The sequence below is a fragment of the Bos indicus genome, chromosome 12, assembly GCF_029378745.1.
Source record: "Bos indicus isolate NIAB-ARS_2022 breed Sahiwal x Tharparkar chromosome 12, NIAB-ARS_B.indTharparkar_mat_pri_1.0, whole genome shotgun sequence".
NCBI classification, from domain to species: Eukaryota; Metazoa; Chordata; class Mammalia; order Artiodactyla; family Bovidae; genus Bos; species Bos indicus.
Window position 1 is genome coordinate 78,024,240 of NC_091771.1, and position 467,122 is coordinate 78,491,361.

The 467,122-nt window shown below is 46.1% G+C and overlaps 2 protein-coding genes and 1 pseudogene across 4 annotated transcripts; 2 read left to right on the forward strand and 1 right to left on the reverse strand.

Moving 5' to 3' along the window:
* The first annotated feature begins 8,474 nt into the window (after positions 1–8,474).
* FARP1 (FERM, ARH/RhoGEF and pleckstrin domain protein 1) lies at positions 8,475–315,398 on the forward strand. Of its 3 annotated transcripts, XM_070800413.1 has the most exons (28): positions 8,475–8,814; positions 40,004–40,094; positions 76,368–76,563; positions 208,331–208,435; positions 232,893–232,935; positions 235,726–235,804; positions 243,678–243,775; positions 249,698–249,812; positions 250,666–250,813; positions 253,713–253,808; positions 256,067–256,230; positions 257,060–257,128; positions 259,682–259,757; positions 260,839–261,091; positions 275,047–275,234; positions 276,474–276,563; positions 277,603–277,736; positions 293,938–294,019; positions 299,362–299,599; positions 301,711–301,841; positions 306,573–306,641; positions 306,905–306,994; positions 307,650–307,732; positions 307,832–307,944; positions 308,425–308,588; positions 311,726–311,833; positions 312,169–312,320; positions 313,915–315,398. In XM_070800413.1, exons 3-28 carry the CDS (start codon positions 76,393–76,395, stop codon positions 313,994–313,996), a joined length of 3,141 nt encoding a protein of 1,046 aa, XP_070656514.1. In that variant the 5' UTR covers positions 8,475–8,814; positions 40,004–40,094; positions 76,368–76,392; the 3' UTR covers positions 313,997–315,398. The 3 variants fall into 3 exon arrangements, with proteins under 3 accessions (XP_070656514.1, XP_070656511.1, XP_070656515.1); XM_070800410.1 differs by lacking the exon at positions 40,004–40,094; XM_070800414.1 differs by lacking the exons at positions 8,475–8,814; positions 40,004–40,094 and adding an exon at positions 69,036–69,058.
* Positions 206,204–206,304, forward strand: LOC139186307 (U6 spliceosomal RNA; annotated as a pseudogene).
* A 2,637-nt stretch (positions 315,399–318,035) lies between the features above and the next one.
* STK24 (serine/threonine kinase 24) lies at positions 318,036–411,370 on the reverse strand. Its single transcript, XM_070800415.1, has 11 exons — positions 410,934–411,370; positions 369,314–369,544; positions 343,303–343,359; positions 336,781–336,889; positions 336,302–336,459; positions 330,768–330,953; positions 328,374–328,519; positions 326,296–326,425; positions 325,108–325,176; positions 323,196–323,332; positions 318,036–319,118 (listed from the first exon to the last, which is right to left on the reverse strand). Exons 1-11 carry the CDS (start codon positions 410,973–410,975, stop codon positions 319,082–319,084), a joined length of 1,302 nt encoding a protein of 433 aa, XP_070656516.1. The 5' UTR covers positions 410,976–411,370; the 3' UTR covers positions 318,036–319,081.
* Positions 411,371–467,122: the final 55,752 nt, after the last annotated feature.

Consider the following 467,122-nt stretch of genomic DNA (forward strand, 5'->3'; position numbering starts at 1 on the left):
ACCAGTTTACTGCTGTGTTTGTGCATCTTCAACCCCTTTACTGATGAGCTAAAGAACAGGGCTCTTCTCGCTGGGAAAAGCACCACCCCACTACTTAGGGAAAAGGTGTGTCTATAGATTGAATTCACTTTCTTTTCAAGAATTAGGAGTTGCACTTAAGCAGACTTGATTCCATGCAGGAGGACAAAGAGTTCCCAGTTCATCAAAAAGATTTCCCCCCCCAGAGATGGTAATTTGGGGCTGAAGAGGACTGATTGGCTTTAGTTTTGATACACTGAGGGAAGAGGGAAGTACAGCTGGGAGGTGCAGGGGTCCTTGTGACCAGCTGTTCCTCATCCTACCCAAGTTGGGGCAACCAGGCACGTGAGTGCATGCTCAGCCGCTCAGTCGTGTCTGACTCTCCGCGACCCCATGGACTGCACCCGGCCAGGTTCCTCTGTCCATGGGATTTTCCTGGCAAGAACACTGGAGTGGGTTGCCATACCTTCCTCCAGGGGAATCTTCCCAACATAGGGATTGAACCTGCGTCTCCTGCATTGCAGGTGGATTCTTTACCACTGAGCCACAGGGAAAGCCCAGCCACTAGGTGATTTCTTTTTAAATGTATCCTTTGATGATCCTTCAAAATGCATTAGACCTATGGATTTTAGCAGCAATTGTTGGAGTGGGCATAGGGTGGGGGTGGCAAAGAACATTTTTCTTTATTGTTACCTTAAAATGTATGGAGGTCCAATTTTTTTAAACGGTATAATTAAGCAAATACATATGGAATTCCCAGTGCTGATTTTTAAGCATTAGAGTGATTTTGTAGATCACTTGAGATCAACAGTCCAAAGGGATTTGCTCTCTTGACCATGGAGACACACACACACATTTTTCCACTCGTTCCAACTTCAACTCTCAATGCATTTCTGAAGGATGAAAAATGTTTCCCATAACCATCAACAGTGATATACCTTCCCCTTAGGTATCATTTCCTTCTCTGAGAATCAAAAGGTGAGGTCACAGGCCAGATTAAAAATGATTCTAATCTATGACCTTTCTCTGGTTTCCTCCTAAATGTCTCCTTTTGAAAGTAAAGTGGAAAAAATACGACCTAGAGTCCTTACTTTTTATTCTATTCTATTTTCTCTCCTAAAAGAAGTATATGCTTAATGCATTTCTCCAGCTGTCCTTGATTTATGGATATAAAGGCAAAACACAGCATAATCACTGAGAGTGTGGCTGCTGGAGTCTGCTTGCCTGAGTCTGAATCACTGTCTCTGCCATTTACTACCTGTGTGAACTTGGCTAAGTTACTTAGCCTCAGCTATAAAATGGACATCATAATATAGTTCCTACTTTATAGGGTTGATGTGTTAGTTAAATGAGTTAATACTAAGTTCTAACAGGTATGCTGTATGCTATGCTTAGTCACTCAGTCATGGACTGTAGCCCACTAGGGTCCTCTGTCCATGGGATTCTCCAGGCAAGAATACTGGAGTGGGTTGCCACACCCTCCTCCAGGGGATCTTCCCCACCCAAGGATTGAACCTGTCTCCTGCATTGTGGGCCGATTCTTGACCATCTGAGCCACCAGGGAAGCCCAAGAATACTGGAGTGGGTAGACTATCCCTTCTCCAGGGGATCTTCCCAACCTAGGAATCGAACTGGGGTTTCCTGCATTGCAGGCGGATTCTTTACCAGCTGAGTTGCCAGGGAAACCCTCTAACAGGTATATGTTTTAGCTATTCTTATTATTGTAAATAGAAAAGAAACTTTAGAAGGAGTTGGAAGTTGAGGGTTAAAATTTCAAAGCAGTTCTAATCAAAGTGCAATATGAGTAGTTTTAGAACTTGACAGAATGATACTGAAATTCATCTGGAAAAACAAACATTAAGGCTAGCAGGAAAAAAAAAAAAAGGCTAGCAGGAAAACTTTGAAATTATAGAATGTAAGTTCAATCAGAGAGTAAAATACATTATGAACATTTTGCTACTGGGACACAAACAGGCAGATCTTTAGAAAAGAATATGGACTCTACTACATGACAAAATTGGTATTTCAAACAAATGTAGAAGAGATGGACTATTATTATTTTAAAGATATTTTTATTTATTTATGTGGTTTGACTGCACTGGGTCTTAGTTGTGGCACGTGGGATCTTTAGCTGTGGCTTGAGAACTCTAAGGTGGAGCACGTAGGATCTAGTTCCCTGACCAGGAATGGAACCTGGGCCTCCTGCACTGGGAGTGGAGTCCTAGCCACTGGACCACCACGGAAGTCCTGGGTTGGATTATTTAAATAGTGTCTATTTAGCCACTTGGAAAAAAGAGAAGTTGGATCTGTGCCTCATTTCTTATGCCAAAACAAATACTGTATAGATTAATTATATAATATAAAAATAAACTGTTCAAGTGTGAAAATACAGCGATTTCTAAAAAAGCCTTGAATAGGGAAGACTTTTTCAAGCATGATGCAAAAATGTGAAATCATAAAAGTAAACACAGATAAATCTGACAATACAAAAATCAAGAACTTCTTGTTGCAAAAAAGGACCATAAATAATGTCAAAGACAAAACATTCACTATATGCTAGCAATGGGCTAATTTCCTTAACATACAAAGATATTAAGAATCAACAAAAAAAGACAACCCAATGGCAAAATGAGCACAGAATGTAAAGTCAGTTCGTGGGGACTTCCCTGGCGGACCAATCGCTAAGACTCCACACTCCAAGGCAGGAAGCCTGGGTTTGATCACTAGTTGGGGAACTAGATCCCACGTGCTGCAAATAATAGTTCACAGGCCACAACTAAAGATCCTGTGTGTTGCAACTTGAAGATCCTGAGTGCTGCAACTATTAGAAAGACCTGGTGCAGCCAAGTGAATAAATAATTATTAAAAAAAAAAAAGTCAGTTCATGGATAAAGAAATGTCAATGGATAATTTTAAAATAAAAATCCATTTTATCTATTAAACAGACAAATTTTAAAAGCTTGCCAGGACCCAGCACGGACTAAAGGGTAAGTAGTAAGCGTTCCCAAGCACACTTGGTTAGTGGGTATCCTGGTTATCTATTGCTTAACAGCAAACACACAAGTTTTAATGGCGTTGTTGTTGTTCAGTCGATAAGTCATGTCCGACTCTGTGACCCCACAGACTGCAGCATGCCAGACTCCCCTGTTCTTCACTACCTCCTGGAGTTTACTCAAATTCACGTCCGTTGAGTCAGTGATGCAATCTAACTCTGCGGCCCCCTTCTCCTCCTGCCTTCAATCTTTCCCAGCATCAGGGTCTTTTCCAATGAGTCGGCTCTTCACATTGGGTGGCCCAAGTATTGGAGCTTCAGCTTCATTTTAATGGCATAATGTAATTTTATCATGGATTTGGTGGATCAGGAATTTGGAAAGGGCACAGCAGGGGTGGCTCTCCTTTGCTTCCTGCGAAGAGTTGACTCATTGGAAAAGACCCTGATGCCGGGAGGGATCGGGCACAGGAGGAAAAGGGGATGACAGAGGATGAGATGGCAGGATGGCATCACCGACTCGATGGACGTGAATTTGAGTGAACTCCGGGAGTTGGTGATGGACAGGGAGGCCTGGCGTGCTGTGATTCATAGGGTCACAAAGAGTCGGACACTACTGAGCAACTGAACTGAACTGAACTGAACCCTTAGCTGGTAGGACTGAAAAGCCAGGGGGTGGCCAGCATGGCTGAGCATCGAGAGGGCTGGAGTAGGCCTTTTCTAAACACTTCTTTACTCCCTGGTTGCTGGTCTGAGACGGTAAAGGATCTGGGACTGTCAGTTGGAGCGTCACTATTAGCCTCTCACTTAGGTGCCCTCATGTAATCAGTTCCTATTCTATTGTCCATAGATCAGCACTGCCCTAAACAGAGAGGCTTCCCTGGCCCAGCAACATGCTGGCCGTGTGTTCTAGGGGCTGTGCTGTGCTTAGTCACTCAGTCGTGTTTGACTCTTTGCAACCCTATGGACTGTAGCCTATCAGGCTCCTCTGTCCATGGGATTCTCCAGGCAAGAATACTGGAGTGGGTTGCCATGCTCTCCTCCAGGGGATCTTCCCAACCCAGGAATTGAAACCAAGTCTCCCACATTTCAGGCAAATTCTTTACTATCTGAGCCATGGGAGAGGGGGTGGGAACTGTGAAATAAGAAGTTTCATTTCACTGTGACATGTTATCACTTTAGTATAAAACATTTGCCCACATACTTGTATAACCTTAGAAAGTTTCTAGAAGACTAAAAACTGATGGGAAAATGATTTGCGAGAAGTGAGACTGGGAATGCGGGCAAGGGTGTCTTATATGCTTTATGTTTTACTTAATACCCTTTTGTACTGTTTAATTATTTAACTTGCCACATACACACATTTATTGTAATAAAAAATAGCTAAAATTAATAAAAGTAAAAATTGAGAACAGGAACACTACTTAATTCAGAGAGATTTCTAAATAACCCAATGGCATGAATTATAAATGAGACTAGGTAATTATATAATTTTATAATTAAAAATCTGAAAATGAGGCATAAATGACACAAAATGACAAGGAAACACCTCAATTATTTGGGGGTTGATTTTCCAGGTGGAACATTTTCCAGGCCAGATATCCCTGGTTTTTGGTTGTTGTTGTTCACTGGCCAAGTATTGTTTGACTCTTTGTGATCCCATGGACTGTAGCACGCCAGGCTTCCCTGTCCTTCACTGTCTCCTGGAGTTTGCTCAAACTCATGTCCATTGAGTCGCTGATGCCATCCAACCATCTCATCCTGTGTCGCCCTCTTCTCCTGCCTTCAGTCTTGCCCACGATCAGGATTTTAGGTAAAAGAACATAAAAAGTGCTTTCAATGAGATTAAGTACAAAACCCAGAATGTCTGTGAGAACTGGAAGGCATCTGGGGAATTGTTCCTCCAGTGAGAGCCCCCTTTCTTTTTTTTTAAGATTTTTTTTGATGTGGACTATTTTAAAAGTCTTTATTGAATTTATTACAATACTGTTTCTGTTTTGGTTTTTTGGCCAGGAGGCATGTAGGATCTTGGCTCCCCTACCAGGGATCAAACCAGGACCCTCTGCATTGGAAAGTGAAGTCTTAGCCACTGGACTGCCCGGGAAGTCCCTGCCCTCACCCTCCTCTCTTCCTTCCTCTCCAAAGGCTACTACCCTCTGCCTGTAAACCTCCTCAGACTGTGTCCTTTAAAAGTCACCTTCCTTGATAGCTGAGTTGGTAAAGAACCACCTGCAAAGCAGGAGATCCTGGTTCAATTCCTGGGTTGGGAAGATGTGCTGGAGAAGGGAAAGGCTACCCACTCCAGTATTCTTGGGCTTCCCTTGTGGCTCAGCTGGTCAAGAATCTGCCTGCAATGTGGGAGACCTGGGTTTGATCCCTGGGTTGGGAAGATCCCCTGGAGAGGGGAAAGGCTTCCCACTCCAGTATTCTGCCCGGGAGACTTCCAGGGACTGTATAGTCCATGGGGCACAAAGAGTCAGACACCATGAGCTACTTTCACTTTACTCCCTTAAAGAACAAAAACAAAAAACAACTAACCAGCATCAGCGTCATGTATTATGATCATAGGCATGTTAAGAGCAAAACAACACAAACCTTACTCCAGAGAAAGAAGAGGAAGCAAACACTCTATAGGGACTAGGCAAAAGTTGGTTTTCTAATTTTCTGCGATTTCTAGGTTTTTTTTTGGTTTTAGCTGTGAGGTATGGCAAGGCACCTTGCTTCCTGCTCAGTGAAGTGCCCTGAGTAGCAAAAAAGAGCACCAGAAAGCTTGTTAGAAATGTGTCTCAAGCTTACTAAGCTAGAATCTAGGTTCACCACGGTCTCCAGGTCTGCCACATACATGGCTATTGCATTGGAATCACCTCCAGAACTTTAAAAATGCTGATGCCTGGGTTCTCACCCCAGAAATCCTGGTATATTTGGCTGGGGTAAAGCTTGGACATTGAGGTTCTTCTCTTTAATTTCAGGTGATTCTGTGATTCCAAGACTCAGTACCCTAATCCAGTGGTTCTCAAAGTGTAGGCCCTGTGCCACCTGAGAACCTCTTACAAACACACACACTCAAGCTCACTCCAGACACCCTTTCCTGGAGTTTCTGATGCAGGAGGTCTTTGATTTAGTGCTGCAGGCAATTCTGATGTTCACCGAGGTGGGAGAACCTGCTAAGGTAGGTCTGGGAGGTGGGGAGGCCCAATAATTTATATTTCTTAAAGTTTCCAAGTGCTGCTCCTGTAGCAGGCCTGAGAACCGCATGTACAGAATCAGGGAACCCTCTGATCTATGGCTGCTCCAGAGCCATACCTCCAACCCAGTATTTCTTCTCTTTCACCACAAACTCCCCATCTGCCGGTCTTTTGGGTTTGAGGCCTGTATGACCCTTTTTAATTCCACCTTCACCAAGTGCTGTCTCTTCAGTCGTGTCCAACTCTTTGTAACCCCATGGACTGTAGTCCGCCGGGCTCCTCTGTCCATGGGATTCTCCAGACAAGAATACTGGAGTGGGTTGCGGTGCCCTCCTCCAGGAGATCTTCCAGACCCAGGGATCAAACCAATGTCTCTTATGTCTCCTGCGTTGGCAGGCAGGTTCTTTACCACTAGCACCACCTGGGAAGCCCCCTTTCACCAAATAGAAAGGGGTTAAAAACAAAAAACAGGGACCTCCTTGGTGGTCCAGTGGCTAAGATCCCAAGCTCCCAATGCAGAGGGCTGGGGTTCGATCCTGGTCAGGGAACAAGATCCCACGTGCTACAACTAAGACACAGCCAAATAAATACAAAATTTAAAAAAATATATTACCCCCCCTAGTTTGGTACCCCAGACTCAAAATGTCTCTTTGTCCCAGAAACTGCTCACACTGGCTATGCTCCCTGTTCTCATGGGGACCCACTCTTCTACAGACGGCCCCCCACCCCTTCCAGTTCCCTTGTAGCCTCTCCTAAGAGCCCTGCTTGGAGGGTGGAAGTCCAAAAGTTCTCTGTGCTCTGCTTAGTCACTCAGTTGTGTCCGACTCTTTGCGACCTCATGGACTATAGCCCATCAGGCTCCTCCAGCCATGGGGATTCTCCAGGCAAGAATACTGGAGTGGGTTGACATGCCTTCCTCCAGGGGATCTTCCCCACCTGGGGATGGAACCCAGGTTTCCCGCAGTGCGGGCAGATTCTTTACCATTTCACCAGGGAAGCCCAAGAATACTGACGTGGGTAGCCGATCCCTTCTCCAGGGGATCTTCCCAACCCAGGAATCGAACCGGGCTCTCCTGCATTGTAGGCGGATTCTTGACCAGCTGAGTTACCAGGGAAGCCAGGAAAACTTCTCTAAGGCGCCAAATGGCCAGGGCGCTGTAGCCGGTGGCCGTCAGGGGTGGGTGCCCTCCGGATCTAGCCGAGGGTGGTTTTTCCTTTGGAACCTGCCGCCAGTCCTTTGCCCTCCATGTGTAGAGGGCCCATCCAAGAGGAGAAGAAAGGGCAAGACCCGGGGCTGAGGATGGGGGATGGAGGTGTAAAGCGGTAGCTCTCAGCTGGAGGATGGGAACCATTGACTTTTCCCTCTTAGGTCCCTGCCTGCTGGGTCCTAGAATCTTGTTCCCGCCTCCTTCGAGTTCCCGGAGCTCCGAGGCCCCACAAGAATCTGTAAACAGCTGACCTATTCCACTCCTTTCCCGTGCGCGGGCATCGCTCGGGTCCCCGGAGGGGGCGTGGAGGAAGCCGGGCCGCGGCGGGGGAGGGGAGGTGACCACTGCCCCTCCGGGATTAAGTCCCTCGTGGCCCAGGGTGGTGCCGGAAGCCCGCTCCAGCGGCCCCGGGGAAGGGGAGGTGCTCGTGGGTCCCCGCACCGCGCCGCGGCCCGCGCGGAGACGGAAAGTCCTAGGAGGTGGGCTCACGGGCGGGGCTCCCTCTTGAACAACCACAAGCACGACTCGCGGAGTCCCGATCCGGGCCGATCCTCCGCCAGCGGCTGGCGGTGTCGCCCGGGTGCTCGTCTCCCGCGCCCTCATCTCGCTTTCGACCGCAGCGGCGGGACTGGCGCGTCCCTGCTGGCTCGGCGCTCTCCCCGGCGCCTCTTGCGTTCTGGCCGGGCGGTGGCCGAGCGGCGAGCCCGGCTCGGGCCGCAGGACCAAGTAAGGCGCGGATCGGAGGTGGGCTCGCCGGGCCGGGGAGGGCGCTCGCGGCGGGCGGCCCCTAGGCGCACCTGCCCCCGGGGCGGGGCGGAGCGGAGCCGGGGCGGGGTGCGGCGGCTCGCAGGGCGCGGGCGCGGACGCTGGAGGGGGCTGTGGTTCTCCCGCTGTCCCCGCGGCTCGGGCGGCGCGGCGCTGGGGCTCCCCCGCCCCTCGCCGAGGGGCCGGCCCAGGCCCGGGGAGGGGCTCGCCTGCCTTCACTTCCCGCTCGCCGGCCTGGAGGCGGCGGGGCCGGCGCGGGCGCAGGGGGCTGCGGGCAGCGCTCGGCTGGCGCGCGGGGCGGGGACGCGGCCGCCGCCCGCTTTGCGCCGCTCCTCCCCGCGCGAGCGCCGCTCGGCCCGGCGTCGAGGCGGCCATGGCGACCCTGAGCCCGCTCCCCACCCACCCCGCCTGCTCCGCCCTCCCCTCCGCCCCGCGCCACCTTTGATGGCTCGGACCTCGGCCGGCCACCGCCAGCCCCGTGCGCGCGTCCGCGCCGCTGCCGCCGCCCGCGGGTATTAATAGCCGAGCGTCCCCGCCGCACGCGCAGCCGGAGCCGCCGCGCCCTCGGCCGCCCGGGGCTCGGAGCTGCGGAGCCCGGAGGCCGGGAGCGGGAGCGGGAGTGGGAGCCGGAGCCGCCCGCGCCGTGGAGGTAGGAGGCGCGCGGCGAACAATGACCGCGGCGGGCGGGCGGGCGGCAACTTGTGCGAGTCGGGCGCCCGGAGCCGGCCGATCCGGGCGCGGCTGGAAGGAGCTGCGTGGCCCGCGGGTCCTGCCTGCGGGAGGTGTGGCGAGTGGCATCGGGCTTTCTCTTACTAAGGCGGGAGAGTCGTCCTCCAGCCAGGCAACAATAGCCGGAGCTCCGGGGCCTCAGGGCCCCGCGCCACCCCTTGCGCCCTTCTCTCACCTCGGCGGACTCGAGCCGCGGGCTCCGCGCGCGTCCCTACTCGCCTCCCCCCGCCCCGGGGCGCCCTCCCCCCGCTTCCTCCCATCCCACCCGGCGCGCTGACAGCGCCCGACGCGGCTTCCGGACCTCCGGCCGCAATCTGGGCTCCCGAGGCCGCCCGCGGGCCGGGGGGGTGGCCGCTGGCGCGGGTGCTCGCGGCTCGCCCACGCACGGCGCGGGGACCCCGGGTGGGTGACAAAGAGGAACACGCCCTCTCGCCGAGTTGCATTTTTGTCCCTCGTTACCGCCAGCCTTTATGGAGACCAAAGTTTTCTCCCACCCCCTCCCCCCCCCCCCTTTTTTTTAAAGCAAAGGACACAGATTTTTGTGGTGAGCTTTTCAAAACAACTTCTGATTGTGGTTTTACGATTTAAGTTCCAGAAACTTTAGCTGTGTGATCCGGCCAGACCCTTTGAGAGTGTGTGCATGTGTGTGTGTTTTATTCGAGGGGGAACACGCGTTCCCGGGCATCAGTCTGGATGTCGTGTCTGGCCGTGGGAGCCCAGCTCTGAAATCTGTGCAGAGTCTCCCAGAAAACGAGCGAGGTGCGACGCACGAAGAACTGAGGACCCTGGTTATCAGATCCGCCGCTTGAGATGCGGAGAGATTGCCTCGCATCTGGAACAGTTTAGCCGGCTCAGCCTGTCTCTGTGATCCTTCTGGAGTACCATGGTGGCCTCTGGCTCTTTCATTTTATGGTCCTGGTTAATGTCTTGCTTGTTAGTTTCCCAGGTTTGACTTGCTCAGCCCCGCCCTCCTCTGTATTACTGTTCCACCCTGAGCCATGGCTTTTGGGGACCCCCATCTCTCCCACCCCGCAGGCAGCGTCTTCAGCCGGAGCCAAACCCCAGCCTAAACCCCGTGGGTTAGGTTCACTGTGCTTTGCGCCTGGTGACTTGGCCAAGCCCATTTCAGAACATCTTCCAGCATTGTCTTGCTTTTCTTACTCAGTCTAAACCGGACAGAAAGCAGGATGAAAGGCTTTTTCGGTCCTGAGAGCTTTGGGACATTTACCTTAAAAATTGTCCTCACTGTTGTGATCAGGCGGGCCCTTCTGAAGTCTCCTGCTTTTGGCTGTCTTCCACATTCCACAGCCTTCTGGTTGGGGCTTTACCTTTAGCCTTTCCGTAGGGTTGGTCTTCTGGGTATGATAGTTTCTGACAATGCTCTTCATGTGGGCTCAGCATCCACATGGCTCACTTTATATTCCTGCAGCATCCTTCTGCAGCAAGGCACCAATATTGGAGTTACTCCAAGCACAAGGGAACGTTTGTGTTTTTAGAATGTCTGGCTAATAGATCTGCTTCTGGGTAAAATAAATAGACACATGATTGGCCAGTGGCTGGCTTCCTGGGCGAAGTGTTGGTGGAAATAGTAAGCTGCTAGCCTAGCGCTTCCCATAATCTCTTCTTTCTTGTTTGTGGATGAGAAACTTGAAATACCTGGTGATGATGTAGCTGTTCTCCATAGGGTCACAGACTCAGTGGCTTGCCCCCTGTAAGTTGGGGTGTGGTTTTTCATTCAAGGAGGGCTTCCCCTTTGGGAATCCTGAAGCGAGTTTTATAGTGTCCCTTTTCACACAGTTAGTCTTTTCCTGGAATTTTATACAGGGATTGAATTCCCTAGGTCATAATAGAATACTAAGGCTACTCTGTGGCCAAATTTACCGAAAGGAGACTTAAAAATCTACCTTAGATAATTTTCTTCTGGTGTATTGCAGTTTTGTCATAATTATCTTAAGACTATGAGGAGCTTGGGTGAACATTTTTGTTTTGCTTTTTATTTAAAAAACTGTTGGAGGAAATGGTTTCTAAGAAGATAAGAATTGAATATAGTATTGAAAGGGTTACTTTTTTAAAGTGGAATTCATCCTTTAGCATTCACTGAACTCTAATAGTCATAGAAGAATTTAATTCATTTGGAGAATGGTATATATTTGTAAGGATATATAAATATATATGCACGTGATAGACATCAGAAATGAACACCTTTTTCCATCCTTGAGGAGGTTAGAGAACACTAAAGAAGAGATGGGAGCCCAGTTTTTGCTTGCTGAACACCTTAGGAAAAATGGAATGTGGGTTTCCCAGAGGATGAGGGAAGTTGTGTGAATTTGTAGGTACTTGGCTGATGCTTTGACAGCATGGTGAACCAGGCATTTCAAACAAACCTTTTGCAACTGACCTTGCATATTGCAGAGAGCTGCTTAGTGTTTTTGAGAAAGGCACTTTCCCCTTGAACTGAAGATGCTACAGATAAGAGAGGAGCTCTTGTAATCTCGGTGCTTCCCAGGTGGTAAAGAATCCACCTGCAATACGGGAGACCTGGGTTCGACCCCTGGGTTGGGAAGATCCCCTCAGATCCCCTGGAGGAGGGCGTGGCAGCCCACTCCAGTATTCTTGCCTGGAGAATCCACTGGACAGAGGAGCCTGGCGGGCTACAGTTGTGGGGTCGCAGAGTCAGACACGACTGAGCGACTGAGCATGCACTTGTAATCCCAAAGTACAATCACTGGAGTCCTTTCCGTTGATACTTTGAGTGCCCAGGTATTCCAGGTGTTGCTTACCATTGCTGGGAAGGGATTTTAAAGGTTCTTGTGGCTGCACCTCTCCTCTTATTTGGTGCTTTGATTGAAAGGAGGGCTCACCAAGCCTGACTGTTGAATGGGCAGTGGTGGAGCAACTTGTTTTTTCCCCCTTGCTTTGTAATGGTTAGAGTTTCTGCTGTGGCCTCACTTCATCATACAGGCCCCTCACTCTGTTTCCGCCAGGTTACTGCCGTAACCACTTCCACATGTCGGGCAAGATCAGAGCCCAACGGTTTCCATTCAAATTACTAGAAATACTGATTTCACCAGTCCTTTTATGCCAAATGCCGCCTTTGTTTTTAATCAAGAAGCCCCCGAAACTGTTTGTTTGAAAAGTGGAGAAACTGTCTTTTAATAGGCTTCCCTCCTCCAGGTTTAAGTCAGTTAAAAATATTTTGCCAAGTGGATACTTTGAGCAAAAGGGGACAATTGATACATGTTAAATGCCCAAGCTCTAAGCCTTTGATACTTGTGAAATAAACCAGGGACCATAGGCTACAAGGGGCCTAAAAGTGAGCGCATGCTCAGTGCTGCCCATGAACTCAGGCAGTTTTCTTATTTAACGTGGGATGGAAATTAGAGACAGACGGCAAGATTGGCAATTAAATTAATATGAGAATTCATCATTTACACTGAATTAATTTCATGTGTTAGATGGTCATATTTGTGCATACATTTTCAAACAAAAGGACCCTGGGCCAAATTAGATTATCTTTTTTCTATTATGTAAAATTCCACATCCACAAGAGCAGCCGCACTCTGTGTAGACTTTGGGCTTTCCGTAACGGTATCGTGTAAGAGAAGACATAAATCCAGTATTATGATGCCTTTCACTCTTTGTTCTCATCATACTAATTCAGGATCTGCTATTTAGTGCATGGCACACAAGAAATCTTTGCTAAATACTTGCTGAGTGAATAAATAAACCTCATTTTCATGTCCTTTCAAGTTAGTCTTTAACATTTTTAAGGGAAATCTGATATTAGCCCTGACAAGTTGTTGTTCTCTGGGAATTTGAAAATTTGATATTTGGTTTCATTTCTGTTTTGATCTGATTTAACCATTGAAGCTAACCTTTAAAGTCAGGTATTGTAAAAATATACAGACTCATTTTTAAGAAATCCAACACAAAAAAGCATGAAGAAGAAAGTACAAGCTACCTGAAAAATTTGCTTCTGGGATAACTTTCCTTCTTCCTGAGATGTTTTTTGAAAGTTCCACGAGTGAGCATTTATTGGGGTGTGTGCTTGTGTCAAGTTGCTTCAGTCGTGTCCGACTCTGTGCAACCCCGTGGACTGTAGCTTAGCAGGTTCTTCTGTTCATGGGATTCTCCAGGCAAGAATACTGGAGTGGGTGGCCATTTCCTCCTCCAGGGGAATCTTCCCAAGCCAGAGGGTAACCTCAATTTCTGTGGGCCTTGAAATCTGTTCCAGAATGATGAATTAGCTGGGTGTGCAATTCTGGATTATTGCTTCTGTGTTAATCCACTGTCTTATGATCCGTTTGTTGTTGCTGTTATGTCCGCTGTCAGGCTAATTGTTATTTGTAAATAGTCTCGTCTTTTCTCTCTGGCCGCTTTTAAGACCCTTTGGAGTTCTGCAGTTTCACAAAGCCTAGGTGTAATTTCACCTCACCTTTTATTCCTCTCTCCTCCTCCTTCCCCCTTCCTCCGTCCTCTTATCAGCGTGCTCCTTTCTGCTGCCCTGAGTATTTCAGTGTCTAGATGTGCTTCTCTTTGTTGGTCTGGTCACCCTTGGCCACTCTGGTTGTTTCCAGTCTGGGCTGTTATGAATAAGGCTGCTAAGAACATTTGTGAACAAGTCTTTGTGCGGAGATCTGTTTTCCTTTTTATTGCTGGGTCTTATAATAAGTGTATGTTTATAAGAAACTGCCATCTGTTTTCCAAAGTGTTTGTACCATTTTACATTCCCGCCAATGATATACGAGTGTTCCACTTACTGTAATCCTCATGAGCACTTGAAATTACCCATCTTTTTCATTTTGGCCATTCTGGTGGATGTGTTAGTGGTATCTCCTTGTGGTTTAATTTTATATTTCCCTGAAAGAGAAGAATAGGTTTTCCTGTGCTTTTTGGCCATTTGGCTATCTTCCTTCGTGACGTGGCCATTCACACTTTGTTCTTTTCCATTGATTTTTGTCTGATTGTTTCATAAAGCTTTTGAGTATAACTGACATGTAAGAAACCGCACATACTTAATGTCATCTTATTTTACAGTTATGAGAGTTCTGTGTATATTCTGCATACAAGTACATTGTTAGGTAAATATATTACGAGTATGTTCACCAGGCTATTTTTTAACCTTCTCCTTTTTTAATGGTATCTTTTGAAGAGCAAAATTTATGAGGAAAACATTGTACACGGTCCACTTATTGAGCTTATTAAAGGTCAGATAATTTTTTTCAACTTTGGAAAAATAGCACAGTTTTCTGTGTAAGACATACACTAATATCACTCTGTTCAGGAGGTCAGACCCCATTTACTTCATGCAGTTCTGATCTTTCCTAGCTGAAACTGAGTTGAAAAGACATGAAAATGGAAAAAAAAAAACCCCAAAACCCTGCTCGTTTTGAAAAATCTGAGGAAACAAGGGGTTTAAGATTGTGATCAAATAAATAGATTTCCAAAATTCAAAATTGAGTTGTTTGTTCTTTTAGCACACAGAAGGATTGTGGAAAAGAAGTATTTTCAAAATCAATACCAAAAAATGGAGCCCTAGGAAAAAGCAAGATGTGACATTCTAAAAAGAGGTCAGGATGGCATATGTGGGTGCTTGTAAAAGGCGTTTAGTTTTCCTATTTTGGTGTGAATTTCATCGTGTTATTTATGTATTCTCCTCATTTTCTGAACTGGATAAAAGGGTTGTCAGATCAGAAAGCATGTTTTCCTGATTTTTGTTTCTCCTGCTCATAGAAGGTAAATAAATATTGCTTGACTTGAATTAAAATTTGTGTCATGACTGAATCAGAAACAGAGAACAGACTTGCGGTTGCCAAGTGGGAGGAGGGTGGAGAGGGATGGATTGGGGGTTTGGGGTTAGCAGATGCAAACTGTTATACTTAGAATGGATAAACAAGGTCCTACTGTAGAGCACAGGGACCTCTATTCAAAATCCCGTGCTAAACTGTAATGGAAAAGACAAATACATACATACATAAATTTAAAAATTTCTGTGTTGAAAACTCCATGACATGTTAGGATACCGATGTTAGAGATTGGTATTAAAGATAAGAAGAGTTGGGAATATAGATATTAAGATGAGACAGATCAGCCCTTCTGTATGTTGTCCATCTTTGTGATGTTGGGCAAGTTATTGGTGCTCTTTCCCTAAAACCTCAAGGGGCCTTCAAGAGTGCATTTATCTTCAGGTGATAGAATCTTTGACTTATAGCAGTGAAAGTCACCAATTGCTGTTACTGCTACTGCTAAGTTGCTTCAGTCGTGTCCGACTCTGTGCGACCCCATAGACGGCATCCCATCAGGCTCCACCGTCCCTGGGATTCTCCAGGCAAGAACACTGGAGGGGTTGCCATTTCCTTCTCCAATGCATGAAAGTGAAAAGTGAAAGTGAAGTCGCTCAGTTGTGCCCGGCTCTTAGCGACTCCATGGACTGGAGCCTACCAGGCTCCTCCGTCCATGGGATTTTCCAGGCAAGAGTACTGGAGTAGGGTGCCATTGCCTTCTCTGCAATTCACCAATTAGTTGCCTCAAATAATAAGAAAGGAAGGGGTCCCTGGTTCAGTGTCTCAGCTCACAGTATCACCCAGGACACAAGTTCTTTCTGTCCTTCTACCCTGCCGTGCCCAGCTTGTTGCTTTCTGTACCTAGGCTTGTCGCCCAGAGGTTAATGATGCTGCTGCAGCCTGCTGAGCTGTTACGGCGAAGGGCTGCTACAGTTCCGTGCTGCTTAGTGTCACCCATTTGTTGTCATCAGGAAATGATGGCACGGCCTTCTTCACACTCCTTTTGTCCTTAATCAAAGTGCTTCTCAGAAGCCGCCGACATTTGGTGGTCTTTGAAGAAGGATCTGGGGAGTGTTTCTGTACTCTCACCGAGATACCCGATAGCCGGACTGAATGTGATGTCTGGAATCACAGCAGCCATGTTGTGATCAGCCTTGGGATGACGGCAAGAGGATGATGGGCTGAAAGACGGAAGCAGAGTTCTTGTGGGCATCACTTAGGCACCATTCTTCCTGCACCTGGAGCTTAGTATACTAAATAATAAGTTTTGTATACCAAATAATGCCAACCTGGACTTAGTGTATTAGACAATAAATTTACCCACTTTCTAATTCTCTTCTTCTCATCCCAAGCATCTTGACTGATACATTCATCGGAAGACTTTGTCTTTCTTTTTAAAAAATGTCTTTTTTGGTCTGCTTTTTACAAAATGAAGTGTAGTTGATTTACAATATTATGTTAGCTTCTGGTATACAAAATAGTGATTTGATGATATTTTTGTAGATTATGCATCATGCTAGGGTTATTAGAATATTACTGACTATATTCCCAGTGCTATTCATTGTATCCCTGTGACTTTATTTTATAACAGATCATTTGTATGTCTTATGCTCTTCACCTGGTTTGCCCATTGCCCCACCCCTCCTCCCTTTCAGCAGTTTTTTCTCTGTACCTGTGAGTCTGTTCCTGTTATATTTATTCATTTGTTTTTTAGATTCCACACATAAGTGAAAACATACAGTATTTATCCTTCTCTGTCTGACTTATTTCACTTAGCATAATTGTTCCCTGTAGGTCTATCCACGTTGTCACAAATGGTAAACTGTCCTTCTTGATGGCTGAGTGACAGCCCATTGTGTAATATCCCTGTGTTTTCTCTATCTGCTCTTCAGTCAGTGACCATTTAGGTTGTCTCCATGTCTTGGCTATTGTGAACAACGCTTTAGTGAACACAGGGGTGTGTGTTTCTTTTTAAATTAGTGTTTTCGCTTTCTTTAAGTAAATACCCAGGAGTGGAAATGCTAGATTGTGTGATAGTTCTATTTTTAATTCTTTGAGGAGCCTTCGTACTCTTTTCCATAGTGTCTGCACCAATTTATCAATATATTCCCACCTCCAGCGCTGGAGGGTTCCTTTTCTCTACATCCTCACCAATACTTGTTATTTCTTGTCTTTTTGATGAGAGCCATTCTGACAGGTTGGAAGACTTGATCTTTCATCTGCCATTTGACATTATCTATGAGAAAAAGAGTCTCTTACTGTTAATTATGTGGAAAGTGGCTTAGTAATCATACCAAGTTGCTGTGAAAGATGAATGATTTTTAAGGACTGTAGGTATTTGATAACATGTGAGAATCTGGTCACTATATCTGCATAAATTTTACCTTTTCCTCTCTTGATGGCCTTGCAGGACATCTACTTAGAACTGACCATTTGGGGTTTGGATTAGGAGATTTGTGAGGCCATTATTAATCAGAGATTAATGTCTTCCTTTATAATCTTGCCAAATCTTTTGATTATCTGGCATGAAATCTTATTGAGGGCCAATGTTATTAGTAGAAGGAACTGCTTGAAAATGTCAGGATTTGGGTAAACTAGAGATTTACTACATTCAAAAATAAGACACAGGTATTTATGACCCTGTAAAGAAAGGTTGAATGATTTTATGATAACCTTAATCCAAGCAAATGAATTGAATGGAAAATATCCAAGTGAAGAACTTGCAGAATATAGAATTAGAAGATTCCAGTCTATTTTCTTTTGATTGATACAACCTTTAAGAAGAAATCTGGTCATCCCCCCACCCCTTACTATCAGGATGGTCAGGTGACAAGAGTTAATTGCATATTCACTCACATTTTTTTTTTTTTTACTTCATTTTGTGTGAGGATTTATCAACTCAACAAGTATTTGATTGACTAGCTGTGTTAAATTACTAGTTAATATTGGTGCCACAAAAATAGGGCCCAGTTCTCTGCTGTCAGAGTGTAGCATCCAGACCAGATTGGAGAAGTTTTCTAGATAATTACAATATGACAAGAGCTTTGCAAAAGGTACTGTAATGGTGGAAGTGTTCAGATATTAAGTCATTGGATTCTGGTTGAAAGTTGCATTTAAGTTGAGCTTTCAGTAAAGAAGTGTGTTTTTGTTAACTTGTTTGCTCATTTTAGTATTCCCTTTGTACTCTACTTTTTGTAACAGGATTAGAAAAGTATTCATGTATCAAACAGTAAGTAAAAATTCCTTGCAATCCTGCTGGTCAGAATTTGTGAAAATTAAAATTTGATTTATTTCCATTTGATTTTTGGCATATTCAATATATTCCCAGTATTTGTCTGTCTATAGACAGACATACTTTTTTTAAAAATTGTGAGAACAATGCGTGTATAATTAGAAGCCACTTTCCTGCCTTAACCGCTGAGTGTTTTCCATATTGAGTTTTCTTTGAAATGAAAATTTTAATGACTTTATAATGTTCCCCTGTATAATTCTACATAATATACCTAACATTGCCCTTTATTGGTCTTTTTATTTTTTTGCTTGTAATATTTGACTGCTGTAACCATCTGTATATAAATCTATGGAAAGAGGGTTCTTTTGTTGCAAAGGGCAGACACCCACCCATCTTGAGTCGTAAGAGAACGGGGAATTTGGTAGCTCTCAATACCAACCCCAGAACGGGCCAAGGTGAGTCATCTCAGGAATCGAGACCTGGGTCCAAAGACTCCAGCCACGTGTGGGATTGGCTTCATGTTCCTGGTTCTCTCCACTGGCACTTGGGACAGTTCGCTGGTGATGGTGGGGCTGCCTTGCGCGACGCAGGAACTGTAACATCCATTGTTGTTTAGTCAGTCGTGTCCGACTCTTTGCGACCCCATGCACTGTAGCCCGCCAGGCCCCTCTGTCCATAGGATTTCCCAGGCAAGGTTACCAGAGTGGGTTACCATTTCCTTCTCCAGGGGATCTTCCTGACCCAGGGATTGAACCCATGTCTCCTGCCTTGGCAGGTGGATTCTTTACCACTGAGCCACCGAGGAAGCCCATAGCATCCACGGCCCCACCTTAAAAGTCAGGCAGCCCCCACCTCCACCCCCCGTCATGCTGGCGATCAGTCATACCTTTGAACATGTTCCATTCCCGGGGATGAAACGTTCATGCCACTTGCGCTGGGATTGAGACTCACCAAGTTGAAGTTTGAACTCCCATCTCCACCCCTCCAGGGAAGGATTCCTGTTTCGGCCAGATGAGGGACCCCTCTTGTGACGGAGGGGTGTATAAGGATGGGGTGGGGATGGGGAACTGGCCTTTCCAGGTGGATAAGATTGACACACAAAAATAAGGGGAAATAACTTTCTGGGGGAGGGCCCAGCGGGGAAGGAGGGACAGAGACAGGAAGGAGGTGCACCGTCCACACCTCCCGGGGCTGTGCCGAAGCTGGAGGATTCCCATCAGGACAAGATTGATGTCCATGCACCGAAAGCTGCAGTTCTAACCTAATGGTCCCTTGTGAGGGGAGCCACAGTGGTTAGATATCAGCTCCAAACAACCCTCCTCTCGCTTATATTCAGACACACCATCCAGAATTCGAGGAAAGAGGTGGAAATCGATCAGGCTTGCTCAGGGTGAGTCTACAGCAAAGCTGGCCCCTGCAGAAGCCCACCAGGCAGGCTGGGATGGGAGCTGTGCCTCTACGCTCTTTTCTTATCACTTGTGACGACTCTCGAGGTGCCCCCTGCCTTCTTGAATTCTGGCCACGCTGGGTCTTCGTTGTGGCATGCAGGCCTTCTCTGCTTGCAGCCCTTGGGCTTCTCTTGTTCCTGGTACATGGGTTTAGTTGCCCCGTGGCGTGGAGGATCTTAGCTCCCCAATCCAGGGATTGAACCTGCACCCCCTGCATTGGGAAGATGAATTCTTAACCCCTGGACCATCAGGGACGTCCCATGTGCCCCCTTTCTCTGTTGTTGGTCAGAGGCACTTAGTAAGCAAGGATGTTAGCTCCTGGCAGCCCTAACCAGTCCCCAGCAGACAGGACTGTTTCGGGACAACCGTATGTTGAGAGAGAAGATACCCATATGTGACCCAGCCAAGCCATGCCCGTTTTGCTAATTCCCGATCAAAGCAGTGTCTCTGTCTCAGTTCCATTGGCTTACCATTGGAGATTATCCACAGAAGTTTTGGCGAGCCCCCAGGGCAGTGCCGAAGGCGGCTGCTGCCAACGGCGGCGGCCTGACTGGTTTCATCTGCAGTGTAGCTCGCATCATTAGTTAGTCCCCGATGTGTGGATTTTGCCTTTTCCCCCAGAGTTCATTTCTGGAGATCAGGAGCTGTGTCTCAAAACTTCTGATCTACTTTCTGGCTACTTAAAACAGAGCCTTTCTTTGATGGATTAATGAGGATCTTATCATAGGATCTCAGGTAGCTGGAAAAATCACAACTCATTTGAGTCTCAATAACTCTTCACAAGTTTCTCACAAAGGTCTGTCGAGCACCTTTTACCCGGAGGGCACGATTCCTAAGATTGACAACAGTGAAGAAAACAGGCCGAAAAATCCTCGTCTTCAAGGGGACAGTGTATATATATATATTTTTTGGTCCAAATTGAGACATTTTTGACACTGAAAGGCGCTAACTGCCTGGGTGTCAGAACAAAAGGCGTCTAAGTGGATGGTCACCCTCGTGCTCAGAGAGGGGCCCAAAGTGTGTGCATGCGTGCTTAGTCGCTCAGTTGTGTCTGACTCTTTGCAGCTGCATGGATTGTAGCCCGCCAGGCTCCTCTGTCCATGGAATTCTCCAGGCGAGAATACTAGAGTGGGTTGCCATGCCCTCCTCCAGGAGACCTTACTGACTTGATTGAACCTGGGTCTGTTGAGTCTCCTGTATTGGCCGGCGGGTTCTTTACCACTGAGCCATATGGGAAGCCTGGCTCAAAGCAGGGTGTTGGGGTGGGGGTGGGGGGCTGGTTTTCCCCCGAGGCTATCATATGCCCTCAGGATAGTCTGGGTCTTGTGACTTCAGGGACCCCATCATTCACTCACTGGACACATTTATTGAGAGTCTGTGAAGTTGAGTTTGTGTCCTCCTAAAAGATGGTTTGCTCCCAGGCAAGGCTGTTTGCAGGGACATACAAGTGGGAGGTTTGTCCTCTGGAGGAAAATAATGAATGGAATTGTTTGAGAGACTGTGGACTCCTGAGATACAGATCAGCAGATTCCAAGTAACTTCCTTGTAGAAGTCCTTTTGACCAGCATTTTTTTTTTAAGCTTTGAAAATCAACAGGGCTCTAGGCCCTGAAGGTGATTTAACAAGACACAGTTAAGGGGAAAAAGGAGTTGAGATTGCTTTGGAAGGAAATCACACATGCATTAAATTAAAAATATATATATATTTATAGTAAAAGTGCTCTCTCTGCCTCCTGTAGCGTTCTGTGAGTTTTACCACGTATATGGATTTGTGTGACCAACACCACAGTCAGGATATGGAATTTTTAAAAAAATAATTGTATTTATTTTTGGCTGTGTGTGGTCTTTGTTGTTGCATGGGCTTTTCTCTAGTTGTGGTGAGCCGGGCTACTCTCTGGTTGTATGGGTGTGCGGGCTTCTCGCTGCAGTGGCTTCTCTTGATGTCAGTCACAAGCTCTAGGACACGTGGGCTTTACATGCAGCATGTGGACTCACTGGTAGCTCCCGGGCTCTAGAGCACAGGCTCAGGAGTTGCTGCACGTGTGTGGTTGCTCTGTGGCATGTGGGATCTTGCCGGGCCAGGGATCGAACCTGTGTCTCCTGTACTGGCAGGCAGATTCTTTAACTACTGAACCCCCGGGGAAGCCCCAGGATATGGAACATTTTGAGCAGCTCAGAAAATTCCCAGGTGTTGTTCCTTTCCTTGGGTTCACCTTCCCCTGTCCCCTTCCGCCACCCCTGTTAACTGCTCACCTTTGCTGTGTCACTATCTGTTCTTTTTCAGACATCTTATAAGTGGAATCACAGTGCGTGAACCTTTTTTGAGACTGGCTTCTTTCACGCACTCACACAATGTCTCTGAGATTCTTCTGAGTTGTTTTTAACGTCACCCTTTTCCTTCAATTGCCGAGTACTGATCCGTAGTATGGATGTACCACGGTTTGCATAGGCATTCACTTGTTGAAGGACGTTGGGGTTGTTTCCAGTTTGGGGCAAGTGTGAATAGAATGGCTAAATCAGCAGCTGCTAGAAGCTTTCATGTGCAGGTCTTAATATGGGTGTGATTTCTCACCGGGAGGTGCCCAGAAGTGGAGTCCTCCCCAGCACGTGATGTTGTCCCTGCTTTTCACTGAAGCCATTTGAACAGGTGTGTACTGGTGTGTCAGCATGGCTGTTTATTTTTTTTAACAAAACATGCTGAGAAAACATCAGTATACGAGGGGCTTATTCAAAGATATTGACTAGATCCTTTCCTGGGCTACCTGGTGGTGGTTTAGACACTAAGTCGTGTCTGATTCTCTGTGACCCCGTAGACTGTATCACCTGCCAGGCTACTCTGTTGTTTTGCTGAGAAGTTTCACTTTCATCTCAGGTTCAAAGGATTTGTTAACAAAATAAGCCACTTGTTATATACAAATAAATAATACCAGTATTTATTAGAGAATTAGGACTTCCCTGGTGGCTCAGATGGTAAAGCATCTGCCTACCATGCAGGAGACCGGGGTTTGATCCCTGGGTGGGGAACATCCCCTGGAGAAGGAAATGGCAACCCACTCCAGTACTCTTGCTTGGAAAATCCCCTGGATGGAGGATCCTGGTAGGCTACAGTCCATGGGGTCACAAAGAGTCGGACACGACTGAGCAACGTCACTTTCACTTTCATTAGAGAATTATCTGGCTTACTTTCAATATACTAACATGAAAAGAGAAACAGCAGAGGGTACTTCACCAAATTGGGTTTAGACCAACACCCAGACTCAAAGAGCTCTGGGAAGTCCCGGGACACAGCACATCTGGAGTCTCAACTGGGAAAAGGTCCCAGGCAGCACATTGGCTCTGTGGGTGAGACTTCAAAGATTGCAGTTCGGTTCCCCGTTTATAATCCTGGAAGGAAAACTGATATCATCATCAATCTGTGAGCAAATAGCAACTCTGGTGTCATGCTAATGTTGTTTGTTTTGTCTTGAAGAACTTGGAATATTGTTCCGCCTGAGGCTTGGTTGGCCAGACCCCCTCCAGGGGCTCAACAATCTCAAGACTGTCTCATCTGTGGTGCGGCTAGTCTTGCACTCACAGCAGGCAGTCACCCACAGTCAGGGCAGTGTCCTGGCAGGTTAGAAGCAAGGTCAGAGGCCTGTTCTGCTTTGTCTCTGAAGCCTAAAGAAGACTATTTAATTTCCCTAACATTTGTCCATGGGATTTCCCAGACAAAAATACCAGTTGCCATTTCCTTCTCCAGGGCCTCTTCCCAACCTAGGGATTGAACCTGTGTCTCCTGCATTGCTGGTGGATTCTTTACTACTGAGCCACTACGGAAGCCTACAGGCAGAGGCTTAATAAACTCTGTTAGCTGCCCATTTTTGGAAGGGATGAATCAAAAAGAGCAACTGTGTATATGAAAGCTGAGGCTCAGAATGTAACAATGCCAGCAAGAAATAGAGGTAAGTAGCACAGAGTTGGACACGACTGAAGCGACTTAGCAGCAGCAGCATGTGGCATAGATACTTAGCTCAGAGACCTGATAGGGTGTGGAGGTTTGATTTGAGTATCTTGTTAATTCTCTATGTGAATATACAGTGATAATGATTAAAAGAATTATAGAAGCAGCTGAAAGGCAGTGGAGACCTGGAGGAAAGAACACAGGCTTCAGGGCCTGGATTCATCATCTGTGACTGTGTGACACACTACTCCAATTTGAGTGACTTATATCAGTAGACCCAGGTTCGATCCCTGGGTCGGGAAGATCCCCTGGAGAAGGGAATGGCAACCCACTCAAGTGTTCTTGCCTAGAGAATTCCATGGACAGAGGAGCCTGGCGGGCTACAGTCCGTGGGGTCACAAAGAGTCAGACGCTACTGAGTGACTAACCCACACGTCAATAGTAAATACTGTCTTTCACAGCTTCTCTGGGACAGGACTCTGGGAGTGTCTTAGATGGGCAGTTCTGGCTTGGATATTTGCAGCAGAGATGTCAGCTGGGGTGGTAGGGTCTGTTTCCAAGGAAGCGTCTCAGGTAGGCTGCTGGAGTATCCTTACAGCATGGTGGCTAGGTTGTCCCAGAGCGAGTAGTTCGTGAGGAGACCAAGGTGGAAACTGCCGTGACGTTAATGACCTAGACTGGGAAGTTCTCCTTGGTTGCTTCCACAGATTCTTGATCACACAGGCCAGCCATGATTCAGTGGGGGGTTGACTACACAAAAGTGGGGGGTGCCAGGTGGCAAGGGTCATTGGGAGCCATCTTGGAAGCTGGCTACCATGGGACTGAGGGACTTGTGTTACACCCTGTGTTATAGAACAGGAAGAGACAGACTTGGGAAACGGACTCCTGGTTGCCAGGCAGGATGGGGGGGGGGGGGGGGGGAGGGGCGGGGAGGGATAGTTGAGGACTTTGGGAAGGACATGTACACACTATTTTTAAAATGGATCCCACCCCCGCCCCCCAAAAAGAAAACCCCACTGGATAGCACATGGAACTCTGCTCAATGTTATGTGGTAGCCTGGATGGGAGGGGTTTTGGGGGAGAATGGATACATGTTTATGTATGACTGAGTCCCTTCACTGTTCACCTGAAACTGTCACGACATTGTTATTTGGCTCTACCCCAATACAAAATGTTTTTGGTGTTAAAAAAAAAAAATGAAATCCCAGAGTCGGCGTTAGCAGATCCACAGTTGATGGTGAGGTTCATGGCCTGTGGCAGGGGAACAGTGGCTTTTCCCTGCGTGCTAGGTACCTTGGCAAAGACTCGAGGTTGAAAAATTGTCAATTTTTCAAGAGGTTGAAAAATTCTCCTGGTGGTTTGATTCCTTTTATTTAAATAATGCCTGCACTTTGCTGTAGGAAGGAGAATCTGAGAGACACAGAGGTGGTCTGTCTGCTCACTGTGCCTTGCTGTTTGGGTACCACTTTCCTGCTTATCCTGAGGAGCTAACCAGGGTAGGCATCATTCTCTGTTCTCACTTGCTGTCTTTCCCTGGCATAGCTCAGTGCTAGGAATGGCCCTCACTTCTACCAGCTGAAGATGCAAATAAGAAAAGTCTAGTGGCTGAGACTCAGTACTCCCAATATAGGGGTCCCAGGTTCAATTCCTGGTCAGGGAACTAGATCCCTCTTGCCGTAACTAAGAGTTCGAATGCCAGGACTAAGCCTGCATGCTGCAACTAAGATCTGGCATGGCCAAATAAATAAATATTAAAAAAGAGAGAGAGAAAAGTCCATCACCAGAGTGATGGTAGGGAAAACCCATCAAAACCTATCTCCAGAAAATTGCTTGATAGATCAAGCAATAGATAGATAGATGGATAGATCGCATGGGCTAGAAGTCCTTCTAGGAATCGTATTCAGCTTCTTCTTGGAATCAGGATTTGGGCTTCCAGTTTTAAACCAGGTGCTGTGTTAGACTGTGGGCTTGCACGTTTGTTTGGTCCTTTCTCAATGAGGAAGATGTTGTCCCCGTTTTACAGAAGAGGAAGCTGAGTCTTAGATTTCTGGGTAACATGCCCACGGTCATACACCGTGTATCAGTGAAATCAGGCTTTCCTCAAGTCCATGCTCTTTGTGACTCAGTTAGGGATCTTCTCCTAGTACAGCTGTAGGCAAGCACACCAGACTAGGGCGACGTGAGATAGATCTGCAAGTTCAGGATCAGACACTCTTTGTTTTGTTCTTGTTCTGTCAGCCAGTCTTGTCTACCTCTTGGCGACCCCATGGACTGCAGCAGCCAGGCTTCCCTGTCCTTCACCATCTCCTGGAGTTTGCTCAGACTCATGTCCATTGAGTCCGTGATGTCATCCAACCATCTCACCCTCTGTCGCCCCCTTCTCCTCCTGCCCTCAGTTTTTCCCACCATCCAGGCCTTTTCCGGTGAGTCATCTCCTCGCATCAGGTGTTCAAAGTATTGGAGCTTCAGCTTCAGCATCAGTCCTTCCAGTGAATATTCAGGGTTGGTTTCCATTAGGATTGATTTGATCTCTTTGCAGTCCAAGGGACTCTCAAGAGTCTTCTCCAGCAGCACAGTTCAAGCCTTGCCTGGTGGCTCAGATGGTAAAGAATCTGTCTTTGTTTAACAGTGTGTTATTTTGTTCATGGTTAAAAAAAAAAAAAAGAAAAAACTTTTTATTTTTAAAAAATTGATTAAAAAAAGGTGATCTTAGTTGTGGGTTTTGGCATCCCTTAAATTTCACATCCAGGGCCATGCCTCCCTTGCCTCACCTTGACCCCACACAGCCAGTGGCTCTGGAGTCAGAATGAGGAAGGTCTGATCAGCTCACGGGAGTTCGGCATCCTTTTCAGCATTGTGATACTATTTTATTTTCCCTTTTGAGACATTTTGGGGGACGAGTCACCCGTCTTAGAGGACACGTCTTGGCTCTTTGCAGTCGCTGCTCTGTCCCTGCTTGACACAAGTGTTTGGTTCCAGGGTTACTTCCAGAATTTCAGCTGTGAGACCCTGACGCCCAGGCCTAATGAAAGCCTGTTAGAGTTTCAGAGAGTGGTGTTTTGTCACTCGGCGTGGATGTTTGGGAGCTGCAGCAGGAAGGAGATCTGCTTTCAGCTTAATAGCCACATGACAAAGGACCTGTGCCATGAGGCTTTCCCAGGCGCCGATGCCAGCCTGGCAGTGAGTACTGTCGCTCTGCTGGCAGGGCTCGTGTGGTTCAGGGCTGTGGCTGCTCTAGCCTGGTGCAGGGGATGGCTGCCCGCTTCTCCCTTGCGTTGCTTGCAGAGTGGCTTGGGTAACCCAAACAGATCATAAGCCTGGCCTGATGTTTTTCACGTGGGAATTAGCTGTGCTTCCCTGAATCCTTTTTTTTAAACAAAGCTTTTTAAAATCATCTTGTTTCTTCTGCATGTCTCTTTTTTAATTGTAAAAATAATAGGATTGTTGTAGAAACTTTGAAAAGTGAAGAAGGGTGGTTTGGCAAATACACGTACTCACACACGGATTGTTCTCTTCATATTTGCCTTACATAGTTTTCTTTCCTTTGGTTATTAAAAAAAAAAAAAAGGTTATTTTAAGAGCAGTTTTAGGTCCACAGCAAATGGAGTAGAAAGCAGAGTTCCTATATACCCCTTCCTCACCCACTACCGCCCCCACTACCAACATCCAACATTTTCCTAAAATTTAGATTTTTTTTTTACTGTTTAATTTTTTTCAACTTTATAATATCTTGTACATTTGTTTTTTGAATTTCTCCCCCCTTAACGTTGCTTCCATAGTCCTTAAACTAACGTGGTTAAGTTCAAAGGTCTCATGAGGTCACTTCCTGTTGACCTTCAGAGCCCAATGCAGTTGGGCTCACAGTGGGGGGGTGGGGTCCTTGGATGACCTATCGTGGAGATTGCGCAGAATGTCCTTATAAGGATGTAGGGGCCTGATGAAGACTCACTGCTTCTGCCTGTCTTATCTCTAGATTCTTTTTTCCTCATGGCATTTGTGGGCAGGGGGCTTGGGATCTACTTTCTATTAGAAGTGTGTAGCCTTCCTCACGAGTTAGAAAATAGAACTGTAGTCCTAACTCTGACGGATGCTTCTGGAAGTGAATACTGCTCCGGGGCTCTCCTGCTTGCCAGGTTGGGGGTTTGAAAGTGGTGCAGGATTTCCAAAAGAAGGGGTGGGTGAGATCCGGGAACACGACTGCCTTCTCAGTGGTGTGTGCTGGGAAGAAGCACCTTTCGCTGGTGTACCTGTAGACACTGGCTTAGTTTGCTCCTTTCTGTGGGACTGCTGCCTAGCACAGGCTGTGGCCATCGTCAGTAGCCATTAAATCTTTGTCGAATGAAGAGAACTGATACCCTCTTTGGGGCCTTGTTGGTAAAATGACCTTGAACTTCTTAAACCTGAGCCGACCTTCTCACCAGCTGTTGGGCTCCCATGGTCTGTAAAAGCCTTGAATTTATAGTCGCACGTTGATGGCAGATCTAAATTTACTCCTCACCCTGCCCTCTAGACAGCATGTTAAAAAGCAGAGACTTTACTGTGCCAACAAAGGTCCGTCTAGTCAAAGCTATGGTTTTTCCATTGGTCATGTATGGATGTGAGAGTTGGACCATAAAGAAGGCTGAGCACCGAAGAATTGATGCTTTGGAACTGTGGTGTTGGAGAAGCCTCTTGAAGGTCTGTTGGACTGCAAGGAGATCAAACCAGTCAGTCCTGAAGGAAGTCACCCCTGAATATTCACTGGAAGAACTGATGCTGAAGCTGAAGCTCCAATACTTTGGCCACCTGATGTGAAGAGCTGACTCATTTGAAAAGACCCTGATGCTGGGAAAGATGGAAGGCAGGAGGAGAAGGGGATGACAGAGGATGAGATGGTTGGATGGCATCACTGACTCGATGGCCATGAGTTTGAGTAGACTCCGGGAGTTGGTGATGGTCAGAGGAGCCTGGCATGCTGCAGTCCACGGGATTGCAAACAGTCCGACACGACTGAGCAACTGAACTGAATTGAACTACCCTCTGACACTGTCTGCTTTAGCATCCCCGTCCTTTAGCTTCTGGCCTTGGTTTTAGCCTCTCAGACACAGGCCTGCTTAGCCTCTTGGGAAGTTAGAGATGCTTCATGTTCTGTGAATGGCAGAGATGCCTTGCACATCAGGTGCTTGACAACAAATGCTCACCTAGAGGAGAAAACTAACTTGTTTGGGGGCCATGATATCCTACATTAGTGGTCTGTACATTAAACCTAGGATGGTCTTTTCTAATATTCTTAATTACCCCTCTTTAGCTGAATTCTGAGTAAATTACTGGATAGTTTGAATCTATGAATAATGCCATTGGCAGCAACTCCAGAAATAGTCTTACTTTTTAGTGAACAGTAAGTGTACCTAATCGCCTTTAAGACTGCGGGGGAGAGGAGTGAAGAAAGGATGAGGAAGTTGCCATGTGGGTATTTTGCCTCTGTTAATATTTGTTGATTGGCTGGCTACCTAGGCCAATTTCTTTTTTTTTAAACTTTTTATTTTATATTGGAATATAGCTGATTAACAATGTTATGATAGTTTCAGGTAGACAGCAAAGGGGCTCAGCCATACATATGCATGTGTGCATTCTCCCCCAGATAACTCTCCTCCCTTTCAGGCTTTGGCCAATTTCTTTTTTGTAAATAACGTTCATTTATATATACATATATATATATATATTTTTTTTTTAAAGGGGTGTCATTTGTCTTAACCAGATGAAGGTCGGTTGACCATCTGGACTCTGTTTGCCTGACACCGACTGGTCAGCATTTCAGGGACCCTTGTTTTTGTGGAAGAAGACATTTTCAGTTGAGACTGAAAGAGCCAGAGAGTCTGGGGTGCTCTTTGTGGGTTTATGCTGAAGTGTCTTGATTTTTCCTCACCGAATCTCTTGACTCCTTTGATTTGTGTTTGATTACACAGCAGACGGACACATCGGGGACTTTCCCTTTGTCCGCACGTTTACCTGCTGCTGTGAATCCAGTGGAGGCGTTATGAATCTTCATAGAGCTTAGGTTTTGGTTTAATATGAACCAAGTTCATATTCTTAATTGTTTTTAGGGTTGTAGACCGGACTTCACCGCCAGTGTAGCTTCCTGCTCTCTCCTCCGCTGTGCATTGTGTGTGGAAGGAAAGTCTCCTCTGTCTCTCTGAGAAGAGCTGGTCTGGCAGGCCAAGAGGTTCCGTCAGGAATTGTATTATTCACCCTCAAAATACTTTGAAATTTAGTTTGATTTTTAAATTCTTTTTGACTTTGGTAAAGAATAGATACATGTATGTATATAACTGAATCACTTTACTGTATACCTGTAGCTAACACAACATTGTAAATTATACTTCAATCTTTTAAAAAAGGTGGTTAAAAAATACTCAAAAAAAGAATTAAAAAAATTTATTTTATATAGGAGTATAGTTGACTTTTTTGGAAAAGACTCTGATGCTGGGAGGAATTGGGGGCAGGAGGAGAAGGGGATGACAGAGGATGAGATGGCTGGATGGCAGCACTGACTCGATGGACGTGAGTCTGAATGAACTCCGGGAGTTGGTGATGGACAGGGAGGCCTGGTGTGCTGCGCTTCATGAGGTTGCAAAGAGTCGGACACGACTGACCGACTGATCTGATCTGATAGTTGACTTAGTGATTCAGATATATACACATATATACTTTTTCAGATTCTTTCCCACTATCAGATCAGATCAGTCGCTCAGTCGTGTCCGACTCTTAGTGACCCTGTGAATCGCAGCACCCCAGGCCTCCCTGTCCATCACCAACTCCCGGAGTTCACCGAGACTCACGTCCATCGAGTCAGTGATGCCATCCAGCCATCTCATCCTCTGTCGTCCCCTTCTCCTCCTGCCCCCAATCCCTCCCAGCATTAGGGTCTTTTCCAATGAGTCAACTCTTCACACGAGGTGGCCAAAGTACTGGAGTTTCAGCTTTAGCATCATTCCTTCCAAAGAAATCCCAGGGCTGATCTCCTTCAGAATGGACTGGTTGGATCTCCTTGCAGTCCAAGGGACTCTCAAGAGTCTTCTTCAACACCACAGTTCAAAAGCATCAATTCTTTGGGGCTCAGCCTGCTTCACAGTCCAACTCTCACATCCATACATGACCACAGGAAGAACCATTGCCTTGACTAGACGAACCTTTGTTGGCAAAGTAATGTCTCTGCTTTTGAATATGCTATCTAGGTTGGTCATAACTTTCCTTCCAAGGAGTAAGCGTCTTTTAATTTCAGGGCTGCAGTCACCATCTGTAGTGATTTTGGAGCCCAGAAAAATAAAGTCTGACACTGTTTCCACTGTTTCCCCATCTATTTCCCATGAAGTGGTGGGACTGGATGCCATGATCTTTGTTTTCTGAATGTTGAGCTTTAAGCCAACTTTTTCACTCTCCACTTTCACTTTCATCAAGAGGCTTTTGAGTTCCTCTTCACCTTCTGCCATAAAGGTGGTGTCATCTGCATATCTGAGGTTACTGATATTTCTCCCGGCAATCTTGATTCCAGCTTGTGTTTCTTCCAGTCCAGCGTTTCTCATGATGTACTCTGCATAGAAGTTAAATAAGCAGGGTGACAATATACAGCCTTGACGAACTCCTTTTCCTATTTGGAACCAGTCTGTTGTTCCATGTCCAGTTCTAACTGGTGCTTCCTGACCTGCATACAAATTTCTCGAGAGGCAGATCAGGTGGTCTGGTATTCCCATCTCTTTCAGAATTTCCCACAGTTTATTGTGGTCCACACAGTCAAAAGCTTTGGCATAGTCAATAAAGCAGAAATAGATGCTTTTCTGGAACTCTCTTGCTTTTTCGATGATCCAGCAGATGTTGGCAATTTGATCTCTGGTTCCTCTGCGTTTTCTAAAACCAGCTTGAACATCAGGAAGTTCATGGTTCACACATTGCTGAAGCCTGGCTTGGAGAATTTTGAGCATTACTTTACTAGCATGTGAGATGAGTGCAATTGTGCAGTAGTTTGAGCATTCTTTGGCATTGCCTTTCTTTGGGATTGGAATGAAAACTGACCTTTTCCAGTCCTGTGGCCACTGCTGAGTTTTCCAAATTTGCTGGCATATTGAGTGCGGCACTTTCACAGCATCATCTTTCAGGATTTGGAATAGCTCAACTGGAATTCCATCACCTCCAGTAGCTTTGTTCGTAGTGATGCTTTCTGAGGCCCACTGGACTTCACATTGCAGGATGTCTAGGTTATTATAAAACATTGGATATAGTTCCCCGTGCCATATGGTAGATCCTTGTTGGTTATCTATTTTATGTGTGTATATGCGAATCCCAAATTCCTAATTTACTCCCTTTCCGCCCCCACCCACAGTACTTTCCCCTCTGGTAACTCTAAGCTTGTTGTCCACATCTGTAAATGTATTTCTTTTTTGTAAATAAGGTCATTTATGTATATATTATACATATGTGTGTGTATATATTTTAGATTCCAGATGTAAGCAGTGTCACGTGGTCTTTGTCTTTCTCTGACTTACTTCCCTTCGTATGTGCTCTCTGGGTCCAAGCATGTTGCTGCAAATGGCATAATTCCATTCATTTCTATGACTGTGAATGACACGCCGTCATGTATATGTGCCACATTTTACCTGTCATCTGTTGAGGGACCTTTTTGGGTGTCCATTGGGTGCTCCCACGTCTTGGCTATTGTGAATAGGGCTGCTGTGAACAGTAGAGTGCGTGTTTGAATCTGGTTTTGAACTTGTTATTTGTCTTTCTACAAATTAAGTGTACTGTAATTTGGCATATCATGCTGATATTGAAAGAAGTGAAAGCCGTCTCCGCGCTTTAGGACAAAGTGTAATGCCTCAAGTAGGTATTGTGGACATGCTGCTCTGCACGTGGACCGTCAGGCCTTGGTTTTCAACCCCAGTAATTCAGGGTTCACGGCAGTTTGAACTCTGTCAGGCTGAAGTTTGTTTTAACACAATGCTGTGGGAACAAGGTTTACAAAGAGAGCAAATAGAGCAAATAGTGAAAATAAAGTTATACGGGGAACGTTTACTCTTCTTAAGAAGAGAGACTTTTCCAACACTTTGGAAAGAATCATTCTTGATTCTTGCCCATTAAAAACAGACCTGGTAGGACCTCTATATGATAACCTCCCATCATTTAAAAAAAAAGCATATTATTCCAGAAATATTTTATGCATAGCCATTTAACACAAATGGTAGCATATACTAGATATTATGTTGTATCTTGTTTACTTAACACACCCTGAAGATTATTTTATATTGGTATGTACAGATCTGCCTCATTTTTTATTGGCAGGTGACATTTCATTTTATGGGGAACCTTTAATTACCTGTAAAGTTGTCCCTGTTGATAGACATTTATATTTCAAATGGTCTGCTGTTAGTAAACAATGCTGCAGAGAAGGTTCTTGAAGTCTCTTTGTGAGTACATCCGAAATACAAATCCCAGAGGTGGGGTCTGCAGTCAGAGGGTGTATTTCTTTTTCGTGTAGATGGATTTGTTGTACTAACTCATACATAGTTCTTACTTTATGCTTTTTCAAGTACTTTGTGGATATTAACTTGTTTAATCTTCAGAGCAACTCTTAGAAGTACTGTGGGTATCACATCTTTACAGATAAAGGAAACTGAGGTCATAGAGATGATGTAACCTGGCTAAGGGCCAGCTCCAGTGAGTGGTGAGCTAGGACTTGAACCCAGGCCATCTGAATCCAGAGAACCCTCTGAATCATTGCATTAACTGCCTGTTCCACTGAGCAACCACAGTCATGTCCAGTGTTCGCTTTTCCTAATCTGATCAGTGAGAAATGCTGCTGCTGCTGCTGCTAAGTCACTTCAGTCGTGTCCGACTCTGTGCGACCCCACCCCAGAGACGGCAGCCCACCAGGCTTCCCTGTCCCTGGGATTCTCCAGGCAAGAACACTGGAGTGGGTTGCCATTTCCTTCTCCAGTGAGAAATGGAAATTAGGGTTTCTTAATTATCACTTGTGTTTTCCTTACTGCTTTTTGAGGTTGGAGACATTTTCAGATGTTGACGAACCACTTGGACATTTTGGGGGGATCTGTCCACTGCTTGCCTGTCCTTTGTCCATTTTTCTGATTGCTGTATAGGAGAGCCTCTGCCTGTGGAGGAGATTAGCCCTCTGTCAAGGGTATTTAAACGCTTTGTCCTGCTCTGTACTTCGCCGTTCGGCTCTGCACTTCGTCAGCCTTTGCTTCTGTGGCGTCTGGGGTCTAGGTCATGTTTGGAGAGAGCTTCTGCTCTCTGAGAGCATTTTTTAAAGTCTCAACTTCTTCTAGAACTTTGTGGTTTATTTATTTTTTTAAATTTATGTTGGTTCAAAGAATAATGTAAGAGTCAAAGGTGGCTAGTTTCCATTTTTGCCCAATTTTCCTTTCCCTGGACTTTATAATTATCTAACTTTTCTTCCACTTCATTTTCCATATAGTTATATAATTCACTCCAAAATTCTCATCTCCTGCCTGAATCCCTCTTAGTTTATTCAAATTCATCAGATGCTCAGATAGTCCCTGTTTTATCCCCAGTCCTCAAGGGGATTTGTCTGGAGGTCTGAGTTGCTCCAGTCTGGCCTGGCTTTGTCTCTGGCCTGGTGAGCATCCCGCCATCTCCCCCTCGGTGACCCTGGCCATCCTCCTTACCTCTGTTACCTGGTGTAGGATCTCTGATGTTATCCTAGGAATCCACCCCCCACCCCCGCCCTGACTTCTCTTCCTGAAATTTGTTTTCTGGAGCCTGTCTTCTCAGTTTTACATCCTCTCCCTCATTTTGGTGGAACCCCTCCCTCAATGTGTGGGAAGAACTTGTAGGGTGGAAGATCTGGAAATTGGATGATGAGTTGAGAGGCTGTTTAGAAAGGAGTTTGGGACTTCGCTGGTGGTCCAGTGGTTAAGAATCTACCTGCCAATGCAGGGGACACGGGTTTGATCCCTGTTCTGGGAGAATTAAGATCCCACATGCCATGGGGCAACTAAACCTGCGTGCTGTAACTCCTAAGCACGCATGCCTAGAGCCAGTGCTCCATGACGACAAAAAGGAACTGCAATGAGAAGACACACAGCAACGAAGAATCAGCGCAGCCAAAAATAAATTAATGAATAGATATTAAAAAAAAAAAAGTTAAAACTCCCAGGGCACAGTGGGCAGTGACTGAGTTCTCTCGCCCCGCCCCGCCACCTTCTTCCTTACCTCCCGCTCTCTGTGTGGTATGGTGCAGGGCTGGCTAAGTCATTAGTGTGCCTGTTTCCACTGTGTTTTCACTGCTGGGTCAAATACTGTCCTGTGATTATTTCCTTCAGAAACTTTGTTTTCTCTGGAGATAATTCAGTTCTTAAAAATTGGCCTGATTTGCAGTATACCCATAGCTAACTTCTGTCAAATAATTTCAACAGACCTGCCAGTTTTCTTTCATCTAATTTCCCCCAAACTTTAAAAGCACATCACGTAACCATTCAGTTTCCCCATCTTTTCCCCTGGTGCACACTGTCTGGGGCCCCCACTTTCAGCTCTTGAGCAGATAGCTTGTACTCGAGGCCTAGTACACAGCCATCATTCAGGGACTTTCCTTCACTGTATTTCTTTTCTGGACCCACAGTTTTCTGGGTTACACATCTTCTAATTTCATGATTTACTGCATTGTTTGATAGAACACATACTCAAGTAGCTTTCTCAGAAAGGTGAAAGGTAGCTAAATTCCTTTTGAGTCTTTATATCTAAAAATGTCTCTTAATGTCTGCTTAGATTTGCTTGATAATTTTACCACACGTAGAATTAAAAACTGAAGATACTTTCTCTGACATTTTAAAAACATTGCTCTGTTGTCTTCTAACATTTTTTGTTATGTGATTTAACTTTTTTCTTCTGTGAAACACTTTGGGATCTTCACTTCCCATATTTTAAAGTTTCACAATTTTTGTTATAAATCTCAGTGGGTCCTTTCAAAAATTATGCTGGGCATTTGTTTTTTGTATGGAAACCTTGTCTATCAGTCTGGGACACTTCTAGAATTAAATTTTTTTTTTTCTTTTAATTCTGTCTTTCTGTAATTCCTATGTTTTGAGGATTAGGCCTTTCAGAAGATGCCCTACTTACCTTTTAAAATTTTCCATGTATTTATTTTTTGCTCTCTTTCTATGAAATTTCCTCTAATTAACAAATTTAATTATCCATATGATTAATTTCTAAGAGCTGTTTTTCTCACAGCATCTCTTTATTTGTTAGGTTTCCTCTACCCCCTGTAATGTCTGCGTATTTTCACCAGGCTTTTTCCCTTCTCTGTGTTGTGATCCTGCTTTAATTTCATGGGCTTTCTGTAAAGGTTTGCTCAGCCTTGGCTGTTACTAAGCGCGTGTTAAAAGTAAGATACAAAAAATCAGACCTGATTCTCTGTGCATGTGACAGGCTTGCCAATTGTTGATGTTTCTTTAAAGTGATGAAGCAGCAGCTGGTTTTCTCCAACGTTAGTATGTGTGTTCATTCAGGTTCTGCAGAGAAGAATTCCACCAGCCTTGTCTGGGATAAGCCTGGGCTGGGATAAGCTCCGAGTATTCTGGAAACATCTGGAAGCAGAATGGAGGGAGGGGGATGTGGATCCCATGGGGTAGTCAGTAGACTCTCCCTTATTCCCACCATCTCTTTCTGAGTTTTCAGCCCTGAATCACATCACTTTGTCACTGTGCCATCTGTCATCTCTGATCTCCTTGGTTCAGTTTGTTTGGATAATAAGCCTCTTAGCTGGCGCTTGGGCAGATAGGAGGAGGGGACTGGGAGCCCCAAGGTCCATCCTCTGTATTGGACCATCACCCTCTGTTCCACCCCATCTCCCACCTTCCCTTCAGCGGGAGCCTCCCAGACTCAAGAGTGGAGAAGCGTAGGACAGGCCTGCTGGTTGGACCCTCTCTGAGCATCATTTATGATGGAAATCACCAGCTACATGTCTGCTTTCCATCCAAGTGTCAGTTGAATGTTTCGTCTGTTCTCCTCTCAGCTGCTGTATTTTTTGTCCTTTTAAAAAGCTACGTTTACTATCCTTTCAGTCGGGTTTTTGGTGGGAGACGTGTTGCTGGCATGTGGTTTATCTGCCATGTTCAGCTCAAAGTTTATTTTATTTTGTCAAGGTGCAATGTAAAATGGTAAAAAATTACTGTAGAAGCAATAATACATGAGACCAAAATGGTTCCAAAAATTGCAGAATTTTCATTTTCCAAGGGTGCAGATTCAGCCTGATTTATGGATCAGTCTAAGAATGTCAATGATTTGTTATGATCTAGGTTTGCCATTCAAACATACACATGCCCCTGTTTGTACCAGCACACACCTTCCCATTTTTCTGTCTCAGTTTTCTCACCATCACACAGAAAATCAGTCCGTGTGAGAGTTTTTTTTTTTAATTGTTTGACTACAGATGTTTTCGCTCTCCCTGTGGGTGTTTGCCAGCTTCACACCAGGTTAGCAGTTCTCTCCTGGATGAAACAGAGACTTGTCACTATTGATAGCTCCCAGACATGCAAGAGTATGAGAGCCCTAGTTCTGATTAGCCAGAAATGAGACGTTTCTCAGTTGGAATCCAGCTACTGAGTTAATTTTGGCCGCCGAGGGAGATCTCGGTGACCCCAGGGAGGAAGTGCTGGGAAGGAGAGAGAAACTGGCAGAATCAACACAGCTCCGAAAATAGGGTGTCATGGGGGTGGGCATGGGGGATGGGAATGGTCTCAGGCTCCTTGGAGCACTTATGTGACCCCCTCGGAATTTCCCCATGACCTCACCTCCGGGAGGGGGGCGGGGGTTGGGGGTAGCCAAAAGAACCAGGATTGCCTCTGGCAAAGCGCCCTTAACATACCACCCAGCTCCTTAAAGTTCAACATAAAGGAGCCGAGAAAAATTACCTGTGAGTGCTTCACCTGCGCACTTCCTGGTTGTTTTTTTAGACATTGGGCAAGCATGATCGTTCCCATGTTTATTTTTTGGGACGTGGAGAAGCTGGAAAGAGGAGGAAGTGAGCTCATAACCAGCTTTTGGACAGTGCTGACTTGTGCATTTCTTTGTACAGTATTGTGCCAGGCTCTTGACATTCGTTTAAAGCAAAAAAAAAAAAAAAACTTTCTCCTTGAACATCTGTGCAAAATCAGAGAGGGTGGAGTTTAGAGCTCGGTGAGAGCTTGGGGTAATTGAGTACATTTCTGAGAGCTGGGGTGAGAGACAGCAAACCCCTCTATTGTGTTGCGTTGGCAACAACCCCGTAGCAAAGGCAGGCCGACAAAACGTGCCAAGAAGAGGCATTCAGAGTGCTGCATAATCACATTTTGAAAAATGTGCAGCCGATAAGTGGGGGAAATAACGCATTCTGGTTGCTTCATAAATAAAAATGGTTAAGGATGGCTGTCATGCTCATGGTTTGAGCTCTGACGGCGTTGGGTACACACATATCAAAAAAAAAAAAAGCAAACCCAGTTTGCTCAATCGGTTTGGCTTACAGCCCCTTTCAAATTTAGCATCGTTTCATTGCATTTTAGTCGTCTTCGTAGCTGTAAGCCAGGAAATCTCCTGCTTAATTAGGTCATTTGTTCCTGAGTTCTGTCCTTGCAAAGCAGGAGCGGAATTTTTATGGGCAGTTGGCATAAATAGAGAAGTCAATGGCAGATCGTTCCAGGGCTCGCCTTCCATTTCAGGTGGTACTTAGGCAAATTCTTGAGAAGGAATGTTGTATATTTTAGGATATCCATCAACTTGGGTGAAACGTCTTCAGGTTTTCATTTTCATTTACCCTGGGATTTTGCCTCTCAACCTGGAGTCTTTGGACCCCTAAGGGGTTTGTAACCCTGGAATGCATTCCTGTGAGCTATTTTCAGGATTTCTGCAAGATTGTAACCAGAATCCCACAGTTGGGGGGACTATGGGTGGATGTAGGAGGGGGGTACCTCTCCTGAAAATTCAGGAAAGCATCCAAGCCTGTTTAGCTTGGCCAGAGCCTTCTCACCTAGGTGTGATCAGAGGCTCCATTGACCGTTCATTACATGTGCCTTTAGTCAGTGAAAGAAGCAGAGTTAGTTTTTATTGTATTTAGTTGCTTTGAGCCACTTTAGCTGCATGCAACAAATTCTGATAAATTCTCTTTTCATTTTTATTGTTACAAATATTTTCTAGTTTTTCTTGTTATGGCTTCTTAGATATGCCCATCATTTAAAAGTGGACATTTAATTTCCAGTTACATGGGGTTCTTAAAGTATCTTTGATATTAAGTTCTCATTTTGATATTTTTTATTTAAATGTTTTCTTTGTAATCACCCTCTGTTTTTTCAGTCTTTTAACTATTGAGGCTTTCAATGGCTAGGTCAAAGATCTCTTTTGGTAAATGTCACACTGCACTTGAAAATATGTGGATTATTTTCAAATATTATTTTGATATTGATTTCTAACATAATTCCATGGTGATAAGAAAACAGACTCTGTATGATTTTAATACCTTTAGACCTTGAAATTTTTGCATGTTTTATGTCCCTGGATGTGTTCTAGTGTCTCCTGGTTTACAGTTTATGGGAACTTGAGTAGAATTTTTATCTTACTGTTGTGTGAAAATTGTATAAGTCATATTGAACTAGTTCATGGTGCTTTTCAGGTCTACTGTATCCTTCTACTTTTCTGTATATTCATTCTATTAAATTTTGAGAGTTTAGTATGAAAACTCCAAGTAAAAATCTTAATTTATCTATTTGAAAAATAATTGTATCATATAGTGGAAATATATGTAACCTTATTCTGTATTTTCCAAGTCTCCTGTAAATGTGTTACCATACTTTCATAATTTAAAAAAAAAAGAATAAAAAAAATTTTTTTTTAAAGTAGAGTTTCTGTATCCTGGCAGATCTGCTTTTTGGACCAAGGGATTAGGGTGTGATGTGGTGGGCTTTAAAAACCCCATGTACTGGTAAATTAAATGTCCACCTTAATTTAAATGTCCCTTTTAGTGAAGGGGGTCGCCCCCTCCAATCCAGAGAGAATAATGGGTCGTGACCCCAGCCCCTGCACCCTCCCCCACTTGCTGTGACAGAGATGGTGCCTGTCCTGTTGCAGTTGTTGAACCGGAAGCTAGGGATTCGCCACAGCCCTGATCTTGGAGTTTGGTGTTGGGAAAGACTCAGCCACCTGCAGACCCGTGCATCCAGGACTCAAGACCAGGCTTGCTTCTTTCCAATTACAGAATGTTTGTTTCAAACCTTAAAAATACACAGAGTAGAGACAAGGAAATTGACCGAAATATGGTCAACTTTTGTTTACCAGTCTTAAACAGGTCAACCAAAGTATCAATCAACCAAAGTATCAAATTTAGCAACTGGTTTGCGGAGATGGCCTTTCTGCTGTAATTTTGCAAATGAATCACTGATGAGACATTCCAGTATTTTAAAGTAGAGGAATATATCTTTAAAATACATATTTGTATGTATAAATATGTCCATATATTAGTGTTTATCTGGAATGTTCTCAAAGGTTGATGGCTTGAAGCACCTGAGAAAGTTCCAGGTTGTATAGCTGAGTCTAGCACGCTTCAGAAATTCTTAAACACATGTGAAGTGTGTGGCAGGAACTCTGGTCAGAGTTGCAGGGAGATCCTGGAGCAGCAGCTTAGAATTTCTGCTTATCGCTGCCTGAAAGTTTCCTATTTCTTCTTTTGTGCAGATTCCAAATGTTTTTGGAAGGCTTGAAAGTGAATAAAATAACCCTTTGACAGAACTGACAGAAACTGAGGGATGAGGGGAGGAGCGGACTGGTGAGTCATTGTGCAGAAGCATTGTGCTGTTAACTTTGGCAAAGACAATTCTCAGAGAAAGCTCTGCAAAATGACCCACTTTTATAGAGCACTTGAACTGTCTGCTTTGTCTCCTGTCTGATCGTCACTTTCCCTCCTTGAATAATAATAACCAATACTTTTAGAGTGCTTGCTATATGTCAGGCATGCCTCTAAGCACGCTACAATGTTAATTTGTTTTCTCAAACCAGTATTGAAGGGTAGATATTATCGCCCAGGAGGAAACTGAGACACAGAGAGGTCAAGCAACATTCCCAGAGTCACACAGCCGGTAATCTGTCGAGCTGTGATTTGAAACCAGGGTGGCCACTGATCTACCTCTGATTGGAACCTGGGTCGGTGGATGAGTGAGTGGGTGTGGTTAAAGTCAGGCTGAGGGTGTTGCTGAAGATTTCTGTAGCAAGTGTTTGAGTAGCAGATGGCTGGGCAGTTGAATGTAGTTAATTTTTGCTAATCAACCAGTCTTTACTGAGGGACCTGCTTTGTGGGCCATTCAAAAACAGGAAGAGTAAGACATGGTTTCCATCTTCAAGGAATTCACAGCCAAAGTTGAGATATGAGTTAGTTTCTCTGAAAATTTATATACTTCCCCACAGAGTCCCTGTAAATAACTCAGTTGGCATGGTTGTGTTTACCTTGGGAGAGGAATAAGTTGCCATCTTAAGTTAGAGATGGAAATCTCCCCAGAAGAGGCAGATTTTTCAGCTGGCTTCTCCTCCTACTTTGTAAACAGACTGGTCTTTCTCATTTAAAAAAATAGTGAACGGCAAAGTTTCTTTCCCAGACCTTCCCCTCTGACCTGTTTCTCACTCTCAGATGAATTTCTTGCAAGGCTCTTCTTCATTTGCCTTTCAGCTCCCTCACCTAGTGCTCCTTTTTCAACACATTCTGATAGTTTCCTGTGGAAGTCCTTGCAATAGGTTATTCTGAAACACACACTTTTAAAAGATTTAAAAGTAATATGTGCTCAGGACAGAAAATAAAAAACACACATGCAAAGAAATACAAAGAAAAAGTAAGATACAAACTAATTTCCAATACCTAGAGGTGATCGGATTCAAATATTTTAACTCTTTATTTTTCTCATGTTTATCTTACACATTTTAAAATAATTTGTTTATATGATTTTGTGTGATTATAATTCTTAATCATTCACCGGATGTAATCATAAAGTAGTGTATATAATTTCTTGACTTCTTTTTTCAGATTTAGGTTTATCACTTTACCAGCTAGTTTGAAAGATGAGCTGAAACTCACTTGCAGAGTCTCCCGCGACACCTCCAGTGTGGGATGTGTGAAGATGCTGTGTGTGGGTTTCTCTCTCTGGGTACCAGAGCCTCTCTGATTAGAGCCAATGAGATGAATGAGCTTCCAGTGAATGAGCTTTCAGTGTAAAGACCTGTTGATCATTTGTCAGTTTTCTTTTAGGGTGGTAACTCTAGATTTTTCTTTGTTTGATTTGTTCCCATTTTTCATGTTGGAAGCTTTCCTAAAATATCTGGTTGCCTCAGGCTGTTTATATGTAAGAGTGAAACACTTCAACAGGAGCTGGCAGAAAACTGAAGATGTTGATAGGGCTTGTACGCTGATGGATTGGAACCCATTTTTTTTTTTTTCCTTGGGAACCTCCAGGTTCAGTCTCCACAGGTGGGAAATGCCCTGCCTCTGCCGGGGGTGGGAGATCTTCTAAATTTCAGCCGGAACTCCTATGTTCACCCCTTCTGGTTTCATGGTGTCTGATGCCTACAGATCCTGAGCTTTTCAGGGTTTATCTTAGAATTTGGTGAGCTGCTTCTTGTCATCTTCCTTTTCAGGCATAGGTTCAACTTTCTTCTACGTCAGTTAACATTCTTGAGTTCACTTTCTTTTAAAATGTTTCTGCTTAAATCTTCTTGTTCCCTTCTGTCTGTTTCTTCTGACTCCTTTTGTGGGACCTCACCTTTTTAATTTGATTACCACCATTGAAGTGGTAGGGGGGCGGGGTTGGTTAGGGAGGAAATAGACATGAGTGCCTGAATATAATCTGTATTGTTTAACCAGGAATGCTCAAGGGCTCTCTTTACTTGCGGAGACACTTAGTATTCTTTTGTAATATGCATGTTGATGCCTGCATAGTGATCACCTGTATGATTCTACTATGCTTTATTGTAGCAGTCCTCTGTTGTTAGACATATTGCTCATTTTTGATAGAAGTGATGCTTCATTTAGTGTTTTTATTTATATACTTTTTCCATATGACTGTTTTCTTCCATTAGATTCCTGAAAATAGAATTACTGTGTTAAAATATATAAGCATTTTAAGGACTCTTGAATACTTCTTTCTGGTTTGTTTTCTAAGAGCTGTGTCAGTTTCTGCAACCACCAGACAGGAATGAGTGTATCCTTTTCATTGTAGATCAGACTTCTCCCTGCTGCTGTAGGCACAGACACTCCTACTGAATGAAACAAAGTTAACTCCAGGAATCCTGCCAGCCCACCTGCCGTGAAGGTGGGGATCTAAGGTCACTTCCTGGCTGGGTGCTCTTGGGCGGATTACTTAACTTCTCTGGGTTTCAGTTTTTTCACCTATGTAAGGGAGATCATAGGAACAATAAGAAATGGAGAGACTAACATTTAGGTTTTTGCCTGCGTGGCAGGCATGGAGAAGATCAAGACCAATAAACTTACTCTTTTAGGTAGTAATGATAAGATGTTCTTTGCTGTTGAAAATTAACTCGTTGTTGTAGGGCAGTGGTATGTAGTTTTGTTCCGTCGCCCAGTCGTGTCTGACTCTTTGCCACCCCATGGACTGTAGGACCCCAGGCCTCCCTGTCCCTCACCATCTCCCGAAGTTTGTCCAGGTGCATGTCCATTGCATTGATGGGCCATCCAGCCGTCTCATCTTCTGACGCCCTCTTCTCCTTTTGCCTTCAGTCTTTCCTGGCATCAGGGACTTTTCCAGAGAGTTGGCTGTTCGCATCAGATGACCAAAATACTGGAGCTTCAGCTTCAGCATCAGTCCTTCCAACTTTCTTGTTACAGAAGGTCAAATAATACAAAATAGTACAAAGGACAAATATATTTTAAAAAGTACCCCAAGTTTCACTATTTAGAAATTGTATTGACATTTTGTAAATTCTATCTGGAAGGTGTTACTGGCCAAATGAGAAGGATGGCTGGAATCTTATCATATGTGTTATTTACATAAAGGTATAAAATAAAACTGACCTTAAAACAAAGGAAAGGAAATTTAAGCAAGACTGAAAGAGTTGCTGACTTCCTCACCAAGACAGAGATTAGAGGTATCTTTAAGAAGCTATATTTATAAGAAAAGATGTTGGGATTAGAACAATTTCTTATAAACTATTTATTGTAAATGGAGACATGTTGACTCCTCTTCTGAAAGTAAAATATTAGCACTGATCTTATGTCCTCCCTCTCCCCAGTTCCATTTTTTTTTATCAATTATGAATTTTAAAATGGAAAAGATTGTAGCATTTGTTTTCTGCTCTAAAACCACACTTTCCATAGCTCTTTTCCCTTAGTCCGTTTTTCCCACGGATTCAGGCCTTATCACCAGTCTCCCACCTGTGATTTTGCCATTCTTGAGATTTTAAAAAAACTTTGTGATTCATTCTAGTTTGGCTGCATTTTCATCATCAGGTTGAAGTCCTCATGGATACTGTGCTCTGAACTGCTTCAGAATGGCTGGTTCCTCCCTTAATATGTGAAAGACAGTTTGAGGGTTGAGTTCTGAGGTCACCCTTTCTTGACCTTGGAATTGCAAACATTACTCTCCCTTCTTTTTTAGCATTGGGTATTTGTGGAGGGGAAGGCTGAGGCCAGGTTAATGTTTTCCTCTCTTGCCCATGACTGACTAGTTTTTTCCATTGGACATGCCCATTGGGTTCTCATTTCTTTTGGAATTTAAGCCTCTCTGAGCATTGGCAATTTCATGTCACTTTCCTGGGACTTCCTGTACCACAGTATCTGCAGCGTCAGGTCTGTCTTCTTTTATTTTTTTTCTAAATTTTTAAAATTAATTTATTTATTTTTGGCTGTGCTGTGTCTTCCTTGCTATGTATGCAGGCTTCCTGTAGTTGCAGCTAGCGGGGGCTACTGTTCCTTGCGGTGTGGGGGCTTCTCACTGGAGTGGCTTCTTTTGTTGAGAAGCACAATTTCTAGAGCAGGGGCTCAGTAGTTGTGGCACACGGGCCTAGTTACTCCGAGGCATGTGGGATCTTCCTGGACCAGGGATCGAACCGGTGTCCCCTGCATTGGCAGGCAGATTCTTATCCACTAGGCCGCTAGGGAAGTCCCAGGTCAGTCTTCGTATCAGAAAGTTTTTCATGGTTAGACCTTTTAACACCTTGTACGTAGTTTGGATTGTCTTCACTTTTCAAGACCTGTAGTTGTTGTGTTGTGTACCCTTGTCTTCCAAATCCCTGTCTGTTTTTGCAGTCGTTTATGCAATGATTGTTTCTTCCTACTTCGAGTCATTTCCTCAAGTTTGCTTCCCGTGTGTCTTTGTGTTTTCAGGGGCTTACTGTCTGTTTTATTGGTGCAGCTATGTGGCTTCATTCTATAATCTTTTCATTCATTTTTTATTCTGGCTGTGTTTGGTCTTCGTTGCAGCACGCATGCTTCTCTACTTAGTGCTCGGGCTCCCTGTGCTGTGCAGGCTCGGTTGCCCTGCACCATGTGGGATCTTAGTTCTCTGACCAGGGATTGAACCCTTGTCCCCTGCATTGGAAGGCGAATTCTTAACCACTGGGTCACCAGAGAAGTCCCCTATAATTTTTTTTTAAACTCCATTCTTTAGAAGAAATGTTAAGATGTCTTACTATGATATTTTATATATATATATCTTTTCCCTTATATTTTTTTCTGATTTTTGCTTTATGTATCTGTTTCTTTGCTTTTAGGTGTCTAATAATTTATGATGTGTATCTTCTTTGTGAATTGTACTTTTTATCATTAAAAAATATTCATCTTTGTTTCATGTAAAAATAAATTAATAGACTCCATTTCTTCAGCTTTATCAGGCCATTTAAAATCTCTTGGATTGCTAAGTCACTTTAGTCATGTCTGACTTTCTGTGACCCTGTGACCACAGGTGGCCAGGTTCCTCTTGTCCATGGGATTCTCCAGACAAGAATACTGGCGTGGGTTGCCATTTCCATCTCTAGGGGAGCTTCCTGACCCAGGGATTGTACCCACATCTCTTAGATTATCCTGCACTGGCGGGTGAATTCTTTACCACTAGCACCAAAACTCCATCTCTTCAGCCTTATCAGTCCATTTAAAATCTCTTAGATAAATGATAACCAATTCTTACCTCGTCTCTGAGCCTCTTTATTTTTTAGAGAGGCAGTTTTACCTTGAGTAGTTTGGAGACAAGGGAGAACTGTTTTTTCCCCTGACCTCTGAGTCTGTTACCTTTGTTGATTTCTGTGGCCAGCTTCCTGGGCACATGATCCGTACATTTGCTCAGGGCCCTACGCTTAGATCACACGCCGCCATCGCTGTCTTGAAATTCCCAATAATTCCTGAACAAAGGGGTCCTGTGTTTTCCTAATGTAGCCCTGCTCCTGGTAATTGTTTTTACTTGTGCTTATTATTATCTGTCTCCTGCTTGCATTCCTGCTCCCTGTGTACTCATATTTGAATGAGGCTGAGCTATTTGCTAACAGGGCTGATGTGTAGGAGATGTTAAAGGTCGGAAGGCTGGGGTGGGAAGGACAACGAAACATCTGCTCGTGTGCGTTTCATCCACTGCCCTTTTTCCCATTCTCTTATTTCTTATACCCTGAAAAGGATCTTCCTGCAGGGTTTTTTATTATTATTTATTTTTGGCTGTGCTGGGTCTTCACTGCTGTGAGTGCTTTCTCTAGTTGTGGTGAATGTGGGCTTCTCTCTAGAGTGGTGCCCTGGCTTCTCACTGCAGTGGCTTCCCTAGTTGCAGCACACGGGCTCAGTAGTTGCGGTTCTCGGGCTCTAGAGCACAAGCTCAGTAATTGTGGTACATAGCTTAGGTGCTCTGTGGCATGTGGGATCTTCCCAGACCAGGAGTCTAACCTGTGTCTCCTGCATTGGCAGGCAGATTCTTTACCACTGAGCCACCAAGGAAGCCCCTTCCTTCCCTTTTAAAAATTTTAACATGTCATTTTAAAGGTTCAGGCTATAATAAGGGTATGGGAGACTATTTGATCAATGGAAAATTATTCACACTAGATTTACATTTAAAAGCAGTTTATAAAACAGGGTGTGTGGTGTGATCCTGTTTTTGCTTCTTAGAAAAGTATGGACTGGTGCATTAAAAAATATTTGAAGGAAAAAAGATACCAAAATGTTATTTCCTAGATTTGTAAAGATCAGGCTGCTCTTCCCTGTGATGGCTGTGGGTAGGAAGGCTCTGGGGCCTTTAGAATATCTCAGTACTAATAAGACCTCCGAATTTTTGAGAAACTCATCTTTCTCAAAGATTGTTTCAGTTATTGAGCCTCCTCTGCTTTTGTGGATTCAAGTAAAATTCATTTTATGTTTTTGGCTAATAGTTGGTGATCTTTCAGTTTATGACTAATTTTTAAGGTACATAATTTTTTGATGAGGTGCTTTGGATGGGGAAGAACTATTTAATGATCAGCTGTCTTGAAAAGCAAAAACAAGAACAGCACTCTGGTTCAGAGCATTCGCTGATTCCTGTGGTGTATGTATGTCCACCGTGGCCAATTTCAGGCTACCAGAGAGACATGATTGAACACAGGATTAGAAACGGCCATGCACTGGTGGGAGTGTTCTGTAATATTGTCACTAGGCAGATATCATAGGCAAAATTAACCTGAAGAGCATAGATCGTAGTAAAAATCCAGGGAAATAATTAGGAAGTTGAGTCAAAAATATTTTAATCTGGGCAGTTGGATGGATACCACGTGGAGCTGGAGATTAGATTTGCAAAAGCCATTTGACTGTTGAAATAATCTCATGGAGAGGTTTGACGGAGAAATGGAAAGTTAGTTCTCTTACTCCCATTTTCCTCTTATTGATGTAATTAATTTCCACGACCAGAGTTTGGGTCAAGTGTTGTCCATCGATTTTTTACCTTTATTTAAATCCTGCTGTTTAATATAGCATACAATACATGTGTTGAATATTCTTTAGGGAGCTCATCCAATCATTAAGACAGTTAGCTGTGACTTGAGAAAAATAAAATATAAAACTTGAGGGGGAAAGTGTTCAGATGTGGTCTTTTGAGCCATGAAAACAAATACCTCAAGCTCTGAAGTTCTTTCCAATGAGCGTAGTGTGTGTTCTAGTGAACGTGAGTTGGTGGTATTACCAGCTTGAACTTGGCCATTGGTCATCCTTCATGGCCTGTGGACTCTTCTGGTGAGACTTTCACATTTTGGCAGGACCCCTGAGGGCAGGGACCTTATTTCATTCCTGAATGTCTAGAACAGCTCTTGCAAGAAAGAAGACCCAATAAAGACTTGTTGAATGAAAGGAGTTCCAAGATACCAAGGTGAGGGCATGATATGTGAAAGGCTTATGGTGACGTCCTAATGCCTTGACTATGCCTGAACTGGCCAAGTTTACTTGAGCGTTTGTTGCAGCCCTGACTGTGAACTTGAGGGCAGTGAAGGCTGAACTGGCCCTTTGAAGACCACCTCACCGCACTGCTGCACACCCCCCTCCTCCCGCTGCAACTACTTCCTAGAGATGAGTTTCTAAGCAGTCTTCCTTCAGAACTGTTTGTAGTGTCAGATAGGAGTGCTTGTCCTGGCTTTCCAAGGTACAAGTGGGTTCAACTTTAGTTGACATTAACCTTGTGTGTGGTTAGGGAAAAGCATTGGCTTCTTCAACATTGGGGGTTTCTCTGGCGGCTCAAACAGGAGAGAATCTGCCTACAGTGCAGGAGACTCAGGTTTGATCCCTGGATGGGGAACATCTCCTGGAGAAGGGAGGAATGGCTACCCCCTCCAGTATTCTGGTCTATGAAATCCCATGGGCAGAGTAATCTGGCAGGCTACACTCCATAGGATCCCAAAGAGTCTGACATGACTGAGCCACTAACACTTCATCAGGAAACCAACCCTACATCAATCCTAAAGGAAATCAACCCTGACTGAATATTCATTGGAAGGACTGATGCTGAGGCTGAAGCATTTGGCCACCTGATGCAAAGAGCCGACTCACTGGGAAAGACTCTGATGCTAGGAAAGATTGAAGGCAAATGGAGAAGGGGGTGGCAGAGGATGAGATGGTTAGCTAGCATCACTGACTCAATGGACATGAATTTGAGTAAACCCCAGGAGATACGGGAGGACAGGACAGGGGAGTCTGGCATACTGCAATCAATGGGGTCGAAAAGAGTCGGACGCGACTCAGTGACTGAACTACTTCAACAGGACATTTCCAGGTTTGCAACTCTAGGTGGACTGCAAATGGATATGGCCCATGGAGGTTTGCCAGCATGGTGGGTGTCAGACTTCCATCGGCTTCCCAGCATCCCTTTCCCCAGGGTGGTAGAGAGAGCACTTCCTCTTCTACCTGTTGTGTGATGCATGACCACTTCCTGTTGTCTTCCCCAGAAGAGAGCAGGACTCGATAGCCTGATGGGTGCTGGCTGGTGGTGATGTCCTCACTGACTGCAAACAAGATTTAGGTGACAGGATGGTCAGGTGCATGAACTCATGCCCTCTGAAGGGTTTTACGTATTGTGTTAGCCAAAACATTCATTCGGATTTTTCCATACCATGTTAGGAAAATCCAGAATGAACATTTTGGCCAACCCAATAGATTGGGCAGCTGGGGCAGGCTTCTTAAGGTTGTGATGGTCAGAAATGAGTATTTTTTTTTTCTTTTTGATCATGAAAAAATAATAGCATTTAAACTATATTAAAGACTTTGTTTTTCATACATTTCTTTTTAAAAAAATGTTTATTTGTATTTATTTATTTATTCGGCTGCATCGGGTCTTCGTTGTGATAGGCAAGCTTTTCACTGTGTCACGTGAGGTCTTTCGTTGCTGTGCACAGACTCTCTAGTTGTGGCACACGGGCTCCCAAGCGCACGGGCTCAGTTGCCTCACGGCATGTGGGATCTTAATTCCCTGACCAGGGATGGAACACGTGTCCCCTGCATTGCAAGGCAAACTCTTAACCACTGGACTGCCAGGGAAGTATAATGCACTGTTAAGTAATTGTTCAGTGTCTACCCAGAATATCATTGGTTGCTTTAGACACGTTCACAGAGGATGCCTGTTCCTTTTTTTTTTTTTTTTTGCCACAATTTGGTCATTGTCACAGGTAGACAGTAAGAGCTTTTAATTATCTGGGAATAATTACAGATTCTGCTAAGACATTTGGTATTATAATGAGCAGTACTGACAAAGATTTGAATTAATGATACATTAGTTAGCCAGATTATGTAAATCATAGAAATAGAAATTCCCTCACTAACCAGATGTAATATTAAAATTAAATATATTCTCAATAGAGAATATTTACTTATTGCCATGCATATTGCAAAGACATTTCAAGTTGGGCATAGTGAATTTTTAACTTAAAATCTACTTAAGGTCTAATGTAATAAATATGTATATTTTAAAATTTATTTTTGATTGGAGGATAATTGCTTTACAGTGTTGTGCTGGTTTCTGCCATGCAGTAACATGAATCAGCCATGGGTATACATATGTTCCCCTCTCCTTGAACCTCCCTTCTACAACCTATCCCACCCTCCTCTCCGTTGTCACAGAGCACCGAATTTGAGGTCCCTGTGTCATACAGCAAATTTCCACTGGCTATCTAATTTTACATATGGTAATGTAAGCGCCTATTATACAGAGTGAAGTAAGTCAGAAAGAGCAAAACAAATACTATACATTGACGCATATACATGGAATGTAGAAAGATGTCACTAATAAATGTATTTTGAATTTTTGTATTCAGCTCCCCAGAAAAGATTTCAAGTGTACCTAGTGTATTATCCCAGTTTCAAGAGCAACAGCCGAGGTTTGTGATTTCTGTGAACAGAAACCTTCTGGGTGATTCTTGTTGGAAAACTTATTTTTTTATCATGTAAGTTCTCCATCTTCACATTATGTAATAGCTTTTCTTTTTTCTTTCGCCTTTTACCAGAATGTCTGTATTTCGTGGCTGAGATTTGCTGTCTTCTGTCTTTTGCCTGTTGCCACCGTCATTCCCCTTCTGCCCCTGTCCCTTTGGTTATCTTGACCCTGTCTGTAATAGCCTTTCTTAGCTTTTCTCTTTTTGAGCTGAGCTGCTGAAGAAATGTTGCTTAGCAATGCCTCAATGTCTGCAGCGCTCACGGGATTAAAGCAATCTCCAGTCCTTTGTTATTTTCTTTTAAAAATATTTTACAATGGTCTCTTTTCTTCGAGGATATTTTGCATTGATACATGAACAATTACTGCACAAAACCTTTTAGGTGAACCCTTTTCCTCTGTTGCACCTCTGTACCATCTTAATAAATCATAATACTCTGAGAAAGTTCCTTGCTTTTTAGGCTGTTCTTTCTCCAGATCCTTTCATTATAGATCAATGTTTGAAGAAGATCTCAAAGTTTTTAACTCTGTGTTCCTTTTGTATCTTTTTTTTTCTCTCTCAAACTTATTAGAACCAAAATCGAGGTTGATGGGTAGGTAATTTGTAGAGTTCATTTTCTTCCCACCCAGATAAATTGATAAATATTAATAATAGTAGTCATGATATTTCAAGTAAATCTATAAACTGTAGTGTCTTAGCTCAGTCTGCCAAAACAGCAAACCCTAGACTAGATGACATAAAAGTAGAAATATATTTTTCACAGTTCTAGAAGCTGGGAACTCCAGGATCAAGGTGCTGGCTAATTTAATTCCTGGTATGAGCTCTCCTCCCGGTAGCAGCCACCTTCTCACACGTGCTTCATGGTCTTCCTTGGTAGGTGTACATGGGAGGTGAGATCCCTCTCTTCTTAAAAGGCCACCCAGCCTGTGGGATTAGGACCCCACCTTATGACTTCATTCAGCTTTAATTACCTCCTAAAAGCCATATGCTTCCCAGGTGGCTCAGTGGTAAAGAATCTGCCTGCAACGCAGGAGATGTGGGTTCCATCCAGGGTTGGGAAGATCCCCTGGAGGAGGAGGAAATGGCAACCCACTCCAGTATTCTTACCTGGGAAATCCCATGGACAGAGGAGCCTGGTGGGCTACAGTTCAAAGGGTCACAAGAGTTGGGCATGACTTAAGGACTAAACAACAACAGAAGCCATATATCCAAATGTAGTTACATTGGGGGTTAGAGTTTCAGCAAATGAATATTGTGGAGACATAATTCAGTCTGTAGCATTTAGCTTCTTTTCTTTCTGGTTTTTTTTTTCATGCTACCTGTTACATAGGTATCCTTGACTCCAGAATGCCAATTACAAATACTCTAAATATGCAAACGCTGGCCTCCTACCACTTCCCCTAGACCAGCTCCTGTCTCTATCACCCATCAGTGCCCTAACCCTCCTGAAGAGCGGACACAGCCAACGCGGCAGGACCTTTCCTCCCCTGTCCCACTCTGCTGGAGGCATGAGGGGACCCCCCAGTCCTGTTTCTGTTGTCACGTTCCCTCCGCTGCTGCTGCCCTGCTGGGTACCCCACAGTGGTTCCTAGTTCTTCGTGCTTGAGAGAGCTCCGACCTGCAGAACCCTGACCCTACTGACGCCTGGGAATCTAAGAGTGTTCTCAACATCTAAGACGCTGCTCGGATGGTCTCCCCCTTGCCCCCCACCCCTAGTGGAGCCGTCTGAAACAGGTCAAGTGAGCAGTGGCTTTGGGCTATAGGATGTACTTCTCAATAGAAATGAAACTGTCTGGACTGTAGCTGAGCTTTATTGTTCTGAAATGGCCTTTCAGGGTTGGTTTGAGAACCCTTCCACCATGTAACAGTGAAAAATGGTTTTGGGGTTCCAAGTATTCATCATTATGGGAGAAAATATATGGAATACAACCTGTTTATAATCTCTAGACTACCGAGATGAATGTAATCCCAGTTACAAAGGCATTGTAGAAGATTCTCCTCCTTTATTTTACTTGTGTGTGTGTTAGTTGCTCAGTTGTGTCTGACTCTTTGCAACCCCATGGACTGTAGCCTGCCAGGCTTCTCTGTCCATGGAATTCTCCAAGCAAGAATACTGGAGTGGATTGCCCTTCCCTTCTCCAGAACTTCCCAACCCAGGGATTGAACCCTGGTCTCCAGCATCACAGGCAGATTCGTTACCATTTGACCTATAGGGAAGTCTTATTTTATTTTTAGTATTTCTTTATTCCCACTCCTACAATGTAGCAATAAAGCCAACTTGTCAAAGGAGAAATTCCTTGCATCCAACACCCACACCCTGCCGATGGTGTCTATAATCATTGTACAGAAGTGATTTTACCTTCTTTTTTTAGCTTTAATATAACCAGCTGATTTTTCTTTTTTTTTTTTCCCAGCTGATTTTTCTATACTGCGCTGTCTTCATGTTTATAATTTGTGAGTGTTTACTGTTCCAGGCCATAGATATAACCATAGTTTGGTTAGTCATTCTTGGGGTATTTTGAGTTGACATTTATGTAAGCAAGACTACAAAGAACACATTTGTATTTGTAGCCTTTTCATTCCTTGGGATGTTTTCCCAAAGATAAATTCTTATAAGTGACAAATTATAGACACTCCATGGTATTTACGGTATTGGGACATATTAGTTTCTAGAAGTGTTATGGCACATTTCCAGCAACACCAGCAAGGTAACTTTGAGTTATACTTAATATTATAATAGTAAGTTATACTTATTGTTACTGAGCACACTCCGAGAGTTGGTGATAGACAGAGAAGCCTGGCATGCTGCAGTCCATGGGGTTGCAAAGAGTTGGACATCACTGAACTGAACTGATGTCTACTTTCAAAAAAAAATCTCCCCCAGTTTTTCTTTTGACATTTTAAGAAGAACCATGGTTTACAGGCAGATGTTTTAGACTGACGAGAAAAATGATGAATGTAGAGAATTTAGCCCATGTAAATAAAAAGAAAGGGCTCTGTCCCTCAGTGGGGCTTCAGTGGACATTTTATCAAGCAGAGCAGATTTTATGAGATGTCTGTGTTTCTCCAGTCTGTTGCCTATGCAGCAAATTGTACATAGATGGATAGATCAATCAATAGATTGATCGGGGCTCAGGAGTCTTTCCCAGGAAGATGCCATGCTGAAACCCTGCTGCTGCTGCTAAGTCACTTCAGTCATGTCCACCTCTGCGCGACCCCATAGAAACCCTGAGCTTCTGATAATTGCGGTAGCCGAGCCAACAGAAAACCTGGCTCTTCTTGCATTTATCCATTTCCTTTCAGAGAAGATGTGTGCTCAAGTAGAAGCAGTCAGCTGACTTCTTTATTCAGAGCGATCCGGCGGAGTAGTAATATCATGTGCTATAAAAAGATGTAATGTGGGCCGTTTAGTAGGTTCTTATTAAATTTCCTCTTGGCGTTTCTCTTTGTTAATGCTTTGTCATCCATAAATACGATTTGCATGCCGTTAAAACCTTCACTAGAGCAATTAATAAAGGATAGCTGTTAAGTTGCAAGGGCGGGGCCTTTTTCTGGGACTCAGCGCCTAGGGAGATGTTCTTCAATTATTCAGAACTCTTTGGGCACAGTGTTCAGTAGCAGATGAACGTAACGATAACTTTACTGTCACCCTCCTCTTAATTCCATTTATTGCACAATCACGTCCTAAGCATTTCTTCCAAATGCCTAGCCGAAATTCCAGTTAGGTTACCACTCTCACAGTCTCCTGATCTTTGAGAGCAGAAATCTGTCAAAGACAGAGAGGCGGTGATTGTGGCCTGATTTGTTCTTAATGAAGCCATTTTAGCTTCTAGTGATCATTGCTTCCCTTTCCAATTCCTCTCAGCTTATAACGATCCATCTTGACAGTTATCTTTAGCAGTGCATTTTAAGTTCTACAATGACATAAAATGAATATTTCCTTTGCTTTCACTGCCTGTTTATTTTCTGGATGAATTCTCTATGGCTTTGTCATGCTCTATAAATATTCTGCATGGATTTTTATATTGCAGAAAAATCTTTATATTCATTTCAAGAAAATTGTCCTAGCTACCATATTGGTTCCTTCTCAACACTAACAGGGTTCTCTCTCCATTTACCTGTGTCTTTTGTAAACTGCTCGTTCAATGCCATTGATTTTCAGCATTGATCAGTATAATTATTCATCACAACCTAAAACATGAATAGAAATGAAATAGTCACTGTTGGAATGCTTATAATCTTGTATAAATGGTCCTAATAAATAGAGAACTGTAAGGGCTTTCAATTTTGAAACTTGTCCTTTTTTTGTAAAGCATGGTCAATATGCTGCTCTCTGGGTGGGGGGGCATATGGATAAATCCTTGCTGATGAGCAGAAGTGGAGTCCCACACAGTTGCCCCTTGTACGATGCCCACTTAGAGGCAGCTGGGTTACACAAGAAATATATGCTATACGTAACATCCATGGCCTTCCCTGTGCCTTATTTAGGCAAAGCAGCAATGGGCACTGGAAGCTGAGAAGGTCCCAGAATCGGGTTTAAGAGGAGAGATCATATACTTTCTGCTCTTTGTCAGAATGCCCCAACACTAAGTTTTAAATGTCTGAATTCCAGATAAAGCACCATTAGAATGATACATATGTGTAAGTTTACCTTTCTGTTTTAAAATAATAACAACTTTAAGCCACTAAGTCGGTGTTTTCCCTGGTGGCTCAGATAGTAAAGAATCTGCCTGCAATGTGGGAGATCTGAGTTCTGTCCCTGGGTCGGGAAGATCCCCTGGAGAAGGAACTGGCCACCCACTCCAGTGTTCTTGCCTGGAGAATCCCATGGACGGAGGAGCCTGGCGGGCTACAGTCCATGGGGTCACAAAGAGTCAGACACAACTGAATAACTAACACACACACACAGATTCCTTAGCATGTGGAGCTGGAGCTTACATTTATAATTTCCTTTTACCCAACCATACAGTCAAGTGTCCATGGCGGCCTCGGTAGGTGGACAGCCACGCATCCCCTGACTTGACCCAGGTGTCACCTCCCTCTGAAGGCCAGCTCTCTTACCTGGTACTGACTGTGGGCCTTTCTAGAACTGTGACCTGCTCTGGAGGATGACCGGGTAGCTCTTCTAGGTATTCCTTGCAGGCACACACATCTGCCTGTTCTGGTTGACCGAGAAAGGTTTCCTGCCATTTGTCCTTGAGAGAGCCTGAATCCCTTACAGCTTCAGCTGGGGATCCACTTCATGTTGACTTGAGAGTCCCTTGGACAGCAAAGAGTTCACAGCAGTTAGTCCTAAAAGAAATCAGCCTTGAATATTCATTGGAAGGACTGATGCTGAAGCTGAAGCTCCAGTACTTTGGCCACCTATTGAGAAGCGCCGACTCATTAGAAAAGACCCTGATGCTGGGAAAGATTGAAGGCAAAAGAAGAAGAAGGCAGCAGAGGATGAGATGGTTAGATAGTATCACGGACTCAACGGACATGAATCAGGGCAAACTCTGGGAGATGGTGGAACACAGAAGAACCTGGTATACTGCAGTCCATGGGGTTGTAGAGAGTCAAACATGAGTTAGCCGATTGAACAGCAACAATAAAAAGAAGAAACACAAAAATTGTTCCTAATCTCACCTCTCCCCCAAACCTGCTTTGATATATCTACTACCAGTTGCTATTCAGTGCTTACATACATTTAGGAATATTCATAAAGAATAAAAGTTCAATTTTCAAATGCCTTTTTTAATATCTAGTAGTTATTATAGGATTGATACTGTCATTTCTGATAATAATGAATTAGGTGGCTAATTTTCCATGAGTTATTCCATCTCAGAATTTCCAATTTAAGTATGTATTACTTATTTATAGTAGCTTTTGTTTTTTTCCTTTATTTAGGCTTTTTAATAATTTTTGAATATAACTTTCTTTTGAAATGTTTTGCTTGGGCTCAAGTAAAATGAATTTGGGAGTATAACTTTTTGTTTTTAAAAGAAAAGATTGTTTATCTGTTGAAAGTTTGGAAAAATTTCCCAGGCTTGTTTATTTATGTAGACTTGGGGGAGAGGAAGATTCCATAATTTTTTTCTGATTTTTCTTTTTTTGGTCTCTTCGTGTTTTCTATAACAGATGATATACTTTTTGTTGTTTGATTTTTTTGCTTAATCTCATCAGCTTCAAAATTCTTTAGATAAAGCCTTTATTTTTCTTGCTTATATTGGTATATAGAACAGTCCATTTTCCTTTCAGTGGGACTTTGGTAGAATATCATTTACTTATATTTGTATTTTCAATGTTAGAAATATTCTTCTTAACTTAAATTTTTTTCTTTCATCGTCTTTCCATAAAACAGTATTTGAGTTTGCAAATAATGTGTTGAGTGTTGCTTTGTTCTCTTTCAAATTTTATGCTGTACGATCTAGGAATATATATATTCTATACATAGAACTTGTTATAGGAGGATTTTTGTGTTCCAGCAAAAGAGCTATTCCCCAGTGGCTCAGTGGTAAAGAATCTGCCTGCAATGCAGAAGACCTGGGTTTGATCCCTGGGTTGGGAAGATCCCCTGGAGAAGAGAATGACTACGCACTCTGGTATTCTTGCCTGGAGAATTCCGTGGACAGAGGAGCCTGATGGGCTACAGTCCATGGGGTTGCAGAGTCAGACGTGACTGAGCACACCCAGAAAAACTGTTTGAAAAAATGGACTATAATATTTAAAAATGTATGCTTTTTATTTGCCATTTCTTGCTGTCCAGATATTGTTACTTCTGTCCTTATTTGTTGTACCGGGTACACTTCAGTTCAGCTGCTCAGTCGTGTCCAGCTCTTTGTAATCCCGTGGACTGCAGTACACCAGGCTTGCCTATCCATTACCAACTCCTAGAGCTTACTCAGACTCATGTCCATTGAGTCAGTGATGCCATGCAACCATCTCATCCTCTGTTGTCCCCTTCTCTTGCCGCCTTTAATCTTTCCCTGCATCAGAATCTTTTCCAAGGAGTCAGTTCTTCCCTTCAGGTGGCCAAAGTATTGGAGTTTCAGCTTCGGCATCAGTCCTTCCAATGAATATTCAGGACTGATTTCCTTTAGGATGGACTGGTTGGATCTCCTTGCAGTCCAAGGAACTCTCAAGAGTCTTCTCCAACACCATAGTTCAAAAGCATCAATTCTCCAGTGCTCAGCCTTCTTTATGGTCCAGCTTTGATATCCATGCATGAAAACTGCATACAGATTTCTCAGGAGGCAGGTCAGGTGGTCTGGTCTTCTGGTTACACTTATATTTCTTTAATTATTGGCTTTTTGGCAGGTAATAGAATGTTGATGACTTCTAGACTCTGACTGCTACGTAAGTGAGCCCCAGGCACCCCGTTTGGGAAACAGCTGGTGACCCCTTCTTTTAAGCCATGAGGAGGGTCTGGGAGACCCCTTGTAGAAGTGAGTGTTCAGACCAGGGCCTGGCATTCAGCCAAGAGCTCACTTGGCCTCTTGTTTGCCCTTCTCGGTTCTCCAGCCTTTCCCAGTCTCTCCCAGTAAACTTCCTTCTGCAGGTATCTATCTGCCCAGTGTAGCAGTCAGTCCTGTAGAATTGTGAGTAGTAAAGTCATGCAGATGAGTGCTTAATGGATGGCACATGTTAATAGGCGAAAGCGCTTTGTGAGAAAACGGTTGGAATGAAAACTTGTGTTTCTCAGCAGTGACAGAAACAGCTCTGTGCTTCGAGGTCTTGTTTCACAAGGTGACGTGTCCTCTGAGCTGACGACCAATGGAGCTCAGTCCTCAGCCCCACTTTAGTGTCGTGTCTGCCTGCGTGGTATATGGATCGGGTCTGGTTTCATATGTTTCAGTCGAGCAGTGAGCTCCATGGGAACTGAGGGTTTGGATTGGGAGAGGAGCCGTTATCTTAATTTGCCTTGGACTTTCTTTGACTTTGCCCAGGAGAGTCCCCTCGATGCTTGGCAGTTTTCACACTGAAGGCCTTGGCCTGCCCTCTACAAGTGTCTTTAGTGCCGAGAACTCAGCTAATTCACGGGTGTTCCATGAAGGCTCTCCTCCACTACGTGTATAGACATTTCGAAAAATCGTCCCTTGCAGAAGTGAGAAATGATTTAAGACAGCTAAAAATGCATAATTCAGAACCATAAAAAGACAATGCACCGTGGGAAAACTAGATAACTACATTGTAAAAAAATGAAATTAGAATGTTTTCTCACACTGTGCACAAAAATAAACTCAAAATGGATTAAGGACCTAAATGTAAGACCGGAAACCATAAAACTCGTAGAGGAGAACACCGGCAGAGCACTCTTTGATATTAATCATAACAGTCTTTTTTGGATCTGTCTCCTAAAGCAAAAGAAACAAAAGCAAGAATAAACAAATAGGACCTAATTAACTTAAAATCTTTTGCATAGCACAGGAAACCGTTGACAAAATGAAAAGACAGCCTACCAGATGGGAGAAAATATTTTCAAATGGTATGATTGATAGGGGGTTATGCAGACAGCTCATACAATTTAATAATCAAAACCAAGTGAAGTGAAGTCGCTCAGTCATGTCCGACTCTTTGCGACCCCATGGACTATACAGTCCATGGAATTCTCCAGGCCAGAATACTAGAGTAGGAAACCTTTCCCTTCTCCAGGGGATCTTCCTAACCCAGGGATTGAACCCACGTCTCCTGCCTTGCAGGCAGATTCTTTACCAACTGAGCCAGAAGGGAAGCCCAAACAAAGAACCGAAAAGTTACGTCCGACTCTTTGTGACCCCATGGACTGTATGGTCCATGGAATTCTCCAGGCCAGAATACTGAACTGGGTAACCTTTTGCTTCTCCAGGGGATCTTCCCAACCCAGGGATCGAACCCAGGTCACTCACGTTGCAGGCAGATTCTTTACCAGCTGAGCCACAAGGGAAACCCGAAACCAAACAACCTTATTAAGAAAGGGGCAAAAGACCTGAAAAGACATTTTTTCTAAGGAAGATATACAGATGACCAAGAGACACATGGAAAGATGCTCAATATCATTAATCATCAGAGAAATGCAAATCAAAACCTCAATGAGATATCACCTTACACCTCTCAGAATGACTGTCATCAAGGACACAAAATGACAAATGTTGGTGAGGATGAGGAAAAAGGGGCATTTTTACACTGTTGCTGTTGGTGGGAATGTAAATTAGTGCAACTACTGTGGAAAACAGTATGGAAGTTCCTCAAAAACCTACGAATAGGATTGCCATATGACCTAACAGTGCTGCTGCTGGGTGCATATCCAGAGAAAATGAAAACACTGGTCCATAAAGTTGCATCCATCCCAGTGTTCACGAAAGTGAAAGTGTTAGTTGCTCAGTCATGTCTGATTCTTTGCAACTCCATGTACTGTAGCCCACCAGGCTTCTCTGTTCATGGGATTCTCCAGGCAGGAATACTGGAGTGGGTCGCCATTCCCTTCTCCAGGGGATCTTACTGACCCAGAGATCGAACCCGGGTCTCCTGCATTGCAGGTGGATTCTTTACCCTCTAAGCCACCAGGGAAGCCCTAATGTTCATAGCAGCATTGTTTATTTATTTATAAAAGTGCCATCAACAGATGAATGGATAAATGTGTGTCTCACACACACACACACACATTGGCATACTACTCAGCCATAATAAAGAATGAAAGTTTGCCATTTGAAACAACATAGCTGGATGGACCTGGAGGATATGGAAATATGAAATAAGTCAGACAGAGAAAGACAAATACTTTATGTTGTCACTTATATGTGGAATCTAAAAAAATGCAACAAACTGGTGAATATAACAAAGCAGAAACAGATTTACTGATACAGAGAACAAACCAGTGGTTACCAGTGAGAAGAGGGAAAAGGGTTAGGGTTAGATAGGGGTAAGAGGTTAAGAGGTAAGAGGTTAAGAGGGTAAGAGGTTAAGGTTCTATGTATAAACAGGTTACAAGGATATGGTACACAGCATGGGGGATTATTGGCATTGTTTTGTAATAACTTTGGAATATAATCTGTATAAGTGCTGAATCGCTATGCTGTATACCTGAAAATAATACAATACTATAAACCAACGATAATTTTTAAAAGATAGAAAAAAATTGGTGTTCAGTTGCTAAATTGTGTCCTACTCATTGCGACCCCATGGACTGCAGCACACCAGGCTCCTCTGTCCTCCACCATCTCCCAGAGTTTGCTCAAACTTATATCCATTGAGTCAGTGATGTCATCCAGTCACCTCATCCTCTGTGCCCCCTGTTCCTCCTGCCCTCAGTCTTTCCCAGCGTCAGGGTCTTTTCCAGTGAGTCAGCTCTTTGCATCAGGGGGCCAACGTAGTGCAGCTTCAGCATCAGTCCTTCCAATGGATGTTCAGGGTTGGTTTCCTTTCAAATTGACTGGTTTGCTCTCATGGCAGTCCAAGGGACTCTCAAGAGTCTTAACCAGCAGCACAGTTCCAGGCAGTGGAATCTTTTTCAGTAGTGAAAAGAATTGAGCTGTCAAGCTTGGAAAAACATAGAGGAATATTAAATGCACATTGCTAAGTGAAGGAAGCCAGTCTGAAAAGGCTGCATACTGTCTGATTCCAGCTATAGATGACTTTCTGGAAAAGGCAAAACTATAGAGATAGTGGTTGTCAGGGGACAAGAGGGGGAAGGAATGAATAGACGGAGAACAGAAGACCTCTGGGTGGTGAAAGGATTCTATATGATACTGTAATGGTGGATACGTGACATTGTGCCTTTGTTAGACCCCAACTGTATAACCCAAACAGTGAACCCTAATACACACTATGGACCTAAGTTCATCATAATTTGTCAGTATTGATCCATCAGTTGTAACAAATGTACCACAGTAATGTGAGATGTTAATAGGAAAGCTGTGTGGGGAGAGGGGGTATTTAGGAACTCTGGGTTGTGTTTTTGGTTTTGTTTATCTTTTTAAGATTTTCAGATTTTCATCAGCTGTATTTGCAAAGTTTGAATCTGTTAATACACTCAATCCAGCAGCACTGAGTTTTTTCTTTTTTTTTTTTTAATGATTTAAAAAAATTGAAGTACAGGACTTCCCTGATGGTCCAATGGCTAAGACTCTGCGTGCCCAGTGCAGGAGGCCTGGGGTTCAATCCCTGGTCGGGGAACTAGATCTACCACATGCCACAGGTAAAGATCCCATGTGCCACAATTAAGACCTGGCAAAGCCAAATAAATAAATATTAAAAAATGGAAATACAGTTAATTTACAATATCGTATAAAATACTGCAGATGATGACTGCAGCCATGAAATTAAAAGATGGAGGAAAAGCTATGACAAACCTAAACAGCATATTAAAAAGCAGATACATCACTTTACCGACACAGGTCTGTCTAGTCAAAGCTGTGGTTTTTCCAGTAGTCATGTATGGATGTGAGAGCTGGACCATAAAGAAAGCTGAGCGCTGAATTGATGCTTTTGAACTGTGGTGTTGGAGAAGACTCTTGAGAGTCCCTGGACAACAAGGAGACCTAACCAGTCAATCCTAAAGGAAATCAGTCCTGATGCTGAAGCTGAAGCTCCAATACTTTGGCCACCTAATTCAAAGAACCGACTCATTGGAAAAGACCCTGTTGCTGAGAAAGATTGAAGGCAGAAGAAGGGGATGACAGAAGATGAGATGGCTAGATGGCATCACCAACTCGATGGATATGAGTTTGAGCAAGTTCCAGGAGTTGGTGATGATCAGAGAAGCCTGGGGTGCTGCAGCCCATGGGGTCGCAAAGAGTCAGATTCGACTGAGCAACTGAACTGAATCAGTTTCAAGTGTGCAGCAAAGTGATCCAGTGATTATATACATACCACATACATATATATACTTTTTCAGATTCTTTCCATTTTAGGTTATTTAAAGATACTGAGTATAGTTCTCTGCTATACAGTAGATTCTTGTTTACCTATTTTATATATAGTGTGAATATGTTAATCCCAGGCTCCTTCTCCTTATTTTCTTAGAAACGTAAAACTGCTCTAAAAAATTAATTCTATTAAAAACAGATTAGTATGGGCTAATATATTTGCTGTCTCCATTATTAATAATCCCTCTGGCTTTACATTCATTTCTCCCCAGATAACTTTTCTCTTCATACCAGTGAATACCCAGCATATCAGATCTAGTGAACGAAGTTTAATTCTTAATCCTCATTTGCCTTGTTGCCCCAAGAGCATTCAGCATTGTGGTTCCCTCTCTAGTCCTTGGTGATGCTCTTGCCTCCTTGGCTTCCTGCTATAATTGTGGAATGGAGTTTCAGCCTCAGTCTTTTATAAATATGAGATTTATCCATCAGGGACAAGGTGGTCATACATCCTCTCTGGCGTGCATGCTAAGTTTCTTCAGTCTTTGCAACTCTATGGTTGATAGCCTGCCAGGCTCCTCAGTTCATGGGGCTTCTCCAGGCAAGAATACTGGAGTGGGTTGCCATGCCCTCCTCCAGGGGATCTTCCCAACCCAGGGATTGAACCCACGTCTCTTATGTCTCCTGCATTAGACAGACGGGTTCTTTACCACTGCCGCCACCAGTGAAGCCCCAGTGCTCTCCAGAAGTCCTTCCAATTCTGAGAACCTTTGAATCCTTCACCAAGTCTGCTTATTCCCTCTTTCTGCCCATGCGTCTTGGCATGCACTCCAGGGTACTATCTTGGTTTTGTCTTTCTGTGCCCTTTCCAGGCTCTCCAAAATGTTACCCACTGGCACAGTGTCACCTCTGACTTATACATGGATGACTTTAAAGTCCCTTTCCTGAACCTCAGGCCCCTCTACTCAGTTACTTTGAAGAAAGCATTTGGGAGGCGGTAGCCAGGGGACAAGGAAGGGTGGGCATTGAATAAATGGAGAGAATGACCTTTAGAATATTCTAGGACATTCTATCTTCCTGTCTTGCAGTCATCTCAGTCAGTCACAGCATGGACCTTCCCGCCTGTCCTTGAGTTCTGTCTCTCACTAGCATTGAAGTTGCGGATTTGCCCATAATCCCATCTTCTTATCCCACCCCTAATTTGTCATCAATTTGCAAAGATTCTTAATGTCAAAATATTCCCGGAATATGCCTCCTTTCTCTCTGTTCTCATTGTGGCTACCATCCTTTCTTGCATGGAGTATCACAGAGTTGTTTCCTAAGAGGTAACCCATGTTGTCATCTAACCAACACTTCACTGCCAAATTTTTTCTGGTTTTTCTCTTTAGTAGCACCATATGCCTTTTGGGGGGCTTCTCTGGTGGCTCAAATGGTAAGGAACCCCCTGAAATTTGGGAGACCTGGATTTGTTCCATGGGTTGGGACGATCCCTTGGAGGAGGGCATGGCAAACCACTGCAATTTTCTTGCCTAGAGAATTCCCATGGACAGAGGAGCCTGGTGGCCTACAGTCCATGGGGTCGCAAAGAGTTGGACATGACGGAGCGACTTTTACTTCACTTCACGCCTTCTGGGATCTTCGTTCCCCAACCAGGGATTGAACCCAGGACTGTGGCAGTGAAAGTGCTGAGTCCTAACACTGGATCGCCAGGGAATTCCCTGCCAATTTTTTTTCCTTAAAGTTGCATGGGTTTACCTTGTCTTAAAAACCACAGTGGCTCATTCTGATCCATCAGATGCGCCTCCTATCCCTTGGCCCCTATTATTTCAGGCAGAGTGAAAGCTGCATCCCCCTGCTTTATCCTTTTCACTGTCTTCTTGCCTCTCTTGTCTGTATCCGTCTTGTGCACAGCTCCTGGCATTGGGCGGACACTTCCTTACTGAATGCAGGCGTGAGCTCTGGCAAGACCGTGTGTGTTCTTCATACATTTCTATCTGCCCTCAGGGCTACTCAAAAACTGTTAGTTTTTTCCCAAGGACAGGTGACTTCCTTGACATTCTCCGTAGCTTTTACAGTTCACGTAATACTGTACCTATTGTCAGAATAAAAACATTGCCTTCAACAGTTATCACTGAGTACTTTCTCTCTTCTGCTTGAGGGATGAACTTGTATGGTTCAATGTTCCTGCTTGGTGTCCAAAATGTAAGTCCCTGGATTATAACAGGTCCTTCAGAATGCTTGTGAATGGCAATGATACCGGTTATTGTGATATTTCAGTGATAGCATTCTTTAAACAGTCTGTCATTTTCAAGGACGTAGAGTAAGCAGATCCAATAATATATCCTGCACCCTCCTTACGGGTGGAGGAGATGAGGGTTTTGGAGAGCTGGCCAGTGTCAATTGGCGAAGAAGAGGATTTTCCTTAGTGAGTGGCTAAGAATGATGTGTGTTACATAGAGTGAGCTTGACTGCAGCCTCAGAAATACAGCCTCTGGGTCCACTGCAGTGCCATTGCTATGTGGGAACCGGAAGAAGCTGCCAGCTGGTTTCTTATCTTACAGAAGACTGCCTTTCTCCTTCCATTTTATTTACCCAGGGCTTTCAATTAGAGAGAAAAATGGAGGGGAAGCTAAAATTTAATTTCTTACTCTCAGAATCACCAAGAAATGGACATCATGAAAATGTGAATCAGTGGAGATTTTTTTTTCTGGTTTCCTGATTTTTTTTTTTTCTCCTACTGGAGTAAGAGCCTTCTCTTCCTCACGCCTTTTATTTACTTCCACCCCCATCCTACATTTTTGTCTTTGCCTGTTTATTTCATTGGAGGAAATAGTTGCTACCAGATCGGTGAAAATGCAAACAAAAGCGATGTCTTAAACCGTTTTCAGGACAAGGTTGGAATACAAATGAAAATCGGATGGGAAAAGGAATGCCACTTCTTCTTGCCAAGAGCTATTGAGAGAATCTTTCTATAGCTCTTTCTCTAGTTTTTTCTTGGTGAAGTTAACAGGTAAGTGCTTGATTGGTGTCAGCTGGGTTTTCTGACCTCAGCTGATCCTCACTGGGGATCCTAGGAAGAGGCAGTGGTCCCAGGGTGGAGCCTCTGCCTGGGTCTCTTGGGAAGCATGTTAACCCCACCCTACCCCTCTTTCTGATTCAGCGGGCCTGTGCCGAGGCCGATAATTTGCATTTCTAATGAGCTCCCAGGTGGTATTGAAGCTGCCAGTTTGCAGCCACTTTCTAAGAAGCCCTGCAGGCAGAGGTGGGCTTTTTCGCCATCTTTTAGGAAAGTGATGTTTGCAGTGGAGACGCGACTCCTGAAGTTTTTACAGCCCCCCGAGTCGGGCGGGTTCTCGCCCTAAGACAGGAGAGGAATGTCACATTCCCAGGTAACGGCAGCCAGACTTGTCCTGCCCCTCTGGACTTGTAATTGAGTTCACAGTGCAGGAAATGAGGAGAGAGGCCTGGAAAGCAAGTGAAATGTAAGCCACAGACGAGCAAAATGCCAGGGAGACTGACCCAAGGTGGGCTTTTCCCCTCTGAAAGTAGACCAAGGAAGACTTACGGAGGAGGTAACATCACAACCCTCTGTAAAGTGGAATATTTTACAGAAGGAAGCAACTACACAGCAGTAGGAAAATGCAGGCGTGTGGAACAGAATCCAGTTGGATTAGAAAGCAGTTTATTATTTACAAGGAGAGAGATGGGGGCAAGTCGTTGAAATGCCCGGCTGGGAATTTTCTCATTTATCTTGGTGTGGGTAAGACTCGGGCTTTTGAGTAGAAAAGCGATGTGGTTAAAACTAGACACTGGAAATAACCTCTACAATGTGAGAAGCTTTCTCCTTTGCTCTGAGTGTTCCTTGAAGTACTTTGCAGAGGTCTGTTAGAGGTATTTAAGAGAGCCTGCTTAATTTTTTCCCCCTGGGATTGGAGAGGCAACACAGTGAAGAAATTCTCTTTTATCAGGTTTCCACAGTTTTTTCCCTACTTTGTGGGTGAAATTTGGCCCATGACTTTGTGGCTCAGCCGGTAAAGAATCTACCTGCAATGTGCGAGACCCCCGTTTGATCCCTGGGGTTGGGAAGATCCCCTGGAGAAGGGAAAGGCTACCCACACCAGTATTCTGGCCTAGAGAATTCCATGGACTGTATAGTCCATGGAGTCATGCGACTCCACGGTTGCAAAGAGTTGGACACGACTGAGCGACTTTGACTTCACTTGCCAAGAGTTGATACCCTGGTCCCTCTTCTCCCAAATGATCTAGCTGGCCTGTCAGCCCCTCGCCTGTTTGAAGTGTCTGGTTGATGTGAAACAGCTGATCTGCAGTTGCTACTTCTGTTCAGACTTTTTTTGAAATAAGCAAATCTATCCGTCCAGATAGCTGTGTTTTGAACTTTCTTAAAACCCCATATCTAAGTCTCATGAAGCTTTCCTGATAGCTCAGTTGGTAAAGAATCCGCCTGCAATGCAGGAGACCCCCGTTCGATCCCTGGGTTGGGAAGATCCCCTGGAGAAGGGAAAGGCTACCCACTCCAGTATTCTGGCCTGGAGAATCTCGTGAAAGGCCAGCTGTGGCCATCTGTGCTCCAGAGTTGCTGGGCCGCCTGCCTTTCTGGGGCATGTCTCCTGGTCCCTGGCCTGTGGCTCCCCGGGTACAGGATCCCAAGGTGGCTTTGTCTCCCACTGCTAAGCTGGCGTGAACAGCCTTTGCCCTCCTGGGAGTTTCACATGGTCTGTCTTGCCTCCCCAACCTTCAGCCCTTGACTCTCCAGAGGCTCTAGAACCCAAGCCTGTAGCTTCCCGCTCATCTACCTTGGGCTCCTGCTTCTGTGAATTAGTCACTTTCTATGAGGCTTTCTTTGCCTGGAATTTTCCAGTAACTTACATTTAAAACTGGAAAGAAGACCTCTTGCCAAAATTCCTCTTGATCAGCTTGTTTTGGTTGATGATTGGCACCTTGTTTACTCTGATTTCATCTTAGTCGATTTCATATTCTCAAGAGGACCTGGCTGGACTGCAGGAATGTGTCTGCTTAGAAAGTGAAATTTTTAAAAATTGTCTTAATTTTGTTCTGAATGGTATAAAACGTTAAAGGTCTCCAAAAGTATACAGCGAAAAGGCGTTTCTCAAAGCTTCCTTACTCTTGTTCGTAACCGGGTTTGTTGTCTCCACGGACCTAGCTCCCCTCCCCTTGCCCTTCCAAGAGTATTCATGTGTGTGTCCATCTACATATCATGTATTTAATGTGCAATTTACATGTTCTACCTTTGACCTGTTTTGAAATGTACGAAGGATTTTTGTAAATCTACAGATTTATGTGGCCATCACGACAATCTAGTTTCAGAACGTTTATATCGCCTCCCAAAAGATCTCCCTCCCCCAGGCCCTTTGCTGTCAGCCCAAGCAACAACTTGTGCCACTAAATTTGTCTTACCTGGATATTTTCATGTAAGTAGGGTCATATGCTATGGAGTCCTTTGTATCTGGCGCCTTTCACTTAACAAAATGTTTTGGGGATTCATCTGTGTTGTAGTGTTTTATTTGCATTTCATTTTCTGTTATTAAATAGTAGTTCCTTGTATGGATATACCGCATTTTCCTTATCCATTCACTGGGTGGTGATCATTTGGATTATTTCCATGTGCTGGTTTTTTTTTTTTTTTTAAGCTCTGAATGTTCCTATATACACAAGTCTTTGTGAAGACATACATTTTCATCTATCTTGGGATGATGTCTAGGAGTATAATATCTGAGTCACTAGGGGAACCCAATCACTAGGTTATATATGAAATTTATGATTAAGTTTTAAGAAGCTTCCCAAATAGTCTCCAAAGTCTGCCCCTTTTAGTATTCCCACCGACCATCAGCAGTGTATGAAAAATTCCAGTTTTTTTCCCTACTGTCAATAACACGTTACTGCCCGTTACAGTGGGTGTGAAATATCATTGTGGATGCAATTTGCATTTCTTAGTGGAGAACAGTGTTGAACATATTTTCGCATGCTTATTAACCAGTTGTATATCTTTGGGGATTTAAATTCTCTTTATTATCAGTCTTATGGTAACATATGGTAACAATTAACCTACAGGCCTCTCGCCATCTCAACTCCTTCCTTTGCCAGTTTTTAAATTATTTCTGTGTTGTCAGGAATTATAATATTCTGCATATATTAGTGCTTTTAGCCTTCCTCTTACTGTATACATGGATTTAAAGTTTACCAGTAATTGCTTTCCCTCGTCTCGCCACTTTGCCTCTTGTTTTGCAGTTTATCCTTTAATAACTTACCCAGAAGGGCCTGAGTTCTTGATTCATTTAAATGTTTGAACGAACATTCAGCTAGATTTCATGTTTGGATTCATCTTTTATTTCTGGAACAGTTTGGTCATTTAAACATTGAACATGTTATTGAGTGCACGTTTGTGTACTCAACACGCAGTGAGGCCCAACAAACAGACGTCAGAGTTTGGAGCAGAGAAAGTATTGTTGCAGGCCCAAGCGAGGAGAACAGGTGGCTCGTGCTCAGAAAACTCCCAGACTTCCCAAAGGGTTTCAGCAAAGCATTAAAAAAAAAAAAAATTGTATTGGAGTACAGCCAATTAACAATGCTGTGATTATTTCGGGTGAACAGTGAAGAGACTCAGCCAGACATACACATGTATCCATGCTCCTCCAAACTCCCCTCCCATCCAGGCTGCCGCATAACACTGAGCAGAGTTCCCTCTGCTAAGCAGTAGGACCTTGTTGGTTATCCATTTTAAGTACAGCAGTGTGTATGTGTCCACCCCAAACTCCCTAACTATCTATCCTTTTTCCCATTCTCCACTCCCTGCCCTTCCCCAGCAGCAAGCAACTGTAAGTTCATTCTCTAAGTCTTTGAGTCTGTTGAGTCTGTTACTGTTTTGTAGGTAAGTTCATTTGTACTGTTTCTTTTTAGATTCCACATGTCTTAGATACCATACCATATTTCTCCTTCGTCTGACTTCACTCAATATGGCAATCTCTGGGTCCGTCCATGTTTCAGCAAAGCATTTCCAAAGGCCAGGTGAAGCAGGGTATGTGAGTGTCTCGTGCACATTTTCTGATTGGTTCATGGCGAGGTAACAGGGCGGCTAACTTTATCAATCCTTAGGCATCAGTAGATCTGAGGTCCATGTGCTCATGATCATCAGGTAGCTAATTCCTTCCATTTGGTGGTGGTTTCTAGCATCTGAAAAACTCAGGAAGGATGCCTGAGATGGGGGGCAGCTATAGCAGGGGATGTGGAACAACTCATGAGTCCTGCTTGCTTACAGCTGTTGCTATCTATGGATGGGTCTGAACTTTTGTCCCCTCATACATATATATATATATTTTGGGCTTTTATTTAGATGCCCAAATGATTCCTTCTTAATGTTTGAATTTCTGTGATGACACAGGAAACTTCCATGTGTTCATAACTTTAGTTGTTTCTGGGACATGATGTGTTTATTTATTATGGAGACTTTTATTTCTAAAATGTTAGTATTTTCTTGTTCCATTATTTAGTTCTTTTTTCTTTTGGGATACCTGCTAAGGGTGTGTTGGGTCTCCTCTGTTTGTCTTCCATATTTATGATGTTTCTGTTTTAAATCTTCTGCTTGCTTTTTTTTAATCCCCCTTTTTTCCCCTCAAGACTCTCATTTTTTCACCAGTGTGTATTTGCTTTTAGCTACTTCTATCTTGGTGTCTGTTATAGCAACCCAGATGGACTCAGATAAAGTAGCATAAACAGGAAAACAACAGAAATTTATTTCTCACAGTCCTGGAGGCCGGAAAATCCAAGGTCAATGGTCAGTGGGTTCGGTGTCTAGACCTACTTCCTGGTTCATAGATTACTGTCTTGGGTGGTGTGTTTTCCTCAATAGTGGAGGAGACGAGAGTTCTCTACATGTTTTTCATAAGGACACTAACCCCACTCACGAGGGCTCCACCCTTAGTCTCTAGTCACCTCCTGAAGGCCCTGACTCCGGGTATCATCATGCTGGGCATTAAGTTGCAGTCTGAGTTCGAGAGTGACACAAACATTCATTATGTAGCAGTGCCATTTGTAACCATTCTTCTGGCTTTTCATCTGGAGGTCTCTCCTCCTCTATTTCCTTCTCTTGCTTCCCAGAACTCTTGCGAATCCTACTCTGTTTTTGTAGACAGAATCAGTTATTTCATTGTTTTGTGAATTTATGAAAATACATTTGGGTAAAATTTTCATCTGTTGCATGTAACATTGCTTTGGTGGGTGTTTTTCATCTGTCATTCATTTTCATATTTCCCTTCTTGTGGCATCTCTGTAAAGGTTTTCTTTTCTTGTGATTAGGTGAGTTCCTTATGAAGTAGCTATTTATAGAAATTTTACCTGGGCAGGAGACAGGGCCATATCCCATGCCCATGGGAATTCTTGTGACCTGAGAGTGTGTGTCTGAGTGTGATCCTTTCAACTCTTGTTTTTCCTCAAGGTTGCAGAGACTGGTTGTGCTCCTAGTGGGGTCTCTCTTTTTTGCCTTGCCTTGGCAACAGACTGCTTCCTGCTAATATGTCTTACCACCCGTACAGTATCTCATTTAATTTGACCTTTTCTGCTTCTGGAAATGTCTCACCATACCATGCCCAGGAAAGCTTTTAGTGCTCCCTGCACATCTGTTGCCCTTTCCAGAAAGTTATTGCTGGGTTTGTTGCTGGATATCCTCATTATTTGGGCAGCATGGCTCTGCAGGCATGGACAGCCTCTCCAAGCCTTTTTCTTCTCCGCTGTCTGACCTTCCCTGTAGTTTGGCAACTCCGCCTCCTGTTGCGTGGTTCAAAGCTACAGATGTCTTCCAGTTTCCTCTGGGATGCAGTTTGCATTTTCATGTTCCTTGTTGCTTTGGGGTGAATTCCAAGAGGAAGTTTTTAAGCCAAGAGACTGTAACAAGACAATTCGAGTTTTTTATCTTTTCTTTGCCAGCCAAACTCTTCACTGCTTTCTTTGTTGTAGACGTTATTGCCTTTAAAAGAAGTTTGCAAAAAGACCTAAAGAAGAAAGTAGTTTCGCAGACAGCTCTGTACTTTTAGGTCTGGAATGATCGCATTAGTAATAACATGCCACAAGGAAAGAAATATTAATCTTTTTTACCTTGACTATTTAGGAATTCAGAAGTCAGAAGAAGTTAAGGTAAAGTCAGAATCAAGCATGGATTGAGGCCTTTAGGCTTGTTAGATGTGTATGTGGAAGGCTGTTTTATTACTGGACTCGCCAGTTTTGCTATCCTGCCTCTGTTATGGTTACCCATTCATGCCTTGCCAGCGTTCCTCAGATATTCCCTTGACATTCTTAGGCTGCTCAAAACTCTTGGCTGGATTTATGTTTGAGTTAAACAGCACTTTCCATGTACAGCAACAATCTGCCTGTAAGTATCAAAACAAAAAGAAAATGTGACAGGCTTTGTTGAGACGTTAATATCCAGAAGTAGAAATAATCCAGGCATGAGGTCATTTGAAGACTAAAGATAAAGGAAGTTAAGGTACTGTCTATTAAGTCAGTAGCTCAATGTAATTTTTAAATGCCAGGCTGTTAAAAATGACAGTGTTTACCTGGGGATCTTGGGCCAGCGTGGAGAGAAAGGGTCCCATTTAGAGGATGGGAGCCTTGCTGTTTGCTTAGGTCGGACACAGAGCAAATGTGTCTGGAACAGCTTTGCGGTTTGGTGACATGAGAGGACAAACCCTTTCCTCCCTCTCTAGCTACACCTTAGAGCCACAGCCAGACCTATCCTGCTCCGACTCAGCAATAGGAAGCCATGTGCTCAGGCTCAGGGCCAGTGATCGAGGGCGGGGCCTGTCCACTCTGATGGAGTGCAGGGAGCAGAAGATGAGGTTGGAGATGGGCAGCGGAGGATGCTTCCAGAGGCACGGAGGGGTCAACACCAGATTAGGCAAGAGTGCAAGGAGGGAGGCCGGCGATGGAGAGGGTGAACTGGACTGATGGCAGTGTTTTCCAGCAGTTGTGTTTATTTTTAACCATGAGACAAATTTTAGAAAACATGTAGGGGAGTCATTTTGTCTGCTTTGTAAAGATTATTCTAAACACAGTGAGGTCATAATTAGATCTGTGCCACCCACACGTGGTTCATTGAACCAATGTAGGTGATCTGTTTCACTTGGGTGTAAAGTACAGCAAAGTCAATCTAGGAGATGATTAAGCAAAGGATAATCACATAACTAAAACAGTTTGGGATTATATTCTTTGAAAAAAGCTTGGGACAGAAATTATAAAGTGGCTTGTGTGGCAGACCTATGGAATCAGACCTGGCCTTTCAAAAACGAAGCAGGTCTCAAAAGGTTGGTACTTAAAGAGTGTGGCCTTGACACTGAAGTCCAACCTCAAAGGACTCTAGAGGAATGAATAATAAGGTCTAACAGGCTTTGGTGGAAAGTTGGTGGGGAAAGTGAGCGTGGGATAAATGTTCAGTTCAGTCGCTCAGTCGTGTTCGACTCTTTGCGACCCCCATGACAGCACGCCAGGCCTCCCTGTCCATCACCAACTCCCGGAGTTCACTGAGACTCATGTCCATCGAGTCAGTGATGCCTTCCAGCCATCTCATCCTCTGTCGTCCCCTTCTCCTCCTGCCCCCTATCCCTCCCAGCATCAGAGTCTTTTCCAGTGAGTCAACTCTTGGCATGAGGTGGCCAAATTATTGGAGTTTCAGCTTTAGCATCATTCCTTCCAATGAACACCCAGGACTGACCTCCTTTAGGATGGACTGGTGGGATCTCCTTGCAGTCCAAGGGACTCTCAAGAGTCTTCTCCAACACCGCAGTTCAAAAACATCAATTCTTCAGCGCTCAGCTTTCTTCACAGTCCAACTCTCACATCCATACATGACCACTGGAAAAACCATAGCCTTGTCTAGACAGACCTTTGTTGGCAAAGTAATGTCTCTGCTTTTGAATATGCTATCTAGGTTGGTCATAACTTTCCTTCAAAGGAGTAAGCGTCTTTTAATTTCAGGGCTGCAGTCACCATCTGTAGTCATTTTGGAGCCCAGAAAAATAAAGTCTGACACTGTTTCCACTGTTTCCCCATCTATTTCCCATGAAGTGGTGGGACCGGATGCCATGATCTTCGTTTTCTGAATGTTGAGCTTTAAGCCAACTTTTTCACTCTCCTCTTTCACTTTCATCAAGAGGCTTTTGAGTTCCTCTTCACTTTCTGCCATAAGGGTGGTGTCATCTGCATATCTGAGGTTATTGATATTTCTCCCGGCAATCTTGATTCCAGCTTGTGTTTCTTCCAGTCCAGCGTTTCTCATGATGTACTCTGCATATAAGTTAAATAAGCAGGGTGACAATATACAGCCTTGACGTACTCCTTTTCCTATTCGGAACCAGTCTGTTGTTCCATGTCCAGTTCTAACTGTTGCTTCCTGACCTGCATACAGGTTTCTCAAGAGGCAGGTCAGGTGGTCTGATACTCCCATCTCTTTCAGAATTTTCCACAGTTTATTGTGACCCACACAGTCAAAGGCTTTGGCATAGTCAGTAAAGCAGAAATAGATGTTTTTCTGGAACTCTCTTGCTTTTTTCGATGATCCAGCGAATGTTGGCAATTTGATCTCTGATTCCTCTGCCTTTCCTAAAACCAGCTTGAACATCTGGAAGTTCACGGTTCACATATTGCTGAAGCCTGTCTTGGAGAATTTTGAGCATTACTTTACCTAGTGTGTGAGATGAGTGCAATTGTGTGGTAGTTTGAGCATTCTTTGGCAATGCCTTTCTTTGGGATTGGAATGAAAACTGACCTTTTCCAGTCCTGTGGCCACTGCTGAGTTTTTCAAATTTTTTGGCATACTGAGTGCAACACTTTCACAGCATCATCTTTTAGGATTCAGTAAATGATGTGTCCTGGGTGGTGGTTAGACTGTCTGCCTGTCCAGTTAAAGGGTTTGGCTTTTTAGGCCAGAGTGCTTTGAGTCAATGACCCAGGTTATTGAGTGACTCCACAGTTTCTAATCTATTGGCCTCTAGGCCAATCCTCTGTGTCACAGTGAGAAAGTTCAAGGTTCATGGAGAGGAAGGGAGAGGTTTCCATAAGGAATTTAGTGGGAAGCTCCTGGAAACCTGGCTTACCTTTCAGGAGAAGGAAGAGCCTTGGGCAAGAAGAACCTGCAAAATAAGCGTGGTTTATCCTGAAAAGGGTGACTTGTTTACAAGTGTGTGAAACACAGCCCTGAGCTCCATACCTCTCACCACACGTGACCATGAGTGTCCCTTCTGTGACTTTGTGTCGCTAAGACAGAGGGTCACTCTTTCTCTATCTCTTGTCCATCGAGCCTCGTGTGAATTTACTGTCATACCGAAGTCCCGCAGGCCAGGTGTCTTATCAGAGATTCATTTTCTCTCAGTCCTGGAGGCTGGAAGGTGTTGGCAGAATGGGTTCTCCGGAGGCCACCTTCTCCCTGTGTCCTGACGTGGCCTTTCCTCTGTGCATCCCTGGTGTCTCTTTGTCCAAATTTTCTCCTCTTATAAGGATGCCAGTCAGATTGGGTGGTGGTGTTCAGTTGCTAAATCATGTCTGACCTCCTGCAACCCCATGGACTGCAGCACACCAAGCTTCTCTGTCCTTCACTCTCTCCCAGAGTTTGCTCAGATTCATGTCCATTGAGTTGGTGACTAACCATGGTTAGTTGCCATCTAACTATCTCATCCTCTGCCTCCCTCTTCCTTAATGACTTTTTAAACTTAGTCACCTCTTCTAAGTCTCCTCCCTCCAAATACACATTCTGAGTTTCCTGGGGTTAGTGCTTCAACATAAGAATTTGGGGTGGGAGAGGGGCGTAGTTCAGTCCATAATAACCCCCATGGTTGGATATGTTTGTTCTTTCTGCTTTTTCATTGCCGTGTTCCACCTACCCCTCTCCCACCGCACCCCCTTCACATTCTCTCTCACCGTGGCTTACACTTCTACAGCGATGTGGGCTCTGAACCCACAGCCCAAATTCAGCTCCACCTCCCCTACAGCTTACTGGATATCCATCCTTTCATAACCCTCAACAGTGAGCCCAATCACACACACACTCCTTCCCCTCCCACTTCTTCCCTTCTGCCCTGACTTAAAACTTGCTGTTCTTTGTTAAACTTTAATCTCCTCCTTCCCAGGAGCTCACTGTTTACAACATAAAGTTAATCTTTCCATGAACATGCGTTTTATAGCATCATCTTTTTATTTCAATACCACTGTTCAAGTTATCCTCTCAAGCTCAAATTGTTGCAATAGCTCTGTCACTGGTCTACCCCAGTCCCCACCAGCTCGTCTTTTTCCAACCCATTAGTATATATCATCATCAGGTTCATTTTTCTCAAGTTCTACTTCTGTTGTGTCATTATTCAGTGACTCCCAGCAGGGTGGAGACCATATTTTTCAGCTAGGCTTTTTGATGTCCTTTGTGGTCTGATTCCCACCTAGTTTCCAAGTGCATCTTTAACTCTGCAGCAGTGAGTCTCACTCATCTTCCCGAATGCCTCCTGATTTCTGTCCTGTGGCTTTCTTTGTGCTGTTCTGCTTCCCTGCAATTCCTTCTCCTTGTGTGTTTCTGTCTTTTTCCAAGTATGACCCAACATTTGAGACTCAACTGAGTTCAGCTCTAACCTTCTGAATGGTGGAGAAGAGAGCTTTGTCAATACTGTAACATGTGGGATGGTTTCCTGGGAAAGGGGGAACAATTGAGGGAGGGGTGTGGCAGGAAAGAAATTAATTAGGAGGTAATTGACATGGAAACCAACAAGAAATTGACAGAAAAGACCCTACCTAATGTCATCTGTGTTTGGGCAAGCGCATGTTTAGTTTCTTCAACCAGATTGTAAGCTTGGGAGCCACAAGATACCTTTTATCTGTTTATCTTGCTAATGTCTGCATTGCTTGGTCTGTTCCTGGATCCATAAAAGGTAACTAATGGATGCTAATCATATGGATTAGGTACTTCCCAGCGGACTGGAAATGTGTGATGAGTGGTACCTGACTCCTCGTAGAGCCTGAATAATAATAATAATACTTAGAACACAATCTATCGTGTGAATAACTAAGAGCTGAGTGTAAAACTAGAAAAGGATAAGCTATGTAAAAATATGCAGAAGAATAAAATATGCTCAAATATTAGCATGCCTTGTATGGCTAAAGGTGACATTGTTCTTGAATGAACTGAAGCCTCAGCAGGTGATTGCTGCCCCAGAGGGGTGGGGGGCTGACGGGCCCTCATGTGTTTCCAGGGGAGTAAGGGGGGATTCCTACAATGAAGAGCATAGAGGACAGATGTTACTGAAGTGGTCTCAGTCTTCTCTTCTGATGTCTCTTTCTTCTCTCTCTGCTTCCGGTAGATACTGTATATAATCTGCTTTCATCATGGGAGAGATAGAGCAGAGGCCAACTCCAGGATCAAGACTGGGGGCCCCGGAGAATTCGGGGATCAGTACATTGGAACATGGACAGAAGCCGCCCCCCACGCCTTCAGGAAAACTCATGTCCATCAAGATCCAGATGCTGGATGATACCCAGGAGGCCTTTGAAGTTCCAGTAAGTTGGGGGCAGCCTTCGGCATGGGGGCGCTCATCTCAGTCCTGTGTTTCGGTGATGCACAGTGGTGGGAAGACAGTCTGTGTATTCAGCAGCCCTCTTCCCACCGTCACCATGCTCCTCTGGTTCCGTCCGAGCTATGGATTTTCTTGGTTGATGTGTGTTGATTTTTTGATTGCATGCGCCGAGTACAAGTGATATCAGTGGATGTGTCACTTGAATTTTACTCTGACTTTCCATATACTAAGACACGTGTGTATATGCCTGTGTGTGTGTTACGTATATTTTTGAGTTGGAGGGAATTATGGTTTCAATCTCAGTTTAATTTCCTTTGTTGTTGTTCAATCGCTCAGTCATGTCCGACTCTCTGCGCCTCTGTGGACTGCAGCACACCAGGCTTCCCTGTTCTTCACCATCTCCCGGAGCTTGCTCAGATTCATATCCATTGAGTCGGAGATGCCATCCAACCATCTCATCCTCTGCTGCCCCCTTCTCTTCCTGCCCTCAATCTTTCCCAGCATCAGGGTCTTTTCCAATGAGGTGGCTCTTCGTATCAAGTGGCCAAAGTATTGGAGCTTTAGCACCAGTCCCTCCAATGAATATTCAGGGTTGATTTCCTTTAGGACTGACTGGTTTGATCTCTTTCAAACCAGTGAAACTTGTTCAGTCGTGTCTGACTCTTTACAACCCCATGGGCCATACAGTCCATGGACTTCTCCAGGCCAGAATACTGGAGTGGGTAGCCTTTCTCTTCTCCAGAGGATCTTCCCAACCCTGGGATCGAACTTTGCTTACAAACAATTCCTCTAAACATCAGTGCATGTTTGTGAGCACTGAATTACTCTGTGTGACTGGCAAGAAAAGTCAAAGAGCTGAATGAGTGTTCTGACATCAGGAGAGAACTTGCTGACCATGTTTGTGGGTAGGGAGTGGGGGTAAATAAAAACCCTGAACCCAGCCTATAGTCCAGCAGCCCTAGAATTGAAGAGACCCCCATCCCAGGGGCTGGGGACAAAAGAGGTGTCTCGGAGGCAGGCAGAGATGAAGGAGCAGCAGCCTTGCCTTGTTCATCAGCTGGAGCTGCACACCCCCCTGGTTCTGCTGTTTTTCTTGGAACCTTTGCCCTGTTGCCCCTTTCCCACTTTTCCCATCCTTCTCCTCATCTTCTCTTGAAATCCCACTCCTGTTCGAGGCTCAGGAACCACCATCAGTTACTTGCAGGTAGAGGATCTCTTCTGGAGAAGGCAATGGCCCCCCACTCCAGTACTCTTCCCTGGAAAATCCCATGGATGGAGGAGCCTGGTGGGCTGCAGTCCATGGGGTCGCAAAGAGTCAGACACAACTGAGTGACTTCACTTTCACTTTTCACTTTCATGCATTGGAGAAGGAAATGGCAATCCACTCCAGTGTTCTTGCCTGGAGAGTCCCAGGGATGGGGGAGCCTGGTGGGCTGCCGTATATGGGGTCGCACAGAGTCAGACACGACTGAAGCGACTTAGCAGCAGAGGATCTCTTCAGTGGCAGGGAGAGTCCGGATGTATGTTCACCTTTGTACAGTGCTGATGGCACTTTTCTCAAGAATTAATTAGCATCCGTAGAATTCACAGCACACTCTGGCTTTTTCCCTGTTTTCTCTCTTGGATACTAAACACCGTATCTCACACTGCTTGCATGTGGGGGTGAAAAATAACTCTTGAATTCCAAACAGCCCAATTTTAAACAAACTTTGGGAACGTAACCTGTTTTTAAAGTGGAGACAATCTGTCTATTATTCCTGTTGGCTACAGCAATTAAAATTATAACAATCGGCATTAACGTCTGCAACCCATCATTTAATCGTTTATGTGATATGAGTCAGTCATATTCATTTCCAAGACTATTGTTCTAAAAGTGTGAATTACCATTAAGTGTCTCAGGGAAGACAAACCTCAGAAGAGCTATGTTTTAAACCTGCCAATTTATCACACACTGCACACGACCTTTGTATCTTTCTGATTTTCTCGTTGTGGAATTTCTATCTCTTCAAGGACTTGGGAACTTCATAGTCTGAGGAACAGAGTCGCTGCTTATCTGCTGAAATTGTAAAAAATAGAGGGGCACACCTGCCAGCCTGGTAGACTCAGACCTTCTGGAACATGTCCTACCCCCTTCCGCCCCGCTCTCCCCCACTTTCTTTTTGTTGCAAGACTGGTTTGGTGAGGTATTTGGTTTCAGTGTTTCTCCTTTGCTACTGTTAAGGATTTCTGAGCCCAGATCTCTAGCAATATGTTCTTTTAAATGGTATTCCCGTTTATGGGTTTGGACCAAAGGGCCATCAAGCACTGCTGTTATGTGCACATGGAGCATTGTATATATTCATTTGCAATTCTTGTTTCCTTGAAGCAAAGAATGTTAAAACTCCATTCCTAGCTACTGTTTAGCTAGGAACTAGATAGGAACTCTCTGCCTAAATAGGAATAGAAGTTTGTTTGCATCTTTTAAAATGATTTTACTTGATAATTTCTGATGCCCATGCTTTGCATTTATAACTCCTCTGCCTGGAAGGTTTCTTATACCACCCCCTCCCCACCCCCACCATAAAATCCTATGCACCCTTGCTGCTGCTGCTGCTAAGTCGCTTCAGTCGTGTGCGACCCCAGAGACAACAGCCCACCGGGCTCCCCTGTCCCTGGGATTCTCCAGGCAAGAACACTGGAGTGGGTTGCCATTTCCTTCTCCAGTGCATGAAAGTGCAGTGAAGTCGCTCAGTCATGTCCGACTGTTCTCGACCCCATGGACTGCAGCCTATCAGGCTCCCCCGTCCATGGGATTTTCCAGGCAAGAGTTCTGGAGTGAGGTGCCATTGCCTTCTCCGATGCACCCTTAGAGGCCCTCTATGTTTTACCCAGATGCTAACTTCTTGAGACAGTAGGTGGGACTTTTTCTTCCTTCCTTCAGACCTCTTCACTCATAGGTATGTCAGGGTGGAGCTGGACCACTGAGATTTAAATCGCAACTTCTCCTACCGACGCACTGATCACCTTGGGCAAGGTACTTAATCCCTCTATCTCAGTTTTCTCCTTTGTAAAATGAGGCTCATCATAAACCCTGCCTCATTTCTTGAGAACAAAAGAGTTGATACAAATGAACAATTCTTGGCACATACAAAGAGCTTGGAAGGTAATATGATTGATGATGTTGTTGCTGTTCAGTCACTCGGTCGTGTCTGACTCTTCGGACTGCAGCACACCAGGCTTCCCTGTCCTTCACCATCTCCTGGAGTTTGCTCAAACTCATGTGCATTGAGTTGATGATGCCGTCCAACCATCTCATCCTCTGTCGTCCCCTTCTTCTCCTGCCCTCAGTATTTCCCAGCATCAGAGTCTTTTCCAGTGAGTCAGCTCTTCACATCAGGTGGCCAAAGTCTTGGAGCCTCAGCATCAGTCCTTCCAATGAATATTCATGGTTGATTTCCTTTAGGGTTGACTGGTTTGATCTCCTTGTTGTCCAAGGGACTCTCAAGAGTCTTCTCCAGCACCACAGTTCGAAAGCATTGATTCTTAGGTTCTCAGCTTTCTTTATGGTCCAGCTCTCACATCCATATGTGACTACTGGAAAAACCATACCTTTTACTATGCGGACCTTTGTCAGCAGAGTGATGTCTCTGCTTTTTAATATGCTGTCTAGGTTGGTCATAGCTTTTCTTCCAAGGAGCAAGCGTCTTAATTTCATGGCTGCAGTCACTGTCCGCAGTGATTTTGGAGGCCTCACCCACGTGTGTTTGCATCTCGCTGCTAGCTGCTTCGGCCTGGGTCCTGCCTCGCTGCCTCATCTCCAGCACCTAGCACGGTGCCTTGTGTGTATTAGGTGCTCGTTAAAAGCTTCACTATTAGGGTGAGTTGATCTGACAAGTAGAATTCATGGTATTGTTAGTTTTCCACATGCCTCCTCCATTCATGTTTAATTTTTAAAAATCTTATTCGAGTTGGGTCAGAATGTTCCTTCTCAACCCATAGGCAACAGATGTTTTCCATAACTGCCTGTAGAAAGTCAGCGATCAGCATTTTTATTGACTGTGCTGATTCTAAATTGCTACCTTGTGGTCTTTAAGAAGAGAACGGGCCAGGACTCTGCAGCTGGGAGGCAGCAGGCTGGCCGTGGTGACTCAACCGCTGTGCTTGCGATTAGAGAGGAGCGACTAGGATTGCAAGAGATGCAGCTTCCCACAACTGCTTTTTAAACCCTGCTCTAAAACTTTCTGTCGTGAATTCATGGAGGCCAGGTGTCGCAGCCTCCCTTACCCACCCTTGTTCCCTCCTTGGATTGGGTGCCCCGTGATGATGAATTCTCGTTGCTAATTCACATTTGTCACACAGATGGGCAGGCACTTGGCCGGAAGTCATTATCATTCCCTTTGGGGAACATTCCTCCATGAACCACATCGTTCCCTAGGGAGTGAGTTTCCCGGGTCTTTTCCTGATACTTTGGTTTCGGAGGATGGATGGAGGCAAAGTCATCGTTTTAAAATGCACGTTCCCCAAATGCTTCCTGGCCCAGATAACCACACCAGTCTGCATCATTACTTACAGTCTCAAATGAAGTCTTATCAAAGAGTTTAATCCTTTGAGAGGCCTGGGCATGGAGCCTCAGACTTTGCTACGCCGTGGCTCGTTCTCCCAGTCACCTTTGCTCTTAAGCTTGGACGGTCTTTTTAGGTATTTGCTATGCCGTGGCTCGTTCTCCTGGTCACCTTTGCTCTTGAGCTTGGACGGTCTTTTTAGGTATTTTTTTCTGCAGAGTTGAAAGTTCAGATGCAATATTTATAGTAAATTCTTCCAGGACATTTTATCGTCTTTATGTGGAATATGCTGTGATGAGAAGCCTCACCCTGTGGCTTGTGGTATCTGCGGTGTTCCCTTCCAACCAGAGGGTATACCTCGAGGGACTCATGTGGATCTGAAAGGGTTAAAGACCCCCCGCCCCGCCCCTACCCCCCCAAGAAGGTTCCTGAGAAGGTTTTGTGTGTCTTGTCCTCATGACCCTGCTGGTAAACAAAACGCTGTTCCTACTGACGTTTGTAGGATGAAGCAGATGGCTTCTTCCCCCAAGTGTTTATTTAGTTTATGTGTTTTCATTAGCAAGGCTGCTCTAGGAGGAGCCGAGAAGAGTGGAGGAACTGAAACGGAGCCATGTTTTGCTGCTTTTGAGCAGCCCTGGGAAGCTGGCCTGGAAAAGATGCTCACAGGTGATGGGAAGACCCCTGGCTTGTGTTGAAGAGCAAGCCGGAGTTGCCGTGGTGTGGGTGCAGGGCGCTCCGTGTCAGCCACCACCATCCAGGGGGCTGATCATCCTGCCTTTGTATTGGTGTTTTGTCGAGGCTTTCCTAAGAAGCCTTTCTAGCTCCTGGGTGTCTGAGGATAAAGTGTGGTTTCTTAGTTTGGAGAGGCTGGGGGAGAGGTGGATGGCCGAGTGCTCCGGTGACTTTTTCCTTATTCTCCACCATTGTCCTGGGTTGGTTCATCCTCTGCGTTAGCGTCTCAAGCTGGAAAATTCTCTTGACTTGCTTATTACGCTTAGTTTTGACTTCCTGCAGGTAGAATGGGAGCTCTGTGGGGGCCTGGCCCCTTTGGTTCTTATTTATCCTTATATTCTGTTCCTCCACGGTGCCTCAGACTGATGATGCCATAACCTGTGACCGACTGCCCACACCTCTGTTCATTCATGTGCTTCTCACCCATGAGGAAAGCTGGGTGGTGCTGTCGTCTCTTTAAGATGAGGGGGAACCCCTGGGGAACTCTTCGAGTCACCTCCTCACATTTGGGATGGGATATGGTGTTGGGATAGCACTGGGACTGGAATCCAGCTCTCGTGACCCCAACTTTGTCCATCTTCCCTCTCCCTGAGCTGCAGCCTCGTGTAAGATCTGTGGGCTTCCACTGTCTTGCCTTATTCGATGTTTCCAAAGTTGCCTCCAAGGCTCCTTTCAAACTCTCATCTTCCAACTTCTCTGGTTCCTTTCTTATTTGTAAACACCGCCCAACATACACCAACAAATTTGTTGAGATCCCCCAACCACCCAGGCCTCTCCCCAGGGCTCCTGGCGGGGGTCATCTCTGTCTTAAACTACTTGTTGTCCATACCTCTAATTAGACTTGGAATCAGAAGCTCTAATCTTGTTTCTCCCTCTAATTATAATCATACTGAGACTCAGTTTCCTTATCTGCAAAATGAAGAGTTTGGTTCAGATGACAGTCCACGCTTTTTTCCCCCTCCCTTTCTTTTTTTTGAAAGTCGGCTCCTTGCATTTACATCTTCTGTTGATGAATTACCTCTCCATGATTATGTTTGTTAATTCCTCAGGCAAATAGTAAACTCTTTCAGAAAAGGGATTTTAATCTAAGAAATATTACAAAAGCCTCATCAGAGATAGTATTAACAGTTATTGGGTAACTAGTAGGTGCTCAAATCAAATATGGCGAGGGTGAATAAGCATGCATGAACATGAGCAGATTCCAGGAGATGGTGAAGGACAGGGGAGCCTATTGTGCTGCAGTCCATGGGGTCGCAAAGAGTCAGACATGACTCAGCAGCAACAAATATGCTTATGGGGCATCAGGAAATGGTAGGATTTAACGTGTGTTTGTGTGTTGTGTGTTAAGTCATGTCTGACTCTTTGCGACCCCATGGACTGTAGCCCACCAGGCTCCTCTGTCTGTGGAATCCTCCAGCCAAGAATACTGGAATGGGTAGCTACTCCATTTTCCAGGGGATCTTCCTGACCCAGGGCTTGAATCTGAGTCTCCTGCACTGCAGGCAGATTCTTTACCGTCTGAGCCACCAGGGAAGCCTAGGTGGGTGGGGTAACTTAAATAAGTATCACTGAACTAAATTGGGCTAAACTTCATGCCACTTGAGAAGACAGAAAGAAATCAGGTATTTGCTAGACAACACATTATTAGCGGGAACAAACAACTTCGTTGGAAACAGACGTCTAAAATTTTTAAGAAAAATAATTAGTTTGCATGTCATAATAAGAGAGACTGCAAAAGTTTTTCTTTTTTTTTTAACTGAGGGCAAAAGTTCCTGTGTTATCTCAGACCTAATTAGGAGTCTGGCATGGTTAGTCCATAAATGATTAAACCTTTATTTCAGTTTCTTAGCTTTTGAAATGAAGCAATCGTTTATTTTTCACTGAAACCTGGCCTTGACATTAGTCAAGGACTTGTTCCTCCAAGTGCTTTGTGGTTCTGCAAAAGGTCTTAAATGGTTGGAGAATTTTTAAACTGTCTTCATAAGCTAGTGCTCAGAAAAAGAGGATGTAGCAGAAGTTTGTCTCTTTAAAAAGCTTTGTGTTGTCTTTTTGGGGACTCCCTAGTTTACATCGACAGCTTTCCTGGTGGCTCAGATGGTAAAGAATCGACTTGCAATGCAGGAGACGCGGGTTTGATCCCCTAGTCGGGAAGATCCCCTGGAGGAGGGCATGGCAACCCACTCCAGTGTTCTTGCGTGGGAAATCCTGTGGACAGAGGAGCCTGGCAGGCTACAGTCCATGGGGTCACAAAGAGTTGGATGCAACTGAGCGACTAACACTTTCAGTTCACTTTCCCTATTTACATCAGGAAGAAGGGAGGCTGCTGGCCTGGAGCTGGACTTGGGTAGCTCACAGCAACTGTGCCTGTAGAAAAGCAAGGTCCTTTTCTCCATCTTTGTCTTGCTGTGAATGATTTTGTTTCCCTGTTTAATTTCTATGTTAGCCATCTTAGAGACGATGCCCTTTTGGATCTAAAGCCACTGAATGTCTTTGTTTTTTCCTCTCCCCAAAGAGGTGGAATATATATTTAACCTAAGATCTTGGGGGGGAAGTATTAGTATATCTTTCTTTTTAATATATGCCCTGCTTCTCCCCTGGAATCACACATCCCCGGCAGCGGGGTTATTCCTTGCAGTTGATTGGATTATATGATCTTAGACGGGAGGTATGAGTTCAGGGCTCCTTTATTTTCTTCTTTTGTATAAAAGTGCACCTAAGAGCTGGTGGCGGCCATACCGAGACCTAAATAAAATTTAATCGACCATTTAAAACCAGAAGGGAGCTGTGTGTGCCCAGAGCTCCATTAACTGCATCTTAAGCAGCTGCAGTTTGAACCAGAAAGAGGGAAAGGAATTTCACAAGTTCACTCAAGCTTTTTAAACATGAGTCAATATTTCTTTCCCCTTATCAGTGTTGCTTTTGGCTCCGTCTCTTAGCAGAGTTTCTGAAAGAGTATTTATGTCCACTCTGCTTTTGCACAGTCCACTCTGTGTTTTATTTAACTTGAGTGATAAATGGTCCGTCTGGGTCTGGTCTCTTGAGGTTAAATTTAAAGGCTATTTTAATAGATAAAAAATTTTTTTTCATAAATCATTTCAGCGAAATCCTGTTCGCCTTCCCTTTCTGGTTCCTTAGATGTGAAGAGTGGAACTTCAATGTTGGCCCAAAATGTTCGTGTGCCCCTTTCAACTTCAGTGTAGACTCTTGATCAAAGTCCTTTCTGTGGCTCTGACGCGATGGCAGGAATTCTCTAACAGCTGTTTGCTATTTTCTCCCTGAAAAGTCTCAGTAGACACTTAGTAAAGAAAAGGAATGAACTGTAATCGAGAATGTCTGTATCTGGGGGTAAAATGGGCCGATATTCTGGGAAGATGTAGGGAGTTAGAGAGGCTGCTTTCCCCCGCTCTTTTAAATGGAGATAATAAATTGTCCTAATTATAAGAAACAGTGGTTAAAGGCGAAAATGGGGACCTGGGCTAGAAGTGTGTCCTGGCTTCGTGGCTTACTGGCTGGGGGGCTGTGGGTGAGCAGATAACCATTCTCAACCTGTTTCCTTGTTTCTGAATCTGGAGAACACACACTTCGTGGGGCTGAGGTGAAGCTCAGGTGAAATACCTTCGAGAAAATACCTTGCACAGTCCTAGATGGAGATTAGATTACGCTAAAAGCTAGTTTTTCTTCTTCTTTCACGCTCAACTTTACTTTTCTTGTTTATTAGCAGGATTGAGACTGTGCTTTTATTGTAGGGATTTTGGGTATGTGAAGTGGAAAAAAAGAAAGCATATGAAAACATTTTGAAATAAAAAAAGCATACTTGTGTCAGGTGGAGTAATTTTCTTTCTTTCTTTTTTTTAAAAAATTCCCCCAGCTTTCTCTGTCGTCTTGGATGAGTCTTTCCTGAAATAGAGATGAAGATCCCAGGTGGCTTTCGAGGGTCTAGGAGAAGGAAGTGCCGCCTGGACAGGTGTGATGAAGTCTCAGCTTCTCACAAGCACACTTACTCCCTTTTTTCAGTCTATCTGTGGCCCTCCGAGCTTCAGTTCTGGTAGCTCTAACACTGAGGGGATATTCTTAAAGCTTAAATGTTTTATGTGCATATTGGTTTTACTGAGTTTTTGGTCTCCTCCATTTACTTCGCCTGTCTTTCCTAGTGGCTCAGCAGTAAAGAATCTACCTGCAGTGCAGGAGATGCAGGTTCAATCCCTGGATCAGGAAGATCCCCTGGAGAAGGAAATGGCAACCCAAGTATTCTTGCCTGGAGAATCCCATGGACAGAGGAGCCTGGTGGGCTGCAGTCCATGAGGTCACAAAGAGTCAGACATGACTGAGTGACTGAGCACACATTTATGTAGCCTAAAGCCTCTCTGTTTTCCTAGAGTCAGGATTTTCCTAGGAGAACCTCACTTCCCTCTGGCATAGGCTAGATGAAGGATCTCAAGGTGAATGGTTTTAGGACCCTCTCGTATGGGCCTTCTCGTGGGTTCCTTTGAAGGAAGCATTTAGCTGGCTAGGAACCTCTCTGTTTAAATGTGAATATGAAACACATTAACATATAAATCAGAGTGATGTTTAAATTATCTGCTGTTTTTTTTTATGATTCACTTATTTGCTGTCTTTTATCAATTTGAACATTGGACGTCATGGTTTTCACACCAGAGATAGATATTGGGATGATTTAACCAGTTTGTGATCTGTAGACAAAGTCATTGTGTAAAAGCAATTCTGAAAGTCATACTTTATAATTGTGAGCGAGAGCGTCATAGGTTTCTGTTTGCCCATTTATATAAACAGGAAGCTAGACTTGATACCCAGAGTGGAATTTAGAGAGCGCTGGTGTTGTTTTATGGAACATGATCTTGGAAACCTAATATGAGTCCCACATGTATTTCTGGACATTCACAGCAAGGTGCTGCTGCTGATAAGACAATGAGCAAAAATAATGGCTGCCCTTTTAAAAACCCCTTGCTGTGTGCCAGAATTTGTCCTTACATTCTCTCATTTACGGCTGATAGTGGATCTGTGAGGCGGGCATGAATGAGCCCAGTGAGCAGAGCTCAGAAGGGGCTTGATCTAGGTCGCAGGACTGAGGACAGAAAGCCAGGGTTTCCGGCCCAGCCCCTGCCCCTACTTAAGCCCTGCTCTCACCAGGCCGTTCGATAGTCCCGGGCCACAGGGATCCCTTAGAGAGGACAGCCCGTCACGTGATCATGCTGGTCCCTGAGACAGATGCCAAGGATAGATACTCCAAAGCAGGTAGGGTGGATTCACAGGGCTGAGGGTGCAGCGGGGACAACCCAGGGACCAGAGGGCCTCCCAAGGTCATAGACACGGTGGTGGCTGCTAAGGGCCCCAGATGGAATGTTGGAGAGCTGTCAGACACAAGAGAAACTGAGAAGGTAGAGTTGTTTTTCCTCCCATCAGTCAAATATATTTATTTAAAGCATTGTCCTATAGCATCAGTTAGGTTTTCACAAATTGATGAGCTAGGATTGACAGGCCTTGGCAGCATGTGCGAGGGGAGCACCCAAAGAGAGGGGAACGCAGACACTCCTTAGATTCACACCTTGCTGGCTCCCTGCCGCCACGGAGGACTGGGACATCAGCTGGTCTTTCTATGACAGCTGTTGCACTGGAAATGATGTCTTTTTTTTTTTTTTTAGTTGACGTGAAAGACGCATTGCTAATGTTCCCAATAAAAGCCACTGCTTCATTTCTAATCACGAAGAATCTGTGACTCTGTAAATGAACCTCTGAGATTCATACTGATTATGGAGATTGTGCAAACTGGAAGTATCAAAGGGAGGTTGATTGCTTGCTTCCCATTTGTATTAGGAAAATTATATTTACTCTCTGCATTTCAATTAACTTGTCATCCCAGGAGCTACTATGTTCATCTTGAAGGCCTGGCCAGGAAAGCATTGACACCCAGCATCTTCAAGTTCACAATCCTTTGAAAGGAATGGGGGCGTGGCTCCTCTGTCCGTGGGATTCTCCAGGCGAGAATACTGCAGTGGGTTGCCATTTCCTTCTCCAGGGGATCTTTCCCACCCAGGAATCGAACCTGGGTCTCCTGCATTGCAGGCAGATTGTTTATCAACTGAGCAATGAGGGAAGCCCTTGAAGCTCAGTTGGTAAAGCCATGATGCTTTAGACACTAGCTGTGAGGCTGAGTGTCTAAGCATTGAAAAGCAAGAGCTCCCCTGGTCACTGCTTTCCTGGGTCCCAAGGTGGCTGTGATAGCCCTTCCCAGTCCCTTCTGGTCAGCTCTCATATTCCTGCAGTCCCATAAACTGGTATCATCCTTAGTCTTGTAGGAAGAGAGAGAAGATGGGTCTTAAGCAGGTCCTTCTGCAGCCTGGCCAGCAGGAGCGATGACCAGAGGAGGGGCAGGTGGTGAGTCGTCCCCTCACCCCTGGATCACCCATCTCCTATTAGCATTTCCTGTTGCTGAATTAGACACCCATGAACGAGGAGCCCAAGGTGAACAGGCTGGAGAGACCAGTAATTGGGAACCGCAAGAGGACACCCCGTCTCTTGGGAGATGCCCAAGACTCCTGGAGACAATCAAGACCACAGGCACGGACTCCCAAGTTCGTATCTCCTAACACGGGCTCATCTCTCCCTCTGCCTTCGTTTCCACCCTTGCCGCCTTGCCTCTGACTCTCCAGCCTTCATCCTGTCTCCTGTGGGACAATGTGCTGCACACAGTAGGTGCCAACAAAAATTCCTTTTATTCGCATATAAGTCCTATGATTCCTGGGCATGTTTTAGTTTATAGACAATTTAATACTAGAATCCCAACGCTGAACAGGACAGGGAGGTGCAACAGCTGTAGCACATGCTGAGTATGTGAGTTAGAACAAAACTTAGATGTTACTCTTGGCCATCTATCATGTCTTTGCCTGATGTAGATTTTTTTGTAAGAACCAGGATAACAGATTTTATTAGAGCAGTTAAATGGAATGTCCGGTTTCGTAATGAGCACCAAGAATTACTCCTTCCCATAGTTAACTGGGTTTCAGGTGTGCTTGAGAGGCTCACGCATCCAGGTAGGTTTCATGAGGTGATCAGAAATGTCTCCTGACTCCACAACAAGGTGCCTGCTCAGGGGTCTCCTGGTTTACGCTCCCAGCCATTATTCCCATCTCAGAGGAAAACCTTCATTCCAAGTGAAGTCTCGATGTTGGCTCTCTGTGAACTTTCTGAATCCCTAATAACAAGGTGAATCTGTCTTTCCCGCCTCGCCCCCTGCCTCTGTTCCAAGGACAGTTTCTCTAAGGTGGATTTCCTCAGTTCTTGCCCTTAGCTACCTTCTCTTTTGAAGCTCCTGAAAGGTATATGGCAGCCTTGGAAAATAAAGTTCTCACTTTCTCCAGAAAACTGGTTCAACAGAAACCAAGCCACTGCCAGCAGCCCTGGGGCATCCTGCCAACCCAGGGCTGTTTAGAGATTTATGTGGGTACCAGTCGCATTGTGTAGCTTCCAAACTTATTTTTGCCCTCTGTCTTGCTCCAGAAATGCCTGCCCAGGGAGGTCTGGGGAGTTGGTTTTGGTTTTTGGTCCTTATTTTCTGGTACACAAGGTACAGATGAAAGCAAGTTCTTTTCTCTGGGCCCTGTACCCGTGTGAACCCTAGAGGCCATCAGTGATGGCTCTAAGGCCTGCCAGCAGCGCTTGGTACTCTGGCGTTGAGGTTGTGCTTCATTTGTGGTCTATCTCCCTGGCTGTTCCGTCACTCGGCAGCTCAATCTGACAAATACATCAGTTTGTGAGAGCTGCTGTCGCATAGCCCAGATGGGCAGTTGGAGCAGTGGAGTGCTTGTCTCACAGTTCTAGAGGCTGGAACTCAGATCAAGGTGTGGGGCAGGGTTGCTTTCTTCTGCGGGAGAGTCTTGTCCAGGCCTCCCTGCTAGCTTCTGGTGGGCTGTGTGCTAAGTTGCTTTAGTCATGTCTGACTCTTTGCGAGCCCAGGGGCTATAGCCCACTAGGCTCCTCTGTCCATGGGATTCTCCAGGCAAGAATACAGAAGTGGGTAGTCATGCCCTCCTCCAAGGGATCTTCCTGACCCAGGGATCGAACCCACGTCTCTTTGTCTTCTGCATTGGCAGGCGGGTTCTTTACCACTGGAGCCACCTGGGAAGCCTGTGCATAGATGTCTCTCTGCCAATCTCTGCCTTCCTCTTCACCTGGCCTTCTCCTTTTGTGAGTTTGTCCTGGTTTCTGCCTTCTATAAGGCCACAGCAATACTAGCATCGGACTTCCCTTATCGCTCAGTTGGTAAAGAATTTGCCTGCAATGTGGGAGACCTGGGTTCGATCCCTGGGTTGGGAAGATCCGCTGGAGAAGGGAAAGGCTACCCACTCCAGTATTTTGGCCTGGAGAATTCCATGGACTGTAGAGTCCACGGGGTTGCAAAGAGTCGGACACGACTGAGCGACTTTCACATACTCGTGTACGGCCCTCGCCATCTCACCTTGATCAATTGCAAAGACTCATCTTCCAAATAAGGCCACCAGTTCCTGAGGGGTGGGGGATAGGATACAGTTGGGGAGATACAATTCAACCCACGCATATAGCAAGTTTCATTGTTTGGCTTCGTTATGAAACATCATTTAAGAAAAAGTTGGGCCACTTCTGCTGTGACTTCTACGTGGGCGACTTATGGACCAGTTTTCTTCTGTGGTTCCTTTACTCACAGTGTAGAATGGGGCATCTCCTTAGTAGGTGGAGGAGAACTTGATCACTTAACACTTTCTTAAATCACGTTTATGCATAATTAAAATGGGAACGTAGTGTGGGTAGTCATGCTGGATGAGATACCGTGACTCTTTCAGTCAAGTGAACCGTAGGCGTGGGTTGGTTTGGAGTCATTTTCCTTCCTCCCCCAGCATTTTTCCATGAATCAGTAATGGGAGAGAGCTGGCTTGAAAGTCACCACATAGTATCTCCCAACATCATTCACTCTAATTCTGGCAGAGAGCCGTTCTTTTGATGAATTGGTCCAGGTTGAAAAAATCAGCTTTCACTGCCCTCCCAGCATCCTTTGTCTTCCAACAGTTATGCCAAAGAACATTACTAATCATTAGAGAAATGCAAATCAAAACCATAATGAAATATTACCTCACATCCATTAGTATGGTTGCTATTAAAAAACAAAACACGGATACAACAACGAATAAATATGTGGGGAAACTGAAACCCTTGTGCCTTGTTGGTGGGGATATAAAAATGGTAGCCGCTATGGAAGAAATTATGGCAGTCCCTCAAAAAATTAAACATGGAATTACTGTGTGATCTAGCAATTCCACGTCTGGGTATCAACCCCGAATAATTGAGAGCAAGATCTTGAAGAGAGATACCTATTTTTATTTTAATTTTATTTTTTAAATTGGAGGATAATTGCTTTACTGTGTTGTATTTCTGCTGTGCAACAGTATGAATTAGCTATAAGTATACATATATCCCCTCTCTCCTGAGCTTCTCTCTCGCCCCTTGGGCTCATCCGAGAGCACCGAGTTGAACTCCCTGTGTCGTACAGTAGCTTTGCACGATGTATCTAGTTTACACATGCTGCGTGCTCAGTCGTGTCTGCCTTTTTGTGACCCCATGGACTGTAGCCCGCCAGGCTCCTCTGTCCTTGAAATTTCTCAGGCAAGAATACTGGAGTGGGTTGCCATTTCCTCCTCCAGGGGATCTTCTTGGCCAGGGATCAAACCCATGTCTCCTGCATTACCAGGCAGATTCTTTACCACTGAGCCACCGGGAAAGCCTCTTAAGCATGGTAATGTACACCTGTCTTTTTCAGTTCAGTTCAGTCACTCAATCGTGTCCGACTCTTTGCAACCCCATGAATCGCAGCACGCCAGGCCTCCCTGTCCATCACCAACTCCCGGAGTTCACCCAGACTCACGTCCATCGAGTCAGTGATGCCATCCAGCCATCTCTTCCTCTGTCATCCCCTTATCCTCCTGCCCCCAATGCCTCCCAGCATCAGTCTTTTCCAATGAGTCAACTGTTCACATGAGGTGGCCAAAGTACTGGAGTTTCAGCTTCAGCATCATTCCCTCCATAGAAATCCCAGGGCTGGTCTCCTTCAGAATGGACTGGTTGGATCTCCTTGCAGTCCAAGGGACTCTCAAGAGTCTTCTCCAACACCACAGTTCAAAAGCATCAATTCTTCGGCGCTCAGCCTTCTTCACAGTCCAACTCTCACATCCATGCATGACCACAGGAAAAACCATAGCCTTGACTAGACGGACCTTTGTTGGCAAAGTAATGTCTCTGCTTTTGAATATGCTATCTAGGTTGGTCATAACTTTACTTCCAAGGAGTAAGCATCTTTTGATTTCATGGCTTCAGTCACCATCTGCAGTGATTTTGGAGCCCAGAAAAATAAAGTCTGACACTGTTTCCACTGTTTCCCCATCTATTTCCCATGAAGTGGTGGGACCGGATACCATGATCTTTGTTTTCTGAATGCTGAGCTTTAAGCCAACTTTTTCACTCTCCTCTTTCACTTTCATCAAGAGGCTTTTGAGTTCCTCTTCACTTTCTGCCATAAGGGTGGTGTCATCTGCATATCTGAGGTTATTGATATTTCTCCCGGCAGTCTTGGTTCCAGCTTGTGCTTCTTCCAGTCCAGCGTTTCTCATGATGTACTCTGCATAGAAGTTAAATAAGCAGTGTGACAATATACAGCCTTGATGTACTCCTTTTCCTATTTGGAACCAGTCTGTGGTTCCATGTCCAGTTCTAACTGGTGCTTCCTGACCCGCATACAGATTTCTCAAGAGGCAGGTCAGGTGGTCTGGTCTTTAAATGGTGTAATGCACAATAGCCCAGAGGTAGAAGCAGCCCAAACCTGTGTTGATGGATGAATGGATAATACATGGAGTATGCATACTATGGAATAGCATTCAGTCTGAAAATGGAGGAAATCCTGTCACATGTTACAACGTGGATGAACCTTGAGGACATCATGTTAAGTGAACTAAGCCAGTCAGAAAAAGATAATATCGTATGAATCTACTTGCAGGAGTTACCAGGAGTCATCATATTCATAGAGACAGAAAGTAGAATGGTGATTGCCAAGGGCTGGGGGTGGGTTGGAAATGGAGAGTTGTTTAATGGCGTCCCTGGTGGCTCAGACTGTAAAGAATCTGCAGTGCAGGAGATCTGGGTTCGATCCCTGGGTCAGGAAGATCCCCTGGAGAAGGGAAAGGCTATCCACTCCAGTGTTGGTGCCTGGAGTAGTCCGTGGACAGAAGAGCCTGGCAGGCTATAGTCCATGGGGTCACAAAGAATCAGACATGACTGAGCAACTAAAACAAGGACTGAGATGGGGTGGAAATGGAGAGTTGTGGTTTAATGGCAATATAGTTTTAGTTTTGAAAGTTGAAGATATTCTGGAGACCTCTGTGAATCTATCTAACACTACTAAACACTTAAAAATGGTTAAGATAAATTTTATGGAATTTTTAAAAACCACATATTTTAAAAAATTGGAGACTAGTTAAAATAGCCACAACTGATTTCAGCTCTTGAGAAAACTAGTCCAGACCTTCATTTCCATGTACTGTGCTTCAGTTGAACACTGAGAGTATATCAGGTGGGTGTCAGGGGATACGGAAATAGATTCAGCTGTGGGTAAAAAGACTTCAGTCGCTCAGTCATGTCTTGACTCTTTTCGACCCTATGGACTGCAGCACGCCAGGCTTCCCTGTCCTTCACCAACTCCTGGTGTTTGCTCAAACTCATGTCCTTCAAGTCAGTGATGCCATCCAACAATCTCATCCTCTGTCATCCCCTTCTCCTGCCTTCAATCTTTGACAGCATCAGGGTCTTTTCAAATGAGTCAGTTTTTTGCATCAGGTGGCCAAAGTATTGGAGTTTCAGCTTCAGCATCAGTCCTTCCAATGAATATTCAGGACTGATTTCCTTCAGGATGGACTGATTGGATCTCCTTACAGTCCAAGGGACTGTCAAGAGTCTTCTCCAACACCACAGTTCAAAAGCATCAACTCTTTAGCACTCAGCTTTCCTTATAGTCCAACTCTCCAAAAAACTTGGAGGAAGGAAAAATTTATTCTGATAAACTAAAATACTAGCTCAAAAGTATTGTGACCTCATTTCTGTAGATGACTGATGAAGACGCTTTGAAAACACCCAAGGTAACATCTTTCACTAGTGTTTACAACATCATTTGGTGTTGGTGTTGATGTTTATCTTCTGTTTGCCTATCCTTCATTATCATTTTATGGCTCATGCCTGCCAGAAAGACTGTAAATTCCTTTAAAACTGGGGCTGGGTTATTTTGTAACCTCCACAGCACTAGTGAGTTCCCTGCACATACCAGGGGTAAAGAGTTAGTAGACCTGTTCTGTTCATTGGCTCATCTGTGGTAGCTTCAGCAAATCACTTTATTCAAAGCGTCAGTTCGCCTCCAGTTGCATGATCTACTGGGTCTTAGGCCAACTAATGACAGAGAACACTTTGCAAAGACAAAATTTCAAGGTGATACTCAAGTTACCAACATGTTATGCATTCTTTATTTTGTAGCTCTTTCTTTGTGAGTGACCAGTTGAATAATAAGCTTCTCATACCCTCAGAAACTGAATCTTTTAATATGCATATAAAACATACATTCAAGGCAGCAGGCCAAGGAGTGTCTTCTTGCTGCACTTGGCACGCAGATCTGCAATTAAATACTGTTTTTGAATAACAGATGACATTCTAAGCAGATAGCTGCCAAGACATACCATTTGGACCTTGTTCTAATTAATTCCTTGCAAATGATAAATTTTCTGTTCTTTGCCCTTCTGCCTACATTTTCTCCTCCTTTGCGAAGCTTCATCTGACAGTGAAGATGAAACAAATCATGATGGTATTTATTCTGCTTGTGTTGCAGCATTTAGAAATTTGTAGCTCAGAAATTGTTACAAGGAGTCTTAAATTTTTAGAAAAATATTTTATTTTTGATTGTGCTTTTTACTTTTGATTTTTTTTTTTTTTTACTTGTGATTGTATTTTTGATTGTGCACAGGGCTTTCACTAGTTGTGGCAGTTGAGCATTATTCTTTATTGCCGTGCGAGGGGTTCTCATTGAAGTGGCTTCTCTTGTCGCCGAGCACAGGCTCAGGATGCTCAGACTTCAGTGGCTGCGGCTTCCGGGCCCTGGAGCACAGGCTCATTCGTTGTGGTGCATGGGCTTGGTTCCTCTGTGGTACGTGGGATCTGCCTGGACCAGGGATCAAACCTGTGTCCCCTGTATTGGCAGGCAGATTCTTATCCACTGTCCCTCCAGGGAAGTCCAAAAGTTCTAAGTTTTTTGTCCCTAAAGTAGAGCTTTTGGGTTTATTTTCCCCATTGTGAAATCCTTTTTGCTTGTGCTTTATCACATCTTGAGGCCTCAGAATAACCTTGTAAAATACCATCAACTTAAGGCAGCAACGGGACATGTAACATAATCTCGGAAGTCTTTCTGTTTGCAGATAAGCTCACAGCTCGGCATTTGATGGAAGCGAAATGCTAACAACACTGTGGAAAGCCCAGGGACTTGCAGTATCTCACCTGGATTACTCAGCCTCATTTCTCTCTACTGTATTGCCCATTACAGCTTAGAGAAGTGGAAAAAGAAAAAGCAGGTTGAATATGTTGTTTTTAGGATATGAATGTTTTAGTAAACATTATTTAAAAGCCAGTTTATGGTAGTCTAATGACATTTCCTAGCAGGTTGTGTGATGGTCACAGGTCAGACCCAAGATTATGGGCATTTTTTTTTTTTTTTAAGATATTTTTTGGATTCAGTTCAGTGGCTCAGTCACGTCCGACTCCTTGCGACTGCATGGACTGCAGCACACCAGGCCTCCCTGTTCATCACCAAATCCTGGAATTTACTCAAACTCATGTCCATTGAGTCAGTGATGCCATCCAACCGTTTCATCCTCTGTCCTCCCATTTTTTTAAACATCTTTACTGAATTTGTCGCAGTATTGCTTCTGTTTTATATTTTGTTTTTTTTGCCCTGAGGCATGTGGGATCTTAGTGCCCTGACCAAGGATTGAACCCTGGGTGTGGGTTCTTTGTGACCTCCACGGGGTCATGAAATCAGGGAGTTATTGCCTCTTACTTGCCTTAAGAGAGCTGGGTACCTCCTGTCTCCCAAAAAAGGGATTTATTTGAGCATCGTGGAGACCTTGTCATTAGTCATGAAACTGTCATAAGAGCTCATTTTAATAATTGCTTGTTAACATGATCACTTTGAACATTAGAGGCTTGGGCATCTTTGAACAGTTTAAGAGGTTTAGTGAAAACCAGGGAAACACTTGATCTTTAAAAGAAATTAACCCTAACATCATTTAAGTTACCCCTAAAGTGATCTGTTTCCATGGTAGAAAACCTAGAATGTGCATGAAAATTTAAAATCCTCCAACTAGACAACAACATAGATGTTTCATGGATCTTCCATGCAGTTTTATGTATTTCCTCAATTAAAAGTCTTTGGGCTGTAAAAAAAACCAGAAGATTCTGGCTCATGGGAGTCAGGGGGCTTGCTGGAAGGTCACTGGGCAGCTCCCTACAGCCAGATAGCAGAGAGGTGAATTCTTGTGAGCCAGGCTACCACCCCATTTGTCTTTTAGAATATCTTCTTATAAAACCAGGACATACTGTACATGCTGGGTGAGCATCATTCTGTCTTCCTCAGAAACAGAGTGTTACTGATGGATGGAGAGATTCTCAAAGAGGAAGAATTTAAGGGCTTAGGAGGTGCACGCAGAGAAAATTAACCTCTGTCTTGCTCTGTTTCTTTCTCTGTCAGCAGCCGTGTGATTACCAGGTAGCGGTTTAACAGTTCCCCGTGATGAGCTCGGGGAGCAAGGCTAACCCCCCACTTTGTGGACCACTCCTGATATTTGGCCAGACTTTAGATATGGGCCAGAGAGGGATAGAAAGGTGACAGCAGAAAAGCAAAACCCTGAACAAGTTTATTGGCAGTCGGGGGAGGAGAACAGAAGCAATAGCAGTTTGTAGGGCCACACGTACATTTTCCCATTTACATACTATCTTGTAACCCATTTCTGTGGCAGCTTTAGCAGTCATAATGGGATTAGAGTATTTTTCCTTTTATTGTAAGGAGCACAGTTTGCCCTTCCACTCCCTTTTTTTTGCTTAACTAATGACTCCTTGTGTTTCTAAGACCCTGTTATCGTTCCTTCACGTAGTCTTATTTTGCTATTTACATCTTGGTTGCAAACCACAGCTTAATGTGCTGTAAGATCTTATTTACTGTTGTTTTAGAGAACTGTTAGGGTTCGTAGGAAAAACAAAGTGTTTACTGGAAACGGTTTTTAAGTTTCTGTGTTTAAGGGAAGATTTCATAAATTGCCCTAATTAATTAATGTGCCTAATTAATAAGACATATAAAGATCATATACTCAAAATTATGTTCCTACTGAGAACGCAGTGCCCTGAACCTTTTGTTTAGGGTGAAGTTTTTATAGTACTGTCTGATTTTACCAGGAAATGTTCATAATAGTTTCTGCATTTATGGAAGATCAAGTATGGACCCCATGAAGGGCTTCTGTGGTGTGTTGTCCTTCCCAGTTCCAGTTCAGTCGCTCAGTCGTGTCCGACTCTGCGAACCATGAACCACAGCACGCCAGGCCTCCCTGTCCATCACCAACTCCCAGAGTTCACCCAAACCCATGTCCATTGAGTCCGTGATGCCATCCAACCATCTCCTCCTCTGTCGTCCCCTTCTCCTCCTGCCTTCAATCTTTCCCAGCATCAGGGTCTCTTCAGATGAGTCAGCTCTTCGCATTAGGTGGCCAAAGGGTTGGAGTTTCAGCTTCAGCATCAGTCCTTCCAATGAATATTCAGGAATGATCTCCTTCAGAATGGACTGGTTGGATCTCCTTGCAGTCCAAGGGACTCTCAAGAGTCTTCTCCAACACCACAGTTCAAAAGCATCAATTCTTTGACACTCAGCTTTCTTTATAGTCCAACTCTCACATCCATACATGACCACAGGAAAAACTATAGCCTTGACTAGACGGACCTTTGTTGACAAAGTAATGTCTCTGCTTTTGAATATGCTGTCTAGGTTGGTCATAACTTTCCTTCCAAGGAGTAAGCATCTTTTAATTTCATGGCTGCAATCATCATCTACAGTGATTTTGGAGCCCAGAAAAATAAAGTCAGCCACTGTTTCTCCATCTATTTCCCATGAAGTGATGGGACCAGATGCCATGATCTTAAGTTTTCTGAATGTTGAACTTTAAGCCAACTTTTTCACTCTCCTCTTTCACCTTCGTCAAGAGGCTCTTTAGCTCTTCACTTTCTGCCAGAAGAGTGGTGTCATCTGCATATCTGAGGTTAAATTTCTCCCGGCAATCTTGATTCCAGCTTGTGCTTCTTCCAGCCCAGCGTTTCTCATGATGTACTCTGCATAGAAGTTAAATAAGCAGGGTGACAATATACAGCCTTGACGTACTCCTTTTCCTATTTGGAACCAGTCTGTTGTTCCATGTCCAGTTCTAACTGTTACTTCCTGACCTGCATACAGGTTTCTCAAGAGGCAGGTCAGGTTAGGAACTCAGATATTCAAGGACCCTAGTTTGCAGGTTTGCGTTATCCTCCTCGGCCTGCTGCCTGCAGATTTTTTGTGGTTCTAAGTGAGCAGTGTTGCCTTGGGTTTAACTCTGGCCAAATGGTTAGGCTTTTCTTAGCAAGGTATGGATGGTTCAGGGCATTGGTAAAGCATTGCCTTCAGCCCATCTGACATTTTTATTGATACTTTCTGTATTATTAAGAGTATAATATATAATATTACAATGTAACAAGTCTAACATAGATAATATGGAGAAGTACAGTAAGAAAAGTACCCATTTTACTACTGAATATAGGAACAATTATAAATAAAATAGTTAATTAAAACCAGGTGTGGTATTTTAAAAAGTCAGGCCAACTAAGGTTTATTCCATGAATTCAAGGATGGTTCAACATTAGGGAGTCTTTCAAAATAATAAAGAAAAAGTATCCTTAGATTTTTAAGTGTTTCTAGTTGTTTGTAGCTGTGATTTTAAATATCTGATTAAAATAGTAAATAGAAATTACATAAACATGATGACTGATTACCAAAATCCAGCAACATTCTATTAAATGATGAAATACTGTAGCTGTTCCTATTAAAATCAGCTGAACCATGCGATTTCCCTCTCACCTAAACATTATTTAATAGTATTTTAAAGATGTTAGCTTATACAACGAGAAATTGAAAAGACTGGGCAAAAAAGTAAAGAAATTGTTTTTGTTTTCAGAGGTTATCTTATACTTAGAAACCTAAGATAATACTTTAAGTAGTTTTGAAATTAAATGGATATGGATGACTAAATAAAAGAAATAATAGAAATGAATAGCTTTTTTTTCATCCTTCAAATAAAAGCTTAGAGATGAGAGAACGTTCAAAATTGTGAGTAAGGGTAAACAAAATACTGATTTAACCAAAGAGAAACATGCCTGAAAGGGAAGAAAAATGTAAAACTTAATAGAAGGACTTAAGAAGATCTGAATAGTGGAAGAGTGGGCTGTACTCCTGGGTGGGAAGATTGTAAAATGCTTGTCCCTAAGTAAGCAGAAACTTTCTCTGTAACAAAACAGGATACTAAAAAGGTGTCATAGACATATCTATTAAATTGTCTAACTCAATTGAAAAATATTTGGTTAATATTTGTTAAATCCATTTTGAAGGGTGTAAATGGCCAGATGGAGGATGAACTAAGATGCTGGAAACAGCTAAGCGTAGTGGTGAATCCTGAAGGACTCAGCCCTTTTGTGACCGAGCAAATTATTTTATAAAAGGCTCACTAGGTTAAAATATAGGCAGTTTATTTTAGAGTACATAGGTCATACAGGAATTCTGAGGTCAGCCACTGCTGAGTGGTATTTATTATGATTAATGGGCTTCCCAGGTGGCACAGTGGTAAAGACTCTGCCTACCAGTGCAGGAGGCACAGGCCTGATGCCTGTGTCGGGAAGGTCCTCTGGAGAAGGAAATGGCAACCCACTCCAGGATTATTGCCTGGAGAATCCCATGGACAGAGGAGCCTGGTGGGCTACAGTCTATAGGATTGCAAAAGAATTGGACGTGACTGAGTACGCATGCATTGTGATTATATACAATTATTATTGAAATAATAACTTTTTGCTATGTTTACATAAAACTATGGAAAATAATTGGGCTCCCCTGGTGGCTCAGACAGTAAAGAATCTGCCTGCAATGCAGGGACCCTTGTTCAATCCCTTAGTTGGGAAGATCCCCTGGAGGAGTGAGATGGCTGCCCACTCCAGTATTCTTGCCTGGAGAATTCCATGGATGGAAAATAATTAGTTCCAAGCAGAAAATCGTAGAATGCTTTAACTTTGTACACTGTGGGTTTATAAAATAAATGTTTAGTCTTCCAAAAGAAAATACTAGTCGTCTCTGAAGGCATTTACACCTGTTAACACCCCTTCAGTCAGAGCACTCTTATTCTTTGGGGAATGGGGAAGCAGGCAAAGGGTTCATGTGGGAGAGGGAATGTTTAAGAATCGCCGAGACATTTTTGAAATATTTAAAATGGGCCTTGCTGTTTCAGATGTTAGAATTTTGGAGCCACTATAATTAAAACAGCAGGTTTTGGCACAGAAATAGAATCAAGAGCCTGAGGACATCTGGGAAATTATAGATGGTGAAAGTGCATTTACATTGGTGGGGAAGGGATGGTTTATTTAATAAATGGTGCTGGCCGAGTTAGCTATTCATTTGGAAGAAAAATTTCATCTTTTCATTTTATACTAGGTACAAGAAAACCTTTGAGAGCAAATGAAGGTCTAGCTTTAAACATAAAAAAGACATTAGGAAAACATTTGGTAAACTATTTATATAGCTTTGGGGTTATACAGGAAACTAAGACAATAAGGAGAAAGATGAGTAATGTATACCTAGTCATTCATTCATTCCACTTGCTTTTCCTGCTGGAAATACACCAACTTCAACTGAAATCGACCACCCCCACACCCCAGAGTGATTTTCACCGAGGACACATTGCTGTGGTCTAATCACTTGACATCTATAATCACTTCTTCATGTTCTATGTTGTTCATAAACTCTGCTTTTAATATCAGTAAAACGATTCAGTGCGGGTGCTGTCAACGCTTGGGAAAATCGAGGTTGCTGCATTAGTCCTATAATTACTGAGATTCCATTTACAACTGTGAAATTGGAGCTAAACCTTGGAGCCAATCAAGTACATGGTGGATTTGAAAACTAAAGCCCTTTTTGGCTTAAGAGCTAGTATCTTTGGCTTCCCATCTCTTCACAGGTATCCTGGGTACCTCGCTGCTTCCCTGTCTTTCCTGACGCAGTAGACCAGAGCTTTTTGTAGTCAGTGCATACTCCACCTCCTGTGACCTTAATTTACACAATAGACTGAGCAGTTTCCTAGGATGGTTTTTGTCCAGCCTGATTTTAAATTCTGTCTGTTCTTGCGACCTACTTTGCCAGTGCTCTGCATTAACAATCTAGTTCCAGACTACGGCTCTGATGAAAGAGGGAAAATTCATATCTTTCCATTTATTTGCGCTAAAGCAAGGGTGCTGATTTTTTGGAGTGCTTACTTTGGGGGGTGAGGATGGTTGGGTAAGGATAGGGGGATGGGGAGGGGCTCCAGTAGGCTGAACTGAGGAATGTGTCTGATAATGTTTATTTATGCCCAGTAGTTCTCAGAATCGTGAAAACTCTCTTAGGAAAGTATGCATTGTATGTACACATATACACACTCCTTTTCTGCCGTATTCTAAAATGTAAGCCCGAATCATTTGGCACCACTGCTTAAAAACAACAAGTAGTTGTATTTTCTGTTACTCAGATTCTGTGTAGACATCTCAAGGAATGTTACTTGAGTAAGTAAGTAAGCTCTTTGGCTTTTAAGAACACCCCAGTGTGGCGGTGGTGGTTGGTTAGTCATCGTCTTTGTGACCCCGTGGACTGCAGCACGCCAGGCTTCCCTGTCCTCTACCGTCTTCCGGAGTTTGCTCAAACTCATGTCCATGGGGTCAGTGATGCCATCCAACCATCTCATCCTCTTTCGCCCCCTTCTCCTCCGGCCTTCAGTCTTTCCCAGCATCAGGGTCTTTTCTAGTGAGTCGGCTCTTCGCATCAGGTGTTCAAAGTATTGGAGTTTCAGCATCAGTCCTTCCGATGAATATTCAGGGTTGATTTCCTTTAGCACTGACTGGTTTGATCTCCTTGCTGTCCAAGGGCCTCTCGAGAGTCTATAGAACGTAGAGGTCTTAAAGCAGACACTTGTCTGAGGAACTCAGAGGCTTGTCTGAACCTGACTTTCCCCCACCTCTGAGGGGAGTAGTTGGGGGTGGGGCCTCTTGTGATTGATTCTGTGTGCTCTCTCCTCCCCTTCTCCTCTGCCCTCCCTTGGGCCCTTCCCACTTGGGGACAGAAGCCCCCAGGCCAGCTCTTCTGAGGTCGGTGGGAGATGGTGTCTCCATCTGTGGCTGTGGCTCGTCCTGCTTTGGCCCCAGTTCCGCTGCGGCTCTTGGGGCCGCCACCAGCTGTTTGGTTCCCCTGCTCTCTTTGTTTTGAGGCTCTGCTTTCTGGCAGGTTGAGCAGTGCAGCTGAAAAGATGATTTTCTAGTTGTATCTAGTATCTTTAGCCAATTTTCTAGTTGTATCTGGTATCTTTAACCGTTTTCAGCAGTCGTGTTTGTTCAGGGTGGCCGGGCTGAAGTATGCTGGGAAGGGAAATTCATCATTTCTTTGGAAGAACTTGGAACAGCGGCAACAAGGAAATAATAAAAAGTCGTCCTCCAAACTCTGTTCACAGGTGATTTATCCTCACAGGTGTGTATATTAGCTGTTGGACCTTCAGAGAAGGAAGTATTCTCTTTTCCAATGTACCTAAAGATCTTTCTTAACAGCGTTAGAATTTATTTTCCCGTAGTTTCCACATTTGACTTTGGAGATCTTCCAACTTTTCTGTCAAAATGGTGTTTCAAGCTGCTGTTTGCAGTGATTACTCACAGCTTGGGTTTTCTGCTCACGTGATCATGGAGGCTGATGAGCCCCAAGACCCGCAGGGTGAGTTAGCAGGCTGGAGACTTGGGAGAGTGCGTTGTATCCCTTCCTCTGAAGGCTGGCAGGCTTGATACTCAGAAGGAACTGATGTTTCCATTTAAGGCCTCAGAACAGGAAGCACTAGTTTGCAGAGAAACTGGTAAGAAATGACTGCAATGAAATATTGAAATATGGGCTTACAGAAACCTCACTATTCCAGAATGGCAGAACTTCTAAATGGAACTGTTAGCTGTTAGAGCAGGTCTCCAAAGGATAGGTCCAAGGAATCTGAATAGGCTTATTAAAAACACTTCAAGTGTCAGTGTTTTATATCTTAGCATCACTGACTCAATGGACATGAGTTGAAGCCAACTCTGGGAGATAGTGAAGGACAGGGAAGCCTGGAGTGTTGTAGTTCATGGGATTGCAGAGAGTCAGACATGACTCAGCGACTGAACAACAATCAAGAAAAAAGCCAATGTCCCTTGTGGGAGAGGCAGCCTTTCTGTTCTAGTGAGGCCTTCAGCTAATTGAGTGAGGCCCACCCACCTTAGGGAGGGCAATTTCCTTTACTAAGTATACGATTTAAATGTTAATCTTATTTTAAGACATCTTCTCAGGCGCATCTAGAATCATGTTTTACCAGATATCTGGGCACTTCATTGCCCCGTCAAGTTGACACACAGAATTAACCAGCACACTGTCTAAGTCCAGACAACGCCTGTGTTTGTCCCACTGTACTGTGCCACTTTTTTCCAAAAGAGCCTGGCTTTCAATCTCGTAGACGGTGGTGCTGCGTACAGACACGTATGGCGTCTATGGCAATGGTACTTGGACTGTGACCCGTGCACCAGCAGTACCCGGGTCACCGGGAGGTGGTTAGAAATGCAAATTCTCCCCCCGCCCCACCCCTGCCATAGAGTCAGAATCCATGTATGTGGGGCCCAGTTATCTGTGTATTCAGAAGTTCTCCAGGAGATGCTTCTGCAAGCTCTACTTTGGGAAACTCTGATACAGGGACATATTTTCATTTCCATAAAAGATGTGTGTGTATACACATGAACTTAAAATTAGCAACGATTATCTTTACTGAAAACTTGTAATCTATGTTTGCTCAAAATATTTTTAAAGACTTGGGCACGGTACTGATGTTCACACAATTGACAATCTTCTCCTACAATAAAAGCTCATTAATTTGGGTTTCACTAATATGCAAGTTTTCATTCTGACAAGGCATCCACCAATTTTTATGTTTGGATTGTGTAGTAGAAAGATTTGCTAAATGCTAATAAGCAAATTAACTGTGCAGATAAGGTTGTTTTGAAAATAATGGCCTACGCAATGAAAGTAGGCTTTTGACAGTGTCCCTATTTATCGCTGTTATGTCGAGTTAGATCTATGAGATATAGTTAGAAATGGTCAAGTCACGTGTAATATTGTCTTCTCATAAATTAAGGCACTCTTGAATTTTCATCCAGTGGCTGAATCTTCTAATGCTTAAGTGTCATATCTACAAAGACAGGCCGGAGTATGTTTGTTTTTATTTTATTTTTAAAAAATGTTTATTTGGCTGTGCCACAGACTTGTAGTTCCCCAGCCAGGTATTGAACCCAGGCCCTTGGCAGTGAGAGCGTGGAGTCCTAACCACTGGACCACCAGAGAATTCCCTGTAGTATGTGTAAAATCAAGTGTTTAAATCTTCTTCCTTGTTTTGGGATCTATACATGGAAAAGAGGCTGCTCAATTAAAAACTAGACAGAGCAGGTGCTGTGAGATATATTTGTTATGAATATTTTGGCTTTTTCCTGTCTACAGCAATTTACTGATCAAAAAAGACATTTGCTGAAATCTCAAATATTTTTAAATACTCAACGAACCTTGATGTCACAACACTTTGATGTCATTAAATATTACTCTAAACATCTGGAAATAAATCTTCACATATTAATAACGCTTTGCCCAGTGAAACCTAACAAAGTGAAATTGTGTTCATTATTACTGGAATAATGTAAAAATTTTTTTGCATAAAGTTACACCTGAAATACAGTGTTTGGGGTTGGGGGCACACCATGAGGCATGTGGGGTCTTAATACCCAAACCAGCGGTTGGACTTGCACCTACTGCATTGGAAAGCTGAGTCTTAACTGCTGGACCAACAGGGAAGTCCTTTAAATACATTGCTTTTAAGTATTGATGGGGAACGAAGAAAGAAGTATGGACAATTAGCCAAACATGTGGCTCATGGATTTTGTAGTATTTCTTTGAAAGTACATCTACAACACAACAGCCTCATTTGGAGACAGCAAATTGGCCTGGGAAGTTCCACTTAGCCCATCAGTTCATATCTGCCCAAAATGCTCTGAGACATTTCCAACTTCTCTGCTTTCTTTAATACTTTTAAGAAACACTGAATTTATAATAATGCCTTCCCTAAGCTGAGGATTAGTAGCATCTTTCAACTCTAATGATATTAAACAAAAGAAATTTTATGTAGAGGATAAATAAACATAGCTAACTAGATTTCTTCCCATGCTCCTCATTGAATGATTAGAAAACATAGATCAAACGTTTTGCGGTCTCTCAACTTTGGCAGTAATATTGCTCCATAGATTTGTCTTGGTTTCAGAGTGCAAAGGAGAGGTACGTTTGGGGGCACCTTTTCAGGGAGAAGGTGTGTTTATTTGCGGTCCTGGAAAGTCATTGTGCATAAATATAAAAACATCTTGATACTAACTGATTGCCTTCTAACAGGATCATTCATTTCCCTGTGACCTCTTTTGTAATAGCGATCATACAATTCTGAATGCAGTCTAATCATTCTGGATAGTTCTGCATGCGTGCTAAGTCACCTCAATTGTGTCCAACTCTATGCTACCCTGTGGATCCTACTCGCCAGGTCCTTTGTCCGTGGGATTCTCCAGGCAAGAATACTGGAGTGGGTAGCCACGCCCCCCTCCAGGGCATATTCCTGGCCCAGGGACCGAACCGGAGTCTCGTGTGTCTCCTGCGCTGGCAGGCAGGTTCTTTACCGCTAACACCACTTGGGAAGCCCAGATAGTTCTGAGGCAGTGTTAATGAAGCATGTACTGTGTACACTGGTTTACAAAAAGAAAAAAAAAACCCTGGGTGAACTTTTCACTCTTGCACGTGGTTTTATTGGTTGGATTAGTCCTTAAATGGTTGGGCTCTGTGGAGCACGTGTGTTTTGGTCACTGTTGTGTCCCACCCCTTTTGACCACGCATGCAACGGAGGTACTATATTCGTGTTCTAAAGCGGCTGCAACACAGTACCACAAACCCGGTGGCTTAAACAATAGAAATGTATTTTTCACTATTCCGGAAGCCAGACGTCTAAGAACAAGGCCATGCTCCCTATGGGGGCTCCAGGGAAGGGTCAGTTCCCGGTCCCTCTCCCAGCCCCTGGTGGTCATTTGGCTTGTGGCAACATCGCTCCCGTCTTCACGTGATGTTCTCCTGTGTGCGTGTGTGTCCAAATTTCCTCTTTTTATAAGGACACCAGTCCTATTGGCCTGAGGGCCCACCCTACTCCAGTATGACCTCATCTTCCCTCGTTATATTTGCAATGACCCCATTTCTAAATAAGGTCACATTCTAGGGTCTTGGGGGTTAGAACTTCAGCATATGAATTTGGGCAGGACACAGTTCAACTCATAACAGGTACCTAAACATGTGCTGAGTATAGATGAATGAGATTACACTGCTGGTATTTTCACATTGATGGGTCAGATTTTGAAAAAATATTCTGAGATCATTAACTCCTTTTGTTAACTGTTCTTATTCTTGACTCTAGAATTTTTTTTTCTAAGACTGATTTGCTACTTCTAATCTATTATTTGGGAAATAAAACTGCAGACATTGTTAGAAACTTGCATGGAGTAAGAATAAGCAATTTCTGAATTAGGCACTTGTAAGTTAGGTTACATAGGTTTTACAAGATCCTTCTACAACCACTGCATTTTGTGTGTGTGTCCTTGCCAAGAAGTTGAAGCTGGTATGTATAACCAAACTCTACACTGTTTTTATGAGTGCTGTGTGTATTTTGTGACCTATAGCTTCTGTTTTATCATTCTTAATGTATGCTGTGGACTGCATTGTCTCTCCCAGCATTCCTATGTTGAAGCCCTAACCTCCCAATGTGGATGTATTGGGCTAAAGAAGTAATTAAGGGACTTCCTTGGTTGCGCAGTGTTAAAGAATCCACCTGCCAATGTGGGGGATATGGGTTCGATTCCTGGTCTGGGAAGATTCCACATGCTGCAGAGCAACTGAGAGAGTCACCCCTGCTTGGCGCAACTAGCAAAAAGCCTGCATGCAGCAATGAAGACCCAGTGCAGCTAAAAACAAAAAACTTAATTACTTCTTTCGATATATATATTTTTTAACAGTTCAGTGAGGTCATAAAGGTGGAGCCCTAATCCCATAGGATTAGTGTCCTTCTAAGGAGCCACCATAGAGCTCACTGCCCACTGCCCGCTTGTGGGGACACAGCCAGGAGTCAGCTGTCTGCCAGCCAGGAAGAGCGCCCTCCCCAGGACCCGAGTCTGCCAGCACCTTGATCTTGGACTTCTCCGTGTCCAAAACAGTGCCAAATCTATGATGTTGATGCCACCCAATCTATGCTATTTTATTATGGCAGCCTGAGCAGACTAACATAATATATTAACAGAATACTATTTTTAAAATTAGCATACTGCCTAATAACAACGACAATAATAGCAGCGAATACTTACAGAGTCAGGTACTATTCTAAGCTCTCAGAGAGGCACCATTATTATTCTCATTTTACATCATGAAAGATCCAGTACCCTGGGGTTAAGTAACTTGCTCAAGGCCACATAGCTGGCAAGGGAAGAAGTCATTTAGCTCCGCGTCCCTGACCGTGTTTTCCACCTATGGGCTTGCTTCACCCTGTATGTAGTGTGAAAGTGCAAGTTGCTCAGTCGTGTCCGGCTCTTTGCAACCCCATGGACTATAGAGTCCATGGAATTCTCCAGGCCAGAACACTGGAGTGGGTAGCCTTTCCCTTCTCCAGGGGATCTTCCCAGCCCAGGGATCAAACCCAGGTCTCCCGCATTGCAGGCAAATTCTTCACCAGCTGAGCCCTGGTGTAGATGCTCAGAACTTCACCTCTCCCTCGCCTCCCGTTTAATGAGGATTTTTCCCTGGCTGAACCCCCAGAGCCACATTTACAGGCACGAACCTTGCTGCTCTACCCCGGCTGTCAGCCTCAAGGAGTCCAGTGTAATATTCTAATAGAAATGGAAAGTTTAAAACAGCCACCAGTGAGTTCAGAGGCACTATCTGAGGGGCAGTTCTGCTAAAGTAATTTGTATGTAACCTTTTGATTATGCCTGATATTTCTAGTATAAGAGAACCCGGGGGGATGTGATAAAGGGAACCTCCTCTCTCCATGGCTTGTGGATGCTGGACCCATGCTCTCAGCAGGAAGACAGAATGCAGATGGCAGCTTTGAACCACGTGGGGTGTTTTTCCAGCCCATCTCTCTTCCACTCTAAAAAATTATTTTAAAAAATTTCCACTGGTGCCCCCCGCCCATAAAACAACATCATATGAAGTTTACCATCATAACCATTTTTTTCAACGTAGAGGTCAGTTCACTTCAGTTCAGTCGCTCAGTCGTGTCCGACTCTTTGCGACCCCCATGAATCACAGCACGCCAGGCCTCCCTGTCCCATCACCAACTCCCAGAGTTGACTCAGACTCATGTCCATAGCGTCAGTGATGCCATCCAGCCATCTCATTCTCTGTTGTCCCCTTCTCCTGCCCCTAATCCCTCCCAGCATCAGAGTCTTTTCCAATGAGTCAGCTCTTCGCATGAGGTGGCCAAAGTACTGGAGTTTCAGCTTTAGCATCATTCCTTCCAAAGAAATCCCAGGGCTGATCTCCTTCAGAATGGACTGGCTGGATCTCCTTAGAGTCCATGGGACTCTCAAGAGTCTTCTCCAACACCACAGTTCAAAAGCATCAATTCTTCGGCGCTCAGCCTTCTTCACAGTCCAACTCTCACATCCATGCATGACCACAGGAAAAACCATAGCCTTGACTAGACGGACGTTTGTTGGCAAAGTAATGTCTCTGCTTTTGAATATGCTATCTAGGTTGGTCATAACTTTCCTTCCAAGGAGTAAGCGTCTTTTAATTTCATGGCTGCAATCACCATCTGCAGTGATTTTGGAGCCCCCAAAAATAAAGTCTGACACTGTTTCCACTGTTTCCGCATCTATTTCCCATGAAGTGATGGGACCGGATGCCGTGATCTTCGTTTTCTGAATGCTGAGCTTTAACCCAACTTTTTCACTCTCCTCTTTCACTTTCATCAAGAGGCTTTTTAGTTCCTCCTCACTTTCTGCCATAAGGGTGATGTCATCTGCATATATGAGGTTATTGATATTTCTCCCGGCAATCTTGATTCCAGCTTGTGCTTCTTCCAGCCCAGCGTTTCTCATGATGTACTCTGTATAGAAGTTAAATAAACAGGGTGACAATATACAGCCTTGACGTACTCCTTTTCCTATTTGGAACCAGTCTGTGGTTCCATGTCCAGTTCTAACTGTTGCTTCCTGACCTGCATACAGGTTTCTCAAGAGGCAGGTCAGGTGGTCTGGTATTCCCATCTCTTTCAGAATTTTCCACAGTTTATTGTGATCCACACAGTCAAAGGCTTTGGCATAGTGTTGAGTATATTCCTATTGTTGTTTAGCCAAGTTCCAGAACTTTTTCATCTTGCAAACTGAAACTGTACCTGATGAGCAGCAACCCCCATTCACCCTCCTTGAGTCCTGCTAACCATCTAGGCCCAGTTCTTTGTTGTTTTTTTTTTAATCATTTTTTAATTTTTAGTTTTTAAAATTTACTCAATTTTTAAAAAATTTTTTGACTGTGCTGGGTCTTCATTGCTGCACTAGCTTTTCTCTAGTTGCAGAAATAAAGTGTTGTTCAGTCGTGTCTGACACTTTTGTGACCCCATGGACTATAATCTGCCAGGCTCTTCGGTCCATGGGATGTCCCAGGCAAGAATACTGGGGTGCGTTGCCATTTTTCTCTCCAATGGGTCTTCCCAACCCAGGAATCAAACTCGCGTCTCCTGTATTGCCGGCAAATTAGAGCAGGGGCTATTCCCTCTAGTTTTGGGTGTTTGGGCTTCTCATCAGAGTTGTTTCTCCTTTTACAGAACACGAGCTTTAGAGCACAAGCTTAGTAGTTTTGGAGCATGGGCTTAGTTGCTCTGTGGCATATGAGATTCTCCCAGATCAGGGATCAAACCTATGTCCCCTGCATTGGCAGGTGGATTCTTTACCACTGAGCCACGAAAAAAAACCCAGGCCCAGTTCTTTAAACTGTGCTATTTACTGTAATTCACCCACCATACAATTCGCTCATGATTTATGCAGCAATCAGTTTCTGAATATTTTCATCATCTCCAAAAGAAGTCTCAAACGTGTTTGCAGCCTCTCCCCATCCCTCCGTCCCCAGCCCTTGACAATCATTAATTCACTTTCTGTCTCTAGATTTGTCTGTTTTGGCTGTTTCATGTAAATAGAATCATAAGATATGTGGCCTTTCATGTCTGGCTTCCCAAAAGCCTTTTTAAAAAAAAATCATTGATTAATTCATTGTGTAACTGATGGAAAAAAAGTTTGCTTGACCATAGCACTCAATTCAGTGGCTTTTTTTTCCTTCAAAAAAATCTTAGTTTATAGCCAGGAACATCAGACTTTGCTAAGATGTCAAGATCTCCAAGTGCCACTTGCCTGAAGACTTAAGAAAAAGAAATGGGCTTCCAAACAAGCGATTTAATTAAAGCCATACGGAGTCATAAATCTAGTCAGATTACACCTGGTCCAAGACTTACTAAAGTGGAGCAAAAAAATGCATAAACGTTGCCAACATCTCCTCCACTCATTCTAAAATAATACTTGGATTTGCAGAGCAGGTAACAGAGAAAGCAGGCTTTGCCTTTGTTATTTTCAGGGGAAAACCCATTTCCTGTCTGGGACAGATGGATCAGATCTTCCTTTTTAATCCGCATACAGAGTTGGACTTCCTTATGGCTCAGTTTGTCCTCAGACTGAGTTAGCATATTATTTCAGCTGTGGGGAAATAGTTAACACTAGAACTCAGTACACCATGGCTGTGGATGCTGGACCTGGATGCGATGAGAAGCCTGAACACCCAAAACTAGAGAGAATAGCCCCCGCTCTAATTTGCCTGCAATGCAGAAGATGCGAGTTCAATCCCTGGGTCTGGAAGATCCTTTGAAGAAAGAAATGGCAACCCACTCCAATATTCTTGCCTGGCAAATCCCATGGACCGAGGACTCTGGCAGGCCTATAGTCCATGGGGTTGCAAAAGAGTTGGACATGAGTGGGCAACAAACACTTTACTTCTGGGACTAGAGAAAAGCTGGTGCAGTTAAATTATTTACCACATCAAGAAAGAACCCCAAAGGGAATGTGTGCCCATTTTCTGCCAGTCTCTCGTCTTCATCTCCCTTCTCTGGACAGGCCCTGTCTGTCTTTCTCTCTTTTCTGCATCATCAAAACAGGAGCCCTGGATGCCCCAGGTTCAACCAAGGCCATCTGGGCAAGGATTTCTGTTGCCACATTTATCGGTTTCCCCTGGTGGCTCAGAGAGTAAAGACTCTGCCCACCATGCGGGAGACCTGGGTTCCATCCCTGGGTCATGAAGATCCCCTGGAGAAGGAAATGGCAACCTACTCCAGTATTCTTACTGGAGAATTCCATGGACAGAGGAGCCTGGCAGCGGCTACAGTTCATATTTATTGTTTGTGATCCAAGCTCCCTGGATCCAAGTTCCTTTACTTTCTTGCAGCCGTGCCTTGACAAAGATGTTGTTTTTGTTTTATCCAGCATTTTTAGTTATTTGGATGATTTCTGTACTGTGGAAGGGTTTTAGGCGGTTTAGGGAGAGTTGCCAAAATCAGAGTTAAAGAGCTAATCCTCAAGCGAGAAAAAGGCTGAGGTCAAGGTTAGCATGTAGCTGCTCCATCATGTCTGATTCCTTGTGACCCTGTCGACTGTAGCCCACCAGGCTCCTCTGTCCACGGAATTCTCAGACAAGAATATGGGAGTTGGGTAGCCATTCCCTTCTCTAGGAGATCTTCCCAATGCAGGGATTGAACCCAGGTATTTTATAGGGCAGGCAGATTCTTTACCATCTGAGCCACCAGGGAAGAGATCAAGGTTAGGCAGAGTGGTTTGGGAATCCTTGTGGGGTCCATGCTGGAGCAAAGGAGCAGTGGGAACAGCAGGAACCCAGGTATAGCGGATGTGACCTGGGACTGGGGGTTGCTGGTGTGCAGGAGAGAGGAAGGCACTCAGGTGTGGCCCGGGACTAGGGGAGAGAAAGATGCCCAAGCATCTTCTGGCTGGGCCACTCAGTGGCTGATGGTGTTAGCTAGTGCAGGGCTGCTGGGGACGGCAGAGGAGAGCAAAGTCCTTTGGAGTTAAGGCGAAATGTCGTGGGGAAAGGAGGGCAGCCTGAGTCCCGGGCACAGGGCAAGGATGCTGGTCTTTGCTGGGCCCCAGCTTCTCCAGGAAGAGTGAGCAAGGCTGTGCTTCTGTCCTAGGAACAGAGGACGAAGGGTGAGCCCAGAGTCGCCATGGACAAAGCTCCTCAGCAAGGAGGAGACTCCCCCGCCCTCAGACAGAGATGCTGAAGAGACAGGGAGATGCTGGCAGGGAGGTTGGCCACCAAAGGAAAGGGAGGAGGAAGGCCTGGACCACCTCTCCATCATTCCACTGGCTCAGGGCTCGGAGGCGCATGGACCATGATGCCTTCTGATGGATAAAGCATAAGTTTCATAACAGGGCAGATGCATTTTTTTGTGTTTGTGGGTTTTTCCTTTAAAAAAAATAAGCAGAAAATTATGAATAAAAATTTAGGGCCAGGGCTTGGGTGTGTCAGCAAGTGACCAGCAGAAGCTCATGCTGCTTCCTGGCAAATCTGCCTCCAGGTCATCACCTGCGTGATGTTCCGAGCCCAGCGGGAGACAAAACGAAGGGAGGGGGCATGTCTAGTCTGCCGAAGCATGAATGTTACCTTTCAGCTGTTTTGAGAGAAGAAAGTAAGTACAGGATATTTCTGGGGCAGACAAGAAAAGCAAATTGATGCTTTCTCATATTTCAGTGACTGACAAGTGAACAAAATTATACGTCATGGCACTGAGTCTTTTGTCGGGTTCTCTGAGTCTTCGGAAAATGAAAACATTCGAGCTGAGGTACAATGGAGAAGAGGTCATTTGATAGGAGGGATTTAGGGGGAGATTGGAGTGGAGGTCACATGGAGGTGAGCTGTGGTCATGAGACTTGTCGTGTGAGGAGACCTGATCTCTCTGTCCAGCTGAGAATGATCATTTTAAGTATTGAAAAACAAGATCATCATCCTGACAGACACTCCCCCGGAGAGAGAGAGTGGTTTTTGTAAAGTTTTCCAGGCCGTACGTCCTTGTTCATAGTAAAGATTGTAGGATTGGGAGGGGTAGGGAAGAGTGAAAAGAATTGGGTATAATTGAGAATTTCAGTATTACTTTAAGTCAGGCATTGCGTTTTCTTCTTTGACTTACCTTGAGTTACAGTCCTAAAGGAAATCCACCCTGAATCTTCAGTGGAAGGACTGATGTGCTGAAGCTCCGATACTTCGGCCCCTGATGTGAAGAGCCACTTCATTGGAAAAGATCCTGGTGCTGGGAAAGATTGAGGCCAGGAGCAGAAGGGGTGAACAGAGGATGAGATGGTTGGATGGCATCACCGACTCAATGGAAATGAGTTTCAGCAAACCCAGGGAGATAGAGAAGGACAGGGAAGCCTGGTGTGCTGCAGTTTGTGGGGTAGCAAAGAGTGGGACACTACTGAGCGGCTGAAGAACAACAGGATCTGAATATCATGTCCTAGATACCAAGGCAGGACTCGAGGAGGTAAATTAGGAGAAAGACATGAGAAGACAAAATGCCTACCCCAGTGAAGAGTCTAAGCCAGCACACATACACGTGCAACAGTTGATGGATAGTTGGAGTGTAAAAATGTGAGCAAATGTAAGTGATGAGAGAATGGCACCCCACTCCAGTACTCTTGCCTGGAAAATCCATGGACAGAGGAGCCTGGTAGGCTGCAGTCCATGGGGTCGCTAAGAGTTGGGCACGACTGAGTGACTTCACTTTCACTTTTCACTTTCATGCATCGGAGAAGGAAATGGCAACCCACTCCAGTGTTCTTGCCTGGAGAATCCCAGGGGCGGGGAAGTCTGGTGGGCTGCCATCCATGGGGTCGCACAGAATCGGACACGACTGAAGCGACTTAGCAGCAGCAGCAGAGAATGGTAAAATCGAAATTCATGAGTGCTGACGGAATGCAGTCTGGTGATGGGAAGAACTGAGGATTAGGGTGGCTTTCTGCCATAGATAAGCCCGACGTGAAGTTTTCCAAAGAGCCATGAACCAGTGGGCAGAGTTCCTTGGCTATCAATGTGTGTGCTGGCAGGAAGGAGCCAGCAAGCTTCCAGGGAGAGCTGTGCCATGTGCGGCGGGGCCGGAAGCACCAGGAGGTGGCCTGGCGAGGAAATGTCGCGCAGTTGTGATGGGCGAGGCCCTTACACACCAGCTTGTTGTGTTGGGTGAACTTGACACACTGCACGTAACTGGGAGGGAACCCCTTTGGGGTGCACAGTGTGTGCTCCACGCAGCTGGATGGGAAAGTGCAGGCCTGCGTTCCGTCCTTTGCTGTACAGCTTATTTCTTTTCATCTTTTAGGTGAGAGGCGTAGTAATGTCTTGCATTGACAGGCTCTGTTTAAAGTCATTTGGAGTTCCATCGTGACCTGGTTTTCTGCCTGGACCACCCTGAAAGTTCTGTTTTAGATCTGTTCAAGAAACGTATGTCTCTAATGTATAAATATTTCTAGTGTTCTGTCCTCCCACAAGGCTGCAGAGAAAACTAGTGCCGACTACCTGCACTAAAACTGGTCTGCCAGATGTTTGTCTGAAATAGTACAAACACTCACAAGCTGAGTAGGAGACGTACGTCAGGGGGGTTGCTTTTCATGTTAAAGCGGGGTTTGAAAAATCTGGACTTCTCTTAGTGAACCTAAGTTCGGTATGCATTTGTGTATGTAAGGCTATTTATATTATATATACACACACACACAAATAAATATTCCTTCAATCTAAGGTCTGTACCTATGGCATAATTAATCTCAAAAACTCTTCAGTTTTATTTACAAAGAAGACTTTATTTTGACTCAAAGGGAGTGGAAATACCTACAGAACTATGTATGTGGATATATAATAGTATTTCCTTTGTTTCTTTCAAAGATGCAAGAATATTGAAAAGCATAGTAACAACACTCTTCAAGGATATTTTATAATGCATGAAAAGCTCATAGAAGACTATTATATTTAATCATATAAATATATTTTAGAAGAGATTCAGCTTTTAATGTGTGTATGTTTATGAATTTCATTAAGTCAAAGCTAAAGTGGATTTACTGTGGGAAGAATTTAAGTTTTAGACGGTTAGCTCAGAGAAAGTGAAAAAGAAACTTTTACTGCTCAGTTTTGACTTCTATTTTTCTGTCCCAAGCCTGCTGTTTTTCCTGCAATGGGGGAAAAAGACTCATTATATTTTATGGATAAAGGTTTTCCTTGTTTTCATGAGGAACTGTGATGGTTCTCTGTGGACTTATAGGTGATGAGCAGTAGTTTTCAGAGATGTTTAGTGCAGTATTATAAAATCAAATGTGTGATAAGGTGCATCAGCTCCAAAAAAGTTATATTGACATCTGTTGATTCCCAGTCTAAATTTAAGTTTAGTTTTTGAAATGTTGATTTGTTATTAGTTTTAATATTTTTCTTGAGCACGTCAAATAAACGAGGACTCAGTGCCTTGTGGAGTGTTTCATCTTCAATCCATTATTCAGTTCAACACAATGAAAAATCAGTCACATGGAGATATTTTCGTTGTGTTCTGTTAAAGAAGAGGAACATATAATTTGCCCTGCTCCTTTAGGTAATAAATTCTCCCTTTTTTATCTAGCTTGATAAAGGATCTATTAATCATCAGTTACTATTTTTGTAACAAAAACTGGGACTTCAAATTGACTTCACTGTTGACTTTTTTTGAAAGTGAAAGAAAGAAAGCGAAGTCGCTTAGTCGTGTCCAACTCTTTGCTACCCCAGGGACTGTAGCCCACCAGGCTCTTCCGTCCATGGGATTTTCCAGGCAAGAATACTGGAGTGGGTTGCTATTTCCTTTTCCAGGGGATCTTCCCAACCCAGGGATCGAACCCAGGTCTCCCGCATTGTAGGCAGATGCTTTACCATCTGAGCCACCAGGGAAGACTTTTTTTGAGAGGAGTATTAAATCTTTACCCGCCAACTCCTGCACACACATGTTGGATTTCAGTGCAATTTTAAACAAATTCTTTAAAGTACATGAGACTTATAGTCTTACTATTAAATAATTACAAAAGAAGTAAGCTTTCCTCACTCTACCTTATTTCCAGAATCTTTTTTTAATCAGTAATCTTCTGCAAAGAGTATCAATGATCTATTTCCTTTGGGGCAGTTTGAACTTGATTAAAATTTCAGAGAGGCCTTTTATTAATTAAATATATTCACGTAACTACTAGAGAATTCTGCATACTTTTAAAGTGGAATAGAACTGGGTACAGAATTGATGGTGGAAATAATAGTAATCCCGCATTGATGTTTCTGGCAAGTGTTACTTCAAGAGAAGTAGCATGTGGGACTTCCCTCGTGGTTAAGACTCCCAGCTTCCAGTGCAAGGGGCTCGGGTTCGATCTCTGATCAGGGAACTAAGGTTTCCATATGCTGTGTGGTGCGACCAGGGGAAAAAAAAAAGCCTTGAACAGTTTGGATACTATGAAGTGCAATGAGACATTTCTGTATCTGATCATGATGAAGAGAAGTAGCGTGTGTTCTCCTTCCAAGGATGCTCTTCGGCCTCTTTCCATTCTCCCTGCAAGTGCCTGATCCACTTAGGTCTTTTTGTGGTCCTCTGGCACCCAAGCACTTAACCACCATTTGCACATCATTGCAAAGTTTGGAGAGAGCTGCCTTTTCACTCATCTGAGCGAAAGGCTCAGTTTCTTACATAAATGGGCCTTGAAGGTAGGGGCTTAGGGAGAGCAATCGCTGAGGAAGAGCTGCCTACTCTCTACTGAGTTAGGACCTAAAGTCCTGTTTCATTATTTCACTGGAAGCTAGTGATTGGCCAAGGCTGGAGTTACATTGAAATGTGTTTAGGAACACACTTGAGTGCCAAAGAAAAGTTACTTTTCTGCTGGGCTGATGTAGATGGAGGTGTACATTCAGGTCAGTGAAGCCCCCTTCCAGGAAAGACAGCCAATCAGGGCTAGATCCTGGGGAGAGAGGCTGAGCTATCTCAGAATTGTATCCCCTTAAAGGAGAAGAAAGAGTCCTTCCCTCTGTGGGTGGTTTGATTCTGGGGAGACATTCTCTTCTCTTCCAGACATAAATTAGACCAAAGAGAGGAATTTGGTTTATTGCTAGTGCTGAAGTTAAAAACCATCTCCTTTTCCCAAGTGGTCCCTTAATTAGATTCATTAGTTTTAAAATGTTAATTGGAATTGTTGCTGTTCAATTCCTGAAAGATATTAAATATAAAAAGAACAGCTCATTTATCATGTTACTCTGTTTTGAGAAGTCTGCTGTGATTTCTGCATAAGATGTTTTTGAAATTTAAATAATGGATTATTCACTGTAAAGCCTTTTAGAAAGATCCATAAAACCAAGTATCTACTTGAATTCATCTGCCTTATCAGTTTTCTTGATAAGCGTTTTTTAAGGAGGGCAGTTAATTTTGATGAGAAAAATTTTCAGCTCCCATGTTTAATTCAATGTTTCCTATGATAGCCATAGCACCTAAGTAATAGGAAGAAAATGGTGTCACTGAAACAGATGAGTAACGTATAATGATGTTTTTTACCTGTACAAACTCAAAGCTTTGTTTTTAAAAGCCCCCCTCCAGTTTCCTTCCCAGAGTAAAGTAGATGATTAAACCTGAACTAGTTAGAATGGTGGTGGTGGTTTGATCGCTCGGTCTTGTCTGACTCTTGTGACCCCATGGACTGTAGCTCGCCAGGCTCCTCTGTCCATGGGATTTCCCAGGCAAGAATATTGGAGTGAATTACCATTTCCTTTTCCAGAACTAGTTAGGATAGCGGATGTTGATTTCAGTATTAATGCTTGCATGATCTTTTGAGGGTTGATAGAAGAGTTCTTCAAAAGAAAAACTTCTTTGGTAATCAGAGGTAGATTGTGATTACATGGCAGTAACAATTTCAAATAACACAGAAAATACAGAGGTCTCTCCCATTCCTCTTCTGACTTTTGAAATGAATTCTTAAGTGTCGTGGAAAAATCAGAAGAATATGCATGGTCTTCTCATTCCTGTAACTTTTATAAAATGAGATTCTTTAGTTTTTTGTAGGAAAGGTGACTAATGATTGTGTTAGATAATTCTCAAAGTAGGAGTGTGTGTGTGTGTCCACAGAGTCTACTCCCCTTCCTCCATCTCCTTCCCTGGATAATTTCGAAAGCTCAAAGTCCTTAGTCTCAGATATGGAAACAGTGCTCCAAGTGGGGCATTTAGAAAAGTTTAATTTTAACCAGGTACTCAAAGTGCAAACAGACCAGATGACATCATCTAAGCACCTAGCACTTGGGTGAATAGAGGCTTTGTCTGAGCTTTTCTAGACCAGAGCACTGAAATGGAACATTAATAGTTAATTAGGTTAAAGAATCCAGCTGCTCAAGGAACCCATGAGTCCTGCCTTGGCACATTCTGCAGAGAGCTCAGAGCCAAGACTCCTGTGCCCCGCATGCCTGCCTTCTCCAGTGGACAGCCTGTTCCGCTCACACCTGCCTGCTCCCCGTGTCAGTGGTGTGCAGTCTTCATACACCTGGCTGGCGTGGTTGGACCCACTTTGGTTCCCACATGATTTTTGGAACTGCTTTTGAAGAAAGTCACGTGGCCAGGCTAGGTCACCAACATGGACGCCCTAGTTCTGAGTGGATTGGCCTGGGCTGTCACAACCCACCACTCTGTGGTATGGAGCATCCTGGCAGGATAGGTGGCCAGATGAGATGCCAGGAGTGGCTTGGACCAACATGGAGTGATGGCAGGGAAAGCAAAGAGGGTTCTGTTGGGATCAAAAGCAGCAGAGAAACCTTTCCTAAGGCAGAGGAGAGGTCGGATTATTCACCACACACACTCAGTTGTGTGTGTGTGCACGCTCAATTGCGTCCAACTCTTTGGGACCTCATGGACTGTAGCCCATCAGGCCCCCCCATCCAAGGGATTTTCAGGCAAGAATACTGGAGTGAGTTGTCATTCCCTTCTCCAGGGGATCTTCCTGACCCAGGAATCGAACCTCACATCTCCTTTGTCTCCTGCATTGGCCATCAGGTTCTTTAACACTACCTGGGAAGCCCATTCCCCAGCTTTACAAGGGATTAAAGGTGACTGCCAAGAGAATAGACGTGTAAACTGAAAGTAGGTTCCAAAAAACAAAGGGAGACCGAACGTATGTGAAAGCGTTAGTGGCTCCGTCATGTCCAACTCTACCACCCCTTGAACTGTAACCTGCGAGGCTCCCTCTGTCCGCAGGATTTCCCAGGGAAGAATACTGGAGTGGGTTGCGTTCCCTTTTCCAGGGGATCTTCCCAACCCAGGGATCAAACCCAGGTGGAGTCTCCTGCATTGCCAGCAGATTCTTTAGCATCTGAGCCACCAGGAAAGCCCACAGGAAGACCAAGGCAAGCGGTAAAGCGCATCCAAGGAGGAGGCCTGTTCACAGAATGGGGGCCGCCAAGTCCTCAGGGGAGGTGTGAGCTTTCCAGCAGTTGTGATATACTGGGTCCTCTGTGCACTTGTGAATTTCTTCTACCTGGCATGATAAGAACATAAACATTTGTAATACAAGACCTTTTTGACAAGGGTCATTCTCTGACCCTTTTATTTAGGAAAGAGGACTTCTGCATTTTTTTTTTTTTTGCTTGGGGAATACTGCGTTAAAAAGAACTTTCGATCTAGCCAGTCTAACTTTTTCCTTATGTTGAGAGTGCTATTTTAATAAAAGAAATTTCTACTCCCCACCACGTTCTCCACCCAAGTTACAGTCCTTTGATGAGACCTAAATTGTTTGACAGTTGAAATGATTGATACCACAGCATCTCAGGGAGGAAGGAAGGTTACCAGATGAATGTCTACCAAAGATCACAGAAGTCCTGTGCTTATACCTGTCTTTGAGCATTAGAGAAGGAAAAGACCAAAGGAAGCCTGGCGCAGGACCATTTTTTAGTGACGGTTTCCAGTGGTGGTATTTAAAAAATTTCCAGTGGGAAATGAACCCTTTAGTTACCCGCCTCTGTCCTTTCAGTGACATATGTGATGTTTGACAGCTCCTTCCCGGGTTTCTTCTGGAAGTCTTCAAAATTAAGCAGGGTTTATAGGCTGTGTTGACTTTCTTGAAAACCTGATTTTTGGTGATTATAGTTTTCAAGCCTTTGAGTGTCAGGTAGGCACTGATAAAAGAGAGACGAGTGTGTGTGTTTGTGTGTAGTAAATAGTACATTACTTGAAGTGTACCTGTGAAATGTACCCATCCAAACATGGGGGCTATCCATTCACTTAATGGAAAAGCTTTGACACTGGGGAAAAAAAAATGAGCTTAAACCAAACCAGAACTGAGGAGGTGGTTCTTTAAAATGTCATCTCAAGTCACCTTGAAGCTATTATGCTAAAATCTGGCACTAAACATGTTTTGGATACTTCGGTTCTAAAAAAGTTTTCTGTAATGCCATTTTGGGGGTTTGTACATGATTTGTTTTTTTTTTTATGTTATCTGTTAATACTTTAAGTTGTGAAATATGGCATATTTGCAAATGAAGCTATAAAACGAGCACATGTAATTTAATAAATAATGACACAAACATCCAAGCTTATAGTACAACCTTCCTGGTATGGGCCCTCCCCCATTGCTTCACTCTCTCTCCCAGAAATAATCACAGCCTGGATTTCCTGTTAATCATTCCTTTGCTTCTCTCTATGGTTTGGCGCACATGTGTGAGATTCTAAACAATAGCGTGTTTGAGTCGTAAATTACTCATTTCATGTCTGTCTGCCCAGTTAACTCTGAGAAGAGGAATTGTGTGGATTCTGGTCTCTGGTCTGTTCCTAGCCTCAAGCATGGCCCTTAGCACATAGCAGGGGTTTAATAGGCATTTATGGATTAAATTAATGAATAGAGATGTTTTATTCTTGTAAAAAAAATAGCTTCTCATATATGGCTAAGATACATAAATGTGTATTTGAATAACCATAAAAGATAGAGAATATCGAAAGGTTTTATGTGAACATGAGTTTTACACGGACGGCTGTCAGAGGATCAGTCCCACATGCCCATTTACTAACTAGAAAAGTGACGAAACTAGAAAAGCTCTCAAACAGATAAGAGCATCACTCAATGTCATTTAGCCAGTGGTGGCCAAAGTGGGGCCAGAATGTGCATCTGCTCCCGCTGGCCCAGGAGTCTGTGAACTGGGTCACGGGGCACCCTCTCAGTGGTTTTGTTCAAGAGAGGAGTGGCTTTCTTCAATTTAATAGCAACCTCACCCCTGGGGAAAGAGGCGAACACAACTGCAGAAAAATTCCTCAAATTCAGTACATTAGAGTGTTCATGTAATATTCCTGGTCAACTAAGAAAGCAGACTAGATTGGAATCATCAAATATGTATATGTAGTTTTAGTAATGTTAATAGTCTGTATACTATTATTAATAGAAAACTCGGAAAGTTTAAAGAGCGACTTTATTGTGGGGTGAGTTTTTCGAAATACTTGCTGAAACAGATAGGTGCTTGATGAAAGAGAGAAGAGTGTGTGTTTTCATTTGTAGTAAATAATACATTACTTGAAATATAGCTATGAAATTTACTGATCCAAACATGGAGGCTATCCATCGACTGAATGGAAAACTTTGACACTTTGAAGAAAAAAAAAATATGAGATTAAACCAAAACCGAAACTGAGGTTGTTGGTCTTTAACATGTCATCTCAAGTCACCTCAAAGCTATTATGATAAAATCTGGCTCTATATATGTCTTGGATACTTTATGTTCTAAAGTAGCATTCTATAATGCTGATTTTGGGGGTTTGTACATGCTTTTTTTTTTCTTACGTAGTCTGTTAAAACTTGAAATTGTGAAATATGGCATATTTGCAAAAGAGCTATATATAAAATGAGTACATATAGTTTGACGAATAGGAACACAGACATCCAAGTTAAGAACACAGCCCTCCTGGTATGGCCCCTCCCACATTGGTCTGTCCAAGCTCCTTGATTATTCAGTGTGAGAATGACAAGGCTAAAAGAAGATGAGTGCGTGCGGCATCACTCAAGAACTGCAGATGTCAGATGTGGCCCTTATCCAGTTGACATCAGATGGTCTTCAGTAGATTTCGGTATAAGGCTTGTGACCTGAGTTTTTGCTTGTTTTCCAAAAGATGGCATTTGCCAAGGGCAGGGTCTGGGTTTTGGTGTTTGGAGATTCTTCTGACCTGCCTCCCACCGCCCCAACCCTCCACACACACACATACACACGCATGGTGACTTTGTCACGTAACTTTGACATGAACCCAAAGTTGAGCCATTAGTGCCCAGCAAATGGGCAGGAGAGGTGTGATAGCAGCTGGCAGGCTGGCTGGATCCCTTGGGTACCACTGAAAGCTCAGTGCTTCTGTGTTCACAGGTTGCTTTAGAATGTGCCCTCCAAAAATACCAGCCATCTCTGTACTTTAAACACTTCTGAAGACTTTTATCCTTCATAACTGGCCCACTTAGTCGTCTGTGCCTTCTAAGGGTCTGACATTGTGTGTAAGTCGGTGTTAAAGGAAGTGTCTGGTATTGGGGTTTAAATTATCTATTAAGCCCACTCTCATATTCAAGTCTATGACTCTCTGAGCCCTGGTGATAATTTATACTTCAGAGGAAGCTCATAACTGCCTCAGAGTCTCAGGGTATTATTTTTAGAACCTTTCCAAATAGCTTGACACCAACATTTTCCAACTCGATTTTGGCAAGCGTCGATCCCCGGGATTTTAAAGTAGCTCTTTATCAAAATAAAACCAGCTACTTGGTTATGAGTAGGTAGAATTCCAAAGGCTGGCACAGATAACTGCGAGTGTGGAGTGTGATGAATTAAGAGCTGCATGTTGATCTAGGAGGCAACAAAAGCGATTTTGAAGCCGAGTTTGTTCTTTGTTACTTGCAAAGAAACGTGAAGTTTCCAAGCTTTGGAAAGGGTGCTTAGGGAAAATAAAAATAGTTTGAAGCATTAAGGGAATGTTGTTCAGTGTTTATGGGCAGTGGCCTTCAGGTGAGCATTTTAGCCTCTCTGATCAGATGATTATGGTGGTGGCGATGAGAACATCAGTAGCTACTCTATTCATTGAGTGCGGCTGCAGGGGACGTTGGGGGATGCTGTCTCAGAAATAACCATAGCAACCCTCTTGAGGTGGATATTGCAATGATGTGTCTTTAAAAAAAAACAAACCTGAGATTCATATGAAAAGTGAAAGTGCTAGTCTCTCAGTCATGTCCGACTCTTTGTGACCCTGTGGACTATAGCTCACCAGGCTCCTCTGTCCATGGCATTCTCCAGGCAAGAATCCTGGAGTGGGTAGCCATTTCCTTTTCCAGACAATCTTCCTGACCCAGCGATCAAACCCGGGTCTACCGCGTTGCAGGCAGATATTTTACCATCTGAGCCACCAGGGGAGCCCCATCAAAGATACAACGTTAACCAAACATTGGATTCAGATCCTGCTTCCACCACTTTTTAACTGTGTGACCTGGATTTTGCCATTAGTAAAAGGAGGGTCGTGGTACCCACCTCAGAGGGTGGTTGTGAGTATTAAATGAGATAGCATGTGTTGGGTTGATAACAGCACTTTGAAAGCACTCAGTCTATGCAGCTTGTTGCCCCGGGTCACCCACCCGGGAAGTGCTGGTCTCAGTTTCAAACCCAGGTGTGTGTTGCTTGTACTCTCTGCACAGTCCTTCGTCAGTTCACAGCCAATTTTCAAGCAAACTGGGCCACGTGGTCTGTTTCAGGTTTGCTGTAACAAGCGGGCAGAACTTGCGGGTTCAAGATCAGCATTCCTCATTGTGTATGTGAGTGTGTGTGTGTGTGCGCGCGCGCGCTTAGGATTTGGAACGAATTGGCGGTTTTATCTTATTCTTCACAACACAGAATGGGGCACATGAGATGGTTGTGAACATCTTTGAAAATGGCACTCTATTATATTTTTGGTCCCTGTGATCATTGCACTTGTGTGCTGAGATCACCTTCTCTCACCTGTCATTATGGGGACCCCTGAGTTTCCGGGCAAAGTGATGGTGGGAGTGGGCATCCCTGGAAGGCACTGTGTCCTCCTCCCTTGCCCCTAAACAGCCATCATGTAATGACACGCTAATACGTGCCTGCATTGGGGCTGGTATCATCTTTCTGCTGCTGCTGCTAAGTCGCTTCAGTCGTGTCCAACTCTGTGCGACCCCATAGATGGCAGCCAACCAGGCTCTGCCGTCCCTGGGATATTCCAGGCAAGAACACTGGAGTGGGTTGCCATTTTCTCCTCCAATGCATGAAAGTGAAAAGTGAAAGTAAAGTCGCTCAGTCGTGTCCAACTCTTCACGACCCCATGGGCTGCAGCCTCCCAGGCTCCTCCGTCCATGGGATTTTCCAGGCAAGAGTACTGGAGTGGGGTGCCATTGCCTTCTCCGGGTATCATCTTAGGGTTTTGCATTTGGAGTGAGTGTTCGAACCTTAGCTCCACTCTTAGCAGCTGTGTGATTCCGAACAAACTTCTTCACTTTGGGGAATCTCAGTTACATCTGCTGTAAAATGTGGTTGAGGGTAATACAGGTCTACTTTTGAGTTAGCAGTGGGGCCTGCAAAGGGACTAGAGAGCATAGGTAAGATGATGAGGTAATTCTGTGCATCTAGTAGGTGCTCACAAACTGAAACCATACTCACAGAAAACTAGTCAATCTAATCACGCTAGGACCACAGCCTTGTCTAACTCAGTGAAACTAAGCCATGCCTGTGGGGCCACCCAAGATGGGCGGTCCTGTTGGAGAGGTCTGACAGAATGTGGTCCACTGGAGAAGGGGATGGCAAACCACTTCAGTATTCTTGCCTTGAGAACCCCATGAACAGTATGAAAAGGCCAAATGATAGGATACTGAAAGAGGAACTCCCCAGGTCAGTAGGTGCCCAATATGCTACTGGAGATCAGTGGAGAATGAGATGGCTGGATGGCATCACTGACTCGATGGACGTGAGTCTGAGTGAACTCCGGGAGTTGGTGTTGGACAGGGAGGCCTGGCATGCTGCAATTCATGGGGTTGCAAAGAGTCAGACACAACTGAGCAACTGAACTGAAGTGAAGTAGGTGCTCAATAAAGAGGAGGTGTTCTATCTCAGTGCTTGAATCTGAAGCTATTGTCAGAAGTTTGTCTGTTGTATTTGTCTGAAGTCTATCAATGAGCCTTGTATTCTTCTGCTTGTGTTGCTCAAAATGCAGAATAGGATTTAAGCCAAATAAGCCAAATGCATAACAGTTTAGCTCTGGTCAGCTGTTTATACGTTCAGATTCAGCCTCAACGTGAATAGCCTTACCATGAATTCACAAGAAATTGCTGAGTGCTCAGGATCTTAAGCTCATGGCTGGGATTAATTTCTTTTTTTTTCAACAGACTGACTGTCTAGAGAATATCCATGATGCTGTAAATGAAAACACATGTGAGAATAACCGACGACAGTGGGGAAATGGGAAAAGTAACCATGGGATGTTCAGGAACCGCTTCAGGGAGGAGAGCCGCTGGCTCGGCCACCACTGGGGCAAAGAAAAAGATACATTTAGTACAAAGTTCTTTTATGGCATTCTGTCTTTTAAAGGGTTGCTTTGCCCTGAAAAGCAAAGGTAGATATTTTTGTTTCTAGATGACATTTTTTGGATCGATAAATTTGCACAACCAGAGGGTTTAGCTTCCTTTGAGAAATGAAATTTTGAATGGTGTAGGAGGAAGCAAGTATGGGGAGTCCCTTTGGAGTCCCTTTTGGCCATCCTGAAGAAGCTTAACTAATGGACAGGACATAAAACAAAATTAGAAAATATTGTTGGCTTTGCAGATTTCTTATAAATGCAAAAGTGGTTGCTGTATGACCATAAGATCTGCTGATTAGCTGATACCTTAAAATATGAAACAATGCTGTTTTTAATTGCCTTTACTTTCTTGGGTTGGTTTTGAGGAAATGTTGGTAATGAGAGTAAGGTGGAAACGTGTGCTTTGTTTATTGCCTCTCTTACAGTCCCATGCAGCAAATGTTTGTTGGAAGTGTAAAGGGTGATGTTGTATCTTCAACCTGATTTTTAGAAATCTTATTTATTTATTATTTTTAGTTTTGGCTGTACTGGGTCTTTGTTGCTGCGTGGGCTTCTCATTGCAGCGGCTTCTCTTGTTGCAGAGCTCAAGTTCTAGGGTGCTCAGGCTTCAGGAGTTGCAGGACAGAGGCTCAGTAGTTGCGGCTCCCAGGCTTAGTGGCTCCACTGCCTGTGGGATCTTCCTGCATCAGGGATTGAACCCATGTCTCCTGCATTGGCAGATGGATTCTTTACCACTGAGCCACCGAGGATGTCCTTCAACTTAATTTTAAAAGAAGTCCTCTTTGGAAAACCTGATTGCTGGCTCATGACCATTTATGATCTTTGTAGATTTCTTAAACCCTGTGTAAGTCAGAGATGGTGAGGGAAGGATCTCTTACTATAACCATGCGCAAAGGGTGTGAGTAGGAACATTTAGCAGGAACTGTAGGCCATTGTTTTGAGCATCATCTGGCCTCCCTCCCATCCTCCAAATCCAGAACCATCTCTTTGAACATTAAAAGCTTCACCAAAACTTAAAGCAGCAACTCTGTTGGAGGGTACTCTGGCAATGAGTCAGAAATCTTAAAAATGTGCCAAGGTTAGCTCTGCGGATTTTAGGAAGTGCTCTTACAAAATGAGGAGAAGGAAGAAACCCAGCAAAAGACGTTCATGAAAGGGATGTTAATAATAATACCTTTTGCCCAGTTCAGTGATTATTTGTACACAGAATTCTACATAACTACTGAAATGTCGATAAGTATGTTTATTGCAAATAAAATGGAATGCCTCTACTATGCTGCATTTTAACTGATGAAGCAGTATTTGAAATGTGAGGGAGGTTTCTTTCGGTATTGCGTTATTAATTCTGAATTGGTGGAACGAAGGGAACTCTGGGAAACGCATGCGTGGTAGAGATAGAAAATAGAAGGCTGGTTGCCAGGGACCCGAGGGAGGGCGGAGGGGAGTCCCTGCTTAGTGGATGCTCAGGTAGTGTTTCTTTTTTAAATAATTAATTGATTAACGAACTTTCGGTGCTGCTGGGTCTTCACTGCCGCCCATGGACCTTCTCCAGTTGCGGTGCTCGGGCTTCTCTAGTCATGGTCGCTTCTCTTGCTGCGGTGCACGGGCTTCAGTAGTTGTGGCGCTCGGGCTCAGTTGTCCCGCGGCATGGGGAATCTTCCCGGACCAGGGATTGAACCTGTGTCCCCTTCTTTGGCGGGCCGATTCTGCTCCACTGACCATCACGGAAGCCCTGCAGGTCCAGTTTTGCAACATGCAGAAAGTTCTGAAGTTACAGGTGGTGACGATGATTGCACAGTACTGAGAGTGTTCTTAATACCACAGAACGGTCCACAGAAAAATGGAAACTTCTGTGTATGCGATGGTACCACAGTTCGTAAAGAAATGAATGATGGATAATAATTATAAAATGTATGTGTGGGCACCACTCATCAGTGAAAAGTTTGAATTTTATGAAGGAACTGTAGGTTTTGTTTATAAACAGTTTATATCTCCTAAAACAGGGGTCCCCAGCCTCCAGGATCTAATGCCTGATGATCTGAGGTGCAGCTGATGTACTAATAATAGAAATAAAGTGCAGAATAAATGTAATGCACTTGAGTCGTCTTGAAACCATCCCCCACCGACCCCAGTCCGTGGGAAAATTGTCTTCCACAAAACTGGACCCTGATGCTAGAAAGGTTGGGGACCACTATCTCAGAAGAGCAAGTATTTTCAGCCCCGTTACTGTAGCATGATTATGACTAAAATACTTAACAAAAACTCCTTAACATCACTGAATGCAAAGAAAAGCTTTTTGATGAAAAAACACATATTTTCTTATTCTTATATTCCTCCAGCTTTTTCGGAAATGGAATCATCTGTGTGCTTAAAGCACCACTGGCCTTGGCAGTGTCAGTGTTCTGGAAGCTTTTGGACATGGTGGGATTTTATGATGAGGGAGGGAGAGAGGGATAGGGTTTTCTTACACGGCCTAACCCTAATCATGTCAAAATAAAAATACTCATTTTCTTTTGGTCCTGTTTTGTCTTCCATTAACTTTTCGTCCTCTATTGCCATTTTTCTGCTCTCTGTATATCTGGTTCAATTCCTCTTTAAGAAGTAAAACCATAAGTGATGTGTGGCTGTAGAGAAGGTATCCACGCTAGAACTTTTGACCGGCCAGATGATGAGCTTTTACTCATTATTGACCTAATGAACAGGACCTGAGAAGAGCAGATGGTGAAGCCCTCCCACGCTGACTACACTTTTTCCTTTAAAAACTGTTAATAATAGTTGGAGTGTATACAGTGACTAAGCAATAATACCGTTGACACCAACCAGTAATAGCTGGCATTTGTACAGTCATAATGCTTTCATGTCAAGATACGTCAGTACCTCTTGAAGATGCGTTAGACACCCGAGCATCACACTCACTTATTTGTCACCTTCGACAGGTATCACTTGACCTGAGGCGGTCAAGTTGCCAAGAGTACAGGTGAAAGTGAAAAGCCTAAATAGTTGCAAAGATGGTAAGAAAAGAAGAAAACCAAAATCCATCACTAGTTGTCTGCTGCGTCTCTCCCATTCTCTGCCAGGGCTGTAGTTTCTTGCCCTCAGGATGAAGGGGCAAATTCTTGATCAAGCAACTAAGGAATGCTGCCAGCTGGTAGGATTCTTCGCATGTATTTTTGTGATTTCATGTGGTAAGTAATTCAAGAATTTAAGATGTTCTTGATTTCCGCTCTTCTTTTAATCATCCAGACGCATTTGCTGGTCTGTAACATGTCTCAGGAATGTATTTGCGGGGGGAGCATTTGCACAGCCCATCTTTCTGCCCACCTGCCCCCCAGCGTTGGGCCATCCCCAGACTCAGCATGAGAGACCAGAGGTTTGTAGTCCCAAGGTTGCCAGGCGCTGACCACTCAGAGCACCCTCTTCCATGGTGTTTGATTATAAAAATGGCAATACTACTATTTTGAAATTAATATTCCAAAAGTTTCTTGAGAACTTGACTGTGTGCACACTTTGTAAGGAGAAGGGAGAGTTCCTGGTGAGAGATGGAGCTTGGCTTACTCTTCAGACCAAAGATGCTGATTGAATGAAGGAAAGGTTGCTTGGGGAATGTTGCAAGAGCCAGAGAAAAGGGAAATTCAAAAGCACCTGGAAGGTGTCTGTATATGCACATGTGTGTGTCTCTGTGTAGGTGTGTATGTGTATTGAGAAGATCAGTATGTCCTCCGGCCAGTTCACTTTGATGCTCATAAAACAAGGGAATTGGAATCAAGGTTCTTTTCTGCTTTTAACCCTTCAGCTTCTGGACTATATTAGATGTGTAAACTCCTACATCTGCTAGATAGACAGATCCTTTCAAGGAAAATTCTGTAATAACCACTCCCTGTAAAAGTGTTAGTCACTCAGTCACGTCTGACTTTTTGTGGCCCCCATATGGACTGTCGCCCTCCAGATTCCTCTGTCCATGGAATTCACCTGGCAGGAAAACAAGTATGAAAAGAATACTGTAGGGGTTGCCATTCCCTTCTTCAGGAGATCTTCCTGACCCAGGGATCAAACCCGGGTCTCCTGCACTGCAAGCAGATTCTTTATCGTCTGAGCCACCAGGGAAGCCTTACATTGGTTAAATGCAATTGAAAAAAAAATTCATCAGGCTTCATAATATGTTTTTTTGTTTGTTTGTTTGTTTGTTTTTGCTTCACTATTCAATTAAATGCTGAGTGCCTTATTGCCTGCTTTAGGGAGGGGCCGTTTCTTACTTTAATAAAATTATGGATCTCTTCTACTCCCCAAAGAATTTTGTGTGCCTGATGTTACCTTGTTGAATAAATTCCTTCCTTATTCGTTTTCTTATTTCTGATTTTGGATACTAACTAGTTGCCATCAGTGGTTCTGGACACAATGGGAAAGGCAGAATATGTTCTTTTGTGTGTTACTTCGGCATCATTCATCTGTCTAAAATACGTAAAACTTGTCTTATGTTTCAGGATGCTTATCATCATGTTAGAATTCCCTCATCACATGTTAGAGCTTGCCTTATATTTTAAGATGCTCTTAACCCTGTGCTGCCTATTGATTGGTGAAACATTGCATTGTTTAAAATGTTTCTTTGCTCTTTTCTGTCTATTCCATTAAAAAAAAGAAACAGTTTCAACCGGCATTGCCCCCTTCCTCCATATGTTGCCACCTTACACGTTGAGTTCAGCCATCGCAAATATTCCCTACTTCTCACATGAACTATGCAGTCACCTGAAGATCAAGGTTATGTATGGTATTCAGAGGTCTGGAAGCCACCCCAGCTCAACTCTGGGCCTGAGAAAGCACAACATGAGGGTTAACGTCAAGCTCACCCACAGTGCTTGTTTTCTTAAAACTACCCGGCCCCTCTCCCCCTCCACGTGCCTTTTAGGCTCTTGTTCCTGGAATCCTTGATGCTTTCCATAGAACTGCCCTATTCATGGTTTCCCAGGGCAATGAGTTCCGACATGAAAACTATATCCTGGCTTTCATCACCCTGTTCTGCTGAGAAGCTGACCAGCGTTGAGACTCACTTCTTACCTGTTGCTTGCCAGGGTCACCAGGCGGAGGGCATTGTTAACTTGCTTGCCAGGTTCACCGGGCCACAGGCAGGGAGCAGGGGGCTTGGGTGTGATCCCCGGGCCCGGTGGCCAGGGGGACTCAAGGCTCTCGTTCTGAATCCGTTCGACACAGGGGCCAGAGGAGAGACTTAAAACGGTTAACTCCTGTGCCACTGGAGGCCTTACAAGGATGTCTAGGTCTCAGGGACAGACCGGTGTGGCAGTTCCCGTGGGAGAGTGGGATTCTGCGATCCTCACCGGTATGGTGGGAACCCAGGGATGCTCGAGTGTGGGTGGCCTTCTGCCTTTGCTTTTTTTTTTGTCACTTGTTTTATCGAAGTATAGTTGATTTACAATATTGTGTCCATTTCTGTAGTACAGCAGCGTGGCTCGGTTATACGTACAGATGCATTCTTTTTCGTATTTTTTCCCATTCTGGCCTTTATCCCAGGATATTGAATATAGTTGCCTGTGCTGTACAGTAGGACCTTGTTTATCCACTCTTGTTATGATTTTGGGGTTAGCCAGGAAGTTTGTTGGGGTTTTCCCATAAGATCTCCTGGAAGATCCCTAACAAACTTTTTGGCCAAGCCTGTAGTTTCCAATTGCTAATCCCAGACTCCCTCCCCATGCGTCCCCTTGTGCCTGATTTATCGGTGAGGCCTGAGACGGAGGGAGAGAGATGGTTTGCTCAGGCCCCGAGGAAGCACTGGCCCCCACCTCTGGGCGACTGAGCCGTGGGGGGATTTGCTGCGACATGGCTCATCATGGCAGTGGGGAATGCCTGCCTTCCAGAAAGAAACCCTGGCATCCATCTGCCTTTCCCTCCCCGCGGAGTGTGACCTTCTGTTCCGGACCCTCACCGTCACCTCTGCCTCTGCTTTGACCAGACTGCATTCCTCCTCCTAGATTTAAACCAGCTCCCATAAATCTGTGTGACTTTGTGCCTTTTTTTTTTTTTTTTTTTGATGGGGAGCTTTGCTTGGAACAGGGATAGGTGGATAAGGAAGTCATGTGTGGGAAGGAGTTTATGGTGTCCCAGGAAGAACATTCATGGCTGTTTGGAAAAATATCAGTGAGTTACACAGATGCTGGCTTTCTGATACATGACATGCTCGTGTGGGAGTGGGGGAGGGCGCAGAAAAGGCGACAGCACACAGTTTGAATTTCTGCACGTGGAGAATTCCTTGACCAGCTCTCCTTGTGCTGACTTGGCTTCCTCCAGGTCGATACCACATCATTTTCACTTGCCAACGATTCCTCTTCCTCCAGCCTCCAAATGTGTCATGCACAACACGCTTGGCTTACTTTAGCCATGTTTAAGCAGCTGGAGGGCAGCTTATAAAAATATGATTTGCCTCTGGGCTGGGTGAGGCAATCAAGCGTTTTTCCACTTACGATCATGGAAAGCTGAGTTCATTGAAGAGATGAGCAAAGCTCTCTAGTTAAAATAGAAAAGATTGAATTATAATGTTTATGGAAACTGGTCATTCCGGGTGTATGTTCGTGGGATTTGTGCAGTTTTGTGTTCTTTGGAGGTAACCTGGTTGCGTTACTAGCATAGAGTTGGTGTGTTAAAATGGCATTTTGATCAGTTAGTTGCATATGAATTTTAGCTGAAAAGTTTATCAAATAAAATTGGAACCATGGTAGAGGATAAGGAATAGAGCCAATAATCTGAGGCTAATTTACCAGATCATTTGATTATTGTTCATGAGTCTATAGAGGTATTGGGTGGTTTTTTTTTTTTTTTTTTTTGAGAGCCCAAGTATTACCGTGGTGTTGTATAAACATTGATAGATTTAGAAACATTTATAATGAGGGGCATTCACCAAGTCATCTTACTATTTCAGCTGCTTTTTCCTATTACTTTCCTGATTATAGTTCATCTTAAACATTATTTTTATTAGTGTTTATATCCAGAGAGAATATATTCAGATCTCTGGCCATCTCCCAAGAAGAGAAATACAAGGATAGTTATTACTGAATTGTTTTTCCAGAGAAAAATTGGAAACAACTGAAATATCCATTAATAGGCTAGATAAATAGAAGATGGAATATTTAATGCTATGCCAGAGTTCAATGAGTAAACTGCAGTTATAGAAACCAACATAGATTGAGTGCAAGAACATACTGTTGAGTGGTATAAGAGTATGGTTTAATTTATCTTTTAAAATAGTATGCGCAGTTCCCTACATTTCTGTAGATGTGGGATGTGAATGTATGTGTGTGTAAAATAGATTGGAAAGATACATAAAATATAGTGACTGATTTCTCAGAAAGGAATTTGGAATGGGAATAATTTTATCCATAGCATATTTTTCTATTATTTAAAAAGAGACCTGAAATAAATGTGACAAAAATATTATTTGTCATTCCTGGGTGGTGAATATATAGTTACGCTTTTATCATTCTTTGTTCTTTACCCTATTTTAAAAACCGTTCCCCGTAAATTAAAAAATCTATGCCCATTATTCAGAAGTCATAAACTGTTGGACAATATAAAGAAAATAAAGATCTCCTGTGACCTTATATAAAAGTACGTAACTTTATGGGAAATCCTGGCCTGTCCAGTGGTTTGGACTCAGCACTATCACTGCCGGGACCTGGGTTCGATCCCTGCCCGGGGAACTAAGATCCTCCTAGTGTGTAACATTAATATACACTTCTTCGGCGAGTACTCCTTAATGGAATTTCTTCTAAGGAATAGCTTGGTCTGTGTGCAAAAAAAACTGACCTTAATAGATGTCTAGCAGTATGATTGAGTAAATCATGGCATAGCTGCAAAGCAAAATACTCTCTAAGTGTAATACTTATATCTTACCGTTGAGCTCCTGTTTCATTATGAGTCTAAACCTTTTATACTGTGCCATTGTTCTATTGGTTTTCCTTTTCCCATTTCTTTTCAGGTTTCCTCCCCCAACTTTTTGTTAGTTATTCCTACCCAGTTTGGAAATACAGTGGCTTTTGTTATAAGCATTGGCGCATCCTTGATTCTAAAACACTGATTGATCAATGACCTTGGGGAAATCACCTGCCTTCATCCTTCCATAGATCACCTTCCATGGAGCCAGCCCTGCTTCTGTCCTGGTTTCCTGTTCAACAACATGAAGCTATCATTCCTGCCTCTTGTCTTGCCATTTAGGGAGCACATGGGAAAATGCCCAGACTCCTCCACTCCTTGGCAAAAGATAGCTTCTGCCTTTCTCTGCCCGTTGCCCCTGCAGTGAAGAAAGTCCGTCTCTCGTTCCCCAGACACCTGACCTGGTGCAGTAGACCAGGGCCTTTGCACGTGCTGTTTTCTCCTTCTAGAATGCCTTGCTTACATGCTGTTTTCTGCTTCCCTAGCCCCATCTTGAAAACTATCCCCCTTCCAAACCTTGCTCACACATTATCTTATTTGGGAAGTCTGTGCAAATCTGTGTCTAGCACGTGCTTAGTTATTGAACTTCATAAATGGTATCATAACTACTCACTTCCATAGCACTATACCTGCCAGACCTGAGTTTGTTAAAGGCAAGATGCTGGTCCTAGTTAGTGTTCTAACCCAAAGAGGTCCCAAGTGTGGGCGCTGGCACATACTGGTGCTCAGAAAGGGTGGAAATGAACTGAACTCCAGGCACTTTGGAAAGTATACAGCGCTAAGCATAGGAAAGGCGGTGTTGCTGAATGTGGCCATGTTACCTTGACCTATAGAACGTGATCTTTTTGTGTTAGCAATGCCGATCAATGATGCTGGGAAGGATTGAGGGCAGGAGGAGAAGGTGGGTGACAGAGGATGAGATGGTTGGATGGCATCACTGACTCAGTGGACGTGAGTTTGAGCAAACTCTGGGAGATGATGAAGGACAGGGAATCCTGGCGTGCTGCAGTCCTTGGGATCCCAGAGAGTTGGACACAACTGAGCAACTGAACAGCAGCAATGCCGGTCATAGTGTGGCACATGTGCATGCTTGCGCACATGTGTACACACACACACACACACCTCCTAGTGAATTTCTGTAAGTCCAGTGAATTCACATCCAGCTGTTCAGGCGCATACAGAGCTGATTTCAACTGTGCTTCTCTGAGCTACACCAGCTCTTGATGCTGCATTCCAGAGGTGTTTATTTCAACCTTATTTTCGACAACACGGGGACACTGGGTTTCTGTTCTAACGGCTGTGGGTCCTGTGGTGGTGCTGGGGAAGCATCTTGGAGCTCACAGTCTGATGGCAGAAGCAGGTGTAGATGCTGTGTGTGTGTGTGTGTGTGTGTGTGTGTGTGTGCGTGCGCACGCGCGCGCAGATGTAACTGTGAGCCCCGCATGAAAAGCTGGAAGTCAGACTGCAGCTGAAACGGGTCGGTTTTCTCTGCATGTTATAAAGTTCTCTGCCCTGCCAGAATCATCCCCTGGATTCCCAGGGGTGATAGTGATCATTCTGTGTGACAGGAGAAGGCAAGCTAAAAAGTGCCCGGTGACTTTAAGTGCCTTTTTCCATTTCTTTTCCCCCCTTGGCATGTGTGACTGACTAATGAGGGCAAAATTGGTGTCAAGAGGCGTTATATTAATAGATGCCATTCGCACCACCCAGACCTTTATTGATAAGAGGAGTAAGACTTCAGCATAAGTAACCGAGGGGTAGGTGTTCTGTCTAAAGTGGTTTTCCATCTCTCTCTAGCAATGATTGTCACGTTAATGGACCCCTTTTCTGTTGAATCCATCTGAAAGGCAGCAAGACAGCAATGGTGGGAGGGAGCATTAATTTCAGTGTCAAAGATCTGGGCTCAGATCCCAGTTCACTTAGTACTGGCTTTGTGGTCTTGGGCACGTTTGCTCTCTGGGTCTCGCTGTCCCTCTCTGTACAATGGGATTCACAACAGCAGCTTTGTCCTTTGAAAGCAGTAATGTTCCACAGGCCCCAGGTCCCAGAGCGCCACCTCCACACCAAATAAACATCCGCCCTTTTTAATCCAGTTTGAACATTAACACACGGCTTACTCATTCACTTGCTCCGGGGAGAAGCCAGGGTCTAGGTTAGCTGTGAGTCAGTCTTTGGAACAACCTCCTTTGGAAAGTTTTCTGAAGTCAAAGATTGCAAACCAGTTTGCCAAATGTCCAGATATTACATGTAGATCAAAGAGGAAAGGCGATCCCCAGATACTCTAATTGTTAATGAAACCTTTGAAAACTAGAAATGGATTGGAGGAGAGACACAGAAAAAGGGATAATTTTTTTCTTTTTTAACCAAGGTGTTCAACCAATTAACATCATAGGAAAAATATCTTTGCATAAACAGCAAGTTTTAGCCACAGGCTCATTCCCAAAAAAGGGCCCTATGTTTTTTTTAAAGGATCCCTCACCCTGTGGCCTAAGGCTTCAGGTTCGTGGCATCATGGGGGTTGTCCTAGGGGCTCGGCTTCCTGCATCACAGGCTGTTTTGAGAAGACTTGGCCTCCCGCCTCCATCTGGCTATTGGTGTGGACGTGGGAAGTATGGGCTTTGTAAATACAGTCCATTTCCCTCCTTGGTGATGAGGTAAATGCTTTCCAAGTCTGGCCGCCGCACCCCAGACTTTTAGCTCAGACCTGTATCAGCTTTGCTCGAGTCCTCTGTTGGGCCAGCCGCTTCCCACGCTGGGATGCTGGCCCAGCATCATCAAGGGCTTTGTGGATGGCTCCTGGGGTGTGGGTGGTGGGCCTATGGGGACCTTCCTCAAATCCAGTTTTTTTCACTGTGGGAAAGGATTCCAATTGATTAGGCTCACAGAGGCCTAAGGGGAATTCACAAGCCCTCAGGCTCGGTCAACAGAACTATGACAAGAATCCAAGCAATGTCTGTGCCCTCAAAGGCACAAAGGACTCCCAGACTCCAGTCTACTGTGCTGGGAGTTGGTATCTAGAGATTGCTGACTGCCGTTTTCCTCCTGCTTTTCGTTAACCTGCTGGATGCCTCACGTCTCACTTCCAAATGAAATGGGGAAGCGGGATTACATAAGGGTTTGTAGATTACAAGCTACAGTTTATAGGCTGGATCCCACCTACCAGACAGGAATGGTTCTAAATTATAAAATATACATAAATATACACAAAAATACCATAAAATCAACCATGCCAACTCTTTAAGTGTAGAGTTCAGTAGTGTTAAATATATTTGCATTGTCTGACAGCCAGCCTCCAGAACTTTCTCATCCTACAAAATTACTTCTCTGTGCCCATTTACCTTTTTAAATGGTTGAAGAGTAAAAGGGGTATTTGGTGACTCGTGAAAATGACATGAAATTCACCTTTCAGTGTCCCTATTGAAAGTCCTGTTGGAACACAGCCCTGCCCATTCATTTATCTCTTGTCTGGGGTGGTTTTTCCTGCTGCTGTGGCCAGTTTAATGCTTGTGATGAGAGGGATGAGGACTGAAAACCCTAAAATATACACTGTCTGACCCCTTACTGGAAAAGTTTGCCTCCCTCAAAGCAAGTCTAGTTGATTGCAGTTCTGCTTATCCCTTCCTGTAACTGATTTAAGGTGCCCAGTAGATAGCATTTTTGTACATCTGTAGTATATAATAAATATTGCTGATTCACTGGCCTCATGTTTTAATATAAAAACTATGGTAAAATGCTCTGCTGTGACCCTTGATGATCTTATCACCCCCCTTACTTTGAATCATTCACCTCCATAGAAATGAATCTTCTTCACTTGGCAAATCTAATGACGACCTTTGCGGGTGAATATAATGAGCTTCATCTTTACTCTTTCTTGGTTTTAATTATCCATGAAAAGGGATCTTAAATAGTTACAGGGGTAACACAGATGTAAACAATAAAATCCTAATAGATTCTTCTGGTGGGAGAAGAAAATGAGCTTGAATTTGAAAGCCCTGTCCATTCATTAAATTCAAACATTAAGATGGGAAACCCCAACAATGATTCAAGTTATGTTTCTCAAGCCGTGTGCTGTTGGAATGACCTTCACAGTGGCCCTCTAAGGTGGACGGAGCAGAGGTCGGCCTCTGCTTTTGGTAAGCGAGATTCAGAAGAGATCTGTCAGGCTCTGAGAGGCAGAAGAGTCAAAAACTGGGGCTCAGATTAAAAACCAAAGGCTCAGATATAGGCACTCCCCCCCCAGCGAGAATTCTACTTTCATAAAAGGTGAATATAGACGGGTGCGTCTATACATTACCTGATTCCTCTCTCCTTCCCTAGGGACCATGTTGATAGGTGTATACACACGTCTCCTCCTGGTTGTCACGGTTATTCAAGTAAATCTCTTTTTTCTCCCTCTTAGCCGTTTTTCTCCTGTTTCCAACTTTTGTGTAACTGAAACAGGTCATCCCAGTTCTATCCCTGGGCTTGGTGAGATGGAGGTTGGTTTTAGCCCTTCTGGAGCTTAGAAAACTCCAGAAGGTCGTTTGGGGGCATTTGTATCTCCTTACATCTCATTAGGCTGTCCCTTCCTCTTGCCAGAGACCCTGTTAATTTCTATAAATCACTAAAACTATCTGTGTGAACACCTTGGAAATCCAAGTACATTCTTTATTATAAGAATTTGAGGGAATTCCCTGGCAGTTCAGAGGTTAGGACTCCTTGCTTTCACTGCCAGTGGTGCGGGTTCAACCCCCTGGTCAGGAAACTAAGATCCCACAAGCCATGTGGCACAGCATCCCCCGCCACCCCAAAAAAGAAGAACATACAGAAACGCAGATAACTGTGTTCAACAATACAAGATCCTTGTATTCAACAATTAACAGTTGCCATATTTGTTTTATTCACCCATCCATCCAACCTATTTATATCTGTTGAACCTTTTAGAAGTAAATTACAGACATCAGATTCTCTCGCTCTTCTTTTTAAATAAAGTTTTAATAGAAATATGTAACATATGTACAAAAAAACTACACAAATGACAGCTTGATGGGTTTTCACAAAGCCTTTGCTCTCAAATACCTAGAGTACATCTCCCCAAAATAAGGATATTCTTTTGACCACAGCATAAACCCCATTCTAATGTTAAATTCTTGGGATAGTGAGATAAGCAGGAGCCTTGTCCTTCTTATGGGCCAACCTGTTACTTAACTTTCTAATGGCGCCTTGCTTCTTTGCCTTGTTGCTGCTTAAGGGAGAGGTGGAAGAAGGGAAAATTTACTTAAATCTTTTCCCCCTTAGGTCGATATTTAGATCGTATTGCCTGAGTGAGTAGGGGTACTGATAAAAAAAAAATCTGGTTTGAGGTAAATCAATATTTAATACTTACCATGGATCCAGCTTACTGCTTCTAATCAAAAGGCTTTGAGAACAGGAAATTTTATAGATGGGAAAATACGTAATCCTTATTGCCAGATAAACCTAGGTTATTATTCAATGGCATGTTTCACATTTGACCACTAGAGAAACATGTAATAAGCCATAATAACCCTTTTCATTTGGTCAGGGTCCTAAGCTGTTCATGTATGTTCAACAACACATAACTGGTAAATCTGACAAAATGTGTTTTGTGCTTATGTTTTTAAATTGTATTTTTCATTGAGGGGTCACTGCTTTACAATATTCTGTTGGTTTCTGCTGTACATAGCATGAATTAGCCATGGGTATACATATGTCCCCTGGAGAAGGAAATGGCAACCCACTCCAGTGTTCTTGCCTGGAGAATCCCGTGGACAGTGGACCCTTGTAGGCTACAGTCTATGGGGTGGCAGAGTCGGACACGACTTAGCGACTAAACCATACATGTGTCCCCTCCCTCTTGAATCTCCCTCCCACCCCTCTAGGTTGTCACAGAGCCCCAGTTTGAGTTCCCTGAGTCATACAGCAAATTGCCACTGGCTATCTGTTTTACGTATGGTAGCATATATGTGTGTGTGTGTGTGTGTATACATGTATAAAACATATATACATATGTTTTACGTATGGTAGTGTATATGTTGCCATGCTACTGTCTCCATTCGTTTGTGCTTATTTTTTCAGAACTCTTGTAGACAGCCCTGAATTTTCTGTGGCAACGTAGGTTGCACATCTGGTTTTCAATATGTGCGTCCATGGGCTTTGTTGTGTCTTGGTTTTTAAACTCTTCATGATTTGTGACACTGAGTATATTTTTCTTGGAAGTATCCACTTGGTTAGATGCTCAGCATGTTGGCTGCATTCCCCTCCTAGATGTGGGGCAGTACGTGGGGTCTGACAGTTCTTTGTGTTTGCAGCTGTGTACATGTGCATCCCATGAGTTCACAGACACTGGCTTCATGAAACCTGCCAGGGAAGATGGGGGTTGTGAATATTGTCATGATCTGTATCAGTTATGTAACCCACATATGGATATTGTCATGGTCTAGATGAGGTAGGTAGCCAACTCTCTAATTTTTATGAGAATGGTTTTCTTAGTCTGAGAACTGGGACAGCTCAAAAACGGAAACACAGTGTGTTTTTAATTTTTTTCTTTTTTTAAATTAGTGGGCCATTCATTTGAGGCAGTGTATGGAGATAGCATGGTGACCTGCAGAAAGCAGTGGCGTGAGATCAGAAGACCAGTCAATGTACGAATCTAGAGGCTGCTCTGAGTAATTGTGGGGCATGATTTCCTCATAGTTTCACACTGTTGTCCTCTGAATCAGAAATCACTAAGAAAAATCGGAGATTTCCCTGGTGGTCCAGTGGCTAAGACTCTGCACTGCCAGCTCAGGGGGCCCGGGTTTGATCCCTGGTCAGGGACCTAGATCCCACATGCTGTAACTAAGACTCAGGGCAAGGAAGTAAATAAATAATAAATATTGAAAAACAAACCAAAGTGAAAGGTCAACGTTGTCCAAACCCTTTTCATGTATATTATTATAGGTTTTGCTGGTGTCCCAGGGATTTCCCAAGTCAGGATGACAGAAGAGTTGAAAACGGCCTACTTGAGATTATTTAAGGAAGTGGAGGAGCTGTTTCTTTCCTTTATAAATATTTGAGAGTCTGCTGTGGCTTAGACACTATGCTAAACCACATAGCTGTTTCGGGAAACAACACTCAACAGAGGAGACCTGGAATCTGCCCTCATGAAACTGTAGAATTTGGAAGAACTAAGACACTCTACACATGATTACATAAGTGGCTACAGTTTTTCAAGTCCAGGTGACAGCGGTGAATGTGGTGTCATTCACTCAATGCTCCACTTAGCAGTTCGGTGAGTCAGCCTAAGACGAGCTAATCTCATGGACACATCTTCCATCTTGGAGTGTACCTCATCTCCCACTAAGGAATATACATGATTTTAAAAGCACCTCAAATAGCCCTGTTTGCACTTTAGAAAAAGCCCAACAGTCATTACACAGAATGATTTTAATTAAAAGATAAGAGGAAATTTTGACTTGGATCAACTCATATGACGTGCATGCTCTTCATTCTTTTCTCCCTTAATTCCTTTCCTGACCTTTGTGTTTGCCAGCTTAAGGGGTCTTTATATTTCAGCCTTCAGGGGGCTGATACTAAAGTATAGATATGTGGGAGAACTTTCATTAGTCGGTTCAGTTTTGCCAACTCTGTAACCATTGGTAGCAGCTGCTCAGAGTGTCTTTTCCAGAAGGGCTTGGAGCTGGAGTTCAGGATCGAGGGTGCTGTGCTAGATTAGTGAAGTCGGCTGCCGAGATGGCACAAGGCCTTGATTGGAGCACCCATCAGCTCACATTTGAGAGATAGTAAGTGACAGTTATAAGGACTGGCTGAGGATGGAACCAGAAAGAAGGGGCGAAAGAAGACACTGACTGGCAGGATGAAGAGAGGGTGTGAGGCACAAATATTTTCAGTTTTGTGTAGAGCTAGGAGGGCCCCGGAGAAAGCAATGGCACCCCACTCCAGTACTCTTGCCTGGAAAATCCCACGGATGGAGGAGCCTGGTAGGCTGCAGTCCATGGGGTCGCTAAGAGTCGGACACAACTGAGCGACTTCACTTTCACTTTTCACTTTCATGCATTGGAGGAGGAAATGGCAACCCACTCCAGTGTTCTTGCCTGGAGAATCCCAGGGACGGGGGAGCCTGGTGGGCTGCCGTCTATGGGGTCGCACAGAGTCGGACACGACTGAAGTGACTTAGCATAGCGTAGGAGGGCCCAGGCCACACTTAATCTATGCAAGGACCAGGGCCCAGTCTGATTTTTTGCCACAATAGTGTCTGATCCAGTAAGCGTTCAATAAGCATTTGTCAATTAACGGGGAATAAAGTTGTCAAGTTTGTTGCTTATAGAGCACCTGTGAAGTCCAAGTGCTCCGTTGTGTGGTGGTGTGCAGTTGCTAAGTCGTGTCTGACTTCTTGCAACCCCATGACCTGCAGCACGCCTGGCTTCCCTGTCCATCACCGTCTCCCTGAGTTTGCTCAAACTCAGGTCAAAACTGACCATTGAGTCAGTGATGCCATCCAACCATCTCATCCTCTGTTGCCCCCTTCTCCTCCTACCCTCAATCTTTCCCAGCATCAGGGTCTTTTCCAGTGAGTTGGCTCTTTGCATCAGGTGGCCAGAGTATTTGAGCTTCCGCTTCAGCATCAGTCCTTCCATTGAATGTTCAGGGTTGATTTCCTTTTGAATGGACTGGTTTGATCTCCTTGCAGTCCAAGGGACTCTGAACAGTCTTGTGCAGGGGCTTAAAGTAGAGAGATGACACCAACTAAACTTTGTGATGGCTGTTTCTGACCTTTAGGAAGGAATTCAAGGTCAAACAGAGAGAGAGACCAGCAGAGCAGAGATTTGAACATACGTTTATCTCCTGACATGGCTCATCTTTTTGTACTACAGAAGACAGGCAAGAATCATGTGGGCTAGTGACAGATTTTAGCCACTTATAAATCTGTTTCTTTGTTTAAAAAAGGGCAAAACCTATGCAAGAGCATTAAAAAAAGAAAAAGTCTGTGAGTGTGCCTGCTGGCCTCAGTCACTTCCAAGGAGGTATGGACCCAAGGATGTTTCCCTTCAATTGAACACCGTTTCCACTAATTCATTGTATATTCGCTGCTTTGTCTGGGATTTTTCTTTCTCATCACCTTTCATCATTATTCAGATGGCATCCGTGTTAGGGATGGTCATTTTGTCAGTGTGATCTCCACAGGGAAAATTTTAAAGATTTGAAAAATGGTAATTGAGGACACAAGATATCCTTAAGGTATTCAGCTAGATTCTCTGGCACTTCCTGAGGGGCACACAGACAAGCTTAACTTAGAAAAGGCATGCTGACCCTTCAAGTTTCTCTTTGAAATGCAGAGCTTCACAGACTAACCCCAGGTTTCCTGTTCTTGAGCGGGGATCATTGCTTATTCATTCCCCACTTCTATGGAAGCAGCTTATCTTAAAAGCTATGAGCTGACCTGCAGGCTCTTAGTTCCCTGGCGAGGGATCAAACCCCTGTGCCCCTCGCAGTGGAAGTGCAGCGTCTTAACCACTGGACCGTCAGAGAATTCCCTCACTCCACTATTGATGCATAAAATAAATGATTTTGCTTCCACAGAGAATGGATGTGTGAGTATTTTTGGAGAGATAAATGAGGTAGCAACAGCCAGTGAGTTGACTGTCACGGAGGTTGGGTGCGAATTTGATATATGTTTTAAAATATGCTACAATCAAAAAATGTTAATAGGTTTAGTTATGTTCGAAGGCAGAGATCTGACAGGTTTCTAGGAAGGAAAATGCTTGTCTGAGCAGTTTTTGTGTCTGTGAAACTGAGCTGAAGTATGGTGACAATTAGTTAATGTAAAAATCCCACTTTCCCAGTGAGCGGTTGGCATTGGTGGCTGGTCAGTTTCAGGCCTGAGACGAGAAGAAAGTGACTGATGAATGGCTGACAACTAACCTCCTGGTCACTCTCTGGACAGGAGGCAGTGTGATTGGTGTGGTGGTTAAGCACGGTTGAGAAACACAAAACACTCCTTCATGCGTGATCTCTCAAGGCATCATAAAAGTGTTTTCATGAGAAGCTGCAGAAGTTCCGATCTGCACGTTAAACTAAGGTGAAGGACATGCTGCACGTAAGTGTCCTACGTCCTCAGTGATGCTGACAGTCGCTGCTCTTTTCTGAGTCCTGCAGGCTCGGAGTCGCTTGGTTTGATGGCTGCTCCCTGTAGCATGCTGAGAGGCTCACAGTGGCTGGTCCGGCCAGCCTGATGGCCCCGTGCCTGTCGCCAGTGCTATTCAACGTTACAGGACGCTGGAGCGCTGTGTTCGGCCCTCCCTTTATTCCTGTGGTTGATGGAGCCCCAAATGGCAAGGACGAGGTCCATTTTTCTAGATTACTGAGGGTATCAGAGTCTCTGAAGAAGACTTCTAGAGGAGCCTCAGAGCCTGCTGATTTTTGTCTGGGGTGTCCAGGATTTGTAACGAATGTTGTAGAACAAGAATTCCCATTCTGTAGAACAGTTGCTTCACCACGTCATACTGTAACCGTATGAGAGCAAAGGTGAAATATGAGATGATTACATCGTATATACACAACATCTACAAAAGCTGTATGAGGATGTTGCACCAGTAAACAAAATCAAAGAACTAAACAAACTTATAAACACAGGTATCCCCTGACTTCTGAAGGGCGGAGTTAGGCCACTTCACTTTTACAAAAGACCTTATATTTAGTGCCTCTTCTTGCTGATTGAGAGATGAAACAAGAGTGTGGGATACTCTTTGCTCTATGACGTTTCCATTTACGAAAGTTTTCCTAGGAACTCTCTCCTTTTGGGATGGTAGGAAACTTCCAGTATGTAATTGTGTTTGGGTAGAGGGAATATGGCTAATTTTTTTTCTTTTTCGTGATTAAAATTGCCCTTCAAGTTTTTTTTTTTAACATTTGGTTTTTTTTGTTTACAAAAGAACTAAAATAAGTTGACTTTCTGGTATTCAGAAAGTTCCAAAGATGGAATTTTCCGATGCAGTGGTTTAAATAGTGGTTAGGTTCAATGATGTCAGTGAAGAGGATTTAGGGTCTGCCCATGTCATTCCCAAGACCTAGATTAGTGAAAGTGGCTCAGTCGTGTCTGACTCTTTGTGACCCCATGGACTATACAGTCCATGGAATTCTCCAGACCAGAATACTGGAGTTGAGTATAGCCTTTCCCTTCTCCAAGGGATCTTTCCAACCCAGGGATTGAACCCAGGTCTCCCGCAATGCAGGCAGATTCTTTACCATCTGAGCCACACGGGAAGCCCAAGAATACTGGAGTGGGTAGCCTAGCCCTTCTCCATCAGATCTTCCCAACCCAGGAATTGAACCGGGGTCTCCTGCATTGCAGGCGGATTCTTTACTGCCTGAGCCACCAGGGAGGCCTTGGATGACACCTCTCAAACCCTGTGCAGGGGGATGGGGTTCCGGCTGCTGCCCCACCACCACCTGCACGGGGTATATTTCCAGCAAAGCAGACATGGCCAGGAAAGGGGAGAGAGGTTGGCAGAGGAGGGGCATTCCAGTAGCTGTTCAGATAGTTTTCTTTGCTGTTCTGTCCTTAAGATTTTTTCGAAATTTTGTTTTGACAGTCAAACCTGATGGATAGGAAAGCCTCCCCATCATAAATAAAAAAATTTTGTGTGTGTTCCAAGTGATTGGGAGATCAAATCAGGACATGGTCTCAAAGCATTTCTGGGCTCTTGTATTTCCTCTCAAAAGAAAGATTTTAATTTACTCACCTTTTATAAAAGAGTATCCATAACCAGATCAATTGGTTCCATTTGATTCAATGGGCAGTTTTTGAGTGCTGATTGCTGCCCGTGTTTTCTGAGGACGTGGGAGATGGTGGTGTTAAGAGCTGAGTGAAGGTTTGTCCAGAGCATCTCCTGGCTACAGCCTCGGGGATAAATTCCTATACTGGAATTTATTTTAGACAGATTCATTGGAATGAGTCTGATTGCCCTGGGCTTATTTGGGCTGCTGTTTCAATTTTCTAAGCAATAAGGCATTTGGTTCACCCAGCGCAGGGGTTCTGCATCTTAGCTACCTCCTAGAATCCCGTAGGAATCTTGTAAAATACACAGACAGACAGATAGACACACACACACACACACACCACACACCAGTTCTGCCACCAGAAATTCTCTTTCAGTTGGTCATAACGGAGCCTGGGCATTAGAATTTTTAAAGAGCCTTCTAGATGATTGTAACACGCAGCAAGGGTTAAAACCCAGCGACTTGGCTGATAATGGGATGTTGCTTTAAATTGAGCTTAAGGAAAATATTGTGACTTTTGAGAAGGGCTGTGTTTGCTCCCATGGGTCCATAATGAGGCTTTAATGTGAGTACATAGATGACAGCAAAGCTTTGTCTAATCCCTGTCAGCGTTTCCAGTTCCTTCTGCATGTTGGCATCTCCTCAAGGGCTCTTAAAAAATATAAGTGCTTGTCCCCACCCCCAACCCACTGGATGGGCATGGTCTGGGTTTGAGTAATGGGGCCCGCATGTATGTATGTGTGTGTGAGTGAGAGACTCCCCAGCTGACCTTGGACTAAAGCAAACGGTGCTCTATTCCAAACCTATTCCTACCCTGACGGTGTAACTGTTTGAATATTAAGGGCATGTATTTATTGGTATAACTACTACTGTCCATCAATAAACCTGTATTAAAAACCCATAGGACTTGTTAGATCTAACAATACCTAACTGCTACTTGGAGCAGTTCCTCAGTTCTGGTTTTATGCTGCTCGGTTTTATGGACTATATCATAAATTTAAAAACATGAATTGTGAACATTTTGGAAGACTTTTTGATGCCCCCCCACGACCAGGCTGCAGTGTTTCTCTTATTATTTTAGTGCTGTGTATCCACATTGGCAGCATAATAAATGAATAGTAAGTTTAGATAAGCACAATGGAAAAAATGCTAGCAAAACAGTGCTGGTTGAAATTTATTGCTTCAATTAAGGTTCTTGTATCTTCAAGAGAATGTCAAAGCAGTTTTTATTTTTATACTCCATGTTGATTCCCTTCACTGAGAACACTGAGATAATCAGGGCGATGCGGAGCTCAGCCGCAGTTCATCCAGGTCTCATTCCTTCTTGAGATGGTTCAGATGCCACTTCCTGCAGGAAGCCCTCCCACCCATCCAGAGAGGTCACATGTCCCCAGCATTCCTGTTTCCCTGTTGCCTTCCCAAGCCTGGCAGTGCCTGGCGGGACACTGAGCCACAGCCTGGCCTGTGGCTGTGTTTGGTGAATGAGTGACATGACCAAGTTAATCATTTCATTCAACCCTGGGGTGGTTTCCATCTGTGCTCATGTCTGTAAGTCCTAAGTTTGGTAAATTAATGATTTTTTTTTTTTTAAACAGGAAATCTGACCGCTTGGACTTTAGTTACTGATTACTCAATGTCATCGACTCAATTCAAATTTTTCTTTTTCCAAAAACACATTATTATTACTTGGGGTACTCTTTTTTTTCCCCCCAAGCTTCAGTTTTTTATTTTGTATTGGGGTGAATCCAGGTAACAGTGTGGCAGCTTCAGGTGACCAGCGAAGGGACTCGGCCCTACATACACGTGTATCCATTCTCCCCCAGACTCCCTTCCCCTCCAGGCTGGCGCGCATGCTGAGTAGAGTTCCGTGTGCTGTACAATAGGGCCTTGTTGGTAGTCTGTTTCGAATAGAGCAGTGTGTACTTGACCTTCTACTCAGGGTACTAGTCACCCACTCAGGGCCCATTGGATGTTGTTCATAGAAGGCTATGAATGAATCTAGAACAATCTAGATTATTCTAGATGGCTAGATTCCCCTTATAAAAAGAAAAATATACAGCGGCTTGCCTTTGTTATGAATGAGTTTTTAAGAGGACTTCATGTAATACTGTTATAAAGTTTTTTTGGACAATTATAAATAATAAAAGCAGAAATGAGAAAATTTACATTAGTGGATCACAGGTGATAAAAATAGTTTTTTGTTTTTTTTAAAGAAAGTTTTCAGAGGAATGGCTTTTTGGTGGCCCTCAGTCTGCACCCCACCACCCTCCCGAGTGAGTGCAGGGTCTGCCCTCTGGCTTGCGTTTCCTGAGGGTCCTACGGCCTCCTGTGTTCACTCTCCGTTTCCACCCGCCCACAAAGCCAGCCCAAGCACATCACCGGAGTGCATTAACCCCCACTAATTTTAATGGGAAAAAGTTCAATGGCGCCAACAGCACGTGGAAAATTTGCCCTGTGGTCACCATTCAAGATGATAAGGCTTTTGTATTTAAAGATTTACAGCGAAGCTGTCTCTCAGCTGCGGATAAGCTGTGCACCTCTGCGATTATTACAGGAATCAGCTAGGAAATGTAATTCTGGCTAAGGCTAAATTAGCCAGTTCATTTTATGTTCATTGGAATTTGGACTTTTGGTGTTTGAAGGCCCCACTTCTGGCCTGCTCAGCTTCTTTTAGCACAAGTAAAATTCTGATGTGGGTGGCGGGTGGGAGGAGGGGACCAGTGACCCTTTCTCTGAATGCTTCACTTGGCAGAACGCCGCCGCCCCACAGTCCTGTACTTTACTCTTCAGTTCCCCATTCAAAGCATGATTAACTCAGTTAACCTACAGAGGCTGGGCTATTGTTTCCCCTACAGAGAAAACTGGAAGCTTATCAATCAGAAGACTAGGCAGAGAATAGATAGCTGGGTGATGCTCTGACTTTGAAGAAGCAGATAGTAATTCAGAAGCAGGCACAGATACTTCGAATGCTACAATCAGGATAGTGGTAGTAATGACAGCAGTAATAATGCACATTCAATGAAAAGTGTAAAATTCCATTCTTTCGGAACGAAAGGAATTATCAACATATTAAGAAATGGCTTCTATCAAAGAGGATTGAAAGATTTGATCATAAAAGGGAAGTTCTAGAAAATTCTCTCCTGTTGAACGCTTCATTTTTTTAAACATTGCTGTAAGTATGAGATGCCTTTGTACTCTCTCTTAGAAGATGCATTTTACTAAAATTATGTTAAGTATGCACGTGTTATTATGCATTTCTCTGTATAATGAAGGGCTTTATGTGCACTTGAGAGAATTTGTCTTTCTATACTTTAAAAAGGATCATTTTTCTTGATTAAACAAGATAACTTTACATAAATGCTGTAATCTGTGTATGTGCTTTGGTGAATGAAAATGGCTTTCCTGTAATTTGACTTAGTTTGAAATTTTCGTAAGGAAAATGAGGACATCTTTATTCATTCCAAGGAGAAAACCAAAGGGGAATTGGAGGGGAAGCTATTTATGCAAAATGAATGACAAGAAAGGCTAAACTTACTTGGGGTTTTGACCTATCCTCAAGCTCTTTAGAACATAGAATACAGCAGGCATTCCTTTTGGAAAGCGTTTTGCATGGTGATTAAAACCTTGGTATGTCCTCTAAATGCCTAAGGAACTATAACAGAGTTCACTGAGGTGTTGGTATATCACCCAGAAGACTGTGTAGAAGAGCCAGAGAATGAAGAAAAGGCCACAGAACCAGACAGAATCCAGGTCATGTGTTGTGACAGTAGCCAAGCCCTGAGGCTGTTATGGGATTCTACGACATTATTGTTTGGTTTTGGTTTTTTACCTTTTTCTTTTTGGATAAGAAGCCTCCTGATATTATCCGCCAGTTCATTATGTAGTTTTTCTAGGTATTCGCTCTTACTTTGAAGTAATTAAAGATTTGTGCTTTTACATAATTGATACACCTTTAAACTGAAAATATGTTCCATATGGGTAGTCTGTGTATCTCTGAAAATGAAAATTAATTGGCTCGTTCATAAAACACACTCCCCAAATATGGGTTTCACGGATTCTTTACCAACTGAGCTGTCAAGGAAGCCCTTTACTGACCATTCTTAAGGAAATATACACTCCTTAATAAAATTCTAACATTTTCAAGGTTAGAGTTTTGTATTTGGATGGGCAACTCACAAAGAAGTTGGGTTGTGTTTTCCAAAGGCTGCACTGTCCAATATGGCAGCCGTATATGGCTTTTAAAATTGAATTATAATTTACATGTTAGTTCCTCATTCATACCAGTCATGTTGCAAGTTCTCAGTTGCCCCATGTGGGTAGTGGTTACCATATTGGACAGGGCAGATTTATGTAGAACATTTTTATCACTGCAGAAAGCTCTGTTGGTCAGCACTTTTAGATAACCACTGTTACCACTTCCCCTCTATGTATAAATGTCTTTAAAAAGTCAGATGAGGCACACACCTTAATTTCCCCTCCAGTGCCCTGCCCTAGTTCTGTCGTCATTTCCCAGTAGAACCTAGGCAATGAAAAATTTCATGAGAAGCATGCATGTATAAGAAATGAGCTAGAAATTGATCCCCAGAAGTAGGTGGCCAAGTTGACTTCAGCAGACATAAGGATGCTTGGAAAAAACAGTAATAATAACTCTTTACAATCTCAAGAATCAGTTGAATGGATTGCTTTTATTATTCTCCTAATTATACTAGGGATTCCTGGACGTTCCAGAAATATGAATCCCAGTTCTATCAGATTGCTGGCTCTTTTCTTCCTCGCTCTCTTTTTCTGGTTATATTTGCAAGAGAAACTTGGTCCCATAGTGAATTGAAAAGGCTAATTTTAACATTCCAAGGCTCTTAGTGTCTCGGGGTGCTTTGTGCCTGAGATTAAAAGCAGGCACAGGGACTGCTTTTTCATCACCAACTGCTGACTGTTGACTCTCCTCCTGTTAAAGCACACGTCTTGGTGATGTTGAGAGTATTCTTTCCCTATTGGGTAGGGAGGAGAATGGTTATTCCTGTAACAGAAATGAGTTCCCTCGGGCCTGAAATCCACACGCCGTCCGTCTGACATGAGCTGACTCTTGATCTGCTTGCAGAACAAATGATGTTGAAAGTTGCCTCCATGTTGCTGTTTTCCAAAAATGTATGGTAACTGTAACCACGAAAATAAAAGATGCTTACTCCTGGGAAGAAAAGCTGTGATAAATCTTGACAGCGTATTAAGAAGCAAAGACATGACTTTGCTGACATGGTCCATATAGTCCAAGTTGCAGGTTTTCCAATAGTCATGTACGGATGTGAGAACTGGACTGTAAAGAAGGCTGAGTACCACAGAATTAATATTTTCAAATTGTGGTGTTGGAGAAGACTTGTGAGTAGCAATCCAGGTGGTAACAGGGTACATTTCCCCTTAGCAGACCTAACAGAGCTATTTTAATTTTGAAGGGAAAAAATGTACACATTTAATTTTTTTTCCCCTAAATTTGTTCTATTGAGAGATTCTCTCTCCACCAACATGGACTTGGAGACCTTCTTACTACTAAGGAGTTAACAAGATTGGAAGAAAACAGGTTACTTTAAATTTTCTGGTCCTGAATCTCAGCTGCATTTCCTTTTTGCCTGGATCAGCTATTCATTTGATTTTATTCAGAACTTTCTGAGCATTTTCTCAGATAGGCTCCGTGAAGATGCATGGCTGCTTGGTGATGTCACTACCATCTGAAAAAGCCAGGTGCGTGCCAGACATTAAAACGTGCTCATTATCTTCCCTATCATCTGTCCCCCTGTGCTCAGAGAAACCCAAAACCCTCGCTGGATCCTGGTTGTAGTGAAGAGTCATCATTGTCCTCTTTGCATCTGACATTAGGGTAATATTGTTATGCATATTTGTTCGAAATTGCTTTTTAACCCCATAGCCAGCATTCAAGCCACTGACTTCCTTGTGGATATGATCTGGTTGCTGCTTTAGCTCTTGGCAGTCTTCAAAGTTGAAAATGATCTGCTCGTAGCAAGTTGCTCAGTGAGGTCAGTCTTTGCTTTCCCAGGATGGTTCATGGTAATAACAGTGAACTCCAAGGGAGTTGTTATTTGGCACAAAACCGTCCCAGGTTCACAACATCTAGATGAAAGCCTCTCTCCAGGCCACTCTGTCCTCACTGGTGACCTCCTGGCCCCTTTAATGACCGGGTCCCCCACCCCATTTAGTCAGACCCAAGTCTGACTTGATAGCTCCCCTTGTCTGCTCCATAGACATCAGATACTCTGAGCTGAGTGTGCCTGACAGGGAACTCCCTCTCCCTTGTGGCAGTGGTTTAGTCGCTCTGCTGCTGCTAAGTCGCTTCACTCGTGTCCGACCCTGTGTGACCCCATAGACGGCAGCCCACCAGACTTCCCCGTCCCTGGGATTCTCCAGGCAAGAACACTGGAGTGGGTTAGTCGCTCAGTTGTGTCCAGCTCTTTGTGACCCCATGGACTGTAGCCCACCAGGCTCCTCTGTCCATGAGATTTTTCCAGGCAAGAATACTGAAGGTGGGTTGCCATTTCCTTCTCCAGGGGAACTTCCCGACCCAGAGATCGAACCCTGGTCTCCTATATGGCAGGCAGTCTCCTGCACTGCAGATGAATTCTTTATTGACTGAGCCACCAGGGAAGCCCCTTACTCTCCCTTACTTGTCTCTAAAATTTGTTCCTTACACTCAGCCCCACAGACCATACCAAGAGGCATCTGTGAATTCTCCCCTAACCAGTCTTAGAGCAATCCTATAACTGGCTGGTCTTTCTGCCTCCCTCAGATCTCCCCCTTTCAACCCACCCTTCCCCAAGACCACTCACTGATGGATGGGTGGATGGATGGCTTGATTGATCCATTCAGTGTCTACCCAATATCTTCCCTGTTCCAGGCAATTTATTACGTAATAGGAACACATAGGTGTTTGAAGCCAACTCAATCCCTGCCCTTAGGGAGCTTAAAGGTTTAGGGGGAAGAACGTGACATTTAAGTAGTAAGCAGCCCAATCAAGAATGATGAGAGCATTGTAGCTGTGTTTATGCATACCTGAGCGTGTCATTCTTCACTGGTTTTTCTTCGTCTTTGGGATAAAACCCAAACTCCTTAGCCTGTACACAAGGCCCTTCATGAACCAACCAGGATGAATTAATAGGCTTACAGATCCCCCAGGCTCGCTGCACTTCTTGGGTTTCCTGTCTGTGCTTCTTGGGAAATGGCTTGTGCGTCTTGGTCCCTTGTTTCTTGAGCAAACTTCATTGTGGACCTCGAGCTGTGACTGTGACTGCTTGGGAGCCTTTCCCACTTTCCTTTGTGTGCTGTCTCCCCCTTGTGCTCCTGTGGCCTCTCTGTGTCTCCTCGCTGATCGTTTCACCTATAGAATTTATTTTCTCCTCCAGTAGATTCTGAGACCCTTGAGTATGGAAATGATGTCTTCTATCCTTGGAATCTAACATGACATCTAGTGTGTAACAGATGCTTGATAAGTCTAAGGGTAAGAGCTGCCTACCAGTGGAATCATTGTCCCAAAGTGGGTAGCACCATCTGGTTTCCATAAGTGTCAGACTTGATAAACCCCTTTCAGAGATCTGACGAATGAAACCTCAGTATTCGGTGAGATACTCGAACTTCATGCCATTTAAATTCTCTGATTCTGAATTGTTGTCCATTATGTAATTATTTATCTCTGCCAAGCTCCCAAATGTCTTAATTGGGCCCATCATATGTTATGAATTCTATTTCTGGGTGTTGTAGGAATTGCTGTCTTAATGTTATTTTGTTTTTCCGTACATGAGCCATTTGACTCAGTGGGATGATATTTTATAACTCATTAATGTTTGTGATCCTGTGTACCCAAATATTCAGGATTAGCTGTCAGCTACCACTGGAATTGATCCCATGGACCATTAGAATGTACTTTTATGCTGTAATTATCCTATGCCAAGAATTAAGCACCATGCAGCCAGTGACAGGCGGGAACCACATGCTTGGCCTGGTAAATGTACATGGTGGCGAGTAAATCCAACTGGATCTTTCTTTCTCCAAAGAAAGAACTTTAATGTTTCTTTGGCTAACTTAATTTAACTCTGAGTTAAATTAAGCACAGCACTTAATTAAATTAAGCACAGCATAGGAAATTCTAAGAGATTTTCCTCCTAGAAAATGGGAAGCAACGTTATTCCTACTGAGTGCAAATCTGGCTGCGTGTATCGTGTCTAAGATCGTACACTTAATATGAATTCTGGTAACACCATAGGGTGATGCTGAAAAAAAAAATGCATCTTTTCCCATTTGAACCGTCCTTGTGCAGTGAACACTGTTGGGGTAACTATTAATTTTTGGTTGGTTGGCACCTACCACATCCGGAGACACATTTCAAGCTTTTATTAGGCGTAGGTCTTCTGTGAGGCGCCTGGGCCCACAGTGAATGGGACAGAAAGCCTTGCTGTCAAGGATATCCCTGTCCGGGTGAAGAGATGCTCTGAGTAGTGATTTTCGTGTGGCTCTTGGCCTGACCTGTGCTGCGTGCTTCCTCTTCTGCAAAACTCTAGAGGAAGACCCGCTGTCCTGGAGGCTAAGATGTTTAGATTAGTCTGGAGGGGATAAGCGGGTGCTATCGCCGAGGGCCTGGCAGCTGGGACTGTCAGCATTGATTACTGAAGGAACCGCTGAGATGGGATTAAAATGAGCCCGAAAAAATAAATAAATAAATAAAATAAAATGAGCCCAAGTAGAAAGAGCACAGGGCACAGGGACTATTAGTGAGATGCTGTCTGCTGTCCTGAAAATGAACGACCAAAGCATTGCTATGTGGCCAGCTTTTTCAAGGTTTCCCTAGTGGCTCAGACGGTAAAGAATCTGCCTGCGATGCAGGAGACCCGGGTTCAATCCCTGGGTGGGGAAGATCTCCTGCAGAAAGGGAATGGCTACCCACTCCAGTGTCTCGCCTGGAGAATTCCAGGATAGAGGAGTCTGGCAGGCTGCAGTCCATGGGGTTGCCCTAGTCGAACATGACCGAGTGACTAACACTTACTCAGCTTTCTCTAAAGAGGAAAAGCAGCCTCATCTCCCATGACATCTCACATACTTTCGAGTCCACTCAGCCTGAGGGTTACTAGGGACAGGTTAGCTATGGCTCGCCCCCAGATTTGAACCGGCATCTTCATTGCCCCGCAGACGTTCAGTTGGTGTCCCTGCAATGTTCCTGGCCCTGGGTATGGAAGGTCAGATGACCTGAAAGGACAGGTCTGATATCTTCATGGGGTTTACAGCCTCCTGGGGAGGGGGAGGGTAGAGCCGGACGCAGGCCTTGAGGAGCACGCAGCCCCTTGTTGATAGAGAAGAAGGGAATTCAGTGCCTGTTGAACGGACTTTGTGACACAAAAGTAAGTGACACACACGCACATGTGTGTCCGTTTCCACGCCTTGTCGCCTAACCACCCTTTGATGTAGATGTATGCAGTGGACTTAGCCCTTCTTTCAAGGGGAGAGGACAATCCAGGACCCCCAGACCTTCGGTTACACAGACCCCCAAACCTCACTGTACACAGATGGGGTGGGGGCAGCCAGCGTCCCCCTCTGACTTGGGCTGCCTGGTGGGTAGACGCGTTCTCTCCTCTGAGAATTCAAGGGAGAGCCTCCGAGAAAGAGCTAGTTGAGAATCGAGTGAACCTAAACTTGAGTCCAGGTCCAGTTACGCAGAACCGTTTTGTCTTAAATTCACTTGCTTTGTATAAGTTAAATAGTTGTATAAATTAGTGACTTTATGATCCGTGACTTACTTGAGTCAGCCTCCGGATGCCTAGTATAGTCACACGAGTCTCATTTTGAGAGTCTGTTTCGTGAAGGTGAAAGCAAAATACTCAAGGAGAAAAGCTGCAGATACTTAGCACCTTGTGGCGGTGGTTTAGTCGCTAAGTCATGTGTGACTCTTACGATCCTGTGGACTGTAGCCTGCCAGGCTCCTCTGTCCATGGGATTCTCGAGGCAAGAACACTGGAGGGGGTTGTCATTTCCTTCTCCAGGGGATTTTCCTGAGCCAGGAATCGAACCCGGGTCTCCTACATTGCAGGCAGATGATTTACCAACTGAGCTATACCTCGTGTGTGCTAAATAAGTATGGCCTGGGTATATACTGTTGACCCAAGCAGAGAATACTCCTGTCCCCATGGAACCTATATTCCAGTAGAAAAGAAACAGAACCAAATACAACATAGGCGGTGGTACTTAGTGCTAAGAAGGAGAGTGAAGCAAGGGAGAAAGGAGAGAGTGTAGCAATATGTGGATGGATGTATATATGTCCATATTTTATTTAGAATTTGTCCAGGAAACCTCTTGGATGGAGTGATGGCTTCCCTGGGGCTCAGATGGTAAAGAATCTGTCTGCAATGGGGGAAACCCGGATTTGATCCCTGGTTTGGGAAGATCCCTTACAGAAAGAAATGGCAACCCACTCCAGTATTCTTGCCTGGAGAATTCCATGGACAGAGGAGCCTGGTGGGGCTACAGTCCATGGGATCACAGAGTCGGACGTGACTGAACAACTAACACACACACGTAGGGGATTGAGAGAACAAGCCCTACATTTGAGAGGTGAAAGTCATTTCAAAGGACAGAAGAGGCCTTGCCAAGATCCTGAGGCCAGAGCATGGTTATTGCATTTGAGGAACTGAAGGACAGCCAAGTGGCTGGGTTAGAATGAACAGGGGATAGAATGCCAGTGCACGAGGTGTCCAGAAAAACAACAGGGGGCCTGGTGAGCCCGAGACGGTGGATGGGTTTTATTCTGAGAGACACAGTCTGACCTGACTTCGTACAGGGGTCACACCAGCTGCCTAGTTGAGCAGACAGCAGTGGCTGGGTGAGGAGGTCAATTACAAAGTCACTGTGGTCACCCAGGAGTGCCACGGTGGTGGTTAGTGGTTGGGTCTTGGGCGTATTTTGTAGATCTGGCCAGATTTGCTGAGGAACTAGAGATTAAGGGAGAGAGAAAGAGGAGTTGAGGATGATTTCTCGGGTTTAGCCTGAGCCGCTGGCAAAATGGAGTTGCCAGTGTTGAGAAGGGGCAGACCAAGGGGTGAGCGCGTGAAGAAGGACATTGGTCCCGGAATCTTACGTATGTCCTTTGCTCTTTGTGTATCTCTGAAATATGATCATTGCCTGATTTTCGCGGTTGTCTGAGTCTGTGAAGTCGGCCTTCGTGTCCCATCCCAGCAGGGGGCTCTGATCCCACATTGTGTGGGTGGATTCCAGGCTTGCATCGTAAGTCTCCTGATGGGCAGGTTTCTGTCGGTGGACACTTTTCACTCCAGCCCACGTGTTCCTGACACTCAGCAGGATGCTGTGCCCCATTGCTGATTGTAATTCCCTGGGACCGCCCACCTGCCGGGTTACCTCTCCCCCCAGCCAGCTCCTCCCTACCCCTGCCTCCCACCCTCAAAATCAAGGTGAGTTCCTCTTATCCACCACTTGCTTTCTCTTGTTTGAGCGTGGAAGTGGGGGTGCCGGGATCCTGCCTATGGGTCTCCACTCTTTGGTGCCCAGGGACCCTTGGTCATTCAGGAGCAATATGTGCAGATGCTCCAAGTGGACACACTTGACCCAATCCTTCGGCGGCATTTTCTCCGAGAGTGATCGTCTTTGCAGGCATTGAGACAGAGCCCTGCTTGAGGAAAGTTGCTGTGGAGGGAACAAAAGCTCCTGTGTTCTTGAGTTTGCCCTCCAGAGAGGTTCTTGTCAACTCGGGTGGGTGGACACAGAAAAAGCTTTCCTAGGAGTGGGAAGCCAAATGCAATTCTCCTCCTCCAGCGGACCTTTTCTGTTCACGTTTCCTCCTCATGAGCCAAGTGTGTGCGGTGTGTGCCCGCAGTATGTGCTGTGGGTGCATCCTTAGCCCCTTGCTGTATCCCCCAGGCTGTGACTTGTGTAAAAAGTGTAGTTTATCACGGAGGTGGGATGAGAAAGAATCACTGAATTCAATATACAGCGTCAATAGTTCTAACTCGAAACCTCACATTTGAATTGGTTCCTGTTATTCCATTAAACCTACCTTTAGCACTTGCTTGGGGCTTCCCTCATAACTCAGTTGGTAAAGAATCTGCCTGCAATGCAGGAGACCCCGGTTCGATTTCTGAGTCGGGAAGATCCACTAGGGAAGGGATATAGGCTACCCACTCCAGTATTCTTGGGCTTCCCTGGTGGCTCAGCTGGTAAAAAATCTGCTTGCGATGCAGGAGACCTGTTTGATTTAGAGAACTGGGGACTCTAAGTGATAGAAGATGCTGGTCAGTACTTGGTAGGAAGGCTGTTGGGGGGGAAATGTATTTGCTGAAACATGCTACTAAATAAAGGAGTCATAAACGTATCTCACGGCCTAGAAGTACACCATCCCATCCAGAAGCCACTAACCACATGTGACTGCTCTGGTTTAAATGAAATCTGATTAAAGACGCAGTCGCACTGGCCATCTTCAAGTGCTCAGCAGCCGTACGTGACCCGTACGTGACTCATGGCTACTGGGCCATCACCCTCATCAGAGAATATTGTACCGGGCAGTGCTGGTCTACACTGTAAAATACGGACTGCCTATAATGAGTGAAATCATACATTTCACTCATTGTCTGAATCTGCCTGAGAATAGGAAGGGGTTGAGAGGCTTGAAGAAAATCCCCACACTTGTAGAATGATGTGACCTTGCAAAACGGTGTAAGTGCTTGGTGAGAGCTGGTTTTTTTCACCCTTCGGTTTGGACGTTTATTTCTCTGGTAACCCTGATTGAGGACAGTAACAAGTTGCCCATGTAGGTACTGTTCTCACTTCCTCGCAAGACTCTGATAGAAGTATAACCCATCTTAGTAAAAAGGCAATGGAATAGTTTAAATCCATGATGTCTTATGTTGAAAGGAAAGCAGAAATGGACGGCATCTTTAAAATCATGTGTGTGTGTGGCATCTTTAAAATTGTGTGTGTGTGTGTGTGTTGCTCAGTCATGTCTGACTCTTTGCAGCCCCATAGACTGTAGCCCACCAGGCTCCTCTGTCCATAGACTTCTCCATGCACGAATACTGCAGTGGGTTACCATGCCCTTTCCAGGGGATCTTCTTGACCCAGGGATCGAACCCCCAGTCTCCTGCATTAGCAGGCAGAGTCTTTACCATCTGAGCCGCCAAGGAAGCACTTTAAAATCCTATTTAGATAGTATTATCCAACTTTCATTAAAAGCTAACCAGACGGAGGGATCTTTTCTTAATGGGACTGTGGATTACTGACATGTTATCACCTTATTTATCAGTGACGTTTAAACAGAGTCAGTTGTTTTCTTTTCTGGTATGAAGAGCAGGTGAAGGGTGGTTATCATGCTTTGGCTGAGGCTGGACTTGCTGGATAAATATTGACTAAGCTGTCTGCGCCTGCGAGAACGGAACCGGGCTGGGGATGCCGGGGCGCGGGGCGCATTCCCCTCATAGCTGAGCTGCTTCACGACGCTGCTGCCCCAGGGCCTGGAGGGGACCCTGCAGAGGAGGTGACTCCAGGCCACCTGACAGAGAGGGCAACTGGGCTTTCCAAGATGGGACCGTTAAGGAAGTGGGACCCCCAGTCCCTGGGGTGCTCAGTTCTGTGCCTCAAGTGACTCCAGCGTCCCTGGGAGAGCTCCAGGTGTGAGGCCACCCACCCACGGAGAGGCCTGGGAGCAGCCCAAGTGACACAGGGAAACGGTCAACAAACACAACCTGAAATGTAGTCGGTATCAGTGATGACAGGGTCTCAGTTTGCAGCTTACCAAGCACGTGTGTTGAATGAGCCTGGGGCAGGGGCGGCGGTACTGTAATGATACACAGTGATGGTGGAGTCTGGACGAGGACAGAACAAGGATCGACCAGGCTAGCCTGGGAATGTTCTCAGGCCAGAGGGAGGGGACTAGCAGCCTGCTGGCCGCCCGGCAGAGGGGACTGTAGGACATTAGATTTGCCAAGACAGCCTCTTTCTTACCTACATCTCGTGATCACTCTCGAGTCAGCAAAGCTTTTGATCATGGCTGGGTTTCCAGGCATCTTTTAGACCATGAGATAAATGGGATGATCCCTCAAGATACGCTGGTCTGGTTGGCCTTTATTCTTTCCAAAGTCAGTCGGTGTATTTATACGTGGAGAAACCCATCTTGCGAAATTTCGGTAGGCTCGAACCACTTCCCCCAGATTGGAGTCATCTCAGCATGCTGATCATTTTTCCTTTCTGAAAGGACGGGATAAACACACATGTTGACCAGCATCATTTTGGCCCCAGGGTTGTCTTGCTAAACTCTCACATGACCCTCAGCCGCCTCCTCAACGAGGGCTGGGGGAGCACAGCTCTGTGATGCCAACATGATGCTTGTCAGGAGCAGCAGGGAAGTGACACACTTCAAAAGCAGCGAACTTAGCGCGAATTCCTAGGTGGCTTGAAAGAGTCAGCCATCACTTATCACACGTCTGATAAATATTAGTATAATATTTTTATAAACTTTATACTCAACTGGCAGTTGAGTTGTTCTAGATGTTAATTTTAAAATAAACTTGCATGTGAGGCAAACTGAGAGAGTAGCATTGACATGCATACGTCGCCATGTGTAAGATGGTTAGCCACTGGGAAGCTGCTGTACAACACAGGGAGCTCAACTCCATGCTTTGTGATGACCTAGAGGGGTGGGCCGGAGAAGGCGATGGCACCCCACTCCAGTACTCTTGCCTGGAAAATCCCAGGGATGGAGGAGCCTGGTGGGCTGCAGTCCATGGGGTCACTAAGAGTCGGACACGACTGAGCAACTTCACTTTCACTCTTCACTTTCACGCATTGGAGAAGGACATGGCAACCCACTCCAGTGTTCTTACCTGGAGAATCCCAGGGACGGGGGAGCCTGGTGGGCTGCCGTCTATGGGGTGGCACAGAGTCGGACACGACTGAAGCGACTTAGCAGCAGCAGCAGAGGGGTGGGATGGAGGAGTGGGAGGGAGCCTCAAGAGGGAGGGGGTACATGTATACTTACAGCTGATTCACATTGTTGTACAGCAGAAACTAACGCAACGCTGCAAAGAAATTATGCTGCATTAAAAAAAAATTTAATGTTGAGCAATGAAACAAAATCACACACCCACAAATCTAAACACACACAAAACAACTCACAAGAGGCAGTACCTTCATTACTTCTTCATGTGATTACAGAGAAGGTCATAATTAAATAGCTACAAACCTGGCCCTTGGCATGAAGGTGAATCCTCGGAATTACTTTGGGAGAGAGTGTTCAGAGGTTCGTACCAGAGGCTGTTTTGAGATTGAGGGGTTTCCCCTCCGACCCTATTTCTTCTTCTTGTTTTGGCAGCCATGAAAAGCATTTCGTTCTTTCCCCACATTTATATTTACCAATGTTTTTTTTTTTTGGAAGTTCTGTTCTCCTGATCTCAGAAGCTGTCTTGTTAGTTTAAATGAGTAGAATCAATGTCTTGGGTTCTTGCCTGCTATTAATTGGTGCTCTTTGAAAGTAGCCCTTGTGAGTGGTTCTTTTTAAAGTGGTGTTAAGTCATACATAAAGCAGGGATCATAAATCGAGTTTGATTCCATTGCTGAGTCTAGTTGGTCCACAGTAGCTGCTGGAGCGGCATGTAGAAAGACAGTGGGCAGCTCTGTGATGAGCAGTGGCCTTGTTTGCCGTGAGAGGGACCAAGGGGGCAGGAGACATGACCAGGTTTGCTGACCGCACTACCTGGGGAGTGGCAGCCATTTAGATTATGGAGGTTTGTGGGGTCATTACCTCTGTCTCACCTGGTCTGCTTATGAACTCCAGATTTGTCCATATGATGGCCTTTGAAAGCTCTGATGCTCTTTAGATAAACCTCACCTCCCAGCTCACCTTCTCTGCCCCTGCATCATGCTGGCGGGTGAGTTAGCCCAGGAACCCTATTTGACTTGTTGATATTCAGCAAAGCATCAAGGCCTTAAAGAAAGGTGTAGGGGATAAAGAGACTTTGAGTTTGTTTGTTTGTTTTTTAACACAGTCCAAACACATGTTCCACAGGCAAAGGTCAGTTCGGATTTGTTAACATCCATATTAATCAGGACATCTTGCCTAACAAATACCAAAGCATTTTGTGTTGAATGAGGTATGGGTATATGGGTTGTTCTAGGAGCCTTTTCTTCCCACCCTAAATTTTTTTTTCTTTTTGCATTTTATTTATTTATTTATGACTGCACTAGGTCTTCGTTGCTAAGCTTGGGGGCTTTCTTGAGTTGCAGCAAACAGGGGCTACTCTGGTTGCGGTGCTAAAATCAGACTTCTCATTGCAGTGGCTTCTGTTGTTGCAGAGCATGGGGCCCTAGGCGTGGGGGTTTCAAGTAGTTGAGGCTCAAGGGCTTAGCTGCCCCACGGCATGTGGAATCTTCCCAGACCAGGGGTCGAACCTGTGTCCTTTGCATTGGCAGGCGGATTCCACCAGGCCACCAGGAAAGTCCCTCTTTTGCATTCTTTTATACAAGATTAAAGGGAAATCATTGCGGCACTCAGAGTCCAAGAAGAGCCCTGAGCGTGCATGACCTTAGGCGGCTACCTAACCTCTTGCCCGTGACTTGTGTGCGTGAACTGCACAGTAGGCTTGCCTAGAGAGCTTTTTAAAGAGAGAGTGCTGATGCCACAGAGTCTTTGGGCGTGGGACCCAGGCATCAGTACACTTAAAAAAGTCCCCATGGGGACTTAATGCACATCTTGCTTTGAGAACAGTTATTTCAGCAGATCTGGGTCTTTGACCACTGTACCTATAAAAACGCCCATTGTCACCTGCAGAGAGGATCCTTCTAGATTTGATCCATCTACTTCTCCAGCCTCCTTCCCCATCACTCCTTCAGCTCCTTGGCACAGGCCCGTTCTCAGCTCTCTCCCTTTATATTCTCCCTGTTCTTTCTGCCTTGATTGTGGTTTCTCCAGTCTCCTCCCTTTCCAGCTCTCTGCACAAAATCGCTTCCCCCTAAGACCATTTAGTGTTCCATCCCTTGTGAAACACCCCCCCCTCCCCGAGATAGACTTGGCTCTCTTGTCCTACGTTTCCATGGCTGTTGAAAGACAGGGACCACCCTTCTTCATGTGCATCCTCACGCCCAGCTCAACGAGTGCAGAAAGCATTTGCTAACGGCTGAGTGGACTGGCAATGCTCGCTGCCTTTCCTTCTGAGCCCCGCTGAAGTACTTGTAAAGGGCAAAGCATTTTACACACACCAAGTGGTTTACAGTTGTCGTCGGCTTTGATCATTAAATGACAGCACATGGGTATTCATATGCCACCATTCTGTAGACTCTGTTCCTCTTTCAGCCAGGATGCAGGATGTTTTGCATTATTTATTGTTTAGAAGGCATCCGCTTGCCCTCTAGGTAGATACGGCAGCAGCCCCCTCCCCCCTATACCCAGTCTCAGCAAAATCCTGTTCAGCTGATCAGTCGGAGCTAATTAGGTGAGGTGTTTGCCTCTGGCAGCATCTCCCTAATTCCAAAACCTTGTGCAAATAGCCGAGCTGCCCCGTGAACTTTTATTATGTAGACTTACACCTCTCAAAGCCATCTGTGAGCATGGTCCTGTGAAGCAATTATGCTGCAGGTGTGCAATAGAAATGAAGTAACGGCTTAATTATTTGGTGAAGCAGCAGGCGTTTTGGACTGAAGACTGACTGCACAAATGTCCCAGGGTTTTTTTCATGCTGTTTTATTCCTTGGAATCTTAACCCAACCTAGAGAGAGAATTATTGGGACTGCAGCCAGCTGTCTGTACAATAATCTTAAGAAGTCAGCTTGTTCTGTGTTGAGATCATGAGAAGGTCGACCTGATTCTCTTGTATTACGACTGTGGGAGTGGGGCTACAGGCTGGGATGTGTGTTTCTGAATTGCCTGAAATGTAAGCAAAATTTGGATATATGTGTATATTTGGGGTGGGGGGGAAGGAGGCCTCTCTCTTTCCATCAGATTCTCAAAAGGGTCCTGTGGAGCCTCCACCTCCATGTCTGCAAAAGAAATGAGAGGATTAAACGTTGATTCATGTTTCTTTGAAGTCGTCAGTTGTGTCTGGGAGTTAAAGATAGATCTCGAACGAGTTCCTTATCTTCTTTCTAGAACACAGAAGTGGATCTCTGTCCGAAGCCTGCTCCTTTCTAAATTATCTATTTTCTTGTATTTTGTGTGCCATCCCTAGTGGCTCAGATGGTAAAGAATCTGCCTGCAATGCTGGAGACCTGGGGAAGATCCCTGGCTTGGGAAGATCCCCTGGAGAAGGAATGGCAACCCACTGCAGTATTCTTGCCTGGAGAATCCCACAGACTGAGCAGCCTGGTGGGCTACAGTCCTTAGGGTCTCAAAGAGTCAGACACGACTGAGTAGCTCACACACACACACACACACACACACACACACACACAGGTATTTAATGGGGGTCCGGTGTGCCATCATCCTGTTGAACATTTCTGATGAGAAAAGGCAGAGAGGTGGGAAATGAAATGAACCCAACGCGGGATGTTAAGAAGAAGGGTGATCCAGGATTTGCTTGCAAAGTCAAGTAAGACTGTGATGGGGATGCTTCACAGCCCCAGAGCTGAGTTACACGGTGGCCCTAGGTGTACCCCACTTTTTGAGCACCTGTCATAGACGAGATACCTTGTATTTACTTTAACTTCTAGCATTGGCTTTATCTTCTATGTCAGCATTTTGAAAGATGCTTGGTTATCCCCATTTTACCAAAGACAAGGGAAGAAACTGTGGCTCATACTTAAACATCATACTTTAAGGGGCCTGCCATGGGGTGGTCCTATACCCGAACAAAGATGGGGCTCAGGAAGTATTTGTCAAATTTAGCTGACTCACCTAGAAAACCCAAGTCCTAAAGCGGTAGATATAATCTCTCATGGACCCGCACTTTGTTTTTCATTTTGTGCCATCAGCTGGTATGAAAGATTTGGTTTGGTGCAACCGTCAGCTTTAAATTCCTTTTGGTTTCTTCATGCGCGCTTAGTTGCTCAGTCAGGTCCGACTCTTTTCGACCCCATGGACTATAGCCTGCCAGACTCCTCTGTCCATGAGATTTTCCAGGCAAAAGCAGTGGAGTGGGTTGCCTTTTTTCTCCTCCAGGGGCTCTTTCCGACCCAGAGATCGAACCTGCGTCTCCTGTGTCTCTTGCATTGCAGGCAGATTCTTTACCCACTGAGCCATCCCTGTGGTTTTCAATCATTGTGAGTTGGTTCTGCCAGCTGTTCTTAAGAATACAGCACACTCCTCGTTTGGTTTTTAATCTGTGCGTTAATGCTGTTGACCTTCCAGATCTTTTCTTCCTGAGACATTTATTAATTTTCTGGTTATGTGTCTCTCTAAGAGCTTTCAGACTGTGCTCACTGAGACCACTGTGTTGAAGGTGGGGTGGGTTGCCAAGCGCAGAGGCATCCTGCTTAGTAGATGCCATCTGGCCAGAGACGCAGGATGGGGAAACAGGGCTTTCATTGGGAGAGTGGTGAGCAGGCCCAGGCATGACCCCACAATTCACAACTTCAGAGAATAACAATCCTTTTTTTTTTTTTTTTAATTTTAAATAAAACAGTAAGGAATACCTGTTCCTGTTTTAAAAAATTGAAGCCAAAGAAAGGAAAAAGGAAAAGAAATGCTATGCATGCGTGCATGCTGAGTCGCTTTAGTCTCGTCCACCTCTGTGCGACCTCATGGATTGTAGCCCCCCAGGCTCTTCTGTCCATGGGATTCGCCAGGCAAGAATACTGGAGTGAGTTACCATTCTCTTCTCCGGGAGAATGGTCTCCCGGGGTCTCCTGCATCGCAGGCAGATTCTTTCCTGTCTGAGCCACCAGGGAAGCCCAACAATGCATAGTTGACCACTATTATAAAATTTTGGTGTCCATTTTTCCTTGCACTGGACATCTTATTAATATTGTTGTTGCTGTTCAGCCGCTCAGTCGTGTCTGACTCTTTTCGACCCCCTGGACTGCAGCACACCAGGCTTCGCTGTCCTTCACCATCTCCTGGAGCTTGCTCAAACTCATGTCCATGGAGTCGGTGATGCCATCCAACCATCTTGTCCTCTGTTGTTCCCTTCTCCTCCTGCCTCCAATCTTTCCCAGCATCTGGGTGTTTTCTAATGAGTTGGCCAGAGTATTGGAGCTTTCCTAAAACCATCCTCTTCTCTTTATACCATCTCTGCCACGCCTCGACAATGAGCCTGTTACTGGTTGAAAGACCTAGAAGCGTGCCCTGACCAGCTCCATTCAGAAACTAGATCCCAAGAGGTGAAGTGGATGAAAGTGTCAGGGCTGCCTGTTGAAGGCAAGATTTTGTGTTCACACAATTTCTCTCCTTGCCTCTTCTACAGAAAACTCAGGAGCCTTGAGTGTTGGGTGGAGAGTATGCCCTTGAGGGCACAGTATAATTACTACAGAAGGGAAAATGTTATAAAGATCTGGTTCCACCCAAAAGAATTACACTAAAGTCTTAACTCCAGTAATCCACTTGGAAACCAATAATTCACAAATTATAAGAGGGCTACACAGAAGTCCCTCCCTCCTTTCCTTTTCTATGAGCAGCCTTAACAAGAAATGTAATTCTTTAATCATTCTATTTGAGAGTTTCAATGGAAAAAAATAGTAACAAAAAGTTGCTTGAGGGAGCAATGTGGCTGTAAACCATGACTGCGTGTACCGAAAAACGTGTCCTGAAATCATTCCTGCTTTAGTCATCCATGCATCTGATTCTGGCTCTTTCTTATTTTTAAATGGTTTGAAATAGTTTTATATAGTGTCTTTGCTGTTTTTCTGCTTCGCAGATTATCTGATGTTTCATTTGGGACTAAAATGTGCTAATCATTTGGGACTAAAATACTCCAGGAGCTTTGAACATCCCCTCTCTTCTTCTGAGCTCACCTTTCAGTAGTCTCTGATGTTTTCCCAAATAATCTCAGAACTCATTGATCAACTCCCTCTAGGTCCCCAGGGCATGGCAAGAACTCCACCAAACTGAGACTTTGCCCATCCCTGTGCCCTAAGAGCCCTGTGTCTTGATTCAGATTATTTGTTTAGGCAAGGAGGAAATAGGTCTTAGGTTAGCAGGTGCTGGCGTCCTGGTTTGGTGATGGCTGCAGGCTTCAGCGTAAGTCACTTGGCAGTTGCTGGAAACATATTCCTCAGGTCCTGGGCCGCTGAGGCACACGTGGGCCCTGTGGCTGTCCAGATTTTGGTGGTAATTATCCAAACCACACCATTCCTTTATTTCTAGTAGTCTGTTCTTTGAACAGCAGTGAAAGGATGGCGGGTGCTTGGACCCCTTTTGTCCAAGCACCTGCCTAGCATCTACAATGTATATGCGTTCACTTCTTGGAATGGGTTGAAATTTTGTCCTCCATCAGAGTAATTTTAGAAAGGTATGCAAAATGGCTTTAATAAGTGCTATTTTTGTGCTCCGACAGTGCCCTCTTGATTGTTGGCCTCATCAGACCCGCCATCTCAGCGGCTGGGGTGTCCCCACGGGGCCACCTCTCCTGGTTTCCTCTGTACTTTTTCTTCTGTAAAATAGGGAAGGACAGACTGGCATTATTAATACTATTTTATTTTACCCAGCGGTGGTTTTGAAGCTGTATGATGCACTTTATATTCAGTCGTTTCATGGGAAAAAGGCTTCTCCAAAAATGGTGGTCTGCTCAGGGACCCTGGTGTCTGGTTTCCATGCTGCCACGGAGTAGGGGCTCAGCCCCCTTTATTTTCAACTTTTTAAATTAAAAAGAGTTTTTTTAGCCACACTGCATGGCATGCTGAACCTCCCATCAAGGGATCAAGCCCATTGGAAGCGTGGAGCCTTAACCACTGGACCACCGGGGAAGTCCAGGACTTGGCCCCTTTAACTCCTTAACTCAGACTCCATCAGCTCCTCCTAAACAGTAAGCTCTTGGCCCTGGTTGTCTCCCAGATCCCTCCAACCCTGAAGTTGATGATTCTATAGGTGGTCTCGCCCAGTGGTCCTCGACTGGGGGGCCACTTGGGAACGTCTGAAGACTGTTCTGCTTGTCTCCTAATGGCACCTCGTGGGCACTGGCTGGGGAGACTGCCAGTCAGCCCACAATACACAGGGCCCCCCACTGCAGCAAAGCATCATCCACCTAAAGTGTCAGTCGTGCGAAGGTTGGGGCGCTCCCACGTGGAGGAAGCCAGGGCGTGCACCGGTTTGGCTCCTGCCTTCCCATCTCAATGCCCCGCTCTCCTGTTGGATCGCAGAGTTTCTCTGGTTCGTGCACCGCTTCCATTGCTCATGTGCCGTCTGCAGGTTTTCTGGGTGAAACGATGGAGGAGCTTGCTTCTGGGATAAGTCTGATGGGCTCAGTTCAAGGAAACAGAGCTTCTCTTGTGTGCTGCCAAGTGTGAGAAATCTGCAGTTACCACGGACACAGAGGTGTCAGTTTTCTAAGCCACGTTAAAAATGTGTGGCTCGTTTTCTTCTCTCATTTAGAGTTTTCCTGGCAGTAATTTCTCAACACGGCGTTTCTTTACTCTTCCGTATTTCCAGTACATTCCTGGGACTTGGATTATTCAAAGCTTGGAGTTTTCTAGACTATAGTGTATCATTTAATCTTCCTAGGGGCTAATGCCTAAAGAAGAAGCGCTTCAACAAAGTAAATTAACGTGACTGTAGAAATGTTTTGGCAGGGCTCTTTTGGGGGGCAGGGGAGGGGGATGGAAACAAGCCAAGAAACGGTGGTACATGGAAAACGCACGCAGGAACGCTTAACCTGCTTAAGGACCAAATGTTTTCGTTGTTTATTCAAGCACACATGGGCTCAGCGGCATATGGCTCAGACCTCTTTAAAAAGCAGAAACTGAAAACTGCCCTTTTGAGCGCAAGCCTGGGCCAGGGCTGCGAGGTTGCTCAGGGCAACCTGGTTAATTAGGGTGACCGGATTTCACAAACAAAACAGATCAGCCTGGCTCTAGCCACGAACATTCACAGACAAACATTCTTTGCCCTTAGGAAGCCAGATTCTGTTTAAGGAAAACTTACTGTAGACATACCTCAATGTTGACCCCTCTCTAGATCCTCTGTGGACCCTGCTGAGAACCAGGAAGCAGAAAGGAATTCTCCATGCTTTGGGTTTTGCTGCCCCACGTTTTTTATCTGACACAAAAGCAGGGGCTGGCCAGTTAGCTGTGACTCTACTCCTGAATGGAAAGCCATAGTCACACACTAAGTCGCACACTAAGTGCACCATAGTGCACACTTAAGCGAGTGCACTTAAATTCATTCATCCACTTCTGTAGAGTCTCCTGTGAGTACCCAGTGCTAATTGATGCGTGTCTTTTTTTTTTTCTTTTTTTTTGGATGCTTGTCATTTTGCCTCTAGCAAATAATTAATTTGTATCTCACATTCAGTCCTCCACTCCCTACTTGATGCGTTCACCCTGCCCACTCCCCCCTCACCCACCGCCTTTTTTTAACCGTTGCAGCCATGAATCACCAAAGATGGCCACTTTTGCTTTCCTTAAGCCTCTTCTTCCAACCACAGGCGGATCTAGTTTACCAGACCTGTCCTTGAGAGGCATAGTCAGGCAAGCACCATCTTTCCCCCCTGTTAGCCAGACAAGAGAAAAGGTAAGATGAAGAGTAGGGAAGAACTTCTTCAGTATCTCATTAGGGTGAAAATATAGCCATTAGTTCTCAGTTATGGGATATATCCCTTCTCTCTAGTAAATTAGCAAGCTGAGTAGCCTGGTAGGTATTGATCTGCAGCTGTGGCTGCTTTGAAATCAAGGGCGATGGAGAGGAAGGCAAGTGATAAGCCCACCTGAATAAATGATCCAAGAGGCCCCAGAGTCCTGGTGGGGGGAGATCATGGAACCAGGATGAGCTGGGGTGCCCCTGGGGTATTTGCTCGAGGTTCTGGAGATGACCAGTTGACCCGGTGCAGTTTCAGTTTTTCTTGGACTTGCTCTCTGGGTAACAGGCTCTAGACTGTAAAGGAAATCTCAGTAAAATTTCCCTTGAAGGGACATTGCAACATGTGTGAACCTCAAACAGCATTATGGTAAGTGAAGGATGCATGCATATATAGTCACTAAGTTGTGTATGAGTCACTGCGACTCTATGGAGTGTAGCCCACCAGACTCCTCTGTCCATGGGATTCTCCAGGCAAGGATACTGAAGCAGGTTGCCATTTCTTTCTTCAGGGGGTCTTCCCACCCCAGGGATCAAACCCAGGTCTCCTGCTTGACAGGCAGATCCTTTACCACTGAGCCACCTGGGAAGCCAGGCCGGGTCCAAATGACTACATCTTGAAGTGAGTTTATAGAAGCAGAAGGCAAATGGTTGTCTGGGGTCAGGAGCAGGAACCACTTGCAAACCGGCTGAGGGAAATGTTTAGGGGAGATGGAAACGTTCTAGAACTGAATTGTGGTAATATTAGTATCACCACCTACATTTACTAAAAATCGTTAAGACACTTACAATGGTCGGATTTATTAAGGGACTTGGCCCAAGTCACACAGTTAGTGGCAGAGCCAGAATTTAAAATTACAGTTGTTCAGTGACCTCTAACAGTTGGCATCAATACATGAAAAACATTATTGCTGTTAGTTATAAATGTAGAGGGAAATGAAGAAAACAGTAAAAACTCATACATATTTAGTATGCCATAATTTACACTTTCAAACGTATGAAGTGAGAATTTTTAAACATATGAGAGGGGTTTGAACAGGGCTTGCCGCCTGCTTGTCCTGTCATTAGGACGCAACGCTGAGTGAGCATCTTTGCTCTGCCTTGGTCCGTTGTCATATTCCTTTCTTAATGTTTGGCTCAGCTTCCAGCTCTTTATCCTTTGCACTCTGAATGTCAAGATGTATCTCTGAGAATTTCTTTCACGTGAAGCTGTTCTCCAGCCTCTCTTCTTGGGACATCTTCATCCTTTTCATCACAACCACTTTCTTCATTTATGCCCGTAGAGTCTCATATGTGGTGGCAACATCAATGTTCTTGCATTGAATGTTATTTCAGCTATTTCGAGCTACTTCCTTGACATCTCGTATGTTCCTTCACATTTTGCTTCATTTTGCTCCATGTTTTATGTTCACTTCTTGCCTCTACTTTCCTCTCTGTGTGTCAGTCCCTTTGTATGTGACCCCTTTTTGTGAAATGTTATATGGATTCATCACGGGGAAACGAGGTCACACTGCCATAGGCTTTGCCGTCTGTGGGCAGTGACCCACCACCTAGAAACCACAAGATGTGATGTGATTGGTCATTGATCAAAAACGTGCATCTGATCTTGACAGAGTGAAAATGTGGGGAAAGAGGAATTTAAAAATTACAAACGCATAAGCTTCTTCATCCTGGACGTTATAACCTGAGATTTGAACGTGCGGTGGATATGAGCCACACGTGGGAAAACTGTAGATTTTGGGTGAGGGGAAGAAATGTTACCTGCAAGGGCTGCATGTAACCAGCAGCTGAACAGGTGGTGGCAAAGTGGGTCATCATGTAGGTACGTTTTAAGCAATAACTTTCTCTCCCCAAGAAATAAAGTATTAAATTTTTTACTGAAATATAGTTGATTTACAATGTTGTTAGTTTCTGGTGTATAGTAAAGTGATTCATATATATATGTAGTATTTAAGTGGGGCTTCCCAGATGGCTCAGTGGGTAAAGAATCCACTTTTTGATAAGCTCTCTTAACCTTTTTTCAGCCAGCTCAAAGTGAAAAGTGAAAGTCGCTCAGTCGTGTCCAACTCTTTGCAACCCCCATGGACTATACAGTCCATGAAATTCTCCAGGCCAGAATACTGGGGTGGGTAGCCTTTCCCTTCTCCAGGGATCAAACCCCTGTCTCTCCCGCATTTCAGGCGGATTCTTTACCAGCTGAGCCATAGGGGAAGCCCAGGAATAGTGGAGTGGGTAGCCTATCCCTTCTCCAGCAGATCTTCCTGACCCAGGAATAGAACCAGGGTCTCCTCATTGCAGAGGGATTCTTTACCAACTGAGCTATCAGGGAAGCCCTTTCAGCCAACAAAGACAAGGAAAATTGACAGATGGTAAATCAGGTGTATGTGTGTGTGTTGGTAAGATGATAGCTTTTTAAATGCAATTCTAGTGTTTTGTTAAGTGACCCTTTTCGACTTTAAAAAAGATCTTTTCTTTCTAAGAGAGATTTTCTATATGACTCTCAGCTCCCAGAAAGAACTTGTACTTTAAAAACTAAATTTTGATGAGCAGGACTGGCCTCCTGTAATGATGTGTTTGCCTTGCTTGCGAATTCAGCTCTCTTTTTAAGACGGTCTTTGCTACATTGCCAAAGTTCATATTTGCTGTCCAAATTATAAAGATTAGAGATGGAGAAAAGGTAGATTTCTTCTAGCATTTTGGTTCTAATTTTGATGATGTGTGAAGACATTTTGGAATGCTTTCCCCCCTCCCCCCCCCCCTTGAAAAGAGGTTCACATAACTCAATGGAATAGTTCAGTGACTCCCAGCCAGGGCAGGGTTGAGTGTTTTGTCTTGTTTTAGGAAGATGTGGAGGCTGGGGACATTATTTATAAGAAGAAAACTGAGAAAATAAAGCAAGCATCTCTGGCATAAGAGTGAGAGTAAATTTTGACACAGAACAGACTTGGATGCTACTCTTGGGTTACTCTAGGGTCTGACCTGGCAGACTGGGGCTGTTTCTGCCTTTTGTCTCAGCCAGTGTCAACCAGCTGCTTTCATATATTTATGTTGTTCTTTCTGACTTGATTGCAGGCATAATTTGGATAAATAGGGCAAGAAGAGGAATGGGTGGAATTTCTCATGGGCTGTTCAGAAAGCGTGGTTGAATTGTGCCCCTCGTCAAGCGGCTTGTTGATATCCTAACCCTTAAGTGCTTATGAATGTGACCTTGTTTGGAAAAAGGGTCTTTGCAGATGTAATTAAGATGTGGGCTCTGATGAGGTCAGACTGGAGTTGGGTGGGTCCTTGATCCGGTATGACTAGTGTCCTGAGGAGAGGAGGAGAGAGACTCAACAGAGAGCCAAATGAAGACGGAGCAGAGGCTGGAGTGATTTGTCTCCAAGCCGAGGAACGCCAGGGATGTCTGGACGCCCCAGAAGGCAGGAAGCGAAGCCAGAACCAGATTCTGTCTCAGAGCCTCTGGCTGGAACCAGCTCTGCCCACACCTTGATCTCAGACTTCCGACCGCCTGCATTGTGACAGAATAAAGTTTTTGTTTGGAGCCGCCCCGTTTCTGGTACTTTGTCACAACAGCCGTGGGAAGCTGATACACACCCCCACATCAGACTGCTGCGGGCACTTGGCTCCGCCTTTACATCCCTCACAGGCTGCTGCGTCAATCTACATGTGTTCTGTGATGAAGGGAAAAGTAGCCTCGGACAAGAAACGTGGAAGAAATAGCCTCACACAGCACCGGGAAGGGGTGAAAGAGTAAGACCCCATCAGCCTGCCTGTGAGGGCCGCTGACACCCGCCCACCTCCCCCCCAGACCAGAGGCCCTGTTATATGTCACTTTTAGGGAAGGATGTACATGTCAGCAGGAACTACTGTGAGAGTCGTCAGGGTCTAAACAGAGACTGGACTTGGAGGGTCACATGCTGGTGACTCCTTCTGTTTGTCCCGAGACCTTCCCCAAGCACAGTGTCCGCGTGTGTGATGGGCTAGGCTGGCTCCACTGTCCTGTCGGGTGGAAGAGCCGTGTGCTTGAGGAGTTGGTTCAGCCCAGGGAGGGGCGAGTACACTTGGGGTTGAACTTGGCTCTTGTCCTCCATGTGCAATGTGGAGTCTGCTGTGAAACTCGCAGCCCCACTAAGAAAGTAGAAGGAACGAGCATTTTCTCAAGCTCTACTGTACATCTGGTGCTCTGCTGGGCACCAAAATGTATTGCTTTAATTTTTAGAAACACTTCCAAGCCAGTGATTTATCGTAGTACTTCCAACATGACCTAATAATAATTAAAATTTCCCGCAAGTAATTCCTACCTTTTGGTGTAATGTTAGGATACACAAGGTCAGGTATATAAGGTACAGACCTTGGTGATGTTTAGGGTTTGGTTGCAGACTGCTGCAGTAAAGCAAATATTGCTATAAGGTGAAGTCACATGAATGCTCCTGGTTTCCCAGTGCATGTAAAAGTTGTATTTATACTGTAGTCTGAGTGTAAATAGCATCATATCTTGAAATATATATAATTTAAAAGGACTTTATAAGAACTTCCCTGGTGGCCCAGTGGTTAAGAGTTTGCTTTCCAGTACAAGGGATGTGGGTTTGATCCCTGGGAGCTAAGATCCTACATACCTTGGGGCCAGAAAACTAAAACAGAAGCAGTACTGTAAGAAATTCAATAAAGACTTAAGAAAAAATGATCCACATCAAAAAAAAATTTTTGTTTTTTCTTTAAAAAAGGACTTTATTTCTAAAAGTTGCTAACAATCTTCTGAGCCTTCAGTGAACTGTAATTGTCTTGGCTGGTGGAGGGTTTGAAATATTTCAGGAGTTACCCAAGTGTGACACAGAGACATGAAGCGAGCAAGTGGTGCCCATCGCCTTGTTTGACGCAGTTTCCACAGATGTTAAATTGCTAAAAACAACAGCAACAATGACAACACCAAACCAACATGATATCTGCAAAGCACGATAAGGCAAAGTGCAGTGAAACGAGGCCTGCCCATGTCTGGTTCAATTTGCATCGTTTGGTGGGCGCTCAGTAAATGCTAGTTTTTCGTTTCTTCACATCAGTCAACCTGAAAATCGAATACTAGACTGTAAGGGACAGTGCTAAGTGGTACTTATTGTATTCTTCAAAGTACTGTTGTTAATTTTGCAACTGGAGATGGCTCAAAAAAGAGAGGAAAAAGCCTCTGGTGGATTCCTGTGTCGTTTGATGTGGCTGCAGTATCTGCTGTAAGGAAATCTCAAATACAGGGTACCCTTTCCTGGGGTGACCCGGTCACTGGGGAAGGAGGTTGATCAGATTGGGGAAGAGAGCCCAGTAGACCATCTTCACATGCTGCATTGATGTGTCGTTGAGAGAAAACTTTTTGTTCTCCTGGGGCCTCGGGTTGGAGGCAGCAGATGGTTTGCAGATTTGGAGCGAGGATTCCAGAGGGGACCAGAGTGATGTTGGGGAGAGAGTAGCCAGGGGCCCAGTGGCAGATGGACAAAGGGGCGCGGAGAGCCACTGGGCTCTGCTTACGCCTCCTTGGGCCTTTTCAGATGGTTACACAATGACAGTTGATAGCAAATTAAGGATGAAATGTTTTAAGCAAAGATGTTCTATTAATATGGCTGATGAATTGTCAAGTGCTGATGTATTGTCGACTGAAGCCGGTGAACATCATAACTCAAGTAACTTACCTGTGCCCTTCCGTTTCCCCCTCCAGAGGGAGTTTCAGGGAACGGATATGAGGATAAAAAGGAAACTTAGTCGTACAGTCATGTCCGACTCTGTGATCCCCATGTATAGCCCTCCAGGTCCTCTGTCCATGGAATTCTCCAGGCAAGAGTACTGGAGTGGGTTGCCATTCCCTTCTCCAGGGGATCTTCCTGACCCAAGGATCGAACCCAGGTCTCCTGCATTGCAGGCAGATTCTTTTCCAACTGAGCTACTAGGAAATACGCAGCCTTATATCAAAGGACTGTGTGCTGTAGGAGGATCAGGCTGCTTTTGGGAGATCACAGTCAACGCAGGCCGTGGTACCAGCCAGTGATACATGTCTGTGCTCTTCTCCTGCCTTCCCCTTGTGATATGATGGAGAAGTTACGATGTAAAGGTTGTTCTTAAGGTTTGAGTCACCATCTTTAGGAGAATTCACTGATGGCTTTCTGAGCTCTGGTTCAGCCGTTGAGCCGTCGGGGAATACGAAATGCCTGGCAGATCTTGGTTTCAAGTCTGAGTCATAATTATTATCCTCAAATAAAATAGCTCTTAAAGCTTTGTTTCTCAGCGCCTCATTACCATTAATAATCTGAGATAGTTTCAGATGCTTAGCAAATTCAGGCCTATCCCTCCTACGGGCAGTGCAGTCAGTCCTTCCCGACTATAAAAATAAATGCAATCTTATGTAATGGGGCCGGGGAGTGCGGGGGAGCCTGTGAGAGGAGGTGGTTTCGGTGGATGATACGGACTCCACTGGCAGGGATTGAACGCCCGTCTCGTCAGTGTTGGCTGGGTTCTCTCCTAATTCGGGATTTATTGTCAGTCTGCATCTCAGGAAGGTGCTTGGCTGCCCTCACAATTGTCGGGATAGGAAACGCTCCCCTTGGGTGGATGGATTTGGGGCAGGTGACCTCTCCAGGCAGAGACAGCAGCCCCACACCACCCCCAAACTCACCAGCTCAGCTCCTTCCTGCAGACTTGACTCTGCTCTGGGACCAAGGCCAGAGCATCAGAATCTTATCCACTCCTTCCTTCGGGTCCTACCCCTGGGCTTGTGCTGGGCCTCGGGCGAGGTTGGTATCCCTGTATCCAGTGGCCACCCTTAGACATTTTTATCTTGGTCCTGTTTGTATGCAGTTTTCTTCCTGTCCGTTGGATTCTCTCTCAGCAGAGAGGGTTGTCCCACCTTGGGCTGGGACCCTCTGCCCCACACCCCACAGCCCCTAGCTGGCCTCTGGCTATTGTCCTGCTTCTGACGCACAGGGACATCCTGAAAGAGCGGCCGTAACACCACTGACGGGCACTGACACCCACCCGTAGCGCCTTGTTATCAGCCCCTGCTGACTCTGAACTTCTGCGTGTGTGCTCAGTCGCTAAGTCATGTCTGACTCTACCCGACACCCATGAGACCATCACCCCAGAGGGTGCAGCCAGCTCCAAGCAGCCCCACGTTTGCACAGTCACCTTCCTCTCATTTCAGGGCCTCCCAAGCCAGGTGCACCCCCTCTTTCTTGCCCACTGGGGCGTCTTTGAGAGACAGCTGGCTTCATTGCCAAAGCCGTCTGTGAACAGAGCTAAAGTTCCATTCGTAACAAGCTGATGCCAAAAGACCACATCTCAAGTCTGTTTATAATTTTTTCCAATGATTATATTATTGGGAAATTTAGGTGAAATGGGTCTTGCTCCTTAAAGTGGCGTTTGGGTGGCCAGTGATGTGATGTAGGCAGAGATCAAATGAGGCCTGATGTTTGAACATGTGTGATTAGGAGATTCATTGTAAAGAGTCAAGACCTGCTTAGAAGCAACCAGTGGGAATCAAATAGGTGTTCTTTTCATCCTGTTTTGTAACGTGTTTTTGGTAGATTGGTAAACCAGGAAAGGAAGACTTGTAAAGCTGATTCTAAATATCCCCCAATGTTAACAGTTTTTGCATCAGAAATTCTGAGTTTCTGTTGGGCTTCCCCTCGATTCTCATCTGTACTGGATGCAGGAAGCTTCTGTCAGCTCCCACTCCCTGACCTGCTATCATCTGGGAAAGATGCTTTCTTGTTTTAACCAAAGCTCAGTACAAAGGGCTTCCTTCGTGGCTCAAATGGTAAAGCATCTGCCTACAATGCAGAAGACATGGGTTCGATCCCTAGGTCAGGAAGATCTGGAGATGGAAATGGCAACCCACCCCCGTATGCTTCCCTGGAGCATCCCATGGACAGAGGAGCCTGGCGGGCTGCCGTCCAAAGCAATGCAAAGAGCTGGGCGTGACTGCACAACTAACACGCAACATACACATAAGCATAAAGGAAATCTTGAGGTTGAGAGAAATTTTCTAGTGAAACACCACCTCAAACGGTCTGTACTGTTGCTTAGAAATGGAGACATCTACTCCATAAATATATTTGGAAATGAAAGTTTTATTCTTGAGACAAGATTTCCCTTCCTTAGACTCTAAGGCCCCTTTCCACTATGAAGGTGATTGTTTGTTTCTATCCACCTGTTTTCCAACGACGGTAAAGATGGAATTGTCCATTTATCCCCTCCGTCTCTGGGGATAAGTGGCTGTCTTGATCAGCTCCAGCTGCCATAAGGAAATGCCACGAGCTGGGTGGCTTAGACAACGAAAATGTGTCTTCTTACTATTATGGAGATTGGGAAGTACAAGATCAGAGTGCTAGCTGATTCAGTTCTGGTGAGGTCTCTCTTCCTCATTTGCAGACAGGGAGAGGGAGAGAGAGCTTTCTGGTGGCTCCTCTTATAAGGACACTAATCCTCTTACACCAGGGCTCCACCCTTCTGAGCTCACTGAACTGTAATGACTTGCTTACCTCAAACTCAGCCACATGGGGATTTGGGGCTTCAACATATAGGAATTTTGCAGGGACACACAATTCCATCCATAAGCCCTGTAATCAGGGAGAAGATGAGACCCAAGGCAAGAGACTGGGAGGTAGCCAGACCACCCTGTGTCTCCCTAGCATCTAACAGTTGAAGGTGGCTGTTGCTTTCCTGGGCTTCTTGCCATGTTCCCTGCCTGGTCTTGTGTGCTCCTGGGTGGTGACTTGAGCTGGGGAGACCTGGACTGGTACCCAGGTTGCTGCACCTCCCCTACTAAGCAGCCCACCTTTTCTTCCATTTCTTTTGCCATCTGCTGTGTTCCTCTAGAGTTCCTGCCTTGCCTTCAGTTCCAGGTAGTGGGTGATGGGGTTGCTATTGCTTGTCTAAGCCTCTGGTGGCTTTTGCATATGGAAAGTGTGTGTGTATGGTTATTTCATTTGTGCATCTGTGTGATATGTAAGATACATATGTTTTCAGACGTATATATAGTACACCCTTTGGAGTTTAGTTTTTAAACAGTAAATACTAGGAAGTGTCACTCAGTTGTGTCCAACTCTTTGCGATCCCATCGACTGTAGCCCGCCAAGCTCCTCTGTCCATGGAATTTTTAAGGCAAGAATACTGGAGTGGGTTGCCATTCTCTTCTCCAAGCAATCTTCCCAACCCAAGGATCAAACCCTGGTCTCTCCCACCAGGGAAGCCCCATATACTAGGAAGAGAAGACTGCAATCCATTATGGATAAACCAAGAATAAGCTTACAGTCTTCATTATTTCTCTATTTTCCCACCATAAATTTATATATAAACCTGTAGTAGAGCACGTTTAAAAAATTTACAACTCAAGTATAACTAGGTAGGATCAAATTAGTTTTATTTCTTAAGCGACTTGTTATCATCGACTGTTGTAGAATATTTTTAAAATTTCAGCTTTATCGGGGTTTAATTGAAACAAATTTGTAAGATTTTAAAAATGTCTATTGTGAGATTTATGTGTATATGAAAGGATTCTCCCTATCTAGTTAATTAGCACATCCATTGTTTCCCTTGGGCTTCCATTACTGCTCAGCTGGTAACGAATCCACCTGCAATGCTGGAGACCTGGGTTTGTTCCCTGGGTTGGGACTATCCCTTGGAGAAGGGAAAAGCTACCCATTCCAGTATTCTGACCTGGAGAATTCCATGGACTGTATAGTCCATGGGTTTGCAAAGAGTCAGACACAACTGAGTGACTTTCACTTTCACTTTCTTATTTTTGTGTGTGGGTAGGAGCATTTCGTCCTTGGAAGGAAAGTTATGACCAACCTAGACAGCATATGAAAAAGCAAAGAGATTACTTTGCCAACAAAGGTCTGTCTAGTCAAAGCTATGGTTTTTCCAGTAGACATGTATGGATGTGAGAGTTGGACTATAAAGACAGCTGAGCGCCAAAGAATTGATGCTTTTGAACTGTGGTGTTGGAGAACACTCTGGAAAGTCCCTTTGGACAGCCAGGAGATCCAATCAGTCCATCCTAAAGGGAATCAGTCCTGAATATTCATTGGAAGGACTGATGCTGAAGCTGAAACTCCAATACTTTGGTCAGCTGATGCGAAGAACTGACTAATTTGAAAAGACCCTGATGCTAGGAAAGATTGAAGGCAGGAAGAGAAGGGGATGACAGAGGGTGAGATGGTTGGATGGCATCATCAACTCAGTGGACATGAGTTTGAGCAAGCTCTGGGAGTTGGTGATGGACAGGGAGGCCTGGTGTGCTGCAGTCGATGGGGCCACAGAGTCGGACATGACTGAGGAACATTTAAATTCTACTCTCTTAGCAGATTTCAGTGTTTAACCATAAAGCGTTGTCAACTACAGTCACCACGTCACCCACTAGATCCTCAGAGCTTATTCATCTTATCGCTGAAAGTCTTTACCAACTTCTATTTCCCCACCCCCACCCCAGCCCTTGGTAACCACCGTTCTGTTTCTATGACTTTGACTTTTTTTTTCTTTTTTCAAAGATTCTGTGTATAAGTGATACTGTGCAGTATTTGTCTGTCTCTGCCTGTCTTATTTCACTTAGCATAGTACCCTCCAGGGCAAAAATATGGTAGAATATTTTTAACACAGATACAAGTCTCACCTTTATTTTTGAAATCTGGATACCTATATTCACTGAAAAAGACGTTCTTTTCTTGAAGTCAGTTGGGAAAAAAGGCTAAAAGTGTATTTCTGAATTACATCAACAAAAGAGAATTACTGAATTGCAAAACTTAGGCTGGGTACGGGTAGCCAGCAAATTGGGCAAAACTGTAATCAGACAAAAACCAGGCAGCAAGGGATCTCCAGATTGTTCAGAGGGCAGAAATCATCATTTCTGAATTACTGTAAACAGAGAACTTAAGTAGAAAATGGAAATAGATTCTCAGGCTCCAAGGGCATCTCAGAGCACCAGGTTGGGAGTGCAGTTGAGGACTCCGATGTTACCTGAACCTGGTCTGGGGCTCAGACACTCTCTGTCCCCCATGGGCCTGCCTTCTTTCTTCTCACTGCTGACCTGCATTCCTGGCTTCACCAGGCCTCATGGAAGGCGGAAGATGCCCGTCCTGGGACATGAGCCCAGAGTCACAGCCCTGTCCCCAGGAGAGAGGCAAGGCCGTGTTCTCAGCTGCAGTTCCAAATTCCCCGAAAAGGCTCTCCGATTGGCCCAGGTGTGCTCAGCCCACCCTGTCTCTGCACCCAACCCTCTGCCCTCCAAACGATCTGGAGGTGCCCCTCTTGCTGGCTCGTTTTTGTTTGTCTGCTTATAGTTTTGCTCAATTTGCTGGCTACCTGTACCCATCCTAAGTTTTGTGAGGCTGAATTTTTAGGATCATCTCTAGAAGATGAGGATGAAATGGAAGGGAGAACTGGGATTCATATCCCTAATTTATCCCAGCAGCTGATGGCACAGTCAGTGCCTAAAGGGCTGTTCAGGTGGGCTCTTAAGTCAGGTAAGAATGAACAGGTTCAACTTGCTCCCTTGGTGTCCCAGTGACACCTTAGACCCTTAGATAAACTTCAGTATCAGTTGGAATTTGAGTTGTAAACAGAACTGTCCTAAAGCAGTCATTTAGTCAGAACTCCTCCAACAATGACCTTTGAAAAAATGCAGTCACTGTTCTCATCCCTTTTTCTGTTTTCTTTTTTTTTTTTTGAAAATTCATAGCATTAATATTTCTTTTTCTTTTTTTGGTATTGTCTATATTTTATTCATTGTTCTGAATTCATTATTATATTTAATTCATATAAGCCAAGAAAGTAGGCTATTAAGAGATATTGAATATAGTACCCTGTGCTATAGAATAAATCCTTGTTGATCTATTTTACATATAGCTGCGTGTTATCTATTAATCTCATATCCCTAATTTATCCTTCCCTGTCCCCTTTCCCCTTTGATAACTGTAAGTTGGTTTTCTATGTCTGTGAGTCTGTTTCTGCTTTGTAAGTAAGTGATTTGTATTATTTTTTAGATTCCATATGTGAGTGATATATAATATTTGTCTGACTTACTTCATTTAGTATGATAAATCTAGGTCCATCCATATTGCTGTACATGGCAATATCTCATTCTTTTTATGGCTGAATAATACTCAATTGTGTATCTGTACTGCATCTTTATCCATTCATCTGATAGCTTCCATGTCTTGGCTATTGTTAAGTGATGCTGCTACGAACATTGGAGTGCGTGTGTCTTTTTGAATTAGAGTTTTCATCTTTTCCAGGCATATATCCCGGAGCAGGACTGCTGGATCATATATGATAACTGTTTTTAGTCTTTTAAGGAACCTCCAGACTGTTCTCTGTAGTGTCTGTACCAATTTACATTCCCACCAACAGTAGAGGAGGGTTACCTTTTCTCTATACCCTCTCCAGCATTTATTATTTGTAGACTTCTAAACAGTGGTCATTTGACCTGTGTCACGTGGTACCTCATTGTAGTTTGATTTGCATTTCTCTAGTAATTGGCAATGTGGAGCATCTTTTCATGTCCCTGTTGGCCATCTGTGTTTCTTTTTTGGAGAAATGTCTATTTGAGTCTTCTGCCCATTTTTTGATTGGTTTGTCTTTTTTGATATTGAGTTGTATCAACTGTCTGTATACTTTGGAAATTAAGCCATTATTGGTCACATCATTTGCAAATGTTTTTTCCCAGGATGCAGGCTGTCCTTTTGTTTATGATTTCCTTTGCTGTGCAAAAGCTTGTAAGTTTGCTTAGGTCCCATTTGTTTATTTTTGTTTAATTTCCAGAATGATTAAATACTTAAGAATCAGAATAGAATGTAGTCACCTTTGTATTTATAGCTAATATACCTTCTGAGCTGCGTAACAGATGAACTGTGTCTAAAGAATTTCATATAAGTCAGAGTCGTAGCACTTGATTAATATGTTCAGTGTACTAGGAACGTTTGCTCTTGAGGTCTGTGAAGTAAGGGTTACAGTAATCCTTTATTTCATCTATAAATTTGAATTTTGGTATAGTCTTGGTTGCAAAGATGTTTTCTCAGTTCCAGGTGACTCTTAGTTTTCTTTGTTATAATTTGTGGCTTGGAAAGAATAAAGGCTCAAGTTGCTTTCAGACTTTATTGCCTAGCCTTTCTTGAAGGAAATCCCATTTTCAGGAGGAAATCTTGCTACATCTAAGCCAGCCTGTGTATTTTGGCAGTACAGACAAGGAAAGCACAGTTCTTACTGCTCCATATGTAAGATTTATTTTGTAGTGGATAACCTGGGTATTCAGAGTTTTCACATTTAATTTATAACTCTGCAAATTGTTACCAACCTGAAATTCATGATTCATCTGTGGAGTCTGAATAGTTTGATGTAACAGTGATTTGACATTTTCTGGAAAGAGTCTACTTTTGATATGTTACTTTTAGAGAGCTCTTTTTCTAATGCCTTCAAAAGAAAATAGTTTACTACCATCAGAAAAAATATGAAGACCTCACTGGTCTATTTTTTGTGGGCAAAGCATGTTGACCAAACCTGCTGTGTGTTTTGACCATCTTCCATGCCCTGTTCTTTCATAACCATTCTCTTCCCACACTCCTTTCCTTTTTCAAGCCTTTGGGCCAGTAAGACCCTTGGAAGCATCATGTCCCAGTGGGCTGGACCCCATTCCAGGGGTCGTCAGGGTCTGTGCTTCTGTCATCATCCGAGGCAGACTCTCCCACCTGTTGGTTTCCATGCCTCTTGGCTGCCTTCCTACCATCATGCAAGGCCTCCTGGGGTTCTGCTTGTTGAGACATTAACACGTAATTGATGTTTCTACTTAGCCAAACCAGGTAGAGAAAGTGAAATGGATACTGGTAAAGCCATTCTGGACACTTTGTCGTGAACCATTGAGAGCCAATGAAGGTTTCCCAGCCTGGTTGGTAAATAACTTAGAAGGAACATTTGTGAAAATGAAAAAAGAGTTGCTGGCGATGGCGTGGCCATTATTATTATGGAATAATAAACAGCACTCTCTTGAAACCTCATGATGTTATGGGGTTTCCTTTAGTGCGTTACAGCAGCTCTGCCAGCCCTGTGTGTTTTCTCTTTGTCCTAGAAATCCTTGATGCATTATTTTTATTATTTTTGCTTGCCAAGGAACACATGCTTTGGTAGAAGGTCAGCGCTGGGGAGTGGTCCTTCCACCCTTTTATCCACGCTTCAGAGCTCCTCTTCCTGGGAAATCGAGTTTCCATAACACAGCCCAGGGTGAACAGGAATTCCCTGGCTGGTGGCTTTTTCTTTCCAGGCCTGGGAGGGATCCTGGCAGAAACCCACAGAAGGCAGCAGGGAGAAGCAGTGGACAGGACAGAACCTGCATTCTTGGGGCTGTCCAGACGACATTCCTTGAGCAGACAGTGTGTGGGGCCCTTGTGGTGAGTTGCTGTTCAGAACTGTTGAACGTTAATGTGGCAGAAACCCAGCTGGAGGAGTAAGAACCCAGGATTTAGATGTTTGTCAGATTTTAGGAGCATAGAATTAGGTCAATCATAAAAATAAATGAGCTCTAGCAAGTGGAGAAGGCAATGGCAACCCACTCCAGTACTCTTGCATGGAAAATCCCATGGACGGAGGAGCCTGGTGGGCTGCAGTCCATGGGGTCGCAAAGAGTCAGATACAACTGAGCGACTTCACTTTCACTTTTCACTTTAATGCACTGAAGAAGGAAATGGCAACCCACTCCAGAGTTCTTGCCTGGAGAATCCCAGGAACGAGGGAGCCTGTGGGCTGCCATCTATAGGATCACATAGAGTCGGACATGACTGAAGCGACTTAGCAGCAGCAGCAAGTGATAACAGTAGCTTTTAAAAGCATTATTCTAGTATAAAATTCATACAGAAGCATGCCCAGATCACATGGTGGACAGCTCGAGTGTCCTTCACCCACACCAAACAATAGATGTTCAGACCCACCCCCAAGTCTCTCTGGATCGCTGCTTCTCCTCTGGGTAGCCACTATCCTGGTTTGTAACACCATCGATTAGTATGGCAAGGGGCTTTGTAATCGGTGGCATCCATTACAGTCATCCTTTGTTATCCACAGGGGATTGGTTTCAGGATCCCCTCCTCCAGATACTAAAAACCATGGATAATCATGTCCCTTATATAAAGTGGCGGAAGACAGCTCCCCATATCCAGTGTTGGTTGAACTGGCAGAAGTGAAACCCGTGAATTCGGATGGCCGACAGCACGTGTCCATTTGTGTGAATTCTTTCATTGGCTTCCCTGGTGGCTCAAAGGTTGAAGCGTCTGCCTGCAATGTAGGAGACTTGGGTTCAATCCCTGGGTGGGGAAGATCCCCTGGAGAAGGAAATGGCAACCCACTCCAGTATTCTTGCCTGGAGAATCCCATGGACAGAGGAGCCTGGTGGGCTACAGTCCATGGGGTCGCAAAGAGTCGGACATGACTGAGCGCCTTCACTTTCACTTATGTTAGGGAGATTTGTGCCTGGTGACACTCTGGCCACAGTGTGTCCATTCTGATCACTGGAATGAACACCTCAATTTATTTATTCATTCTGTTGATGATGCCTTGTTTCTAACTTGGGCCTATTGCAGTGTCTTTTGCTGAATGTATATACCGATTTCTGATGCATGTTTATGAAAATGTTGGGTCTCTGCCTGTGTTCCGCTTAGAAACTGTCTAGCAGTTTCCCAAAGGAGTGGTACCTGCTTGGTTTCCCAGGAGTTGTGTCCGCTGCACGTCCTCACCAACTTTTAGTATTGTCTGTCTTTGTCACACTAATACACTTTTCAAATGTGTTTAATTGTGGTAAAATATATGTAACATAAAATTGACCCCTTTGAATTTCAGTGCATTCACATTGTTGTACAGCCAAACCCTAGAACTTTTTTCATCCTGCAAAGCTGAAGTATGTTTGTGAACATCCAAAGCCCTTAGTATCAGGTGAAGTGCCTTGGAGGGGTTCATCCTACTAGAATTTAGTGACCTCTTTGGGGTGGTGACCAAAATGACTGTGATGAATCACAGTACTTTATTCTTTCAGCTGGGAAACATCGAAGGGATTTATTCTCTCCATAAACATAATTCATTTGATAGTCTCCTCTTTCCCCTCGGGGCCAAAAATTGGATCCAACTTATGGAAAATCCCAAACTGTAGGCCTCCTCCTCCTTCAGTCCTTTTATTACTAATCCTACTAATCTTTAGATCTGTTTTTTTTTGTTTGTTTTTTTTTTCAGAGGTCTCTCTACTGTCATATGTTTTCAATTCTGTCCCTTCTTGGACTTCACTAAGCTTTAGTGGAACTTTTTTTCCCCCCACAAAGTGGCAAGCTTCATGGCCTTTTACATCGTAACGGTAACATTTTTTATTTAGTGGTGGTGGGGGATGATGTGTGGAAGAGAGTGTGGAAAGATCTTGAGTTCTGGATGCTGAGGGGATGAATCAGCACAGTAGGAAACCAGCTGTCTCCTACGAGATAAATATTTACTCGAGATAGAGAGCGCCAGGCCATTTGTAAGTTTGATTGTGCAAATTGTTTGTGGGCATGTGTGCACATTCCCACACACGCGTGCAGGTCACCGTTAATTAACAGGTCGGCCTCATGCCTTCTGAGTTTCTTGTACCATGTTGCTTCAAGTGACTTTGTTTTCCCACCACATCTCGGTGTCTTCACATCTGATGATACCTGAGCTTATGTAGATAGAGAATATCCTGCCTCATGTGATGTCTTACAGTTGTAACCTTCTTCCTGAAGCCCACATCTTCTCTCTCATCTCATATATCTTTAAACCCCGTTGGAGATGACAGCTCATTGCTTTCCAAGACAAACTGTTATGCAGCTGAATGCTTTTACTTTGGAATACTCATTCTCTTTAAGCTCAAAGTCTCCTTTTCTATAATATTTTTTCCTTTCCCTCATTCTTTGAGCCGCAGCCCTGTCCTCTTCTCTGGTTGAACCGGCAGAGCGCCTCTGTTATCAACCTCGGGGTCAGCTGCTCTTGAGTTTGGACTCAACTGCGTCCACAGTATTTGTGGTTGGAATGGTCCAGGGTTTGCTTTCCTGGTGCTGTTCTTAGGAGGTGGAGAGCGATGTGTTGTTAATGTTGCTAACGTTAAATTTTCCTGGCCAGCTCCTGTTTCTGCTGCATGCTAAATCTTGGTGTCCCTTACCTCTCTTCATGAATCTTTCCATACTTCATGACACCTGTCTGCAGGAAGCAGATGTATTTCAGATAATACGAGTAAAGTTTCCCTCCCAATTTTCTTCTTTCAAATGTAAGATTTGTTTTGGATATAGCCCCCAACGGTCTTAGTTTGGGCTGCTGTAACAGATACCATAGACTGAGTGGCTTATAAACAAAAGAAATTGAGTTCTCTCTGTTCCAGAGATCCAAAATCAAGGTGCTGGCAGAGTTAGTGTCTGGAGAACCCAGTCTTGGCTCATAGATGGTTGCCTTCTGCTCCCTGTGTCCTCACACAGAAGAAGGGACAAAAGAACATTAAATTTAGGGTTAGGGTTAGGGGACCTTCCTTAAAAGGGCACTAATCCCATTCATGAAGGCTCCACCTCCCTATACCATCACAGTGGGGATTAGGTTTCAATGTATGGCTTTTGATGGGCTTCCACGGTGGCTCAGATGGTAAAGAATCTGCCTGCAATGAGGGAGACCCGGGTTAGATCCCTGGGTTGGGAAGATCCCCTGGAGAAGGAAATGGCAACCCATTCCAGTATTCTTGCCTGGGAAATCCTGTGGACAGAGGCGCCTGGTGGGCTACGTCCATGGAGTCGCAGAGTCAGACACAACTGAGCAACTAACACTTTGACTTTTCACTTACAGATTTTGGGAGGACACATACATTTGATTTTTTTGCACCAGGCAGTTTGAGTTTATGCATTTGATGTTGTGCTGGGAGAAATTATTTCCTGTATTTCAACAGCTGTCTTCCCATGAGTACTGAAGCAATACTTCTAGGAATGAATATATATATATATTCACAATATTATTAGATCCATCTTTATGCTCAGCTTATTATCAATCTGATTAATAAAACCCATTGATCTTTGCTCCTTTTGCTCGCTTTCTTTCTTATGTACTGTTCTGAGTGGTATTTGCGTAACCATACGATGTTCCTAAATGTGAAAACTCCTGCTTGCCTCACTGGCTTGCTGATTAAATTCAGGTTAGACTGGTTATTTTGGAGTAAACAGTCTTATCGGCGCTCTGCCAGCTTCTTTATTCGTGAACTGTTGCAGACCTCTAGGTAGAGGGTTACAAGCTGAGATCCAGGGGAAATGCTAGGCTTACCTATCTTGCTGTCGTACCTGTGAAGGCAAAATCAGGTTCCCTAAATTCAAAATTACACGTGTCAAATGTCATTTGACAAATCGGAGAGGTAGCTTCTCGAACACATGCTCAGAAGATCCTTCAAGGATATATATCTTACTATTTGTAGCATTTCCAGTTTGGTCTTAGTAGAGCCGTTCTACAAGAAGAAAGTGTAGCTGGGGAGTTGGCATAACTTAGTGCGTTATGCCAGCACGCTAACACGTAGTGTGTTAACGTAACGTGTCGGCTCGAGTTAATGTCTTGTGTGTTTAAAAAAAGTAAAAGCTGGAACCACCGAGTCTGAAAGCTCTGCTTTGTTCCTAATACCCTGAAAGAGCCACTGGGCGTTTCAGTTGAGAAAACAAAGCTTGTTTTATCCCTGCTCTTCGTAGGTTTGTCTGACAGGCTTGGAGGCACATTGGGCTTGAAACGGAGCTGTTAATGATATAATAAATGCCTTTGAAATTTTTCCATCGGGCAATCCATCAATAGATGACTGCTTTGAAAAATGAGTGAAAATCAAACATAAAGACACAAATGGCTCCCTCTACTTGGCAATGAATAAACACACGCCGAAGAACATTCAAGTGCCTGTGCGTCGCCCGCCTTTAGTCTTTTATTTATGCTTTCTGCCTGCGTTCCGTGCAATTAATAAACCAGCCTGGCCTACGGTATCCTTAAGGAAGGAAAGGTTCGTTTTCACAGGCCCCAACTTGGAGATTTAGTCTTCCTTGCTTTCTTTTCTGTTTTCAAACTGTGGTTAAAAACATATAAAATGGTCCATTTTACCCATTCTTAAGTATATAATCTGGTGTGTGTGTGAGCTTGTATACTCAGTCATGTCCGACTCTTTGCCACCCATGGACTGTAGCCCACCAGGCTCCTCTGTCCATGGGATTCTCGTACGTGATCAAGAATCCTGGAGTGGGTAGCCTTTCGTTCTCCAGGGGATCTTCCAGACCCAGGGATCGAACCCGCATCTTCTGCATTACATGCAGATCGTTTGTCACCTGGGAAGCATTAAGTATATTCACAATGCTGTAAAACTCCTTTTCAGAACTTTCTCAACTTGCAAATCTGAATCTTTATCCCCCTACCCTCTGATAACCACTGTTCTGCTTTCTGTTTCTATGAATTTGTTTTCTGCTTTCTTTCCCAAATATTCATTTCTGAATCCTCTCTCTTGCTTCTGTGCAGTTTGGGCTAATCATGCCTTTAAGGAAAAGAGAACTATCCATAATTTTCACAGAGGCTTCGTAAAATAGAACCAGCATATACCCACCAGTGTAGGGAGCTCTAATTAGCATTTCTTTTGGCATCACTGTTTAAAATATGTTAAAGTCATCTTGCATAGTGAACTAAGAAATTAGGCGGTGAAAGACTGATCCAACCTTTAAAAACTAGACCTTTTTTTCTGTCTCAGCCAGAATGAGCCTAACTATTCAGTTTCTAGGCAGACCTGTGAACTCTATTTCTTCTTATCAGTGTGTATTTAATTTTCAACAGATGACAGACTCTCAGAAACATGCTTATTGACCTCCAGTATTCTAGTTTAATTTGGCTTTAGCGCTAATGTAATAATTTGTGAGTTTGGACACAATGCATTTAACGAGTCCACAGCATTGATAGAATGCTGTCATCCTGAATAACCTCAAATTAAGGGGAACTCGCTGAGTTTTCAGTTTGCGCATCCGTCCCCATTGGAGGTGAATGTTTCAAATGTTATTAAACTGTAGCGGACAGTTCTTGTTTTTGTTTTTCAGAAATGTCTGTATATGTTTCCAATATGGCCTTTTTCTCGATGATTACATTGGGAAGACCATAGGCTGCTCACAATAGTAAATTAGAATTGGGCAGGATTCCATATAAAAGAAGTAATTTATACCTGTGCTTTTAATTATAGACCTTACCTCTATTTGCCTTTTATTTCCCACAACTCACTCTGAACAGCTGTGACGGTACAGAAAGTGAAGGATCACTAAAATGAGGATTGCTTGGATGCGCTTTGGGGTTGGCCACAAAGTTTGTTCAGGTTTTTCCATAAGACGTTACAAAAAACCCCTAATAAACTATTTAGCCAACCCCATACTTCTAAATAAGGTATTATCATAGGGGGCTTGCATCAAGCCGAAATCTTGGCAGCCAGTGTGAATGAACAAAGAATGCACTAAACCCAGGGCATCTTGCTCTGTACCAAATTTTGAAATACTCTTGACAAGAAGAAATGAGTGAACCAGTTCAGAAGAAAACTGAAATTCCAGGTACTCTAGGAGGACTGCATCAGGAATTGCCAGCATGTTCGCCTCGTCTCTGAACAGCGTTCAAAGCATGCAAACCCTCCTTTCTTTCACTTTGTTGTTCAGTCACTGAGTTGTGTCCAACTCTGCCACCCCTTGGACGGCAGCACGCCACACGTCCTTCCCTGTCTTCCACTATCTCGCAGAGTTTGCTCAAACTCATGTCCAATGAGTCGGTGGTGCTACCCAACCATCTCATCCTCTGCTGCCCTTCTCGTTCGGCCTTCAGTCTTCTCCAGCATCAGGGTCTTTTCTAATGAGTCGGCTCTTCACATCTTGTGGCCACAGTATTGGAGCTTCGCCTTCAGCATCCATCCTTCCAATGAATATTCAGGGTTGAGTTCCTTTAGGATTGATGGGTTTGATCTCCTTGCTGTTCAAGGGACTCTTGAGAGTCTTCTCCAGCATCACGATTTGAAAGCAGCAATTCTTAGGTGCTCAGCCTTCTTTATGGTCCAACTCTCACATCTGAAAATGACTACGGGAAAAACTGTAGCTTTGACTAGATGGACCTTTGTCAGCAAAGAGATGTCTTTGCTTTTTAATTTGCTATCTAGGTTTATCATGGCTTCACTTACACTCACTTATTTAGTGTGTGTAGAGAGGCCCCTGGCCGATTGTTGTTCGTGATGTGACAGTCTCACTGTGTGGTGCACAGCGTTTCCTCCTGGAGGTGTTTCTGTCCCTATGCAGCTGTCATGTGACTGTTTGTCGTGTATCGTGCCCAATTTGACGTATTCCCTGATCAATAGAATGTGATCTTTCATTTTCTTGTTTTCCTTCTAACATTTCCCCTAAAGTTGGCCTTTCCTGAATGGTTTCCATGTATGTTTTTTGGAAGATGTCAACTCTTGGAGCAACAATTTCTTGAAATCAGAATATATCCTCAAACTGACTTTAGAATCCAGACCCCCGTTTGAGAGTTGTTTTTGTTAAGGACTGTGCTATTACGGTCTCTTCATCAAAATTGAGGTTCTAAAATGATCTCATTCATTCATCCATTCAGCAAATCTTGACAAGCGCCTTCTGTGTTTCATGCTGTTTTTAGTGAACAAAACAGATGAAGATGCATGTTTTGGCAGAACGTGTGTCCTTTCAGAGAGAGATTGCCGTGTATTGTATAAGGAACATGATGGGGAATTCCCTGGCAGTCCAGTGGTTAGGGCTCTGAGCTGCAGCGGGGAGGGGTTCCATCTCTGGTCTGGGAACTAAGATCCCGCATGCTGAGGAGCAGCCAAAAGATAAATACAAGAGATATTATGAGGAGGTACATTGTTTGGGGTGGTAGAGAATGATAACTGAAAGTGAAAAATGAAAGAAGTAGGTCAGAATAAGAGGTTGGAGGTGTGGGGATAAATTGCAGTTTTAAGCTTAGGTGCTCAGGGTCTGCCCTATTGAGGAGCTGACATTTGTGCAGATTCCCAAGAGGTAAGGGAATTATCAATGAAGATTTCTGGGGAGAGAGCCTGTCAGGCAGAGGGAGCAGCCAGTGCAAATGCCCTGAGACTGCTGTTTTCCTGGTGTGCTCGGCGTGACTGGAGGCCAGTGAACAAGGGGGAAAGCAGCTGGATTTGACCTCCCAGCTGGCACTAGTGGTAAAGAACCCACCTGCCAATGCATGTAGATGAAAGAGACACCGGTTTGATCCCTGGGTCGGGAAGATCCCCTGGAGAAGGCCATGGCAACCCACTCCAGTATTGTTGCCTGGAGAATCCCACGGACAGAGAAATCTGGCGGGCTACAGTCCGTACGGTAGCAAAGAGTCGGACACGACTGAAGTGATAGCACGCATGCACATGAGTGCTGGGGCGGCATGGTGGTGCGGGGTGGAACTGCCCCGGCGGTGGGGCGGCATGGTGTCATGGGATGGAACTGCCCCAGTGATGGGGTGGCATGGTGATGCAGGGTGGAACTGCCCCGGTGCTGGGGCGGCATGGTGGCATGGGATGGAACTGCCCCGGTGCTGGGGCGGCATAGTGGCATGGGATGGAACTGCCCCGGTGATGGGGTGGCATGGTGGCATGGGATGGAACTGCCCCGGTGATGAGGTGGCATGGTGATGCAGGGTGGAACTGCCCCGGTGCTGGGGCGGCATGGTGGCATGGGATGGAACTGCCCCGGTGCTGGGGCGGCATGGTGATGCAGGGTGGAGCTGCCCCGGTGATGGGGTGGCATGGTGACCGTGGGGTGGAACTGCCCTGGTGATGGGGCAACATAGTGATGTGGGGTGGAACTGCCCCAGTGCTGGGGTGGCATGATGGCGTGGGATGGAACTGCCCCCTGGGACCTTGTTTCGCATTGTCAGGACTCGGGCTTTTACTCTGAGTTTTGAGCAGAGGGGTGACAACATCTAATTTAGTCGATGAATTGTTTCTAATAGAACGGACTTGAGAAGCTATTTAGGACTTATTTATGTATTTAATGAGTCAGATGGTAACCAGAAGTGACAGCAGTCAGAAGCAACAGAGAAATGCAAGGAATTGTTATGAAAAAAATTTCAGCAGGGTATTCAAACTGGTGAATTTGAGAAGAATGCCATAAAAGGGTAAGCTGCATGGTTTCCAGGTTCCCAAGTGCCACAAATGCGTGTGAGGTGTGTGTTCACTAGAATCCTGTGGTAGGGGAGAGGGCAGGTTCCATCTCCAAACTCTTCATTCTTGTGTATCTCTCTGGGGATGCCTGGAACTAGAGAATGTGAACAATTTGATGTCTCCAGGTGAACCTGATCTTCAGGGTCCCTTTGGAATCATTGCTATACTGGAATTGGTTCCTTAATTACATCCAGGCTGGTGATCAGCATTCCTTTCTATTGAAGTTTGTAAGAACTTAAAGAATCTGTGTGTGAAAATCTTGTGTGTCAGCACTGTGGTACACTCAAGGAGCTTGTTGTCTGATACGTAAAGAGAAAATGCATCTTATTCAGACTTTCAGTCCTTCTAACAGACGTTAGAATTTTGAGATGAGCTTTCTGTAATTTTGTTGTATATGTAAGTTTCTTTTGCTGACGTCTAGGGCCTGTGTGCTCATATTTCGTCTTATTCTGGCAGCTTGCTGGCAGGAAAGGATTGTTCACAACAGCGAATGCGTACAGTTTTGGGGGTTTGTTTTTGCCTTTTAGTGTTTTCCTAGTTTATACGTCAGTCCGTCTCCCCCACCTTTCCTCTAGTATCAGTGGATGTGGATTCTCCAGCCCCTCATCAGAAGATAGCTGGAGGGTTTCCCTGGTGGTCCAGTGATCAAGAATCCACCTGACACTGCAAGAGACACGGGCTCAATCCTTGGTCTGGGAAGATCCCACGTGCTGTAGGGCAACTAAGCCTGTGCACCACACCTACTGAGCCCGTGCCCTGGAGCCTGTGCTTTGCAACAAGAGAAGCCACTGCAATGAGAAGCCCACCGCGCATTGCAACTAGCGAGCAGTCACTGGCTTGCCACGACTAGAGAAAGCCCACCCGCAGCAACGAAGACCCAGCCAACTCTCTCTATATATATAAATCAGATAACTGGAATATAAGGGCAAATACGAATTTTGTTTTGTGGTGAATGTGTCGTGAGGCATAAACATGCTCTAGAGGGAGTTTGCATAGCTCCCAAAAGTTGGAAATAACTTGGGAAAGGTTTCCACTAAAAATGAAGCTTAATGGTTGACTATGATTTATTGAGTCTCTGCTGAACACTGGCCCTGGGGATTGGCACTTGATGTGTGTTTCCTTCGTTTAGTTCTCCCAGCCACCTCTTTCCGGGACGTCATTCCTCCGTTGCTCAAAAGGGGAGATCAATGCCCAGCCTGGACTGTAGTTGTAACCTGACCAACACCAGAGCCTGTGTTTCCCCACTGCTCAGCAATATCATCTCACACGTTTTAATACGTAATGGTGATAGTTTTCATCCCTTGGAGATGTCGCAAATGTTAGATTGCCCCCTGCCTTTGTGGTGCAAATGCTTTCTATGGTCCTTGCCTTTTTCTTACCCCTCACCCCTAAACTTATCAGTTCCTTCCATAGATTGTCAGAGCTAAAAAAAATAAATTTTTTCCATTTATTCTTATTGTGGTGAAACTCACCGAAAACGAACGTGTGAGATTTGCCATCTTTGTAGGTTTTTACGTGTCTGCTTCAGAGGCAGTAAGTCCACTCACACTGATGTGCACCCCTCGCCACCATCCAGCCCCAGATCTCCCTCCTTTCTCCCAGACTGACCTCCCCTCGCCACCATCCAGCCCCAGATCTCCCTCCTTTCTCCCAGACTGACCTCCCCTCGCCACCACCCAGCCCCAGATCTCCCTCCTTTCTCCCAGACTGACCTCCCCTCGCCACCATCCAGCCCCAGATCTCCCTCCTTTCTCCCTGACTGACCTCTGTATGCGTTAATCAAGGACCCTTCATCCCCACTGACTCCCTGCCCCTGGGGACCACTATTCTGCTTTCGGTCTTCAGATGTGCATCTTGTATTTCTGTTATCGACTTGTTTCTTTTCCCTAAGTCTAGCGCCTCTGTGCTTCCCATTCATCTGAGCTTTCCAGTTTTTCAGAGGAGGAGAAGTCCTAGCTCCTTGCCTGAAACTCGGACCTCTTTGCAAAATACATAAACCTGGGCTAGGGCCCACCCCACGCCTGTCACTTCCACAGTTACAAACTCTCAAGCCTAAGAAGAACATCAAAAAGATGGGAAAATAGTAGTAGCAGCTTGTGGGGAGTAAAGCACTGAGCCCTAACCACTGGGCCACCCGGGAATTTCCCAGAGCCGAGGATTCTTAGAGGATGCAGAGAACGATGCTTTCGCCCTTTGATTTACATTTTTAAACATTTGAAAGCCTCTGCGGAAGAGATAATTTTAAAATCCCTCTTCAAGACTGAGAAAATGGTTTTCATTTTCTAGAACTAAGTGGGGTTAGTTCTCCCCACTAACTGAAAAACATTAAAAATGTTTTCTGCTGAAAGTGTCTGTAAACATACAAAATGATTTTTCTTTCACTTGACATTCTCAGAGGTTCTCCAAGAGCCTTGGTGATTGGTTTTGGGGAACGTTGTGTTTCAGAAACACAATTGAAGAGCTGTCTGCACATGAAGAAAAAAAACGAGAACCAAGAACCACAGGGGTCATTCGGTGACTTGGGTTTACAAAGTCTTCACCTTTCTGTTCAAATGTTAAGCTAAATTCAATCAAATATCTGCTTTTCTTCTTCCTTTGGGGTACTAATTTTGGAGGCTGCTGCTGCTAAGTCGCTTCAGTCGTGTCCGACTCTGTGCGACCCCATAGACGGCAGCCCACCAGGCTCCCCTGTCCCTGGGATTCTCCAGGCAGGAACACTGGAGTGGGTTGCCATTTCCTTCTCCAATGCATGAAAGTGAAAAGTGAAAGTGAAATTTCGGAGGCTAAGGTATGATATAAGGTGTATTTTCAGAGAGTTTAGGTACAAGGGGCTGAATGCACTTTTGAGGTTTAATTAGACCATCGAGTCCAGGAAGAAAAGCACCAAACTGCAGACGTGAGAAATAGGCGAGCATATTTCTGCTGTTGGAAAGGGTCCAGTGCTTTTTCCTTAAAGCCCTCTGGTTTGCACTTGCCTCCTTCATTACCTGGGGGATCCTTTGTCCAAGGTCTAGTGGTTATTTAAAGAAACAAAGTGTCAGTAAATCTCAAACTTTTTCATTTTCATCTACTCCGAAAAGTGAATTGTTCAACATCAGGGGCAGACAAACCCTGCACTGTGAGTAGCCAATTTCTCCATCAATATTTTTCTTTTTTTGTTCACATATAACAGGTTTGCACGAAAGCAGTAGAAATCCTTCACCTTATGTGCACACGTGTACACACACACACACACACACACACACACACGCACACGATGTCTTGGGGTGAAGGAAGGTGGGCAGTTTTAACATAGCTGAATTGCAGCAAAGTTGCTGAAAGGACCCTTTCTCGTTGCAGCCCAGAGCCGGGACTCTGAAACCCAATCTGAAGTGTGTTTAATGAGCACTCTAAACGCGGGGGCTCAGTGCGGAGGGAACAGGAGCTCAGTGTGGGCCCGCCAGATGCCGTGCCCACCCTGGGAGCAGCGGTGTCAAGGAAGAATTAGGCGTTTGTGCGCCCAGGAGATGGGCCGGCCTCCACGTTTAGCTCCATTCTCCCCGAATGAAAGCCTTGTCCTGGCTCCACAGACTCTGGTTTTACCGTGTGGTTCCTGTTCTCGCTCTGCTTGGCATCTCACAGCAACAGAGATCACAGGTCACGCTGTTCGCAGTCAAGGCTGCCACTGGCTCTGCTGTTGGGCTTTGAGTCATTTCCCTCCTCCCCTCCTCCTCCTCTCTCCTCTCCTTCCCTCCCTCCCCTCCCTTCTCCCCCTTCCCTCCTCCCCCCTCCTCCATCCCCCCTTCTTCCATCACTTCTTTCCTCCCCGCCCCCCCCATCATAGCTAATACCTGGGAGAGCTTGCTTTGTTCTGGGTACCGTACTGTCCTCGGGTTTGCTATATACTGATTTATTTCATCTTCCCCACATCCTAGGAAGTGTTCAGTCATGCACCCATCCTACAGAAGTGGAAGCTGAGGCCCAAAGACTTAACATATCCCAGGTCACAGTGCCTGAAGTGGAGATTTGGGATTTGCAAGAATGCACGTGGCCCCTGAGTTTGTGTTCTTAATAATTTTATTACAGTGCTGCTCTAAGGCCCCCGAGGGGCTGGAGACACAGCATGAGAAACATCCCCCACATGTCAACTGTCCAATTTCATGGTTAACTGAGGAGTCCTGCCTTTGCAGCAGGTCACTGCTGGTTTATGTGACACTCAGCCTGCCCGCGGCGGCTGTGTCATACCATGGTCACACTAACTATGTATCAGCCCATGTGCCACACTGACCGGCCTGGGTATCCCAAGTTACAACACTGGCAAATGCAGTCTCTTCCCTTGGTTTGATCAGCACATTTTCTCTAGGACAGTTTGTGTCCTCAAAATTGGGCATGGAAGTCTTAGAGGAGAAAAGAGGGAAATACAGTCTTGGGAGCAGATTCTCTGAAGCTGCATTGGAATCTCAGCTCCACGGTGAGCATGCCCATGGTGCCAACTCCATGCCCTGTAGCCTGGAGTGTCCCTGGGGTACAGCTTAGGTGCGTCGTGGGAGTGCAGAGGCACCCATCCACACACACACACACACCCCGGGGCAGGTGCATCTTCATTGACTCCTGCACGTCACACAGACATTATTAGTGATACCCCATAAGAGGATATGGTTGGGACTCTGTTCTGGCTTCCAGCCTACTGCCCAGAAGTCCTGAGCCCTTCCAATTCACTAGCCTTTGCTTTTCTCATTAGTTTTGGGCTTCCTGGGTGGCACTAGTGGTTAAAAAAAAAAGAAAGAAACTCATCTGGTAGCTCAGCTGGTAAAGAATCTGCCTTGAGTGCAGGAGACCTGGGTTTGATCTCTGGGTTGGGAAGATCCCCTGGAGAAGGGAATGGCACCCCACTCCAGTATTCTTGCCTGAAGAATCCCATGGACGGAGGACCTTGGCAGGTTACCATCCATGGGGTCGCAAGGAGTTGGACACGACTGAAGCGACTTAGCACGCACACATGCTTGTTACTTTTAGAATCCTTTGTCTTTCCTGGTGTTCCCAAGTTCTCCAATGATTTGCCTTGAAATAGATTTACACTCATTCATTCTGCGAGATACCCTCTGACCCTTTTTCAGTCTTGGAAACTTCCTTATGTTATTCTTGCATCGTCCCCCTTCCCCAGGGGTCTCTCTGTTGTAAGGGTCCCAGAGTTGGTTCAGTTGCTGACCCTTTAAATGTCTGGCCTTCTCCCCTCGCTCCCATTCATTCATTGGTGGCCTGGTCTGGTTTCTAGGAGAATTTTCAACTGTGTCTTTAAACTCTCCCCGTGACATTTTTATTTCTACTGTGCTTTTTTTTCTTTTTCTAAGAGCTCTTTCTCATTAACCAAATACTCCTTTTTATAACCTCCTGGGGTAATGTTCCTTATAAACTCTGAGCTATATGAGGATACAAATTACAGTGTTTTTAAAAGTTTTTAACTCTACCCTGAAGCAGTGGAAGTACCTGGCGTCTCCCACTCCTGACCTTTTGGGGAGTTCTGCAGAATTAGGCTGCTCCCTTATTGCCGCGTCTCTTCTCCTCTGTAATTAGACTGCAGTTTGCTCCTCTGTCATCTTCTAAAATTTGGGGGAAATCTGTCACCTACTGTCTGTCTTCTCATTTTATTTGCTCTATGGATTTATTCCTTGTTTCATTTCTTTACTTTTTTTTTTTTTTTTTAAAGCAGGGTTTCTGGGTATTGTGGAGATAAGCTGCAAGGATTCAGTGTGCCATCTTTAGCCACATCTTCTTTTATTTATTTATTTTTGGCTGGGATTCCCAGGTGGTGCTAGTGGTAAAGAATCTGCCTGCCAGTGCAGGAGACGCAGGAGACAGATGTTCGATCCCTGGGTTGGGAAGATCCCCTGGAGGAGGAAATGGCCACCCACTCCAGAATTCTTGTCTGGAGAATCCCATGGACAGAGGAGCCTGGCGGCTACAGTCCACGGGGCCGCAAAGAGTCGGACACGACTGAACGTACACATTTTTGGCTGCGCTGGGTCTTCGTTGCTTCCCGTGGTCTTTATCTACTTGTGGAGGGCGGGGGCTGCTCTCTCGTTGTGGTGCTCGCCTTTCTCATCGTGGTGGCTTCTCTTGTTGTGGGCACAGGCTCCAGGGTGTGCAGACTGCGGGCTTCTGTCATTGTGGTTTGTGGGCTTAGTTGCCCCACGACACATGGAATCTTCCCGAACCAGGAATCCGACCCATGTCCCCTGCATTGGAAGGCGGATTCTTAATCACCGGACTGCCAGGGAAATCCAAGTATCATCTTCCCAATCATTTCTATTAGGCCCAGGCTGGCAGTAGCCTTGTAAAATTTCTAAGAAAAATATATTTATGGATAGATCAGTGAGTTCCTAGGGGGTTTCTTGAGTTGTATTCTTGGCCTTCTGCTTCCTTCAGTGGCAGCTCCTGACTACATGCTGGGGGGCCAGGAAGGGGGAGCCCTGGATGGAGGACTGGGATGGGGAGAGCGTGTGTGAGCTGGGTGACCTCCCAGCCTGGACCCCGCCTCTCCCCACTCATGGGCAGAAGGGTCCAGAAGAGACTAGGATATAAAAAGAATTTTGATCGTAGAACACAGCTCATATCTAGAGCAGCAACGGGGCTTCCCTGGTAGCTCAGCTGGTAAAGAATCCGCCTGCAGTGCAGGAGACCCTGGTTCGATTCCTGGGTTGGGAAGATGCCCTGGAGAAGGGATAGGTTACCCACTCCAGCATTCTTGGGCTTCCCTGGTGGCTCAGATGATAAAGAATCTGCCTGCAATGCAGGAGACCTGGGTTTGATTCCTGGGTCGGGAAGGTCCCCTGGAGGAGGGCGTGGCAACCCACTCCAGCATTCTTGCCTGGAGAGTCCTGTGGACAGAGGAGCCTGGCAGGCTACAGTCCATGACGTCGCAAAGAGTTGGACAGGACTGAGCGACTAACAGCACAGCAACAGGAAAAAGAGGAACACCTTTTAATAATTAGCAGGAAAAAATTCAATCACCGCCTATCATTAGTCTACTACTTACTGAGTTTATTTGATTTTTTGAGTTGGAGGAATGTTCAAGGCCAGAATGTTTATGTTATCTCCAGTCCACTTAACCTGTTATTATTTCACTATCTCTTCATTTACAAGGGACAGTGCAGTTCATCATGTAACTGTGTGATCTGTGCCCCACGTGCCTGAAAGGTCAGTAACGCCCCATGGAAGGTGGCCGTATGAGTGGGATAGTACTGCTATAACAAAGAACCACAAACTGATGGCTTAAAACATCAGAAATTTCTTCTCTCGCAGTGCTGGAGGCTAGAAGTTCAGCGTCAATGTACCAGCAGGGCCATATTCCCTCTGAGCCTCTGGTGGGGGCCGTCCATCCTTGGCGGGCCTTGGCTCACATCCACATCACTTGTCTCTGCCTCGGTCATGACACGTATGTCTCTGTCTTCATACCAGCTTATAAGGACATTCATCATGTTGGGCTAGGGCCCACCCTAATGACCTCAGCTTCACTCAGTCACCTCTGCAGAGACCCTGCTTCCATTCACAGGGACCACGAGCTAGGACTTCATATCTTTTTTTTTTTTTTAATAGTATTTCTAACTTTATATTTCGATTATCTTCAAAATTACAGAATTGCAGTAGTACAAAGACGTCTCAGATACTCTTGGTCGAGAATAACGAATTGTTGATTTTTTTGTCAACAAAAAAATCCCTTTCTCTCTCACTCTCTCTTTACACACACACACACACACACACACACACACACACACACTCACTCAGATCAACATTATTTTTGTCTTAACCATTTGAGAAGTAAGTTAGATATCACTTTTCACTTTATTCCTAAATACTACAGATCTGTTTCCTAAGGACAAGCACATTTTCTTACGTGAACATAGTATGGTTATCAAATTCAGAAAATTAAACCTGTATATACTGTTTTACAATTTACATTCCATTTGTAAAATTTGTTAATTATCCCAAAGTTGTTTTGTTTAAAGCAGTCTTTCCTCCTTATCTCAAGATTCTATCCAGGGTTAAACTGGAACCACATATTGCCTTTATTTTTTTTTTAACCATCAGTTCACTTTATTTATTTATTTTTTTTTTTGAGACACATTTCAGCACATAACAGTAGGTTTGGTATTTTTTGCTATGGTTGAGTCTCAAGCTTGAAGTTATCCCCAAATGGAGATTGGACCCAGAGACCTCCAAGTGGGCCAGCCCTGCCTGGTGAGTGAGTGAGAGTCACTCAGTCATGTCTGACTCTTTGCAACCCCACGGGCTGTAGCCCGCCAGGCTCCTCTGTCTATGAGATTCTCCAGACAAGAATACTGGAGTGGGTAGCCATTCCCTTCTCCAGGGGATCTTCCTGACCCAGGGATCAAACCCGGGTCTCCTGCATTGGGCGGATTCTTTACCGTCTGAGCCACCAGGACAGCCGTATGTCCTTGTAGCGATATGACTGGCCCCTTGCTCTCAAAGCAGAGTCTTTGCAGCATCCCTGAGAGCTTCTTAGAAACACAGACTCTCAGGGCTCACCCCAGCCCTCCTGAATCAGCTCCTGTAGCTTACCAGGGTCCTCAGGTGATTGCTGGGCCCACAGATGGGAGAGGCGCCGCCCTCGTCACCTCCAGTGGAATTCTAGGGCAGAGGAAGCATACCCAACTCTGGACCTGGACTCTGCCCTTGGGGACACGGTCACACACCCAGCAGCACAGAGATGGGTTTTCCATCCCGCGACCATGCAGAGACGTGCCCATGGGGCTGGGAAATAAGACATCCTCCTCACTGTCAACCCATCCCCCTGCCCTTTATTCCATCAGCTAGCATTTCCCCATCACAGTGGAAGCTAGGGTACCAGAGAACTGGTGTTCCGTGCCAGGCTCTGTGCTACATACTTTTCAGTCAGAGTTTTCTTTTTTTCTCCCGTTGATCCGAAGGGGTCGACAGCATCTCCAGTCTTTTCATGGCCCCATGTACCATGGCTGAATGGTGTCCCCACTTTCCATAATTCGTTCATGGCCACCCCAACTCCCAGTGGGGCTGTCTTTGGAATAAGGAGGTGTAGGTAGGGCCAAGTGAGGTCGTAAGGGTGTAGCCCTGATAGCATAAGATTAGTATCCTTCTGAGAAATGACATCAGAGTGTGCGTGCACTTTGCGTGTGTGTGTGTGTCTCTCTCTAACTTAGCACTTATCATACATTCTAATTTAGTCGCTTTGTCGCTTTAGTGTCTGACCCTTGACTCAGAGAGAAAGAGACGTGTTGAATTGATCTCCATTCCCTCGGCCCGTAGCACAGTGCCTGTATGTGGCTACTCACTTGACAAATGTACCCCGGGCTTCTTAAGCCACCGTAGCTATTAATACTTCCACCCAGCTGTTCAAAACCTGCCAAAGGGGCAGGAGGAGAATTTGCGGTGTTAACAGTGCCTGTGTGGAGGGTTAGTGGGCTGTGGAAGTCTGAACAATGTTCTAATGGGTAGTAATGGTAGCAAAAAGGGGCCGAAGGCTTTGAGAGAGCCTTTCCCTCTTGCAGGAGAAGAGCATGCCCTGGTTGTCATGGTTACGTTAATCCCAAATGAGAGGAAAACAAAATACTTCCCAGAAACCGCTCTCTGAAAGCTCAGCAGACGCATGTTTTGTGAACTTGGTCAAATGTTATCTTTATCCATTTCCATCTATGAGATTATTTTAGCATGGCAGACGTTAGCTTCTATCAAGTGAGGTGACTCCTTTGTTCAGCCCTGCAGAGGAGGTGGGGAGGGTGTAGAAGACACTCCCAACCCAGAAAGAATTGTCTTTATTCTTTTAGAGGAGAAAGAAAATACTTCCTCATAAAACCTGATGTGACAGAAATAACCTGAAGGCACAGACATATTTTAAAGGCACAATAAACCAAAGCGACTTTGATTCACCATTTTTAATAGCTTGAAGCTCTGTGTGAATTCGTACTATTTATTATTCACCGCTTCGTTGCCAGACACTCCCCAAGAATGTAAACCTCCTCCTAAAATTTAATTTTATAGGATTCCATGAAAAGCCTGTTCAAAATGTAGAAAGCTGTGGGGACTCCAGTAGGCAATCAGCCACCTTATTTGTGCATCAGATTAAAATTCACATGCCTCTTGGAGCATAATTGAAAGTAGCCAATAAGAAAAAGTGATCAAAATTTGATTATGTGGTTTCACTAATCACCAGTTTGCTCTCTCAAATATAACATATAATTATTATTTGGTTTCTTCTCTGTAAGGAGTATGCTTCTGGACTGTTTCAATCCAGACTGGCCATGTGTGGGGTCGGCCAGACTCTTACTTCTTAGAGGCTCTGGGAGTCTCAGAGGTCTGGCCTCTCAGCCCCAGTAGAAACACTTGGGAACAATTAGGAAAACATTCATTGTAAGGTCCCTTTCATGTTAAAGCACTATTAACATGCCTAGGTTTTCAAATGATGCCTACGTGCCGTGGTTTTCCTTCCTCACGTATGGTCATTTGTGCAGTCGTAAATGTAAGTCTCTGTGTTTCTTAGAGGAAACCGCTCTTTGAGAAAGTGCCTTTACAGATGAATGTTTTGAGCGTCTTTTCTTTGTGTTCTGCCAGCTTAATCTGTGCTTTTGCCACGGCTCACTCACAGGTTTGTTTTAGCAGCAGAGGGCTGGTGGACTCGTAGCTGTTGGATCCCATCATCCGTCTAGTGCAAAGCCTGTCCCAGGAGCGCGGTTTGTGGTTACTTCCAAAAATGTTCATATCATGCCCTTTTTTTTGCCAGACAGGTAAAAGAGCCCTTTGCCCTGTCAAATACTAACAGCCTTTTCGTCACACGCATGGATATTCGCTCATTTCCCCCATGTGATAAGGCTCTTCGCAGCCACTCACCTTGAGCTGGGCCCTACCGCCCTCAGTGTTATTCTAAGATCTAATGTAAAGGAAGTGGATTCTTTATTTTGTTGTTCTTAAAAATAGTTTTTAAACAGGCTCTATTGTGAGTAACCCTCTTCGATCATTTGTAGATATGAATACCATCCTCTGGTTACTTTTTTTTTTCTGGTCTTCTTTCTTCTGCTTTGTTAAATTTTGGTAAAATGAATGGGGCAAAAGATTTACCATTTTGGCCATTCTTAAGTGCACAATTCAGAGGTGTTAAGTACATTCACAGGGTTGCTCAACCATTCATTTTAGATTCCGTGGTGTGATTTTTGAGCAGAATAAAACTTACAATGTGAAGTTCAAAGAATTCCTTGGAGACGAGCATAAAGGAAGGATGTTGATAATTAATGGAGCAGATCCACTGTTGGAAGGAAGGAGGGGATGACTTTTCTTAAAGAACATGGATGAAACTTCTCTGGCTTCCCTTCTCTGAGGTGCCTCCTCTGAAGCTGAATTCAGCTCTGGGTGCATTAATGAAACCCAGACATTTCTACACTAACTCCTAGAAGAGAATAGGGTCCCTGAACTTTGCTGTTGTGATGTCTAGAAACATTTTAGGCACAGCTGCCTGGTGTGCATTGAGACGTCAATGCCATGTCCGTTTTCCCATGCAGTTGTCATGTAGTGACTGCATTCCAACCCTTAGAAATACTTTCTAGTAATGCTACATACTGGCTTTCCTTTTCCCTGAAGATAGCCGGTGTTGACAGGAGAATTCATGTAATGCATTAAAGGCATCTATTTTACAGGCCAATTTTAAGAGCTATAATATCAGTCAAGTGAAAAGTATGAAAGTGTTAGTCATGTCTGACTGTTTGCGACCCCATGGACTGTAGCCCACCAGGCTCCTCTGTCCGTGGAATTCTCCAGGCTAGAAAACTGGAGTGTAGCCATTCCCTTCTCCGGAAGATACTCCTGGAGATCTTCCCAGGGATCGAACCCACGTCTCTTGCATCTCCTGCATTTGTGGGCAGATTCTTTACTGTCTGAGTCACCAGGGAAGCCCAAACTTGAAATTAACTTCTCCGGATATAAAAACTGGGGTCCCATTGGAAAGTCATTTTGTGTCAAAGATTTGTGCAAAGTAATAAATTTTAAGGAAATTTTTAAGACTTAAGACAAAACTTATATCATGTATTGACTAGATTGACTCCAAACATCTATTTCTAGCCTCTTATTATTACCAGTATGGTCAGTGTGCTCAGTATGGTCACAAAAATCCCTGGCAACTCCGCCAAGGACCTAATTCAGCAGTAATACTCTCTCTCCTCAGTATGTTCCACCAAGTGCTTAGTTGAACATTGTTCTATAAAGGTGTCCATGGTATGCTGATTTCTGATTTTTTTAAACTTGTTTAGACTTTCAGCGTTGAATTGTAAAGTCTCATTTCCCAGCCCCTGTAAATCTAGATGAAGTTATCAAATTCACTTAGTTCCAGAAATTCTTTGGAAGATAGTAGTGCTTGCCAGCTGGTCAGATAATTGGTGCTGCATTTTAAGACAAGTAGGAAATGTCAAGAATGGTGAGAAAGAAGAATTGTGAAACTAGAATGTGGTCTTCTCTTAAAAAAAAAAAAAGATACAGAAATTTCTCTACAAGTTCTCGGCACCCAACACATTCCCATCATGGTTTTATTAGCTGGTGTCTGCAGATTCTACTCGATGGAGAGGAGACCCCCGAACAAGGAGCTGTGTCTAAGTTCTTCATGTAACTCTATGGAGGCAGGTGTGAGAATTTGAACCCAAGGACCCCATGGGCCTGGCTAGTGAATTCCCAAGTGCTCTCAACATGATATTGCTCTGCCAGAGAGGTGGGAAAAAAGATTGGTGACCAGTAATCCATGCAGCTGTTAACACTGGATAAATCCAGGGGTGGGTGGGTGGGTGTGTGTGTGTGTGTGTGTGTGTGTGTGTGTGTGTGTGTGCTGGGTGGGCAACTTCCCTGGTGGCTCAGTGGTAAAGAATCCGCCTGCCAATGCAGGAGACACGGGTTTGATCCCTGGGTCAGGAAGATCCCCTGGAGGCGGAAATGGCAATCCACTCCAGTATTCTTGCCTGGGAAATCCCACAGGTAGTGGAACCTGGTGGGCTACAGTTCTTATGGTCGCAGAGTTGGACACGCACGTGTGTGCTGGATAGGGTGGCGGGGATCTGTTTGATTGACACGAATGGGGTTTATACTCCATCACACGTTAGTTGTGCCAGCAGGGTAATTGGGACGGCTCTCCCAGTTACTTTGGACCAGGCATTCAATGTCTAGAGCCTTGTGAATTTGAGATTATGCATGGAGACTGCGCATGCCTTTAGATAGCTATGAGCATCTTCTGAATTCCAATGAGGAATGTAGGAGCATAAAGTGGTGTCTGTTTAAAAAAAGAGAGAGATTCTTTATCGCTGGCTCCTCAGGTCATGCTGTTGGGCAGCCTAATGGACGTGCCTGTCGTTGGCGCTTGTCAGGGTCTGACTCTACTGCCTTTAGTCTCCTGGGTTACTAAGTGGCTTCTAAATTGCTCTGCTCTTCGCAGAAGGGAGGTGAAAGTATAAAACCAGTAACTGGAGATGACAAGGTCTTTGAAACATTTTTTCTTGCTGGGTTTGATCTGTGTGGTGGAATTGTATCTGTTTTTGCAAGTGAGTCTTTAAGAATTGGTGTTCCCTTCAGCAGCACATACACTAAAATTGGAACGATACAGAGAAGATTAGCAGATTATTAGCAGATGATGCAAACTTGTGAAGCGTTCCATGTTTTGGGGGCTTCCTTAGTGGCTCAGCTGGTGAAGAATCTGCACACGATGCGGAAGACCTGGGTTCGATCCCTGGGTTGGAAGGTCCCCTGGAGAAGGGAAAGGCTACCCACTCCAGTATTCTGGCCTGGAGAATTCCATGGACTGTATAGTCCGGACACGACTGAGTGGCTTTTACTTTCACTTTCTTTCCTTTAAGAATTGACCAGAGAGTGAAATGAAACCAAGGCTTATGATGCTAAGCTGTTGAGGGTAGAAAATGGATTCTTGCAAATCATTTCCCTTTCACTATAGACTCAAGCTATAGGATATGTATGTGTAATACGGATTTCAGCAGACATTGAAGGAATGCCAGGGGCTCTGCCAGGAGGAACAGAAAGGTGACCATGTAGCCCAGAGCTTCATCAGAGAGACAGACTTGTGGATACTTAACTACATATTAGTAGAATACGATGGAATGAGTGATTATATTCATTTCTTCTTTCACTGGGCATCCTGGGTAAGGCGGTTAAGAACCTGTGGCCTTAAAAACACTCTGTTTGTTCTTTTCTTTCTGACTTTGTTGTATGGCAGAAACCAACACAACATTGTAAAAAAATTTTTTTTAATTTAAATAAATAGAAAAAAACATAACCTATGGCTTTTACGCTCATGCATATGACGTCTAGATGAGCCTGTACAAAGTCTAGAGAAGAAAGCCATGCATTCTGCCACATTTGTTGGGGAGGGAGAGGACCCAGGGACAGGCTTTCAGCTATCACAAAATGGGCATGGGATCATAAAGGCTTCCACCCACACAAAACTGCACACAAATAATATTTGTAGCAACTATATTCATAATTGCTAAAACTTGGGCAACTGAGATATTCTTCAGTAGATGAATGGTTAAGCAAACTGTACTCCCCTCAGGCAGTGGCATATTATTCGGCAATAAAAAGAAATGACGAGCATGCCATGACAAGAATGGGGGGAATTTTGAATTCATGACACTAAGTGAAAAACACCAATCTGGAAAATCTCCATACTGTATGATTCTAGCTATGCGACATCGTGGAAGGGGCAAAATGTAGACTGTAAAAAGATCAGTGGTTGCCAGGGGTTCAGGGTAGGGGAAGGAGGAGGGGTGCAAGAGGGGAGTACAGTGGATGTTCAGGGCTGATGAAGCTCACCCGTGTGATCCTGTGACGGGGGCTTTATGATGTTATGCCTTTGTCAAAACCCATAGACTATAGACACAGTGAACCCTAGTGTACGCTGTGGTCTTCACACGGTGGTAATGTATTAATGTTGGCTCCACAGTTGTGGCAAATGTATTATACTATTCCAGTATGTCAGTAAGAGGAGGCCCCGGGTGTGGTGGGCACCTGGTACACACGTACTCTCGGTACGCACTTCCTGCTTAACTTTCTGGAAACTGCTCTAAAAAATAAAGTGCATTTTTATGTGTTCTATTGAAGTTGATTTTACAGTGCTGTGCTTTCCCCTATCCTGAACCCTGCTGTACAGCAAAGGGGTTGTTATACATACATACACACTTCTTTTTCACGGCGGTTCATCACAGGATACTGAATAGAGTGCCCTGTGCTCTGCAGCAGGACCTTGTTTCCCATCCTCTGTATCGTAGCCCGCATCCGTTCATCCCAGACTCCCAATCCGCCCCCTCCCGCTCGGCACCCACAAGTCTGTTGTCTGTCTGTGAGTCTGTTCCTGTTCTGTAGGTAATTTCATTTGTGTCATATTTTACACTCCACATGCAAGTGATACCGTATGGTATTTGTCCGTTTTTTTAAGGGGCGTAGTGCCCGGCATTGGGGTGAGGAAACGATGGCAGAGATCAGCCTCTAAGCATGAGAGCAGCATGGGACGGGAACCAGCAGTGTGCACAGCGGGGCTGGTGGCCTGGGGGTTGTGGGGTGGTGGGTGGGGAGCTCTTACAGACCCAGGCATGAGGGGCCTCCTGCGGTGGGAGCCGTGGTTTGTTTCCGTAGCTGCCTGTCTCAGAGGCCGTAACAACTGCTCTGTTTGTTCCCAGCAAAGAGCCCCCGGGAAAGTGCTGCTGGATGCCGTGTGCAACCACCTCAACCTTGTGGAAGGAGACTATTTTGGCCTCGAGTTTCCCGACCACAAGAAGATCACGGTAGGTGATGTCCATGAGACGTTGCTATTTTACCATCTGTTCAACTTAAGAGAGGGAAATAATTGGGACCTTTCTGGGCCTGACGGAAGTGTACACCAGAAAAAGTACCCAGGAAGCCCTTGATGATCTGTCTTTGAAAGTAATGTGTGCTCATGATTAGCAGGTCCACAGAGTGCGCAGTGCAGGCCACTTCTCTCTCCCTCTCCCTCCAGGAGCCACCAGCACCAGAGTCTTGTGTATCCTTCCTGTAAAAGTCTGTGTGTATGTGCACACAAACACATATTTTTGAAATATGATCATGTGAAGAAGCAACACAGTGCCCTATACTCCACCCACACACTACACCTATATCCTGAGATCTTTCCTTTTCGGTACATAGAGTCTACTTCCTTCCTTTTCACAGTTTCATACTATTCCATTGAATGGATATACCATTGCTTACAGCCTTTGCTGTAAAGGGTGGGATACTTAGATTGTACTGAATTGTCTGCTGTTACAAATGATGCTCCAGTGAACACACTGATGCACTCGTGTTTGCATTCACGGTCAAGGATTTATCTCAGTTCAGCTCCAAAGGCACAGAATTGTATTATCTATGAGTTCAAGCCTTTTTTTTTTCTTTAATTTTTATTGGAGTATAGTTACCTGCTTTAGAGTGTTGTTGTTGATCAAGCATTTGAAGTTTGCTAAATATGTCATGTAGGTCTTTAAAAAGGTTTCATTGACTTGATCCCAAAGTTTAGAATATAACTTATTGTGACTTTTTCTCTTTTGGCTGATGGCACTTTCTCAAGCTTGTATCCTAGCCTGCCTTTTATGAGGCACCCTTTTAGGGTGTAAATTTATTGACTGCATTTCTATCTACCTTTTCATTCAGTCCACACTGAGTGCCTAGGACTTTTGCTGGCCACTGGGGACCCAACAGGAGTAAGATGGAGAGAATGTAGGATCCAGGTGGGGCATCAAACTGAGTCTTTGGAGGAGGAAATGGCAGCCCACTCCAGTACTCTTGCCTGGAGAATCCCATGGACAGAGGAGCCTGGTGGGCCACAGTCTATGGGATCACAAAGTGTTGGACACGACTGAGCGACTAAACAACAACAATAACAATCGAACTGAGTCAGTGGCCAGTTCAAGGCGTGTGGCACGTGGGGTGCTGGGGACCGCAAGCGACACTTGTGATCAGGAAACCCTCCCAGATACAGTGAAACTGAGTCCTCTGAGGCCAGGAGGAGTTGACCTGATAGGGTGTTCCAGGGAGGCGGGCACCAGATGCCAAAGCCCAGGTAGCAAGTAGGCTATTCAGGAACCTGCAGACGCGGCTGAAGTTTAGAGGTAGGTGGAGGAGGGCTTTGCTGAAGGCGGGAAAGATAAAAGCCCTGAAAGGTGAGCAGGGAGCCGGGTCTATTTCAAAGGGCTTTCTGTCCCATTACTACCCATTAGCAATAGAATACGAGCCACAAACTTTATTTCAATTTTTCTAGCACTTAATTTGATATAAAACATCCCAAATCATTATCATTTCAACATGAAATCAACATCAAAACCTAGGAATGGGAGATTTTACTTTTTTTTTCCCCTGCTCAGTCTTTGAATCCGATATGTATGTGACTGTCACAGCCAGATCAGCTGTATTTCAAGTGCTCAGTGGTCACGTGTGTGGGGACAGCACAGCTCTGTACTGAACTAATATGTTTGGGAAGCTGTAAATGCATTTTAAAGAGAGTGTGACATGATCTGATTTATGGTGTAGAAAGAGAACTGTTACTGGATTGGAATAGGGGAAGACTGGGGGATCTAACATGTATCTAAAGATGGGCACAAACTGTGTTTTCTCAACATACTTCTAACCTCTAAGCCTTCTGGGATTCCCTGGTAGCTCAGTTGATAAAGAATCTGCCTGCAATGCAGGAGACATCGGTTTGATTTCTGGGTCGGGAAGATCCGCTGGAGAAGGGATAGGCTACCCACTCCAGTATTCTTGGGCTTCCCTTGTGGCTCAGCTGGGAAAGAATCCACTTGCAATGTGGGAGACCTGGGTTTGATCCCTGAGTTGGGAAGATCCCCTGGAGAAGGGAAAGGCTGCCCACTCCAGTATTCTGGCCTGGAGAATTCCATGGGCTGTATAGTCCATGGGGTTGCAAAGAGTCAGACATGACTGAGTGACTCTTTCTAAGCCTTCTTGGCCATTTTCTGGTGCTTACATTAAATCGAAGCTCCCTGACTCCCAGTCCTCTTTCTGATGTGACAAATGACCACAGAGGGGCCACATCTGATTCCACATTCATTTATGCGTCTAACAATTATTTGTGCCAGTGCCAAGTCCAGCATCAAACTTCATACAGAAGACGACACGTGCTTTGAAGGCACAGCTTGTCAGCAGTAGTTACTGTTTGCAGTCATTAGAAGTGCCTGCTTAGGGGAGTTGATAAGGAAACAAATGATTATCATACCATGTAGCAAGTTCAGCGGAACAGTGTTTCTTAGACTTGTTCTGTATTAATGATTCTCAAAACACCTGAAGATTTCTTCTCATTATTTCTAACAACCTGCCTGCATTACTCAGAGTTGCAGTGGTTTTCTGACTCCAGTCTTATCCTGTTCTGATCCTCCTGAAGTTTCTTTTCTCAACTGTAAATTAGCAGTCATAAGGGTACCGAGACTGGATAGCAAGAGGATTGTTCTGTTTCTGGGTCAACCAGTTAGCTATTGACGGAGCTAGGATTCTAACCTCATCTTCTGACCTCAGGCTTGGTGCCTTTTGTATTGGCTGTGGGTGCTTCTCTTTCACTAGGCTTTACAAACCTGTTGGTCTTTCAGAGATGACTTCTTTCAGCTTTTATCAGGCTTGATTTTTATGATTTCACTGTTTGCTTATTGTTTTAGAGTGTGTTCAACTGCAAAATTCCCTAAACCCATTAATGATGGCTTAAAGACATAGAAGCTAATCGTTACAAATACAGGCCACTACCTGAAAGCTTACGATACATCAGAGTGCTCTAGTTCCTGCAGACTCAGCAGTGAACAAGGCCCACATTCTAAAGCAGGGAGCAGCAAATTTTTGTTTGTCAAGGGCCAGATAGTGAATACTAGAATAGATTTTCCACACCAGAGCGTTTCTACTCCAGCTCTTCAGCTCTTCCCTTGTAGTGTAAACGCATGGGCATGGATTTGTTTCAATAAAACTTTATTGTTACCATTATCATCATTACCATTTTTTCACTATGGTCAAAAATAGATAACCATGAAATTTACCATCTTAGCCATTTTTAAGTAAGTGTGCAGTACAGTAGTGTGACGTATATTCATTGTTGTGCAACAGAGAGGACTTTCATTATATAAAACTGAAACTCGGCACCCAGTCAACAACTACTTCCTTTCCTCCTCCCCCCAGCCCCTGGTGATCACCATTCTACCTTCTGTTTCTATGAGTTTGATCACTTCAGATAGCTCATGGAAGTGGCATCACACAGCATTTGTTCTTTTGTGTCTGGCTTATTTCACCTAGTGTGATGTCCTCAAGTCCCATCGATGTTGAAGCATGTGTCAGAATGTCCTTCCTTTTTAAGGCTGAATACTATTCCATAGTTGGCTCCATCACATTTTGCTTACCCACTCATCTGTCGAGGGACATTTAGGTTGCTTCGTCCTTCCTTGTTGTGAATAATGCTGCAGCGAACATGGGTATGTTGTCATTATTATTTGTAATACTGCTGTCGTGATTATTGCCTCTGCCAGGCTTCATTTGGGAGGCTGCTCACGCAACTGACAAACCGACAGGAAGCCTGCACGTGTGCTGAGTTGCTTCAGTCGTGTCTGGCTCTGTGCAGCACTGTGGACTGTGGTCCCTGCAGACTCCTCTGTCCATGGGATTCTCCAGGCAAGAAGACTGGAGTGGGTTGTCATGCCCTTCTCCAGGGGATCTTTGAAACCCAAGGATCGAACCCACATCTCTTTTGTCTCCTGCATTGGCAGGCGGGTTCTTTACCACTACTGCCGTCTGGGAAGCTTAACAGGAAGCGTGGTTGGTCTCAAATGCCCAGACCTGGGCTGTCTGTCACTACTGACTTTGTTTATTTATCTGTATGTAATGTGCTGGAAACAAATTGTTGCCCCAAGGTCCCCAGCATGCAAGGTTGTGAACCTTTGTCCCAAGGTGGTAAGGCCAGGCAATTCGCATTGCAGCTCAGCCTTCCACCCTTTTCTCATCATTTCTATCATTAAATAGCACACATCAGAGCATTCTTCATTACAAGGGTTTGAAAAAGCTTAAGCACTTAAGAATGAATGCATTCCACTGTCTAAGATGTGTTTCCTAAGACTGGGAATAAACCAGTGATAATTAGTCATCAATTGTGCTCTATGCTCAATTAGACTTGCCCCATGGCTTGTCTGTTAGTAGAGTTGATCGCTATGTTTACATGTAAGTCAGGCCCATGTTGTCCTTGAGTCCAACAGCTGACCCATGGGACTGCCCCATAGGAGCAGAGAAATCTTTTAATCAGCTTTTTCCCCCACCATTGATTCGCCTTCCCATGGCAGGGACACTATGGAACTTAGGAATCAAGACCCTCTACCTAACATGCCAGCTAGTGGGTACCTAGAGTCTGAAGGCTGGTAAAGGTCAGAGGGGTTGGGTTGCCAGTGGACTCAGAGCTCACTGTCCTTGAACTTGTACGGTGTGCCGCGCACTCTGCTGTTAACTTAAATGCACCTTGTTTGTTCTTCACCTTGTTCAGTCACCAAATCATGCCTGAGTCTCTACAGCTCCGTGAGCTGCAGCTCGCCCCCTCCCTGTCCTTCACTATCTCCCACAGTTTGCTCAAATTCAGGTCCATTGAGTTGGTGCTGCCATCCAGCCATCTCATGCTCTGTCATGCCCTTCTCCTCCTGCCCTTAATCTTTCCCAGCATCAAGGTCTTTTCCAGTGAGTCGGCTCTTTGCATCAGGTGGCCAAAGTATTGGAGCTTCAGCTTCAGCATCAGTGCTTCCAGTGAATATTCAAGGTCGATTTTCTTTAGGATGGACTAACTTGATCTCCTTGTTCTTCACCTTAGGGGTTGGCAAAAAGAGCCAGAGAATAAATTCGTTAGGCTTTGCAGGCTGTACCATCTCTGTGGTGACTCCTCAGCTCTGCCACTGCTGTGCAAAGCAGCCATAGATAATGTACATGGATGATGGTGGTTGGGTTCCAATAAAACTTTATGTATGGACATGGACATTTGAATTTCATAGAGTTTTCACATGTCATGAAATATATTGCTACTGTTTTTTCCCCCAACCACGTAACAGCCCGTGGTTGCTCTTGGACTGTAGCAGAACCAATCATAGGCTGGATTTGGCCCATAGGCCTTGGTTTACCAATCTCTGTTGTACACCATTTCTCCGAGGTTGGTATTTTATCATCCATGTTTTGCAATGAGCAAATTCAGTGCGGACTGTATGACCATGAGTCACAGGCAGGCCTGTCTCGGGTGCTGCAAGTTCTTTCTACTTCACCTGTTGCCTTTGCTTCATCTTCCTGCTGCAACGAGCTGTGCACACCAGGCAGCAGAGATGGGTGTGTATCTAAAATTTATCCTGTGGTTACTGGGGAGAGTGTGAACAGCTCTGTGTTACAGCCTGTAAATCTGTTTAAACCTTTGCTTTGTCATTTAGCAGCTGGGTAGATTCTGAATGTCTTTGATTTTTGTGCTTTATCTGAAAACTGGGATTAATAAATGACTATTTTACAAGGTTATCATGGGAATTCTTCAGATGCTTTATAATAATGAGCCCAGCAGAATTTCTGTCATAGCAAGACACTCAGATATCTATTGGATTTTCTTCTTACATTCTAGCTCAGAAACCGGTGTGGCTGGCTCACCCATCTTTCATGAAAGTGATGATGCTCAGAGACCTGATAAAAAATTCCCAGTTTTGTATACATAAATACTGGTAAAGCTTGGGCTTACCTGATGGCTCAGTTGGTAAAGAATCCGCCCTCAGTGCAGGAGACCCTGGTTCAATTCCTGGGTCGGGAAGATCCTCTGGAGACAGGACAGGCTACCCACTCCAGTATTCTTGAGCTTCCCTTGTGGCTCAGCTGGTAAAGAATCCACCTGCAGTGTGGGAGACCTGGGTTTGATCCCTGGGTTGGGAAGATCCCCTGGAGAAGGGAAAGGCTACCCACTCCAGTATTCTGGCCTGGAGAATTCCATGGACTGTACAGTCCATGGGGTCGCAAAGAGTCAGACACGACTGAGCGACTTTCACTTTCAAAGCTCAGGAAGAATCTTTCATTCACTTTATCATCTCCTTTATGCCAGGAAACAGTTTTGCCATTGGCAGGTGTCCTAGCTCAGGCTGCCATAACAGAATACCAAAGACTGGAAGGCTTGAACAACAGACATGTCATTTCTCTAAGTATTAGAGTCTGAGATCAAGGTATCAGCATGGTCAGATTCTTGTGAGGACTCTGTTTCTGGCTTGTCAAGGGCCACCTTTTCACTGTGTCCTCAAGCCGAGCAAAGACAGAAATCTCTTTTTCTCTTCCTACAAGGCTACAATCCTAATAGATCAGAGCCTCACCTGTATGACCTCATTAAACCTTAATTACTGTCTAAAGACCCCCATCTTTAGATAGAGCCACATTCTTAATGACCTTCTAAAGACCCCCATCTCTAGATACAGCCACTTTGGGGGGTTAGGGCTTCAACACAGGGATTTGAAGGACACAATTCAGTCCATAGCAGCAAGCATGCTTTCTAGGGCTTGAGGTCAGAGAGCACAGCTTCTTGGGATAACAGCATCACTTCCTGCTCCTTGTCCAGCTCTTCTAGGGTTGGGCAGATGTCCTTCATCCCTGCTTAGTTGCAGCCTGTGACCTTGCTTCTTCCTGGGGCCCTACGGACATCTGAGACCAGGAGCGGCTCCTTACAAAACATGCGAGGAGTAAAGGATAAAGAACATTGCAGGCTTAAGACAGATGAAAGTTTGGGAAGTCAGCAGAGGTGGGGTGGTAGAGCAGCCCAGTGACCACACAGAGCAGCCCTGTGGTTTGATCTGACTGGCTGTGGCTGTGGTGACAGGCAGGTCCCACAGGAGGCATAGCTTACCTCCAGTAGAGAATCTGGGGAAGGGCGACTTGCTGAAAAAATACAGCTATGGATAATCTTCCATTTCTTAGACTGGAAGAAAGCTATCTGAGGATTTTGTTTGTTATCACTTTGTGTTTTATTTAATAGGCTTCATTTTTTTAGAAAAGCTCTATGTTTACAGAAAAATTGAGCAGAAAGTCAAGAGTGGTCCCCCGTGCTGTCTCTCCATACACCGTGTCCCCTCTTACTAACATCTTACATTATTAGTGTGATAATACATTATTATTACAGTTCCAGGTTCACATTAGGGTTCATGTTGTACCTTCTGTAGGTTTTGACAAATGTATAATGACATTTATCCATCCTTACAATACCATAAAGAAGAGTTCACTGCCCTAAAAATCCCCTCTACTCTGTGTGTTGAGCCCTCTCTTCCCTCTGAGCCCCTAAGAACCACTGATTTTTTTTTTCCTTCAGTATTTTCTATGTTCTTGATGCTTCAGCATCTGGGGCCTCGCTGAACGAGAAAAGACTGCCCTTCCCAGAGCAGGCCAGTTCTTAGAGATGGCAAATGGTTCCCCTGCCAGCACACCTCCAACATGCAAGTGAATGAATCCAGAGCCCAAACCCCTTATTCTGTCTGGCTCTTAGGCTTCAGAACACAGAATTCGTTTCCCATAATTATTCCAGGTATTAGACACCTAGAGATGGCCGGACACCCACAGAGCCCACTACGAGGATTTCAGCTCCTCACCCTGACTTAGCTTGCCTTTCCCCATGGAAGCCATGGTAATGCCTCCTGTGCATGCTCAGTCCTTGCCCTTTCTGCTTCCGCCCCTGGTGCTTCCCCACGTGGCCCTGCATGCTGTGACGTGTCTCCTCCTCCTGGAGACCATGAATAACAAACCCTCTTTTCAGTGGCAGTCATCTCCTCACCCCACAGTATGTGAGTAATGAAGACCCTCATCTTAGTTTGGTTAAAAAAAAAAATACAGGGAAATAGCTTTCTAAAATGGATAGTCTTGAGAAGATGGAAGTGGAATCATAGTTTTTGGATCTTCACAAACCCAAGGTCCACATAGAAACTGCTACTCGGCAAAATCAAAACACCCATGAACCACATTTATGGCAAAGCTGGGTGTCAAAGTGTAAGTCCAAGACCCCAAAGTACAAGTAACCAGAAATAAAGCATCAGTCAGACACAAGGTCTTGTGTGCTATAGCAGGGCCTGTATGGGAGGAGATAGAGGGGACCACTAGGGCATTCGATGGACCAAAGAAGGGAACCCTCAGAGAGCCACTGGAAACCACAGGGAACAGTCTGAGAAGAGCAGTGGGAATTGGGAGCTCGGAAGAGGCTGGATCAGTCCAGCTCCAGTGAGCTGGAGCAATTAATCTTCCAGGACAGGCCATCACTTAGGAGAAACTATGGAGAATGGAGCTGAAATTGAGTCAGGTAAAGACAATAGAGAGAAATAATAGAGGAGGGAAAAGAGAGCCAGGGGATCTCAGAAAGCAAGCCATCATTAAAAAAAAAAAAAAACATGGCCCAAAATCAATAGAAGAGGAAGCTCTGGGAGGTTAGGAAAGCTACTGTGACCCATACCTTCTTCTTAAAAGGTTAGAAGATAGTTTCCACATAAAAATGAGCAGCATAAATGTATCACAGTCATATTTAAAATAACACCTTAAGCGGGTTGTTCCCAGCACACTATGTATATAGCCTTACCAAAGGGACCAGCTGGATGCAGCTGCCAAATTGCACTCAATGCAGAGAACAGAGGAACATGTCGAATGATACCCTCGAGTATATGCAACATGCAAAATCCAGACTCTGGGAAATTCCACAGATCAACAGATTTACTATAAAGAAAAGAGGGGTAGAGGAAGAACCTGTAGGTGAAAAGACGCTTGAAGGACATAAAATTTTTGAAAATAAGGAAGAATAAGCACTAGTGTATAGAGATACACCACTTGATGAAGTGAAACATCAAGAAATGTAGAGGGTTACTGTGAAAATCTAGATAGCGGTTCCTTTTAGAAGGAGGGGGTTGGTTTTAGGATGCGATGGGTGATTGGCTGACAGAGTTCTGTCTCTTGACTTGGTTGATACAACGATGTGTGTCATTAAATAATTCACTAAGCTCTACATTTGTTTTCAGTAGTTTTAAGCATTTGTATGTTATTTTAGTTTTAAAATGGAGGAAAAAAATTAAAACAGAAGAAACAAACTACAGATTAAAGGAGGAATATCCAATTAAGTAGCTCCAATGCCCAAGTGAAATCCTTTGAACTGAATTTTTCAAAGCTAATGCAAATTGAACAAATGATTTTAAATTGGTTAAAACCAAGTAGTTGATGTGTTACGAGTACCATGCCTAAGGTCTACTGCTGAGCCGTTCTTAAAAAGTTGAGGTTCCCAAAGGTTAAATTTTTCCTCCAGGCTAAGGTCCTCTGAAGCCCCAGGCATTGCATTATAATATTCTTAGTTCTTTTTCCAAAGCTTTCCTTCGCATACATGCATGAGTGCTATGTTGCTTCAGTCACGTCTGACTCTTTTTCACCCTATGGACCTGCCCGCCAGGCTCCTCTGTCCATGGGATTCTCCAGACAAGAATACTGGAGTGGGTTGCTCTGCCCTCCTTCAGGGTATCTTCCCAACCCAGGGATGGAACTCGTGTCTTTTATGTCTCCTTTTCTGCCTGCCAGTCCATTGGCAGATGGATTCTTTACCACTAGCGCCACCTGGTAAGCTGCCTCCTCATACATCTGGGATATCTGCCTAGGGAATTTAATGGACTAAGGGATAGGGATAATGCTGCCTAGGGAATTTAATGGACTAAGGCATAAATACCTTTATACATTTCATCTCATATTTTGGTTTACAGATCTATCTTTAATTCCTTTTTATTTAAAGCTTTTCTTGTAAATAAGTATATTCTCAATTTTTCAGTTCAAATTTTATTCATGTGTTCCTTCAGTCTTTTTTTTTTTTTTTTAAGGGATGAGTCTAGATTAAGAGAGACTTAATGGACATAAGCAGATATGAAGCATGGTCCTGGATTGGATGTTCCAATCACAGTAAGGACATTCCTTCAGTTCATTTGCTCAGTCGTGTCTGACTCTTTCCAACCCCATGAACTGCAGCACACCAGGCCTCCCTGTCCATCACCAGCTCCTGGAGTTCATTAAAACTCACATCCATCAAGTCGGTGATGCCATCCAGCCATCTCATCCTCTGTCGTCCCCTTCTCCTCCTGCCCTCAGTCTTTTCTAGCATCAGGGTCTTTTCAAATGCATCTGCTCTCCGCATCATGTGGCCAAAGTATTGGAGTTTTAACTTCAACATTAGTCCCTCCAATGAACACCCAGGACTGATCTCCCTTAGAATGGACTGGTTGGATCTCCTTGCAGTCCAAGGGACTCTCAAGAGTCTTCTCCAACACCACAGTTCAAAAGAATCAATTCTTTAGCGCTCAGCTTTCTTTATAGTCCAACTTTCACATCCATAGATGACTACTAGAAAAACCATAGCCTTGACTAGATGGAACTTTGTTGACAAAGTAATGTCTCTGCTTTTTAATAAGCTCTCTAGATGGTCATAACTTTCCTTCTAAGGAGCAACCGTCTTTTAATTTCATGGCTGCAATCACCATTCGCAGTGATTTTGGAGCCCAGAAAAATAAAGTCAGCCACTGTTTCCACTGTTTCCCCATCTATTTGCCATGAAGTGATGGGACTGGACGCCATGATCTTAGTTTTCTGAATGTTGAGCTTTAAGCTAACTTTTTCCCCTCTCCTCTTTCACTTTCATCAAGAGGCTTTTTAGTTCTTCTTTGCTTTCTGCCTTAAGAGTGGTGTCATTTGCATATCTGAGGTTATTGATATTTCTCCTGGCAGTCTTGGTTCCAGCTTGTGCTTCATCCAGCCCAGCGTTTCTCATGATGTACTCTGCATATAAGTTAAATAAGCAGGGTGACAATATACAGCCTTGACGTACTCCTTTTCCTATTTGGAACCAGGCTGTTGTTCCATGTCCGGTTCTAACTGTTGCTTCCCGACCTGCATACACGTTTCTCAAGAGACAGGTCAGGTGGTCTGGTATTCCCATCTCTTTCAGAATTTTCCACAGTTTATTGTGATCCACACAGTCAAAGGCTTTGGCATAGTCAATAAAGCAGAAATAGATGTTTTTCTGGAACTCTCTTGCTTTTTCCATGATCCAGCAGATGTTGGCAATTTGATCTCTGGTTCCTCTGTCTTTTCTAAAACCAGCTTGAACATCTGGAAGTTCACGGTTCACGTATTGCTGAAACTTGGCTTGGAGAATTTTGAGCATTACTTTACTAGCATGTGAGATGAGTGCAATTGTGCAGTAGTTTGAGCATTCTTTGGCAGTGCCTTTCTTTGGGATTGGAATTAAAACTGACCTTTTCTAGTCCTGTAGCCACTGCTGAGTTTTCCAAATTTGCTGGCATATTGAGTGCAGCACTTTAACAGCATCATCTTTCAGGATTTGAAATATGATGGAATTCCATCACCTCCACTAGCTTTGTTCATAGTGACGCTTCCTAAGGCCCACCTGACTTCACATTCCAGGATGTCCGGCTCTAGGTGAGTGTGAGCGATCACACCTTCGTGATTATCTTGGTCGTGAAGATCTTTTTTGTACAGTTCTTCTGTGTATTCTTGCCACCTCTTCTTAATATGTTCTTCTTCTGTTGCTGCTGCTGCTAAGTCGCTTCAGTTGTGTCCGACTCTGTGCGACCCCATAGACAGCAGCCCACTAGGCTCCTCTGTCCCTGGGATTCTCCAGGCAAGAATACTGGAGTGGGTTGCCATTTCCTTCTCCAATGCATAAAAGTGAAAGGTGAAAGTGAAGTCGCTCAGTTGTGCCTGACTCTTAGCGACCCCATGGACTGCAGCCTACCAGGCTCCTCCGTCCATGGGATTTTCCAGGCACGAGTACTGGAGTGGGGTTCCATTGCCTTCTCCGTCTTCTTCTGTTAGGTCCATACCATTTCTGTCCTTTACTGAGCCTATCTTTGCATGAAATGTTCCCTTGAAATCTCTAATTTTCTTGAGGAGATCTCTACACTTTCCTATTCTATTATTTTCCTCTCTTTCTTTGCATTGATCGCTGAAGAAGGCTTTCTTATCTCTCCTTGCTATTCTTTGGAACTCTGCATTCAGATGGGTATATCTTTCCTTTTCTCCTTTGCTTTTCGCCTCTCTTCTTTTCACAGCTATTTGTAAGGCCTCCTGAGATAGCCATTTTGCTTTTTTGCATTTCTTTTCTATGGGGATGTTCTTGCTCCCTGTCTCCTGTACAATGTCCTGAATCTCTGTCCATAGTTCATCAGGCACTCTGTCTGTCAGATCTAGTCCCTTAAACCTATTTCTCACTTCCACCAGGGCAAACCATTCAATATCACTTGGTAATCCAAGTCTATGGCCCGAGCAGTAATGCTGAAGAAGCTGAACGGTTCTTTGAAGACCTACAAGACCTTCTAGAACTAAGACTCAAAAAAGATGTCCTTTTCATTATAAGGGACTGGAATGCAAAAGTAGGAAGTCAAGAAACACCTGGAGTAACAGGCAAATTTGGCCTTGGAGTACAGAATGAAGCAGGGCAAAAGCTAATAGAGTTCTGCCGAGAGAACGCACTGGTCATAGCAAACACCCTCTTCCAACAACACAAGAGAAGACTCTACACATGGACATCACCAAATGATCAACACTGAAATCAGATTGATTATAGTCTTTGCAGCCAAAGATGGAGAAGCTCTATACAGTCAGCAAAAACAAGACTGGGAGTTGACTGTGGCTCAGATCATGAACTCCTTATTGCCAAATTCAGACTGAAATTGAAGAAAGTAAGGAAAACCACTAGACCATTCAGGATATTCTTTATTCACATGCAAAAATTTGAGTAGTGTGAGTATTTGGTGAGGAAAAAGTTTACAAAATGGAAAGATAGACATCATTGACTAAAAAGCAAAAACTAAGTTATAAACAATATGACCTCATTTGGTATTTTAAAAAGTGTACACATGTTTGTATCCAGGGACAGTGCTCATAGAAGAAGATGTAGAAGGGATATACATGAAGTCAGTGGGTCTTAAATCACACTTCCCAGGCCAACAAGCAGCAACAGCATTCAGTATCACCTTAGCATTGCAGATTCCCAGGTCCTCACCTAGATAAGGAACTCTAGGTATATGTTATACCCCATGGTATACGTTTGAACAAACTCTTAGGGTGAATGCGATACAAGCTCAATTCTTTTTTTTTCTTTTTTATACTTTTTATTGGAGTATAGTTGCTTTACAATGTGTTAGTTTCTGCTGTACAGCAAAGTGAATCAGCTATTAGGATACATATATATTCCTCTTTTTTAGATTTCGTGCCCATTTAGGTCATCACAGAGGATACAAGCTCAGTTCTGAGAACAATTTCATTAAAGTGTTAATCATGATCTCTCGGTGGTAGACTGTAATTTTTAGAATTTTGCTTATGTGAATTATCTATAATTATCTATAGCTTGCATGTAGAATGATTCTATACCAATAGATTATTTTTAAATTAAGAGGCTTTTAGGAGCATGTCACAAATTTTAATTTATTGTGTTTTTGCTTTCATTTCAGTTTAAAGTACTTTCTAATTTCCTTTTGGTTTCCCTTTGACTCAGAAGTTTGTTATTTAGAAGTATGTTATTTTGTTTCCAAATATAGGGATTTTCCACAGTTCTTTCTGTTACTGAGTTTTAATGTAATTCTCTGCTTGTTGGGGAATGTAGTTTGTATGACATGAAAGGCTTTTAAATAATTTATTGATATCCCTTCATGACCCCAAATGTGGTTTGTTTTGATAAATGTTTTATGTGTACTTGAAAAGAATGTAAATTTTGGTGGGTGGAATGCAGTATCCCATCTATGTCAGTTAGATCATACCCGTTGATATGTATGTGCTCAGTCACTCAGTCATGTCCAACTGTTTGTGACCCCATGGACTGTAGCCCACCAGGCTCCTCTGTCCATGGAATTTTCCAGGCAAGAATACTGGAGTGGGTTGCCATTTCCTTCTCCAGAGGATCTTCCTGACACAGGGATCCAACCCACTTCTCCTGAATTGCAGGCATGTTCTTTACCAGTGAGCCATGTGAGTTGATAGTGATGTTCAAATCATCTCTATCCTTACTGAATTCCTGTCTTATATGTTCTACTAGTTATCGAATGAGTGGTATTAAAATCACCAACTATAATTGTGTTTTTGCCTCTTTCTCCTTGCAGTTTGATCAGTTTTTGTTTCATGTATTTTGAAATTCTGTTATTAAGCATATAAATACCTAAGATTTTATTTTCTCTTAATTCATTGACTTCTCCGCCATTAAGAAATTACCTTCTTTATTCTTGATGATATTCTTTAGTCTAATGTCTACTTTGATACTAATCTAACCATTTCAGTTTTTTAGAGTTTTTAATGTTAGCATAATAATTTTTCCCCATCCTTTTGTTTTTAACTGTGTGTGTATTTGTATTAGCAGTGTGTCTTATAGTCAGCATAGAGTTGGATCTTGCCTTTTTTATCAGATCTGACTATCTTTGCTTGTAAATCGGTGTGTAGACCGTTTACATTTAGTCTTAACTATTGATATCGTAAAATGGGTCATCTTGCTATTTGTTTTCTGTTTCGTATCCCTCTTTGTTCCTTTTTTCCTGTCTACCTTTTGATTAATTGAATATTTTGATTTCATTTTACTTTTTTTATTGGTTTATTAGCTACAGCTCTTTGATTTGTAACCTGAATGGTTGTGTTAGGGTTAAGAATGTTCATCTTCAACTTATCACAGCCTGTCTTCAAGTGATACTGGTTCATTTCACATAGCTCAGTGGTAAAGCATTCAGCTGCAGTGCAGGAGACCTGGGTTCAGTCTCTGAGTTGGGAAGATCCCCTGGAGGAGGGCATGGCAAGCCGCTCCTGTATTGTCGCCTGGAGAATCCCACGGACAGAGGAGCGTGGTGGGCTACAGTCCATGGAGTTGCAAAGAGTGGGACACGACTGAAGCAATTTAGCACGCCTGCTTCACGCTTCCGTTCTCTACTTTTTTGACCTTTTTGCTGTTGTTAGTTTTTCTTTTACATGAGTTATGAAACCTGTATTACATTGTTTTGTTTACCGATCAGTTATATTTTTATTGAAGTATACTTGATTACCAGTCAGTTACCTTCTATGGAGACTTAAATAATTTAAAAATTCTTAAAACATATGAACCATGAAGTTGCCATTTTGGTGTTCCTCATTCTTTGTGTAGATACAGATTTCTTATCTGATATTGTTTTTTTCCCGCTTCCTTTAACATATCTTATTATGTGGCTCGGCTGATAATAAATTCTCTGAGCTTTCATGTTTGGAAATGTTTTTATTTTGCTTTCCTTTTTAAAAGATGTATTTTGCTGAGTGTAAAATTCTAAGATGATTTCAGTGTGTTGAAAAATCTTTTACTGTTGCATTTTCATTTGCATTGTTTCTGTCAAGAAAGCTAATGTTGTCTTTATCTTTGCTCCTTTGTATGTAATATCCCTTTTCCTCTGGCTGATTTAAATTTTTTTCTTTTTATCATTATTTTTGAATAATTTGATCATATAATAGCTTGTGCTTTCATACAGATTTTTTCATGTTTCTTATGCTTGGGGTTTGCTTAGGTTCTTGGATCTGTAGGTTTATAGTTTTCATCAAATTTTGAAAACTTCTGATCATTATTTCTTGAATATTTTTTCATTTCTTTCCTCCTCCCCTGCCATCTCCTCTCCTTTGGGACTCCAATTACATGGGTATTAGGCTACCCAAAGTTATTCTATCGTTCTCTGACACTCTTAATTTTTTGGTAGTTTTTCTTTCTATTTCATTTTGGATGGCTTCTATTGCTGGTTCACTAGTATTTCTTCTGCCATGTTTCATCTGGTGTTAATCTCATCTTGTGCACGTGTGTGTTTATGTCACATTATGTATCTTCGTCTCAAAGTTTAGTTTGATTCCTCTTAAAATCTTCCATATCTCAACCTTGTGATCATAGAGAATACAGTCTTACTGTCTTCGTATCCTTTTTATTTTACTAATTTTAACATCTGTGTCCTTTCTAGGTTGGACTTGATTGTTTTTGTTTTGTCCAGTTATGTGTCATATTTTCCAGCTTCTTTGTATGCCTGGTGATTTTTTTGATATCAGATACTGTGAATTTTACTGTTTTCAGTGCTGGGTAATTTTGCATTCCTGTGAATGGTACTGTGTTTGGAGGAGGGAGGTGCGTGTAAGTTATTTGGAAATAATTTAGTCCGGTCAGAACTGGCTTTTAATTCTTGTTAGGTAGGAGTGGTGTAGTGTGTGAATTATCCCTACTCCTTAGCGATGACCCTTCAGTACTCTAACCAGTGTTCATGAATCAAGAGCGAATAGGTCGTATTCCTGGCCTTGTGTGAGCATCAAGCCTGTTAGCTCTAATCCTTCAGTGTTCTGTTTCTTAAATTTTTTGCGACATCTTGGCTACTTTCCACATGAGCACTCACTGATGAGTCCTCTGCTGCTTTCTTGGTAACGCTCTGTCCTCTCCTGCGTGCTTCCTACTTTCCTGCAAAGCCTCTCTGCCTTGATCCCTGGCATGCTCAACCCCATCTCTTCAGCTCGTGGAGTTTGCCAGGTTCTGCTATATTTGTTGTCTCTGCACCATATCCTGAAGACGTGCTCAAGGCAGAGGCTGGTATAGTCATCGGCATCGTGATTCTAGTTTCTTCTTCCTCGGGGATGACTCAGTTTCTCACTGGTGTTCAGATCTTCAGATGTAATGGCTTGTTTTTTCTTTTTGTTGTTGGTGTTTCATGTAGGAAGAGAAATCTAGTTCCTGTTATTCTAGTTTGACCAGAACTCTCTAAAAATTTATAGGTTTTTAAAAAGAAAGCCACATTTAATATTATATATATATATAGCCATATATGAAAAGAAAGAAAGTTAGTCGCTCAGTCATATCCAACTCTTTGCAACCCCATGGACTGTAGCCTGCCAGGCTCCTTTGTCCATGAAATTCTCCAGGCAAGAGTCCTGGAGTGGGTTGCCATTTCCTTCTCCTGGGGATCTTCCCAACCCAGGGATTTAACCTGGGTCTCCTGCATTGCAGGCAGATTCTTTACCATTTGAGCCACCAATTAAGATCAATATGAAAAGTTGCATTCAAGCAAACTATTACAAACAAAAGTTCAAAGTAAAGTCATTTCTTATAGGAGCCAGCCTGCAGGAAGATTAATTTATTGCAGTGAGTTCTAGACACTGGTTAATTTTTTGTATCAGATTTTATCTGGTTCCTATATATCTTACAGTTGATGGTGAAATATTTCTGTTGTATGCAGCTTTGACATTAAGAAAAAGAAGGATGAACTGTTGAGTCTTTTTAGAGGAGCAGCATATTATGTTGCAGAAAAAGCACAGGTGTGGAGTCAGATGGATTTGAAGTCAAATCCCAGCTGTCTGACCTTGGACAACTTAAATAAGCTCTCTGAACTTGGCTTCCTTCATGTGTCAAACAACCATTTTGTTGTGAATATTAAATGAAAGTGTGTAAAGTACCTATCCAGTGCCTGGCACACTGAAATCAGGAAATCACCTCTTGCCTGTCCTTCTGCCTAATGTCATGTTAAGTGACTTTTTTTTTTTTTTTTTTGGCTGCACTGCACAATAGAGGCGATCTTAGTTCCCTGACCAGGGATTGAACTCATGCCCCCTGCAGTGGAAGTGCGGATTCTTAACCAATAGACTGCCAGGGAAGTTCCTAAGTGACTCTTTTTTCATAAGACCCTTTCTAAAAGTACCTCAAATATTTGAGTTGCCTACAAAACCCACCTGAAATGCCTCTTACCAAACAATAGGGGGAAAAGATGTTTAGGAAAAAAACATAAAGGCTTTGGGGACAGCGATTCATCTTGCTTTGCCTTTGAAACCTAGGCATTAAAGCATTTCTTCTCTAAGCGTATTTCAGGGCAGAAAACACATGCCACAAGAGGAAAGTGACATTAATAGGGGATCAAAGGGAAACAGGGAGGCTGGCTGAGATGCAGGCAAGCAGGGCAAAATGGGGCTGAAGAGCTGTGTTGAAATTAAGTTGTGGAACACAGGTATTGTGGGCTCTATTACGTCCCCCCACCCCAGAAGTGTGTATGTTGCAGCTCTGACACCCAGCACCTCAGAATGTGACTGTTCTTGAAGACAGGGCCTTTGGAGAGGCGATTAAGTTAAAATAAGGATGTTAGAGCGGGCCCTAGTCCAGTCTGAACCGTATCAATTTTAAGAAGAGGAAACTAGGAGATACCCGGGAGATGCTGGGCCCGTGTGTGCAGAGCGGGGGCTTGGTGAAGACGCAGTCAGAAGGGGGTCGTCCACAAGTCAGTGCGAGAGCCCTCAGGGGTGACCAGGCCTGGGCCATCTTCAGCCTCCAGAACTGGGAGGAACTAGATCTCTGTTGTTTAAGCCACTCCATCTGTGGTCCTTTGCGATGGCAGCCTGAGCAGACTCTTAATTTCCAGGCCTTCAAAGGCCAGTGGGGGAAGTGTTTTGTTTCCATGAGGTCTTCCTGAGCAGGTGTGGCATTTCTGGAAGCCCATCCATTTTAACCACATCTCTCTGCAGTCAGGTAATGTGGATCTCCAGCTGTGCTCTGGAGACCAGCAGCGTGATTTTAGTGAGCACAGGGGTGTGTGGTTTGGTTGCAGAAGTTGTAGGAGGTGGGGTTAGAGATGGGTGATGACAGTTGTGACCTTCTGGAGATCTTCTGGCAGTCAAAGGCAGATGGTGCTTTTGTTGCCTTTGCTACTCATCTGGAACGTGCTTCTCTTCTTCTTAGGCTGAAGGAACAAGTGAGTTGTCGAGGAGGACCTGGTCTAGTTCAAATACTTCCCTGTAGCCCTCTGTGTGGGCTTCCCTCATAGCTCAGCTGATAAAGGGAGACCCTGGTTCAATTCCTAGGTTGGGAAGATCCCCTGGAGGAAGGGTTAGGCTATCCACTCCAGTATTCACGGGCTTCCCTGGTGGCTCAGATGGTAAAGAATCCGCCTGCCATGCAGGAGACCTGGGTTCAGTCCCTAGGTCAGAAAGGTCTCCTAGAGGAGGGCATGGCAACCCACTCCAGTATTCTTGCCTGGAGAATCCCCATGGACAGAAGAGCCTGGTGGGCTGCAGTCCCTGGGGTCGCAAAGAGTCAGACACGGCTGAGCACCTAAGCACACCAGAGCCCTCTCTGTATATCAAGCTTCAGTACTTGTAACCAGTCGAGCAGCAAGCCTGTATTCCTTCTTGCTGCCTCCACCTCCTCCATTTAGAGTGGTTTATGTCCTCCATGGGCAAGGTGTTTTCTCTCAGCCCTGCAATATCAATCTCGTTGGTAAACAGAGGCTCTTGCAGGCCCAGTGTCCTCACCGAGGCCGGTTTAGCTGTGACGTTACAAGGCCCTGGAGCATCATCGCTGTAGAACTCACCCGACAGGCTCATTCGGGCCAGTCTGATGTTCCCAGACCTCCGTGTTCTAAAACCACATGCTCAGTTGGCTCAAATGGGTGCTTATATTTGATGCATTCCGCAGAAATGCCAAAAACAGAAGAGAGATGTTTCAAAACAATTCATAAAATTGGCAGCTACCGCGCCAGAGCATAGCTGTTGGGTCCTGAGCGGGTTTGCAGAAGTTTAGGCGGATTCTGCAACAGAATGGGCGATGGTGAATGAGCTCAGAGACAGTTCCCCTGAGGCAGCCCCAGAGGCCACAAGAGCACAGGCTGGCAGGCTTGTAAGTGGGCGCTCAGCCGTCACGGGAAACCCTTCTAGAATTCTCCAGTTAATTCAACTCCAGCAAACACAGCTGTGTCAGAGTTTCTCCATTTGCCTTGATCCTCCAGCCCTCAGATGTTACAGGGGTAGACAGATGGCATCAGAGGAACTGTCTCATCTTCCCGACGCAGAAGTGGAGACAGATGTATCTACCTTTAGACTTTCTGCTCCCTCCCCAAATGGCCTGTGTTCTCAAGCTGTCTTTTCACACCATCTCAGGTGTCTTAGGGTAGTGGTTATCCCTTCTTGCTCATATTCTCAAACCCTCCCCTTTCCAGGCACAGCAGGTCTTTCCTATGGGAGACAAGCAGTTAACAGTACCTTTATTAATGAACCTAGAGCCTACAGAGGTGAAGTAAGTCAGAAAGAGAAAAGCAAATATAGTATATTGATGCATAGATATGGAATCTAGAAAAATGGTCCTGATGAATCCGTTTGTAAAGCAGGAATAAAGACACAGACGTAGAAAATGGACTTGTGAACACAGAGAGGATGGAGCTGCTACTGCTGCTAAGTCGCTTCAGTCGTGCCCGACTCTGTGCGACCCCATAGACGGCAGCCCACCAGGCTCCCCTGTCCCTGGGATTCTCCAGGCAAGAACACTGGAGTGGGTTGCCATGGCCTTCTCCAATACTGAAAGGGAAAGGGAAGTTGCTCAGTCGTGTTCGACTCTTCCCGACCCCATGGACTGCAGCCTACCTGGCTCCTCCGCCCATGGGATTTTCCAGGCAAGAGGACTGGAGTGGGCTGCCATTGCCTTCTCCGGAGAGGATGGAGAGAGGGGGACAAATTGTGAGAGACGCGTTGGCTTATGTACACGACCATGTGTAAAATAGGCAGCTAATGGGAGGCTGCGGTATAATACAGGGAACTCAGCTCAGCCCAGTGCTCTGTGATGACCAAGAGGGCTGGGATGGGGCGGGGGTGGGAGGGAAGTCCAGGAGCGAGGGGACATGTATGTATGTGAGTGTGTGTGCGTGCATGTGTACGCATATAGCTGATTCATGTTGTAGTACAGGAGAAGCTAACACAACATTGTAACGCAATAAAGCAGTTATCCTCCCATTTAAAAAAATTAAAAATTTAAAAGACAGTACCTTTGTTTGATTCTTCTCTCTCCTCCCCATTCCCAGTCTCTGGCCTCTTCCTTCACAGCCAAGCTTCTTGAAAAGGCCTTTCATCCTTCCTGTCTCCTTGCTGTCCACCCAACTCTCAGACCCACCTCCAAGTCCACTGACCCACAGATCCTGTAGTTCCCGCCTTGTCTGATAGTCCAGCAGTTCTTGCTCTTCCTCCTTCCGGAAACACCGTGTTCCCGTGGCTTCCGTGACCCCACTCTCCCCTTTCGTTCCTTCTGTCCTCATCTGCTCCCATTGGCCGTTCTCTGGCAGACGTGTCATCAGTGCCCGTGGATTTCATCCTCTGGGCTCCACGAGGCCGCCTTGTCCTCCTGGAGTACTAGGTGTTGGGAGATCTCCTGTCCAGGCTTCTCTGAGTTTCGGATGTGTGTGTCCCACTGCTCCCACGCTCTCTCTTCCTCATGAAAGTGTCTAGAACCCCTCCGTCCTGACCCTCCTCCAGCGCTGCCTGTCTCGGCATGGACCAGCCTCCATCCAGACGCCTACAGCAGACATCTCAGTGTCACTCTGCTTATTGTCTGCTGCTCGGCCACCTCATCTAGCCCATCAGTCAGTCCCACTGGATTTTACCTCTTAACATTTTTCTTGAGTCCGCCGTCTTCTCCCCAACTCTTCTTCTCCCCTCCGGATCCAAAATGCCCTCATTTTTTTCCTGCATGAATACAGCAGGCATCCTGCATCCGTTCTGACCCCTCGGTCTGTTCTCACATTGCTAGACTAATCTTTTCAAAGTGTCGATCTGATCGTATCAGCCCTGTACTTATAGAAGTCTTCACCATGTTCTCAGGATGACAGTGAAGTGCCTTCACGTGGGGTCTGGCCCCTTCCTGGCCCACCAGCCTTGTTCTGCAGTCATGTTGGTCTCCCGTCACGATGTTGAGCCATCTGCACAGGGGTTTCTACTGCAGGTCTTCATAGCTTCTCCTCACCTCTCTCATCCCCTTCAGATCTCAGCACAATGTCACGTTCAGGCAAGCCCTCCTCCTGCCTCATCCCCACCTGTAACTGAGTCAGATCTCTCTGTCCTGATGCTCAGAGTCATCTGGGACTCCCCCTGGTTTCTTTCGTCTTCAGTTCAGTCACTCAGTCGTGTCCGACTCTTTGCGGCCCCATGGACTGCAGCACACCAGGCCTCCCTGTCTATCACCGGCTCCCATAGCTTACTCAAACTCATATCCATTGAGTCACTGATGCCACCCAGCCATCTCATCCTCTGTCGTTCCCTTCTCCTCCCGCCTTCAATCTTTCCCAGCATCAGGGTCTTTTTAAATGAGTCAGCTCTTCATGTTAGGTGGCCAAAGCATTGGAGTTTCAGCTTCAGCATCAGTCCTTCCAATGAATATTCAGGACTGATTTCCTTATGGACTGATTGGATCTCCTTGCAGTCCAAGGGACTCTCAAGAGTCTTCTCCAACACCACAGTTCAAAAGCATCAATTCTTCGGCGCTCAGCTTCCTTTATAGTCCAACTCTCACATCCATACATGACTACTGGAAAAACCATAGCCTTGACTAGATGGACCTCTGTTGGCAAAGTGCTTTGGTCCTGGGTATTTCTTTACTTTTCTTGGGAAAGTCTTGGTTCCTTTCTCACTAGACCCTACTCTCCATGAAGCAGGGACCATGACTGGTCTCTCATCATTGCATTCCCAGAACCCAGCAGAAGGACACAGTGGTGTGTTGTTGAAGGAGTAAATGGGTTTGAAGAACAGGGTTCAAATCCCAACCCTGGGCAGCTGTGCTCCGAATCTCAATTTCTTCATCTGTCAATGAGGATTTTTTGCTATCTTTTAAGATTCTTGAGAGGAAAATAATACATCTCACAAGACCCTTGTTTTGAATGGTTATTCTCTCTCATTTAAGGTTGGGTCTTAAAAGTATGACAGTGGAGATGATCCTAAGGCAACGTAACGCCTTTGTTATTTTTCTCACATAACAGACTGGTTGGGGATGGGGAGTGTAGAAATGAGAATTTCATTAGGAAAACATATTTATTTGAAATAGGTGATGGGGAAGATTAACCTGAATAAGTAAATAAACACTTAAAATTTTTACTTCCTTTTTTCATTATGAGAATTCCGATGATCATTGAAGGTAATATGGGTAATGTAGAAAGGCAGAAGAAAAGAGGAAATAACCCACTTTCTCACCTCTGAAACAGTTTCCCACACTCTCAAATATTCGTCAAAAGTCAAGTTACTGGATGAAAGAGTATCTTTGTAAATACTTTTTAGGCTTTAGATAATCATTCCCTAATTGGTCTCCAGAAACATGGTACCAATTCATGCATCTACCAATGAAGTAAGGCAGTGTTCATCTCCTGGCACTTCAGGTTTATCAAATACACATGTGCACTGCAGGCAGGCACATCTAGTTGCATATTTACTGGGTGGAAATGATATTGACTAAACTTGCGCTTATAGTGCAAATTACTTCTAAACTTAGACATTTTCTTGTGAGCAATTGGCATTTTTTTGTCATCAGTTACCCTGTTATTCTTTTGCATAGTGTTCTTTAGGAGTGTTTCTCTTTTTTGTATTTACTTGTAAAACCCCTCTTCCATTAAGCCCATTAACCTTGTTTTTATCGTATATGCAAATATGAGCTTCAGTAGAACCCTTTCACAGGATTACAAGTTCAAGAGTCAACTTATACTTTATTATGAAAGGCAACTGGTTTCCCTCTCTCTCTTTAAAATTTTGCTGTTCAGATTGCATGCTCAGGAGACTGTGTGTGAAGAGAGTCTGGACTTTGAAGTTGGACAGACCTATTTCAGTCCTAGCCCTGACACACTCTCTAGCTGAGGGCCTGGGATATTTATTGAACCTCTGCAAGTCTCAGATTTCTCTCCTGAGTAACAGGAATCCTCTGGCCTTGCTTTTGAGAGGTAAATAGCTTATGGATGGCGTCTGGTGCAGAGGTGTGTTCTATAAATACTCCCTTTCCTTACCCCTCAAAGCTGTGCTGTTCTGTAGGTGCATCTACATACGTGAATTTTGTTTCACTAAAGAGCGTGTGTATTTTACTCCATTTATAGCCAGACATGCAATCATGCATTAATGTTTACTGAATAAAACTGTGAACTGTGATAAAAGTACCAGTGAGAATAGAAAATTCTTAGCCATGTGAACTATTTGCGTCTAGGAGAGATTTTGGTTTTCAAGCTCAGGGATACTCTTAGCAAATTTGGGTCTGTTCTATAAACGTGGGAGAAAATATAAGTTACAGCGTTCTAGAGAAAAGGAAAAAAAAAGGCACAGGCAGCCTCAAACCCTCAAAATTATTTTGATTTGAACAGCTCCTAGTGAAGTCTCAAAATACTTGCAAGTTTCATCATTGAGAATTTGTGTCTCAGTGTCTGCTTTCTTCCTTTGTAGGTGTGGCTGGATCTCTTGAAACCTATTGTCAAGCAGATTAGAAGTAAGTATGCGCCCCTCCTGTTTAACAGAGATGTCCGATGTAAGCCCTGTCTAGACGCCCACTGCCCTGCGGCGACGAGCCCTGGAGCCACCTCCTCTGTTTTTGCCCTACAATTGTGTTTTGTCGTCCACTAATTTACATGCTATTCAAATGCATCTTCTGCGATTTTAATATATAACAATTTGGTAATCAGAACCTTGCTTGGAAAAGTCAGATGTCATTTTGATTAACGACTGAAGCAGGCTGCTAAGGCCCAGAGCAGTTGAGCTGGTTTCTGTCTGTGCTCGTGTTTTTTATTGTCAACTTTTGCAGAGGGAGGTGGAAGTATTTCTTCATAAAATTGCCATTAGGATTTCTGTGCTGCCTTTTCAAAGCCTGTGAAATTAGGGTGCAAGTGGTATTTGGGGGGGGAAAAAAATAGGTGCCCCAAAATGTGTCTGTCTGAATGGTGAGCATAACAGAGGAGGTCTGGCCTGCATTTAGACAGAGTTGTCGAAGAAAAGATTAAGGAGGGTCTGGGAGAGAAGTTAGAAAAGGACGCACTTGGATTTCCCCTTCCTCTCACTGTGCAGCAGCACCAAACCGCTCGCCCCTCCCTCTGATTGGGGCTCAGGTTCAGAGACAGCTCTCTTCTCCAGTTCATCCCACATGGGGCCTCACTGCAGCCAGAGACCAGGCAAGAGTCTGAGGCTGGTACCCAGGCTGCGTGCCTTTAGTTGAGCATGAAACATGCAGGACTTCGTGGGGTCGGTGTTATGTCTGATTAAGAAACCCCACCAGGCCACTTACAGCAGTTTATGTGAGTGTAATAAACAGGCGCACTGTGTTAAATGGGCCCTTATGCAATTGAAATTGATGTTGATCTTCTGTCATTGAAATTAAGCAATTATTAATGCAGAAAACAAAACAGCCATTGTTCACCGTTTATTGGGCGGCTGGCCAGGGACTAAGTGTGCGGGACACAGGGCTGAGAAAAGCCCCCAGGCCTGAAGGCTGGAGGGAGCGTACATAGCATCTCGAATGATGACATTGGTCCCTGATGGGAACCCAAGATGGGAACTGCAAATGGTGGAAGGATGTCAGAGCCGGGACCGCGGCTGTGGCTTGGGTCAGCAGCTGAGCAGAGGTTCAGCTTTCCAGCTCCGTGGGTTGCGACTCGCCTCGTGTGACAAGGCTGTCTTTCTTCGTTTAGTACCAGCATCTGCCTAGCCTCGGGTTGTCTAAGGATCCCAAGTAGCCTCGTTGAAATCCCTGTTTGTGAAAATTGCTGTGCGGAATTAGCTGGACGTTCCTGTCTTTTCCATTTTGCTCTTCTTTCGTGAGCCGGAATTGACAGGCGAGGATTTCTGTTAATTTGGGGAGTGGTTAGCGGAAGGAAGCCTGGCTGCTCTTGGCTTCAGTGCTCATGGGCCTTGTTTTCTTTCCGTTTTGTACAAATCACTTAGCATCACCTTATGATACGTCATTTTAGTTTTCTTTATATTTGAATGTGTTATCATAGAAACGATAGCACAACATCTATTTTTTGTGATAGTGAAAGGTGGATCAGAAAGGCATTTTCTGCTTTTATACCACTGCTGTTAAGATTTGGATTTCGTCATAATACCTTGTATTTTATAGAACATAAACTTATTGCTGTTATTCTAAATGTCAGAACCTGTAAGATTGCTTTTGCATTGTGGCTTATACAGCAAAATAAACTCTGACTCAGGTGACAAATGGTTATTTTATCATCGATTTGATATTCTAATTCTGTGAAGTTCCCTATCTCATTCCCAGTCACCCTGCCCACCCCCTTCCAGACCTGCTTCTTAATTTTGTTGGGCATTATTAATAAAATGGTATACCAGACCTTTAACAAAGGCTTTGACCAACAGCAATGAACACATTAGCTGCTGTGGCTTGGAGACAGAAATAATAAATTACATAACTGATGTACTTTTTCATTATGTTTCCTTAAGCTCTCTAAGCCTATATTTGGGCTAATGTGCATGCATGCTAAGTTGCTTCAGTCGTGTCCCGCTCTCTGTGACCCCATGGACTATAGTCCGCCAGGCTCCTCTGTCTGTGGGATTCTCCAGGCAAGAATACTGGAGTGGGTTGCCATGCCCTCCTCCTCAGGGGATCTTCCTGACCCAGGGATCAAACCTGTGTCTCCTGCATTGGCAGGTGGATTCTTTACCACTAGTGCCATCTGGGAAGCCCATATTTGGGCTAAAGCAGACAGAAAAGTTTTTGAAGAACATGTCTGCTTTTAAAATCTGGATATAGTTTAAGTCTCCAGAGACAAAGTTTGATGCCTCAGCGTAATACACTTGTCACAGTATTTTTAAAAAACAGGTATCTGGACTACCTTGGCAGTCCAGTGGTTGAAAATCCACACTTCCGATGCAGTGGGCCTGCGTTCAGTCCTGGTCAGGGAACTGAGATGCCGCATGCCATGAGGTTTTTTGTTTTTTGTTTTAATTAAAAATTAATTTAATTTAATTAATTTAAATTAAAAAAAATTTTTTTAATTTTTAATTAAAAACTTTTAATTAATTAAATTAAATTAATTAAAGATTAATTTTTAATTAAAAAAAGAGCTGTCTCCCCACAATGTGAAAATATGAATAATAACCAAACTTAACCAACTAATTAAGTGACTTGCATGTCAGCGGAACTCGTGTTAGCAGCTTGGAATGAGACTCACTATTTGGTGTATAATATTGCCTCTTGTGTCTTTTTCTTTAATGGCATTTGCAAGATAAATCCATAAATGCTTTGCTGCTTTTTCCCCCCCCTTTTTAGGGCCGAAGCATGTTGTCGTCAAGTTTGTGGTGAAATTCTTTCCACCTGACCACACTCAACTCCAAGAAGAACTCACAAGGTTAGTGGTTTGGAAATGGGGTGTTTGTTGCTGTAGGTGCCACAGAGAGAGAGAGTGAATGTTATAAGTCGACTGATGAAACACTTTGATGATGTTGCCTTGACCAGCGTGTGCTCTCTGCCAGACAGTTTAACCTTCCTCTCTTCCAGTTGTGTTTACAAGCGTGGGAAGAAAGAAAGTACCACGGTTTCCCTGCAAGCTGATTTCTTAAAAGCTGTGCTATGAAGTGTCTGGGCCTGTAATCTGTTACTGTCACATTTCTCCCTCTTCTGTCTGTCACATCACAAGGCAGTTTTGGGGAATGAATCTCTTCTATGGAGCCAAGATGTGAACTCAGAGTTTCTGTCTGTTGCTGCGGTGGCCGAATGGCTGTGAACTGTCCGTTTCTTCGAAAGTGTGGCCAAGCCCTGCCCTTGCTGTGTGGCCAGCTAGTTACTTAATCCCCCTGCACTTCTGTTCATTGCCGTGTCAGTGTGACTGCAACACTTGCTTTGCCAGGGTTGTTTTGAGGATAAGCACTAATATACGCAGAGCGCCTGGAACCCAGTATCAGGCAAGTGCGAGTGTTAGTCACTCAGTTGTGTCCAATTCTTTTTGACCCCATGGACTTGTTAGCCCACCAGGCTCCTCTGTCCATGGGATTCTCCAGGCAAGAATACTAGAGTGGGTAGCCATGCCCTTCTCCAGGGGATCTTCCCGATCAAGGGATCAAACCTGGGTCTCCTGTGTTGTAGGCAGGTTCTTTACCATCTGAACCACCAGGGGAGTCATTTTCTGAACCCAGTAGGGATGCCATCATCCTCAGCCCTACTATTACATTACCCATTTTATAATTTGCAGCAAGCACATGCTGTTCTAAAAGAGAGCAGAGCCTGGTGGGAATACGTGAAGATAAAATGCCTCCCTTTCAAGACTAAGTACGCTAGTCTGACCAGCCAGATTGTTGCCACACTTGTCTTTCAGCTTTAGCTGCTCCCAGTGAAGGCTGTCACATCTTTCTCATCCCTCGGTACAGAGCATTGGGTGGTTGACCATGATTTATCAGAAGGGTGAAGGCAGTCAATCAACCATAGTGATGAAATGTACACAGTGTGAAAGCCTTGTCCCAGGAACGGGGGATGTACTGGTGAAAAGACAGGCCTGACTCACCTGGGACCAGACACAGTAATTAAACAAACACGAAAAATACCAGATAATGGTAAGAGGCTTTAGGTAATGGAGTAGATGATGTGATAGAAGGAGACTTGACTTCTGATGACTTTACAGTGTTGGATCTGGGATGCTGGGGCTGAGAAAGCAACAAGGATCTGTTGGTCATTTTCAGAAGACAAACTTTCCAGGTAGACGGAACGGTTAGGCAGTGCCCAAGATCACAAGAGGCACCTGATGTTCAAAGACTGAAACGAGGGCTCTCGTGGCAGGCACGTGGAGCGCGAAGTGCGCTGAGGTGGGCCTGAGGCCGGATGATAAGTAGTGTTGAGAGGCTAGTTGCTGTGGATACCGAGGGGAGGGTGGCAAGAAGAAACGGCAGCTACCCAGGCCAGGGTGATGGTGGCAGGGGAGGTGGTACGAGTGGGAGTGGAGGAGACGCACACATGTGGAGCACGTGCTGGAGGTGGGGTCGTTCTGAGCGTGTCCTGGGCTGGAAGTGGAGACGGTGAGGAAGTGGAGGGAATGCTTAGGTTTTGCACTTAAGTGACCAGGTGGGTGATAACTAGAATGGGGACAGGTGGAGGGAAGGTAGAGGATTGGGGAGAGTGAGAGTCGAGAGTTTGCTGCTGCCAGGTGATGTGGGAGGTCCCTGCTGAGCATCCCAGGGCTGCATCAAGAGGGGCACTGGGTACTCGAACGTGCGATTCCAGGAAGCCCCTTCCCATGGCTTTGTATGTTACTTATTTATGGCTGGGTCTTCATTGCTGCACGCAGGTTTTCTCTCCTTGCAGCGAGCAGGGGCTACTCTTGGTTCCGGATCCCAACTTCTCGTTGTGGTGGCTTCTCTTGTAGCAGAGCACAGGCGCACAGGCTCAGGAGTTGCAGCTCGCGGGCTCTAAGGCACTCGGATTTCTCTCCTCGCAGCTCCCAGGCTCTAGAGCGCAGGCTCAGTAGAGTTGTTCCACCGCCTCTCGGTAGGGGCAATCTTCCCGGAGCAGGGATCGAACCCGTGTTCCCTGCATTGGCAGGCGGACTCATTAACGACTGGACCACCATGGAAGCACATTATGTTCTGAATGAGTCACCACTGGTTGATTTCCTCCACTTATATCCCTTGAAAGCAGCAGTTATGTGACCGGGACCTGTAGAAACCGTCAGCCTTCTGGGACCCACATGGCTGGGACGCTTCATGTGAAGGAGAAGCAGCTGGGGCTGCACCCCCCTGCCCCAAGTTCCAGGCTGGAGGGGCCGACCCCAGTAGCATCTTCATGCCGTGTCGTTATCGGGCTAGTGTGTCGGTTTCTGGGCCTGGTTTTCCTGTTGTTGGAATGTGCAATGCTCGAAGCTCAGAACATTGAAATGAATCTAAAGGCGAGTCCAGCTGTTGGCCGGCAATGAGCCTTTTCCTCCTGCATCTCACTGGGCCTTCATCCTGCTTAGGGAGTTGGCAGCATTAAATCCCGCCCCCCCACCCCACCCCCACTCCCCGCACCTTTCTCCCCATTCTACTTTGCGATGAGTTTTGCACCTTTTCAGTTTTTCTCTAGAGACCTGGGAGTTTTCTACCCTTCTGGTCCTGGTTATAAAATTCCATACAGCTTGTGACCAGTCAGCCGTGTGTGTGTGTGTGTGCGTGTGTGTGTGTTCCTGGTATCTTGACAGCTGCTCTGACCAATCTGATAAATTCCTCAACTGCCACAAGCAGGTTTGGGGGTTTTGTTATTGCCATTTTCTGGCTCCCAGAGTTAACTGACATCTTAGAAGTCTTTCCCGACTAGAGAATTCCTTTGGCTCAGGGTTGATAAACTTGATCAGAAGTTTAGAAGCCCCATATCACTTTCTGCCCTGCTGCAATACGTGGCGGGAAGGCGACCTCCCAGATCCAAGGGGTCAACTCCCACAGTCGCAGAGTCCTGTTTAAGCAGAAATCTGGTAATGTGACCACTGAGACTCCTGGCAGTTTTCCATGGCAGATGGTGAGGGAGGGAGGATCTGGGAGAAGCCCTGTGGGGACAGTACTTCAGGCAAGGGACATGCGGATGAGAGCAAGACAGACGGAAATGGGCCTGCCGTTGAGCGGACTTGAAGTGCACTCGACCTGGAGCTAATTCTTCGGGCCTCCAGAAATAGCTTTCAGCTCCCCATCTGTATAGATCAAAGATTGAATTGCATCTCGCTGTTAAACAAGAGGCTGAATTCCTTTCTATTTATTGGACTACATTCTCACTGGATCTCTCGCTCTCCTGACACCAGGTCTCAAGCATCTGGAAGGAGCTAAGTACTGACTCCTCGGTGCAAATTTAAAACCACTTAGGAGGGGTCTTTGAAAAAGAAATTACCAGGCTTTCTTCTGGCCTAGCTGGGAATTACTTGGCTATGCTGGTGAGGTCAGACATAGTACTCTCTGAACATCGCATCTTAAGTAGGATCCAGTTCCTACTTGGCTGTGTTTTTTCGGGGAGGCGGTTTGGCCCCGCTACATGACGCTCAGGATCTTAGTTCTCCGACCAGGGATCAAACCCCTGCCCCGTGCACTGGAAGCGGAGCCTTAACCACTGGACGGCCAAGGAAGTCCCCTGGCTGTGTTCTTCTAAGCGGAGGGCACCTATCTGAGTTTGCTGCCGTGCAGGGTCTGCTGCAGTGTTGTCTTTGGCTGGCTGGGACACCGTCATGTACATTGAGTAAGTGGCAGAAAGAGTAAGAGCTCCCGAATGTGTTTAAAACATGGCTTCCGAGGGGTGTGGCTTCCTCCCCCGAGGGCCCTGGAAGTGACAGCCCTCTGGCCCCACCACTGTCGTCGCCTACCCCCTCATATGCCCACCCTTCTGCCAAGGACAGTTGATTTCTGCTCTGAGCACTTTGTGTGAATGGGAATTGCTTCAATTATGGTGCAGAAAGTGCTGCTGAATTTCTGAAGTTAGCCCTGCAGCCGGCGTGCCTGACTTACAGCTGACATTACAAGATGACACGGTGCCCAGTGGGATTACAAGGGCCTTAGGACAGGAAGAGTCAGCGTAATCAGGGAGTGACAGGTTCCTCCTGCATCCTGTAGCTCGGGCTTTGCACTCTAATGAAAGAGGGGAGCTTTTGGAACCCCACACCCTCTTGACACCCACAAGAGACCCTCCCCAGAGGCCCTGAGCCCTGAGTTCTGTCTCTGGACTGCAGGGCCCTTTGTTTAAACTGATAGCTGGTTACATTTGCAATGTCATGCTTTTAAAACACACGTTCTTCCTACACAGATAAGAAATAAAGCCTCTAGTTCTAAGAAATGTTGGCTTCAGAAAACAATAACCACAGCCTAATCCAGAGAGATGGTTTGTGCCACCTCTTCCCATGTAAACCTGTGTGCTGATGTTGTGACTGTTTCTGTACGCTCTGTTTTACTCTACTTTGACTTCCCAGGGAGAGAGACAGAGAAGGAGAATGAATGAATGAATGAACATTATGGGGGCTTGGGGAAAGGTCGTTGTCAACTGGTAGACCTTTGGGTGTTTGTGTTTTTCTGGTTATGAAATGCCTCTGTAGTTCTTGAGTTCTTACTCATGGTCCTACATGACTTAGGTGGTGCTAGTGGTAAAGAAGCTGCTTGCCAACACAGGAGACTTAGAGAGACACAAGTTCAATCCCGGGTTCAGAAAGATCCCCTGGAGGAGGACGTGGCAACCCCCTTCAGTGTTCTTGCCTGGAGAGTCCCATGGACCGAGGAGCCTGATGGGCTACGGTCCCTAGGGTCCCACAGACTCAGACATGACTGAAGCGATTTAGCACGCACACAAATGACTTAAAGGGGATTCATTCTTATTCAGTTTTTTAAAATTGCTAATTTGTATTGAATGCTTTTATTCTAGTCACTGTGCTTTCCATGTGTTAATGTCATTTGATTCTTCACGACACCTCTGTGGTTAGTCTTGCTAAAAGCCCTTTTTTAAAAAATTAAAAAGACCCTTTTGTTGTTACAAGAGTAATCCATGTACAGTGTAGAAACTTAGAATATCTAGATAAATGTGACTAAGAAGATAAAACTACCATGTTCCTATTGCCCAGAGCTGAGCATTGCTAGCACCTCAGGGAGAGCTTTTCTGATTTTTTTTCTGTGTATGTACATGTACTTTTCATCTCATTTAATACCCTGGCTGTATTCAAATGTCCCCCTTTGTCGCCCAGATGTCATTTATGTCTGCTCATCTAAAGTGAGATTCACTGGAGGACCCCACATTGCAACTGTTTGTTACAGCCTTTGAACCCTGTTTAATCTAGCAGACTCTCTTTTTCTTCGTGGTACCATCTTGTTGAAAAAACTGGACCAGCTGTACTGTGAGATAACCCATCTCCTAAGTTTGTCGGATTGCTTCCTGTTTAATTTATTTCTCTGTCTTCTGTATTCCCTGCAGACTAGAAGACCTCAGTTCTAAAAGCTTGACAGATATAAGTTACACATTCTTGACTAGAATCCCCTCGTAAGTGATGCCGTGTGCTTCTGTTTCATTAGTGATGCTGATATTGATCGCTGAGTTAGGGTGGTAGCATTCTGACCTTTCCCTTCTGAAGGAAAGTCTTGGGAGTTTGTCTACATTCAAATGTCCAAACGCCTAAGTGGTTTTCACACCAAGAACAATCCTTGCCAGAGTCAATAATTTCTTTAGAGGCTGTAGGATGAGTGTTTTATAATTGTTGTTTTGTTGTGTTATTTGTTGGTGTTCTTCTGTAAAGTAGAATTTTGCCTCATCTAGCTGGAGTATCTGTGCATGCTAAATCACTTCAATTGTGTCTGGCTTTTTGCAACCCAATAGACTGTAGCCCACCAGGCTCCTCTATATTCACCAGGCAAGAATATTGGAGTGGATTGCCATGTCCTCCTCCAGGGAATGTTCCCAACCCAGGGATTGAACTCACATCTCTTAGGTCTCCTGCGTTGGCAGGCAGGTTCTTTACCACTAGAGCCACCTATCCGTATATCATGAAATACTCTTCCTACAGGAGAGACAGATTACATGCCCAGTTTTCTGCCTTAGATTACCAATTTTTATTGGGCTTCCTTGATATTGATATTGGGCTTCCTTGTTTCAGTTGATAAAGAATCCTCCTGCAATGCAGGAGACATCAGTTCTATTTCTGGGTCGAGAAGATCCGCTGGAGAAGGGATAGGCTACCCACTCCAGTATTCTTGGGCTTCCCTTATAGCTCAGCTGGGAAAGAATCTGCTTGCAATGCCGGAGACCTGGGTTAGATCTCTGGGTTGGGAAAACTCCCCTGGAGAAGGGAAAGGCTGCCCACTCCAGTATTCTAGCCTGGAGAATTCCATGGACTGAATAGAGTCCATGGGGTCGCCAAGAGTCGGACACGACTGAGCAACTTTCACTATCACCAATTTTTAATACAGAATGCTTTAACAGACTCCTCAAATGGTAATACAGTTCATTTTTCCTGCTTTCTCTCTTTTTTTTATCCTGAGTATTATAATGTACTCAACGAAATTTCATTAGTCCCATGTGTTTTGATTCACGTTAACCCTTCATGCTGCTGTTAAGTTGTCCCAGTGTTGGCCGGTGGACACCCCTTCCAGGTTTTTTTCCCTTATAATAGAGCCCGTTTATATTTGCAAGCTGTTTGCCCTCTGGCATAACTAGATAGTGTAGGTTCACTCTGTACCTTTCCCTCCTCCAAGCCTGGAATCTACCGTTTCTCCCTGCCTTTATATCCTTCAAATGGTAGTTGTGTGAGAGCCAGAATCTAGCTGCTGAGGGTTGCTTGCTGCCAGTGTGATGCTTCTTCTCGACCATGGACAAAGCTAGCAAGGAAGGAAGGAACTGTGCTGAGTCGTGTCCAGCTCTTTGCGACCCCGTGGCCTGTAGTCTGCCAGGCTTCTCTGTCCATGGGATTCTCCAGGCAAGCATACTGGAGTGGGTTGCCATGCCCTCCTCCAGTGGATCTTCCCAACCCAGGGATCAAACCCAGGTCTCTGGCATTGCAGGTGAATTCGTTACTATCTGAGCCATCAGAGAAGCCCCAAACTTGCAAATATCTTCCTACAAATCTGTGAGTTCATATTGATATTCTCAAATCGATTTTAACATCACCCTGGTTTTACTTAATTTCTTTGATTTATAAATCCACTTTTCTCTTCCACTAAAAATGTTTACTAGCTTCATTCTACCACATAAAGAAAAGAATCTTTAAATAAATGGATTTTTACACATCTGGCAGCTTATGGAAGAAGCTGAGTGACTGTTCCACCACAAAAAAAGATACTCGTGTGTTTCCAATTCCATCGACAAAGCTCTTCCTAACCATAATAACCTACTGTTATTGTCCGAGCCATAGAGCCATTTTTTTAGTATATTTGACTGATCTGTGAGAAAAGTTTAAATGCGTCCTATGCCCCACAAAAATATACAGGGTGGTAAGTTATAGTCTTAATTTTTATGGTTGTTATCTCTCCATATAAAATGAAGTGCATCACTCATTGTGTGAAGATTGCGGCATATGTCTCCCAAGAGTGTTTTTAGGGAGGTGTGAATATTTACATTGCAGCCAGTTGCACCAGGAATTCATCCCACCTGTGCAGACTTTTCTTGTTCCCTGGTTTATGTACCTTTCACCAGGTCCTCGCTGTAAAGGCTGCCACGGTTGAGCCTGACTTTGTTGCGGAAACGCTCTGCCCTTTTCGCTGGACGCCCACCTCTCTGTGTATGACTCCCGTCTCTGCTTCCATTTGCAGGTACCTGTTCGCTCTGCAGGTGAAGCAGGACCTGGCTCAAGGCAGGCTGGCGTGTAATGACAACAGCGCTGCCCTCCTGATCTCGCACATTGTACAGTGTAAGTTCTTTGATCTCCTTCGGGAAGCGTGTGGGAGATACACCGCGATCTGCTTGGTGGGGGGAAAAACGACATCTAAAAACAGTGTTTTCGTCTTACGTTGCGTTAGCACAAAAGCCAGAGGATGGAAAACAGCACTCTTAACATCATTTAATACTCCTATCCTTCCATGGGCTTCCCTGATGGGAAGGAATCAGCCTGCAGTGCAGGAGACCTGAGTTCTATCCCTGGGTCAGGAAGATCCCCTGGAGAAGGGAATGGCAGTCCACTCCAGTATTCTTGCCTGGAGAATTCCATGGAGTCTGGTGGGCTACAGTCCACGGGATCACCAAGAGTCAGACTTGATTGAGCGACTAACGCTTTCACCCTCCTCCCCAAACGTTGACCTGGGAATTCTGTGTCCTGGTGGTTGCCTGTGCTTTTCAAGATGGAAGATGCAATTGTTGAAAACTCAGCTGACTCGAATTCAGTTGAATGGATGGTGGCCAAGTAGACGAAACTAGTTCTGTCCTGTTCTTGGATTTAATCTTCATGATTGAATATGACACTTTAGCCTTCAGACATAAGACATAGAACTGTCAAAGATTTCCCTTCCTATACTCTGCTCAAGAGTTCAGTAAACCAAGACACAGGACCCTGGATAGAATCCAAGTGATGCTTGAAGTAGACATTTTAATTTTCTTACACTAAATAAAGGATAATTAGATTGTGCTCATTCTAAGGCTTATTGACTACCCATCTGGGCATTTTGTTTCTCTTGGTAAGGCAGAAGTTACTTCAAATACACACATTATGTTTCAGGAAGGATATTATGTACATAGACCAGGGTCAGCATATATAAACAGTAGTATATAAATACTGTCATACCATTTTAAAATTTCCATTGTATACAAAGCGATCCCATGTAATCAGGCCCAGCCTGTCCATACAAGTGCCCAGTTAACAAGACTCCACAGGCTTGTAGGAAGGGTCACTCCTAGTAGTCAACAAACGACTTTAGTCCAAAATGACGAGGTGTTTGTAGAAACCATGCTTACCTTTTTAGTGTGTGCATGAAAGTGAAAGTCGCTCAGTCGTATCTGACTCTTTGCGACCCCATGGACTATATATACAGTCCATGGAATTCTCCAGACCAGAATACTGGAGTGGGTAGCCTATCTCTTCTCCAGCGGATCTTCCCAACCCAGGGATCGAACCGGTGTCTCCTGTTTTGCAAGCAGATTCTTTACCAACTGAGCTATCAGGGAAGCCCTTTTTGAACATTGGCATTGTTGAATATCTACCAAACTTAATAGATGGGTGTGTTCTTCTTTGAAAAAAAAAAAAAACGATGTGAGAAAGAAAAGACAGGCCCCCCCTCAAAAAAGTAATCTAATAAGACTTTACCGTGTTCTAGTTCTGTGTATTATCTCAGATTTGTGTATTATCTCATTTAATTTTTGTAACAACCCCCATGAGCTCAGTGCTGTTTTCCCCATCTTAAACTGAGGACACCTCGGTGCAGACAGTTACCTGACTTTTCCCTTTCATGTGTTTGGTCTTCTGTCTTCTTACAGTAACAGTGAAGTGAGCAATGTTTTGAATCAGGCAGTCCTCGTTGCTATTAGTTGATTGATCAGCCTGCAAGTTAGAGTCCCTCACCTCTCTTTACTTTGGAACAGGGGACTAATAGAATCTATTTCCTACAGCTGTGAAGATGAAACGGTAGCATCAGGATTCAGAATACGCTAGGAGTTCAGTAAATGCACCCACCTTTCTTTGTTCTCGCTCACCTGCGGCCCTCCCTTTCCAAACAGTGGGAAATTTTGAAATAAAACTTCCTGATTTCAGGAAATGTCTCCGAGGGTACTCAACCATTTCTGATGCCATTTAGTCTTGTACCCGCTTTCTCTTAGGCCCCTTCCTTTTTAAAGTCTGTGGTTAGAGTAAACCACGCACTTGGGAAGTGGAGGGTCACTGAAGTCCAGAAAGCCGTGTGCTTGCTCCAACGGACCCTTCACCCCCAGACATCAACAAGGGCTCAGAAATCCCCTGAGAATCGTGAATTCTCCACAGGAGATGAAATAGTTGGGTCCAGAAGTACTCCTGCTATTTTCCCTTCTCTCTGATATGCAGTTTGGTGACACACTTTGAATATTCTTATACTTACAAAGCCCTATTTCTGTGTTTTTGAGCATCCCACACATTGTATCGGGCTTCCCTGGTGACTCAGTTGGTAAAAAATCCACCTATGATGCCAGAGACCCATGTTAGATCCCTGGGTTGGGAAGATCCCCTGGAGAAGGAAAGGGCAACCCACTCCAATATTCTTGCCGGGGTAATCTCATGGACAGAGGAGCTGGTGCGCTACAGTCCAGGTGGTTGCAAAAGTCTGACACAACTTAGCAACTAAACCATACATCATACATAGGAGGAGAATCTTCTGTGAATGGTGTGTTTATTTAAATGATTGATAATTATTTACATGATCAGTACTGTAGAAAGGATCAGTTCATCTCCCTTCTACAGAAAGTGATATTAATGCTGATGGAAAATTATCTCTACTGAGCTGTATTTTCATCTCATCTTTTCCTATATACATAATCCGATTGTTAAAAATTTTCCTCTTTTCATTTGAATTCACTGTCATCTTTCAGACATATTTTTCATTGGTTCCTTTGTTGCTGGTCTTAGATATCCCCTGTACAAACTTCGAACTTTTAATTTTCCCTAATCGACTCTGAGAAGACCAGTAGGACGAGCTGATGAAGAGAAGATTCAAACACTAGGTGGGCCTGTTTATAAGAGGACCTCTCGTGTAGCGTGGAGGCCAACTGGGGTGCATTTCAGCAGGTTGTATGTGCATCCAGTCTGAGGTTATACAAGCACAAGTTTGCCTAAGCACATCTTCATGAGAGTTCAGGAAAATCACAGGATCTGGAGTTGTTATTTTTAGTTTTTGCTGAGAGGAGACAGATAAGGAATTCAGTGTATGCATCAGCTGATATAAGGGCTTCCCAGGTAGTGCTAGTGCTAAAAAACCCACCGGCCAAGGCAGAAACATGAGAGATATGGGTTTGATCCCTGGGTCAGGAAGATCCCCTGGAGGAGGGCATGGCAACCCACTCCAGTATTCTTGGCTAGAGAACCCCATGGACAGAGGAGCCTGGTGGGCTGCTGTCCACAGGATGGTAAAGAGTCAAACACGACTGAGGCGATTTAGCTTAAACACATCAGCTAATCTGACACCTCTGATTAAAAAATAGTAAGTCATATCTTGAACACTTATCAATTCTCAAACTCTCCAGACATAAGGAGGTGCCACTTTCTAGTTCCAAGAAGAAAGCATGTGGGAGAAAGTAAATTTCATAGTCATGTTGTCCTTGCATTTTAGGAGCTGAAAGGCAAGTGATTCCAAGGAAAAGACAGTTCAGGTGTATTCGCCCTGATGCCAGGGGACAAACTGGAAGTCTTAACTCTTATATTGAATTATGGAAAAGACTGTGTTTTGAAATCCATGTATGTTAAGAAACCCAAACTCAAAACTCGTAAAAAAAAAAAAAAAAAATCAGGATTTAGGTGAGTCCTCACTCGCCCTCACCATATGCAGTCAGTCTTCATTATCTGTAGATTTCATGTTTGCAAAGGCACCTGCTCTCTAACGTTTCTTTGTAGCCCCAGAATTAGCATTTTTGGTGCTTTCATGGTCATGTGCAGACATGCGCAAGATGGTAAAAACATCTGAGTCACCTCCCACACACACCTCCCCAGCTGGGGCCGGAGAAGGTGATGCTCTGCTTTCTGGTTTCAGCTCTCATACTGGAAACAAGTATCCTTTCCGTGATCCATTCAGTGCCACACTTCTTGCGTTTCTGTGCTTTGTTGGTGATTTCCCTGTTTAAATGGCCCCTAGGTATCATTGCTGAACCACTGTGTAGTCTTCTTAAGTGCAGGAAGGTTCTGACGTGCCTTATGGAGAAATAAGGGCTTCCCAGGTGGCTCAGTGGTAATGCATCTGCCTGCCATTGCAGGAGATGCAGGTTTGATCCCTGGGTTGGGAAGATCCCCTGGAGGAGGAAATGGCATCCCACTTCAGCATTCTTGCCTGGAAAATTCCTTGGACAGTGGAGCCTGGCAAGCTGCAGTCCATCAGATCGTAAAGAGTCAGACATGACAGCGGCCGAGCCCACACGCACACGTGGAAAAGCAAACATGGGTGCAGATCTGCTTCATTCGGGCATGAGTTACAGTGCTGTTGGTTGTGGGTTCAATGGTAATGAATCAACACAGTGCATAAAAGAGGATGTATTTCTACAGAAGCATACAGAAAACTCAGCTAGTTGATGAAAATGTGTTTCAAGATTCTTGGAGGAACCTAAGCTCTTATTTAGCCTGGGAATGATGGTTCAGTATTCATTAATTTGATATTTCATAGGGAATTGATAGAATACCGTTACTTTGAATATGAGATGAACTGGGCTCTTTTGAGCCAGGATAGAAGGGATTTCCAGAAAGACAGTGCCGTCATCATCAAGGCCACCAGTGGGTGGTGGCAGTGTGGTGGGGAGGTTCCCCCACTCCCATGTCATCCTTGTGACAGAAATTGGCAACTTTGGGAGGAGGAAATTGTTAAGAAAGGGCAGTTAGGAAATAATATTGATTTTGCCATAGCAGTCGGAAGCTAGCGAGTGATTGATTGTTCGAGTGGCCCAGCTGGTGCCAGGCGAGTTGGCAGTGTTGGGTGCAAAGCAAATATTCTCAGGGATGTGAATTATACCAACATATAGTGCATATCCTGCGTGATTACCAGGGTGCATTGCCCAAAAGTGTGACGAGCTGCTTCACAAGACAAAGTGAAAGGTGGGTTTCATAGCAACGGTTAACTTGCCTTTCCTCTAAACAGCTGGGCTCCGCTCATTTTATTAAGCTTGTTACACAGCCTATATGATAAGGCACACTGTCTCATCTGTACTGAATTGCTATAAACTGAGCTGGAGTTAGTGTTGTTAAAGGTACAATGGTTACTTTAAAGCTCGATCCTTTAATTTCCCAGGTTAGACCAATTAGGGGACTGTGTTGAGGTTACATGAGAAAAATAGGCACCCTCTTTCTTGTCGATGAAAATTTTGTAAGGATTTGCAGTCTGTTGGGTCATTTCTGATAATAAGACTACACAAAATTTAAGAGCCATATGTTTTTACCAAATTAGATTAGGTACCTTCTGTTGTCACTGGTTAGTTGTATCCGAGTCTTTTGCGACCCCGTGGACTGTAGCCTGCCAGGCTACTCCATCCATGGGATTTCCCAGGCAAGAATACTGGAGTGCGTTGCCCTTTCCTTCTCCAGGGGATCTTCCTGACCCAGGGATAAAACCCGTATCTCTTATGTCTCCTGCATTGGCAGGTGGATTCTTTACCACTGAGCCACGTGGGAAGCCCACTATGTGCTTTTACTCCTATTTACAATCATCTTTTCTCTACATGATAAAGCATTTAGGCTTTGCATTAATTGTTATATGTTCATTTCCAAAGTCGATTTTGTCAAGTCCTGAAATTCTGGGGCTAAATTATTTAGAAATCAGAATGTTTTGATCCACTTGTTTAGAATTTACTGCCTAAAGTAGAAGCAACCCCTAGTTGGGTGGGGAGGAAAGAAAACCAGGAACATGGATGGCCAAAGAGGAATGATTCTGAAGTTTTCTTTCCAACGGGTAGAGATGAGAGAAAGTGGAAACTGTCATCTTACAGTGGCAGAGCTGTTAAATCCGTCCTCCCGTCCACAGCTTCTCACATCTCGCCCTTAGGATACTCACCAGCTGGGATCGCCTTATGTTCTTGGCTACTTTTTCCAGTTTACTAGCTGGGGAACAGCCCACTGGGAATGTAACAAACTGTGGAGTATTAATCGTATGTGGCTGGTTTTTCTTTCTCCCTTTCTTTGTAGCTGAGATTGGGGATTTTGATGAGGCGTCAGACAGAGAGCATTTAGCAAAAAATAAGTACATACCTCAGCAAGATGCGCTAGAAGACAAAATCGTGGAATTTCACCATAACCACATGTAAGTCTCCTTTGTTGCTTCCTCTGAGCTGTTTCTCTCTGTCCTCCGACATTCATTAAGTACCTGTACATACGCACAGAGTAAGTATCGGGAAGGAATATACAAAGAGGGAGGGAGGGAGGAGAGCCCAGAGGCTTAGTCAGTGTGGTTACTTGTCCTGGACTCTCAGAGATGCTGCTTACCCACTCAAGACCACACCCCTGGACTCCTTCCTTGCTCTTTTGTAAGACAAGAATAACACTGGCATTTTAGGACCCTGTGATTTTGAGTAAGAGAAAGAGTGTAAGACCAAGTACAGGAAATCAGGAAGGGGACCTCATGAACTCGGGACAGCATAAAAAGAGTGTGGAAATGGGGAACCTTTGTTCCACCTCCATTTTGGTTTCTTTCTTTTGATCCATAAAATATCTTCAACTATTCTCTGTGCCTCCTGTTTTTGTTATTGCGTTTCAAGGAAAGCACTTGAGTCCTGGTTGATAGTTGCTTTTGATCGAGTGTTGCCTTGAACTTTGCAAATTTAGGGCTATTGCTAAGTGACTAGAAACTTGTTTTAGCATGATGGTGTTTTGCTTTCATATGACCTTAAAGGAAACTCTTTGAGATTCCAGAAAAACTGGCCGAGTATGAGATAGACTTTGGGGGTTTTGTGTTAACACAAGCAATACAGCTTTCGTTCCACTGGCTTGACTTTGAGTTATAATGAACTGGGGGCCGGGTGTCGTCTGATCAGGTAGCCCCATTGTTAGTGATGAAACACCTTTTTATTTGCCAGGACAAGGTGCTTAATCTTGAGTTCATAGACACAGGGAGTTCAAATCTCCTGGCCTTTCTCTTGATTTTTTTGTACTGTCAGTGGACAAACACCAGCAGAATCGGATTTCCAGCTCCTAGAGATTGCCCGCAAACTGGAGATGTACGGCGTCCGATTGCACCCGGCCAAGGACCGGGAAGGCACGAAGATCAACCTGGCCGTGGCCAACACGGGGATTCTAGTGTTTCAGGTAAGAGCATTTAGAACCAGCTTGGTTCCCTTGGTGATGGAGAGATAAGAGTTGACCCTTCAACTCTGAATCCATGTTGGGTGGTCCAGGCTAAGATCTCCAGTAATTATTTTTAGGTGACGAAGGGAACAGGCAAACCTCACTAGAAGGTTTCCTGTTTCTTTCCGTGCCCTCACACTCACAGACTGGGTTTCCTTTGCCCTTGCTCTGCTTGGGGAATCCATGCTTGCAGATTTGTTTGTGTTGAGTGACTTTGTGGGCCTCCCAAGTGGTAAAGAACCCACTTGCCAGTGCAGGAGATGTAAGAGACGTGGGTTTGATCCCTGGGTTGGGAAGATCCCCTGGAGGAGGACATGGCAACCCAGTCAATATTCTTTCCTGCAGAATCTCATGGAAAGGGGAGCCTGGCAGGCTATGGTGCATAGAGTTGCAAAGAAGCGGACACGACCAAAGTGACTTAGCACATTGACCTTGTAGGATCGCAGATATCTGTATCTCTCTGTGGACCTAACGTAGAACATAGTTGAATGGAATCGAGATTTCAGATCCACAAAAGAAGCACCTTTTCCACACTTGCTCATGATATTCATCTCATTTGTTTAACCTAATTGGAGTTTGTTTGTTTTAATTGATTTGGATTTTACCTAAGTCAGCTTGATGATTTCACATTTACCTAACTTAGAGGATACAGCAGTTTTATGAATTCCTAGAAGCTGTGTCCATGTCCTGCTGTAATTTTGCAGCAAAACATACTGTTCTTGGACCCTTACCTGTGTTTTATGAAAGGACTTAATACTCTGCATTCTCAAATGTGTGCACCCTTGATCACAGCGCTGCTGTAATGTTATTGATGAATGCATCTCTGTTTCTTAATAATACCATTGAAGTGTTATTGACATGCAATTAAATGCAAACATTTAACATGTGCCATTCTTTAATATGGGTAAGTTCTTAACCTTGTATATCCTATGAAACCATCCATGAAATCAAGACAGGGAACATATGCACCACCTCAAAGCTTTTCCCCAAGACTTTTTTCTTTTCTTTAATTGAAGAACTTTTAATTTAATTTTCTTTTTTATAATCGATTTACCGTATTATATTGCTCTCAGGTGCACAACACAGTGATTGAGTATTTTATAAATTATACTCCATTTAAAGTTGTTAGAAAATATTGGCTGGATTCCCTGTGCTGGGCAATGCATCCCTCAGGGCTTCTCTTTTAAACAAGAGTGGATAATCTGTGCTTCGGTTTCAAAGGGATATAAAGAAAGCATCTGCCTGGCTCATGAAGTAGGGTCAGATTTCACCGTGTTTCGAATGTGTAAACTCATGCATGACCTAAAGTTTTTTTTGAACTCTGCTGGATTGTGTTCCATCTCCCCCTTTGTATTTTACCAAAATAACCAGGGATTCTGTCTCTCCTGTGTCAGATGTTTATCTGCATCTGTGTGTTAGTTGCTTAGCTGTGTCCACCTCTTTGCAACTGCATGGACTGTAGCCCGCCAGGCTCCTCTGTCCATGAGTTTCTCCAGGCAAGAATACTAGAGTGGGTAGCCATTCCCTTCTCCAGGAGATCTTCCTGACCCCAGGGGTCGAGCCTGGGTCTCCCACATTGGGCAGGGTGAGTTCTTTACCACTGAGCCAGTGGGGAAGCCGTCAGATGTTTACAGTGAACCCTAATCACTACAGATTCATGTCCCAAGAGAAGCTGAAGTAGGTTTCCTCTGAAACACTAGGAAGCAATATTTTAAGAGCAGTGTAGCGTTTGAGAAAGTGACTGTCCCTAACAGTTCTTGACCCACAGACATAATCTAGGAGTCCCTGATGAGGAAAAAAAAATGACAATAAAACAATGTAGTTGTCAGTCCTAGCATCCCATTTCAAAATTAAAACCCTTCAACATTTCTAAAGATCAGGGTGGTGGGGGGGAGACGGGGAAGATGTGCCTCACAATTGAATTAATTTGCTTTGATTGTGTTTGAGACACTTGAAATGTGGAGAACTGCTCAGTAATGTAATCATGTACAAGGACTGTGTCTTGGAATTAATCTTCCTGCCAGTGCCTAATTGCTTCATTCCAGCCAATTTAAACAAATGGTCCTGGTGTTCCAGTGGGCTGGAGGAATTCTAATTTCAGCTGAGAGGATGGGACAGATGGGAGCTGGAATATGGGGGCTCCCCTCTGTGGGTCCCCCACATCCCACCTGGTGATTGAAGATGAGGATACATGCATCCCTCCCAGAGACTGTTCTCCGGTATCAGAGACACCCCGAGGGTGGGGTCTCCCTCTGACCCATGCTGCGGGAAGCCGGCCGGGTCCAGGGGCCAGAGCAGTGTGGACAGAGTGTGATTGCTAACTGCTCTGTTGCTTCTGTGGCTCCTGGTTTAGGCAGACGCCTGGGAATCTCATTCTGCTGCAGGGACCGTATGATTTAGAACAAATTAAAATCTTGCCGTGCTGCAAGTTCCACATGGGTAGAATGAAGATAAACCCAGCTCACTGGGCTTTCATGTAAGGTTTCACAAGAAAAGGCCTGTAAAGGACTTGGGACCGTACCTGGCACTTGCTCAGTGATGGTCGCTAATAATTATGGTGGTTGTCATGGTTATTATTTTTATTTATCTTTCTCTTTTATCAGCTGCTTGGCCAGCCTCTTCTCTCCCTGGAGGCAGACTTAAGTGTGAAAGTCAGATCATAGAATTAGTGCAAAACAATGAATCTAGGAAGGGAGCGGGTATCACTCACAGCCACAGAGCCCTGGAATTCTGCAGCAGGAAGCATTCTTATGAACAGTCACATCAGCCCTCCTTTCTGATCCCTGGGAGTAAAGCAGACCAGCTCCCATGTTGCTTATCATGCAGTTCTCAGCTCACCAGCTGATGCCTCTCTTCTCAGGGTTTTACGAAGATCAACGCCTTCAACTGGGCAAAGGTGCGGAAGCTGAGCTTTAAGAGGAAGCGCTTTCTTATCAAGCTCCGCCCAGATGTGAACGTAAGTGCCTCTCAGGAACCTCCGTGGGGACAGGATTTGATGTTCCTCAAGTGAACTTGAGTCACCTCGGGGTGGAGTGGGTCTCACTAGGGCGCAGGTGGAACCCGAGGCCAGCAGCCCTCCAGGAGTCTGCTGGTCTGTGCGGTGTGTCCAAAGGCTGAGCCGCTCCACAGCTGCCATCAGTAGACAGGGCACAGATGTGTGCCTGGGAGGAGTCACTTCCCCGTGCACAGACGTGTGCACATCCGACGCCCCCCTCCCCAACCCCACTTTGTAGTCGCTGTGTCTCCAGCCTCGGCCACCTCCAGATCCCGTTCAGCATTCTTCCGTGTTCCAGGCCAGTCCCTGCCCATCCAGGGGCCACCCACCCCTGACAGTGCATTCTCAGGAACTGACCCAGCTCCTCCCACACAGGCTGCCCACAGACCCTCTAAAGATATTACTCACATGGCACTGGGTCTAAAAAGGAAGAAAGCATCTTCTCCTTCCACTATAAATAGGGTGGAGGAGGTGATGACAGAGCACTGGTGTCCCCAGCCAGAACTGGAGTACTTTTTTCCCATGGGAGGAAAAAGATTATATGGCAGTCTAGGTTTACAGTCTCTTGGACAGCAAAGGTCCGTCTAGTCAAGGCTATGGTTTTTCCAGTGATCGTGTATGGATGTGAGAGTTGGACTATAAAGAAAGCTGAGTGCTGAAGAATTGATGCTTTTGAACTGTGGTGATGGAAAAGACTCTTGAGAGTCCCTTGGACTGCAAGGAGATCCGACCAGTCCATCCTAAAGGAGATCAGTCCTGGGTGTTCATTGGAGGGACTGATGTTGAAGCTGAAACTCCAGTAGGTTGGCCACCTGATGCGGAGAGCTGGCTCATCTGAAAAGACCCTGATGCTGGGAAAGATTGAGGGCAGGAGGAAAAGGGGACGACAGAGGATGAGATGGTTGGATGGTATCACCGACTCGATGGACATGGGTTTGGGTGGACTCCAGGAGTTGGTGATGGACAGGAAGGCCTGGCATGCTGCGGTTCATGGGGTTGCAAAGAGTCGGACATGACTGAGCGACTGAACTGAACTGAAGGTTTATAGTCCCTTGGACAACAAGGAAATTAAATCACTCAATCCTGAAAGAAATCAACACTGAATATTCATTGGAAGGACTGATGCTGAATCTCCAATACTTTGGCCACCTCGTGTGAAGAGCTGACTCATTGGAAAAGACCCTGATGCTGGGAAAGATTGAGGGCAGGAGGAGGAGGGGTCGACAGAGGATGAGGTATTTGGATGACATCATTGACTCAACGGACATGAGTTTGAGCAGACTCCGGGAGATGGTGAATGACAGGGAAGCCTAGCATGCCTCAGTCCATGGGGGTCACAAAGAGTTGGACGTGACTGAGAAACTGAACACCAACAAGGCTTATAGTAGTTTGGATACAGTATGGATGAAATGGGTTTTTATGACCTGACCTGGGAAGCAGGCACCCTTGGAAGTTATTTTGTATGAGAAAATGTGTTTTGAGTCCAAAAGACTGTGTACTACAGCCTGACTTGTCTGTAAGTTGAAACAGAACTGTGAGATTCCCCGAAAATAGCTGGGACTGCTGGGAATGTTCAGGACTGTGGTAACCTTTGTTTACATAAGCTGGTCACTTAAATTGGGAGCATTCAGCCTAGGAGTAGAAAATTACCATATCCCCTTTCTCAAATCAAAGGACATAAATTTTTCAGCCTTGACTGATACTTTTGTGCCCCAGAAAAAAAAATGTTCATTTCCTGTACGGTCCCTGGGGCCACCTGGAGGCTGGAATCTTACGCTATTTAATGGAGGAAAGGCTTAAGCACAATATTCAAAGTTGGCATGAACCACGAGAGAGAGAATGGAAAGAAAAACTGTTTCGATTCTTTTAAGGAGACATAAAAGGAATTTTGGTACTTGGGGTTTTTTTGAAGAAGGAAATGTAAGCCAAATGAACAGAATTTGTTTATGAATTCAGTCAAAGGGAATGTTGATTTCTACTGAGTGTCCCATTGTCTGTTCCTCTAAGGAATTAAGTGGGGAAGAAAATGGTTGAAAGACGACAATATGGCATCATAAGGAACTCCTGTATTTTACTCAGAATGTGGATTTATGGTCATGTCATAATGGAATACATGGCTGAAACTTTATGGGACAAATTTGTTTTCTGCCCCCTTGCCTGTTTTTCAACTGAATATCTGTGGAAATGGGAAAACCCATGATGGTCTCTTCTCTTTTTAGAGCTCGTACCAGGATACCTTGGAATTTCTAATGGCCAGTCGGGATTTTTGCAAGTCCTTCTGGAAAATCTGTGTTGAACATCATGCCTTTTTTAGACTTTTTGAAGAGCCCAAGCCAAAGCCCAAGCCCGTTCTCTTTAGCCGAGGGTCATCGTTTCGGTTCAGGTAAGGATTATACTTCCCATCTCCACGTTTATCATGGATTCATTTCCCCAAGACTTTCAAGTTATCTTCCAAGACAACTTGGCAGATTGGGTGTTTGCTTGGTCATCCTAGAAGGCTCCTAGTTGTGTTCTATTTGAATCTTAGATGGCCACGAGGCTGTCTACCCGGCCATGGTCAGCTCCCAGTGGAGCTCTCTAGTGCACAAAGAATTCCCTTTCTAGGTAGAAGCGAAAGTGCCTTGTTAACATTGCTGTAGAGGAAATTCCCTGGCAGTCCAGAGGTTGAGACTTCGCCTTCTAATGCAGTGCGTGTGGATTCCTGATTCGGGGGCTAAGGTCTCACATGCCTCACTAGCCAAAATACTAAAATATAAAATGTAAGCAATATTGTAACAAATTCAATAAAGACTTTAAAAATGGTCCACGTGGAGAAAAAAAAAAAAATTTGCTGTATCTTCACCAAAGACTGTGTAGACTCGTCGCTTCAGTTTCTCTCAGTCTTTCAATAAATCCTTGAGAGTCTGCTGCGTGTCAGATTCCATCCTAGGCATTGGCGTGTGTGGTGACTAGAACTGTCCCGCTTTCGTGAAGTATACAGGCTCTTGGGATGGTTGCTCCATAACCAAACACAGGATTATTGGGTGGTTGGACCTTTTTTCTGTTATATATTGATAAGGGAAATATCAAGACGGAGAAGGGACAGCAAAGGACAGGTTCTCCTGGGACTGCTTACGGGAGGAGGGGAGGCAAAGAGGGCGGAGGGCTGGGCTGAGTGTGACCTGAGAACGCCTTGCCGTCTTCTCCCTTCCCACCCGCGGTCTTCGTTGTAGTGGTCGGACTCAGAAGCAGGTTCTCGACTATGTTAAAGAAGGCGGACATAAGAAAGTGCAGTTTGAAAGGTAAGAGAAACGTCAGTGCTGCTTCTGTTTGAGGGAAATCATTCTCGGTGGGTGACGGGTGGGTGGGCCACAGGTCGGCCCTGCCTGTTCAGTGTTAAGAACAGCTGCAGACCCTCATTCCGAGGTGAGAGGAAGGGGGCAGGGGACAGGGATGGAGGAGGAACAGCAGCTTACAGAGGGGATACAGTGCTGTGAAAACCTACTCACCCTTGAGTCCTTAGATATTCGGGGATTTGAACTGACAGTATTTCTATGAAATCTTTTTTAATTGGAAAAGTTGCAACCCCTTTTCTTTAGTTTTATTTATTTATTTAATTAATTTTTATTGGAGTATCATTGTTTACAATGTTAGTTTCTGATGTGTACAGCAAAATGAATCAGTTATACATATATCTCCTCTTTTTGTATCCTACTCCCATAGAATCTACATTGCAGGTCATTACAGAGTACTGTACTGAGTAGAGTTCTATACACTTTTTAACTCGATGAAGTTTGATTGAAGAGAAACAATTTGTTGTTAGCAAATGCTGGTAGCTCTTGTCATATGCCAGACCTTGTCCCAAGTTCCCTAGATATATGAACTTAAGGAGTCTTTATGCCATCTCTGCCAGGTCAGTGCTATTTTCTTCCCTTTTTAAAGACTGGGACACATTAGCTCAGAGATGCTGAGTAACTCGCCCAGGTCACCCAGCTCCAGAGCCCATTGCCCTTCAGCATTGTTCTGCCTAGAGGGACTAAAAGAAAAGGGTTAAGGGATGACATGTTGGTTCACCAAGGACTGTTTAGTAACAGAGCTTCCCTGGTGGCTCAGACAGTAAAGAATCTGCCTGCGATGCAGGAGACCCAGGTTCAATTCCTGGATCTGAAAGATCTCCTGGAGAAAGGGAATGGCTACCTACTCTGGTGTTCCTACCTGGAGAATTACAAGTGTTTGTTTTAATGTTTTTCTTTTTTCACTTGAACACATTTAAAAAGTATAATAAAGCACAGAGAATACAGCAAGCATGCATGTTCCTACTACTTAGAATTAGCTAGTAACATTTTTAATATTTTGTTCCTGGGGTTTTATTTCTTCTTTTATTCGTAGCTATTGTGGTTAGGGATGCAGTGAAAAACCCCCTTTAAGCAACAGCCTTCGTTATGCCCCTCCTCCTCTCCCCAGAGGCAAAGTACCTGATTCACGTTACTTCTAATAGAAATATTGGAGCACCCAAGAGAACAGGCAGAATTTCCCTGGGGATGTCCTTTTTCATTTGAATAAGCAGTATTACGTTGTACATAATTGTGCATCTTACTTCTTAAACCCTACCCTGAGTTTGAGATCTAGGTTCATCATTTTATGGTATCCGGAAAGTATTATTTTTAATTTTTCTGATTCCCTGTTGACAAACATTCGGGTTGTTGGGTGTTTTGCTTTGCTGAAACAAACACACTGCCGTGACCATCCTTGTATATTGTCGTGATTCAGAACTGGGCTTGTTTCTACCTCCCCGTATCCAGAGACGTAAGGTTCAGAAGGTTATCTAGATGTAACAAACCCCATCATTTTTTCAGATGATTTAAATTAGTCTTTTGGGGATCATATGAGAAGGGGCCCTGCTCTCTCCGACTCAGAATGTGGGTGCTCCAGAGCTTTGGTGTGTTACTTTGGAGTATTTTAAAGAAAAGCTGGCTAGACATTGGAATTTAATCTCTCTACAGTTTCATGTGTGTGAATGGGCTTCCCAGGTGGCACTAGTGGTAAAGAACCCGCCTGCCAATGCAGGAGACATGAGAGACTTGGGTTCGATCCCTGCATTGGGAAGATCCCCTGGAGAAGGAAATGACAACCCACTCCAGTATTCTTGCCTGGAGAATCCCATGGACAGAGGAGCCTAGCATGCTACAGTCCATGGGGTCGCAGAGTCGGGCACAACTGAGTGGCTTAGCACATGTGTGTGAGTGCCTTAAAGGTTGCTAATGCGTGCTCCCTGGGAAGGTGGGGCCCAACTCACTAAGGGAAAGAAAAGATTAAAGGGGAGGTGTTGGTGGCACTGAAATCCAGCTTCTTCTACTGTGGAGTCTATAAATTCATTCCTGGGGCAGGGCCTTTTCTCCGAACCGAGAGCTGCGAAGGAGTCAGCCGATTAGTGCCAGTGGCCTCTATTACAGAACTGATCTACAAAATCATTACCCAGAGCACGCAAATTGATTTCGTATAGTCACACCATCGCTTGCAATTCAGAGCTTTTGTGAGTGCAGCTACCTTCTCCCTCCCGGCGACATTTCCCACAACTAGAGAGTGAGCGTTCAGTAGCTGGTGCTCCCAACCAGCTGGACCAATCCAGCAGAAGCTAGGGACACCGAGAACTAGCTCAAGGTTGAAGCAACCCCTGGATCCTACGGGTGTTATAGAAGGGGTGGCGGCGTCTGTTTCCAGGGATCATTTATCCAGGCTACTTTAGGTGCCTTCCCTATTGAGTGAGTACCTAGTGCTGTTTGTTTTTTTTTAATCAATAGCAACAAAAAAAACCACGTCATCTAATTTGGTCTGTCTTGTGTGATTTCTCCCAGGAAACACAGCAAGATCCATTCCATCAGAAGCCTTGCTACACAGCCGTCAGAGCCAAATTCAGAAGTGCCGAAACAAGTCAGTGATGGTGTCAGCCGCTCTCATAGCTGTTTGCCACCAGACGTCCTCTGCTGAGGACCGGGTCTGCTTTTGAGGTCTTCGTCCTTCACCCTTCAGGGGTGTTTTCTGGGGAGTCGAGCTCTGTGCTCTGACCCCGGCAAGCCTCAGGCTCTGCACTCCTCAGCTCGGAAGCCTGGGCTCCGAGACCCCGGCCTGTATCCCTGCCCCTCTCCCTCCCACGCCCTTGCTCCCGAGGATGTTTCTCTGTTGGCCTGAGCTCAGCATAGGGCTGGTGGGGCCCCCCAGAGCCAAGCCCACCCTCCTCCTCCAGCTGTGGCCGGGTGTCAGGAACCTAGTTCTCGAGGGATGGGTGTAGCTCCCCTTCGGTGCCAAGGTCAGAACCTCGCTCTGGCAGAGGACCAGGCGGCCAGTTCCCAGGGCTCGCGTTACACCGCAGCGCCCACAGTTGGCAGCCGAACCCATTATCACTCTTGCTCTGAGGGTGGCCAGAGCTCATTTGCCCCGAGCTGGTCTCTGGATGTGCTCTCAGGGTTTTCTCTACAGGAGAATAAGATCTTTGTTGGGGAAGCACACGAAGGCGATTTCATTGTGTGACTCCAAAGAGAGCCGTGACCAGCTCATTCCTGCCCTTGGGCATTGAAACAAAGATGGTTTCTGTCATTTGTCTGAAATCCGTGTCAACTGGCTTTGGGGGCCCCTGGGCGGGTGCCTTTTCCTCTTCCCCCTGCCCCCACACCACCTCGGGAAGCCCCCTGTGGGCGGGAAGGGCGCTCTTGTTCCAAAGAAAACTCGGGAGACCCCGGGTCCTAGAATGCTGCGGCCCTGCCTCGCTTGGGCTGCCGGGGACCCTGAAAGAACATTCTGGAACCTGGCGAGACACCCCTGGGAGGGCCCGCTTAGTGCCAGGGCGCTTTGTTCCAGGACCGGAGGGTAGGCTTTCCCAAGCATTCCTTGGCCACTTGGTGCGCAAGGCTCTGCTATTCGTTAGACGCCGCGTCTTGCCTGCTCTCTCTTTGCGCTGGGGTCTAACGGCTCCCTTTTCTATCTCCCCCCACCCCCACCCCGCTTCTTCCCCCAGGCTCAGCAGAGTGTCAGCCTGACCCTCGGAGAAGGCTCTGAACCCCCGGGCGGCCAGAGCTGCCCGCAGGGCGGGGACCTGACCGCGGCGTCGGCCGAGGACGCTGAGCGGCAGCGCGGCCCCGGCCCGTCCAGGAGCCCGGCCGGGAGCGCGAAGGGAGACGGGGCCAGCGGGGCGGCGGCGGAGGAAGACGAGGAGCTCGTTAAGGACAGGCCCCAGCAGAGTAGGCCGCGGCCCCCGCAGCCAAGCACAGGTCCAGCATCCGAGGCTGCCCGAGGCAGCAGCGCGTCCATTCCTTTCATTGACTGCAGTGACGTAGACAGTGAATCCGACCTGCTCAGGGAGCACGCGTCCCGGTCCCAAACAAATGACAACTATGAGGCTGACGTGACCAGTGGCGTTTATCTGCCATCCAGGGATGATGAGAGGCGAATAGAGGCTAGGCCCCGGGCTGCCCCTCACCCTGCCAAGTCCTCCCGGCCCCCTTCCAGAGAATTCCTTGACGATGACTCAGCAGACCTCAGCTTCGATCTGAGTGGGAGCCCCAGACTCCCACGACACAGCTCTCTGATAGACGAGATGTTCAGAGGTTCAGGCGGTCACAGTCCCCTGGCCACTCCCTTGTCTCCCAGCAGCAGGAGTTCAAGTCCAAGTCTGAGCTGGGACAGGACCGGGTCTCAAGGCTATGTTTCTGAAAACACACATGACCACAGAGAGAGAGGTGTGGGAGGAGCGAGTTTCCCAAGCCAGGAGCCCCATTATGAAAACGGTTCCCCCAGCTCACAAAGGCCATACTTAAAGAATCTGAGATATAACAAGTCAGAGACAGATCCACTCATTCTTAGCCAGGTAGCCTCAACCTCGGAGGCAATGGATATGCCTGATGGCCTTGGAAAGGGAGGCCTGGCTGGTTCAGGAGGTAGAATGCTAGCTAATGGTACACCTCTCATGGGTCCAGCCTCAAGGATGGCGCGGTCAGTGGGTACCACTGGCAAGGCACCTCTGCAAATGACCGAGGGCTCCACCAGCAGTGGAAGTGAATCCAGCGATTCAGATTCTGAAATGGTGAACCCTCTGAGCCAGCCCCTGGTGTTTGGCAACCCAGCCGTGCTGAGCTCCCCCTCCAGGGTGAGGACAAAGAAGTCCTTGGGTGGCCTGCCTCTGAACCAGGAGAGAGAGGAGGATGAATGAGGAGACAAGAGGACCAGTCCCCAAAGGTTGGAAACCTGGAGTCCAGGGTTTCCCTGGGGAGGATGAGTCCTAGCGGCTTGTTAATTTGTAATTGACATTTGTCACAGGGAGTTTTGGGCAGACGGGTTTGGATAGGCCATGCCTGACTTCTCAAATCTTTCAGACTAACAACTAAACGTATCATGACAAGTTTCTCTGATTATACCAAGAGCTTGTTTCTCTTTCTGGTTGAAGGTGAGGAAGAAATACTATTATGAATCTGATCCTGTGTTTAGTGTGTCTTATTTACATGGAAATTTTCTACGTATGTTCAATCATGTACACAGATCATTCTCCCATTTGGTTGAGTGTTGGGACTAAAGTGTCACTGAGGTCCCAGGAAGGGTGCAGGCTTTACTTTGAACCCCTTCTTTAAAAGAAGGACTGCTTTGCTATGCCTCATAAAGTGAGGAATTGACAAAATTCAAGGCCCAGTGTAAGTTGGTTGCTTGCTGAGGTGAAGCGTGATTGAAATCTTAGTGAAGACTAATCAATATTTAAATCAGAAGCTTGTGGAATTCTTTCTCTCCTTTGCAGACTTCCGATGAAATGATATAAATCCTCATGAACTATAATTGGCGTGGGATTGCTGGTTTGGTTTGGGCAAATGTTAGTGATGCTTGAAGAAGCTGTAACTGGCTGTCAGAACCTCTTGGTGAAGCACAGAGATGCTTTGGAGTGATGACACAGGAGAAAGTAAGATCTCGAAGGGTGCATGCTATCGTCACCAAGAAGTTAGCAAACTCGGTGTCTGCCTTTGAATAGTGCACTCGGCTGAGAAGGACTGTTTCCCAGTCTCATGGCCTTTGGTTGATTTTTATGCATATTCTTAACATTCACACTCTCAGGAACAGTGTCTTCTCCCCGGATCAGTGACTTTGGGCTGTTTCTCTGTGCAGGAAAAAAAAGAAAGCGGAAGTATTGAGAGGTTTGGTTTCTTTTTAAATCGTCCCGCCTGTACCAGTGCCTTCCACCGAGTATTCTGCATTTCAGATGGAAGGTGGTTTGAACTTGCATTGCTTCTCAGCCTTAGCGGCACTTTGGAATCACCTGAGACATTTTTAAAATGGTTGCTGCCTGAGCCCTGACCTTAGAAATTGAGATATAATGGGTCTGGAGTGCCTCTTGGGCTCCCCAGATGGCTCTGCTAGGCAGCCAGGGTCATCTCTCGGCCAGATGCTATTGCCTTCTAGAACCTAGTGGAATGTGATGAGAGGGTTAGCTGAAATGTTGGCTTGCTTGCCGAATAAGAAAAGCATTACAAATGAAATGTTTTTGGGTATTTTGGTACTTTGCCTGCTCTTTGGTACTTTTCAGTCTTTGGTACTTTTTAAAAAAAAAAAAAAAAAGATAAATTGTAGAACAAAAATTATAGATCCTAAGTAACTACAAAACTGTTGGAAAGAGTTGTAACAGTGATCCATCCCTGGGGTGCCACCTTGCCAGTGGCCTTATAAAAACTCATCATGTGGCTTTGTCATGAGGAAAAGCTAACTAAGCGTGTTTAGGAAACTGAGTAGAATTTGGCAGCAGCGTTGAACAAGCAAAAATATTGACAGACCCTGTGGTTCACATGTGACTGTCCACATGAATGTCAAGACATTGGTTTTAAAGATTCTGAAAACTTAATCCATTTTTATACACACTTTGGCTTCATCTTCCTAGTCATTTGATTCAGTGCATGATTGATGAATCAAATTGATTACTGGAAAGCTTGAAAGATGTTCATTGAAGTAGTCTCTTCATGTCTTGCTTTAGATTTACATATTTAACAGAGTCGCAGAATTTTAAAACCAGAAGGGACCTTAGAGGTCACCTAAGTTAAACCTTCATTTATTGTTAAGAAACCTTGTTCTGATGAAGGTAAGAGACTTCATGTTGTCCTACAGCTATTGCATGACAAAGCTAAAACCAGAGCCTTGGCCTCTAGACTTCAGTGTGTTACTCTTTGTGGTATCTTAATGTACTAGGAACTTTTGGATTCAATATTTTATTTTTTGACATTCTTGTGTGGATTAATAATTAAAATCATGAAGACTAGGAATCAGGTAGCCTTAGGTTGTTGAGTCCATACTAGGTAAGATGAACTTCTGCTTTTTATTTTGTGGGGTTTTTGCAGTTTATATCCCAATTTTGCTTTTCCTGTTTTGAACTTAGAAAAAGATGTCAACTTGCTATATAAAAAGTAGTCAAATGTGAGTTAAACAGAGTCACATTTGGAATCTGTGGTTTATTTGTGAAGGTGGTTTGCCCAAATGAGTTTTGTTTTTACCTCTAATCATATAGCAGTCTGATCATGAAATATGGAGGAGCAAAAGGTTTGAACTTACCCGGCTTAGAATGTGAATCATCAGATGTAAATCCCAGAGCAAAACATATCCCACTGATTATCTTGTTGTGCTTTGGCCTAGAAGAAGTAGGCTTTTATCTAAAGTGTTTTCAAAAGCAACTGATCAACAGTGGTGTACGCAGTTCTGTGTTGACAAGATTTCCCACTTTTAGGGTCACTGGGAGAGTTTTTCTCAGGTTGGTTTTGTACCAGCCAAACAACCCAGTTTCTGCTTCTCCGCCAGTCTTTGTGAGAGTGGAAATTTTGCTGTGGTTCATGGTGCTTAGAGGAAAAGAGGGGCACAGGTGTGGGGTATAGTTTGTTCAAAAGTCACATGTTCTGAAGTGCTCAGAATATTAACTTGTTCCTCTGGGAGAGCTTGCCTGCACTGCGGGGGGAGTCAGCCTAAGCGTTCTGTGAGCCGGGCGGTAGAGCCAGTTCACTGAGGTGAGGTTGTCCGGGAAAGCCAACAGCCTCCACCCTCCCACCTTCCATGCTCCCTGCCTGTAGTGAGACTGGTCCCCAAGCCCTTCCCTGGCCTTTGCAATCTCCCTGTGTGGTCTGTGAAGGGCAGGCACATCCATGAAGTTGAACTGAGTGCAGGGAGGTCAGAGATGGGCCTGAGTATAAACAGAATGGGCAGCAGAGATGACAAACAGTGAATTCTTTCAAATTTCCAAAGGGTTTCCCAAGACCTGTCCACCAGTTTTTCTAAGGCAGTAGCTAGTGGAGGGGGTTGCCTGCACCAGCAAGGAAGCCAGGTCTTCAAGTTGTGGCTGCTGTATGCAATGATGTCTTCTTAAGGCCTTGGATGGAAAACAAGCCAGATATAGAAGCAGGAATGTTCAAGCCACTCAGGGCTACTCCAATGGCCTCCCTGCATTAATATCTTTTGCTCGGTAATATTTCAAAATATGTAAATTATAGACCCTTTTGCAGTAGATACTTTGTTGTTGCTCATTCAGGGCAAGATAAAAATGCAAGAAATGCTCTTAGCATAAAGAAATGCACTTAATGAGTTCCAGAACTCAACTACCGGTTGCCCCGGCTCCTTTACCAGTCATCTGTATGCCATTGACGACATTTTATTAGACAGGCATTTAATTAAAGAACGTCTGTTGGCCAGATTCTTCCCTGCGTGTGTGACTCATTTGGAAACTTCTCACGGATTTATCTCACCAAGTTGTGCTGCTGTGGCCTGCACTTACAATGTGAGTAATTCCCACTTGAGTCTTCAGAACCGCTTTGAAGATTCAAACCAAGCAATGTGATTTTTTTTTTTTTTTTTTTGTAAAACCAAAATATAACATGAGCCTCTTGAAATTTCCACCAAGTATACGAAACCCAGCCTGTCCACAGTTGAATCAGAAAGCCCACTTGCATCTTAGCTCTCAAATCAGTTTGACTGTGTTGTCAAGCAGTTTCTAAAAGAAGAGACAATTAAAATATTAAGATGCCATTTTTAATTTTGTTAAAACTGGTGAACATGCATATCAGCTTCCCTTTTTCCTGTCTTTAACCGGTGTGCCTATGTTTTTAGTCAACTTTTTCCACTTAAAATGCTATTCCTACTTCAGCACAGTATGTTGCTGTTGTTCAGTCGCTCAGTTGTGTCCGACTCTTTGTGACCCCATGGACTGCAGCACGCCGGGCTTCCCTGTCCTTCATTATCTCCCTCGGTTTGCTCACACTCATGTCCATTGAGTTGGTGGTACCATCCAACCATCTCATCCTCTGTCACTGCCTTCCCGTCTTGCTCTCAACCTTTCCCAGCATCAGGGTCTTTTCCATTGAGTTGGCTCTTCACATCAGGAGGCCAAGCTATTGGAGCTTCAGCATCAGCCCTTCCAATGAATATTCATGGATTTGGTGCAATTGAAGGCGTTAGTGAGTAACTGGACTACAGGTAGGCCCAGCCTTAAATTAAGAAACTTGGGGTCCTCCTCCTTATTAGGTTTGAGTTTATTTGCTTCTGTTTCGATCACTCTTCTTTGTCTGAGTCCTTATTTTTATTAACCAGAATTTAAAGAGCTCTCTGAGTTGCTTCCCCAAGAAAGGCTCTTTTGTTCTCCATCTTCTCCTTTGTACTGTATAAACATCCATCCTTTGAAGAGCTTAATGACTGTAAGGCTGGCTTTCCTCTAGTTTCCCGGGGATGAAGCTCCAGTTGACTTTAGAAGAACAACATGGATTTGAATAATGCAGGTCCATTTACACTTGGATATTTTTTCCGTAGTAAATAATACTGCACTACCCAATCCAAAGTTGGTTGAATCCGCAGATGCGAAAGTGTACATATATAACACAGAGGGCCAATTCCAAGTTACATGTGAATTTTCTACTGTTCAGAGGGTCTGCACCCCTGGCCCCTGCAGCATTGTTCAAGGGTCAACTCTCTTGCTGCAGATTTTACAAATCAAACTGCAGAAGAATCTTTCAGCACAACCTCTGCAGTAGAGTACGTTTCTTTTAACCTGGAAGAGGTGGACATTTTGAACTAAACCATTGCCAATAGCTCTCAGATGAGTTTTGCAGTCAGCCGTGTTAGCCAAGCTCACAAGAATGTATGGAAGGAAAGGTGCTAGAGGATGAGCTTCTGCAAGAAAGAAGCGACTCAAGAACTGGACTCTGGTGACGTGTAAAGAGTTCACAGGTGCCGTGTTTTCCTTGTGAGTCTAGTTCCGTCTGTCTCTGTTTAGTTCAGTGAAATGTAACGCAGGGAAATCGTTACACTGTGTATACCTCTCGCACCGGTTGCTGGTTTTTAAATTGAAGCCATGACTTTTGGATCAAAATAAGCATGCCACTTAATGTGGCAGCCTTTTTAAAAATAAAGAAATCATCATCATCATGAAAAGCAAAAATACCCATGATTTGGCCTAGTATCTTAGACATCAAAGATCAAAAGTGGCCTGATTTCCACCTGTTTGGACACATACTTGGAAAAGGACTATTACTGTTTCCTGGGAAACTTAGGGATTTTGAGTATTTCCTCTATGCATGGAAGTTGCAAATGCTGATTTATATGTCATAGATGTATCTGAGAGGAGGTGAGTTGAATCTTGTGGAAACAAAAAAAAGGTCTTGCTTCATAAAATTCACACACATCACTCCAGTAAACATAGACGAACCCTCCAACATGGGGAACTTTTTTTTTTTCTTTTCCCATGAAAGCAGTTAAAACCCTGGCGGAACCTGGGGTAGAATGAGAAAATCTTCTTTTCCTAAAAGCTTTAAAAATCAAAGAGACCCTGATTTGTTCAGGATCGTTTCCGTATGGACGGACTAAACAATGCAGACATCACAGCTTAGCCTGAAAACAGCCTTTGGCAACCTTCTTGGCCTCTGGTGTTTAGTTATAACCTCTGGTAGAAGACAGCTCCTTGGCATCTTGGTGTGGGTGCTAGCTCAGATTACCCTGATACATCTTGGGGTGGTTTTACATTTGAAAGTAGGGAGGATTAAAATCTCATAGCAGTTGACATGGATTATCCGATCTAAGGGTATACTCGAGAGCCGGTGTGGAAGGTTAGCTAGCTCCTAGGCAGATACTGTTGATGTAAACATGGAAATGGTCCTAGGAATTGCGTGAGCTTGCTGCTAGGGACCAAGTGCAAAGACTTCAGGCTATTGAAGAGTAGTAGTTAGAAATCACTGCCGAGTGCAACGTAAACCAAATAGTAAGGAGAGAGGATCAGTGTGTGTGTGTGTGTGTGTGTGTGTGTGGTTGTGTGTGTGTGTGTGTGGTTGTGTGTGTGGTTGTGTGTGTGTGTGGTAGAAAAGCATTGAAAGAGGTGGAGGTGTTAGTTTGAGAGTTTGGAAGCAATGCTTTTCCTTTATTATAAACTGGGGTTTTTGACGGCCTCTCAAATAGGAAATAATAGAGGGATCATTTTGGAACCTGTGATGGGCCTGTAATTTTCACAGATGACCTTTCTGGCTCATGAAACTAGGCCAGCAATTGCTTTTTCCTGGGCCTGGAAGTTCCTTTGTAAGAAAGCAAGCATTTGTCACTCTGCCCACAGTGGTTTATAGAAAGACCAAAGACAAGCCTTCCCTAGTTGAGGACACACCCCCGCTGCCATCTACACTCGCACCTGAATGGCCAGTGGATTCAGTCCCTTGCCCTCACCTCCTTTCTGCCTGGAAAGTTGCCATGAAAACCTAACTAACCCCATCTCACAAGCTTGGCCTTTATTATTAACCCAATTCCCTTCTGTTCTTTCTGTGTGCATATGTAATTTATTAAAAATTGCTAATACACTAAATTAATTTTACAATAGACAAGGCTGGGGACTTCATTCTCATTTTTGTCATTTGTTTAATCGAGTTGAGAAGACATTTTTCTGTCGTGCCATGGTATGCCCTGGATGGTCAGCATGTACCTACCTAAAAGAAAGCTTTATTTTTTTTCCCCAATGTTCTGTCTTTATCCTCGGAGCACGGTGTACCTTCTGTTCCCTGCATTGTTGGAGCACTGTCTGACGTCTTTTTTTTTTTTTTAACATGACTGAATACCAATTTGTACTTGGAATACCTGTTTCTTCTAGAATACAGTGATCCTGCTCACTAAACATCAAGCTTTACCATGGAGACATCCTGAGCGGTCTTGCTCGGTGGTACCGTATTTCACTAAAGGTGGGGAAATCGAAGATGAACAGGACGGACTTCGTTTTCCTGACTTCGTCTTCTCCAGGCCTGCCTTTCATACTGTGTGGGGTGGCCTTTGGAAGTGAGCAGGATCTCTGTAGTGCGGGGGCATGGCAGGGCTCATGGAAACAGAGAGCATCTGTGAAGGAGCTTACATAGGGGAGCTCAGACAGCTAGCCAAAAGATTGGCTTCCTATTGTTCAGTGGGAGCATCTATTCCAATAGGCTTCCCAGGTGGCGCTAGTGGTAAAGAATCCACCTGCAGTGCAGGAGACTCGAGGCGTGGGTTTGATCCCTGGGTCTGGAAGATCCCTTGGAGGAGGAAACGGCAACCACTCCAGTATTCTTGCCTGGAAAAGAGTCTCATGGACAGAGGAGCCTGGTGGACTACAATCCATGGGGTCACAAAGAGTCGAACACGACTGAGCAGCTAAGCACACATGCACATCTCTATTCCAAAGGGACTGGCAAACTTTATATAGCTTATAAGAGTTTAGCTGTGTGTTTTGTTAGGGAATCGGGTAGGTAGAAATGTAGAGAAAACTTTGTGATTCCGCCCTAGTTGGCGTCTTGTGGCCAATGAGCTGTTCTGAGTAATGGTTTGCTATCTACCCAGAATGTAGGCTCTCACAGATACTGTCTGATTCCATCTTCTCGCCATGGCTGAGCACAGTATCTCACTAAAGCATGGGTTTACTCCACTGGGATGGTAGCTGGTTTCTCCAGTAACAGTGAACTCGGTGATTCTTTAAGCAGAGAAGGCCAAACTCATGTCATGGTGTATGCACGGGATTAATAGCTCTTGTCAATCTCACCCAAAAGAGGGTTGTACTTGACCTAACAGGTATCTTGCTGTAAAAACTGTAAATTGTAACTGTTCTTTGCTACTGATGGCTGAAGCTTTGTTCTAAGTACCAGATGGTGTTTTTCACTGGTTCAAAGCACCGTGTACCCCAGCCCAGCCACTGTGACCCCTGCCACCGCCATATTCTCCCATTAGCAGCATTTCTCTCTATTTTTCTGCAACTTGTACCACTGTTGCTTCTCTGAATTGCTTCATGATGAACAGTAACGCTGATGTTTGGCTGCTTGTAAAACTTGTCTTCAAGGAACTTGGTCTAAGAAGCACATACATTTCCCACAACAACCTAAGCTGTCAAGAAGAAGGCAACCCTGCTATGATTGGTAATCCTGTAATCTGGTTTTCTTATGGAATCTTGTAATTTCAATGAAATACTGTCAGCCCTTTTTCCCCCTCACATATTCCATTGGGGTGGGATCCAGCTTCGTTATCAGACTAGAATGAATCATGCTTGTTCTGGAAACTGCCATGAATCAATACAATACTGACCTTTTTTTTTTTTTTTTTTTTTTGATAACTGGCTTTCAAATGCAGCCATCTCCAAAGAAACTTTGTCTTCTCTTTTAGAGGGAGACTCTGGATTTAGAAAGAGCCTTTTTAAAAATAAATGAAAACCTGCATCTGTAATGTATTTTCTACATGTGCCTTTGAAGCACGTCGTGGGTACATAGAGATACAATCTCCTATATCTTAGAACCAAATAACAGAAGACAAGTAATGTTGGAAGAATGACATTTAGAAGCTTGCCAAATGTGTAACTCTGGGGGAAATACTGAGGAACCTACATGGGTATTTTTTTAATCATTGTACTCTCTAAATTTTGGAAAGAGGATTTGAGAAAGCCATCGACGGTGTTGTTTTCATCAGGATTCTTGATCTCAGATATTTTTGTATTTCACACACCTGTGGATTACTGTTTTCAAGTTGTCAGGTTTTCTCATTCACTCCTTAACAGGAAAAATAACACTTACCTAATTAAAAGCGAGGATTCCCAATTTATTGGCTAATTTAAAACAGGGCAGGTACAACCAGGTGTTCGAAATGCCATTTTTTTATGACTCGAAAAACAGAAAATTCTCTTTTCCCAGGCTGTGTGAGTTGGCTCTTAAGCCTTTAATAGAGTCGGAGGAAGAGATGGCTATCTGGTGGCTTGTGCCTAGTCCCAGAAGGGGAAGGAGGGTGCGAGTCTGGCTTGTTGACCATAAACTGTGATCCTGCTGTTTAGGTGCCTCTGCCGCAGAGTTGGTGGAGAGACGCCCCAGTGTGGGTGAGGCTGCAAACCCAGCTCCCCGTGTGCAGCCAGAGAGAAGAATTACGAATGTATTTTACATTAAAGTGATAAGCCATTTTCCAGGCTGGATGATACACTGGAATCCATAAATACTGCAGTGCTAATTTGAAGTTCCATAATTGTCCGTGCCATGAGAATGTGTACATGTAAAAGGGTTTTCAAAAGCAATTACCAGAAATGCCTCCCTCGAGAGTAACATTGGTGAAGGTGTGTTTAGTCCTTGAGAGTGACATAAATTCATCCCGCTGGATACAGCTGAAGGGTAAGGGAGGGGTGTCAGGAAGTTATCTGGTACAGGTAAGGGACCTGAAGGTTATAAACCAGAAATGTAACTGAATACTAAAAACATGTAGGGTGATTTCTAAAAATAGGGGAAAATTTTTTTTTTTTTAAAGAATCAAAAGCTTCCAGATTTTCAAGGTATAACTGATCTTTTTCTAATCTCTTCATACTCCTTTCTACCCATTGCCTTAATAACCAGGTGCTTTTCTCAGATGACACCCCCTCCAGTTATTTACCTAGAGCCCCTTGCTGAAAGAAGTTCCTTTGTGTCAGTGAAGGAGATGTATAACCTTGTGTCAAAGAGGAAAATGATACAATCCCCGGGCATTAATATGTTCAGGGGTACCAGTGCCTGCCAGTCGCCATTTCTCCTCAGCGTGCAGGGCTGCGCCTTCAAGGCAGATGACAGGCTGTGTGATGAGAGCAGGCTTTATGAAGCTGCAGAAATCTGGCAAACTCATTTTATCTAACACCGCCATGTTTGCTTGCCCCCCCCCCTTTTTTTTTTTTAGAATGGACTACTTCAGTGAAAATTGGTTACATGTAGCTCTGATAACCGTGACCTCAGACATTGACGTTTGGGTCACAGGTCCTCACTGTGGACCAAGGGCAGGCCCCTTGTGGACATCAGTTTGTACAGACCCTTGGCACACACTGGCTCATAGTCGAAAGAGAATTTTAATTACTCATCAAGCTGCCAAATTCTACTAATGACTCCCGTCCGCATATTCCACTGGCTGCTGAATGGTAAATGAGCCTACCTGCTTATGTTTGCAACCCTGTCATCCTTGAATTTGCAAAGCCTTGAGGAGTTTCTCTTGCAAGGGGAGGAAAGAGGCTATTCTTCACGGATGTGGCTCAGATTGGTAAAATCCAGCTTCAGAGTTTTGGATCCTTCCCCTCGTTAGCATTGCGGATAGATTTCTAGAACAGGCTGCTTGGTATTTATTGATTTCTTGGTCTTAGTGTCATCGCCTTGGCTTTCTTGGGCCCCATGATCAGACACAAAGCCAGCTGAAGTAACCTCTCTGGAAATGGACTTTGTCTACTGTAATTTGGTCCTCCTCCAGAGTTGTGTATTGCACGTGTAATGTTGGTGACACACGCATCTTTAGGCCACATGATAAGTGAAAATGTAGCTGAACCCAGAACTCTAGGACTCTAGAACTCCCCGACTCTACCTAGGAACCCAGTTACCATCAGGCTCACTCTCAGTGAGTGCCCCACTTTCTGATTCCTGTCTCCAGTGTGGTCCAGTGGGGAGCCTTCTAGATAGCTATCTTCTCTGCCACGTGTCCTGCCTTCGTGGCAGCGTGGCACCTCTCCAAGAGCCCTCATCTGTTAGATCGTCCTTCCTGCCCACTGGGTCTACCAAACCGAAGCGTCCCCGGGGGAATTCACAAGGGCGGCAACAACAGCTTTCGACCTTGGAGGGTGGATGTGGTTGCACTCGAGTGTGTTCACCCTCATTCTCTCCCTCGCGATGTGGCAGCTGGTTTTTGATCTGCTGCTGGATGTGGTCCAAGGCTTCCTTGGTACTGTCTCCCCACCCACACTCCTCGTCCACGCTAGCCTTCTAACTGCTTTTTGTTCTTGGCTCCAACTCTTTGAATGACGAGGCAAGTGCTTTTTCTGTCCGCGTCACTGCAGATTCAAGGCCCAGCACGGTCTCACTTAAACTGCCTCACCTGGTCTCACACTGTGAGAACTGAAGGTAAGCCCCCACATTGTGCCAGATGTGAACAAATAAAAAGTGACTCTCCAGCAGCGACTCACAAATGCATGAAATGTTTCGATCTCCAGACAGACTGCCAGAATTTCTCTTTTTCTAATTCCTCTTTGTAGTGATATCCTTTTTCTTTTTGTGATTCTTTTTTTTTTCTTAAGAGAATAGCATAGTACCTTGAATCAATTACAGTTATGATTGTTGTCACTATTTCTATTTGACAAGTTCAAATTCTCTCAAAATTATTGTACTCAGTTGTGCACTGGTGTCAATAAAATTGACATTTGTGAAGCAATTTCTGGCCTTTTTCTCCGGGTTTTCCTGGGTCTGGTGGTGTGAGAGGGGCGACTGGGTCTTTGTCTAACATCAGGACTTTGTTATAATGATGTTTATGAAAATGCAAGGCATTGAAATGGAGGGTTTGTTTTTTTTTTTTTAATGCAAACTTCTGGAATCTAACTTTTCCTGACATTTTCTGATCTTGTTCTTCAAGGATGATTGTACTGACCAATAGTCAGTGGGCAGGATGTCTGCTTTCTGTTTTTGTGGGCGTGGTGGCTTTTCTCCCCATGCATAGGTGACACAGCTAGCTGGGCGACCTGAGACTGGGTGGGCCTGGTGGGGGTTTCTGCATGATTCATTCATACTGGGGTCACGTTCACGACCCAACTCCAGCAGCTCCATTCGAGGCGGACCTATCTTGTAATGTCCAAGCAAATATGAATGAATCCAAAGAGACAGGATAGAGGTGAAAAAACTGGGGAATTCCCAGAAAACTGCCCTTCACCTCTCTCCCCGAGCTTCTTGATACTGGGCTGAGTAGCCACAACCATGAAACTGGATATTGGAAAATAGAGAAAGCATTCACGTAGTTTTTCTCTATGATGGTAACTGACAGGGCTGCAGGCTACTTAAACTGTGTTCATCCTAATCCTAGTTTCTGCATGAGAATTATAGATCTGTTAGGCCGAAACATTTGAGCTTAGAAGTAGATTTTGAAACATCCCACTTAGTTTCAATAGGTTAAGGTATTGGTACTTGCAAAATTCTGTTGGCAAAGAGTTTTCATGTGCATGTCATCTCATCTGGTTGACTCATAATGGGTAATTATACATTTTACCCAGTTATACAATTTACATATATCCGGTATCGTTTTCAGAGGAATAACTACCTGTCGTTTTTTGACTCAAAAGGGGGACTTGTGACAATGTGATAACCTCCAGCTTTGCATTTTTAAGTGATCACCTTTGCTATAATTGTGATACTAGTGTTTCTGTCCCAAACAGTGAGAGAGACATGGAGTGCCATCACCAGGTACAACCAGCTTGCTTCTGTTCTTCGTAGAATGGGGAGGTAGCTGCTTTCCCTTTCTTTAGCTGTGACCATTGTTCCAAGACGTAGTCTGTCCTGGGTGTCCCAAGTCCTTTAGTCTTCTATTAGAATAGCACTATTTTCTAGTCATTTTCCACATCTCTTTGTGATATAGACCCTGTGTCTTTCTCAAGTAATTCTTAAGACATTAAGGAAGTAGTTAGGAGATGAAGATGCTATTTGCAGATACACAATGCTTTTAAAACTATTGTAATTATGCTCTACGCAGAGTTCTCCAGCTTAGCATTAATGATGTAACTGTGGTTCCACTGAATGGTGTCTTAAGGATGAAGGCTGCTGAAACTTAGGGAAAAAAACTAGAAAGTCATGGAGGGCATTTTAAGCGTGCCATATAGTAATATAGTAGTCTAAGCTTCTAAAGGTTTGAAAAGGTGAAAATTGTAAGTGGAGACTGGGTCCCAGAAGAAATTACTTTTTTTTTTTTTAATACTTCTCATCCCAAACAGGCTCCCTGACTGGCAGCCCTCACCTTTCAGAGCTGTCCATCAACTCGCAGGGAGGAACGGCGCCCACCAACGCCATCCTGTCGCCCAACCTGAGCCCTGACACCAAGCAGGCCTCCCCCTTGGTCAGCCCCCTGCTGAATGACCAGGCAGGCCCCCGGGCTGAGGACGAGGACGATGGCCGGAGAAAGGTATGAGGACTGGCAGGCTCTCACCTGTTGATTTTTTGTTTTTTTTTTTAATTCCAATAATTTGCTCAGTGGTAAAGAATCCACCTGCTAATGCAAAGGACACGAGTTTGATCCCTGATTTGGGAAGATCCCCTGGAGAAGGAAATAGCAACCCCCCGTAGTACACTTAGCCTGGGAAATCCCATGGACAGAGGAGCCCGACAGACTATAGTCCATGGAGTCGCAGAGTCGGACACGACTTCATGACAGAACAACAGCGATAAAATAGAATCATGCAGTGTCTGTGCCTTTGTGATTGGCTTATTTCCTTGAGCAGAACATCGAGGTTTATGCATGTTGTAGCCTGCATCAGAATTTCCTTCTTTTTTAAGGCTGGCTGGTCTTCCGTGGTCTGGAGGGTACCACAGTTTGTGTATCCATCCACCCCCTGATGGACAGTTGAGTTGTTTCCTCCATTTGGCTGTTTTGCCTAATGTTCTGGGAACACTGATGCACAAGTATCTGGTCTCATCTCTGCTTCATGTGTATCCCCAGAGGTGGAATGGGGTGGACTCCTGTGGGAAGTATCTGGTCTCATCTCTGCTTCATGTGTATCCCCAGAGGTGGAATGGGGTGGACTCCTGTAGGAAGTAAGCGGGATGGGCAACAACAGGGGATTGGTTTCCTTTTCCTGACTGTTTAAAGAGAAGCAAAACCAATGGTAGACCTCGCTAAGGCAGTGCCACCCGCCCCCCTAACAGGGACTCTGCCTGCTGCCACCCTGGCCCTTTAGATCAGCCACTTTCATGTTCCCAGGAGCAACGTAACTTCTGCTTCCTAAAAACCAATACCACCAGCCCATGATGCCCAGGACAAAGGCTGCCCTGGTTCTTTTTCATTCATTTCTTGAAGGCTGCATCACTCTGATACTATCCTAATTAATTAGATTTTCAGGCGCCCAGTTTTGAATGAACAGTCTTCAGTGGTAACTGACACACTCACTCGAGTTCTTTCACTGCCGGTAGGATTTACTTGGAAGGAAACATTCCTAGACAATTTTCTCATCATAGAAACTCGTTCTTTATTCTAGTTCCTCTCGCACAAAAAGGAGAATAAGAGTTTATTTAGCCTTGATACCAACCAACCAAAGATCGTAAGTTAGCAATGCATCACTTTGGTTAGGACTTTCTTATAACTAGGACTGTTTTAGAAACTGAGGCTCAAATTATTGTGTCTTTTTTCTTTTTATGAATTTTGCAGAGATTCCCAACTGACAAAGCATACTTCATTGCTAAAGAAGTCTCCACCACTGAGAGGACATATCTGAAGGATCTTGAAGTCATCACTTCGGTATGCGTAGCATTTCCCCTAAAGCGTTAAATTACATAATTTATCTTGACTAAAACTCAGCTTTAGGAGACAAGCTGGATCTAATTAAATATCGGGTTCTCCGACTCCAGTTAAAAGGATTTTAGTCCTGAGTTGTACAAATTAGGCAATAATGGTATGTTTAATTTGGAATATGCCCTAAAAAGGTTTTATAATTGTGATTTTTTAAGTGCAAAGGAAGGAAGTTTCTAAAGTGGAGAAATTTAATGTTAAACGTTTCACTGAATGTACTGCCTGCACTGATGCAGAACTTTGTGTGTTTTGCCTCATATTTTTCTTGAGAGAGACCTCAGAGGTGAAAGGGAAACCTCGTTTTATCTCTGATAATAAATTGAGCCATGTCAGCAAAATCTGCCTCAAAGACTGCCTTTTATCATTTTAATCCGTCTTGTTCAGTCTTAGAAACAAATTCAAAGCATGGTGGCAGATGTCTTTATGACCCTGGATTCTGGAAAGGAGCTAGGCAACTGCAGGTCAATTGGAACGGTCTGGTGTCTGCCTCTAGAGCAGGCGCTCAGCAGTCCTCGTGGGGCCCAGCCCAGCCTTCGCTCGGTGAGATGAGTGGTGAGCGTGCTGGCAGAGGCATCACCTCTTTGGTTCAGCCACCTTTCTGCTCAGCGTCTCAACAAAGGAAGAGCGACAGAAGTTTCTTCAGGACTGAACTGAGGGCGTACGGGGGCATAAATCAGGGGTGACCCAGGAGTTGGCCATAATGGAAGTTTTGATTTGAGTAGCTGCTCACTTCAGAGATTTCTCCTGGCTTCAACAGTACTTGGTAACAAATTTCAGGAGGCGGTAATGCAGAGATGGTCCTTCTTACTCCATCTAATGAAAGGAAGGAAAACAGAAAAGCCTCAAAGCCCTTGATGCTCTTGAAATCCTACAGACGCGGCAGGAGAGCCCTTATGTCTCCAAGCGTGGTGGGCTGTACCTCCGAAGAGCTGCAGACCTTGGTTCTTCACCTCTATGCCTCTAAATGCACCCTCTTTTTTATTCCCAGTGGTTTCAGAGCACAGTGAGCAAAGAGGACTCCATGCCCGAAACCTTGAAAAGTCTCATATTCCCGAATTTTGAACCTTTGCACAAATTTCATACAAATTTTCTCAAGGAAATTGAGCAACGACTTGCCCTGTGGTGAGTACAATTCTGGCTGACCGTTCTGCCTCATCCCCACCACCCTCCTCTTTCTTTCTCTATTTCTCATTTTATTTTTATGTTGTTCCGATAATGAAATGAATCCCACAGAATACAGTCATGTCTTCTGGAAGGTTGATGAGAATTATAAAGAGTAGAGGCAGAAGAGGAACGTTTAGTGTGTTGGTAATATTTTACTGGTGCTTGCTTTATAGCCATTTAAGTATCATCCGTCTCACGCTGTTCTCAGTGTAATATTTCACAGTGTTTATAAAGAGTGCTTTGAAAAATAGACCCCGTAGGGACTTCCCTGGCAGTCTTTTAGTTAAGACTCCACACTTCTACTGCAGGGGGCAAGAGTCTGATCCTAGTTGGGGAACTAAGATCCCACCTGCTGTGTGGTATGGCCAAAAAAAAAAACAGAACCCCGTACCCCACACATGCATACATTTTTACCTTGATTCCCACTACTAAGAATTTATCTTAAGGTTGCTCTCTAATATGTGAAATGACAAATGGCAATGATATCCATGACAGAATTAAAAGATTGGAACTGACCTAAATACTCAGGAAGAGCAGGCTGGATAAAAATATTAAGTCTGTTTTATTAAGTACCATATAAAATATTAATCTCTGGATGCAAAACATCAGGAGAAATCGTCTGTACCGTGGAATGCAAAGTCCCTTGGCCCAAAATGGAAACTTCTGCAGAAAATTCTTACGGGTTTTTTTTTTTTTAAAGACATCTATAGACACATGAGGAATTGACTATCTAGTAAGCATGCGTCTGAAAAATGCCAGGAGATAATAGCAGAGGCTTTCTATCCACTGCATACTGTGTCCATCCTCACTACAGGTGAGAGTTTGGTTCAAGGTGTTCTCAGGGGTGTTTTAGTGACTGTAGCCGGAGACCTGGATGAGGTGGTCCCACCCTGGGGGATTCCAAGTAGGGCATCCGGGCACTGGTTAACAGGCTCACAGAGCTACTCCCTGTGCTGTGAAGCAAATGTGCTCAGATATCCAACTTTGTATGTTTCTTATACCTGGAGAGAATTCAGTGCACCTTTCTTTGCTGTGATAGAAGGAAGTGGGAGGCTTTACTCACGTGCCCCAGGCAGGAGAGCTCAGCTTGGACTGAGGAAGAACAGGTATAAAAATCAGCTCCACTGGAGATGACAAGAGACTGAAAGTGCCAGTTTAGACTCTTACTCTCGATTGGTGCTATGAATATAAAAGAAATACCACTTTTAGAAATTTTTTAAAAATGCTCTGTAGCATCTAACTCTATGTTCCCAAAAGTGACTGGGAAGCTTTCAGTTGTGTTCTGCCATGTTGCCTCCTCAAGTCATGCAGAGTTGAGTGATGCTTTGGTAGTGAAGCTGAAGACATTCTAGCTCTGGAGAAACCAATCCAGCAGTTCATTTTCTGGCCAGTGAGATGCGTGTTCATACAGACGTCCTGTAAGCTCAGAGCATCTTGAGATGTGTCATACGGCAGTTTGGTCCACATAGCAGTCGATTTAAATAAGGTTGGGGAGGTCACACACAGGAGCTGTCCTCAGTTGGCAGTGCCCTGGCAGCCCAGTGTGGCAGCTTCAGCTCACTCGCTGCCACTGGCAGAACAGTAGTTGCCTCGGTTCTTGTCCCCTCATGGGAAAGAATTCAGACAAGAGGCGTAGAGCAGTTTTCAGCAGCAAGACTTTTATTAAGCAAAGTGAAAGTATGCTCCTGAGAAAACAAGAGTGTGAGCTGTCTGGAAACCAGAGCAGTCCCACAGTGGGGGTGTGTGTGTGTGCTCAGTCATGTCTGACTCTTGGCGATCCCAAGGACTGTGGCCCTCCAGGCTCCTCTGTCCATGGGAATTCCTAGAAAAGAATGCTGGAGTGGGTTGCCATGCCCTCCTCCAGGGATCTTCCCCACCTAGGGATGGACCCCACGTCTTCTGCCCTGGCAGGCAGATTCTTTACCACTGCACCTCCTGAGAAGCCTACGATGGGGGTAGGGTTGGGTTTTTAGCTTAGTGGTCCCTCCCTGTGTCCTGCGTCCTTTGACTGACAAGTTGTTGACAGCTTTGGGTTATATAACTTGCCCCTGAGTGTGCAGGCGCCAACCCATAGGCACCCAAGCAAAATCTGGGGTTGGGGAGGGGAGGGAGCAAAAACTGTAATGCTCATTTATTTTAATGACAGTGTCATGAACCCTGGGTTGCTGAGTCACTTCTGAGGTCTTGGTGTGCCTGCAGCAACCTGTTCTGGCGCTTTTATCTCGCTTGGCCCTGACTGGGCTGGAAACTTGAAGGGTGGTCCTTGACCACAAGAGGGGAGGATCTGTGGGCATGTCCTGATTCCCAGTGTCCAGAGTGAGGAGGGAAGGATGACCCCGTCCGGATGGAGGGGCAGGGATCTTCTCACTTGTAACTACTGACACTTCTCAGTACTGACACTGCCACCAGAGAACTTTGCCGAGCTGTACGAAACACATTTCATTTTAGAAGGACTGCCACGCTCTTGGGTTTATCCATGATCATACATCTTTAGCCTTTATCTGTGAAAGAGTGTCCAGCAGCTTTAAAAAGCACCTGCTATCATTTATTTCCCCAGAGAATTTTCAGTAGTGTGTCTTTCAAAGGTCTATAATTTTATTCATGTTTTCCGTGAGGATGCCAGAAGCGTGTTAAAGACTCAAGGCTAGAGAGAGAGCACACACAGTCAACATGCAGCTCCATCAACTTGACCTTCAGCATCTTTTCAACAATGGACCCGCAGCATACTGATGACGTTTATCGGGAGTCAGTGTCCAAGTGTGCCGTTCAGTTCAGCTAATCAGTTCCTTGAGTGCATGATGAAAATGACCTGGCTCGGCAGGAATTCATGGCAGAAGGCTGAGTGTGAATGAGTTAAATGTGAGCCAACAGAATGAGAGAGAGAGAGAGAGAGAGAGAGATCAATGTCGGTTCTATCTGTGGCTCTCAACATCAGCTGCTCATTAAAATCACCTGGAACATTTAAGGAAAAAAAGTATCTTGATAACCAGGCGCAGAACACCAGACAGCCGTATCAGAATCCCTGAGAGGTAGAATGTAAGCGTTAGTAGTTCCTAAAGCTTCCTAGGTAATTATTCCAATGTGCAGCCAAGGTCGTGAACCTCTTCCATAGAATGTGCCTCATTAGGAGGAGACCAAGGATTGCCCCTTGGATCTTCAAGGCTCAGAGCTCCCTCAGAATACTGTACCCAGTTCTGAGTGTCATGTTTGAAATGGGCTAATAGAATGCGTTTCATTAAAAAAAAAAAAAATGTTGGAAGTATGGGCATTTGGCCTCAAAGAGAAGATTTTGGAAAAGAAGATGGCCCTTTTCAGGCTGGTTGTATGAAAGAGGGTGTCAGCATCATCTTAGTTGTACCAGAGGACAAAATTTAAACAAAGGAGTGAGTTTCCGAAGAGGTACCTTGTGTCTGAGCATAGAAAAGGGTTTCACAGCAGGTGCAGCTTAGCGATGACAGGCTGCCTTCCAAGGCAGTTGGCTCCTCCACCTCGGTGTTTCTTGAGCTGAGGTTGCCCATTTCCAGAAGCTACTTATCTATTTGACAAAACCCCAAACCTGGCAGGGCATTAGGGTCACTTGGGGTTGGTGGGCCAGTGGAGTTTTGAAAAACTATAAATTGCTACATTGTACCCAGCCCTCCTTTATCAGAATGTTGGGGTGAGATCCAGAAATTTGGACTTTTTCAGTGCTTTTGAGATGACTGATGAATGATTTTCCTGGAATAATTCATGTGCAGTGTCTGAGAAACCAGTGACCCTATGATTCTTTGGTTTGCATTTTACTTATAACTCTGTTTCTTCTATAAGCAATGAATGAATGCATGGATGAGTGAGCATGTGCCAGGCTTCGTTTGCTGGAGACTTGCAGTCTCAGGGGAGGGGGCAGGCCCTCTCGTGGCTGAATGGGCCATGTCCAATGAGGGCATCCCTGGCTAGTTCTGTCTTGGAGGACATGTGGGCCATTAATGCCTGCACAGAAGAAGCAGGCCATGAGCAAATATGTTCAATGAGAAGAAGGGATCACATAAGGGATCCCTTAATAAAGGGATCCTTTATTAAGAAAGGAGGTTGCTCTGGGTTATTGACAGACCGTGTGTGTGTGTGTGTGTGTGTGTGGATATTCTGAGATGGGAGACACGGCCTGGCCCACGTGGAGTGGGCTGGCAGTGTCTGCATCCTTCATCACACCAACACCTGAGATCCACGTCCAGCGGTCTACAGCCTCATTTCCTCACCTATAAGACGAGATGTGGCCTCCACCTCACCGGGATGTTACACCAAGTAAATGAGACAGGGTCTGTAAAAGGCTTGGCGTCCTGTCCCCCACAGAGGAAGGGGGAAAGGCTGACCATCTTTTAATATAAACTTCTATAAATTGAAATCTGAGATTTAGGGAAAAGTTGCCATGAGAATAGTTTCTGCACACTCCTTTTCCAGACCCTCCCCTTGATGTCAGCTTCTTACATCACTGGGCACGTTCCTCAAACCTAAGAAACCAGTGTTGGTTCTGTTAAAAAGCAAAATCTGAGCAAGTAAAATTGAAAGGTCTAATTGGCTCTACTGAATGATTCATGAATGGGCAGTGTCCTAGGTGGCAAGGAGGGAGGAGCTCCAGAAACGGAAAGGCTTCCCTGGTGACTCGAACAGTAAGAACCTGCCTGCCAGTGCAGGAGACCTGGGTTCCATCCCTGGGTCGGGAAGATGCCCTGGAGGAGGGCATGGCGACCCACTCCAGTATTCTTGCCTGGAATTCCATGGACAGAGAGCCTGGTGGGCTACAGTCCATGGGGTCACAAAAAAGTTGGGCATGACTTTAGTTAACTAACTAGTGTTAGAAAACTAACACTTTTAACTTTACAAGCAAAACACGGAATAAACCACGTTATTTCAGATGTAGGGACCCTACCTGGGGGACAGCAGGGGTCTGTGTGGCAGATGACCTCATCTTCCTTTGGGGATCAAGAGGGCCCATGTGACCAATGACTTCATTGGTACTGACCAGTGGCTGACTGGTTAGGATGACCTTCCTGGGGGAGGTTGTGACTGTGGAGAGATCAATGGTTAGGTACTAAGTCTTGGCTTTAGCTCAAGTGACTCCATTTTGGGCCTGTCCTTTCTCTTCTAACACTACGTTATTAACTAAACTCCAAACTTTAACCAGTGATAGTATTTTTAATTATTGTTAATGGAAATCTAAAGTTTACCATGTACCTCAAGGTCCCCCAGATTTGGGGCTTAAATGTCACCACCACTGTGCTTTTCTTTGCTGCCCTAAGTTACGCTGTCATATACTTACATCAGCAGTGGGAAATCATAAGGCAGAAAAAGTACCAGGATGTTCTCCTGTATGATTAGGCTGGAGCCTGGTTCAGCAAACACACCTGTTCCTGTCCAAATGGTGCATTCTCCCAAGTCAATGCTGGTAGAAGAGGCTGGCCCGTTTCATTCAGGCCCAAGCCCAAGTTACCCCGTTTCTTCAAAAACAAGGAAACAGTTTCGGTGACTTCTGAAAACACACATTGTGCTTTTTCTTTTGAAAGTGAGGACGTTTTACTCAGCTGTTCAAACGAGTTCAGAGAAAGCCACTGAAGATCTTTGGCCTTTGGGCAGGAGCCCCACATTCCAGCCCTAAAATGACTGGCAGGTGCTGGGCACAGACTAGGCCAAGTCATTCCCCAGAGATGGACACAGCCCCGCCCCAGGTTCTGCCGGGGATGGAACTCGGCTGGTGGGGAACTGGGACCCAGGGAGGGGCATGCAAGGAGGCATGGGTAGGCTCTGGGCACACAGCTTCCAAGAAGGATCAGCTGGGTTCAAGAAAACAATGTGATTGCCATTGAACTGAACACTTGCAAAATGGTTATGGTGGTATATAGTAGGTTTTATAGTGAAAAAAGAAACTGTAAGTCACCCAGTCGTATCCGACTCTTTGCGACCCCATGGACCATAGTCCCCCAGGCTCCTCTGTCCATGGCATTTTCCAGGCAAGAAACTGGAGTGGGTTGCCATTTCCTCCTCCAAGGGATCTTTTGTTGTTGTTCAGTCAGTAAGTTGTGTCTGACTCTTTGCTACTCCATGGACAGGCATGCCAGGCTACCCTGTCCTTCACTATCTCTTAGAGTTTGCTCCAACTCATGTCTGTTGAGTTGATGATGCCATCCAACCGTCTCATGCTCTGTCGCCCCCTTCTCATCATACCCTCCATCTTTCCCTGCATCAGAGTCTTTTCCATTGAGTCGGCTTTTTGCATCAGGTGGCCAACGTTATTAGAGCTTCAGCATGCATCAGTCCTTCCAATGAATATTCAGGGTTGATTTCCTTTAGGATTGACTGATTTGGTCTCCTTGCTGTCCAAGGGACTCAAGAGTCTTCTCCAGCACCACAGTTCAAAAGCATCAGTTCTTCGGTGCTCAGCCTTCTTTATGGTCCACCTCTCACATCGGTACATGACTACTGGAAAAACTATGACTATTCAGACCTTTGTTGGCAGAGATGTCTCTTTGCCGACAGTCTTTAGCCACAATTTTTTAAAAAATAGAAAAAAACAAAATCATAGGGAATCTGATGCAGAAGAAGACGAGACTTCAAAACAGTGCTTTGCACACAAAGGTCACCATGTCTGTGGGTTCTCTGTGGGCGCCCCCAAGGGCTTTCCTGAATTAGCTCATGGGAACCTGAGAGGCAGGCAGGTGAGCCTTACGTGACAGGTGTTGGCTGATTGAACTGCCTCCATTCTGACCCAGTCAGCATTCACGGCCAGGCCTTGAGACGTTAAGTTGAATGTTAAGACCTCAGTTTGAAGCTAAGAGTACCATTTTACTCCCAGCAGAGCTTGGGGGTTCAGAATGCAGCTGGCCTGGGCGGGGGTTACCTGTCCAGGTGCATTGCCACCTGAAGGCAGACGTCACAATGCAGTTTCAATTCTCAACAGCTTCCTCATTCTTGGAGGCGCTTTTCAGCTCCCATTGTTATTTCCCTTGACTGCCCTACCGCTCTGTGAGGTCCATGGGCTTTGTTTTAAACAGGTGGGAAAGTAGAAACAGGCTTTTTTTTTTTTTTTTTACCTTTCTTAAGTGACCCAGTGAGGGGTGTGGTAGGCGATGATCCCGGCTGGTCAGACACTTTGATCCCGAGGTGGAGACCTTTGACGTTAATAAACTCCATGTCTTCTCTGGCCTGTGCTTGAGCTTGGGGTCGTCAGGAGCCTGGTGACCGGACAGCCTGTTGTCAGGAGCTTGGTGTGCGCCGGCGGCTCCTGCAACGGGGCGGGAAGAGGCACTGTTCATTTTCCTCGTTCTGTGGCCACCACCCCCAAAGGTCGCTTGCTCGCCCTCCAGCCAGGGCAGTTTCTCACAGCGTCCTGTTGTGGTTGGTTGGGTCAGGAGCACACATGTGTACCACACATGCGGACATGCCCCCCCAACCCCCGGCCCCTCTTCTCAACCCCGAGAGTCCGCCTCCCCACACTTCATCTCTGGATCCCCGAGGATGGACCGGACCCTGGCCACCATCCTTTTGAGAGGTGGCCAGTGGCAAGTGGTTCCTGCCACACCGTAACGCGCTGGCTGACTCTGCCACGCAGGTCGTTTATATGACATGAAATCTTTGTTCCCCCCGAAGTTGATGACTGTGGACTGTTTCCCACATCCACATAAAGGAAAGGATCTGATTTCCATGTTATTTTTGTTGTCGCCCAAGATCAAAATATTTGTAAAGGTTGACTGCAGAGAAGCCCTGTAATTATTTCATGGGGGAATTAGTCCTGCCTCACACACTTTGTTCATGGTTGGATTAATTCTTTCGTTCGCCAGCTCCTGTCGTTGCCATAGTGCATTTACCACCGGCAATGACAACTTTGCTCATTTAGAGTAAAATCAGCTGTGCTGCCTTGTCTCGTGGAACGAACGTTCTCGTGTGACGAGGGATCCCACTGCCTCACAGGCTCGCCATGCTTCTGCAGCTCCAGCCGTAATGAGTTTTTTGTCCTGAAGAGGAAGTTAGGGTGTCAACCCTGCATGTCAGAAATCCCCAAGTCATTCTCGAATCCAGCAGGGTCGATGAACCGCATTGATTTTCCACCTGTAAAATTGACTTAGCCCAGCTCAGTAAGCTATGACTCCTCCCTCCCTCCGTCCTCCACCAACCTCCATCTTTCCTTCTCTGAATTCCCGAGACGTTTACTAACCTTCCTGTGTCACCCGCCCATCCTGGCTCACCTAGAATCTCAGCTGCTGATGCACGAGTCTGATGCAGATGCTGATGCATCTGCCAAGACTGTGGTTTCCTCCAGGCGGACCTGCTCCTGGGTCTCAGAGTTTCGGGTGGAAGTCCAGGTGATGCGTGCCTGTTAGAACAAATGAATGGTTTCTCGTTGGTAAACTGCATCACAACTCTTGTTAAGGCTCATTTTTATTTAGGGCTTCCCTGATAACTCAGTTATCAGGAGAAATCTGCCTGCAATGCAGGAGACCCCGGGTCGATTCCTGGGTCATAAAGATTCCCTGGAGAAGGGATAGGCTACCCACTCCGGTGTTCTTGGGCTTCCCTTGTGGCTCACCTGGTAAAGAATCCACCTGCAATGCCAGAGACCCCGGTTCGATTCTTGGGTTGGGAAGATGCCCTGAAGAAGGGATAAGCTACCCACTCCAGTGTTCTTGGATTTCCCTTGTGACTCAGCTGGTAAAGAATCCACCTGCAGTGCCAGAGACCTGGGTTCGATCCCTGGGTTGGGAAGATCCCCTGGAGAAGGGAAAGGCTACCCACTCCAGTATTCTGGCCTGGAGAATTCCATGGACAGTCCATGGGGCCGCAAAGAGTCGGACATGACTGAGCGACTTTCACTTCACTTCATTTCACTTAAATTCTTTTATGCTTCATCTTCCACGAAGATTTTGAGACAGTTAACAAGTAGAAAACAATACAAGATGAGGATAAGCGAAGACATCGAAAGTGGACTGTCCCATATGGTAGCCACTAGCTACTTGGAGCAGTTTAAAATAATTTAAAAATTCAGTTTCTCAGCAACACGAGCCACATTTCAAGTGTTATTATACCCATGTGACTAGTGGCTGCGTTTAGGGCAGCAGGCATAAAACACATTTCCATCATCATAGAAAGTGCTTTCTCACAGCATCGGGAGGTACAAACTATTGGGTATAAGATCGGCCGCAGGAATATATTGTACAATATGGGGACTGGAGCCAATGTCTTGTAGTAACTGTGAGTGGGTTGTAACCTTTAAAAATTGTATTAAAAGGAACGAAAGGAACGAATAGTACTCATTACACCAAACACAGGGCCCACCACACAACACTTGCTCAAAATACTTAGGAAACAAATTCATAAAAATGTCTTGGTTTCCTCTGGGGTAAATTGTAAAGATGATTTAGTTTGTTGTTGTGTTTCAAAGGCTCAAAGCAGAAGGGCGCCTGGCAAATGATGATGGACTGTGCTTTTACACTTAGAAAATCTGTATTCACATGCAAAGTCTGCAGCATGTTAATATTAAAAATAAAATACCGTTAGTGCTTCCCACCAGGGAAGCTGTCCAGAGTCACTGAGGTTGTATTCAAAACGCAGGACTCAAATCTGTTCCCCTGCTTCAGGCAGATCTACTTCTCTTGTGTAAAAGCTTTTGTTTGAAAATATTTTCACTGGCTTTTAAAAGAAGGTTGTGCAAAAAAGGTTTAAAATCATTACTTTCAAATTAAACCATGAAACTCACTGGAGACAAGGCAGTGTGATCTACCTGGAAAAAAGCTTGGAAGAATACACAGTGGAAGAAAGTTAGGGCAAGATATGGATCGTGGATATACAATGGGGGGCAATACACTTTTTAATATAAATTAATTTAAAATTTCATCTTTGTTTCAAAGGCAAGAAAATCACTTTAAGGATGCTGGGATCTTCCCACTGTATCCTGCCCAGACTAAGCTTCGCTCCCTCCCCCTGGGGGGCCAGTGGTGGCTGGTGATTGTTTCCTTTGAACACGGGAGTAAAGTTGCCTGTTCTCAAGCATATGCAGGAGCTATTTTTCTTGAATTGTCTGCCTTGCTCCTGTCTTTGTAGCCCACTGTGCTTGAAGAGCAGGCTACCTTTTTGTTTGTTTGTTTAGAAAAATGGAAATGATTTTCCCAATTGCAGGTGGATTTCTGCTGGAACACAGGCCGCTGATGAGTTTGAAAGTGCCCTTCTATTGTGCTCTGTTTTAATGCATGGCCGTCAACAGAACCAAACCCAGGTCTCATCTGGTGCTATCAAGCCTGCCTGTGAGTGGGCTGTAACTCTCGTGCCTCGTATTGAACTGGACCTGGTAAACTTGGAAGAAGAAAAGCTATAGCTTCAGGCAAATCTATAATGTGTGCATAGCTGACAAGCACAAGGTAGCTGAGGCCTTGAGGCTGCTGTGTCTACCTGAGCCAGAGGACAGGATGGTCGCGTACCTGTCGCTACTGGGGGCAAATAGTGTCCCCCAGCCCAGCAGGAACGCCTCACAAATGCCTTCCCTGCAAGTGGCAGTGTGAATTAGTTCACATTCATGAGGTTTCTCCTCCAGGGATTTCAAAGGCTATTGAAATTCATCAAAGAATATTGAAATCCACATCTATTACATGCAGCTAATATATACACACACACACATATGAAATCTATTACTCTGGCTAATTTGTTGCTTTTTGAACCCAGCTGCCCTTCCTGCCCTACATATTAGTGGAAGATTTGTCTTTACTCATTTGCTCACTTACATATTCTTTTATTTAGATACACATAGACATACAGATACATAGATGCATAGCTTCCCAGATGGTGCTAAGATAAAGAACCCGCCTGCCAATGCAAGAGGTCCCCTGGAGGAGGGCGTGACAACCCACTCCAGTATTCTTGCCAGGAAAATCCCATGGAGAGAGACGCCTGGCGGGCTACAGTCCATAGCGTCGAACAGAGTCAGACACAACTAAAGCAGTTTAGCACAATAACAGCACAGACACACACACACACACACACACACACACACACAATTACAGCCTCTTTTCTTCCCCCCACTTAGAATCATAGGAACCACAAGGAATGGTAAGAATTAGGGCATGATGTTTGTTTTGCAAATGAGGCCTAAAAATTCACACAAAGTTAAATCTGTTTTCTTGGAGTCAGAGAGTACCCCCGGCCCAGAGCTGAGTTTAAAAAGTCAGCCCTTTTAGCTCCAAGATATGTGGTTTTGCTTTTATGTTTTAATCTAATGAGCTGAGTCTTTGCTTTGTTGTGAGAGGGAGGAAAGGGTGGAGCCTTGGTCTGTCTGTAGTGGTGAATGAAACGTTTACAGAGGGTCTGGAAGAGTCAGAGATTCTGCGTGCGTGCGTGTGTGTGTGTGTGTGTGTGTGTGTCTGTGTTCAACCTTGTGCTGAGGCAACACTTAGTTGTGCCCTGGAGCACGTTGATCATGGTGCACAGGTCAGAATTCAGCATCTGGGAGGCTTCTTGGTACATGGGTTTCCAGTGCGAAATTGTCAAAAGAATTTTCCGCTGCATTGTTGCACAGTAATTAGCCAGACAGTGAATACACGGCCCCACCTTCCCAACAAGGACCCTTTTCTTGTGAGGTTAACATCCAGAAGCTGTTCCGGAAGAGCTGTAATTACTTTTCCATGTTCTCCATAATCAAGTGAGCTTTTAGCTCTTTACAATAAGGCCAGTGCACTGGACTTGCGGGTTCACTGGCGTTCACATGCAGAGGAAGCATAAGCGTGACGGTAATTCTTTACGGAGCAGCCGGGGCACAGGTCTCGCCCCCTTTCCTGAGGACTGACTCCATGTTCCACCCCTGCTGAGTGCCAGCCTGGTTTCATCGCGTGGCCTCAGTCTGCCCCTGCTCAGTGGATTGACTGGGCACAGAGGATCCGTGATGCCATCCCAGAGCAGTTTCCCAAATGAAATAAAGACTCTGAAGACCGAGGGAGACAGATAAGGTTCTGCCGGCCAGCCAAAGCAGGAAGGAAGGTCCCCCTTGCGTCTGGGTTTTAGCATCAGTGCACTTCTCTTTTGATAAAGAGTTGGTAAAGGAAGAAAGGAAGTGAAGTCAATCCAGCTTGGCCTCCATCACCACTCCCTGCCCCTCCTCCCTGCCTGCTCCACTGCTCCTGGTTTTCCGTGGGTCAGGATGCTGTCTGTGAGAGACAGAAGATTGTTCACTACCAGTGGGAGCCGACACCCCCAATTCTCCGCCTGCCCAGTCCAGAGCATTCTCACTAAAATATCTAGATGATGTCCTTTGGATGAACTGAAGACCTGTCTCATGTGCATTGCCAAGTGGCACGCCCATTTGGAAGTTCGGGGTCATGACTTAGGTTCCGAGATGATAGCTGCATACCTGGAAATCAAGCATAAGTTGTGTCTTCCCTCTCTTTATTGAAACCAGGCGGTTCTAGTTCAGCAGTTCGGTCCTTCTTTGTTGTTCAGATGTGGTGGAGAGGGAAGGAGAATTTCCCAGCTCCTAAGAGAGCTTTGCCGTGATGCTGAAGGTGCGAGGTTGGGTGGTTCTAAACACCAGGAAGCCTCCGTTTCTGGCAGGAGCTCCTTCCTGTGCAAAGTGTGTAAGGAGAAGAAGCAACCTGTAAATTCACAACTTCACCACGCACTCACACAGGATCCACAGAATAGCCAAACGATAAACATCTCTGTTGTGACCCAATTAAGAACCGTTCACCAAAGATCCAAAGATACCACACCCCTGTAGCTGATGGGGTGGAATAATTTCTGATCATGAGCAGAGAGCTGAATGCTGTCTCAGGAGGAGAAAGGGAAAGTGTCAGCTGCTCGGTCATGTCCAGAAACTCCATGGACTGTAACCCACCAGGCTCCTCTGTCCATGGGTTTCAACAAGCAAGAATACTGGAGTGGGTAGCTATTCTCTTCTCCAAGGGATCTTCCTGGTCCAGGATCAAACCTGGGTCTCCTGCATTAGCAGGCAGATTTTTTACCATCTGAGCCACCAGGAGAGTCTAGTCTAAGTCAGAGGCTGGAGCGTTCTCCACCGAGGCTGCTTTGGGGGGGATGAGGGAGGCAGACCAGTGTGGATAACTGAGGCTCCTGGCTTGAGGCTGAGGCAGGACAGTTGCTTCATTAAGGAACAAAATGGAGGAAGGAGATGAGATTTTGGCAGCAAGATAAATACCTCTGTGCAGAATCTCTTGAGTTTGAGATTCCTATTGAGGTGGCTTCCCTTGGAGCTTAGTTGGTAAAGAATTTGCCTGCAGTGCAGATTCCTGGGTTCGATTCATGGGTCAGGAAGATCCCCTGGAGGAGGAAAATGGCAACCCGCTTCAATATTCTTGCCTGGAGAATGCCCATGGACAGAGGAGCTTGGCGAGCTACAGTCCATGGGGTCGCAAGAGTCGGACACAACTGAGTGACTAAGCCACCACATTCACTGTGTCATCTTCATATCCACCACCATGAGGTCACTCAGGCAGCAACCTCTGAAAGTCATAAAATACAGGGCCTGGGTCAGTAACTACATAGTTCATTGAGGTTAGATGTGGCATCGTGAGTTGAAACCATGGAGACTAGAAAGGCTTGCTTAGGGAGAGGTAGAAATGGAGAGAGAGAAGATAGCCAGGGATGGGTTCTCAAAACACAGAAACAGATTAGGAATGGCCTGAAGAGGAGGGCTTGGCAAACAGGACTGAAGATGTCACCTGGAGAGAAACCAGAGAGCAGGGCCAGGGCATTTGGGACCAACCAGCCGCGAGTGGGTGACCAGGAGCAGGAGTGGCAGTACTTCCTTGGTGGATTAGGTAACTCAGAGGTCAGCGGCAGTGTTGCACAGAGCCATTTCAGGCAGCGGCGAGAAGAGACGCCATGCTTTAATCAGAAGAGAAGTGCATAGTAATTGAGGCCATCGGCCAGCTTGTTTGTCTTGGCAGTTAAGAGGAAGCAGAAGGATTGAGGAATTCTGCATCGGGGTGGAAAAGAATGGAATAGGTTAACAAGAGGACAGCCCTTCTAGAAAAACAATACAGATGAACTTATTGGCAAAGCAGAGACAGACACAGATGCAGAGAACAAGTGTACCGCGACACCAGGGGGAGAGAGAGAGAGGGTGGGATGAATTGGAAACTGGGGCTGACATAAACCCACTACTGTGGATAAATAGGTAACCACTAAGAACCTACTGCAGAGCACAGGGAACTCGGGTCAGTGCTGTGTGGTGACCTAAATGGGAAGGAAGTCCAAGAAAAAAAAGGGGGGATATGTTCCTACGTGTAACTGATTTATTTTGGTGTACAGTAGAAACTAACAGAATTGTAAAGCAACTATATTCCAGTAAATATTAAATGAAAAAGAGAAAGACAGCCGTAGAAGACCCTGGCAGGGGCTGGGAACATCGTGGGCACCCTCACTGCTTTTATTTTATAGAAGCTTTAATGCCCTGATGGGTCTGGCTGCTTGTCTCTGCTGAGATGTAATTCCTAGTCTACGCTCAGTTATAAACGGTGGAGTACGTGGCGTTGTCACTGCTTGGTGTGGGGAGAGGGGAGCTGGGAGAGGAGCCAGTCTTCCTGTTTGTCTGCTCCGACGTTTCTATCCCCTTCAGTGCTAAGTCCCTTCAGTCGAGTCCGACTCTGTGACCCCGTGGACTGCAGCCCAGCCGGCTCCTCAGTCCATTGGATGTTCCAGGCAGGAATACTGGAGTGGCTTGCCATGCCCTCCTCCAGGGGATCTTCCCAGCCCAGGGATCGAACCCGCATCTCCTACATCTCGGGCGTTGGCAGGTGGGCTCTTTACCACTAGTACCACCTGGAAAGCCTCGCTCAGTCCCTTCCTCCCTGCCCTCCTCTCCCATCCTGAGAGCCTTGCTGTGTGCGAGGTTGAGCAGGTAGTTCTGGAAAGCTCCTAATGCCGAGAGGAGGGGATCATCCCTCCCGGTGCTGGAGGCTTCGGGCAGCAGCGCCTGTGGGTGTGAATTACTGTCCTCCACACTCGGGGTGTGGGTATTTTCCTCCACCCTGAGCACGTCTCACCTCCCTGCCCAGATTTTTACCTTTTTTTCATTTTTAGTTTGTCCCTTTTCCTTAAATTGGCTTCTGGCTATCCTGAACAGTTGAAGATATTAGCCAGGTTCGTTGTTGAAAAATCATGTTTTAATTTTCTCTGGGAGATTCAGCGGGTTAATTGGCAGATATGCACAGGTATGGTGGCTAGAAGTGTATAGGCTGGGTTCCTGGGCTCAGGTCCAAGCTCCAGCCTTCTGATCACTGACATTAGACATGTTGCTTGGTTTCTTTGTGCCTCAGTATTTAGCTGTTTAAAGAGGGTGATGGTGGTACCTGGTCACAAGGCTGCCAAGAGGATTCAGTGACTGGTCGGTGCCTGTAATATGCTCAGCACTGTGTGGTCAGTGCTCAGTAACTGAAGCTGCCATTATTATTAATAATATTTCTTTACTCACTGCTGTTTAAGCCCCTAGATTATCAATATTGGATACAGCCTAGAGCCAAAGAGAAATTAATATATATACCCACATGCTCCATTCAAAACACCCATGTCTTTGTCTTCCACCACCCAGCATGTCCGGGGGACCCCTGACCCATCTGAATACCTGGGACCCCATCCTGCCCTCTTCTGGGTCGTTCTTCACATAGCCACCTCTGTAAGGGGGTCTCCTGCACGCCCTCAGTTATATTTTTCTCTTGCCAAGGGCTTTTCACACAGCCCTTTGTCTGCTTCAGGTAAGGACTCTTGGGAGCAGAAACCTTGATTTTTGAGGCTAAGCCTGGCTTCTTACAAGTGTCTGTTAGTCCCTGTCTGTGAGAAGGAATCAGTTTCATGAGCTTGTTCCTGCAAGTCATCTCCTCATTGTTCTAACGCTGAGAAAATCACCCAAGCGTGGATGGAAAAAGAAATGTAAAATGAGATCAAATTAAAGTGAACAGATGTGGCTCTTCCCTGCCACTTGCAGAGCACAAGTGGACTTCTTTGTCTGCAGGAGGACTGGGGTCATTTTGAAGTCTCCTAGCGCCGATGTCCTGTGAGACAGAGAAAGGAAAGTAGAGATAGGTCAGCGGATTGGAAGACGTGAAGGTTGATGGTTTGTCACCTGGGGCTGGCACGTTGATCGGTCATGTTTTCACTGCTAACGCTTTGGTTTCCAACCCTTTGCTCCCAGGGAAGGCCGCTCGAATGCCCACATCAGAGGAGATTACCAAAGAATCGGAGACGTGATGCTGAAGAACATTCAGGGGATGAAGGTAAGCTGCTGGTGGGGGAGGGGAGGTGGGGCGGGGCTCCCCTGGGAAGATAACTCAGACTGTGATCCCCACCTGTGATTCGCATCTGCGTATAGCACAGCCTTGGGGGAACTCCTGCCTCCTCTGGATAATTTTATTTGGCGGCATAAAAGAAAATCCAGTTCAGTACTTTCCCAAAGCTCTGTGTTGTAACCAGAACAACAGGTGTTCTCTATGAGTCATTTGAAAAAAGCTGTGTAGACAAACATTGGTTGACTGAGCATTTCACTGGTAGTCAGTTGTTTTGGCTTCTTCGACAGAAATATTGGATTCAGAGCTATGTAGGAATTCCAGGCAATTCTGTGACTTTCAGTCAGTTTATAAGGTAAATATATTTTTGACCATTAAGTGATATCTGCTAAGCTAAGTTGCTTCAGTCGTGTCCGACTCTGTGCGACCCCATAGACGGCAGCCCACCAGGCTCCCCCGTCCCTGGGATTCTCCAGGCAAGAACACTGGAGTGGGTTGCCATTTCCTTCTCCAATGCATGAAAGTGAAAAGTGAAAGGGAAGTCACTCAGTCGTGTCCGACTCCTAGCGACCCCATGGACTGCAGCCTACCAGGCTCCTCCATCCATGTTTTTCCAGGCAAGAGTGCTGGAGTGGGTGCCATTGCCTTCTCCGTAAGTGATATCTAACTGACACCAAAGAATGAAGGTCTCCCAAAATGTCGGGACAGTGAACCATAGTCTGCCTCTTGTTTGAAATCTTCCCACCTCTTAGGTCTGAAATTTCATTTTTGCCTTTTGCTCGAATCCATTAGTAATTCCTTTAAAAATGGAACATTTTAACTCACACAATTTATCTTTCAAATATGAATACATCTCTGTGTGTGTGAGTCACTCAGTTGTGTCTGACTCTGCAACCCCATGGACTGTAGCCCGCCAGGCTCCTGTGTCCATGGAATTCCCCAGGCAAGAATACTGGGGTAGGTAGACACATCAACCCTGAATATGCATTGGAAGGACTGATGCTGAAGTTGACTACTTGATGCGAAGAACTGACACCCTGGGAAAGACTGTGATGCTGGGAAAGAATGAGGGCAGGAAGAGAAGGGGGTTACAGAGGATGAGATGGTTGGATGGCATCACTGACTCAATGGACATGAGTTTGAGCAAACTGCAGGAGATAGTGAAGGACAGGGAAGCCTGGAGTGCTGCAGTCCACGGGGTTGCAAAGACTGTGTCCATGGGTCAGACACGACTCAGTGACTGAACCACAACCTTCATTCCCTTCTCCAGGGGATCTTTCCAACCCAGGGATCAAACCTGGGTGTCCTGCATTACAGGTGGCTTCTTTACTGTCTGAGCTGCCAGGAAAGCCTGAATACATTTGTAGTTAACGTTTTAAAGCAATCTTCCTGTAGCTCAACCTCCAAAGCCTGTCTAACAACCTTAACTAATAACTAAGCTTGTTGTTTAATCTCTAAGTCATGTCTAACTCTGCGACCTCTGTCCATGGGATTTCCCAGGCAAGAATACTGGAATGGGTTGCCATTTCCTTCTCCAGGGGTTCTTCCCAACCGAGGGATCAAACCTGCATCTCGTGCATTGCAGGCGAATTCTTTACCCGCTGAAGAAGGCAGGTTGCCTGTCCATCCAACCATCTTTCACCATCAGTCCATCCAACCATCTTTCCATCTGTTTATATATACCATCCATCCACACTAGCTGAGAGCCTACAATGTCTAAAGCACTTGTGGAGTCACCGTTATTGTCGAGGTTTGAAAGTGTCCCACCCCCTCGGGATAGCCCCTGAGTTCTCCCTGTTTACCAGCTCCCCTTGTGACCCTCCCACGGAAGGGTGCCCTTGCTTAGACTAGACATCCACGCTCCTCTCCGGTCACCTAGCACCTAAAACCTCCTAAAAATAGACCTGATTTCCACCCAGGGCAATTCTTCCCCCTCTGTCTAGTGAGCTGGCATTTTTGCATTTAATCGGTTTCCTTGGCCGTGCTGGCATTTTAATTACTGTGCCAACGCCGCAAGCATTTATGGCACGGAACTCTGTGCAAACAGAATAAAAATAGATGGGGAGGCTTAGACTCTGGCAGCGTTTTAGAGAAATTGGTTTTTCTTTTATTTTTATTTTTTATTGTGGCTGTTATTGTCGGTTATAGGGAATTTTTATAAAGCGGGGAGGGGAGCAGCCGAAGGTTCCGGAGAAGTGCCAACGTTGGCACTTCTGTCTGCAGTGCTTCACACAGGCTCCAGCTCGCAGTCTTTCCTGCCCATCCCCCTACCCGGGCGTCCACCTGCACAGGTGCAGATGTCCAGCAGGGCTGGGGACATCACTGGCTTTTGTCCCCAGACCCTCCACAGGGGATGAGAGAGCCGGCCAGGGCTCCAATCCCGCCTAAAAGTCAGAGGCGCCCAGCTGGTGATCTCTCAGCCGGGCTGAAAGGTTCTTCTGGCAGCGTCAGCATTTCACGGTCCACGCATGCCTTGCGCCTTGACCCTTCCCCTGTCGTCTAGGCTGTGACCTTCCCCCCAGGCCCAGTCACCTCCTGCCCCCTCTCCTTGTTCATTTCCTAGCGCTTCCCTCCCTCTGGCTCTCCGTTCTCTTCCCCATGATTCACCATCTACCTCTTATCCTCTCCAGCCACCATTTACATCACGGCCACCCTGATGAGGCTCCAAACCCGCCTTGTTTCTCTGTGGTTTAGAGAATACAGTCCAGGTTCTTAAAGCCTTCCCTGGACAGTTGTGCCAGATCCCTTAGCCCTCACGCACCCCACCCGATCCTTCATATTCTACTCTGTGCTCCAAGGACCTTGCACCCACCTCTCCAGGCACAGGCACTCAGGGCCTTGCAAGACCCCTGCCTGAGCGGGATGCCTGCAGCGGTTCGTCTGCTCATTACTGCAGGTGGGCAGCGGGCCTCCTGGAGGCGCCGATTGTGTGCATGTAGTGACAGGATGGACACTCAAAGAAAGGGATAGCATGTGTGCGAACACTGCATAGAGCTACATGCACGCACACCCATGCACACATACTGACAGTATGCACACACTGACATGCACACACAAGTTGAGGGTGTGTATAACTGGCTGAATGAATGCTGGACTGTCCCAGTGTCAGCAGCCTGGTTGGGCTCAGTGCTGTAGTTAGACAAGATGAGAGCAGGAGGGGAGGCTGGGGGAAGGATGCATAAGACCCTCTGCACTTGGCTTTGCAACTTCCTGTGGATCTATATGGGGCTTCCCTGGTGGCTCAGCGGTGAAGAATCCACCTGCAATGCAGGAGATGCAGGTTTGATCCCTGGGTTGGCAAGATCCCCTGGAGGAGGAAATGGCAACTCACTCTAGTATTCTTGCCTGGAGAATCCCATGGATGGAGGAGCCTGGCGGGCTACAGTCCATGGGATCGAAAAGAGTCAGACACGACTGAAGCTACTCAGCACAGCACGCGTGAATCTATATATTTTTTAAATCACCAAATAAACTCAACAGGGAGACCACATGATAATGGCTAAGGGGGACAGGAAGTCCAGGAGGAGGAGGAGTCACTAACTCAGCCTGGAGAGCAGGAAAAGACTCAGAGCTGAGCCTGAAGGGGGTCCTTAGGAGCAGAGTGCCCCGTGCCAGGGCTCTGGGTGCTAGAGCCCAGCACATTCAGTAGGTGCTGGAATGAGGAGCAAGAAGCCACAATGAAGGGCAGGAGAGATCACTGATCAGGGCCCCATGCGCCCTGCCGAAGACTCCAGAGGTTGTCCTGAGATGGTGGGAGTTCTTGGGATATCCCAAGCAGGAGGCGATGTGCTCGATTGCATTGGTGGAAGCTCCTTTTGGAGCCACTCGAAAGTCAGAGGGCAGAAGTGAAGCAGAGACCCCAGTGGAGACACCCTGGCAGGGGTCTGAACAAGGGCGGTGACCACCAGGCGAAGCCAGGAACAGGCTTGCTGTTTGCAGGAGGTAGAATTGGTAGGTCTTGGCGAAGGACTCAAAACCTGAGGGCATCTGGAATCTTGTCCTGGTTTTTCTGTCTTGAGTAACAAGTGGCAGCACCCATCCTGCGTGAGAGGATCAGGGGGCAGCCTCAGTTCCAGTAGGATGGGGGGAGTTGGGGGGTTGATTTTGGACTTTTGAATCTGGACTCCTGGATTTTCAGCTCTTTGTGGGCTGTGGGAATGGAGATGCCAGGATTGGGAACCCAGATGGTCTGGGAATTAGCACACAGATAGCCAGCTTCTGGGAATGAGGGGGAAGACAAGGACAGTAGCTACCATAAGGAATTAATCCCTTCTGGAATGCCCTATCAGACTTCTTACCCTGCAGCTGTCTCCACCACTGCCCGTTAAAGGAAAACGATATTCAGCAACAGTCGTTAAGGATGGTAGAGCAGACTTTGTTCTGGACCTTTGCAGTAGGTGCGGGGACACTGCAGGGGGGTTTTACAGTGGGAGAGAGACTGGAATCAGCTCTCAGTGCAGCGGGAATCTACAGCCAAGGATCAGGGCCAGGCTCAGAGGGTGAAAAAGTACTAGGAGGAAACATCAGGGTCGTGAGGGGGAGTTCTAGCTGAACCAATCTAATGGGATTCTTAGGTGAAGACATCATCTGGCGGGCAGTGGCAGATGGAGAGCCCCCCCACAAATGTCAAGGGTGACCAGATTCCCAGGGTGGAGGGTTCTGGTTGAACTGAGCTATAACAGAGTTCTAAAACCGGATGGTACACGGAAGTGTACAGCCCCGCCTGGGAGAAGGTTCAGGAGCCTGACAAAAGTTTGCCCAAGCAAAGGATCTCGGCCAGACCCCAGTAGAGAAGGACCGAGGCTCATCACTCCCATCCGCGCCCCAGAATCCAGCAGAGCAGGTGTCTCACGGCAGATGCTCAGTTATTACACAAGCGAAGGGGAGGGAGCCAAACAGAAACATGTACTTTTCACTATGTGACGTTTATTGGGTGGCCCTGGCCTCTTTGTCATTTTCTTTGTGACATTTAGGAGAAAACCCCAAGCCCCCTGAAGGCACTCGCATTCATTTATTTCCCCTGAGTTTCACCAGTCTTGTTTTAAAAGGACACTTACATCTCTAGTGTTCCATATACATCTCAAATATTTTATGATCCCTGCGTATTTTAAACTGCTCTGTGCTTTTATAGAGCTTTTTTAATTTCATCTTGAGAACTTAAATAGTGAAATATTAAAAGCATGAGATTTAACAAGTGGGATGAGATAATGAAAGCAAAGGTGATGCCTTGGGAGAGTCAGGCTGGGGTGGACCACGTGGCTGAGCCAGACTCCGCTGGTCTCCCTGGCCCCGCCCCCTCCCGGCCCCGCCCCCTCCCGTGTCTTCCCCACCAGCAACTGGCTGCTCACTTGTGGAAGCACAGCGAGGCGCTGGAGGCGCTGGAGACCGGCATCCGGGGCTCCCGGCGGCTGGAGAGCTTGTGCCGAGACTTCGAGCTGCAGAAGGTGTGCTACCTGCCGCTCAACACCTTCCTCCTGCGTCCGCTGCACCGGCTCATGCACTACAAGCAGGTCCTGGAGCGATTGTGCAAACACTACCCGCCCAGCCACAGCGACTTCAGGGACTGCCGAGGTGAGTGGGTGTGTGTGTTGGTTGAGGGGGAAGTCTCTGGGGTTGTGTCCCAAGCCAGGTAGACTCGCTTTGTAGGACCTGGGCCGGCATTTTCTGTTCCGTCTTGGTCTGTCCTGTTAGGCAGTAATGATTCGCTTCTCTTCTCCATCCTCTTGCCTGCATTTTCTCCTTCTGTCCTGGGTGGTTAGTGCAAAGAATCCTGGAGAAGCTCCACTTAGAGTCCGTCCCTTCCAAAAAGCTTCCATTCACCTACACGGTAGAAGCTCATCACTGTGCCCTTGGATGGGCCACTGGAAATGGCTGGTAATAAACACTACTGCTCGTTGCTGCAGGGCATTCGCGAGGTCACCACACTGAGCATTTCAGGTGTTATCAGCTCTCAGTCTTCGAGAAACGCCTACAAGATACTGGTGAGCTCATTTTACATATGGGGACCGCTGAGACCAGAGAGGTTAAGGAGCCTTCCCAGAGTCACACAGCTGCAAAGTAAACGGCTGGTAACCTAAACCCAGAACCCACGTTCTTGACCATCCTTCCCTACCAGCTGATGATGATATTACTCACTGACTCTCGCTCAGCACCTGGGCCAGGTACTCTGCCAGGTGTCTTTCTCACATTAACACCTTTACTCCTTTAACAACCCCATGAGAGAAGGGTTGTTATCCTATTTTATAGATAAGAAAATGGGCTTCAGAGGGGTAAACACTGGTGAGCGTTGCTCAGCTGGCCAAAGATGGAGTTGCCACTCTAGCCCACGCCTTCCCCACTGTGCCACGCATCGTCTTTTTGAATTTACTTCCTCTTCTCGTGCTGTTTGTGATCTGTTACCGTCTGCGCTCCCTGGCCTGAACTTGTAGCCCCTGGGGGCCAGGACACTCTGCAGCCAGTCTGTACACAGTGCACCCTCTCCAGGGGGTTCTTGACAGATTATGAGACTTTGCACACCCGTCAGTATGTCACGATATGTGTCTCTTGCCTAAAGTATGTAAATTTAATCTTGGTTTTTAGAAAGGCAACCCAAGGGAAGATTTCGTAGAGTAATGAAGACATTGTTCCCTGGTAGCTCAGTTGGTAAAGAATCTGCCTGCAGTGCAGGAGACCCGGGTTCGATCCCCGGGACAGGAAGATCCCCTGGAGAAGGAAATGGCAACCCACTCCAGTATTTTTGGCCTGAGAATCCCATGGACAGAGGAGCCTGGCGGGCTACAGTCCCTGGGGTTGCAAGAGTCGGACACGACTTAGTGACTAAACCACCAATACCACCGCCAATGAAGACACTGGTAATTCATGCAACAGGAACAGAAATGGCTCGAGGCGTGGTTTTGACTTGCTTTAGACAACAGTCTTTAAACCATGCAGCCTCACGCCTTGGCATAGTCCATTCCTTCCGCTTGGACTCCCCACCACAACCTCCTGGTCCTTTCCCTGGCAGAATCCTCCTCCTCCTCCTCCTCCTCCTCCTCCTCCTCCTCCTCCTCCTCTAAGGCTCAAGTCTGTGCCTGACCCTCGAGACCTCAACCCTGAATGCCCGTCAGTGTAGGGGAGATGTGCCCAATATTGGAAAAGTTAGTTGCAGTTTTTCTTTGCAGCCATCGTGGTAAACACTATAATAAATGAGCGCAGAAGGACAAACCAGGACATGCTGGAGTGTTTGTTGCCCAGAAGTGTTACACTGTCAGCTGGACCCTCTGCCAGAAAGCTCTCTCCTTCACCCGGGATTTTTCTGTGGCCTCTTTGCTTGCTCTGCTCTTTCCAGCTAACAGGGAGGGGAGAAAAATCTCTGCCTTAGGGGCAAAATTCCAGGCACTCTTACCCCCTCGCTGCTGCCCCTTTATGCCAACAAGTAATTCTGACTCCACCACCGAGCTCTGAAGGGGGCACTGACATTTTCAAGATGGTTTGCGGGAAACTAAAGCAAATCAATACATAAAATAAATCACGCAGTTTTTATTATCACTCAGAAATAGCAGTGTCTTCCCTAGAAGGAAGGTTTCTAACATGGTTCAGCTACCAGAGGCTATTACCCTGGAGAATTAAGCTTCAAGATGTAAGGGGAAATGACCCTTGTCTGCTGTGACTGCTGCAATTTTTGTGTCTGTTTCCCTCCTCAGCTGCTTTGGCAGAGATCACGGAAATGGTGGCCCAGCTTCACGGTACGATGATCAAGATGGAGAATTTCCAGAAGCTGCATGAACTCAAGAAAGATTTGATTGGCGTTGACAATCTTGTGATCCCAGGAAGGGTAAGTTCTCTCTGTATGCTCTGGAGGTGGAGCCAGAAAGACTTGTGTGTGCTAAGTCACTTTAGGCATGTCCAACTCTTTGCAACCCCATGGACTACAGCCCACCAGGCTCCTCTGTCCCTGGGGTTCTCCAGGCCAGAGTACTGGAGTGGGTTGCCACATCCTCCTCCGGGGGATCTTCCCGACCCAGGGATCAAACCCGTGTCTCTTACGTCTCCTGCGTTGGCAGGCAGGTTCTTTAGCACTAGCACCACCTGAGAAGTCCCAAGAAAGACTTGCAGTGACTTACATTGGAGCCTTTTGAATATGGACACCCCAAAATTAAAATTCTGAAGTGGCTTTCTTCCCCAGACAGGGAGACAACTGGGAAAATGCCTTGAATATTACAGTGGCAATTCAGAAATTTTGGGTCAGAAGATAAATGAATCCTTCAACCTCATATTCTGCTTTTTCTCCTTATTGGTTGATATGCTTGTATACTTTTTCCCCACCATATTCTGAGAGGCTTTGAGATTGCTTATTAAACAAAAAAAAATTAGGTAAATGAAGATGGAAGAAAAGGAAAAAAATTTTTTTCAGAATTGGGTAGAGGATTTCCCTGGTGGTCCAGGGTTAGTTCAGACCCCATGCTTCCACTGCAGGGGGCACAGGCTTGATCACTGGTTGGGAAGGGATCCCACATGCCTTGTGGTGTGGCCCCCCCAAAAAAAATAATTGGGTGAAGGGGCAATAGAAAGCAGAGAAATTAGTGCATGAAAGTGTGCTATAAATTCCCATGTAAGTGGGAAAGTTAGAAATTAAAACTGTAGCCAGAACACAGTTCTAGGAGAGAGACACATTTCACTTAATGCTGTTTAACATTTACTTCCCCATGGGGCTTCCCTGGTGGCTCAGACAGTAAAGAATCCACCTGCAATGCAGGAGGCCCAGGTTCAATCCGGAGAAGGCAATGGCACCCCACTCCAGTACTCTTGCCTGGAAAATCCCATGGATGGAGGAGCCTGGTAGGCTGCAGTCCATGGGGTCGCTAAGAGTTGGACACGACTGAGTGACTTCACTTTCACTTTTCACTTCCATGCATTGGAGGAGGAAATGACAACCCACTCCAGTGTTCTTGCCTGGAGAATCCCAGAGATGGGGGAGCCTGGTGGGCTGCCATCTATGGGGTCTCACAGAGTCAGACACGACTGAAGTGACTTAGCAGCAGCAGCAGCAGTAGCAGCAGGTTCGATCCCTGGGTCAGGAAGATCCCCTAGAGAAGGGAATGACAACCCACTCCAGTGTTCTTGGAGAACTCCGTCCATGGAGTCACAAGGAATCAGACACAACTGAATGACTTAACACTTCCACTTTCTCCATGCGCGTGACAGGTAGGTCATTCACAGTACAGGACCACAACATGCTCCCTTCAGGCCAGTGGGCATTTTAAACATACAGGGTAACCTACCTTTTTCCAACTCTCTTCCTAGGAAACAGTCATTGACCAGGAATTAAAAATAGTTGCTCCATCTCATCAGATCTCTATATGGGAACTTTCTCTACCAGCTCTCCTGTCTCAAACTACACCTAACCCAGATTCAGAGGGGCATTTTATTTTAGCTTCTTTGATCTGTCATACCTGCCTTAAACTTCAGACAAATATCCTTCATCCTTTTGGGTATTGGGTCTTTCCCTTGGGAAGCCTAATTACAAAGCTGAGCAGAGTATCAGCTATAAAATGTTGTCAGAAGAGTTATGTGGTAACTGTCTGCTGGAAATTAAAGCTGGGACTTAACTTCAGCTCTGCTGGTGAGAAAATTCTGCCAGGACTCAGCACATCAAAACCCGTGTTCACCCATCCATGCAGAAGCCTTTAAAGCCTTGCAGAATCGGTATAATTTTCTCTTAACTTCGGATGTTATAAAATACTTAACATATTAAATGCTACATGGCAAACAGAGCATCTGTAAGGAACTTATTTTGAGAAATAGTTTCCACGGTGCTGTGAAAAGAGCAGTGGATTGGAGCAGGTGGCCCTGGGTTCAGTTTCTGGCTCCACCAGAACTGGACTGTCTCACCTACTGGAATGTTCCTTTCATTCTGTAACATGGGGACCATACTTTCTCTGTCATAGGTGGTGTGTGTATTAGTCACTTAGTCCGACTCTTTGTGACCCTATGCTCTGTAGCCTGCCAGGCTTCTCTGCATGGGATTCTCCAGGCAAGAATACTGGAGTGGGTTGCCATTTCTTTCTCCAAATGACCACTGCTGCTAAGTCACTTCAGTCATGTTCGACTCTGCGACCCTGTAGACGGCAGCCCACCAGGCTCCCCCATCCCTGGGATTCTCCAGGCAAGAACACTGGAGTGGGTTGCCATTTCCTTCTCCAATGCATGAAAGTGAAAAGTGAAAGTGAAGTCGCTCAGTCGTGTCCGACTCTTCGCAACCCCATGGACTGCAGCCTACCAGGCTCCTCCATCCATGAGATTTTCCAGTCAAGAGTACTGGAGTGGGGTGCCATTGCCTTCTCCACCAAATGACCACAGCCTGCTGTTAATCATATGGATCCAGCCCACAGTTGCGGGAGTTTTCCTTTTGGTAGACGAGAGGTTAAGTTTTTGATTGAGACATAGCTCATCACTCTGATTGAGTCTGAGTGACCCCAGAAGAACATTTAACTCTACGGCCAGGGTCAGAGTAGGTATTAATTAATTGGCCAGCTGAGAGGCATATCAATCGTGACTGACTGAACATGACTTATCATTCTCCCTTTAAAGTAAATTTCCTCAGGGCCAACCAATTAGAACCTTGGAGCGCAGAAATTCATCAAGGTAACCCAGAAATACTGGACACAGGTAATTGGCCACAAACCCAACAGTTGGATTGATTTCTAAAACTAGCATAGCATCATGCCTATGATAGAAAAGCATTTGATTCCTGTGCAAAGATCCAAGGAGGTATTATGGATCAAATGAGACTTAATCTGTAAAACTAACATAGTAAATACGTTACCTTCCTCTTCTCCCACCTACACTCATTTGAAGAGACTACGTATACGCTTAGTATAACGTAACTGAGTGCGCAGCACAGCCGGCTTCCCAGGAGGCTCGGCTGGTAAAGAATCCGCCCGCAGTGCGGGAGACCTGGATTCGATCCCTGGGTTGGGAAGATACCCTGGGGAAGGGAAAAGCTACCCACTCCAGTACTTTGGCCTGGAGAATTCCACGGGGTGTATGGTGCCTGGGGTCGCAAAGAGTCGGACACGACTCAGCGACTCTCGGGTTCCCTTTCACACTAACAGCATTGTACAGGGCACAGACTTGTTTCACCAGATGTGGGCTCTATTCACCCACTGACCAGGTGTGGGCAAGTTCCTTACTCATTTTGCTCCTTAGTTTCCTCATCTGAAAAATGGGGATGAATTTACAGGCTTGTGCATGGACCTAATAAAACCAGCCAGCACATGTCAGGAACACACCGTGTGCTAATAAATCATTATTGATGGAGCTGAAGTCAGAACTGGGGTGCTGGGTACACACTGCAAGACTGGCCTTATCTGTATGTTCTTCTGCGGGTCAACCAGCTTCATGACCCCTCAGTGTTTCAAGTCAACCCTGACCCAAATGGGAAGGAGGGATCCGAGGCCCTCAGAGGGCCACGTTCTAAGGTGGGCTGTTCCACACACTGAGGGCTAGTTGATTGTCTTTTAAAAATTATCTAAATTACCTGATGAGTGGAAAGACGGCTCCAGGAGGTTTGTCTACATGTGGAATTTGAAAAATTGAAATTTATAAGTGAGCATCTGATGTTCACGCTCCCTGCAGTCTAATTCCTAACACAGCTTTCAGGCATAATCCTGCCACCCTTTTGCTGGGGTCAGGCTGAGATGGGGGTGTCACGTCCTGGAAGCAGGATTTCTTCCAAGGCAAAAGACCCCAGCACAGTCTGGCCTGAGCCAGGGCCCAGGGTGTGTTTTCTGTCCTAGGCATTGTGTGCCCAAAGAGTCCTTCCAGGAGTGCAGTGGGGGTTCATTTGGTTAAAACTCAGAGGCCTAGACTTTGTGAATTTTGTTCCAGAAGGAAGCCGATGGAGCTTAAGGATATTAAGGGCCTTTTCTTTTTCTCCTATTTTACAGGGGCTTGAGGTGGGACGGGGGCAGGAGTGGGGGGGTTGTTTTTAATACTTTTTAAAATTTTATTTTGTTTTTAATATTTTTTACTGATTTGTTTAGTCAAGCCAAGTCTTGGCTGCAGCTTGCAGGACTTTTGTTCTTTCTTGCTTGTGGCTCTTTAATTCTAGAACACAGTTACTAGTTTTTGATAACCAGCGTTTAAATTGTGAAGATGATCCCTCTACTCATAGTTCTTGCCTATGGCATATCTCTCATCCTTGGTCCCCTGTTGCCCCGTTGTATCCCTCCTGGGTCCTTGGTCACCTCGCAGCGGAAGCCCGCAGGGCCTGGGGGTGAGGTGCACGGTGACAGGTTCCAGTACGAAGCTGCCCATAGACCTCTGACCACCGGCTTCCCGTCTGGTACTGGAGCTGAAGTTAGCCTCGGCCTTGCAGGTTGCTGGGAAGGGGATGCGCTGAGAGGCAGCACAGCTGGGCATTCAGTAAACCGGGGCTGTGATCGCTACGATTTTTAGCATGAAAGGGACCGTGGTGGGTGGAAGCATCTCACATGGCTGTTGAATCTTCACGGACACAGGTCTGCAGGCTCCGAGCCAACTTGTGGGTGTGTTTTCTCTGCAGGAATTCATCCGCCTGGGCAGCCTCAGCAAGCTCTCCGGGAAGGGGCTTCAGCAGCGCATGTTCTTCCTGGTAAGTGGTGAGAGCCGAGCTGTCTGTCCTCACCACAATCGGTGACATGTGGGCCTGTGGAACCAGCAAGGGGCACAGGACTGGGCGTCAGCCACCCCAGAGCGGGCATACGTGGGAGGCAGGAAGAGCAGTCAAAGCTGCTCAGACTGGAGATGTTGAGGTCCACGGGTTTTCACAGTTCTGAAAATGTATCAGTCGTTTCCGCCCTTGTTGGTTTCAAACGGGCCCGTTCGTCTCAGCCGCTCTTGTCGTCCTTCCTTTAGTTCAACGATGTCTTGCTGTACACCAGCCGGGGGCTGACGGCCTCGAATCAATTTAAAGTCCACGGGCAGCTCCCGCTCTACGGCATGACTGTAAGTATGCGCCTGGGGCCCGGGCTGGGGGACCTGGTCCTCTGGGCTAGGAGCCAGTGACCGCAACGAGGAAGGAAGGGACGGAGGGACTTGATAAGGAAGTGAGAGCATCACGGGCTCCGTGAAAAACCTGGGCTTGGCTAGGGCTGCCCTGGAGGGGCCCTGGGACAGCACGCCTCCTACGGTGGGATGCACGCCCTGTTTCTTCTGGAGTCGGGTGAAGAGGCAAGCTGTCATGCCTCGTGGTGTGGACGTGCCTCTTACTGCCTGGTGCCTGGCCCCCAGACCCTGATCAGCTGTGACCACACTGCCCACGGGGAGTAAAGACCAGGAAACCATCTTTCTCCCCAGAATGCCCCGTAGACGAGTGTCCACATTCTGTGAGCCTTGGTGAGCGAGGCAGACGAGGAACCAGTGTCCATAGGATTCTTTCCCTAGCTTATCCCCGGAACGCTCCTCGGTGGTCAGGAAGAGAGAAGTCTGTGGCTCTGCTGAGAAAAAGATAGTGCATTTTCACCTTGGATTTACCCTCCCGAATGGGATTTTTCTGACTTGGTCCCTTGGGGCTGTAGCCAGTTCAGTGAAACTTGGAAAACGCACTGAGTGTGGCCTGCCCCCTGCTTGACCGTAACTTACGGCCACACTCGCCCTACAGATGGAGGAAAGTGAAGAGGAATGGGGCGTCCCCCACTGCCTGACTCTGCGGGGCCAGCGCCAGTCCATCGTGGTGGCCGCCAGGTAACTCGGGGAGCCTGACCTTTGACCTGGGTACCCTCTTTCCTCCCGCCCCCATCTCCCCATGGCCTGGAAAAAATCTGACGTCCATCTCTCCTCCAGTTCTCGGCCGGAGATGGACAAGTGGGTGGAAGACATACAGATGGCCATTGACTTGGCCGAGAAAAGCAGCGGCCCCGCCCCCGAGTTCCTGGCCAGCAGCCCCCCGGACAACAGTAAGTGTGGGGCACACAGGCCCGGGCCCCGGAGGGATTAGCCAGGACGCAGAGGGACCACTCTGGCTCTCGGAGGTCATCCTAGGCACTGAATATCGCCTTACCGGTGCGCCTTATGTCCACAGTCTACGTTTGTATTTTAAGCTAAACATCCAGGAACTGAGCAGTTACGAGCGAGCAGAGAAATCCCCTTTTCTGGGCCAGCCCTGCTGCTTGTCAGCGTCTGGGGGGGAGGAGAAAATACTATGAGGGGCTCCCGGGCCGGGGGGCTGGTGGGACGCCCCTTGGCCAAGCACAAGCCCTCGCCGCTGTGATGTGACTTCCTGCCCAGGGGGCTGCCTAGGCTCTCCCTGTCTTTGCATCGCCGTAGGCCCCACCCCCGGGAGCAGGCGGGAAAAGGCCTTTTTGCGCTTCTTGGAGGGCAGAGATGGAAGCATGGAAGCTCTCCTTTCGCCTACCCCCCCCCCCCCCCCCCGGCAGAGTCCCCCGAGGAGGCGGCGGGCGACCAGGAGTCGGAGGACGACCTCAGTGCGTCGCGCACCTCGCTGGAGCGCCAGGCCCCGCACCGCGGCAACACCATGGTGCACGTATGCTGGCACCGCAACACCAGCGTGTCCATGGTGGACTTCAGCGTGGCGGTGGAGGTAGGGCCGGGGCGGGGCCGGGCGCGGCCTACTGCGCATGCGCGGCGGGGCTGCTGCGGGACCGCGGGCCTGGGCCTCAGTCCACCCCCAGGCTGACTGCACGCTTATGGTTTTCTCTTGCTCCCCCGGACCTCTTCTCTCGTGGAGTCAGTCGTAGGGCAGAGATGGTCCATGTGGTTTTTTTGTGTGTCAGCACCGGGAAGTCGGGGCTGGGCCACCCAAGCCCTGTGCTGGCGGCACCCTGGAGCCCCCCACCACCCGAGTCGGGTGCAGGGAGGCAGTGTGGTCGGGAAGCTGCAGCCAGCCAGGACCTCGGTAGGTGTTGTTCATGGGAGAACTTGCGAGAAGCCCGCTCTCTGGCGTGTCGGGGCCAGGAACCTTCCAGAACTCTCCAAACCCTATTCTCTAAGCATCCCCCAGTCCAGATTCATAATCCCTAACCTTTCAGAAAACGCAAAGCCCAGGACCTTCTAAAACCATTATGTTACAGACATAGCCCATTGGCGGCGGGAGGCTGTTTACTGGTTTTGTGGGTGCCCCTGTTTTGCTGAAGAATCAGATTCTGTGCTGTAGCCCCAGACTCCACTGCCTGGGGTGCTAGGGAGGAGAGGCACTGGAGGAATCTTTCTAAAACCTGACAAGTTCTGGATCCCCAGGTACGCCTGGTCCAAAAGATGTCACATAAGAGATGGTGAGCCAAGAACAGCAGTTCATTTACTTTTTGAATCAACAGTACTAGGACTGTGCCTAAGGTTTCTTGATGGACATGCTTAGTTGCTCAGTCATGTCCGACTCTTTGCAACCCTATGGACAGTAGCCTGCCAGGGTTCTCTGTCCATGGGGATTCTCCAGGCAAGAATATTGGAGTGGGTTGTCATGCCTTCCTCCAGGGGATTCTCCCAACCCAGGGATCTGCCGCATTGCAGGTGGATTCTTGACTGTCTGAGCCACCAGGGAAGCTGACTATCTTGATGGATAGGGTTGTCGAAGATGATTCTCTGGCAGTGACTGTCAGTTCCAGACAAGTGCTTTTATTGAGTTGCCCTGCTACAGAAAACTTTTTTATTATTTTTTTTCAGAAAATGTTTTAAAATGCATGCTTCCTTCTCAAAACATCCTCAGGGGACTCGGTGCCCGCTGTCCCTGGCCTTTGGATGGGCTAGGCTGTCAGTGAACCACCCCCCGCCCCACTCCGGAGAGGGAGGGGCTCGCTCTTCCCAAGAAAATACCCATCCTCCTCCTCCCTCCATTCACACTTCCCACTGCATCTGTTGGCAGAGCTTGCCAACCAGGGATTTCCTCCAGGAACAGGGATGTTTCCAGCAAGGAAGGAGCAGGGAAGAAGAACCAGTGATCTTCCCTGAAGAGATACCTGATCAGATCTGCTGTCCAGGCGAGGCCAGGGGTAAAGGGCTGTGCTGTGCATGAGAAATCCTCTTTGCCTCACTTTATGCTCACCTTTAAAACGTGTAGTCAGGCCCTAGAGAAGTAGAGAATTCGGTAAGAAAGCGCCTCTTTAATCCCTGGGGGCACACAGGACGCCGCCCAGCCACAGCCCTCTGGGTGACAGTCGGCCTTGTGCGGCAGCCCCGGGTGTGCGGGGTCAGCTGAGTGGCAGAGCCGGTCAGCATGTGGTGACCACAGCCCAGATCCTGCCCACCTCCTGCCTGGTTCTAGCCTGTCAGCGAAGAATGGGGTTTTCCATTTTTGAATAGTTATTACAGAGATCCAAATACTTGCTTTGTGATCCTTGGAGGAGAAATCTGAGGGCTGCAGCCCGTGGAAGTGAGCCCCGGGCCAGTGCCAGTGGTTTTAAGGTGGCAGTTCCAAAGACAACTGCAGCCAAGAGAAAGGTTTTTTTGGACTCTGTCTGGAGGAAGTTTTTGGATTCAGTATAAAAAAATAAGCAGCATAAGAAAAAGAAAACGTGCTAATCTCATTCGTCTACACTGAGGCTTGTATGGAACCTTAACGGTGTTGCAGAAGCATCAAAGCACCACTTGGTTGCCATGCTCACCTGCCAGAAGGGGTGGTGGCACACTGTCTGCAGTGCCCCTGGCCGTGGGCAACAGCTCTGCTTCCTTCCTTCACTCCGTTTCCCCATCAGACCACGGGCAACCTGTCGTCAGAGCCATTTAAACTCTTTTCATAGGGGCATTAATTAAAAGTGCCTGTTTGAGTAAATACAGACGAGTCCCAAAAGGAGAGAGTACAGCAGACAGGTATAGTTGTGTATATATGTATATATTTCTATTCTGAGTTTGCCCTTTTCACCTTTTTGAAGTGAACGATTTAGTGGTGGTGATGACAAGACTATGTGATCGTCACCGTCCACTTCTTTTCGTTGAGTCTTCCTGGCAAGGAGCTGCTGGCTTGTCAGATTTGTGTAGGCACCTTCTTAGGGTCCTCTGAGAGGTGACAAGGGGGCTCTGGAGGGAGGACTCGGCTGGGAGTGCACAGTGATGTGAGTTCAGGAATGCCTGGTCCCACCAGTGCTGTGCAGGGCAGAGGACTGGGCAAGGAGGCACTGCGCTGAAACCCATGTTCCAGCCACGGCCACCAGGTGGCGGTCAGGAGCCGCTGGCTGGCGTGGGGCTCCCTAGAACTTAGGACAGGGAGGGGTCCTTTCTCAGAGATGCTGTAACAAGCACCGCCAACAGGTTTGTCCTGGAGGTCAGAAATCCAGACATAAGTGTGGCTAGAGGTGCAGGCTCCCTCTGAAGCCTGTGTGGCAGGAAGTTTCCTTGCCTCCCTGGCTTCTGTGGTTGAGGGCCGGCCTTGGTGTTTGGGGGTTGTAGACACATCACTTGAGTCAGCCTCCGTCCACCTAGGCACGTCCTCTCCTCCTCACGAGGACGTCAGCCATAGTGGATACGGGCCCGTATCCTCCTCGTTCTACATCTGATGACCCTATTTCCCTGTAAGGTCCCATTGGGAGGTACCGGAGTGGGGAGTTAGGGCTTCAAGATATTACTGGAGGACATCATTCAACCAGAGACAGGAAAGTTAAACCAGGTTCATACAGTCACTCTCCCAAGGGTTTCGCCCCCTACCAGGGAGAAAGGCCGTTTTCAGGGTCACGGCCCAGAGCAGGGGCGCCCCCACCTGTACTCCTTCCAGGCCTCCCTGTCTTGCAGAATCAGCTGTCTGGGAACCTGCTGAGGAAATTCAAAAACAGCAACGGGTGGCAGAAGCTGTGGGTGGTCTTCACGAACTTCTGCCTCTTCTTCTACAAATCGCACCAGGTAGGTGGCTGGGGTGGATGCTGAAGGAGTCTCCCCCAGCACCCTCTGTGCTTGGGGGACAGGCAGCTTTCCTCTGGAAGGATGAAGAACTTGACCCTTGAGCCGCCCAGCCAGGCCATGCAAGGGCACAGCCATCAGAGACCCCTCAGGTCCAAGTGGAGGCTTTCCACCTTGAAAAGGGCCATCTGTCTGCCGGTTGGACAAGGGAGCGGGGGATGGCTTTAACAGGTGGCCAACACGCTGGTGTCCAGCTAACCCATCCAGGCCAGGACCTCTCAGCTAAAACTCCACGCCTGCGGCCGCCTCTCCAAAACACCCCCCCACCCTCTTTCCAGGACAATCACCCCCTTGCCAGCCTGCCTCTGCTTGGCTACTCGCTCACCATCCCCTCGGAGTCTGAGGACATCCACAAAGATTACGTGTTCAAGCTGCATTTCAAGTCCCACGTGTACTACTTCAGGGCCGAAAGCGAATACACGTTTGAAAGGTAAGTGTCCGGGCACCTGCAGTCAGGACACTTCTGAGCTGTGGGCTGTCTCCCAAGCAAGTGAGCGGTAAGGCCACCCTAGCAGCAGCTACCTGCAGCCTGGACACCCGCTTCTTTAAAATGAAAGTATCTCATAAGATCTGGGTTCCCTCTGGCCATTGCAAGGACGCACCTGTTTTCCTGGGATAATAGAAGCGTGAGTTTCCCTGGAAGCATCAGCTCTTAACCTGGATGCTTGTTCACACACTATGCATGGCACACTTTTTGGTTTTGAACTTTTCAGTTAATGGCAAAAGTAGCTTAGTCCTTCGGGCCACTTAGTCCCTTAGTGGCCCAAAGGCTAAGTTTCAGGTCAAAAGACAACATGAGGAAGAAAAAAAAAAATCCCAGTGCCCCTGAGAGTTCCCTGATCAATGAGACTGGCTCCATGGTATAGAGACCCAGGGGCAGTGGTCTTCCTTTTAGCCAAGAGATGGAACAAAAGGAGCCAGGCTAGCTCATTTGCCCACATTCAAGTACAAGTTCTGAGTCTTCTGGGACAGGCTGTGAGAGCAGTTGTCAGTGCCAAACCACCCCTATTAGGGTATTTCTCTCCTGGCCCCACTGCCGTGAGCCCACAAGGCTTTCTGATCGTTGCGCCAGTTATGATCCATGCATAAGCCCTAGTAAAGTTAGCTTGCTGCAAAGAGCACAGAGGTTTAAAACCAGGGTTGAAGGTGCCTGAGACATCCCAGAGCAGTGGTCCCTAAGTAACACTGCCTAAAAAGTGAGCCCGGGGATTAGCAGTCCTCAAATGTGATTCTGGGTTGGAAAACTGAGATAATGTCGCTGCTATGGCAAGGGTAACATCGCCTGGCAGGGGCAGGAGCCTGGGATTAGGGACTGTCTTCCCTGGTGGCTCAGACGGTAAAGCATCTGCCTGCAATCCAGGAGACGGGGTTCGATCTCTGGGTGGGGAAGATCCTGGAGAAGGGAATGGCTACCCGCTCTAGTACTCTTGCCTGGAAAATTTCATGGATGGAGGAGCATGGTAGGCTAGGAGTCGCAAGTTGGACACAACTCAGCAACTTCACTTTCTTGTTCTTAAGCCCTCTAATCTCCACAAAGGCAGGAAGCTGGGCCTACCGCCCCGAGTTTTCTCTTATCAGGCACTACTGACGTTTCGGACCAGAGGCTTTGTTGTGGGGGTGGTGGGGGGAGGATGGATGTGCTCAGCAGCAGCCCTGTACTGCAAATACTTGAATGTATAAAATGGTATTCCCTCGAAGCAGGATGGGGCCCCACCCATTGTCCTGAGGAGGATTAGGAGTGGGCAATGCAGCCCCACCTCGGGCACTTCTGCAGGTTGAGTGTGCCCAAGTTAGTGGTTCTCAAAGTGGGTTCCTCAGGAGTACCAGGAGGAACCCTTACCCCCTACCCCCCCACCTTGGTTTTTTTACCTGGGAGCTAGGAGTTCATTTGCGATCTTTTCTGTTAAAATAGACTACCCAGCAGACTGTGTGTGGCTTTATGAGTAACTGCCAAGGGTCAGGAGCTGTAACAAAGCAAGCACCTTTTCGCAGGCCCTGACAGTTATTTCTCTTTCTCATCCTAGGTGGATGGAGGTGATCCGAAGTGCCACCAGCTCGGCCTCACGTGCCCACGCCCCGAGTCACAAGGAATCTCACGTGTATTGATGGTGGGGACACGTGTGGATTGCTTCAGCCGTGGTGACTCTTGGCAGGCGTTTCCTCTCTTCTGTATTAATGAAGCCTAGTAAAATTAACACCTGTCTGGAAAACAAAAAAACATGGTTTCGCAGCAACTCTCACCTGTCCCCACAGGACCCTTTTTAAACCTTGTCTTTTCAGCTGGTATCTCACACCTGCATGGGGCCGCACCCGCGCCATCTCTGCTGCGGGCAGCGTCTTGGCCCCTAGGTGGGCTCTCTTCAGCCCGTGCCAGTATTAAAACACTGTCATGGAGATAGTGCCAAATGACATTTTTTCCTCCACGGCTGCCCCTTAAAGCAGTACCAACACTTCTGTTCAACCAAAAGACAGGGCAAGTGCTTTTTTTTTTCCTTAAAACTCGGGGGGTTTTTAATTTCTAGGTTGCTGCATTTTACGAAATGGGTTTTCCAGTGTTTGCAATACACGTGGCACAGTCTTAACAAATGATCTCATTTTCAGATTTGGGTTTCCCCCCCACCCCAATCTTTCTACTTTTATAATGATAGGAAATTCGTAGGATTTTACTTCTTTGATAAAACAAGCAATTTGCAGCATCCTTGTATCCCACTGGGGGCTTCAGGCTCCAGGGAGACGCTGGTTCCCAGACCTACTTCTTGGCGTAGGTTGACCAAATTGTTGAAGTGATGGCTATTTACGAGGTGTGGTGGGTTGTTTTTTGTTGAGAGAAGCTCTCTGGACTGTCAAGTGTACCGAGTGCCGTGTCGAGGGGGAGGGTAGTAAACCGTGGTGTTTTGCTGTTTCACAAGCATGAGAACGTGTATGTCAGTGGCCAGGGCCGTCTGTGCTGTGTTGGGGCGTGGGTGCAGGGGCTCTGAGTTGTGGTGCGTACTCCCCCACAATCATACCTGTGTCCTCCTGCAACTGTGGTTTAGAACTGCACACTCATAGTAGTATATATATATCTCTCGTGCCTGTCTTCACAAACCATTCTTTCCTCCTTTTGATACTCACCACCCCCAGGCCTGGGCTATGGATGGACATGTGACATTGCACATCCTTGATAGTCGGACGACACAGGGAACAGGGCTCCAGTGACCGCTGGGGCCGCCAGTCAAAATCCGTTTGCCTGTCTCCATGGGGAATCAGGTGGCCGCCATTCCCTTGATACTTTTGAGCCCCTGTGGGGGGCGGGGGGCGATGGGGAACCCTCACCTAAGACACCGACAGGAGCCCAACTTGGGGGGCGCTGTGACCAGCGTACGCGGAAACACACAAATGGATGAGGAACTCAAGATGTGTGAATCACTTGCCTTACAATCTGTACAGATCGTTTTAAGTACTAACAAAAGGGAATTAAAATACCTCACGCCACAATCCAGCACACTCAAGTTTTAAGGCAAAACAACCAATCTTGTCTCGTGTCTTTTAACTACCTCTCGGGCTGGTGGGTTGGGGAGGGGGCTGGTCGCGGGGACGAAGGGGTGAAGACAACCGCTCGCGAAGACAGCGTCTTTGGAAAAACTTGGAATCTGATAAGTTTCATCTGCTTCTCCCAACTGGGGAAGCAGAATATTTCCAAGAGGCCTGTCGTGGCTCTGGAAGATTTAGGGCTGAGGGGGCGAGATGGGGAGGACCAGCACCCATTTGATCCCAGTCCCCGAGCATCTTCAGAAGCCTCCCTGGTCACTCACCTCTACAAGACTTGGGGAGAAGTCGTCTCCTAGGTCAGTCTTCTGTTCACACCTACCTGCGTCCCTCTGCGATGTCAAAGAGAACCCAAGTCCAGATCACGGGGGTGATTCACACCACCCCCAAGCTGCTGGAAACACTGGGTTTCAGGGACACCCTCCACCTCAGCCCATTCAGGCTGCTGTTAAACATACCATCGAGGGGTCGCATATAAAACACATTTCTTAATAAACAAGCAGGAAAACCAGTCTGTCTGAACAGTTTTTGGAGGCTTGAAGTCCAAGATCAAGCTCTTGGCAGATTGGGTGTCTGGTGGGGGCCCGCTTGCTGGCTCACAGAGGCCGTCTCCCCAGGTGGCGGAAAGGGTGATGGATCGCTGTGGAGCTGACCTCAGTCCTGAGGGCTCCACCCTCATCACTTACCTCCAAGGACCCGACACCACCTCATACATGCAGACCTGGGGTTGGGGGGCGTGGGGCAGAACCACAACACAAACATCGTCTATTCGCTCTACACACAAAGACAATTCCAAAAACAATTTGTTTCTGTGAACTTTATTGACCCTCGCATGATACAGACCCTGTGCTTAAGAACACACCTTGCAGCAGCACTCCCCAGTTATTGCCATTATTTTATAGCAGAAATACAGAAGCCATGTTTTTTTAAGGAAGGAAAAAAATATAAAAATGCTTATAAATAGACCGCATGTTTTGCCAAAAAGGAAGGTACAAAATGCCGTGTAAAGAATAAAACGCTTCAAAAGACCCATCGGAGAACAAGACCGCCAGGTTGGGAAGGTGGGCGGCACTTGGTTACAGCTCGGCAACCCCAAGGCTGTTACGGTGCCGAGGCCCCCAGACTGCAGTGGTGCAGCCCATGCAGAAGACACAACTGTGCAAGGGTGAACCGCCAGCCACGGCCGGCCCACCGCCCCCACTGCCGCCCTCCACTGGGCGCCCCTGCCGCCTGCAGGGTGGCCAGACAGCCCGCTGACTGCCAGAGGCTCCGGTGTGGCGCTCAATGCACCTCAAGTGCTGAGCTCACACATCTGGCTGACCACCACCTGCCATTTACAGGCCCGAGGGGGTCCTGCTGGAGCGCTGGCGCCTGTCTTTTAACAAAGGACCTGACGTGGACCAATGCGAGCTCCCTTGACTCGGCAAGATGCTCTGTCTACAGAAAGCAAGCCGGAGAACTCACGGGAAGGGGACCCACTTTCCGAAGCTGGTCAAAGCGCGCCTTTCCCCTCCTCCAGAAGGCCATCAACATTAGATATTTCCAACTAAATCCCAAAGCAGTCGGCCGCTTGACCTGGGAGACGTGCGTTGCTGCCCACCAGCGACTGCTAACCGGTCGCACCACCTCACCGAGCCCAGAGTCCCGTCCACCCGTCAGCATCACCATCGCTCACGCCAGCGTCTGGTCTTCAAACCACTGTCCGTATGCGGGTCTGAAGAACTCGAGGTCAGAAAGCTGCTGTGACGGGGCTCTCGAGACCAGCTGAGTGGCACCCCCCAGGGGAACACGGCTCCGTCCTCTGATGCTTTTCTCCAGTCACGAACAAAACTCACCTGTGGCTTATGCCTCACGTAGGGAAACAGCCAGCCCCCTCATAACTCTCTCCAAAACACAAAATGAAATCCTCCCAATTCTTCCTGTTTAACGTATTTGCATGTGGTTCTATGTCTCCTAACCAAAATGTATCCCTTACAGAAATCAACAACAACCCAAATCTACTTTTAATTTAAAAACCATGACAATTTTAGAGTTTTAAAAACTAGTTCCATTCCATTGCCGAACAAACAAGAAACACCCCTCAGAAGTCTCTCCCGGTGACTTCCAGGACACTGGGCCTGCAGATAACTGACCTGTCCTCAAGTTTACCCAGTAACTTCCCTCCTTCCAAAAAGCCTTGGATTCCACCTCAAGAACTGCTACTCCAGCAAGAGTCGACTATGATTTCGTATCAACAAATATACAAGAATGTCACACGTAACTCAGATCAGTGAAGAATCACAGCAAGAACTCAACCTCCCATCCCAGAGACCCCTGCCACGGGCTGAAAAAAGGACAGACAGCTGGCTGACCAACTGGGAGACACCTGCTCCTTGAAGGAAAAAAGCAAACGACTCAGAAGACGGAACAGTTTCACCAACCAGGAGCAGTCACCCATCTCTTCAGAGGACCATTTTTAAAAGTTGCATAGGGAGCTGACCTGGGCATTTCCGTAGCTTGAATGTGGGCACTTCTTCCTGGAGCCTCATCAGTGCACACACACACACACACACACACATCACATGGCGGGTACACTGCCCCCTCTTAAAGAGTCACGTTCAAGGAGAGTGTGCAAAAATCCTGTTACAAAATTTATTCGTGAAAGCATTCAGACACGTTGAGGTTTCGAAAGATGATATGCAGGTTTCACTACAAGGTGCAACAGAAAACCCTACTGGGAGGACGGGCCGGCGGGCGCGGGACACGGGCCGGGCGCGGCTCCAGCCAAAGTGAGACAAGGACGCTTCATCGGGGACAAACTGGAAATAATTTAAAGCTTCATGAGGCGTGATATGTTTCCATTTAAAACACTAAGAAATAGTACCATCGATGAAAACAGGAAAATCAACTTCTAAGTGTACCGAAGGGGTCGTAGGGCACGCAGGAGGAAAAAAATCTGCATTTGCTGAGGTACAAACAGAGGGAGTGTTCCCGAAGAGGGGCATTTAATTATTATTAATGGCAAACCCTGCAGATACAAAATAAAACCCAAATCACTGGTCACATAATTCAAAATTTACATGTGATAAAGGCAAGGCAATAGACTCAAGTTATGGCCTGTCAAATATTTACTCCACTGACGGTATCTACAGAAGCACTTGGCCGATGTGTGCACAGTGATTCCTATGCACGCCGAGAGGGTTTTCCGTAAAAATGACGCTATTTACAAGTCTGTACACTGATCCACCAGAGCGATTTCTCCATCTCCTGGGGTGGGGGTGGCCGCGGCGGGGGCGGGGTGCTTATCAACGTAAAGCAGGATACCTGAGGTTTCATTTCTTCAGTCGCCTTATCATAATCCCAGATATACATTTCAGGGTTTATTTTTGTTTTCAAAGACACTTTCCTTGATATGTGCACTATGGTTAAAATTAAAAACGAGAATAATAAAATAATCGCTTGGAGGAGCTGGCCTTCCCCCACCCCATCCGGAGTCCATCAGGCCCCAGGCCAGCAGGGAAGGGCTGTGGGGCCCTGGACAAGCGACCCTGCGGCGGGAACGGCCCCCCGATGGTGCGCCTCTTCAGCGGAGTCAGCAAAGGCTCTCGTTGAGTTTTGAAAAGGAAGAGGGTGAAGAAGGAAAAAAATAAAAGGAAAAACAAAACCCCAAATGCCAAAGGGATTTCAATGGGATGAAGTTCCTCCACCACTTAGAGAATATCTGGGAAGAAACAAAACAAGAAACAGAAGTCAATGTCATTTTCTCTAAATTAAAAAAAAAAAAAATTAATTTGCAAAACTTCAAGCAATGATCAAAGTCCTAGTTTTCATAGACAACCCCAAGTTGTAACAAATTAATTAATGGTACAAGCTACCAGTGAGCTAATTATAGGATGACATGAAGAATTCATAAAAACTACGAAAATCACAATTCCAACACTAAAAACTTCATAGATAATTTAAAAGTTAGAATGTGTTCAGCGTCCCAGGAGAAAGAAAAAAAAGATACAAATAAAGAGGTAAATGATATACCTTTACTTACAATCATTTTTTAAAAATTGAAATATTGATAATACCCAATGACACAGTAAGATCCCAAGGGCGCACATGCATTCCAATTTGATCAGTCTAAGGAACTCTTTTTGGCCATAAAAATATTGATGGCTTGTTCATGTAATCTGCTTCCTAAAACTCTTAGATTTTCAGTAATTACAATAATTAGGAAATGATTCTGATGTCCAACAATAAAGAAATGGTGACATAAAAGCGAGCTGAATGAAACAGATTACAAATCATAGTAATATTTAAGCAACATGAAAAATACAGATTAAGAAATATACACAAAATTACACATGTCTGGCTTTACACGATTTATTCTACATAAAGACCAAATATTACGATCCAAAAACCTGGGTAGGTTCACGGCTCATATGCAGCAATGGAAAGCGATGCAACGCCCCACAAATCATGGTGGTGGTGGCTAGACTCAATGGTGGGACAGCTCCCCTCCCCCAGGAATTCTGCACACGGTCTCGCTTTGGGACACAAAGATGGGGGCAAGGTCCCTTTGATGACCAAGATTCCCTTAGTCGCCTCACAACGGGCTGACCCAACCACAGGAGATGGCTGAGGATGAGTTTAATGGGACTTGCTGCAAACATTCCATATTACGGGTCCTCTTTTAAGAGCATTTAGGACACATGACGCTTGCCCAGGGAACAAGTGATTAGAAAATCACTGCAGATGGTGACTGCAGCCATGAAATTAAAAGATGCTTACTCCTTGGAAGGAAAGTTAGGACCAACCTAGATAGAATATTAAAAAGTAGAGACATTACTTTGCCAACAAAGGTCCATCTAGTCAAGGCTATGGTTTTCCTAGTAGTCATGTATGGATGTGAGAGTTAGACTGTAAAGAAAGCTGAGCGCAGAAGAATTGATGCTTTTGAACTGTGGTGTTGGAGAAGACTCTTGAGAGTCCCTTGGACTGCAAGGAGATCCAACCAGTCCATTCTAAAGGAGATCAGTCCTGAGATTTCTTTGGAAGGAATGATGCTAAAGCTGAAACTCCAGTACTTTGGCCACCTCATGCGAAGAGATGACTCATTGGAAAAGACCCTGAAGCTGGGAAAGATTGAAGGCAGGAGGGGAAGGGGACAAGAGAGGATGAGATGGTTCGATGCCATCACCGACTCGATGGACATGAGTTTGAGTAAACTCTGGGAGTTGGTGATGGACAGGGAGGCCTGGCGTGCTGCAGTCTATGGGGTCACAAAGAGTCGGACACGACTGAGCGACTGAACTCATGGGAGAATTGACGCTGCACCAAAGGACCCACACATTAACTCAAAGTAAAACATACAGAAACCTTTCAAAATGCTTCAGACAGAAGCCGGCCCTTCCTGTTTCCTCGGTGACCCAACTGGAATGACACAGAGGGTGGGAAACTCGGTCTGGGGCATCAGCCACGACCAGGCCGCTGTGGACGGCCGTGCCTCTGGATGGGGGACAACACGGAGAGAGCTCGGAGACCCAGACGGGGACCGCCGGGAGCGAGGCCAGCCAAGGGCTGGGGCAGAGTCCCACATCAGAGGAGGAAGAAGGGGACTTCCCTGCTGGTCCAGGGGTTAAGACTCTGTGCTCCCAACACGGGGGGGCCGAGGTTCCATCCCTGGATAGGGAACCAGATCCCACACGCTGCAACCAGAAGTTCACAGACCACAGCTAAAGATCCTGCGGCCGGAACAAAGACCCAGCACAGCCAAATAAATAAGGAAATATTAGGAGGAGGAGGACAAGAGAGAACTGGGGAGGACGGGGAATAAAATGCTAACCGTAATGCAGACGGTGGGCACTTAAACCCATGTTATCCTGTGTTACATACGGTCACACTCGACGCTGACGCCGGCATCGAGATGCAGGGAGCTCCCAGTGACACGTGCCGTAAAGTGTGAAACACACAGCTGCTCCTGAGACTCAGCCCTACAAGGGGAAAGGCCTCTGTGCTGACTGCATGATGAAACAAGAGGCAGACGCAGTGCGCTAAGGACTACACTGTTAACGCCAACTTCACTTTCTTAAAGCCTTTTTTTTTTTTTTAAATAATGTGGCTACTAGAAAATTTAAAGCCACACACGTGCCTCACACCATCTTTCTATTGAACAGAACTAGGACAGATCACCTGTGTCAGCAACTACAGGAAGGGAACAGACACGGGGATCAATTAAAGCCACACAGGCCACAGCCTCTGGGCCTGGAGCTGCTGGGAAACAGAGTCACGCACAGGCAACGCTGGTAACCTCCTCAGGCGGTCCAGGACAGCGTGGAAAACCTCACTTCTCAGAGGGGCACCACAGACGCAGGGAACCAAAGCCAACACTGGTTTCTGGTTTGGTTCTATTTGTTTGACTCGAAGAATCTTTCAAATGAGAAATAAGAGCCGGTATGAAGCAGGACCAGAGAAATCAGAAAGATGGACCATTATTAATTAACTAGGGCAAAGTCTACGTGACATTACTATAGGATAAAATGTTCAATAATTTTAACAAAGCCATGTTAGAAATGTAATTGCACACACACACTGAATGGAGACACAAACCTGGGGAAAAACAAGGGTGTCTGGGTAAGCATATGGGCGACTGTTTAATTCTATTTTCCTCTATTTCTGTAATCTCTTAGTATCAAAAGTGGCAGGAGGGGGGAAGTTACCCAAACACCATACTGGATTCCCTCAACTGCCTCAAAATTGATGGTGGCCAAGTAAACAGTCTTCCCTCCAGCCTGAACATGAGAGCAGGTTAGGAAGTTGGAATGTTTTCACGAGGGAGCCAGAGTTCCGGAGAACCAACCTGAAGGGTCAGCACTGAGGTTTTCTCTGATGCCCCCTTTGGGGGACTCGGGCAGCTCCTTCATGACCACTTCCATGTGGTAGCAGTGACCATGCACACCCCAAACTTCACATGCCATCCAGCCGACATCTCAGGACAGATCTGAGATGCTCCTGATTCCCATGGAGGCCCGGCCAACCTCTAGGGAGAGCTTGGCAGCCCGGACACTTCACCTGGAAGGTGAACCTCAGAGCAGTGACCTGCCCGGTGTTTTGCGGGGAAAAGAAAAGGGTTTGGGTGTGGAGGAGAGCTCGGCTCACAGAGCTGCGGGGCGGTCCACCCCCCGCGCTCTGCAGCAGCCCCGGGGACTGCGCTTCTGTGACCTCTTCCACAGGGAGACTCCCCAACAAGCAAGCTCAGGGGAGCGGGCGGGGGCCAGATGGGTAGTCCCGCCTCCTCCTCACTGAGGAAGGCGTGCCACCAGGGCCGCTGGCGAGGACAGGACGCCCCCAACTCCACCCCCCAGCAGGCTGCCAGAGACGGGGCTCCCTGCCAGCACCACAGGGCTTCTGGGCACGAGACAGAACCGAGAACCCGTACAGCCACCCGCCCAGAAAGAACACAGCTGTGTCCACTCTCGCTGAGCCCCAACCTCTGGGGTTTCTGGACCCCTGACTTAATTTAAAGCACAAATCCAAACAAGGAGTTACAGATGCCAGGCTCAGGACCACACCCCTCCAGCTGGGCACAAGGCTGCATGTGGAAAGCTCAGAGCACCCGCCCCCGCGGCCCCCAATGCCATCCGGTGCTTATGAGACAAGCGCCACAACCACAGAGCTCTCTGGGCCCTGCCAGCAGAGTCCAGATGCACACGGTTCACCCGTAACCGATTTCTCGAGGACAGAACCCCCTCCCTTCCCCGGTTCTGCAGCCAGCCCCGGCCTGAGGGCACTGGGCACAGACGCCACTCACCTCTGCAGCCGCTGCACCAGCTGGGCCACCATGGTGTCCGAGATGCCGGGGCAGGCCTCCTCCGCCAGGTAGATGGCCCCGCGCAGCTCCTCGATGGAGCCCAGGTTTCCTCCGCACGCCTGGCTCTTCTCCTTCAGCTGCAAACACAAGACACGGGGCCGGCATGACTCCCCCGAGGATGAGAAACCACGGGCATCTGTGATATGATGTGTGGCCCACGCCTGCTCTGACCACAGGGCCCCGGCAGCCTCAGCCCGGAACCCTCCCCTCCGGGAGGCCGAGAGCTCCAGGCAGGCCCTAGTCTCTGCCTTCCCCAGGGAGGGGGCTTCTGTGCACCTCTTCGTCCACACCCTCTGCTCCCTTCTTCCGTTTCAACCACCAGCAAAGCCGTCCAATGCCCATTCAGCTCTGGTCTGCAGCCACAGCTGCAGTGCGGGCTGGAAACTCGGAGCTCCCAGGGTTACCAAGCAGGTGGCTAAGGCCTTGGGGTGCTGCCGAACACTTGACTTCATGGAGCCAGTGAAAAGTGAGTGGAAGCCACTCAGTCATATCCAACTCTTTGCGACCCCATGGACAACAGAGTCCGTGGGATTCTCCAGGCCAGAATACTGGAGTGGGTAGCCTTTCCATTCTCCAGGGGACCCTCCCAACCCAGGAATCACACCCAGGTCTCCTGCATTGCAGGTGGATTCTTTATCAGCTGAGCCACCAGGAAGCCCATGGAACTGGGTGGCAGCCCTAAATCCTGGGGAGCCGGTGTCCCCTCACCACCTCTGCCAGCCAGGAACTCCCCAAGGGGGATTCAAGGCCAAGCAGAGCCCAGGGATGACCCTGTGGGTCCCTCCCACCTAGGATGCCCCACCCAGGACCGAGGAGCCCCTACTAGAGTCTCCCTGGAGAGCTCTGATCAGGACCTGAACAGAAGGGGCTGGGTGGCTCACTCGGAATTACCTTAAAGGCGGCGTGAGCCAGGAGACTCCACAGGGCAGTGTCAGAGGGGGCTATTTCCAACTCATCTCCTAGTCGGTACAAACCCGATGAAGAACAACATTCACCCTGAGACCCACTCTCGAAACCCCTCTGAATGCCATACGCACGCACCTATCTACAGGGAGTGGGGTGCCCCCGAGAGGGCACCGGGATGCAGTGGCCGCAATCAGGGCCCCTGCGGGGTGAGGCCCCTATTGTGGGGGCTCCCCAGGAAACCTGAGGACCCCAGGCAATCTGGTATCCCCTTAAAGTAAACATCTACTTTTCACACTGCCATCATTAGAAGGACTGATGTTGAAGCTGAAACTCCAATACTTTAGCCACCTGATGCGAAATGCTGACTCACTGGAAAAGACCCTGAGGAAAGATTGAGAGCAGGAGGAGAGGGGGACGACAGAGGATGAGATGGTTGGATGCCATCATCGACTCAACAGACATGGGTTTGGGTGGACTCCGGGAGCTGGTGATGGACAGTGAGGCCTGGCGTGCTGTGGTTCATGGGGTCGTAAAGAGTCGGACATGACTGAGCGACTGAACTGAACTAACCCAAGTCTGGCAGAAGCAGAGGCCAGGCTGCACCCAACCAGGTTCTACAGAAAGCAGCACAACTGAAGTTCAAGTCGCCCTGGTCCACGTGTGGACCAGGGCCAGGCTGCTGAAGTCCCCGTGGACGCTGCTGGCAGCCGCATGGCGACAGCTCCCAAGACGACAGGCTGGACAGAAGACGGCCCTGGGAAAGCAGGAGGCCCTCCTGGAAGGCAGGGCCCGGCCCAGCCGGCCTCCAGGAGCACAACCCACTGTCCTCCTGCTTGCGCCGGCCGCTCCGACCTCCCCGGTTCCAAGGGCAGCCCTACCAGAGACATGAGCGCCTGAGCCCCCTTCCCCTCTCGCCTGGCCCCCAGCCGTCCACTGGGCATCTTACCTCTGCAAAGAGCGGAGAAATAATCGTAGATAAACACTGGGAGAAAGGCCTCTTTGGGATGTCCTTCATCTTGGGAGGAAAGAAAAGGTAATGAGCAATGCTGTAACATCCACACTTGCTGGGGTTCCCTGGACTCCGGGACACGGCCGCAGTGGCAGCTGCCTAGGGCTGCCTCACTGTGTTTCACTCGACGATGGGGGACCACAGATACCATCCCCCGTGGAAGGGCACGAAGCGCCGGGGAGCGGCGTCCTGCGTGGACGCGGGCAGGGCCGAAACTGCACCGCTGGGCCACGCGTGGAGAGGGCCTGGAGAAAGCGCTCACGCCAGGGCCGGCTGCCACAAGGGGCTGTCACAGGACAGCGCTGCCTTTTTCCTCTTCTGCAGCCTCCATATGAACACGTAGTGACGCCTGCTTCTCAGAGCGGGACTCTAGGGTCGCCAGGGGACAGCCACTGGTCCACTCTGCCAAGGAGAAACTATGCCTCTGTGCTTCAAAACGATCCCTCAAAATATACAGTTTTTCATAAATGCCAACAGGCACAAAACCAAGTCATCAATAATTACATTTGTCAGTCGCTCGGTCGTGTCCGACTCTTTGCGACGGTAGCCTGTGGACGACTGTAGCCCACCAGGCTCCTCTGTCCACGGGACTCTCCAGGCCAAGAATACTGGAGTAGGTTGCCGTGCCCTCCTCCAGGGGATATTCCCGACCCGGGGAACGAACCCGGGTCTCCCGCACGGCAGGAGGATTCTTTACTGCCTAAGCCACCAGGGAAATACCAAAAGCGATGTGTTTAAGATTCCTTAAAATTCAATCCTCAAATCGCGGTGCCTTGGTGAGAACGCCATTGTGCACCAGAGGCAGAGTTGTCAAAAGCTGCAAAGTCGTTGTGAGCATTTCCCAGCCACCCTTCCCCACCCCCTACAACCCAGTGTCAGAAACGCTGAGCTGACGGTGTGGCCACAGAGAGCAGCGGCAGCACTGCGAACCAGGCCAGCACCCAGACTCGCGGCCCGGCCGCGCTGGGTAGCCAGACAGAATGGAATCCCTTAATCTGTCGACTTCCTGACAGCAAAATCCCAACACAGGCGGCCCACGAGAACAGCAGGCTTCACGCCAAAGTGGCTCCGAAACGCTGCCGGTCCTGATGACGAGGGCTAGTCTCTCCGCACGCACAGACGTACCTTGTTTCTTTCCAGATCCGACGGCTGGAGAGCTCCGTTCTCCAGACTCTTTGGATCCTTCTCCCGGATCGTGAAGATCCAGTCCCCCGAGTCGCTGCCTCCGGAAGCCTGGCCGTCTGTGTCCGTCTCCCTTAACACAGAAACCCAGGTGCACCCGTGAGTGGGCGCCAGCTCCGTGGAGGGGGTGGGGACGGGGACTTTGTGGGCGGGAGGGGGCCCCCCGGGCTCCATGCCCGATCCAGTCCCTCCAGGGCTGCAGAATCCCACCCTGCCCTCACCCTCCCAGAGGTGGGACACCCCGTGGGGATGTGGCTCCCATCACTTCCCGTGGAGCAGCTGCACTACCAGCTCCATCCACCCCAACATGAGCACGCAGCCCTGCCCACTCAGCTCCCTCCCGACCCTCAGTCACAAGCTTGGACACGTCACTTCCACTCCTGCCTCCATCCCTTACCCTCCACTCACCCCCAAAACCCACCCCGTACCTGCACGCACCGTGACCAAGGCCCCCCTCTGTCCTCGTGCTGTTGGGGGCTCAGCAGCGGAGGCTCCCACTCATCGGCCTCACCTAGAGCCCCCGGCTCCCAGCACCCAGACCTCCTCCCACCCGAGCGGTCCCGCAGGCTCTCCCTTCGTGCTGCTGTTCCCCAGGGTTGGTCCTGGGCCCCGGCCCTTCCCCGCAGGAGCGTCCTCAGGGCTGCAATGACCATTCACAGAGCGGCGCTCTAAGTCCGCGTGGTCTGCCTATACATCTCGCCTCAAGGCCAAATCTCGCCGACACACCCTCCTGAAGACCCACATGTGCCCTCGTCAAAGCCGGCTCCCTGAGCCCTGGCCTCCCCAGACCAGCCTGGTCTCCAGGGCCATCCCCTCAGTGGACTCCTGACACTGCTCAAGTTGGACGCCCCCCTGCCCATCACCCAGACCCAATCGTAAATGTCCAGAACCAGCCCCCACCAAGCACCGCCTGTCTCTTCATCCTTGGCCTGACCACCAGCGTCGCTCAATGCCGTGACCTCAACAACGTCCTAGTCTGTGGGTCTCACCCCTGACCTTGCAGTGGAATCACCTGGGGACCCTGAAACACACTCTGGGTCTCCCCCAGAGGCCCGGCACATGGGCCTGGGCTGGGGGTCAGCTTGCACATCTGGCTGCGGTGTGAAGGGGCGCAGGCGAGGAGCCACCACCCCTGGGAGCACCTCCACACCCCTGATCTGACCCTCCCGGCTCCAGTCTCCACTGGAGAGTCAGCGCAGCCGGTCCATCCAGCTCTCCCCACCTCTAAGCACCCAAAGGGCTCCCAGACCCAATTCACCTCTTCAGCTAACAGATCTCCTAGATGTTCAACTTGACACCAGGTTACAGGAAATGCCTGGGGCGGAGCTTTTACACCACCAGGCACGTACCGGCACACAACAGAGAATCACCAATACCCTCACTTGTCTCTTCTTAAAAATGTGTTTAAGAAGCCTGGCATGCTGCAGTCCAGGGGGTCGCAAAGAGTCGGACATGACTGAGACTGAACCGAAAGATGTGTTTAAAGTCATTTCACCCGACCAGTATTTCGAAAAAAAGAAACTAGGTCCAGCTCTTTACAGGTTTTGGACATGAATCTGAGCAAGCGCCCGGAGACGGTGAAGGACAGGGAAGCCTGGAGTGCTGCAGTCCATGGGACTGCAGAGAGTCGGACGCGACTGAACAACTAACAGATTTACTCAGAGAAACTCCACTGGCAACAAAGAGAGACTCAAGGACTCCCCAAAACAGACCCATACTAACACCAGAAGCACCGTCAGCCTGGATGTTCTTTCTTGAAGAAAAAAGAAACCCCAAACCCAGCCCAATCAGGAGACAAGAACAGACCGGCCTGCGTCACACACAGCTTGGGGTTCAGATATAGCCTGGGGCTGTGGGAAACCTCCCCTCTCCCCCAAGTCACAGACACCCCGAGGAACTCAGGCCGAGCGGACTCACGTGTCGGAGTCTTCCGAGCTGCAGACACAGCCTGGGGCTGCGGGAAACCTCCCCTCTCCCCCAAGTCACAGACATCCCGAGGAACTCAGGCCGAGCGGACTCACGTGTCGGAGTCTTCCGAGCTGGAGTCTTCGTGGCTCTGCTCGGCCTTCCACCTCTTGTACCTGTCGATGAGCTCGGTCAAGTAGGATGTTTTCTTTGCATTGCGGATTATGAACTTGTGCTTCAGTAACTCCTTAGCGGTGGGTCTCTGGAAATGCATCAACCACCGAAGAGGAAAACGTGAGATCAGGGTCTCGGCATTCCACGTGACTCCACCCCAAAGGACAGGCTTCTGCCTCACAACGTCCAGCAACCAAGTCTAATACATACAGACGGAGTCCTATTTCAAAGTTTTCTCCTTTAAGATTGATTCAAAGACTGTCATTCAGCATCAGCGGGCGGGGTCCCATTCACAGTGTGGGCAGGTACCTAGTATCCACTGGAGTCCTTAACACTCTGGAGCTAACCGTCCAGTGAAAGCAGACACCCTTTCCCCCAAGAAAATGCATTCACACAGAAATGTTACAGAGAATTTCACAGAGGTCATTCAACCATCATCACTAATGCTGCCAAAAGAGAAAAACGTGTTCTGTGTATCACCTCGTTAACTTTGTTTGGCTCCATCCCCCAAAAACAAGAAGATAAATGTTCATTTGGGTTCATCTGGAAGAAAGGAGCCAGGAGACAGCTTTTTCGTGGATGCTGAAAGGGCAAGTTCTCTTAGTCACCAGCCTTCCCGAGTTACAGACAGTGGTTTCCCAGGTCGGGCTCTTTCCTTGTGATCGGGCTGAGGACTTCCTCCAGGGCCTAGGCTCAGCACAGCCCCAGCCAGTGAGTGTGCCCTGAACTCAGCTGCTCGCTTTGAGGATGGCAAAACCACCTTTAGGGCATATGCCTCCCGAGAAACCTTGCAGCCCAAAGAGGAGCGGACAGCAGGAACACGAACCACACGAGTCAGACCGCATTCCCACTTGCACTGAATCACTGCAGCTTCTGAATGACAGCCAGGCACACTCCGCCGACTCAAGCCTGTGCAAAAGCCTGGGTCACTTCTGGTATTTCTCAGTCCCTGTCCACACGAGTGTGAAACTCCAAGCACCTCAGAAGAGCCCAGACCCTCAGCCTCTCATCTTCCCCTCGATACATTTGGGCTAGAGATGTGTACACTGGGCCAGCAAGCAATACCAGACCTGTTATCTCTAATGGGAGGATGTACGAGCATCTTCTTAGGGCTGGGAATAAACTCCTGGTAACAACGTTCAGAGCTCAAGGACATGAAGAACAGTGACCCCTGTGGCACCTGATGAGTGGCGTATTCTACATCCCCAAGGGGGTCTTAGAAAATGTTGGCATTCCTCACTGAATTCTGCTACCAAAACCTGGTATGGTATTAGAAACCCACAGTGCTCTTATTAAAACCAACCACTGAACTGCAAGGTGACCGAACCAGTCAATCCCAAAGGAAATCAACTCTAAATATTCATTGGAAGGACTAATGGTGAAGCTCCAATACTTTGGCCACCGGATATGAAGAGCCCACTCAATGGAAAAGACACCGATGCTAGGAACGATGGAGGGCAGGAGGAGAAGGGGGAGACAGAGGATGAGATGCGTGGACCGCATCACTGACTCGATGGACGTGAGTCTGAACAAATTCTGGGAGATGGTGAAGGAGAGGGAAGCAGTCCTCAGGGGTCACAAACAATTGGACACGACTGAGCAGCTGAACAACAAAAGCGTATTTTTAGATAAGAGTTCTTTGTAGGGAGCAGGAGGGTTGGGGGTGGGGACACAAGTTCAGAAGTTTCAGCCTGACCTTGGCTAACCCTGCTGGAAAATTCAGAAACCAAACAAGGACATACAGTGTTACATGCAACACTAAAATACACAGACAACTCTGAAAGAAATATCCTAATTCAGAGAGAAAATGAGGCTGAAGCCATGTAGTTCTCTCTGCCACATGGCTCTGCCAGGGTCAACTCAACAGCAGAGACAGTCAGAAGGAAGAGGGGAAAGCAAGGCAGGACTTCATTTATGTCTCATTCCTCTTTTCCTTCCTAACACATGCCAAGAAGAAACTGAAAACGTTTAAAGACTTATTTAGCCACTGTTTCTCAGGCCGGACTTTGTGGTTACGACAACAGCTAAAAATAATCCAACCTTCCACTATAAATATTAAAAATGTATGATTCCACATAGAATATTAAGGAGAACAGTCTTCAAGCTCAATGCGGTAGGAGATACCAGAAAATCTGAAAGACGGTAAGTAGACTTTGAAGCCTTAAAAAGATAAAATAACAATAAAAAGCATTTCCACTTCAGAGAAATCAATCATACCCATTTAGAAAAAGAAATGAGATCATGAAGGCCGCTGAAAGCAGAGAAGGAAAACAGGCCACTAAGACCCATCAGGCCCCCGTGGGGGGAGACGCCCGTTTCCAGGTAGAGACACTCACAAAGCTCGGCTCCTTGTTCAAACAGGCCTCCACGAACTCCTTGAGGGGTTTGCTGTAGTTCCCTTCCAGCGTCGGGGGGTTGTTCTTTGGGATAAGGAACAGGACCTTCATGGGATGCAGCTCGGAATGCGGCGGCTCCCCCTTGGCAAGCTCGATGGCCGTAATGCCCAGGGACCAGATGTCCGCCTGCAACAGCAAAGCACAGCCAGTTACACACTAGAGGGAGGCAGTTCAAAGAAACATACTTCCTAGGAGGGGAAAAAAACCCTCCATGTGCTTCTGAGGTCTTGAATAAGATACTCATTCTTAATTGAAAAAATATGTTAAACATAAAGCCTTTGGTGTAATTTCAAAAAAGGCAACACACAGGAGGACGTGTAATAACAACATCTTCCGCCTCGACGTGGAAGCCGGCTCTGACGATTACGCCTCTTCCCTTTGTTGCCGGAGGTGGGAAACGTTCCACGTTCGTTTAAGTCCGAGTCAACAGGACAACCTGAGGTCAGTGGAGCTAGCTCGGCGTGTCCGGGGACCACGGCACGTTTGCAGCCACCGCGTCCAGAGATGCTTAGAAGCCAGCACAGCCCTTAAAGCCACACCAGGATGAAATGAGACCCCTGTTCCCAGGCGCCAGGCCAGGAGCCTGGGCCCAACCCTTGGAACGTCTCTTTGGTTCCTCCTAAATCAACCAGCTGCCAGGTGTGTGGCTCTTGACCTCTTGGCGCCCTGGGTCCCCACCTACCCCTCCTGCCCCCAGCTTAGTTCAGAGCTGTCTTCTGTCCCTAAGGCTTCTGTGGGGGCTCCGGAGTGGTCTTCCTGCCCGCAGGCTCCCCCCGCATTCATCTAACATCCTGCTGACTAACGTGGAAACCCTGACTGGCACTTGAGTAAATGGCAAGCAATTCGGCATTATGCAGAAGTCATAAAAATACCCACACTTGTTAAAACCAACTAATTTCACTTCTAGGAATCGATCCTAAATACATTTTATATTTAGAAAATGGTAAGGGATGCCTAAAATATTCAAAAGCAGCATTACTTATGCTAAAACCTTAAAAGAATGACTATCTTGCTATGACACATTAACTTGACTAAAGTATCGAATATTCACCAATGACGCTGATAGAGAATCAAGTGAGTTTGTCTATTACAGTATCTAGGATTTACGACATCAAATGTAAAAACGTATCTGGATTTTAAAATAAGAATTATATGGGAGAGGGCAATCATTTTCCAAAGCAACTGAAACTGAGGCGTAAGAGGAGACCTGTTTTACCACCGTTTGGGAAATTAGCTATTCAGGGAAGCAAGCAGTGGTTTTCTACAATGAGACTAAGTCAAAAATCACAACTGAACTGCAGCTTTTACTCGTGAACAGAGTTTCTTTCCGTATGTGGTTAGTGCTGCGTAGCATTCTCCTAAAAATGACAACACAGAATTACCCATTACTGTGAGCAGTGGGGGTGAGGGGACCCGAGTGGGGGACCACTGGTGAACGGCAACCCTCAAAACCCTTGCAGTAACACCGAGTTAAGTGAAAGTCACCTGGCTACATCTCTGCAGACAAAATACAATTTAAGTGGCATTAAAACATTTATGTACAGAAAATATTCTATGAAGAACCACAAGAGGGGGACTTCCAGTGGTTAAGAATCCACGAGTCCCTTGAAGGGAGCATGGGTTCGACCCCTGTTCAAGGAACTAAGACACCACACAGTGTGCGGGGCAGCAGGAAAAAAAAAAAAGGAAGACAGGGAAAAAAAAAAAACACGGAGAATCCCAAGTAACAGTTATAACTAGTGAAAACACAGCTCAAAATGGATTTAATAAGAAACTATTTAATAAGATGCAATATTCAGAAACACAGTAAGTAGCACAAGAGGTATAAAAACTGTCTGTGGCCGACTCCGTAGCAACACGCGGCCCCACCATCACACTCGCGCTGGGATAAAGCTGGATGCTTTCTCCGCTCACATCCTTCCCCTGCGTGCAAAGTGCATCCCTCCCAGCCAGGAGGTGGGAACTCCTGGTCCTGAGGATGGAGCCGGGGAGGCCATGGGCTGCCATCGGGATGGGAGGGTTGGTCACGTACCCAGTGGCCCAGCTGGCTGTACACATTCCAACAGATGGGCCGGTCCTACTGTGTCTCCACTCATCTTTATTTTTCCATCAACACATCACCTGTTTTCATCCTTCACCATGGTGACTGCAAACAGTTATTTCGGACGCAACTGGACACCAAAATAACTTAGCTTGTGCTCGGGTACTGGGCCTACAGATGTTTTTCCTTTTGTCTCATTTTTTCCAGTATTTTCCAGATTAAAGACTAAGTACTGCTTTTGAGACCAAAAAAGGGGAAAGTTGTTTACAAGGAGAACACCAGCGCTGGCCACTCAGCCTCCACAGGGGTTGCTAGCAGAGAAGTCGACCGACAATTCCAGCACAAATGTCTCTCCTCTCCTCCTGGCTCATCTCTGAAGGGCTGAGAAGCCTGCGTCTGTGCCGCCCGACACCCTCTCGGCCCCCCTGAACCAGCTCATGGTCAGAGCCCCCGACGCCCAGCGCCGCACTGGCTCTGAAGCGTCAGTTACCGGGCATGGCGCTGGGCTCAGCCACAGCAGGGGCAGAATGGAATGAGCACAGAACAGGGCAAGGTCCCCGCCCCAGTCCAGCCCACCCGCAGACATCATTCCCCTTACAGAGAAAGGGGGAAAAGATGGAAAGGTCTTCGGCCCAAGCCCCCGCTCCACGGTTGTGCCCGCGGGCATCTTAAACTAAGCTTCACTAAGTCACCTTAAAGAGAACAATAATGATGAAGAAGGTTCTTAAGGCCTCTGAACTAACATGGCTTAGAAATGCCGGGCTCAGATCAAGACCTGAGATCAGCATTATCAGTTGGGGCGAATGACAAAGGACCAAACGTACTGGTTCCAGAGGTGACTGTGCCAAGCCAGTTCTAGACACACAGACACACACACAACACTGAGGCCGATGCCCCTTTAAGCTCAGGGCAATGAAGGCACTGGGGAGGCAGGTCAGTCCACCCTCACCCCACCTGCTTCCCCTTTTGAGAATCATCAGCACGTGGGCCCTGAAATGAAACTGCCAGGAGCACCCGGCTTCCCCAGGGACCCCAGGGGACACGCTCTTTACCTGTAACGCAGAGACCAGTGGGGGGACTGTCTAAGGATGCGGGGAGGAGACGGGCACCAGCAAGAAGCCGAGTATGTGTCTCAGGCGAGCATAACTGCCCTGCCAGACGGGCCTCAGGTGGGAGCGGGCCCCTGGGCAGAAGCCCTTTGTCAGGCGCTGCGGGCAGACCTCTGACAGAGCTCCGCACTCACACCCTGGGCCTTATCTGCGCTTCCCACACCTCCTGTGTCAACAAGCCGGGGAGGCGCATTTCACAAACTTCTTCACACTGAGTTCCAGCTAAGGGCTGTTGGGTCTGATCCAAGTGAACGAAAGAATTGGCTTTTTGCCATAAGCCAGGAAGGCTGTGGTCCGTGGGGTTGCAAAAAGAGCTGGACACGACTTAGTGACTAAACAACAACAGCGTCTAACGTAAGGTGAGTAAAGGTTTGCAAGAGGTCGCAAGTGTTTTCTCAAGCTGCCCAACCAAGCATGCATTTCCTGTATGTCTGTGACAGCATCTTCTAATCTGCCTAAAAAAGAACGCCGTAGCATCTGCTGACCACAGAAGAGCATTCTGATCTAGACAGCTCCAGGGAAGAGGCAGCCAAGCTTCCTGATGTCCTGGGATCTCCATGGCGCAGAGCGTTGCCCTCAGTAAACACGAGGAGAGGCCCCCCACCCCGCCCAGGCAGAAAGGTGGGGAGGGGGGAGTCTCAGGAAGGCTGGATAGTTCTTGAGGAAGTGTGAAGTGGGCAGTGAGGAATAAAAGAGATTTTACCTGAGAAGGTAAAAATCTGAATCCTGAGTCACAGGGGGCCAGAGTTGACCAGCTAACTTATCAGTAAGGAAGAAAAGAGAAACATCAGGGGTGTTATCAGAGAAGTTAAGAAACGTGGATTCTAGTCCCAGCCCTGCCTAAAAATCTAGACCTGTGAACCTGGATAGAAGAAAGTGAAAAAAAGTCAAAGTGAACCTCACTCAGCCGTGTCCAACTCTTTGTGACCCCAGGGACTGTAACCCGCCAGGCTCCTGTGTTCATGGAATCCTCCAGGCAAGAACACTGGAGTGGGTTGCCATGCCCTCCTCCAGGGGATCTTCCTCACCCAGGGATTGAACCTGGGTCTCCTGCACTGCCGGCAGATTCTTTACCATCTGAATCACCAGGGAAGCCAATGATGAATGGGCCTCAGCTTAAAATAGAACGAACTGAATAAATTCCTGTAGAGTCTTAAAAATGTTATGACTCCAGGGAAAGGGCCAAAAGAGATCAGACATAGCCTCAGGGGCAAACCCATGCCACAGGGCAAGGCACTCGGGCAACAGACACGCCAAAGGCCGGGCAGCTCTGCTGAAAACCTACCGTCAATTACTGGCCAGTGGCTTCCAAGGCCATGAGCCTATGGAAGTCATGGCCCTCAACAGCAAGAGGGCCAGGGCCATCTCGGCCCTTATGGACAGGACCCCCAGCAACTTCAGCACCCACGTGACAGCTCACCACATGGACCTCAGGTCCCAGGGAAAGCCACTCCACGCTCTGTGTGCTACGTTTCACAAGGTGGGGAGATCTGCCAGGGATTGAGAAGATTTCCACTTAAAGAGAAGTAGTAGTGTTTGGGACGTAGAAGTATCTGAGTTAACTATTTGTCTGCCTGGAAATCCTGGCTTAGAGAAGCCTCTGCTCGGTGCCCAGGTGGAGACTTCGCTGCATCCAGGCAGCTGAGACAGAGCGGCCTGGCATGCAGGTGTGAAATCAGATCCAGGAGGCAGGGGTCCTGGTAGGCTTTCTAAGCCCATACTAAACAGTTTAATAAGCTGAAGGGCAATAGGGAAAAAAGAAGACAGGACAAACTGGGAGAGTGCAGCACGTGATAGGCAAGAGAGACCGGAGTTAAGGATCTCTGAGAACAAGCCCAATTGGGTGGGTGGGTGGGGGTCCCCCTAAATGTAACAGGAAGGGTCTGCAGTGGCCATGAAAGGTACGCCTCCTCCCAGGCTCCGGCCTTCCAGCTTTGTGACTGGTTTCTCCTGGGGATCCTTTCTGCCCTGGTCCCTGAAATACTGCTCAGCCTCCTGTCCGAGGCCCTCTGCCTCACCCACTCCTCGGGCTCCCCCTGCACCCCCGGCCCTTCTCCACAGACCTGCGCCCTGCAGGCCTCTGCCTGGACACCTCCACCAGGTGGGCCACCGGGGCCTCTGACCCTCCACGTCCCCGGCCCCATCAGACAGACACTGTCAGCAGTGGGGACCAGACACGTAGAAGGGACTGACCGAGGCGGCAGGAGAACCCTGTTTCTAACCGAGGCGCCCGCTTCACCCCAGCAGGATACGCTGTGAGGCTGGAGCCCAGGAGGGACACCCCCGCCCTCCACAGTCCCCGCCAGCCCAGGTGCCAGCCTCACCTTTGAGTCGTAGGCTGACTGCTTGATGACTTCGGGCGCCATCCAGAAAGGGGTGCCCACGAAGGTGTTTCTCTTTATCTGGGTGTCTGTCAGCTGGCCCGCCACTCCAAAGTCCGCCAGCTTCACCTCCCCGTGTTCAGAGAGCAGGACGTTGGCAGCTGCAAAATAAAACCCAAGACGCCCTGACATTGGCTGCTGGACACTTCCGTCCGCTCCCTTGCGAACAGGTTTGTCTGCCCCCCAGAGTCATCAGATCTTGACAAGAGCAGACAGTGGGTAAGACCCCCTCAGAGCCCCTCACCCATCCCGGGTGAGAGCCCCTCAGGGGCCCTACCCACTCAGGCACATCGAAGGCACACTCCTCATGCCCACAGAACCACTTCCCTTGAGAAGAGAAGCACAGTTAAAACACTACAACAAACCTTTCTTTCTACCTGCCTTAGGGATTTCAAAGGACCATAAACAGGATGCTTTCTTACCTTTAATATCTCTGTGAATTTTCTTCTCCGAATGCAAATAATCAAGTCCTTTCAGTATTTCTCTTAATATAGTAGCAATCTGGGTTTCATCTAAAGGGCCAGGTTCTAACTAACAAGAAAAAAAAAAAAAAAAGATTAAGGTTAAACAATTAGATGAAAAAGTATGAGATGACAGGACAGAGTCAACATTAAATGAACAAGAATAATCAAGATTGAAATCTTCGTTTCAAAACAGATATTTGGCCCACACAGTTAAAACCTATTTAAAAGGAATGCCCCACCTCGCCAAAAAATTAAAATAATAACCAAAAGAACCAGAGAAAACGACTTTGCTGAATGGATCAAAGTGGGGCCAATGATAAAGGCCGAGGTCACCTCGCCAAGCCTGCAGCCCGAGCAAGGAGGGAGGTCAGGCCAGAAATCCAAAGCTGGCACCTTGCAAGGCTTGCCAGGGAGGGGACCGGGCAGTCCGGCTCTGTCTTAATACAGGCCACGGGTATCAAAACACAAGCTGTCACAAAGAGAAGGCCTGGGAGCTGACAGATTTCCGAGGCTACCCCTGCACCAGAATTTTTTATTAATAAATCTAAATTTTAAACCTTGGGGGGAAGAAAGCAGAAAGACCAATCCCTCATGATGAAATTTTTTTTGCTATGTGATATGACATGTATTTCAAATCCTAAAAGCTGATGCTGTCAAAGTGCTGCACTCAGTATGTCAGCAAATTTGGAAAACTCAGCAGTGGCCACAGGACTGGAAAAGGTTAGTTTACATTCCAATCCCAAAGAAAGGCAATGCCAAAGAATGATCAAACTATTGCACAATTGCACTCATCTCACACACTAAGTAAAGTAATGCTCAAAATTCTCCAAGCCAGGCTTCAGCAATACTTGAACCGTGAACTTCCAGATGTTCAAGCTGGTTTTAGAAAAGGAAGAGGAACCAGAGATCAAATTGCCAACATCCGCTGGATCATGGAAAAAGCAAGAGAGTTCCAGAAAAAACATCTATTTCTGCTTTACTGACTATGCCAAAGCCTTTGACCATGTGGATCACAATAAACTGTGGAAAATTCTTCAAGAGATGGGAATACCAGACCACCTGACCTGCCTCTTGAGAAACCTGTATGCAGGTCAGGAAGCAACAGTTAGAACTGGACATGGAACAACAGACTGGTTCCAAATAGGGAAAGGAGTATGTCAAGGCTGTATATTGTCACCCTGCTTATTTAACTTCTATGCAGAATACATCATGAGAAACGCTGGGCTGGAAGAAGCACAAGCTGGAATCAAGATTGCCGGGAGAAATATCAATAACCTCAGATATGCAGATGACACCACCCTTATGGCAGATAGTGAAGAAGAACTAAAAAGCCTCTTGATGAAAGTGAAAGAGGAGAGTGAAAAAGTTGGCTTAAAGCTCAACATTCAGAAAACTAAGATCATGTCATCCGGTCCCATCACCTCATGGCAAATAGGTGGGGAAACAGTAGAAACAGTAGCTGACTTTATTTTTTGAGCTCCAAAATCACTGCAGATGGTGATTACAGCCATGAAATTAAAAGACGCTTACTCCTTGGAAGGAAAGTTATGACCAACCTAGATAGCATATTAAAAAGCAGAGACATCACCTTGTCAACAAAGGTCCGTCTAGTCAAGGCTATGGTTTTTCTAGTAGTCATGTATGGATGTGAGAGTTGGACTATAAAGAAAGCTGAGCGCAGAAGAATGGATGCTTTTGAACTGTAGTGTTGGAGAAGACTCTTGAGAGTCCCTTAGAGTGCAAGGAGATCCAACCAGTCCATCCTAAAGGAGATCAGTCCTGGATGTTCATTGGAAGGACTGATGTTGAAGCTAAAACTCCAATATTTTGGCCACCTGATGTGAAGAGCTGACTCATTTGCAAAGACCCTGATGTTGGGAAAGATTAAAGGCAGGAGGAGAAGGGGACAACAGAGGATGAGATGGTTGGATGGCATCACCGACTCAATGGACATGAGTTTGGGTAAACTCCAGGAGTTGGTGATGGACAGGGAGGCCTGGCGTGCTGCGGTTCATGGGGTTGCAAAGAGTTGGACACGACTAAGCGACTGAATTGAACTGATGACATGTATACACACATAGGGGTTTTCATGGTGGCTCAGTGGTAAAGAATCCACCTGCCAATGCAGGAGACACAGGTTCGATCCCTGGGTCGGGAAGGTCCCCTGGGGGAGGAAATGACAACTCACTCCACCATTCCTGCCAAGAAAATCCCATGGACAGGAGCCTAGTGGGCTACAGGGTCCTGCCTGCCGTCACCACAGACCAGGACGGTTCACTACACACCTCAATCTGCAGAACCGAATTCCTCCCCAAGTTATCTGACTTGGAGTCTTGTTCTGAAGGAACACACTGACTGCTCCGAAGCACACAAGTCTGGAAGCTCCGCCTCGTCTGCCTTCGCGTCTAGTTCTGAGTTCGTAGATTGTGGGAATTTTAATACTCAAGATGAAGAAAAATGCACTTTCCTCGTAACTGAGGGCAAGAGGAGGAGGAGGCAGACGAGCTGGCAGATGTGCCCTCCTCCCCGGCATGGAGCACAGAAGGCTCACCCCACCGGCCACACCGCTGTCTCCGCACAGGGCTTCTCTCTCCTCCGCCAGCACAGTCACCCGGGCGGACAACCCGCAACATCTGGCTGGACCCCCTCCCTCCCACGATCAAGCATCCGGAAAGGAACGGCATGGCAGCCTGGAGTCATCTCACCCACGGGAGGTAAGAGCTGAAACCTCTCCCCCGGACCATTTGAGAGCTGGCTCTCTGACTGATGCATGGATGGTTATGCCCTTTTATGTCTGGCCCAGACCCCGCCCACCAGTGAGTCACAGGCAGGTGGGGAGAGAAAGACTATTTACAGAGCAGGCAGGCCCTTCGAGGGTCAAAATTCACTGTAAAGGGCGTCCAGTTGTTCCCTGGAGCGCAGAACTCCTCAATTCGTGGGGACTCGCTTTCTCCACCACTAACAACACGTTTCCAAGCAGTCTCTTCAGTTAAGAGGACTGTGGAACTCTTCCAATAATCTCTATAAAACAAAGATTCGGGGGGCGGGGGGAAGGATGCAGAATGCTCTTCATCTCTAAGAAAGAAAGTGGAGTCGCTCAGTTGCGTCTGACTCTCTGCGACCCCATGGACTATAGCCTACCAGGCTCCTCTGTCCATGGGATTTCCCAGGCAAGAACACTGGAGTGGGTTGCCATTTCCTTCTCCAGGAGATCTTCCTAATCCAGGGATTGAACCCGGGTCTCCCGCACTGTAGGCAGGCGCTTTACCGTCTGGGCCACCGGGGAAGTCGCTCCTTGTCTCTGGGTGACCTCTAATCCCTCTCCCAAGTCTGTCATCCCTCCCTCCTCTTATGAGACCCTCAGCCTGCGGGCGGCCGCCCAACTACAGACCACGTCTGCTGGCCTCTGCGGCCACCAAGTCTGGCCACATGACCAAGCTCTCACCAAAGGAGTATAAGCAGAAGAGCCCCTTCCTAGTCCTAGTCTTGGCTTTGAAACACTGGCTGCCGGAGAGGACAAGGGCTTGAGACCACAGGAAGTCACCCACGGCAGCAGGGCCCTGACGACCACGTGGCCTGAAGGCCAGTGAGCCCACATGCGGGAGAGAACTGAGTTTCCCATCTCCTGTGAGACTGCTTGGGGCGGCCACCACAGCAGCTTGCCCTAAACATCAATGCGTATGTCACCCTGCTTCTTAAAACTCATGCTGCATACTCGTTTTTTAAGTTTGTCAAGCATCTCTGCCTGACTGAGTGACGGTTCACGTGGCCTTGTTCTTGTTGTGAGTGCACTTAGTCGTATCCGATTCTTTGCGACCCCGTGGACTGCAAGCCCTCCAGGCTCCTCTGTCCGTGGGATTTTTCCCTGCAAGAATACTGGGGTGGGTTGCCATTTCCTTCTCCAGGGCATCTTCCGACCTGGGGATCGAACCGTGTCTCCTGACTGGCACTTCTTGACCACTGCGCATGGGAAGCCCTCTTATGTAGTCCAGCTGCTTCACGTAGCCCAGTTCCTTCTTAATTAGATTCCTTAGATTCTGCTGTAATGTTGACATCTTGTGATCACTGAAAAATCTCTCCATGTCAGACCCCCTGTTGCTAATCCTCATTCCCCTTCTCCCAGCTGACTTCACGCTACTTTCCCTTCCTTGTAGCACTTCCCCACATGCAGTATAATCCTCTGTCTGCCTCCACTCGGAACCTCAACCACAGATGAAAAGAAAGGAAAAGAAATTGCTAGCTACGCAACACGCTCAAAGGTAACCTTGGGTGAAGGAAGGCGCCGTCTTCCTGCCCCAGGCTAAGGTGTCATTGAGACTACTGTCTTACAGCCTCAGTAAAAAGGCATGATGACTAAAATGCAGAGTGAAAAAGGCCATCGGGCCTGTGGCCTCATGTTAGAGCAGCTCCGGTGCTTGAAGACGAAGTTATGTCTCTACAGCGAGGACAGCGCCAGTGAGACCTGTGTGCTCCAGCAAACAGCAGAGCGCTGCCCTGAACAAGACAAGACACGGTCATCTCTCCCCGACGGGCCTCACGTACAGGGGCCGCTCCAAAGACACACACACACGCGCGCGTCAGCACCATGTCCCTTAACACAGACGCTAGATAAAGCAAGGCGGAATTTTTCAAAGAAATGTCCCAAACCCGTTTATTCAACTACCGTCATATGCAGCCATACTCCAGTTTTTTAAATCTTGTATAAACACTTAATAGACTCTCTCAAAATAATCCTAATAATAGTCTTCAACATTCAAAGCATAAATAAATAATTCTTGTGTCTCATTATTATTAAAGTGCATCTTCTTTGAGGACTGGAGTCAGGACAGCAAAGAAAAAAAACGTAAGAGATTAAGAGAGAAATGACAAAGAGGGCTTTGCAGCTGGTCAGCTCCATTTGCTGGCTGGGACACCTAATTTCTGAATGTTTCTGTTTCCTCAACTAAAATAAGATGATTTGGGGACATTCAAAAAGGGTGCCTGGAGCCACTGATGTAAGAAGGCGGATGGCTCTTTCCTGGGACTCACACCAGATGGGATTTTTTTCTAATAAGAGGAGAATTCTACGCTGCCTTGCAAACTGCCATGTCCATGATTTCACAGACTTCAACTCAAAAATCCAAAGAAAGTTGCCACTAAATAAATTCAATTATGGTGGCATTAGGAATGAATAAATAAAGCATCTAGAGACTAGAACTGCTGCTCTGAAGAGCTCAGCGTTGGGAAAGCATCTCCACAAATAACTTCACACATGACACAAATGAAATTCACTTAAGATAACAGTAAATCTAATTATACAAAATGAGGCAATTTTCTACATTTCTGTAGTAGTTCTCAAAAGGGTAAAAAAAAAAAAAAAAAAGAAAGCTCTCTGTGTAATACATATATTTATGCAAAAACAAAGCGAGTCATAAAGTGTATCCAGCTGTTTTGTCACTTTCCATTTAAATACAATTGTTGGGACTGTGTTAAATTTTTTTCTTGAAATTTCCTTTCAAACTCTATTTTGACCAATTGCTTTTATGTTTTATAACATTATGTGATTTTTTAAAAACGGGTACAGAGCCTTTTATAATACACACAGTTTTAGAGGTTTACCTTCCCCCGCGGGCAGGGAACAAAAGAGTGCTGATTACGCCGATTTCACTGCATGACCATGTTGGGGTGAGGTATCAGGTGCTAAACAGCCGTGTGAGATCTTTTAAAAATCTTTGTTTTGCATATACTGTGTTTCAAGGATGACCCAAGTAATGCTTATGATCTGCTGGTGATCCCTGAGCATCTCGCCTGAGGCCAACATGTAACAGTGTTTTACCAATTTGTGAGAAACGAATTGCACACCACGACTCTGAGGTCATCCTACACTGAGCTGCCACTACCGTGTGTGGGGGGGCCAGGCAGCTGGGTGCTGGCCAGGCAGGAGACACCGCCAACCGGCAGGGGTCGGCTCCCCCAGAAACACACTGCGGGTGCAGCGAGGCCCTCTGCATGCGCACCCAGGAGACAGACGTGCGTTCACACGTGGCCTGACCACCGCTCCCACGTGTGACGCTGTGCCTGTCTCTTACCCCTGAAACCAAATTTTAATTTTTAAAAATTCTAATGAATTATAAATGAAAACGCTCCACACAAGTTTCAGAAGTGAAGTTACCATCTGAAATGGGAAAAAATGATGGTGTTTGAATGCCACAAAACTTCAAACCAGTTTTAGAAAATTAGAAACTGTTCTGAGGTCAGACTGAGCAGGCAACACCTCTCGTGGCTGCGTGGAATGAGTTCACTGGTTTCCCACGATACAGCAAAACCTGGCTTCACAGGGAACCTCTACTTTTCAGCAACGTGTCAGGAGCAGAAATCCCTATAAGAAGGAGTATTTTGGCCCTTTTTTCATGCAACTGAAGAGGGAGACAGAAATGTAAACAGATTCATCTTTACAACCAAGACCACTGCTGCATGTTCAACATCCGACGTGATACTTACGAGGTCCAGTGCAGAGCCCCCGCCAAGATATTCCATTATTATCCACAATTTAGTGTCCTGCAAAGACCAAAAAAAAAGAATGAAAATTACTTCACAAAAAAAAAAAGAGAGACAAAAATATTTTAAATAACCTAAAGGTATTTTCCACTGTGATTCTCGAACTAGAAAATTTTATAAATATGTTAACAGCAGGTAAGGCACATCCAAGTGAGAACTGTGTGGGGAAACGGGGACTGTGTCAGAGGGACCCTGCACCAGAACCCCCTTGCCCCGGGTTCCGCACCTGCTGCACCAGGGCTCCGAAGGGGGGCCCCTTGTGTTCACACAACATCAGCAGGTGACCTGGCACAGGAGGGTCGGAGGGGAATCGGCCTTCAAGGTCAGGCCAGGCCAGCAGCAGCCACTCGGGTCCAGCCCTGGGGGTGAGCCAGGAGGCGCCCGGAGCGCAGGGCCGGGGACAGGCCACCTCCCTCCGGCCTGCTGCTCTGAGACGCGCGGTGGGGACAGGTGGCTTGGCTGGTGCGGCCCATCACCCAGGAAGGCCGCATGCCTTTCTCGGAGATCTCCAGGTGGGGGACAGTGGGCAGCGTGCTCCCTGTCTTCCAGCCTTCTCCCCAGCCTCTGTGTCTTGTGTCTCTTCCTTCCATCGCTTCTGAAGCCCCACGGCTTCCCAGGTTCTTTTCAAGCAAAAGTCCCAAAGTGCTCCTCCCCTGAAAGCCAATGTGCTTGGCCCTGAGGGCTACAGGCTCCATTGGGATTTCTCATCCTGGGCACCACTGACATTTGCGGCAGATCACCTCTGTCCGGGGGCCGCCCTGTGCCTGAGAGGGTGTTGAGGGGCATCCCTGGCCTCCGACCACTAGAGGCCAGCAGCGCACTCCCGGTCCTGAAGACCAGACCCGGCCAGTGTCTTCTGGGGGCCAAAGTCGCCCCCGCTGAAGTGCATGAACTGCATGATCGATGTCCATCCGCCTCAAGTGTTAACCGCACAGCAGTGCTGACCGACAACTCTCTCTTGCCCTTGGCAAAGCCAGCTTACACCGGGCAGCCTCCACGCAGGGCGCTGGTCACCATCTCACTGTGAGACAGCCAGGTTGTGAGTGTGTGGGCCAGAAAAAGATGGCAATAACAAACCTCGCGGTTCATCTGATAATAAAATGAGACCGTGAGTGTGAAAGCGCTTTGCTCAGGGAACTAAACAAGCCAAGAGCGATCAGCTTCCGCCACAGCGTCACCCTGAAGCGCCTCAGAACAACCTGATAAAACCAAAGCAGTCCAATTACCAAGGCCAAATAGCATTTCCCTGTGTGGGAATTTCTGAGCCAAATAAAACCCGGAACACTAATTCATACACATTCTATGGTAGAATGAAAAAACAATTACTGCCCCACAAGCCTTGAGGCCAGAGTGCTTGAGAAAGAGGTCTGCTCAGGGACACACAGGACCTGTTTTGGGGACCAAACTGGTGACCAAGTGACCAAGCACAGTCACAATCCAGCTATAGTCAGTGCCCTCATAAAACCTCCCACATGAATGACTCTAAGAAAAATAAGAGTTCTAAAAATAAGAATGATCTTAATCAGAATATTTCATTTTTTAAAAAATGACCTCAAACCACGTCAATTATGAATGACCTCGTAAGTTCCTCATAAGGGAAAGAAAGAATTTATTTATAAATAACTTCAGGATTGAACATTTAAAGGCACCCAAGTGTCCCCAGGTGGCGCTAGTGGCAAAGAACCCACCTGCCAGCGCAGGAGACAGAAGGGATGTGGGTTCGATCCCTGGGTCGGGAAGATCCCCTGGAGTAGAAAACGGCTTACCCACTTCAGTATCCTTGCCTGGAGAAGCCCATGGACAGAGGAGTCTGGAGGGCTACAGTCCGCGGGGCCGCAAGGAGTCAGACACGACTGAAGCGACTTGGTACGCGCACGCAAAGTGTGTGGAGTGGGAAGTTTCTGTCTCACCCCTGGCCCTTGGCTGCCCAGCCTCCACATCCAACTTCTCATCACGTTTTCTGTAACGTCAGAGACTGTCTTCTGCAGATACCTACAAACCCTTCCTCCACTTCTATCCAAACATAACTCGCTATGCAATGTTGTGGGCAAGGTCGCTCAGTAGGGTCTTAGCAACCCCATGGACTGTTGCCCCACAGGCTCCTCTGTACGTGGGGATTCTCCAGGCCAGAACACTAGAAGGGGTTGCCATGCCCTCCTTCAGGGGACCTTCCCAATCCCAGGTCACCCACATTGCAAGTGATTTTTTTTTTTTTTTTTTACCATCTGAGCCACTGTTCTATACCTTGCTTCTCCTCAGAGCACTCTATACCTGTCCATAAAGGAATTTTTTTTTTTGTAGCCATAACCAACCCACACCCTACTGACAATGTTTTTTCCATTCTTTTGCTATCATGAGCCAGCTGTCAATTTAAGAATCTCCCAGAGGTCTCATTTTAGGAGTTCCTGGATGCTGAGTCAAAGGAATCCACCTGAATTTAACAGATAATGCCAGATGATTCGTCCAAGAGGTCAGCTCAGTTTCATCCTGCCTCCAACAGTGTACGGGTGCTAATTTTTCCCCTTGCTTTGTCAACACACTATCCCTTAACCAGTGTCATGGAACTTAGGAGCTGAATTGTAGTCCCGCTCCGAAAGTCATACGCTGAAGTCCCAACCTTGAGCACCGCAAAATATGACTGTATTTGGAGACAAGGTCTTCATGAAGAGGTGAAAGGTAAAGTCAAGTCACACAGGTGGGCCTTGTCCAAAGTGACTGGTGTCCTCCCAAGGAGATATCAGGACCCAGGCTCACAGAGGGGCAACCACGAGACGACGCAGGGAGAAGGAAGACAGTACCTCCCAGCCAAGGAGAGAGGCTTCAGAGGACACCGGGGCTTGAGTCTGAGTCACGTGTGTTTTCTTTTTTGTAAGCCCTTATTATATCCTTTATCTGCTTTTCTGTTGACCTAATATTAGAGAAAGCAGCTAGCTCCCTGTAACATGAGCCACAAACACAGCAATGTCCTCATCTGTCTTTTCATTTCGCTTTTGGCAATTTCTGCTTGTGGAGACTAATTTAACGTGGACATGACGTCTACAACAATCCCACTGACAGGCCAACTTGCCCTGTGCCGTCTGGAGCTGGTGACTGAAACCGGCACTCCCCACATTCACAGACATTCAGACAACAGGAAGGTTAAAACAAGGTAAATGAGAAAAGGGGCAGATTCGGCAGCTTAACAAGGATACATTACAGTATGAATTCTGAAATGAAATAAGTTCTGCTTGTGCATCTGCGCTGCAAGTTAAGGCTGGGCTCAGGAGGTCTCAACAGTGCAGGAGGTCTCAGTAAACCAGCCAACGGTTTATAAAACAAAGGTGCCTTCTGCGAAGATGCTGGGCATGAACGCAGAGCTCCCAGCCCAAGTTTGGATCTGCCTCTGGCCCTCACCAGCTCCGCGACCCAGAGAGCAGGTTTGAAGCCATGTCCAGCTTCCCGTCTGCTCCAGGGACGGAAGGATGGCCACCTCAGGGGTGAGCCCTGCACACCGCAGTGCCCGTGAACTTGAGCTGTTACGACCACACGGACTTTACAGAGTGTCCCATTTGAACCCAGGTCCACCGGGAGGCTTGTGACACTAGGAGGCAAGAAACTGGTTTCGAGGCCAAACCCCTACCCTGTTTTAGTCACACCAACGCCCTGACGATCACGGCACCTTCCAGTTGTACTCCAGGCACAAGAACCCCATCCCTGACCTCGACAAAAGCTGATTTAATTGTTCCTCTGTCCCACAGACGTCAGCATCCTCAGTGATTCACACCTGCCACACACACAGTGTCGTGGGGGAGCTCTGAAGTGAAAGGGCCCAGGCTCCTTTCCTAAATGAATCACTTTTCATGACAGAAACGTGGCCAAATAAGTACCACCAGCTGACCTGTGGTGGGACCAAATGCCGTGGGTGCTCAGAGGAGAGGCCCGTCTGATCAATGGCTGTCACTACAGAAGTAATAGCGAGAGAAGGAAATGAGAAGACCCATCAGAAAACCCACGGCCAACAGGCGCCTGAAGAGGTATTCAACACCACGAACAACTATCGAAAGGCAAATCAAACAACTGCAGTGAGGTATAACCTCACGTGGGTCAGAATGGCCATCATTAAAAAGGTAACAAGTGCTGGAGGGGATGTGCAGAAAGGGGAACCGTCCTGGAAACTGCTGGTGGGAATGTTAAGTTGGTGCAGTCACTACAGAGAACAGTACGGAGGTGCCTTAGAACACAGAAGAGTTTCCATATGACCCAGCAATCCCACTCTTGGCATACATCCAGACAAAACTATCATTCAAAAAGGTAATACACCCCCTGTGTTCACAGCGGCGCTACTGACAAAGGCCAAGGCATGGAAGCAACCCAAATGCCCATCAACAGATGAACGGCTAAGGGTGTGGCACGCACAGACGATGGAATACTACTCGGCCATGAAAAAGAATGAGATAATGCCATTTGCAGCCACGTGGATGGACCTGGAGATGAGCACATGGAGTAAAGGCAGGCAGAGAAAGACACGTATCATATCACTCACATGTGGAGTCAAGTTAAAAAAAAAAATTATACAAAGAAACTTATCTACAGAACCGGAACAGACTCACAGACACAGAAAACACGCATCCAGGTCATCAGCGAACTGCATACCTGGCCGAGTGCAGGGCGGGGAGGCGACTGGGACTCAAGCCCAGACTTAATGCTGAGTCAGATACCAAAACAGCAAGAACCACAGGAACCAACAGTACAGACGCTAAGCAACTTCTAAAGGATGCCAGCGAGGGAAACATGTTCTAACGCAACTGCTCTTAACCACTTTCCTTTCAGAAAGCAACCAACTCTAATCCGACTGCCTGAAAAGGACCTCAATTTACGTAATGTGCGCCTGGGACTTGCGGCATTCCCACACCCCGCTCCCCTGTGCCAAGAAGAAGAACTTTTGCCCTAATGTCCTGCAGTAAATTGGAAAGGACACGGAGCCGTCCCCCAGATGCTCTTCTCGGGTTCATGTCAGGAGAGTCTCTCTCCTGGAAGAGGCTGCCTTCTAACTGCGTGCATGAGTCTCAGTAATTAAGTCTCCCCAGACGGGTACTGAGATATTCTGCACTTTGGCATCAACACAAACCTGGCACAACACAGTGAAAGATGTGTTAATGCAACGTTTCTGTGCTGAATGCTGGTGGAAACTAAGATGGATAAAAGCACTCTGCCTGAAGATCCTTACAGGGTCTCAAGGAAATACAACTCACAACCTAAATCTGACGGAGAAGAAACAAAACAAGGGAGAGCGTGGAAGGAGTGCCTGGGGAGGGGAGAGAGGAGGACTCCCCCTCCCCCGTCCCCCCCCCCATACAAGAGCAAACGTAACAGTCAGTGGGCATAAACTGCCAAGTCAAACAAGTCTGCCATAATCATGGTAAGCTAAAAATGGACTATTTCTAAAAGTGAAGTGTTTCTAATAATTATAAGAGTAATTCTTCTGCCAGGCAAAGATTTTCATATCATTGCACATCATATCCAAAATCACTGCAGATGGTGACTGCACCCATGAAATTAAAAGATGCCTGCTCCTTGGAAGAAAAACTATGACAAACCCAGACAGTGTATTAAAAAGCAGAGACAGTACTTTGCCAACAAAGGTCCATATAGTCTAAGTTATGGTTTTTCTAGTAGTCACGTATGGATGTGAGAGTTGGACCGTAAAGAAGGCTGAGTGCCGAAGAATTGATGCTTTCCAACTGACTGCAAGGAGATCCAACCAGTCAATCCTAAAGGAAATCAGTCCTGAACATTCACTGGAAGGACTGATGCTACAGCTGAAGCTCCAACACTTTGGCCACATGACGTGAAGAGTCGATTCAATGGAAGGAACCTTGATGCTGGGAAAGACTGAGGGCAGGAGGAGAGGGGGCAACAGAGGATTGAATGGCATCACCAACTCAATGGACATAAGTTTGAGCAATGGTGAAGGACAGGGAAGCCTGGCGTGCTGCAGTCCATGCTGTCACAAAGAGTTGGACTGAGTGACTGAATGATAACACAACATACATCAGAAATATCTGCAACAAAACCATAAAACCAAAAGAAGTGATTGCTAGGGTGCAGAATTCTCTGATAAAGGTCCAGTCCAAAGATGGGACAAGACCAAGCCTAAGGGTGAACACAGCTGAGAAAGAAGACTTTACTGTGGTTTGCAAATTGAAGAGGAGCCTTAAGTGTTAAGACAATTTATGGAATTAGGATATTCATGAATAACAGATGCTATTATTTCAAGTGCACAGGTGGCGAATTCTCTTATGTATTTATACTTCTATTTCCATCCTGCAGGGTAATTACCACACCCCAACAGTAAACCGCTTCCGAAGGAAGGGACTTCTCAGTATGCTGTCTGTTCAGAGCTGGGTTGTACAACTGAGGAGACGTTTCTGCCACCGGAATTCTTGCTCCTCTTCCTCCGCACCTCCCGGCCACCTCACTCACTTTTGTCTTCTGCACAGCTCTATTCCAGAATAACAGTCAAGACAGACGCAGGTACTCGATTTACAGTTAGTTTGTTCACGATGGGCGACTGGACACAGTGAAGCTGTGCATGCATCAGACGGGCAACGCCTTCCCGGGGCACAGACCTGAGGTCACTGACGAGGCCGGTGGTTCTGGTCCCCTACACCTGACCGTGACGTCAATCACCACCTCCCCCGGCTCCACTGCTGCCTTGGCCAGAAGACCCCATGGCAGCATATATACAAATGCCATACAGCTCCATACACACGGCTCCATACAGATGCCCAGAGAGGAGCCACGCTGTTTCCCATCCAGCAACTGGCAAACTGGTCAGTCAGAGATGACCGGCACGCTGTGTGGCTCCCGGACAGGATTCGATAACAGGGCCTGGCCCGAGCAGTCCCCGTCTGCATTCTGACGTCCTCATTCACCAAACACCTTCAAGTCCCGCTTGCGCTGCGTGACAGTGGGTGGGGAGGAGTCCATTCCCCTCACCCACCGGAAACTTCTCTGCAGTTACAGGCTAAGCAGCTCCTCATTACATGATCTAAGTAAGGGCTGTCATCGCAGGACACCTTTTTTCTTCCCCCCAGAAATTTACTTAGACAATATGATGTGATTAGTCGCTCAGTCATGTCCGACTCTTTGCGACCCCATGGACCATAGCCCACCAGGATACTCCGTCCATGGAATTCTCCAGGCAAGAATACTGGAGTGGGTTGCCCTTGCCTTCTCCAACTTGGACAACAGAAGTTTAAAAAACAAAAAGCATATGGCATAACTGTGAGTGCTAAGTCGCTTAAGTTGTGTTAGACTCTTTGCAACCCCATGGACTGTAGCCTACCAGGCTCCTCTGTCCATGGGATTCTCCTGGCAAGAATACTGGAGTGGGTTGCCATTCCCTTCTCCAGGGGAGCTTCCCAACCCAGGGATCGAACCTGCATCTCTTATGTCTCCTGCATTGGCAGGCAGGTTCTTTACCACGAGTGCCACCTGGGAAGCCCAATATGGCATAATTAATTATAATTATTGTATCTAAATATATCAGCTGTGTTTAGATAATGTCAAAGGTTTGAATCTGCAGAAGAGGTAAGGGTTGGCCAAAAAGTTCACTTGGGTTTTTCTTTTTTTTTATAAATTTATTTTAATTGGAGGTTAATTACTTTACAGTATTGTATTGGTTTTGGCATACATCAACATGAATCCGCCACGGGTATACACACGTTCCCCATCCTGAACCCCCTTCCCACCTTCCTCCCCGTACCATCCCTCTGGGTCATCCCAGTGCACCAGCCCCAAGCATCCTGTATCATGCATTGAACCTAGACTGATGATTCGTTTCATATATGATATTATACATGTTTCAATGCCATTCTCCCAAATCAACCCACCCTCTCCCTCCAAACATCGGTTGTTAAACAGAACTAGGAATACAATTAATGCTTATTTTAAATCATAGGTAACTAACATCAGCCAGAAAACAGACCTGAGTTTCTTTTTGGTAAAGTAAAATATTTCGCATAATTGGAAATTTAATTCATTCAGCTTTCTTGAAAACCATAAAATGGAGCTGCGAGTGTCTGCAGGGATATTCTTCAGTTACAGCCGGGTAGTGTGTTCGGGGAGAGAAAGGAATCCACGTCCCCGTCCTTCGAAACACCTCAACGTTTTCTGTTCTCTTTGGTGCTGAGCCGACTGCTCAATTCCCATGATTGACTGTGAGATGAAATATATTCCCCTGTGATTTCACAGCCAGATTTACTTGGGGATTTGTTTAGTCCACCCACCAAGTCAGCAGTCAGTTGTTCTGCTTCCACCCGCGGTCACCCTGGGGTCTGATACAAAGGGCTCCCGGGCTGTTTCTATTTTTCCCAGAAACGCAAGGACAGATGCTCGCAAACTAAAAATCACTCTCAGAGAGAACAGATGTTCTTTCCCCTCTCCCAGAAGCAGAGGCTGCAGCTGTTCCAGGACAACGGGGAATGAGGCAGATGACTTCCAAATGGCCACGGAGGCTGGGGGGTGGCTGTCACCGTGGGGGTACGGGTGGGGGGGACACGGGGCTCCCCCTACCTGGCTGAATGACCACACAGATCAGTGCAGTGAAATGAGGGCCCCACTAGTCCAGGGGTGGCAGGCAACTCACGAGGGCCAAGGACACGCTGGTCCCCACACGCGGGAGTCAACAGCACCATCTCCCAACAAGGCGGCAGGCGTGGATGGGGGGAGAGTGTGCAGTCCGAGGCCCGGGCTCCTGTTTGGGGGAAGGGCCCTCCTCGCAGAGCTGGGGGACGTGGGACAGGCTGCCACTGCCAGGTCTTCACGCAACCAAAGTCAGTGACCAAACAACCAGCACCAAGGACTCCGCAGGCCCGGGACAGGCTCTGCCCTGCGCCGGCATCGGGGGCCCCTCTCATGGACCCACCATCTGGCCATTCCTGTAGAACACTAGGGCTCCCCCATCCACAAAATTGAGAGAAAAAAAAATCCAACATCTGGGAAACAGCCACTCAGAGGAGGTTCGAGAGAGCTGCACATCTGCTCACGTTTATGAAAACGTGCGTGAACTTCCTCCCTTTTCAGAGACTCACCTTCTCATAGCCACATTGCTCACGTGGAGTCATAAGCCCCAAGCCCGTTTTCTTTACAGAAAATTACTTGGAGCCAACAAATAGCGAACACAGAAGGAGCACAGGAACAGGGCAGATATTTGGAAGTAACTCTGAAATCAACTGTGTTTAAAAGAGTTTGAGCCAAAAATCCTAAGAAAGTGACCCAGAGGATTCGCAAACACATGATAAAATGGACAGATCGGATCATTTCCTGGCAGAGAGTCCACGCTCCCCTCCAAGTTTTAATACACTGAGAGTCTAACATCAGTAGGTCGAGCGCTTCTAGAACCAGCAGTTTTCCAGATTCCTCCTGACCCCACCAGGTTCAGGCACAGGCCGGCCCAAGGGAGGCAGGTGGGCAGCGGCCACCCTGCTTGGCCTCTCCTTGTGGGTGGCCTGTTAACCCCAAATTAGGAGTCGAGGTCCCGGAGGACTGCAAAGAGGGGAGGCAGGAGTGCCCATCCACCCACCCGGCTTGCACATGTGCAGGCCCAACGCTGGGCAATAGCAGGCGGCCCTGAAGGAGAGGCAGGGGCCCGGAGGGTCCAGGCTGGGCAGAGAGGCCCATAGGGCAGGCCTGGGACGGCTTCTCCGACGGTACCTTCATCCCTCAGTTACACTGTCTGCTCAGGGACGAAGCAATGAACAAAAAGGGAACTGCACCCCGCTGAGGCAGAGGAACCCTTAGAAACGGCTTTGGCAAACTTTTATGAAAAAATGAGACAAAACGATTTTAGGGACATGTGGTATTAATCACCCCACCACCACCACCACCAAGCCCCCAACAATTTCTGTCCATTAAGATTCTTAATCCACCGTAGATTTTGGCTCTCATGATCTCTCTGTGTGTGCTAACGTATTACCTTGTGTCTCCTACGGAACAAGGCGTGCACAAATAATTCACAGCTTATTTCCTCTCAAATCCCATGGTCTCACTCACAAAACTACTGGAAAATAAAAGTGTTTAAAACATTACCATGCTATTTCATTAACTATCTTTTATTTCATGCTTCATGGTCCTTTAAACCACCAACATTGAAAGGAATGCTTTTCTAAAGACAGTGAAATAGCAGGAGACCCACAGAAAGTTGCTGCTTAGTGCCCACTTGGCGTCTCCAGGCTTATGTTCTCCACCACACTTGTCCCCTAAGGCTTATCCTCCAAGTGTTGACTAGAGAGCTACTTCCAGAGGGATCTGTCAGGGATTTCACAGAACTGAAATTTACCGAGTGAGAAACAGAGAGAGACAGAGAGAAGGGTCCCACAGAGAAATACATTTAGGAATGCCACATATTAAACTTCCCCTTCAAGGCGCAAAAGCTCCGAAAACACCGTAACAGAAAGCTACTAGACCCAGCGTGTCCAAACATCTCACCAGGCAGCACCTACTAACATCTTCAAGGAGCGGGCACACCCAGAAACGCTCCCCTGGCTCAAGCGCCCCCTCGGAGCTGTCCAGCAGGTAGCCAGCCTGCGCTCCAATTGATGTGAGACCCTCCCCATCCACCCCACCCCTGCCAATCTGTGGAGCCCAATTATGTACCAGTTATGGCACCCCGCTCCAGTACTCTTGCCTGGAAAATCCATGGACAGAGGAGACTGGTAGGCTGCAGTCCATGGGGTCACACAGAGTCGGACACGACTGAAGTGACTTAGCACAGCATAGCATAGCATATGTGGTAACAGGGAGATTCAGCTCACAAAGACCAAACAGGCCTGAATACAGTGTAAAAGGCTGGTGGCCAACTTCATTATTCACGAGAACCAGGCATGCTCACAGTTTCCATGACACATCTAGACTTTAAGGGCTTCCCCAGGGGCTCAGCTGGTAAAGAATCCGCCTGCAATGTGGGAGACCTGGGTTTAATCCCTGGGCTGGGAAGATCCTCTGGAGAAGGCAACCCACTCCAGTATTCTGGCCTGGAGAATATAGCCTGTATAGTCCATGGGGTCGCACAGAGTCGGGTACGACCGAGCGACTTTCACTCACTAGACTTTCAAGTCACACCTCAATGCCCTCCGGTGCCCGCACCTTTTCTTACTATCCATGATAAGTAGAACTGTATACTCACGTCAGATGAGCCAAGAAATTTGTCTTTCTAGAAAGTCTTGTCATTCAACGCTACTGCTTAAAATTTGAAATGAAAATAGAAGGGGGAAAAAAAAAGAAAGGGAAACCACAACAGAGGGTTCCAACAATATTTATATCACATCATTCACGCCTCTTATATATGTGGTTTGAAACTCTTGAGTCTCTAATTAACCAAAGTGATGAAACACAGTTTTCAAGGGACTGGGGTGGGGTTCACGGGCACAGCACCAAGGGAGTCCCCAAGGTGGCCAGCCAGGAGCAGGACCCCCGGGGAGAGCCGCACGGACCCGCACACACCCTCCTCACACCCCGAGACGCCCCTCCACTTACCTGGCAGCAAGGAGGGGGGCGGGGGGCACTGGGAACAGCTGAGAGAGGCAGGGAGAGAAGTGGGGCATCAAAGGGCAAGGCCCAGCCCTGCCAAATGCTTCAAGTCTATTTTTTTTTTAAATAATTTAGGAGCAGAAATCACACCACCTTTTAACAAGCTCGGAGAACTCAGGAGTGTGTACAGCTGTCTGACATGGGTGAGTTCAGTTCAGACTGTTATCTGACTTGGAACGACACCGCTCTGTGGCCCTGTGGTGCGACCCGCACGCGGGAGTCACGTGTGTCAGCGTCCACGACGAGTGGCTTTCCCTTCTCCCTCCTTGGGTTGGCATCTTCATCACCACAGCCCCCCTGCTATCTCCCCGCTCCATCTCCGGGCCCTCTGGCCCAGGGCGAGTCTCCCAGGCCAGGCGGTCTCTTGTCTTTGAGCTGCTCTCTGGACTCCCCAGTCTGAAGCCAGAGCTGGAGAAACTCTGAGAAACAGATCCAGGAGGCCAGGCTCTATCTCACCCTGACCTAACGCGCCCTCTCCCCTTCCTGGACGGGCCCTGACCACTGGAGCACTTGTTCAGGGTGGCAATGGCCAGATCACGCGTCTCCTTCCTTCACCAACCGGAGAAGATCCGGGCACAGGGCCCCCACCTGCATTCGTGCCCGACGGAGGCAGGGCAACTGGACTCCGAGCGCCCAGAAGCAGCGAGTCATGTGACACGGTGGCAGGAGGGGTGGCTGGACCCGATGCGAGGGGGCCCAGGGCCCTAAAACCCAGGCCAGGTGGTACCAATGGTAAAGAATCCACCTGCCAAAGCAGGAGACAAGATGCCATAGACACAGGCTCCATTCATCCCTGGGTCGGGAAGATCCCCTGGAGAAGGAACTGCCAACCCACTCCAGTATTCTTGCCTGGAAAAATCCTATGGACAGGGGAGCCTGGCGGGCTGCAGTCCATGGGGTCACAAAGAGCCGGATATGACTGAGTTCTTGTCAGCAGCATCAGCAGGAAGGGAGGGCAAGCTTCCCACACAAATGACCAGCACAGTCAGAACACACTCCAGGAGGGAGAGGCCGGACTCGGAACCCCCAGGCCCTGAACGCACACACACACAGAACACCGCTCAAAGTTTTTAAAAAGCAAGCACCTGTCAGATTACCTGTGGGGAAAGACACTTCAGACCCCAAGTCCTTAAAGGCTCATACACCTCACTGAGTATGTTGCAAACACTTCCTACATGCCCGCCCTCGACCCCAGCATGGCACAAGTGAACACTAACGCTCTAGGGGCCAGTCCTTATCTTAACCCAACTGCCAAAGACCCCAGCTTACCCAGAGAATGCTTTCCTGAAATGAGGTAAAGACAGACACAGCTGTGCACACTGCAACGCATCCAGGGCAGGACCGGGAGCCCCAAACCTCCTTAGGTCAACGAAGACAGCAGAAAGCCAGGCCAGGAGCTTGCTGCTCCTGTTGACAGCCAACTCCAGGGAACCGGCTCTAATTTTCCGAATGTCAGACGGAGGCAGAAACTTGATTCGAACCGGAAAGGGTAGTATCAAACTCGGTACATTATTAAAGCAAGAAAGGAAGCTAGAATTAAAAATTCTCTGAATAACCCTGAGCTCATAACTTGCTGCTCTCACACGGACGCTGGGCTGGAACTGCCTCCCTTTGATTAGAGGTGCAGCCGCCTCGGCAGACAGTCCATGAAACAAACAGCAGGGGACTGCAGGTGGCTTACCGCGCCTCTTGTGTACACACGATACGGGGACCTGGGAGGTCCAAGAGCACGTGAGAGCCAGAGATGATGTTGCTAACGCTCTCCACAGGGGCCGGGGGCCTCGCCAGAGCACAGGGCCCAGAGCTAGGAGGGAGATCCTGGCGACAGGCAGAGAGGTGATTCTCACGGGTTAGAGGAAGTTACCTGCCCCCTCCAAAGGGCAACAATGAAGACGCTTCCTTTTCTCAAAATGTGGACAAGCTGTCATAAAGGAAATGGTGGCGGGGAGGCGCCTCATGCCCCACCCCAGACATAGGGTCACCCCGGACCATGGGTCATTCTGGGCAGGGACCCCACCGACCAGCAGCCCCTCCGTGCTCCACCCTCATGCTCTCAGCACTCAGCCCTGCAAAGACCAGACCCCCGCGACCTCCCAAGCCTGCATGGCCGGCCATCCTGCAACACCCGCCTGCCCACTCGCCGGCTACTGCCGGAAAGGGAGATGGGAGGTCTACGCACCAAGTCCAAAAGACAACCCTCGGGTTAAAAAGTCCGCTTCTCTTGACAGCCACACCTCGGCTCCCAAAGTCTGACTTCATTCCAACAGCCCAAGGGAAACTCGACCCCCAGCACCTTTTCCCAAGGAAGACAAGTTAAAATTTCTCCTCTTTTTAACCCAGACACCTAAGACCTTCAAGACAAAAACACAAATGACAATACTTTGCTAGAAAACAGAGTAATTCGTTCCGCTCTTCTGCTCCTTGAAGAGTGAAGCGATGCGGACTGCCAGCAGCCAAGCCAAGCCGGCCCTGGGGCTGCGGTCCGATTCCCGGGGGAGACGTGGAGTTGTGGTCCGTTGGGCCTTCCCCAGGTCTGGATCCGGAGCCATTACCTCCCAGACGGTCAGAGCCCGGTTTCTAATTCACACACACCGGCACCAGACTCGTGACAGTTGACAGCAACCCCATCAACAGTGTGTTCTGCCTCCCTGCCACCCCCGATACAAGCAAGAAGGGCAGGAGACTCTGTGCAACTTGCCCCTGAAGCAATAATGGCTCTGAGTGACCAGAATTAAATCCACTGTGCAGCGAGTGACAGACACAGAGCCGCAGCAGGCTGACCGTGAGTTCAAGACCCCCATCTCAGTCAGGGGAACACCTGTCCTCAACCAGGAGAAAGCGGCCAGGCCTGCCTTGCACTCCACTCATTCCTAAGCCCCGCATGGTTATCGATGAGGCAGAGCCCCAGCCCTAGCTGGAGACAGGAAAGAGAAAGTCTCGGGGCCTCTGACACGCGTGTACCAGCTGTGGGTGGAGGCTGAGCTCAGGAGAGGGCGCACGTCTGTCTGGGCAGCGCCAACAGCAGCTTACCTCCGCAGAGTCTGGCGAGGCGGGGGGTCATGTGCCCACTGTCCATCAGGCTGCCATCCCTTTGAGGAGAGGGAGACATGGATGGGAACCAAAGGATCTTCTAAAGGCAAGTTCTTAGCTCAAGATGGCCCCAAGGTCCCTGCAACCAAAGAAATCATTGTGGTTTTGCGTTTGGCATATTTATGCCCATTTTCCTTTAGGGACAAGTCTGTCCCCCTCTGAATGGAGCTCCATTTTCAAAAGGCAGTGCCCAGAAATACCGCTCCACTTAGGGGCGGGGTGAGTTAAGGGTGCGAGAGAAAGGCAAGTAGTCTTGAATGCCACAACACAGGACAGAAAGCAAGCCTAAAAGCATTTCCTTCTCAAAACAGAGCCAGAAATCAACTGTTATTTTTAAAGAACCAACCATTTTCTACCAAACATTTCAACATCTGCAAACTAATCACAGCCGTTTTAAAAATGTGCCCAATAATGATTCCCAAATCCACATGGCTCTCTATACCAGCCTGGTTAAAAGCAGTGGGAAAAGGCTTCTATATAAACAAAAAAAGCGGGTGATTAGTTTCAATAAGCACTAGTCTATAGCCAACCTCATCGCTGGCTGATCTCCACTGATTCTCACTTATTTCGACATGGAAAAGTCATTAGATGGAATTGAAGCATGTAATCAGAAAGCCAATCCCACACTAAGGCAATGAACAACCATCAAAATCCAGGCAACTAAGTTAAAGACCTAAACCAGTGTAATGATGCTTGGTCTGCTTAACAGTTATAGAAACTGCTTTTAGCAACTCAACCTGCAGCAGGCCAACAGCCACCCCATGCCAAGACATCAGTAATTCCCAGGCTTCCCAGGTGGCACGGGTGGTCAAGAGCCTGCCTGCCAGTGCAGGAGATGTAAGAGATGCAGGTTCGATCCCTGGGCCGGGAAGATCTGGAGGAGGGTATGGCAATGCACTCCAGTATTCATTCTTGCCTGGAGAATCCCATGGGCAGAGGAGCCTGATGGGCTACAGCCCACAGGGTTGCAAAGAGTCGGACACGACTGAAGCGATTTAGCACACACGCACGCAAACGCACTGCTAGCAAAGCTGTCTGCAGAATGTCGCATCCCAAGCTCCTTTTCTTCAAAAAGAATTCCTCTTTCCTTCAAAGAAATGCCTGAGGATATTTGCTACCTGCCACCACAGTAACGCGACTAACAGACATCAGAACACTCTGTCTGGTCATCTGTGCATCAAGCATATGGAGACAAGAGCAGGGAAACCTACTCATGAGGAGTTTAAAAAAATCTATGTTTCAGACATCCAAAGAGGAAGAAGAAAGTCACCTACAGATCAGTTTACTTCTTTAAAGATGAGTCATCACAGGAGGGGACAAATGGATACCTATAGGCTGATCCATGTTGATGTATGGCAGAAACCAACACCATACTTTAAAAGAAGAAAAAGAATGTGAAGTTGCTCAGTTGTATCTGACTCTCTGCGACCCACTGGACTGTAGCCTAGCAGGCTTCTCCGTCCACAGGATTTTCCAGGCAAGAGTACCGGAGTGGGTTGCCATTTCCTTCTCCAGGGGATCTTCCCGACCAAGGGATCGAACCCAGGTCTCCCACATTGTAGGCAGACGCTTTACCCTCTGAGCCACCAGGGAAGCTCTTTAAAAAGATGAATTGTCACGACCGGGACAAAAGGACTCTCAAATGTACCAGTAAAACCTTTCAATTTCATATGTAGGTTTTTCAAAAACATTGCAACCACTTCAACCCTCCTGAAAGGACCAAAAGCTAGCTAACTCTCCAGCAGTCAGTCCTCCAGACCCCAAGGGGTCTCAACTGTCAAACCAAAAGGCAACACCATCACAAAGACCCCAACCCCAGGATGCGAGAGCACAGAGCATCAGACACCAGCTGTCAGGAAGGGCTGAGCTGAGGAGGAAGGGGACGGGCTCGGGCAGTGGGCAGGCGAGGGCAGCCTGGTGTTCCACCCTCGGCCGAAGCAGCAGGCCAGCGGTGCCGCCGGGACCACAACGCCACCAGGCGAGTCCTGGCAGAGACGAGGCTGGGTGCGGGCAAAGCAGTGGGAGGGGCGGGGCGGCCGGGACCAGCTGCCCAGCCCCACGGGGGTCTTGGCAGCATGGGCGAGGCCTCTGGGTCTAGGTCGACGTGGGCCCCGGCTCCTGGATCAAATCCGAGTCCATGTGGTCCTCATACGTGCGCCACAGAGGGGACCATCAGCTCTGCCTCGGAGAGCGAAAAAAACCAAAACCATTTCCCCGTGCCAGGCAAGAATTCTCCTGTAGGGACTACCCAGGAAACGAGGGGGCAGTAAATAAAAATTCAACATGGGGACAATAAGGCCCCGTGGAGACGACACCGTCCAGCCTGAGAACCAGGACAGGAGTGATAGGGTGACCCGGGGCCTGCAGGACTGCCGTCTGGCCACCTGCTCAAGCTTCCCATGGGGTCTCCACAGAAAGGCTGACCTGCGAGCAGACGCCGGGTTTCACGGGATGCTGGCAGCGGGCACTGCAAACACGGGCACGGCAGCCGTCGGGGCAGGCCCCCACAGCAGCCGCCCAGTCGTACGGCTGGCTCTCCCACCTCCTGCCCCGGCCCTGGGACTCTGGGAAGCCCGCGCTCCTTCCAGCTCCTTCCAGGAAAAACCCTGTTTGGCGGGAGCCGCTGAGGTGGCTTCTCAGGTCGCAGTTTTCTGCTCGAGAGAACAAAGGGTGAGGCTGGGAGCCTCCCAGGTCCCTTTCTGCTCTAAAACCTACGATTCTAGCAATTTCTCTCACGAGACATGTTTGTTTTTTAAATAATTTTACTTATTCATCTAATTTTTGGCTGCGTTGGGTCTTCATTGCTGCATGGGCTTCTCTAGTTGCAGACAGCAGGGGCTACTCTCTGGCTGCGATGTGAAGGCTTCTCATTGCTGTAGCTTCTCTTCTTGTTGGAAGACGGGCTCCAGGGCACGTGGGCTCAGTCGTTGCGGCTTGCAGGCTCTAAAGCACAGGTTCAAGAGCTGTGGTGCAGAGGCTTAGCTGCTCCGTGAATTGAACCCATGTCTCCTGCATTGGCAGGCCGATTCTTTACCACTGAGCTACCAGGGAAGCCTAATTAAACAGCAAGCCATGCTGAATCGCACAGAAAAAAACTTGAAAGATCAACGTGTCCATACTGTTACTTTGCAGGGAAGGACACACGTCTGACACCAGGTAACCAAGTACAGGGCTGGTTTAGCTCGGAGCTGGGACCCCCATCTTCAGAAGCAGGTGGACTATCTCCAGAGCTCGAGCCTGGGGGTCAGAATGGCTAGAAAAGCACAGAGAAGTGGGGACACAAGGCAAACCATCACTCCCTTTTCCATCATCTCCAGCTCGCTTATGATTTTTCTTGAAACCAAATCTGCAGGCCTTTCCCCCCCACCACCTCCAAACTGCTCTCTCCCAGTCAGGCTGGGGCCACGTCATCCCACCAAGCTGCCTGGCCTGAAACATGGAGGGAAAGTACTGAAGTGGAACTTGAAAGCAATGGAGGAAGAAGACTTAACATTACAGTAAATTCAGAACACGTGAGGCTCACCAAGGCTGTCCAAGCCCCGCAGAGCCCCACTTCCTCCCAAGCCGCCTGTCACTTGAAGCGCTTTGCTCCTGTGTGTCTCGTACCAATCCCGGCAAGGGCAGAAACAGTTTCAAGCCACACACAGCAATGAGGACCACCCAGGGCCTCTGCCCGCTGTCATCTGAGTGACCCTGACACATCACTGCCCTTCTTGCTGGTTCCAAGACACAAACAGTCCATAAACTGCAGACATCTCAATGTAACACATCGGCCAGTTCAGCGTTCTCAGTTCTGTCACTCTGAGCCAAGTTAGTCTCCCACCCCAGAACCCAGAGACAGTTTAGGAGTCGAGATGCAGAACAGCCAGCCCAAAACGGAGTCAATATTCGATGATTCAAAACAAAAAAAAATCAATGATCAACTGAACAAATGGCAAAAATGCTGCATCAGCATCCTTCCTGACACACGAGCAGGAAGGAAGCACCCGGGGAGGGAGTCGGCGATGGGAACGCTGTCCGAGACAAGGTCAGGTTCTATTTTCCTGTTCTGTCTGTGAGCACCCTGCAGAATTCAACAGAAGAGAACTGACATGTAACAGAAGGGGCTCGGACAGTTCTCAGCTAATAAAGGAACTCTCTGAGCCTCTCGGCAACGGCCAACTATAGAAGACTTTCCCTGCTCTATGAAACCAATTTACTTTCTTAGAAATCAGAAAGGGCACGCTGGAGATCTGGCTATTTGCCATCTACTTACAGTGAGATGGAAAGAGAAAAACCGCATACCTGTCTTTACAACAACAGGGGGGAGAAAAGTCCATGCTATGGTTTGTTTAAAAACGAAGACCAAAACAGTCTAACAAGGAAGAGAAGCAGACTTTCTTAATTAAAAAAAAAGAGGCCACACATCAAAATTCTATAGCAAATACCCTAAAGAAAAATTTAATGTGCATTTTTTTTAAGATCAAGAACAAGACCAGTGTATCCCTCCAATCGCTGCCAGCCCACACAGTTCTAGAGGTCATGGTCATCAAAACATAGGCTGTAGGATGGTGATGTGAATGGAGAGGGGCACAGAAAACCACCATTATTTACAGACATGAGCGTATGCATAGAAAACCAGTATGAGCTCAGCAAGACTGCCAGAAACAATGTGGGGAAAAAAAAAACTCGTGCCCTTAAATAGGCGATAACCAACCTGAAAATGTGTCACTCAAAACAGCAATAAAAACGTGTCTGGGACTGAAGGAAAACTTTTACACTGCATTAAAGCTCAAATATGAAAACCTAATTAAAAAATGGACATTCATAGCCAAGGATGGGATGACATAAGATGTCAATTCTCAAAAATCAATTCTGAAACTTCAGTAAGATTTTAAACTGAAAATGTACAAACTCATTCTAAGACGTGGAAGAAAAAAGGTCTTCAGAGACCTCATTTACTTGTTAAAAACAGCAAAAGTTTTTGGATGTATGTGGGCAGAGGTGGAGATCATTATCATTCCAGATATTACAACTCAAAACAAGGCCAAAGTAACAATAATTCTCTCACTCACACACACAGACCACGAATGATACTGGCCCAGGAATAAAACAGAAAATCCAGAAACAGGCCTAGACATACAAGAGGACTTTGGTATAGAACATCACATGTAAGTGGGGAAAATACTATTTTATACAATAGTATTATTATAAAACTTATTTCTACATGGAGAAAAATAAAATCCTCACTTCAAACTGTATGCCAGACAGATAAAAGAGCTAAATGCAAAAGGCAAAATTATAAGGCTGATAAAAGATGGAAATTTTCATATAATTCTTAACCTTAGGTAACTGGAAGTTTCCTTAAACAGGATCCCAAAAGCAGAAATCTGAAGGTAAAAATTGATAACTACATTAAGGATTTTTTTCAACAAAGGACACCCTGAAGTTAAAAGAACTGTAACAGAGTCAGAGAAAATACTCGTGGTATCTAAAACTGAGAACAATTTCAATATATACATCAAGTGTTAAAACACAGGAAAGCCAACTGAAAGCTTTAAAAGATATGAACAAAACTCCACAGAGTAAGAAATCCCAAGGGCTAAGGATTTGTGAAGATACTCAAACCCACTACTGACAGAAATGCAAACAAGCATAATAAAATGCTCTATTGCACTTAAGGAACTGGAAAAAATTTTTAAGTTGTATATCAAGGCTAGCAAGGAAGCAGAAAAATAAGGCCCGACATCATTAACCATGAGGGGAATGCAAACTAAAACCACAATGATACACTTACTCACGTCCCTGAGGGTGGCATCACCAGGAATGCAAAGAGGATGTAGAGAAATTAGAACCCCCATGGTGCAGGTTCTTTGGAAAAGAAAACAGCCTGGCAGTTCCTCAAAACACAACTTCACTCCTGGGCACATACCCAAGAGAAACGCAAGCATGTCCACACAAAAACCAGAAAATAATGTTCACGGCAACGTTGTCCATAACAGCTCAGAAGTGGAAACAGCCCCAAATGTTCATCACCTGCCAAATGGGTAAATAAAATGTACTGCGTTTGTAGAATGGAATATTATCCAGCAACAGAAGGAAATAAAGAATAGACACGCGCAACAAAATGGATGAGCTTTCTGAAACCATCATGCTAACGTACAATCAACCCCGTAGCAGGATCGTCTATACTCGCATACAACACTAAAACATGTGAAGGGACTTTCCTGTATTACTCTGCTGACAAATACAACCGATAAAATTATCCTAAAAGTTCTAGGAACTGAAGAAAAACTTACTCTAAGTAAAAGATCTGAATGCACTATTAGACAAGGACCAATGGACATGCTTTGGAGAAGGCAATGGCACCCCACTCCAGTATTCTTGCCTGGAAAATCCCATGGACGGAGGAGCCTGGTGGGCTGCAGTCCATGGGGTCACTGAGGGTCGGACATGACTGAGCGACTTCACTTTCACTTTTCACTTCCATGCATTGGAGAAGGAAATGGCAACCCACTCCAGTGTTCTTGCCTGGAGAATCCCAGGGACGGGGCCCCTGGTGGGCTGCCATCTATGGGGTCACATAAAGTCGGACACGACTGAAGCAACTTAGCAGCAGCAGCAGAAGCAATGCACATGCTTCCTTCATATCGATAATACAACAGAAATGACTGGGAAAAGTAAAGGTTTGACAACACAGCTTTATTTTGCCTTGAGCCTGATTTGCATTGGTTAAACTTGCCTGATATTTAAGAATATTACAGAATGTACTATAAAAGAAAGTGATAACCCTAATTTTAATATGCTAAATGTTAAGACTTAAAACTTGCCAAGATAGCTTTTCCCTTAATTAAAAAAAAAAATCTTAAATTAGTATTTAACTAAAAATCTAACATGCTGGACAGTTTACCTATCTGATTTCAATCTTTACAGTAATCCCACAAGATACGAGACAGTTAGGTAATCATGATCTAGGATTCAAGACTAAAATCCTGGCTTATAAACTCTTAAGCAAGAATCTCAAAGTAGAGATTCTAAAACGCTGGCAATCTTCCCAAGACCAAAAGACCTACAGAGCTGAGATGCTGAACAGAATGAGTGACTCTAATGAATGCTGCTTAAAAAGAAATCAGGCTTAGATTGAACTATAGCACCGCACTCTCCACTGGTACAGTCTTATGTCTTCACAGAGTAACTTAGAGCCAAAGAAGTCTCTCTCTCCTGCACACCACACCCAAACCACTCCTCACTCCCCCCACACACGGTTTCATTATGACCTTGTATTTTCGTGGCAGAAAGTTCCAGTGGTATTACATAATGGTTGGGATACGAAAGCGTTTGGTTAATATTCCTGCTGGTTTTAACTTTCCCCAAATTAAACAAACTACAGTGAATGAAACTTCTATGGCATGTGATCATCTTCAAGACCTTTTCAGGCCTCAGATTCATCAATGCAAGTTTTCACTGCTGCATTATTCGCCCTCCTCCCTAAATTGGTGGTGGTGTTTTTGTTTTTACTCTGGAGGTGGGGAGGCGGTGAGTGGGGGAGGGGAGACAGGCCACTAGCAACTCTGTAATTTGATTTTAGCTACCCAGTCAAAATTCGCTCCCCTCTGCTGACCTTCAGCAACTTTCGGTATATTTAGATCCCTCACCTATTGTTTTTTAATTTCTCCTTAAGTACAGCACTGAAACAAAAGCATAATTATGAGACCTTCTAATGCAAATCCAGCAAGAGAGAAACCAGTCTCCGCTCTCTTCCTCTTTACTCAGTCTCGCTGTGTGAAAGTCCCTTTTCAGTTCGGTGGCTCAGTCACGTCCAGCTCTTTGCAACCCCATGGACTGCAGCACGCCAGGCTTCCCTGTCCATCACCAACTCCCAGACCTTGCTCAAACTCATGTCCATTGAGTCGGCGATGCCATCCAACCTGCCTTCAATATTTCCCAGCATCAGGGTCTTTTCCAGTGAGTCAGAGTCCCTTAACACAAGGTGAAACCCTGAGGTCCTCTCCCCGTCACCACTTAAAGGACTAAAAACACTATCTCTGAAAGCTATGGGGAGTTTAACAAGGCAGGAACAGCCACATGAAGCACAGTAATTTTCAACTTTGTGTCAAAGATTCATTCCTCTTACATGTCAATTTAAAGTGTATCTTACTAGACAGTATGGTGGTTGTGGTTTAGTTGCTAAGTCGTGTCCAACTCTTGCAACCCCATGGACTGTAGCCCACCAAGCTCTCTGTCCATGGGATTCCCCAGGCAAGAATACTGGAGTGGACTGCTATTTCCTCCTCCAGGGGATCTTCCCCACCCAGGAATGGAACCAGGGTCTCCTGAATTGCAGGCATTTCTTTACTGTCTTGAGCCACGGGGGGAAGCTACTTGACAGTACGGGAAGAGAAAGAGAAGTCACTCAGTTGTGTCCGACTCTGTGACCCCATGGACTGTAGCCTGCCAGGCTCCTCCACCCATGGGATTTTCCAGCCAAGAGTCTTGGAGTGGGTTGCCATTTCTTTCTCCAGGGATCTTCCCAACCCAGGGATTGAACCTGGGTCTCCTGCATTGCATGCAGACGCTTTACCATCTGAGCCACCAGGGAAGCCCCTGGCAGTATGGACCATACTAATCAAACTACCCAATCCTACGGAGCGGAGATGGTAGGAAAACAGCCTCTGGCTCATGACTGAGGGTCTTCCTCTGGGCCAAGGAATTTTGTGTGACTCTCTCACAAAAGAGTGGGCCGAACAAGGGGTCTGGATTCTCGTCCTGCTCAAGTTACAGTAGTTAACACTGTTTTAACAAGAGCAGTTCATAGGTTTTCATCAAATGTGACAGAAAGGTTTAAGAAATGAAGGGTGACTTTTCACAACAGTGATATTATTCCTGGCATTTTTGAGGCAGTTACATTCTCTGCAGGACAATCTGCCTGGTGAAATACATGAAGCACCACAGACAGAATTATTACCGCTCTTCATCCTGCCTGAGCAGAGCCAGTGGAGAAAGTCACCCCTGGGGTTTTTCCGCTTCCCTCTGAGAGCAGATGGCCTTGGAAAGGACTGCCTGGCTCAGCACTAAGCCGGTCTGCTCTGCAGCCCTCGACTAGATGGCCCTTTCCAGGCTCTCCCGGGTCAGGAGACTGGCCAGGGCGTGTGGGCAGAAACAAGGTGCCCTGGGTCCCGGCCTGGGTGCATGAGAACTCCCCACAGGAGCCTCCATTTTCACCCCCGAGCTGACTTAGGGAGGAACATGAGAGAAGCGACATGAGAGCAGGAACCCGGGTTCCTAGTAACTGGAGGAAAACCAGCCATGGGTCAGGCTATGCGTGAGCAAGAAATAAACTTCTATCATATTGAGCCATTAAAAACCTAAGTTCATTCCAGGAGCAGCTGACATGAGGTTAACTCACTCACTGGCCGACTCTGGAATGAGGTTAGACTGACTTGGGATTAGCGGCTCAGGCGAGACAAGACATGCAGATGGACTCTCTCTGTAGACACGGACGGTCAAGACGATGCCACGTTTGGCCACAATAAAGCAATCTACTCGGTACGCGGTAAAAATTCTGCTGAGGAGCCGAGGCTGAAGAGGACACCTCTGAACCACTGCTCCTGCACTTCCATAGTGAGATATTAGCTGGTATATTCATCAGCAAAAATTCGTGAGGTTCTTCCATACTTCCTTTGCCAAAGCGACCATAATTCATGTTAAAATTACAATGCCTGCATACCACGTGAAACCCAACTCTGGATTTACTACGAAACTATGTTGAAGTCATTTCTCAAAGGATAAGTGATAATCAGCAGACAGAGCTCAAGATGAGTCTCTTTAGCCGTTAAGTTTTTTCCTCTCAACAGAAATGTAACATCAAGACGACCTTTGCCTTCCCGTGTGGAAGTCACGTGTGCCCATCTCTCGTACCATGAAAATGATGGAGCTTCTTTACAGCGCTTCCCCTTTGCCCCATCGAGACCCAAGCTGGATGCTCCCCCACGGCAACTGTCATTGCCACCCCCCTCCTTCTTACTTCCAACCTCAGTGGATACATCCTCCACTGAGAGGTAATTTGAGATAAATGGAAATAAACCCAGCCAATTAAGAAAGGAAATTAACACTCAATAAGTACCCACGACACGCCAGTACTTTCATATACTCAATTCTATTTACTCTTTGCCACAATGAGGTGTATACCATGATTTTCCATTTTACAAATGAGGAAGCGGGGAAATTTAAACACAAAGTCCAGGACAACTGACTCCGAAACTTATTCTTCCCATTTCAAACTGCTGCACTTGACCTATGACATACTGCCACTCTTTAGGCAATGAAAAAAAGATAGCATTACCATCCAATATTTATTTCCTTTAAATATGCATTTCAGTGAATCAACAGCTCACCGATGTCCCATCCTCCCACTTATACCTTATTACCGCATTTCCACAAAATCGAAGCCTGCACCAGGCCTCTGAGGTCAGAGCAGGCTGACGGCTACAACACGGCAACCCGAGAGGACAGACCCGGGGCAGGACAAGGCCTGGCCTTGCATTACCCGGGCGCACTGCTGCCCACCCCTCAGGAAGTTCTTTCTATCTGCCAAGTTCTAGTTTCCACAAGAATTATTTCAGAAAGCTTTTCACCAACTCTTTTTTAAGATTTTTGAAACCAGTAAAACAGATATATGTCAAGGAACCTGAAACATGAGGAACAATCTCAAACTTTTCACACAGGACTGGGAAACCATCTTTAACAGAATTCTTCCCCACCTGAAGAACTGCGTGAAGGTTGAGGACTATTTGTAGTATTATACTGTAACCACCACTTTAAGTAATTATTTACTAACTGAGAATTCTTCGAAGTCAAACGGAGATAAAATAGCTCACTAATCAACATTCTCAGTTCTCAGCAGTTAAAAAAAAAGACACTAAATTAAAACACATTTGATATGAAAATATCAAAAGACTTATATTCTTAGGTTGGCCTGAGTCTTCATCACAAACCATGCTAAAATTAATTGATGAGTGGCTGTCATTGTAACAGCTTTAAAAAGAATGCACTTTTGATGACAAGGTCTTACTCAGAGTTTACGCTTGTTTGAAAGAGAATTTCAACATCAAACACTTTCTACTGAAAATACATTTCCGTCAGTGACATTTAAGATGAGAGCACCATCGGAGCCAGGTCCTTTCAACTGCAAAGGTCGGGACACTTCTTCCTGAGAGGCTGCTGTGCTCTTTACTGAAGTCCTTCCCAACCACAGCTCACATCTCAGTCAGGCTCGGCCCAATGGAAACGCGTGTTCGCCTCTTTTGAGCCTTACCTTCAGGTAGGATCCGTAATATTTGGTTACGTAGGGACTGTCGCACTGACTCAGCACTGTGATTTCCTGCTGAATGTCCTCGATCTCATCTTCTGCCTCCTCCAGGTCAATGATTTTTATGGCGACTACTTTCTGAGTCCGATTGTCAATGCCTTTGAACACCTCGCCGAAGGAGCCCTTCCCGATTTTCTCCAGTTTGGTAAAAAGCTCTTCTGGATCTGCTTTTAGGTTCTGCAGGAGAGAAGGAAAAAGGAAACTTCAGTAACTCACAGGGGTACTGACAACCGCTAGACCACGGTCTTTCAAGGTCAGATTCGTTTTCCTCACTTAAGGATCAGGCTGGTGGTAATCATGGGTCTTCACACTCAGGACACAAACATTTCTCAATCTCACCTGCGTGTGCAAGTTACACTATCAAACACAGCAAATGTGCAAACAGGAACAGTGACCCAGCTCTATTACAGAAAGTGAGGAAGGCTCCAGCTTTTGTATAAACAAGTATCAAACCACTTATCTGAACATGATATATGGATTTATTGATAAATCACTCATGTCTAAGCAAAAATTCTACTTTTCTCCCTACACGCCCCGCCCCCAACTTTCTTAGGTAGGTATATAGTGAAACATAGGTTAACCAGCAACATCATCTAACAGAGAAAAAGACATACACCCTAGCTTGTTTCTGAGAAGGCCATGTCCAACAAACACAGTGCCATGCATCTGCACTTAACTGCTGCTGCCTTGGCCTAAATATTTAACCGGATCCCAGGAAAGGACGCCCAGTGTCCTCGCTGCCCCATCCGGGCCAGGCCAGCAGCTCTCCCGCCGACCACAGGCAGTGAGCGAGCCCTGAGGAAAAGCCCCAGGTCAACCTGAGGAATCGGGAGAAACACTAAATCACTATCTGTTTCAGGCACAAAGTTCTGGGGTGATATGTCACCCTATTGATAACAGAAATCAACAGAGATCACTGACCACTGCCAGACAAAAGTGTCCATTCCTGAGGACAGGGTCCAGACAGACAGACTTTCTGTACTCGGGCGAGGAGTGTGTCATTTCAATAAACTGCCCCTTTCCATTATGCTGGGTTTAAAACCACTTAGGAAAAAACAGAAGTTTTCACTACTCCCTTGACCCTCCTCCCTGAGGCCCTTTCCCAAGCATCTGCACCCATGAAGTCAATGGAGGTCTTCTGCCTCGCTCCTGCTCAAGTATGGTGCAGCATTCCACCCTCTGCCATTGGGCCACCAGCTGTAAACCGAACTAAAATCCACCCCTGGCAAGAAGGGAGCCACAGACTCCCCTGGTGGTGCAGTAGGTGGGAACCCACCTGCTAATCCAGGGGACACGGGCTCCATCTCTGGCCTGGAAGGCTCCCACCTGCCCCAGAGCAACTAAGCCTGTGGGCCACAACTACTGAGCCTGAGCTTGATACCCCTGGAGCCACCACACCACAACCACTGAAGCCCGCGAGCTTGGAGCCTGTGCTTTGCAACGAGAGAAGCCGCTGCAACCGAGAAGCCGGTGCACGGCAAAGAAAGAGCAGCCCCTGCCTCTTGCCACAACTAGAGAAAGCCTGAGTGAAGCAACAAAGACCCAGTGCAACCAAAAAATAAATATATTTTTAAAAAGAAGGGAGCCATCTGTCAAGATGATGACGGCAGAGCCCTGAACAAACAAGGGTCCCCGCCCTTCGGCAGTTCTTGCACAAGACCGTCACCAAGCGCTGCAGCCCGTGCAGTGCGGTCAGGAAATCAAAGCCAGAGATGACCTAGTGCACAAAGGAACGTCAAGATTCTGCGGCCAGAATCCACTCTCCGAAGACAGAAGATCTCCTGGGAAGGAGGGGTATCATCCTGCCGACCATCTCGATAATTCTCTTTTCAGAGAGGTCTAAGCTGAACCAAGCACTGGTCATCATCCGAGGTTTGAAAGGCCTGCCCTTCACCCCAGCCGTCCCCCATGTGCCTGAAAGGCAACCAGCTCCTGAGCAGGAGTCAGGACACACAAAGGCTTGGTCTTCTCTGAGCAGGGAAAGCCAGGACCCTTCCCCATCCTTCCCCTCTCCTAGGGCAATGAGCTGGGGAACTTGGGCAGAGACCGGGGGCGGGGTGGGGGGTGGGGGGTGGGTGTTGCCTGCACAGATTCCAGATTCCAGACCAGTCACTCAAGAACATCACTTCGATGCCCAGTGGAACTTTCCCAGTCCTGCAGCTGAGCCAGGAGATCATTACTCCATGGCCGAGGGGGTGTGAGTCTCACAAATTCGCTCACTAAGGTCTGTCTAGTCAAGGCTATGGTTTTTCCTGTGGTCATGTATGGATGTGAGAGTTGGACTATGAAGAAAGCTGAGCGCCGAAGAATTGATGCTTTTGAAGTATGGTGTTGGAGAAGACTCTTGAGAGTCCCTTGGACTGCAAGGAGATCCAACCAGTCTATTCTGAAGGTGATCAGCCCTGGGATTTCTTTGGAAAGAATGATGCTGAAGCTGAAACTCCAGTACTTTGGCCACCTCATGCGAAGAGTTGACTCACTGGAAAAGACTATGATGCTGGGAGGGATTGGGGGCAGGAGGAGAAGGGGACGACAGAGGATGAGATGGCTGGATGGCATCACTGACTCAATGAACGTGAGTCTTAGTGAACTCCGGGAGTTGGTGATGGACAGGGAGGCCTGGTGTGCTGCGATTCATGGGGTCGTGAAGAGTCAGACGCGACTGAACTGAACTGAACTGAACCTATGTGATCCCACCGAACTAACTGGCCCCTGGGTTTGTGTTTCCCCTCTGAGGGAAGGACTGGAGAGAAAAATAACAGAAAAAGGAGCACCTCTCCAGATTACACGCACCTAAGAGTGGGGATCTGGTACCCACCAACCAAGAGATGTGTCTAAGAGACGGCACTCCCTTACTGATGTCTCCTCTGCTCGCACCTCTCCACATCCCTCAAAACCTTCCCCACCTGGGTCAGGAAACAGCCCAAGATCCTATCTGGGGGAGCCTGGAGGTTAAGTGAAAACTTTCAAGAGATGACACTAGCTTATCCTAAATCTTATGGCTTCAGTCTTTTCCATCACCCTCCTCACCACAGCAACTCCAAGCCATCTGTCTCTGCAAACTTTGGTCAGTGAAATTCTAAGCCTTTCTACCCACTCACACTTTGTCTTAACTTCAAAATTTAGAAAAAATCAGGGCATTCATTACATGCCCTAAGGTCAGGATCCTTGAAACCGACCAAAATATGGAGACGCTGCAGCTCCCCCGGGGTAGGGGGTCCAGGCACAAGTCTGGGCTCTGCAAAGGCTCCCAACGTCCCTTCCCCATTGAGCTCAGGAAAGCCTGGCTCAAGATCATGGAAGAGCCAAAACCAAGGGAACGTGCCCAGGCGATCTGGGATCACCAGTTCAGCAGATGTTTCTCAGTAACTATGACACGAAAGTGCCAGGCTACCGGCTACCCCAAAGCCTGGGATCTCCCGGAAGCTGGACGTCAACAGGAATGAGCGCAGGCGGCACAGGGAGGGGTCCGGTCCCTGAACCGTGAGGAAGGATTCTGATCCCCCTGAGAAAAGAAACCCCGGGGTGCAATGCCTGCTCCCCACCCCCCACTGGAGCACCCAGCTGGAACTCTGGCCTCTATGGTCATTCAGCCCATTTCATGATCCATCGAGAGAACTCATTAAAATACTTCCGCGATGACTTAAGTATTTTATATTTTTAAACCTGAACAGCTATTACTGTGTTCTTTTGATCACTTCTGGCAATGAAAAACTGCATCTGGCATCACTAATCAACCTTCAAAGGCCCTCAGCTTCAGACGTACTACTTGTACAATTGTGCACACGGCACCACTCTGGGCTGAAGCCAAAATCCAGGAAAAGAAAAAGGAACAGGTTTGCTGTGCTCTAATACCTGCACCTTATCACATCACCAGCCCCAAAGCAACAGACGAGAGGGCAGCGGGGTTCGGCCGCGTCTGGACTAGGCGGACCCCTTCCTTCTTCTGAACTTGGTAAGCATCCAGAGTGAAGGACAGAACTCTCCTCCTGGAGCCCAACTTGGCCTCAGAACCCCGCTCTCCCCACCTCCCCACAGCACCCAGGCGGGCGCTACAGGCCGGCCGTTTCCCATGACCTCATCTTCCCACGTCGGTTTCCCCATGGGTCCCCTTATTAGCAATGTTACCATCTGTTATTCACAAAGCTGGAAACCCCTGCACCGCAATTCCTGTCTTACGCTCACCGACCAAAACTGTCTCTGCATGCGGTCCCCCGACCACACCAGGCTCACCCACAGCGGCTACACTCCCCAGACCCTCCTGCACACCCTGCTGGCAGAGCTCGGCTTCCTCCCTCGCAGCTCATGGTTTTTCCTTCACTGCTTCAAGCAGAGGGGACAGCACACCACCTCAAAGCTGAAGTCACGCACTCACCATGAAGCTGAAGCCCACAGCCCCTTCCCACTCCCACTTCCTGCTGATCCCCTAACTTACCCTCCGACCACCCAACTTCTCAACACTGTCTAGGAGCCACCCAGGGTTACAGGATGTAGTCATGACTCTGTGGATAGAGAATTCTCCAGGGGCAGAATGACTGAGGGGTAACACTGGGGCTTCCTCATCCCGAGTGGGTGATTCTACTAGAATTCTTGGTCCTTTCTACACCTGGTTCCTTGTGCCCCCAAAGAGGCTGCTATGACTCCACTGTTACAGCTGAAAAGTTCCTGTCTGCTGATGCGAACCTGGAGCCTGGCTCCAGGGCTCCTTTTGGCCAGGGCACGTGCTTCATGACACTGGTATTCATGACATTTTAGAGTATTTTTCCCCTCGAGACTACAATTGCCACTTAAGAACGTAATCTTGCAATCCTGCCAACCTAACCCATCAAAGAGGTGAGCAGCACGGGAACCTGCAGGTGACACCTAAGCCCCGTTAAAAAAAAAAAAAAAAAAATCAAGGGCTTTCCTGGTGGTCCAGTGGTTAAGAATCCACCTTGCAATGCAGGGGAGGTTGGTCCTGGTTGGTCCAGGATGATCCTACATGCCTTGGAGCAACTGAGCCCGCACACGGCAACTGCTGAAGCCCTCAGGCCTAGAGCCCGTGCTGGGCAGTAAGAGAAGTCGTGTAATGAGAAGCCTCCGAACTGCAACAGAGGCGCTCCCGCGTGCCGCAACGAGGAAAAGTCGAGGAGCTCCCGCGTGCCGCAAGGAGGAAAAACCCCGTGAGCAGCAACGAAGACCCCCACAGGCAAAAAATAAATGAGTCAATCTAAAAAAAAAAAAACAACACATCACAATAAAAATTTAAAAAACAAACAAAAAAAACCCAGCCAAAGTTCAGCTCATAATGAGGAGGAGACAAGGAAAACCATGCAGCTATGGCCTAAAACATTACAAAGTCCTGGGCACACTAAACAGATGCTCGGCTCTGATTCTGCAAAGCATCCTTTGGGGCAGCAGCTGGACAAGACCTGCGGAGAAAAGACACTAGATACACCCCCGCCCCCGCCCCAGAGAAGCTACCAAACACAGAGATTCAATGTGGTCCTTCTGAGTGCTTAAACCATCTGCCAGAAATCCAGGCTTCCAGGTGGCCACAGGTACCTGCATTCTAAGCAACCCGAGTTCAGGTCTCAGCTCTACCATACCACCAGCAAGTCATGGAAACACCCCGCCTGCTTCCACATACGTACAACGGTAACACTCCTTACTGCCTAGGATGCTGAGAGGATAAAATCAGAACCTAACGAAAGCTCCTTGAATGGTATCTGCTTGAACAGTCCTTAGTAAACAGAAACCACTTTGGCTGTTACGGTTGCTGTTGTGTGTACTTAACACCGAGCTATTCTTTCTGACAACACTTGGTCAAGATTGAGCAGCTTCTTAGAAGTCTCTTATTTGAACCAGAACCAGAATTAAAACCCAGATCACGAGACTCACAAACCGGCACGCCCTCCATGGCACAATCCTAAAATCAGCTAAAATCCCCCTTCCTCCCTCAGGAAGGGGACAAGGAGAATGCTAGGAGGCCTGAGTGAACATCCTCAGAAAGAGAGAAGGAAGCAGCTGTGAAACTCCCAAGTACAGAGGCCACCCTGGGGTGCACTAGCCAGCGAGGCCAGAGGGCCCTGTGGCCCGGGCGGTGTTCTAACACGAGGGTCCAGGGAGGGCGCTGAGCCACCCGGGCAATGACACCTCCCCACCCCCAGTATGAGGCTCTCAGGGCTAAGAAAGGATGCTTCTGCTAAGTTGCTTCAGTCGTGTCCGACTCTGTGCAACCCCACAGACAGCAGCCCATCACTCTGTCCCTGGGATTCTCCAGGCAAGAATACTAGAGTGGGTTGCCATTTCCTTGTCCAATGCATGCATGCATGCTAAGTTGCTTCAGTCATGTCCAACTCTGTGGGACCCTATGGACAACAACCCACCAGGCTCCTCCATCCACAGGATTCTCCAGGCAAGAAAACTGGAGTGGGTTGCCATTTCCTTCTCCTGGGCGCTATAAATAAGCAAAAGATGGTGCCTATGAGAACCTTCCAAGCCTTCATAAACCTCCCTTTTAAACTTGCCAATAATGGTGACCACTAGATCCCTTAAAATAGAGAAAAGGACTTCCCTGGTGATACAGTGGATAGGAATCCACCTGCCAGTGCTGGGACACAGGCTCGATCCCTGCACCCAGGAAGAATCCACATGCCGAGAGGCTACTAAAGCCCTTGTGCCACAACTACAGAGTCCAAGAGCCGATAAGGTACTGCGATGAGAAGCCGGTGCACCACATCTAGAGAGGAGCCCCTGCTCGCTGCAACTAGAGAAAGCCCTCAGACAGCAATGAAGACCAGCACAACCAAAAATAAATTCGAAAAGAAAAGGGTCCGCTCTGCATCAGCAGCCTCAGGAGAAGGGGCTCAAGATGAGCAGAAGGGATTTTAAGTGGCAAAAGGAATGCAGGCCCAAGTTCACGTAGAAAGAAGGCAAAAGGCAGAGGCCTTGGGACACACAGACACCCCACCAGCTAGTCAAGAGGACACAAACACATACTTTTGGTCTGTGTAACAGGAATCCTGTTAATTGTTTCTGAGCAGAAACTTGAATCTAAGAAATCTTGCAAAACAATCTGCAGAAGGTTTGAATGCATAAGGCCGCTACATGCTGACAGTCATAACCGAGCTGGAATCCTGGCTCCCCAGATCACAAAGCAGGTGCAGTCAGAGGCCGTGAAACTCTTCAGTCTCAGACCTGGCCTGGGTGGAACGAACCCTGAGAAAGATGGCTGCCATTTCTGCACGCCCCCCCATTTCCAAATGTGCCCCCGGAAGGAGAGGTTATCTCTGCCTTATGGTGGCTACCGGATCTGCCCCAGGACACAGGACCTGTGATAGACCCGGAAATGGAACTTGGGGCCATCTGACTCCAAAGGGCGAGCACGCTGATAACTGCCTTCCAAGCTCTGGCAGCAGATTGCAACAGAAAGAGCACAAAATTAAGACTCAAAAGACCTGGGTTTCCCTCCTGCAGTAACACACTGCTGCGCAACCTTGAGCAAGGTCTTAACTTCTGGATAAAATGGGAAAAACAATGCCTGAGTGTTTACTGACCTCACAGGTGCAGGCAGAGGATCAAATCCACCCAAGTGCAGAAGGGAAAGTGAGGCCCACCGCAAACCCTTTTGCAGAGCACAGGTGACGGCTGTTACCTTGCAGGGCAGACGCTGGCTCTCAGCAAGCACAGCTAAGGCGAGTGAGGTCGGTTTTAAACCAGCACTCAGCTTTGGAGACATTTTAGAAATCACTATAAAACACTGGCCTGGCAAACACTGGACGGAATCACCGACTCATGGACATGAATTTGAGCAAGCTCCGGTTGGTGATGGACAGGGAGGCCTGGCGTGCTGCAGTCCATGGGGTTGCAAAGAGTCGGACACGAGTTAGTGACTGAACTGAAAACACCGGCCCAAACACAGAAAACAAATCATGCACAACACATGGCCCCGATGAGATGAAAAGTTATGGTCTTAAAGTATGGCTTAACTTCATATTCCTACTTTTTAAAAAAACACAAATTATTCTTCCCATAAATATTTTTAAAGCTAATTAGAACAAATGAAAACTTGCCTCATCAGTTTAATCTAACCACTACATTTTAGGAGGCTTTCCAGACTCAAAGTACACTTGAGCCGTTTGTCTCATCAGGCCTATTGACCCATAACAGGGTCTCCCTCCTAATAAGCTCAAAGCTCACTCTACACCAGCGTCTTTCCCACACCTCGCCCACCTGAAACTCAAGCTGCCCTCTCATAAAATACAAACAGGATTATGTATACATACACGTAAGGCCAACGCAAAGTTAATAAACCGAAAAAGCACCCCTCCCCTCAAAGCCAAATACTCTTTTACAGGGGTGTTCCCAGAAATCCTATAACGAGGAGTCTCTACAACATTCAAACCCCACTGATCTCCAGGAGCAGAGGCAGAAAGAAACTTGAGGTGGGGAGGAACCCCGCTTCTCCCTGGCTGGGGAAGACCCTCCCACACTTCTAGGAAGGCGTCCAGCCACCAGACATGGGTCGTGGCCACATGTCCGTGCGCCCACCCCCACCCGCCACAAGCAGAACAGGAGGACTTCGGGCTCCTTGCTCCAACCTGGGGAGAAGGTCTCAGGGCAGGACTTTCTCTTTCACCCCCTGATGCTGCCTCGGGACCCGGGGAGCCAGAGCAAAACTACCATGGTTTCCTTCTCCATCAGCCCGCACCCCTCAAAGGCACCAGAGACATGGCGGCTGTCTCTGGGAGGAAGAAGGAAACACCCGAGGAGTCTGCTGTCTCCTCTGCCTTATCAGAAGGAACTCGGGGGCCAGGGGAGAGACTGCAACCCCGAGGGACCCACAGGGCACAGGGAACCCCACGGGAGGGGAAGGGGGGCGGGTGCAGGGCCAGTGGTTCCCAGCACGGGTGCAACCAGCCAGGACTGCCTGTGCGCCGGCCCCACCAGCAAACCCCAATCCCTGGGGCAAGGGCCTCAGCCCCAGCATTATTTAACCTCCCTGTAACCCACCCTGAAGATTTCACCGTGCAGCCAAGGTTGAGAGTGGGGCCCTGGCCCCAGAGGCCGCCTGCAGTCACAGGCCTGCTGAACTCCCCTCAGTGTGCTCACCTGCTCTCCTCACAGCAGAGCAGGGGGCAGAGGGGCCCCCCGCAGCTTGCGTGTCCAGTCTTTCCTCTCCAGCCCCTTCCTCTCCCGCCTAGCTGACCACCAAGGACACCCATTCTCCATCTCTAGCCCCAAGTGTTTTACATTAACTAGTTGGCTGACTTAAAGTCCCCAAAATAAAAACCGTTGTTGTCGTTCAGTCGCTCGACTCTTTGCAACCCATGGACTGCAGCACGCCAGGCTTCCCTGTCCTTCACCAGCTCCCGGAGTTTGCTCAAACTCGTCCACTGAATCAGTAACCATTATTTACCATTATTTACCACCTGCTTTCAATAGCAGGTGGCTCCAATTAGTTCAGCATTAACAGATTTCTATCCTCAGATGGTCTTTTAGAAGAAGTCTCACTCTGAGCTAACTGATGGGAAGCCACTTTTCACGGTGAGACCTAAGTCCCAGGTTTGCACAGAAACGGGCTTCCCTGCGCAGCACATCAAGCCCTCGGCACTCCGGGGGAGCTCCTCGCAGCCCGTTTCCACATCGATCGCTGCCTCCAACGAGCAGCCCGTGTAGCCTCTCACCCCAGCGCCCTGAGGCACGTGACACGCACCTCACAACCCCATCAGTATACCCACCTCCCCCACCTGTGTTTCCAGCCACCTGAACAAACACTCGACAAAATGTGACAAAAAAGAAAACCGAGACGGAGATGTTAAATGCATGAACTTATGTCTAGACTTACATATCCAACTTACTAGAAATTCTCCTAAAACTCTTAATATTTAGGGAATCCTAGTAACAGCATTCTATTCTTTTATGTGGATGTTTAAGGTAGAAACGGCAGTTTCTACCTTAGAAACAAAATGCAGTTTTTAGAAAAGCATTAAAACTGAAGTGGAAAAAAGTGATTGCAAACACTCAAGTTACTTGTTTCAGGCAGGACGCGCTTCTGGGGTGCGGGATGGGGGTCCAGGCTGGCAGCCGCCCGGAGAAGCCCTCCGCCATCACTCACTCAGGGCCAAGCTCTTTCTCAGGACGTACTGAACAACCTGGGTACGACCATGCCGACCACCTGCCCAGCGCCAAACGCTCCCAGACATTGTGCTGGATGCTCGGCGGGGTCACCTCCTTCACAGCCCCTGCACCCCAAGGCCCGACTGCAGGATGAGCCAGGGGCCTGGGGCTGCAACTCGCCCCGGGTCACGAACCTCAGGGCGAGCTCGGCACCCCAGAGTCCCCACGCAGGAATCTGTCACCCTCCAGCCAGCTCCCCCAGAGGATGCTGGGTGCGCTTTTCTGCAGTGAGAGGCTCCCCAGGTGGAAGACAAAGGCTTGGGGTTTCTCTGAGGTGGCGAGCAGGCCCAGGTGTCGCGGCAAAGACTGAATTCAGGCTGGGTTCGTTTAGGCAAGCACTTGATGAAAGATATGCCATGTGTTCCAAATGAAATTATGTATATAGCTCATTGAGAAATGAACCCTGGCAGCTTCTTTATTAAAACCAAAACACAAACAACAAGCCAGCCACTGAAAATACACTGACCAGACCTGACACCGAGACACCCTGACGACCAACAGTCGCTCCTGTTCCCAGGAGCTCCTCTCGCGAAGGTGCATGCCGAGCAGTTCTGCCAAGGCCTCGTCTGGGGGCCTCCCAGCTGCCAGCCCACAAAGAAGGGACCTCAAGCCTCACATAGCGGAGAAACCTGGGTGCAGAGGGCAGCTCACTCATACAAGGTAAGAGACGTGGAGGAGGCTGGTCCTCACACGGGGCTCAAATAACAAGGTGCACACACCAGTCCAGGCGAGAGCGACACTGCCACCTCAGGGGGCTCCAAGCAGACCACGCGCCCACTGGTCCCCTCTCCTGCAGAGAAGGGGCTAACGTCACACAGCCCACAGCCTCGCGTGGAGGGGACCCTCACTGAGTGTCCGCTGCAGCGGTAACGGAGAGGAGACAGGGGGGAGCGCTCTCCCCGGAGCAGAGACCCGGTTGGGCACCCTGGCTGCTTGGCCTCCCCAGCAGGTAGCACAAAGCAGCGCAGACGGGGGCTTCGGGCAGGCAGCACTGCCTCCCAGGTAGGAGACCCCATGGACTGCAGCCCGCCAGGCTCCTCTGTCCATGCGATTTCCCAGGCAAGAATACTGGAGAGGGTTGCCATTCCCTTCTCCAGGGGATCTTCTTGACCAGGGGATCGAACCCGGGTCTCCTGCATGGCAGGCGGATTCTTTACCACCTGAGCCACCAGGGAAGCTCCAGGGAGTGAGAGGGGAGACGCAAAATCGCCTGCATCTGATTCCCAGACCTGATGAGGGACCCTGGGCAAGTCACCCAGCTGACCCGGACCTCAGTTTCCTCTTCTGTAAACGGGGGAGAAGAGTGCCTCCATTCAAGGCCGCACGGGAGGGGAGATGAGAGCTGATCTACGCGGAAGGACTAGGCGCCTTCGTTCTGCTCAGTTCCGGGTTCAGCTCAAGGTCACAGTCGGCGGACCCCGCCTGGCCTCCAGCTGCCGCCCGGGTTTCGCCATCACCACAGATTACTTGCTCTCCGTCACCCCTCATCAGTGTCATGGTCCACAGGCAATCAGCAAGTGCCCTCCGCTTCCAGAACCTCCGCCCTGAGGATCACCGTGGACTTCAGGTTTCAGCAGAGACGGGCGTTCCCACCTGGGCCATCACTCTGCTGACCCCTTCCTGGGCAGCGGCTTATCTCCACCTTACACTGACCTTCGGCTCCAGGGATGAGGTGTCAGCTCATCTTATCTGTCTCATCATCTCCCGTCTCTGCGGACCGTTTTCTCCTCCTCTTCCCAGCCTATGTTTGTGTGACACACACATGCCCCAGGAGCACTCCGTGTGTGGGAACCACTGCTCTCGCATGGGTTCCCCGCAGTGACTCACCTGCCGCTCAGCCTCCCGGGCTCATTACCTCTCCCACAGGCCCCCACAGCAGCCTTTCTTTCTTGCTCGCTCCTTAATCAGACCCAAACGGAGGTGAAAGCATTTCCTCATTACCCAGAAAACCATGGTAAAGGGATCACTTTTTCCTGCCCTCTCAAAATCTGTCAGGATTTTGGAAGATACCATAAGGAAAACTAAATAAGTAGACATAAGAGTCCAGGGCTCTGGTTCACGGGGATGACCGAAAGAAACGGGTTAATAACCAAAACTTACGTAAAAAGTTGCCCCACCAAAACAAAGCAGAAGCTTCCCTAGTAGCTCAGACGGCAAACAATGCAGGAGACCTGGGTTCAATCCCTGGGTTGGGAAGTTCCCCGGAGAAGGGAATGGATACCCACTCCGTGACTGTTGCCTGGGAAATCCCAGGGACAGAGGAGCCGGGCAGGCTATAGTCCATGGGGTCAGCAGGAGCTGACATGACCGCGTGACTAACACTTCCAACCTGTTCACTCGAGTTGTGTCACCTGAGGCACACCCCTTTCTCATAGGTGGGTGAGGCTGGCTCTAACACTCAGACGCAGCACTGTATCACAACTTCTGGGTTATTGGCTTGCTTTTCTCCATTTTGCCATACTGATGTACCACATCCATGCTATACTGGAAGCAGCAGTAATAAATCTATGAAAACCACAACATGTCCCACAATATGCTGGAGGAATAGGAAATGGTGCAGCCGCTTCAGAAAGCAGTTTGGCAATTTCTCAAAACGTTAAGCATAAAACCACCTTAGGACCCAGCAATTCCACTCCTGAGAGAACTGAAAACATATAGCCACTCAAAGAATTACGAAGCGGACGTATGATACGCAGCATTCGAATCAGGCAAACACTGGAAATCAGCTCTATGTCCATCAGCTGGTGATGGACCGAGAAACGTGGTGATTCTTAACAACACACTGTTCAGCATGAAATGGGCGCTAACGATGGACACGTGCTACGTCATGACCCTCGGAAACACAGGTCAAAGCCGCCAGCGACGAGGGACCACGTGCTGTACGACTCCCTGGACAGGAAACACCCAGAAAAGGCAGACTGATGGAGAGAAACAGCACGAGGGACCACACTGGGGGAAGGAGAATGTTCTACACCGACTCGGGGGTGATTTTACCACTTGGTAAAGTTACTAAAGTTGTTCAATCACTGAGTTGTTCACCTGGAAGGAGGGCATTTTATGACACATAGAAGATGCCACGACGACAAGGCTGTTTATAAGCAAAACCACACAGGGCGTATCCTTCCTAACCTGCCTCCCCAGTGACTGCAGGGAAGGGCAGAGACGCCACCCGGCTCATCCTACCCCAGCACTCTGCCAGATTTCTGGCACGGAGGGAGTGCTCAACGTCCAGGGAATGAATTTTTTTTTTTTTTTTTTTTTTAAATAAAACATAGCTCCGCCCTCTTTCACGGCTCCAAGATTAACCTCAGCTTCACACTCCATCTACTCCCCCACCCAATCTAGCAGCCCAACAGAATGGTCTGTAGAGGCCTCTGGCCAACGTGTCCATGAAGCTTCAAGACCAAACGCGACAGGACCTTGACAAACTACCTATGAAGTGTGGTGCCTGTTCAAAGTTTAAAAAGTGTTTTCCTTTTATCTTTGGAAGAGCAATAGGATTAAAAAAAAAAAAAAAAAAACCTTTGGGGCTGTGGGAAGAGAAGAAAGGGAACAACCTCAGTATCAGATTTCAAACATGGTGACGATTCGGGAAAAACTGCACTTTAAAATAAATCTTTAAATTCTGTCGTGAAAGATTTGTTGCTTCTGACTCAGAGGCAGCCAATGTAATAAGCGTACCAGGGGAATTAAATGCTGTGAGCAAAGCCCTGACTCACCTGCATTCTGCACCATCTGTCTGTCTGGCATTTCGCTAGACCGTGATTATTAAGGAAAAACCATCAATCTTTGAAATGCAGGACTTTATTTTCTAGAACTAGTTCCATTACTGTTGCAAGCAGGGAGTAAGCACGGACTGCCTGCTACACGGCAGACTACCTGGAACTCACGTGGCCTGTGCCACTTAATCCCAGGTTTCAGCAACACCAGCACCTGCCGCTTACACAGGAAACGCAAGGCTTCCTCGTGTGTGGGGGGCGTCGTGGTTCAGGGGGTAGCCTTCTGAGACGAACGGGTTCAAAGCCAGGCCCCACCACGTGCCTGCTTGATACTTGTGGGAAAGAACCTCTGAAGAAACTGTGGTTTCCCAGTCTTTGAAGAGGGGAGGATTCAGTGATTTAATTTCCTCTACTCATAGGCCATTAACAGCTTCTCGTTTCTGATCCCAGCTTGAACACCGTAAGGCCTTACCAGGCCTGCATCACTTTCTGGACTGGTAACGCTCCTGAGTTACGGCACCAGAGTCCACCAGCCTGGGTGCTGACTGCTCTGTCAGCTCAGTTCAGTCGCTCAGTTGTGTCCAACTCTTTGCGACCCCATGGACTGCAGCACGCCAGGCCTCCATGTCCATCACCAACTCCTGGAGTTTACCAAACTCATGTCCATTGAGTCAGTGATGCCATCCAGCCATCCCATGCTCTGTCATCCCCTTCTCCTCCGGCCTCAAGGCCTTATCTAATGAGTCAGACCTTCGATCAGGTGGTCAACTGCTCTGTCGGGGGGGGGGGGGGGGGGGGCACCAAAATAAGCAACTTTTTGGAAGGCAAGCAAACTTGAGTAAATACAGCTGAATAAAGACCGTTCGTGCCAAGTCTCTCTTATATGTTAGGTAAAGGGCAAAGGACTGACAAATACGATACACTCATGCTTTGCAAAGTCAAAAAATAAAAACAAACACTCTACCTGAAGGTTGGTTCCAACTTCCTCCCAGCCCTGTGTTTTACTGATGGTCATTAAAACGGAGCCAGCCTTGCAGATTCGGGTTCAACGCAACTGCTAAAACGGTAATCCCTCACACCCGTCTGTCAGAAAACCATCGTTTAGCTGACATCTCAGACCCAGGAAACAATGGACAAGACGGTCCACTGACTTCAGATTAAGTTACGAACAAACACTCAGTCCTCTTGGCTCCTGATCTCCAGGAGGAGAGCATCTGTATCAAATCTTCCTCTCTTGGAGAAAACACACAATGAAACTGAGGGGACGCAACGCAAACCCCTGGGACCGTGGACAAGAGAGCCTACCTTCTGACTCTCTTTCACTGTATTGTCTCCATCCACGTGTCTGAGTATTAACTCTCAGTATCCAGCCGCAACAGCTTAGCTGAAGTTCAGACCCCATAATTTTCAACCTCCAGAGCATTAACATATAGGCTGGGAAGAATAGGTTTGTTGTGGAGGTAATGGGACAGAGAACAAAGTCTGAGACCCTCCGGGCAGAGTGCAGGGGAAGCCACCTAACCAAAGCCGCCCTGGGTCAGAAAACTCCAGCACAGGGAAAAGGGGTGCGGGGTGGGGGGTGGGGAGTTGGCCTCCGAGCTGCTCTCTGGCTGAGTAAGAAAGGACAGCCCCTGCCGCCCTCCTCCAAAGCTCCCCCTTCACCCCCTGCCCCCAGCACTGAGCATCCCCCCCAAAAGAGAACTCAGCACTTGAAGGGCAAATCAAATGAATAATGCAACAAATCCGCTCCGGGGCTGGAGTGCGCCGGCAAGTATGCATACATTTAACTGAAGCGCGCACAACTATTCAGCTTTGATTCAGAGGTCACAGGTTAGAAACCTCAACTCTCCGGAAGCACGAAGCAAAAAAAAAAAAAAAAAAAAAAGGCCTCTGAGCACAGAAATAGCCGTCACGAATCCCGGGCCTGAACTCCCACGCACTGCTCTTCACACAAGGGGTCCTCGGCTCTCTGCTCTCCCACAGAACATTCTGGTCCACCGTCAACACGCTGTCAGCGAGGCCAAGCCCTGGGGTTCCTAACCCACGGCAGCAGGCTGGGCACCTGATGGCGACTGGGGCACAGACCCCACCATGCCAGGCAGTGCCCCAATTCATCACTAAATCTTGTACCACACAGGACCCTGCCCCCTCCCCGGGTAAGTGGGGGAGGGGAGGGGGAATGCCAGCCAGTTCCCATGGGGAGGTCTGGAAATATCACACTGGAATAGTCAAGATGCAGCTCCCAAAGGGTCTGCTGCAAACACACAGACCCCAGACCCTGCCCACAGTTGGTCCCTAGAGCTAGCTTCTTTCCAGCAATCTCCAGAGGGGCACCAGGGAGGCAACCTCCGCAAATCCCTGCCATAAAAGACCTGCGGCCAGTGGGACTGAGCCGGGTCAGAACAGAACCAGAGGAGCATCAGGGGCCCCACGAGCACAGGGTTCCTGCTTTCCCAGCCCACCCACTGGAATGACTCAGGACTCACAAGACCTTGTTCAGCAAACACTGTGAAAGAAAGCTTTGACCTAAAGGCAGATCTTTAAAGGACTTCCGTCAAGATGGTTTACTGCCAGACATTAGTAAGGTCATCCCCGCAGCACTCTACCCGAGATGAACCACCTATTACACAAACGCAGCTGCACTTCCTCCCGGGTCCTCTCTGGTCCTACCCTGGCAAGTGTGGATGTCCCAGCTCCCATTCGAAGGAACCAGTCCTGCAGAGGGAGCCCAGGCTTCAACAGAACTAAGGTGACACTTCCAGTAAAGGAAGGCGTCCCTGGTGGCTCAGATGGTAAAGAATGTGCCTGCAGTGTGGGAGACCGGGTTCCATCCCTGGGTGGGGAAGGTCCCCTGGAAAAGGGAATGGCTACCCACTCCAGCATTCTTGCCTGGACAATCCCAGGGACAGAGGAGCCTGGCAGGCTACAGCCCATGGGGTCATAAAGAGTCGGACATGACTGAGCGACTAACACTTCGTATGTATTTTACTATTAAAAAGACAAAAATAGCCTCTTTTAAGAAGGCAAGCGAAAGGCACGTTTACGCTGCTCTCCTCTGATCCACAGTGAAGTTAATAAAATGAAAATAAGAAAAAAGGTCAAAAAAAAAAGAAAAAGAAAAAAGGTCCATCTACAATCAAACTAGGAGATGCTGGCCGAGTCACCTGGAGGAAGAGCGAATTGGACAGAGGAGAGGGGTACAGGACAGAGGCGACTTGGGGGCCCTGCACTTCGTTGGGCACCCTGCCGGACAGATGGAACTGCCCCCTCCAGAGACGCCCAGGCCAGAGCAAGCCCCAGAGAAACAAGCAGAGACGCCTCTAAGAGGGAAGGGACGGTGAAAAAATGCAATAGGGAAAAGGCAGAAGGAATGCCCAAGGGAGAGGGGAGACATTTCAGACAAATACTTTTCTTGACTCAAAATTAAAGAAAAGTGGGACTCTCTTTTCAAAATCTCCAAATCAACACGGCTGGAGACAGAGATAATAAAATCATTACCAAAATAAATATCACATTAAGAGCAGCAAAAAAGTAGACAAGACATTGCCGAAAACAATGACAGAACAAAAATAAAATCGTGTAAAAATGGAAAAACTGCAAAGATGAAAGGGAACACAGAAGCTGCTAGATACGGAAGCAAAGATGATTCCACATATACATATGTATTATACCTAAAAATGGATATAAGGAAAAAGCAAAAAAAACCTCACTTCTGGTTTATCCTCAGGAAATAATTAAGACGAGTGGAAAGATTCACAGAGTCATTGGAGATTTCCATAATTTCTTTTTAAGCTGCAAATTACCTAAGCAGACATCAATTAATTACGGGAATTACCCTGCAGTCATACAATGAAATACCAAGCAGCCACTCGAAATAGTGTTGATTTACTGACATGGAAAAGCATCTCGATGTTTAAGAAGGAAAAGCACAATGCAGAGCAGCAGGCAGAATGCCTCCAACTGTTGTGGTGTGTGGAGAGGGGGCAGGTGACACAGTCACAGAAAAAACGTGGAGGGATGCACACTGAAATGCTAGCAGTGGTTCTGTTTCACTTCATCTGCTTTTCTGCATCGTCCCCATTGTTTAAGACGAGTTTATTTTGCGAATTTACTAAGAGCAGAACAATATCATTTCCATTTTTAATAAACAGAATCACGTACAGAACACACACTAAAAGACCAAAAAACGCCAGTGTTAAAGTTCAGGAAGGAGATTCAGTTTTCAGTCCACAATCCTTGGATTAATGCATTCTGGCTACAGAAGATCAGAGATCTCTAACCCCATTACCCTAAACCAATCTGGACAATAATAAAGAAGCTAAAAGCAGCCAATGTCCTTCTGTATTAGATTACACATTTGGAATTATATTACACCAAACACTAATTACTGTGTTACTTTTAAGTAATTCTCCCCGTAAGGAGAACCAGTATACAAAACAAAAATACCGAAAGAGAGAAATCACCTGATAGAGCTCAGGAAAACGTAATTCCTGCCATAGCTGCATTTATTGTCAAATCCACTTAATTTTTTTTTTTCCTAAAGCGAAACAGGAAACATGGAAGTGTAAAGAAATTGGGAGCTCATAGGAATTCCTCAAGAGACAGGTAGTTCGGGACTCCTTTTAAAATCTTTGTCGTTCTAGGATGCACTCAAGGAGAACAAGAAGAGAAATAAATTACATTCTATGACATCGTTCCATTTAAAAGACAGCACAATTAATTACAAGTGGCTTCTCACTTCCAGGCAGAGAACAAGATGTGACAAGACAGATGCGAGGCGGATGCAGGAGTCCAGCCGATGAGAGGAGGTTTGCCTCCCACCACAGACCCCGACGAAGGCCCTCTGGGGGCCTGCGCGGGGCACTGATCACTTCTCCCTGAAGACGGTCTTCTCCTGCCAGGGGTGTCCCTCCCAGTCCAGGCAGCTCTCCAGGGGCCAAGCTCACAGATGGAAAGAGCCTCCCACCCTCCGCTGTCAAACACCTGCTTTCCTTCTTTCCAATAATGTCACAAAATCAAGCAGCATTTGAATCATTCATTTTAAAAGCCTTTCTGGATTTTTCCGTTTTGTTTTTTTTTTAATGATGAAATTATCAGATCTGTCAAAAAGCTTAGGTGCTGTGGATGTATCGCCGCAAGGTGACCGATTCTGCCAAGAACACGGTGAACAGAGGCCAACTCCGGTGCTTCTCGGAGGCAGCGGAAGCCTCGCCCGCTGAGGACTGCCCTCTCTCCTTTCGCCAGGCCTCCTTCCAGCCACCCCGAAGACAAGGGCCCTTTATCACCCAAAAAAGCCTGCGTATCTCCAACCCCACAAGTGCAGGTGCTACAACCTCCAGCCTGGAGACTTAAGTCCCGTTTCTGACTTCCAAAAAGACACCGAGAACCAAGCAGCAAGCTCCAAAGAGCCAAGAAGACGGATTTTCTCAACTAAAAACTAACATAACACGTTGACTCTTTGTGAGTGTCATGTGAACCCTCTTAGAGCTTTGATCCCTGGGGCCCTGTAAGAACCTCAGAGCTCCTTCCTTCTATACTTGTTTTAAAGAGAAGTGAAGTCACTCAGTTGTGTCCGACTCTTTGCGACCCCATGGACTGTAGCCCACCAGGCTCCTCCATCCATGGCATTTTCTAGGCAAGAGTACCGGAGTGGGTTGCCATTTCCTTCTCCAGGGGATCTTCCCAACCCAGGGATCGAACCCGTGTCTCCTGCGTCACGGGCAGACACTTTACTGTCTGAGCCACCAGGGTTGTTTGAAGGCATGACTTTTTTACATTAAAAACTTAACAACAGGGCTTCCCTGGTGGCTCAGTGATAAAGAATCCACCTGCCAATGCAGGAGACACGGATTTGATTCCTGGTCCGGGAAGAACCCACATGCCAGGAAACAACAAAGTCCGTGCGCCACAACTATTGAGCCTGTGCTCTGGAGACCAGCAGCTGCAACTGCTGGGCAGCTCTCGGGCACCAAGAGCCGGAGCTCCACAAAAGAAGCCCGTGCACCGCAAGGAAAACCCAGCGCAGCCAAAAATAAGTAAAAATTTAAAAGGATGCCCATAAAAAGAAAACGTCAACAGGGTACTGACTGTGAGATGCTTTCCCCGTATTTGCAGTGAGACACCTTTTTGTCTGCTGACTCTCAAAAGGGTATGGTTGCCATGAGAGTGGCAGAGGGGAGGTTAGGAGCTGTCAGCTTTAACTGCCCATCACTGTTTTCTCTGCAAGGCCCCCAGTTTTTTTAGCGATCAACCCAATAATCTTGGCCTTATTACCGACTCCTCCTGACCAAAACTGAACAAACTGAAAAGAAAAGCACAACACAAACAGCTAACCTTTTCTAGATGTCAGCCTCACAGCTTCAGTCAATCCCTCCGATGTATCGGGCCCCCAGCTGCGGTCTTACCCATACTCAACCATCTGCTGCTAAACCCTCTGGCTCCACCACACTGGCCACCTGATGAGAAGAACCGACTCATTGGAAAAGACCCTGATGCTGGGAAAGACTGAAGGCAGGAGGAGAAGGGGACGACAGAGGACGAGACGGTTGGATGGAATCACAGACTCACTGGACATGAGTTTGAGCAAACGCTGGGAGATGGTGAAGGACAGAAAAGCCTGGCGTGCTGCAGTCCATGAGGTCATGGTCACAAAGTCAACTCTCTGAGTTGAGTGACTGAACAACAACAACCAAACCCTCAGGGAATGGATGCCATCTATGGGGCTGGGTCACCAGTCCCTCCCTTCTCCCTTGAGAACTCCACTCACACTCTAAGTCTCCACTCCAGTACGGAAATCCACTGCAACATCGGGCACAGTGTGAAGAAAGAACATGGCGCCCAAGGCCAGATGCCCGGGTTCAAACCCACCTCCGTACTAGTGAGTTGATTCTCTAGGACTTAGTTTATTCAACTGTAAAAGGACAGAAAGGCGCATATATGTATACTATAGTTTTCCTGAGAATAAAATATGAAAATTAACTTTGAAAGCTGCACATAACAAATGATCCTGGGTTCCCACTCCAGTTTGACCTGAAGCCTTAGCTGCATTCCTCTTCTGCCTCATGACTGCCAAATTTCATGCAGTTGTCGCTGAAATGCAGACAACTGGCACCCTGTAAATTTCAACTAATGGCTGGATATGGACAGACAAATCACCAAGTGTCAAGCAGCTGACCCATCTCAAGGGTTTATCCTCAAAGCACGTCTGACCACATACACACATCACTCGCCTCCCTCATGCCAAGTCTTTCTCTAGGAAACACAAATGAACTACTTAATCTACTGCATGACCTTCAACGTGCATTCTGATCTCTCAGGCAAACCCTAAGTAACAGTAAGTAGACAAGCCTGGAATCGTGACCCAGGTTTAGGACCAGAGTGGTCCCGACTCAGAGGCCTCTGCAACCGGGCTGTTGCTAATACAACCGCATGGGAAGCTCCATCCTGAGACTACAGGTGACACAGGCTGGGAAACGCAAAGGCTTCAGCGAGAAGGACTTTTTGCTGCAACCCCTTGAAATATCATCAGCTAACCATCGACAAAGCTTAGCGACTTCCTCCATCAGCCACACACCTCTTCCCTCCCTGCTTCTGCTTGCGGAACCTCAGACCAGGCTGTCACCCCTCACAACTCTTTAACTGAATGACCCTGACTTTTTCTACAGGAACCTCACTCATTTAACTCATAACGACATTATTTCTAGTGACTGGGGTTGTGACTCTGCAGGGTCCCCCACGACAGCCGAGTTCCATCCTCCGCAAAGGGGCTGTGGTCACCCTAACTCACCAAAACTTCACCACTGGTTGCTGCCAACTGAGCTAATTCTTCAGAAAACATGAAAGCTTGATTCTCCTACCCCTCTTCCCTGCCCCACTTTCAAGAGGAGCAGCCTCCCCCCTATAGTTTTGTCTTCTCAAAAGATAAACGACCAGTTAACTGTCACCAAGTCTAACTGTGCTTCCTGATACCCTGGCCTCCCGTAAGGGTTCACGGACACAGCCATCCTTTTCCTGGACCAGAGCAACCAGCCCCAGGGCTCTTGGCTCCCATGTAAAATCACTAACTTCCTAGTCATTTTTGTAAAACAGAACTGTCCTGTCTTGTCTGAGCGGCCCGATTCTAACTATGCACAAGAAAATGAGACCATCTACACTGTCTACTCTGCTTCAAGTGTGTTCAGTCCAATTTAAAAAAAGGAAACAAAAACATCTCTCTTCTGAATCAGGAATGAAGACTAAGCTCAACTTTTTTTTAAAAAAAGACACACACAGAATACCGTACGTATCAAGCCCACCCAGGTTTCCAATTGCTCCTTATTACCTCTTCCTCAAGCAAACCAGAAAGAAGCTAAGCCCCCTTCAGGACTGGTCTGGATTGTCCATCCAAGTCAGGAGAGACCACCTGATCTGAAGCCCCCATCACACTTCCCCTTCGTTTTTCAACACTTGTATCCTACTCCAAACCAACAGTGCCCCGCACCTGCTCTTCCCCATCATCTCAAGTGGGAGAAGGCAAGGAAAACCCGTCACCTTACTACACCAGTCACCCCAACCTACAGCCAATTCGCGGAGCAGACCCGTCGGCCTGGAGAGTGCTGACCCACCAGAGCGCCTTGAAGAACTGCTCAAATACACACTTGCGTGCCGTGCCGCCTGCTCCAGGAAGGCCTCCTTTCTCTCTATCACTTTCTCTCACCCTAGACTGCCTAAGGCCTCCTCTCTTTCGCTTTCACTCACTTCAGTTACATCACCCTAGACTGCCGTCACTCACTGGAGCCTGCCCATAGCTGTCAGTGCATTAAGGAGAGCGGGCACAGCTCGCCCCTGCCAGCCCCGAGCATGGCGCCTTAACACAGCAGACTAAGCCTCTGCTGGTTGACGAATGAGTCTCATGTCTCATTAGGAACATGAAAAGCACTTAAGTGCTGGGAGAAACCCAACTGCTTCAAAGGTCCTGATTAGAGGTTAGTGACATTTCTGATGGAACTGCTGCACAAGGGAAGAAAAAAAACCATCAAATGGAAACCCCAGCCTTCCCTTCAGTTCTGAACGCAAGACAGTGAGCACACCTTTGCAATTCAACAACCAGACTCCTTGCCTTCAACATATGTTACTCCCCTGGGGAACAAAATCATACAATCCTGCATTGTTTTTTCTCTTTAACGATTATACACTACTGTTATAATATTTTTAATACAGTAACATTTTTAACAGCTCAACTTTTTTTTAATAGGAATCTTTACACTGGCGGGGGGGTAGGGGTGGAGTGGGGTGTGCACCACGTGGGTGTTTGTCCCTTCTTCACACACACACACACACACACAGCCCCACAGAGGCTGAGTCAGCACCCATCCATCCCTGAGGGAGAGCTCCATCCACTCAACCCCGCTGGGAAAGGACAGAATGAGGGAGTCAAGACAAAAAAAGGGGAGGAACCTACTTAGAGAAGGAGGTGCTTCCATTTTCAGTTTTTGGACACTTAGATTTTTAACTTAGTCTCAAAGTAATTGAAGGGTCAAAGAACCGAAATGAGCTGTGCAGAAGTGCATTGTCACAGAATCTCCCTGTCGGGTTCGGGGGTGGGGGTGGGGGGGTGGCTGCCAAGAGTCACTCACTTCTTTCTGAAGTGGCACACTGGGTCTGGGCGCCCCGAGAACCCCAAGTGTGAGCGGCGTTCGTGGTCACAGGGACACAGGCAACCGCGGGGCCACCACCCAAGACACACCAGAAACTGCAGAAGCTGATGAGGTTTGGGAAATGGCGTACATTCACAGAAAACCACTTCAGTCGGATGAAAGTGACGTCATTTAAGAACGCCCTCCTTGATGTTTTAGGGCAGTGAAACTCTTCTGCAGGGCACCAGAAGGGAGGATGCACGTCCTGACACATTTATTAAAACCCACAGACTGCAATGCGCTGTCCCATGGCAACTATGGACTTTGGGTGACAAGTATGTGTCACAGAAGGTTCATCCCTAATAAAAAACTACAAGAGTCCGGTGCAGGAGGCTGACAGTGATGAGCAGCACAGAGGGCCTGGGAAAATCTCCGCATATTCTGCTCAATTTTGCTGTGAACCTCAACTGCTCTAAAAAAATAAAGTTTATTTTTAAAAATGAGTAATCTTCATTGCTCCAGTTACCCACTCCCCCAGCCAGTCCATACTTCCCCAAAACACTTACGGCCACTGCTCTTTACCGAAGGGAATTTTTAAATGGGCCACTTCACTTTAATTATTAAAATCACCTTTGGCTAAAACTGTAATAAAACAGGAGATCTGATTTAACCTGTCAAGTTTTATAAATGGACACCCCCCAGACCCCCAAGTGTTCTAAAATATCGTGCCTCCTCAGAGATTAGATAAACTAAAAGTAAACCGACTCAAACTCCAAAATCCCCTTCTCATTTAAAACTAGCATTTTAGGATGCTTAACCTGTACAACTATTAAAGAGAATTATTTTAATAACATAATCCAAAAAAATCCACCCCGAACACGGCTTTCCTTTTTCCCTATTACTCTCCAGGCTGCACCAGGCCAGGTAAGAAGCACCACAGGAAACCCAGCATCACCCGTCTGGGGTAACAAGAAAGCTTGGTTGGGGTTAAAGTTAACCTAGAGGCTTCGACGGGCTTCCCCAGTGGCTTAAGCGGTAAAGAATCCGCCTGCAATGCAGGAGACCCAGGTTCAATCCCTGGATGGGGAAGATCCCCTGGAGAAGGAAACAGCAACCCACTCGAGTATTCTTGCTTAGAAAAGCTCATGGACAGAGAAGCCTGGCTGGCTACAGTCCATAGGGTCGCAAGAGAGTTGGACAAGATTTATCCACTGAGCAACAAGGGGCTTCTACAACGATTTCTGCAAGTTTAACCGAGGTCTGAGACGTCTGAACAACATTCTCGGAAAATTCTGCTCTCCAGCTCAGAAAGTTATTTTCTGAGCCACTTCAGGCATACCATTCATCAAACTACACATCCAAGACTGGCGGGGTCAAAACTAAGTCTGTACTAGGTATTTGGAACGCTGGCATACGGTTTATCTAATCAAACTCCCATCACCCAAGCAACGACAAGCTGCTCTGGACTTCTGGACAATCAGCTCATGAACTGTTCCCGCTGGGGACAGACAGACAAGCCACACGGTGCCCCTCCCTGCCCACCTCGCCCCCCATCCTGGGGCCAGGATGGAAATCACTGATGCTGTGACGGCAGCAGAGCTCAGCGCAGAAGGCCTCACAGGTGCCTAACAGGTAAAGCGGGGTGGGACAGCAGATGCCTCTGAGAGCTGAACGAGGGCTACGCCCTCTCCAACAGCCCTCCCCACAGTGCCCACGCCCCTCCTCAGGAGGCTAACCACCCTGATGACCTCATTCATAAATCAGTAGCCTGGTCAGTCCCCAGCCTGGACTCTTCGCCCGAGCTCCAGGCCCATGCACGTAACCAACCATTCTGTCCCTCCACCTGCATTCCCGTCCTCTGAAACAGAAACTCTATCTGTGTAGCCTCTTCCTCGTCTATGCCAATAGGTGGCCCCGTGACTCACTCACCCCCACACCCAGGCCAGATCCCGAGGGGCCATGCCCGGACTCCACCCTCCCTCCAGCCCAGTCCCTATCACCAAGCCGGCTCATTCCGCCCACAGCTCCCTCCTGAATCCCATCCACATATGAGACCTCTGTCCACCAACAGTCCATCAACAGCCAACCCTCCACCCCTCCTCCAGTCCAAGCACCAAACTGTCAAAACAAAAACTGGTCTCATTCTGCCCCTTCAAACATTCTCCGCAATGCTGCATCACTTAACCAAAGCCCGAAACGCTAAGCACAGTCCTTTATGAGCTGGTTCCCTTTTCAACTTCGTCTATCTTGTTCTTTAACAGTCCTGCAAAACTGAATTCCCTGCCCTTTTCCCAACACTCTGTGCTATTAAAACAAAACCAAAAAACCCTCCTATGCTTTTAAATACTCTATTCTGTCTAGATTCCCTCTGTGTGTATGTGCGGGGGTCGCTCACTCGTGCCGACTTTTTGCGACCCCAGGGACTGTTGTAGTTCGCCAGGCCCCTCTCTCTATGGGATTTCAACCAGGCAAGAATACAGGAGTGGGTTGCCACCCACCTGCTCCAGGGATCGAACTCAGGTCTCCTGCAGGAGCCACCAGGGAAGCCCGGATTCCTTGTGCCTTCTTTTAAAAAAGAGCTCAGGCATCATTTCCTTCATTGATCTTCAAACTGCCACCTCTCAATATAATTACTCCTCCTCGGTGCTACTTCTGGGCCTTATACTTCCTTCTACAACTGCATGTGTACCAGTGAAAGCGTTCACTCGCATGCCTCTGCTCTTAGACTGTAAGCTCCCTGAAGTCAGGGTTATCATTCCTCTTCCTCATCAATGCCAGCACAGACTCTTCTGCAGCCCTAGACATCATGCCTGGCCCATGCCATCAGTCCTTCCCTGCCTCACATTCTACCTGTTGGGCATCTGCTTAGATCAACATACCTTCTTCCTCTCACTGAGGAAGATTGCTACCGGTATGAACTTGTATAAATGCTTTCCCAACGACTAACTAAAATCAATTTTAAAACAAAGAATAGGAACTTTCACGGAGAACTTCTCAATGAAATGTAGCAAAGAGGGGCTCACGCCAGAGATGCAATATGAGGAACGCATCCAAGGATGGAGAACAAGGGTCCTGGCAGTAGCAGGGAGGCCCAGTAGGACGAGAGACCAACCTGAACTCAGATGTTGCACGGAACCAGGCCTGCACCAAGAGTTGCAAAGAAAAATCTTCCTTCTTTTCCAGCTCTCTTACACCAACTAGCTTCCTGCCTGAAGAACCAGAAACTCTTAACTCACAGTCAGTTAGGCTTTTCAAGCCTAGCCTCACAATTTAACCACTGTTTACAAATTCATTTCTGTTAAAAAAAAAAACAGGCTGCACTTATAACCAACAAACTTACAAATGAAATCTGAAATGTACTTGGGGATTGCCCATATTTTAAACTTTATTTCAGACACATGAAATCAATCTGCTTTTTTTTTGTATCAAACTGTAACAGAGGTGATCATGGAAATTACAAATAAAAACATTAATAAATCCCTTATTAATTGTGTTTTATAAAGTACTATAAAGTAAAATGGACACACTGACTACATTACTACATAGAATTTCAGCTTCAAATAGTAAAGCTCTTTTATAAAGTCTGACAACACGTCCTCTATTTCTTTCATTGTTCTCTTCCCCAACAGTTTCCCTTTCTGTGATCACTTTTGTAAGAGTGAAACAAATAACTGAAGACAATCAGTCACACAATAAGGAAAAATGTTTTAAGTCTGAATAAAGAAAAAAGCAAATCGGTTCTAGCAAAATTCAGTCATGCTGTATTTTCATATCATTGCTGTGTATGTTTCCCTACGTTTTTCTATTCATCAAACATGATAGAAATCCAGTAACGCAGGTCAGTGCCCCTTAACTGAATCCTCAAAGTCTCTGGGACCGAAGAGTTTTTCGTAACTCCCCTGGAGGTGGGGAGACCTAAACTGATCAGAACCCACATGTCGGGAAAACCTTAAGTGGCTCGGGCAAGGCAGGCGCCATTACCACCAGCACAGCCTCGCTCAGGTGCGCGGGCTGAAAGAAGGGCAGAAAGAAAACATGTACGCACGGTCTGCGTGACTTCACTGACTGAGGCCCCATCACTCAAGACAAAACTAGGGAGAGACACATTCATCCTCATCTGGGGTTGGGGGGCGGGAGGACTGTTCATTCGCAGCAATGATTAAATTTTTAAGTCACAATATTTGCACCTATTATTACACCTGCTAATTTCTACATCTTCTACAACTTTTCATTCAAAGACTAAAAAGAGACACGCAGGACATAAAAAGCTGTTTTAAAACTAGGACTTTTATCACATACACAAAATATCCATCTGAAGAACAACCAGGAAGAATGCGATTCAGCCAGGCAGAACTCCACATCCCGCATCCACAGAGGACAGGCAGTCAGGAAAGGAGATCGGCTGTGTTGTTCTGAGTTAATGTTCACTGTTACACACGCGTGTACACACACACACACACAATGCTGTTACACACACGTGTACACACACATACACACGCACAGTCTCTGCAGGTTCCTGTCCACACGACTGTTACAGGGCAAGGGGCCCAGAGTGAATATGTAATAACACAAGGAGAGCTATCTAACTCACTCGTGTTAAGTGAAGCAATTACCAACAAAAACTTGTTAAATGACAACAACCAGTGCTTTCCAATAACACTGTTGTGGGAGGGGGAGGATGACTAATTTTTCTTTCTCTAAAGGCAAAAGGAAAAAGCAGCAAGGTAATTCCATCTCCACCAGCAGAGCCAAACGGGAACGCGTTTCTGGCTAGAACTCTGTGTCCTGAGGATGGGCAGGCCCCACGTTAAGGAGGTGAGTCAGAAACGCCATTAAAATCGTCACAAGGAAAACTGCAGGGAAACGGGCGTGATATTCACGATCCATTTCTAGATGGAAAACAATACACCAAGTGCACCTTCGTGTGACTGCCTTCACTTAGAGAGACACGCGTACAAAGACGACGACTGGAAGACAGCTGTATTCAAGAGGTGGGTTTACAGATGCTCCTGCTTTAAAAGCAGTTTAATGGCCAATGGACTGAAGGTGTTCCTCCATTTCTGGACTTAACATGAGGAAGTTAGACACTCTCCTCCTCAAACCCCCACTTCATGATGTGCAAAGTGGCCAGAAGTCCTCAAGGCAACCCCACCACCGCCCTGCCCAGCACCTCCCACCCCATCCCCACCCCTTCTGAACTGGATCATCGCTGCTCTGATGCAAAAAGATGAACCAAGAGAGAATCGTTTTCATGGAATTTCAAAAACCGCATCACTTAATGGCTTCAGCTAACATATAAAGAAATAACTGATGCAACAGGCTAGGTATAAAATATAAAATATCTCAGAATGTTGAGAATTTTGCCACATTAAATAGGCTTGTGGGAGAAAGAGAAGCTGGGATGAGTTGAGAGAAGAGCACTGAAACATATACATTCCCATGTGTAAAAGAGATAACCAGTGTGGAGTTTGATGTATGACGCAGGGCACCTAAAGCCAGTCCTCTGTGACAACTTGGGAGGGATGGAGTGGGGAGGGAGGGGGTAGGGGTTTTCAGGATGGAGGGGACACATGTATAACTACAGCCAATTCATACTGACGTATGGCAAAAACCATCACAATATTGTAATTATCCTCCAATTAAAATAAGTAATTTTTTTTACACGCTTAAAAGTATTTTATCAACTTAATAACTTTTCACTCCCATTAATTTTCAGGATGTTGAGGGTTTTATTTTATTCCTTTTGGAAATATAAAAGAAGTAAAAAATGAAAACTCGTTTTATAGGCACGCACACACATATCAGTATGTATTTATTTGGGGAGGAGAGCTGAGAAGGCCTCCTCTCATGAAACCGTTTGCTTCACATAAGCAGTAACTGATCCACAAGATCAGGAAATGTGTAGATTCCTGGGAAAACTGTTTTTCCACTAAAAACTATTCTAGAATATGTGATCACTTTAGAAGATGGCTCTGTTTCACGGTATGGTGAAACAGAATTTCAGCCCGCAATAGCCAGGCTTGGTGCTGGGGTCGCTGAAGGCCCCAGGCCCACTGGGGAGGGTGACCTGAGATCCCCACCACTCAGACCCAAGCATGTCCCACCCACAGCACAGAAAAATACAGGCAGCCTGGGTCAGCAGGCCAGGAAATCCAAGCAGTTTCACTCCATGTAAGCACTTCATTTTTTCTTGAAGAAGACACTGGGAGGAAGACATCCTGAATGACACAAAAGGGGTTTTCTTGTTTTGGCTTTAAAAAAAAAAAAAAGAAACCCTTCAGATCCTTTATTAACAAAGGAAAGAGAAGAGCCCCCAGACCTCACAACCGCCTTTCTGGATACAGTTCATCCCCTAAATCTGCTTCATATGCCATTCACCCTCATACTGGAAAATGCCCAATGAACCGCAAAGAAATTACAACACAGTTAAAAAAGAAAAAGTCCCCTACCCCTTCCCCACCACCAAAAACCACCCTCAAATAAGCAAGTCTAGCTAATCACAGGACACGCTAATAAAGGGCCGCTAATGGGGGGCTCAGACGGTAAGGAATCTTCCTGCCAAAGCAGGAGACTCAGGTTTCGATCCCTGGGTCAGAAAAATCCCCAGGAGAAGGAAATGGCAACCCACACCAGTATTCTTGCCTGAGAAATCCCATGGACCCAGGAGCCTGGCGGGCTGTAGTCCAAGGAGTCGCAAAGAGTGGGACATGACTGAGCAACTAAACAACACAGAAATCGACTGTTTTTTAATTAAAAAATCAAATCAACCAATTCTACACAAAAGCACAAAACCTCTGACCTCCAAAACATGGAAAAGAGTACTGGTCTGGAATAGTATTCTCAGTTCAGAGACATGCAGATCTTTAGTTAAGTGTTAAGCAGAACAACTGTGAGAGAAGAGCGTCAACTTTGCCCAGGGGCGCCCACTCGTTTCCTAGCTGCCCCCCACCCTCCACCAGGCACAGCAGCAGGCCCCCTTCCTGGGCCAAGCACCAGCCAGGAGGCGGACACCGGGGACCTTCACGGCAGGTCTCTCCTCACAACCCAATCAAGGGGGGAGAAAAGGCGATAGAATATAAACACTAATGGCTTGCCAGGGGTTCCCAGGCACAGGACCCTGGGGTGACCCTGAGGGGTGGGCAGGGAGTGTCCCCTGCAGGGTGAGGGGGTGCTCAGCTGGAGTTTATATCTGGTCAGGAAGCCACCAAAGGGTTTTAAGCAGGGGGTGACTTGATGGAAACAGTTGAGAGAGACGACTCTGACAACGCTGAAGAAGAGCTTCGGGCTCAGGACCTTTGTTTAGGCTCAGGGTTTCCCAAAAGAACCACGAAGGCTAGTCTGAGATGCATTTCTTAAAACACAAGGTTCCAAAGTCAGACAGACATGGAGCACATGTCTTCCTCTGCCCCTTAGCCAGTGTGTAATACACACTAAAACAGTTAAGTTCAGTCAGTTCAGTCACTTAGCCGTGTCCGACTCTTTGTGACCCCATGGACTGCAGCACGCCAGGCCTCCCTGTCCATCGCCAACTCCTAGAGCTTACTCAAACTCATATCCATCGAGTCAGTGATGCCATCCAACCATCTCATCCTCTGTTGTCCCCTTCTCCTCCTGCCTTCCATCTTTCCCAATATCAGGGTCTTTTCCAGTGAGTCAGTTCTTCATATCAGGTATTGGAGCTTCAGCATCAGTTCTTCCAATGAATATTCAGGACTGATCTCCTTTAGGACGGACTGGTTGGATCTCCTTGCAGTCCAAGGGACTCTCAACAGTCTTCTCCAACACTACAGTTCAAACGCATCAATTCTTTGGCGCTCAGCTGTCTTACGGTTCAACTCTCACATCCATACACGACTACTGGAAAAACCACAGCTTTGACTAGATGGACCTTTGTTGCTAGAGTCCAGCAATTCTTTCCACTGAAAAGCCTATTCAACTTTCAAAGTCAGACCCGTGCTTCCAAAGTCGGTTTCTGAAATACACGCCCCAACTCGCCAGCACTGACTACCCACTGAGCCGCTCTGCAAATGGACACTACAGTGTGCGTCCGTGATGAGGATTCTTAACTGCGGTGCAGTGGTTCTCAACCTGGCCCTGGCACACCTGGCATCTTGTTAGAAACACACACTCCACCCCAGACTGTCTACATTTTACCAAGCCCTCCAGGCAGTGGATGAGGGTAAACGCTGAAATTTGAAAAACCACTGTTACAGGCTGCTTTTTCCAGTTACTACTTCAGCACGTTTCAAAACAACCAGGGCAACACCCTGAGAGGCAAGAAACAGAGGCCGGAGGCTGCTCTCCCGCCCAGAGGGTGGCCTAAGGGCTCAGCAGAGAGAACTGAGAGAAAGAGAATGGAAACCAGTCACCTCCCCCAATACCCACCCTCCGAACTCCAGGAAGTCAATTAAAAATAGCCCTGGAACGTGAACAAAATCTTCTTCAAAAGTAAAAAAAAATCATGGAAATAAAAGTGCCCTCAAATACCAGCAGGTACTGGCCCTGGACTGGGTGGTCTCAGAGAAGCTGGAGGAGCAACCAGGTCCTTAGGGAAACAGCAGCCACGTGGACGGCGGGGCAGGATCAGAAATGCTGGGTAGGAGGCACTCTGGTGGAGTGAGGGCTAAAAATCAGGGCTCTGCTCCCAGGCACGGAGCCTCAGTCCAGTCTCCTTTAGCCTCAGTTTTCACATCTGTAAAACTGGTCCAATAGCCCTTCTTGCAGCGGAAGCCCTGAGGATAGGCCAAGGGCATGAGCTGCCCCCGCCTGGGGCCCTTGGGAGGAGAGCAAGAGAACAAAGTTCCCTTCCTACAAGGACCCCACAGTCTCCTTGACAGGCATCAACGTGGGAACGCCCAAAGACCATCTTTCCCTGCTTATCTCTCCAGGTTCCCCAGCGAAGCAGAAGGAAAAAGCCACCCGCCTCCCAGTAGCAACTGCTGAGGAAGAAAGCAGTTCTTCGTACTCACCCCTCTTTTTCTTTTCAAATTACCTCTCAAGAAACATCTGGTGCCGCGATACGGCACTGCACACACGGGAGGTAGTGCACACAGGGCTTCCTACCGCAGGCTCTCGGTTCAGCAGGAGTTCAGGTGCCAGTTTGACAACTGTGAGTCAACCGCACTGAACTGGATTTTCACAGCGATGCTGAGAAAACTGTGCTGAAAACAGCTGCTGGCCAACGCCCGGCCCCCAAGTTCTAGATTCCTTTCCATTTCCACTCATTTATCACCGTGTGCTTCTACCCCCAAAAGGTACTTTGTTTTCAGTAAGAGGTGCAGCCTTGGAGCCAAGTGCCCACTAATGCAAGCGTCTGAGGAGCAGCACGGAGCCAGGAACGGGGTCACAGGGATGCTCGCTCTTCATTCGTCCCGGACACACGCCCAGGGGCAACTGGGTTGCATGGCACCTGACCCACCCTGGCGGTGCCACCCCCGTCCTCCCAGGACACCCACACTCACTCCCAGACCACAGCTGCACACCCCAAACAGCAGTCAACTTAAGCAAAAGTTTCTCTGACAAGACACTGCGGGCTGCCCTGAAAACGGTTCTGGGTCCACAGGACCCTGAGACCAGAAAGTGAGAGACAGAGGGAAAAGGGGTATTCAAGTCGGGGGAGGTGGGGGTCACAGACAGACTCACAGAAAAACAAGGGTGTGTGTACACCGCCTCTTTCTGACGGAGAGAAACCAGAAGGCAAGATCCCACGAGGAAGAGGACAGCGGCTCAGAAGGCCCTCCGTGCACCATGGACTGGGCAGTCCTGACCTTGGAATTCACCTTCTAGTTTATTCATCTGTTTAATATTAATATAAACAGTGGAGACACTGTCACGATTCTAGAGGAAATAATTTCCAACCCGTAACTAAATACACTGCCAAAATATCAACAGAGGAGAAAGGCAAAAAGAAGAAATTTGCAGATATCCAAGACCTTAAAAAAAAACACTATCTCGCATGCACCCTGTTCACAAGAAGGCCACCACAAGGTATGCTTCACCAACTCAGTGGTGGAAGCCATGATGGCAGGAGACAGAGAACACGAGCCAACCCAAGACAGCAATTCGAGGAATCCGGGCGATGAAGGTAGAGACGACCCAGGATGCCGGTGGTCCGGGCCAAGAGGCTCATGGAAAGGAGTCTCCAAAGAAGTGAAACGTGACAGACAGCCTGTGTGCTCCACCTGGACTCCCCGAGAGAAGGTTTCAACCACTGATCTGGGGCTGGGGTTGAGTGAGTTACAAGTGCTGCTAAGGACTAAACGTTTATGAGTACCCCCTACCCCATCATATAGTTCAGTATTCTTGCCTGGAGAATCCCATGGACAGAGGAGCCCGGCGGGCTACAGTCCATGGGGTCGAAAAGGGTTGCACATGACTGAGCAACTAACACACATACCCCATCATATGGTGAAACCCAACCCTCCACCAGTGTGATGGACATGACTACGTCACGAAAGTGGAGCCCTGCGGATTGGCAACGGTGCCCTTGGAAGGACAGCCCCCGAGTACCCCCACCCCCTGGGCTCTCAGAAGACACCTAATCTGCCAGAGCCTTGACCTTGGGCTTTCCAGCCTCCAAAAATGTGACAAGTGTTTGTTTAAGCCACTAAGGGTTTTTAATGCTATTTTGTAACAGCAGCTCAGACTAAAACAATTACATTTCCAAAAAAAGAACTTCCAAACAAGACTTGAAAAAGTAATCCTGGTTTAGTAATGACCAGCTGGGCTTAGCGATTCTGGAGTCCCGTTAATGTACACACACGCATCGGACCCAAGTTACCCTGTAACTGCACTGGGCATGGGGAGGGGAGGGACAAGCCAGGGAAGGAGGCAAGGACTCAAGAACTAAATCCTCAACGCGTCGGGGTCCAAAGTCTACAGACAGGGGAAAACCCTATTTGCAAATGCTCTTTGTGAACAAAGAAGTAACAGCAACTGCCAGCCAAGAGCTAAGGGGCTGCCTTCAGGGAGGAGAAAACGGAAGCAAAGGGCAAGGAACTGCCTCTGTTCCAACAAACCCTTTATCATATACATAACTTTTTAAATAAAAACTAAAAAAAAGAAAATCCTAAATAATTATCATAAGACAAAGTGTCTGGACCTATGGGGTCCTTTCAAATCTTAGGGCCAGAAAAGTCTTTTGAAAAACAGGAAGGGACTAAGCGGGAAGATAAACACAGGCAGACTATCTGGTAAGCATGAATATAAAACTCAGAAAGTTCCCACAATGTATTCAGATACCAACAGGGCGCTGAACACACAGCCTCTTCTACTGACTGAGGTCCTCCTGAAAATACGAAAGTCTGTAAGTGGAATGCTGTCCCCAGTGGGGTGTACACAAAATACCTTTAACCCACAACTGGGATGTTTTATAATTTGTCTCAAGCAAGGCACATCTTATTTCTCTCCTCTCAACCTTGGTACTAGTCTAATGGCAGAAAGCAAAGGGGAACTAAAGAGCCTTTTGATGAGGGTGAGTGAGGAGAGTGAAAATGTTGGCTTAAAACTCAACGTTCAAAAAACTAAGATCATGGCATCCGGTCCCATCACTTCATGACAAATAGGGAAGAAGTGGAAGCAGTGACAGATTTTGGGCTCCAAAATCACTGTGGACAACAGTCATAAAATTAAAAGATGCTTGCTCCTTGGAAGAAAAGCTATGACAAATCTAGACAGCATATTAAAAAGCAGAGACATCACTTTGCCAACAAAGATCCACGTAGTCAAAGCTATGGTTTTTCCAGTTGTCATGTACAGATATGAGAGCTGGACCATGAAGACTGATCGCCAAAGAACTGATGCTCTCAAACTGAGGTGCTGGAGAAGACTCTTTAGAGTCCCCTGGCCTGCAAGATCAAACCAGTTGATCCTTAAGGAAATCAACCCCGAATACTCACTGGAAGGACTAATGCTGAAGCTCCAATACTTTGGCCACCTGATGCAAAGAACCGACTTACTGGAAAAGACCCTGATGCTGGGAAAGACTGAAGGCAGGAGAAGTGGGCGACAGAGGATGAGATGGTTGGATGGCATCACCGACTCAATGGACATGAGTTCAAGCAAACTACACAAGGTGAAGGACAGGGAAGCTTGGCATGCGGCAGTCCATGGGATCGCAAAGAGTCGGACCCGACTGAGCGACTAAACAAACAAAACCTTGGAAACCAGGGAGCCCTTTAGGATTAGGAAACTCCATATCACCCAGGAGCCAGGTGCTGTAACAGCCCTGTTTTTGTCCTCCTCAAAGCATTTGGCACTGAGAGTTTGAAAGGCATTACACTGCAAATAAGTTCTGGGAGGGGAAGGGCCGGCCGGATGACAGGGCCTGACTCTGAGCAGCAATGGAGGGATAACAGAGTCAACTTTTTATTTCCTGCACTCCAGCCCGCCCCAAGATTCCATTACTGATAACAATGCTGAGCCCAGCCCAAGCACCAAAAAAGCCCCAGCTGGGCTGGTTGGGTGTGGTCCATTTCCTGCAGGTATGGAGTTGCCTAGCCGGCAACTCTGAACCACTGGGAGAAATTACCCAAAAAGAGAGCAAGGCGACCTGTTTCACAAGAAAACCTCAGACTCCTGGACCGGCCTCAGTGTTGACTGTAAAACACACAGCAATTGCCAACAGGTTCATTTCCTGAGAAACTTGAACCCAAGTCCTAGAAAAATACTGTTCAACTGAAAAGCTGTGTCAATCTGCATCAAATAAGTAAGCCCCATTGTGCACACCAGAACGGTGACTCAAAGATGGCCACAAAAATTACAGAAAGGAACAAGAAAGGGCGATGGAGGCTGCCATGGACACGTAACCACCCTCCTCCAGGACCCTGTGCTATGTTATTGGCCCAGAAAAATCTAATCAGACCAATTTCTACTTGAAGGTCGACTGGTTCCATGCGAGATACTATCAAGAACGTTCCCTGATACAGGATTAGAACCAAAACGTCCTGGACTCCTCCAAGCTGTTTTCTTTTTTCTAACCTTCTGACAACCCTCTCCCTCAAGAGCTGACTACGCAAAACAAATTCTTAACTTTCTTAAATTTTGCTGATAGAGAAAAGGAAACATGAAGTCTTGAAATGAATATTAAAAAAACTTAAAAACACGCTACTAACAATAACAGCAAAGTGTCTTTATTTTCCTTGTAACGTCGCATTGGGAAAAGGTCAGAACAATGCAAGGGGCATGAAAGAGTAATAAAGACTATAAAACAAAGGTTGAGTTCCCTGGTGCTACAGTGGATAAGAGCCTGCCTGCCAATGCAGGGGACACAGGTTCGATCCCTGGTCCGGGAAGATGCCGCATACCACGGAGCAACGAGGCCCAAAGCTCACCACTGAAGAGCTGCCACCAACTTCTGAGCAGGCACCAGCGCGCCCAGCATTCTTCCACCTTCTCCCACCACACGCAGGAAGCAGGCTTCTGACAGCACTCCGCCCCAGGCAGCAGGGAATGCAGGGCCTCACCCCAGGTGCCACCCCTCCAGCTCCAGCTCCGGGTCCCAGCGAGGCCCCTCGAGCTCACTTGCCCAACCCGGAGCCCTGCTGTGTGCGGCCCCCCACCCTTCTGAACCCTCCTCCGCAGAGCACCCTGATCGGCCCTCGCTAGGCTGCAGACTTCCTGAGGACAGGCCAGAAGGAGGCTTCACCTGCCGGGGCTGCTGGAGAAACACGCCGCGTGTATGCGGGCTCCCCATCCAGCCCAATGCCAGATCGCACTCCACAGATCGGCCTTCCCTTCCAGTGCCTCAGGGCCCCCCACCTCACAAATACACCAAGTCCACACACTCACACCGACCTCTGCCCAGGGTGCAGGGTGTCAAGAGGCTGAACGCGGGGAGGCCTCTTCCACAGAAACAGGAAAGAACTGTGGAGATGGGCCACCCAGAGGGAAGAGTCAGAGAGCGCTGAAGGCACAATCAAGTGCAGCCATCCTCTGTTTGTCTCCAGATCGCCAGCGTGCACGGGTGTCCCCAGGGGGAGCGAGAGCGCGGGTGAAGTGTCCCAACTCACTGCCTATGGCCATTCAACGTTTCTCGCTCCCCTCGCAAAAGGCATTCTCAGCGAAGGGTTCTCCAAGCAGCAAGAGAAATGGGAGGATGATGGTGACAAGTAGAGACTCTTCTTTTCCAGCTTTTCCTGTCAACGGTCTGTACTTTCAAATATGAGACTATCTTATATGTAGTTGCATGTTAAGTCACTCCAATCAAGGCTCTTTGTGACCCTATGGACTGCAGAAAACCAGGGTCCCCTGTGGATGGGATTCTCCAGGCAAGAATACTGGAGTGGGTGGCCATGCCCTCCTCCAGGGGATCTCCTGGGATCCCAGGGATCGAACCTACGTCTCTTTACGGCTCCTGCATTGACCGTGGGATCTCTACCACTAGCGCTGCCTGGGATGTATGACATCCTCAACACAGGCTAGAGCTGACTGGGCCCAACACACGTGTTACACGTCAACAGAGCAGACTTCAGTGGGAGGACGAGACGATCGGATGGCATCAGTGACTCAATGGAAGTGAACCTGAGCAAATTCCAGGATAGTGAAGGACACGGAAGCCTGGCATGCTGCAATCCATGGGTCACAAAGAGTCGGACACGACTTAGCGACTGAACGACAATACTCCAGTCAGCTGTGAAATCAATTTAGTTTTGCAACAGCTCCTTTCTTCTCTTTAATAAAACGCATCGCACAGCAGCACACAAGGAGTGAGGATTAGGACTGTCTTCTGAAACTTTTAGTTTCAGGTCTTGAAGTAAAATGTATTTCTTACATGGGTCACAGTTCAAAAGAGGTTTAAAGTGACTCATAAAATTCCATTATAGAAATTTATAAACCAAGATTTAATTCTAACTTACAACTTCTGCAACTAAAAGCTGATCAGTGCTGCCGTCTCCAGCTGATGCTTGCTCCTCTTTTAATCTGAATTAAATTGAGAAGCAACAAATGTTCAATGAAGGACAGGGAGTTATTAAATCTACCACTCAACCTAATTTCTTTATGTCTATTTGTAGTTACTACATTCAGCTCGTGATTTCCATTTTTCCCCAGTGCTAATGAAACTGGGATGTGGGAGGTTAAAAAAAAAAAAAGGAAAACTGTCCCCCACCCCCAACTCTTATGAAACAGTTATTAAAATGGATAACTCATTCAGACGTACAGCCATCAACCCCTCATGGAGTACCTGGCACAACAGCGTTCAATAACAGTTGCTGATGGAACAAACAAAATATCAATCTCATATTTTAATTCCTTCTGCAAATCCAAGTAGGGATGAAACAAATGTTACTTTCTGCTAAAGTAATAAGAAGACAGTAATTCAGCAAGGCCAGTAGGAGTATGAGTTCAAAAGTAGGAAAGACCTGGTCTCTAGTCACAAATTGCCACATAATGCACCTTCTCACCTTGGGTCAGTTCAATTAGTTTCTGCTGGTTTCCACCTCTAGAAAATAACATAAATTACACCTGCGCCTCAGATGGTACCAGTAAGAATCAAGAGGCATAAAAATGATTTGCAAGACAATGAAGAAGGATGTTTTAACTGCAATTATTCTTTTAATTCAGGTTGTTTTTTTTTTTTAAGGATCTTTGCCTAGGCTGCCTGAATCCACTCTGTTGTCTTTCTTGAAATTTTTAAGCCATCTCCACATAAATCCTGGTCAGGAGATGAAAGAGGAAAAAAGGGAGGGAGATCGGATTAACAGGGCAAGGGCACAGGTGGGTTAGTACTTTCCTCCCGTTTTATCCTGGAAAGCCGTCCGAGGCAGGTGTGCCTTTAATTTAATCCTGAATAACAACTCTGAGGAAGGCCTCCCTGGGCAGCAGCAGCTGCTGATTCAAAGCAGAAAATAAAATGTGTGCGTTGTTTTTCTTTTGGAGTGGAAGGGAGAAGGAAAGACTATTCCTTCCCAAATGGCACATCAGAAACAATCATCATACATTGTATGGAGGCACTTCAAACACAGGGATGACTGTCCAAAGCCACCTCGCGCCCCTAAAACTGCAACAGCTGAAAACCTAGTTGTTTCAACCAAATAAAAATTTACCAGCCTTTATACTGACAAAGCAAAATAAAAACAGCTCCCTGGTAACCTTACGGAGGAAATATGGTTGGGGAGGCAAACTTTTCTTTTTTGAAGAAATGTATCTTCCTTATCCAAGACTAAGAATTCTGGCCCACACTCCTGAAGCAAAAAATTAAAAGGTGAGGACAAAAAAAAAGTGTTGAGACTAGATAACCACCTGGTGACCATCTGATACTGACTTGAGGGCATCAGCCAGAGAGGCTTTAAGTACCTTTTTAAATAGATTCGCTTTCCACAAAGGCTGACTACACCTCAGTGGTAGTACTGAGCAGGCCATGTGTACTAGATTACAACCTGATTAACAGCATAAGAGTATATCTCAAGAAAGAACTGAGCAAATGTGGTTTTTGGTTGTTTTTTTGGTTTTTTTCAAATCATTACAAGAGGTCCTTCTTGCTCTACTGGTCAGAAATACATTTTTACCCAGTTCACCCTGCTTTCCTGTCTCTAAATTCAAACCAAACCAAAGCAGGAATTTTAGGAAATACCAAGAAACCACATCTGATTTCTACCTAGCGGTCAGCAGTAGCTTAGGTTTTTAAATGCGTGTTGTTTAAAAGCTCTTTACAGGAGGTTCAAGGATAGTTTTCTTTTTAAGCACAGTAAAGTTATCAATGTTAACTGTTACTCCACTTAAAAAAAAAAAAAAAAAAAGGCTAAAATCCAGGTAACTTTGTGCTCCTATTTTTCTAGATATCAAACCTGAACAATGAAGTCGAGTTTTCTACTTCGGATTTAGAGAGAGAAAAGCTCTCTCTCTAATGAGGGGGGCAGATTCCTGGCTCCCATGTGGTCCAAATACTTCTCAGCCCTCAAGAGGGAGGGGAGAAAAAAAAAAACACACACACACAAAAACGAAACAGCACGTTGAACACTGAAATACAAATAATCCACTCGGATACTTGTGCTTGTTTACTTAAAGTTCGTACGTTCCCTCGCCCGGCTAACCTGGGGGGAACAAAACTTTTGAGAGATACCGTAACCCTTCCGTGAGATTTTTAATCCCAAACATTTGCCACCATTTACCCGTTTACACACATTACAAACTAGCCGAGGAAGGTGGTTTTATTTTTCAAAGGGCTAAACATAATCCCCGAAGGCGAAAAACTTTCGTTGATACATCTAGGTAAATGTGAAATTCAATGTCTCTCCCCGCCCCCACGCCAGAAAAAAATAATAATAATATTAAGTCCCTGGGAGGCCAACAGGCCACAGAGTAGGCACGGAGAGGGTTAGTGGGAAGGGACTCTCAGTGGCCGGATCCAATCGAGTCTCCAAGTCCAGCCCAGAGTCCCGGGACCCACGCTGTCCGAGTGCATGCTGTCCGATCGATTCCTCCCTTCCAGAACGGGCTTCCAGGCTTCGCACCTTCCCGTCCGTCTGCACCGGGAGGAAGCGCTCGGACAAACGCGCTGAAAGCGGAGCTGGCGCTTACCCCTTCCTCTCCCCGCCCTGTCTCCTCCGCCCGCCGGGACGAGCCGGGGCGCGCCCGGGGGCCCCCCTCTCCGGGGTAGCGGGGGTGGGGAGGGACCAGGGCCTCCACCGCCGCCCACCCCTAGCCCGCACCCGGGCCCCGAGAGCGAGCCGGGCCTCCAAGGGCATTTCTCCACATCACTTCTTCCCAGGGGATGGCCCGGCGCGGGGCCTGCTCCTCGGGAGGGGGACGCGAGGAGGGCGACGCGGCCAGCAGCGCACATTCCGCCCCCCCCGGACCACCGCGACTCCCGACCCGCGAGGGCCGCCTCCGGGCCGCGGCCCCCCAGGTCCCTGCACGGCCCCCACCCCACCCCCGAGACCGGGGCCGCGGGGCCGGGCAGGGCGCCCCGGAGGCGGCGAGCGCGGCGCGGGAGGCCGGCACGACCCCGGAAGGGGCAGCGTTCGGAGGAACTGGGGGTGGGGGGAGCGGCCGTGTTTACACCGCCAAGTTCCCCGCTTCCGCCCCGGCCCGCGCATCCCTCCCGCCCCTCGGCGGCCGGGTTCCTGCCTGTACCTGCATGCCGGGCAGGCCCGACTGCACCGGGGAGTGAGCCATGGCGGTCAGGACGGCCACTTCCTGGGACGGGACGGCCGGGCCGCGGCGATCCGCGCGGGCGACGAGGCCCGCGGGCCGCGCGCAGCCCTCCTCGGGCGGCCGGGGGCGGGGGATGGGGGGCCGGCCGGCCGGAGCCCGAGGCCACCCTAGCCCCCCGTGGGTTCTGGGCCGGGCGGCGGGCTCAGGGGCGGACGGCGGGCCTCGTCTCCATGCACCGCGCCGGGGAGGGGCTGCGAGGAGCGCGGGGCCTCCCCGCGAGCGGCCGCCGCTGCTGCTGCTGCTACCGCCGCTGCTGCTGGGCTGGAACCGGGCGGCCTGGGCCCGCGCGCTGGCGCCTGGAGCCGGAGTGGGGCGCGCACCGCCGGCCGAGCCCGCGAGCGCCGAGCGCGCCCCGCCCCGGCCCGGCCCCCGCGCCCGCCCCCGCGGCCCGGCCGGGGACCCCGCCCCGCGCTTCCGGGAGGGGGAGGAGGCTCGCGGCCGCCCGGCGCCCTAGGCCGCAGCCGCCCTCGCCGCCGGCCGGGCCGGGTGGAGGTCTGCGCGGCTCCCGCGGGCTGTGCCCCCAGTTCCCCGCGGGCCGGGCCAGGTGGAGGGGGACGCGCGGGCGGGTGCAGGACCGGGGGCCTCAGTTAGAGGGGGGCAGGGGTCCTCCCCGGTGGTGAGATGGGGGGGCGTGGGGATCTTCACAGTCAGGGATGGGCCATGAGCCCACCCCGCCCTGCAGGCCCGGGCCGGTCGGACGCCCCGGGGGATCTGGGCTTGCCCTCCAAGGAAGCCCACCCCTCTCGGCCTGGCGACGGGCCCCAGGCCACCTCCCCGAGGGCAGAGCCTGGGGGCCCGGCGGGGTCTCGGCCAGCGGCCGGTTCAAAACTACCGGGGCGGAGCTTCTTCGGTGTCCGGGTGAAGTTTCCAAACCAACCCGAGGAGGAAGCCCTCCGGGAGGGGAGAGGCCGAAAGCGTTTCGTTTCCAGTGCTTTGGCTGCTTGAAAGCACTTGGAATACTAGCAGCTGTGAACTTAGCCAAAAAAAAGTGAGGGGGCTGAACCCCATCGTCTCTGGGCCCCGGACCAAGGCATGGGGGCGGGGGACGTCCACCCACCAGAAGGGAGAAGCGGGCAGGGAGGGCCAAGGAGGAAGGGAAGACAATGGAAGGAAACGATGTCTAGACTTTCCCCTGGCTCTCTCCCGCTCTTTCTGCTGCCTCCACCTTCTAGTCACCTCTTCTCCGACTCCAGAGGAAAGAAACAAGAAGGAATGAGTCACTGCTGCCTCCAGAAAGTAGTAGTTTGTTTACAACGACCAACAGCAGCAGCCCCCTGAAGGGACCGGCTGCAGCCGGGGTTGCTAGGACCCCGACGTCTACATTCGTGCCGGTGAATGACGTTGCACCAAGGCTGGACCTCCAAAAATGAGCCCCAGAGAGTTCCCAGACCGTTGGAAGAGGTTAAAAAGCCCTCCACCGAACTGAGGAGTGTTTCTTCTCAGAGGTGTCAACTGGATTCAGAGTTCCCTGCGGCGCTCTGGATCAGACAAGAAGTGAGGTGCTTAAAAACTTACTCCCCGCTTTCCTTTGGGAAATTTTGCATGTTTTTTATCCTCAGCATCTTCCAGGATACTTTCAGATACCTCACGGTGGTCCCTAGTGTGCGACCTTCACTGAGCCCTGAAACCCTGCCACCCGCAAGTACTGTGAAGAGAATAGAGCGAATACAAACTTAAAAAAAAAGCATGAGCCTTGATGCTTAGGGGGCTCACCGGCTTGTGTAAATTGTGTTTACAAAAAAAAAAAGCGTACATAAAGAGATAGACGGCAGAGCAGACAGCAGTGTGAATATTAAAAATGCTCAGCATCTTTAACCCAGGCATTTTCCTAAGGAAACAACGGAGAAGTGCGGAAGAATGGATATAAAAAGATGCAGTGCGGTGATATTTATGATGGTGGTAAAATTGGGAACCGATTAAAAGTCTGAGACTTACTTAAATGATAATATATTTGTACAGTCATTTAAAGTGATGCACTTCAATATTTACTAACATGGGAAAATATCTTCAAGATATATTGTTAAGGAAATGCAGGGTAGAAAGCAGTCTGATCTCAAGTTACTTCATATATATGAAGTTATATTTAAATATATAACCCTTCATATATATGTGTGTGTGAGTGTGTGTAAAATTTTGTATGTAAATGTATAAATAGAGAAAAACTTGGAAGTATATGCCCCAAGATTTAGCAGTGGCTAGCCTTAGCAGCAGCAGCCCTGGAATTAAAGATGAATTTTTTTTTTTTTTTTTAGTTAGTATTCAACCAATAGAGACCATTGTGCTAATAGGTCTTTCCTGAAAATCCAATACTTTGGCCACCTCATGCGAAGAGTTGACTCATTGGAAAAGACTCTGATACTAGGAGGGATTGGGGGCAGGAAGAGAAGGGGACGACAGGATGAGATGGCTGGATGGCATCACTGACTCGATGGACATGAGTTTGAGTGAACTCTGGGAGTTGGTGATGGACAGGGAGGCCTGGCGTGCTGCGATTCATGGGGTCGCAAAGAGTCGGACACGACTGAGCAACTGAACTGAACTAGGGTCAGCCACCAGGCCAATAACATGGCAGCTAAATGAGGAAGAAATAGGACAAGTGAACAGGAATATCCAGGCACTGATCTGAGGCAGTAGCATAGGAAATTCAAAGAACCCTTGGGCCCACTTTGCAGTGGGCTAGTTTCCAACAAATGACCCGGGGGCGGCAGGGGTGCATAGTCATCTAGGCATAAAAAGTATTCAGGGGACTTCCCTGGTGATCTAGTGGCTAGGACTTCAGACTCCCAATGCAAGGGACTTGGGTTCAATCAGCGGTCAGGGAACTAGATCCCACATGCCGCAAGTGAGAGTCTGCATGCTGCAACTAAACGTCCTGCGTGCTGGGGCTTCCCTGGTGGCTCACACCTGCCAGTGCAGGAGACATGGGTTTGACCCCTGACCTGGGAAGATCTTACATGCCACAGAGCAACTAAGCCCCTACACCACAACTATGGGACCTGTGCTCTATAGCCTGGGAGCTGTGACTACGAAAGCCTGTGCTCCCCAGAGCCTGTGCTCCACAATAAGAGAAGCCATGTGCGCAGCACAACTAGAGTCGTCCCTGCTCACCGCAACTGCAGAAAGCCCGTGCACAGCAACGGAGACCCAGCACAGTCAAAAATAATGATTACTTTTTAAAAAGATCCCACACGCAATAACTAAGACCTGGCACAACATGACCCACAACAGCCAAAAATAAAAATAATTAATTATTATTTCTTAAAAGAGCCCACATGCCACAACTAAGACCTGGCACAACCAAATAATTTTTTTTAAGTATTAAGAATCCCAGAGACTAGTGAAGCTAAGCCCATGTCAGTTACAACAGGATAGGATTTATCTGGACACAGTGACTTGCATTCATTAGCTGGTCTGTTTCCCTATTCCCTGCTTATCTCCTCATCCCAACTAAACTTCATTTCCTCCTTCGACCATATATATACAACTGAGCAGTGTTCTCCTTCAAAGAGAAGAGAGAAACCAAAAAGGAGGTACTGGTTTCGCTCAGCCATAGGCAGACATTCCCCAGTATGGCCGACAGTAACCTCCTCCCTTTGTTTCAGCAGAGCAGAGATGATTGACAGGACTGAGCCAATGATGAGATCCTGCCCAATTGTTCACTGCATTCATTTCAATACTAACCCATTCTTTGAGTGCCAACTTATGTCAGACATCTACTTCAGTGCTGGGCATACAAACAACCAGATCCTCACGTGCTTCATCCCACCCTTGGGGACAAGGCCTCGCAGCATCCTAACTTCAGAATCTTACAATACCGATTGATTAAAAGCAGAACCACACTAGACATAATTTCCACTAAGAAGATTATCCTCTCATCCCCTTCCTCTTGTCACATTGCCTCCACTCTCAATTATAATGACAACAGATCATACATTACTGTAATTTCAGAAGGAGAGATTTTGAGGGTCTCCATAGAGATTATGCATTTCCTGGTCTCCATGGAGATGCTAACCCATGAAATTATTTTCATCCCCTGACCCTCTTTGTCTTTTGTGTTGACTTAAAGACATGAGTTCAGCAATGAATTGTGCTCTCACATGTATTCAGGACCACAAAGGACATTTGCATACCCCTCCAAATATAGAACCCTTGTGCTTGACTTCCCCTCAGCCAGCTCACAGTCTCAGCAGAGCTCAGTGGAAAACAAGAATTCAACAATCAGTCCCTTCACTTCTCCTTCTGAGTTGAAAAGATAAACACCCCCAAATGCCACTTTATAAAGAACAGCTAGACAAGTAGCACATTAGCAATTTAAATTTACAGATTAAAGAAAAGGACTCACACGGTGAACTTTAAAAGAGAAATATGAGTAGCTTGGATAAGTAACAGAAGGCTTAACAAATTTCTATACGTGTTAAAGCAGGTGAAGACACAAAAGAGGAAGACAGATAATTAACATCAGCATACAGGAAGCATGTCTAGTCACGGTCGGATGACACGACAGCAAGAAAATATATCTCCCTAGGGCTTTTCTCAAGCCCTAGGAAAAGATCTAGCTATACTGAGGAATGGTGTACATGAAGTTTTATTCTGGGGGTGTGGGGCTCAGAGGGCAGGCTCTCGCAACAGCATGACTCTAAGTCAGTCTGGGGTTGCATCCTGCCTGTGTGTCCTAAGGATGCCGTTACAGAGTACCACGGACTAGGTGACTCAAACTGCAGAAATGCATCATTCCCTCACAGTTTTGGAGGCTAGAAGTCCAGCGTCCAGGTGTCAGCAGGGCTGGTTTCTTCTGAGCGTCTCTGCTTGTCTGGTGGCTGGCCGTGTTCTCCCTGTGTCCACACCTGGCCTCTCCTGTGTGTATGTATCTGTGTGTGTGTGTCCTGAGCTCCTCTTCTTGTAAGAATGCTCATTATATTTGATTAGGCTCCACCCTAATTACTTCATGTTAACTTAGTTACCTCTTTAAAGACCATCTCCAGGGACTTCCCTGATGGTCCGGAGGTTGAGAATCTACCTTCCAACACAGGGGATGCAGGTTGGATCCCCGGTTGGGGAACTAAGATCCTGTGTACTGTGGGGCAACTAGAGAAAGCCCACGTGCACGCTGCAACAAAGACCCAGCAGAGCCAAAAACAGACTATCTCCAAATGGAGTCACATTCTAAGCTATTTCAGATCAAGACTGTAACATATGAACCAGGTGAGGGGACCCTATTCAGCCCATAACACACCCTTCTCACTGTAAATGCACCTCTGGTCACCCCCTCTAAGCAGCTCTTCCAGGCTTAGCTCCATGAACACGAGTTTCCTTTCTCTTTTCCCAAGGCCTTTCTACACACGTCACATTTCACATTTCTGCTCAGAGGCATTGCTTCATATTTCCCTGGGCGTAGTCCCTAAACTTTATGCTGCACAGAAACCTGAACACCATCTCTAATCACTGGGTCACTCAGAGCAGTGGCAGGTGTTTCCTTGATAAAATATTTCTAATTAGGAGAATTCATCTGGAATACATAGCAATACCTACCAGAAAAAAAGTTCGAGTATTTTGCAGGGAGTACATTAAAAGTCGTAACCACTCATTTCAGCCAAGAGGTTGTGCTTTCGTAAGGTCTGTTTTTCTTTCTAGTTCTCCTTCACCCCTGAGTATCACCACAGTTGGGGATGCAATTCATCAGAAGGATTGGCATCTGGGGCCCCAGGGTGCTTTCTGTTGTGTGATCCTGGCATGACAGTTCTAGGGGCTCATAAGAGGAAAACTTAAGCTGTTCAGACCGACTCGCTGAAACAGGCTCACTAGAAAAATTCTCTTGTGCAATTTTGCCTGGCAGAAAGCCAATTAACTGAGCACGTCACCCTCTCAATAGTGGCCACTTGACCCTGCCAATCAGCTTAGAAAGGCTTCTGTATACAAAGACTCATCAAGCAGTGTGTGTGTGTGTGTGTGTGTGTGTGTGTGTAGTTCCCTCTCTCCCAAGGCTGGATTTGCTCTCAAGAGTATCCAGAACAGGCATAAATGAAATCCTCCCCAGAAGGATGATGTCATCCATCCTACAATCACGGAACCACAGTAAGAGTTCTTAAAAGCCCTTGGCCCTGTTTTATGACAAGGAAGATAAATTGTAGAAAATGATTTTAATTTTCACTTCAAGGCAATCTAGGGAATTAAGAAACATTGTGTAACCACACAAAGGTAAAATCTGCCTCTGAGCTGCAGGCATTGATGGTGAGCCTGAGTTCCAAAATGCACAGAACCAAGTGTACATACTTGGAATCCTCATGCCAATACTGGCCTTATACTGCCCTGTCAAGACTTCACCTGCAAAAAGATAAGCATGTAGTCCCATACATTGATTTTCCAGCCCAGATTTATTTGGTTTCCCAAGAAGCTATACTTAGTGATACTATCAGTCAGAGATCCTCGAATAACAAGTGACTGAAACCTAGCTCAGGCCTCCATAGGCACAAAGCGAAAATTTTAGCTCAGTGGCGGAAATCCAAGCTTGGCTAAATCAGGCGTGGAGACATCCAGGAGGGTGGGCACAATGATAAAATCAGAGCTCTGTTCTTCTGTCACATCCGCCAACCTCTGTGTGGCTTCATTCTCATATAGGTTCTCTCTACAAGAGTCACTCTACATGGTCCTTGCAACCCCAGAGAGAGTGACTTCCTCTTGCCCAGTGTTCCTAGGCTACATCTAGTGGAAAAACTCAAATTTGTGCCTGTACACTCTTGTGAGACCAACCAGAAGACAAGAAGACACAGCCATGGAAGAGTCCAATACAAATAGCGTGCAGTGTGGAAGAGGGGTTTACCAAGGGAAAAAAGACGCTTGGCCGGATACATTCCACCCCCTGACTGCCCAGCAGGAGCCTGCACACGCATATACACTTGTGCACACGTACGTGTTCTCTTTTTCCATACACATAATTTCTTCTCCAACATGATACGGCCAAGCTACGCATATCCAACCATGTACTTACCTCTTCCCCAAAGCAGGTCAAGCCCTAGTACCTTCTAGTTAGACCATCCATTTCCTAGTCCAGATGCTCCAGATAATACACATTCCCTTTTGTCAAATATAGATGTGGCTTTTCACAGGCCAGTTACGTCAAAATGTTAAATCTATGTCTAAATGTTAAGTATTAAGAATAGAACCACCGTATGACCTAGAAGTTCCACTCCTGAGTATACATCCAAAAAAACTCACAAAAACATTCATTTGAAAAAAATACATGCACCCCAATGTTCCAAGCAGGACTATTTACTATAGCCAAGACATGGCAACAACCTTAGTGTCCACCAACAGGTGAATGGATAAAGAAGATATGGTGCATATGTACAACGGAATACTGCTGCTGCTGTTAAATCACTTCAGTCGTGTCCAGCTCTGTGCGACCCCAGATGGCAGCCCACCAGGCTCCCCCGTCCCTGGGATTCTCCAGGCAAGAACACTGGAGTGGGTTGCCATTTCCTTCTCCAATGCAGGAAACTGAAAAGTGAAAGTGAAGTCGCTCAATCGTGTCCGACTCCTAGCAACCCCGTGGACTGCAGCCCACCAGGCTCCTCCGTCCGTGGATTTTCCAGGCAAGAGTGCTGGAGCGGGGTGCCATTGCCTTCTCTGAATGGAATACTACTCAGCCACAAAAAAGAACAAAATTTCACCACTCGCAGCAACATGGATGGACTTGGAGGGCATGATGCTCAGCGAAACAAGTCAGTCAGAAAAAGACAAATACTGTATGATGTAATCTAACTGTATGTGGAATCTAACCAATAAAATAAACCAGTGAATATAGCATAAAAGAAGCAGACTCACAGAACAAATTAGTAGCTACCATTTCATTGCATTTTCTGGCCTTTTTATACCAATAACCTTCCAAGTGTTGGGCAATGGTACATTTACATGGCAGCTGCCCATGCCTGAAGGTATTACCAGCTGGGCAGTACCAAGACACCCAGAGCCCTAGCCCAGTGTGCTATACAAATGCTAACCTTCTTTCTATAGATGTGGATTTCATAAATTTTCATCCTCTGTCCCTACTGAGTCCAAAGCATACACGTGATCCAGGTCCTAAATCATTAAGAGGTAACAACTCAGTCAGATTCGGGTCAGAATCCAGAGACAGAAGACAGTTTCAAAGTCATCAGGGGAGGGGAGTGAGGGGACTGTACACTAAATGAAATGGTAATGAGCAGACAAGAGCCCTATGTCCATTGGAGTCGGGGGCCTGGAGGCTTGCTTTGTACAGCTGCTTAGTCTAGTAGACGAGAAATCTCTTACTAAGTTCAGAATCTTCTCACAAAGATCCATGGATCAGGGGTTGGCAGATCTTTCCTGGGAAGGGCCAAACAGTTGGTAGTTTTTACATTTGTGGAGCACACGCCCTCTGTCCCGGTCACTCAGTTCTAGTGTCAGCAGAGCAGCACAGACAATATGCATATAACCCAAGACGACGTGTTCCAAGGAAACGTCATTTACAAACACGGCTGGCAGGTGTGTGGACCCCTGATACGGATGAGTAACTTGGAGAGTTGGGTGAGTGGTCAGACCACAGAATGGAGTTCAAGCAGGACAGGGTCAGGGAAGGACAGGGAGAAGGAGGAAAAAACTGCAGCCACACCACATGGATAGGAAGAGTTGAGACCAAGGAACTATCCTGGACTGTGTATTGTAAGTAAGTCTGTAATACATGATTGAGGTTACAGATAAAGGCAGAGTTCAAAATACAGACATAACTGGCAAGAATACGAGGAGGCCAATTTCCATATGAGGATGGAAGCCTTCTGGGAACAGTACCAAGAAATCTTCATAATGAAAAGAGAGTCATAGAATATCTATGAAAAATCACAATATCAGAATTAAGGTCAGGGTCCAAGTTTAGTTTCTTTCTCTTGTGATCCCAAGAGTGTTCCTGGTATGGGATAATAGAGGAATCATATAATAAATACTTATTCATTTATGTCAGACACAGACAAGTTTAAAAATTCTATTATTTAGAAAGTGTTTAAAAATTAAAGGAAGCTGGAACTTATATAGTGCTGGTAGAAGCGTAAACTGGTATGATTTTCCTAGAGGAATCTTTAGTAATATAACAGAAACCTTAAAATAGTCATACTTGAAAATTTTTATTTCAAATAAAGTAAATATTTTGTTTCAAGGTATAATAATTAGAGAATAATTACAACTACTTAAGAATATGTATACAAAGATGAGTATTGTGTTGCTGTTTATAATAGATAAAAAATTGAAACAGTTGAGTTATAAGGGCTTGTCTAAAAAATTATGATGTACTCATAGAATGGTATACATTCTATGTAATGATTTAAATTATTGTGTAAATTAATATTGACATTTATTTGAGATACACATGATTCACATAAGGGTAAGTGAGAAAAGTAAGTTATAGGAATGTAGTATAATAAGATTTTTCAGTAGGTTGTTTTAGAACAACCCTGCCATTAAAAATGACGAGAAAAGCTAGACAAATTGATTAGTAGAAGACTTAATAAAGAAGAAAAAAATCCCATGTGTTGGAACTTACCAGAGAACTAGCAAGGCAGTTTCTGGAGCCAGATCCAGAAGAGAGTGAAGAGAGTGAAGCCAAGAGGTGAGCCTGGCATTCCGGGCTGCTCTTCTCCTTGAAGCAATTGCTAATTTGAAAGAGACAATTCAGTGGCAAAAGAACAAAACAGACAGAATTTTGGCACTTTCACAGGGCCAGGCAGGCAAAGTTTAGATTGTGGTGCCCTCTAAGGAAGATAAATTCAGGCAAATAATCCAGACTTTTGCTTGGGGGCACAAAGAGCTACTTCTCTAGAGTAAGGGTGAGTCAATAACCAGGCACAGTGAACTAGAACCTACAGGATATAACGAGGCATACAAGAAGGCAAGACTTGACAGAAAACCGAGAAGAAAAATACAATAGAAATATATTCATAGGAGCTATCATCAGAATGAACATGAAAATAAATATGACCAATATAGTCTAGACTTGGAGCAGGAAATGGCAACCCACTCAAGCAGTTTTGCCTGGGAAATGCCACGGACAGAGGACTCTGGTGGGCTACAGTCCTTGGGGTCGCAAAGAGTTGGACACGACTGAGCACATACACATGCAATATAGTCAAGAAATTAAAAGGTGGAGAATTTGCTACAACACTGGAAGCTATAAAAATGAATCAATAAAAATTCTAGAAATAAAAAATATAATTGAATTTTTTAAAAAAATTAGTGGGTTTAAAAGCTGATTAGATACAACTAAAGAGAGATTTAATAGAAAAAGTGTGTGTGTGTGTGTGTGTGTGTGTGTACACTGCAGCTTAAACATAATATTGAATAAAAGAAGACAGACATAAAAGAGTACTGTACATACAGAATACTGGATAGTTCCACTTACATGAAGTTTAAAAACAGATAAAAATAGGGACTTTCCTGGGGATCCAATGGTTAAGACTCCATGCTTCCAGTGCAGGGGGTGTGGGTTCAATCCCTGGTCAGGAAATTAAGATCCCACATGCCACATGATCAAAAAATTTTTAATAAAAACAGACAGAAATAATCTACAGTGTCAGACATCAGTGCTTAAATTTAGGGAACATAAAGGGAATAATGGTTACGTGTGGGCGCTATTTCTTGTCCTGAGGTGTGGTTACACTGATCTACTGACTAAATTATTCCTCAAGCTGTTATGATTTGTGTACTTTTCTCTGTATATGTTATACACCAATAAAATATTTACTAATATATGTGTATGCTGCTGCTGCTAACTCACTTCGGTCGTGTCTGATTCTGTGCGACCCCATAGACAGCAGCCCACCAGGCTCCTGTCCCTGGGATTCTCCAGGCAAGAACACTGGAGTGGGTTGCCATTTCCCTCTCCAGTGCATGAAAGTGAAGAGTGAAAGGGAAGTCACTCAGTCTCGTCTGACTCTTTGAGACCCCATGGACTGCAGCCTACTAGGCGCCTCCGTCCATGGGACTTCCCAGGCAAGAGTACTGGAGTGGGGTGCCAGTGCCTTCTCGATATATGTGTATCAGTCAGTCAGTCAGTCAGTTCAGTCGCTCAGTCGTGTCCGACTCTTTGCGACCCCATGAATCACAGCACACCAGGCCTCCCTGTCCATCACCAACTCCTGGAGTTCATTCAGACTCACGTCCATCGAGTCAGTGATGCTATCCAGCCATCTCATCCTCTGTCATCCCCTTCTCCTCCTGCCCCCAATCCCTCCCAGCATCAGAGTCTTTTCCAATGAGTCAACTCTTCGCATGAGGTGGCCAAAGTACTGGAGTTTCAGCTTTAGCATCATTCCTTCCAAAGAAATCCCAGGGCTGATCTCCTTCAGAATGGACTGGTTGGATCTCCTTGCAGTCCAAGGGACTCTCAAGAGTCTTCTCCAACACCACAGTTCAAAAGCATCAATTCTTTGGCGCTCAGCCTTCTTCACAGTCCAACTCTCACATCCATACATGACCACTGGAAAAACCATAGCCTTGACTAGATGGACCTTAGTTGGCAAAGTAATGTTTCTGCTTTTGAATATGCTATCTAGGTTGGTCATAACTTTCCTTCCAAGGAGTAAGCGTCTTTTAATTTCAGGGCTGCAGTCACCATCTGTAGTGATTTTGGAGCCCAGAAAAATAAAGTCTGACACTGTTTCCACTGTTTCCCCATCTATTTCCCATGAAGTGACGGGACCGGATGCCATGATCCTTGTTTTCTGAATGTTGAGCTTTAAGCCAACTATTTCACTCTCCACTTCCACTTTCATCAAGAGGCTTTTGAGTTCCTCTTCACTTTCTGCCTTAAGGGTGGTGTCATCTGCATATCTGAGGTTATTGATATTTCTCCCGGCAATCTTGATTCCAGCTTGTGTTTCTTCCAGTCCAGCGTTTCTCATGATGTGCTCTGCATATAAGTTAAATAAGCAGGGTGACAATATACAGACTTGACGTACTCCTTTTCCTATTTGGAACCAGTCTGTTGTTCCATGTCCAGTTCTAACTGGTGCTTCCTGGCCTGCATACAAATTTCTCAAGAGGCAGGTCAGGTGGTCTGGTATTCCCATCTCTTTCAGAATTTCCCACCGTTAATTGTGATCTATGCAGTCAAAGGCTATGGGTATACATACCTGTAAATAAGAAAGTCTATTTATAGAGGTTATCTTTGACCTTATCAACAATTTTTTCTTTTCTTTATGTTTTTCTGCAATAATCTGGATTCTTTGCGGAAAAAGAAATTACAGAGAGAAAAAGGAAAAAAAGCGAAATACCGACCTTTGTTTTTTAATTGAGGTATAATTGATGTATAACTAACCAGTTTTATTTATTCAAATCTCCTGATCCGAGAGTAAAAATGAGATTTAGATTTGGCTTAAGAGTCTCCTAGAACTGACAGTTGTTAAACAGAGAAAATGATGGATTCTTCTTTCCTGATAACCTTTCAGAATAGAATAATGAAACTGGAGCCTATTATACAGAGTGAAGTAAGCCAGAAGGAAAAACACCAATACAGTATACTAACGCATATATATGGAATTTAGAAAGATGGTAACGATAACCCTGTATACGCGACAGCAAAAGAGACACTGATGTATAGAACAGTCTTTTGGACTCTGTGGGAGAGGGAGAGGGTGGGAAGATTTGGGAGCATGGCATTGAAACATGTAAAATATCATGTATGAAACGAGATGCCAGTCCAGGTTCAATGCACGATACTGGATGCTTGGGGCTAGTGCACTGGGACGACCCAGAGGGATGGTATGGGGAGGGAGGAGGGAGGAGGGTTCAGGATGGGGAACACATGTATACCTGTGGCGGATTCATTTTGATATTTGGCAAAACTAATACAATTATGTAAAGTTTAAAAATAAAATAAAATTTAAAAAAAATAATAGAATAATGGTTAAATATGTTCCTCCTGAGGGCATGGCTGTAGACCAGAACACCTCTTAAGATTCATTTTTTCATCTATGATCCTATAGTTTTCCATATGAGGAGGGGGATACATTCAAGGGATTTCTTTTATAGTGAGTTTACTTTCCACATAGTGGGCTGGTGGCTGGGAATAATAATATGTAATCATGACTCTAGGACCTTACAGTCTATGCGGGTCATATACTTGTAGATGAAATGTGATAAAGTAAATGCCACTCACGCCCTTACTAACCATTATGAATTGTATATACACAAGTTGGACTCTGAATCGGAGCCTGGGATATTGCAGTAAATAAAACAAAATCTATGCTCTCATGGAGACTATAGTCTAGTAAACAAATATATAACACATCAAGTGGTGATATGTGCAATGAAGGAAAAACACAGCAGAGGAAGGATGGAAAATGATGGTGGAGTTGGTGACACAGACCACCTATTTTAGACAGGCTGAATGCACGAGTAAGGCCGCTGTGTCTGGGGACACTGGGACACACATCTGAACGCGGGGATCTACGTGGCTTCCGAGCAGTCCTGGAAGAGCCAGTGTGCTTGGACCACGCCTGAAGCAGCAGGCAGGAGAAAGATGAGTAGGCAAGAAAGAATGTAACACACAAAGTAGCCTGGAGCAGATCATGTAGGGGCTTAGGGTCTGGGATGAGGACTTTATCTTTGTAAAAAGGGAAGCTGCTGAAGAGTTTGGAACAGATGCATGATCAGATCTGACTTAAGTTTTAAATGAGTTTCTCTGGCTGCTGAGTGGAGAACTGCTGTGAAAAGGCAACTGTGGGCAAGATCATGAAAAGACTTGCTCCTCTCTCAGCAGGATGTGGTTTGAACCACGAAGATATTACAAGGAGAAGGGAAAAGGGATATTATTCTGGATATAATTTGAAGGCAAAGAACAATAGGATCTGTTAAAGGAATAGATGTAACAAATATAAAAATAAATAAAGTCAAGAATAACTTCAAGAATTTTGTTCTGAGAAACTAAGAGATTTGAGGTACAATGTTTATTGGATCAAGGTAGTCCTGAGAAATGCCATTGGGGAAGGGAATGGGCCTATAGGAGAAGAACCAACTCACTGTTGTTTTAAGGCAAAGGAGGAAGCAACTAAAAAGACTGAGGATGGCAGGTAGGCCTCTGAAAATCATGCATACCACAGAGACTTTGTAATGCAATTATATAAAAAGCTGCTATTCACTTTCCTCAATTTTCTTTTTTTTCACTGTTGCATTTCAGTAGGGTCACAATTAATGGTCAAACCACAATATTCAAACCTGTAAATCATTTTAATTCATAAACATCCTTTACCACTTTCCTTAAGTATCACCCTTTCTGGAAAGTTTTCCCTTGTCTCTTCTATTAAAGTTAGGTAAGCCCTCCTGGGCTTCCCTGGTGGCTCAGGGTGGTAAAGAATCTGCCGGCCAATGCAGAAGATACAGGAGACATGAGTTCAGTCCCTGATCTGGGAGGATACCCTGGAGAAGGAAATGGCAATCCACTCCAGTATTCTTGCCTGGGAAATCTCATAGACAGAGGAGCCTGGCAAGCTACAATCCATGGGGTCACAAAGAGTCAGACAAGACTGAGCGACTGAATGAACAAATGATTCCTCCTGTAGACTTCCCTGGAACCTCAAGGATCCTATCATACTCTTTATCAAATAAACTGTCTTACCATCACCCATTTCTGTCTGTCTGATCAAGTCCACAGGTCCAATTAACTTTATGGGAGTAGACGACTCAAGACTTAGCACTCAATAAAAAATATGAGAAAGAAAGAAGGGCAGGGAGGGAAGAAAAGTGGGAGGAGTCTAGAGTGTATCATCTCTCCATTATCTGGAGATTATTTTATTGCAATAGGTCCAGCTTGCTTGAACTCACTCTTGCTCTTTTAGGCCAGGTGAGCTGTAGGTATATTCTAGAAATGTTGTCCTAGTATAATTAAGTGGAAAATTATAATGTGATGACTTCTGGAAGCATCTTACCACCTTCCCTCTGTTGCACTTGTATTAAAACTAGGATTATAGATCAGAGCTGTCCACTAGAATGTTCTCTGGTGAGGGAAATATTCGATATCTGGGTTGCCCAGTAGTTATACTAGCTGCCTATTGCTACTGATCATTTGAAATGTGGCTAACATGACTGACAAAATGAATTTTAAATTTTATTTAACTTAATATATTTAAATTTAAGTTACCACGTGTAGTTAGTAGCTACCATTTGGATAGACTCTTGATATTAGAACTCGTATTTTCTAATTTTCTACCTTTACAGATGAATAAACCCAGATGAATAAAGCCTAAAAGAAACCAACATTATTTGCCCAACTTCCTAATTCCTTGTACGAAAACATGTCCCTGGTTTTGTAACTAATCATACATGGTGTGACCTTTATGTTGAAATCTATTTCTTACATAGAAACTTTTAATTTTCAGATTAGCAAACCAAAAGCCTTCCTTGCAGACTTGTAACCAAGAGAACACTTTAAAGGGAAAAAAAGACCTTACTGCTGCTGCTAAGTCGCTTCAGTCGTGTCCGACTCTGTGCGACCCCATAGACGGCAGCCCACCAGGCTCCCCCGTCCCTGGGATTCTCCAGGCAAGAACACTGGAGTGGGTTGCCATTTCCTTCTCCAAAGCATGAAAGTGAAAAGTAAAAGTGAAGTCGCTCAGTCGTGCCAGACTCTTAGCAACCCCATGGACTGCAGCCTACCAGGCTCCTCCATCCATGGGATTTTCCAGGCAAGAGTATTGGAGTGGGGTGCCATTGCCTTCTCCAAAAAGACCTTAAGTCCAACTATATTTAGAAAAAGGTGATTCTCTCCATAAGGAATTTTTTTTAATTATTATGATTATAATAAATTACATACTGTGGCTCATCTGATGATCACTTTTCTTAAGCAGAATCATTTGTTGAAACTCAGAATCAGCTGTGCATAACAGTACTGGATTACCAGTGGTAAACTAAACACCCGAACAAAGAACCCAATTTCTGGGGCTTTACAATTGTCCCTGAATAATAAGGAAGTGGGGATACAGAAAATAACTGAAAAATGACCAATTATTAATATATTTTAAAAATCACATTTATCTTTGAAAGCCCCTCTACTTTCTGTACAGATACCTTGGGAACAAAGAGGTTGGAGTTGTGTGTGTAGGCGATGGTGGTCGGGCAGGAGCTGTGGAAGGCTTGGGGAGCTAAGGAATTTTCTCTCTCCCCTCCTAATAATAAACACAACTCTTGGGGACCTTACTGGGTACCAGGGCCTAGAGCCCACAGAATGTTCTTTTCCATAGCTTAAACTACTCTATGTCTCTTTGGACTTGTGCGTGCATGCTTAATTGCTTCAGTCGTGTCCAACTCTGTGCGACCCCCTGGACTGTAGCCTGCCAGGCTCCTCGTGCTTGGGATTCTCCAGGCAAGACTACTGCAGTGGGTTGCCATGCCCTCCTCCAGGGGATCTTCCTGACCCAGGGATCGAACCTGTATCTCTTAGGTCTAGCTTGCATTGGCGGGTCGGTTGTTTACCCCTAGCGCCAACTGGGAAGCCCTTTGTCTTGCATATCCACCTGGCAAGTCTCTAATCCTAGATGAATCAAATGTCCATCTTCTCCCTCTGGCACCTGAGAAGTGGAGCACCTGGGGTAATCCTCACTGTGGGGGAGGGGGGGCGGGCGGGACAGGCTGCAGACCTCAGATCACCGGTCTCCAGTGGGAGCCTAGGCTCCCCGTAGACCACCTCTGAGACCCCAGGAGGCCTTTCTTCCCTCTTCTGGCCCATCACTCTCAGCAGATGTTCTCCTTTCCTGCTTCACCGAGAACAGATGCTGTCAGATGAGAAATCTCTCCGTATCTCACCTCCGAGTCTCCAAACCTATTGACCTTGGCCCCACTCCTCCCTTCTGGGGAAAGAAGGGATGTCGTGCCCTTCCCCACATCTAAGTCCGTTTCCTCCCACCCTCCGGTCTTCACAGTGATCTTGTGCTATCTCTGGTTCTCTATTTCTCTTTGCTCAATATTTCTCATCAGCATTTAAACACACTCAAGTCTCTTCTATTTTAAAAGGTACAAAAATGACCTTACTTTGACCCCACGGACCCCCTTGAGCTACCCGCCCAACTGTCTCTCTCTGTCCACAGACCACCTCTTGGAGCTGTGATCTACTTCCTCACTTTATCCTCCCTTTCCCAATCCCTCTAACCGGGCGCCCATTCCCACCTACTCCACAGTTCTCTCCAATCTCTGCAACCCGCTGCTCTGCAGAAGTGGCACTAAATTCACCAATAACTGAGGCAGATGTATCTCAAAGGCAATTTGAAAAAATTCATCTTTTCATCTGAGCATCTGACAAGGTTGACTACACTGCCTTCTTGCAGCCATCCCTTCTGCTGCCACCTGTCTCACAAATCCTCTTGGCTTGCTCTTACCTTTTAGGTTTCTCTTTCTTATTCTCCCAGTGGGCTCAGTCTATTTACCAAACTTTTAAATAGTGGAAGCTCTTAACACATTATTGACCAGAGATGCATTACTCTGTCTTTTGTTACCTGAACATTATTGACCAGAGACATATCAGTTCAGTTCAGTTCAGTTGCTCAGTTGTATCCAACTCTTTGTGACCCCATGGCCTGCAGCAGGCCAGGCCTCCCTGTCCATCACCAATTCTCAGAGTTTACTTAAACTCATGTCCATTGCATTGGTGATGCCATCCAACCATATCATCCTCTATCATCCCCTTCTCCTCCTGTCTTCAATCTTTCCCAGCATAAAGGTCTTTTCAAATGAGTAGGTTCTTTACATCAGGTGGCAAAGGTATTGGAGTTTCAGCTTCAGCATCAGTCCTTCCAATGAATATTCAAGACTGATTCCCTTTAGGATGGACTGGTTGGATCTCCTTGCAGTCCAAGGGACTCTCAAGAGTCTTCTCCAACACCACAGTTCAAAAGCATCAATTCTTCAGTGCTCAGCTTTCTTTATAGTCCAACTCTCACATCCATACATGACTACTGAAAAAACCATAGCTTTGACTAGATGGACCTTTGTCGGCAAAGTAATGTCTCTGCTTTTTAATATGCTATCTAGGTTGGTCATAACTTCTCTTCCAAGGAGCAAGCGTCTTTTAATTTCATGGCTGCAGTCACAATCTGCAGTGATTTTGGAGCCCCCCAAAATAAAGTCTCTCACTGTTTCCCCATCTAGCTGCCATGAAGTGATGGGACTGAATGCCATGATCTTAATTTTCTGAATGTTGAGTTTTACCTCAACTTTTTCACTCTCCTCTTTCACTTTCATCAAGAGGCTCTTTAGTTCTTCTTCACTTTCTGCCATAAAGGGTGGTGTCATCTGCATATCTGAGGTTATTGATACTTCTCCTGGCAATCTTGATTCCAGCTTATGCGTCATCCAGCCTGGCATTTCGCATGATGTACTCTGCATATAAGTTAAATAAACAGGGTGACAATATACAGCCTTGACGTATTCCTTTCCCAATTTGGAACCAGTCTATTGTTCTGTGTCCAGTTCTAACTGTTGTTTCCTGACCTGCATATAGATTTCTCAGGAGGCAAGTCAGGTGGTCTGGTATTCTCATCTCTTTAAGAATTTTTCAGTTTGTTGTGATCCACACGGTCAAAGGCTTTGGTGTAGTCAATAAAGCAGAAGTAAATGTTTTTTTGGAACTCTTGTGCTTTTTCCATGATCCAATGGATATTGGCAATTTGATCTTTGGTTCCTCTGCCTTTTCTAAATCCAGCTTGAATATCAGGAAGTTCACAGTTCATGTACTGTTGAAGCCTGGCTTGGGGAATTTTGAGCATTACTTTGCTAGCGTTTGAGATGAGTGCAATTGTGCGGTAGTTTGAGCATTCTTTGCATTGCCTTTCTTTGGGATTGGAATGAAAACTGACCTTTTCCAGTCCTGTGGCCACTGCTGAGTTTTCCAAATTTGCTGGCATCTTGAGCGCAGCACTTTCACAGCATCATCTTTCAGGATTTGAAACAGCTAAACTGGAATTTCATCATCTCCACTAGCTTTGTTTGTAGTGATGCTTCCTAAGGCCCACTTGACTTCACATTCCAGGATGTCTGGCTCTAGGTGAGTGATCACACCATCATGGTTATCTGGGTCATGAAGATCTTTTTTGTATAGTTCTTCCATGTATTTTTGCCACCTCTTTTTAATATCTTCTTCTTCTGTTAGGTCCGTTCCATTTCTGTCCTTTATTGTGCTCATCTTTGCATGAAATGTTCCCTTGGAATCTCTAATTTTCTTGAAGAGATCTCTAGTCTTTCCCATTCTACTGTTTTCCTCTATTTCTTTGCATTGATTACTGAGGAAGGTTTTCTTATCTCTCTTTGCTATGCTTTAGAACTCTGCATTCAGATGGCTATATCTTTCCTTTCCTCCTTTGCCTTGCACTTCTCTTCTTTTTTCAGCTATTTGTAAGGCCTCTTCAGACAACCATTTTGCCTTTTTTCAGTAGCCATCATAGTCAACAAAAGAGTCTGAAATGCTGTTGCTGCTACTACTGCTGCTAAGTCACTTCAGTCGTGTCCAACTGTGCGACCCCATAGACGGCAGCCCACCAGGCTCCCCCGTCCCTGGGATTCTCCAGGCAAGAGTACTGGAGTGGGTTGCCATTTCCTTCTCCAATGCATGAAAGTGAAAGGGAAGTCGCTGAGTCGTATCCGATGCTTCGCGACCCCATGGACTGCAGCCTACCAGGCTCCTCCGCCCATGGGATTTTCCAGGCAAGAGTACTGGAGTGGGGTGCCATTGCTGTCAGTTCAGTTCAGTTGCTCCATTGCTGTGAAAGAAAGTGCAAGTGAAGTCGCTCAGTCGTGCCCAACTCTTTGCGACCCCATGGATAGTAGCCTGCACCAAGCTCCTCCATCCATGGGATTTTCAAGGCAAGAGTACTGGAGTGGGTTGCCATTTCCTTCTCCAGGGAAGCTGTACTTGGATGCAATTTCAAAAATGACAGAATTATCTCTGTTCATTTCCAAGGCAAACCATTCAATATCACAGTAATCCAAGTCTATGCCCCAACCAATAATGCTGAAGAAGCTGAAGTTGAACGGTTCTATGAAGACCTACAAGGCCTTCTAGAACTAACATCCAAAAAAGATACCCTCTTAATTACAGGAGACTGGAATGCAAAAGTAGGAAGTTAAGAGATACCTGGAGTAACAGGCAAATTTGGCCTTGGAGTACAAAATGAAGCAGGTAAAAGGCTAACAGAGTTTTGCCAAGAGAACGCACTGATCATAGCAAACACCCTCTTCCAACAACACAAGAGAAGACTCTACATATGGACATCACCAGATGGTCAATAATGAAATCTGGTTGATTATATTCTTTGCAGCCAAAGATGGAGAAGCTCTATACAGTCAGCAAAAACATGACTGGGAGCTGACTGTGCCTCAGATCATGAACTCCTTATTGCCAAATTCAAGTTTAAATTGAAGAAGGTAGGGAAAACCACTAGACCATTCAGGTATGACCTAAATCAAATTGCTTATGATTATACAGTGGAAGTGACAAATAGATTTAAGTATTAGATCTGATAGAGTACCTGAAGAACTATGGACAGAGGTTCATGACACTGTACAGGAGGCAGTGATTAAGATCATCCCCAAGGGACGTTATCAGTATCACTTATATAACAAATCAGGGGCTACAGGCATTAGCCTCTACAAAAATGCTCTGGTCAATAATGAATTAAAGCTCAGTTCCAGGCCTCCTCATTCTCTTACTTTTCTTTACTCCCTTGGGTCCAACATACCATTTAAGTTATCCTGATGATTCCTGAATTTATATCTCTGGCCCTCTCTTTTGAGCTTAAGACTTGTAAAGTCAACTATCTGTGATATTCATTAGGATGCTTGCCAAGGTCAAAAATTTGGTTCTCCTCCTCCGTTCTCAGTATTGACTAATCTGATCATACAAACTCACTCACTCAGAAATCCCTGACCCGTACATCTCTTTCTCCTGGTTAATCAGTTGGTCCCATTATCCTATACTCTACATGGCTCTGAACTCTGTCTGCGCTGTTACTGGTGGTGGTGGTTTAGCTGCTAAGCCATGTCCAACTCTTGCAATCCCATGGACTATAGCCCTCCAGGCTCCTATGTTCATGGGGTTGTTCAGGCAAGAACACCGGAGTGGGTTGCCATTTCTTTCTCCAGGGGATCTTTCCAACCTAGGGGTCGAGCCCAGGTGTCCTGCATTGTAGGCAGATTCTTTACCATCTGAGCCACCAGGGAAGCCCTATTGCCCTATGCTAAAACAAGACCAGGAGCTGACTGTGGCTCAGACCATGAACTCCTTATTGCCAAATTCAGACTGAAATTGAAGAAAGTAGGGAAAACCACTAGACCATTCAGGTATGACCTAAATCAAATCCCTTATGATTATACAGTGGAAGTGAGAAATAGATTTAAGGGCCTAGATCTGATAGAGTCCCTGATGAACTATGGAATGAGGTTCGTGACATTGTACAGGAGACAGGGATCAAGACCATCCCCATGGAAAAGAAATGCAAAAAAGCAAAATGGCTGTCTGGGGAGGCCTTACAAATAGTGAAAAGAAGAAAAGCGAAAAGCAAAGGAGAAAAGGAAAGATGTAAGCATCTGAATGCAGAGTTCCAAAGAATAGCAAGGAGAGATAAGAAAGCCTTCTTCAGTGATCAATGCAAAGAAATAGAGGAAAACAACAGAATGGGAAAGACTAGATCTCTTCAAGAAAATTAGAGATACCAAAGGAACATTTCATGCAAAGATGGGCTCGATAAAGGACAGAAATGGTATGGACCTAACAGAAGCAGAAGATATTAAGAAGAGATGGCAAGAATACACAGAAGAACTGTACAAAAAAGATCTTCATGACCCAGATAATCACAATGGTGTGATCACTGACCTAGAGCCAGACATCCTGGAATGTGAAGTCAAGTGGGCCTTAGAAAGCATCACTACGAACAAAGCTAGTGGAGGTGATAGAATTCCAGTTGAGCTATTCCAAATTCTGAAAGATGATGCTGTGAAAGTGCTGCACTCAATATGCCAGCAAATTTGGAAAACTCAGCAGTGGCCACAGGACTGGAAAAGGTCAGTTTTCATTCCAATCCCAAAGAAAGGCAATGCCAAAGAATGATCAAACTATTGCAGAATTTCACTCATCTCACACGCTAGTAAAGTAATGTTCAAAATTCTCCAAGCCAGGCTTCAGCAATATGTGAACCGTGAACTTCCTGATATTCAAGCTGGTTTTATTTTATTTATTTATTTATTTTTTTGGATGGGTATGCTTTATTATTTTTTTTTAAGTTTTTTTTAAAATTTTATTTTATTTTTAAACTTTACAATATTGTATTAGTTTTGCCAAATATCGAAATGAATCCGCCACAGGTATACATTTGTTCCCCATCCTGAACCCTCCTCCCTCCTCCCTCCCCATACCAACCCCAGAGGGGTTGTCCCAGTGCACCAGCCCCAAGCATCCAGTATCATGCATCGAACCTGGTCAAGCTGGTTTTAGAAAAGGCAGAGGAACCAGAGATCAAATTGCCAACATCCGCTGGATCATGGAAAAAGCAAGAGAGTTCCAGAAAAACATCTATTTCTGCTTTATTGACTATGCCAAAGCCTTTGACTGTGTGGATCACAATAAACTGTGGAAAATTCTGAAAGAGATGGGAATACCAGACCACCTGATTTGCCTTTTGAGAAATTTGTATGCAGGTCAGGAAGCACCAGTTAGAACTGGACATGGAACAACAGACTGGTTCCAAATAGGAAAAGCAGTACGTCAAGTCTGTATATTGTCACCCTGCTTATTTAACTTATATGCAGAGTACATCATGAGAAACGCTGGACTGGAAGAAACACAAGCTGGAATCAAGATTGCCGGGAGAAATATCAATAACCTCAGATATGCAGATGACACCACCCTTATGGCAGAAAGTGAAGAGGAACTAAAAAGCCTCCTGATGAAAGTGAAAGTGGAGAGTGAAAAAGTTGGCTTAAAGCTCAACATTCAGAAAACAGAGATCATGGCATCTGGTCCCGTCACTTCATGGGAAATAGATGGGGAAACAGTGGAAACAGTGTCAGACTTTATTTTTCTGGGCTCCAAAATCACTGCAGATGGTGACTGCAGCCATGAAATTAAAAGACGCTTACTCCTTGGAAGGAAAGTTATGACCAACCTAGATAGCACATTCAAAAGCAGAGACATTACTTTGCCAACAAAGGTCCGTCTAGCCATGAAATTAAAAGAGGCTTACTCCTTGGAAGGAAAGTTATGACCAACCTAGATAGCACATTCAAAAGCAGAGACATTACTTTGCTAACAAAGGTCCGTCTAGTCAAGGCTATGGTTTTTCCTGTGGTCATGTATGGATGTGAGAGTTGGACTGTGAAGAAGGCTGAGCGCCGAAGAATTGATGTTTCTGAACTGTGGTGTTGGAGAAGACTCTTGAGAGTCCCTTGGAGTGCAAGGAGATCCAACCAGTCCATTCTGAAGGAGATCAGCCCTGGGATTTCTTTGGAAGGAATGATGCTAAAGCTGAAACTCCAGTACTTTGGCCACCTCATGCGAAGAGTTGACTCGTTGGAAAAGACTCTGATGCTGGGAGGGATTGGGGGCAAGAGGAGAAGGGGACGACAGAGGATGAGATGGCTGAGTGGCATCACTGACTCGATGGACATGAGTCTGGGTGAACTCCGGGAGTTGGTGATGGACAGGGAGGCCTGGTGTGCTGCGATTCATGGGGTCGAAAAGAGTTGGACACGACTGAGCAACTGATCTGATCTGATCTGAAACCCTGGCCACTCAAGTGTGGGTCCATGACCAAGAGCATCCTGTTCACCTAGGAACCTGTCAGAAACGCCATGTCTCCCACCTCACTCCAGACCTCTTGTGCAAATTTACACTTTATAAGGCCCCACATGATTTGCCTGTATATGAAATTTGAGAAGCACTTCTCTTAAACCACTGTAATTTCTCCCCCTGACCTTCCTGCTTTGTCTCTGGTTCTTTCCAATAGATTTTCCACATAGCAAAACAAATCACGTCCCTCACATACTAAAAGCCTTCCAATAGCCTCCTATTTTTCTTAGAATAAAGTGTATTCTGTACAGTTTGCCTTTAATATACTGCGGTTTAAGACACTGCTGTCGTTTGTCTAACTTTCATCTTTATTGTATCTCTTTTAAGACCAGAAATATTTGACAGCCTCATTTTTTTTTAAAGTACCTTAAATCAAGAAATGTTTCCTTTGATTTTGTCCTTCTTTGTACGAATGTTATATTTGCATTGCAAATGGGACTATTTCTCAGTTCAAGTCATTAGTTAATTCATATAATAAATGCATGGAAAAGGCCCTCAAGTATTAAAGAAGTGGTTTTCTTTGCAAAATGCCATAAATTATGTTCTGAAAGCTTGAGAGAAACCCCTCTGGATAAAGAATCAAAATTCAAATGTTGTCAGTACGGAAAATAGAACTCTTTCTAGCTTTGTTTTGTTTTAGGAAGACTATCCTGGATGTGACGGCTATTTCTTTGAAAGAACATCATCTGATACCCAAATATGTTAAAAATAGGTTCAGCACTCTATTTCAATCCTGAGTCAAATGCCAGTGTGAAAAAAAAAAAAAATGCCAGTGTGGAAACTGTTTTTGTTGTCATAGGTAACCCACAAGCCTCTGAAAACAAGCACTGCTCAAGCCTGTAAAATTCAACTGAAAAAAACAAAACAAAACATTTTTCACTGGTTCAAACATAAAAGAGGATTTGGGGGATACAAGTGTTTCATAAGGCTATAGCACCCAACTCAAAGTATAAAATGCAAGGCAGACTTTCCTCAAAAGCTCTCTATTCCTTATCATTTGCAACTGGATAAGAGATAACTGCTGCTGCTAATGCCTGGAATGTACGCTGAAATCACCAGGCAGCTTACATTTCAGGAAGCCGAGTCCAAGACACCTCCGGAAAGAGGGAAGGGGTTCCCCAGAACACCTCTGATTCATTCAAAGCGCTGAATGGCAGTCATCGGAGTTACAGCAGTGTCTTTTTGCCTTGGAGGGCCACGAGCAGAGGCAGGATTTTCTAAAGACAGCTCCAGTGGGCGGGGAGCAGGGTGTCAGCGGCTTCTACAAAGTGGGACCAAAGAAACTGAAACTTGGGGATGGGTTTGAAAGGACAGAACTTGGGGAAGAAGAGGAGGAGGGTTTTTTAAAAAATTCAAAACTGCAAAATAAAAGAAGCCAGTTAAAGAGGATGACGTAATGTATGAGTCCATGTATATGAAACAGGGTAGGCGAGTCCGTAGAAGATAGCAGTAGATGATTGATTGCCTAGGGCTGGGAGAGGGACAGAGGGATTAAGCTTGATGACTAAGGGGTTCAGGGCTTCTCATCTGACTTTTTTTTTTGCTGCACCACACGACATGTGGGATCTTAGTTCCCCGACCAGGGATCAAACCAGCACTCCCTGCATTAGAAGCACAGAGTCTTAACCACTGGACAGCCAGGGAAGCTCCAGGGTTTTTTTTTTGGCTTAATAAAAATTCTAAAATTGGTGGTCATGATAGAATATACTAAAAGATACTGAATTGTACACTTTACATAGATGAATTTTATAGTATGTGAGTCATGGCTCAGTAAAGCTGTTAAAAATAAATAGAATTAAATTATAAACATGCTGCTGAGTCACTTCAGTCGTGTCCGACTCTGTGCGACCCCATAGACGGCAGCCCACCAAGCTCCCCCGTCCCTGGGATTCTCCAGGCAAGAACACTGGAGTGGGTTGCCATTTCCTTCTCCAATGCATGAAAGTGAAAAGTGAAAGTGAAAGTCGCTCAGTCGTGTCCGACTCCTATCGATCCCATGGACTGCAGCCTACCAGGCTCCTCCACCCATGGGATTTTCCAGGCAAGAGTACTGGAGTGGGGTGCCATTGCCTTCTCCGAAATTATAAACATACCACCCCCAAAAAAGATAAAGAAGAAAAATATTAAGATATGGAGATACAGAGTAGAAGTAATAGGGAGGATTCTTTCTTATGATGCATATACAACTATTTCTTGATTTTTTCCCCCAAGTTCTCTATCAACCATTAACTTCTTGCCATAAAAGATGAAGACTCCACTTCTTACACACCACCCCCTCCATGCACATGTCAACTTTTTCATCTCACCACCCTCCCATTATAGCTGTGTTGTAATTTTTGGTAAGATCAGTATCAGTATTGATGAGTCTCAAATTTATATCTCCAACAGAGTTCTTTCTGGAGCGTGGACCATATCCAAGTGCTTACTAAACATCTATACTCTAAGTGAAAGTGAAAGTGTTAGTCGTTCAGTCGTGTCTGACTCTTTTCGACCCCGTGGACTATAAACCCACCAGGCTCCTCCGTCCATGGAATTCTCCAGGCCAGAATACTGGAGTGGGTAGCCTTTCCCTTCTCCAGGGGATCTTCCCAACCCAGGGATCGAACTCCGGTCTCCTGCACTGCAGGCAGATTCTTTACCATCTGAGCCACCAGGGAGCCAATATCTAAGTAGGCATTGCAAACTTAGTTTGTCCAAAACTGAGCCCTAGATCCCCCTCTGAAATCTGTTCCTCTCATTGCCTTTCACGTCTCAGTACACGGCAATGCCACTTTCCCTGTCAAGAACCCTGGAGGCGTCACTGACTTCACTCTCCCTCCCCCATCCCATAACTGATCTGCCAGCAAAACCACGTGGCTCCACCTTCAAAACATACCCGGAACCCAACACCTTCTCACCACTTCCATGGGATACCCACACCCATCCCCACCCAACTCCCAGATCCAAGACACAGTAACTCCCCCTTGAATTATCGCAATGGCCTCCCAGTTAGTTTTCCTATTTCTGTGCTCGGTGCCTTGATCTATTCTCAACAGACTGTTGCAGTTAAAGGTCAGATCAAGCTGCTCCTCAGCTCCAAAGCCTCCAGTGGGTCCCCACTGCCCTGCAGGAACACCAGTGGTGCTAAGATTCCTGAACCAGGAAATTCAACTGGCCCAGTTTCATCTGTTACCCAAGCTCACAAGCCAGAGTTAGGCTTATTTCTGGTTTTCTGGAAAGGCTGCATGTAAGGTGAAACCTCTACTTAAAACATCAACCACAAAGTCAACTCGAACTTTGCCTGTTATGTTTATAATAATCTCCATAAAGACTTTTTTTCATGCTGATAAACAGAAGTCCTGGTCACTGCCCAACCCTTGGGACAAGGGCCCTGGACTATTCTACTCAGCTTAAAGCAAATCCAGCTTTCAGTGCCTTGAAGAAGAGAAGGGGAAAACACCTGCTCATTTCCCTAAACCATCCCCCATATATACAGTCCTCTGGCTCCTTACACAAAGCATCTGCTGCCTTTTCAGGGTCCTAATTTGGGGAACAAACAAGATTTTCAAAAAGGAGAGTCTTAAGCCACATTTACCGGGGCCACCCTTTGGATATCTTAAAAGCTGTTTCCTTTTTTTGAAAATGGTTCTGCCCTTAACTAGCATGGCATTGTTGACCCAGTAATTGTTCTATTAAGCAGCAGTAATCGTCTTAACCTGTGAAATCCAACTACGTTATCTAGGAAGTAGTGTCATCGGAAGGAACTGAAATACAGAATTTCCTTCATGGATTAGAAGCAGCACCGGAAGGATTTACAGAAAAATTGTTATAAGCTAGTTAGGAAGCCTGCTTATGAAAATAATCCTTTTTGAACCTATTTTTCTCTGACTTCCTGGAAGGGGATTGTGGCAAAAGCATTACTGTCTGCTGAAGCTCTTAGACCCTCCTCCTTTGCCTTCCAGTGAAGGAGGGTCATCCTAAAGGAAATTAGTCCTGAATATTCATTGGAAGGACTGATGCTGAAGCTGAAACTCCAGTACTTTGGCCACCTGATGCGAAGAACTGACTCATTGGAAAAGACCCTGATGCTGGGCAAGATTGAAGGCGGGAGGAGAAGGGGACGACAGAGGATGAGATGGTTGGATGGCATCACCAACCCAATGGACATGAGCTTGAGTAAACTCTGGGAGTTGGTGAGGGACAGGGAGGCCTGGCGTGCTGCGGTTCATGGGGTAGCAAAGAGTCGGACACAACTGAGCGACTGAACTGAACTGAACTGAACTGAAGGAGGGTCCTTGGAGAAACCAGCCTCCCTAGGTCTTTTTCTGACTGGTAAAGCTACTTCTTGGTCCTGGCTCTCCTTCCCTTGTGTCTTTATTTATTCATTCAAGTTCCTGGGGATTCACTCGGCTTTTTTCCCCTCTTTAGGTCTTTCACTAAGTATCTACTTCTTAGAGTTCTTCCAAAACTGACTTCAGTTTTCTCAGCTTCCTTTTTCCTCGCTGTCCATTGTTCTCCTACTCACAAACACTTGTTGACCACCTACTATGTTTTGGTAAGTATTTACCTCAGACTCCAACTCTGCTCTGGTGGAAATTACAAGCGTGAAGCAGGCAAAGAGTAAACAATCAGAAAACCTATGGATTCACAAGAAGATGCATGACCTTGTACTTTTCACTACTTCTGAAGTTCACATGCATCTTAGAAGTGATGAGAGGAGGAGGAGGAGGACATGGTGGGGATGGGGAGAAGAGAGAAACTTTCCAGTCTCCAAGTTAGAGAACACTGCAATATAATTGTACTTTACTACTTTGAGCTTTTGCCTCTGCTATTTGCCTGGATGCTTCTAAAGAGTGTGCTAAAGCTACTCTCTTACGCTGCGTTCCTCCCATGAGCAGAGCCTGGGGCAAGAGTTTGCATATGGACAGTTTACTTGGGGCCTGATCCCCAGAAACAGGCAGAAGGCAACACGGTAGGAGAATCACCCTGGTGTCCTGGAGCCCACCGTCCATGGCGCTAGGAGCTCCTGGGCGCTTCTTGCTTCCCTCCATGCCTCCTCTCCCCATGCTATGATGCAGGAGATGCAAGAGACATGGGTTCAGTCCCTGGGTCAGGAAGATCCCCTGGAGAAGAGAATGGCAACCCACTCCAGTGTTCTTGCCTGGGAAATCCCAAGGACAGAAGAGCCTGGTGGGCCACAGTCCACGGTGTCTCAGTCAGACACTACCGAGTGCACGCACGCATACGCGTACACACACACACACACACACACACGCACACACACATACATGAAGTAAAATAGATGGGAAAGTTGGTAGCCAGAGAAGTGCAGAGAGTCACCCAGGCCTGGGAGATGACTAGTACTGGTTCAGGTCCCCCAGGAGGCCTGAAGCTTTTTACTCATGGATTCGGTGGTCTGCTCCTAAATCTTCAACTCACCCCGCTGCAGGGTTAGGCTTGAATCAGCCAATTTCTCTTGACTTGTTCCCTGAAGATCCAACTGGGTCACCCAGCATGCCCTGCTGCTGGTGGTCATTGTCCTTCAGAGCTTCCAAGCTTTAACTTTGATAAATTATTTACTTTCGATTGGCCAGCATTTGGAGATGACATTATCAGCAAGACAAGTTTAGAATTTATGTGAGGCTCAGCTTTTACTGAAAAGTGACTTCCAGTAGAATTTCTAGACCTTTCAGTCACTCATCAGTGTTATTCTGGGCCATGCTTATGCTTGTATTTATTTCCAGAACTTTATAAGCTAAATATGCATTATACTTATTTGTTTATATAAAAGAACTATATTTAATATATGTAAATATTTTATGTACATGCAAATTTATTATATATGTGTGTCATTCTTGTCCTAGAGCAAAATTTTTACTGCAGTGAACAGCTTTAAAAATATTATTTTAATGGAAAGTTCATGTCCTTTGCCCTTTTATCCAAAAGTCTATTTATAAAAATGAAAAAAAGAGAGAGAGACTTATGTTCCTTATTTGGTGTTTATGTTTCTCCTACTAGAGCCTGCCTCACAAAGATATTTTTGCTGCTGACCTAGAGATTTTTTATTTGCTGTTGTTTTTTTAAGATTCTTTACTGAAAGTCAGGGACTTCTTTGTACAGTAGCTGTTCCTTCCAGGCTGTGATGAAAAGGAATATTGCTTAAGAGACTTATCTGTCAGTAGATTAGGTGTTTCCATTGTGTTGAGAGCACACTGTAAGATAATTGATAAATACAGAAAATCAGGCTTTGCATTGCTCCATAATGAAACAATGAAGTGGACGTTAAAACCTCAATGATTCCTTGTGAAGCTCAAAATGGAAATCTGGAAGGAGATATTAGGATCACACTGACTTAAGAAGCACAGGACTGGACATTAGTTCTCATTCCTCGTTCAATGCCTCCTTTTTTTTTCCAGCATCTTTAAGGCCGGGATCTTTTCTGCTTTCTCCCCAAGCTGTTTCTTTGTTTTTAGTTGCTCTTTGGACTTCCTGATCGCTTTCCACCTTTAAACCCAGATGAGCAATGCTTAGGGGCTCCGGTGCGGCCAGAGACCCCTGCCCTTGAAGTGTTGCACGCTGACCACGAGTCTGGAGGGCCCTTTGTGCAGCTCCTCACATAGAAAGACTTCAGTAAACACTGACTTAGTGTCTGGGTCCAAGGAGAAATGGTGTACAGAGATCCCTCAGGACAGGAAGGAAGGACTAGCATTCTACTCACTTTATCACACACGTATTAGCTCTTTCAGAGACCAGTTTTATTTTTTATTTTGTTTATTTATTTGGCTGAGCTGGGTCTTAGTTGCAGCACGTGGGACCTAGTTCCCTGACCAGGGATCTAACCCAGGCTCCCTGCATAGGGAGCTCAGAGTCTTAGCCACTGAACCACCAAGGAAGTCCCTCAAAACCCAGTTTGAGAGCCAAGCCTCAAGACCCATGCCTTTCCGGAGGGCTGGGATTGTGTCATAGCCACATGTATAATAACAGAACAACTGCAGCACTGAATGAGTGCTTAATACATGCCAGGCATTGTTCAATCAGCAGAAAACTCCAGGAGGGAGGTCACACTGATTTCATCAATCCTAATATATATACTAATGATATATGAAATGAACGTTGATTAGTTGTGTCTGACTCGTTATCACCCCATGAACTATATGGTCCACGGAATTCTCCAGGCCAGAATGCTGGAGTGGGTAGCCTTTCCCTTCTCCAGGGGATCTTCCCAACCCGGGGATTGAATTCAGGTCTCTCACATTGCAGGCGGATTCTTTACCAGCTCAGTCACAAGGGAAGCCCAAAAATACTGGAGTGTGTAGCCTATCCTGTCTCCAGGGGATCTTCCTGACCCAGGAATTGAACCAGGGTCTCCTGCATTGAAGGCAGATTCTTTACCAGCTCAGATATCAGGGAAGCCCCTAATGATGTATATAACAATACTAATAGTACTACTAACATACTATGAATAAATATAAACTATACATGCTAATATATATTATGTATTCAATATATTTTTTCCACTAACCTCTCAGAATCCTGATGCATCTTATAACTGATGGCATTTTACAATCAGTATGGACTAGGCAGCAGCAATAAGTAGCTCTCTTCTCCTATACGTACACAGATTTGGTCATTGCTGTTAATATTAGCATTTCAACTGAGGTACATGCATTGCCAGGACTACGTGAGTAGAGAAACAGAGCTGGAAACATGTTGATGGAGAAATGACTGCACTTCTACACTTTCTTGCAAAGCAACAACCACGGGCTTCAGGGACAGAGAATATTCCCCAAAGGTGGATGGAGCTGTGTCACCTTTAGCTCCCGAGATGGGCACAAAGGGAATGCCCACCACATACTGAGCAATGCAGCAGGAGACGTGAAAACCATGGGAGGCCGCTGCGACCAATTCATATTCTATACAGGGCTTTTTTTTTTTTAAGGCAACATGCAAAAGTTTAAATGGCACCGTTTGCCTTTCTGAGAGGTAAATAATGTATGTCTTTACTCAAAGACATCTGAGATTTGATTAAATATATTATGCCCATTTCACAGATATAAAAACTGAGGCATGAAGAAATTGGGTAATGTGCCCATTTCACAGTGCGGAGGAAATGATAGAGCCAGGAGGCTAACCCCAGGCATTCTGATTCTAGATCTCATGGTCTTAATCACAAAACCGCACCACCCCTCAGGGCACTTAGCAAGGTGCCTGGCAAAATAAATACTTGTCAGTACAAAACACACTGTTTACAGGGGGCTTACTCTTGGAGAGAAAATAATGTAGAGAATGTCTATAGACATGGGAAAACCATCATTCTGGTGGGAGAAAACTCAGAATATGGTTGCATCCAAAGCTGTGAGCCTGGGGATAAAAGGGGCTTCTCAGGGGATCTGATGCCTACATGGTCTCCTGTTCAGACCACTGAATGAGGAGCACCTGGGCCTGAGCTGAGTGTCGTGGGGCCCATGGGCAGCAGCATACTTTCGGACCTCTGGCTTGGAGTGTGTAAGAGCTGGCCCCCAAGAATTCTCCAGGCAAGACTACCAGAGTGGATAGCCTCTACCTTCTCCAGAGGATCTTCTCAAGGCAGGGATTGAACCTGGGTCTCCTGCATTGCAGGCAGACTCTTTACTGTCTGAGCCACCAGGGAAGCCCAATTTCAACCTAACTTAAACCAACTTGAACTGAATTATTTCTGATTTTGAAACTTAAAAGTTTTAACATTCATTATTTGTTCTGATGACTAAAGTAACTCAGGGGATTTCCCTGATGGTCTGGGAGCTAAAACTCCGAGCTCTCAATGCAGGGGGTGGGGGCCAGCTTTGATCCCTGGTCGGGGAACTAGATCCCATATGCCACAACTAAGAGCCAAATAAATAATTATTTGCTTCAGCCAAAATAAATAATTAAATATTAGAAAATAAAGTAACTCAGGCCCCCCAAAATTGAAAAATTCATAAGAAAAATAGTAGCTGCTCTGAATGTTCCAGTGTACATACATGTTCAACATTTGGGTTGTTTCATCTTTTGGCTATTGTGAACAATTCGTTCATGAGTGTCTGTTTACATCTCTGCTTTCAACTCTTTTGGGTGTATTCCTAGAAGAAAAATTGCTGAATCACATGTTAATTCCATGTTTCATTTCTGAGGAGCCACCAGACTATTTTCCACAGTGGCTACAACCATTCTACATTCCCACCAGCAATGCATAAGTGTTCCAATTTCTCAACGACTTTATTAGCACTTGCTATTTTCAATTTTCTCCAGAATAGCATACTCATATTCTAATAGATAGGGCCTCTCTCATAGCTCAGTCAGTAAAGAATCTGCCTGCAATGTGGAAGACCAGGGTTCAATCCTGGGGTTGGGAAGATCCTCTGAAGAAGGAAATGGCAACCCACTACAGTATTCTTGCCTAAAGAATCCCATGGACAGAGGAGCCTGGCAGGCTATAGTCCATAGGGTTGTATGAGTCGGACACGACTTAGCGATTAAACCACCACCATTCTAATAGATACAAGTATGACTTCATCTTAACTTTACATTTGGAAAGATCCTATTTTCCAATAAGGTCACATTCTGAGGTTACAGGAAAGACATGAATTTGGAGGCATGGGGTTGTGTACTCTTTTCAATCCTATCTGGAGAAGGAAATGGCAACCCACTCCAGTATTCTTGCCTGGAAAATTCCATGGACAGAGGAACCTGGTAGGCTACGGTCCATGGGGTCGCAGAGAGTGGGACACAACTGAGTGACTTCACCTTCAACCCTACACATGTGGTAAAGAGGATTTCCCACAGGCAGAGTGGGATTTAAGAGTACAATTCCCAGAAATCAAATTTACTAGAGACAGGCTGTGATATATAACTCTGAGTGTGAATGAGGAATGATGGAGGTTAAACTAAAGGAAATGAAAACTAAAGTTTCCCTCATCTTAGTGGCTGAATTGCTGCCCACTGTAGGAGAAAACAGTGTTAAATTAACTGGACTGATAAACGGATTTTTAGTTTGCAGGCAATGTATCATGGGTTTAAGATGGTAAATGACAAAGCCATTCTGAGAAAAATAATTTAGCAGATGGAAGCCAAGAGAAAGGCATTGATAGGCTAATCATCTCTTTTAATCTATAAAGTGTGTTTTCGGACATGAGAGGTAACTTTAAATGTAGAGCAAGAAGATGCTCATTGCCCCACCAGAGCCTTTGTGTATATAACCTCTTCAGTAACGCTTGACAAGAGCACAGAACTAGGGTGCTGCCTTTTAAGGACCCTGAGAAACTTCATCCCTTGGCAGTGTGCTCTCACAGTTTACCCTGCAACCATTACAGATGTTTTTGGTTGGATTAATGCCACTGAATTGATGCATTCGAATTGTGGGGCTGGAGAAGACTCTCGAGAGTCCCTTGGACTGCAAGGAGATCCAACCGGTTAATCCTAAAGGAAATCAACCCTGAATATTCATTGGAAGGACTGATGTTGAAGCTGAAACCTCAATACTTTGGCCACCTGATGTAAAGAGCTGACTCACTGGAAAAGACCCTGATGCTGGGAAATATTGAGGGCAGGAGGAGAAGGGGACGACAGAGGATGAGATGGTTGGATGGCATCACCAACTCAATGAACATGAGTTTGGGTAAACTCCGGAAGTTGGTGATGGACAGGGAGGCCTGGAATGCTGAGGTTCATGGGGTCGCAAAGAGTCGGAGACCACTGAGTGACTGAACTGAACTGAAGAGTGGAGAAATATATTCTAGTGGCTTAATCAATAATGAGTTAATTAACAGGTGAATAATTAGGTAGCTAATTAGGAGTGCGGATTCTGGAACAATTGGCTGACTTTAGTCACAACCTCAGGCTCAGATCCAGTGTCCTATTTGACAGGGACCAGTGAAAAGAACCGTATGCACTCTCCTAGCCCTACATGGCATTTGGGGAGGATTAAATAAAGTGACATTCTTGAGGGTTTTATCTCAGGTCCTTCTCATTCCTCATTCACTGACAGGCCCCCGCCACCTCTCACAGACATTCCATGGGTACCTGCAGGTGGCTGTCTTCATCCCAGACTGCTATGCTCAATTCAGACCCTAATGCCCAGCTGACCACCAGCCACCTTCACTTGGCACCTCACGGCCATCACATGCCACTTTCAGAACTGAACTCATCATCTTTCGCCATCAGCCCTGGCCTCCTTCTCTTCTCTGTCTCAGGGAATAACAATGACACCCCGCCCACCTGGCTGCTCCACGGGTAACCTGGGAGGCATCATGCCTCTCCTTTCTCCTTCACCCACGACAGGTCATCAGACACTCACCGAATTCTCAACTGAGATTCTCTCCTTGACTAGACTCTACCCAGGCTCCTCTGAGTCCTCTCCTTGGTCAGGCCTCAATGTTGGCCCATAGTTCAGTTCAGTTGCTCAGTCGTGTCTGACTCTTTGCGACCCCATGGCCTGCAGCCTGCCAGGCCTCCTTGTCCATCACCAGCTCCCTGAGTTCACTCAAACTCATGTCTATCAAGTCAGTGATGCCATCCAACCATCTCATCCTCTGTCATCCCCTTCTCCTGCCTTCAATCTTTCCCAGCATAAAGGTCTTTTCAAATGAGTCAGCTCTTCCCATCAGGTGGCCAAAGTGCTGGAGTTGCAGTTTCAGCATCAGTCCTTCCAATGAATATTCAGGACTGATTTCCTTCAGGATGGACTGGTTGGATCTCCTTGCTGTCTAAGGGACTCTCAAGAGTCTTCTCCAACACCACAGTTCAAAAGCATCAATTCTTCAGCGCTCAGCTTTCTTTATAGTCCAACTCTCACATCCATACATGACTACTGGAAAAACCATAGCTTTGACTAGATGGACCTTTGTTGGCAAAGTAATGTCTCTGCTTAAAAGACATTACAAAAAGCAGAAAAATTTGGCCCATAAGACTTGGTCAAATGTTAGCAAGGTTTCTAGCATTTTAAGATCACATCCCTAGGGTGGCCCCAGCTTCCTTAAAGTGTCTTCTGAGAAAACTCAAGGCTGCCCAGGGAAGTGCCTGTTGCAGCCACGCCTGAAGACGGGACCCTGCTCCCAGCCTCTGTGGGAGGGGATGAGCCTAACTTACCAAACCCAGATGGCTTCACATGTACCCACCCTGTTTTCTGTTTTTTGCAATTTTTCACTTCCCTGACTCTTCTCAAGTCCCTGCCATTCCCCACCCCTCCCCCCTCCATTTTCCTTTTAAAATACCCAGTCACCTCTGCACAGATCAGAATGAACCCCGGGAGTTTCCTCTTCTGCCAGCAGTTAACTGAATAAGATCTGTTTCCACCACTTTACTGTCTGGCTATGTTTCTCTCTAATACCCTCTGGGCTCTTCTCAGCATCTCTCAGTTCCATCCACATCTTTCCAACCCTTCGCTTCAGTCCTGACCACCATCGACTCTCCCACATTCTTGCAGCAGTTTCTGGAGATGTTCAGCCCCAAGTCTTTCTGAACAGAGCACATTTGATCTGTGCCCCTCCCCTGCCCCTACTCAAAGCCCTCAAAGATGGCTTCCCTCAGGACACCATTTGAACTCTCTGAAATGGTCACAGTAATCACCACTGATCACCAAACGAACAAACTCAAGGAGTTTGGTAAGGAAGCAGAGTCCTTTGGGACAGGATGGCCTGTCCTCCTCCCTGTCTGCGGCGGGGCTTCCCACCTTGCCCCTCTGTCCCTTCCGGTCTCCCCATCCTCCCACGTGGGTTCAGCCTTGCAGGTCCCTCTCTTTGAGATTCTCTTGGAGTAAGATCCCAGGTCTCAGGAAGAAAGAGGCAGCAGGAAGGAAGTAGGAGGCTTTTGTGTTCCTTGTTGACCCTTTTGTTTACTATTCTTTTTGGCCACGCCTTAGGGCTTGTGGGATCTAAGTTCCCTAAGTCTGACCAGGGATCAAACCCATGCACCATTCAGTGGGAGCGTAAAGTCCTAACCACTGAATCACCAGGGAAGTCCCTCTCTTGTTTACTTCTTCACACAACATTGTTGGCACACAGCCCCACTCCCTGTTGCAAGGTCTAACCCTAACAATCACCTTGTGAGGTAGGTTTTATTCTTCTTTCCATTTTTCAGGTGAGAAAGCAGGCTTGGAGAACTTAGAAGACCAACGCCAAGTCCCCCAGTCAGTGCAAAGCAGGGCCAAAGCAAGTCTTCTATACCCAGGTCAAGACTTTCCTCTACTTCCCCAGCCCCCCTTTCTAGGACACGGCCTTTCTGCTTCTTTTGTATAAATTTCACCAATTCTATTTTCTTCTGCATTTTTACCTCTTGGAAGCAAGCTCATTGGAAAAGACCCTTATGCCAGGAAAGATTGAGGGCAGGAGGAGAAGGGGGTGGGTGACAGAGAATGAGATGCTTGCGTGGCATTACCAAATCAATGGACATGAGTCTGAGCAAACTCCAGCAGACAGTGAAGGACAGGGAAGCCTGGTGTGCTGCAGTTCATGGGGTCACAAAGAGTTAGACACGACTTAGCGAAATGAAAAATAACAACAAGCAAGGAAAGTACTTCTTCTCCTTCTGGTTTCCTGTCTCAGCTTTCCCGTACTCTTCTGTCTGTTCTGTATCCAGCGGGGAGAATGGATGATTTATCACTGAAGCTTTATCTTGTTTGAACACACAACTGTGAATTTATTTTCTCAAACAAGTAATTTACCCAAATGACTCCAAAATGAGCCACACAGTAAGACACAGACTGAAGATTTTGTTTCTGCTCTTACTCTCCATCTTTCCCTACCCTCTCTTCCCCACCGATAAGCACTTTCAGTATTTTTCCTGTTTATTTTTCTAGAGTTTCTTTACGCAGTACAAGTACCAATACCCTTACTTATGTGTGTGTGCGTGCAGCTAAGTCACTTTAGTTGTGTCTGACTCTTTGCGACCCTATGGGCTGTAGCCCACCAGGCTCCTCTGTCCATGGGATTCTCCAGACAAAAATACTGGAGTGGGTTGCCATGCCCTCCTCCAGGAGATCTCCCCGAATCAGGGATTGAACCCGAGTCTCTTAAGTCTCCTGCATTGGCAGGCAGATTCCTTACCACTAGTGCCACCTGGAAAGCCCCATCCTTCCTTATACCCTTCGCCTTTTGTACAAAACAAGCATACGCTACACACCATTCTGCATCTTGTCTTTCTTTTTTCACTTAACAATAATGTATATTGGAAATCATCCACTATTGGGGCATAGAAAGTTCCTTCACTCTTTTTTATAGCTACAGAGCAGCTCAATAAATGGATATATTCCATGATTTATTCCGTTTGTCCCCTAGTGATGGAATTTGGCTAGTTTCCATTCTTTGGCTACTATAAAAAATGCTGTAAGGAATGACCTTGAGTATGCTGCATTTTGCCCAGAATAAATATGTCTGAGTCAAAGGAAATATTTATAGTGCTAAGTCTTCTAATATGCATTCCCTCTAGCAGTAAATGAGTGTGCCGGGGAAACAATTTGTGTTGTTGAACTTTGACATTTTTGCCAGGCCTACAGATAAACAGGGGTATATTGCTGTAGCTTTAGTATGCATTTTGCTTATGTGTAAGGGTGACCATTGGAGAAGGAAATGGCAACTCACTCCAATATTCTTGCCTGGAAAATCCCATGGGCAGAGTCGTCTGGCTGGCTACAGTCCATAGGGTTGCAAAGAGTCAGACATGACTGAAGTGACTTAGCAAGGGTGACCATCTATTTATATTTTTAAGTTATTTGTATTTATTTTAATGTATACTCTGTTCATATTCTTAGCTCTTTCAGGAAGCAGGTGTTTTGGTCTTGTTATTGACACCAAAGAGCTTTTTCTATATTAGGGTGACTAGTGCTTTATGATATGTGTCATATAAATACTTTTTCTAACTCTGTCATCTGTCTTTTGAATTTGCTTATGATTCTTTTGGCCATGCAAAAGGTGTTTTTTAAAAAATTAACATAAAATACAACTGACCTCTTTTCTTGGTGTACAGTTCTTTTTTTTAATTTAAATTTATTTATTTTAATTAGACGCTAATTACTTTATAATATTGTATTGGTTTTGCCATACATCAACATGAATACGCCACGGGTGTACACGTGTTCCCCATCCTGAACCCCTCTCCCACCTCCCTCCCCATACCATCCCTCTGGGTCATCCCAGTGCACCAGCCCCAAGCTTCCTGTATCCTATATCGAACCTGGACTGGCGATTCGTTTCTTATATGATATTATACATGTTTCAGTGCCATTCTCCCAGTGTACAGTTCTATACACGCATAGATTCATAGAGCCGCCACCACCGCAATCAAGACACAGAACAATTCCATCACCCCACAGACTTCCTGGGGCCATTCCTGTGTAGCCATGTCTTCCCCACCCCCTGGAAACCACTGATATGCCTTCCTTTCACTAGAGTTTTTTCTTTCCAAGAATATTTTATAAATGGAATCATTCTGTGTGGAGCTTGTTTTAGCATCATGCCTCTGAGATTCATTCAAAGTGTGTTTATATCCTTAGCTCATTCCTTTTGGCTGCTGAGGCCGCTGTACGGACGTACCACAGTTGGTTTATCCATTCACCAAGGACATTGGAATAGTTTCCAGTTTTTGACAGTTATGAACAGAGCTGAACAAACATTCACGTAAGAGTTTTGGATGTGCTGCTGGTCCTAAATCGCTTCAGTCGTGTCTGACTCTGTGTGACCCCATAGACGGCAGCCCACCAGGCTCCTCCGTCCCTGGGATTCTCCAGGCAAGAACACTGGAGTGGGTTGCCATTTCCTTCTCCAACGCGTGACATGGTAAATTCCCAGGAGTGGACTTTTTGGGTTGTACATTTGACTTTATAAAAAGCTGCAGATTGTTTTCCAGAGTGACTGATGATTGCGCATTCCCAGCAGCACAGTTGCTCCTCCTCTTCCTCTGCAGTTGGTGTCGGTAGGATGTTTTTTGTTCTGTTTTTTTTTGGTTTGGCCACACCCTGTGGCTTGGAGGCTCTTAGTTCCCCAGCCAGGGCAGGGATCTAACCTTTGCCCGCTATAGTGGAAGTGAAGTCTTAACTGCTAGACCATCAGGGAAGTCCTGATAATATTTTTTATTTAAGCTATTAAATAGCTAGTGGTATCTCATTGCAGTTTTAATTTGCATTTCCCTAACAATTTGATGCTTATTTCCCAATGTCCTCTTGGGTGAGCATCTGTTCAAATCTGTTGCCTATTTTTGCATTAGGTTGTTTCTGACTTTTCAGTTTAGAGTGCTCTTCATATACGCTACATATAATCCATTGTTGGATATGTGATTTGAAAATATTTTGCCCCGGGGTCTGGCTTGTCTTTTCCTTAATATAATCTTTGTAAATCAAAATTCTTTGTGCTTTACACAAAGTTGTATAATTTTGATGAGGTCTGCTTAATCATTTTATCATTTATTTATCATGTTTTGGCATCCTGCCTAAGAGTTCTGCTTAACGTAAGTTCATGAAGACTTTCTCCTACGATATCTGGTTATACATTCAGATCTATGATCCACTCTGAGTTTATTTTTTATAAAAGATATAAGATTTAGGTCCAGGCTCATTTTGTGTGCGTTGATATTCAGTTGCTCCAAAGCTACTAAAGCAAAGTCATTGAAACGACTATTCATTCTCCACTGACTTGCCTTGCATCTTTCTCAAAAATCAGTTGGCCATATGCATTTGGCCCTATTTCTAGCTGCTCTGTTCTGTTCCATTGATCAATATGACTCTCCCTTGCAGACCACACTGTCTTGATTACTATAGCTTTATAATACGTTCTTTAAATGAGGGGAATGATTCGTCTGAATTTTTCTTTTTCAAAATCATTCTGCCCATTCTTGTTCCTTTGCCTCCCCATGTGTATTTTAGAATCAGCTCCCCTGTACCTAGAAAAATGTCCTGCTGGGATTAGAGCCATGTTAAATTTGTAGGTCAATGTGGGGAGAAAAGACATCTTAATTATACTGAGTCTTTCCTGTCCATCAACTCTCCATCAATTTAAACCTCCTTTAAGTGCTTTCAGCATTAATGTTTTGTAGTTTTCAGCATACAGATGCTATACACATTTTATAGATTTACCATTTCGAGTAAGCTATTGTAAATAACATGTGTGTGTTTTTAAAAATTTCAGTATATGGTTTATTGCTAGTATGTAGAGATGACTGATTTTCACATTGACCTTTTATTCTGCAACCTATTAAACTCACTTTAATAGGAGGGGTTTTTTTTTTGTTTGGTTTGGTTTGTTTTGTTTCCTTGAGATTTTCTGTGTAGACAATCGTCTCATCTGTGCAGAGAAACCATCTGGGTCCCTTTTCAATCTGTGTGCCCTTTCTTTCTCTGCTTTGCCTTACTGCACTGCCCAGGGCTTCCAGTGAGACATTGAATAAAATGAAGAAGCCTTTGTGGGCTTTTTTGTTTTATTGGCCAAGCCTGCGTTTATCAATCTTATATGAATTTTGGATTTTGATGAATGATAAGAAGACTTTCCACTGAAAATTATTTTATAACTCTCTTTTCCCCCCATTTTTGGAAAAAAGATGCCAGGGCAGCTGTAAAGGCTAGATGACAGAATAAAAGAGATTTAAAGAAGCAATTTGGTAGTCTGTGTATTTCTTTTCATGATGTCTGAGAACTGCAGTACAAGAACTTGAGGTTCTTTAAGACTACTCTTCAATTAATGAACTCTTTTCTTTGTCACACTCCACTCTGACACTGAACCATGGGGGTGAGAGCTCTTTGACATATTACCAAGGATCCTAAGAGCATCCACAGTTTTAACACGAGTCTGTTTACTAATGCAAAGCGAGATAAAACTCCAGTGGCATGACAAATTTGAGTCTGATTTCAAGAGTGGCCAATAAACATTTGAAAAGACTCTCATTCTTATTAGACATCACGAAAGCACATTACGTCTCCAATGTGACACTATTATAAACTCAACACAATGGCTAAAATGAAAGAAGACAAAAATATAATGAGGACTAGTCTGGCTGTGGAAAAACTCGTCTGGCTACGTTCATTCATACAGTGCTGTTGGGAGTGTAAATTGGCACAATCACTCAGGAAAATCAGTAATATTTACCAACTGTTACCGTACATCTCCCCTGACCCACCAATCGCAGTCTTAGGCAGGTGTCCAAGACAAATGCATACACGTGTCTGATGAAAGACATGTACAAGAATATTCATAGTAGCACTACTGGAATAATCCCAAATTGGAAGCTGTCCAACTCTCCATCAACAGAAGAACAAAGAAATTATGGCATATTCACACTGTTGTATATAAAACGAGATTCACTGAGAATGAATCCACTTTAACTACATACAACAACAGGCTTGAATCTCACAAACTTAATGTCAAGTGAGAGAAGCCAGACACTAAAGAATATATATTGTATGAGTCTATTTATATGAAGTTCAAAATAAGCAAAAGTGACCAGTGGCGCTAGGAAGCACGATAGTAGATCACCTTAGGTGGGTAAAGAGTGGGATTCTGATGGCGTTCTGTTTCTTAAAATGAGTGCTATTACCTGGAATACTATTTCTGTATGCCAGAATTTTTTTTAATGATAAAATTTCCCAAGTGGGAGATTATTGGTCCAAAGGATATAATGTTTTTTAGATTCTCAACATATACTTGGTAGGTGTGACATTTTTCAAATTAAGAAATCAAGGCTAACAGAATGTTAAGCAATTCATGTAGGGTTTGTTGTTTAATTGCTAAGTCGTGTCCAACTCTTTTGCAACCCCATGGACTGTAGTCCACCAGGCTCCTCAGTCCATGGGATTTCCTAGGCAAGAACATTGGAGTGGGTTGCCATTCTCTTTTCCAGGGGATCTTCCTGACCCAGCCATCAAGCCCAAGTCTCCTGCACTGCAGGCAGATTCTTCAACCCTGAGCCACTGGGAGCTCATTAATTGTATAGGTCAGATTCAACTCGTACTAGGATTTCCAGTGGTTAAGAGACAGTGCTTTCCCTGCTGTGGACCTGGGATTGATTCCTACTCAGGGAACTAAGATCCCACAAGTCGAACCACGTGGCCAAAAAAAAATTTTTTTTGAATAAAGGGACTCTCACAATTCAAAACAAGAAAGCAGATTAAACTCTTATTTTTATGAAATGCCACAAACTCAGAACCCTAATCCTTGTGGTGTGGGAACCTAAATTAAATCCTTTGTGAAAATCAGCTGTGTGCAAGCTTCCTTATGATGCCATGCTTCTGCTTTGACGGGTCATTCCCCTCAGTAAACTTTTACGGGTATGCAGGAGGGACGGGGTGGCTGAAGTCATCAGCTTTGGTCAGGGAATCAGGATGCCTGCCGGTAACTCTCCGTGTTATCTTGGCAGAATGGCTATCATGACTGGGCCACAGTTAGCTTATCTGTAAAGTGAACACTCTGAATGACTCCTAAGGTCCTTTCTGGTTTAAAGTCCTATCGTTAAAGTAGAGTGATTACACATCTGGGGAATCAAGGCCGAAACTGTCTTCCTGGACACCCTCCACTAAATATTATGCCACAGCTGAAATGATTGCTGCAAATGTACATGCTCTGCTTTACATTTTCTTTAAAATATCTTCAGAGACCAAAAGAACAACTCATATATGCCAACCCCACAAATGTTCATTTAGAAGGTGGTGTTGAGAACTTAAGAGTATAGTGTGTAGGGAAAACATGTCTTTGTATAGTTGAGAACTAGAAGGAAAGTGAAAAATGAAAGCCTTGGACTTGGCGGGATGACCTAAGAGGTTTTTTTTTTCTTTTCGATTCCTCTCAGTGTTGTTTGTACAATGCCAACATTGACAACAAAAATACTACTTTCTAAGATGCTGGTGATGAATTCTGGCTTTGAGAACTTTGCCTGGAGGATTTTTTAAAAGTAAAACCTTATTCTTTAAAAAAAAAATTTCAAGATCCTGGTTTGAGTCAGAGTGAATATACGTAATGGATTCAGGAAGCCTTCAGGGGAGCTCTGAAATTGGCCAGAACCTACGAAAAGAAAGAGCAGGTTTCTGTACTTAGCATATTTAATGACTGGCTGCATAAATCAGTTTCTGAGAGGGAGGGGCAGGGGACCAGACCAGCTAAACCCTCTGGTTCAGGATATTCTTTCTCCAACACTCCCCTCCCTCCAATCTCACCCTCTCTCTGCACCCACCTGAAATCAGAGACAATTAGTGTCAGCTGTTTTCTCTCCCTGACTTCTTTCTATGATTCAAAGCAGAGTTGCCTTTCTATCTGTGGTTCTCAACCAGGGGTGGTTGGCTTCCACCTACACCCCAGGGGATATGTTCCGAAGTCTGAAGATACTTTTGGTTGTCACAAAGGAGGAAGATTCCTGCTGTCTAGTGGGCAGAGGTCAGGGATGCTGCTGAACACCCTCCAGTGCCCAAGACAACCCCCACACCCACCACAGCAAAGAATGACCCAGCCCCAAATGTCAATGATGCCAAGGTTCAGAAACCTTGCCTTAGGGATGAAAGAAGTGAAGATGGATTTCTTGACCTAGTCCCTCATGGCAAGCTGTCATTTGCAAAGGACACAAAAAGTAAGTAAGGGGTCATGGCCAGGCCTGCGGTTCTGCCTCAGTGACATCATCAGCTCCTGGAAATCTGATATCCAGAAGCTTTGCCTGGATGAAGACTGACCTCACCAGTCGCCTGGGTTGGCAGGGGTTGGCCCCGGCCCTGACGCGATGCCTGTGACATACATTCCTACCGGCTCAAGGGGCCTTCATGCCAACCGCCCTTTCTGTAAAGCCTGTTTCTCGCCACGGCAAGTTCCTGTCCAACCAGTTTCTCAAGCCTGGCAGCCGAGCCCTCATATTTCCAAATCTCCTCTCCCTTAGTGATGTGAGCTCAAAGGCACAAGAGAACACAGGGACCAGGAAGCCCAGGACTAGGTGAAGGGGAAATTGGCCAAGAAGAGGAGCTATCAGAAATGTCATAAAACCACCAAGTCATATGAGGAAGTACAACCAGAACCGGCACAGGCTGCACCCAAAGGCTGACCGGGAAACAACAGTTCTGGGAGCTTGGCTCAGGGAGCCGGCGCACAGCACTAAAGAGGGAAGGACAGGGAAGGGAATCGGTCAGAGAGCTGGAACCAGTGGAGAAGCCTTCTTGGACAGGATAAAACAGTCTCGAGAGTGAAGAACAGAAACTTATCACATGAACCACGGTTTGGTGGAAATACTTCTTATAGCATCTGGCTTCTCTCACTTTAATTTTGTATTCACTGTGCAACTCTGACCTCAGTGAGGTTTTCTGAGGTCATAGTTTTCTGTTGACTGGCTGAAATGAAGACATGCCTGTTTTTAATTGTAATTTAATAAATGAGCATTTTGGTTTTGTGGAGTCTGGCTGCTTCACCCTCGGGTGAGTCTGAATTTCGGGACCTGAAATGCTAAGGATCCTGGAAACAGAGCTGGAGGCCCTGGGGAACTTCATGGCCACAGATGAGGGACCGTCTTGCTTCTGGGGGAGGCTTTTGGTTGACAGCACTGATGGAGGGGAGACTGACCACAAGGCTGCAGAACTGCCAGGTTACTTGGCTCTCCCTCTGCCACGAGGGCTTCCCTTGTGGCTCAGCTGGTAAAGAATCTGCCTGCAATGCAGGAGACCTGGATTCAATCCCTGGGTTGGGAGGATCCCCTGGAGAAGGGAAAGGCTTCCCACTCCAGTATTCTGGCCTGGAGAATTCCATGGACTGTTTAGTCCATGGGGTCGCAAAGAGTTGGACATGACTGAATGACTTTCACTCGTTCCCATGGGGGCTTCCCCAGTGGCTCAGCAGTAAAGAATCTGCCTGCAATGCAGGAGACATAGGAGACATGGGTTCAATCCCTGGGTCAGGATCATCCTCTGGAGGAGGGCATGACAATCCACTCCAGTATTCTTGCCAGGAAAATCCCATGGGCAGAGGTCCATGGGGTTGCAAAGAGTCAGACATGACTGAACATGCTCTGCCATGAGCTTCTTTTCCTTCCATCAACCCAGCTGAGGATATTTGTTGTTTAGTCGCTCAGTCATGTCTGACTCTTTGGAACCCCACAGACTGTAGCACGCCAGGCTTCCCTGTCCTTCACCATCGCCTGGAGCTTGCTCAAACTCATGTTCATTGAGTTGATGATACCATCCAACCACTTCATCCTCTGTCGTCCCCTTCTCCTCCTGCCTTCAATCTTTTCCAGCATCAGCATCTTTTCAAGTGAGTCAGCTCTTCCCATCAGGTGGCCAAAGTACTGGAGTTTCAGCTTCAGCATCAGTCCTTCCAATGAATATTCAAGACTGATTTCCCTTAGGATTGACTGATTTGATCTCCTTGCTGTCCAAGGAACTCTCAAGAGTCTTCTCCAACACCACAGTTCAAAAGCATCAATTCTTTGGCTCTCGGCCTTCTTTATGGTCCAACTCTCACATCCATACATGACTACTGGAAAAACCATAACTTTGACTAGACGGACCTTTGTTGGTAAAATAATGTCTCTGCTTTCTAATATGCTGTCTAGGTTTGTCATAGCTTTTCTTCCAAGGAGCAAGTGTCTTTTAATTTCATGGTTGCAGTCACTGTCTGCAGTGATTTTGGAGCCCAAGAAAATAAATTTTGGAGCTGAGGACATAATCTTATTAATTAACCCAGATAATGAGGGATAAGGAAAAGAGAGGGCCTTTTAAACCCAGAGGTGTGGGACAGATGGATGAGTAGGTCAGTGGGCATGAAAGGTTTTCACTGCATTAAACTCAACAAGAAGTCTTGAGAAGTAGTCACAGACAATGTGGTTACAGAGCAGGGAGCACATGAGGCAAGGAAAGCACCGTGTCTCAGAGTCATGCAGGGTCACATACTGAGCCCTGGCCACTCCCTCACTCTCCCAACCCCTCTCCTGGTGGTTTGGGGTCTTCTTCCAGTGGTTTGCTTCTAGAAGTACCACTGTCTTAAGTCTCCTGTTCCAGACTCAGACTTTGTCCAGTAGGTTGAGCTCAGATTCTGCTCAAACTCTGGGTCTGGCTTCTCCACCCTGGACCTCGGCTTGGCTTAGTCACACCCAGACCTGCCTGGACAGCTTACTCAGATTCAACTGAAAGGTTCTATCAGAGGTAAATGACTGTGCACCCCCTTAGCTGAATGGTGTATTCCTGGACCCCTTATCTGAGATCAGATCAACCGCAGACAGAGTTTGAGCTGGTCAGCCAGGAAAAGACACCCATGTAAAGAACCCACCTGCCAATATAGGAGACATAAGAGATGCAGGTTCGATCCCTGGGTTGGGAAGATCCCCTGGAGGAGGGCATGGCCACCCACTCCAGTCTTCTTGCCTGGAGAATCCTCATGGACAAAGGAGCCTGGAGGCTACAGTACATGGGGTCACAAAGAGTCAGACACAACTGAAGTGACTCAGCACACAGCACCATGACAAGTGAACATCAGGACCCATGGAACCCTGTGGAGGCCAAGTTACAGTCGTGAAGCCTGTGAGGCAACCAGGAAAGGTGTTTGTGGGGAGCACTTCCACGAACAGGTGAAACAGAACAGGGACACACGTGATGCCAAGAGGGCGTTTCTCAAAGATGACGCCATCGGAAGTATCTAGATCTCCTACATGTGCTGGATCAGAATAACTGAGGCCAGAGCTCGGGAGCCTGAGTTTGATCCAAGTCATCCTGGTGGTTCTTATGGACTCCAAAGAGAACCATGGCGGAAAGAACTGTATGCCTAGGACACAGAGCTGCAAACAGGACGTGCGTCAAGTTTAGGGGGGTTCTTGCTGGATTTCTTTTACCCCACACTTTTTGCTACTGCTACTTCACAATGAAAAGTGAAGTATTTTTACTTTTATGATGAAAAATAAAATAGAAATAAAACCAAACTAAATTAAAAGATTTAAAATATATAAGTAGAAAGAAAGAAAGAGGAATTGGATGGAGGCCTAGAGATAGGGACAGAGGTAGGCAGCCACCGAATAGCCCAGGTGAGAGACGATGAAGACAGGGCTGATGCAGTGCAGGTACAGAAGGACCGAACCTTTAGACCTAGACTTAGAAAGCCCTGGTTTGAGTTTGTGAAATCTGAATGCAATCATTACTGGCATCACTGCCCACTTTCCATATGCCAGTTACTATTCCCAGGGCTTTCCATACGTCATCTCATCCTATTATCACAGAAACATTTGGAGATAGATACCCTGTTTATTTAACTTCTATGCAGAGTACATCATGAGAAACGCTGGACTGGAAGAAACACAAGCTGGAATCAAGATTGCCGGGAGAAATATCAATAACCTCAGATATGCAGATGACACCACCCTTATGGCAGAAAGTGAAGAGGAACTAAAAAGCCTCTTGATGAAAGTGGAAGTGGAGAGTGAAAAAGTTGGCTTAAAGCTCAACATTCAGAAAACGAAGATCATGGCATCTGGTCCCACCACTTCATGGGAAATAGATGGGGAAACAGTGGAAACAGTGTCAGACTTTATTTTTCTGGGCTCCAAAATCACTGCAGATGGTGACTGCAGCCATGAAATTAAAAGACGCTTACTCTTTGGAAGGAAAGTTATGACCAACCTAGATAGCATATTCAAAAGCAGAGACATTACTTTGCCAACAAAGGTTCGTCTAGTCAAGGCTATGGTTTTTCCTGTGGTCATGTATGGATGTGAGAGTTGGACTGTGAAGAAGGCTGAGCGCCGAAGAATTGATGCTTTTGAACTGTGGTGTTGGAGAAGACTCTTGAGAGTCCCTTGGAGTGCAAGGAGATCCAACCAGTCCATTCTGAAGGAGATCAGCCCTGGGATTTCTTTGGAAGGAATGATGCTGAAGCTGAAACTCCAGTACTTTGGCCACCTCATGCGAAGAGTTGACTCATTGGAAAAGACTCTGATGCTGGGAGGGATTGGGGGCAGGAGGAGAAGGGGACGACAGAGGATGAGATGGCTGGATGGCATCACTGACTCGATGGACATGAGTCTGAATGAACTCCGGGAGTTGGTGATGGACAGGGAGGCCTGGTGTGCTGCAATTCATGGGGTCGCAAAGAGTCGGACCCGACTGAGTGACTGATCTGATCTGACTATGATCACCCCAATTTTTCAAACAAGGAAAGTGAGAAACAGAGAGGTTAAGTAACTTGCCCAAAGACACACAGCTAGCAAGCGACAGAGCTGATAAATAAGTATGAATGTGCTTCGTTTAGTACTCTGCTCTGTATAATGTCAGCAAACAGCTTTTCTCTTTCTTTTTCTTTTTTAAGTGGCCAAGTATTCCCTTTAATCAGTAGGAAAACTTCCGATCCTTCCCCATGACTTCAAACATTGTCTGTTCCCCAAAGGGTCAACCCTCGCTGAGATCAGCACCACCGGAGACAGACTCTGAACTGGACCGGCTGGGAAATACCATCCCCACCCGGACCAGTCCGTACGGCCACAGGAAAGCCCTGTAGAGACCAGCATCTTCACACCACCTCTGCCTCGTGACTCGGAGGTGTTACCTGCACTTCCCTGAGCTGGCTCATTACCCAGAGTGTGGGTTTCAGTGTCAGGACACCTGGGCTCCAGTCCCAGCCCTGCCACCTGCCGGCTGTGGGATCACGGGCGACTCACTCACCCACTGGCCCTGCTGCCCACTGGCCAAACATTGGGCGGCTTTGCAAAGCCCTGCAGGTGATTCCAAAGTGCCACCGGCATGGAGCAGCTTTGGTTTGCCTCTCCAAGCTTTTTGTTTCTTATATTCCTTAAAATGGGAGTAACCCTTCACAAGCAAAACTTCTTGAGTACTGATTAGGCATTTTCTCATTGAGTCACCAGAAAAAGTTCACAAATCCAGAACTATTTATCCCCTAGTTCAGACTGCTTGCTCAGTGGCAGAGCTGAGACCCCAACCCAAGTGGTCAGACTCTAGGCACAATTCTTTTCACTGCCTGCCATCTCTCCATCAGCAGTTTCAAATACGGTTGTTCTGCAGATCAACCAAGACACTCCTAGTATAGTGCCTAGCATGTTAGTCAATAAATGGAAAAACTGAATTGTTAACTTGAGACGAAATTTATTCTAACCTACACCTTTCAAGATGTCTTGGATTCCACAACCCCACCCTCTGCTGCCCAAAGCACAGAAGGCATCAAGTTCCTTTTCTGTGATTATTTGATGCATAAAAATAAAAATCAGGATCCTTACTTACCCGCAGTCCTGGATTTCCCAGACCAACTTCGCTCAGCCACAGTCTGTACCGGGGGGATCCTCTGGGGCCGCTACAATACAGTCTGTTTTCTGGAGTCGAGGCAATGATGGCCTTCCATCCAGGGCGTAGCTTGTGCTGTATCGCCTCTGTCTTCGTGAGGATCTTTAGGTAATCTTTTGACTGTTGTGTTTGGATAGCCCGACGACATACTGATGCATTCCAGGGGTTATGGTCACGGCTTGTCGGCCCAGTGGGCTGGCTGAGGGCTGTGCCTTCTTCTGGGGACACTCTGGATCACGAGGAGGTGTGTGAAGGGCCCAGCATGTCAGCAAAGCTTTCCTTAGAACCCACTGCCCACGTTCCCTGTGTCAGGATCACCTGTGGGGCTTCTTAAAGCATCCAAGGGCTCCACACCCAGAGCTTCTGATGGAGCTCAGCTGTGCATTTCAGCGCTCAGGTCACGTTGACGCTGCTGGTCCAGGGACCACTCTGGGTTCCAGACACAGCCACCATATCACCTGGGCCTTATGAGGCTGATTCCTGGCGATTCCGACAGTGACCCTGAGGCCACCTGGTGCCTGCCCTGGATCCAGAACTCCTCTCTTTGGTCGCACGCAGCGAGAGGTCCACGAGGAGGCGCCTGAGGTGGTGATGTTGGGCAGAGCCAGGACCAGGGGTCTAGAACTTCCGCTTGTTGGATCAGACGACATCCAGGGCTGAACAGGGATGGTCTGCAATTAAGGAAGCCTTGCATGCCAGGAGTGAAGAGCAAAGTCCAGAAGAAACACAAGGCTCCACCATCAAGAAAGTCTTTATTTATTTTTTGGGTCTTAGTTATGGCACGTAGGATCTTCGGTCTTCACTGTGGCGTGTGGGATCTGGTTCCCTGACCAGGGATGGAACCTGGGTCCCCTGCATGGGGAGCTGAAGAAGAGTCAGAAAATGACAATGCACTCTGCTTCAGACTGGGAGGGACTCAGAGTCCCAGGAAGCAACCCTGCCAAAGCCACATGAAAATGTCCGTGTGATGGATGCATGCTCGTTACCTAAAAATTCTTGTTTGCCGAGTAAGGTAAGAAATTGATCTTGAGAAACCATTTTGGTAGAAAACGTCAGATGTCGCTGGCTTTTACCCACCGGAGACGGTGAGTGCACAGCTCCTCTGGCTGATCTAGAGTTGCCCCACTGCCTTAGATTGGCTGGTTCTGCCCCATCTCGGGGAGTGTCACCTTCATTCATTTTGAAATTCCACTTTGCTCTTCTGCACTATGATGAGGAGCAAGCAAGATGACAAAGTTGAGGTCAGGAGTGGCTGTTTTCCCCTAGAACACAGGGGAGCACTGGCAGGGCCCTGAGCCTCTCCTAAGCTCCTCCATCCATCATTCAGGCTCTCGTTGACATTTCCAGACCAAATGAGGACACATTGCTTTAAATGAAAAAGGAATGTGACCTAACCTAGGAGTTAAAAGTTTTTAGTAAGAAAAAATGTTGTACCCTGCTTCGTCATAATAAAAAAAAAAGTTTTCAACTAATTGCTCTTCAGTTGGTAAATTGTTTTTATTGGAGCATCTTCATACCATGGGGCCAATGCACGTGCTCCAAAATGCAGCGGTACCCAGGTCAGAGAGGCCTCGTTTCCTCTCCCGAGCGCCTCTAATGAAAAGAATACCGGAATGAGAATGTTGAGCAGTTTCTGCTGGTTAGCACATTTTTGTTTCGTCTTTCATGTGCTTGCTTCTAAATGGAGTCTTAATTGCATTGAACACTGTATTGAACCTTGGCGAAAATAAGGTTCAGTAATAGACAAGAAGTATTAAGATGAGTAAGCACAAAAATGGAATGGGAAGTGAAAAAAATCCCAGGGTGATGGCTGACAGTTAAAAATGAGAAAGGCCGAGGGGACTCCCAGAGCTGATAATCGTCTTCAGTGTAGTAATTATGCTAAAAGGGGTTTGGAATATAATGGTGGAGACAGGGGAGTTTGATAATGCTCCATGCTCTCTTTTGAAGGCTTTCTGAAAACATTATTCTGAACTCAAAAAAGGTCCATAAAGTGGAATTCAGAGCCTTCACCAGGCTGAATGGTCACATGGATATCATTTGAGAACATTCTCAGACCAAGCGAACATGACTGCAGTCACCACCCAACTGGGAAGGCTCTGTGTCCATTTTGGGCCACATTTTGATGACAAGATCAAGTCTAAACACTCCTCTGACCCAGGGGCCTCAGCACACAGATGCTTTGTAGATTCCTTTCTTTTCCCTGGTGGCTCACACGGTATAGAGTCTGACTGCAATGCAGGAAACCTGGGTTCGATCCCTGGGTCAGGAAGATCCCCTGTGGGAGGAAATGGCAATCCACTCCAGTATTCTTGCCTGGAGAATCCCACAGACAGAGCAGCCTGGCAGGCTACAGTCCATGAGGTCACAAAGAGTCAGACACAACTGAGCGACTTCACTTTCTTTTCATCCCAGTGCTTTCATTCTGTAACGTCTACAGGATGTCTATGGAGAGTAACAAAACCAAAACCAAACCAACATGAGAACAATCCTGGAGTTAGCTAGGACATTTAGTGTCCCATCTAGTCTCTGATGGGTGCAGATACTTTGGGGCCTGCTCAGGGAGGCTTCTTTATAACTCCCGGAACATTCGATATGGCTGAGTTGACATTCTCAAAAATATGGGAAAATCAGCTTTCAGGCAATAAGAGCGTTTTTCCTGAGGCTTTAGCATAAAGGATGAAGGCAGGGGAGGGGACACCTCCTCTGAATACTTTCATGGAAAGTTATTCTACTTTGTGGAGGAAGAGCTGGAAAAGCACATGAAACTCTATTCCACAAGGTTTAATGCACTATGTCAATAGGGAAACGAATTCATTCTTTTCTGAAGGTGGTGGTTGGGCTGCCTGTGTTCTGTATCTGATCATTGCTATCACCAGCCATCAGATTACCCCAAGCAGTGGCCAAGCATAATCCCGCTGATGCTGTTACGGTCTTTCATAGCATTCTCCTTCCCGCCCCAAGCCTGTACTGCCACCTCCCACACTGCCTACAGCTCCACAGGGTGACTTCCAGGGGGAATTTTGTTTGCTTTCCAAAGAAGATGGGCCAGAAAGTCACTTCCCCTGAAACTCCAAAATGATGCCCACAGATTTGATGGCTCAGTAACCAGAACACCGACACTGGGGAGATGATTCCAAAACAAGTGAAAACCACCCCAGACCTCCATCTGATCATGTCTCCCCGCCCTCCATCCCTGGGGTGGGCAGGCTGGGATGATGTGGCTGGCCCATGGGGGAGGGTAGTGAGGATTCTGGAAAGAAGATCTTCAGGCCCAAGTTGGCACATGGCAAAATATCTTTTATAGCCTCTGCCTGTGGTGACCACGGACGATGTCCCTGGTCCTCAAAAGCATCTCTAGCCCCCTGGATGCATCAGAGGCACCTACCCTGGAAGAAGAGGCGGATACTGCCCTGACTCACTCTACCCATCCCCCACACTGGAAGGAGACTTCTCTCTTCAGAAACTTGAGCAGCTGGTCTGACCTTTGTGGAAATAAAGAGCAACCAAATGGGTGTCCCTGATGGCTCAGACGGTACAGAGTCCACCTGCAATGCAGGAGACCTAGGTTCCATCCCTGGGTTGGGAAGAACCCCCTGGAGAAGGGAATAGCTACCCACTCCAGTATTCTGGCCTGGAGACTTCCATGGACTGTGTAGTCCAAGGGGTTGCAAAGAGCAACTTTCACTGAAACTGAAAAGAGAAAGGGGGAGGCTATCAAGTCAGCTCTTGCTGTAGCAAGGGAGACAGCAGCCAACACTTGCTTTTGGCAGAGACTCAAGGGCAGGCAGAGGGGTGGGAAAGATTTTGAGAACAGGGAAGGCTCCTCCCTGATTGGAGGCTGCTGGCCGTGGGAAGCTGGGGGCGGGCCAGTAGGAGCGGAGCTCCTATGTGATTGGTTGGGGGCCACGTTTGGCTTTCTCCGGTTGGCTGCGAGTTGGAAGTGAGAACAAAAATTAGGGACGCTGGCAGTTGTTAAGCGAGTCTCGGCCATTTTTTTTTTTTTTTTTCCCGCCCAATTGCTAGAATGATTATTGCTTCCTGGACTGGTTGCTAGAGTTACTGACCTGACCTCCTACAAGTCTGACGTACACAGCTGGCTGGCTTCCTGGACTGCACATCAATGTCCTAACAGACCCCTCCCCACGGTGCCCCTTCTCTCCACATTTACACGCCTAACTCTCAAACAACTGTTTTCTTAACCCATCTCTCTTCAGTCCTCACCTCCTCCTGGCAAAGCTTCATTAAGTGTGAAGTCTCCGTGGACATTTGCAAAAAGCAACCTGGTTAAGGTGTGACGCACCCCGCAGCGCCTTCCCAGGTGCTTCTGCCTCTAAAGACGCTGAATAAAGCTCATTCAGCTGCAACTCCTGAGAGTCCTGGGGTGACTCAGGGAAAGAATGCTGGTAGTAAAGGAGGGGAGTATCTTGGGTCAGGTAATTATGTCCTGTGCAGCGGAAGGGCCTCTTTGATTTCACTGTTTTGCTCAGAGGACAGCCACAGCCAAGGGCAGGCTGCACAGGGACGAGGTAGCAAGGGATCTGGTGCCACGTGGAGTGACACAATTCCTAGGACTTTCACCAGCCACCTGGCCTCTCAGGTGGGAGATGGACTCAAAACACGTGGGCCATCGGCAACCATCTTGGGACATTTACAAAATTCCGTTCCTGTAGACTTAGGCTCAATATTTTGATGCTCACAGAGCATGTTCTGCCTACAATTCAAAACCCACAAGTAAGAAATTCAGCAGCTGGGGGCTTCCCTGGTGGCCCCTGGGCTTCCCTGGTAGCTCAGTCGGTAAAGAATCTGCCTGCAGTGTATTAGACTCAGGTTTGATCCCCGGGTTGGGAAGATACCCTGGAGAAGGAAATGGCAACCCACTCCAGCATTCTTGATTGGAAAATCCTATGGACAGAGGAGCCTGGCGAGCTACAGTTCATGGGGTCACAAGAATCAGACACGACTTAGGGACTAAACCACCACTGCCAGTGGGTAGGAATCCACCTGCCAATGCAGGAGACTGCGTTTTGTCCCTGATCTGGGAAGATTCCACATGCCAAGGAGCATGTGGAACTAAGCCCATGCACCACAACTACTGAGCCTGTGAGCTAGAGACCAAAAACTGCAACTGCTGAGCCCATGTGCCGCAACTGCTGAAGCCCCAGAACCGGGGCTCCACCACAAAAGCAGCCACCACAACGAGAGACCCATGCACTGCAACCAGAGAGCAGCTCCCGCTCGCCACAGAGAAAAGCCCCCACACAGCAATGAAGACCCAGCACAGCCAAAAATAAATAAATCAATCTTAAAAAAAAAATCAGCAGCTGAAAACTTTGGGAGAGAAGCCGCAGACCGCTGGGCCTGGACTGCCTTCGTCGGGTCAGTAGGAGGATTCGTGTCTCTGCCTGTCCCTGACATGAGATTCATTCCCGGTGCTGTGCAAAGTGTGGGGAAGAGATTGAAAACAAAATCTGCTCCTAAGGCCGAAAACCTCTCCATGATGGTAGAAGAGAAAGAAAACAGTTTGACTATTGAGCAAGCGTTAAACCAGAATGTGATGGGTATGGCAGGCAGTCTGCTGAAGGGATGCAGACAGGAAGTAGCCTCGTTCTTAGGCTGCTCAGTGGGTACATGGATTACATCTGCAGGTTTCACAACGAGGAGTCAGATGACAGTTCGGGCCCATCTTCTCTCCGGGCACTGGGAGCCAAGGCCTTATCTCCTCTGACTTTGCAAAGGGACAGCTCCAGGCCCTGGAGGAAACGATTGTGTCGTAAGACTGGCAAGTGGCTTCCTTGACCATTAAAACGATTTACCCAAGTTTGAAAGGACAGAGAAAAAGAAATTCTGAAAGAAAAGGGGGAGGTTGGAGAAGGCTTTTTCCCCGCTTTCAGCTACAAGCAGTAAGCCTCTATTCTTAACTTATACTTGCCCTTACAAAAGCCACCCCTGTCAGACAAAGGCAAATATTCTATGCTATCACTTAGATGGGGGCTTCTGAGGTGGTTCGGTGGTAAAGAATCTGCCTGGCAATGCAGGAGACCTGGGTTCGATCCCTGGGTTGGG

Excerpts from the sequence above, each read along its gene's own strand:
- FARP1 (XM_070800413.1), top strand. The coding sequence starts at position 76,393 with ATGGGAGAGATAGAGCAGAGGCCAACTCCAGGATCAAGACTGGGGGCC. Across the intron at positions 261,092-275,046 it reads GCCCCCGCAGCCAAGCACAG|GCTCCCTGACTGGCAGCCCT; the intron begins GTCCAGCATCCG and ends CATCCCAAACAG. Across the intron at positions 308,589-311,725 it reads ACTTCAGCGTGGCGGTGGAG|AATCAGCTGTCTGGGAACCT; the intron begins GTAGGGCCGGGG and ends CCTGTCTTGCAG.
- STK24 (XM_070800415.1), bottom strand. The coding sequence starts at position 410,975 with ATGGCTCACTCCCCGGTGCAGTCGGGCCTGCCCGGCATGCAG. Across the intron at positions 369,545-410,933 it reads CGGGCCTGCCCGGCATGCAG|AACCTAAAAGCAGATCCAGA; the intron begins GTACAGGCAGGA and ends TCTCTCCTGCAG. Across the intron at positions 336,890-343,302 it reads GGGGCTCTGCACTGGACCTC|TTAGAACCTGGCCCTTTAGA; the intron begins GTAAGTATCACG and ends TTTTCTTGTTAG.